Source organism: Leptodactylus fuscus, chromosome 3 (assembly GCF_031893055.1).
Source record: "Leptodactylus fuscus isolate aLepFus1 chromosome 3, aLepFus1.hap2, whole genome shotgun sequence".
NCBI classification, from domain to species: Eukaryota; Metazoa; Chordata; class Amphibia; order Anura; family Leptodactylidae; genus Leptodactylus; species Leptodactylus fuscus.
In genome coordinates, this window is record NC_134267.1 from 170,296,160 (window position 1) to 170,837,617 (window position 541,458).

The 541,458-nt window shown below is 41.8% G+C and overlaps 5 protein-coding genes across 6 annotated transcripts; 3 read left to right on the forward strand and 2 right to left on the reverse strand.

The window, feature by feature from the left end:
• Positions 1-85,433: 85,433 nt before the first annotated feature.
• LOC142196747 (lysosomal amino acid transporter 1 homolog) lies at positions 85,434-95,130 on the reverse strand. The gene is made up of 7 exons (XM_075266722.1): positions 94,824-95,130; positions 91,679-91,808; positions 91,078-91,165; positions 89,096-89,220; positions 87,833-87,928; positions 87,007-87,192; positions 85,434-85,766 (listed from the first exon to the last, which is right to left on the reverse strand). The coding sequence occupies exons 1-7, from the start codon at positions 95,018-95,020 to the stop codon at positions 85,665-85,667; spliced, it is 924 nt and encodes a 307-aa protein (XP_075122823.1). The 5' UTR covers positions 95,021-95,130; the 3' UTR covers positions 85,434-85,664.
• A 10,139-nt stretch (positions 95,131-105,269) lies between these two features.
• VEPH1 (ventricular zone expressed PH domain containing 1) lies at positions 105,270-366,414 on the forward strand. Its single transcript, XM_075268752.1, has 14 exons — positions 105,270-105,463; positions 119,154-119,370; positions 122,726-122,941; positions 125,785-125,959; positions 166,137-166,303; positions 174,364-174,573; positions 198,618-198,838; positions 223,544-223,735; positions 227,910-228,298; positions 260,921-261,060; positions 279,176-279,310; positions 323,699-323,816; positions 354,048-354,184; positions 366,144-366,414. The coding sequence occupies exons 2-14, from the start codon at positions 119,233-119,235 to the stop codon at positions 366,378-366,380; spliced, it is 2,475 nt and encodes an 824-aa protein (XP_075124853.1). The 5' UTR covers positions 105,270-105,463; positions 119,154-119,232; the 3' UTR covers positions 366,381-366,414.
• PTX3 (pentraxin 3) lies at positions 135,045-149,644 on the reverse strand. Its single transcript, XM_075268749.1, has 3 exons — positions 149,366-149,644; positions 148,708-149,154; positions 135,045-137,798 (listed from the first exon to the last, which is right to left on the reverse strand). The coding sequence occupies exons 1-3, from the start codon at positions 149,472-149,474 to the stop codon at positions 137,191-137,193; spliced, it is 1,164 nt and encodes a 387-aa protein (XP_075124850.1). The 5' UTR covers positions 149,475-149,644; the 3' UTR covers positions 135,045-137,190.
• Positions 366,415-437,553: 71,139 nt separating the features above from the next.
• LOC142196748 (uncharacterized) lies at positions 437,554-456,097 on the forward strand. Its single transcript, XM_075266723.1, has 3 exons — positions 437,554-437,804; positions 452,821-453,358; positions 455,660-456,097. The coding sequence occupies exons 1-3, from the start codon at positions 437,554-437,556 to the stop codon at positions 456,095-456,097; spliced, it is 1,227 nt and encodes a 408-aa protein (XP_075122824.1).
• An 8,904-nt stretch (positions 456,098-465,001) lies between these two features.
• Positions 465,002-488,373, forward strand: CCNL1 (cyclin L1). 2 transcript variants are annotated; one of them, XM_075268750.1, is made up of 11 exons: positions 465,002-465,323; positions 465,470-465,544; positions 468,148-468,257; positions 479,804-479,924; positions 480,751-480,815; positions 483,406-483,505; positions 484,381-484,485; positions 484,597-484,738; positions 485,435-485,534; positions 486,517-486,600; positions 487,644-488,373. In XM_075268750.1, the coding sequence occupies exons 1-11, from the start codon at positions 465,081-465,083 to the stop codon at positions 487,993-487,995; spliced, it is 1,497 nt and encodes a 498-aa protein (XP_075124851.1). In that variant the 5' UTR covers positions 465,002-465,080; the 3' UTR covers positions 487,996-488,373. The 2 variants fall into 2 exon arrangements, with proteins under 2 accessions (XP_075124851.1, XP_075124852.1); XM_075268751.1 differs by lacking the exons at positions 483,406-483,505; positions 484,381-484,485; positions 484,597-484,738; ... (1 more) ...; positions 486,517-486,600; positions 487,644-488,373 and adding an exon at positions 481,046-481,426.
• Positions 488,374-541,458: the final 53,085 nt, after the last annotated feature.

A 541,458-nucleotide genomic window follows, 5' to 3' on the forward strand; every position in this document is an offset into this window, starting at 1 on the left:
ACGGTAGATATCTACTTTGCTTGTTGTGTATTGTAACAATATTCTGAGCTAGGGGAATGCAGTAGGTTTGCCTGCAGCCCTATATAAGCCACAGATATCACAATGTTATATGATCTTTGTTAATTTAATCCTATATCTTCAATCACTGCTGGACATGTCCAAACCCAATGGATTCTGTCAATAGGTTTTGTCAAATGTTACCCTGATTTAAATTCAACTTGAATAAAACATATTACAAAAATCTTTTACTGATAGACTAAGTATAAGTAATACACTGCAGTAAGAGATGTGGGCTCAGTAAGTATATTTGTTTGCTATGTACTACTGATTACTTCTGCTTATATATGTATACAAGTGATATAATACATGTGACTATCCATATTGTAATGTTTCTGCAGCATTACTTTATCATAGTTTTTGATTATTTTATCCGCATAGCTGAGGTTAAGCTAAATCTTCATCCTGTTTTCATTTTCAGTCTTTTACGGTCGGCACATCAATCTGCATGTGTAAGTAGCAGCATTCCAATAGAGCGCAGACTGAAGAAAAGTGAGTGTTCCTTAGACATTGCTTTAATGCAGGTTCTGTGTCACTTCTCTGCTCCCTTCTATTGTCATTAGACATACATTTACACAACAGTTCACTGCCAAACCCCCTTTTATCACACTTCAAACTAACCTGAACATCACGTTGATGCCAACATCTGAACATATTTACCATTTGTTCTATCAGGATCATCTTGTTAGCAATGTTTATCCCTTTCAAGATTAGAGACTGCTGGTAAAAGATATAAATGGGTGTAATGGTTGCATGTAAATCACATCGCTGCATTATGTATTAGTCTACTGTATGTAACTGACTTTATACAGATTATATAATCCATTACTTTATTGGTATTATGTCTATGGAAGTGGCTCAAGTGTTATGTTAACTACTTTACTATAACGTTCCAGAATATAATAGTGTCAGTCTGACAAAATTATTTAACATAGTCAATGCATCTGTATTATTTTTTTTAAACCAATTTAGCGTATCACATTAATATGTTATAAATATACCTTATTATATTATTTTTAATATTATAATTATTATATTACTGTTACTGCATTCATCACACTTTAGCTGCTCTGATTCAAAATGAACATTACTTACAATGGTTACAAATCTGTGCTGGTTGTGTTATGGCACACAGCTGTATGGCTTGCTATAGTCACAGTAGCAATGTAACAGTAAATAAGGTTCCTTTTGAGTGACGGTCAGATCTTGGTAACTATCCAGATAATATATGGAACATAATCTGCTTTTGAAAAAAATATGAAAAAGTAATAAATAATATAATAATATCATATTGTATTAAGTACTAGTATGAACTAACATTGGTTCTAGCTGTTGGCTACTTTATATTATAGATTAGGGAATGACATGTGCAGGTTAGAGGGGTGACAGAGTTCATTCAAGCTTTTATCTTTCAGGATCCCACCTGATATAAATTCTTTCCTCCTTCCTTCCTTCCTTCCTTCCTTCCTTCCTTCCTTCCTTCCTTCCTTCCTTCCTTCTTTCCTTCCTTCCCTTCCTTCTTCCCTTCCTTCCTTTCCTTCCTTCCTTCATCCCTTCCTTTCTTCCTTCATCCCTTCCTTCCTTCTTCCCTCCCTTCCTTTCCTTCCTTCCTTCCTTCCTTCTTCCCTTCCTTCCTTCCTTCCTTCCTTCCTTCCTTCTTCCCTTCCTTCCTGTCTTTCTTCCTTCCTTCTTCCCTTCTTTCTTCACTTCCTTCACTTCCTCCTTCCCTTCCTTCCCTTCCTTCTTCCCTTCTTTCCTTACTTCTTCCCTTCCTTCCTTCCTTCCTTCCTTCTCCAATTTACCACTTATGCAATGATTACAATAAAGAGAAAATCAGTTGAAAAGCTTTCCCCATTCTACTGAATCATTAAGGAGCCTTGCTTCCACCTTTTCCCCTGCATACTCTGACAAACTAACAGCAGTTCCACCATTGAATATTGAAGGAGAGAGATGGTCTCTGATCCTAAACCTGGTAAGTGTAAAATGCCATATAAATCGACGTAGTGTGAGCTAACAACAGCAGGAGAGACACTGAGGCAGATTTATTATTTCCTGTCACCTTGCTGTTTTCTGGTGTATAAAAGTTGTAAACCATGGGTTTGTGACTTTCCAAAAAGGGAACATGGCCAGGGCCCTTGGCTTTCATACACGTATCATCACTAATGGCATTTTTCTGACATAAAAGACAGAAAACTAACCTGGTCGAATCTAGTGTAGATTTCCATCTATGTGCAGGAATTGCTGGAGAATGCACTTAATTTATGATATCTTGATCATTTCCCATTGTCTAAATTTTATAGGTTTAAAGGTAGGTCAGAAGGGGTACTATGTCTCATGTAGGAGAGATGGCATTAGGGCTTAGTACATCATGGAAACGTACATCTTCAACAGTTGTCAATCGAACTCTTATTCATCTAATGGCTACTCTCCCAATTCTCCTGTACGTGTGTACACCTCTGGGGGCTGCTTATGTTTCAGAGGAACAAATGATCGTTTGTCAAGTGAAAAATAAAATAGCCAATCCCACCAAAATCAGTAGGTTAGGTCAACTTTTCCATAATGTATACAGTATCTGTATCTATCAACCTCATATCTATCTGTGAAACTCTATCTATCTATCTATCTACATCTATCTATCTATCTATCTATCTATCTATCTATCTATCTATCTATCTATCTACATCTATCTATCTATCTATCTATCTATCTATCTATCTCCTATCTATCTATCTATCTATCTATCTATCTCCTATCTATCTCCTATCTATCTATCTATCTATCTATCTATCTATCTATCTATCTATCTATCTCCTATCTATCTATCTATCTATCTATCTATCTATCATCTATCGGCCTAACATCGTTATGTGTATCTCAGCTATGTATGGAACTTTCTATCTATAACAGTAACTTTCTATCCATAGAACTATCCATCTATCTTATACATATATATATATATATATATATATTCTGATTCTCTATAAATGAAATGGAATATATGATTCCTCATTTCAGCTGTGCAGAATTTCCATACGGCATATCTCAGCCTATAACATACCGCTATAATTACAATGCATCTCACGGGCTGGCTAGCTCATTTCAGACCTGAAGTTCCTTGAAGTTTCATGGTTTAGACGTCCAGATAATCATTAAAATAACGCTTCAGAGCCAGCAACACATATATGTGCCTGACTTGATTTAGGTAGAAGAAAGGATCCGGCACTTCACATGTGTTAGCATGGTTTTTGTTGCAATTGGCATCCTACTAATATTTGTGTGTTTTGTAAATTCTATTAGCAGTTGTAAGGCTGTCACATAGCACCCTTGGGAACCGATGCCCTCATGAAGCACAATTACAATGAGAATATCTCATTATCTCATTGGCTTTAGCTTACTGTTCTGTTACCATGGTATCAAATACACAGAGGAGACTGAAAGTAAGAGCTCTGCTAACAAAGAACATATCCTTGTACAATGACATCAGATCATGTTAGACAGGATAGACTTAATTAAATACCCCCTGAAGTAGGACAAAAATATAAAAGTCATATGTAGTTTTGGCTTACAACAGAAAGGAGTATTGTTTTGCAAACAGAGTAGTTAAAATAATTGTGGTTGTCTCATCAAACATTAACATTTATATGCAGAGAATATAAATGGAGGAAGAAATTCTGCAGTCATGATGTTATACCTCGGTGGGCATTATACACAGTATCATCTCGGAGAATTAAAGCAAAGACTCACTAGGATAATGCATTATTATTATTATTATTAATAATAATAATAATAATTAATAATATCATCATATTAGGGAATGCAATTATCAATTCGTATAATCTACTTGTCTGTCTATCTAAATTAAAATGAATGAACAAATAAATAAAAAGGAAGAACTATAATAAAAAATCATTTTTTGGATATCTATCTATCTATCTATCTATCTATCTATCTATCTATCTCCTATCTATCTATCTCCTATCTATCTATCTATCTATCTATCTATCTATCTATCTATCTATTATAGATGTCTTTCTTTTGGGAGTAGCTAATTTACTTCATTGGTCCAGGCTTTACAGACTACTTAGGTCTCTTCATCAGGGACAGTTCTATTTTTGATGAAGAAAACTAAGTGGTCTTGAAAGCTTGCTTTTTATCATCATCGTTTCAGTTATCCATTACTGTCTCTGTATGTAAGGGCGGAATATAATAAGCACAAGTTTGCACTCAAGTTGGCCCAAAAAGTGCCATTTTGCTTAAAAAGACACATATGACTATGATGTATTTGTAAAGAGAAGAGCTCAGGCCACGTTTTTATAGTTCTCTCTGGTGTGATCCATGTGACGCAGATCACTATGGTTATATACATAAACAGTGGCTGGTCAATCACAGCACTGAGGGGAGAGGTGGGAGGGAGCGCTAAGATCACAGTGGTCATAAATAAGTCTGGACTCAGAAGCCAGGGGGTCCAGAAGTCACCCAATGCACACTAGGACTGGTTAAACTTCTTTGCTCTCCTTTCTCATTTCTGAATGGCTTTATGTGCATCATAAATTTATTACCCCTGCCCACTGGTAAGCTGGTGTGAAAAGATATATAATACACAGCCTTCCACTGTCAGAAAGAAGAAAATTAGCCCTTTAATGGCAAAACAGCAGTTGGTCAGAAGCATATAGTTCAGGAGTGATTCAGTAGGGAAGGCTGCGACACGAAAGGTGGATAAAAAGGTGAGGGTAATGGGAAACTTGTGTGCACAGACAGGTTGTCAATAAGTTTTCATGATAGTCTGGGTCCAGATATAGAAAGGAAATGTAAATGACGTTAAGGGTACAGATGGGACATGCCTGATTGTGAGAGGTTGGGCAGGGAGAAGTTAGGCCCATGAGCCTTTAGTCATGGCCCTGTATATCTGCTTTAAATGTATGAACTACTTCAGGCTACAGAGGTTTCATTTTACTTTTCTATCTACTTGATACATTTGTCCTTATACTGATCCAGATTTAGTAAGGTTTCTAGCACCATATTAGCATGTGTTGGTGTCCTGTAGACTGGGGGGTGCTAAATGATTCCACCTCTTAAGTAGTCAGAATTGAAGTCACACTTTTGACCAGTTAAGATCGGGGTGTCCGTGGTCAGGATATGTGTTCAATAACAAAGTAACAGAGTACCACAGCATACAACTTGTGATGATGACAATTCAGTTTTATTGATACAGATCCATCATGTATATGTTATATAGTCTGTTGATGAAGGATTAGTAAATCCAAGACCTTTGTGGGACTTCAGCCTTAGGCACAGAATCTGCCGCAGATCCACCCAAAAGGTGGCACAAGTGAACCCAACTCAAGTTGGCTATACATTTGAGACAGCTTTTGAAAATACACACTGTGCGTCCACAGTTATTCCTTCCAACTCCATCATATATATATGCCGACTCTGCTCGGCTGAGTGTGAATACTTATTTCAATAGGAAGAGGGGGTATGTCCCACAAGAAACTCTACTGACTCAACCCTTCTTTCCTCCGACAGCTTCCATTGTGGGAGGGTCAGCAGACCACCTATGCAGGTTAGCAGACATATGCTAATGTGTATAGTCATCATTTGACTATATAGTTAATTTTACTCAAGTTGGCTATATATTGCTACACAAAGATGGCTATACAAAGGTGTCCATGAGAGGATTTGTATATAGTGTACAATACAAACCTAAAACATTTGAGACTGTCCAAAAATAGACACTTAAAACACTTCTAAACACTTAAATATTTTATACTGTAAACATTTTCCACAGTGGAGAAGAGGAAGGTCAGTAGTAGCACATCCTTGAGGACTCATGCATTTAGTATTCCTAGGTCAGTAATGCGTATGTTATGTAATGTTATAGTCACTTATTGCGGGAGAAGATACAAGCACAATTGCTCATAGGTGCTAATGCAAAATCTACACAAGATGTCAACTGAGGGCGCTCTTATGGCAAAGGGACCTATTGGACTCAAGCACCAGAGCAAAAGTGCCATTGCAACTTCTGTCACACATTGCAACTTCTACACCCTTGACCATGCCCAGGACAAGACATTGAAACACAACACCACAGGATATCAAACAATATTCCTGCCACAACATAGCCCCATAAAAATCAGCCTGGTTATGCCGTGATATATTCTCTATTCTGTATCACCTTATATACATAATTAATATTACCCATAATATCGTGACAACCCAACCCAGGCACAGTACTGGGTGCAAATACCAGAAATATTTCCATTGCTCCATCCAAACCCAGGATAGAGTGGTAAGAGATGGTATCTGAAGCTGCTGCTGAAACTGTGAGATTCATTTAGATCTGACTGTTACTCTACAGTTTTTATTTTCTTTGCAAAAATTTTTTATAAAAGAATAATAATAATATTATTATTAAGGAAACAATCAATTACCTGCAATTGTTTTAATCATAGAATACAATTTCTAGCGTAGAAATATTTTCTTGTAATATTTAAAGTGGCACCACGATTCTCTCTAACTCTCCATGTCTGGCTCTATCATTCTAGCATTACAAATTCCAGAAATCACTTTGTTTTCCCTTGAGAATATCAGGTGACTTAATGTGACAATAATGACATCCCTAGTGGTGTTAATTGATTTTGTCCTAGTAGAGAGGATAATTTGGCGTCCTCAGTGCTTTTAGATCATGGGGACTGATTGTATGCCAAGGTAGTATTACTGTTAATGAACAGAAAACACACTGTCCTCTTTAAAAGGCAGTATGCTAATTATAACAAATAGACTATGGAGAGCCATAGGTCATTTAATTTTTAAAGAAAGTAAACCCTATACTCCTTCCATATAGTACAGCTAATCGATGGCAGATTTGTAAATGAGATCATTTGCTGATCTTTCAATTACCCTTTATTAAATGTAACATTGGCGACGCACTAATGGTAGGAAGCTATAAATAGGATTAACATGTTAAGCAATGACATATCAACAAAATAAAATATTACAGTATAAAACAAAATTTAAAGCAAAATTAACTATGCAGTCGAATGATAGCTATACACATTAGCATATGCCTGCAAACATGCATAGGTGGCCTGCTGACTCTCCCACAAAGGAAGCTGTTGGAGAAAAGAAGGGTCGTGTAGGTAGGGTTTCCTGTAGGCGGTATTTCCCTCTTCCTATTGAAATATATATGCACACTCAACCGAGCAGAGCCGGCATATATATGATGGAGTTGGAAGGAATAACTGTGTGCCCACAGTGTGTATGGTCAAAAGCTGTCTCAAATGTATAGCCAACTTGAGTCGGGTTCACGTGTCACCTTTCACGCCACATCGTGAAAACACTGCAGTAAAAAAAACGTTGTGTTTTACAGTACCTGAAAGAGTGAATGTCATTGTGGCTAATCCTATCCACACATTGAAGAAAAAAAAAATCATCAGTGGAAAATCTTTGCTTTCGAAAATGTCCACATTTTAGAAAATTGTAGTATGTCAATTATACCTGCGGAAACACTGGTGATTCCATATAGATATAATAGGGGCATAAATACAATGAAAAGCACAATGCGTTCTTTTTCACAGCATTTTGCTACATGGAGCCTTAGCCTAAGGGTCCAGTCACACGGAGGAAGTTGGCGCTGATTCTGGCATGAAACTCGCGTCAGAATCAGTGCTGACAAATAAGCCTCCAATTGACTTCAATGAGTTCTGTTTTCCACACAGAACCCATTGCAGTCAATGGGGAAAAAAAAGCCTCCCATTGATTTCAACGGGTTCTGCGTGGAGAACGGAACCCAGTGAAGTCAATGGGAGTCTTTTTTTTCAAAGCTGATTCTGACGTGGATTTCGCACTAGAATCAGCACAAACTTCCTCCGTGTGAATGGACCCTTACTCTTCATCTGAAAAAAATTCACAATTCGTGCATAGGATTCACAGCAGTACTGACACTCCTGTTCACATGCATTGAAAAATTCAATATGGTTTATCTAAACTTCCAACATGCCTTCAATAAATCGTTGGATTTCTGACATACATGTCAGATTTTAATTCAACATGTGAACATACTCTTATACCATTACAATTGAATATGATGGGCCCATAAATACTGCATTGCTCTTTTATGTGGCCAATGAATTTTCCCCTAGTATATCTAATACATCACATAATGGAGCACTGTGCAATTTATACATGCAGTGTATATATCTACATTAAAATAACAAATTGGACAAAATGTGGTAAAAAAAAATAAAAAAAAATTGGCCATACCATTGCAAGTCACCGCGATAAATCATACCAAGTCATTCCTATGTGACTAGCTTTAGATTATGCCATTTACAATGCCCCTCCAATATATGGCCATTTATTCCAGGATTCTACAAACTGATATAGGTTGTGGGGAAGGTAGCTCAGTAGAAGCAGTGGTGCTGACCCAACCAGCCAGAGACAGGGATACAAATATTGCAGCAAAAAGCAATTTATTTAAAAAACAGCAAAATAAATAAACCTTCACATCAGGCACAGGAACAGCAAAAAAAGAAAAAAAAAAACAGCCTTAACTTCAGGCAAAAAGGTAAAACACAACCTGCTCGTCTGAGCGACTAACTAAACAGAAAATAACCGTATGTATGGCTTACTACCAGCAACGCAAAACAACACTGTACCATACACAAGGCTCTCAGTGTCAGGACAGATCCAGATCCTCTCCTCCCTGAAGTACAGGTTCTGAAGTACAGGCTCTGCAGCCTTTTATGGCCCAGTCTCAGGACCCAAACCTGGGGCTGAGGCCTATTCAAGATCCACCCTGGACCACACATATGTCAGGAATCTGGGGGAGATATACTGTGACTCCAGCACTCTGCCTGTCACCTTCACACAAGGTATAGAACCAGTTACGGCTGTATTCTTTATTCTGTATATTATGCGGTATAAGTTGAAGGCCAGCTATTAGAGATGAGCGAACACTAAAATGTTCGAGGTTCGAAATTCGATTCGAACAGCCGCTCACTGTTCGAGTGTTCGAATGGGTTTCGAACCCCATTATAGTCTATGGGGAACATAAACTCGTTAAGGGGGAAACCCAAATTCGTGTCTGGAGGGTCACCAAGTCCACTATGACACCCCAGGAAATGATACCAACACCCTGGAATGACACTGGGACAGCAGGGGAAGCATGTCTGGGGGCATAAAAGTCACTTTATTTCATGGAAATCCCTGTCAGTTTGCGATTTTCGCAAGCTAACTTTTCCCCATAGAAATGCATTGGCCAGTGCTGATTGGCCAGAGTACGGAACTCGACCAATCAGCGCTGGCTCTGCTGGAGGAGGCGGAGTCTAAGATAGCTCCACACCAGTCTCCATTCAGGTCCGACCTTAGACTCCGCCTCCTCCGGCAGAGCCAGCGCTGATTGGCCGAAGGCTGGCCAATGCATTCCTATGCGAATGCAGACTTAGCAGTGCTGAGTCAGTTTTGCTCAACTACACATCTGATGCACACTCGGCACTGCTACATCAGATGTAGCAATCTGATGTAGCAGAGCCGAGGGTGCACTAGAACCCCTGTGCAAACTCAGTTCACGCTAATAGAATGCATTGGCCAGCGCTGATTGGCCAATGCATTCTATTAGCCCGATGAAGTAGAGCTGAATGTGTGTGCTAAGCACACACATTCAGCACTGCTTCATCAAGCCAATACAATGCATTAGCCAGTGCTGATTGGCCAGAGTACGGAATTCGGCCAATCAGCGCTGGCCAATGCATTCTATTAGCCCGATGAAGTAGAGCTGAATGTGTGTGCTAAGCACACACATTCAGCACTGCTTCATCAAGCCAATACAATGCATTAGCCAGTGCTGATTGGCCAGAGTACGGAATTCGGCCAATCAGCGCTGGCTCTGCTGGAGGAGGCGGAGTCTAAGATCGCTCCACACCAGTCTCCATTCAGGTCCGACCTTAGACTCCGCCTCCTCCGGCAGAGCCAGCGCTGATTGGCCGAAGGCTGGCCAATGCATTCCTATGCGAATGCAGACTTAGCAGTGCTGAGTCAGTTTTGCTCAACTACACATCTGATGCACACTCGGCACTGCTACATCAGATGTAGCAATCTGATGTAGCAGAGCCGAGGGTGCACTAGAACCCCTGTGCAAACTCAGTTCACGCTAATAGAATGCATTGGCCAGCGCTGATTGGCCAATGCATTCTATTAGCCCGATGAAGTAGAGCTGAATGTGTGTGCTAAGCACACACATTCAGCACTGCTTTATCAAGCCAATACAATGCATTAGCCAGTGCTGATTGGCCAGAGTACGGAATTCGGCCAATCAGCGCTGGCCAATGCATTCTATTAGCCCGATGAAGTAGAGCTGAATGTGTGTGCTAAGCACACACATTCAGCACTGCTTCATCAAGCCAATACAATGCATTAGCCAGTGCTGATTGGCCAGAGTACGGAATTCGGCCAATCAGCGCTGGCTCTGCTGGAGGAGGCGGAGTCTAAGATCGCTCCACACCAGTCTCCATTCAGGTCCGACCTTAGACTCCGCCTCCTCCGGCAGAGCCAGCGCTGATTGGCCGAAGGCTGGCCAATGCATTCCTATGCGAATGCAGACTTAGCAGTGCTGAGTCAGTTTTGCTCAACTACACATCTGATGCACACTCGGCACTGCTACATCAGATGTAGCAATCTGATGTAGCAGAGCCGAGGGTGCACTAGAACCCCTGTGCAAACTCAGTTCACGCTAATAGAATGCATTGGCCAGCGCTGATTGGCCAATGCATTCTATTAGCCCGATGAAGTAGAGCTGAATGTGTGTGCTAAGCACACACATTCAGCACTGCTTCATCAAGCCAATACAATGCATTAGCCAGTGCTGATTGGCCAGAGTACGGAATTCGGCCAATCAGCGCTGGCTCTGCTGGAGGAGGCGGAGTCTAAGGTCGGACCTGAATGGAGACTGGTGTGGAGCGATCTTAGACTCCGCCTCCTCCAGCAGAGCCAGCGCTGATTGGCCGAATTCCGTACTCTGGCCAATCAGCACTGGCTAATGCATTGTATTGGCGTGATGAAGCAGTGCTGAATGTGTGTGCTTAGCACACACATTCAGCTCTACTTCATCGGGCTAATAGAATGCATTGGCCAATCAGCGCTGGCCAATGCATTCTATTAGCGTGAACTGAGTTTGCACAGGGGTTCTAGTGCACCCTCGGCTCTGCTACATCAGATTGCTACATCTGATGTAGCAGTGCCGAGTGTGCATCAGATGTGTAGTTGAGCAAAACTGACTCAGCACTGCTAAGTCTCTGCATTCGCATAGGAATGCATTGGCCAGCCTTCGGCCAATCAGCGCTGGCTCTGCCGGAGGAGGCGGAGTCTAAGGTCGGACCTGAATGGAGACTGGTGTGGAGCGATCTTAGACTCCGCCTCCTCCAGCAGAGCCAGCGCTGATTGGTCGAGTTCCGTACTCTGGCCAATCAGCGCTGGCCAATGCATTCTATTAGCCCGATGAAGTAGAGCTGAATGTGTGTGCTTAGCACACACATTCAGCTCTACTTCATCAGGCTAATAGAATACATTGGCCAATCAGCGCTGGCCAATGCATTCTATTAGCTTGATGAAGCAGAGTGTGCACAAGGGTTCAAGCGCACCCTCGGCTCTGATGTAGCAGAGCTGAGGGTGCACAAGGGTTCAAGTGCACCCTCGGCTCTCCTACATCAGAGCCGAGGGTGCGCTTGAACCCTTGTGCAGCCTCGGCTCTGCTACATCAGAGCCGAGGGTGCGCTTGAACCCTTGTGCACACTCTGCTTCATCAAGCTAATAGAATGCATTGGCCAGCACTGATTGGCCAGAGTACGGAATTCGGCCAATCAGCGCTGGCCAATGCATCCCTATGGGAAAAAGTTTATCTCACAAAAATCACAATTACACACCCGATAGAGCCCCAAAAAGTTATTTTTAATAACATTCCCCCCTAAATAAAGGTTATCCCTAGCTATCCCTGCCTGTACAGCTATCCCTGTCTCATAGTCACAAAGTTCACATTCTCATATGACCCGGATTTGAAATCCACTATTCGTCTAAAATGGAGGTCACCTGATTTCAGCAGCCAATGACTTTTTCCAATTTTTTTCAATGCCCCCAGTGTCGTAGTTCCTGTCCCACCTCCCCTGCGCTGTTATTGGTGCAAAAAAGGCGCCAGGGAAGGTGGGAGGGGAATCGAATTTTGGCGCACTTTACCACGTGGTGTTCGATTCGATTCGAACATGGCGAACACCCTGATATCCGATCGAACATGTGTTCGATAGAACACTGTTCGCTCATCTCTACCAGCTATGTGTTTCCAGTCCACGTGGATTTTTGTAATAATCCAGTGGCTAACCACACAATAGATTACATTGGGGTATAGTGATACTGCTCATAATATTAAAGGTAGATACAGTATTCAAGTACACCAGCATGGACCGCACATCCCAATATGAATAGGATCTATTCATATACTTTTTGATGTATGTGTCAAGAAAGTTCCCAGTGTTTATGTCAAATGCATCAATTCCCATTCAACCAGTAGTGGCTAAAAGAGTGTTCTTTTAGTTCAGTGGGGTTTTTTCTGCTGAATATAAGAACCTAGTCTGTGGCACTATTTCATACAGAGGCATTGAATAAAATGGGATCCTCTGCCAATGTATTTTGTATGTGTTTAGTCTGTGTTGCTTCCTATTGGTCTGTTCCTTCATATTCTGCAGTACTTTACAGATATTGTTATATATATTTATATATTACTATATGCATGAATTATCTGTAAGTCAACCAGACAACATCACAGTTAAACCTCCTGATCAAATGCCAGCATCTATCTGTACTAAGACCTTGGTGACAACTCATCTTAGCGTCAATATGCTGCTAAGGGAAGAAACACCTTGGGAATTTTTCACGATAATCTACTTTAACTAATAACCATGTGAAAGTAACGTATAATGAGCGAGCCTTGTCTCGTTGGAGGCGAGTATATATGATAGCGGCAGACCTCGTAGGCTCTTCTAGCCCCTCTGGTAATGATTAGGATTATCACACTGGTTTCCCTATGACGTAACTCTTAATTATAGGCCGGTGCCCGGCGGAGTTGCCCAGTTCCTATGACTCTCCTTTGAATTATTTATCTAAAGAATCCCATATACTTGTAACCTGATCCCACTTCCTAATATTGTGTGTCATTTTATATTGTGTCCAATTTCCTATGTACTTCATCTTCCTGTCTTGTTCCATTTCCTATGTTCTACCGTACAGTAATATATAATAAATGCTCCTGTTTGTTGTACTTTAGCTGTGTGTTATAATACACCATTAACAAGCATCCCGAAGTGGGATAAAGGTCAGGAATCATTTAGCTCATTGAAGAAAAGACAAAGTGACATTTTCCTTGGATAAACAGGGCTATTAGTGTCTGAGTCCAACTTCACGATGCATTAAGAGAAGGAAATTCTATAAAGAGGGACAGATGTGTGCAAAAAGGAGCAGATACCAAATCTGTTTCCCTCAACCTCAAAGGATTAGGGGTTCCATTTGTAATTTTAGCAAAGTTGTAATGTCATAGCTAGTTGTGAAATCTGGCAAAGGTTAAGTGTTTCAACAGCATTCATTTTGTCTACCCATCCCCCTCTTACTGCTACATTCTTAAGTGACCTGGAAGAATTTACTTTTCCAAGTGTGTGAACAGAGGAAAACACTGTCAGAAAAGGTAGAAAATATTACAAGTGGTTATTTATGAAGGATTTTTTTAAATATATAGGACTGAAGTTCTGAAAGCTCAGCAGCTTGTGCTGTTTCTTTGAAGATCTAAGACTTTGTTCTCATCTGTATGAAAGGCTCGGTTTGGAGCTTCCAATATCTTAGCTGACATATAAAATATCTATTATTTTTCCTGCGGAAACAATGGGCACCATGATGAAACTCATCAATAGGGTTTCTTGAGTGCTGGTGGTATCTGTCAGGTTTGTTGGAGCATTGTTAACTTTATTACGAGTGTGAACATAGCCGAAACTTGGCCATACAACTTTAGTAACTATGGACCGAAGGTTTGTTCAGCCCAAAACTATTTCTTTTGTATTCCCTATACACATACATGCTCAGTTTTACAAAATATAGAGAAAAAACTGAGCAGGCATGTTGAAATTCTTTCCACCAACTTTATCTGACTTGATCCAACTTCATCCAGCAGGAGTCAGTATACACCACTTCCCATAAGATAGTCTACTGCAGCGATTCCCAAACTTTTTGAGTGGAGGAGCACTATTCAGGACAGAAATTCTGTAGGGAGCACTTAACATATTTTACCTAAAACCTACATAGGTGCCAAAGATAATGAGCGATATTAACAATGGGGGGGATTCTAACAAATTGATATTAGATATTACATTTTCTATTAACTTTATTCAATTTTTTTTCTTTTTTCAAACACAGTTAAACAATAAAATTATTTCAGCATCAGTAATCTCTCCAACACTGCAATTGAAAAATTCACCTAAATCTGGTTCTGGATAATCACAACATCCATATTTTAACTTTTTAACATAAAATTTGAAGATACCTGTTGGATGTTGAAGCCGCTGCTCCTACTGGAGGGTCTGTGTCAGTGGTATTAACTGCTTTTCTGAAGGATCCAGTCTTCAACCAGCAATCCATTACTGAACAACCAAATTAGGAATGTTTTTTGAATAACACGTGGCAAATAACGGTAATTAGAGATGAGCGAGTACTGTTCGGATCAGCCGATCCGAACAGCACGCTCCATAGAAATGAATGGATGCACCTGGTACTTCCGCTTTGACATCGGCCGGCCGCTTAACCCCCCACGTGCTGGCTACGTCCATTCATTTCTATGCATGCGTGCTGTTCGGATCGGCTGATCCGAACAGTACTCGCTCATCTCTAACGGTAAATACTGTGCAAACTAAACTGACACAGCAAGGATCGAGTGACCGCACAATAGTGTGGAAGATGGCTAAAGCACTTCCGTCCGTAGGTACAGGTTGTTCGGCGAATATATGAGACCAGCGTATTAAGCCAGAAAGGGCGGTCTCAGACCAGTTTGGAAGTGCCGTCTGACCGTGAACCGTTAATCCACCAGCTTCGTATATTCGTCGAACAGATAGACAGAACAGGTACAATATTAGGAGTGCATGTGAATCAGTATTTTAATTTTGAAACCCTTCACATTTATCTATTTTATCGCGGAGCACCTGTAGGTGGTTCGTGGAGCACAGTTTAGGATACGCTGGTCTATTGGTTTTGCCAAAATTGGAGGGTTCAGTTGACTTTGCTCTTAAGGTCATAGGTACTTCAGGGTGTTGGGTTCAAATGTCACTCATTTGTAGTCTCACTGGACACAAGCATCATGGCTTCTTTTAAGAGCAAAGCCACTACAGCTATGGCAAATCTATTTTAAAATAGATCCCAATGAATCTTGATGGACCCACTGGGTCAGTCAGGGTTATTGTTTTCTCTCAACTTGGACAAAAGTAAGAAAAATATGCCACTATGGGTTATTTAGGTACTTTGGTGTCCTGCCATAGGATAAGAACTGATATATGTGGGCATAATCTGCATACTGGAATACATCTGTACTTTAAAATCTGTAGTAAATAAATTATTAGCGCCATCATTTCCTATGACATCGTATCACAAATCAGGGGCAAAAGCATAACACAAATGCAAAGACTAATTGTCTATTCTCCTGTTAACAAAATGGAATAATAAGAGATGGGCCTCTTCATATTAGTCTTCCATCTAAGAGGGTGGAGGTGGGAGGTGAGAGACAAGAGACAGAGGACTACCTAGATATCTCGGTTAGCGTCATGTGACTACTGTCAGCTCAATTAATTTTGCGATCTCCCAGAATCTGACCCTTGATATATAATGGTACTGTGTAACTAAGTCACTAAATGAGTTATTTTGCTACTTTTATCCATTGTCAGCCCCAGTGGGAGGAATAAATTACAGCTTCATTTCAGGTGCCGTTTTTGTTCGGTATTGTTTTTATATCACTCCATTTAATTAAGTTGCATCGGATATAATAGCTTGATATGTGATTCTGCATTGCTAAAAGCGACTTGAGGGTCTGGTAATTGCTTCAGCGTCAGTGACCTATTGTGCAGTGGAGCGCTGCGGGTGTGGTGCCCACCAGAGGTTAATATGATGGCTTTGAGGTTATAAGAGGCCCACCATGATATACTGGAAATGATCCAATCTATACAAAAAAGTGAGGGAATTATTTAATTGTTTTGAACAATTGTTTCATTTGCTTGGGGAAGACAGGCATGAACACATGAGGTAATCCATTCTAATCCTATTTGTATTTCAGTTTCTTCTGAAGCTTGCTCAGGAAGAGCTTCCAGGCAGAATGGGTAGGTCTTACACAAATAAAAGCTGCATTTTTTTCTTCTTTGCCTATCTTTTTTTTTTGTGCTCTGCGCTACTGCAATCCGTCTCTTTCTTAATGATGTGTAAGTACCCAGTACTTTCCTCTGCAGGAAGCTTATGTCAAACTAATTAACATTTAATGAGAGGAAACTGACTGATTAGAATGTTTTTCTTGGCACTTGAACCAATAAATTTTGTATACATTTCAAATGACCATAGTTGGCACTCTGGCCTCTGCGCCGGTTCATTCTGGTGCTGGGATGTGCGTGTCTAGGACTGTTTGTTTGAAAAGTCCGCAGTGTGAACCTTTTATAGGAGCATCACTAAATAACCCAAATTAGCACAATTATGAAAGTTTAGCAATACTGTGAAGTGCGTGTTCTCGGCTCCTCTTTGATTTAGATTGTTTGCAGTACTTAATGAAGAAGTGACTGTAACAAATGACTGCGTTGTAAATAAAACTGTCTGTGGATTTACCATGCCGGATTTACTAAGGAGCCAGTTCATGACAGAGTTTCAGGACTTCTCTAATTAACATGGGGTTAAACAACTAAAATGCTGTGTATACTACTAAGCTGTAATTGGTTAACTGCATGCTATATAAATCATTGAGCATGTCACCGTATGTGTTGAAAGACAAACATCTACCTGCTTTGCTTGTTCCTTGATGTTCTCTTCATCCATATAGTATAAATTTACTTCTGTTATCTATCCACAAAAACAAAGCCCAAAAATAAGTGGAAAAATAGAGTGGGTCACCCAAAACATAGCCCATATTTCTTAAGAAAGGCTCATATATATGGTCTACAAAGTCGCTGTATTTTTGGGTGAACAAAAGTACCCATTCTCTTTTTTTTAATTATTTTGGAGTGCTGCCCATTTTTTTATGTATTGCCATTTGGGACTGTAGTCTGTACCCTGAGACTGGTACCCTATCCTATCCTATCCTATCTATCTATCTATCTATCTATCTATCTATCTATCTATCTATCTCATCAACTTCTCAACTCTCTAAGGCTAGATTCAAATCTGCGTTCAGGTTTCCATTTGGGGGTGTGATTGGGGGCCCCCGAAGGTAAACCTAATCTGCATAAAAAAGCAGTTACCTTAGGAAACTCAAAGACCCCATAGACTGTAATGGGGTGCGTTGTGGTGTCTGCTCGGTTTCTGCCCGTAAAGGGTGCAAAATGCGGAGAAAAAAGAGCTGTTTGCATTTTTCATGCGGAGAGGGGAACAGAATCCCCTACAGAGCACAAGCTCAGATGTGAAACGAGACTTAAACAGTCAAGAATCTTTTGAAAAAAAGAGTTGGGGGGAACTTTCTGGGAGCAGCAAGAGCCTCTCATAACTTCTGAGGAAAACACTGCTCTACAGACATTTTATGTGGGTGGCACAAGAATTCTGCGCGTAAGGGAGAGTCTGTTGCCCCAAAGCACATTCAGGATGTGGTGCTGCCAAAGACATAGTTATAGGGGGTGCAAAGGTATCAATCGTTACTCGACCCTGGGGCCTCAGGTGGCCCAAATACAAGTCTCCATAATTATAGGCAACACATGGAGAGTGGAGTGTCACTTACATATTTTACATTTGGGTCCAGGAACTTTAAGTTAAACCTTAGGATACTGTGTTGTTGTTAGGGAATAGCCAGATGATAATTCCCCAGAAGCTGCTGGCGAACCCTGGAGGGAGGGGCACAAGTGACAGTGAGCCCTAAGCTGAAGCCCCCAACTGACCCTTCCTATTGCCAGACCCTATCCTAAGTAATAGGCGACAACCACGAAGACAGTCCCTCCCTGAATATGTGAAACACAAAACGCAGACAAGACGAACAACAACAAAGGGAGGTCAGCTAGCCAGGGTTCGGTAACAGTAGAGCGATGCAGTGCCAAATCAGAGTCCAAAAGAATAATCAGTAGGGAAGCCAGAGGTCAAGGATTAGAATCAAAGTAAATAACAGCAAGAGATACCAGCAAGCAAGAGGCAATAACCGGCACCAGTGTGACTGTGAGCCAAGACTAAATAGGGGAGGAAGAACCCGCCCTGAACCTGATAGGAAGGAAAGCTGTCAATCACAGGCAAGACAAAATCAAACCACTGAATGGACAGAGGGAACAAGGGCAGAAGACGGGTGTGGTGCAAATCCAATTACAGAACTAGAGCTGTGTTCACACAGTGCAACTAAAAACTTTAAGCAGATTATCAAACTGCATCCGCCTCCTGCGCCGCAGCACACAAGCAGAGGGTGGCGCAGAGGCCCGAACAGGCAGAGATGTTACAGTTGTATAAATGTGGCTTGACCCAAAAATGGGGAAAAGGGGCATGGGCATACGTAGAAATAATTAACTCTGCAATCTCCTACCTCCCAGGTGCTCTAACAATGTTGGTTTGTATGATCTATCTCCTATCTATCTATCTATCTATCTATCTATCTATCTATCTATATTATATCTATTTGTCCCAAACATTTCTTATTATCTATCTATTGTGTTTTTCCATCAATTTCTAATCCTAAGCATAACTCCACAAACATCAAAAGAGTGTTCCCATGAAGAGATAACTTGCAGATCAGTGAGGGTCTGACTGCTTGAGACCCAAAGATCAGGAGAATGGGAGACTTTTATGCCATGTTCTGAATGGAGCAGTGGTTTGGCAGCACACACCTCACCATTCATATCAATAGGAGTGTACGAGATATCTAAGTGCTGTACTTGGCAATGTCTGGCTCTCCCATTAAAATGAATGGATCAGTGCATGTGCTGCCCAACAACTGCTCCATTTAGAATTGGGTACCCCATTGGACCCCCGCTGACCTGCAAGTTATATCTTATCCTTTAGATAATGGGGGTCTTCCGTATATGTGTAGTACATGGGTATACATATCAGCTACTATACACCTGACTGATATGTCTTGGCAGTCTATTCTTGGGGTGTACTTTGGTAACAATACACAGCAGCTCACATTTGTGCATTCACTCGAATTTACTGGAAAATAATTACGATGATCTCTTAAGAAAATATCACAGGAATTAGAAGTGTTTGTGACATGTTGTAGGAAGCTCAGTAGTAGTTTGTATACACTGTATGGGGGGGTTTCACACACAGCAGTTTTCTTTTTTTTAATGTAGATTGTGAGCCCCACATAGAGCTCACAATGTACATTTTTCCCTATCAGTATGTCTTTTTTTTTTTTGGAATATGGGATGGAAATCCATGCAAACACGGGGAGAGCATACAAACTCCTTGCAGATAGTTTTATGCCCTTGGCGGGATTTGAACACCAGGACTCCAGCGCTGCAAGGCTGCAGTGCTAACCACTGAGCCACCGTGTGGCCCCTATACACACAGCAGTTTTCTGGCAGCTTATTATGCAGTTTTTTACCTAAAGTCAGAAGTAGATTTAAAAAAATGGGATCAACTTCTGGATGTCTGTGAAACTACCCTAATATTGTAATAAATTTACAATATTTGATATAAACCCTACATTTACTACAATTGTAGTGGTGATCCTCAACATGTCTTTTTAATACTCCTATTTTGGGTTTCCCTTTAGAATCATGATGCAAACCAAGGGGACAAATCCAAACATCTCCAAGCCTGGTTAAGTTTGGTGTAGGAAATGCCATTGCCATTTAGTTTGAGCATACTTATATGGATGGCTGTAGTATCAACATTTCCTTGAAAGATATGTTTTAAAGGGAGTATGTCAGGTCCAAAATGCCTTCCAGTCCAATAGTAGTGTCATGTAGGGCCCTTTAATAGGAGCAGAAACATACCTTAGAAATGCAGTACTAATAGTCTTTTTGTGGATACTGAAATCAGCCTGCAAGTGCACCAGGGATGAGATGGATTGCTAGTTTTGCTTACCGGTAGTTGTGACATTAGCAGAGGCTGAAAATGTCAATCATGGCTAAAACTGCAGCATTAAGTGGTGATCCTAGAGGAGAGCCGGTCACTTTTGGCTGGTTGTAGGACAATCTAGGAAATAAGGTAAGCCCTGATGTACTTGCAGGTTAATGCATAGAAAGATGATTATCTCTGCATTGTTTCTATTCGGCCCCGTTCACACGGGGGACGGGATGGCGTATTTTGCTCCTGATTTTGATGTGGGAAGCCGCGTCAGAATTGAACCAAAATGTACTTGCTATGACTGTGGGTGCGTTCACACGGAGTAAAATGGAGTGTATTTTGGAATGTAATTTTACACGTGTAAAAAAATTTACACGCGTATTTCGGAAGCGTTTTTTTTACAGGTGTAAACACTCCAAAAAAACGCTCCGTAAACACTACTGAAATGCCACGTGTAAAAAAAAAAACGCTCTGAAATACAAGCGTAAATTTTTTACACGTGTAAAATTACACTCTAAAATACACTCCATTTTACTCCGTGTGAACGCACCCAGTTTCCTGCTCCAGAGTAGGCCCAAATGGATGGGCTTAGCCCGGAGGGTACTGCCGCGAGGCGGATGCTGCAGTTGAATTAGCCGTGGAGTTCACCTGAAGAAAGGGCAGCTCACTTCTTTTTTTCTGTGAGCGGGAACATGCCGCTCACGGAAAAAAGGACGCTAGCGGCCTGCATAGACCTCTATTGTGAGGGGGCGGATTCTGACATGGATTTAGCGCCACATCCACATGCTATTGTTAAAACGACCAAAGTGTGATTCCCTTGTACCAAAGTGATGTTAACCCCTCTGCTCTGAGTGACCGCTGAACTGAAAGACCAATGGACTTTTACAATTAAAACCACAGTCATAGGTAGATTTTATCATCTCCAAATCCAGGATTTCTACTTAGTAATTAATTTTAACAAACTCCCTTTAAGGCTGAATGCACACACAACTCACATATGTGTGTGTGTATATATATATATATATATATATATATATATATATATATATATATATATATATATAGTTTACATATACATATACTAGCTGGTACCCGCGACTTCGTCTGCGGTGATTGTAGAAGTGGGTATATACAGGCATGGATAAGGTTTTCGTACTGTGTATAAGGGATGGGATATGAAATGTAACTTTGTATCTTGTTGTTGCTGTAATTCTGAGAATACGTGAGACTTTTGTCTTGAAGGGAATCTGTATTTGAGCTGCTATACGGTGTTCTGACAAACTGTACATAGTGTCTTTGGGACAGAGGTATTTGAAGTTAATATACTGCGATATACGACATTGTGTGATTTGTTATTTTCTGCCAGTAGTGTGGTGACATTTTTTTGTTTTTAAAAGTTGCCATATTCTGACAGCAGTCACTATTTTATTTGTCTGTGTGGGGTGATGTCTTTTTTTGCGGGGCCGGGTGTAGTTTTTAGTTGTTGCATTTTTGGGAAATGCTATTGGTTTGATCACTTTTGATTGATATTTGTATGATAATGAAAATAGTGAAAAAACAGCGGTTTTGGAGTTTTCAGTATGTTTGCCGCTACAGCGTTAAGCGTCCAGGCAAAATATTTGTATAGCTTTGTAGAGCGGACGATTTCGGACACAGGGATACCTACCATGTATCTGTTTCACAGTATTTAACTACTTTTATATGTGTTCTAGGGAAAGGGGGGTGATTTGAATTTGTAATACTTTTTATTTTTTATTTTTTTTCCCATTTTTTTTGTTTTTGTTTTTGCATTTATTAGACCGCCTAGGGGTATTGACATGGGTGGGCGGTGTTGCGGATTGTCAGAGCGGTGGGGGTCGGCAAACATGGCTGCTCCGGAGCGTTAAAGAGAGCCTCCTGGAGTATCGTTAAGGTGAGGGGCAAAGTGATGAAATATATGTATATGTGATTGTGTGGGGTTAGGGGCTAAGCTGTAGAGGGCAATATGAATTTTGTGGCTTGCTATGGTCCAAAGTGTGTGAGATTACAGAGATGGTGGTGTGAGTTTGGGTTTTGTGGGGGTCCTGGCACAAACGTATGTGCGCTATTGTGACAAAAAGTAGCCTATTGCGCAATCGGGTGTATTAACTATGTTTGTGGAAACTTTCAGTCAAATCGGTCGAGTGGGTTTTGCGTGATTGAGGAACAAACATCCAAACACACAAACACACAAACATCAATAGTATATACATAAATAAATAAAATAAAATAAATAGATTCTTATATAAATATATGTATATATTGACTGGTAATAAGTAGTGATATACTAATAGTAAGACTCTAACCAGATGCCTACAGTAAACTGACGTTAAAAGAATTATGTCCATGTCTTAAAACATAGCAGTGTATCTCATTACATAAAGTGGTCTGTACAGTTACTTAGCAAACAGCAATAGCAATACTCCACAAGAGTACAACATCCATTCACCCTGTTCAGTAGAGACTTATATCCATCCACCTGTAATGTCAAATAATCTTCAAGTATCCCATACACTGTAGCAAGGTATATAATAGCTATTGGGATCTACAGCTGCTAGTGCTGTTTCCTGTATGCTATGTTGCATCGTACAAAATATGTATGACAGTGTATTAGAATTAAGTTATTACTGACTAGATTAAATTAATACACTTTTTATACACTGACATTACATATGACATTAGACCACAAGACATTCACACTAAACCCTAAGTTTTCCATCTTTATAAACCTAATCCCACGACAGAGATACACTTTTTCGGTTTTGTGTCAAGAAAGCATAATCTTTTACAAATGAACATTGAGCAATGTATATATATATATATATATATATATATATATATATATATATATATATATATATATAATTTCCGATTCTCTGCTTGCTTTGAGTGAATGGAACATTCAGTGTTACCTTCAAAGGCTAACAATTTGTCCTGACTGTGTCCATTTGACAAAGTTGTGATTTACCAGACCGTCCTTCTATAATATTTTCTTTGCCTCTAAATATAATAAAATAAATGTATCAATTCAATGACAGCAGCAAAAATCCTAAAAATTGTGAATTTAATATTAGAACACAAACTCAATATTAGAACGTTCCATAAATATACAATAATTAACCTTTCTGAAGATATAAATAGCCCCCAGTTTATTATATATTGTATCTATCTATACACCATGTGTTGCAGTTGGAGGTTACATTTATAATGTATATTCTACACATAGTCATGTATAATATAGGAGCTATAAAGCTCATCTGCAACATATTAGGCAAAACATCTGGAAATTTCACACACAAGGTCACAGATATTTTAATTTTATTTCTAAATGTGTTGTAATAATATTATATGGACAGGCGTTCCCTGGTTCATAGATTGCTGCATTGTACAATTCCTCGAGCTGCAAGTGCAATAAAGTTATGAGCAGAAGCTGCTCAGCATTCAGCGCCATTCCTTACCTTATGCATAAGAATTTAATTTGTTTTCCATTGATCCTTTAATTACTAAATTTGTTTAAAAGCTGTTATATTATCTCTTTTTTGACACAATATGGCACAATTTTGTTATAATTTTGAAAACCAAATAAGACAACTGCAGTTGGTAGCCTTTCAAAGAAACCACCCCTTTAAGATGAAATCAATCCTGTTTCAAGTGTATTCCCTTGCTTTGTGATGAAGACTCTAGGGGTACATTTTGCTGAAAAATGGCTTTTTGATTGTTCAGAATTCTTTTCGATTAATATGCAGCTGTCATTCCTAAGCAAATCTAGGCCCGCTTTAATGTGCCTTTTTTACGGTTTCTTTTCCCCAGGCTTCAAGTGATGTTTCTAGAAGAGACGGTCCATTCTTTTCTGATTGGCGCACGATACAACAGGTTAGAGACATAAGACGATATCTCAGACGTGCCAATTTACTGGACCTGTTTACCCACTGATTTATATGTTACTTTAACTACAGTCTGTGTGATATTTGGTCCTCGTAAACACCAGGCTATTCCCTATAGAGAAAAAGGGAAAACAAACTTGACTCAAGTGTCTAATATTATGTATTCCAGAAGTGGTTAGTAAGGTTTTTCTTTTTTTATCTTAGTGCAGATGGTACATACAAAATAAGAATGAAAGATCATTGAAATCTGCCCATGCACATAACAACACTGCATTTTGGGTATATAGGGACAGAGTAGCACCTTGTACTTTATATTGGTGCTAGAACATAAGTAGTGCAATATCACAGCAATGGACAGGGTCAAACGTTGCACAAGTATGAGAAATAATTCAATATTACAAAAGTCCCTATCTTACTAAAAGGATATATTTTACATATTGCACACAGTGGACTTATATTTATCAGATAAAAGTTCACCTAGTATGTCTATGTGAGACAAGCGTTCTGTACCATTGCTTGCAGAATTACGCTTCACTTTAGCCCTCTAGTGGCTAAAAGATAGAATTTCACTTATCATATACAGTGACTGTGTCCAAGACTCTTCGCTCCTTATCTAGCACTGCTTTAGGCTTTGTCATGTGAACGCTGCCAATAAAATTGGCAGTCAAGGAGTCTATTGATGGACTATGCTAATAACATGATAATTCCTACCGCAAAAGATATACATGGAGAAATTGTAATTAGGCACAAGTCCTGGAATTCCCTAAGTCTTAATGCCTGGCATGGTACCATAGACAATATTTCCAAAATCTAATTTTAAAGCAATTTTGAGAGGAGAGTTTTTAAGAATTTCGCCTACAATTACACTATATGAACAATATTTTTTCTAGTGTCGAAATCCTTTTTTCTGACTAAAATGGTTAACTAAACCTAAACCTCCCTAATGGATGTTAAGGTCACTTTCATTTATCCATTCTTTATATATACATATATACAGTCCTATGAAAAAGTTTGGGCACCCCTATTAATCTTAATCATTTTTTGTTCTAAATATTTTGGTGTTTGCAACAGCCATTTCAGTTTGATATATCTAATAACTGATGGACACAGTAATATTTCAGGATTGAAATGAGGTTTATTGTACTAACAGAAAATGTGCAATATGCATTAAACCAAAATTTGACCGGTGCAAAAGTATGGGCACCCTTATCATTTTATTGATTTGAATTCCCCTAACTACTTTTTACTGACTTACTGAAGCACAAAATTGGTTTTGTAACCTCAGTGAGCTTTGAACTTCATAGCCAGATGTATCCAATCATAAGAAAAGGTATTTAAGGTGGCCAATTGCAAGTTGATCTCCTATTTGAATCTCCTCTGAAGAGTGGCATCATGGGCTACTCAAAACAACTCTCAAATGATCTGAAAACAAAGATTGTTCAACATAGTTGTTCAGGGGAAGGATACAAAAAGTTGTCTCAGAGATTTAACCTGTCAGTTTCCACTGTGAGGAACATAGTAAGGAAATGGAAGACCACAGGGACAGTTCTTGTTAAGCCCAGAAGTGGCAGGCCAAGAAAAATATCAGAAAGGCAGAGAAGAAGAATGGTGAGAACAGTCAAGGACAATCCACAGACCACCTCCAAAGAGCTGCAGCATCATCTTGCTGCAGATGGTGTCACTGTGCATCGGTCAACTATACAGCGCACTTTGCACAAATAGAAGCTGTATGGGAGAGTGATGAGAAAGGAGCCGTTTCTGCACGTACGCCACAAATAGAGTTGCCTGAGGTATGAAAAAGCACATTTGGACAAGGCAGCTTCATTTTGGAAACAAAAATTGAGTTGTTTGGTTATAAAAAAAAAGGCGTTATGCATGGCGTCCAAAAAGAAACAGCATTCCAAGAAAAACACATGCTACCCACTGTAAAATTTGGTGGAGGTTCCATCATGCTTTGGGGCTGTGTGGCCAATGCCGGCATCGGGAATCTTGTTAAAGTTGAGAGTCGCATGGATTCCACTCAGTATCAGCAGATTCTTGAGAATAATGTTCAAGAATCAGTGACGAAGTTGAAGTTACGCCGGGGATGGATATTTCAGCAAGACAATGATCCAAAACACCGCTCCAAATCAACTCAGGCATTCATGCAGAGGAACAATTACAATGTTCTGGAATGGTCATCCCAGTCCCCAGACCTGAATATCATTGAACATCTGTGGGATGATTTGAAGCGGGCTGTCCATGCTCGGCGACCATCTAACTTAACTGAACTTGAATTGTTTGTCCAAAATACCTTTATCCAGGATCCAGGAACTGATTAAAAGCTACAGGAAGCGACTAGAGGCTGTTATCTTTGCAAAAGGAGGATCTACTAAATATTAATGTCACTTTTCTGTTGAGGTGCCCATACTTTTGCACCGGTCAAATTTTGGTTTAATGCATATTGCACATTTTCTGTTAGTACAATAAACCTCATTTCAATCCAGAAATATTACTGTGTCCATCAGTTATTAGATATATCAAACTGAAATGGCTGTTATAAACACCAAAATATTTAGAACTAAAAATGATTAAGATTAATAGGGGTGCCCAAACTTTTTCATAGGACTGTATTACATATAATGTACACAACACCTAGAGATCTCTGGTTCTGGTGAACTGAGATAATATGGGAACATTTATTTTTTTTTTATAGGAGATATAGTCCATTGTTGCAAAAACACAATTTTTTTAAGTTTAAGGGTTAAAGGGGCTTACCTGAACGTGCACCATGGGCCGGGATAAACGATGCGACGTCAGCTTCGGGCATGCCTGCCTCTTCTGACTTCTTGGAGTAACGCCCTCTTGCTCCGTGTCTTCTTCCGGCTTCTTCTCATGAAATCCCGCGCCTGTGTAGTAGCGCTTTCCTCCGAAGCACTACTGCGCAGGCTCACTCGCAAACTGTGAGGCAGGCGCGGGATTTGAAGAGAAGAAGCCGGAAGACACGGAACCAGAGGGCATTACTCCAAGAAGACAGAAGAGGCAGGCGTGCCCGAAGCTGACGTCGCATCGTTTATCCCCGCCCAGGGTGCACGTTCAGGTAAGTTTTGCATATATGTTTTTATCCTTTTATTTAAAAATGGGACCGGGGGTTAAAATAACATTTACGGTGCCTGAATAGCCTTTTTAAAGGCTATTCACGCATATGTGGGGCTCTATTAGCATAATTTTACTGATAGAGCCCCTTTAATCTCATCCATATATTGTAGAAAAGATGGGTTTTCAAAAACTTTTGAAAAATGCAACATGTTAATTTTAGCTGCAGAATTGCGAGCACTATCCTCATAGACTTAACAGGGGAAAAAACACATAAAAAGCAACAAACGTGTTCTCATTATGTTCTTTTTCGCAGCATTTTAGGGTCCATTCACACAGAGTTTTTTAGCAAGGATTTTGGTGAGGAAAAAATCCACTTTGTCTTTTGAGGGGTTTTTTTAGCTTTTTTTTTTTCCTTTTTTGAAAAAATCGCTAGTGGTTTTTCTGCTTGGTTTTTGCCAATTCCATGTCCAAATCTGCAACATGGATTTTCCACCTCCCATTGACTGCATTGGTTTTTACAGGCGGAATCCACCTGAAGGAAGCTTTTTTTTTCCGCTAATGGAAAAATTCAGCGAGTGGAAAAATAAAGCGAGCAGAACCCATAGAACTCTATGGGGAGGCGTTTTTTTCCTTGTGGATTCTGACGTGTGGAATCAGCGCCCAAAAACTCCATGTAAATGGACCCTAAGGGTGCATTCACACTACGTAACGCCGGGCGTGTATGAGAGCCGTACACGCCGGCATTACGGCAGACTGCCGAACACTTCCCATTCACTTCAATGGGAGCGCTCATAAACGCCGCTGTTACGAGCGCTCCCATTGAAGTGAATGGGAAGTGTTCAGCAGTCTGCCGTAATGCCGGCGTGTACGGCTCTCATACACGCCCGGCGTTACGTAGTGTGCATGCACCCTAAGTGTGTATTCACATGGACAGGTAAAGGATGGCAAGGTCCACAACTGTATTGTAAAGCCACATGGGTTTTACCACAAATTACCATACTTTTTGTAATGTGACCCACTGGCATTCCACCTGTGCTCTGAAAGATAATATGGCCACTAGTCAAACCAAGATGAAAAAGTGTAAAAATAACATTTGCTGTGTGCTCATAGCTTTACCCTTTTTGGATGGAATACGTCTATATTTATGTTTTCCTAAACCCAATTTTTTTTAGCGTTCACTGATATTACTACTCGTGACTTCCCTGCCACCTTGCGGCCTTAGCACCAGTCTTCCACATTTTTCGAGCCGAACCATAGAAATTTCTTTTAAATCATATGTAGACCAAACCATACATACTCTATAGAATAATGCTGTTTACTATGTGATGAATGTGGTATTTCACCAATAGCGTCCTTATAATGTTCCTGTTGATATATGGTATTCTGATATGCACTGTAATGGACAGGGAGCCTAAGATTCCTCTCATATTACAAGATGTTAGCTCAGAGCTGCTTTAATATGACAGCTAATATAAGTCATACAAGATTACTAGAGGGGGGTGATGAAAGTGTTCTGTTACATTCAACTCAATGCCATTGATAGCCCCAGCAGATGGATAGATGGAGAATAAGTGGAATGACAGACCTCACAGACACAAGTACAGACATCACTGGAACAAATGAGGTGAAGATGACCTAGTGCACATTAAACCTGGAGGAGGCAGTCAATAATCTGAAAAATTTGAGATTCCATCATTTTGTTATTTGTGCGATGTTATAGAATTATATCCATATCACATTATAAAACCTAGAACACATGCATTTCTGCAAGAATTCAGCGGAAGTTGGTTATTTTATGTTCATCTTCTGACAAGCGTTTTAATAGATTTTCTTTAAACAAGAACAGTCACCATACAACCCTGCTTTTATCTATAAGATAACGTAATGGAGCTAGTACAATAGATCCTATTAGTCTGCTCATAAACTGCCAGTCAGGAGCCTACAGGAGGATAACACTGAATGCAAAATGATGTGCCCTATTTACCGTTTGACCAGCTCACAGACTTTCCTACCTAAAGCCGGGGGTCCCACATGGCGAAAACGCTGTAGAAAAAACTGAGGTATTTTACAGTCACAGCAAAGTGGATATGCTGGATTTGCGAGGAAATACACACAGCAGATACACTGCAATTTGCGAGGAAATACACACAGCAGATACACTGCAATTTGCGAGGAAATACACACAGCAGATACACTGCAATTTCCAAAAGCATCACGGTTTTGGAAATTGCAGCATGTCAATTAAGCCTACGGAAACGCTGGCGGTTTCCCTATAAGTATAATTGAAGCAGAATGTCTGCAGAGGAAACCTCAGTGGACTTTCTGGGAAAAACCATGATGAGTTGCACTTTTTTACTGCGGGACACTACGTCGAGCTTAACACTGACAGGTTGTATGGTTACGTTCTTGCAGGGTTAAAGGGATCCAATCATTGGATTCTCTTTTTTTTCTCCCAAACACTTAGGAATAGCCTAAGGAAAGGCTATTTATCTCCTACCTTTAGAAGTCTTTGCTGCCCTGCTGTTCGGTACAATCCTGGTTTTCTTCTGTATGCGAAGATAGAGGTGGCGCTGGAGCGTTCTCTCACAGCATTGGGGACACCCCCAGTGCTGTTTGAGTGCTGGGGACCGCCCCCAGTGCTGTGAGAGAACTCATTTGCATACAGAAGAAAACCCGGATTTCTGCCAAATGGCGGCGCAGAGGAGACATCTAAAGGTGGGAGAAGCATAGCCTTTCTTAAGGCTATTCCTACATGTTAAGGAGAAAAAAAGGGAATCAAATTATTGGATCCCTTTTAGAGTGGACTTTCTTGTCATATATAGTTCACAGGCAGTCTATAAGTAATATCCTAAAAATTACTCAAGGATTAGAAAACATGGCTGCTTTCTTCTTCTTAGGAAATGACCTTATGTCCGATGGTCACATGGCAATGCTAAAACTGAGTCCCATTAAAATGAATGAGACTGAGCAGCAGCATGACCAGGAGGAAATCAGCACATTTTCTAATCCTGTACAACCTCTTGGACCATAAGGGCTAGTTCACACGTGAACAAAGGGGCGGATTTTGACAGCGGATTTCGCTTCACAATGGTGGTCTATGTAGACCACCGGGCTTTTTTTTTCCACTAGCGGCGGGCTGCCGCTAGCGGAGAAAAGAAAGGACATGTCCTTTCTTCAAGCGGAAGCCGCACAGGCTCAGCCGCGCGGCTTCCGCCCCTGGCAGCTCCCTCCTATGTTGGCTCATTCATTTGAGCCGACAGCGGAGGGGAAAGCCGCGACCACGATGGTCGCGGCAGGCGGGTTTTGACAAGAGAGAGACGCGGCTCACCGCGTCTCTTTGCGTGTCAAAACCCGCGCGGGCAGTTCACGTGTGAACTGACCCTAAGTGTTTGCAGCACAAGGTCTTATAATGATATTGTCCACATTGAGCATTGCCCGCCATATTTAAAAGAAATACAGAAACTACCAGAATCACCCAACAAATATCACCACCATTCCTTACACACAATATATTTTCTCTTGATGCACAGGAAAGTGTGAGACAAAAGAATAGAAGGTTATATTACATCTTTTACTTTATATGCAGGAGAATATACATCATAACAATAACTCGTAACCAGACATGTCACAAGGTATCAAAATTACAATACTTTCCATCACTACGATATATGGGTTGCCTATAACTTCTGACGTCTTTGTAGAGGTCAGTGAGTTAAAATAAGTTTCCATAGGAGATTTCAACATTTTTACATGAAAATAAATCCATTTTAGGGACTGTAGTTAGATACATTTTAATTCACAACAGTAGTTAAAAGTGATCAGTAAGTTTCATGTAAATGTGTTATTTTAATAGGCTGTCTGGTTTAGAAAACCCATTCTCAAACACCAATGTAGGAAAATTGTAATTGATGGGGGACCCTCACTCAGGGCCCTACTCTTTAAGCTAGAGTAGAGAGTGGTTAAAAGAACTGTCATGTCCAAGCATTATACAGACAGCTTACCATTTCTATATGGGCACTGTATAAAGCCTAATTTAATCTGTGGTGGCTCCAAATGGGAATTCAATAGTTACTTGACCTCCCATAATCAGAATAGTGCTAGGAGACCTTTTATCTAAAGTTATCACGCCTAAAATTCCTTCTAGTCGTGTTTACATTAATGGGGCTGAACTGTAATACCATACACAACCTGTGTACTGGTGTGGCACTGTTTATAAATGAAAGCAGCCATCTTCTTCTAATCCTGTAGGACCCCTTACAAGTTCAGTATCTTTTCCAACAACTTAGTCGCATTTAATAGAGCTTGTGATTCTGGAACAAAATGTAATGTACTTTAATTATAGATGTGGCTGCATTCTGCCTGAAAACCTCTCTAAGGCCGGCACACCACATAGTGTGAACGCTGCAGCAAATAATTTACTTTTTTACATTAATTGCAAAGTGGATGAAATTGTGGCTAATCCCATCCACACCCTGTAGAAGAAAATCTGTAGTGGAACTGCTGTTATTTGAAAAATGTTTTTGGAAATTGCAGCATATTCAATTATACTTACAGAAACGCCGAGGGTTTCCATATAGATATAATGGAAGCAAAAAGTCTGCAGAGGAAAACTCTGCAGACTTTCTGTGAAAAACCACCACATTTTTTCCTGCAACGCTTTTTGGTTTTGGCTTGCGACGTGGGACCTTAGCCTAAAGTCCCTGCCACTAGGATCTCCCTTCTAGCCAATTTACAGTTCACTGTCTGTTGCATCTCCATAGATGTGAGTCCAATCACAGTGAGTGAAGGAGGAGGCTGGCCTCTTCTGTTAATGCAGATGATATGGGTTGATTCTCCTCACAGCACATCTGCAAACTGCTCTGTGCAAAGAACTAAATGTTCTGCAAATCTCACAGCTTACAATGTAAGAAAAGTCTTCTGTGTATTTGCATGTAGTTCTGGCTGCTTGTGTGGTTACCAATGGGATATTGTTCACAAAGTTCACAGAAAGGAAGAAGGTTTCCTGACTGTGTATACTGCAGACTGATCGTTTCCTGCTTGTATCTGTCTTATACACTGCAGTTCAATGTTCCTGGATCTCCAATATGATGGTCATATGAGCTTTTTCTCAGCTATTTGTTTGCTCTGTGATACTCCTGACAGAATTACATGTGAACATAAAAGTGTTATGAATTTATAAATCATGGTATAATATTAGTTTTTTTATGATGCCTATACATATAAGCTCCCTATAAACATACACACTTACATTGGCCAATAGCGAGAAGGATAGGTCGCTGACAGACACCTATTCTTCATGTCTGATCTATCACAGGACAGTCGTACCTATACATATATATTAGCCAAGTCCAACACATTTACCTGGTGAGTAAAAAACAACTGGGGCAGCACATGGAGAGCAAATATGCCTTGTACTGAATGCGAAAGTGATGCAAATATGATCGGAGACGCCAAACCACAAAGGTTTTTTGGCTTACCAGTTTCTAGGACAGTTTGTACAGATGATTATGTCAGGACGGACATTTGTGTATTCACATGTGGTCTCCTCATGCCTGACAATGTATGTTAATATGTATGAAATATGTTTCCTAGGTGTTGTTTTACCATAAATATGTAAAACTTTACAAAACATGTATTTTGCAGTTTTGCATTGTTCCAAATATGGGGTTAAACAGATCTGCACCAAGATTTACAGTAGAACCTGTGCCAGAGTGTATTTAATATGTGCACCATTTTAATTAACTATAGCACTATATATGTTTTATAAAAATGTTTCTAAATTAAATGTAAAATGATACTTTGTATAAACGTACCCCGTAGTGACACCATGGAGCTCGCCTATGCACATAGCATGACATACAATACACCTATTATACAGTTAGTCCAAGCAATTAACATTTTACTTCTTAAAATGCAACAAAGATTTATTGCCAGGAGTAAGTGTATTGAAGTCAAACAGTTTGTCCCTGTAGAATGTATTTGTATATTATGGAAATTTCTGCACACCTTAGGCCATGATGCGTATTGAACAAAAACCGTCTCTTTAAATTTCCCATTGACTGCCCATGTTTGCATATGATTGTTTTAACATAAAAGAATCATTGGCCACTTTCAAAACTGTCTAAATGAATATATAGTTATTGATCTTAGTACCTTTCAACCTTAATGGGATTTCATCAATATGAGGCAGAATGTAGATGAACTGCATGTGTAATGTTATTGGGACCAGTAAAGATGGCTGTCCCAGTTATACATTTTAAATATATATGTTATCACACAAATTCTTAGAAGACAGAATAAAGTAAACGGGCCGGGCACGACATACTGAAATATCATAGACAATAATTTCTAGACACTTCAAATCACCTGCAACAATCTGTCCGTGTACTATTCATAAAGGAAAAATACACAATTTATTACAATACTATTAAAAATATCACTGATATGATCATTATTTACATAGATATTAGAGATGAGCGAACAGTGTTCTATCGAACACATGTTCGATCGGATATCAGGGTGTTCGCCATGTTCGAATCGAATCGAACACCACGTGGTAAAGTGCGCCAAAATTCGATTCCCCTCCCACCTTCCCTGGCGCCTTTTTTGCACCAATAACAGCGCAGGGGAGGTGGGACAGGAACTACGACACCGGGGGCATTGAAAAAAATTGGAAAAAGTCATTGGCTGCCGAAAACAGGTGACCTCCATTTTAGACGAATAGTGGATTTCAAATCCGGGTCATATGAGAATGTGAACTTTGTGACTATGAGACAGGGATAGCTGTACAGGCAGGGATAGCTAGGGATAACCTTTATTTAGGGGGGAATGTTATTAAAAATAACTTTTTGGGGCTCTATCGGGTGTGTAATTGTGATTTTTGTGAGATAAACTTTTTCCCATAGGGATGCATTGGCCAGCGCTGATTGGCCGAATTCCGTACTCTGGCCAATCAGTGCTGGCCAATGCATTCTATTAGCTTGATGAAGCAGAGTGTGCACAAGGGTTCAAGCGCACCCTCGGCTCTGATGTAGCAGAGCCGAGGCTGCACAAGGGTTCAAGCGCACCCTCGGCTCTGATGTAGGAGAGCCGAGGGTGCACTTGAACCCTTGTGCACCCTCAGCTCTGCTACATCAGAGCCGAGGGTGCGCTTGAACCCTTGTGCACACTCTGCTTCATCAAGCTAATAGAATGCATTGGCCAGCGCTGATTGGCCAATGTATTCTATTAGCCTGATGAAGTAGAGCTGAATGTGTGTGCTAAGCACACACATTCAGCTCTACTTCATCGGGCTAATAGAATGCATTGGCCAGCGCTGATTGGCCAGAGTACGGAACTCGACCAATCAGCGCTGGCTCTGCTGGAGGAGGCGGAGTCTAAGATCGCTCCACACCAGTCTCCATTCAGGTCCGACCTTAGACTCCGCCTCCTCCGGCAGAGCCAGCGCTGATTGGCCGAAGGCTGGCCAATGCATTCCTATGCGAATGCAGAGACTTAGCAGTGCTGAGTCAGTTTTGCTCAACTACACATCTGATGCACACTCGGCACTGCTACATCAGATGTAGCAATCTGATGTAGCAGAGCCGAGGGTGCACTAGAACCCCTGTGCAAACTCAGTTCACGCTAATAGAATGCATTGGCCAGCGCTGATTGGCCAATGCATTCTATTAGCCCGATGAAGTAGAGCTGAATGTGTGTGCCAAGCACACACATTCAGCACTGCTTCATCACGCCAATACAATGCATTAGCCAGTGCTGATTGGCCAGAGTACGGAATTCGGCCAATCAGCGCTGGCCAATGCATTCTATTAGCCCGATGAAGTAGAGCTGAATGTGTGTGCTAAGCACACACATTCAGCACTGCTTCATCACGCCAATACAATGCATTAGCCAGTGCTGATTGGCCAGAGAACGGAATTCGGCCAATCAGCGCTGGCTCTGCTGGAGGAGGCGGAGTCTAAGGTCGGACCTGAATGGAGACTGGTGTGGAGCGATCTTAGACTCCGCCTCCTCCAGCAGAGCCAGCGCTGATTGGTCGAGTTCCGTACTCTGGCCAATCAGCGCTGGCCAATGCATTCTATTAGCCCGATGAAGTAGAGCTGAATGTGTGTGCTTAGCACACACATTCAGCTCTACTTCATCAGGCTAATAGAATACATTGGCCAATCAGCGCTGGCCAATGCATTCTATTAGCTTGATGAAGCAGAGTGTGCACAAGGGTTCAAGCGCACCCTCGGCTCTGATGTAGCAGAGCTGAGGGTGCACAAGGGTTCAAGTGCACCCTCGGCTCTCCTACATCAGAGCCGAGGGTGCGCTTGAACCCTTGTGCAGCCTCGGCTCTGCTACATCAGAGCCGAGGGTGCGCTTGAACCCTTGTGCACACTCTGCTTCATCAAGCTAATAGAATGCATTGGCCAGCACTGATTGGCCAGAGTACGGAATTCGGCCAATCAGCGCTGGCCAATGCATTCTATTAGCCCGATGAAGTAGAGCTGAATGTGTGTGCTAAGCACACACATTCAGCACTGCTTCATCACGCCAATACAATGCATTAGCCAGTGCTGATTGGCCAGAGTACGGAATTCGGCCAATCAGCGCTGGCTCTGCTGGAGGAGGCGGAGTCTAAGATCGCTCCACACCAGTCTCCATTCAGGTCCGACCTTAGACTCCGCCTCCTCCAGCAGAGCCAGCGCTGATTGGCCGAATTCCGTACTCTGGCCAATCAGCACTGGCTAATGCATTGTATTGGCGTGATGAAGCAGTGCTGAATGTATGTGCTTAGCACACACATTCAGCTCTACTTCATCGGGCTAATAGAATGCATTGGCCAGCGCTGATTGGCCGAATTCCGTACTCTGGCCAATCAGCACTGGCTAATGCATTGTATTGGCGTGATGAAGCAGTGCTGAATGAGTGTGCTTAGCACACACATTCAGCTCTACTTCATCGGGCTAATAGAATGCATTGGCCAATCAGCGCTGGCCAATGCATTCTATTAGCGTGAACTGAGTTTGCACAGGGGTTCTAGTGCACCCTCGGCTCTGCTACATCAGATTGCTACATCTGATGTAGCAGTGCCGAGTGTGCATCAGATGTGTAGTTGAGCAAAACTGACTCAGCACTGCTAAGTCTGCATTCGCATAGGAATGCATTGGCCAGCCTTCGGCCAATCAGCGCTGGCTCTGCCGGAGGAGGCGGAGTCTAAGGTCGGACCTGAATGGAGACTGGTGTGGAGCGATCTTAGACTCCGCCTCCTCCAGCAGAGCCAGCGCTGATTGGCCGAATTCCATACTCTGGCCAATCAGCACTGGCTAATGCATTGTATTGGCGTGATGAAGCAGTGCTGAATGTGTGTGCTTAGCACACACATTCAGCTCTACTTCATCGGGCTAATAGAATGCATTGGCCAGCGCTGATTGGCCAGAGTACGGAATTCGGCCAATCAGCGCTGGCTCTGCTGGAGGAGGCGGAGTCTAAGATCGCTCCACACCAGTCTCCATTCAGGTCCGACCTTAGACTCCGCCTCCTCCAGCAGAGCCAGCGCTGATTGGCCGAATTCCGTACTCTGGCCAATCAGCACTGGCTAATGCATTGTATTGGCGTGATGAAGCAGTGCTGAATGTGTGTGCTTAGCACACACATTCAGCTCTACTTCATCGGGCTAATAGAATGCATTGGCCAGCGCTGATTGGCCGAATTCCGTACTCTGGCCAATCAGCACTGGCTAATGCATTGTATTGGCGTGATGAAGCAGTGCTGAATGTGTGTGCTTAGCACACACATTCAGCTCTACTTCATCGGGCTAATAGAATGCATTGGCCAATCAGCGCTGGCCAATGCATTCTATTAGCGTGAACTGAGTTTGCACAGGGGTTCTAGTGCACCCTCGGCTCTGCTACATCAGATTGCTACATCTGATGTAGCAGTGCCGAGTGTGCATCAGATGTGTAGTTGAGCAAAACTGACTCAGCACTGCTAAGTCTGCATTCGCATAGGAATGCATTGGCCAGCCTTCGGCCAATCAGCGCTGGCTCTGCCGGAGGAGGCGGAGTCTAAGGTCGGACCTGAATGGAGACTGGTGTGGAGCGATCTTAGACTCCGCCTCCTCCAGCAGAGCCAGCGCTGATTGGTCGAGTTCCGTACTCTGGCCAATCAGCACTGGCCAATGCATTTCTATGTGGAAAAGTTAGCTTGCGAAAATCGCAAACTGACAGGGATTTCCATGAAATAAAGTGACTTTTATGCCCCCAGACATGCTTCCCCTGCTGTCCCAGTGTCATTCCAGGGTGTTGGTATCATTTCCTGGGGTGTCATAGTGGACTTGGTGACCCTCCAGACACGAATTTGGGTTTCCCCCTTAACGAGTTTATGTTCCCCATAGACTATAATGGGGTTCGAAACCCATTCGAACACTCGAACAGTGAGCGGCTGTTCGAATCGAATTTCGAACCTCGAACATTTTAGTGTTCGCTCATCTCTAATAGATATTATTACATAGAATTCCAAATGTCAGCACTGCATGGATACAATTATTATTATTAAAAAGGAATAAAGATATATAAAAAGGTTAGATACACAAAGTCTCATACTGCTATTACTATAACTAGGAACAAGCACAATACTATACTACATGACCGATTTGGTGAAGTGAGCACTCAGTTTTAATTTAGGTGTAATAGTGATTTCAGCCAGAGACCAGACCTTTAGGCTACGGCCCCATGTTGCTGAAAAGATGCTTTTTTGTTGCAGATTTTGCTACAGTTGCTTGAGCCAAAGTCATTAGTAGCTTAAAAAGGAATGGGAAATATACTGTACACAGTATTAAACCTCAAATCCATATTTCATGTTCACACTCAGACTGGCCCACAAGTGAACAGGTGGGCTCCCAGCTCACCCAGGCCCAGCACCGTACACTCATTTTACTTCCTGCAGATACTCACTGCTAAGTATCTCAATCACCTAAGATGAACCATCAGTATGACCCCTTGTAGATCATCTGATCCGGCTGCTTCTAGATACAGCAGCAGTGTATAGGAGATCTGATGATATTCAATTTAGAGGACCACAGCTACAGTTCTGCACTGCCATCGCTATACAGTGGATAGGAGCATAACTGATTCTGCTCCCTGTTCGGTGCTAAAAAGCAGCCAGATCAGGTGAATTGTGCAGGGCCTGGGTGTATTGTCCAGGATTTTATATTGATATTAAATGGCTTAAAAAATGGAAGAAAGTAGTACTGTCTATTTTCCAGAATAGAATTAGTTCACTGTATTGCACTGTATTAGAGCAAGTTATGAATGTAGCAAAAGTAAGAACAATACTGGTTTCCTTACTAACTAAAGTCAGGAAATCTATATTGGTGACTAATGGAAGATAATGGTGTAGTCTTCATTAATTCACTGATTTTCTTTTTGCATGTGTTTATAGGAACTGCTTAGACTCGCAGGCTTTTCAGAGATATGGACTATTTGTATCAAGAAGTCAGCCCAAAGTATCATTTCTCACCCAGTGCAGTGAGGATCATAAAAAGAGACTTGACCAGGTATTGTACAACTCCTTGAACTTGTAGTTGCAAGTTCCAGACCCAGAACACAATAGGGCTCACTTGTTGTCCCTGGGACTTAGGTGGCAGGAGCCAAGTGAAACTGCATGTCTGCCCCCTTGAGTTACACCTTTACTGATTCCTATGTACAGTGTAACATTATTTCTACATTACCTTTTATACATCACTATGACACAACACCTTATCTATATGTCCCATGTCCCTAAAATGCTGTGAAAAATTTCTGCAAGGACAACAAAAAATGTAGCAAATTGCTGTATGAGAATATAATATCATATTATAATAATATATATATATATATATATATATATATATATATATATAGTATGATATTATATGATACATAATATAATGATGTGTGATCATTTTAGTCTTTGGTATAAAGGAGGATAGCGTTGTATACAGTTTTAAGCTGGAAAATGTTAGAGGATACTGGTGTGTGACTACAAGCAACTGTAATCCCTATATAACCAGCAACAGAAGAAGCGTTATTGTAGTGATGGCCGCAGTAATTGTTAGTTTGTGCAAGAGATCAGATAAAGATGAAGAAAAGAGGATAAGTTCTGTTTTGTTCATGTGGATAAGACAAGAGCACATGAAATAGCTGCTGGGAATGTAGGACAGTAAGCAGACAAGGCTTGGACCCGAGAGATAGATATGTATGTCATCTTTGTATGAATGATACTGGAAGCCAAGAGTAGCCTGAGACCAAACGTATAGATCCAGTGGAGAAAGGGTCAGAGAACAGAGTCTTAAGAAACCTCCAACAGAATCTGGGCAAAGATATAAGATAGAGTTGGAGTGCAGTAAATTGAGTGCATTGTCTACCATGTTAAAAGCTAAAGACTGATCTAAAATATAATCAACACGGATCAGTAAAGGGGTCACTCACCAGACTGCGAGAAAGGTGCTGCAGAAGACATGCCGGGTTTACCTTAGTTTTAATTGACATATATGGTCGTATGTTATCAAAGGACTTGATGATCCTAATGGGGGAGTTGATATAACAGTTTTCTTCCTATCTTTAGAGTTCATTTAAAGGGCTGTGGTAGTGACAAGAATTTATCTCATATCCTTTGGATAGGGGGTAACTTGGTGATCAGTGAGGTCTGAATGCTGGGATGTCCACAGGTTAGAAATCTATGCTGCATTCACAGGGACTCAAAGTACAGGGAGTGTGGTGGAGTAGGGGAGATGGGCCAGAAAACATGCAAACAAGAAACAACAGGGTTACATTAGCAACCTCTGTAGCAAATTTATATGCCTCAGTATTCTCCATGTCAAAGAAGTGCACCCCATTGACATCCAGTAGGGTCAGTCAGGCACATAGGGAAAGCTGGGCACAAATGGTATGCATCGTACGAAAGTAAGGTGAAAAGGCTTACATTATAAATGGGAACAACAATGTAGATGTAACTAGTATATGTAGATTAAAGTCAAGTATGTTGCAATCTACAGTTATCATTTCAGTCTGGTCGATCATGACTATATATTTTTACTATGATTATTATTATTATTATTTATTTATATAGCACCATTAATTCCATGGTGCTTTACATTTGGGGGTTACATAAAGTAACAGGTAGATATAATACTAACAATGACCGACTGGCACAGTGGGGTAGAGGGCCCTGCCCACGAAGGCTTACTATCTATGAGCAGCGACTGGAAGTCCAGAAAAACATTTACCCCTATGGTCACCACTTATTTTTTTTAACCAGACAATAAAGCTACAGTTTGCACATTTATTTTATATGGATCAAACTTTAGATGACATTTATACAATGACCTTATTAAAATGGGCATTACCCAGGACATTCAGGAGTTAATTTGCCATTCTTGGGTGGCTGGGCAAGCAGGAGTTATAGACAGACTAGGTAGTTACTTGTAGAAGATCACCTCCAGCTCTTCGGGATAGTTAGTGGCTGTTCGGGATAACAGGCAGTCCCGTAGCACCGGCCCCATGCTTGCAGAACAAAGATTTCATGAACCTGCTGGTTATTAAACATTTTCACTGCCAACTCGATGCAGAAACTTACAATAGGAGTTCTTGGCTGAGGCCACTAATAAGACATTTTGCTAGAAAACTCTGAACAGTGTTATAGAAAAAGTATAGCAGTTACACTACAACATCAATGTTACTTTTTCCAATGTGATAGATTAGATTATAGCTAGTAATTACCCATAGTACATAATGGGAACCTGTTACATTGATTATTATGTAATCTTATCTACCAGTATCATGCTACAGATCAGGAGGAACGGGTAGGTTTATGGAAAAAGGCTTAGTATAGTCTGCCATTTATTCATTTAAACCACTTTCTGGTCTTAGGAGTCCAGTGGGCGGGCCTGCTCAGTGATTGACAGCCAATACATTTACAGTGGGAATGTCCTAATGCACTGTAAATGAATGGTAAGGTATGGTGCTGAATCATTGTCATGGCAGTTAAGGGTTTGCTAAAGGTCCTTGGGTCTGCCATAATTGTTCTCCTATTACTTAAGCTTGAGGTAGGTCCCATTGAAATAGACTGAAGCATTGCACATGTTAATATAGGATCCACTATGTATATACTCCTTTGGATGACAGATGACTAGTTAGATGTAGACAATAGGAAGATATTGGGTTTTTTTTTTCCGAACATAATACTTAACTACATGAACTTTGTATTCTTAAAATTTATATTTTTCACCTTAGTAATATATACAGTATATTGAGACATGAGGATGAAACACCATTCAGGCTATTTTAATAACTTCAAGAAGTGATTCTCAGAAGGGTTTATAGGCTTTTTGCATGGCTTGTTATATTTACCCCAATTTATATTGACATGTAGAATACACTTGGCTATGACTCTGTATTTGTCAGTGATATTAGAAATAGTATGTCTTCTCCGTATCCAATCTGTCACCATATAGCTCAGGCCTCCAGCTTTGTGGTTGATAACTCATTAATCCTTGAAATAAACAAACAAATGGCAGTCATATGTTCCAATTAGATGGAAAATAAGATAGGAAGGTGGAGAATTAACCTATGGCTATTGGGTCATCTCAATCAATGGGCCAGCATTGGAGATGTATGCAGCCACCTGGCAATTCCAATTAATCACTAGTCATAGGACATGACACAAAGGATCTGGGCACCGTGGCTTTAGCCTCCTTCCCAATTTCCTGCTCCAAATCAGATGAAATGAGTTGACATTGATTACTGTAAGAAGCGAGAGCTAGTGGATGTGTATTACTTGGTGATATATTGTAAAGAAACTCAAACATTTAGTTTGCTGTAAGATATTCTAATAATGTTATCCTATTAATATTATAAATGTGAAAGTTTGTGAGTTTGTGGGTTTGTGTGTTTGGATGTTTGCATGTTCGGATGTTTGTTCCTCAATCACGGAAAAACCGCTCCACCGATTTGGCTGAAATTTTCCACAAACATAGTTAATACACTCGATTAAACAATAGGCTACTTTTTGTCACAATAGCGCACATACGTTTGTGCCAGGACCCCACAAAACCCAAACTCACACCACCATCTCTGCAATCTCACACACTTTGAACCATAGCAAGCCACAAAATTCATATTACCCTCTACAGCCTCGCCCCTAACCCCACACAATCTCATATACATACACTTTACCACTTTGCCCCTCACCTTAACGATACTCCAGGAGGCTCTCTTTAACGCTCCGGAGCAGCCATGTTTGCCGACCCCCACCGCTCTGACAATCCGCCACACCGCCCACCCATGTCAATACCCCTAGGCGGTCTAATAAATGCAAAAAAAATTTTTTAAAAAAAAGTAAAAAAAATATAAAAAAATAAATAAAAAGGATTAAAAATTCAAATCACCCCCCTTTCCCTAGAACACATATAAAAATAGTTAAAAACTGTGAAACACATACATGTTAGGTATCCCCACGTCCAAAATCGCCCGCTCTACAAAGCTACACAAATATTTTTCCTGTTTGGTAAGCGCCGTAGCGGGAAAAATGGTCAAAAGTGCCAAACCGCTATTTTTTCACTGTTTTGATTCTGATAAAAATTTGAATAAAAAGTGATCAAAGCAATAACATTTCCCGAAAATGGTAGAACTAAAAAGTACACCCGGTCCCGCAAAAAAAGACGCCCTATACATCCCCGTACACGCACGTATAAAAAAGTTACGGCTGTCGGAATATGGCGACTTTTCAAAAAATAATTTTTTAACACAGTTTTGGATTTTTTTTAAGGGGTCAAAATGTAAATAAAACCATATAAATTTGGTATCCCCGGAATCGTAACGAAACACAGAATACAGGGGACATGTCATTTTGGTTGCACAGTGAACGCCGTAAAACCAAAGCCCGTAAGAAAGTCGCAGAAATGCATTTTTTCTTGAAATCCACCCTATTCTGAATTTTTTCCCTGCTTCCCAGTACATTATATAGAATAAATAATGGTGGCATCATGAAGAAAAATTTGTCCCAGGAAAAATTAAGACCTCATATGGCTCTGGGAGCGGAGAAATAAAAAAGTTATGGGGTTTAGGAGGGGAGTCAAAAACGAAAATCAAAAAATGCCATCGGCGGGAAAGGGTTAACTTCAAATACTTCTGTCCCAAAGTCACTATGTAAAGTTTCTCACAACACCGTATAGCAGCTCTAATACAAATTAACTTCAACACAATAGTCTCACGTATTCTCTGAATTGCAAAAACAAGATACAAACTTACATTTCATATCCCATACCTTATACACACTACGAAAACCTTACCCACGCCTGTATATACCCACTTCTACAATCACCGCAGACGAAGTCGCGGGTACCAGCTAGTGTAGTAATATATTCTAGCTGAGAATTTACATCATTATAGACATATTATAAGGCATTACAATAAAGGCTGAGCATTGTGCATTAAAGAGATCCTTTCACCACCTCCACCAAGTCTAACTCTTTGGATTCTTTAATAGGGGCTTCGCTACTGATTCCAGATTTTTTTTCCTCTAGACCCATCATTCTTAAGCAATCAGATCAGTTTTAGCACCCAATATGATAATTTGACAGCTCAGGACTGCCCACCTGACAGTATAGAGCCTAATTAGCATATTGGGTGCTGAAAATAACAGCATTGATTGCTTAGGAACAGTGGGGGTTAGAGAAAAATTCCAACTGGGCAAGGAATTAGTGGACCAGCACCTATTAAAGAACACAAGTTACAGTTGGTGGAAGTGAATAAAGGTTCCCTTTAAACTAGGGATTGAGCTATAACGTATGTATATGTGGCCCCTCTGGTATGTTTAGTCCTGATAATATCCTACACTGCTATTAATATTAAAATCGCAGCCCTATTAAGTGTATGTTACTGCATTACAGCACAGTGTTGACACTCACATTAAAGAACATTCTTTTTACATCTTAATTTTTATTTTCATAAAAAAAGTTATTAGAAACATAACAGAATAAAAACATTTTTTATAATAATAAAAATAATATAATTGTTTGTCTTATAAATATTCCTCTTCATTGATATTACAGCTTTTGTCTGGATGAAAAGATCAATTTTCAGATTTCCTATAAAGGCAATCCAAGTTAGCTGAAGAGAGTCTCATTCTCTGTGCCCACTGATTAGAATAGGCACCATGCCATGCTCAGTTTACCCCATAGCGGCTGGATTGGGACTGGATACTTAATAGAAATTACAGATAATTTCAGGGAATCTGAGTAGTGACATAGTCTGTAATCATCTTTTTTGGAAACGTAACAGATTTATCTAGCTGCCAGAAGTGTAACTTGAAGTTCCTTGGGTCCCAATGCAAAATATATAATGGGATTACCACTTACCATGTGCTATCTATAATACCCATGTCTTATTTTGTTGTAGAGAGGCCTTTGGGTCCCCGGCTACATCTGCACCTTCTATACCTACACCTCTGCTAGATGCTGATAGCTGACTGGCCTGCCATGTGAAATGCAAAGTTAATGTGAATATGATTAGCTTAAGGTCCCCAAAATACAGGTCTAAAAGTTTCACCCTATAAACACAATAAGAGAGAAGGGAATCCCTAAAGCTACATTCACACGACCATGGCCATGTGACGTCAGTTTTTTCACATACGTCTAGGTAGCATTGAATTCAATGTCAGTTAATGGGGACTATCCACATAACAATTATTTTGGCAGTCCCTTGTCATGGACTGTCAAAATATACGTCAAGTCCTATTTTTAGCCATTTTCATGGATCCCACTGAAATGTCTGTGGATCAGTGAAAACAGGGGTCCTTCTGATCCTTCAGGGGTCCTTCAAGTTTTTCACAGCTGTTTTGCACTACAGTGATCTGAATATAACCTTAGTCTTTAATGCACCATACACAGTAGATGAATATGTGCTTGACATTCTGATCTTTAGGGGAACAGACAACTATCTTATATTTATGGTGGTGTCCCGAATCTCCCCTAATGGAAGATTTCATGGTAGTATGACAACATCTTATCTTTCTCTCCCTATTGGGAATGCATTTATTCTTTGCCAAGTTGAGTGTGCATGTAAATAGCAGGGCCAGAAGGAACAGCTGCTGACTGAACAGGTTTTTGTTGAGCTACCTATAGTCTCTGATAATCTATAACTGTACCTAATGGATATTTGTTAATATAAAATTATAAGATTACAAACCCCAAACAGTGACAATCTCCATCACACAAAGATCAGGTCTCTGAGAGTGAAGGTGCTTCTTGCTTAGCAGCTCTATGGCTTTTAGAGGTGGCTTAAGCAGGTCCAGTCCATTATGGTAAGAGGTTATCATTATGAGAAAACGTTACCACACAAGAAGACTAGACCAAAGCAGTACTTTTCATAGGCACTATAACCTCTGCCATACTATGCGTCTTATTTTTGACATTTATGGCAAGTACATAGAATAGCCTGTTAATAGTGACATAATACCCAAGCAGATGTTTTCTTTCATGTCCTAAGCAATAGATTGGTTGTTTTACTGCTTTTCTATGGTATGATTTTCATAAATCTGAGAAATATTCCATAGAATTTATTTTCTGCCTTTTTTTAGCCTTTTCACACACAACAATCCAGACAAACAAGGTAGATATATAGAAGGAAATATATTAAAAGACCATGTAGCCCAGTTTTATTTCAGTCCAGACCTTAATATTGGTTTGTCTGGACTTGCATTTCCCGGATCTCATGAAGCTAAAGCAAATTCCAGTCTAATAAATTTAGATGATAAATAAAATATAAAATATTAACACCATAATGTGCATATCCACTTCCTGACTATTAATAGCCGTGTTTCGTAATAACCATCAGTATTGTTTATGTTATGAGCTTAATATTGCCAATGTTGGATTTCTATTCTATAAATCATTATGCTGGGATTATAAGCAGTAAGTGCAGTGAAATCATGTTTCCCACTAAAAGACATTATGACTTCATAGACTATTGCACTAAAAAGACTACCATAAAACTTTACTGGGAGAGGTGTTTACAGTAGAATGGTCCGTAACTTATTTCTTTGCAATGTTTAGCCCTAGCACTTAAGACATTTAATATTGTATGAGCTGCACCTGAGCATTTCCCAATAGCACGTACAATTTATACTTTATGCCATTTGTTTTCTTTTCTAGAGCAAAGCGCTGATTCAACAGTCACTAAAAATGGGAAACTCTGAACTCAATGATCTGGAAAAACATTCAAGACCTTCTGCACATTTTTCTTTGGATGGAAGAAATAATAATAATGATATTCAAATATAACATAAAGGGTTTTATGAGATTAGAAAAAAAGGGCTTTTTACAAAAAATTTTATTATTTTTTTTTAGAAACAGCACGACACTTGTCGATGAGTTATATCTGGTATACCAGACACAGCCTATGGTTAAAAGTACCGCTGTTTCTGGGGGGGAAAAAAGGTCCATACAAATGCTCAAAATCCATTTTTCAGTAGGGCAGGAAAGTTAAAGCCATCAAATAATCAAAACAGCAATATTTTTCTGTTATATACAGTGTCGGGGTTATTGTAATTCCCCCTGTGCTTGGTTTAACTGGTTTCATGGTCATGTTGATACAATGATCACTGCAGCCAATCATCGGCCTCAAATTTGATCCTCTAAGGCCAGTGATTGGTCACACCACATGTGACCTAATCAGTGCATCCAGGTAAACAAAGAATGGTGGGAAGAATCGGAGCAGTAGGCCTCAATCCGTTAAGAAAATAATGCTGCTTTTTATTATTTTATGACATTTCCCATTATTGTTTTTTCACACTGTAGCATTTTCCTACCACTGCTATTGTTGTTCAAGTGCAGAAATGGAAATAACAAGTCCTGAGCTCTAGAGAAGGACTTATATTGTCACAACCAAGAAGTGTTTCTCTACTTGGTTACTGTAAATCCACAGAGGTGGATCAGAGCTAAGGAAACAGCGTAGCATATTTAGCTGTGCCGTATTCATAGCTACAGTTCATCTCTATGGGAATTAAAGGCACAGAATAAAGCAGCAAGACAGTTGTTCTTGGAAGTCCCATAATAAAGTGGATACATAGGAAAAGTTATTTCCATCTCTGTAGTAGAACCCTTTAAATGAAACATACATAGATAATATTGTTTAACAGTTTATAGAGATGAGCGAACACTATTCAAAACAGCCGTTTCGAATCGCACGCTCCCATAGAAATGAATGGAAGCAACCAGCATGCAGACTTTGCCGGCGGCCGGCCGCTTAACGTCCATTCATTGCTATGGGAGCATGCTATTCGAAACGGCTGTTTCGAATAGTGTTTGCTCAACTGTCAGTTTACAACATTGTCATGTGCCATATACCACTTAATAAGACAAACACAACTAAACAAATTGAATAGGTGCCAAACTGAATACAGTAAGTCTCGGTTCACATCTGCATTCAGGTTTCCATTCGGAGAGTCTGCTTGTGGGCCCCCCAAACGGAAACCTATACGCATTAAAAAGAAGTTAGTTAAGAAACCACATGGACCTCATAGACTATAATTGGGTCCGTGTGGTTTCTGTTCGGTTTCCACACAAATCATGCGAAGACAAAAGTGCTGCTTGCAGGACTTATCTCTGAATGTTTGGGGTCCATGCAGATGTGAATAGGGCCTAAGATGACCAACCAGCACTGCACTAAACAGTGGACTCTTTTATGAGAATGGTCTTCTCAAAAAGATGGCCAAAGAATGTAAATATATAGTTGAACTAAAAATCTTTCAAAGGAAATCTTTCTAATATTATAAATGTGAAAGTTTGTGTGTTTTGATGTTTGAATGTTCGGATGTTTGTGAGTTTGGATGTTTGTTCCTCAATCACATAAAAACAGCTGAACGGATTTGCACACAGATAGTTTGTAACATTTGGTACACAGATAGTTTGTAACCTCGTTTAACACATAGGCTACTTTTTATCCCAGTAAATGACATGACTTCACAACTGTTATGAATTTATGCTCACATACTATATTACACTGCTCCTGCAGCAGCTTATCTCAGGTTCTAATAAAGCCAGGTCTTTTATCACTCTATGTAAACACTCAGCTAACCCTCAGTGGATTCTGTACCCGCATTTGCATATTATCTGATCTACTCCTGGCAGTATGCTGGCACACTGGATGGGAAAACATCTTTAACACAAATTGGCAGTTTGCTACTTTTATACATGCCGGGAAAAAGAATATCTAACAGAGAACAGAGTTCTCCTCAAGCGAAGCTGAAGGGGATCATCTGCGCCAACAACACGCTCATTATATGGTGTCCCAGCAAGTTGCTGAGATGCCGGAACAATGCATTTCCATCCTGCTCTTTTCCACAGCGCTTTTTAGCTCTCTACGTGGAGCCTTAGCCCAATTTAAAAAAAAAAAAAAAAAAAAGCATATCATAACATATGCAGTTCTCATAATAATACTATCCACTGTACAAGAGTTTAGTCATGAACAGAGGGAACGTGGCAGCTATTAAACCGGCAAAGGCACTAGCCTGGTCATTGAAACAGATGGGGGTGTCCCTATGGCCACTAAATATTCAGACAGCAGTATTTTGTATCAGTATTTGTAAGCAAGTAGTGGAACTATGAATGAGGTACAAACCTTTCTATTTTATGTTTTTTTTTCTCTATTTGTGTTCCATTCCAGGTTTTGTTTCCTATATACTGATGTGAAATACTGAGCAGAATACAGCTGTCTGAATACAATGAATCAGACTTCTCTGACTTATGTAAATGGAATGTCACAAAACTGATTTTAGAGACAAAATAAATACATCAGATTACATGTCATAAGACTAATTTTCAGGGAGAACACATACAATGCATTATGATCCATACATATAGATATGGAATGACACAGTGCATAAAATAAGATCGCATTCCATAGTAGCGTCTGTGCATGTTCAACTATTTTGTTATCCCCGTCATTAGCTTTGATATAGATCAAATATCTGTAAAATATCAGCCAAGGGCCTCACTCCTATAACCTAACATTTTAATGCATAAGAAGGCACCTGGAGAAAGTTACATTGATTCACACTACGGAAGTCTTTTTTATTCAATAGGTATAGTATTTTATTCCTAAGGTTGTTGCTCAAAACCTGATATGAAAATGAACAAACATTTCTAAAGTACAATTCTATGAAATCAAGATCTTTAAAGCATTTCTCTATTGTCACTTTATTGGCCTCCTTCACCTCCAAAATGTTAGTACTGTGTACGCTACATAGTCTGAACCTTGTCGAAATAATATTTAGGTATCAGATACCATAAAGAAAAGCTTCTGTAATTTTATCTCTGTCCACTGTGTAACATTCCCTGTCATTTCATTGTATTCGTGTTCCTGTGTTTCTATCTATGTTTAAGTTAACAAAAAAATAAAAAAAAATCAGGTTTTTGCATAAAAATGTGCAAAATATTTCACTTTTGCATCGCCCTTGTCACTTTCCTGATTGAGCTTACTTTCTTCCGGTACAAGGACTATGAAGACCAACATTAAAACATGGGTAGGAACAGTAACTCAGCCAAGTTTGTGAATATTTAGGCTGTGATCCCACATTGTGGAAAAGCTGCTTTTTTTGTTGCAGATTTTACTGCGTTTTTTTTTTAGCCAAAATTAGGAATGACTTCAACAGGAATGGAAAATTTAAGGGAAGCCCTTATACTTCTACCTTCTGCTCAATCCACTCCTGACTTTGGTTAAAAAAATGCATCAAACCTGCAACAAACAAAGCAGCTTTTCCGCAACATGGGTACCTTAGCCTTACGCCATTAGGGCATATACGATCCATGAAAATTACTTTAGCCACAAGCTGGTGTATATTTCGGTGCAGACACACAGTCCGATTAAGTGTGTACCTCCTCAGAAAAGAGATGAATCCTTAGGGGATAGGAAGACTGACATTGAAAACCATTGACTTTAGTTTGCATTAGTTTTTAGCATCTGGTTTTGGATCTGGTACATGCACTAAATTAATGTTAATGTCATGTGAATGGCCTTTTAACCATTACTAGAGTAAATCATGTTGTATGTACCAAAATGTAAAATAAAAAAAATACAAAGCAACTCTTCCAATACTTTATGGCCGGGTCATTTTCCATGTTTTTTTTTTTTTGTTTTTTTTAAATATCTAGAACAATGTTTTTTAAAAATGGGGAGGAAAATGGACTATTTTTAATTTTTTCCAGTTTATTTTTTTAAATAAATCTCAGGTGTGAAGAAACCCTTACAATCGCACATCTACACACAGAGCTGCCACCACTTGCCACTTAAGGCTAGATGAGACACCAATATACCCACATTCCGCAAAACTAACACAAAACAAAACACAGTTCTCTTTGGAATTGTGCGGATGTTCAGCACCAAAGGACAATCTAATTAAATTTTAGATTTACTATACACAAAAAAGATACAACGTGTTACAAAATAAAATGGTGTACCGTAATTAAAAAGGACATATACATGCAAACAATGGAAAAATCAAAATGGCTGGGAGCTTCAGCGTAAGAAAACAGAGCAATCCCATGCTAGATGTGGCAACAAAGAAACTAACCAAGAGGTCATGAATCCCTTCAAATTTATGGACCCTTAGGTTCAAAATATAGAGTTTTGATCAGCAAGCTCCAAGATCATCCGGTGTTGCAATGTCTGCTACGATCAGCACATCTGATTTACTAATAAGGGTGACTTTCTGCATTGAATGAACTTTCGGGGATTTATTGAGAGTTAATTACTAATTGACCAGAAGTATAAAGTATATATATATATATATATATATATATATATATATATATATACAGTATATATCTTTCTATCAGATAGATAGATAGATAGATAGATAGATAGATAGATAGATAGATAGATAGATAGATAGATAGATAGAGGAGAGTATTACTACATTACATTTATAAAAAAAAAAAAAAAAAAACTTGATAGTCTTCAGTAGTTGATACCTTTTTAATGGCTAACTAATAATGATGACAGATTACAATGTTTTGAAACTCTAGGCTCCTTTCTCAAGTAAATTTAAAAACCATTTCTGAAGGATGCATATTTATATACAAAAAGGGCACATAGGGATAGAATTCCAGGAGGAAGGGGGGTAGAGGGTTGTTAGTAATTGGTAGACACAATGCAAGAACAATATAAACAATTCCAGGTTCTTATCAGTTCTCAGGGTCTCAGGTCAGTGATTTCTGTAAGATGCCATAAAACCATGTGACAGATTTAACCCCTCCTCCAGTGTTTGAAGCAGGGTCATAAGTTTATACTCATAAATCCGTCGCTCTTTCTTTGACTTAAAATTCCCTCTTAAAACCAAAATTTTCATGTGATCGGTGATATTATGATCCTCATTGCAGAAATGTTTTGATACGGAAAGGTCCATTATTCGTACTCTAATTGTATGGCAATGTGAATTCATATGCATTCTAAGCTGCTGTCCGGTCTCTCCAACATACAGATTTTCAGTGGAACATTTGGTGCACATGATCAAATACACTACATTAGGTGTGTTACAGGTGAATGTACCTCAGATTTGATATTCCCTGTTAGAGTTTGGTATCTCTATCTTGTCAGTGGTCAGTATGTGAGGGTAGGTTTTGCACCTTCTCTGTCCACATGGAAATGTTCCTGTGTTAGTTGGAGGTGACAGTGAGCTGCTAATAACCATATTCCTGAGGTTTGGTGGCTGTCTATAGCACAGGAGAGGGGGGTCTGGAAATATGGATTTTAGACGGTGGTCTTTTTGCAGTAGTGGATGTAATTTGTGTGTAATTCCTCTCAGCATCTCCAGGTGTGGGTTATATGTGACGACCAGGGGCACCCGATTGTTCTCTTGTTTGGTATTGTATTTTAATAAATCTGATCTTGCTATTCTGGTGGCCCTGGTGATTTGGTTATCAATTGTTCTTGGATGGTAACCCTGCCTCAAGAATGTGTTTTTGAGGCCTCCAAGGTGTTCGTCTCTATCTGTCACCTCCAACTAACACAGGAACATTTCCATGCAGACAGAAAAGGTTTCCTTATACATTACATTTATTAATTGACAAGAGTAAACTGCAGATTAGTATTAATTACATATGAGATGATTGACATATAGAGAGATTTGCATGTATAACTACCAAAAAAGACAAAGAGAAAAAGTAACATTTCTGCAATAGTTTTCAGGGAGTCAAAATAAGGTCATATTAACAATGTGAAAACACACAGGGAAATACTGGGAAGTGGAAATACAAACTCAATCAAGCACTATGAAGTTTCCTGAGAAGATCCATCATTGTCAGAAGCCCTTTACTATATGAGTATCGTATGACCAGAGAAAGGACTGCTGACTGCGGAGGATATTGTTTTCTTCATATAAATATTAGCCTGTGCCTTCCCTGTGAGGAGTTATATCATGTACACAATATTTCAGCGATGCTCTGATAAACATTAATCCATCAGTGACAACAATTAACATAGCTTTAAATAAATAGGCCAAAAAAGGAAAAACTTTCCATGTTCCAGGTACAGTAACATGGGGAAAGTATTACATCACGGAAAAATAGATTACAGATTGTTATTTCAACTGTTGGGAAGACACGACCAAGGAGTCTTCTGTTTTTGACCTTAACCAACCAATAAAGCATTCAGGTAATAGTAAGCAGAAAAACAAGCAATGTAAAAAAATAGAGACTCAGAATAGTCATGTAGAATGTGACTGATCCAGTCTCTCCCCACAGATGCAGAAAGTACTGCCGTTTTGATAAAGTAAATAAGAAGTATGGTTGTCTATACAGTAGATACATAGTACAAAGGCACAGTATATGGAATACAGTGCAAATGATGACAGATAGATTGTATGACCTGCCTGGCTCACCAGCCCACAATGAAAAATAGGCAAATTGATTTGGTGATTATTTGCTTCAATTTGCCAATAGTGGAACACAAACATGTCAAATCAATTTACCTAATGAAATCGTAAATCTATCCCCTGCCAGGCATGGACACAGCTGTCAATAGCTCTAGACCCAGTAGCCACGTGGCTGCATCTACAGTAATGGTGAATCCTGCATCCTACTACCTCTGTATAGGCAGAAGCAGCACACTGTAACACAGGTTCTTTGTATGTAGTCAAGTTCAGACTTTCAGCATGACCATGACCGTGATAAACATCATACCTTTGTCATGTAAAGGTAAGGCCTATGCAAATAAAGCAGTTTGTACAAACATGTTAGGTATCACTGTGTCCGAAAATGCCCGGTCTACGAATATATAAAAATATTTTGCCCGTACCGTAAACGCTGTAGCAGGAAAAAAAAAAATCAAAAGTGCCAAATTGCCATTTTGTGGCACAGTTTAGTATTTTTGTTAATGGGTTAAAATGTCAATAAAACCATATAAATTTGGCATCCCTGGAATCGCACCAAATAATTGCAATACAGGTGACATCTCATTTTGGTTGCACAGCAAACGCCGTATAAACGAAGCCCATAAGGAAGTCGCACAAATGCACTTTTTCTTTAAATCCACCCCATTCTGAATTTTTTCCCAGCTTCTCGGTACATTGTACAGTATAATTAATGGTAGCATCATGAAGAAAAATTTGTCCCACAAACATTAAGACCTCATATGGCTCTGAGAGCAGAAAAATAAAAAAGTTATGGGGTTTGGAATGGGGGGAGTAAAAAATGAAAAACGAAAATCGAAAAATGCCTGTGGAAGGAAGGGGTAAAATAAGTTTGTAAGTCTCCTATAGAGCAGCAATGTAGTGCCCTGTGTTGTTTAGACATACTGTATATATATCTGTCATACAAAAAAAATAGTTTGCAACAGATATGAAGCAGCATTGATCTAGTCGGTGTCTTCATATCTTTATAATATGTTTTTTATGATGTGCATACACTGTATAAACCTGTAATAACAAAGCGCACCCTTGAATAATACCTGTGTGCTTATCTAGAATTTGTCTTATCGCATACTTACTGCATCTTAGGATACAGTTAGGGCCAGAAATATTTGGACAGTGACACAATTTTCGCGAGTTGGGCTCTGCATGCCACCACATTGGTTTTGAAATGAAACCTCTACAACAGAATTCAAGTGCAGATTGTAACGTTTAATTTGAAGGGTTGAACACAAATATCTGATAGAAAATGTAGGAATTGTACACATTTCTTTACAAACACTCCACATTTTAGGAGCTCAAAAGTAATTGGACAAATAAACATAACCCAAACAAAATATTTTTTTTTTTCAATATTTTGTTGCGAATCCTTTGGAGGCAATCACTGCCTTAAGTCTGGAACCCATGGACATCACCAAACGCTGGGTTTCCTCCTTCTTAATGCTTTGCCAGGCCTTTACAGCTGCAGCCTTCAGGTCTTGCTTGTTTGTGGGTCTTTCCGCATTAAGTCTGGATTTGAGCAAGTGAAATACATGCTCAATTGGGTTAAGATCTGGTGATTGACTTGGCCATTGCAGAATGTTCCACTTTTTTGCACTCATGAACTCCTGGGTAGCTTTGGCTGTATGCTTGGGGTCATTGTCCATCTGTACTATGAAGCGCCGTCCGATCAACTTGGCAGCATTTGGCTGAATCTGGGCTGAAAGTATATCCCGGTACACTTCAGAATTCATCCGGCTACTATTGTCTGCTGTTATGTCATCAATAAACACAAGTGACCCAGTGCCATTGAAAGCCATGCATGCCCATGCCATCACGTTGCCTCCACCATGTTTTACAGAGGATGTGGTGTGCCTTGGATCATGTGCCGTTCCCTTTCTTCTCCAAACTTTTTTCTTCCCATCATTCTGGTACAGGTTGATCTTTGTCTCATCTGTCCATAGAATACTTTTCCAGAACTGAGCTGGCTTCTTGAGGTGTTTTTCAGCAAATTTAACTCTGGCCTGTCTATTTTTGGAATTGATGAATGGTTTGCATCTAGATGTGAACCCTTTGTATTTACTTTCATGGAGTCTTCTCTTTACTGTTGACTTAGAGACAGATACACCTACTTCACTGAGAGTGTTCTGGACTTCAGTTGATGTTATGAACGGGTTCTTCTTGACCAAAGAAAGTATGCGGCGCTCATCCACCACTGTTGTCATCCGTGGACGCCCAGGCCTTTTTGAGTTCCCAAGCTCACCAGTCAATTCCTTTTTTCTTAGAAAGTCGCCGACTGTTGATTTTGCTACTCCAAGCATGTCTGCTATCTCTCTGATGGATTTTTTCTTTTTTTTCAGCCTCAGGATGTTCTGCTTCACCTCAATTGAGAGTTCCTTTGACCGCATGTTGTCTGGTCACAGCAACAGCTTCCAAATGCAAAACCACACACCTGGAATCAACCCCAGAACTTTTAACTACTTCATTGATTACAGGTTTACAAGGGAGACGCCTTCAGAGTTAATTGCAGCCCTTAGAGTCCATTGTCCAATTACTTTTGGTCCCTTGAAAAAGAGGAGGCTATGCATTACAGAGCTATGATTCCTAAACCCTTTCTCCGATTTGGATGTGGAAACTCTCATATTGCAGCTGGGAGTGTGCACTTTCAGCCCATATTATATATATAATTGTATTTCTGAACATGTTTTAGTAAACAACTAAAATAACAAAACTTGTGTCACTGTCCAAATATTTCTGGCCCTAACTGTAATTTTCTTTGAAATAACAGAACTTTATGACCACATTATTACTTATCTTTAACCTGTTCACTGCTTCAAACATTATAAACAGGAAATTCTGTAATGATGAACTCAAAGAAGAGACTTAAACTATGTATTGCAGATGGTAGTGTAAGGAGGGAAAGGGTTAACCTCTTTATACTGAAACATTTGGCAGGATCCGCAGTGGCCATACTCTGTGACTCATTGGCCTTCCGCTACATTTATTCCACGTTTGCTTATTCTCCTTGATATGATGTGACTTTTGCTCGGAAGATGTACGCTAGGGTGAAGGCATGCTGTGCAAGAGAGCTCTGGAGAGACATCCCAGCAGGGCCGTTTTAACACATTGGTGGGCCCAGTGCAAAGGCTTCATAGGTGTGCCTGTCCTCCATTCACCACTACTTAGAAATACTTGACCCACACAAATTCTCATGCCCCCTCAGTGGCCCCACACAATATAATGTCCCTTGGTGACCCTCACACAGTAAAATGCTTCCCAATTGGCCCTATACAATATAATGCTCTTCAGTGGCCCATCGCATATTTGAATACCCCTGTATGTATCATGCTTTAAACCAGAGGTAGGCAACCTTTTTTGTTCGGCGTGCCATTTTAAATAAAAAAAACTGAGGTCTTCGGAGTGCCGGTCAATAATTGTAATGCTGACAACACCTATACTAAAGTCATATAGCACAAACTGTACATAGGGGTGCTGTCATACTGTGCTCCCAGCCACATGCGTTTACCGCTATTTGCTTGGATACATGTGTTATCCCCATTAAAGCAACGTAAGTACATGTGTAACCCACAATTAGTGGTAAATGTATGTGAGTGGTAGCAGAGTGAGGTAACACCAGTACAGCAGTGACACACTATGTACCTGGATGCTGCATCTAGTCCCCGGCCGCCAATACTTTCACTTTTCTGTAAGTGACGACTCTTATTTAAGGGCCATACTTGGACGCTGTCCATTGTACTCGGTTAATATTATTCTTTTGTGCCCTACCAGGTGCAACAAGAGCTTGACTTGAAATGGAATTTCCTGACGTTCAAAGGTCAAAGGCCATACTTGTTCAATTGCTTTATAGGACTTTTCTGTAAGTGAAACGAGGATTAATTCAGTCACATTTAATTCCTTGCGGTGCGGTAACAGTAATTAATTGGTGTCAAACTTACACCAAAGTGACAGCACTGTTGCCTGGGGACTAGATTTGGCTTTAGTCGTATCTGGGTGCACAGTGTTTCACCACCTGAAAAGAAACACCCTAAGGCTGAGTCCCTATGATGCAGAAATGCAGTTTTTTTTTTTTTTGTTGCAGATTTTGCTGCGTTTTTCTGAACTAATACCAGGCGTGGATTGAGCAGAAGGCAGACATATAAGAAGGTTCCTAGATATTTCCCATTCCTTTTGTAGCCATTCTTGGCTATTTTGCTTTGTTAAATCTGCAACAAAAATGTTGCGTTTTCACAACATGGGGCCTCTGCTTAGGGGAGCAGCACACAACCAGCGACATACTGTGGAACATACAGAGGAACCCTGCATGCAGGGTTTTTCTGTCCACTTGAGAAGTCGGACATCTTCACTTGCGGACAGGGAAGGACGGGCATGGAGTGCAAAAGAACGCACCCGATACTCATTGAAATAAATGACAGGTGTCACGGACACAGCTAGTGTCCGCTCCTAATGTCCGTGACAGATTTTGAGCAGACACTAGGAGCGGACACTACCTGTCGGACACCGACGGTAGTGTGAACGCTCCCTAAGTGATACAGGGTAGGATATCACTGAGAGGCAGGGATTCCTAATATTATAGATGACTATACTGCTAGGAGTCCTGCTCTCAGCATGAAGTTCAAACCGGTAAATCTGGCTGCCACACGGACCGGGTTTCATGTCCCCCTTCAGTTGCTCCTACTGTATATATCAAACAAATTTTAAAAAAACAAGCCTGGGCTGGCTTAGACTTCTGCGTCTCAGCGCAGGTGGTGATGATAAGATGGCATGACGCCTCCTGCGTATAAGACATAGGCGTTCCATGCACGGCCGGGTGAAGAAGGGGAGGCAGCATTGGCGTGGGCAGCTCCATCATTGGATCACAAGGTAGGTGAGTAAGGATACTTTTTTGTTTTTGTTTAATTGGGTATAATTGGGTGAAGAGACGTGGACGGTCCATGTGACGTCTAGGACATTACCATAAAGACCTGAAGCGTTAAGAGTAACACCGGATCCTGGAGAGGTGAGTTAGTAACAGTGTTTATTAAGTTTCTTCACCTCCCCTGGGGCTCCGATTATTATACTCCGGGTTCTGAAAAGACCCCAGAGTATAATAATAGTTCATTGGTGGGCCACTATGGGGCATAATAGAGGTTGGGTGGGCTACTGTGGGACATACAGTTAGGGCCAGAAATATTTGGACAGTGACACAAGTTTTGTTATTTTAGTTGTTTACTAAAACATGTTCAGAAATACAATTATATATATAATATGGGCTGAAAGTGCACACTCCCAGCTGCAATATGAGAGTTTCCACATCCAAATCGGAGAAAGGGTTTAGGAATCATAGCTCTGTAATGCATAGCCTCCTCTTTTTCAAGAGACCAAAAGTAATTGGACAATGGACTCTAAGGGCTGCAATTAACTCTGAAGGCGTCTCCCTCGTAAACCTGTAATCAATGAAGTAGTTAAAAGTTCTGGGGTTGATTCCAGGTGTGTGGTTTTGCATTTGGAAGCTGTTGCTGTGACCAGACAACATGCGGTCAAAGGAACTCTCAATTGAGGTGAAGCAGAACATCCTGAGGCTGAAAAAAAAGAAAAAATCCATCAGAGAGATAGCAGACATGCTTGGAGTAGCAAAATCAACAGTCGGCTACATTCTAAGAAAAAAGGAATTGACTGGTGAGCTTGGGAACTCAAAAAGGCCTGGGCGTCCACGGATGACAACAGTGGTGGATGAGCGCCGCATACTTTCTTTGGTCAAGAAGAACCCGTTCATAACATCAACTGAAGTCCAGAACACTCTCAGTGAAGTAGGTGTATCTGTCTCTAAGTCAACAGTAAAGAGAAGACTCCATGAAAGTAAATACAAAGGGTTCACATCTAGATGCAAACCATTCATCAATTCCAAAAATAGACAGGCCAGAGTTAAATTTGCTGAAAAACACCTCAAGAAGCCAGCTCAGTTCTGGAAAAGTATTCTATGGACAGATGAGACAAAGATCAACCTGTACCAGAATGATGGGAAGAAAAAAGTTTGGAGAAGAAAGGGAACGGCACATGATCCAAGGCACACCACATCCTCTGTAAAACATGGTGGAGGCAACGTGATGGCATGGGCATGCATGGCTTTCAATGGCACTGGGTCACTTGTGTTTATTGATGACATAACAGCAGACAAGAGTAGCCGGATGAATTCTGAAGTGTACCAGGATATACTTTCAGCCCAGATTCAGCCAAATGCTGCCAAGTTGATCGGACAGCGCTTCATAGTACAGATGGACAATGACCCCAAGCATACAGCCAAAGCTACCCAGGAGTTCATGAGTGCAAAAAAGTGGAACATTCTGCAATGGCCAAGTCAATCACCAGATCTTAACCCAATTGAGCATGTATTTCACTTGCTCAAATCCAGACTTAAGGCGGAAAGACCCACAAACAAGCAAGACCTGAAGGCTGCGGCTGTAAAGGCCTGGCAAAGCATTAAGAAGGCGGAAACCCAGCGTTTGGTGATGTCCATGGGTTCCAGACTTAAGGCAGTGATTGCCTCCAAAGGATTCGCAACAAAATATTGAAAAAAAAAATATTTTGTTTGGGTTATGTTTATTTGTCCAATTACTTTTGAGCTCCTAAAATGTGGAGTGTTTGTAAAGAAATGTGTACAATTCCTACATTTTCTATCAGATATTTGTGTTCAACCCTTCAAATTAAACGTTACAATCTGCACTTGAATTCTGTTGTAGAGGTTTCATTTCAAAAACAATGTGGTGGCATGCAGAGCCCAACTCGCGAAAATTGTGTCACTGTCCAAATATTTCTGGCCCTAACTGTAATAGAGGTAGTTGGGTGGGCAAATGTGGGGCATAATAGAATTTGCTGGATCCACTGTGGCCCTTGCAATCTCTATTATGCCCTACAGTGGTCCAACCAACCTTTATTATGCCCCACAACAGCCCCCTGCAACCTCTATTGTGCCCCACAATCTATTGTGCCATTTTGGGTAAATGGTTAAAGCAATTGGGTAAATGGGTAAAGTGATTCACAATCTACTTTCCTGAATGCATGATTTGTGCAGGCAGCGCGTGACAAGCACACGGACCCCATTATAGTCTATGGGGTACATGTGCTTTTACTGCACAGCGCTTGCAGTTGCGTTCGGTATTCCTTTTGGGGGGTCCCCATGCGGACTCCCCTGGACGGAATACCAATGCAGATATGAAGAAAGGGTAAGAAAGGTGTAGAGGTGCTGAGTGTGCTGAACCTCTGGCCAGTCAGCTTTTTTGTGGAGGTTTTACACAGGGTCATTTTCTGCTAAAATTTCTTGTATTTTAATATTAGGAGAGTAAAGTATATTCCGCAACGTACATGGGGTGCAAACATGACTAACTTACTACCATTAATGCAGAGATACGTTTTATATGGCTGGATATACACTATAATTGTGGACAATTATTTTAGTCGTAAGGTGGGTCATAATTTTAGGCACAAAAATAATGGATATTATCGTATATTATATTCACCTACACAAAACTGATCAAAATATTTTTCCAATAGGGTATCGATGAACATTGCAAATACAAGTCCGCAAACTTTTCCTTTAACCAAAAAAAAAAAACAAAACAAAAAACAGCACCTGCCATCTAGGTATCAAAGAAGTAAGTGTAATCCAGACTATTACAACATCTGCTTAAAGTGCGGGGTAACCATGTGCAGCAATGTTGTTCTGTAAGGTGCTTTCATTTCATATGTAATAATCATTACTTCTACACAAACCTATAAAACTCATGTGACAAATTGCTGAAGAATTCTGTTTCAAGGCAATACAGAGTTTTATGAAGTTGTAAACCTTCCAAAGCTTTTTTGGGACTTCAATGAATGATTTTCTACTGCTGCTGCATGCCAGAGAATTTACAATTAGAACTACAATTCTGCCACCTAGTGGTGAATAGATTAGTTACACAGAAGTATTGTAAGAAAACTTTTGGGGGAATTCAACATGCACACGAAATCTGGGGTATAAGTAGTGCAACATTGGTACTTGGCCAAAGATGTGCCACTTTTTTAAGAAAGTAGGTGGAGATAAAGGTAGAATGGGACGGGGACACTTCAGCCCAACAGATTTGCTATAACACACACCAGAAAACTGAATTTTTATTAATTCTGGAGAATGGGCCACAGGAGATGTACCAGAATAAATAAACAGGCTATAACTGTCAGACTTAATAAATTCCCCATTATATAGTTATGAGAGTTTCTTAACAAGACCTACAAGATCACATATTTCTTAAGCACAAAAATGCACATGAAGGGTGGGAAATCTTCCGTAGGGAAATCATTAAAGCACAGGAACTAACAATACCTAGAAGGAAGAAAAATGGGAAGCACCTAAAAATATCAGGATGGATGACCAAAAAATTACATAACCTGCTAAAAAGGAAAAAGGAAACATACAAAAAGTGGAAGATGGGAACTATATCTAAGGAAGAGTACACAGCAGTCTGCAGACTCTGCAAGACAAGCATCAAAGGAGCTAAGGCTGAACACGAATTGAAGCTTTCAAAAGAGGCAAAGAGTAAGGTAAAAGGATTTTGGGGATATGTTAAAAGCAAAAGAAAAGTGAAGGAGACCATTGTTGTCCTGAAGAATGACAAAGGAGAAACAGTTAACATGGTGGATCAGCAGGTGGAGCTACTAAATTCATATTTTGTATCCGTCTTCTCCCAAGAAACTAATGGAAATATCGACATTAATGGTGATGGAGATGAGGGGAAGGAGGACTCCAAGCTGACTATAAGCGAAGGTCTGGTAAGAGAGCACTTAGCCAAGTTACAGGAAACCAAGTCCCCAGGACCAGATGATTTACACCCTAGAGTCCTGAAAGAGATAGCAGAGGAAATAACAGAACCCCTTGCTATAATCTTCGGTAAGTCATGGGAAACAGGAGTGGTCCCTTTTAGATTGGAAAAGGGCAAATATTGTCCCCATCTACAAAAAGGGGAAAAGGGACGATCCAGGAAATTACAGGCCGGTAAGTCTGACCTCGATAGCAGGAAAAATCTTTGAGCAAATTGTCAAGGAACATTTACTTCGGTACCTGGATGGGAAGGCATTAATTAACCAGAGCCAGCACGGCTTTATGACCAATAAATCTTGTCAGACTAACCTGATTTCCTTCTACAACAAAATCACTGAATGGTTGGACCAAGGGAATGCCGTGGACATAGTATATCTTGACTTCAGTAAGGCATTTGATAAAGTATCACATAACCTTCTTATTGAAAAAATGATTAAGTATTGCTTTGACAAAAAATCAGTTAGGTGGATTCACAACTGGCTTAATGATCGGGCACAACGAGTAATACTAAATGGCTACACATCGAACTGGAAGAAAGTCAAAAGCGGGGTGCCGCAGGGCTCTGTTCTGGGCCCAGTACTTTTTAATATCTTTATAAATGATCTGGACGATGGAATTATTGGGGAACTCATAAAATTTGCAGATGATACGAAGATAGGAGGAATAGCCAACACTAGAGAGGAGAGAGAGTGTATTCAAAAGGACTTAGACACACTGGAACAATGGGCTGAGGCGAACAAAATGGTATTTAACAGGGACAAATGCAAAGTTCTACATCTGGGTAACAGAAATGTAAAAAACATATATAGTATGGGAGGAATAGAACTGAGTGATAGCATAGGGGAAAAGGACTTGGGCATAATAGTAGATCACAAATTCAACATGAGCCAACAGTGCGGTGCTGCTGCAAAAAAGGCTAATAAAATTCTGGGATGTATTAAGACAAGCATTGATTCTAGATCAAGAGAGGTCATTATTCCGCTGTACTCTTCCCTGGTCAGACCACACCTGGAATACTGTGTACAGTTCAGGGCGCCTCAATTCAAGAAAGACATCGCTATATTGGAGCAAGTCCAGAGAAGAGCAACCAAAATGGTGGAAGGTCTGCAAACCATGTCCTATGAGGAGCGGCTAAAAGAACTGGGATTGTTTAGTTTGCAGAAGAGAAGGCTGAGGGGAGATTTAATAGCAGTCTACAAATATCTGAAAGGTAGTCACAGTGCAGAGGGATCTACCCTATTCTCATTAGCACAAGGAAGTACAAGAAGCAATGGGATGAAACTAAAGGGAAAGAGATACAGATTAGACATTAGGAAAAACTTTCTGACAGTGAGGGTAGTGAGAGAGTGGAATAGGCTGCCACGGGAGGTGGTGGGCGCTCCATCAATGGAAATCTTCAAGCGGAATCTGGATAAACATATAGCTGGGATGATTTAGGAAAACCTGCACTCGCAGGGGGTTGGACCCGATGGCCCTTGAGGTCCCTTCCAACTCTACCATAAGAATAAGAATATAAGGGGTCCTGTAGGGCATGTAGATTTTATTTAGGACAGAGCTTGTGAATTCATGGTTCCCGTCAGCCATTTTCCAGAGTGCAGTCACTGGGACCGGACTGATCTTTTAGTGCAGTTGATTTGAGTATATATTGTATACTTTTTGCCCTTATGTGCTGGTCTCAGGAAATTTAGAAAAAACACAAATTTTTATCTACAGGAAGAGATATTGTATTTTCCAGACTATAAGACGCACCTAGGTTTTAGAGGAGGAAAATATGGAAAAAATTTTGAAGCAAAAAATGTTAAAATATTTAATAACTAGAGATGAGCGAGTAGTATTTGATCGAGTAGGTATTTGATCGAATACTACGGTATTCAAAATATTCGTACTCGATCGAATACTACTAGCTACTCGCAGTAAATATTCGATTCAGAACCAGCGTTGATTGGCCGAATGCTATACAATGTACAGCATTCGGCCAATCAACGCTGGTTCTGCAGCAGGCTCATCCTTGGTAGTCGGGAGAGCTGGCAGCTTGCTGACTTTTTCTCATAGGAATGAATTGGCCAGCGTTGATTGGCCAGTGTACAGCATTCAACCAATCAATGCTGGTTCTGCCGGAGGCTCGTCTGTGAGGAGGGGGAGTCTAAGATCGGACCACAGCAGTCTCCATTGTGGTCCGATCTTAGACTCCTCCTAAACACTCTCCTCCTGCTACTCGTGGACTTGGTGACTCTTCTTTAGTTGAGTAGTGGTTTCCCTTGAAAAGAGCATTTTTTCCCATAGACTATAATGGAATTCGATATTCGATCGAGCTGTCGAATCTCGAATCTCGAATATTTCACTGTTCGCTCATCTCTATTAATAACATAAATAACATATGAGAGTTGTAATTTTGCAACAGCTACAAGGCCACATTGACAGGTGTCCCTGTAGCTGTAAGGGATGCATAGGGTGTCTTTTTTTGCAGGGCAAGATGTACGTTTTAGTTATACCATTTTGGGGAATGTCCATTTCTTAAATCACTTTTTATTCACATCACAGGCGAAACAGTGAAAAAAACCTGTGATTTGTCACTTTTTTTTGTGCAATCTGTTTTATTAAGTTTTTCATAATAAACAGGGTAAATGCACAGTACACAACACAGACAATGGTGCAAACATCATAACAAGCGTGTGTGATAGTGGCACCTTTGATTTTCTTTCCTGCTACGATGTTCACCCTACCCTAATTTTATAGACCGGACATTTTCGGAAACTGGGATACCTAATGTGTATGTGTTTTACTTTTTTTTTTTTTCACTTTTCTATGTGTTCTAGAGAAAGTGGGTGATTTAAACTTTTTTTTTTTAAACTATTTTATTGGCCTCCACTAGGGAGCTTCAACCTGCAATCATTTGATTACAAGTCCCGTAGACTGCAATACAACTGTTTTGCCATCTATGTAAGATTCCATACATTACTATTGGGGCTGATCCTAGATCCTGCTGCGCTGAGCTGTCCTACATCAAGAATAGTACGGGGCATGTGAGGACCGGTCCCAGGGGCTATTTTTACATTTTGGGGGGGGTTTGAAGTAGTAAGTAATGGATTCTAATCACAAGCTCCAGCATACCTCCCAACCGTCCCGATTTCCGCGGGACAGTCACGATTTGGGTGACACGTCCCACGGTCCCGGTTGGAGGGAGGTATGTCCCGATTTCAACTCAGATCTGCGTCCAGAGGACGCGCCTCTCTTGCTGACACATATGTGGCTGAAGCGAGGAGCTGACCTGTGTCAGCTCCTCGCTTCGCCGCTGCCGCCACCATATAGGTGTCAGCGAGACCGGCGGCAGCGGCGAAGCGAGGAGCTGACACAGGTCAGCTCCTCGCTTCAGCCGCATATGTGTCAGCGAGACCGGCGGCAGCGGCGAAGCGAGGAGCTGACACAGATCAGCTCCTCGTTTCAGCCGCATATGTGTCAGCGAGACCGGCGGCAGCGGCGAAGCGAGGAGCTGACACAGGTCAGCTCCTCGCTTCAGCCGCATATGTGTCAGCGAGAGAGGCGCGCAGAGAGCGGCGAGGGAGCGGAGGAGAAGGTAAGTTTAATGTGGAGGTCGTGGGGCAGATGAAGGAGAGGACGGCATGACACTGGGGACAGAGATGGATAGGACGGCATGACACTGGGGACAGAGATGGAGAGGACGGCATGACACTGGGGGCAGAGATGGAGAGGACGGCATGACACTGGGGGCAGAGATGGAGGGGACGGCATGACACTGGGGGCAGATGAAGGAGGGGACGGCATGACACTGGGGGCAGATGAAGGAGAGGACTGCATGACACTGGGGACAGAGATGGAGAGGACGGCATGACACTGGGGGCAGAGATGGAGAGGACGGCATGACACTGGGGGCAGATGAAGGAGGGGACGTCATGACACTGGGGGCAGAAAAGTGGGGACATGAATCTGGGGGCAGAGATGGAGGGGACATGAATCTGGGGGCAGAGATGGAAGGGGGACATGAAACTGGGGGCAGATGAAGGGTGTATATGAAACTGGGGGAGAGATAGAGGGGGGACATATAATTTACGGGTGACTGTAGGAGGATTATACTGTGTGCGGGCACATGAAAAAACTAATGAGTGGGCGGAGTCAACACAAAAGTGGGTGGGGCTAAATTTTCCATGGCGCGCATATGTCCCTTTGTCCCTCTTTCAGTTCTTCAATAGTTGGGAGGTATGGCTCCGGGTCATTACAGTGGAGATCTGGTAGCTATGGTGATCGCTCTGCAGAAGAGTGACTACCTTCATCTTTACAGACCTGGATTTATCGGCCTGAACAGTATGCCGGAGAGGGACCCTTAGCAGCAGTGGCGAAACTACCGCTGTAGCAGCAAAGGCAGCTGCCACAGGGCCCGGGACATTAGGGGCCCGGTGACAGCCGCTACCACTGTTATCATTATACTCGGGGGTCTTTTCGGACCCCTAAGTATAATGATCTGCTAACCCGGGAGAGGTAAGAAACATAAAAAACACTGTTACTTACCTCTCCACGATCAGGGCAGGCTTCGGCCTAGTCGTCTGACGTCTCATGACCCCGACCTGCGTCCCGGATCATGTGACGTCTGATGCCATTGAAGATTGACAACTTCGGAGGCCGACATCGTAGGAGCTGGGAGATAGGTGAGTAACAGATTTTTTTAATGTTTTTTCTCACTCTGGACCCCAGAGTATAATAATTGTTTATGGGTGTCCACAGTGGGACATAATACTGTGTGCAGGGGCCACTATGGGGTACAATATTGTGTGCAGGTGCCACTATGGGGGATAATACAGTGTGCAGGGGCCACTATGGGGGGATAATACAGTGTGCAGGGGCCACTATGGGGGATAATAGTGTGTGCAGGGGCCATTATGGGGGATAATACTGTGTGCAGGGGCCACTATGGGGGATAATACTGTGTGCAGGGGCCACTATGGGGCATAATAGAGTGTGCATGAATGCATAGGAGGGGGTCAGGGGGGGGGGGGGCGCCATTCTTAGTTACGCCACTGCCTAGCAGTATAGTTATCTATGATGCTACACATTCCTTCCCCCCATCCCATACTGAAACTGGGTTGTGTGAATGTGGGGCAAAACTGCCTATTTCTCTCCTCTATGTCCCTGGTAATATGACTTGGCCACGTAAATGAGGATTCTCGTGAAAACACCTAGGTTTTAGGCTGTTGAAATTGCTTACTATTACACATAAACTGCAAGTGTTACATATGGATTGTGACCTAATATTTGCTGTGGATTTTAAGATAGATTTCACCCTTTGCATTGCAATTAGTATGATCTTTGACCTATAGGTTTTACTGAGATTTGAAACTCTGCACTATTTTCTCAAATCCAGTTTTTTTCGGGATTTGAATATTTTTACATCTATTCATTCACTTGCACTGAGTAACCAACACCACAAATCTGCAATAAATATTCCTCATGTGATTATGGCCATACTGTTCACTATGTACAATGCCTGCAAGCATTACATTATGGGCCACATCACTTAGCTTACCTCCGCCTGATTGTTTGTAAATCCCTACATTTGGTTCTTGTGTTACTTGAACACTGGTGGCAAGCTCATGTCCAGGGTGTGTACTATTTCAATATTGGCGTGTCTCTTAACGTATATTTTATTCTTGGTTTTTTTCATTTCTGTTTTAGCTCACTGCACTAGGGAATATGGTCCTGTATTTTATTAAAAGTCAAATAAAGAATTAAAAAGGTTTGTATTTTAAAAGGTTTGTCTGAGGGTTGTTTAAAAAAAAAAACAAACAAAACAAAAACAAAAAAACGAAGTCACAAGTGATGATGTTAATATATGTGCCAAAGCAACAACTGGGTTGTCTCTCCCAGCCTGTATCAAGGACCATCAGACAGTGGCATAACTAGGAACAGGGGGGCCCCGAAGCGAACTTTTGACATGAGGATCCCTCTCCCCGACCCACCCCACATTCCTGCGCTCTCTATTACTCCCCACAGCGACCCCTGTACACACTATAATGCCACATAGAGGCCCCTGTACACAGTATTATGCCCCATAGTGGCCACCCATGAACAATTATTATACTCTGGGGTCTGAAAAGACCCCAGAGTATAATAATCGGAGACCGAGAGGGGATACAAACATAAAAAAACAATGTTACTCTCCAGCTCCGCTGCAGTCCTCAGTAGTGATGACCATCTTTAGTGACGTCCGGGACGTCACATGACCAGAACCTGCGTCCCAGGTCATGTGACGTCAGGGAGCGTCCAGAAATAGGCCTGAACCTGCCCGAAGCGCGGAAAGGTAAGTAACACTGTTTTTAATGTTCTCTTACCTTTCCTGGAGTTCCGATCATTATACTCGGGCATCTGAAAATACCCCCGAGTATAATAATGATGTTTGTGGGGCCTGCGGTGTCACTTATTGATCCCAGTCACTGCCAGGATCGGTAAGTAAATAGGGCCCATTACCGACTGGAGTAATTCCAGCTGGTAATGGCCTATTAAGAAAAGAAAAAAACGCAGTAGCAGCGGCTGTCCCGGCCCCTAATATCCCGGGCCCTGTGGCTGCTGCTACCCCCGCTATCCCGGTAGTTACACCACTTCCATCAAATAAACAGCAGAGGATCAATCCCAGATCAGTGACAGAAGGAGAATGAATTGTTGCTATTATTATTTCTTTTAATCATTCTGAATGTTAATGGACTTAGATTATTATCCTCTCATAACCAGAATTTACTTTGGTTGCCTTTATTCAGAGGTTACCATATCCCATATAGTAGTAATATTGCAGAAATAGAGTGCATCTGCAAACATTAATTTCATAGCATGTAGTACTGTATACGGTGTTATAGTACTCAGCATAGGTTAGGCCCACCAGAGAACAAGTGGATCCAACACAGTAATGATCCAGCAGAAGAAACCCACTTTTTTTTTTTTTTTTTTTTTTTTTTTTTTAAATGTAGATTGTGAGCCCCACATAGAGCTCACAATGTACATTTTTTTCCCTATCAGTATGTCTTTGGAATATGGGATGGAAACGTGGAGAACATACAAACTCCTTGCAGATGGTTTTTTGCCCTTGGTGGGATTTGAACACCAGGACTCCAGCACTGTAAGGCTGCAGTGCTAACCACTGAGCCACCGTGTGGCCCCTAAGAAACCCACATTTGAAGAGTACTATGGTTTATTTCCTAAGGGTTGTTTTTGTAGGGTGAACTAAAAAAACCCTAGTTTACCCAGGACTATACCGGCTGCTAGGCAGATTTAACCAGACATAGCATTGAGGTGCTCTATAAATAATAAAACTGTTAAAAAAAACACAATAAAATGTATATAGAAGAACTGAAACTTGATCCCTGACCTGACCTCAGCAATGAACTTTGACTTTACAGATTGATACTGATTGACTGTAGTGATTAAAGCTGTAGTCTGAGTTTTCAGTTTTAATTCAGAACAATCAGGAATAGCAAATAAAACAGGAAACAGTTGCATATAACATCATCATCATCTTCAGCAGCACTACTACCACCATTATTTAATAAAAATTCTATATTTTTATATTTAGATATCTGTCCTGATATATAACAATTTTAAAAACAATTTGATTTATCAAAAGTAGAGAATTGTCTCATTGCAACTGTCACATTTTATCTTCTTGCAAACAAAAACTTCAACATCTTATGTTTACATGATTTCCCTGGTGGTGGTGTTTTTTGTTTTGTTTTTTTTTTTAGAAACCCAGCGATCAAATCTTACTGAGGCATCCGTGAATTATTATTATTAAAGGGATCCTATCATTAAAACACAATTTTTTGTGACTAACATGTAGGAATAGCCTTAAGAAAGGCTATTCTTCTCCTACCTTTAGATGTCTTCTCCGCACCGCCATTCGGTATAAATCCCGGTTTTCGTCTGTATGCAAATGAGTTCTCTCGCAGAACTGGGGGCATCCCTAATGCGGCGAGAGAACTCTCTAGAGCCGCCTCCATCTTTTTCAGGAACGGCCTCTTCACACGTCTTCTTCCGGCGCTGGTGGTCAAACTTCTAGGCCTCAGACGGTTTTTGGTTCTGGAACCACGTGGTGCAAGTCCTTCCAGTGAGCGGCGGCGGCGGCAGCAGCAGCTATGGGCAGAGGAGGCAGAATGATGCTGATATTCGAGGGGTTCACGGCTGTAGTGGCGGCTGCGCTGTACCCCATATATTACCACCCCATGGCGCACATAGACCAGTACAAAAAACAACAAGCAGTAAACCGAGCAGGAGTGATCCAGGAAGATGTGCAGTCACCAGATTTGAAGGTGTTGAGCGACCCTTTCTCAAGGAAGTGAAACTGAGTTTGTTGAAAAACAAACAAGCATCACAACTTTTCCAAGTAGACATTGCACATATGTAATAAACTTCAGAGTGTACGAAAAAAAAAAAAAAAATTTCTAGGCCTCGGGCAGTGTTGACTGCAAGTGCCCGTGGCGACAAGAAAAATGGCCGCTTACACAGTAAGTAAGCGGACATTTTCTTGTGGCCTGTGGGCAAGCGCAGTCGGCTCTGCCCAAGGCCTAGAAGTTTGACCACCAGCGCTGAAAGAAGATGTGTAAAGAGGCCGTTCCTGAAGAAGATGGAGGCAGCACTGGAGAGTTTTCTCGCAGCATTCGGGATGCCCCCAGTGCTGCGAGAGAACTCAATTGCATACCGACGAAAACGGATTTATACCGAATGGCGGTGCGGAGAAGACATCTAAAGGTGGGAGAAGAATAGCCTTTCTTAAGGCTATTCATACGTGTTAGTCACAAAAAATTGTGTTTTAATGATAGGATCCCTTTAAGAAGTAGAATGCTCTAGGTATGGTATTTTGTGAAAACTTCATCCTCAATCAGGTGCAGACTCTGAGACTCAGACACATTCATAGCTCATTTTCATGAAAGTGAAAACTGGTGTGCGATGGCCATTTTCAAAAACAGTTGCAGTCTAGCCATTCATAGTTTTTTTTTTGGTTTTTTTTGCTAGACGTGTTCTATGTTCCTCAGTTTTAATGAGCCTATTCAGGGATTGAAGTCATCTATAAAGGCAAGTTCACACAGGGTTTTTTAGTCAGGATTTTGAGGCGGTATCCGCCTCAAAATCCTAACCAAAAAGACAGCTCCCATTGAAATCAATGGGAGCCGGTCAGCTCTTTTTTCCAGGAGCCGTTTGTTCTGGCTCCCAGAAAAAGAAGTGACATGCTCATTCTTTCAGGCGGAATCGCCTCGCGACATCCGCCTGAAGATACTGCCTCCCGACTAGGCCCATTCATTTGGGTCTAATCCAGAGCGGAGTGCGCGACTGGATCCCGATGTACTGCACTGGCATCCAATAGCAGCTACCTGTATTTTGGACCGGAATCTGAGACGGCCTCAGGTTACACTCCATAAAAAACCCAGTGTGAACTTACCTTGGGGGATCCATGAAAACAGGTGCCTCACAGATGAATATCAGTTGTGAAAAAAACTCATCCGTTTTTTCACAACAGTCATGTGCATATAGCATTAGGCTGGGTTTTATGTTTAGGTTTTTGCATGCACTTTTTTTTTTTTTACCAAAACTTGGAGTGGACTAATAAAAATTAGCACTTGTCATTTGTATGTTCTCTCCCTTGGTGACACTCCTAGTTTTAGAGTCAGGATTTCAAACATACAAACACAACTAACGGTACCCCATTGTTCCTAATATCACCAGAATCGCATGCAGTGCTAGGGCCACAGGACCTTCCATTCATGAAGAGACAGATGAGTTGTAACTATTTTAAAGTTACAAGCTTTTGTTGTTCAGGTGGCGTTACACTATGCGCTGGTTGCAGTTGTAGCCATATCCAGTTCTCGGACTACTGTTGCTTTCCCTTCTTAGTAATTTAAACTTATTTCAGCTTTATAATAAAAGCCAGTAATGATATACAGTAGAAATTAATTGAAGTTAATTTTACTAACCCTACAGTCACATGATCTGTGAGACTATCATCACTAGGGGACAGCATGTTGGTATGAGCCAAGGATTCCTAGCATCATAGATAACTATAATACTAGAAATCCCTCTCGCAGCATACTATTCAGGATGGTAAATCCAGCACACAGACCGTGTTTCACAGGTGAAACTTGGTTGTGTGAATGTGAGGGTTAAAGCTAGTGCTATTTGTCGCACACACACAAAAAAAACGCAATGTATTTTTATAGTGTTGTGCATGACATATGGCCGCATGGCTGTGACTACGGCTGCAAAGTAAAGTCACACAATCATAACATGCTCGACTGTAGGTCGCATGTCGCAGTCATCAGATCATCATACATTCAGTGGTAAACCTAGCCTCTCTGCTGCCTGAGGCAGATGATCAAAAGATCCCCCACTCAGGGTCGGACTGGGGTGTCTAGGGCCCATCAGTGAATTGTTTCTAGGGGCCCACCGCCAGGACCCTGCAGATCAGCGGTACCGAGACATGATGTAATAACATGTCCGGAGCCATTCTGCTCACCCACTATACCATGTGCACTACCTAAACCTGCTGCTGCACCTTGTATGGCAAGTGAACAGTGCAGATCCTAGAAATGTTACCATTACCTGTAGCCACGCTGTCCTAGAAGAGCTGATCTGCAGAGGTCCTGGCTGTTGTATTATCACAGATATAATATTGATGGTCTATCCTAAGGACAGCCCATCAATATTAGAAACATGGATTAATCCTTTAAAGTGGTTGTCCAGCAATTGGAGCAATTCATGTGCCAGGCGGGAGGTGTAAAATAAAAAACAAATAAAAAAGCATACTCACCTGTCTCCGTTGTCCGCCGCCAGTGTCCATTTAGTCTCATGCTGGCGCCTCCTTGCTGGGAGTCCTGTGATCGTATGTATACTTTTTTTTTTTTTTTTACACCTCTCTGGTGGCCGCTACAGTGATAACTCCTGTTTATAGACAACCTCTTTAAAGGGGTTTTCTGAGCCAAATCTTGTATGGCCACTTCACTGGTCCCCATCATACAGTGGCCTCTTCACTGCTCCCCCATAATGTATGTGGAACAGTGATGGGGCCATTATACTGTGTGGGAGCAATGATGGGGTAACATCCTGTGCAGAAAGGGGATGTTAAACTGTATGGGACATATTAAAGGGGTTGTCCAGGGATAATCTTTTTTATGGCCTATGCTCAGTATAGGCCATAAATACCCGAAACCCCACATTGCAGAAACGCAACGTCTTTGGCTACTACAGAAAAAAAAAATTATGTGTTTTACAGAATCAACAAAGTGAATGAAATTTACCTCATCCACACGTTGCAGGAAAAAAATAAGATGTGGAACAACCGCAAACTCTAAAATGTGTGCGCTTCAAAAAACATGGCTGGTTACTTTCAGCTACACAATCTGGAGAAAGTACAGGGAAAATGCATCAAAAGCTCAAAGAAATACACTGTGGAAAAAAATACATTGTGATTCACCGCTATTTTTTTACACAGGGTTTTTAGCTGAGTCTTGCTGTTGGGCCTCATCCTGATCATCTGAATATACTGTGTACTACGCTGTAAGGGTGCGTTCACACGGAAGAAAATGGTGAGGAATTTGGTGTGGAAATTCAGCGCTGAAAAAAAGCCTTCCATTGATTTCAATTGGTTCCTTTTTCTGCTAGCAGAAAAAGACATTGAAGTTAATGGAAGGCTTTTTTCAGCGCTGAAATTCAGCACCAAATTCACCGCCATTTTCCTCCATGTGAATGGACACTAAGGCAAAGGCCCCAGGTAGGAAAAACCCCGGCGGCAACGCATGAGTTTTTCCCACACCACTTATTGCAGAAACTCCACAGAGGACTTTCTGCTTCCTTTATATCTATAGGGACACTGCCGGTGTGTCTGTAGGTATAAGTGACATGCTGCAATTTCCAAAACCACAACAGTTTTAGAAATTGCAGTGTGTCCGCTGCATGTATTTTACTGCAATGTGTGGATGGGACTGCACACACTATATACCTACACACTGAGGCCTGGCTCACATCTGCGTTCGGTAATCCGTTCGGGGAGTCCGCATGGGCTACCGAACGCATTAGCAAACGGTGTGCAGTGAAAGCACACGGACCCCATAGACTATAATGGGATCCGTGTGCTTTCCATGCGGTGTCTGCAGAGAGCATGCGGACAGAAAAGTACTTCGCGATCTACTTTCCTGTCCACATGATTAAAGCGGACACCACACGGACCCCATTATAGTCTATGGAGTCGGTGTGCTATCACTGCACACCACTTGCTAATGCTTTTGGTAATCCGTTCAGGGGTGTCCCCATGCGGACTCCCCAAACGGATTACCAAACGCAGATGTGAACCAGGCCTTATACATCCCCCTATCTTATAAAAATGAATTCTTGTCTGTCTGTCTGTCTGTACTCTAATGCGAACCAAACGACTGGACCGATCTTCACCAAATTTGGTACAGAGATACTTCAGATATCAGGGAAGGTTTAAGACGAGACTCCAACTCGCTCGGACATACCGTTGCTGAGATACAGCATTCCAAACACAGTGCCCCCCCCCCCTTAGCCAATACAAACCTGCAAGTCTTTCACTCATATTCCAACTGCAATACACTCGGTCACTCCACATGCACAATACAACACTGATATCCAAACTGAGATACACGCATCAGAGGATTAGATACACAGATCAGCACACAGTATCACACGCCAGAGGATTAGATACACGGGTCTGCACATAGTTCCACACGCCAAAGGATTAGATACGCGCCTCTTCACACAATACCACACAGGGGAGGATTAGATACACGTGTCTTCACACAGTTGTACACGCCATAGGATTAGATACACGCATCTACACACAGTACCACATGCCATAGGATTAGATACGCGCATCTACACACAGTACCACATGCCGTAGAATTAGATACACGCGTCTACACACAGTTCCACACTCCAGAAGATTAGATACGTGCGTCTGCACACAGTTGTACATGCCATAGGATTAGATACACGCGTCTGCACACAGTACCACATGCAGTAGGATTAGATACGTGCGTCTACACAAAGTTCCTCACGCCGAAGGATTAGATACACGCCTCTTCACACAATACCACACAGGGGAGGATTAGATACGTGTGAGTGCACACAGTACCACACTTTGGAGGATTAGATACATGCCTCTGCACACAGTACCACAAGCCAGAGAATTAGATACGCGTCTCAGCACACAGTATCACACGGGGGAGGATTAGATACGCGCGTCTGCACACAGTACCACACGGGGGAGGATTAGCTACGCGCGTCTACACACAGTACCACATGCCATAGGATTAGATACGCGCATCTGCACACAGTACCACATGCCGGGGGATTGGATACGCGCGTCTACACACAGTTCCACATGCCGTAGGATTAGATACGCGTCTCTTCACACAATACCATACGGGGAGGATTAGATACACGTGTCTTCACACAGTTGTACACGCCATAGGATTAGATACACGCGTCTGCACACAGTACCACATGCCGTAGGATTAGATACGCGCGTCTACACACAGTACCACATGCCGTAGGATTAGATACACGTGTCTGCACACCGTACCACATGCCGTAGGATTAGATACGTGCCTCTTCACACAATACGGGTGAAGGACCAACAACTCCGATTCAGTGGGAATCCAGGAGTAAGGAACTGCGCTCTCTTGTTTGGTAAAATAGCAGATTCAATTTTATTTACTTCAAAAACTCTCACACAACGCGTTTCGGGTGCTGTACTGCGCCCTTCCTCAGGTGTATTGGTTTCTTCCGCTGCTGGGCTGATACCTTGTTGGTCCTTCACCCCTATCATTTACACCTATAAGGTGTTAGGTACATTGCTGCCTCGACCTAGGAGAAGCATTTTGTGGGTTGAGATTTGCAAACAGTGTTGTGGCTCAGATCCATAACCCTCCAAGGTGAGCTCCTTTGCTTAACTAGAAATATACCATAATCCAAGAATTACTGCACTACGGTCTGCTCGGTGTTTTTGTTATTTTTTATCTTTGAGATCTTCACACAATACCACACAGGGGAGGATTAAATATGTGCGTCTGCACACAGTACCACACGCCAGAGGATTAGATAAGCGCGTCTGCACACAGTACCAAATTCCGTAGGATTAGATACGCACGTCTGCACACAGTATCACATGCCGTAGGATTAGATACCCACGTCTACACACAGTTCCACATGCCGTAGGATTAGATACGCACCTCTTCACACAATACCGCACAGGGGAGGATTAGATACGTGCATCTGCACACAGTACCACACGCCAGAGTATTAGATACGCGCATCTGCACACAGTACCGCAAGCCAGAGTCATTAGATATGCGCGTCTGCACACAGTTTCACTTACTGGAGGATTAGATACGCGCCTCTTCACACAATACCACACGGGGAGGATTAGATATGTGCATCTGCACAAAGTACCACACCAACAAGGATTGGATACTTGCATCTAAACACAGTACTACACGGGGAAGGATTAGATACAGCTTTACTCCAGGTATCCATAACAACTGATCACAGGTTTTTCACTGACATCCAAAATGAGATACACATAATCACATGACGCTTATGGACATACACACAAACAACATACAAAATACATCAGTGCAAAACTGGACAATTCTTATGGGGCCACTACACAAACATAAAATGTAATATACCCGTGCGAAGCCGGGTCCTCCCTCTAGTATACTATATATACTTTCACATATACATTATAGCATATATACATTTATATACATTCATATACCATATATATACTTCTATGAATGTATGAATACTATATATACTCACATATATACATACACTCACCCATACACATTATTATAGCAATCTGTATTTACTCACACATACCTGTATACAAACACACAATACTCACACAGTATACAAGACACATACTTTAAACAAATGTACACACATATATACATATTACATATACATATTTTACCAAAAGAATATACTCACCTTTGTCAGAAGCGAAGCATCGGAGCAGCCTGACCCTGTCTTCCCCACACGCTCCGATGTGAGAGATGAGGAAATAGTTTATGAGGGGGAGGGGAGAAGTTCAGGCAGCACGGACAGGGAAGAAAGGAGCGATCGCTACAGCAGATAAGTGAGAGGATTACAAGTGGCCAATAGCTCAGGCTGAAGCTTTACCTGGTGTCCTCCTATAGATATACTTTTCCTACATATCGGGAGGGCACCATATACAGCTTCTCCAGAAGGTAAAAATTAACTTTTATTTCCGCATTAAAAAAATATAAGCATCACAGGTAAGTACACCCAGCGTACAGAGATTGTTTAAGCTACGCGTTTCTGAAACGCGTAGCTTAAACAATCTCTGTACGCTGGGTGTACTTACCTGTGATGCTTATATTTTTTTAATGCGGAAATAAAAGTTAATTTTTACCTTCTGGAGACGCTGGATATTCTTTACTTTTTGCTGGCTTTACAAGTGGAACAAGGTCCTTCCACATCCGTGCGGCCCAGGATCACGTGTTCATGATTAAGGGGTGAGCTGAATATACATTGTTTTTTTGATATACAGCTTCTGCATCAGCTAATGGGGGCCCCTTTATGTTGAGACAAATGCATTGCTCAGGATCCCGTTCGAGCCCCCAAAACAATGCATCTACCGTGGGTAAATGAGGAATTAACGGTCGAGGCCCACTGGGGGATTCACAGGTTCCCCGGTAGGCCAGTCCGACCCTGCCCCCACTCCACCACCCCCCTGACTTTTGCAACACAGACATCTTTGACTCCTCACTTCTTCACACACCCAACCCATATAATGTCCCACAGCGGCCCCTGCAGTCTATATTATACCCCACAGTGGCAGAATAGATTGTGGGGCATAATAGAGGTTACAGGGGCCACAGTGGATAATAGTATAATATAATATATTATATAATCTAATATATATAATGCATATATAATATAATATCTAATACTATAATATGATAATATTATAGTGAATATAATAATCAGAGAGGGAACATAATCAGGTGAAGGAAAATAAACTGTTTGACTCACCTCTCTGGGATCCAATGTTAAAGGGGTTGTCCCATCACAAGGATCCTATCTATACTGCTTGTTAATGTGGATGTAAGACTTTTCCTAAATACACTGCTTCAACAAAACTGCTTTGTTTGTCCACTATATTACTTTACTCAATTCATTGTTGACACAGCCCTTGACTTATCTGCTCAAAAGTCAAGTGATGTATCTGCTGCTCTCAGGGGGGAGGGAGGAGGGGCTAAGTGTAGGGAGCGAGCCTGTGTTTCTACACCATGTGACCTAGCTTCCTGCTATCAGATAGGGGAGAGGAGCTGCTTTCATTTCTTCTGTTCTCCCAATTATCAGGCTAGCTAATTCAATTGTGTTCATTATGGCAGAGACAGGCAGTCTCTGTATGTAACACAGAATGGAGTTGCTGCTGCCTGTACTTCATAGTCCAATATGGGTGGGCGGAGCTACACGCTAATTTGGGGGGGGGGGGCTAAATGGCAGGTTGCATGTGAAACCCCACCCTCCAAATGATGCAAGAAACCAGGAAGAAAGATTTTACAGCAGTGAAGACTGGTGAGTATGTGAGTATGGTGAGTATGATGTCTGGGACATTACCATACAAGCCCGAAGCGTGTGCTAGCAGTATCCTAGCAGGCTTCAGGCCTGTCATGTCTGGGGCATTACCATACATGCCCAAAGTCTGTGCTAGCAGTAACAGGCTGTTACTACTAGCACAGGCTTCAGGCCTGTACAGTACTGCTAGCACAAGCTTTGGGCCTGTATGGTAATGTCGCAGACCAAGTGACATCTGGGACATTACCATACAGGCCTGAAGAAGAGGTTTTTTCAGAGTGGCCCTGTCCTGCGCTAGTTTAGAAAAAAAAAAAAAAAATCTAATTTGCCACGGCTGCCACCACTTCCGGAGTGCCGCCTCACCTCGCCTCATTAGAGGTGCGGTCCTGCATACATTCCCCAACATGGTATCAATAAAAAAAAAAAAAAATACATATTTCCCCCTAAAAACAGACAACTTACAGAGTTCCATCCACTGAAACATAAAAAGATTCCAAAGATGATAGCATTGATTTACAGGAATGGTGGGGGATAGAAAGAAAAATTCCAACTACACCAAAATCAGTAGAGCAGTGCCTATTATAGAATGCAAAGAGCTGGTGTTGGTGGAAGAATGTTAAATTGTGATTTCATTGTATATGTACACCGCTCAAATAAAAAAATCACTCAACACATCCCAGATCTGTATGAATGAAATATTCTCATTGAATACTTTGTTCTGTACAAAGTTGAATGTGATGACAACAAAATCACACAAAAATCATCAATGGAAATCAAATTTATTAACCAATGGACGCCTGGATTTGGAGTCCCGCACAAAATTAAAGTGGAAAAAACGCACTACAGGCTGATCCAACTTTGATATAATGTTCTTAAAACATGTCAAAATGAGGCTCAGTAGTGTGTGTGGTCTCCATGTGCCTGTATGACCTCCCTACAATACCTAGGCATGCTCCTGATGAGGTTGCGGATGGTCTCCTGAGGGATCTCCTCCCAGACCAGGACTATAGCATCTGCCAACTCCTGGACAGTCTGTGGTGCAACGTGACATTGGTGGATGGAGCGAGACATGATATCCTAGAAGTGCTCAATCAGATTCAGGTCTCGGGAACGGGCGGGCCAGTCCATAGCTTCATTTTGTAGGAACTGGTGACACGCTCCAGCCACATGAGGTCTGGCATTGTCCTGCATTAGGAAGAACCCAGGGCCAACTGCATCAGTATATGGTCTCACAAGGGGTCTGAGGATCACATCTCGGTACCTAATGGCAATCAGGCTACCTCAGGAGAGCACATGGAGGGATGTGCGGCCCTCCAAAGAAATGCCACCCCACGCCATCACTGACCCAATGCCAAACCGGTCTTGCTGAAGGATGTTGCAGGCAGCAGATTGCTCTCCAGACTACAGACTATGTCACGTGCTCCTTGTGAGCCTGCTTTCATCTGTGAAGAGCACAGGGCGCCAGTGGCGAAGTTGGCAATCCTGGTGTTTTATAGCAAATGCTCAGCGTCCTGCACGGTGTTGGGCTGTGTGCACAACCCCCCCCCATCTGTGGACGTCGAGCCCCCATACCATTCTCATGGAGTCGGTTTCTAAAAGTTTGTGCAGACACATACACATTTGTGGCCAGCTGGAGGTCATTTTGCAGGGCTCTGGCACTGCTCCTCCTATTCCTCCTTGCACAAAGGCAGAGGTAGCGGTCCTTCTGCTGGGTTGTTGCCCTCCTACGGCCTCTCCACGTCTCCTGGTAGTGCCTCCACCCTCTGGACACTACGCTGACAGACACAGCAAGCCTTCTTGCCATCCTGGATGAGCTGCACTACCCAAGCCACTTGTGTGGGTTGTAGAGTTTGTCTCATGCTACCATGAGCGTGAAAAAAGAAGCAACATTCAAAAGTGACCAAAACATCAGCCAGAAAGCATTGGTACTGAGATGTGGTCTGTGGTCCCCACCTGCAGAACCACTCCTTTATTGACCTTGTCTCGATAATTGCCAATTTCCAACTGTTGTCTATTCCATTTGCACAACAGCATGTGAAATTGATAATCAGTGTTGCTTGGAGTTGCATTGTGTTGCTTAAGTGTGCCATTTATTTTTTTGAGCAGTGCATTTGTATCCAATCTAGTTATGAAATGTAGACCAGAGTCAATATTTGATTATAGTTCTTGTTGAACGTCTGTACCCAGTTTACTAATGGATTGTAACAAAGATTAGCACACAAACAAGAGCCACACTCACTTTGTAATCTTAAGTGTGACATACAATTATGCAATAAGGATAATAGTTAGTAGGGTAATCTGCATGATAATCCAAATGCTCATACCATCTAATCTTCTAAATACAACGAGTCCTGTACCTTCACATAAGACTACATGCATAGAAGAACAGAGAGCACTGTGGAATTGAACCACTATTTTGCATAATAAGACTTTTCAAGTTTGTCGCACCCAGTAAAAGAGGTTTTGTAAGGGCCTCATACTAGAGAGCTGGTGTTCTCACTTCTAATTTTCTTTCTCTCACAATGAATAAAGACTTGGGGGGGGGGGGGCAAAAAAAATGAGTATTGCATTTTTTTCCTATAATAGGTTCTATAGGAAAATGCCTGGAAGAAAAACACCAACAAATGGACAAATGTATTACAACTGGGCGAGTAGTGTGAAATTAAAAAGATAAATAACATCTATATACACACACACACAGTCTTATTTCAGGTACAATTTATTTATTGAGTAAAGAAATTTATTTATGTTGCAAATGTTACAGGAATCTTACATGAACAGAACACTTCTGTTTACTGGCTTCTGTCACATGCCAATAACCATTTGGATAGGTCTATAATTCAATGTACGGTAATTGAAAAATCAGTATTGCATTAGGTACAGTACTCTAGTACAATACATCTCAGCAGACAATGAAAGATGTAGACATGACAGTCTGGAGAGTCACTCTCTTATTGCAGTGATCAGGAGACATTTTATGGGGATTTCCGCTTTAATAGTATATGGCCAAGTTCTGCCTCTTGGTTCCATATTTAAAAAGGACCTTTCAACTTCCAATTTATTACTTTGACAGGCATCGCTGTACAGGTAAGCTATACCACAACCCAATGGAGGCCAGAAAGATACTTTTTTTGGCCATCAATTGGTGAATGGGGGCCTATGGATACAATTGATGTTTAAATAGGGAAGGTCATATCACTGCTGAGATGGGAATAACTGTGCCCAGGTCCTATTAAAGGATTATCTTATCTTATCTTATCTAACCCTATGTCCAGAACAGCTGAACAGTGTTGCTATACATTGCTCTTATAACTTCCATACAGGAGAATGGGAAGTATAGAAACAACACAGCACTGCTGTGCTACACTGTTACCTAAGCATCAATTACAGAAACAGCATTGCTAGATATGCCATGCTATTCATGCAGCTTGCATTCTCCTCTAGGGGGTTACGGGCACAGCATAGTATAGCACTGCTTAGCTGATCTTGTAAGTTCTGCCCTAGGGGTCCTAGTACACCCGTCCCAGTAGAATAAAACCCTTTAAGTTTATAGTATTGCATAAAATAAAGACTCTAGGTCACACCTGAGATGTAAATAAGACAATACAAAGAATATATATATTACATAAGTATATAACAATATACTGTAGAAGGAACAATGCTTTCCTTTGTCATGAGCCAGTGGTTGCAAGTAAATGTGGAGTTTACAGTGTGAGCTGGGTCTTAGTCATATGTCAGGATCAAATAATGACTGGACAGATGGCAGCACCTGCTTAGGAAAACACCAAGTATCAAAAATGGATTCAATGTGACGGATACTGGCTAAGGCAACGTGAATGTCACATTCAATGAGTCTGCAACTTCTCAGCACAAAGTAAGAAATATTTGTACAAGTAAGGAGATGCATCGTGTACAGAAGGCTCAAAGGGATATACTAGTACATTTTTATAACAGAAGGCAGCCCATAAACAGTATATATGCACCTTTCTGTTCAGCCACATATCAAGCAGAGTCTCTGTTGGGGTCCCCGGTCTTCTTGACCTTTGATCAGAATCTCAGCCAGTCAGTGGATAGGTACTCCGGCACAGACAGAATTCAAAGTCTGGGGACCCAAATACACCCGCCACTGGATGAATAGACAGGAGAGTATATACACCGTGTTATTTTAGGCCCTATTATGCATTATAAAAATGCACCAAAGATCCTAACGCCAATGTTGAATTGGCAGTAGTGGCCCAGTAAAACCAGCTGTGATTTAGATAGTATTGTTTAAGCTGAAGTGCAGTAATGGTATCAAGAGGACCTAAGAGGTCAACTTTTATGGAGGAAGGGGAAAGGGAAAAAAAAAAAAAAAAAATTACATATTTTAATAAAATGCCCAGAGAGAGAACAGCTCACAATACCCCCATTAAACTGACCTGTAAAGGTAATTTCATATATTAATACAACTTTTACAAAACATTTAAATAATTTACACAAAGATGACATCTTTACAGTGCACCAGGTTACAATATACAAAACACATTTGCACCTTTTAGCAAAATGAATATTTCCTTATATGGGAAACCACCGATTAAAGGGGTTGTGTGAGATCTAGAGACATGACTTATCTTGCAGAAACATCACTACTCCCTTTTAAGGCAAATAAAGCTGAACTGCAATACCAAACAGTGCCTGTGAGCAAGAGTGGAGCTGTTTCTATAAGAAACTAGTAATACATCTCAAATCTCAGAACTCCTTTAACGTATCCAACATTTAAATTAAAAAAAAATTATATCATAGAATGTGAAAGACTACAAACTTCTCATGGAAAGATAAAAAAATAAATAAATAAGCACAGTGTGCGCTGTGCTGGGATTTTCTGACTGAGAATCACTGTCCATACGAGTTATGTTTCTGCATGATTTTCAAAAGCTATGAGTTTCCTATAGTAACCAAATAAGAGCATTAGTCATAAACCAAACTGCCCTAATAGCTTAGTAGTTCTATTACAGTACATGTGTAAGTGGTGACATCATACAGTGTATCTTATAATCACCATTCAACATATTCCTGTTAACAACAACCAGGTCATTGAACCTCAACACCAAAAATCAGCAATGTACAGCCTACATACCATACCATCCTCTGCTTAACGTCATCCAGGATTAAAAGTTTGTCTTGAAGTCATAATTCATTCAAAATTAGTAAAGGAAAACCTTTCTATAGGGGCCCATTGACACGGAGTAAACACGCGCTCATTTTGGCAAAATACACGTGTGTAAAAAAAAAAAAAGTGTGTAAAATAAGACTATTTTGACTTTTTTCCACACGTGTAAAAAAAAAAAAAAAAAAAAATCTTATTTTTACATGTGTATTTTGCCAAAATACACACACGATTACTCCATGTGAATGGGCCCTAAATATTGTTTCCCATGCACATAATAGATAATAAATGTATGGCTGGGGGGCAGGTCCAACTGCTGGAATCTTGACTGACCACGAGAATGTGGGTCCTCAAGTCCCCTGTGTGAATGCAGTAGTGTACATGTCTGGTCACAGCTCCAATCATTTAGAAGAGTGCTACATCAGTCCCACAGCAGTAGTCCCTGCATGTGCACTACTACTCCATTCACCAAGTCAACTTCAAGACTTAACTAAATTTTTGTGGGGAAAAAAAAAAAAACTAACAATAGACAACTATTAATTCCAGAACAGCTAGTGATAGATGGGGTTTGGCTTCACACCGAGAAAATATAATTGATCAAACTGTACACCAACCACTTGCTAAATTTGAGTCTAACCATTCAACCAACTTTCTTAAAGAGGACCTTTTATCAGATTAGGCACAGGCAGTTCCATATACTGCTGGAAAGCTAACTGTGTGCCGAATTCAGCGCACTATCGGCGTTCCCGATCTGTGCCCTGGGTAAAGCGCTATCGGTCCCGGTTCCATAGCACTTTACAGTCAGAAGGGCGTTTCTGACACGGTCAGGAACGTCCTTCTGCCCAGTAGCGCCTATCGCGCTGTGCTGTGGAGCGGGGAGGAACGCCCCCTCCCTTTGCTCACAGTGCTCGTCCATAGACGAGTATTAGGAGGGGAGGGGGCGTTCCTCCCCGCTCACACTGTACAGTGCGATAGGTGCTGCTGGGCAGAAGGACGTTCCTGACAGAGTGTCAGGAACGCCTTTCTGACTGTAAAGCACTACGGTACCGGAACCGATAGCGCTTTACCCAGGGCACAGATCGGGAAAGCCGACAGTGCGCTGAATTCAGCTCTGTCAGCAGTATATAGAACTGCCTGTGCCCAATCTGATGAAAGGTCCTCTTTAATGTGTGTTCACACAGCTGCTGTTTTACTCTCCAAGTAAAAAATAAATAAATTAAAAGACAAAAATAAATGGATGTTGGTCCAAGTGTTCTTAAAGGGATCAGACAAGTAGTATCAGACAATTATTGACAGACAAATGTTATTGGTTGTATAATGAAAAGTTATACAATTTTCCAATATAATCTCTATCAGTTCCATGTGGTTTTCTGGATCTCTGCTTACTGTTAATACAAAATCCATATTGGAAAACTGTATAACTTAACTTTCCATTCTGCAAACATTTGTCAGTAACTGGACAACCCCTTTAAGTGTTTAGTCTGAGGAAATCAAGTTTTCCTGGCTCCAGTTCTTCTCACATGGATCCTTGGTTTATTGAAGTGTATACGGTCCCACTGAAAGCATAATACTGTATTGAAATGAAAAAAAAAAAAAAAAAGCACCTTGAGACTACAGAAATAAATTAAAAGTACAGTGCTTTTACATAATGCAGCAAGGATTATGGCAACAAGTAGTTTGGGTTTCTACATGTAATAAAGAAACAATATTCTCATTAAACAAAAAGTGATAGTTCAATTAAAACTTTGATCCCTTGAAAATATGGAATTCTAAGACTCTTCCTGAAAAGAAGATTTCAAGCAAATAAAAAATGTAAACCAAAATATATGTAGAAAAGTGAGAGAAGGTTGGTCTGAGATCAGTTTTCTTCTTCTTCCACAAGCAATGGCTCCACTTCTAGTGCCAATAGGTTAGACTGCGTGGTCTTGCGCTTTCGATAGATAATGAATTGTGCAGTCATCTGTTTTTATTAGAGTTAAGGAAATTGAAAAATACAGCATGCTTTACATACAAAAAGCTAAGGCTATATGATATATTGCCACCAGCTAAGGTCAGCTGTAAACTATGAAAATTCATGAAGACCAGCGTTTTCACTGAGTCTTCATATCTTTAGTGCCAGCGGTGGATTAAGTTAATTCATAAGGTACATGACTCCTAAGCAAAGCCGTAACCTGAATAGCTTAGACCTCAGTGCAAAATATGTAATGGGCCCTACCTAGATGTTTACAGTATTGGTATATTTTATGTGTCCGAGATAGCTTTGGGGCCCTAGTTCTGGTAGTGTCTGCATACCCTATAGCAACCTTCGGCACTCCAGCTGCTGTGAAACTACAACTCGCAACATTCACTTCCATGGGCGTTCCAAGAACAGCAGAACAAGTATGCATGTTGGGAGTTGTAGTTTTATAACAGCTGGAGTGCCAACGGTTGCCTACCCCTGCTCTATAGCCATGCACCTGCTCCTAAGTCAGACACATCCTCCAAGGGGCCGTGGACCTACTCAGTAATTTACACCAGCTTGTTAGTGGCATAGATTTCAGGCATATTTATGTCCTTGCCACGCTCCAGATTTGGAAAGTGACACGGGTGGCAAAATTGGAGGGGTGTATTCTCGGGTGACAAACTTTACTGCTTATGCGAGTATTACCATGAATAGAGATCTTTCATGCAGCTGTAAGAATCGCAGTCTATCAGTTGAATTCCCCAGCACAACTGTAGCTTGTGTGAAGTAAGCTTACAGAATCTAAGTGAGCTATGATGCTGTAAGCTTGAGAAATACTGCAGCTCTGATGTCCTGCCCAAAAACCAATGACAATCTTCTGGACAATGTTTTTACTTGTGGTTGCTGCACATTTGGACCTGTCAATTTTATTCTGAAAAGGCAGCACTGGGTGGCAAACAGGAAAAAATAAATAAATGAGTGCTCTGGCAGGGACAGCCACAGCCCTGAGCACACTAGCAGAGTAACAGAAAGACTGAATTTGGACCTGGTTTTTTGAGCCACCGTCTCCAACAGCAGCATATAACTGGTTTAGAAGCAATTGTGGCGGTGGTAGACTCCCTTTAAATACTGTAAACCTTTGGTAGGAGTCCTTACTATCTATACAGCATCACCTGGCACAAGTTCGTAAGCAAAATGAAACTATTTTCTAATACTACCTGTTATACATTTGCTTCTAGCATGAGTCCAGAAAGGATACAAAAAAGTCAAGCACAAGAACACCAAAGCTTCCAATTAGCCACGGCAAATGGTGTAGTATATAGCGGTTCTTCTTGTGCCGAACTGCAGGCAATTTCAAAACAAGACTTAACCCGTATGTAAAGTTTCCAAGCATGGCTAATGCAAATAACATATAGGATGTGCCCTCTGTAGATTTCCTCTGAAACTGTAAAAAAAATAAAAAAATAACCATTACTCTTTATAAAACACTACTAATTTTGCAAATACATTAAGAAGCAGAAAAAGCCACAGCTGCACCTCATGGTCTCTGCAGTGTCTCAACAGGACGTAAACAGGTGCTTCAGTAAAGGAAATTCAAAGCTGTCTTTTCTACTGCTGTTTATTAGATTTTACTGATTTTTCTCTCTAACCAGCACTTTATAGAATACACTATGTTCATTACAGCAAGACAAAAAGACTAATCATATTTTGTGCCTGTTCATAGGATAAAAGGAAGGGACTGATGGGGGGCATCCAACTGCTGGGATCACCACTGACTGCTCAGAGGACCTGCAGTCACATTTCACTAAGGCTTCTGAAGGATTAATGAACATTATAAGAGGCAGCTATACGTAGACTCTGTGGCTATGGCTCCTTACAACTATCTAAAAGAAATGCCAACCGATCTAATGTGACGAGAGGCAGCCCAATGGACTCCCTGATGGTGGCAGCAGCATGCATGTTGGATTTCAGAGGAGTTTGGTGAGGGTTGGTTAAAAAGAAAAAGAAAAACAAAAAAAAAACGCATTGGTCAGCTTAGCATTTCAGCAACCACTATAAGGGAAAGTGATCAGACACATACTTACATTTTTATGGAGTTGAGGGAAACGGGAACCCAAATAAAAAACAGAAGAAACATAACCACATATAAAACCGGACATCTCTGTAATCCCAAGAGAATCCTAAGAAAATAAATAAATGGCAAATTAAGAAATACATTTCCTTATAAATAAGACAACATTTCCACTAGTGGCAAAGACTTTCAAATCAATTATAAAATATAGCCAAGTACAAAGATTCCTACCAGTAACAGAACATCAAGCTATGCTAGCAAGTCAGCTTTAGCAAACTGAAGGAAAGTCATGTGATAAGCCTAACCAAGTCCTCAAGTTACTTGGTAAGATTTGTTTTTAAGATGGTTGCAAAATAACTTGTTCCCTTATTTCACTCCAGAGGGACACCGACACCCTGAGGCAGTTGTGGCATTGTGCAAAGGTTGAAAACAAAGACTGAACCTTGCAGTAATGATTAAAACTATGAAAGCTCCCAAGCCCGTCACAGGTATATAACTACTGAGGCTTCCTTGTTAAGTAGTGAGACTATGGGACAAGCAATATATGATTTCAAATGCAAGCTCACTAAGTGGGCAAAGGAAAAAAACAAAAAAAACAAAAAAAAAAAACTATAAATTCAAAAATCACTCTTTCCCTAGATTACAAGTACATATAAAAAAAACCCTCGAAAAACTAAAAAAATTAGACATCCTTGTGTCCATGAAAAACAGACAGCACGTGAACAACATCCATGTGCTGTCTAATTTTCATGGATTCACAGACAGGGATGGACACACCGAAATAATGCAATAGTTCACTCCCCCCTTCCCTCACAGAGACCTATGAATATGCCATAAAGCATTCATTATTTAGTAAGGGCAAAATCAATCATGTTGCCATCATTCAAGTCTGTAGTTCTGATCCATTTCTGCACCCTCATTTTTAAGATCTGGGGCGCCAAAAGCCTGGAGCCCACACATCTTAAGGATAGTCAACTTCATGGAGAAAAAAAAATAAATAATGGGTTCCGCTGGGTTTCTGCCTGAAAAAAAAAAAAAAAAAAAAAAAAAAAAAAAAAAAAAAAAAGAGTCCTGCGAGTTCTCCACATTTTTGAAGCAGAATGGGGAACAGACTCCCCAAGCGCAGATGTGAACTTGGCCTTATTTTGTATCTTATGTTTAAAAATATGACTTCGCTCCAAGCTGCAATACAAACATTGAAATTTAGCATACCCACTTTTTCATTCCTACAGTAAATTGTTCGCCATTTGTTGCTTTTGTAGGTTAAATCATTTACCTGGTTTATCTCCACATCAGCATTTCTCTCTAGGTTCCTCAGAAGCAGCTGACTAGGAAGTAGAACGGACAAAGTGATGCATAAAACCACCCAACCTATACAGAAACCTTTCAGACTTCCACTTCCTACAATAAACAATAGAAAAACAAATAGCTGTAAACTAAATTATGGTCATAAATGTCATAAAGAAACAACTAGATCAGAAAAAAAGCAAAGCAAAATACAAGAATGTATATGTACTACATTACAGTTAGACAAGTCTCTGGAGCCATATAGGCAATACATTTTTATCAGTTCACAAATATATTTTTGGCCATATAGGCAATAGCCTAAATATTTGCTGCTGGCACCTTACCTACTTTTCTTGTTATCAATGTCTATAGGAGTTATTTGCTCACCTGTGAAACAGGATTTGTAATATGACCTTTACTAAATTGAAATATAAATTAATATAAAAGTCATAAACCAGTTTATTGAAGAATTCAAATGCACCCAACCTCTCCGCAAATCAACACTACAGTGTGTACATGAGTAGTAATACTATATTTTGCCATTATAGGACTTATTTTCTGCAATTGTTACCAGTTTTCCCTTCAGCAGTAACTGTATTGTGCAATGCTCTCTTAGTTGGTGGCTGGAGACTAGATGTTGTACACTGCAAACTGGAAGTAGAGGCAAATTTGCTCTAAAGAGGTCTCACCCACAAACATGTAGAACCATTGTGGAGAGGTCCTGTCCTATGTGGATGTGACTAAAGTGCTTTAGGTATAATAGGAAACTTCTATGCAGTTTTATTATCAGACTGAGGCTTCATGCACCCAATCGAGTGTGTTCTGATATGCTGTTCTAATATTTATACAGCAGGCTGTTAAAAATATTGGATATGGAACAAAGCACTAGAAAACCTTGGGGCGGCGCACACTGTCGAATGAAGCCTTACCCCCCCACCCCTTCCTCCATCTTCTGCACTTGTTACTTACTCTCCCCCCATCGCCTCAATAGACCTTTTTAAACATGTGTAATCAAAAGTCATGTGACCTACAGTCTGCAGGGATTTTCAGAGTGAAACGCAAGTTTGTCAAAGTGAAGGGGAACAGGAAAATAAGAGCAGAAAGTATCACAGCAGTTCTAACCATTTTCCGTAACTCATGTACGGGAAAGTCGGAAAAGAAACCATGTACGTCAGACGCATTCACCTGCCTCCATAACTCCTCACCATTTCAGGGAGGCGGATTATCCACTTTTAGTCAGTGTTTTGCCGGCTGCCATGACTATATATGTACCATGACAACAATTACTAGTTAGGGCTTGTTCACATCTGCGCCCGGTCTCCGTTCTGCAGGTTTCCGTCTCCTGCACAAAACAGGGCAGGAGACGGAAACCTGCCGGCATCTTTCAAACCCATTCATTTAAATGGGTTTGAAAAGTGTCCGGCCGTGAGCGCCGGTGAGTGCTTTATGCTCTCCGCGGCGAAACCGTTTTTTCAAACTGTGTCCAGTTTAAAAGAACCGGTTTCACCACGGAGAGCTCAAAATGCTCACCGGCGCTCACGGCCGGACTTGGCATGACAGGTTTCCGTCTTCTGCATGCATAAGACAGAAACCCGATAACGAAGTCCAGACGCTGGTGTGAAACCAGCGTTAGGTTATTTTGGAGACTGACTTGGGTAGACATATGGTTTAATATAAGGAATCGGATCATTTTCTTAAGAGAGAACTGGTCATCAAATATGGTTTATAAACAACTGCAACAGTGTTCTACAAGATGGAACAGCTTTCTAAAGATGTGACTTTTTGTAGTGGGCCTTGGACCTTCTGAGGGATGGCATGTTTGATGACAAGTTCCCTTTAATGGATTTCCCATTTGGATATTTGCAGTCCCACAATACACACACAGGGATTCAGGGATACAGCAGATATTCTTTTTCGTGGAGATAGGGTCCCACCCCGTCTTACAGGTACACACACACACGAATATATTACCTTTCATCTTCTTGTTTTTCAACTTATAGTAGGCAAACTGTGATATCATGATTATATCCATGTTGACATAAAAAATGGCAGTAACAATCTGGAAATAAATAAGTGTAAGATGTGAAATTAACAGAGAATCCAAAGCTTAAAATAAAGAAGGCCGATTATCAATGGCTGCCTGTATTCTCCCAGGGCTTCTGAAAGGTGCTGCGGCCATGTCCACATACTGCTGCATAATCCTTTACAGAAACCAGACTTTAATACAGACAATATTCAGCAGATCTGCACAGAAGGATCAAGCTCACCCACTAACTTGTTTAAAAGGTTTATTCAACACAACTTAAAATACAATGGAGAGGCCCAATACATTCCAACTGTGAATGACTTGTAATGTAGCTTGTTGGCCAAAGACTCTCGGGCTAGGGCTCCTCAGCGACATGTAGCCAGGACCCCTGTACTTCACTCACAGCTACAACACTTAACAGCTCAGCTCCCATTCAAGTGCATGGCAGCAGATAATTCATGAATATCAAGTCTTAGCTCTACCCCTTCACACCTTAATATTAATCGCATACAAGATCTTCAGTACACACTAACAGATATACTGTACCTGGATTGGTAGCTGTTTGGTCAAATAGCACCCGACAAAATTTGTAAAGTCACCTCCCAACCAACATAACAAAAATCCAAGAGAAAGCGCTTGATCGACTCTTCCATTCTTGTGGGCAACATACAGCTGGCTGAAGGGGGAAGGCAAACAGATTAAATTGTGTTAAACTGTATTAAAGGGTTAATACCCAACCACTTTAATAATATTTTAGCTGTCTAGCAAATCTTTCATCCACACTTAGCTGGCTAATGAACAAATATTTTTGGGTGTTCTGATGACATCACTGGACGGCTTTGGTTCAATTTCAAGTCTCCAAGACTGTTTCACTGCACGGCCACCTCACTTTCTAAGGATACGATCACACGGTGCATGGATGAAAAGCGTACAACAATGCTGGCTACCACAGGATTTATTACAATCTAATTATTCATTGAGTATTTCTAGAAAAGAGTTACACAGTTTTTAGTATTGATAGCCTAAGGATAGGCTATCAATATTAGATATGCATGTGTTTGACATGATGGACCCCCACAGATCAGCCATACCAAGACAGCACAACTCTTGGTACTGCTGCTCATCGATGAGAAAGTAAGAACTTCTTTTATCCCATCCCAAGAAAGTTTGACTATTCAGATTGCACTGTCCACTGGTGTAGGAAACTGAGAAACTTCAGCAGTTTTACTGATGTTTTATTAGTTACAAGTAGGGCTGGGCAACTAAACACAAAATAACCAAAACTAAAAGTCATCTTGATTAATCGATATGGTCTAACATGGCCATTGGCTAAAGACTATCACTAACTGTACACTGTCCTGTCCACTTAGAATCGCTGATCTGTAAATAACTGAAAACTGTGCCATGGCACGCAAAAAGGGGAGAGTCCTAAAATAATCATTGACTCATGTAATTGAAGAAAAATGTTCAGTTAGTGCCAAGTACACGACAAGGTTCAGTCCAGGAAACAGTCCCGTGTGTGGGATGTATTTCCCAGGCTGAACTCTGCCGTGTGCATAGGAGTCCCTGCATCAGTAAGTTATGATTCAGTGACCTCCCAAACAGCCTGTTCACTACTGTACTAAACTAACAAAACTGTGAACTTAATACAGCAATCTGGACATTGGTAGTTCACTGCATCAACTGACTGAGCTTTACGTACACAGACAAATTCAGGCCAAGACATAACACTGTTGTATACACAGCCACTTAAGCGTGAGGCAAGTAAAAATGTCGCTAGGTTCACACAAGCGGTCAGCTTTTAGGGAGCGTTCACTCTTCCACTGCTGTCCGCCCTTTGTGATTCCTCCGAAATTTAAGAAAAACTGCCTAGGGACGGCTTGCATATGGTCAGTTTAAAAACCCATTCATTTCAATGGGTTTTTAAAGCAAACCGCCGGTGTCCACATGCAGCCTCTCCACTGTGAAACACTATTTTTTTTTTTTTTTTTTTGCACGGACACAGAGTCAGACATGCAGGACTTTGTGTCCGTGCAAAAAAAAAAAAAAAAAAAAAAAGCGGTTTCATGCCAGAGGGGCTGCATATGGACACTGGCAGTTTCCTCTAAAAACCCACTGAGATCAATGGGTTTTTAAACTGACCATATGCAAGCCGTCCCTAAGCAGTTTTCCTGCAGTCACAAAGGGAGGACAGCAGCGCAAGTGTGAACACTCCCTCAGCAGTTACCTGAGGGCCCCATAGACTATAGCAGGGTCCACTGGTTTTATATTGAAACAGGTGGATAGAAAAGTCCTCTTTGCAAGACTTTTCTCTCTGCGGATTTTAGGCAGAATCTGCGGCAAATATGAACCTAAGATTACCCTGCCCTGGTTAAGACCTGGAATGGTCACTTGTAGGAAAAAAAACAAAACAAAAAACTGCCTGGGGTACAGAGAGTACAGTGGGCACCAGGCAGAACATACACCCTTTATGGGGATTTACTGACCCATCTATGCCAGTTTCCTGGTATAAATGTGATGAATCTTTGATGCTTGGGCCGCTCTTGCACCTCACTGTTCCTTCTGTATTCCATTCTGCGACAAACGTGCACAGAGGGGGGGGGGGCACATACCAATGCGAGCACAGACATGGACACCTTGGGCCAACAAATTTCTAACTCCAGAAAGCTGTTCTCTATAGTAAGCAGATAAACCACAGTAAGTCACAATATCAAGCATTGTGGCTCCACGAAGAATTGAAAGAACACTAAAAAAGATAATGTGTTGTACAACTTTACCCTTGGTTCACATCTGCATTTGGTAATCTGTTCAGAGATTCCGCATGGGGACCCCCAAACGCATCGGCAAGCGGAGTGAAAGCAAATGGACCCCATAGACTATAATGGGGTCCATGTGCTCTCCGCACGAATAGATTTTGAAGTACTTTTCTGTCTGAGTGTTCCCTGCGGAGATCTCGCGGCAAGCACACAGACCCCATTTTAGTTTATGGTGCCCAGTTTTAGTCTATGGTGATCCATGTGCTTTCACTGAACAGAGCTTGCCAATGCGTTTGGCAGGCCAATGGGGGGGCGGGGGTACCCATGAGGACTCCCCCGAACAGACTACCGACACAGATGTGAATGAGGCCTTACATGGCACAAACAAACAAAAAAAAAAAAAAAAAAAAAACATAATAAGGCTAAGAGGTCCATAGGGCTTCACTATACTTCAGCTTCTGGGAGATCCAGTGCAAAGAAAGTTTATAGCAACAGCCCTTCTTGAGAAGTGGACATGAAAATACCAGACACAACTCTTAGGTGACCAGCTTATGAAGTAGCCACATATAATGTGAGTGAGGGTCTGGCGGAGGTGCTCTGAGGGGCTGGAGAAATGTGCACCAATTTATATAATGCACAGCTTTGTGCAGGAGTCTCCTTGGCATCTGGGAGAGGTTGGCAAGTATATGGGTTCACCTATGACTATTGTGCCAATATCTGAGGCTGTGCCAAAGGTTATACATTTATAGCAGAACCTGCAGATGTGAACATATTATATTATTAGAGTCCCAGCATACAGAATGCAGTACAGAAATGACACATCATCCCCATCAGCCTATAACATGCCCAGCCCTGACACTGGCACTGCAGCCACCACAGCTCCATGCCTGCCTGGCACCACTGGACACAATACAAACAACACAAGCAGCACTTACGGCAGTGCAGCAAACAGGAAGCAGCCGATAGAGAGCAGTCCTATGAGCACGCTCCAGTACTCCCATACATCCTGCACACACTGCTCCAGCAGCCGCCAGATCCACGGGCTCCCGTCCGGACACAGCAGCTGCCTCGCTTCTGCCCGTGACATGTTCATCCCGAGCAGGGGCGGATACCGGGGCCCGCTGTCTGCCATCCTGTGCCGTGCCCCCTCCTCAGACAGCAGGGCCCGATGGTTTCCAGGTCAGGGCCCCGCGGCCCCCGGTGTCTGCACCCTCTCAGGTCTTGTCAGCTGCACCGGCCGGACAGATAATCCTGCTTCCTGATTGGTGACAGCAATCCCGCCCTCAGCGTGTCCCCGCCCCAATAGTAACGTGTCCTTGTTTACGTCACGCTGCAGCTGGTCGGCGGCCGTGGTGATGTGGAGCAGTGGCGGCGCCCTGGACTTATCTCATAGGGTCAGGTCACTGCCTGAGCCGCCCGAGCCGCTTCTGCAAATTAACCCTTTCGACTAGTGTAGAATCCTAATTCCTTCTGGCCCCCCTCTATTTAGACATCTTGTCACGTGACTTCGGTGAGCAATTTGTAGCCTTGAGGAGCTGAAGCTTTAGGTTGTGCATTTGCTTGCATTGCACATTTCATTCTTAGCATATCACACACTATGCCAGGAAAAAAGGCTACAAAAGTTTTAGTCCTTTGATCTGATCCTGTAATTCATGACTAGAATATATAACAGAACAGTCAGTATCTTAGTGGCCATACGCAGAACCTGGAAAATAGTCCATGTGAGGGCGGACTATAAGGCTGAGGCTCCACATTGTGGAATCGCAGCTTTTTTTGTTGCAGATTTTGTTGCGTTTTTTTGAGCCAAAGCCAAGAATGGTTACAAAACTAATGGGAAATATATAAGAAGTTCTTATACTTCTTCTACCTTCTGCTCAATCCACTCCTGCAACAATGTGGAGTCTCAGTCTAAGGGTCCATTCACACAGAGAAAAATGGTGAAGAATTTGTTGTGGAATTTCAGTGCTGAAAAAAAGCTAGCAGAAAAAAAAACCTATTGAAGTCAATGGAAGGCTTTTTTTTCAGCACTGAATCTGAGGCAAATTCCACACCAAATTCCTCACCGCTTATCCGGTTTCTAACATTGATGGCCTATCTGTCCTTGACCTTCCATGTTGCACAGTGGCTCTCGCATGGCGAAATTGGTGGAGCCATCCCCTTTCTACGGTAGCCAGAAGCCTCATGAGGACTCCCAGGCCTGCCATAGGAATAATATATGACCAGCCTCAATAGTAACATAGCGAAAGTCCCATAGCCTGCATTACGGTTAAAGCTGCTAATAAAATAGTAAAAAAAAAAAAATTAAACATCAATAAAAACCTAAAAATTCATATCACTCCCCCTTTTCTTTGATCTGAAATAAAGACAAACAAAACAAAAAGCAGAGACAACTTATGCATCCCCACATCTCTTGGTGAAAAAAATTAAGGGCTAGTTCACCTGGAGTTCATGGCACCGGATTTTGACATGGAATCCGCCTCAAAATCTGCTGCCAAAAACAGCTCCCATTTGAAGTCATAGCTAGTAGCGAAAAAAAGAAGCGACTTGCCCTATCTTGCTGCAGATTCTGCGTCTGAATCAGCCGCAGCGTCCGCAACTCAACACAGGCTTCAGTGTAGGCCCATTCATTCAGACCTACACAGGAGCGAGATGCCGCGATGGAATGCCGATGCTGCATCGGCATTTTGTTGCAGTGAGCAGCACGGAATGGTCACACGGCGGAAAAAGTTTTTGCGACCTTTTCCTCCGTATGAACATACCTTAAAAGAGCCAATCTGCCGTATTTTTCCTCATTTCACCTCTCATAAAAATTAGAATAAAAAAGCAGTCATAACATCAGTCATTCCCAACGATGGATTAACTAAAAAGTGCATGGGTCTAGAATCACATATTCTATGAAATGAGAGCAAGTTGTCTGAAAATTTAGGGACCATTTAAGCTGATTGATGCCATTGTATTCCCATGTGGCAACATGTAAATTTTTTTTTTTTATGCAAAAGCAGAACAACACAACCACCTGTACTCGGACAGTAAAAAAATCCCCAAAAACATAAGCCTAATGTAAGCATGTTTAATGGATGGCAAAAGTGACATATGTCTGCCCATATTCAGTAAATATCTATGTGTTCATTTACAGATAAACAAAATTGCTCTGACCTGGTACTGGTTGGAAAAAATTGCCGTGGACCTTGCACTGGAAATTACACTTAGATCCATTTACTTATACTTGTAACCTTATATTCCTTGTATACAGCTCACCTAAAGACTACCACTTTGCAAAGACCACCACCTATCCAGACTTTAAAGGGGCTCTATCAGCAAAATCATGCTGATAGAGCCCCACATATGCGTGAATAGCCTTTAAAAAGGCTATTCAGGCAACATAAATGTTATATTAAACTACCCCCCCCGTTTTAAAATAAAACCCTAAAAAAGAATGTGATCTACTTACGGATCGTACACACTGGGTGGGCATTCAGGGTACGCTGTCTTCTTCCTCCACGCCTCTTCTTCCTCCGGTCCTGTCCTCCTCCGGCGCTCGCGAACTGACACTGATATAAAAAAATGGCCTGGGCGCGTGCGCAGTAGCCGTAGTAGAAGCCGCATGCTACTGCGCATGCGCCCAGGCCATTTTTTTATATCAGTGTCCGCTCGCGAGCGCCGGAGGAGGACGGGACCGGAGGACATCGGAGGAAGAAGAGGCGTGGAGGAAGAAGAAGACACACCCTGAATGCCCGCCTAGCGTGCACGATGCGTAAGTAGATATTCTTTTTTAGGGTATTATTTAAAAACAGGGGGGTAGTTTAATATAACTTTACCGGTGCCTGAATAGCCTTTTTAAAGGCTATTCACGCATATGTGGGGCTCTATTAGCATGATTTTGCTGATAGAGCCCCTTTAACTTTACACCATATGTTATTCATACTGCCATCATCTTTCAGAAGACAATCCCTTGAAATAGCACTTTTTATTGCAGTGCAGGATTGATTGTATTACATTACTACATTTATCACATAATATATAACCCTGTCAGAAAACTGGGTCACACTTTTTGTCACACTTTTCCATCACTATGTGCAAATGGGTAAAAAATATGCAAATCTATTCTCCTGGCTGGAATTAGGAGAACAGAGTGCACTCTGTACACCACCCTATAGAGGGCAGCATCCTTAACATCATGAACGACTCAGTTATAAAGTCTTTTACTCATGATGTGAATTTAATTGCCAAATCAGTATTTCTGTCCCAAAAGGCAGAAATACTGATTTGGCAATTAAATCCACATCATGATTAAAAGACTTTATAACTGAGTCGTTCATGATGTTAAGGATGCTGCCCTCTATTGGGTGGCGTACAGAGTGCACTCTGTTCTCCTAATTCCAGACAGGAGAATAGATTTGCATATTTTTTACCCATAATCCCTAGCGGAGCAGGAATGACTTGTAAGTCTCCGTACTGCCTATGTAGGCACACACTCTCCCTGATGTGGACGAGTGTCCCCAAACCCTGGTCTATAGTCTCTCACTCTGCCGAATCAGTATCCCTACGCTATGCTGAGGATGGCCCAATAGGCCGAAACAGCACTGTCCATAGCTGGGAATCTGTTCCTTTTGGGACAGAAATACTGATTTGGCAATTAAATCCACATCATGATTAAAAGACTTTATAACTGAGTCGTTCATGATGTTAAGGAGGCTGCCCTCTATAGGGTGGCGTACAGAGTGCACTCTGTTCTCCTAATTCCATCCAGGAGAATAGATTTGCATATTTTTTACCCATAATCCCTAGCGGAGCAGGAATGACTTGTAAGTCTCCGTACTGCCTATGTAGGCACACACTCTCCCTGATGTGGACGAGTGTCCCCAAACTATGTGCAAATGGTGATGGGTAAAAAAGCTACAGCAGATTGGCATTGTATGCAGGGATTAGAGCAGACCTGGGCAAAGTCTGGCCCCCGGGCCATATTCGGCCCTCTGACTGATTCAGTCCGGCCCGCACAGCTTGACTAGGGAGGCGTGTCTAGGGGCGTGTCTTAGTGCCGGCCGAAGATGGAGATGTGGGGCGTGTCATAAAGTACTGAGAGATGTAAGGTGAGCTGCAGGGGGAGAGAGAGAGGGTGTGTGTGTGTCTATATGTGTGTGTGTCTGTCTATATATGTGTGTGTGTGTCTATATATGTGTGTGTGTGTCTATATCTGTGTGTGTCTATATGTGTGTGTGTCTATATGTGTGTCTGTCTATATGTGTGTGTGTCTATGTCTGTCTGTCTATATGTGTGTGTCTCAGCAACCTAGGGGCAGAGATGGAAGGGGAATGTTATACTGGGGCAGAGATGGAGGGGGGGGACATGAAACTGGGGGAGAGATGGAGGGGGGGGGGCACATGAAACTGGGGGTAGATGAAGAGGGCACTTAGACTGGGGGGACATTAAACTGTGGAGGAAGCTGTAGGGGGACCTGTCTGCCTCTAGTTGCCCCCAGTTTAATGTCACCCTCCAGCTACCCCTACGGTTTAATGTCTGCTTCCCGATTTTAATGCCCCCCTCTAGTTGCCCCCAGTTTCATGTCCCGCTCCAGCTGTCAATTTATTGCCCCCCCTCCAACTACCCCACTGTTTAATGTCCCCCTCCAGCTGCTCCAGTTTCATGTCCCCTCTAGTTTCCACCAGTTTATACTGGGGCACCAGGAGAGGGACTTAATACTGTGGGGCAGTTGGAAGGGAACATTATAATGTGGGGGCATATAATGTACGGGTGACTGTACTTTGTGGGGGCACATGGAAAGATGATTGGGAATGGGTGGTGTCACCGTAGAAGTGGGTGGAGCTAAATTTGCTGCAACACGGCCCTCTAGAATAGTTTTAATTTCTTATGCGGCCCCATGGGAAAATTAATTGCCCACCCCTGGATTAGAGGTTATGTATTGTCAATATTTATAGATAGATCTTCGTTTCTTATATGCTCATGTGATTGAGATCCATTCTGGATGGTATACATATTGTCTAAAAATATTTGGTGAATATATCCAAATCACATCCGGTATCTATAACACTACAGAACTTGTATCATCTTCAACTACAGGGGAAAAAGTATCAATTCAAGCCTTTGCACCATTTGTAAGTTGATTAAATGAACTCTTATTTACTTATATACCATATCACAACAAAATATTAAGAACATACATAAAATACTTATTGTTGCCAGGCAGACTAGCACAGTTCATATATTCTAGTATGGCTGGTTATACAGTATCTAAGAGTGTATTCCCAACACAGGTCATTGATACTTAATGGTATTTCCATATACATTTTGGGTTATCCAACTGTCTAGTTTGCTGCATATAATATAATAAAACCGCCCATACTCATCTGTTAACCCCCCACCCAGTGCCAATGGTCCACTGAAGATCTCTGTTCATATGGTAGAGGTGATTGGTGACCACTGCAGCCAATCCTTGATGGCAGTAATGCCAGTATGTACAAAAGGAAATACTGAATACCCATGTAAACTGCAATAGTATTATACAGCGATTTTTAATAAAAGTCTCAAATAATAAATCTCCCCCTTTGCTGATATATACTGTATTTAAAATTTCAGATGGAAAACTCTAGTCCTAAAATATACATTCTACTCTGTGGATGACCTACACAATCTCAGTGTGACTGACTCTGACTCCAGCTTAAAAATAAAATGGTTCATTATTTTTAATTAGATTATACAATTATTCATGTATAATTAATTAGATGCATGGCTTGTTAATTATTTACTGTCAAGGAATTCAGTTAGTAGCTTTTCATTGAATTAGAAGATCTTTATTGCTTCTGTCTGACCCTGGCTGTAAGCCATGTATGAAGAATTTGGAGCAGAAGTCAGAAACAGACTGTGGAAAAATAGTCGGAGTTGGTGGTCTGGCCTACAGACTCCACAGCCCTATAACTACAAGTCCCAATCACTATTAATGTTCACCAAACAGTCAGGAAATGGTGGTAAAACTTCAGTTACTAGATTGCTTGGATATACAGTGGCCTGCAAAAGTTTTCATATCCTTTGAACTTTTTCACATTTTGTTACCTTACAACCACAAACGTAAATGTATTTTATTGAGATTTTAAGGGATAGACCAACATAAAGAAGCAGATAATTGTGAAGTGGAACAAAAATGATACATGGTTTTCAAAATTTTAATGAAATAAAAATCTCAAAAGTGTGACTTTCAAAAGTATTCAGCTCCCGTGTACTCTGATACCCCTAAATAAAGTCCAGTGTGCACAATTGTCTTCAAAAGTCAATTCATTAGTTAATAGAGTCCAGCTGTGTGTAATTTAGTCTCAGTATAAATACATATGTTCTGTGAATGCCTTGTTGGATTGGTAGAGAACACTAGTGAACAAACAGCATCATGAAGACCAAGAAACTCACCAGACAGGTCAGAGATAAAGTTGTAGAGAAGTTTAAAGCAAGGTTAGATTATAAAAACATATCCCAAGCTTTGAGGACCCCAAGGTGCACCGTTCAATCCACCATCCAAACGTGGAAAAAGTATTCTACAACTGCAAACCTACTAAGACATGGCCATCCACCTAAACTAACATATTGAGCAAGGAGAACACTGCTCAGAGAAGCAACCAATGGGCCCATGGTCATTCTGGAGAAGCTGCAGAAATCCACGACTCAGGTAGGAGAATCTGTCCACAGGACAACTGTAAGTTGTGCGCACCACAAATCTGGCCTTTATTGAAGTGTGGCAAGAAGGAAACCATTGTTGAAAGAAAGACATAAGAAGTGCCGTTTGAAGTTTGCCAAAAGCCATACAGGGGACACCACAAAAGTGGCCTAAATGCAAAGCATTATGTATGGCGGAAAAGTAACACTGCCCATCACCCGGAACGTGCCATTCCCACTGTGAAAAATCGTGGCTTATTATGCTGGGGGGAGGTTTTTTTCTCAGCAGGGACAGGAAAGCTGGTCAGAGTTGATCGGAAAATGGATAGAGCTATATAAAGGACAATCCTGGAAGAAAAACTGAGGGAGGCTGCAAAAGACTTACAGTAAGACTGGGACAAAGATTCACCTTCGAGCAAGACAATGACCCTAAACATACAGCCCGAGCTACAGTGGAATGGTCTAGATCAAAAAATACTCATGTGTTAGAATGGCCCAGCCAAAGTTCAGACCTAAATCTCATTGAGCATCTGTGACAAAATATAAAAATTGATGTTCACAGACGTTTCCATCCAATCTGGCTGAGCCTAAGCTATTTTGCAAAGAGGAATGTGCAAAAATCTCTAGATGCGCAAAGCTGGTATAGACATACCCCAAAAGACTTGCAGCTGTAATTGCAGCGAAAGGTGGCTTTACAAAGTATTAATATTGGGTGCTGAATACTTTTACATGTCACACTTTTCAGAATTTTATTTGATTAGAATTTTGAAAACCATGTATCATTTCTTTCCACTTCACAATTATCTGCTACTTTGTGTTGGTCTCTGACTTAAAATCTCAATAAAATACATTTAAGTTTGTGGTTGTAAGGTGACAAAATGTGAAAAAGTTCAAGGGGTAGGAATACTTTTACAAGCTACAGTAATATGTCAAAGGTCACATCTGTTACAAGGCTTCCTTTATATTTCACATTGTTTTTGAAGCCACTCTTGTCATTGACTTAAAAACCTGCAACTAAAAATGCTTTTCTGCAGTGTGTGGCCTTAGCTTATAAAAAAATGCTTTTTCCAAACAGCCTATGAAGCCTAAAATGGGCTTAGGCCAGGGCCCCATGGGACGGTAATGACGCGATTTACCCACGGTGGACATGCCGTGTGAAAAATCAGTACAGGCAAAGTGGATAGGATTCTAGCGAATCCCTTGCCCACTTTGCGGTAAAAATTGCCATGCAGACACGCTGTGATTCCAAAACCAGTGCAGTTTTGGAAATCACAGCATGTCAATTATAAATTATAGCTACGGAAATGCCAGCGGTTTCCCCATAGGTATAAGGGTAAGTTCACATGGAGTTTTTTGGTCAGGGTTTTGAGGCCATATTCGCCTCAAAACCCTGACCAAAAAGACAGCTCCCATTGAAATTAATGGGAGCCGCTCAGGTCTTTTTTCCAGTAGCCGGTTCTTCCAGCTCTCAGAAAAACGAAGCGGGGTGCTCATTCTTCAGGCCGAGTCTCGCGATTCGGCCTGAAGACACACCCTTCTCTGGACTGGGCCCATTCATTGGGCCTAATCCGAAGCAGAGTGCGTGGCTGGATGTCAGTGCAGTGCACTGGTTTTCAGTCGCGGCTATCCGGTTTTTGGATTGGAACCTGAGGCAGCCTCCGCCTCAGGTTCCGATCCAAAAAGCCCTCTGTGAATTTACCCTAATTGTAACAGAAAGTCCGCGGAAGAAAACTCAGTGAACTTGCTCTTTAAAGCACTGTGGGAAGAACCGTGATGCATGCTGTGGTTTTTCCCTCAGCACTTTATTGCCATCCGCCCTTTGTATTTCCGCCAAAATCCCTGGAAAAACTGCATAGGAACGGGTTGCAGGCAGTAAGTTTAAAAATCTATTAATGGGTCTGTATGCAGCCTGTTCACCGTGAAATCGTTTTTTTTTTGCACGGACACAGAGCTGGACATGTAGGACTTTGTGGCTGTGCAAAAAACACAGACAACGGAGGTTTGCTTTAAAAACCCATTGAAATTAATGGATTTTTAAACTTAATGCTGGCAAATCGTTCCTAAGCAAGTTTTTCAGGGAATTTAGGCGGAAACACAAAGGGCGGACAGTGGCGTAAATGTGAATGCCATATTATATGCTTAAGGGGATTTTCCTGTCAAATATTTTTAACACGTATCCACGGAATAAATGATGTACTTCATGAAATAATTCTACCAAAGATAAAAAAATAAAGAGCGTCAATTATCTATTAGTTCCCCAGATGTCCATTTACAAATATTGACTGACGTTTCAGGTGCTAGTCTTTATGACAGAGGGTATAAACTGCTTTATTGGACACAGGAATGGCACAGGGAATAGAGATGAGCGAGTAGTATTCGATCGCATACTATGGTATTCAAAATATTTGTACTTGATCAAATACTACTAGTTATTCGCAGTAAATATTCGATTCAGAACCAGCGTTGGTTCTGTAGCAGGCTCGTCCTTGCTAGTCAGGAGAGCTGGCAGCTTGCTGTTACGAGGGAGTGGACTTTTTCTCATAGGAATGCATTGACCAACGTTGATTGGCCAGTGTACAGCATTCGGCCAATCAACACTGGTTCTGCCGGAGGCTCATCTGTGAGGAGGCGGAGTCTAAGATCAGACCACAGCAGTCTCCATTGTGGTCCGATCTTAGACTCCGCCTCCTCACAGACGAGCCTCTGGCAGAACCAGCGTTGATTGGCCGAATGCTGTACACTGGCCAATCAACGCTGTTCAATTCATTCCTATGAGAAAAATTAACCTCCCTCGTAACAGCAAGCTGCCAGCTCTCCTGACTAGCAAGGATGAGCCTGCTGCAGAACCAGCGTTGATTTGCCGCAGGCTCACCCTTGCTAGTCGGGAGAGTTGGCAGCTTGCTGTTACGAGGGAGCTGACTTTTTATCAGCGCAACTGCAAGCGATGTGCAGTTAAAGCGCACGGACCCCATAGACTATAATGGGGTCCGTGCGCTTTAACTGCACAGCGCTCCTCCTAAACACTCTCCTCCTGCTACTTGTGGACTTGGTGACTCTCCTTTAGTCGAATAGTGGTTTCCCCTGAAATTAACATTTTTTCCCATAGACTATAATGGGATTCAATATTCGATCGAGTAGTTGAATATTGAGGCTCTACTCGAAACGAATCTCGAATATTTCACTGTTCGCTCATCTCGAACAGGGAAATATGTCATTTGTAGTTAAGTTGTGCAAGAATAAGTTTGGGAATAATACTAAAGCTGTTTATATGGATCAGCTTGCATTTGGTTAGAATATTTTATTGATATAAATAATGATTTTCAAATTTTAAATGAATTATTTTATTGTTGACGTGATATGACGCCATCCAAGAATATCCATAATAATTGTCATTAATATTACTTGTATAAACCACACCAGTGCCCAGCACATGTTATTTATTAACGTGACTTTTACTACTTAGTTAATATTTAAAGCTGTGGGTATACCACAAAAACTCTGGTGTATTTTAAGTATCACTGTATAGATATTGCTGTTCACACAGGTAAAAGATGTGTGGAAAATGAGCTGAGGAGAATGAAGAGAAGACTTTTGTTTGCCTGAGCCCACATGAGAACTCCAGGGTAACTGAATAGTCTTTGGTTGGTTTGACAGACAATGCTGTGAGCCAGCAGACTCATTCTCACATACCAGAGGCAGGGGCTTTCAGGGGGTATCCAGACCACTGTAACAGAAGGCACCAATGCATCTACAGACATCTTACAGACTCTATCGTTGTTTGTTGATAGAGAGAAAGAAAAGTCTTAAATGACAGAAAATCCCCTTCAATAAGGTATATGCAGTTTAATGTTTTTGCTTGAGCAGTATTGAAGAACTGGAAATTCCTTGGGAGGAATAAGTGCAGTTCCCTGTAAACGTAAGTAGTGCGATTTTGTGGAGTGTGTTACACTTGTTCATACAACAGGTGGAAGGTAAACATTTCATTTGTCCACATTGGCTTTAGGAGAAATATTATGTGACAAATGATGTTCAATGAATACTTAGGTCATGTTACATTCTCCTTGAAGTTGTTTATGTTATATGAGTAATGTCCTCAGTTCTTCAGGCCTTATTTCTTTTTTCAGTATTTACCCTGCATGATGCCATCATTTTATCTACCTGTAATGTTTTGTAGAGGGCACAATAATACAATGTCCGCGCTTTAAGTTTCAGACCAGCCAGTGAATTTGAATTAAGTTAGAAAAAGCTCAAGTTCTTTCACATAGTTTCTGAAAAGAGACTGGTCACATTGTCCTAAATTTCCCACACTTAAAAGCAGCCGAGGAAGAGAAAGCTTAATAGACGCTTAGACCATTCTGAGCAAACATTTACTTAATACCAGACTTTCTCTGAATCGAAGATATGCGTAATGGATATGTGAGTCAATACCAAAGATTATGTCATATATTTATATAGATATATCTTTAATGATGTTTATAGCTTGTTATCTATGAATGATGACACTATTACATATTACAATATATTTAAATAGATGGGATCAAAAAAATAAAAAAATAGATACATATGAAGCAAAATATTAGCACTATAACTGGGTACAATATTACAATATTTATTAAAAGCGATTAGTTCAAAATCTCAAATATATTGCAGTTAAAATGATATAAAGAAACTAAAAAATAACCTTTGTAGTTTAGTCCTATAATGCTGTACTAACTTTGTAAATAGTAACATTTGTATTATTTTTTTAACAATGCATGTTAATATTTAGTGACTATATTACATCTTTTTGACGGAATATCATGTTCAGTATATGAATATACCTTATATCTATAGTTTAGTAACCTTCACGTATTGTCACCTGTCCAACCATCAGTACATTCCAGCTATTGTTTGGATGATTGATGTCTGCACTAGTTCAGCTTTATCAGTGGAAGAGACTGTCACATTTGTAACTCACTACAATTGTGTCAAAGTAATACTATATTGTATGGTGAGTGTTAATGCCTACTTTCCCAGAAGTAAAATGACACTTGCTAAGATACCTGCAAGGCTAGGTTCACATCTGCGTTGGAGACTCCATAGGAGACTCTGCCGCAGATTCCGCTTAAAATAATCGGAGAGAAGTCCTGCACTGAGGTTTTATACTGAAACCGGCAGAAACCAGCGGACTCATTACAGTCTATGAGGTCTGCGCAATATAGATGACCCCCTATCATCCTAATGCCCCCTAATGAATCCTTCTTTATACTATTAAAACACCCACAACTGTGCTAAAAAAACTAAGAAAAAAAATAATTTATACTCACCTACCTACGATCCTTTGGTGAATGGAGCCACCGCTGCCTCCTCTTCTTGGACCTACACTCTATGTGCAGGGTTCAAGAATAGGACGGCTGCGGTGTGATAGTATGATGTCATCGTGCCACTTGTGCCAGGTGTCTTGTAAACCACAGGCATGAAGCGGCTTGTGGTTTACAAGGCAGTTAGTTGCATGATGGATCGGTGTCTGCAGACATTGATCTAGTTAAAAGTAAAACATGTACTAATGGCGGTCCCCGGGGTGGGCCCCTAAAGAGTTAGTGGACCCAGGGCCCGCCCCCGCTAGCTATGCCTCTGGGTCAGCTGGGTTTACATCCGATATCTTCCCTAAAGGGGCGAAAAACGCAGAAGAAAAGCCCTGCATGGCACGTGTCTCCACATTTTTTAAGCGGAATGGGGAACTGAATCCCCGAACAGAATTGAAGCACTGGTGTGAACCCAGCCTTACTGGCCCCAAACAATATATCTGGCCTTGCCCCTGCACTTATCAATAATAATTTTTGTTCACAGGTAACTACCTGCTTATCAGTCCTATCCTTCCTATCCTATCCTTCCTATCCTACTAATATATTATCTGACTATCCTTCTACTAATATTATAAATGTGAAAGTTTGGATGTTTGTTACTCAATCATGCAAAAACGGCTGAACGGATTTGGATGAAATTTGGCAAATAGTTTGTAACCTGGATTAACACATAGGACATTTATCCCAGTAAAAGACATGGCTTCACGATTGTTATTAATTTATGTATCATACTAATATTAAACTGCTCTTGCCGGCAGGACAATTGTTCAGCTAATTGCAATTTGCTGATAAAGCCTGGTCTGTTGTCTCTCTATGTAAAAACACAAATAACACTGAGTCCATTCTGTACAAGCACTTGCATATTATCTGATCTGCACAAGTGTTCTGTGTCCCGTTCAGCCAGAGGGAGGAGGAGAGATAGAAGAAATACAGGAATTGAGAAGCAGACACTGCAGGCAGAGTGCTGAGACACTGAGGTGGGAAAACCCCTTTAATCCAAATTGTCAGTTTACCAATTTTAAACATGCCGAGGAAATGAAAACCTAATTTGTCGCAATATTTGACAAAAACGAGAGCTATGAATGTAGCCAGAAGTCAACAGACTTCTCAAGCGGAGCTTAGGAGGTTTGAGTAAGCTAGGCGTCAAGCGGCACTTAGAGCAGCTGAAATGCCGGAGTAAGCGAAGCCAACAACACACTCATTATATGGCGTCCCAGCAAGCTGCTGAGATGCCGAAACAATCAAAGGCACGGCGTGAGGAACAAGTTCAGCGGCAGGCCAGCTTGAGAGCTTATCAGTGATTGTTCCTCCATATAAATAATAGTCCTCCTTATTACTACTAGTTCTCCCTTCAGAATAGTTCCCTTTTATAAATACCGTATTTTCCGGACTATAAGGCGCACTTAAAATACTAGAATTTTCTCAGAAATTGCAAGTGCGCCTTATAGTCCAGTGCGCCTTATATATGGATCTGTCCTACCTACTGGAAGTTGCAGAAACTCAATTTGAAGCTGTCTCTTCCCCAAGTGCGATCCCAGTCCCGGTCGTGCTGTCGCTGGTCTCTCCGCCGCCCCGAAGTGACCGCTCCGTGACTGCTGCACTCTGTGGCGCGATGTTAGGACAGCGTCCGGTCATGTTGGCTGCTGGCCACGCCCCCTCGCTGCCTTACGTGTTCTTTACAGCAGTCCGTTGTGTGAGCGGGGCCTGGGCCGCAGCCCCGTCTAGTTTCTGTGTCACACTAGAGAGCTGGGAGCGCATCATCCCCCGCAGCTGCTGCTGCCCCCTGTGTCTCACACAGAATAGAAGCAGCAGCAGCTCTGGGGGATGATGTCCTCCCCACTCTCCAGGCAGCCGCGGGCAGTCCGTTGTGTGGGCGTGGCCTTGGCCTCAGCCCCGCCTAGTTTGTGTCACACTGGAGAGCTGGGAGCGCATCATCCTCCGCAGCTGCTGCTGCCCCCTGTGTCTCACACAGAATAGAAGCAGCAGCAGCTCTGGGGGATGATGTCCTCCCCGCTCTCCAGGCAGCCGTGGGCAGGAGGTCTGTGTTGGCTCTGTGCTGGGTGCCCGGGCAGTGCTATGAGCCAATCAGAACGTCTGCATCAGAGCAGGCCCCGCCCCTTAGACGTGTTAAGCCCCGCCCAGTTTTGGTAAACTTGTGGGCCCCACTCACACAGCAGCCCAAGTCTCCGCCCACACAGTAGATAATTTTAAAATGGTCAATTTATAAGTAGCTCAACCCCTATACAAGTGTGAGCACCCCTGCTGTAAATGGTTTGAGCACTACAGCCACCGTACACAGGAGCTGTGATATGTACAACTCAGCCCAGTGACATAACTGTGCTTCATTCAATATTTTAAACCCATTAAAAAAATGCCTCCTGTTAAGAGACATGCTTATGATGCTGATTTTAAGCTTAAAGCTATAAGTTATGCAGTAGAGCATGGAAATAGAGCAGCTGCAAGAGAATTCAACATTAATGAATCTATGGTGCGTAAGTGGAGGAAACAAGAAGATGCCCTACGCCAGGTAAAGAAGTCTAAACAGAGTTTCAGAGGACACAAAGCAAGATGGCCAGAGTTGGAGGACAAAATAGAACAGTGGGTTATCGAACAGAGAACCGCAGGTAGAAGCGTCTCCACTGTCTCTATTCGACTTAAAGCCACAGCGTTAGCACGCGACATGGAGATCAAGGACTTTCAAGGAGGTCCTTCATGGTGCTTTCGTTTTATGAAAAGGCGTAATCTCTCCATCCGCACCAGAACTACTGTTTGCCAGCAACTGCCAAAGGATTATGAAGAGAAGCTGGCCATTTTCCGCACCTACTGCCTAACCAAGATAAAGGAAAAGAATATCCAGCTAGAACACATCACTAACATGGATGAGGTCCCCCTCACTTTTGATATCCCCGTAACACGTACTGTTGAGAAAACAGGGACTAGTACAGTATCTATACGTACCACAGGAAACGAGAAGTCATCTTTCACTGTAGTTCTCGCCTGTCAGGCTAATGGCCAGAAACTACCACCCATGGTCATTTTCAAAAGGAAGACTTTGCCAAAAGAAAAGTTTCCTGCTGGTGTCATCGTGAAGGCTAATCCAAAGGGCTGGATGGACGAGGAGAAGATGAGTGAGTGGTTGAGTGAGGTCTACGTCAAGAGACCAGGTGGCTTTTTTCACAAATCCCCATCCCTTTTGGTCTGTGACTCCGTGCACGCCCATGTGACCAACACTGTCAAAGCCCAAGTTAAGAAAACTAATTCTGAGCTTGCTGTCATTCCGGGTGGATTAACCAAGGAGCTGCAGCCGCTAGATATCAGTGTTAACCGCCCATTTAAAGTTAAGTTGCGAGCTGCGTGGGAGCACTGGATGACAGAAGGTGACCACACATTCACCAACACAGGGAGGCAACGCCGGGCAAGTTATGCCACTATTTGCCAGTGGATCGTGGATGCCTGGGAGAAGGTATCAGTCTCCAGTGTCATACGAGGCTTCAGGAAGGCTGGAATCATCACTGAAGAGCTAAGCAACAGCGAGACTGACTCTGATGATGAAGATGAGGGGAACCCGAGCATGCTTAATGCCGAAATCGCCCAACTGTTAAACTCAGACACTGAAGATGAAGAATTTGATGGATTTGTGGTGGAGGAATGAAAAAGTATTGATCTTCAGTTAGGTACAACTGAACAAGTTGAGAGTTAGTTTGAAAGTTTGAAAGTTTAAATAAAGTTTAAATAAAGTTTGACTTTGTTTCATTTAATGTACAGTGTCTTATAATTCAGCACATCCTATAATCCGGCGCATCCTATAATCACACCCTATATGGTGCGCCTTATAGTCCGGTGCGCCTTATAGTCCGGTGCGCCTTATATATGAACCTAGATGCCTTAGCAGGCAGTTTTTGCAGGTGCGCCTTATAGTCCGAAAAATACGGTAATAGTCCCCATTATCAATAATAGCCCCCTTTTATAAATAATAATGCTACCTTATAGTTTCCTCTTTTAAATAATAGTCTCCATTTATAACTAATAGCACTCCCTCCTTATTATAAATAATAGTTCCCCTTTACTTATAAAGAAGGGAAGTATTATTTATGAGGGAGAACTGTTATTCATGAGGACTATTATTTATAACAGATAATCTTATTTTTAAGGGCTTTTTTTTAAGGGGGAACTATTGTTTATAAGGGGAAAACTTTCATTTTTATGGGAGATAATATTTATAATAATTCACCATTCTAATAATACTCTCCACTTAAATAAATAATAGTTCCTCCCTTATAATAGTCCTTCTTAAAAATAATAGTTCCCCCACTATAGACAATACCCACTTATAAATAATGTGTCCATATTCAGAAGTAAGGGCCCCCTTTGTCTTTTAAAAAAAAAAAAAAATTGTACTCACCTTACCTCTATCACCCAGGCCCAGTGCAGGTGACACAATGCAGTGATGTCATCACCTCTGTTGGGACGTCCTGCATATAACTGTAAGGGAGCGTTCACAATACCATCATTGTCCGACAGGTAGTACCCGCTGCTAGTGTCCGTTCAAAATCTTGAAACAGACATGTAGGTTTTTTCTGTCCGCTTGAAAAGTCAGACATCTTTACAAATGGACAGTTAAGGACAGGCACGGACTGTAAAAGAACGCACCCGATTGCCATTTAAATTAATGAAAAATGTCACTGACACAGCTAGTGTCCGCTGCCAATATCCGTGCAAGATTTTGAACGGACACTAGCAGCGGACACTACATGTCAGTCAATGACTGTAGTGTTTACGCCCCCTAAGTTTTCTATGACACAGCAAGGACTTTATAGCTTGCCGATACAGTTGTAAGTGGAGCTCTCCTGGGTAGAAAGTTTAGTGCCTGGAACTGTTAAAGGGGCTCTATCATTGGGAAAAGTAATTTTTAACTGAGCACATAATTGCATAGCCTTCAGAAAGGCTATTCCACACATACCTTTCATATGTGAATCGCCTCAGTGTTTTTTGAATTAGCCCATTTTTATTCATATGCTAATTAGCCTCTTGGTGCACCCTGGAAGTCTCATCATGCACTTCTCTCTGCTATTCCTTCCTATGTAAGTGTACAGCACAGGCTGCTGCTGCTGCTGACTTCCTGCTCGCACACACACACATAGGAGAGAATAGTAGAGAAGAGCTGTTGGGAACTTCTGGCTGGAATCTAATTAGCATATTAATTAAAACGGGATCATTCAAGAACCACTGAGACAATTTACATACAAAAGGTACTTGTGAAATAGCCTTTCTAAAAGCTATGCAAGGATGTGATTAGTTAAAAATGACTTTTCCCAATGATAGAGCCCCTTTAAAGCCCTGATCCCTGCCTGATAACCTATCCACTATAAGGAAATCGTGACATTTTTGTCTACCAATTTAAGTATGGTTGTGTTCATGGGAAGACCCCTTTACGTGGCTGTACCGAAGCCTAACCTCAGCAGCCACAAACACCATTGAAATGCCAACTGTGAGACACACCTTGTCCAATATAAGTGCCACAAATGTTCTTTTGGCTACCTGGTCAATAAAACACAAAAACTCATTCCAACCTCTGGAACGTCTTCTTTAACACTTCCTTATTTAACTTCCTTATGGTTTTGCAATAGGACGGACAATAAGCTCATATACTGTAGGTGTGATGAAATAGCACAGTTAAAGCTATTAAGCTTCTGTATATAGACTTGTCTCTGAGATTAACACTTCGGATGTGGAATTATTTTCTTGAGCATGTAAGGGTTTTCAATCTGTAAGAAATGATTCAGCATGAAATCTCTCATACTGCTTAGTAAGAATCTGCTTTTCAGTATAAATCCACTTTCACACACAGCGTGGTCACATGACTATGTCATAAAGCTGATTTAATCTGCATTCCCTGGATTCCATCTGTAGAGCTCCACTAATTAATAGGTGAAAAATATTTCCAAATTTTTTTTAGTTGCTTTCAAACTTTCTAAATTCACTTAATGTTGCATATATGTTGTGTTTTCCAGTATGTAACAGTTTGGGTGCATTTTTTTATTTATTTCTCTTAAATGTATTTATTTGTAAATTTCTAGTTCAGGTGAACATAGGACACTTTGTAGTATATTTATCAGTCCTCTGTCCTCTAAGGGGGCGTTCACACTACCATCGGTGTCCGACATGCAGGGTTCTTCTGTCCGCTTGAGAAGTCGGACATCTTCTCTTGCGGATAGGAAAGGACGGGCACGGAGTGCAAAAGAACGCACCCAATGCCCATTCAAGTGAATGACAGGTGTCACGGACACAGCTAGTGTCCGCTCCTAGTGTCCGTGACAGATTTTGAGCGGACACTAGGAGCGGACACTGCATGTCGGACACCGACGGTAGTGTGAATGCTCCCTTAGCTACTTAGTCCACTGCCAAATCTGTCTATATGGAAGACAGCCTGCAGTTCCTAGAAGTCTATGGAAAGGGGAGAGGTACGATGAGGATTAAGTGAGAAGCAGAAGGAGCATATTTTTCTAATGCGATATTTTAGAAAGTTTCTTATATTCACCTGAACTATACATTCACAAAATAAAAATTTGAAATGACTCTTTAAGTTGTTTGGGATCCCCATATTTTTGCAATTGTGGATACCAATATAATAATTAAATTTTAGTCTATATATATTTTTAGACTACATTGATTGCAGTGTATCTATTTGCATGTCTGTTTTTTGGATGGACTGTTTATCAATGCTGACAAAAACTGACTGTCTTTGCCTAAGGCAGGGTTCGGCAACCTCCAGCACGCATTGCAAGAGTGGCACGAGATGCTTAATTCCCTGGCACAGGCAGCCCGTGTCCTCGATGAAACTGCTATTAGTATACTGTGGGGTCTCCCATTCCCTGCCCTCTGTAGCCGCTGTGTTCTCTTCGGAGCTTCTTCCTGATGAAAGAGACCACTCAGGGGTCACGTCAGCATCATTACTCCGTTTTAACCCTGAGACTCAATCAGTGGTCGCTGACTTCAGGCAGAAGCACCAATGAGAACAGAGTCACTGCGGACCGCAGGGAAGGGGAGTAACATTATTTTTTATGTTTGTCTCTTGGCCCTCTGCTTATTATACTCTGGGGTCTTAAGAGACCCCACAGTATAATAAAAGCTAATGAGTAGCACAAATTGGAATTTTATTAAAGTTAGACAATTATACTGTGTGGAGGGGTCACTATTGGACATAATACTGTGTATAGGGGCCACTATGGGACATAATACCACGTGCAGGAGCTGCTATGGGACCTAATACCATGTGCAGGGGCCGCTATGCGACATAATACCGTGTGCAGAGGCCGCTATGGGACATAATAGCATTTGCAGAGGCCACTATGGGACACTATTCTGTATAAAGGTGTGTTTTTGCACAAAAAATAGGCTTTTTTTGTGTGCAAAACTCACAATGTGAACACAGCTTTACATCGAAGTAAACGTTCCAGTGGCCACATCCAGATACATGGTGTGTTTTCACCATAAGGCTGCTGCCATATGATGCTCCTGGACGCATACATTTACCACTAATTGAGGGCTACACATGGACTTTCATTGCTTCTAATGGAAAAGTACCGATGCATCCTAAGAAATAGCAGTAAGCACATGTCCTGAAGCATCTTGTGGCAGCATTTCTTTGTTATGGTTTGTGGTGTATGACTTTAGTATAGGGGTCGTCACCCTTACAATTATTGAATGGACTTTATCTTTGATTTTTTTCATTTAAATCGTCATACTGAACAAAAAAGGTTGCCTATCTACAGCGTTTCCGTAAATATAATTGACATGCTACGATTTCCAAAACCACGCCAATTTTGGAAATCACAGCATGTCCGCACTGTGGTTTTAACCGCCAAGAGGGCATGAGATTCGCATCAATCCCTTCCTCTTTGCAATTATTGTACAATGCCGCGATTTTTCCCATAGCGTTTCCGCTGCGGCCAAATCGCGGCGTTTCCAGCCCGTGGGGCCCCCACCAAATAGTTATCAGCAAAGGGACATAATAATCCAACAGTATAACAGTAGTAGTGTTTGGAAAGCGTATATTAAATAATGTCAGTAAATATTAAGTTTCAAAATACTACTTCTACTTTTACTAAAATTAGAATAGCAGCCTGTAAGACCTTATTCACACGATGGCGTTATGAAAACAGATGAATCAGTCCATCTTTAAATGATTCTGTCTATCCACTTTGCATTCATTCTTTTATCTGTTTGACTGTTTTCGATGGCCAAGCCATTTCTGTTTTTAATAGTGTTAAAAAAAAATATAGAATATATTGGGTTTTTTTTTTTTTTTTTACCCAATTTATTGGATGCAAATCCACTTGACTGTCCCACTGTTGTGTGAATAGGTTCTTACACTTACATTCAAACTAGAATTTATTTGCCCTATGTATTTGTAAACATCAGCTAACTATGGCGTATCAGCTGACAAATTCTATAGTTTGCTATAGGAGAAACTGGAGAAACTTCAATGTATGCTACCTCCTTACTTTTTAGGATTCAGTAATAGCTGCAGTATTGTACACTTTGTCCTATGCTAGTTGTTTTATAGAAATTATTCACACTGGGCTGTGGAAATAAAAAATTACATTGCTTTGCAAAAAAATGTCACTTTACCCTCAGATTTTTCTATTTCACAAGGGGTTAAAGGAGAATTTTTTTCTTTAGCATTTTACTTTTTTTAAAAATAAATAAATAAAACATTTTATACGGGAATGGGACATTTTTTAGGGTTTTGTTTATTCAATTCATTTTTTTAATACTTAAAAAAATTGTAAATCTTTTTTTGTCCCCATAGCGAGACTTAAAGCAGCAATCTTATGATCGCTGATTCAGTGTAATAGGATGAATGCCATCTCTACCAGCTCAACCCATCCATGCATGCTTGGTTGGCATATGTTCCATATAGGGTAGAGAGAAGAAAGTCGCTGCCAGACACCTCTGAGATCAGTTTAAGTACCATACAAAAAAGGATTGAACAGGTTGAATTACAACATCAGAGGAGAGTTGTGAGGCCCCATATACACTCACCGGCCACTTTATTAGGTACACCATGCTAGTAACGGGTTGGACCCCCTTTTGCCTTCAGAACTGCCTCAATTCTTCATGGCATAGATTCAACAAGGTGCTGGAAGCATTCCTCAGAGATTTTGGTCCATATTGACATGATGGCATCACACAGTTGCCGCAGATTTGTCGGCTGCACATCCATGATGCGAATCTCCCGTTCCACCACATCCCAAAGATGCTCTATTGGATTGAGATCTGGTGACTGTGGTGGCCATTGGAGTACAGTGAACTCATTGTCATGTTCAAGAAACCAGTCTGAGATGATTCCAGCTTTATGACATGGTGCATTATCCTGCTGAAAGTAGCCATCAGATGTTGGGTACATTGTGGTCATAAAGGGATGGACATGGTCAGCAACAATACTCAGGTAGGCTTTGGCGTTGCAACGATGCTCAATTGGTACCAAGGGGCCCAAAGAGTGCCAAGAAAATATTCCCCACACCATGACACCACCACCACCAGCCTGAACCGTTGATACAAGGCAGGATGGATCCATGCTTTCATGTTGTTGACGCCAAATTCTGACCCTACCATCCGAATGTCGCAGCAGAAATCGAGACTCATCAGACCAGGCAACGTTTTTCCAATCTTCAATTGTCCAATTTCGATGAGCTTGTGCAAATTGTAGCCTCAGTTTCCTGTTCTTAGCTGAAAGGAGTGGCACCCGGTGTGGTCTTCTGCTGCTGTAGCCCATCTGCCTCAAAGTTCGACGTACTGTGCGTTCAGAGATGCTCTTCTGGCTACCTTGGTTGTAACGGGTGGCTATTTGAGTCACTCTTGCCTTTCCATCAGCTCGAACCAGTCTGGCCATTCTCCTCTGACCTCTGGCATCAACAACGCATTTCCGCCCACAGAACTGCCACTCACTGGATGTTTTTTCTTTTTCGGACCATTCTCTGTAAACCCTAGAGATGGTTGTGCGTGAAAATCCCAGTAGATCAGCAGTTTCTGAAATACTCAGACCAGCCCTTCTGGCACCAACAACCATGCCACGTTCAAAGGCACTCAAATCACCTTTCTTCCCCATACTGATGCTCGGTTTGAACTGCAGGAGATTGTCTTGACCATGTCTACATGCCTAAATGCACTGAGTTGCCGCCATGTGATTGGCTGATTAGAAATTAAGTGTTAACGAGCAGTTGGACAGGTGTACCTAATAAAGTGGCCGGTGAGTGTACATTAGGTAGTATGTCATCCCTGCCAAATTTATCAGATGCACATTTAATGCGTATTGCCAGCGTAAGGTTTGTTCAAGTCTTGCCTTCACAGTAGGATCACAAGAGGCGAGGCTGCTATATGCCTGTGTTGGTAGGATAATACACAGCTTCGAATCATTTTAGTATTTCTAAAAATGACATTCACGTCTGGTTCATTATTACACAATGTCATTACATTCGATGACAGCAGGACATATTGCAACACTCAGGAGGGCCAGGGCTAGTATCACGGTAATATATCAGATGTGGCCGGCTTGCAGGGAGTCCCTGGGTCCCGAATGTGCACAAAATTTCCCTTTTTGATGTCCCCGACTACCCTCCCCTGCGTGATATCTGACAATGACAACAGACAACCAGGCTTCGGGGGTAATCGTTGCTTTTCTTTTTACTAGCAGGACAAAGTAATACACATGTACATATGGAGGACTTCTTCACATACAATACAGCGATCTTTGCAGGTAGTGTCCAATTAGCAGAGGATGGGGCAGAATGCTTTGGATAGTGGTTGCTTGGCAGTTAACTTGTATATACTTGTAAAGATGGCCTGTATCCAGGGGGTTAGTCCTCAACAAACTGGGTACACGTATGTAGAAGAACAAATACAATTTTTCTTAGCAGCGGGAGATTCTCAATTTCTGCCAGACTAGCTATGGGCTTCTTTAAATATAGATTTGTCCCAAAGACTTACTTGGATAGAGATATACGTGGGGGGTCCCAGATGTATGGATAACCAGGTCCATCAACTTCAGCACTTGTAAGATTAGAGCTTCAGAGGAAAACACTCTCTGAGAAGGGCCTTGAAGATAGGGAAGAAGACATCTCTGCTTGGTGCACCCTGATAAGTCGGAAGCCATTATCCATGCTCCATGTGCTCTGTCTCACAGCTGTGTCTACACTTGTAGCCCCACACAAAAGACATCAGCCAAAAACGTCCCCAACCCCCTCTAGAGAGGGTGGTCACTCAACTCTCCCTCCAGGCCAGTCAAGGGAGCCTCATTGGTCCTGGAGGTCAGCTAATCATAATGGACACTCCCTTTACAGTTACAACTCAAATTACAATGGCAAAGTATAGGCAGGTGCAGTTCACAAAAACATCCACAAGATGGCGCATTAATAGACCCCCTGTGTGCTGGCTCTGGAAGAATAGAAATATATAGAAGGAATGAAGGGGGAGGAAAATATTTACCTTATATGAAAATGTCCATGCTATCTCGGTCTGCATTAGAGGGAATTGGACTAGCAGTACCGGGACATTACAATATCACCTGTTGGCACTTGAGAGTTACACATGATCATTTTTCCACTGGAAATATTGCGGTAGTTGAAAAGGTTACTGTTTAACAGCTAAAAACAGGAAAATCTGTCTCCTACAACTAAACTAGCAAAATCACTTACAGAATCAAACATTAAACTTTTTCCAATATAATAAGTAAAGCAGAACATACTCAACCTTAGCAAATATGCTGCAAGGAAATGTTACATATCTCAGTTCTGTTATACTAATAGGACAATGCCACTAGGATAGGGGACATGTGGGGCAATTTCGTAGCAGATTAGTTTCTGCACATTTGCAGTTGCAGATGGCTAACTCACTACAATGTACAGTAATGGTGTAGTGGATGGGATTTAAACAAATCTTATACACACACTGTAGAAAAAAACCTTCAATGCAGTGGGATTTGAACACACAGTATACCAGTTAATGCTGTGTGTTTGGCTGCAGTTGCAATGTAAAGGTTGAAAGTCAGGCTAGACCCCTGGGAACCGCTCTTGCAAGTTGTGTCATATAGCGGCTGATTTCATCTTGTTTTTGCCATGGTAAAGTAATATGTATCTATAGTCTAAAAAAACAATATATGGTAAAATGTAAAAAATGATAATATGATTCAGTATGAAGGAGTTGTGGATATTTTTGTGTGTTCAGTGTTACTTACTGTGTTGTTTTATGTCTCTATTCTAGGGCAAAGAAGAAAAGGGATGTTAAATATTTATTTGTAACTGGATGGATGTAAGGTCAGTCTATGGAGTAAATAACAGCCATGCACCATTTGTTCAAACTGGTATTGGAACAGAAAGATCTTTCTAGAGCTGGAGACTTGTTCTCCTTAGATGATTTTGAAATTGAAGACAGTCTGTCCGAGGCTCTGAATCAAATAAAGTTAATATCATCTTCTGCGGTGAGTACAATATTTGTACAGCCTGTTGTTGCTCTCAATTATGTGCCTGTTACTGCCCATTTACCTCTATTACTGTACCCGCGGTGTGACACTTTCTTAAATCATTAAAGCCCTGAGGCTTCAAGAAGGCCCTGAAGACTCACCTATTCAGGAATGCCTACAACCTCCAATAACACTCACCTCACTGCCATCTGTACAGTCTCCCCCTCTCCTTCTGTCTCTACCCTCCTTCCCTCATACATTGTAAGCCCTCGCGGGCAGGGCCCTCTACCCCACTGTGCCATTGTTAGTATTATATCTACCTGTATACAGTGGCGTAACTATCCATAGCAGCGGAGGCAGCTGCCACAGGGCCCGGGACATTGGGGACCCGGTGACAGCTGCTACCGCTGCTATCATTATACTCGGGGGTCTTTTCGGACCCCTGAGTATAATGATTGGCAGGCCGGGAGAGGTAAGAAACATAAAAAAACATGTTACTTACCGCTCCACGATCCTGCCAGGCCTCCTTCCTGACGTCTCTGACGTCACATGAACCCGGCCTGCATCCCGGATCATGTGACGTCCGACGTCATTGAACAAGGACAGCAGCGCAGAAGGCAGGGGAGAAGACCGCGTTGGAGCCGGGGGACAGGTAAGTAACAGTAGTTCTTTATGTTTTTATTCCCCCGGGTCTCCGATTATTATACTCTGGGGTCTGAAAAGACCCAGAGTATAATAATTATTTATGGGTGCCCACAGTGGGACATAATACTGTGTGCAGGGGCAACTATGGGGGATAATACTGTTTGCAGGGGCCACTAAGGGACATAATACTGTGTGCAGCGGCCACTATGGGGCTTAATACTATGTGCAGGGGCCACTATGAGGGATAATACTGTGTGCAGGTGACACTATGGGGGATAATACTGTGTGCAGGGGCCACTATGGGGGATAATACTGTGTGCAGGGGCCACTATTAGGGATAATACTGTGTGTAGGGGCCGCTATGGGGGATAATACTGTGTGCAGCGGCCACTATGGGGGATAATACTGTGTGCAGCGGCCACTATGGGGGATAATACTGTGTGTAGGGGCCACTGAGGGACATAAGACTGTGTGCAGGGACCACTATGGGGAATAATACTGTGTGCAGGAGCCACTATAGGGGATAATACTGTGTTAAGGGGCCACTATGGGGCATAATAGAATGCGCAGAAATGCGTAGGAGGGGGTCGGTCGAGGTCTTCGGTGTCGGTCGGGGGGGGGGGGCATGTCAAAAGTTCGCCACGGGGCCCCGCCATTCCTAATTACGCCACTGCCTGTATATTTTGTGTATTGTATTTAAACCCCCAAATGTAAAGCACCATGGAATTAATGGTGCTATATAAATAAACCATAATAATAATAAAAGTGCACCTTCAAAGTAATAATGTCTCCTTAATGTCACCTTAAAGTTATAATGCCCCCTAAACTTCTTCCTTAAGTGCCCCCAAGAAAAGCAATGCTCTTGCGTGTCCTCTTAAAATTCAAAATGACCCTAAATGTTATTAAAGTAAGAATGCCCCATGAGTGCTCCTTAATATAATACTATCCACTGAGTGCCCCCTTAAAGTAATAATGTCTTCTGAGTGTCTACTATGGAATTTAAGCAATTCTGTCATATATAGTAAGCGGGTCAATGATCAGAACAAAGTCTGTAACTTCAAATATGCTACCTGTAATAAGGTAGGCTAGGTATTCACCAGAGCCTGCAGCAAGGCTGGATGGCCGCAGTTTGCGTTTGCATAGTAAGATGTTGGAAAATGCACACGAGCAATGCACCTCAAAATTTCCAAAGGGTGGGAGAGAAGGTGGGGAGAAGTAACATCCGCCCAGTGCGCTGTGGAAAAATTCATGTCACGACTCAACATAAAGCCATATCTCCTTTTGGAGCACACCACAGTACCTCCTTTCATCCAGAGTGTTCTCTGTCCCCCTAATATATGTCTAAATATTAAATAGGTCATCCACATGTCTGCAACCCCAAGTGCATAAAATGTGGGATGCTACAAAAAGCCTGGAGAAGTAAGTGGTCATGAAGAACATCTGCAGGGTCAATTTTCAACTTTCAGGGCCAGTGGTAAATATTGGATGCTTGTGATCTATGGGAGCTCAGGTGGCACTGCAATAAAAACAGGCATGAATGGGTAATACAGATCACTGCTCAGAAATACTTCTTCCCTTCCCAGATGTTTCCAGGTAATGGTTATGGTAGACATGGCCCTGCCCCAACTATTTTTTCTAGATGTAGAACAAATCACAAAATAAAAGCATAACAAACACTGAATATAATTTATGTACACACTACAAGCAAAACACACAAAAAAAGAGAAAAATGACACACAAAATCCATAATAAAAATGCAGATCTTTATTTTAATATTAGTCTTAAAATTTATAGATAAAAAAAGGTAGAATGGTGAAAGGTCACATAACAAAAGGCATTGAGGCTATAGTGTATCAAAACAATTGTATAATATAGCAAACCATAATATGAAACAATATTAACTACATAAAAGCTGTGCTGAACACATGTATACAATTTAAGTACAATGATGGGATATATGTACATCATATACTGACATATTCTGGCCACAACTGCCCCTTGTCTGTATGTTTCAGTATATGATGTACATTGACAAGAAGGCATTGTAACCTTAAAGAGCTGACTGTATGACTAATGGAGTATTTCTCCTTTTACACCACTAGAGGTCAGCATTGAAACATGGATTGTGTATAAAATAGCTTAGAGAAATTATGGTCTGTGTTGTTCCCAAACGTAGTTCTTAATTTTGTGGGTTCTAAAATATTTTCCTACATAGGAATGTTTCATTGATTAATTCTATAGGCCTTAAATTGAGTAATTATTGAAATGAATTAATACATTTGTGAAAATACTGCACTATAATCACATTTATGGCACAAAATAAAATATGTAGTATATAGTTGTGTCACTGTAAGTATTACAAGTTTTACTGTATGTTAAAGAGTCTCAAGACTAACAATGACATGCCCATGTGTATGTTCACAAATTCCCTGACCCTGACAGATATTCCCTTCTGTTCTGCTTTGAATCAAAAAGATTCAGCAAAATCTGCAATATAAAAGCAGTTTTTCTGCAATGTGGGGCCTTACCCTTAGAGTGAATTTACACCAATGTCCTTTTGCTCTCATCCATCTCAACAAATCACATATTTCTGAGAATTTGAGCTTTGACCACAACTGGTTTTGTATCCCTGGTTTAGTAAAAGGTTAATACGTTGTTATTCCATTTTATGTGTTAATTACTTATAATAAAGTTTTAATAAAGATATGTATATTTCATTAAATTACAGGATTATCAAAGTAATGACAATGATCAAGCTGTTGTAGAGATTTGTATCACACGTATCACAACAGCAATTAGAGAGACAGATTCCATTGAGAAGCATGGGAAAGCTCTGGTGTCACTGTGGGAGTCCTGTCTGGAGCATAATCTGAAATCAGCAACAAAAGATGAAGATACTCCTCATGCAAAGATTGCATCTGACATAATGAGCTGCATTCTACAAGTGAGTATATGTAGGCATTTTACAATAGAGGTATGTTTTATGTGGCAGGGGGACCTTTGGGGTCTGCCAGGGTTCATAGCCAGTAGCGATTGCTACCTGTGCATCCTCTTTAGATACTCCTCTGGAACCCCCTTCAATTATGCATCAAGTCGTGGCTTTAACCACTGTGACCTAAATAAGTGCTTATAGGCCCCCAAGGCTCCTGGGCCTGAGCAACGGCACCCTCTCAAGTTACTCCCCTGCCTACAAGGCACTGGCCTTAGTTTGATACCAATTTTCCTATTGACAGATTCCGTTAAAGTTTTTCTTAAGACATTGGCCACACCTAGACTTTTTATAGTAAACTTTTTTCTATAGAATAATCAAAACTTTGACAAGTGTTTTCCATGAGATTTCCGAGTCATTTTCATATTACTCTATGGAGAAAGAAAGTTGCTACTACTTTTGAAAATGGGCCAGAAATCCCAGCAGACTGCTATTAGAATAAGAAAACATTAGCGGCTTGCTTAACTGAAGCAATTATGAAGAGATTTTCAAGCAACTTAATGTATTGCTATGGACAAAAGATTTCTCAGTGATATTTTTTGTAGTGAGTAATAAAAAAGTGTAAGTGTAGCCCTTAAGGGGTTATCGTAGATAAGAAGCACAGAGCTACAAGCCTTCTGGCCCTATGCACTTCAATAGTAGAAAGCTTCATTACCAGACAGCACATGTAATAGACTCAAAATATCAATGCGCCTTTCTTGAAAGTAAAGACATTATGGGAACTAATATTTTGGGATGTAATATTGATCCAGGGACTTTTGCCTATAGCTTTATTTGAAGCAAGGCGGGTTTTTCCCACCCATATTGCTTTGTAGAAAAGTAAGTGGTACCTCAGAGTCATAAACTCAACTTTACTATCATTTCCCACATTGTATTGTTTGCACGCTAAGTATGTAGGAAATTGGTGACTGCTTCAGGTTGAGGCCTCACATTGCAGAAACGCAACTTTTGTTGCAGATTTTGTTGCGTTTTTGGAGCTAAAGGCAGGAGTAGATTGAGCAGAAGGTAGAAGTATAAGAACATCCTATATATTTCCTATTCCCTCTGTAGCCATTTTTGGCTTTGCTTCAAAAAACTGCAAAAAAATCTGCAACAAAAAAAGCTGCATTTCCGCAACGTGGGGCCTCAGCCTCCAGCGGGAAAGGTACTGACTTAGAACTTGGATAGTGTGCCAGAATAAAAGAAAAAAGTTAAACAATTGCATTTATGTTGTAAATCAGAATATAGAATTGTGCCGCCTGCTGTGCTAGTCTTGTCAGCTGAAAACTTGGTAATGCATTGTAAAAAAGAAAACGTATACTGCATGATATATGTTCTTTGCTGGGAGTCAGTATATAAAATTGTACAGCCTGTTGTGCTATTCTATGTAGCCAAAAAGTTGGAAACACACTGTATACCTCTGGTCAGAAGTCAAACTGGCCTCCATTTAGTGCATAGGGGTCTATGGTTTCTCCCAGCACATCCAGTGAATTGGCACTGTTATCGCAGTGTGGAAAGTGGCTAATATTACATATATACTATTTACACGTAAGCATGCTGCACCTAAGTGTGTATATATATACAGTATGTATATATTTATATATACCCAAGGCTGAGTATTGTACTATTATGTCTTATATACAGCAGTGTGAATAAAGGGAAACCCTCAGGTCAAAATATCTCTGGGGTCCTCCGGACTTCAGTTTTGTTGGAGCTTTTCCATTTCATAACCTCTTTATTTGTGAAATACTGAATGTTGCAAACTAATCTCTTCTTACTAACATTGCTAAATACTAATATTGTGTTTCCAGTGCTGACCTATAGCACAATATATTTAAAAAAAATGAGAATTCACCAAAAAAATCTTTCATTGTTTTTCTATTTCCCTTGAGAGTGTCATGGTCAATGTTCTCTCTTATTAGCTGTGCTGTGCAAATGATTGTGTTAAAAATTCCACAGCCTTGTGCAATGATATTAGAACGAAATTTCTGAAACTGGGGATAAATTCAATGACTTATTAATACACAGCTTGCTTACATAGTGCCAACATATTCCACAGTGCAGTCATTACAAAACATCCCATGTAGGGCAAACAATCCAAATTCCTTTTCAGTATGTCTTTGAAGTGTTGAGGAACCTGGAGTAACGCCATGCAGATGTTGTCCTTTGCTGGATTTGACCCCACAAGGTGAGGGCTGTAAAACAAAAGTGCTAACCACTGAGCCATCGTGCAGGTATGGTCTTCTGTCTTCAGGTTCTCCAGCTGATTTCACCAGTGACAATGTGTTTGTACTTATTGACCGCTGCAGCCAATCACACACCTCAGCAGTGACCTCTTCACAAACAGCATGTGGCTGCTGTGTTCTGCCATTTGTGAAGAGGTCACTGTTGAGGTTGTGATTTGCTACAGTGGTCACCTATCACTATCAACCTGGGTGGCCTGTAGAAGGAAGGTGAAACCTGGCGCTACCGAAAACAGAGACCCAGGGAAAGTCAAGTAAAGTTTTCTTATATTATGAGTCAAAAAAACCCTGATGATGATCAGACAAGGATCAAGCCTTGTGGTGAACGATAATACATGCTTTATATCACTGCAATCACACATGGGTTGTTCATTGGAAAATGTCTGTATGATAAACATAATGGACTTTAGAACAGGAAGGTGTCTCACCCACACTTTGAAATATCTATCTGACTGCCACCATCAAATTGGTTTCATTGTTATTTAACAAAACTGTGTTTCTCGGTATTCACATTTTATAGTTTGCTATTTTCGACTGCTTGAATATTTATGTATCTTTTATCATTTACATTGACAGAACTACAACAGACCCTCAATAATGTATCTTGCTGTCCCAGTTGCAATAAGATTCCTCCAGAGAGGGAACAAGGAGCTCTGTAGAAATATGTCAAGCTATATTTCCCTTGTAGCTATCGCCAAAGCAGATCTACTGGTGGATCACACAGAAACAATCATAAAGAACATCCTTCAAGGTATCTTACATAAATGTCACTCATTTACTACTGCTACTGTCAGGAGTATCATAACTGTGGTATGCCATGCCAGAAAGTAATAATGGAGTATTTATGGAATTGTTACATTTAATTTGCATGTGCAGATTTGTAACAATGAGTGTAATATATTATATGTTGTTGTTTTTGGGAGTGAAGTTTATTTTTGTATAGTATTGTATTGTTTGTAATAAATATATATATATATATATATATATATATATATATATATATCTCAATAGCGTATATGGGAATATACCATATGTCATTTTTTTTTTCCTATCAGCAATAATTTACTCTGTGTGCATCAATATTCTTATGTCCTCCACTGAAAATAGTTTTTTTGATTAAACGAGTTATCTAAAGAGAGAAATAGCACAAAATAACAAAATATATATTACTTACAACTGTAATAGGTAGCAGGTGTTGAACCACTGTGTCACCTAACTAGGTTTTGGGCTACTCCTGAGAGCGCAGTTGAAGTGGCTCCCTGGAATTCATCCTTTAACCCCTATAGGGGCACCTGGATCCAGTTGCTACTTCTAGGAGCAGTCCCAGTATAAGTGACAAATGACCCAGACAGTTCATGTGACCCCAGTGCATAATACTATGGGATCAGGCAAGACAGGAGTCCAAATACAGACCAAAATCAGGGAAGGCAGATCTGGTAATTTCTGTCTCATTTTAATACTTGAAGAAAGAGAATTAGTGTTTCTAAAACACGTTTTTTGTACGTGAGCCTTCAATAAAGTGGGTTGTTCTACAAAGGAGCGCGGTTATCCTCTCTGAATTGGAGTTTCCAACTCCTTGTTTCTAACAAATACAGACCAAGATCGGGGAAGACAGAGTTTGTGCAAGGTTATTGCTGATAGCTCACATTCAGTGGTCAGAAACAGGCTGGGGTCAGAAACAGGTATGCAGCATAGGAGTTTAGGACCTCAGGCAGAGAAATGGTCAGATAAAAACCTGGGGTCAAGTAGAGTAATGGATCAGTACACAATGTAACATTTAAGCAGGACACTAGCATGCTAGATACCTTTGTTCAAATGTCCCCTGTTTGTTATATATAGGCAGGAACAGACTATGATTCGTAGGGAAAGAATTAGGTATATGCGCTGACCCTTTAAGAAACACAAGGGCACTTGTGTGACCTAGGTAGGGGAGAGAAAAGTAGCAACAGTGGCGTGAAGAGCATCCTCTGTTCTTTGTTGCAATCCTATGTATTTGTAACTTGGATTCTGCTTTCATTATACTACATTGTAGTTATATACAAGTTCTTTGTATGGCTAGGTTTATCAATACTCACTGTGCACTTGGTGGTTGCATCCATTAACCAATATAGTTTTTCATACCTCCCAACTTTCAGAGGCCATAAAAACAAAATTGTTCATATGATAAGTCATGACTTTAACTTCAAATTGCCAGACCAGCTCGAGAGCAGCATATGTGATATACTGATAGGGTTAAATTACATGGTGGTACAGGCAGCTGACGACTCTCTGCTTCACAACTGTACTCACCTCTCTCTGTGTCCAAGTGGAATAATGGACCAGCCTCCGGGAAGGACAGGCAAAGAACAGCACTCAACCGGAATGAGTAGAGAAGACGACTAGAGATGAGCGAACAGTGTTCTATCGAACACATGTTCGATCGGATATCAGGGTGTTCGCCATGTTCGAATCGAATCGAACACCGCGTGGTAAAGTGCGCCAAAATTCGATTCCCCTCCCACCTTCCCTGGCGCCTTTTTTGCACCAATAACAGCGCAGGGGAGGTGGGACAGGAACTACGACACCGGAGGCATTGAAAAAAATTGGAAAAAGTCATTGGCTGCCGAAATCAGGTGACCTCCATTTTAGACGAATAGTGGATTTCAAATCCGGGTCATATGAGAATGTGAACTTTGTGACTATGAGACAGGGATAGCTGTACAGGCAGGGATAGCTAGGGATAACCTTTATTTAGGGGGGAATGTTATTAAAAATAACTTTTTGGGGCTCTATCGGGTGTGTAATTGTGATTTTTGTGAGATAAACTTTTTCCCATAGGGATGCATTGGCCAGCGCTGATTGGCCGAATTCCGTACTTTGGCCAATAAGCGCTGGCTCTGCTGGAGGAGGCGGAGTCTAAGATCGCTCCACACTAGTCTCCATTCTGGTCCGACCTTAGACTCCGCCTCCTCCAGCAGAGCCAGCGCTGATTGGCCGAATTCCGTACTCTGGCCAATCAGTGCTGGCCAATGCATTCTATTGGCGTGATGAAGCAGTGCTGAATGTGTGTGTTTAGCTCAACTACACCGGTGGAGTAGTTGAGCTAAGCACACAGATTCAGCTCTGCTTCAATCAGCGCTGGCCAATGCATTCTATTAGCTTGATGAAGCAGAGTGTGCACAAGGGTTCAAGCGCACCCTCGGCTCTGATGTAGCAGAGCCGAGGCTGCACAAGGGTTCAAGCGCACCCTCGGCTCTGCTACATCAGAGCACTGCTTCATCACGCCAATACAATGCATTAGCCAGTGCTGATTGGCCAGAGTATGGAATTCGGCCAATCAGCGCTGGCTCTGCTGGAGGAGGCGGAGTCTAAGATCGCTCCACACCAGTCTCCATTCAGGTCCGACCTTAGACTCCGCCTCCTCCGGCAGAGCCAGCGCTGATTGGCCGAAGGCTGGCCAATGCATTCCTATGCGAATGCAGAGACTTAGCAGTGCTGAGACAGTTCTGCTCAACTACACATCTGATGCACACTCGGCACTGCTACATCAGATGTAGCAATCTGATGTAGCAGAGCCAAGGGTGCACTAGAACCCCTGTGCAAACTCAGTTCACGCTAATAGAATGCAATGGCCAGCGCTGATTGGCCAATGCATTCTATTAGCCCGATGAAGTAGAGCTGAATGTGTGTGCTAAGCACACACATTCAGCTCTACTTCATCGGGCTAATAGAATGCATTGGCCAGCGCTGATTGGCCAGAGTACGGAACTCGACCAATCAGCGCTGGCTCTGCTGGAGGAGGCGGAGTCTAAGATCGCTCCACACCAGTCTCCATTCTGGTCCAACCTTAGACTCCGCCTCCTCCAGCAGAGCCAGCGCTGATTGGCCGAATTCCGTACTCTGGCCAATCAGCGCTGGCCAATGCATTCTATTAGCCCGATGTAGTAGAGCTGAATGTGTGTGCTAAGCACACACATTCAGCTCTACTTCATCGGGCTAATAGAATGCATTGGCCAATCAGCGCTGGCCAATGCATTCTATTAGCGTGAGCTGAGTTTGCACAGGGGTTCTAGTGCACCCTCGGCTCTGCTACATCAGATGTACATCATCTGATGTAGCAGAGCTGAGTGTGCATCAGATGTGTAGTTGAGCAGAACTGTCTCAGCACTGCTAAGTCTCTGCATTCGCATAGGAATGCATTGGCCAGCCTTCGGCCAATCAGCGCTGGCTCTGCCGGAGGAGGCGGAGTCTAAGGTCGGACCTGAATGGAGACTGGTGTGGAACGATCTTAGACTCCGCCTCCTCCAGCAGAGCCAGCGCTGATTGGTCGAGTTCCGTACTCTGGCCAATCAGCACTGGCCAATGCATTTCTATGGGGAAAAGTTAGCTTGCGAAAATCGCAAACTGACAGGGATTTCCATGAAATAAAGTGACTTTTATGCCCCCAGACATGCTTCCCCTGCTGTCCCAGTGTCATTCCAGGGTGTTGGTATCATTTCCTGGGGTGTGATAGTGGACTTGGTGACCCTCCAGACACGGATTTGGGTTTCCCCCTTAACGAGTATATGTTCCCCATAGACTATAATGGGGTTCGAAACCCGTTCGAACACTCGAACAGTGAGCGGCTGTTCGAATCGAATTTCGAACCTCGAACATTTTAGTGTTCGCTCATCTCTAAAGACGACTTTATTAATACAACGCGTTTCAGGCCTTGGGGCCCTTTCTCAAGTGCAAAACAATCCTGCCACTCATTTGGGTGAGCACTGTTCTTTGTCTGTCCTTCCCGGAGGCTGGTCCATTATTCCACTTGTCCTGACGTCCATGTGCCCGCTATACCTACAACTGTTGATATGTCCTTTTGGTTGTTGTGTCCCATACAACCTAATCAGGTGAGCAGTCACCTGTAATATTTATCATTGTTTTATTACCAAGGGTAATACACTAGGATCGGCTCGGTGCCGTGCCTTCTTTGTCGTTTTTTCTCTCTGACATTAGTTGAGGTTGCAGCATGCCTCCTGCAGTCTGAGTCAGAGGGAGCGCACCTGATATCTGGGACTGTCCCACTGAATCCAGGACACATGATAGGTATGGCTTATTACACAGGATATCTAGAATACATGTCCTAATACATTATTGAACACCTTAACTAAGCAACAGTTCCTCAGGGGGGGTAGCATTTTTATAAATTAAAATAGCCGTTGTCTTGTGTCTGAAACCCATCTTGGAATATAAATGTAAAGGATTACATGATGCCTGAGATTAGGGGTAGGTGAAAAGGCGAGTCAGGGGTGAGAATTATTTTTTTTCAGTGATTGACTGCGGGTGTAGTATCAGCAGATGACTGTGGAGCGGCACAGCCGAAGCCTGACGCTTTATTCACACGATGAGCTGAGTCTAGGCTGTATGTAATCCATGAGGGTTTTTTTTTTTTTTTTTTCTTCACAGACCCATTCACCTCAATAGGTGAATTGGGTCTGTGACAATGAATCCAATAGTCTAATCCATGAAAAAATAGAGCATGCTTTATTTTTTATCACAGATCATAGACAGCACACAGCTGAGAAAGTCAGTCATGTGAATAGGATCTAAGTAGAATTGCACTTCCCTTGTAGAAAAGTTCTTCATGCTCAGCTATGGCTGTTTAATTCATCAAGGAAAGTCCAAGCTTAACATGAAATGGATATTCTCCAATTTATAACCAATATCCATTAACTGAGCAGGTTTTGCAACAATTGGCCTTGATAAAGTGTAATAGTTTCCTGTTAGTGACAGTCTGGACTGCATGATGTAATATAACACTACAGAAAAGGTGTTTTATATTTTCTCTGAGGGAGAGCTATTAAGTACCGAGACCAGACAGGCTGACGGGCTTGTTACGTACCTCTCTATAATGTTCTGAGAGTCATGCAGTATCAAAATAATGGATCAACCCCCTTCCGAAACATTTTCTGAACAAAAAATTAGGAATAAAAGATGTATGGATAAATTATCCTGTATAAGCACTAAGCGTGAAAAAACATCACTTGTATTAACCTTCACTGATATACACTGAATCGCCTCCTTATTAGAGACACTTGCACTTTTACAACTCGTGCTTTCCTGTATGGAAATTAAACATATGACCCTGAAGTGCTCATACCCCCCCCCCCAACCGACATCGACGCCGAAGAACTCGACTGACCCCCTCCTCCACATTTCTGCGTGCTCTATTATGCCCCTAGTGGCCCCTGCACACAGTATTATGCCCCATAGTGGCTCCTGCACACGGTATTATGTCCCATAGTGGCCCCCGCACACAGTATTATGTCCCTCAGTGGCCCCTGCACACAGTATTATGTCCCTTAGCGGCCTCTGTACACACTATTATGTCCCATAGTCGTCCCTGCACTCAGTATTATGCTAGACTGTGGACACCCATAAACAATTATTATACTCTGGGGTCTTTTCAGATCCCAGAGTATAATAATCGGAGACCCAGGGGGAATAAAAACATAAAAAAACACTGTTACTTACCTGTCCCCTGTCTCCGCTGCAGTCCTCCTTCTTCAATGACGTCGGACGTCACATGACCCGGGACGCAGGCTGGGTTCATGTGACGTCAGAGACGTCAGACAACTAGGCCTGAAGCCTGCCCGGATCGTGGAGAGGTAAGTAACAGTGTTTTTTTATAAAAGACCAAAGACCCCTCAGTATAATGATAGTCTTTGTGGGACCCGTGGTGTCACTTACCGATACCGGCCCAGCCCACCCGGTAATGGCCTATAAAGAGAAAAACGCAAAGGTAGCGGCTGTCGCCAAGCCCCCTAATGTCCTGGGTCCTGTGGTAGCCGCTACTACTGTTACGCCACTGGAACTATTGCTTTGCCATGTGACCAATCAACATGATATCCCTTTCTGAGAAGAAAAAGAATGAGCCATGTTTTCTAATCCTGGATTACCCCTTTAAGTAAGTGACTCCATGGATAAGCTTTATGGTGAATCCATAATTAGATTAGATAAATAAAGCATTCTAGGAGACTTTGAATATAGTATGGTCATCGGTGCTAGACTAGCCAGGGCCCATACTGTATTTCAAAATATTCATGTCTCAAGAATATACCAAGAGTGGTGTGGTCAATAAGGTCAGCTTCCTGTGGATATTAACAACTCATTGATGAAAGGGGTCAAAGGAGGCTGTCAAGAGTAATTATGATGAAGATACATTGCAGTCAAGGAAATTGCAGCCAAATACAACACTGATGTTCCAACTAACATGTCCAAATACACAACTTGTTGTTCCTATGCACGGATGGACTAAAATAGCAGATGACCCGTTTGGGTATTATTTCTGTGTAAAGGAAAGAGAAAGCAAGACTCCAATTGACAAAAGCGCAAAGGAATTATATCACTAAGCAGTGGAAATCCAGATATGTGTTCCACCATTGTGATGGGAGGGTCAGAATTTGGAGAAATAACATGTATGTACCCTCCCAGTTAGGTGTCAAGAGATCATACTGGGGGGGGGGGGGAGATATAATGGTGTTCGGTTAAATGTTTTTTTGGCCCATCCTGGGTGCTCTGATGTCTGTGGATGAAACCTGTGTATTCCACAAAAAATACTGTAATTCTTTAGGCCAAATGAGATTTAATATACTTTTAGATGGACCAAAAAATGGCCATTTAGTGGATACAAATTATATCCTAGTAGAGCATCAATTGCAAAACCTTTACTAAGATCTGTTTAAGCTGTCTAAACTATATTGAAAACCACTGTCTCATGAATACAACCCTTGTCTAGATGTCCAGTTAGGTCATATAGGCGTTAGGGGCATCCTTACACAGGTATACCCTCTATAAGCCAGAATGAAAAGTTGCTGTATACAAGAAGCACACGTTTTAGCAGACTTTAGAGGTCCTTCTATAATAAGGATGTATTTTGTAGCTTTCCGTGATCTGCCATGTCATGTCATATATGAACTATGAAATCTCTGTATGTAGGAATCCAGCATGTATTTCACCATATAAACACAATGGGGATGGATTTAACTAAATATTCACAGTAATAGTCATGTATTTGGCTGCTATACAACCGAGCCAGGACCTCCTGTGTTTATTCCACGTCCATCTGGTCCAAGTACTGTCAGAAGAAATCAGCGTCTATACACACACACTTACTTATGAATAGTAGAAAATAATGGGGTAGAAAACTTGTTCTACAGTTGTTCAGAACAAATGAGATTAAAGAGCGACCGATATAGTTGTAGAAGCCTGAGAGTAGAGAAATTGATCACTTTGTTGGCTGAAGTAGTGAACAATCTATGCATATGCTGTTTTTGTTAAGTAATGCAGCAAAGGTATACATACATGTGTGGTCTGTGTATGGGGGCACTGTAGGCAACAATATTCTTTTTAGTATCTACTAGACTGCAAGTGAAAGACTGTGTATATTCATTGATATACCAGAGAATATAGTACACCCATGCCATAAAAGTTCTCTTTTTCTTCTGTTTGGCTATGCAATACAGCATTTTCCACGCTACTTGTTAAAAAGTTAATGTACCATTTAGGAAGTATTCTTTGTAACTTTCACATTACCAGCAATACAGTTCAGCTCTGGTAGTTAATGACTAATCCTGTTCTCTATTTCACAGTATAGAGTCTACAGCTTTAGCCTTTTATTCTTTTGCTAACTTATGGATCCAATAGCAGTCACTCTAGAGTTGTAACTAGGCTTACCATCATCCTGGGCAAAGGTTCATTTCACTGTCCTTTCTCTGTATCCAAATATGTAAAACTGGTTTGGTGGCATCCCTCTTATAACAGGGTACAAGCGCACAGCTACACCCATGAGTTACTCTATTAATTGGTTTTAATCTGACACCAAAACACAGAAAATGGAAAATATTTATAATATGGGTATGTGACACATACCTTGTAACCCTTGTCCATGTAAGGGTGCGTTCACACGGGGGGTGATTTCGGCACCGAGGTGGATTTCGGCACCGAGAGTGACGCGGAGAGCCGTCTCACTCTTGAGTAAAAATCCACCTGCCACGACTGTCGCGGTTTCCTACAGTCGCGGCTTCCCCCTCCAGAGTAGGCTCAAATGAATGGGCTATCTCCAGAGGTTGCTGCCGCGAGGCGGACACTGCGACTCAACGAGCCACGGAATCCTCCTGAAGAAAGGGCAGCACGCTTCTTTTTGCCCCATAGAAAAAGTAGCCTGGCGGTCTCCATAGACCACCATTGTGAGGGAGCGGATTATGACGTGGATTACGCACCATAACCTGCTCCCTCTATGCCCGTGTGACCTAGCCCTAAGGTACATCCATGTACAAGAGTTGTAATGTCTCTGGTAAAATATACAACCAGTTTTTCTGATCATTAACAGTTTCTTTTATGGTTTTTCAGTGGGGAATTTTTATTTTTTTTATGATTGAATTAAAAACTTAAAAGAAGCCGTACTCACCAATGTTTGACTGTTTCTGGTCCAATACTGACCAAGTTCCTGCTGGCCTTTACTCTCTAGTCCAGTCTTTTGAAACCTAGAATTTGTCCGATAGCGGGCTGCCTAGCATATTCTGTGTGTTAGGACAGGACTAGGAAGGAGAGGCCAGTAAGGATTTGATATGCGTTAAAAGCATAGTAGAGAGGGGTAAATGGGTAGTTTTATGTTTAATCCATTCTGAGCCTGTTCGTTAAAGAAAAATCCAGGGTGGAGAACACCTTCAAACTCAAATAACACAATAGGGCTGACAATTTAACTTACACTAATTGATATAACAGAGAAAAAAAAGATGAAACATACCAGTACACCGAAAACATCATTTTAATTTATTTTATAGAAAAATGGTTTGTATCAACACAAGGCTTAAAATAATTAATCAGAATACAGCAATGGGGAGTAAAAGACATTGTTACATAGTGACAATAATAAAATAGTTTCAGAATTGTGTCTTAAAATATTATTGTTATTCTTAAACATACAGTGTCCGTATATCTAACAGTAACCATCTTCTAATAATGTTTGCCATGTAATATTGTGCAAACCAAAACCATGTTTTTAACAAACAGAAACAATGTAAACAGACATTAGATGTTATTGTGTTTCTGTCTCTAAGATATGCAGAATTGTAACAGTGTGATAAAACTTTAGTATTCCCCTATGTTACAATTGTACAAAAATAAAGTAGCATTTATTTAACGTAACTCTTGCAAATTCAATTTACAATATAGTACAGCATTACATAATTACAGGTATAATGATTGATAAAAAGTGGTTATAATTAGGTTTACAATTGGTTTTGCATATTAGCAATTCACATTGAAACAGAACTTCCGCACAAGTCTATTCAGACACATACAATTAGCTTAGTGCTGCCTTCATAGTTATTTATTAGTACACGTATACAGTAGAAGTAGAGAATGTGCTGACAAACAATTAGTGAGTTAGATAACTCAACAGGCCCTAGATTGTATGTACTCTAGGTGATCGAAACTAGGACTATTGAGGTCTGCAATGGCAGTGAGACATAACTTCTGTGAAGTTGAACATCAGTTAAGAATTGGTAGGTTGACATTTACATTTTAGAATTAAAGTGTATATCCAAGTACAATAACATCCATCCTTTTATGGAGGTCTATTGACATTTTGATTACATATCTATATCCCCAATGGATAATAAGGCATTTTGTAGATCTTTTCTGTTATATTTTCCACTGAAGATACCATACATTGAAGCTTTGTACAGCATCCTATGATCTGCCGTGTACATATGTTTAAACTGCTTTAGCATAGGTTTATTTAAAGTGAACCTATGATTATATATTAGTTACATCTCATCAGAATCACTCCCTTTTACCAGTGTATGCACACAGGCCACAGAGGCTGCGCTGTAGAGAGGACTAAAATTTACCATGGCTTTCCTGCCAGGCCATCAGCAGAAAACTAAACCTGCATCACTATATTAAAAGGAGTTTTATGAGCTTTTGATATTGATGACCTATTTGTAGGATAAGTCATGAATATCACAGCAGTGGGGTTTTGACACAGACACATCCACCAATCTGCTCAGCTGCTGTCAGCACCAGTTGGTACCAAAAATACACAGCAGATGGAGCCGGAATTAAATAATTCACTTGAATGGGAGCTGACGTGCAGTAATATGCCACAGCTACTACAGAGTGAACAGAGCTGTTGCTACAGCTCCTTCTACTGTGTACTTCCATGTCCAGCGGCTGAAGGTGTCGGGTGTGGAACCTCCATTGGTGTTATATTGATGACCTAGCCTAAAAATTGGTAATCAATATCAAGATCTCAGAAAACCCTTTTACAAATACTTGACAGAAGCAATGGTCTGCTGACAGTTTCAAAGGGCAGCAACCATTAATAAAGAATCCCGCTACTGCTCCTCTATTGGTTTTCCTAATAGTCACAAACAAAGCGTTACCAAACATGGAAGCACAATCGGGAAATGGTAAATATACAATTCCCTAGGATAGTGAGTGTTCACGAAAGATGAAGCTATGCTTTATGCTAGGGAGTCTGTCAGCACAAATTTTGGTTATAAGCTATAGGACAGATCACATAGTGATACCTTTATTAATTATGGTCTGATACCCCAACACTGAGAAATGTAGCCTTTTATAAATATGTAAATTAATCCCTAAGTGCTACTTGGGCGTCCCCTCAGATTCAAGTGCTCCCAGGTAACAATTGGGAAATCATTTCTATATGAGCTGAATTTATCAGAGTTGGAGCATCAGACCATGACAAAAATGGTATATGTGTTGAAATATGAGTGAATTTTTCTACAGAGCTCCATGTTAAGTTTATAACTGCCGTTCATGTTGGCAGAATCACTGTAACACCAAATATGGTAGAAGGTGGTAATATAATATCTTAATTAACAAGTTTCTGGACATGATATTAGAATTATTTGGAGGATATACTCTTAAACCGAAAGATCTCAATGAACAATCTGACAGATTCTGTAATGTGCCTGTATTAAACCTCTAGAAATTTTAATAAATGTATTGAGCACCCCCATGTGGTTGAATTTCTGTTGTGCCCCAACCAATAACATTGCCCCGAATACTGCAGTCAGTATCTGTTAGAGTCTTCACAATGTCCTCATCACTGAGTACATTATCCCACAAGTTAAAGCCTGTGATCTTTCCAGAAAATGATAATGACTCATCGAAACCTCCTCCTACACAACAACCATTCTTTTCTTGACCAATCTGGAATATACCTCTGTCAGGAATGATATGACCCTGGGCCACCCCATCACTTGATGCTTTATTTTCTCCATTGACCCATAGTGTTGTATTGCCGACTTCAGAGTTCCATGTGCCACATATGTGCGACCACTTTCCTTTCTGCAGCGCATTTTCAGCAGATATCTTGTTATCACCACCGACAACAAGTACCGGAGACTGTTCGTTGAAATATAGTTGGATTTCGTAAGGATTGCGCTTGGTGCCATATGAGAATACAATGGTTCTTTCCAGGGCTTCTGTCACTTTAGTCCACACACAGAAAGTGAAGGACTGGAGATTCATGTTGACAGGGTGCACACTTGCATAAATTTTGGGTGATCTCATTGGAAATAGTAATGATACATCACACCCTGAAAAATACAAAAACAATACATTATCACATAGAGAAAATATGAACTGCTTGACCTCATGCATCAGAGGTCATGTAGTGGACTCTTGCTAAGGCTAAATAGCTTATAGATGTGTGAAATAAATATTTTTCTGTGAACGTGCTATAAAGTATGGTTATGGATCTCATCCTTTGCTGTTCAATAAGTGAAATCTAGTGCAAATGTAGAAGGAATCTAGTTTAGTGTATGCTGTGGATTTAAGTATCCAGTGCGTTCCACTTATTATCAATCATTGTCCCATATAGGGCTTGCCAGTTACATTCCCTATCAGTATGTCTTTGACGGTCTCCACACGAGTCATGAGGACAGGAAAGTAGATCGTGAAGTACTTTCCTGTCCGCATGTTCCGTGCGGAGATTGAGCAGAAAGCGCACGGACCCCATTATAGTCTATGGGGTCCGTATGCTTTCATTGCACAACGCTTGCTTCGGTAGTCCGTCCAGGACTCCCCTGAACGGATTATCGACGCAGATGTGAATGAGGCCTAATGCATTGCAGTAGAAATAGAGCATGACCTATATTTTGAAGGTCTGTTAGAACCTGAATATAGTACATAACCCCCATTCACAGACAGTGAAATTATTGAAAGGATTTTCCAGGCAAAAAAAAGGTCTGTTCGTGCTATTAATCGGTTAATAAATGTAGTGTTTTGAGTGATTTCTGGGTTTCTCTGGGAGATCCTAGCATCTTCTGCATTTGTTTAGAGCAGGGATAGGGAACCTTCGGCTCTTCAGCTGCTGTGAAACTACAACTCCCAACATGCTCCATTCACTTCCATGGGAGTTCCAAGAACAGCAGAACAAGTATGCATGCTGGGAGTTGTAGTTTTGCAACAGCTTGAGAGCCATACGTTCCCTACCCCTGGTTTAGAGGGTGCAGCTTACTGCTGCCTTAGCTGATGCAATGCATTCTAGTAGTTGTAGGCTCTCACAGTATCTCCCTCTCACTCCCCCTCTCTCTCTAACACTCCTCCCTGTCTCCATAGCTATTCCTCCCACTGCTAGCCCTTCCCAACTCACTCAGCCCACCCCCATACCCTATTACACTTTAGCTATTTTCTTCTTGTCCAGGTTTCCTTTTGTGGGAAAAAGCTTTTCCTCTTTTGTGACTGCCAGCATGCAGTAGTCCTGGCACTGTGCTGTAGACTTCACTACATCTCTATTGCACAGGCCCCATGTTCACACTGCTACTGCTGTTCATCCTGGGAAGGGGGGGGGATCCGTTTCACCCTCTCCGTCTGGAAACCATTTTTTTTTTCAGCAGACACAAAGTTCTGCATGTAGGACTGTGTTCCCTGAAAAAAAAACAGTTTCCAGGTGGAGAGGGTGAAAACGCTCGGGGCAGTCACCTTTTAAAACCCATTCAAATGAATGGGTTCTAAAGCCGACCGCTCGCAATCCGTCTGCTGTCTGGTTTCCCTCGGGGTTTACAGCGGACACCCCGAGGCAGACAGCAGCGGCAGTATGAACGCTGCCTAAGCTAGGACTATGACTCTCTTGTGCATATGCGGGATGATGTCAAGGAAGAAGGAGGAGCCATTCCCCACACAAGGAAGCCTAGACAGGAAGAAAATAGATAAGTATTATGGATTGGATGAGGGGGAGTAGTAGTGACGATCCGTTTCCAGAAATGGGAAAATAGATTGTCACTGGGTGACTGCCCCATGGATATGGGTAAATATACATTTTTAATTAATTATATAATTTAGAAAGTAGGTGGAGGGAGGGTGTTTACATTAGTGTAGGAATTTATATTTATTCCTGACAACCCCTTTAATGTAATATTCACTGTAGGGTGAATATAGGATAATGAATTCGAGCTCTTCAGCCAATCGCTAACACGTCTGCTGTCCTGATAACTGAGTAGTTATTTAGGATATGGAGATCATTGCTACAATTTTATTTTAATGCAAGTTAATGAATGTTAGTTTTTTGGAATAGTCCTTCAACTATTTCTCCCGTAATTATTCCCTTTCTTATGTATTAATGACATGGCCCAAGAACTGCAAGACAAATCTGTGGTGATATAAAACTGTTCTACACATAACAAAACCCTTTATGATTAGGATTAAAATAATAGATAAAAGCAGTTAACCAATTTGATGGCTTTTAATGTGCTGAGGAACTCGCTGGATTAAAGTACAGGGGATCATTAGTTTGTCATAATGAATAAAGTGTCACTACATTAATGAAGCTTACAGGGGGCTCCCTAAAGGGAACGTGTCTGATTCATTTCCTGTTCAAGGAGCCATTGTGGCTTTAAATTATCCATGCTTGTAGCTGGAAGAATGAAAGTTTCAACCTTACCCATTCTTCTAAAACAGACATGACATATTGCATTTCAGTGTTTAGATTTAAGGTTTCTGAATCTTTTCCTCAAAGATATTGAAGCCATTTTTTCAGATACATGCTCAGAAATGTCAGTAACACTGTCTAACACGGGCTATTTAATTAACAGACGCTCGACTGAGAACGGTCCGGCTGAAACTTAACACAGTTCTGTAAAAGACCAACCGGCAAAAGTGTGATTAGAAACTCCCTTAAGAGCGGTTCTGGCTCTTCTCCAAGTCTTATGCTAAATCAAAACCAGTTGCAGAAGTTCTATACAGAACTTCAATGTCTGAGTCACATTAAAAACATATAATGTCAATGCAACTTCTAGCTATACAACAGAAATTTTGCTTTATTGTACTTTTGCCTTTTCATAGTACTGTTGGCCCAAATCTTTATACCTAGTTATAATGTAACTCTGTACGTGAGTCCACATAAATAGATTAAGGGGTTAAACACCGTACTGAAAACAGTTGTTCTCATTCAACTCTTTTTCTAAATATCTGCTTATGTTTCTTATGATTTGAAACAGTTCTGTATCCCTGTGGTAGGATATGCAAAGCATCATTGATCCTAAGAAATTTTGTAGCCTTAGGGTATGTTTAGATGTGGCAGATTTGTTGCAGAAATTTCTGTGACGAATGTGCCATATGTGAACATAACCCTTATGAGTTATCCATGGCAAGGAAGTTTTATAAGCTTCTGTGAAGCCCATGAAGCCTCTTCAGTTGTTTTCAGATGCTTCTGAAATCAAATGTCAGGATATGCTACAAGCCACAATGTTTACTCCAAACCATAATTTGGTGCTATTTGGGATTCTAGATTATATTTTAACTCTAGATTACGGTACTCACCTATTTTTACGCTACAGGTCCACTGACCTGAGGTGGGTCCAAGCAGAACAGTAGCCGATCATGTCTAAGAGTTAAACATATGTTAAGACATATTTAAATCCACCCAGTTCAGCTCAGGTCCCCTTAGGACCAGGTCCCCTGAACGTACCGTTCACATGGTGGAAAATGAAGAGAAATTCTTCAGCCACGGGGACATCGCTATTCCGTCATGGCTTTCCTCTGCTGATTAGGCCTGGGTGAATTGGCCTAATCACCAGGGACTCCCAAGCTGAAGAATCCGCGACAAGATCAAGCAGGACATTGACTTTTTCTTCATCCTGCTGCAATCTCTGCCTAGGAGGTAGATTTGGGGTGGAATCTGAAGCCTCCCTAGTGCCCCATACAGTATAATGCCACCTTAGTGCCCTCACACAGTATAATGCCCCCTTAGTTCTCCCCAATCAGTATGATGTCCCCAAAAGGTATAATGCCCTCTTAGTGGCCTTCTCATGGTATTCTCATGTACTATTGGTGCTCCCAAACAATTTAATGCCCACCTACAGTATAATGCTTCTTATTGGCCCCCCCATACAGTATAATGCCCGATTAGTGACTCCCACACATTATAATGTACCATTGGCGCTCCCACAAAGTGTAATGCCCATTAATGCTCCAATACAGTTTAACTCCTCTTAGTCTCCCTACACATTTTATGTCACTTTATTGTCCCCAAACAGAATGACACTGGCATCAGTCAGGAGAAAGACTGACCTCCTGACCCGTGATATATTAGGCAGCAAGGACGATCACTGATTCCTGCTGCTGTTACTGTAATGCATCAGTGCTACAGCAGTCAGAAGTGCAGTTGTTCTCCTGATAGACGTCATTCCTTAAGTAAACCTGCTCTAGACCATGACTTAAAGCTTGTTCTGGGACTATGATATTTATGACTTATCCTAAGGAAGTTGAATCAAATAAACTGTTATTTCTATCAGTCTAGAATGTAGAAGAAATCTTTTAAGTCTTGGTAATTTATTTCTGCAATTTTCTGCAACTTTCTTTCAGTTATGTAGATTCCTGAAGTATGGCATGTATGAATGTTTTAATGTAGAGTCTGTGCCAAGCAATTTGCCAACAGAAAGACAAACCTAACTGATGACAGGAGTCTATTCCTCACAATTAGAGATGAGCGAACACTGTTCGGATCAGCTGTTCCGAACAGCATGCTCCCATAGAAATGAATGGAAGCACCTGGCACGTACACTTTGCCGGCGGCCGGTCGCCGTACCAGGTGCTTCCATTCATTTCTATGAGAGCGTGCTGTTCGGAACGGCTGATCCGAACAGTGTTCGCTCATCTCTACTCACAATCATTGAGTCTACCATTAATTCTTCTTATCGCAAAATATTAAACAAGAAAATATGAGGTTTTGTCCAAATCATCATTCAGCTAGAAAACAATGAATGGCTTCAAAATAAAGTTATAACCTGAACACTTTAAGGAAAAAAGGCATCAAACATCCTTGAGTATAAACTAAACTTGTCATCATGTAAGTGCTTTACAATTTGCAGGCACATGTTACAGAGTAGGAATCACTCTTTCTGTGCTCTCTTTAAGAGTCCGCTGTGTTGTCTTATGGCTGGCAGTGTTCCCTGTATGAGCTCACAGAGATGGCTGTCAGTCAGGGATGAGGACCTCCCGCTGGACTCTCCTGCTGGCATATGGGACTACATGTTTATTGAGACAGGCTCACTTTCACTAGGACCTGTCACCAGGTCTGAAAAGCCCTATGACATACATCATGTTACTGCCTTCCTGAGTATTTTGGTATTTGTTGTTTATACAAATCCATTCAGCCATTCCAAAAATATAAGCCCTTTTAATGTTCATGCATATTAGGGTGGACTAGCCAAGTGGATGGTGCATGACATACAGCACACAGAGGCTATACCTTCAGTAACCACAATGTTACTGTCCACTTGGCTAATATCCTTTATGTTACAACAACACTAAAAGCACTTATGTGGAATGGCTGAACTTATTTGGATTAACAAAGCATCAAAACACTCAGGGTGACAGCACTTATCAGATGATGTATGTCATTGGGATTTTCACAAACATTGTCAGGTCCATTTTAGGCGAGGAACCAAGTGGGACAAAACTGCAGTACAACAACTAATGTATTTTACGTTATTGCCACAGATGAATATGGATTCCTCACGGATTAGTTTTTTAATGAAGTTCTAAACTTGTTAAAATTGGGAGAACCTGTGGATAGAGTGTCAATTTAAAAACCCCTTAAGGGTATGTTTCAGTTGCGGCATTGCGCTCCGGATTAGGCCTGAAGAATGGGCTCAATCAGGAGGGAGCCTCGCGCCATGGACACTGCGGCTGAGTTAGCCGCGGAATCCATGGCAAGATAAGGCAGCTCGCTTCTTTTTTCCCTCTACTAGCTAGCGGAAAAAAGAAGCAAGCTACCATTGAAGTCAAAGTTTTTCCCCAATATATGCAAAATGTTGAAGCTAAGCAGCTATATCATTCTTTTCTAAAGTCTATAATGTCTTCTGATGCTGTATACTCCATTACTTTAAATTGTAGCAACTATCTCCTTTAGGCTACATTCACACAATCTTTTGCATGTGCCAGGTCCATTGCAGATGATATCCGTTTGCTGCCCATGCCTCCACGGCCCAATTCAATTTTTTCAGTGTGCCTGCAAAATGGACAGGTATAGGACCTATCCTTAGTTTTGCCCCAGGCTCACAACCACATACACGGGCCCTTGATAACACACAGGCGTGTGTATGAGACTATAGAAAGAAATGGGTCAGTGTGCTAGCTGTGTTTTTCAATGTAAGCCCAATACAAGAATATTTGACACCCTGGAACGGATGAAATATCAACAGAACCTTTAGGGCTCGTTCACACAGGCACAGAGGGGGTGGATTATGGCGTGGAATCCATGTGATAATCCACCCCCTCACAATGGTGGTCTATGTTGCCGCTAGTGGAAAAAAAGAAGCTTTCTGTCCTTTCTTCAGGCGGATTCTGCGGCTGATTCAGCCGCGGCGTCCGCCTTACGGCAGCACCCTCCGGACTAAGCCTATCCATTTGGGTCTAATCCGAAGCAGAAAGCCGCGATGGGATGCCGTGCACTGCAGTGGCATCCATTTCTTGGCTGCCGCGACGGAATATACACACGCGGATTTGCGTGTGAACTAAGCCTAAAAGGGTTGGCTAATTTCAGAAAATCTTAGGAAATCTTTTTGAAGCATGCATTAAACCAGTTTAGTCATGCCCCCTACTATGAAAGTCATATCTTCCCAGGGCATTCAGCTCTTCTCCACAATATAGCCACAGACAGAGGATCATGATGCCATATACCTTACCTTGCATCCTCCAATGTACTACAGTGAAACAGATATAGAGACCGGTGTTTTCTAGATTAAAGCTGATGAAGATTTCAGCAATCATTTACGCCAGAAAACTGGCATAAATGATCATAAATCTGGCAGGACCAATGGGCCCGCCTACAGCACGCCCATGCCATGGCCCCTTTTTCAAAAAGTAACATGGGTGGCTTTAAAAAGCCAGCTGCAAATCGTGTCTTTATTATGCCAGAAAATTGGTCCTGTTGTGTTCAGGAGTCTAGTACAGGTGCCACATGTTTCCAGGGAGGGTGCAGAGCGACATGTCTGATCACATGACTTACAGCTATATTATGGATGGCAGCAGTGTGCAGTCAGAAGATAAAGGTTTCATAACAAAAAGGCATGGCCTAGCGAGTTGCCAAAACAGCACAAAACGTATGATAAAGGCATGTCAGCAAGTTGATTAATGGTAATGTCCGTTTTCAGACAAACATTGAGAGACAAAGGTTATTGTTTACATAATGAAAAGTTAAACAATTTTCCAATTTATTTTCTGTATCAATTCCTCACGTTTTCTGGCTCTCTGCTTGCTGTCATTTATTCGTACTCCCAGTAGATAAAAATCAGTCCATGTCCATGTGATATACTGTCCATGGTCATGTGATATACTGTCCATGGTCATGTGATATACTGTCCATGGTTATGTGATATACTGTCCATGGTCATGTGATATACTGTCCATGGTCATGTTATATAACACACAGGTGCCACTCATTATAGTCACAGCACAGTAATCAGACATCTGCCTGGTAATGAGTCGTGCACCTGTTTGATCATCACATGACCATGGACTGTAAATCACATGACCATGGAACGTAAATCACATGACCATAGACTGATTTTTATCTACTGGGAGTAAGCAGTGATAAATTGATACAGAAAGTATATTGGAAAATTGTAGAACTTTTCATTATACAAGCAATAACTATTGTCTCTCAATATTGGTCTGAAAGGGGACAACTGCTTTAAATTCATGTCTCGAAACTATTTAATCAGAATTTCTTAAAGCAGCCAACCCCTTTATGCTTTTTATAAGATGGCTTATTAAAGGGAACTATATGGGGAAGATTTATGAAGACTGACAAGTTTAAGGCCAGTCTCCATAGTCCCTGTTCATACCTCCTGATAATTGAGGCTCACCCTCTCTCAGACCAGGCACCTGTACTGAAATCAGATTAGACTAGTTTTCAGACATCATTTATGCCAGCAAAAGATCATAAATCTGGCAGTGCAGGTGGCCCTTCCCAGGTTATGCCCCTCGCCACACCCCCTTTCACAAAAATGCTGAAAGCAGTGTGTAAAAAAAAATACAACATTTCAATTTCCTGTGAAAAAACTGACTAGTGCAAAACATTGTAACTTTTTCACTGCCTTGTGAATGTGTGATCAATCAGCCCCAATGTTTGCATGGGCAACCACAATAATTTCCCATCAGGTCATGTAGGAGATGCAGCCTCTAACTTTTGACAGATGCTCTAGAATATGGAACATTATGCCCCTTCCAGACCACATTATGACAAATCCTTCTTATGAGCGACATACTTTGGTGACGCATTGGCATAACATTCTACTTTCTCTTGGCACTAAATGGCAAACTAGGGTTAATTCATTAGAGACTCTTCTGTCGGCTAAGGAGCAGGAGATGCAGCCAGTCTAATCCAAGTGACAGGAACCTATGTTTTATCATGGTGAATGACATGTTGGCTAATTGCCAAACTACAGGAATTGTTTAAAGTGCGGTTGCAGGAATCCTGGAGACACGTCATATAATGACATACTTCCTGAGAATAATCCTAATCCTTGTGTTTGCTCTTTAACATTAACCACCAATTATAGTAAAGCTTTAAAAAAAGAGGAAATGATGATAATTACAATCTTGGGTCTTAGTTTTTATTGGGGGGGGGGGGGCAGTAATCCTATTATATTCCAATGAATTTTAAAATTAACATTGAATTTGCTTGAGTTACAATGTTTTAATAAAGTATGTACAGAGAAAAGTATTAGACATTGTATGTACTCCAGAAATATATTCTGTCGTACTTAAGCCAGCTGTAGTGAAGACTTGGTGTGTCGCCAGCTGGACGTCTCGCTCTAAGTTTATAATTTACAAAAATCACAATGAGGTAATGTTACTCATGATATACTATGCAGTCCCAAGGAAAGACTAAAATTTAGAGTTACTGAACTGTATTGGTTTGTTTTATTCTTCCATACATTTAAAGAAAGCTTCACACTTACTCATCTGACATGTCACTGAGACATATAAGATGTGCTACGTGCAGGTCTGTGTCCTGTAACCACCACTGATCACTAAAACAAATGGGCCACTTGTAAAGGTGAACCATCCCTTTAAGGTAAGACAGTAATCTAACTGGAAGCTTTTAGATCTACAACAGTCCTCAATATGTCATTTATAATACTAGTCTTCATTATATAGGTCAGAGGGTTCCTTTAGTGCTCCTTTAGTCATTGTGGCAAAGGTGTGCAACATTTGCCTATCTTGGGTAATACAAAAAGGAGTGGTACCAAGATCAACACTTTTCACTTATCTACCTTATAAGTGACAAGTGTCTGATTCCTGGGGGTCCCGCTGCAGATCAGGTAATGGAAGTTCTGCACCCTCTACTGACTGGAGCAGCAGTACAACATACAAACTGCTGCTCCATTCAAAGTCTATGGGGCTGACAAAGAGAACTGAGTACAGTGCTAGACTGACTTCATCACTTACATAGACTTTGAATGAAGTGGCGGTGATGATACTCAACCACTGCTACATTCAGATAAGCAATATGGGACCTCTATTTTAGTGATTGTTGGTTGTCCTATAGGTGGAATCTCAAGTGTCAAACACTTATTATCTAACCTGTTTATAGGTGATAAGTCTTGGTCTGCGGATAAGCACTTTCACATAATTCTTTAGATTTCTTTGGAAATACATTTTGAAGGATTCATGTCACACTTCTTTGTCAGTGTGCACAAACGCACGGTAGTTTATGAGTTAATCTATAAACCTGAATATATAGGTTCAGTATAGTTGGTTTACGGACTTCTGCACAGGTCATTGTAAAGCAGATTTACACAAGACTGACTCTTACTGACTCTTATATTCAGTCATGCATATGGATCACATTAGAAACATTTTGCTTTATATCGAAAAACATCTCATTCTTTAGAGAAGATTTCTTTGTGGAAAGTGTATGGCAGTGCCCCTAGTTTACTCATATAAAGGAACACCTCTGAGACAGCCTCCCAAACTTGCCTTGGAAAGTGTTCTTCTGGGAGGTTGTCTTCACACAATGGATGCCCAGTATGCATAATGAATGGTGGGAATGAGTATCTGTAATTGGAAATCTGGTCTGGGTAAGCGATGGTCTACTCAAAGAGGTGGTCTTGAGAGGTTACACTGCAGCGTTAACCATTCATTATTACAATGCTGAACACAAGCAAATCACTGACTCTGTGGCTTAACTTATTATAAGCATATATATTTACTGGTATTTACTCTATTCTTTGTTGAGTACTCTGTAGGCTATACACCATGCTGATTCTGCTGTTAGTTCCATAGCACTGTTTAGTATACATGGCCCCTGACTCAGTGTGCAGCTGCCAGAGCAGTCAGATTACATATCCAGATGTTATCTGTAATGTAGATATATAACATTACACATTATTGACCTTATCATATCTGCACTAATGAGAAATTCTATCGCTTTTCTGGAGTTACGCAGCCTTTCCTTCTGCTTTTTTGAGTCATAGGCAACGGCTGATTGAATGCAAACTCATCTGTGGTGAGAAAGATTACTCAGCATTTTCAGCTACATGAATGTACTGTTCTCCGAATCGCCACCCCCTCCTTTTATATGTCACTTTATAGGTTAGCAGATCATACATATCTGGTTACACTCTTGGTTCAGGTAACTTACAGTACCTAAAAATACAGTTGCCCATTCTAAAAGCTGTAACACAAGTTAACGTTCTAGTTAGATCACTGTGATGTGATATAAATCAGAGGTCTGTGCTGCAAACATAGAACCGGTGGTAACACATATTTTAACCCTTGACTGGGTATCATGGTAATGCTTAGTTAAGGTTATATCAGAAGTTTACCTATAGTCATAAAAAACATTAACACAGATGTTACAGTTGTACTAAATAACAAGTTCAGCTCTGCTACATTGAAACGTATATCTGCTACATCTGTAAACATTAAAAACTTATGTTTAAAACATGCAGATAAATACAGTATATGGTACTCCTATTTAATACTAGGTATTACCTGATGGTGTTTGGCGTTGGTTGATCCAGTCATTTAACTGCTCGATCAATAAATCTGTATTTGTCACTTCATTTCCTTTATCTGGACATTCAACTTTGTTTTGTACAGCTTCTTCCCATTTCTTTAAAGCATTTTCAATACGGTCCAGTCTTTCTCCTATGTCAATGCTTAAGACAGCAGATTTTTCCACATTTTGTCTTATAGTAGGATCAGGCTGGCATTTTGAGTCCAGTAGTCTTGAAATGTCTGAAGTAATGCTGCTAAGACAGTCACTACAGGAGCCTGATGTGGTTTCTGTCCCAAGATCTTCTTTTACTGTCTGAAGTTCCGCCTTAACTTCTTCAACATACTGAAGCAGCATATTCTGTCTCATTTGAGAGTTCTCTAACATTGTCATCACTTTATCCCATCTTGAAAGGTCTTTGGCTTGACATTCTGTTAAAGTTACTAAAATATAAAAATGTACATTATAATTGCCTCTAATTGATTGATTTATGTAATGTCTACAATCTTATCCTCCTGATTCATGCCAAAGTAGATATAATATAAAACATTGAATGAAATGTAGAAACATTATACTCTGCGAGTATATAAAGACATACCTAAAATAAATCAGTGCTAAAAAGCAATATTTATATAAAGAAAATAAATGACTTGCCTTCTCCAGTGACCAGTATCTGGTTGTCGAGATCCTGGACTTGCACAGCTATTGTTAGTGCAGATGATAAGCACCAAATAGTGCAAACAAATAGCTTTAGTAGCATCATGTTCTCTCCCAGGCTTGCACACACACAAGTTCTGGAATAGTGCACGGAGTTGCCTTTGTCCTAGTGATGTTGTCTAAAGCATACCAGAACGTGGCTGTGCTCAGACTGAGGAGGGAGCCCCTTAATAAATGCTTATAGAGAGCCAGGTGAATCACTACCAAACTGCAGTATTGCTCAGTGGCAGTATTATGTGGAATATGATGTCATGTAATAAGAATAAGAGGGTGGGTATCAGTGGAGGTATGGCAGTTACACAAGCTATGCTTAATGGCTCATGTGGTGGGTGGGTTCAACCATGCAGAGAAAGAATGGGAAACTTGTATGGGGTACTATAAATCACTGGGGAATTGTGAACACAAAACATCAGGGAAATTTCTTCACTCCATATGTGCTTTAGAAATACTTTTCCTTGCACACATTTCTGCCAATGTATATTACTCAATGCAGGCTTGTATGCAGGGTCTCATAGGATCATAAATTCTTAAAGATGGAATATCACAAGCAGTATAATTCTATTGTAGTCAGTTACTTTCCTGGTAGACTAGGAGTTATATATCTTTGCATTATTCTATCACTAGCCAACAAAAAATCCAATTACACAAACTGTTGTTTAGGACTTAAAGTGAATCTGGCAAAGATAACCTGATTTACTAGCTATATGACTTTGTATCCTGATCGCAAATCTGCTTTAGTGCCCATTGGTTTAGTGTCTCAGTGGTTAGGATTTAAGATGGTTCTCCTTGTCCAGCAGTCTGCTGTCCCAGTCTGAAGTGTCGAAAAGTCTGAGGTCCTTCTTTCTATTGTCCACTAGTTTCACTATTTCACATATCACTATTATGTAGTGTTTTCATATCACTATTACTATTTTCCACTGATTTGGAGCCCCATAAAGTTCTTGTTGTCTAGTGCTCTATTCTCTAATGTCCCAAGTCTCTTACCTGTCTACAGTCTACTACATACTCTTCTCTTAAAGAAGACAGAACAGCTGTCACTGAATAGTTGCTATTACCTTAAGTATTAGCAGTAAATATCTGCTGAATGGATAACATTGTCATATTAACCAAAGACAGTCGAGACATTATCCATAGAGTTGTCTAATGAAGAAAAGCTGCCCACAGTTATTTCATCCGCATGTGCCCTCTACTACACATGTGGTAAGATGTGATGGCGTTTCATATACATGACTATCCATGTAATGCATTGGCAGACCATCTTTAACAGAGTGGGCCCAGTGGTCCTCCCCTTAGGCTCATAAATGGAAACCCAAGTCAGGAATTTTTCTCTATAATATTGAACCTTTCGGACCTTCACTGTTTATGTCAGTACTTGAATGGTCTAGTCTATTTCCAGAAAGTTGTAGATAGCTTACAAACTTCTTACATTATGAAGTTACAATTATATTGGAACTGGACTCGCTAAACTGCAATTCATTTGCTGCTGGCTGAAGTACAGTTCTGAGTTTGAGGGGTTCCCTTGTACTCATCTTGTAATAACTGTGTACTGTACTTCACTGCAAGGAATCCCTAAAATGTGATACCTTACCAGTAGTGCAGCCTATTAGCAATAAGTAGCCAAGCTCTAGCCAGAAAGATAACTATAGACATAGAGGGAGATTAGAGATAGAAACAAAGCCAAGGTCAATAACCAGAGAACTACAACAAAAACCAAATGCATATTTGAGAAAAGAAGATCCGCAAGGAAGTACTGTATCACTAAGCTGGAAATGAAAATTTTATTGGAGAGTCATAGCAGAGCTGACAAGATGACCCATTACATCTGAATAGCAGTAGAGCTCAGGACTAGGAATTAGCTATTGCACTGCTGAATGAATATGGTAATCAAAACAAACAGGAATGTACAGGAGCCCAGAGATGTATGTAATGTAGAAGTTGTATTTGAAGGCAGTCCATGTATTGGGACCCTCAACAAAGCACTGCCCCCTTCTATACCCCTTGGTCTCCCTCAGCTTCAGTTCAAAGCTATGCATTATAAACCATTATAATGAAGCATCCAGCCCGACAGACAGTCCATTACACTTGAGAAAAGGCAATTACAAGCTCGAAACGCATTGTGTATTCTTGGACTTTTAATAAAGAAGGTTCGGTTATTTATCCATTGAGTGAAGTGCAGTGATCCTTATTTCTTATTGTCCCTGGCATTTGATTGACACCTATGGTGGCACAGGTCCTGCGGCTATACATCATCTAGGGAGGAACTCCCCCTACTAAGTGGTTCAAAGGTTTATATGGTTGTTGTGGAATCCTCACAACCATTTAAGGTGAGAAGCTTCTCTGCTTGGTTTTATACCATCTCATCTTACGATACTTTACCATGTACAGCTCGGTGCTGTTTGTGTTTCATCACTTTTATCATAGGAAGGGACTATCGCTCAGTTGTGCCCTACCGCCTAGTGTAGCAGAGGCAAACAGGTAGGAACTGGGGACGGGTTCAGTGTTAGGACACTGTCTTATTGTTCCTTTCCTCCCAGGTTTAACCAGAGGCTACTGGGTAATTGCTCATCTAGCAATTCCCTAACGAGATAAATACAAATTTCCAACTTTCTAATATCCATTTATTAAAATAGTCATAACTACTGCTTTCAGCATCTAATACTTGCACATAAGCCATTCAATAGATCACTTGGTCTGTGTTTTCATTGTGCTGCCTCATCTGGCAGTAATATGGAAAAAATAAATATCCTGAATTGATATCCACATCCTCCTTGGAGCACTCAATGTGAATTGAATAGGGAATAATAATATATTAGACATTTACTACTGTATCAGAGCAGAAGTAAAGAATGTGGTGTTTTATGATCAATAGTATATCTGCTATCACCTAGGACTTGGTGGATAACTGCACAAGCACTATACTGTCTGACATTATGCTCTAGCATCAATTTTTACAAACAGAATATTTTTCTCCAGAGCTTTGGATTTTTTTTGTGTTCTGGATGAGATCAAAAGCAACTAACACATCTGCCAATAAAAGTAGCACATATAAAAGCTATGAAGTGATATATTTAATTCCTTTTTAATCCATTATTTCCGTAATGAGAAAATTATACAGGTGATTTTATAACAAGCTGCTTTCCAGTTATTGCTGGTAAAATATAAAAAAACAAAAAACTTGAGCGTCTTCAGTAGTTGACACCTTTTTAATGGCTAATTAACCATTAAAAAGGGTATCAACTACTGAAGACTCAAGTTTTTGTTTTTTATATCTCCGAGCCACTGGCTAACACGGTACAAAAACAAACATTTTCCTTATGGTAAAAAATAGTGAAACCTCTTTGAGATGACCACACAAAATTGCATGAAAAAGTGACCTTCTAGAGAGGTGGTCTTCTCAAAGAACATGGCAAGTATGCAAAACTGAAAATATGTCACAGAAAATGAGGCCTATGGGGCCACACAGTGGCTCAGTGGTTAGCACTGCAGCCTTGCAGCACTGGGCCCTGGTGTTCAAATCCCACCAAGGGCAAAAAACCATCTGCAAGGAGTTTGTATGTTCTCCCCGTGTTTGCATGGATTTCCATCCCATATTCCAAAAAAGACGTACTGATAGGGAAAAATGTACATTGTGAGCTCTATGTGGGGCTCACAATCTACCGTATTTTCCGGACTATAAGGCGCACATAAAATACTTCGATTTCCTCAGAAATCGAAAGTGCGCCTTATAGTCCGGTGCGCCTTATATAAGGCTTGAAGCGGCGGCACGCGAGGAGTTAAGCGGCGGCCGCCGGCAAAGTCTGCATGCCGCTTCCATACATTGCAATGGGAGCGCGCTATTCAAATAGTATTCGTTCATCTCTAACTATTTGAATAGCGCGCTCTCATTGTAATGTATGGAAGCGGCATGCAGACTTTGCCGGCGGCCGCTGCTTAAAGAGATTCTACTAGAGATGAGCGAGTACTGTTCGGATCAGCCGATCCGAACAGTACTCGCTCAACGCTAGATTCTACCATTAAAAGAACCTCTTCCCCCTAACCACGTCGGAATAGCCTTAAAAGACTATTCGTCTCTTACCTTTCCCATAGCCAGCGCCGCCTTCTCCCTGAGCTGTGTTCGCGCCTTCCGTGTCGTCTTCTTTGGGCCTCATGGATGACGCATGCGCAGTCGGCTCTGGCTGCGAGAGCCTGTTAGAGCCGACTGCGCATGCGTCATCCATGAGGCCCAAAGAAGACAGAGACGGAGCTGCGGAAGAAGGCGGCGCTGGCTATGGTAAAAAGGTAAGGAGATTATTCCGACGTGATCAAGAAGGAAGTTCTTTAACTCCTCGTGTGCCGAGCGCTTCCATTCATTTCAATGGAAGCGTACCATTGAAATGAATAGAAGCGGCTGGCACGCGGGGGGTTAAGCGGCCGCCGGCAAAGTCTGCCGGCCGCCGCTTTCAATCATATAAGGCGCACCGGACAGCGCTGCGCCTTGTAGTCCGGTGCGCCTTATATATGGACCTAGGCAGGACTATAAGGCGCTCATGGGTAATGCGCCTTATAGTCCGGTGCGCCTTATAGTCCGCAAAATACGGTACATTTAACAAAAAAAAAAAAAAAAAAAAGAAAATGAGGCCTGTGCAATGAGATGATATTCTCTAAGAGGTCTTTTGGAGAGATTTCATTGTATGAATACCTACTATACTCAAAGCTGAAAAATTAAGATGGCTATCAATATCGATGCACTTAGTATGGGCAACCTAGAACACTTGTCCCACGTGATTACAATGAAAAGCAAAAAAAAACTAAAAGAGGGTCTTTGAAATGTGCAGAGGGTGATAAGATGGGGGTAACTATGGTCAAGATTTGGCAATAAATATAATCGAAATGTTAAGAAACAAGTACAGTACATTACTTTAAGTACTTTTCACTGATAGTGAGTTACAGCTTGCAGTTTAGCTTTTAGATGCATTCACAATTCTGCAGGCTTCAGAGCTGAAATCTCCTAGCATAGGATGGTCAGCTTGTTCTGTGGATTTATACTACCACACCATGTGATGTAGTAAAAAATAGAGATGAGCGAACACTGTTCGGATCAGCCAATCTGAACAGCACGCTCCCATAGAAATGAATGGAAGCACCTGGCACACAGACTTTGCCGGCGGCCGGCCGCTTAACCCCCTGCGTGCCAGCTGCTTCCATTCATTTCTACGGGAGCGTGCTGTGAGCATGCTGTTCGGAACAGCTGTTCCAAACAGTGTTCGCTCATCTCTAGTAAAAAACAAACAATCCCACTGCATCTCCCTATCTCCTAACTCCCTCCAACATAAATACAGGACACCTAGGATATTTAATAAATATAACAAACCAGTATATAATAGCATCCACATAACACCCCATTGTCCCAACAGTGAGGTCCCTTAAATAACCTTAAAGAGGAACTTTTATGTCCACATAGATGGGTGGTATTACATATTTCTAGAAAGTTGACAGTGTAATACCACCCATCTCTGAGGACATGAAAGGTCCCCTTTAAAGAGGAAGGAAGTCTGGCCTACTAGTTCCTTTTATTTACCACATCCATTGCTTAGCTCAGAAACTAACTCAACCCACAAGAGTGAACAAAACTTAGCCCATTAAACAGAACCCACTCTTGGGCCAGTCCAAATTCCCCCTGTAACAGTGATAGTTATTGGTGAGTGCAGAGCCTTAACTACTCCCCCATGGCAAAGCCCCATTTCCATCTTAAACATACCGCACCTCTTAAAGGGATTCTACCATTAAAAACTTTTTTTTGTTGTTGTTGACTCATTGGAATAGCCTTGATAAAGGCTATTTTTCTCCTACCTTTAGATGTCTTCTCCACGCTGCCATTCGGTTAAAATTCCGTTTCCTGTCGGTATGCAAATGAGTTCTCTTGCAGCACTGGGGGCAGGCCACAGGCCTCAAACAGCACTGGAGGCCTCCCCAATGCTGCGAGAGAACTCTCCAGCGCTGCCTCCATCTTCTTCAGAAACATCCTCTTCATGCGTCTTCTTCTGGTACAGGTGGTGAAACTTGTAGGCCTCGCGCAGTGCCAACTGCACATGCCCACAGGCCACAAGAAATGGGTGGCTTACTTACTTACGCCCCCAGTGCTGCTTGAGCGCTGGGGGGTGCCCCACGGCTGCGAGATCTCATTTGAATACTGAAGGAAAACGGAATTTTAACCGAATGGAGGGGCAAAGATGACATTTAAAGGTAGCAGAAGAATTGCCTTTCTTAAGGCTATTCCAACGTATCAACGACCAAAAAAAAAAAAAAAAAGTCTTTAATGGTAGAATCCCTTTAAGGGCAGTCTTCACCCATAATTTCATATTCCTCAATGGTTTCAGTCCATCTTGAATCTCCGTCATGGTGGCCTCCCCTTAGGCTATGCCCTAAGTCCCTCCAGCCTTACTTTATTGATCCATGGCTAAGTTGCAACTACTACCACGTTGCTTACCGTTTTCAGTGACAACTAGCAGAATGTGACTGCAGCTCTGGCTGCAAGATAAGTGATGCAATGTACTTATGAAGTTACTCAGCTTTTTGCAGACTTTATCTATGGCTTATATAAACTATAAAATGGCGCTTAGATATGACTATATCCATCTTTAGTAACCATTTAATATGAGTAGACAATAGATATATTTAACTGGGAAATGTACAATATTTTAACACTTTCAGAAAGTTCAAACATATATATTATGCAGGTGCTACATTGAAGCTAACACTTCATCTTCCCAACAGGAGCAGGTGACATTTTACTTAAGAAAACTTAAAGGAACAGATGTGCTGGGCCATTGCCATTGTAACATTGTAATTCAGGGAATTCAGATTCCCCTAAGTATTCAGAACATAGCTAGTAAAATGTCTAAACTCATAAAAGTCAGCAGCCCGGTATACACAAATAATGACAAGATTTAGTCCTTTATGGAGCAACATTGTCCTTTTTAAGAAAAAATATGGAAAGGTTTCACCATATTTCACCCTTTAAAGGTTAAATCTCATCAAAATACACTTCAAGAAGAGGTTGTCACAAGACATTATAAAGGGGTTATCCACTTACTAATACTGATGCCCTATCCTTAGGATAGCTATCTGTGGGAGTCCGATAGTTGGGATCCCCACAGGGCAGCTGTTCCAAGAAAGTGCAGATCCTGATAATGTATACATGCTGGGAACCATACTTCTCACTCAAGCTGGGTTCACATCTGCATTTGGTTCTCTGTCCGAAATCAGTTTTTTGAAACTTTGTCAAAATCCTGAAAAGCTGATTTCCAAAGGTTTTTTTTTTAAACCCATTGAATTCAATAGCTGTAAAAACCAAGCGCAGGAATGCGTTTGGAGCATTTCCGTTCGGTATCCGTTCTTTTGGGAAGGAAAAAAGATAGACTTGTAAGACTGTTTCTCTGAAAAAAATAGTATGGATAGAGCAGGTTCACATTTGCACTCCGGTCTCCGCTTTCTGTTGACAGGAGATGGAAACCCGGCAGACAGTGTCCCCCCATGAGCGCCCGTGAGCATTTAGTGGTCTCTGCGGTGAAACCGTTTTTTTTTTAACCGGACGCAAAGTCCTGCATGTCCAACTTCGTGTCCGGTTGAAAAAAACGGTGTTGCCATGGAGACCACAAAACACTCACGGGTGCTCATGAGCGGACACTTTGCAAACCCATTCAAATTAATGGGTTTGAGAAGTGACTGCCGGTTTTCTTCTCCTGTCCAGTTTCTTGGGCAGAAGACGGAAACCTGAAAGTGGAGACCGGGGCACAGATGTGAACCCGCCCTTACCAGATGGACAGAAACCAATCTGTTTTTTTTTTTGTTTTGTTTTTTTAACATTGAGGAATCTATGGAAAATGGATTAGAAACAGATAATAATCAGTTTGTGTCCGTTTTGCATTCTGTTTTTCCTTTTGTGCATGCTCAGAATGAAGAAGGGGAACACGGCTCATGGCTGGACACAGTCTGACAGGTTTCCGTCTTCTGTCTGTAAAAGATGGAACCTGAGAACGGAGACTAGACACTGTTGTGAACCCAGCGAAACCATTTGGAATCCTTTTATTACCAAACCATTTTTTGTTTTGTAAATGGTTTGCAAACATATGGATAACAGATGCAAATGTGAACCTAGCATTACCGTATTAAGTGTGGGTGATGGCTTTAGGTACTATAGTTCCACACCATTGAAGACTCCTTGCAGATGACTGGTGTGGGTCAGTGTGCTATCCATTTATTTCACGGATAGCACACTGACCAATTCATTTCTATGGGCCCGTACACACGACCGTGATTTTCATGGTCCCGTGTGCGGGGTGACAGTCCGGGCCGCATCAGATAGGACAGGTCCTATTCATGTCCTATTTTGTGGCCCATGCTTCCTTGGCACCTATTCATTTAATGTGCAGCCCATGCTTTTAATTCACAGCAGGCTGGTTGCAGCACAGTCGTCTGCAACTGGCCTAAGAGACACCAATGCAGAATCTAAAGCCACTTCTACACTTTGTGCAGTGACTTAGCAGCATGGCTCTCAGCATGTAAACATTACCTGCAGCTGTGCTGTCCCAATATAGCTGATCTGTGGGGCTGATGGCTGTTTGACCACCACAGACCTAATATTGATGGCGTATTCTAAGGATAGGTCATCAATATTAGGAAGTGGTTAACCAATATTTTGAATGGGAATTCATGTTGCTCTTCATTTGCTACAAATTTTTAGCAGAAATGAGAAATTCAAGGATCAGATTTCTGCTGTGGATTCTGCTGCAGAATTTAATTGTGAACATTCCCTAAAAGTATAATGTATTCATAGACGTAAAGTCATAGACTGAAAAACGGAATAGTGCATTTCAGAGTAACCTGTCAATATATATATTAAAGGGGTATTCACAACTCATCCATTCACCATCTTGCTGGCTGTGTGCTCTGTTTACTTCTTGGTTTTCTTGGTGAATTGGTGGGTGGGGTTTCACTTGCTGTCTCCCAGACAAAGATAGCTCTGCTAGCTCTCTTCATAGCAGGACATGTTTGCATTCAGTAATGAGGGATGGTTGTAAACAAATTAGCACAGTATCACTGGAAGATGCACAATATGAAGCAGATGTAGCAGAGCTGGATTTGATAGGTGATGAGAATCCCAAATTTACATGCTACAAGAACAAGAGTCAGCTTGCAATAAACTCTGTTTTAGATCTGTGTTTACATATAGAGGTAACAGACTCCCTGTCTCAGCCCTTATCAGCAAAATTCAATTAGCAGACCTGAGAACTGGAAGAGCAGGAGATAAACAGCTTTGAAATACAAGCTCCAGAGCACTCAGCTCCCCCTCCCGTCCTGAGAGCAGGGAGCTACATCACTTGTCCTGGCTGGGGAGATAAGACCCATCCCCAGGTTGGTTATGGAAACGCAGTGTAAACAATGAAGTGAATAATCTAAGATAATAGCCAAACAAAGCAGTTTTGCTGAAGCAATGTATTTAGGAAAAGTCTTAAATCCACATAAGCTAGTAGTATAGATAGGATCCTTGAGATGGGACAACCCCTTTAATACATTCACTGGTCTAAGAAGCAGAAAGCCCACATGAAGCCAAGTAGACAAAGGCTAGAATTTTAATAGAACCAACATTTTATGCTGTTCGGCTTGGAATTTCATACTTAGCTGTACTGTCTGCAGTATGTTCACACTCACCAGGCTTTCTGCTGGTTTCCCTATTGAGTGTATGTCTGTTCCAAGCTATGGTATACATAATTAACCTAGGCTTATCCTAATCATGGGACCTATGGAAATATCTCATCAATATGCATTAGCCATGGGAAGAAAGAGGTCCCTGAGGTGTGCTGCATTGTAAAGTAAGAGCAGTATATGTGATCTCTTCATTTATCATTATTTATTATAAATGTCAAATGTCTGTCATATAGAAGTAAGCTAAACACAGGACACCATGTCAGCTCTACTGTACGTGTTATGATTTAGCAGTGCGGAGCTCGCCCGCCTGGCCTTTTCTTTCAGAGTTCAGAGCCCCGTTTCACAACTGATTAAATAATCCATAGAGTTATTTGATTTATTAAACTGTAACCAAGGATTTAGGCAAATTCCTCATATTATATCTGTTTCACAGTTAAGAATGACTTATGGGTCTTCCTTTTGGGACAACAAGAATGTTAATAGGGTAGGAGGGCTTCAAAATAAAATCCAGCTCTCCATTCAAATGTGATCTTGAGGTTCAGTCAAAGGCCACTTTCACTATAATAAGGTGCTAAATAAACATCAGCTACCCCAAACTTACCTATGGTTTAAACCTTTGCATACACAGTTCATGAAAAAAAATATAATTATAATCGTCAGATAGAAAAAGAAAAGTAATGATAATTACTGATAATTATCAGAAATGATAATTTCAGTCTAAATCCTCATGAAAACTGAAGGATTACAGTGTGTACAAATTTTACTCCAAAACACCAAAAAGCATACCCAAAACGCTGTAGAAGTGACCACCAAAGGACGCCCACTTCACTTGACTATTATGTGGTTGTGACTAACATTTATTATAGTGGTCAAGCATATTTTAAGGTGGATATTAAAATGTATCAGTATTTAACACTGAGAATCCATTCATCCATTCATGCCACAGTCTTCTGCTATCGCTAGTTTCACACTAGCGCCCGGAGTCCATTCTCAGCTTTCCGGCTTCTGCATGCAGAAGACGGAAAGCTGTCAGACCGGGTCCGGCCGTGAGTGCATGTCCGACTCTGTGTCCGATTTTTAAAAAAACGGCCGGACATCTTTCAAATGAATGGGTTTGAAAGAGTCCTGCAGGTTTCCGTCTCCTGCTCAGTTTTGTGCAGGAAACAAAAACCTGCATGAACGGAGACTAGGCGCAGATGTGAACGAGCCCTTTATGAGTTTTATAAGGTGGTTGCATTGCAGGCTCTAAATTAGAAAGGTGCTTTCCCACCTGTACCTTCCTTTTTAAGCCAAGTACCCTCGAAGGGGTTTCACATTAAATTCCTTTGCCCCCTCTTAATGTTTCTATGTCCTTGAAAAAAGGTCAAAGATGTACTTGTTAAATTGATGCATAAAATCTTAGGATTAGAAAGAAAATGGTCTGTTTTATCAAGGAACAACGTCATATTTGTCTAGGGAAGTGATAGAAAACCTTTTAGAGACCGAGTGCCCTAACTGCAACCCAAAACCCACTAAATTATCACAAAGTGCCAACACAGAATGCATTTCCTACTTTTGAACAATTAATGTTCACTATTTATATCGCGCAGGATTTATAGTACAATGTTATTACAGCCTGTACTAATATCACATCTGCTATAAGCCACTAGGGGGGCGCTCCCTTTAACATCATGCCCGACCTTCCCAGAGGCCTTTGCTGCAATGATGTGGGATTTTACCAATCAGATCGAAACAGCTGTCCTTGGCTGAGAGACTGACTTAGTGGGCTGCATGACTGAGTCACTGTCTCCCTATATTAACATCATGGGAGACAGATTTGCATATTCGTCCCATGATCTGCTATAAAACAGATACTGTGTAACAGAAATAGTGAAGGGGCTCCTACACTGTACTTTCTGCCCCACCGTGGCCCCCACACTGTACAAACTGCTGCACAGTAGTCCCCACAATGTACAATGTGCTCCACAGTGGCCTCCTTGGAGTATTATATGCTCTGAAGTGGCCCCCATGCAGTAGTATTATATTATATGTTCCAGAGTGATCCCCACACAGTATTTCATGCTCTACAATGGCCCCCACACAGTACAATGTGCTCCACTGTGGCCTCCAAACAGTATTATATGCTCCACAATGGCCCCCAGACAGTATTATATGCTCCATTGTGGCCCCCACGTCCCCAGACAGTATTATATGTACCAGTGTGGTCCCTACACAGTATTTTATGCTCCACCATAGCCCCTCACACAGTATTATATGCTCCACTTTGGGCCCCTACACAGTATTATATGCTCCACTTTGGGCCCCTACACAGTATTATATGCTCCACTTTGGGCCCCTACACAGTATTATATGCTCCACTTTGGGCTCCTACACAGTATTATATGCTCCACTTTGGACCCCCACACAGTAGTAACATGTTAGTGACATGAACGGCATTGGCATATACATATGGCCAATTTTCAACATGTATTTCATATATATTCCATGCTGGGATCTGCGTAAAACTGTGTATATTTTTCTGTTTTGATATCACAGGAAAAAAGAAAAAAACATGTCAATTATTGAGAAGGTTTTTTCATAATAATTTAAATGGGGCTAAGTGTGTGGATCTGTGCAAGTGCAAACTGCAAATCCAAGCCTCAACCTTAGGTTTTTGATACAGAATTTCTTTCAAATCAGAAGTTTATTTTTCAGCATGAGCAAGCATTCTTAAGATGTCTAGTGATATTAAAAGTACATAGACATAGTGAGCTAGATAATAGCACTTCAACCTGAAACCACAAGCAAATGTTTAAGGAGACACTGTGTCAAGTCCCTTTTATCAATATAATCTCTGACTTCATGTTTTTAATTGCAAGCATCTGCAAGGTCAAAAGCTTCAATGATAGTTCTCAGTACTTTGACCTGAAGTGAACTAAAAAAAACCCCATAATTCATGAAATATGGCAGATTGTGTTGTGGGGCCAACTGAGTTGTTTCCTTAGCTACACCCTTGTTAAGTAGGTGGTTCCACTTCGTCATGTTGTGTAACTACACAAAGATGTCATAAGGTAAGGTTGTATATTATAATAATGAGTTGTACTATCTTGATGTGATATATTTCCTTATGAGTCAGTTCTTGTGAACCAGTATTTTATCATAGCACTTGTTTATGTGTTAGCAAAGAAAATCTAACAACACAACAAGAACAATGAAACAGAAGTGGGATGTAATAGGCATTAGCAGTTCACTAACTTCAACTAGAAATGAGCATACTAGATCCATAGTAATCCTATTGAATACAACAGCCCTGATCCAAGCCTGATTCTATCCATCAACATGGAAGAACTAGATGAGCTAAGTATAAACGGATCCTGGGATTTAAGTTAGACATACATATCAAAGTCACCCAAATCTCCAAAATTTCTGTAAGATTGGTCACCAATATGATAGTAGCAGCTTAAAAGTGTATCTTTGATGGAGGGAACATTGGATTTCACTATTCTCAGTCCTTTGGGTAAGCATCTACATGACATGACTAGCAGTTGTTTATTCTTCTCTCACCTTAAAAATAATCATATAAGCTTGGCTGTGCATTCGGACGACAGCTCTCTAATGTGTATGATCACTTTTACTGCATTATTCAAGTTCTATTGAAATAAATGTTTCTTATTCCCAGGCTCCCCATTGTGCCTGTAGCTGTGGTGTCTGTTGGTCTATTCCGTGAGAAAACGGAATGCTAATAAGACATCTTTAGGACATTGAGAAATCTCTTTGCATGATACTAAGGTATTCTGTTGATCATAATTGCTTGACTACCCCCTACATGGAATAATTCAATTGTGTCATTGGCGTGTGATCTTTACCCATATGTCACGAGCTTTACAGCGCTCTTCGTTTCATTAAAACAGTATTTTACCTTAGACATTTATAGCCTATCCATAAGACATATTATGTATGTCTGATATGTTTCATTCCACCTCAGAAACCAAAATTAGTCAAAGTACTGCTTACTCCCATCCCCTAGTACACATTACCTGGTATCAATATTTTATAGACAAGGGAGTTTGCTATCAAAACCTAACTTATAAAGTGTTATTCCTATATCAGCAAATAGCCAAGATGGGATTAACTGACCACAAGTCTCGATCACCAGGGTGGGACTTATGGAAACAGATGTGCAGTATTTCAATAACTCTCACAGGGGCGAATGGGAGCTATGGAAACACTGTAACACAGCTGAGCTACTGTAACTCCAGTTATGGAAACAGCGTAGCTAAATGTGCTCCACTTTATTGGAATTACGGAAGCAGAGTAGAGCAGTGTAGCTTATGCAGCGTTTACACTTGCGCCTTGACCTGTCCACCGTGATTCCGCCTAAATCCACAGAAAAACTGCTTGGGGATAGTTTGCCGGCAGTCAGCTTAAAAACCCGTTAATTTCAATGGGTTTTTAAAGCAAACTGCCAGTGTCCGTATGCAATCTCTCCGCTGTGAAACAGTTTTTTTGCACAGACACAAAGTTGGACAAGCAGGACTTCATGTCCGTGCAGTTAAACTAGTTTCAGAGTTGAGAGGCTGCATATGGACACCGTTGTTTTCTTTAAAAACCCATTGAAATGAATGGGTTTTTAAATTGACCACCAGCAAGCCGTTCCCAAGCAGTTTTTCCGGGATTACATGGAATGTCAGCGACAGGTCAGGGTGCAAGTGTGAACACCGCGTCACTTGTTTCCATAAGCCAGGCCCTGGAGATTGGGATTTATCGCCAGTTATTTTTGACTTGGTCAAGATTTGCCCAGAGGAGAATAACCCTGTAACTACTCTGAAGCATTCACTATTGAATTCTCATTCCAACATTTGCTGATGGCATTTCATGCAAGTGAACACTAGATGGCCAATACAACACAACGTTTCAGCTCTGAAAAGATGAAAACTGCTATTTCATCTTTTACTTTCAAGGAGATAAATGGCAAGGTAATTGCTAGGTTTATCTGAGTTTTCCCTCTGTATACACAAGGGAGGTCGACCACAAAGCCAAGTCCCAAAATGAGGAAAGTCTCACTTGTATGCTTAATATCATCACTCATTTATAATTGTGCTAAGCGTTCACAGGCTATATAGGAACACAGATGCCATCCATATGTTAGAAAAGTCAAAATCCAAAAACTCTGGAGAAGATTATTTTTCCAGAGTGAGGGACATATATTTGTTTTCTTTATGTAAATAAGAATATTTTTCAGGAATACAATGTCAACACATCTTCTTCTACATGGGAAAACACATCAGGTCCATGACAGTGATGAGTTAAATGTGTGTATTGTAGTAATATTTGGTAACATTTTCCTTTTATGTAACCGTTTCTTCCCTTGATGGTAACCTCAATATGTGACACAATAAGACCTGACATTCTGTGCCAGACATGTACAATACAGAACGTTTATATGGGTGGAGAAGTGAATACTATTACAAATTACACAGAACGTTAAATGGGGATTTTGTTTAAAGCCATTACATAATATGATCATCAGCACATTATTTACTTCTATCAACCATGCGTCATGTTACACAGACACAAATGAAACCCATCAGCTTCTGACTGTGTGAAGTCTCTGTCCATACATGTGGATTACTCTAATACTGGAGAAACACAAATGGGGGGATTAACTTCTAAAACCGAAATGTTGACTCAGATTTAAAAGATTTAGCGTAATATTTTCACATGATTTTTTTTTTAAATCTGATTTTCTAACAGTTTAATATTTCAAAACCCCACTGAATCCCAATGGATTTATCACTTTGTCATGGCCATTTATTATTGTTTTTGGATTTCTTTTGTATATACATTGTTAATTACTATTGCTTTAGTTTTGTCTATATAGAAAACAGAATCAAACCATGAGTGATCATATATCATTGTAGTATCTAACACTACATAATCTATACTGTAGGATATGTTCCATAGTATATTAAAAGTATACAGTATAACAAGTATTAAGATTCTTAAAGGGGTTGTAGATAGAGATGAGCGAACACTAAAATATTCGGGGTTCGAAATACGATTCGAACAGCCGCACACTGTTCGACTGTTCGAACGGGTTTCGAACCCCATTATAGTCTATGGGGGGAAATGCTCGTTTCAGGGGTACACAACATTCGATCAAATTCTACTTACCAAGTCCATGAATGAGGGTCAGGCTGGATTCTTCTCCCTGCGCAGCGTCCCCGCGTCCTCTTCCGGCCTTGAATTCACTCTGCTAGGCATCGGGCCTGGGCAGAGTCGACTGCGCATGCCCGCACTACAAGCCGACATGCGCAGTTGGCTCTGCCCAGGTCCGATGCCTGACAGAGTGAATTCAGAGCCTACTAAAGGTAGGAGAAGAACCAGCATTGATTGGCAATGTATAGCATTCTGCCAATCAATGCTGGTTCTGTATCGAATCTTAACTTCGAACAGCTAGTAGTACTCGATCGAGTACGAGTATTTCGAATACCGTAGTATTCGATCGAATACCTACTCGATCGAGTACTACTCGCTCATCTCTAGTTGTAGACAATGTTAACATGGTGACATATCCTTAGCATAACCTATCAATATCTTATTTGTGGGGGAACATAAGAAGTGTATAGTGTGTTATTCTGTAAAATAAGTTATATCTTACAAGTATTGATGAATTTTGTCTTTTCGCCAACTACACTTTGATTATAACTCAGATTTATGGCTCTGAATTGGGACCAATATTGATGAGTGTTTTAGCTTATTTCTAGAAAATGCACAACCATGCATCAACAATACACTCAATAAAATGGTAGGAATTTTCTTGTTTATATTACTTTGTAATATGCAAAAAAAATTTTGTTTCCTGGAAAGAAAACATTGAAATCCTGCAGACACCAAGACACTTGAGTTTTTTATATTGTTTTTATAGTTGTATGTATAATCACAAATGTATAGCGTATCAAATAATAATTCAGAACTGCATTTATCAATGCACAGGAATATGCAATGTGATATAGTCACGGTTTATTGTTATATTCCACAGGTAATACCATGCTTCTCCGTGTACTTCCATCAGTGTATGAGATGCAGCCTCAGCCAATACATCAATTTCTGAGAGACCTAGTTTCACAGATGCCCCATTTAGAGGAAGGCGAGCAGCATCATATGCTACGGTTGTTACAAGCAATAGCAAAGGCGAAGCAAGCAAAGGTAATAACTACTGTAAATTAAATATCTGCAACTGTGCGTATTTCATATTATGCTTTTATTAAAAAAAAAAAAAAAAAAAAGTAACAGGAGACAAAATGTCCTCTATTGCTTACCCTTCCCATTCTCCGTCACCTGAATTTTGCAGTTTGGACATGTTTAATCTGATGCCAAGAAAATACCACATGCAAGAAGGTAGACTTGAGGTAGTTTTCCACAGCTTTATACCTGTTAAGTCCCTTGTAGACAACTGTATGAATGGTCAATGTGCTATCCGGGTTTTCCCACTGACCCACTCCTTTCTTTGGACCCGTAAACATGACCATGAATTACATGATCCCATGTGCAGGCCAACAGTCCAGGCCGCAAAATATGGAACAGGTCCTATTCCTGTCTAATTTTGCAACTGCGCTTCGTGGCTCCTATTCATTAAAAGAAAGGGGCCATAGAAGCACGGGCAGTGCACAGATGACATCCATGTATCGCCCGGGCCGTTCATTCATGGCCGTTGGTTAGCGCACAATTGTGTGCAACCGGTTTTACAGTAAGGCTATAAGTTCATGTACTTGATACTAAGTTGGCACTGGGTTAGCTTTACAGATAATAGGACCCTCTTAGGTAATAATGAAATTGAATACCGTTCCAGGTTGAGTATCAACCCTAAAACCTGATTTTGAGGCATGACCACAAAACAAGAGAGAGGTCCCATCCTTTTTACTCCTTCTTCTGCATAGGCTAGAGTTTGGGAATAAAATCTAGCATGAGTGTTATGATCTCCATTGTAGTGTGATCGATTGCTTGATATCCCTTTTTTCAGTATTTGACTATACAGTGTTTGTTTATACCCAAGTTTACTTTACCTTATGCACGTTGTGCTACCTATTAGTGACATAGCCACTGTGTATGGTAAGATTTAAAGGAACCTATCATCAGTTTTATGATGTTCTACCTATGGGCAACATGAAAAATCTACAAGCTTCCACTTCCACAAAAACTATGTTTAATGCTGAAACTTTTTGGCAACTCAAAGAAACCTGGCATTGACAGAATTGTCTCTGGCATAGCTAATAGTCAGACCAAGCTGGCTGGGGAGAAGATGGAGGGAACCCAGTCAACACTTCACTCCATGCTTGGTGATTTTTAGAGCCATGTTTTCTTTGAAATGCTGCACACAGTTCTATGTAAAAAGAAAGTATGTCACCTTTCAAGCCGCTCATGGTGATGGCAGGTTTCCTTTAAATAACACAGTTATTTGCCCACCAGTTATGTGATACATCACTAGGAATTTCATTCTGTAACATGTAAACCTGATCTCCTGCTCTGTTCGTGCATTTGTTGGGTGACCATACTTGAGAGTGTATTATTTTTGTAATTTATAGTCCCATTTACAGTTCTAAGCAGCTGTCCATTATCGTCATCTTTATTCCAGTAATCATCTTATAGGTTCAATTACGCTCTTGTCTTCAGTCTTAATCCCACCTAGCAGGATGTTAGAAGAAAAATTACTGTAAAAGATTGTTCATGTAACATTCACCGCTAATGATATCTCAGAGTACCCCCATGTGCAGCTCTTTTAGTAAGGAAATACATTTATGTAAATTTTGGAAATTATGTCATTAAAGTATAAATCCAAGAAACTGGATCGTAGAAAAATAAATCTCTTTCCCAAAAAAAGTATAGGTTTTTATTTGTTATCTTCCAGTAAAAACAATTGGAAAGTCTGTATTGTAAGCAAATTGCATTGCAAAGAATATAGAATATGCAATTTTCCTTCTCTATAATATCATTCCGCTTATAATAGTCTATATTAATGGTAATGTTAAGCAAGTATCATGTGACCTTGTTTGTAATTTCAAAAGGATATTGTATCCAAAGAAATTTGGGATATATTCCTTGGATATGTCTCATAGTTGGGGGTCCCACCGCTGACACATCTAGTTATCATCTATTTAGCCTGCAATAGAGGAACCATATTTTTGCTATATATATATATATATATATATATATATATATATATATATATATTATAAAAATGAATTCTTGTATATATATATATATATATATATATATATATATATATATATACAGTCCTATGAAAAAGTTTGGGCACCCCTATTAATCTTAATCATTTTTAGTTCTAAATATTTTGGTGTTTGCAGCAGCCATTTCAGTTTGATATATCTAATAACTGATGGACACAGTAATATTTCAGGATTGAAATTAGGTTTATTGTACTAACAGAAAATGCGCAATATGCATTAAACCAAAATTTGACCGGTGCAAAAGTATGGGCACCTTAACAGAAAAGTGACATTAATATTTAGTAGATCCTCCTTTTGCAAAGATAACAGCCTCTAGTCGCTTCCTGTAGCTTTTAATCAGTTCCTGGATCCTGGATGAAGGGATTTTGGACCATTCCTCTTTACAAAACAATTCAAGTTCAGTTAAGTTTGCTGGTCGCCGAGCATGGACAGCCCGCTTCAAATCATCCCACAGATGTTCAATGATATTCAGGTCTGGGGACTGGGATGGCCATTCCAGAACATTGTAATTGTTCCTCTGCATGAATGCCTGAGTTGATTTGGAGACGTGTTTTGGATCATTGTCTTGCTGAAATATCCATCCATGGCATAACTTCAACTTCGTCACTGATTCTTGTACAGTATTCTCAGGAATCTGCTGATACTGAGTGGAATCCATGCGACCCTCAACTTTAACAAGATTCCCAGTGCCGGCATTGGCCACACAGCCCCAAAGCATGATGGAACCTCCACCAAATTTTACAGTGGGTAGCAAGTGTTTTTCTTGGAATGCTGTTTTTTTGGACACCATGCATAACGCCTTTTTGTATGACCAAACAACTCAATCTTTGTTTCATCAGTCCACAGGACCTTCTTTCAAAATGAAGCTGGCTTGTCCAAATGTGCTTTTGCATACCTCAGGCGACTCTGTTTGTGGCGTGCTTGCAGAAACGGCTTCTTTTTCATCACTCTCCCATACAGCTTCTCCTTGTGCAAAGTGCGCTGTATTGTTGACCGATGCACAGTGACACCATCTGCAGCAAGATGATGCTGCAGCTCTTTGGAGGTGGTCTGTGGATTGTCCTTGACTGTTCTCACCATTCTTCTTCTCTGCCTTTCTGATATTTTTCTTGGCCTGCCACTTCTGGGCTTCACAAGAACTGTCCATGTGGTCTTCCATTTCCTTACTATGTTCCTCACAGTGGAAACTGACAGGTTAAATCTCTGAGACAACTTTTTGTATCCTTCCCCTGAACAACTATGTTGAATAATCTTTGTTTTCAGATCATTTGAGAGCGGGCTGTCCATGCTCAGCGACCATCAAACTTAACTGAACTTGAATTGTTTTGTAAAGAGGAATGGTCCAAAATCCCTTCATCCAGGAACCAGGAACTGACTAAAAGCTACAGGAAGCGACTAGAGGCTGTTATCTTTGCAAAAGGAGGATCTACTAAATATTAATGTCACTTTTCTGTTGAGGCGCCCATACTTTTGCACCGGTCAAATTTTGGTTTAATGCATAGTGCACATTTTCTGTTAGTACAATAAACCTCATTTCAATCCTGAAATATTACTGTGTCCATCAGTTATTAGATATATCAAACTGAAATGGCTGCTGCAAACACCAAAATATTTAGAACTAAAAATGATTAAGATTAATAGGGGTGCCCAAACTTTTTCATAGGACTGTGTATATATATATATATATATATATATATATATATATATATATATACTGTATATATAAAGAATATTAAAAGTTCAAGTTAACCCCATTTCCCTAGAATATATATATAAGTACTTAAATACTGTGAAACGCCTACACATTAGGTATTCCTGTGTCCAAAAACACCAACTCTACAAATCTATAAAAAAAATTCCTGTAACACTGTAGCAGGAAAAAAAAAATCAAAAGTGCCATACCGCTGTTTTTTACTGTTCGGCTCTGATAAAAATTTTAATAAAAAGTGATTAAAGCAATAGCAATTCCCAAAAATGGTATAACTGAAAAGTACACCTGACACCGCAAAAAAAGACGCCCTATGCATTCCTGTACATGGAAGTAAAAAACGTTACGGGTGTCAGAATATGACGACTTTCACAAAAAAATTTTGGATTTTTGTTAAGGGGGTTAAAATGTAAATAAAACCATATAAATTTGGTATCCTCAGAATCGTACTGAAACAGAATACAGGTGACATGTCATTTTGGTTGCACAGTGAACAGCGTAAAAACAAAGCCTGCAAGAAAGTCGCACACATACACTTTTTCTTGAATCCACCCCATTCAGAATTTTTTCCAGCCTCCCAGTACAGAAGAATTAATGGCGGCATCATGAAGAAAAATTTGTCTTGCAAACATTAAGACCTCATATGGCTCTGAGAGCAGAAAGATAAAAAAAAGTTATGGGGTTTGGAAAGAGGGGAGTCAAAACCGAAAAACTAAAAATTCCTCTGACGGGAAGGGGTTAATGTCATCCATCTATTCAACACTATACATTCATGCTAATAATGTCACTTTAATCATATGCGTTGCATGTAAGAATAAGAACATAGATATATATCAAATGAGTTTATGTTTCTAAAAGAGAGGACTTTCTAACAGATAACAAGTTCAGACTCCACAGAAATCACATAAAGAAAATTTTCTCATGTAAAAACATTTGCATTTGTTATTAAAGAAACAAAAGAAATGTATATGAATGAGAGTTGTTTAGCTTGGCAGGTCTCCTTTTGTCACTTAGTACAGTAAGGTTATTATGTGAGGAGAAGGCATGTTTCCTACATTGGATAAACAGCCCTGGCAAGAGCAATCTCAAGGAACTAAACACTTTGTAAATTGTGTCTATAGAGCTTGTTCAAATAATCTTTCTGTGACTATATTTCCAGGCATTGGCGCAAGATGAAGCCTATGTGAGGTCCTGAGTGGGGTAAAAAGTTTAGACCAAGGCTGACTCTACGTTTCTCTGAATCTTATCAAGCTACCTCCCTCTAGTCTGATGTGTTAGTTTTGAGTTGGTTTAGGGTTAACTGGGTCTTAAAAATAAAAAAATAAAAAAATCCATATTAAGACTATTTTACTATTTTAGTAAATATTGGTATCTTCCGTTATATATAAAAAATTATGGATTTTTTCTTTACTATTGCTATTTTTTCTCCCCACCTCTAAGATGTGCTAGGAAGCTGGAACAAATTCTGAATGGAGTGGAATTGAGAAAATGTAGATGAGATATTTTCTTATGGCTTTTGTATTTATGCTGCTCACTGGATGGTATAAGTGACACATTACTTTTATTCCCAGGGTCAGTATGATTATGACAATAACATATTTATTGCTGGCGGTAATAAATATATAAAACATAAATGATAAATAACAATTATAAACATCAACACAAAGAAGTTTAATTTTTGGATAGCTGCTCTTTAGAGATGAGAGAGTAGTATTCAATCGAGTAGGTATTCGATCGAATACTACAGTATTCGAAATTCTCGTACTCGATCGAGTACCACTCGCTATTCGAATGTAAAAGTTCGATGTAGAACCAGCATTGATTGGCCGAATGCTATACAGTCGGCCAATCAACGCTGGTTCTTCTCCCACCTTTAGAAGTCTTCTCCGTGCAGCTTCCCCGCGGCGTCTTCCGGCTCTTCATTCACTCTGCCAGGCATCGGGCCTGGGCAGAGCCGACTGCGCATTTCCGCTTGTAGTGCGGGCATGCGCAGTCGGCTCTGCCCAGGCCCGATGCCTGGCAGAGTGAATTCAGAGCCGGAAGATGCCGCGGGGACACTGCAAGGAGAAGACTGCTCGGAGGATCCAGCCCGACCCTCACTCATGGACTTGGTAAGTATAATTTGATCGAACGTTGCCTACCCCTGAAATGAGCATTTTCCCCCCATAGACTATAAGACTATAATAGGGTTCGATATTCAATTCGAGTAGTCGAATATTGAGGGGCTACTCGAAATGAATATCGAACCTTGAACATTTTACTGTTCGCTCATCTCTATTGCTCTTATCCACTTAAGGTAACTTTGAAAGCGGGTTATCCCAGGTACAACAACTTTTGGAGTTTATGTTTCAGAGCACAACAGTTCACACCTAGAAATCGTGTATATTTGGAAAAACTGCAATTTTGACTTTTCACCTTCTACTGCGCATTAATTTCTGCAATATAAATCAATGCAACATTGAAAGTGCAAAAATTCTCACTACAAACTTTGGTTCATTGCTTGAAGGGTGTTGTTAAGTGGGTTATCTTGGATTCAAAAGTGTGGGCATATTTGGGCACAAACTAAGGGGCAGGAAGTAAGGACCACTGTTTAGCTTTCAAAGAGCAGATTGATATGGTTTGGGGATGCCACTTCATGTCTATAGAATCCCAGAAGTGCCAATAGAGTGGAATCCTGTGGAAATTGACCCCATTTTGAAAACTACACCCTTCAAGGAATTTGGCATAGTGAGCCTTAGTTTTCTGCATGTGAATACACAATAGATGGTGAAACGTGAATATACAAGCTGTGTGGAGTACATTCGATACACGAAATCCTACATAGTTTTCCTACTAGCTCATAGGATGGGGGGCATTCTAAGGAGGGTGAATTCTGGTGCATTTTCCATTGTAAATTCTAAACCTGGGGTGTATCCTATGCTTACACAGCTTATACATTCCCCTTCCTGCCACAGTCAGATTCGCATTAAAGGATGTAACGATTACACAGTATTTCATTGTTACATTGCACAAGCTATGTATTTTTTTTCCATATAAGGGCTTTTTTTTTGTGGTGACACCATTTTGGGCTGCATATAACTTATTAAAAAAATATATCTGACATTACTTTTTAGCATTTAAAATCTTTTACTGTTCACAGTACAGCATAAGCAACATGTTACTTTCATTCTATGGATCAATACAATTAAGGGCTCGTTCACATCTGCGCTCGGTCTCCGTTCATGCAGGTTTCCGTTTCCTGCACAAAACTGAGCAGAAGACAGAAACCTGCAGGACTCTTTCAAGCCCATTCATTTAAATGGGTTTGAAAGATGTCCGGCCGTGAGCGCCAGTAAGCGTTTTATGCTCTCCGCCGCAAAACCGTTTTTTTTAAATCGGACACAGAGTTGGACATGCAGTATTCTGTGTCCGGTTTTAAAAAAACGGTTTCGCGGCGGAGAGCATAAAACGCTCACCGGCGCTCACGGCCGTACCCGGTCTGACAGCTCAGAACGGACTCCGGGCGCTAGTGCGAACCTAGCGTTAGTGATACTTCAATTATATATTTTTATGTTTTACAAATTTTGCTGAATAAAACCCATGGGGGGGTAGTTTTTGCATTGCTATTCTCTGAGAGGTATATCATGTTTATTTTTCGTTTGGTGGAACTGGTTGATGTCTAGTTATTTGTGGGATAAGCCAATTTTTCTGTTGGTGCTCTTTTTTTAAATAATTTCTTATTCAATGTTTTAAATTTTTTGGAGAGGAATATTATTAAATTATTGATAAAGCATTAAAGGGAATCTATCACTGGAAAAAGTGCTTTTGCGCTAAACACATCTTAATAGCCTTTAAAAAGGCTATTCTACAACTACCTTTACATTTTTTGTTGTACCCGACATTTCTTTTTAAACTACTTTATTTCTTTATGCTAATTAACCCCACAGAGCACCCTGGGTCTCTGAGCACCCCCATGTCATATCTTTAATACCGCCCCTCCACTGCTTGTGCTCTGTCTGCCCTCCTCCTCCCCGGATACTCCTCCTCCTCTGTCTGCCCTCCTCTTCAAATCTCTGTTCAAAGATCAGTTCACCAAAATGGCTGCTCATACATGCCCAGTACTGTCCAAGCAGCCATTTTGGTGTAGTTCAATGGAGTGAACTTGCAGCAGGGATACCAGTACCAGATTAAAAAGAGCTAAAATTATAAATAAATATAAAATAAAATAAAAAAAATTCTATATTTTATTCCCTGGTCTGGGAAATCTAACCATTCCTTAACTCAAGATGTGTTGTCTAATTTTGATCACAAGTATTACTTTGTTTTCATTGTAGGTACTTTCAGAAACCGTGCCCGTCCTTACAGAATATTTATCTGATCCAAGTTACAGTGACATTGTCCTCAACATATTACTGGACATCTCATCATATGAACCCCTAACCCTGGCTGGATCTCTTTCTGCATTAAAAGGAATTGGTGAACATTTCCCATGTCTTATTGGTCAGATAGCAAAGATTTATGGAGCAGTGGGACGTGTGGATGAGGTATGTGACCACTGATAGTTATAAAACTACAAAAAAAACTGTACATTGATATAATTATTAGTCATAATATACTCATCATATGCATTTAGCAATAGGATGTGCTTTTACGTTACAATGAATAATAAGGTTAGAGGTTGTAAGATAAAAAGGGTTGAAATTTAGTTCACAGGAAATATTTCATATGAGGATATTTAATAAGATATTTAATGAGAGTTACGATCAGATACCTCCTGTGTCAAACTTTCCAAATTACAAGAAAAGCCACTGGGCTTATGGGGTCCTATGATTCTGAGATAATTATTATTACACTTATTATTATTTTATTACTAGCATCTGTCAACATTTTGGAGTAACAATCAATGTGAACATATCCTTATGGAAATTTTTAACTAAATTATGTCTCTTATTTCCAAGCAGCAATGAATCTATTTTTTAGTTCATTATTTTTGCCTGTGGCTGCCATGGTGCTTTTTCATTTTTTTCTCTCTTAAACATAACAGGCGCTTCTCATATTTCCACCAGTGATTTCAATTGTTCTGTTGTTCTGGATCTGGCACATCATGAACACTACTGATACTGTCCTTCCATGGTCAGTCTGTTTCAGTTATGCAGTCTCCATATAGGCTATGGAGCCACGGGACGATTCACAGCGCTAAGGCACTGCAGGAAAAACCGGGGCTGGAATGCATTGCGGTTCTTCCCACAGCACTTTAAACAGAAAGCTCGCAGAGTTTTCCTTCCTTCTGTTGCAATTATATCTATGAGGAAGCCGCTGGCGTTTCCGTAGATATAATTGACATTCTGCAATTTCCCAAACCGCGCCGGTCTTAGAAATCACAGCACGTCCGCGCTGTGGTTTTTACCACAAAGTGGGCATAGGATTTGCAGGAATCCCATCCACTTTGCAATTAATGTAAAACGCTGTAATTTTTCCCACAACGTTTCCACCGCAGGCAAAATGCGGCGTTTCCAACCCATGCGGCCCTGGCCTTAGACAGTATTTATTAGTATATTGTGCAAAATAGCAATGATAGGCAACCACAGTGTTCTAAAACTGTTGCATCACAAGACAAAAAACAGATGCCACCATAACAAAATATCTGTCCCATAGCTTTAAAAGAGATCTAGAGTAGAATGCACTCGCATTTACCATTTTAGATTTAGTGTTTGTCCACCATGTTATTGCATTTTCTCCTCATGGCTGATTTTAAAGGGAATCTGCCAACACCAAAATTGCCTCTAAACTACTTATATGCTGTTGAGGGGCTGGTTAATGGTATGGTGACCAAACTTTTCTTGTGTCAAAGTGCAATTTATTTATTTAGAAGGTTTTTTTTCCCCACATGTAAAGTGCAATAGAAGGGCGAGTTCACACGGAGTTAACAGATTCTAGCGGATTTCCAATACATTGTACAACTTGTCACACAATAATATAGCCCTCATATGACTACGTAAAGGGGACAATGAGAAAATTATGGCTTTTGGAATGGATGGAGTGAAAAATCAAAACACACAAATAAAAAATATCTGTGCCACATAAGGGTTAATATTACTGAAATGAAGAAAGTCACAAGCTTCTGATAAAAACAAAAGAGAAACCTGTCCTTGTTGTGAAAACAATGCTGCATGAAGGATGACAGCCAATATTTAATGTTCTCCTATGTGTATATTATCATAATATATTGATGTAATCATCCAATACATCTGCAATGTTTCCTATAAAACTTACAATTATTCTAATATATAAAAAGTTTTATAAGTTATACAATATATAAAAAGTAAGTAATGAAAAGGAAATCCATGTGATGAACTGTTTTAGTAGATTCTAATTACATTGAGAGACTGAATGTGATTATATTGTAATCGGGAACCCAATGCAATTACCACAAATTGTTCCCTAATTTGATTACATTGACTGCAATATTTTCTAAACACTTGAATAATTTTTACTTTGCAACTTGATTATAGTTTATTATGCTTAGAAAGGAAAGTAAGAGTCCGTCTTTTCAGCACTCCCCTTCCTATAAGGAAGAAATAACAAACATCAACTCTTTTGGTTTTTATAAGACGTGTTCTTGAAATGTGGAATATTAACTTTATACTACTGAATTGATGTAAATTAAAAATAAATTTGTGAATGTAAATTTAATTGTATAGTGGCACAACCTATGTCAGCTTTCAAGTGTTAAAAAGAACACTAAATGTAAAAAGTACAGAAAAATCACGCATTGTTTTTATTTTGTCTCAATGCTATCAAAACTGAAAGGAATATGTAAGGATTTTGCTATTGAAAATTGCAACATGTCAATTATACCTGCGGAAATACTGGGGATTTCCTTATAGGTATAATAGGGTCAGAAAGTCTGCAGAGAAAAACTCACAATGAAAAACACTGCAGAAAAAAATAAAAGCAGTATTTTTTGCAGCATTTTTTTTTATGGCTGCGTTAAGCTATGGGCAGTTTTAGTTTTAAGACCTAGTATATCCTGCTTGCAGACGGGTTATTGGGCCTTAAAGGGGTTGTCCACTTTCAGACCAATACTGAGAAACAAATGTTATTGTTTTTACAATAAAAAGATAAACAATTTTCCAATATACTTTCTGTATCAATTCCTTACAGTTTTCTAGATTTCGGCTTGCTGTCATTCATTCTGTTACTTCTAGAGGATAAAACTCTGACCATGGTCATGTGATTTACGGTCCATGGTCATGTGATGAGCACACAGGTGCCGCTCATTATAGTCACAGCACAATAATCAGACATCTGCCTGGTAATCAGCTGTGCACCTGTGTGCTCATCACATGACCATGGACCGTAAATCACATGACCATGGTCAGAGTTTTATCCTCTAGAAGTAACAGAATGAATGACAGCAAGCCGAGATCTAGAAAACCGTGAGGAATTGATACAGAAAGTATATTGGAAAATTGTATATCTTTTTATTGTACATTTGTTTGTCAATATTGGTCTGAAAGTGGCCAACCCCTTTAATGCTTATTACTAGAGATGAGCGAACACTAAAATGTTCGAGGTTCGAAATTCGATTCGAACAGCCGCTCAATGTTCGTGTGTTCGAACGGGTTTCGAACCCCATTATAGTCTATGGGGAACAGATACTCGTTAAGGGGGAAACCCAAATCCGTGTCTGGAGGGTCACCAAGTCCACTATGACACCCCAGGAAATGATGCCAACACCTCTGGAATGACACTGGGACAGCAGGGGAAGCATGTCTGGGGGCATCTAACACACCAAAGACCCTCTATTACCCCAACATCACAGCCTAACAACTACACACTTTACACACTCAATACCACCTCTCTGACAGTAGGAAAACACCTTGAAACATGTGTATTTGGCACTTGCAGTGAGGAGAGCTTGTCACCAGCAGTGAATTTGGCCCTTGTAGTAAGTTGAGGTTGGCACCAACATTTGTTTTGAAAATCAGGGTGGATTGAGCCTCTAACCAGCAGAGTTTGGGCAAATTCATGGTGGAGGGAGCCTCTAAAAAACCCAGTTTGGGCAAATTCATGGTGGAGGGAGCCTCTAAACAGCCCAGTTTGGACCAATTCATGGTGGAGGGAGCCTCTAAACAGCCCAGTTTGGGCAAATTCATGGTGGAGGGAGCCTCTAAACAGCCCAGTTTGGGCAAATTCATGGTGGAGGGAGCCTCTAAAAAACCCAGTTTGGACCAATTCATGGTGGAGGGAGCCTCTAACCAGCCCAGTTTGGGCAAATTCATGGTGGAGGGAGCCTCTAAAAAACCCAGTTTGGACCAATTCATGGTGGAGGGAGCCTCTAACCAGCCCAGTTTGGGCAAATTCATGGTGGAGGGAGCCTCTAAACAGCCCAGTTTGGGCAAATTCATGGTGGAGGGAGCCTCTAAACAGCCCAGTTTGGGCAAATTCATGGTGGAGGGAGCCTCTAAAAAACCCAGTTTGGACCAATTCATGGTGGAGGGAGCCTCTAAACAGCCCAGTTTGGGCAAATTCATGGTGGAGGGAGCCTCTAACCAGCCCAGTTTGGACCAATTCATGGTGGAGGGAGCCTCTAACCAGCCCAGTTTGGGCAAATTCATGGTGGAGGGAGCCTCTAAACAGCCCAGTTTGGACCAATTCATGGTGGAGGGAGCCTCTAAAAAACCCAGTTTGGACCAATTCATGGTGGAGGGAGCCTCTAAACAGCCCAGTTTGGGCAAATTCATGGTGGAGGGAGCCTCTAACCAGCCCAGTTTGGACCAATTCATGGTGGAGGGAGCCTCTAACCAGCCCAGTTTGGGCAAATTCATGGTGGAGGGAGCCTCTAAACAGCCCAGTTTGGACCAATTCATGGTGGAGGGAGCCTCTAAAAAACCCAGTTTGGACCAATTCATGGTGGAGGGAGCCTCTAAACAGCCCAGTTTGGGCAAATTCATGGTGGAGGGAGCCTCTAACCAGCCCAGTTTGGACCAATTAATGGTGGAGGGAGCCTCTAAACAGCCAAGTTTTGGGAAATTCATGGTGGAGGGAGCCTCTAACCAGCCCAGTTTGGACCAATTCATGGTGGAGGGAGCCTCTAAACAGCCCAGTTTGGGCAAATTCATGGTGGAGGGAGCCTCTAAAAAACCCAGTTTGGACCAATTCATGGTGGAGGGAGCCTCTAACCAGCCCAGTTTGGACCAATTAATGGTGGAGGGAGCCTCTAAAAACCCCAGTTTGGACCAATTCATGGTGGAGGGAGCCTCTAACCAGCCCAGTTTGGGCAAATTCATGGTGGAGGGAGCCTCTAAACAGCCCAGTTTGGGCAAATTCATGGTGGAAGGAGCCTCTAACCAGCCCAGTTTGGACCAATTAATGGTGGAGGGAGCCGCTAAACAGCCCAGTTTGGACCAATTCATGGTGGAGGGAGCCTCTAAAAACCCCAGTTTGGACCAATTCATGGTGGAGGGAGCCTCTAAAAAACCCAGTTTGGACCAATTCATGGTGGAGGGAGCCTCTAACCAGCCCAGTTTGGACCAATTAATGGTGGAGGGAGCCTCTAAACAGCCAAGTTTGGACCAATTCATGGTGGAGGGAGCCTCTAAAAACCCCAGTTTGGACCAATTCATGTTGGAGGGAGCCTCTAAAAACCCCAGTTTGGACCAATTCATGGTGGAGGGAGCCTCTAACCAGCCCAGTTTGGACCAATTAATGGTGGAGGGAGCCGCTAAACAGCCCAGTTTGGACCAATTCATGGTGGAGGGAGCCTCTAAAAACCCCAGTTTGGACCAATTCATGGTGGAGGGAGCCTCTAAAAAACCCAGTTTAGACCAATTCATGGTGGAGGGAGCCTCTAACCAGCCCAGTTTGGACCAATTAATGGTGGAGGGAGCCTCTAAACAGCCAAGTTTGGACCAATTCATGGTGGAGGGAGCCTCTAAAAACCCCAGTTTGGACCAATTCATGGTGGAGGGAGCCTCTAAAAACCCCAGTTTGGACCAATTCATGGTGGAGGGAGCCTCTAAAAACCCCAGTTTGGACCAATTCATGGTGGAGGGAGCCTCTAAAAACCCCAGTTTGGACCAATTCATGGTGGAGGGAGCCTCTAACCAGCCCAGTTTGGGCAAATTCATGGTGGAGGGAGCCTCTAAACAGCCCAGTTTGGGCAAATTCATGGTGGAGGGAGCCTCTAACCAGCCCAGTTTGGACAAATTAATGGTGGAGGGAGCCGCTAAACAGCCCAGTTTGGACCAATTCATGGTGGAGGGAGCCTCTAAAAACCCCAGTTTGGACCAATTCATGGTGGAGGGAGCCTCTAAAAAACCCAGTTTGGACCAATTCATGGTGGAGGGAGCCTCTAACCAGCCCAGTTTGGACCAATTAATGGTGGAGGGAGCCTCTAAACAGCCAAGTTTGGACCAATTCATGGTGGAGGGAGCCTCTAAAAACCCCAGTTTGGACCAATTCATGTTGGAGGGAGCCTCTAAAAACCCCAGTTTGGACCAATTCATGGTGGAGGGAGCCTCTAACCAGCCCAGTTTGGACCAATTAATGGTGGAGGGAGCCGCTAAACAGCCCAGTTTGGACCAATTCATGGTGGAGGGAGCCTCTAAAAACCCCAGTTTGGACCAATTCATGGTGGAGGGAGCCTCTAAAAAACCCAGTTTGGACCAATTCATGGTGGAGGGAGCCTCTAACCAGCCCAGTTTGGACCAATTAATGGTGGAGGGAGCCTCTAAACAGCCAAGTTTGGACCAATTCATGGTGGAGGGAGCCTCTAAAAACCCCAGTTTGGACCAATTCATGGTGGAGGGAGCCTCTAAAAACCCCAGTTTGGACCAATTCATGGTGGAGGGAGCCTCTAAAAACCCCAGTTTGGACCAATTCATGGTGGAGGGAGCCTCTAAAAACCCCAGTTTGGACCAATTCATGGTGGAGGGAGCCTCTAACCAGCCCAGTTTGGGCAAATTCATGGTGGAGGGAGCCTCTAAACAGCCCAGTTTGGGCAAATTCATGGTGGAGGGAGCCGCTAAACAGCCCAGTTTGGACCAATTCATGGTGGAGGGAGCCTCTAAAAACCCCAGTTTGGACCAATTCATGGTGGAGGGAGCCTCTAAAAAACCCAGTTTGGACCAATTCATGGTGGAGGGAGCCTCTAACCAGCCCAGTTTGGACCAATTAATGGTGGAGGGAGCCTCTAAACAGCCAAGTTTGGACCAATTCATGGTGGAGGGAGCCTCTAAAAACCCCAGTTTGGACCAATTCATGGTGGAGGGAGCCTCTAAACAGCCCAGTTTTGGCAAATTCATGGTGGAGGGAGCCTCTAAAAACCCCAGTTTGGACCAATTCATGGTGGAGGGAGCCTCTAACCAGCCCAGTTTGGGCAAATTCATGGTGGAGGGAGCCTCTAACCAGCAGAGTTGTGGGAAAGCAGGGTGGAGGGAGCCTCTAACCAGCAGAGTTGGTGGAAATCAGGGTGGAGGGAGCCTCTAACCAGCAGAGTTGGGGGAAATCAGGGTGGAGGGAGCCTAGTATTAGCAGAATTGTGCAACGCTTATGGTGGATGAGTATGAGGATGCGGAGGAATTGGAGAGGTTGAGTACAGACATGGAGTTTCATGTTGGGGTGCTTTACACAGGTGGGCACAAAAATGACGGCTCTACCCAGTGGTGGTTCATTTTTATCAAAGTGAGCCGGTCGGCACTCTCAGCTGACAGACGGGTGCGCTTGTCAGTGATGATGCCACCGGCTGCACTGAACACCCTCTCAGATAGGACGCTGGCGGCAGGACAGGACAGCACCTCCAAGGCATATAGGGCAAGTTCAAGCCACAGGTCCAACTTCGACACCCAATACGTGTAGGGCGCAGAGGGGTCGGAGAGGACAGGGCTGTGGTCGGAAAGGTATTCCGCAACATGCGCCTATACTTCTCACGCCTGGTGACACTAGGACCCTCCGTGGCGGCACTTTGGCGAGGGGGTGCCATCAAGGTGTCCCAGACCTTAGACAGTGTGCCCCTCGTTTGTGTGGACCGGTGAGAACTTGGTTGCCTACTGGAGGAACTGCCCTCCCTGCCGCCAACGTCACATGCTGGAAACATCTCCATCATATTCTGCACCAATTGCCTGTGGCAAGCATTGATGCGATTGGCCCTCCCCTCTACCGGAATAAAAGACAAGATGTTGTTTTTATACCGGGGGTCAAGGATAGCAAAGATCCAGTACTGGTTGTCCTCCATGATTTTGACAATACGCTTGTCGGTTGTAAAGCACCCCAACATGAACTCAGCCATGTCTGCCACAGTGTTAGTTGGCATGACTCCTCTGGCCCCACCGGAAAGTTCAATCTCCATTTCCTCCTCATCCTCCATGTCTACCCATCCGCGCTGCAACAATGGGACGATTCGAAGTTGCCCGGAAGCCTCCTGTATCACCATCACATCATCGGACAACTCTTCTTCCTCCTCCTCCTCCTCCTCCTCCATTAAACGCAGTGAAGCGGACAGATGTGTGGACCTACTCTCCAGCTGTGACGGATCGGATGCTATCCCTAACTCCTCTGTGTGATCTGAGTTATCCCTGATGTCAATCAGGGATTCTCTCAGAACACACAAGAGCGGGATTGTAAGGCTCACCATCGCATCCTCAGAGCTCACCCTCCTTGTGGACTCCTCAAAGACCCGTAGGATGTCACAAAGGTCTCTCATCCATGGCCACTCATGGATGTGAAACTGAGGCAGCTGACTTTGTGGCACCCTAGGGTTTTGTAGCTGGTATTCCATCAAAGGTCTCTGCTGCTCAACCACTCTATTCAACATCTGAAACGTTGAGTTCCAGCGTGTGGGGACGTCGCACAAAAGCCGGTGTTGTGGCACATGCAGGCGTTGCTGGAGAGATTTTAAGCTAGCAGCGGCTACTGTCGACTTGCGAAAGTGGGCGCACATGCGCCGCACTTTCACCAGTAGCTCTGGAACATTGGGGTAGCTCTTTAGGAAACGTTGCACCACTAGGTTGAAGACGTGGGCCAGGCATGGAACATGTTGGAGTCCGGCAAGCTCCAGAGCTGCTACCAGGTTCCGGCCGTTATCACAAACGACCATGCCTGGGCCCAGGTGCAGCGGCTCAAACCATATTGCCGTCTCATCGAGGAGGGCATCCCTCACCTCGGAGGCAGTGTGCTGTCTGTCCCCCAAGCTGATCAGCTTCAGCACAGCCTGCTGACGTCTACCAACGCCAGTGCTGCAACGTTTCCAACTCGTAGCTGGGGTCAATCTAACAGCGGAGGAGGAGGCGGTGGCGGAGGAGGAGGCGGTGGCGGAGGAGGAGGTGGTAGAGGAGGAGGAGGAGGGGGGTGTTCTTCTCGTGTCCCTGCCAGGAATGTTAGGCGGGGAGACGAGGTACACCGGGCCAGTTTGGGAAGCAGTCCCAGCCTCAACTACATTCACCCAGTGTGCCGTCAGTGAAATGTAGCGTCCCTGTCCGCATGCACTTGTCCACGCGTCGGTGGTCAAGTGGACCTTTGTGCAAAGCGCGGAACTAAGGGCCCGCCTGATGTTGAGTGACACGTGCTGGTGCAAGGCGGGGACGGCACACCGGGAGAAGTAGTGACGGCTAGGGACGGCATAGCGAGGTGCCGCAGTTGCCATCAGGTCCAGGAAGACGGGAATTTCAACAAGCCGGAACGCCAACATCTCCTGGGCCAGCAGTTTAGCGATGTTGGCGTTCAAGGCTTGCGCGTGTGGGTGGTTAGCAGTGTATTTCTGCCGCCGCTCCAATGTCTGAGAGATGGTGGGTTGTTGTAAAGAAACGCCTGATGGTGCCTTTGATGGTGCAGGAGAAGGAGATAAGACAGGACCAGGGGAGGATGAGGTAGAAGTCAACAAAGTGGCGGAGGCAGATGAAGTGGTGTCCTGGCTCGTCCTCTGGAGTGCATCGCCAGCACAGTCAGCAGTGGCAGTGGCAGAGGCAGAGGCAGTGGCAGAGGCAGTGGCAGTGGCGTGAACGGCAGGCGGCCTTTGTCCTGCCGTTGCTGCCTGCCACTGATTCCAGTGCTTGGATTCCAAATGACGGCGCATTGAAGTGGTGGACAGGTTGCTCTTCTCAGAGCCCCTAATCAATTTCGAGAGGCAAATTGTGCAGACAACACTATATCTGTCCTCGGCGCATTCCTTGAAAAAACTCCACACCTTCGAGAAACGTGCCCTCGAGGTGGGAGTTTTTCGGGGCTGGGTACGAACTGGAACATCTTGGGAGATTCCGGGTGTGGCCTGGCTTCGCCTAAGCTGCTGACCTCTGCCTCTGCCTCTAGCTACCCTTTTTGGTGCTGCACCTGCCTCAACATCCACACTACTTTCCCCGCTTGACATCCCCCCTGTCCAGGTCGGGTCAGTGTCCTCATCATCCACCACTTCCTCTTCCAACTCCTGTCTCATCTCCTCCTCCCGCACAATGCGCCGTTCAACTGGATGCCCTGACGGCAACTGCGTCACATCATCGTCGATGAGGGTGGGTTGCTGGTCATCCACCACCAAATCGAACGGAGATGGAGGAGACTCTAGTGTTTGAGCATCTGGACACAGATGCTCCTCTGTTAGGTTCGTGGAATCGTGACGTGGAGAGGCAGGTTGAGGGACAATGAAAGGAGCGGAGAACAGCTCTGGGGAGCAGGGACAGTTTGGGTTATTGTTCTGTAAAGCTTCGGAATTTTGGGAGGAAGGACGACAAGACTGTTGGGTAATAGGAGGAGAGGAGGCAGAGTCTGACTGGCTGCTGGACAATGTGCTGTAAGCGTTCTCTGACAGCCATTGCAAGACCTGTTCCTGGTTCTCGGGCCTACTAAGGTTTGTACCCTGCAGTTTAGTTAATGTGGCAAGCAACCCTGGCACTGTGGAGTGGCGCAATGCTTGCTGCCCCACAGGAGTAGGCACGGGACGCCCTGTGGCTTCACTGCTACCTTGCTCCCCAGAACCATTCCCCCGACCTCGCCCACGGCCTCGTCCACGTCCCTTTCCGGGAGCCTTGCGCATTTTGAATTCCTAGTTAGAAATTGGCACTGTATACCAGTAGTAAAAATTGTGGGTGCACGTAACCCCAATATATTCTTTGAATTCCCAGTCAGACACTGGCACTATATGGCAGTAGCAAGAAATGAGGGTATTTGTATTCCCAATATATTCTTTGAATTCCCAGTCAGACAATGGCACTGTATACCAGTAGTAAAAATTGTGGGTGCACGTAACCCCAATATATTCTTTGAATTCCCAGTCAGACACTGGCACTATATGGCAGTAGCAAGAAATGAGGGTATTTGTATTCCCAATATATTCTTTGAATTCCCAGTCAGACAATGGCACTGTATACCAGTAGTAAAAATTGTGGGTGCACGTAACCCCAATATATTCTTTGAATTACCAGTCAGAAACTGGCACTATATGGCAGTAGCAAGAAATGAGGGTATTTGTATTCCCAATATATTATTTGAATTCCCAGTCAGACAATGGCACTGTATACCAGTAGTAAAAATTGTGGGTGCACGTAACCCCAATATATTCTTTGAATTCCCAGTCAGACACTGGCACTATATGGCAGTAGCAAGAAATGAGGGTATTTGTATTCCCAATATATTCTTTGAATTCCCAGTCAGACAATGGCACTGTATACCAGTAGTAAAAATTGTGGGTGCACGTAACCCCAATATATTCTTTGAATTACCAGTCAGAAACTGGCACTATATGGCAGTAGCAAGAAATGAGGGTATTTGTATTCCCAATATATTCTTTGAATTCCCAGTCAGACAATGGCACTGTATACCAGTAGTAAAAATTGTGGGTGCACGTAACCCCAATATATTCTTTGAATTCCCAGTCAGACACTGGCACTATATGGCAGTAGCAAGAAATGAGGGTATTTGTATTCCCAATATATTCTTTGAATTCCCAGTCAGACAATGGCACTGTATACCAGTAGTAAAAATTGTGGGTGCACGTAACCACAATATATTCTTTGAATTACCAGTCAGAAACTGGCACTATATGGCAGTAGCAAGAAATGAGGGTATTTGTATTCCCAATATATTCTTTGAATTCCCAGTCAGACAATGGCACTGTATACCAGTAGTAAAAATTGTGGGTGCACGTAACCACAATATATTCTTTGAATTACCAGTCAGAAACTGGCACTATATGGCAGTAGCAAGAAATGAGGGTATTTATAACCCCAAAATATTCTTTGAATTCCCAGTCAGACAATGGCACTGTATACCAGTAGTAAAAATTTTGGGTGCACGTAACCCCAATATATTCTTTGAATTCCCAGTCAGACACTGGCACTATATGGCAGTAGCAAGAAATGAGGGTATTTGTATTCCCAATATATTCTTTGAATTCCCAGTCAGACAATGGCACTGTATACCAGTAGTAAAAATTGTGGGTGCACGTAACCCCAATATATTCTTTGAATTCCCAGTCAGACACTGGCACTATATGGCAGTAGCAAGAAATGAGGGTATTTGTATTCCCAATATATTCTTTGAATTCCCAGTCAGACAATGGCACTGTATACCAGTAGTAAAAATTGTGGGTGCACGTAACCACAATATATTCTTTGAATTACCAGTCAGAAACTGGCACTATATGGCAGTAGCAAGAAATGAGGGTATTTGTATTCCCAATATATTCTTTGAATTCCCAGTCAGACAATGGCACTGTATACCAGTAGTAAAAATTGTGGGTGCACGTAACCCCAATATATTCTTTGAATTCCCAGTCAGAAACTGGCACTATATGGCAGTAGCAAGAAATGAGGGTATTTATAACCCCAATATATTCTTTGAATTCCCAGTCAGACAATGGCACTGTATACCAGTAGTAAAAATTGTGGGTGTATATAGCCCCAATTCTATTGCTAGGGGACTTGCAGGGTATTTCTGGGGTGAAGGTGGGGGGGAACACCGTTGGAACGGGTATCGGGGTATATATCGGGTATACGGGAATACACTGACAGTGTATTCCATTCAGGATCCTGGGAAAGCTGGGTTGCGGCGATTGAGCCCGTCAGTGCCACGTTACACTGACAAGCTTCTCCCTGGAATTTAGCTCTTACAAGAGCTGTTGTGGTTGTCTTCTCCTTCCTATCCTAGCCTGTCCCTGCCTACCCAGAATCTAAGCCCTAGCTAGCTGGACGGAAACCTCCGTCCTCTGTGAATTGCAAGCTCAGAATGACGCGAACCTGGGCGGCGCTGTTCTTTTAAATTAGAGGTCACATGTTTTCGGCAGCCAATGGGTTTTGCCTACTTTTCTCAACGTCACCGGTGTCGTAGTTCCTGTCCCACCTACCCTGCGCTGTTATTGGAGCAAAAAAGGCGCCAGGGAAGGTGGGAGGGGAATTGAGTAATGGCGCACTTTACCACGCGGTGTTCGATTCGATTCGAACATGCCGAACAGCCTAATATCCGATCGAACATGAGTTCGATAGAACACTGTTCGCTCATCTCTACTTATTACTTTAAATGTTATAAGCTTTATAGAGTAGTGCAGCATTATACTAAGCATCACTGAGATCTAACCTGACTTGGAATATAAAACTTACAGTTTGTCATCTCTCAAAGTAATGACTTTGTATTCGGTCCAGGAGGTAACAATATACTCTGTACTGGCTGAGTGCAGTCAGCTCACTAGAATATCAAGGGCTGCACATTGACATTCTAGCTGTCACCTTTATTAGTGAAGGCGTTGAGAGGGACACTAATAATCGTGATGACATTCCCATCAGCACAATAGAGTATCAGTATGGCCATTGACACATAGTGTATCTGCTGTTTATTCAGCTGCTTTCTCCTAGTTAGGAATACTGTAAACACGAGGTTTTGGCAGCAGGAGAAGCGGAAGTATTGACCTGTGCTAAATGTGGTCTGTATCAGACTCCTGTTCTCAAGTGATGAGTTGATATTTAAGAACTTCCTGATCTAGGACTCAGGGCACTGAGCACTTTGTTAGCCGACTCGCACAGCAATGTTAATTTGTACGTAAGAAAGTGACACTTATGTTTACTGGTATATTATACAGGCTACTAGGTTTACACTTCTGATTTATGGTTTGTGTATCTTTGATGTGTCCTTGACTGAATCTAAGCAACTAAAACCCAATTGGAATCAGGTCTCAGATTTTTCATTACAAATGTACTGTATCTGTGCTAAATCTTCTGGAAAATGTTCTATATAGTTGGTTCATGAGTAACATATAGCCTTATGTATATAATATGTAATATGCAAATTGATAAAAGTCATAATTGTGTGAAGAGCTATTTGAAAATAAGAGCCTATATACTCTGCGCCAGATCAAGATTGGTAGAGTTACCTATAGCAGTGTCATAATATGTGTGGATATCATACAATTAACAGAAACATGTTGACTTCAATAGGATCTGACTTACAGTCTAATGTGTATGAGTATAGTTAGGCCTGGTTCACATCTGTGTTCGATATTCCGTTCGTGGAATCCGCTTCGGAACCCCCTGAATGGAATACTGACAAGCGGTCAGCAATGAAAGCACACGAACTCGATAGGTATAATGTTTTCCACATGGTGTCCACATGAGTCATGCGGAGAGGAAAGTAGTTCATGAATTATACCGTGCGGAATAGACACGGACCCCATTATAGTCTATGGGGTCCATGTGCTTTCATAGCTCACCGCTTGTCAATGTGTTTGGTATTCCGTTCTGGGGGTCCCCAAGCGGAATCCCCGATATGTAATACTGAATGCAGATGTGAACCAGGCCTTACTCTGTTTCTTGCAGAACTTAATTGTTTCTATACCTACAGCCATGAAATACACCAGATTTCTAGAGGTTTAACTCTGGGGATATCTAGAAAAGAAAGTGTAGAGAGCCATCTTCTTGTGGCTCTGTAATGTGTAGCAACTGATGGACACAGACACAGGATGTAGACACAAACAAATGGTTATGCTTTACTGTGTACCTTACTTTTAATATCTAAAAATTCAATGATTTGAGAACTGAATGTGATGAATGCAAAACTCAAAATACGTGCTGCTTTCTTCAGGCTTGTATGCCTTCTGCAATTCTTCCTCTCCAGACCAGCCTGCCTCAGATGGCTTTTAGGCTAAGGCCCCACATGGCGTCCCACAACGAAAAAGCACTGTGGGAAAAACTGTGCTGGCAATGCATCTCGGTTCTCTCCGCAGTGCTTTTGACAGAACGTTCAGAGTATTCCTTCAATTATACCTATAAGAAAACTGCAAGCATTTCCGTAAGTATACTTGACATGTTGCATTTTCCAAACTGCAAGGGTTTTGGAAGTCACCAGGTGTCCGCAGTACGTATTTTAACGCAAAGTGAGGATGTCACTGTAAAACGCCAAGTTAATGCCACGTGGGGCTCCAGCCTTAGGGAGGTTTCTTGGTCATCTCCCTTGCCGCTTCTTTGCCACTTGCTCCAACTGCTGTTGCCATCTTTTCGCACCATCTGCTCCAACATCAGTGACCTGACTATTGCCCTCTAGGGGGCTCAGGCAGCTACAGCTACATACACTGTGCAGATAACAGGTAATAGTTGGAAGGTCGGGTAATGGACCCCACTGATTGCAAATTAATAACCTATTCTAAAGTACTTGTCATCATTTTTTGGTATTATAACCCCTTAAATGTTCAGTTAGGTTACACAGAATTTACAATTAGATCAGGAGATTACACAACAATACATTTTCAAACATACTTCTAAGGAGTTTTTACTTGGTCAAATCTGGTCAGATTTTTGAGCCAAAAATTAGCATTATGATGAACATTCTTGTTGAATCTGAATTTGAAAAAAAATACATTTTCTCCTACTATTTCTAACTATGTGATAATGGACATTGCCCTGCTCAAAATACATAAGCACAGATGTATAAACAGCAGCAATGAAGGGGTTTACATCATAGGCACTTCTGATGTCATGTGTCATTCAAGAGGCCCATGTGACATATAAGTATACCTCACCCCATCACAATTACAACAGCCAGCAGTGTTGACATTAAGCTTGATAGGTGCAATGACTTATGTGGTTTTTCTCTTACCTTAGACCTCCCAGAAATGTCAAACTTAAACTGGATTACATCAAACCAGGCCATGTTTTTGAAATATGACCATGCCCATTTCCTTCCAAGGCGGCTACAACAATACTGTAAAGGGTTTGGTATCTAATTGCGTTAATGTTAAACAAAATGTGCTGTGCTATATGTGTCTATTCACAATGGCTTACCATTGATCCTGGCAACATTTTAAAATCACTGCTCTGTAAACCTTCAATACAATACAATGCTATGGTTTTCTAGTTCATATATATATATATATATATATATATATATATATATATATACACACACACACACATTTTGTCAGTAGATGGCAGGTACATTTTCACTCTTTAGCCATCTGGTTTGACTTTGGAAAAACATTCGTTACGTGCTAATTATACCATCTGTAATTAGTTGTTCGGTGGTGGCACCACCAACTGAGTTTCATCATGTATATACTTATATCCTATTAATGTGCTGTAATAAGGTGAATAACAGATTGCTGCCTTACTGCTCGTGAAGATATAGAACAGGAGACACCTGAACCTCTGATATCATTGGCATAGCAATGCTCTAATAAAGAGCTATTAACCCTAGAACGCTAGGCGTTTTTCCCTATTGCCTTCCATTGATTTCAATGGGTAGCGCTCGTATGCCGGCACCCATTCAAGTCAATGGGAGCTGGTTTTTACGCGCTCATTCTGAACGACTTTTTCATTCAGAATGAGCTGAGCGTATACTCCATGTGAAAGCTCCCTTTTACAGTAAGTGCAAAGTGGATGAGATTCTTGTGAATCTCAAGCCCACTTTGTGGTAAAAACCGAGTTGTGGGCATTTCACAATTTCCAGCATGTCAATTATATCTATGGAAACGCCGGCAGGTTCCTCATAGATATAATTGAAGCAGAAAGTCTGCATAGGAAAACTCTGTAAACTTTCTGTTTAAAGCGCTGCAGGAAGAACCGCGCTTTTTAGCTGTGGGTCGTCGTGTGGGGCCTTAGCCTAAGTCACAATTATGTGACAATTAGCATTATAACTAACGTGTAAAAAGTTGCAAACCCAAGGTTATGACGCCAGATATCTGGTGTAACGTAAATAATGAATATGCTCCACTGGGTAGAATTAGAAAACTGTCTAAGGCTGAATGCACACGGAGTTACGCCGGGCTTGTAAAAATACTCATTCACAGCTGTACACGCGAGCGCTGTGGACGGCTCCCGAACACTTCCCATTCGCTTCACTTTTTGGAGGAAAACCACATCACAAAAATTTTGCACTTAGCATAAAAAATGTGGCCAGTATGTTATTGAATGCCAGAATGACCAAGACTGGCCACTATCAGGACTATGACTAAAGCCTAGGCTAAAGACCTACATCTTGTCACTTTACATTGTAATATTGTATTCAGAGCTTTAACTCCAACGAAGACTTGGTGGTAGAATTTGGCAAAAAATTAACACGATTACATTATCTTTCTAAAAAGAGCAGGATTAAATTTATCCATGCCACCCTATAGAAGTACAGTTACATTTGGTCTGGCTCTGTTATCTAGACACATGAATACAGAGGTTATTGATTCACTGCCATAGCAAGCATGAGCACTGGTCAGTGTCCAAGAGCAGAGGTTATGTGACTACATGCTAGTGTGAAGTATCTGGGCCAGGACCAAATGGCTGTGATAAGGCAATGAATAAGCTCATTGAAGCCTGTGACTTGTTCTGTGCTGATAAAGGAAGTAAAACTGTGGGATGTTTCTTTTCATAGACATCCAGCTATTGCATAACCTTTTCACTCATTCACATTGCAGCATCTTGCAAAAGCAGTATAAATATTGCTTAGTAAGTAAAGGCTCCATATATCTAAATGCTATATATTATATAGTTAGATTTTCTATACTTTAAGTATGTACAGTATGAGAAGGTGACAGGCAGAGTGCTGGAGTCCTGATATATCAGCCCCAGGTTTCTGACCTTTGTGTGGTTGGGTGCAGGTCTTGAGTAGGCCTCAGCCCAGGTGTGGGTCCTAAGTTCATTATTGGGACATAAAAGGCTGCAGAGCCCACACTTCAGGGTAGATCTTGGGATTGAGAGGAAGTGGCTGGGTCTGTTCTGAGATACTGAAAGTCTGGTGAGACCGTACAGTGCTTTTTTATTTGTTAGTGTGGCTGGTAGTAAGCCACACGTATAGTTAGCTTCATACTGTTTAAGTTCTTGCTCAGACGAGCACGGTTTGCACCAGACATTGTGTCCCTGTCTCTGACTGGTTGGATCCACACCATTGCTGCTATGATCTAGCTTCCCCACAACTGTATAGTACATTTTTAAGAACCACAGAGAGGGGCCAGATAGGAAAATATTTTTTTTTATTGTGCACTTCCTCCTCCTTCATTTTTATGACCCTATCATGAGTGTGGAGATCATATGATACCTTGTTTCCCATCTTTGTTTCAGGAGACTTATGCCCAGGTTATCACCACTAATTAGGTAAAGAGAATGGAGTCAAACAGGACTTGGTCTAAGTCTCTTTAGAACCCCTATAGAAGCTCCATGAGCTCCATGTATGGCATCTATAGAATATGAAAAATCACAACCACATTTATAAGCAAGGAAATTAGTTCAGGAATTCTGTTCCCAGGAGGTAATTTTGCAGGCTAGGAAGAAATTTTGACAGAGGTCTACTTTATGAGCCACATTTAACTATGAGTGATGGTCAAGTACCACTTTGTAGTAAAAAAATATGAAAGGAGTTTTCTGGGTTCACCATCCTTAGGATAGGTCATTACTTAGGATAGGTCACTACTATCAGACCAGCCAGGGTCTGACTCTCAGCACTTACACAATCAACTGTTTAAAGTGGCTGCTGTGCTTGGGCCAGCCCTATAGGCTCTTCCATGTTGTACTGTCCCTATACTCTCAACTCTGTATTGACTGTGCATGGTTTTACAGCTGTGTTTAATATTAAAGGGGATCTATCACTAGGAAAAGTCATTTTTAACTAATCACACCTTTGCATAGCCTTTAGAAAGTCTATTTCACACCTACCTTTAGTATGTAGATTGCCTCAGTGGTTTCTGAATAAGTCCGTTTTTATTCATATGCCAATTAGACTGGTGCACGATAGATCGTGCACATCTCTCCTATTGTTTTCTATGGGAGACTGCTGCTGCTGCTGATGACTCAGCTTCCTGTTTGCTTAACACACATAGAAGATAATAGGAGAGAGGAGGCTGCTGGGAACTTCCTGTGCTGGCTGGAAGCTCATTAGCATATTAATAAAAATGGACTTATTCAGAGACCACTGAGACCATCTACATACAAAAGGTAGGTGTGAAATAGACTTTCTAAAGCCTATGCAAGCATGTGCTTAGATAAAAATGACTTTTCCCAGTGATAGAACCCCTTTAAACATGAAGAAACACAAAATCATATCAAAATCATCTAAATATTTCAGTTTCACATGCTACTATTTGACCACTCAAATGGATACTGTCCCATAGATTGGGTACTCATTGAATGTTATTTATATGAATGTTATAGTGCAGTGATGGCAAACCTTTTGGAGACCAAGAGCCCAACTGCAACCCAAAAGCCACTAATTTATCACAAAGTGCCAACACAGCAATTTAACCTTAATAATGTGCAGATCCACAATTACGGACAATTATGGACCCGGAAAATACGGTTGTGTGAATGGGGCTTTACAGATCTTTCAATAATACAAACAACTTTGTACTGAAAGGTAATAATTTGGATTTTGCATAATTTTGAACAATTAATGTTCACTATTTACATCGCACAGGATCTGTTTTACTTATTTATTTTAAAATTAGTTTTTATTGAGAAAATTTTTTTTCAAATACAGGAAAGGAAAAAGAATGCAGGGAAAATAATAACATGCTCCTACAACAGACCATAAATATAGCATGGAAGGAGTGACATCATACATATTAAACAGATATACAATACCAATGTACAGTTGAAAAATAAGAACAACTGCACACCACATGAGTAAGTACGACTCTTTCCGTCGACAAATCAAGGTCGCTTCAACTGGATCTGGGAGCCGGGCAAAAAGAAAGCGAGGGAAGGGAAGGAAGGCTGAGGGAGGATGTGAGAAAACAGTAAAATAATAACAACCGCAACAACATAATAGAAATAACACTTATCTACATCCAACTCAGCTTCACAGCATGTAAAATGTAAATCTTGGTCAAGAGACTATACAGGATCTGTTTTATAGTGACCGTGTTATGAAACAGATACTGTGATATATATATATATATATATATATATATATATACACTGTATATATTTGTTCTACAGTACAGTACAGTACAATTTGCTCCACAGTAGCCCCCAGACAGTACAATCTGCTGCAAGGTGGCCACCAGACAGCATAATCTGTTCCACAAATGGATGCCCACAGAAAGGGCTCTGAGTGTCACCTCATGCATGCATGCCATAGGTTCGCCACCACGGTTATAGTGTAACACGTGCATATGGTTATAATTCAAGGTTCATATCAGAAGGCACTTAGTGGAGACTTATATGAGCCACCAGTTGACCACCACTGGTCTACAATCTCAGAGCCACGAAAATACATTTGCTTTTTCTATTAAGTTACCCAGATATGGTCCTATTCTTTCTTTTTTTTATGTAGATTGTGAGCCTCACATAGGACTCACAATGTACAGTTTTCCCTAACAGTATGTCTTTAGAACATGGGATGGAAATCCACACAAACACGGGGAGAACATACAAACTTCTTGCAGATAGTTTTTTGCCCTTGGCAGGATTTGAACCCAGGACTCCAGTGCTGCAAGGCTGCAGTATTAACCACACACCGTATGTGACTGTCAGAAATGTGAAAGTATTCTCATCATCTGCTCATCTACTGTTTAAAGAAAGGAGTAGTTATGTTATCTAAACTAAGCACGTAACAAAGTCCTACTGCAATATTTGTTCCTACTGTCTTTTTGTTTAAAGCTTTCAGCTGTTCCTTCCATAGGATTTTTAAATATTTGTTTTGGAGGGTAAATTCCGTTCTTTAGATTTGTGGGTTTTCATTTTTTTTTTCTCAAAAAGCAACTTTGCTCATTCCTAGGATTGTAATACCAATGAAAAATAATCAAACAACGCAGCAGCCATTGACAACACACCTATCAGTAATTTAAAGGGGTATTCCCACGTCGTATACTCACCAGTCTTCACTGCTGTAAAATCTTCTTTCTTCCTGGTTTCTTGCATCATTTGGTGGGCGGGGTTTCATGCAACCTGCCGTTTAGCTTCGCCCCCAAATTAGCGTGTAACTCCACCCACCGAATAGCGTGATCCTATGGCTGAAGGGCCTGTGATGTCCTCAAACAACACAATATGCACAATACTGCCTGTCTCTGCCATAATGAACACAATTGAATTAGCTAACCTGATAAATGGGACAACAGAAGACGAGTCCAGAAATGCAAGCAGCTCCTCTCCTCTATCTGAGAGCAGGGAGGTAGGTCAGGTGGTGTAGACACAGGAATAACTAGGTACACAGGCTCGCTCCCGTGCACTTAGCCCCTCCTCCCTCCCCCCTGAGAGCAGGCAGATACATCACTTGACTTTTGAGAAGATAAGTCAAGGGCTGTGTCAACAATGAATTGAATAAAGTAAGATAGTGGACAAACAAAGCAGTTTTGCTGAAGCAGTATATTTAGGAAAAGTCTTACATCCACATTAACAAGCAGTATAGTAGTAGTAGTAGTAGCAGTAAGTCCTTACGCCATACTCAGCACTTAATAGAGGGGTATCTGCTTTATACGAATCTCTCTCACTCACAAACAGTTTAAGGGGGTTGGGTGTGATAGAAAGCTCCTATTCGGCTGCAGCGGCAGTCTAAGCCAGTGTTTTTCCTATAGACATATTTAATCTGAGTTAGAAGACCTGCAGTCCATCGTAGCCATGGCATGAATTTTCAAAGTGGAGGTCATTTAAGCAGAGGAGGGAGTAGTAAAAAACAGTCTGATAAGTAGAGAAATATGCATTTCTTGAAATTACCTGTACTATTAGTGTATTCAAAGTTTGCTGAAATTACCATTTTACCTGTTTAAGAACTATAAATTATGGTAAGAGATGCCATTAGTAAATGAAACCACAGGAGCACATATGTTGTACTGTATATGTAGTGGCTTATTCAATGATCTATTATCCTTGTAACATTGAATTGTAAGTAGTACAGTGTGCACAGCACCTGTATGAAAACCGCATAGATCTATATGCTACCAGTTTAGGGCCGCCTGGGAAAAAAAATATTCTGCTACTAATGATGTTATTTCCTATATAAAATATACTGCATATATGTATACAGTCTTGAGAAAAACAAAGTACACCCTCTTTGAATTCCATGTTTTTACATTTAACAATATAATAAAAAATTTTTTTTCTTAAAATGTCTTAAAATATAGTATATACAACCTCAGATGAATGACAACACATGGCAATGGCAATGTTCTTTATTTAGCAAAAATAAGGCTAAAATGCAGAAGCAATGTGTGAGAAATGAATTCCACCCTTGCTGCTTCCAAATTTTTGAATTTTGCTGGCTTGGAGCATTTAGGCATGTGCTAAGGAGGAAAGACATCAGCAATGATCTTAAAGATGCACTCGTTGCCCATACATCTGAAAAGGCTTATAAGGTATTCAAGCCCATCATTCTACAGTGAGAAAAATTACTTAGAAGTGGAAAATATTTAAGACAATTGACATTCTTCCCAGGATTGATGTGTCAGGAAATTCACCCCAAGGTTGGTCTTTGCAATGCTCAGAGAAACTGCAAGAAACCCAAGATCTATAATGTATATACAGTAACTCTCTACATGCCACAGTTATCATGTTAAATGTACAAGTTCATGACAGTAAAAAAAACTGAACAGTACTTCCAGGAATAGCTTAATCTTTTGTATAAGAACATAGTAACCTGGCATTATTTTGCAAAGTTCCATCTTACTTGTAAGGAAAAATGTACTTTAGACAGAGAAGACCAATGCGAAGATGTTTAGCACAGAGAAACAAAAACAGCATATTAACACAAACACCTCATGCCAACTGCCAAGCACGGTGGTTAGGGGCGAGGATTTGGGCTTGTTTTGCAATCACAGGATCTGGGCATCTTGCAGTCATGGAGTCAACAATGAGCTCTTGTGTATTCCACAGTATTCTAAAGTATAACATTAGATCATTTATTCAATAGCTAACACCTGGCTGATTGGAGTTATTCAATGGCATGACTATCAAACCTAGAATAGAATGGCTGAAAAAAAGAATCAAGGTGTTGTAATAGATAGGGGGCATTCACCCGGAGTAATGTGGCGCTGATTCTGCCACGATAACTCACGGCAGAATCAGCGCTGATAAAAATCCTCCCATTGATTTCAATGTGTTACGCGCGTTAAACGGAACCCATTCAAGTCAATGGGAGTCTTTATATCAGTGATGATTCTGCTGCAAGTTATCATGGCAGAATCAGCACCACATTACTCTGTGTGAATGCCCCCATATAGAAAAAAGGTATGCACATCTCTATACAAACTTCCCCAAACTGCAGGATGGCTGCCAGTGTTTGGACCATCGTCTTGTCCGCATACAGATGCCCTGTTGGTAAAGATCCAGAGAGATCCAAATATCTGGGATTTGTTGCCTAGAAACATTATGTCTATTTTTTTTTTCTTTCTTCCTTTTATGTATATTGTGAACCCCACATAGAGCTCACAATGTACATTTTTTCCCTATCAGTATGTCTTTGGAATATGGGATAGAAATCCATACAAACACAGGGAGAACATACAAACTCCTTGCAGATGGTTTTTTGCCCTTGGTGGGACTTGAACACCAGGACTCCAATGCTGCAGTGCTAACCACTGAGCCACCGCGTGGCTCCCTAGAAACCTTATGTCTGTATTAACCAACTAAACTCTACTAATTTTTATCAAGATGTTTGAACAGTTACAAAATTCTCAAACTTTTTTGCATCCACTGGGATGGACCTTAAGAAAGCTGTACACAAACAAATGCCCATTATCCTCAATGACCTGAAACAGCGTTGTAAGGGAGCATTCACATGGAGGAACTTGGCACTGATTCAGGCGCAATAACTCATGTCAGAATCCGTGCGGAAATAAAGCCTCCCATAGACTTCAATGGTTTCCGTGTGGAAGCCATTGAAATCAATGGGAGGCTTTTTTTCCCATGCGGAAACCGGAACCCATTGAAGTCAATGGGAGTCTTTATTTCCACATGGCTTCTGACATAAGTTATCGCACCAGAATCAGCACCAACTTCCTCCATGTGAATGCCCTCAAAAGAAGATTGGTCCAAAACACCTCCAGGATGATAGGAGAGACGGATAAAATCATAGACAAAATGATTACTTCAAATTACTTTCAAATGTGTAAAAAACAATTAAATAATGCATTATTTTCTATGTACTAATAAGATGGCAGTTTTATATGTTTGTGGCTTAAATTGTTTCTCATTTGCAGGTAATGGCAAAAACATGTTTGACCTATTTGGTCAATCAGTTGAATAACATGGAACATTCATTTCATCACATACTTCTGATGGAAATTAGGAACATTACAAGCATATTTAATGAAATTCTAGGCATTCAAGGCAGAGACATGTACAGAATGAGCAACAGCCTGACTGCAATAGCCAAGATTCTAAGTGAATACTTAAATCATGAAGCTCTACCAGCTTGTAGGTAAGACCTTATTGTTGTATCATATTTTAGATGAGATATTACTAGAGGATATTCTTTATATTGTTCTTTCTGACACTAGTACATAGTGTTATAGTGTTTATATCATTTATCTCTGACTATTCTGGATAGAAATTGTCTGTATTCAAATGTAGCAGATGCTAACTATTGTATGAAGAAGAACTAAACTTTTATTCCCACCCAGTCTGAAGTTGTCAGGGGCACATCACCTTGTTACATAACAATCTAGCATCTCTTATGTTTATGATCACCTGACAAACACTGACTCATATATCATGTGGTCATTTATACATTTGCATTGGCCAGTTATTCGAAACAGTTGTCACTGCGAAGGAATGTTTTCTAAATTTGGTCCAATAATTTCAACATGTGAATATGTCTTCAGCTTTTAATATTTGTGAAAGGGGTAGGCGAAGGCCCAATGTAAATAAAGGGCTTTATGTGAAAAAGTGTTGTGGGAAAACTGCAGTGGAAACGCATTGCGATTTCCCAGAAAGTCCACAGAATTTTCTTATTTCAACATACGTATAGGAAAACCTCAGCGTTTCCATAGGTATAAATGAGATGCTCCAATTTACAAAAACGCAAGCGTTTTTGAAATCACAGCTTTTCCACTGCATATATTTTTCTACAATGTGTGAATAAGTTTTTCTAGAATCCCATCCACTTTGCAGGGACTGTAAAACTCTGCGGCCAAACTGCACCGTTTACGCCACATGAGGCTATATAGTCATTTAAAGGGTTTCAACAATACTTTTTAAAAATTTTTGACAGTTCTTCATAAATTTCTGGATACAAGAATTAGGCTATGGCCCCACATAGCGAACCACAGCAAAAAAAAAAAAAATGCTGTGTAGAAGACTGTGGCGGAAACACATCACATTTTTTTCTGCAGCATTTTTCTCTGCAGAGTTTTCCTCTGCGGACTTTCTGCCCCTGTTATACCTATATGGAAAATGCAAGTGTCATGCTGCAATTTTAAAAAATGCACAAGTTTTTGAAATCTCAGATTTTCCACTGCAGATTTTTCTCTGTGATGTGTGGATGGGGCTAGTCAGAATGGGTCCTCGGCCTTAGTTTTCCTGTGTTAATAAATAAATGTTCTTAATGTATAATGATTGCTTGTACAATTTTACAATATACTTTCTGTATCAATTCAAAACAAGTTTATAGATCTCTTCTTGCGGTCATCCTTTATTAAATTCCACAGATAGAAATCAGTCCAAGATCATGTAATATACAGTACATGGTCATGTGATGGACATACAGGTGCATGGCTTGTTACAGTCACAGCAAAGTAATAAGACATCTTTCTTGTTATGAGCTGTCACCCGTGTGTGCATCACATGACCATGGACTGATTTTTATCCAATGGAAGTAAGAAGAATGAATCAAAGCAAGCAGAGATCTAGAAAATCATGATGAATTGATACAGAAATTATATTGGAAATTTGTATCTTTTTAAACAGTGGTACTAATTGTTATTTCTTCAATGGTAGCGTATATCTGAGAGGACCGTAAGAGGGTCCCCCACTACCAAAATCAAAAGAATAGGATAACTTTGGTGCTATTTAATATAAATACAAGGGAGGAAAGACTATTTTTGTAATAATTGGTTACATAGACAAGTACATTGCAAAGATTGTAGATATAATGGGTTGTGGAAAACCAAAAATATACATTGCTTCAGCACCGTTTAGTCCACCATTTCAAAATTGTATTAAAAGATTGACCAGCCAAGTAGAGTGAACTCCTCTATGGGGTTTGTGGGTTTCCTACGGTATCCACTTTTTTATGTGGATTAGGTTTCCATTTGGGGGGTCCCCAAGTGCACTCTCCAAATGGAATCCAACAAAACAGATGTGAATCAAGTCTTAGTCATACATTTATCCTATTAAAATGACCCATTGAAAAATGTATGTATTTCTCTGTGATCATCAATAGCGAACAAATGAAGCAAACTTTAACATGATACTTAACAAATTAAATAAATAAACTAAATACGCAAATGTTAACTTGCCTTTTTCAGTGGCTTTCTTTGTGAGTTATCAGGCTGCAGCAAGTTATCAGATTTAAGTTAAAGTTTGCGCCATCTGTAAATTCAGTTCTGATTTTGCATATTTGTTAGGCTGGATCCAGATCTACAACATTCATTCTACTTTTCTAGTCTGTCATAGGAACAGTAACATGGAATAGACTCGAACAGATGCTGACAGATCCAAGCCTCTAATGGGATCTCTCAGGTATCTGTCAATTTGCCAGATGAAATAATCCTCGATGCAGGACTTTTTTTTATTTGGGAATTTTTGATCATTTCTGCCCAGAGACCCCAGGTGGAATCTTTGATGCAGATGTGAAACTAACCTTATCATTAGACAGTCTGGTCATAGTTATCTGTATTAGTTTTGCTGATTGTTGTCTTGCAAATTTGTTCCTTGCCTTTGTACCGTACTTTGTAGATTTCTGCCTCAGTTCATTATATGTTTTCCCTACCTCCTGCAAGGATTTCCACGTACTTCTTACAAATGTAAATTGACATTAATAGAGATGATTTATTAAGACTGGCCCTGTGCTTACTGTTCTTAGGTATATTTGTGCACTGTTGAGTGAAATGTGACACAATGTTTAAGAGAACTCGAGGAAATTGTAAAAAGTTGCAATCTTTGCACAAAAAATGCTAAATTTTTCATGCCTTGTATGTCCAAAAATTAGCAAACAAAGCATAATATATCAGCTCCAATGCCTTTTTCTTTTTTCCGTGAGGTTATATAAACAGTCCAGTCACATTAATGTGAGCACCTGTCAAAATCCAGAATAACCACCTTTTGCAGAGTGGAACGCTGCGAGACATGCAGGAAGAGAGGGGATGTTGTGATGATGTTCACTGGGATGTTGAGTCATGCCAACTCCAGTGCCATGGCCAGCTGCGCTAGGTTACATGGTTGGGCACCCATGGCGCGAACAACTCGATCAAGGTGGTCCCACAGATTCTCGATTGGGTTCAAGTCCAGGGAATTTGCTGGCCAAGGGAGTACGGTAATCTCATCCTGGTGCTCCTTGAACCACGCATGTACACTGCGAGCTTTATGACACGTCGCATTGTCCTGCTGGTAGATCATCAACAATTCGCATGTTGGGGTGAACATGGTCCACAAGGATAGATGCATACTTGTGTTGATCCATTGTGCCTTCCACAATGATGAGTGCACCCAGATGGCTGATGACACGTTCCTTCTGTGATTGGTTATATAACGTTGACGTCAAAAGTAGGCAGTGGTTACATTAATATGACTGGACTGTGTATACTGGTTGCTACTTCATATTTTTACTTGATTTTCTTCCAGATTAGATATGCAGATATTTTCACAAATACACATAGATATGTGATGTAATAGATGGACATATTTTAAATTGTATTTAGACCAAAGGCCTTATTCACATGACAGTGAAGCTTTTGATGGGTCTAACGGACAACCGTTTTGAATCCATTCCATTTTTCTGTTTTTGATGCTCAAATGTCATCTGGTATGCATCAGTTTTTAACCATCAGTGAAAAAAATAGATTAATTTTATTGGTCTAAGATAGAGCATTTCCGTTTTTTTGACAGCCATGACAATCTGTCTGTGAAAAAATTAAAATGTGAATAGACCCAAAGAAATCAGTGTGTTCTGTCATGTAAAAATGAATGTTATACCCTGTTCACATCTGCTTTTGTATTCTGACCCCCCAAACAGAATACAAATGCAATTGCAAGTGCTGTGTTGTAAAAGCACACGGACCCCATAGACTATAATGGGGTCTGGTGCTTGCTGCACTCTGCCCGCACGAATCATGCGGACAGAGAAGTAGATTGTGAACTTCTTTCCTGTCCACACGATCCCTGAAGAGATCTGGTGGCAAGCACACGGACCCCATTATAGTCTATGGGGTCCGTGCGCTTTTACAGCACAGCACTTTGCACTTGCGTTTGGTATTCCATTCGGGGGGGGGGGGTCCCCATGCGGACTCCCCCGGACGGAATCCAAACGCTGATGTGAACAAGGGCTTAGTCTAGTTTTTTTTTTTAGCCCTCAGCCCCCAGAAAACCATAGTCATTATCTGTAAATGGATTTAACAATGGTGAGCTGTCCCCAAATTCACTAGCCTATCAACATTTCTGTAAGTAGGTAACAAAAATTCATCCAGGAACCCACCTAGTCCTGACTTAAATCTATTTCAGATGATCTAAGAGATTCTTAGATGGATAATTCATACAAAAAAGCCCTCCAGTATGGCTGCAAAGAGTGGGCAAAAATTCCTCAATAGTGACATGGAATGCTGAAGTGCTTGGTTGGGCTGTTGCTTTTGCAGCATTATTGCCGTAATTTAATTTACTGTTCACACTGTAAAATAAAAAAAAATGATATATGAATAGCCCCATAGACTCTTTTTGTAATTAAATCAGCCATATGATGTTTACCATTCGTGTGATCAGAGCCTTAAAAAAAACATATTAATGAGAACTAAAGAGCTGAGTAATGGCTCTACTTGTCTGCAATATTTGCAATTCTTATCTATCATTTCCAGAACCCACAACTAACACTAATCTCATCTAGAGAGTTTTACAGGCAATGCTCGCTGGGAAAAAGTATTTAGATTGTGTGTCGCTGTTTTGGCTGTTCCTATCCTGTGTCAAGGCTCCTTAAAGAGTAGGACATTGACTTACCTGGTATCTACCTACCCAGATAGTTTAGATCTGTCTAAAAGATGACAGCTAAACTGTAGTTTGCCCAATACAGTATTAGCATTTATATGTCCACGAATAAAAGAAATTTCACCACTATGAAATAAAAAATACATATTATTTGCCAACACTGAGCTCTATTAATGCGTTATTTGTAATATCATAAGAAACAAAATCTGAAAAAGGAAAGTATCACCAATAAAGTATTATTGTCATTGGTCAGTTGTGTAAGTCTTGATAAATCGTCCTATTGTTCTCGCTGGAAAATGTTGACCCAGATGGAGTTTCCACTGACCGTTATAATCATCCAAGGGAACAGAAGTTTAAACACGTACGCCAAACTGCACCGTTTGGATCATATTTATTAACGCCTGAATGAAATTATCTAATTTTTCCTGCACTCAAGAGGTCTTTTTTGACATATGGTAAAAGTTACAACTCATGTGTTTTTCATTGACTGCACAAGTGGTCTCTCTTTTTATTATGATGGAATGGGCAGTTTAGGTATTTTAAGAATTCATTTCACATAGAAAACCTATAGGGGATTACTCAATATATAAATACTTTGGAGAAGCAATACATAGTAAATGGTCTAATTCTTAATATATCACCTAAAATGTCAGCTGCTAGTCTTCAGTTTTGACTTTTAGTCTGATACTTCGCAAAATGTATACAGCACAGTGGCAGTGCAATCTGAAATCATGGATGTATATTAGTTGCAGCTGTGCAGTTACGCATTTTCGCCCAGTGATACTGTGCAGCTTCGTAGTAAAGCACAGGATGTAATAAAGTTCACAAAGACCATCAATAAAAATGCTGGCAGTGACATATGGTAATTGTATGAGACACGAAAGATGCACTTACATGTCGCAATATATCAATCCAAAGACGGAGAATCTGCTGGATTAAAAATGCCCTGAAAACTGAATAAATTTACTGTGTGTGAATGCGCATGAACTTCTGTTTAGCAAAAATAATTTCTGTATATGAATAATCAATTTTAATCAACAGTAAATAATAGCCATATCAATAATTGTTGTTGATCAACTCCTAATGCGTAATCGTTAAAGGGATTGTACAGGACAAACTAAAAATTAACCCCTAAACTAAACTCATTCCCCACGCCTAACTTCTAATTTACTTCAATAAAAAAAACTATAATTATCCATATCCCTGGAGAGGTCATGTGACTGCTCCAGGGACACTATCTTATAATCCGGTGCTGTTCCATTTCACCGCTTCCGAAACGGAACGTCACAATTACCCTTCCCCCTCCTCTATCTCCAACAATACTTATCAAGCCTTCCTGTGTCCGGGACTGCTCCTTCCCTCTTCCTGTCTTCTAGTAGTGGGTAAAAAAGCTTAGCCAGGGAGACGGGGAGAGTGGGAGGGGCTATTATTGGCCAGGATTGCTTGATTAGTGAGACAGGGAGGGTGAGTGTAGAAAGTGAGTGTAGGGTGAATGGGTAAGTGTAGAAAGACAAGGGGGCCTGAGTGAGAGGGAACTAGTGTAGAAGCTACACAGGAAGCTGCACAGCAGGAAGCTAACACCAGGTAAACAAATAATCTCAGCATTTGTCCTCTCTATCATATTTTGATATTGATGCAAAGCAGACCCGACAGATGCACTTTACCGTGAAATCTGAGGAAAATAAATAACAACAATAGGAACAAGCTGGCTCTGGCGAATTTTATGTGCCATATTCAACTTTAGTCAATAGCTTTAACTTCTAGTTAATATTAAAGGCTGTTAATATCTTTGCATCAGTTATTTTTATTGAATTTCATCTACCTTGTGATAACAGATATATTTGTAATTGGTTCATTTAAAAATTCTTAACTGTTTTGCAGTTTACATTTTAGGGAACATCTCACATGGTGGGGGATGGCAACGGCAGAGTTTCACACATGCAGTGGGTTTTAAATTCCAAGGGTACTTTTATTCCAATGCTTCAGGACAAAACAGTATGCAAACAAAATAAACTTAAGCCTGTCCGGCTCTAACTATACAGTAGGATGTCTCACTATCCCAGTGCAGGCCTAATACCTGGCACCAGACACAGTAGTAAACAGCCCATAACCGACCCAGGGGTGCTTTCTCTCCCTGGCTGCAAACTGGACAGCCTTTTTTAGACTTCCTTCCGCAGTAGTGAATTTTCAGGAAGCCTCACCTGAGACCACCCCGGTCCAGGAAAAATCCCCGCAGTGAACTAGAGGTGTGGAGCGGGACACTACAACTACTAACCTGTTCTTCACTCCAGGAAATCCAGCCCATATAACTTAAATAAAGAGTCCTAGCAAACTACGTTCTGCTAAAGCATCATACAGCGCTGGCAAAAATTAAGAGATCACTGAAAAATTTTCAATTTCTCTGATTTTTTTCTTCCTTGGTATATTTTTGAGTAAAATATTTGCAGAAATGCTAGTAATTAATCACCTACACAGGATCCCACTGGTTCAGTTGCAAACAATGTTTTGAGCATGTAGCAATGTCACTGCGTTACTTGTAAATAGATCACAAACAACAACGCACGATATTAAGCCAGTAAGAAAAATGGTTCGATCTTACCACAGTTTCAGGAGGTGAGGTGTCGCAACCGTTGGTATCAGCAACATAACAGACCCTAGATATCCCTGGGTAACTGTCCCTTGCACCCCAATAGCTCCCGCCCTAACAAGGGCAGTCCCAAACTGAACCTGGATATTACCCTTACAGTTCTTACGCAGCGTTTCAAGGTGTGTCAACACCCCTCTTCAGGGGACCTGACTAAACTAACACTAAACACATAGCATAGAGCTTCCTCAACTAATTATTCCATAGGAGGAATTTGCCCATATACATACAGTGCTCTTGGCTTGCTGAAGCATCCCCAGATCATCACAGATCTTCCACCAAATTTCACAGGTGCAAGACATTGTGGTTTGTACGCCTCTCCAGGTCTCTGTCTAACCATTAGATGACCTGGTGTTGGGCAAAGCTGAAAATTAGACTCATCAGAGAAGATTACCTTATTGCAGTCCTCTATAGTCTAATCCTCATGGTCTTTGGCAAACTTCAGGCTGGGTCTCCTTTGCTTCTCATTGATGAAAGCCTTTTTTCTAGCTTTACATGACTTGAGCCCTGCCTCTAGGAGCCTGTTACGAACTGTTCTTGCCATGCACTTCACCCCAGCTGCCATTTGCCATTCCTTTTGTAGATCACTTGATGTCATCGTGTGGTTGCTGAGTGACATTCGAATAAGATGACGGTCATCCCAGTCATTGGAGAGTCGCTTTCGCCCTCTGCCGGTCTGTAGCTTTGTTGTCCCCAATGCCTGCTGCTTGACCTTGTTGTAATGGACTGCAGTCTTCGAAATTTTAAAGGGATTCTACCACTAAAACAACATTTTTTTTCTATTTACCACGTCGGAATAGCCTTAAGAAAGGCTATTCATCTCCTACTGGCAGAGCTCTGTGAGTGAGACACAAGTAGAGCCGACTGCGCAGGCGTCAGAGTTGACCCAAACAGAATACGACAAGAGAAGGGGAGGATGCAGCTGAAGATGGAGGCGTCACTGGAGAGAGTTCTCTGGCAGCAGTGGGGACGCCCCCATTGCCATTTGAGTGCTGGGACTGCCCCCATTGCTGCGAAAGAACTCATTTGCATACTGGTAAAAAACGGTATTTCTACGGAACGGCGGGCCGGAGGCGACTGAGCAAGGTAGGAGACAAATAGCCTTTCTTAAAGCTATTCCGGCGTGGTAAATAGAAAAATGTTGTTTTAGTGGTAGAATCCCTTTAAGGATGGCAGCAACATGACGCTCATTGTATCCCTCTGCTAGTAAAGCCAGAATTGAGCCCTTCTTTTCCTCACTCAAGAATTTTCTTTTCAACTTCTTTGGAATGGTTAAAAGTTTTTTTTTTTTTTTTTTTCATTTAAGTTACTTTTGGGCTATTCCTAGCACTTGTTTTGCCATCCAGCTTGTCCTATTGCAAGAGGATTGTGAAGACCACAGCAGTGTTTTTTTTATACTTTTCCTAGTTGAATAAGATTTGGTTCAGGAGATCACCTAATCAGAAGCACATTAAGTAGAATAAGGTGGACTTTGGTTGGAATTCAACTGACACTGGAATGGAATGGCTGTCAGACATGTAGAGATACTGATTTTTAGAAAACTATGCAGTGGTCTCTTAATTTTTGCCAGAGCTGTATATCCTTCTGGATTTCTGTTACCCTGCCTGGCTGAGGAAACCAGGTGAGATATACACCCCGTCCACAACTTTACCATACACTTTACCACAACATGTATTCCTATTGAAAGCTGTTTGCTTGTCACGTGTCAGATAAATTTCTATCTATTCACTCTCCAGCCCTGCCTGTAAAACAATCATCTAAATTGAATTATAATCAAGTCAAAATTTGATGACAGAGAGAGAGCAATTTACAATGTAATGGATTACATGCAGAAATATATTTAATCCAATACAAGTGAATGAGAAGCTGTCCATATGTCTATTTAATTTATGTTCAGTTAGTCCAAATCCTGTAGTCTTAGTCAACAATAGCAAACATTCCTTCCATCTAGCATTACTTAACATTCCAGAATTGCCTGTCATCTTAGGAGCATCTTTCTCTTATAATTCTCTCTAAGTGAAGTGCTCCCTCTTATGTTCTCCCCTTGTCTAGCAAATGATCTAACCCTTTCTATTAAGCTATCTATATGCGGATATACATAAAGATGTAAACCACATTTACTTGCTACTTTTTACATGTGTTAATAATAATAATGTGACAAAGAATGAATGTATCAAACAGTAGGAGTGAGGGCCCTGCTCGCAAGAGCTTACAATCTATGAGGAAATAAGGAGACACAAAGTGCTTGTTTGGTACAATGATCCATCCATCTTTTAATAAATAAGGTCTTTTAACTAAGGAGCCCATCACCAGTTGGTGTCTGTGAATGTACAGAGTAAACTAAGTATATGGAGAGCAGAGTAACTTCTAGATGAAAGGGTCAGGGTCTGAAGAATAGAGTAGAAAGGATGGCTTAGGATAACAAATGTTAGCTTAGTATGCGGTGGTGCAGTACAATGCGATCAGGTTATGTGATAAACCTGCCTAAACAGATGTGATTTTAGGGCAGTTTTGAAGCTGCTGTAGTTGGGTATAGTTGAGTATTATTCTGATTGTCTTGAGTAGAGCATTCCAGAGAACTGGAGCAACTTGAGAAAAGTCTTGTGGGAATGGGATGTTCGGATGTCAGAGGATACAAGTCTAAAGTCATTGGCAGAACTGAGAGGATGGTTAGGGCAGTAGACAGTGAAGAGGGATGAGATGTAGGGAGGTGCAGGCCTATGGATGGATTTATGAGTGAGTGTGATCATTTTATATTGTACTCTGTGGTAACCAGTGAAGCAACTAGCACAAGGTAGATGTATCTGTGTACCAGCAATAGTTAAAATGAGCCTGAGAGACAATGAACTTTTTTTTATCAGTGAGAAAAAATGAATTCTGTAGACGTTTTTGAGGTACAAGTGACAAGAGTGTGCAAGTGTCTGAAAATAGGGAGAGAAGGTGAGATCTAAGTCAAATACAACCCCAAAACAGTGAGCATACTGCCTCAGTGTATGAGAAAGGCCATGATCATTTATAGAGATATCAGTGTCAGGTCGGTTAGAATATTTACTTGCTTTTAAAAAATATGCTGTCTGCGTTGAATGAGACATGTGGAAGAAGTCATCAATGCAGGAAGACCATTATTTCTGATACTTACGCAAATTGTGGAGATGGCTTGGTGACTTCTGTATAGGGATGAGGAGTGGAGCAAAGGAAAATTATCCGCTAGGGCAATGTGTAATGAATGACCCACAATTGTAGGCTGAATGAATGGGTCACTCCAAGAGATGGTGACCCCTGAATACATAAGACAGTAATGCACAGGGGGCCATTATCAGGTGACATAACCAAAGGAAAGACTAACAGGAAAAGAACAAATGACTGAGTAAAATGTAAAAATAAAGTAATGTAGCATGTGTTTTAGAAACAATGTCAAAATAATTGCCTAATGGTAGAAAAAAGATTCCTTCCGAAGTGCTTCCCTGGCATAACTATTCTTACTGTTGAGTGTTAATGAATCAGTTACTTCTTAGAGACCTTCAGATTTCTTGCTTACCATGTACTAGTATTCTGAACTTGACACCCTAAACCTTTAACTTCTGAGAAACGTAAACTAGTGCATTGACCTTGGCCTTTGGCTTGTCTATAGTTTGTCTCATCCCATTTGTAATAGCAGCCACCCAGAGAGCATACTCGAAAGGTTATGACCTACACATTTCCTGTGGTAAAGGCAAACAATTTCCTGCAGAGGTCCATCTTATTTTTTTAGTCACACCAAGTCCCTGATAACACACACAGACATCTATGCTCCAGATAACACCATGAGGGAAATTTTGTGTGGTTCAGATTCATTCTAGGAGAATGTTTTACTATAATTTGTGTCACTTTTACCAACTGTCATGCAATATGTATCCATGAGATACTGCAATGTTACTCCACTTTGTATGGCACCCCCTTACTGGAGTGTTAGTATGGCAACTTTAAAAAAAAAAATGGCAGTTGTTAAATCTGGTGTACAGACTTGATAGGCTAACTATGCCCATTTTCCCAATCTATTTTTGTAAGGAGCAATTAGTGTAAAAAATCAGCATATAGGCCCCAATCAGCATATACAAACGAAGGGGGACACCCCCAACTGATAAGGCTCAATAGAATATACTTAATGCTGAAGAAACAAATAAAGAAGATATAAACTGGCCACATGGGCCAGACAATATGAACAGCAAAAACATATAGGGAACAGGGAAAGGGGACAAGGCTCCGGAAAGACAAAACAAACATTCAAAACTACACACACAGACAACAGAGAGGAGGAAGACAGGACAAGAAAACATAGAGGTGAACCAGAAAGGGAAGGAAGAAACAAAGAGAGAACAAAGAGGATCAGAGATGCAACCAGATCCCCACTCAGGAAAAGAAAGAAGAGAAGTCAGAGGACTCCTGCAATATCACCCAGGGCCGCCAGAGCTGCTGAAACCTAGAGGGGTCAGGAGAGTCCTCTGCAACCAGGACCTCCATTCTCCGAATAAGGAGGAATTCCTGGAGGAACTCAAGAAGGGTAGGCGGAGTAGAGCTGCGCCAATGCTTCAGAATGACAACCCTGGAGGCTGTGAAAAAATGCCCCAGCAGATCTCTTTTGATGTCAGCCAACTTACCAGGAATAACCGATAGCAGGGCCAGTTGAGGCGAGACCACAACTGCGCGTTCATACACTCTGGAATAGAGGGAGAAGACTGCATCCCAAAATGATCGGAGAACAGTACACTCCCACCAAATATGGAGCATGGTGCCCCTCTCGGTATCACAGCACCAACATTGGTCAGAAACAGCAGGGAAGATCCTATGAAGGAGGTCAGGACATCTATACCATCTGGTATGGATCTTAAAGCGCCTCTCCTGCACACTACAGGGCAAAGCCAATTTATGGGAAAGAGTGAAGGCCTTGTCCCAATTGGCAGATGGGAGACCTAAGGAAAACTTAGCGTTCCACGAGGAAACATACGAGGGAAGCCCCAGTGTAGCATCAGTAAGGAGAAGATCATACAGAAGAGACAACACACGTTGGGTAGAGGAGACAGTGATGGATTCCAGTGCTAACAACGGTGTAGAGAGAAGGGATGAGAGAGAGAGAACTTTCTTAGAAAGGATGACAACTGACCATACTCCAACCAGGAGAGGTGGAGGTCTGGATGCGTCAGACAGAGCTGGACGAAAGGAAGTAGGGAGGAATCGCCAACAACCTGCCGGAGGAGAACTTCATCAGACTTACCCCAGCAAAGGAATCTAGACCCCAAGCAACCCGGGGGGAACATGGGATTATCAAACAGAGAAGTCAACGGGCCTGTAACCCGTGCCAACCTCCCAGTAGAACACACCAGGTCCAAGATCTTAAGAAAATGCAGGGAAAGGACAGATTGTCCGGAGGACTTAGGGCAGAAATGTGGCGGGATCCACAGCAGGGCAGAGAGAGAGGGTGAGATCTGGTCAGCCTCTATAGCGACCCATTGTTTGTCGCAACATCGGAACTGCCAGTCGAAGAGACGAAGCAGAACCGAGGAGAGGTAGTGTAGTCTAATATCTGGCAAACCCACTCCCTCTCTGCCCTTATGGCGGGTGAGAGCATGGAAACTAAGTCTACTCCTTGATGCGCCCCACATGAATTTCCCAAATAAGGACTGGAGGCACACAGTTTATTTTCTGTACTGTGAGAAGGTGACAGGCAGAGTGCTGGAGTCCAGATATATCAGCCCCAGGTTTCTGACATATGTGTGGTCCAGGGTGGATCTGGAGTAGGCCTCAACACAGGTGTAAATCCTTGGCTCACTACTGGACCAGAAAAATGCTGCAGATCCTGCATTGCAGGGCAGTTGCATGGAGTGAAAGGAGGTGTATGGTTCTGTCCTGTAACTCTGAGTCCGGTGAGACAATATTGTGTTTGTTTTATTTGTATGACTGGTAGTAAGCCACATGTATAGCTAGGTTATCAGTTCTATTTAGTTAGTTGCTCAGACGAGCAGGTTTTTTTTTTTATTTTGTTTTTGCCTGAAGTTAAGGCTATATTTTGTTTTGCTCATTTTGTGCCTGAAGTCATGGTTTATTCATTATCCTTTTTTTTCTAAATAAACTGGTTTGCTGCATATTTTGTGTCCCTGTCTTGACTATTTGGGTCCGCACCACTGCTTCTACCAAGCTAACTTCCCCATAGTACATAAATCCAAAACATTGCACAAACTCAATTCTGGCGTGCAAGGCGTTATAAATTAACACCCCCCCATGATGTTGTCACTGAAATATGATTACAAAGACAGCAGATGTACAGATTGAAATGCAGTTATTAAACGAATCACAATTGTATATATTTTAATTGTATTCATTTTTATCAAACTAAAAGGAAATTAAGTAATAACACAGGTTTTGTGTTCTAACATCTATAATTTACATTCAGAAGTAGATTAAGGAAGCATCTTGCTTTGTGGTCTGCTGTGATACTAAATGATGTTACTTATAATAGTTTATTAGTAATAGATGAGCATGTCAGAATGATGTGTCTATTGCAAGGCACAACCAAGATGAGCAATTTAATAAAGGCTTATTGAGAAATCACAGTTTTTCTGAGAAATGATATCTTAGTAATATTCTCTTCACATAAAGATAGAAAATTGCATATTTTTTACTTCATCCTTTTTATACAACAGAGGAAACAGGATGTCAGAGGAAGATGCAGAATAAAAAGTATCACATTGATATGGTCTTTCTAGGTACATGTTTATGTAGCAACATTTCTACTAGCAGATAGCTCCATTCATTTAATGTAAGAGAATATTTTGATAATCTCCTTGAAAACAATTTACACGTAAGATATAATGCCTTCTATACAGCAAGTGATCACCTTGAGTGAATAGTACAGGGCAGGGATCTGCGGTTCCCAAAATGCACAAGGCACTTTCTGAAAAAACAGTATGATGAACAACTAAGTTAATGTTACTCTATGGCTGATATTACTCTTGTCGATAGGTTATTGGTACGAGAAATTTGGGGCTGAACAACCCCTTTTAAAAAGTATGGGAATGTTGGGAGATCAGATCATTGAAACATCGCATTCTGACCTTATGATTTATAAAGAGGATCTTTCATGTACTTGAGCACACATGGGTTTATATACCGCTAGAAAGCTGACAGTGCGCTGTAGCGCTATACTGTGAGGGGGCATTCCTTACTATCCAGCGAAGACACTGAGGGGTGAGGAAAGCCTCCCCCTGACAGTACTCATCCATAGACTAGTATTGGGGTGAGGTTCCTCACCGCTCAGTGTCATGGTCACAGTATAGCGCTACACACAGTACTGTCAAGAGTACTGTCCGTTAGACTGTCAGAAACACCCTTCTGAAAATGAAGAGCTAATGGTAAATGCACTGATAGCTCTTCCACCGGGGCACATTATGTAAAAACTGACAGTGCACTGAATTCAGTGCACTGTTGGCTTTCTAGCGGTAAATAAAGCTGTGTATGCCTGAGAGTGGTTTGGGTATAGACATTGGCACCTCTACCAGCAGAAGTAGTGGGGCATATTTGGGAGGCTGTTATGGGTAGCATTGTGGGCAGTCACACTGTAATGCACCATTTGTGGCTGTATCAGTGACATGTATCTAGGAATTTGTTGCAAAGCCCTTATCTTTTCTTTCAATTCAAAATGTCAGTCTTTTTTTTTTTTACTGTTTATGGAAACAGCTGAAAAAAACAGACAGAAAACTGGAAATGTCTGACCAGCCATGGTATACACAGCTGACAGTGAAGCATAATGTAGAGGGGTGTCAGACTGACCACTGCAGATCAGATCTGAAAAGAGGTTCAACCTAATTGAAAGTATGTCCTGATGGCTATATGCAATTCTAAAATCCTAAGTCAAGCAGAAGGCCTGCCAAATGTGTACAGTTTTTGAGCCTGTTAGTTTTGTTGAAGATATGTCAGGATCTTGTGCTTCTTACTCATAAATGTTTGTGGTTGGATGTTTTAACATATTTGTGGTTTCCTAGGTTTGTTAGGGCTTGGATACAAGCTAATGAAAATATCAAGGGAGCATGAAATGTAAAATGAAGCAGTCTTAGTGCAAGGGTCCATGAAGCAAAACGTAGCTAAAAAATGCTGCAGAACAAAAGTAACAAAAATATGTTGTGTTTTTGCAGCAGTATTTCACTGCTGCTTGAGTTGTTGTGTTTTCCTCAGTGTTTTTCTTCCGCTATTAAACCTATTGGGAAAACACTTATGATTCCATGACTAAAATTTACATGCTGCATTTTTGAAAATTTAGCTTTTTTTTTTTTTTTCATGCCGAGCCGTACACGCGGGCACTTCCCATTCACTTCAGTGGGACTGCTCGTAGTGTAAAAAGCAGCCCATTCATTTCTATGGGTAGCGCTCGTATGCCGGCTCCCATAGAAATGAATGGAACTGCTTTATATGCCACTGATTCTGAACGTGTTTTACGTTCAGAATAAGCTGCCGCTTACTTAGTGTGAACTCACCCTTAGGCTACATTCACATGACAGAGGTGCAAAATGGCCATCTTGCACCAGAGGAACATCTGTTTTCAGGTGTCCCTCAAACATTACAGTATGTGTATAGACAAATATATAACATGACCTATATGTTGATGGTCCTTTATGACGCACTGTCAAATTAACGGTTATAAGAATAGCCCCCGTTAACTGACATTGAATTTTATTCTACTGTGTGACGACTGTAAAAAAAACCCCAAAAAAACGACGTCACGCTGCTAATATTCACTGTCATATGAATATAGTTTAAAGCTTTTAAGGTAGGCTACATCTAGTCAAACTTTTATAAACTTTTGAGGGCTGTCTAAGATAAATTCCCTAGAATTTCACATGAATATTGCTAATATTTTCTTTCCTGTATGTGCTGCCACGCTTTTACGCTTCCTGAGAATGCGCAGATAAACTGACTAATTGTCACCGGTCTTTTGCTCACAACTACCTTCCTCTTTCTGTTAAATATGTCAGCATTGGAGAAGGAATGTTTTTTCCATAAAATATGATTTTATTCAGAAAAAGTGCTAAACAATAAAAATAACATAAATGTTGCATCATAATTGTACTGACTCAGAGTAAAGTTTACCTTTTATTAATACATAATACTACATGGCATAAAACGTAGAGATGGGAGGGCAACACTGTGGCTCAGTGGTTAGCACTACAGCCTTGCAGCGCAGGAGTCCTGGGTTTGAATCCTGCCAAGGACATCATCTGCAAGGAGTTTGTATGTTGTCCGCATGTTTATGTGGATTTCCTCCCATTCTACAAAGACATATTGATAGGAGAGAAAAAAAAAAAAAAAAAAGCTAGAGCTGGGCAAACCTCTCAAAATTAGTTTTGAGTTCAGCAGCTCAGGTCCCTGATTAGTAGGAAAACGCTGGTAAAAATAATGCAGAAAAAAAGTAACAAAAACATGTTTGTTCTGCAGAATTTTCACTGAATTTTTGTTGCTTTCCTCAGTATTTTTTCTTCCCCTATGGGGAATATGCTCGTGATTCCGCAGCTAAAATTTACATGCTGCATTTTTGAAAATTCAACTATTCCCATACCTTCCAATTTTTAAAGGACCGAAAGAGGGAGAGATTTTGCAGCACGCGGTGGCAAATATAGCTCCACCTACTTCTATGACTCCACCCATTCTCATCTATTTCTTTTTGTGCCCCACACAGTATAATGCTCTTACAGCCACCCGAATATTATATGGCCCCCACATTATAGTATTCATCTCCAATTAACATCACATTATAAAGTCCCTCTTCTGGTGCATCCACAGTTTAATCTCACCTTCCTGCAGCCCCATAGTTTAATGTCAACCTCGAGCTGCTCAAACTAGGAGCAATTAGATGCGGACATTAAACTAGGGCATCTGGAGGGGGACATTAGACTATTGGACAGCTGGAAGATGACATTAAACTCAGATAGCTTGAGAGTGACATTAAACTAGGGGCAACTAGAGAGGGACATTAAAGCCAAAGTTATGTCATTGTGAAAATTACATTACTATACTCTGGGGTCTGATGGCCAACGACACTCTCCTGGTGACTAGAGATAAGTGTAGTTTTCAAAAATTCAATTCAGCAGCATTGCCAAATTTTCAGATTCGATTTTCATTAATTTGTGGCAAATTGCGTTAAAGAACAACTATTTCCTGGCTGCAGAGAGCCTGTATAGTAGTGCAGTGGATTTTAATGATGTCCCACTAAGGAACCTGAACCAGCAATGCACTGATCACTGGTTCAGCACTATAGACTGCAATACACATGTATTACAGTCTATAGAGGAAGTCAGCCTATGCAGACGCATAGGCTGACTTCCTCACTTCTGGGCAGGATCAACCAAGTACTGGGGACTACTAGCAGTCTGTAGTCACTGGTCAGAACCTGTTTCACATGTTTGACTGCAGCATCCAAGGGGTTAAAACCCGAAGCTTTGCTCTGACCGGGGGTTATGGAGCAGAGATATCATAGAAGAGTGACAGACACTACGAGGAGGCCCAAAAGAGCTATTGGAAGGTGAGTATGATTTTTTTTTCATCTGCCCTGGGCCACCATCTAATCTACTCTTGGGTTTGAATGTGGTGGCCATTTTGGTTTGCCCAAGATGAATCTCCATTTGTTCAGTTTTATAAAAATTTAACAAATTTCTGTATTCAGGTTGAACCACGCTTGGTAAGAACCAATTCGACCAGAAGAGGAATAAGAGTGCCTGATAGAGATGAGTGTGAGAAGGAGAATGAGAGTGCCACAGAATCAGTGAAAGTCTTTTGGTTTCAGAGTGTCAAGTGGGTTTGAAGATTCTATTATTTGTAAAGTGACAACAAAGTGTAAAAGAAAAGTGTTCAAATATATAAAATAATCACTGTGATGTTTAGATGTGTTTAATGAATATTGTCATGCTTTTAGTTGAGGAACCACAGTATCTCGTATCATATGTGCAATTGCTTATGTTCACCTCATTCTAACATTTTATGCTAAAAAAAAAAAAACCCTTATCTTTTTTATCTGTGTATAATATGTCACATTATTGCAAAGCTATAGGGAATGTGTACATTCAGCCAAGTCAGCCCATGTGTTCGCCATTAACACTACCCCCTCTTTGAATTCTGTATGAGAGCCAGAGAAATAGTTACCACAATGGAAAAACAGGATTATGATATCACAATACAGGAAGTACATTTCTCTGAGTTGCTAAATTTGCATGACTTTTATTCTCTATTTTCGCTTTTTTTTTTGTTATTGACATCAGTATGGCGCCATCTCCAGCCTTTTATATAGTACCATATGTATTATGTTTTTTCTTCTAAGTATTAGGTCAATTATGTGCAGTGGATGATATGTAGCGTAAAGTGAGTCTTCCACTTCCCCCCAACATATTCAACTCTCACCACCATGTTAAAGAGCAAATTACAGTGATAAACACCATCCCTTTGTTACATATGGCACTTTTATAGATTCACAGAGAAGTAACTTTGAAGTCTAATGAAAATGAAGTGGTTGACGTAATGGGGTGGGTCCTCGGTACTTGGTGTACTATCTTGCCACTCAAACCCCTAACACTATCTGCCTGTACCACAACTCATAATGATAATATATATAATTGATCTTCTCAATGTTATGCCGTCCCCCATCCTTATTAAGGTCCATTCACACGGAGTAACGTGCCGCATGACCTGGCACGTATACGACGTGTGAGATTTTGAGCGCCGTAAAAGCTCCCATTGATTTCAATGGGAGCGTGGATCATATACGCCGCGTTATTTTGCGTATACGTGGCATGTTACTCCGTGTGAATGGACCCTAAGCAGCAAGATCAGTTCTCCCAGAGTTAAAGGGCCACCCCAGTACACCAGCTACCACATTTGCATGAGACTTCAACATTTCATTTTTTTTTTCAGGTGAAAAATCATTTTTGGATCAAAGCAGGTACATAAGTGCTGAATGTGAACGCATCCTAAACACGAAGAGAACGGTGGGGTAGAACAGATTGAAAACTAGTGTGCTGTTGAATCTTTCACAAACAGCAGCAGTTACTTTAGGCTAAGGCCCTACGTAGCGAGTCAAAAAAACGCTGCAGAAAAGACAGCAGTCGAAACGCAAAATGTTTTTTTCTGCAGTAATTTTTTCACAGAAAGTCCACAGAGTTTTCCTTTGTGGACTTTCTGCTTCTTTTATACCTATATAGAAAATGCCAGCGCTTCTGCAGGTATAACTGACATGCAATTTGCAAAAAACGCTTGTGTTTTTCAAATCTCAGCATTTCCGGTACAAATTTTTTTATGAAATGTGTGGATGGGATTAGCCAGAATCCAATCCACTTTGCAGGCACTGTAAAATGGGCATTTTCGCAATTTGGGGCGCCGGCAGAAAGAGGATTTTTTTAGTCAGTTATATGTTTACAAGTTATACAAACCTTCAGCCCACAGTCTCAGATACTTGGAGACCACTTTATTTTACACGCAATATATTAGATAGTAACATAGTGAGTACTGTTGAAAAAAAAGACATATGACCATCAAGTTCAACTCAGGCATGGGCAAAGATATGACTGAAGAGACAAGTGAAAGAAATAAGCATCAATGCTGTTTTGCTGTAAAAAGACACCTATGCTGATCTTGAAGCTGTCAGCTGTTGCTGCTTTGACCAGTTCTTGGGGTAGACTTAATAAATAACAAATATGTCAGCTCACCCACAAATCTTCTAATTCCAAAAAAACAGGTATCAATTACCTTGTAAGGAAAGGAAGGTGCTCGGAAAATTCGGCCTCTCAGCCCAAGGTGTAGATACAAGCGTCCATATTTGAAAAAATCCAGCATCAATTCCTTGAATAAAACTTAACTTTTATTGTGAAAAAGTTTTCCGGAGCATAATCATAGCTATGATTAAGGGGCTACAATAACGCCCGAAACGCGTCAGCCAGACGTCTTTTCATCTCTGCCATCATGAATATCTATAATTGATTTTATGGAGCGGTTTATGCCGCGGAAAACTTTTTCACAATAAAAGTTAAGTTTTATTCAAGGAATTGATGCTGGATTTTTTTCAAATATGGACGCTCAGTTCTTGGGGTAGGCTATTCCACAGATTCACAGTCCATACTGTGGAGAAGGTCATTGTGAAGCCTGTTGTTTATACCATGGAGATTGCATCCATAGTCCTTTGGTAGAAGCATGAGCAAATCAGGAATATAGTCTTCAGGTTTAGCTCATCTTCCTTTAGTCCTGGTGAAGGTTTCTCGTAGAAAATTCATGTTTAATCTTCTGTGTCTCCACTGTATTATGAGTACTGCCATTGCTCCTCTGCATTTCTGTTTGTGATGCCTCCCCCCAAAGTTAGTCCCCCTGTGAGAGAGTGAAGGGTGTGGTCTGGGAAGACAGGTATATTCCAGCCAGACACCTAAAGGTTGTGTGGTAAGACTCACACCAGGGAGGTCAGCTGACTAATCAAGGCCTGATAATAGTCTGAGTGTGAAGAAGACTAGCAGTGTGGCACCACACTCACAGAGCTGACCTGTCCAGACCGAACCTCCAGAGCAGGTACTGTGCCGCCCGTTGTTGTAGCCAAGGTGGGAGACTGGTAGCCAGTCTCCTGTATAGTCAGGGAAAAGTTTCCTTATGTTTAAGTTAGTTTTCTCAGCCGAGAAGGAGTTTGTTTTTGTTTATCCTGTGGCTTTGCAAAAGCAGTGTATGCACTACAAGTAAATAAAGCCTGAACTCTTGTGCAATCCAGTGCTTGTGTTCCTGTTTCTTGCACTGCTACAAGCATCTACCTGAGTGATTTCCCCCCCCCCCTACACACACACACACACACACACGCACACACAAAGTTTAGCCCCCTGTGGAGGTCCCCATTGCTTCCTTTGCAAGAAATAGGGGATTGTAGGGTTATAGGTTAAACTTGATGGACTGATGTCTTCATCCTAATGAAGGTTCCCAGGCCTGTCCTAGCAATATAGCTATTGAGGCTGGTGTATGACAATGTAGCTATATAGAGATAGTCCTATAGACTGCAAAACAGTTGTATTGCAGTCTATGGGACACACAATCAAAAGTTTGCAGTTTCAAGCCCCCTAGTGAGGCTAAAAAAAATTGTTTAAAAAAAAAGAAAAAAAATTCAGGTCTCCTGATTTCCCTAAATTTTCAAATAAAAATAAGCAAAAACAAACACAAATTATACATCCACACTTCCAAAATGCATGGTCTACAAATATATACAGAATGCTGTAAAAACAAAACCACACAAATGTAGTTTTTCTCCAATTCCACCCCATTCTGATATTTTTCCAGTTTCCCAGGACATTGTACAGAATATTAAATAGTACTATTACAAAGTACAATTTGGCCCGCAAACATTAAGCCCTCATATGGCTCTGTGAATGGAAAAATAAAAAAAAAGTCATGGGGTTATTTGCTCCATAGTTGTCTGTGTGATGCTGAATATTGGAGAGGGATATAATGTAAACAAGCAATCAGATTGAACATAAGTGGAGAAGGAAACAGATTTTAATAACATATATTACGAAGTCTTATATTTAAAGGGGTTTTCCCATCTCAATGTTTCAACATGCTGCCTGCAGTGTCTGCTTCTCACTTCCTGTATCTGTCTTCCCTCCTCCTCCCTCTTGCTGAACGGGACACAAAACACTTATGCAGGTCAGATAATATGCAGATGCTTGTACAGAACAGGCTCAGTGTTATCTGTGTGTTTATATAGAGAGATAACAGACTTTATCAGCAAAGTGCAATTAGCTGAATGATTGTCCTGTCGGCAAGAGCAGTGAGTGATGTCACTTGTCCTGTAGGTCCATGGTTTTAGCAACACTGTGTAAACAATGGGAGGAATAAATTCACATATCAGGAGAACAAATCAGAATTTCTAAAGCAATATTTTAGGAAAAGTCTTCAATTTACATTAGCTACCAGTATAGATAGGATCCTTGAGATGGGACAACCCCTTTAAATGCATTATTAATTTATGAAAAGTAGTTTAGAACTGGAGACCGCTTTAAGACTATGGACAGTAGAATGGTTCTCACTAAAGTTAAGTAAATTAAAGGATTTGGTCTCTTTCAGACCAATATTGAGAGACAATGTTATTGTTTATATAATAACAAGTTGTACAATTTTCTAATATACTTTCTATATCAATTCCTCACTGTTTTCTAGATCTCTTCTTGCTGTTATTCACTCTGTTACTGCTGGGGGATAAAAGTCTGACCATGGTCATGTGATTTTATAGTCCATAGTCATGTGATATAACATATAGGTGCACGGCTCGTTACAGTCCCAGCACAGTAATCAGACATCTGCCTGGCCTGGTAATGGTCAGTCATGACTATTCACTATTACTGCTGCATGGGAGCATCTACCTCTGACTACCCAAATAACTATTGGTGGGTTGCATAAGTTATAATATAATTTATTGTTCTCCTCATAGCATAATTAAGGATTTAAGCTGGACCTGTTTATAAGTGGGTCCATGGGAGTAGTTATAGGGGGTGCACTTTTAGAAATTGTAATTGGGCACAAATCTATCAATACAACATTAGGCACCATCATTTTACGTAGCACATGGTAAGTGGAGTCCAGTTAAATATTTTGCCTTGGAGTCCAGGTGCTTAAAGTTACATCTCCACTGTGAAACACAGTGTGATCAGCATATTGTTGAGGGACTCTTCTAACAACAGAGCATTGTCTATAGTAGAGAACCTATTTAAGGTAAGAAGTGGTTGAGGCTGTTTCTTCTTATAACGAATTCTTTACTAATGAGGACCATGTACCTAGTGGGGATAGAAATACAAAGCTGTCAAGTGTAATATCTGTAAAGATGTTTAGGTTTCTAAAAAATGTCCCCAGGAAAGCGTGTTATCACCTGAGAAAGACTTTACCACGTAGTGCTTTGCAAATGTGTCAGCACGCCAGTGGGACAAGAATGCAGTGTGAAATAGGTTGCACATGACTTGGCCGCCAAACAACATTGTAATGCAATGCATTTCATAATCATATATTCCTCTGCCATATTAACATAACAATAGCTTTAACCCTATAGATTGAAGACTGGAAATAACCAAGTTATCTATATGGGTATTCAATGTAAGTGTGCTGTCCTCCCTTCTATCCAACACAAATCCAAAACCGTGAAATATATGACTTTTATCTGTTTTTACTTTCTGATTATCTTTTCTGAGCGTAGACAAGTAGAATTGGGGGAATTTCTGACCTGTGCCATTGAATTGGAAGTGTAGTCATATATTTTTTTTAACCCAACTACCATGTAGCACATGGTCTCAAGTGGTACTTTAATCAATTAATAGCTGCTGCTCCACTGATTCTAGCGCAGTTGGAAATTTTTCTCTATCCCCCACCATTTCCGAACAATCAATTCTGTTAGTTTTGGTGCCTGATATACTATTTAGTCTCTGTACTGTCAGGAGGGTGCAGTGTCAGGAAGGAGCAGACAAGGGGTGTGATTCTGAGCTCTGACACTGGCTGCCTCTGATTGTAGCTCTGTATCCACCCCCCAGCCTGACACCGCCCTTCTGACATTACAGAGCTTCAATAGCACATCAGGCACCAAAACTAACTGCGCTTGTTGCTGGGTAAGCTATATAGAAAATTCCAACTGTGTTGGAATCACATGTGGAGCGGCGCTTATTAACAGATGCTAAGAACTTGAATTAGCGGAGGTGGTGAAAGGTCCTCTAAGTATTTTCATCATATGTCATAGGAAGAATATCAGTTTCCCCTTTCCTTACCCACTTTTTAGCTCATGATTCAGCGTCACTGGAATGACAAATGTTACCTAGTATTGTACACTAAAATTATTGTCTCTGTGCTAAAACTTTACTTTCCAAATTGACATTGTAGATATATTTTACCAGATGTGGAAGTCGATGTCTGATGTCCATTACACTCACAAAACAGCTGATTTATGGGGCCACGGTCCTCTGGCAAGCCCTGCAACCACTTGCCTATATACTAGGTGGAGAGCCTTACACAGTGTGGCAGCTGTATATGTTATTTCCACACAGTATCATTTATTTGAATGGGACTGATCTACAGAAGAATCATATGACAGACAGAAGTTCCTGAGTCTTGTTACCCATAAAATTAGATGATTAGTTGTATTTCCAGGAGTTGGACCCCACCAATATGATATTGCTGTCTAAGAGTGAATCTGGGACTCTTATTGTAGATTCAGTTATTATATAGAATATCACCCTGTTACTGTAATCTTTCTATAAAGAATATCTCTTGTGCATATATAATATTATGGACAACTCTGTGTTAATATTTTTACATTTGTTTTTTGTTTAACAGGAAAGAAAACATTCCAAAAGATCCATCTCTTCATGTCTCTGATACAATTCACATTAGTAAGGGGGAAGAAAAGATGGAAATAGATGTTCAGGATGTGGGTAACCTGAAAGAGTCATCCCCCAGTTCATCGGTTGTGTGTAAGGAGGACTCCAAAGTATTTGCTGAGGAAAGAAAGGACAATGCAGTAAGTAGGTAAGCCACTCTTTCACATTAGCATTACTATATTGTCTCCTGGGTGTTCTGTACTGTTTCTTATTCTTTGTGGATATGTAATTTTAGGCATTATAGCTAACAGGATGACATCATCGCATAATTAGGTGAGCTGCTCAAGTAACCCCTTAAAGACACACCCTAAGTGGAGCTCCTTACACTGAGCTAAACCCTTCCAGCAAGAGACCTTTTCATTCACCCCTGAAATGATTTGTCCCATTAGGTCATGCCAGGATAGTCTCCATAGGAAAGAAAAACATAAGACTTCTCTATGTGCAGTGCACTGTAGGAGTAACCGTGGATTAATGCTAGCAATTTAGTGTTTCCTACTGAATTATCAATAAAGTTATATTGATTTTATAATGTGATAAAGAATGTAACTAAAAGGGGTGCATTAGCAGTAAACACTACTGGGCCCTGGAGCCTCATGGGGCCCAAAAGCCTCTCTACAATATAAGAAGATACCACTATTATAAGTAACACATAGTACAATTTCTACAGCTTCAAATGCAAACTAAAGATGCATCTTTTCAGACAAGCCTATCACAATGTCTAACGTAAACCCTTAACCCTCCTCTGTCCCCGCTCCCACATTTCCCCACATGATATGATGCTAACTTTATAGGTCCAAGCTCCATCCACATGTTACAGGACACGACTGGTGACGGCTCATAAAGTTTTATGTTTGTGTAATGAGTCACCTCTATTACAAAAGTGTCTGACTTCTGCATAAGCAATACCGCCCCTGCTACCTCTTGTGTCACCCCCTCTACCTCATAGATTGTAAGCTCTTGCGAGCAGGGCCCTCAGTCCCATTGTGTGAAATGACTTTCTTTGTAATGTATCTGTCTGTATTTGAACCCTACAAATTGTACAGCGCTGCGGAATATGTTGGCGCTATAGAAATAAAATTTAATTAAAAAAAAAAAAAATACATGGGGTCTCTTTACATATGTTGCATCGGGACCAAGGAGCTTCAAATTATACTTCTCAATGTGATGTTAAGTTTGGGTTGTGTCGTATATCTCGTCAATATGCATAGGGGTGCAGTCACTACAACCAATACAGATACAGTCCTATGAAAAAGTTTGGGCACCCCTATTAATCTTAATCATTTTTAGTTCTAAATATTTTGGTGTTTGCAACAGCCATTTCAGTTTGATATATCTAATAACTGATGCACACAGTAATATTTCAGGATTGAAATGAGGTTTATTGTACTAACAGAAAATGCGCAATATGCATTAAACCAAAATTTGACCGGTGCAAAAGTATGGGCACCCTTATCATTTTATTGATTTGAATACTCCTAACTACTTTTTACTGACTTACTGAAGCACAAAATTGGTTTTGTAACCTCAGTGAGCTTTGAACTTCATAGCCAGGTGTATCCAATCATGAGAAAAGGTATTTAAGGTGGCCAATTGCAAGTTGTTCTACTATTTGAATCTCCTCTGAAGAGTGGCATCATGGGCTACTCAAAACAACTCTCAAATGATCTGAAAACAAAGATTGTTCAACATAGTTGTTCAGGGGAAGGATACAAAAAGTTGTCTCAGAGATTTAACCTGTCAGTTTCCACTGTGAGGAACATAGTAAGGAAATGGAAGAGCACAGGGACAGTTCTTGTTAAGCCCAGAAGTGGCAGGCCAAGAAAAATATCAGAAAGGCAGAGAAGAAGAATGGTGAGAACAGTCAAGGACAATCCACAGACCACCTCCAAAGAGCTGCAGCATCATCTTGCTGCAGATGGTGTCACTGTGCATCGGTCAACTATACAGCGCACTTTGCACAAAGAGAAGCTGTATGGGAGAGTGATGAGAAAGAAGCCGTTTCTGCACGTACGCCACAAATAGAGTTGCCTGAGGTATGAAAAAGCACATTTGGACAAGGCAGCTTCATTTTGGAAACAAAAATTGAGTTGTTTGGTTATAAAAAAAGGCGTTATGCATGGCGTCCAAAAAGAAACAGCATTCCAAGAAAAACACATGCTACCCACTGTAAAATTTGGTGGAGGTTCCATCATGCTTTGGGGCTGTGTGGCCAATGCCGGCATCGGGAATCTTGTTAAAGTTGAGGGTCGCATGGATTCCACTCAGTATCAGCAGATTCTTGAGAATAATGTTCAAGAATCAGGGACGAAGTTGAAGTTACGACGGGGATGGATATTTCAGCAAGACAATGATCCAAAACACCGCTCCAAATCCTCAGGCATTCATGCAGAGGAACAATTACAATGTTCTGGAATGGCCATCCCAGTCCCCAGACCTGAATATCATTGAACATCTGTGGGATGATTTGAAGCGGGCTGTCCATGCTCGGCGACCATCTAACTTAACTGAACTTGAATTGTTTGTCCAAAATACCTTTATCCAGGATCCAGGAACTGATTAAAAGCTACAGGAAGTGACTAGAGGCTGTTATCTTTGCAAAAGGAGGATGTACTAAATATTAATGTCACTTTTCTGTTGAGGTGCCCATACTTTTGCACCGGTCAAATTTTGGTTTAATGCATATTGCGCATTTTCTGTTAGTACAATAAACCTCATTTCAATCCTGAAATATTACTGTGTCCATCAGTTATTAGATATATCAAACTGAAATGGCTGCTGCAAACACCAAAATATTTAGAACTAAAAATGATTAAGATTAACAGGGGTGCCCAAACTTTTTCATAGGACTGTATGAATTATGTCCCAATAGATGTAAAATATGGTTTATTGAAGACTAAATTTGCCAAAATATACATAAAAGTACAGTCAGCTGACCCTGCCTGTTTCCATGGGACTGAATGATTTTGTGTATGGGGTATGCTGACTCTTACCATCATATTAGGAGAGAAAAACAACATACCCTATCCTTTATTTTGAAGGAAGAGAAGATAAGCCATTACTAGAGATGTCTGGTAGCTAATTACATTGAGAACTCATGCACACTCAGACAAACTGAACATGTATGTATATGGTGGGAGTTGGGTAAACAGTCATTTGGCTTGCAGGTATTGATCTGTGACGATCTTACAACATAGCCATTTTTATTTTATCTGATAAAGGACATTGGTTGAAGTGATGATCACAGTGTGTAAATGTGTAATATTATCCAATTAAAAAATAGATCAGGAAAAGATCTAACCTGGTAATATTTCTCAATCTGGTGAGTGTCAACAGCACATTCAGAAAAGTAGCTATGGCGGGAGCAGAAGTAGCAATTGCAGAGCCTAATGGGCCCAGAGCCTATGGGGGCCGAGAGGCCTCTCTACAACATAAGAAAACACCAGTATTATAGATAGCACATGGTATATGGGTATATAAAATACACAGTAATGAAGACCTCATTATGGAGAATAACAGATTTATTTAGCAACACGCGAGGGTATATTCACATACAGCGCTTTCATTGTAGAAGCATCAATAGAAATGAGTTTGCATTGTGTACTATTCACTAATCTGCTTTGTAAACTATCCAAACATTTAAGTCAATTTTGTATAAATGATGTCAAAATGGGCTAAAACCAATAAATAGAAAGAACGCAGCTCTGCTCCTGCATAAACAAACACAATATAAAGCAACACAGTACACTGCACAATACATGAAAGCACTATCCAAACTGCTAGCTGGTCACCTAACTTTGACCCAAAAAGTTAAAATTTTTCATTTTTTGACAGGAGTGCAATACCTTTATTGCACTCCTGTCAAAAAATGAAAAATTGTAACTTTTTGGGTCAAAGTAGTGTAACTATAGATAGATGGAAGCACAATGATTTTTATATGGTTATTTCATCTATGGTATTTCATTGCGCAAGCAACTACTTTATATTTCTTTAATAGTCAGTAATCCTATACAGGATGCTATGTTGCAAGACAAAGAAAACCTAGATGAGGTTGCATGGGATCTCACAATTACTCATAAGAGCATTGCTTTATGGATTTTATTGTGTATTTTTCTTTTTTTTATCATATAGAATCTAAAATAGTATAAATGGCTTGTGGAAATGTTTGTGAATACACAATTAGAAGCATACAGATACGTATGTAGAAAATATTAAATAGTATTGCCAAGTACATTGCTAATACTCCACAGAGATATAGTGTATATAGCTCTGATATGTACTTCACCTTAGATATCCTTTTAACATTCTTATGTGTTTTTTTACAGGTCAAAACATTTGGCATCGAATTCAACAAGCAGAAAATGTTTGAGTTTGGATAGTGGACAAGACACTGAGTATAATGAAGTTCTCGGCCTAATGTCATTTTCGCATATGTTTCTGAATCAAGATGATGAAAGATTACCATCTGGTGTAGACATTGCAAACTCCCAGGTGGAAAGAACTTCAATTTTAGAGCCACTGAGGAATTGTACTGAGACAAAAGGTGTGGCAGAGCCAAATCAAGAAAACCAAAGTACATTAGACATCAATAAAGGCCCCCAGAATGGACACGATGAACTTTTCTTACATTTGAAGGAGAACATAAGTAAATTGAAATCCTACGTGACTGAAATGGGGAAGAAAATTCCTGTTCCTGATCAGTGTGTCATTGAAGGTAAGATCCTAAAAACCAGAGCCAAATTACAATTATGTACTTAATGGTCCATGACCAATATGAAGGATGAAATAGGTCCCAATGAATCATGATTCCCTTGGTGTTTCATGGTTTGGTTTTGGTCTCTTAACTCTATTAAGGCTGGGGACCCATATTGTGAATACACAGCATTTTGGCTGCAACAGAAACGCTGCAGCAAAAAAAAACAAAAAACTGCGTATTACAGTATCTGCAAAGCGGTAGGGATTCTGGCCAAACCCATCCACACATTGCAGAAAAAAATCTGCAGCGGAAATGCTGCACTTTCAAAAACCATAGCGTTTTTGTAAATCTCAGCATGTCAATTATACTTACGGAAATGCTGGCTTTTTCCGTATATGTATAATAGAGACAGAAAGTCCACAGAAGAAAACTCTGCAGACCTCTGTGAGAAAATGCTGTGGAAAAAAATGTGATGCGTTTCCCCTGCAGTCTTTTCCACGGCGTTTATTAGAAACTATTCTCTGCATAGGGCCTTATCCTAAAATAGGTCTTAATTAGAGATGAGCGAGTAGTGAAATATCCGAGATTCGATATTCGTTTCGAGTAGAGCCTCAATATTCGACTACTCAATCGAATATCGAATCCCATTATATTCTATGGGAAAAAAATGCTCGTTTCAGGGGAAACCACTATTCGACTAAAGGAGAGTCGCCAAGTCCACGAGTAGCAGGAGGAGAGTGTTTAGGAGGAGCGGTGTGCAATTAAAGCACACGGACCCCATTATAGTCTATGGGGTCTGTGCGCTTTAACTGCACAGCGCTTGCAGTTGCTCTGATAGAAAGTAATCTCCCTCGTAACCACAAGCTGCCAGCTCTCCCGACTAGCAAAGATGAGCCTGCGGCAAATCAACGCTGGTTCTTCAGCAGTCTCGTCCTTGCTAGTCGGGAGAGCTGACAGCTTGCTGATACGAGGGAGCTGACTTTTTCTCATAGGAATGCATTGACCAGCGCTGATTGGCCAGTGTACAGCATTCGGCCAATCAAAGCAGGCTCATCTGTGAGGAGGCGGAATCTAAGATCGAACCACAGCAGTCTCCATTATGGTCCGATCTTAGACGAGCCTCCGGCAGACAAAGGAGACAGTGTATATGTCAGCCATAGGGATACACACAACACCTCCATGCTCCCCATGTCATCCATATTTCTCAAAAGGGCATACAGACAAGGGTTGGTATAATGAGGCAATAATGTGTACATTTTTGCACCTATTTTAAGGCTAAGGCCCCACATAGCGTCCTGCAGCAAAAAAGCATTGTGAGAAAAACCTATAGGGAAACCGCCGGTGTTTCCATTGGTATAGTTGACATGCTGCGATTTCCAAAACCACAACAGTTTTGGAAATTGCAGTGTATCTGCTGCATGTATTTTTCTGCAATGTGGGGATGGAATTCGCTACAACCCCATCCACTTTTCTGTGACTGTAACATTTTATTCTGTGGTGTTTCCGCAGCAGGCAAACCGCAGCGTTTACATCATGTTTATCACCTAACCACAGGTGTGTACTACTGCTCCAGTCAATGCAAACACCCATTCTATGATTATTGGTTCCAGCTGTCAGACCCCCAGGGATCATACATTTATTACCTATCCTGTGGATGGCTAATACATGATTTTCATTCTATTAATTTACATACAGAAGTTAATCTGCATGGAAAGAAATAATTATCTCATTTTATAACTTCATAGACGTAATATTAGAAGCATGTTTTTCTAATAGAAATTCTGGATAGTATTGGTAGTATTTTATAATGACTGGCCAGAAGCTTTTGCCAAATGCGCTTATGTCAGCAGAGCTTCTGTATAAAATTTATGTCACATCTTTTGTGTTTTTGTGGTGATACCTACAGCCCACACATTATAAAATTAGAAACTCAAGACAGTTATATGTATACCCCGTGCTAAGTACTTCCAAAGTGAAAGAGTCTTTGAGTGATTCTATCATCTCTCTGAAACCATCCAACAATAACCGTCTTGGACGATTGCTGTTAAATATTTGTATCTATTCATTTTCAGCAACTATCTCAACCTAGTTGGATTTCACAAAAAACTTCAACATGGTTTTTGTTTATTTTTTCCTTTTTCTTTCTGTCTGGCACAGTTTCAAAGCCTTTATTCTAGTGCAATTTCTTGGAAATTCTTTCAGCCAACGTCTCGTAGTGTAGTTTGAGTGATGTACATGACTCATTGGAAATATATTCAAGAACCAGGAGGTACATGGATTACATTGGGGAAAGCTGACAATAGATGAATTATTATTTTTAGCTAAACATAATGAATTCTTTGTCAATGAAAAATTGGATTAATTTTATCGTTTGCACACTTTATATTTTGAACATTAAAACCACCCGGAAATGTGTTTAAGTTACTTGCTATACCAATTTGTGTTTTCAGTATTGTTTTAGTTTCTCTAATTATTAAATACACATCAGTACAATAAATGGAGGCTTTCCATATTACTATACAGCCAATTGGTAAGAGAGCAGAAAAGGAAGCAAGGACTTTACCTTTATTATGAAATCATGGCCATGATAATGATTAAACACAATTAGTCTCAGGCCACATGTTGTGGAAATGCAGCATTTTTTGTTGCAGATTTTTCTGCAGTTCTTGAGACAGTCAGGAGTGGCTTGAAAAGGAATGGAAAATATAAAGGAAGTGCTTAGACCTTTCCCTTCTGTTAAATCCACTCTGGCTCAAAAAACCACAACAAAATCTGAAACAAAAAACGCTGTGCTTCCGCATGGGGACTTAGCCTTACATGGGATTTCCAGGTTTTAGGTTGTGAGCCCCATGTAACTTAAAGTTCTCAGCTCAGCAGCAGTGGAAACACCACAGTTTTTTCAGTAACTGCAAAGTGGATGAGATTCTAGCAAATGCCATCCACACATTATGGAAAAATATGTGCAGAGAACATTCTGTGATTTCTAAAACTGTTGTGGTTTTAGAATTTTCAGCATGTCATTTATACCTACGGAAACACCAGTGTTTTCCCTATAGATATAACTGAAGCAGAAAGTCCTCAGATGTTTCCTCTGACAAGTATTGTGGGAAAAACTATGACGTGTTGCCATGGTGAACACTTTTTTTTGCTATGGCACGCTACATGGGGCTTTAGCCTTAAAGGGGTTTTCCAGGACTTACATATTATTGATGACCTATGCAGAAATAGCATAGCTATTTTTTTTTTAATAGGCCACTACCTGCTGGAGCAACTCTAGCAGGTACCAGGCCCTATTTACTTATCAATCCGTAGCTGTTCAGTGTCAGAGGGCGTTCCTGACACAGACTGTCAGAAACGCCCTTCCTCACAGTAGCGTCTATTGCGCTGTACTGTGAGAGGGGATGTTCCTTACTGCCCAGCCATAACGCTGAGCAGTGAGGAACTCTGTAGATATAATTGACTTGCTGTTATTTCCAAAAATACAACAGTTTTTGAAATCACAGCATTTCTGCTGCGGATATTTTTCTGCAATGTGTGGATGGGATTAGCCAAAAAACCTGTGTTTCTGCAACGTGGGGCCTAAATCTGGCATTGCACAGAGAAAAAAAAATGAAAATGCAAATGTAAAAATTGACTGTGGCAGGATGGGGTTAATCATTTACAATTTAAGGAACATGTAAGCCTACCATGCTCATTGTTGGACCATGAGATCACATTCTCTTGGGTTTCAATTAATTGTATTATTTTGTAAAAACTGACTATAAAACTTATTGTAGGGGCAAATGAAAAGATCTGACGTGTATTCTAACAGGCTACTCATAAGAACAAAGTGTGTTGTGACATTCGCATGACTAGTTTGTTTAATGTGGGATTACCTTATGATTTGATCAGTCATTAGACTACAACACCCAGATATCTAAAGCAGCTGTTCTTCAGCATTACATAATGTCCTATATCCCTTTTCTTTATATATTAGCAGGAAGGTTTAATTAGACAGGCATGACATGATATATAGACACTCTGCTGGATTTCTTCCATATATAGAAGTTATGGCAATGAATATCTTCAAAAAATTTATTATTGTATTGTATTATTTGTAGGAGGACAAAGTGGATTGTGTATGATTTCCTAAGCACAATGTGGAAAAACAACCCATGTGTGTACTAATGCTAGGTTGACACCTGGGTTCAGCTTTCCATTTGTGAGGTCCGCATGGAGACCCCACAGATGGAAACCTAAAAAGAAGTTACCCAAGAACCCAATAACTATAATGGGCAGAAAAAGGTGGAAAAATGAGAAGAGAAAAGTCCTGCTTGCAGAGTGGAATGGTGAACCAGAATCCCCTGAGAGTGAACAAGAGAAAAGCTTAAATGATAGAACTTTATTTCAATTTCAGTGAATTAAGCCTAAGGACTCGTTCACATCTGCGCCCGGGGTCTCCGCTTTCAGGTTTCAGTTTCCTGCCCAAAACTGGTCAGGAGACGGAAATGAATGAGTTTGAAAAGTGTCCGGCTGTGAGCGTCGGTGGTGTTTTGAGCTCTCCGCAGCAAAACGTTTTTTTTTTTTAACTGGACACGAAGTCGGACATGCAGTATTCTGTGTCCGGTTTTAAAAAACGGTTTCGCCACGGAGAGCTCAAAACGCTAACTGGCACTCACAGCCAGACATGGTCTGACAGGTTTCCGTCTTCTGCATGCAGAAGATGGACACCTCAGAACGGAGACCGGACGCTGGTGTGAACCCAGCGTAAGAAATATCAAACATCCATCACTTACAAGACAACAAATTATTCTCGCAAATGGTTGATTTTTTAAAGCAATGCTTCTAACTCAATCTTAGTAATCATTGGGCTCCTGTACAGTGTCTCTCTGCAAAACTTTATTCTCCTAGAGATGCAATGTTCCGCTTGTTCCTCTGATTTTGACAGTCCCGTGTGCGGGCTGACAGTCCGAGTCGCATCAGATAGGACAGGTCCTATTCCCATGCAGACATACCCGTTTTCCCCCGTATGCAGCCTGTGTTTTTAATTCATGCTATGCTGGTTGCAGCACGGTCGTCTGCAACCGGCCTTAGTATTCATGGAGTTTGGTAAAAAACAACACTGATCTGCGGGTTGTTATGATTTTGACGATACCTTTAAAGGGGCTCTTTCATTGGGAAGAGTCATTTTCAAATAAGCACATCCTTGCATAGCCTTTAGAAAGGCTATTCCACACCTACCTTTAGTATGTAAATTGCCTCAGCAGATTTTGTATAAGCCCATTTTTATATATATGCTAATGAGCTTTGGTCCGTGCATCGGAAGTGTCTGTGATCACAGTCTGCTCTGTGTATGAACAGCAGAGACGAGTCATCAGCACAGCAGCCTCTGCTGTGCATACACAGAGCAGACTGTGATCCCAGACACTTCCAAACAGACCAAACGGACCAAACGGACCAAAGCTCATTAGCATATGAATAAAAATGGACAAAATCTGCTGAGGCAATTTACATACTAACGGTAGGTGTGAAATAGCCTTTCTAAAGGCTATACAAGGATGTGCTTATCTAAAAATGACATTTCCCAATGATAGAGCCCCTTTAAAGGCATTCTACCACTAAACCTACATTTTTTCTAATTACCACGTCGCAATAGCCTTAAGAAAGGCTATTCGTCTCTTACCTTTAGACGTGGTCTCCGCGGCACCATTCCTTAGAAATAGAAATGGCCGCCAGTCATTTTTGGGAGGACGCTCTTGCTCTTGTAGTTCAATACAGGAGCGTATTGTGCAGGCATCGGAGGTTGGAGTCGGAAGACAGAAAAGGCGGGGTTGCAGCTGAAGATGGAGGCGTCGCTGGAGTGAGCTCTCGGGCATCAGTGGGGACACCCCAATCGCTGTTTGAGCGCTGGGGCCCACCCTCATTGCTGCGGAGAACTAATTTGCATACCAGTTAAAACCGGTATTTCTAAGGAATGGCGCCGCGGAGACCACATCTAAAGGTAAGAGACGAATAGCCTTTCTTAAGGCTATTCCGACGTGCTAATTAGAAAAAATGTTGGTTTAGTGGTAGAATCCCTTTAAGTTTTAATACATTAAAAACATATTTGTGTCATCATATTGTAACTCCTTGTAACTTTTTCTTATTTCCATGTATGGAACTGGCTATGATGTTTTGCCTATGATCCTGTCCACAGCAAATCCTCATGCGCTCTTCAGAAAATGCCGAGGATATCATGAAAATGGCACTTGCAATAATTTCTGTCTCAAGTGGCTTTAAGAAAACACAAACCTGGGGTTGCTGCCCTTTTAATGCAAGGAAACTAGCAAAGAGACTTGATAAATCTGCCCCATTATACTATATATTTGTACAAATAACAGGTTTTCTGTGACTTCAACCCAGGAGCTGTATTATTAGATTTTCCTCACCAACCGCTATAATAGAATGAGTGGGATCAAAGCTGACTAGCATTAGTAACAGCAAGCTATCTTTCCCTTGTGTCTGTTAAAACATTAGTCCAATTACAAAGAATAACAAGATTTATCATAATTACAATCAACATTCGGAATAATTACATTCCAATATAAGTGGACGATTATGCTATCCAATAATAATAGATTGTCAGCAGCTACGTGAGGCCGTGTACTGGCTTGGACAATGCTTTCAATATTCATAACTCTTACTGGTTTATTGTGAATACTTTTCAAAGTTCCCTAATTACAGTAAAGTATTAATTTCTCTCAAGCAATTATATATGTTGATGACATATTGTTGTACTACATACCTTTTGCTCACTCTTAGGGGCCGTTCACGTCACATAGATCCCCATTTATTAGCAATTACTTCAACACAATGTTTCATGTGGAACTTTTGGACCATACCTTCCTGCAAAAGTGTTTTGTCCATCGACATTTCTAGGATGCCTTGTGTACACAGCCCTCTTCAGGTCACTACATAGCATCTCTATAGGACTCAGGCTCACAATTCTAATCTGCCCATTCCAAAACACAATTTTTTTCGACCGTGCTTTAGTTGTTTTCCTTGTGTGCTTTTGGTCATAGTCTTGTTGCATCATCCAACAACAGAGATGTTATCAGGTAATCATATCTATCTCATCTGTTCATAGAACATTTTCCCAGACACATTGTGGAATATTCACGTAAACTTAGATGTGTTACAATGTGTTTTTTAGAAAGTGGCTGCGTCCTTCATAGTGTCCTTCCATGAACACCATTCATTTTTAGTGGTTTTCTAACAGTTGGCACATGAAGGGTAAATTCACACAGGGTTTTTTTGGACCGGAACCTGAGGCGGAGGCCACCTTATGTTCCGGTCCAAAATATGGGTACCTGCAACTGGATGCCGATGCAGTGCACCAGCGTCCAGTCGTGCACTCTGCTCCGGATTAGGTACAAATGAATGGGCCTAGTCGGGAGGGAGTGTCTTCAGGCGGATGTCACGAGGCGAATCCGCCTGAAAGATTGATCATGTTGCCTCTTTTTTTTCCTGGAGCCGGAACAAACAGCTCCCGGTAAAAAGAACTGACCGGCTCCCATTGATTTCATCAATCCACCTCAAAATCCTGACCAAAAAAACCCCTGTGAACTTACCCAAACAGAGATTTTTGCAATTTATAGAGTCCTTAGGAGATGTTTTGGCTTCTATCTTACCTGTTTCAGACTTGTCTGTTGTGCTCTATAAGTGATCTTAACTCATCGAAGGAAGGTACTTAATTCTCCCCATATTCAGACAATTTGTCTTACTTGTGGACGTAGAGCATCATCCTCATCCACTTTTATGCACCTCTATAAATTGTTTTCTCAAATCTTCTGAAAATCCTTTGCCTTGAGCCATGGTTCAAACTTACCAATCTTGAGAAAAACAGAGTTAACAGTAACCAGACTTTGTGTGCCCTTATTTAATGGGCAACTTCTAATCTAAATACATTTTTCTCTTGGATAAGTCATTAACACTTTCGTTTTCTATACACATTTTGTACGCTTACTTAATAAAATTCTTGAACAGCACAACTGTTTGTGTGTTAGTCATTTGCATTGATTGTCTGTAATTGTGGCTTAGATTACAATACAATACATTTTAATAGTGCAGAAATGCAGGATGGGTGCAAAGAGTTCACTTTTTGCAGCTTTAAATCTATTCTCCTATAGATAAGTAGGCTCAGATCTCATTCATTTTTATGTGTCAGTTGCCTAATGTTCACCTTTTTCCCTGGTAGTTTATTAGTCTATTCTTTATGATCAGTCTGCTTTTTCTGCAATACACATTATCTCTCTATGGGGCATATCGTATGATATGTATAAAAATACCCCAAATTCCTGGTGCAATTTATGCCAAAAACTGCCAAAATTTATCAATCATTTCAGATACTTATTATAGTATGCTTGACAAGAGGAGATGACTTAGAAAATAAAGAATGTGAAAAGAATGTGCTATATTTTGCTGATCCACTCAGTTATGGAAGGCTATTGGACATCCACTAGTTCTGCATTTAAAGGAGGAGTTGAAAACACTGTTCCCAGGCTGATTATGAAAAACTTTCAACCTGACATTGACATTCATTTATTCACTTGTAATATGGGGGAAAATGTCTCCTTGTGAGGTTCTTCTAGAAAATTGGAACAGATCACTATAATAAACAGGTGGTGTAATTTCTTTAATGCTGCAAACAAGCAAAATAATTGAGCATTATCTAACATCAATCCCATCTCCCCTTTCAGACCCTGTTCTTAAGGGCTCATAGTTTTCTGTATTTTAAGGGTCCTGTCCTATCTGCGGCATGCATCTATTTGTCTCAGAATTTTTCTCTTTTACTTGCCTTTCCCAATGTCTCATGAGTTTGGTTTCCCATACATTCCTCCACTGTAATGTACAGAAGCCAAAATCACAATGGGACAATCAGTCCACATTTAAGCTCCACTCCGCACTTACTCCAACAGTAGGGTGGTTGTCACACCAGTGCCGTAACTTCCTTAAATGCTCAGCTTTGAGACTGCTTGAACTTCGAGTGTACTTAATTAAGTCTCTTAACTTTTTATCTTTCTAATACCACTGATTCACTAGACAGGAATACTCCCAAATCCTAAACAGAACCTAAGAAGATTTTCCAAAGTTAACTAGATGAGTTGATAATACATTTGAGCCATCGGATCTAGCCCATATTAGCAGGCTTACCTTCTACAGAGCGCTACTCGCCAAAAAAAAACAAAAAACTTGTACTCTTGCAGCCTCCAGTCTCTCCTGCGTCACCACAGAAGAACATAACATTCTCAGTTGATTAAGTCGTGGCCTATAACATGCAGAGATCTTGAGTGCTCTGGTCTAGCACTTCAGGCAGATCATTTGCTCTTTCCATTATGGACTTCCCTCTGCCCCTCCTAGTTGAATGGTGACATAGCACATTGGCATCAACATGTTCTGTCCCTGGCCAGCAATAGGCTCTTCTGGATTTAGCCAGTCCATTGCTTCTATCTGTAACTGTCTCCTTGAAAACTCTTATTTCATACAGTCACATAATCACACCCATATGCTATACTGTATTGCATCACTGCCAGCCAATATAGGAAACAGAAGAATATGTCTCATGCATTACTGGCATCTACTAGATATGGGCAAACCTCACGAGATTTGTTTCAGTAAATATTTGTGAGGTTCGGCTGTCCGGTTCACTTCAAACTGAATTCTGAACTTGTTTGAATAGAATGGAAATGCTTTTATCATAGCATCAGGTCTCCTCAGACCCCGGGGTATAAATAAGTGGAGGCTCATGGGAGGTGAGACGAAATAAAAACCACGTATACTCACCTTGCCTCACATCTCCTGGGCATCCTTGTGGCATCTGGTGGTCTCAATGCATTTTCTTCACGCCTCTTCCAGCCTTATCACAAGCATCGGCAGCAATCCCGGTGCACGAAACGTTAGCTGAAGGTCGGAGAAGGCTTTAAGAGGTCACTGAGGGACGGCTGGATACCCAGGAGAAGTGAGACAAGGTGAGTATGTGTTTGTTGTTTTCCCTCACCTCTTTAGGGCCTCCACTTATTATACTCTTATTATAACAGTGTTTTGTGGGTGATGAACCTGTAAAGTTTTATGTTTGGGGCAAATTCCAAACTTTTGGAAATTTCTGCTCGACTGTAGTTGTAAATCAAGTCATCCATCTCTAGCATTTGCTCTTTCATTTTATTACACTTCATTGAGAAGGATCAACATTGTTAAAATGATCTGCTAACCTAATGGACAAATGTATTTTCAATGACCCCAAAACCTTCCAACAATATTATCTGCTTTTTTTGCAGTTCACAATATACACGTAACACAGCTGGTAAAGATGTCAGCCCATAACCACCCACTACTCTTTAGGGTTCTAGGATGTATAGCTTTTCAAGGAACCTATGTTAGTAGCACTTAAACTATATGGAAATGCTGCCAACTCTACAGAAAAGCTATCAACATACAGCAAGAGAGAGTAGCGGTATACCGCGATAAATTTTCTTTTTACTACGTACATTAGGTTGTAAAATCCATAACCCTTCTTTATCTTTCTATAAAACTATTGTATATCAGACACTTTTAGACACTTTCAGACACTTATAGTTGATGTGGACATGACTTGTATTTTAAATTTTCTTTACAAATATTTCTAATGCCAGTTTTTCATGTTAGATGCTGTTTAGTTAGTTATTGTTACCTGGAGAGAGATAAGCTTGCTTGTGACAAAACTGGACAATACTATTGGTATTGCTGACTTTTTGGCTGTTTTATGCTCTCTTGTCAATTTAAGTTGATTTGTGTAGCCTAAACCATGACTAGATCCAAAATATACCTTACTCCTAGTCTCGAGTGCAAAAAAATAGGCATCAATAAAAACATGCATCAAAATTATTTTTTTTTGCATTAAATGAAATACAAGTAAATGCATGATGATCATCATCATATGTAAATAACTAAGTACGTCCCATGAATAAATAGCTTGTAGAACCACCTTTTGCAGTACCTTTCACTTGAAGTAATAGCTTTCAGTTTGTCTTTATCTGTCTTTCATAACATTCTATAGGAATTTTGTCCCTCTCTTCTTTACAATGTTGATTCACTCCATTGAGGTTTATGAGCAGTTGTATATGTACAGCTCTCTTAAGGTCCCGAAACAGTATTTCAATTACCGTATATACTCAAGTATAAGCCGAGTTTTTCAGCACAGTTTTTGTGCTGCAAAAGTGTGCCTCGGCTTATACTTGCGTCAATAATTGAAAATGTCACATGACTGGTCCGCAGTGAAAGACATCTGTGGGAGGGCGCTGGAGCAGCGCTCCTGCCGATAGGTAAGTGGTGAGGCAGCGCTGCCTCCAGGACCACCCCAAGATGTTTCCAGAGCATCTTCTCTGCCTTGGAAACATCTTAAGGCGGCCCTGGAGACAGCGCTGCCTCCCACAGATGTCTTTTACTGCAGACCAGTTAAATTACCACTCGAGTCAATACGGTAATTAACTCGACCGTATTGACTCGGCTGCAGCGGGCCAATGCTCCAGTCCCGGCCCCCTCTCCCGGCTACATCACACGACGGGTGACGTGGCCACGTTAGCTCAGGCCTGAATAGCATATCAGACACTGAAACTAGCAGTATTGATTGCTCAGGAACGGTAGGGGCTAGATAAAAATGTGTAGCTGTGCCAGAAACAGTGGGGCAGCAGCTATTAATTGATGTAGTTGTTGAAGGTGGTGAAAGGTCCTCTTTAAGCCATGTTACAATGTTCTTTTTAGAAAGATAAAGCTTTCTCCTGGCAAACATTCCATAAAAGTCACACTTGTCAATCAAAGTTTTTAATTGTACTGTCATGATCTTGAACATTTACCATGCTAACTGAGGTCTGTAGAGTCTGGAGATTTAGCTCTTGGGGAAGGGTATTCAGAACATTGCAAAGTCTGATCCTACTGTGAATTTGCTGGGATGTCCACCCTTGGGAAGATTGCCGGCTGTCTTGAATGTTTTCCACTTGTGAATAATGTTTCTAACATTAGAATTACAGACTTCAAATTCCTTGGAATTAGCCTTATAATCCTTCCTAGATTGATGGGCATCAACAATTGCTTCTCTAATATATTTGCTGATGCCTTTCCTCTTTGGTATTGTGTTAACAGATGCCTGAATGCTCCAAACCAGAAAACCTGCCAAAATGTCTGCTGATGACTATTAAATAGGTTTTCTGGCCCCTAATGCATGTTTCATACTAATGTCTTATCCACATAATAGGGCATCAGTGTCTGATCTTAGGGAGTTCAACACCTGGACCCCACACAGATCAGCTATTTTGAGATGCTAGAATCGGCTGCAGTGTGTGGGGAGCGGAACAATAGGAGTGGAGATGCAGCTCCATCCACTCTATAGTTAGTGGTGGCACCAATAAACTGCAGCTTGACTACTATTACTTGATTAGGGGATGGAAAATCCTTTTAATTAATTTAACATTTAACAACACTTAGCTGCTGAGTGTTTCACTAGCTGAAAGTCACTTCACACAATGGGACTGAGGGCCCTGCTCGCAAGAGCTTACAATCTATCAGTAGAGGGGGTGACACAAAAGGTAGCAGGGGCGGCATTGCTTATACAGAGGTCAGACAATGTTGTAATAAAGGTTACTGTCATTACACAAACATAAAACTTTATGAGCCGTCACTAGTCGTGTCCTTTAACATGTGGATGGATCTTGGACATATAAAGTTAGCCTGAAATCGCATCATATCAGGTTGGGTAATGTGGGAGCAGGGACAGAGGAGGGTTCAATTTTGGGGATTCTAATTATAGTACGGAAGGGTTTACATTAGAAATTGTGATAGGCCTGTCTGAAAAGATGTGTCTTTAGTTTGCATTTGAAACTGTAGAAATTGGGAGTTAATCTGATTGTCCGGGGTAGAGAAGTCCAGAGAAGTGGTGCAGCTCGGGAGAAGTCTTGTATACGAGTGTGGGAGGTTCTGATAATAGAGGATGTAAGTGTTAGGTCATTGAGTGAACGGAGAGTACGGGTTGGGCGATAGACAGTGACGAGGGAGGAAATGTATGGAGGTGCAGCATTATGGAGAGCCTTGTGGATGAGAGTGATAATTTTATATTTTATTCTATAATGAATAGGCAGCCAATGTAGCGACTGGCACAGACCCCAGGCATCGCTGTAGCGTCTAGACTGATAGATGAGCCTGGCCGCTGCATTCAGAATAGATTGTAGAGGGGAGAGTTTAGTAAGGGGAAGACCGATTAGTAAGGAGTTACAGTAGTCAAGGCAAGAGTGAATCAGAGGAACAATAGGGTTCTTTAGTGTATGAGGTTCTTTAGTGGTGAGGAAAGGGCGTATTCTGGAGATGTTTTTGAGGTGGAGGTGACATGAACGTGTGAGTGATTCAATATGAGGGGTGAAGGAAAGGTCTGAGTTAAACATAACCTGGAGGCAGCGGGCATGCTGCCTAAGAGATATAGTAAGGCCTGAGACTACAATGGATATATCAGGGACAGATCTATTAGATGGTGGAAACAGTAGTAGTTCAGTCTTAGGGTGCATTCACACTACTGATACGCTGCCTGATTCTGAACGTTAAAACACGTTCAGAATCAGCGCGTATAAAGCAGTTCCCATTCATTTCAATGGGAGCCAGCATACGAGCGCTCCCCATTGAAATTAATGGGCTGCTTTTTTCACTGCAAGCGCTCCCATTGAAGTGAATGGGAAGTGCCCGCGTGTACGGCTAGCTCTGCTCATGCCGAGCCGTACACGCGCTGATTCTGAATGTGTTTTAACGTTCAGAATCAGGCAGCGTATCAGTAGTGTGATCTTACCCTTAGAGAGATTTAGTTTCAGATAGAGCGAGGACATGATATTAGAGACAGCTGAAAGACAGTCACTGGTGTTCTGTATTGGTGCAGGGGTGAAGTCACGGGAAGATGTGTATAATTGGGTGTCATCAGCATAAAGATGGTACCGGAAGCCAAATCTGGCGATGGTTTGTTCAATGGGGGCTTTGTAGAGAGAAAAGAGCAGGGGGCCTAGGACCGAGCCCTGAGGAACCCCAACAGCAAGGGAAAGAGGGGAAGAAACAGAGCCCGCAAATGATACACTGAAAGTGCAGTCTGAGAGATAAGAGGAGAACCAGGAGAGAGCAGTGTTGTTGAGGCTGACTGAGCAGAGCATAGTGAAGAGAAGAAGAGAAGTTGATGGTCAACAGTGTCAAAAGCTGCAGAGAAGTCCAGAAGAATAAGAAGAGAGAAGTCGCCATTGGATTTAGCCATTAGGAGATCATTGGAGACTTATGTGAGGGCCGTTTCAGTAGAGTGCAGAGCGCCGAAACCAGATTGTAAGGGGTCAAGCAGAGAGTTAGCTGAGATATAGCGGATTAAACGAGCATAGACCAGGCGTTCCAAGAGTTTAGAGATGAAGGGGAGGTTAGAGACGGGTCGATAGTTAGCAGCACAGGATGGGTCCAAGGAGGGTTTTTTCAATAGTGGGGTTATAACAGCATGCTTGAAGGAGGATGGGAAGATTCCAGAAGAGAGAGAGAGGTTAAATATTTTAGTAAGGTAAGTCTTGACAGCAGGCGACAGAGATTGGAGAAGGTGTGAGGGGAAGGAGTCACTACTGCAGGTCGTAGGGCGAGATGAAGAAAGTAGCTGGGAGACTTCCTCTTCTGTAACAGGTTCAAAAGATGAGAATGGACAGTCTGAAGTGCAGTTGGTGAGGGGGTCCGTACTATGGTAGGTGTGGGAATCAATGCCACCTGGGGCTTGGGCAGTTATTTCCTGACAGATCTTATCAATTTTATCATGGAAATAAGTGGCCAGGTCATCAGCACTAAGGTCTGTGAATGGCGTCTGTACCTTGGGTGTGAGTAAGGAGTGAAAAGTTTCAAAAAGCCTTTTAGGGTTGCTGGAGAGAGAAGAGATGAGAGCGATCAAATAGGCTTGTTTGGTGAGGTTAAGGGCAGAACTACATGTTATAAGCATAAATTTGAAGTGGAGGAAATCTGCAGGTGAACGTGATTTTTTTCCAGAGACGTTCGGCACACCTAGAGCACCACTGAAGAAATTGTGTCTGTGGCGTGTGCCAGAGTTGCTGCCTCCTATGTGGGACTTTACGAGTGGAGGGGGGAGCCACCTCATTGAATGCATTTTTAAGGGTTTCAGTATAGTGACTGGTGACTAGATTGGGACAGGAGATTGAGGAGATGGGGGACAGAGAGGACTGTAGAGTATCTGAGAGGTTCTGGGTGTCGATAGCACGCAAATTCCTATACAGTCCTATGAAAAAGTTTGGGCACCCCTATTAATTTTAATCATTTTTAGTTCTAAATATTTTGGTGTTTGCAGCAGCCATTTCAGTTTGATATATCTAATAACTGATGGACACAGTAATATTTCAGGATTGAAATGAGGTTTATTGTATTAACAGAAAATGTGCAATATGCATTAAACCAAAATTTGACCGGTGCAAAAGTATGGGCACCTCAACAGAAAAGTGACATTAATATTTAGTAGATCCTCCTTTTGCAAAGATAACAGCCTCTAGTCGCTTCCTGTAACTTTTAATCAGTTCCTGGATCCTGGATAAAGGTATTTTGGACAAACAATTCAAGTTCAGTTAAGTTAGATGGTCGCCGAGCATGGACAGCCCGCTTCAAATCATCCCACAGATGTTCAATGATATTCAGGTCTGGGGACTGGGATGGCCATTCCAGAACATTGTAATTGTTCCTCTGCATGAATGCCTGAGGATTTGGAGCGGTGTTTTGGATCATTGTCTTGCTGAAATATCCATCCCCGGCGTAACTTCAACTTCGTCACTGATTCTTGAACATTATTCTCAAGAATCTGCTGATACTGAGTGGAATCCATGCGACTCTCAACTTTAACAAGATTCCCGATGCCGGCATTGGCCACACAGCCCCAAAGCATGATGGAACCTCCACCAAATTTTACAGTGGGTAGCATGTGTTTTTCTTGGAATGCTGTTTCTTTTTGGACGCCATGCATAACGCCTTTTTTTATAACCAAACAACTCAATTTTTGTTTCCAAAATGAAGCTGCCTTGTCCAAATGTGCTTTTTCATACCTCAGGCAACTCTATTTGTGGCGTACGTGCAGAAACGGCTTCTTTCTCATCACTCTCCCATACAGCTTCTATTTGTGCAAAGTGCGCTGTATAGTTGACCGATGCACAGTGACACCATTTGCAGCAAGATGATGCTGCAGCTCTTTGGAGGTGGTCTGTGGATTGTCCTTGACTGTTCTCACCATTCTTCTTCTCTGCCTTTCTGATATTTTTCTTGGCCTGCCACTTCTGGCCTTAACAAGAACTGTCCCTGTGGTCTTCCATTTCCTTACTATGTTCCTCACAGTGGAAACTGACAGGTTAAATCTCTGAGACAACTTTTTGTATCCTTCCCCTGAACAACTATGTTGAACAATCTTTGTTTTCAGATCATTTGAGAGCGGGCTGTCCATGTTCGGCGACCATCAAACTTAACTGAACTTGAATTGTTTTGTAGAAAGAAATGGTCCAAAATACCTTCATCCAGGATCCAGGAACTGATTAAAAGCTACAGGAAGCGACTAGAGGCTGTTATCTTTGCAAAAGGAGGATCTACTAAATATTAATGTCACTTTTCTGTTGAGGTGCCCATATTTTTGCACCGGTCAATTTTTGGTTTAATGCATATTGCACATTTTCTGTTAGTACAATAAACCTCATTTCAATCCTGAAATATTACTGTGTCCATCAGTTATTAGATATATCAAACTGAAATGGCTGTTGCAAACACCAAAATATTTAGAACTAAAAATGATTAAGATTAATAGGGGTGCCCAAACTTTTTCATAGGACTGTATGTGTGATGGGTAGGGGTATCTTGTGAAGGGGAGAGAGCACTGATGGTGAGAGATAGAAAATTATGATCAGAGAGGGGCAGAGAAGAGTTAGTAAATTTAGAAACTGTGAGGTGATAGTGATGACTTTGAGCGCGATGGGAAGGGGCATTACTTACATGAATTATTTCTATGCTGTGATATCACATATCCATTATCTCTGTATTGTAAAAAAATATATATATTTTCCCTTTTTTTTGCTGTGATGTCACAGTGCACATGGTGACATTTTTTGTGTGCATTATATGCTTGTACTTTGATATGGTATAGTTAGTATTCCATTGTATGCATTGTACGTGACATCTCTCTTTGTATAATACAAGTGCTGTTGACTCTCAGTATATTGTCCCTGTACTGTGATGTCACTGTGCACAATATCACACTATTGTGACATCACTGTGCATTATCCCAGTGCATTAAAATGTTATCACCTTTTTGCTGCAGTTGGTCATGACAGAGTGGGATCCCATTATAGGTTTTTCCATGGAGCCTCCATGGTTACTTCCTGCCCCTGATTCTCAGAATAAAATCTTTCACAATGATGAAAATACCTCTTGGTTGCTTGGGTCAAACAGATCATAACTGGCAATGTAATGAAATGCTGTAATATCAAGTGATATATAGATGACAATAATACATGAAGGGACAGCACAAAGACCTTTCTAATCTTTTTACTCCTAGGCGTGTGACAGTGATAAGAGGTTATACTCTATGCCTAGAGGAAACTTTTCACCAGCATCATAGTCAGGGATTCTTTACTGTAAGAGCAGTGAACTCACTGCCATAGGAAGTAGTGATAAAGGGCCTGGATGCCTTTCTTGAATGGAAATCTATTTCAGGTTACTAATGTTAGATTCTTGGTGAAGATAGTTTGATTCAGGGTTTTATACTTACTGCCAGATTTGGAGTCGGGAAGTCATTTTCCCCTGACATGGGGATCATGGCATCAGTCTCAGGGTGCCAAGATTCTGCCAAACATCAAGCCATAAACTGTAGAGTAACAAAGTCCAAAGCTATGGCATCTTTAAGGAGCTGCGGGGAGCCGTGTCGCTCTCGATCCAAAATGCGCCTGCCATGACTGTCGCAGCTTCCGAAAGTCGCGGCTTCCCCCTCCGGAGTCGGCTCAAATGAATGGGCTGACTCCGGAGGATGCTGCCGTGAGGCGGACGCCACGGCTGATTCAGCCGTGGAATCCACCTGAAGAAAGGGCAGTTTGCTTCTTTTTTCTGCTAGCAGCAACATGCCGCTAGCTGGAAAAAGAATGCTAGCAGTCTCCATAGACCAACATTGTGAGGGGGCGGATTATGAGGTGGATTCCGCACCATAATCCGCCCCCTCTGTGCCCGTGTTAACTAGCGCTATATGTTACAAAACCTTATCCATTCATTATACTTGGTTTATTATTTCTTAGTGTTGGTTGATAACAAGTAAGCAATTGTTCTGCATGCTTAGCTGGCCACTTTTTCATTCAGAGAGCTTTAAGGCTGAGTGCACATGGGTTTTTTGGTCCAGAAACTGAGGCAGCCTGAGTCGCGCACTCCGCTCCGGATTAGGCCCAATGAATGGGCCTAGTCGGGAGGAGGTAGTGTCTTCAGGCAGATTCGCGAGGCAAATCGGCCTGAAGAATGAGCATTTCCATTTTTTTCTCCAGGAGCTGGAACAAACGGCTCCCGGAAAAAAGACCTGACCGGCTCCCATTGATTTCAATGGGAGCAGTCTTTTTGGTCAGGATTTTGAGGCGAATACGGCCTCAAAATCCTGACCAAAATACCCTGTGTGAAGTCAGCCTAACAGGTAATTGGAGTGAAGTTCAGTGAGCTTTGATCAACTGCAAAAATCATCAACACACCCTCACAAATGTTTGTAATGGACAAATTTTAATTCTGGACAATGCTATGAGTTTAAGAAGTCCAGGAACTGTTAGGTAGCACTTCTGTTCTATAGATCCTGCATAGGTCATCAATACAGTATGGTCAAACAAACTCTACACGTGTATATGCCGGATTTTTTTTATTTTAATTTCAATAAGAAAGGAGACACATAACAGCCATAACAGCAAAATACAGTGGATATGCTGTAGAGCAGGGGTCCTCAAACTGCGGCCCGCGGGCCACATGCGGCCCGCCAAGCACTTCTGTCTGGCCCCGCTGACAACGCCAGCAGGCATGCATTTATAATGAAGCTCCTGGGGAGCTCGGGCCAGGCCATGGAGCGCACTTCACTTTACCTATTGGAGGGGCAATGAGACACTGTAATGACGTATAATACAATGCAACACATTAAATAATACATTACAATATAATATAATATATAACAGTATATTGCAGTTAATACAGTAGCAACCTTATAAATCATCACTATTTGTGACAATATAGACCTCTTGCAAAAAAAAACGCAGATGATACGGACAAAGACAAACAATCCAGAAAACAAGAATAGACAGAACAACAAACAGACTGACAGAGTACTAACACTGGGAAGGTTGGAGGAGGAGGAAGAAGAAGAAAAAGTAGAAGAAAGAAGAGGAGGAGGAGGGGGGACTAGTCGTATTAAGGCAGTATGCCAGATGTTTTTCATAGTTTTTTTTCTAATTTCTGAGAAGTGTAAGGGTATGTTCACAGTTGGAAGATTTATTGCAGTAAAGTCCAAGAAATCGTCTGCTAATGTTCCTTATTTTTAAATGAGGTTTGTAATAATCCTTGTATATGCTGCAGAAACAATTTCATTCATATTTGCAATTGCAGACATTTCTGCAACAGTTTGACTGCATGTGATCATACCTGAAAGCAGTGGTTCTTAACCGTGGTTCGATCGAACCATAGGCCCTATGCACAGTTCATTTTGTGTACCAGTAAAAAAACATATACCTATGTCTTGAATTTGGAAAAAAAATCATATTTGATTTATCTCTAAAGAAGGGTTCGGTGAATGTGCATATGAAACTGGTGGGTTCGGTACCTCAAACAAGGTTAAGAGCCACTGCTTTAAAGCAAAAGGTAGACAGGTTCATATGCAATAAATTAGTTTTGTGACATTTGCCTTTGGATTTCCTGTTGAGGGTCCTTAATCCATACCACCAGAGTGAACAAAGCCTGAGTGATAGCTCAATTGTAGATATAGTGAATATACACTCAAACTACTGTATATCTGCTTATACAAAAAAAAGGTAGATCTAATGGGCAATTTCATGTCAGGACTTATAAACTAACCTGCATACAGTGCATGAGAATTGTCTGACATACTGATAAAACAAATATATTTGATAAAAAAAAGAGTTAATAAAAAAAAATGAACAAAAAAAACAAGTGGTGCCATCCAGTCAATGCTGGACCCTGTTAGTTGGCATGCAGCAACTGCTATTACTATGGCTCGGTTCACAAAACCATGTGAAATTTTCTGACAAATGTATTAAACTTGAAGCGAAAACAACCACATACACCTAGGTCATATTTAATGGAATGTGTCAAAAGGACTCGCTGAACGTTATGTCCAAGTGTGATGTGAACCTTGCTACAGTAATGCCATTAACTCCCATTAGAAAACAGAGACAAAATAAACTGTATGGTTTGCATCAGGTTGCATATAAATGAATTAAAAATCATAGTTGCTTTTCAATACAGCTGAGGCAAAGGTATCCCAATGTACATCCAACAACTCATGCCAAAGGTATATCTTCTAACATACAGATGTGTGCTTCCTTACCCTTCCTCTTGGAAGGACATGTCCAGATATCTGTGTAATGAGGTGACTTTTTAAACACATTATTGTTTTGCAATTTTGAATCACACTTTGGGGGCATTCACATCAAACTGGATCGAAGCATTGTGCTTTCAGCACGCCCCTTGTGACCCTGGGGCACATGATGTCATCCAGGGGGCAAGAAGAGGCCAGAAGAGAATTTCAGGAGACCACTGGATTCCAAGGAGAGGTGCAACATACATATGGCCCTATGCAACCAAACATATCTGGGGTTTTTTTTTTTATTTAAAAATGGGTGCATATTTGTATCTATCTGTAGTACTATTAAAACACAGATGTAGTAAATAGACCTGCTGAATGCACAGCAGAAACATGTTGTGAATGGAGCCTTACTAATTCTGTCTGATAGACAATGGGAACCTAGACGTCACAGCCTTATATTGTGCCAGATTTATCACACTACCTGGATGATAACTTTTCAGCATCTATTAGCTTAGTTTATGCCAAAAAAAATGGACCAAAATTTTGGTTCATGAAGTTGCATCTCAAGCCATGCCCTTGTCCTCTCCAGTAAGCCACCCCCCTTATAAGACAAGTTGTACAGAGTGTCTAAAGCGATTGATAACTGTAGGCTAGTTATGTGGCAGAAATGGCACCAGAAAACTGCCCCACTTGTAACTGAAACATGTTGCAATGTTTTCTTGAACTGGTTCATGAGAAATTGAAGACCTCAACCAAATTTAAGTTAAAGGGGTTGTCCCATAACAAGGATCCTATCTATACTGCTAGTCTATGTGGATATAAGACTTTTCCTAAATACATTGCTTTATCAAAACTGCTTTGTTTGGCCGCTATCTTAATTTATTCACTTCATTATTGACACTGACCCTTGGGATTATCTGCTTATTTGTCAGAGGGGCTGACAAGCAATGGAGCTCCTCATATAGGGGAGGGGGAGGTGAGAGCTCCGGGATTACTGTGCTGTGTATCTTCTGCTTTTCCTCTTATCAGCCAGTTTAATTGAATTTGGCTGATAAGGGCTGAGATAAGGAGTCCATTACCTCTGTATGTAATGCAAGCTGACTCAAATCCAGCTCTGTTACATCAGTTTCCACATCAGCGTCATACTGTGGATCATAGCAGATAGAGCAAGTGAAACCCCGCCCACCAATGTGCGAGAAATCCAGGAAGTGAAGAGAGTACAGAGCCTTCAGGCTGCAGAACAAGAGTTATGGGAATACCCCTTTAAGGATGGACACCTTAGGTTTGCAAGATGCATGCGATGACGGCAGGCACAATATATGGTGTGAGTTACTTTTCTGTGTTTCATAGTGAGTTTTCTTATTACTTCACTGTGCAGCCCAATTTGAAAAGTGTTTTTTGATATAGTGTCTATGTTTTTTTCTATCACCAGTTTGTTCTGCTTTGCTGTAGATTACACATAATGTATTCGCTTACATCAGTATGCAAGCCAGGATTAACGTCATCATAAATTAATTAACCTATTTCCAGAGTGGCAGAGGAAAAAATATTACTTAGAGGAAATCCACGTACGCACGAGAGAAACAAGCCCCCCGCAGATGTTACCCCCGGCCAGATTTAAGCGCAGGACCCAAGGCCGCATGAGTATGGAATTAAATACTGAGTTGCCCATAGTAACTTCCGATATTTTTCCTTACACATTTGGGATTTCACAGAGAAAACATCCTTTTCTTGTTAGCCTATTACTATTAAATGTACTTAATTTCATAATTCTTTATTACAGATACAAATGTGCAGATTCATTGTTTATTCTAGCAACCATTTCTTCAAGGAATTCAGCTACTTAAATGAAAACAGTCTGGCTGCATTGTCATATAATATACAACTATAAAATGCCCTAAGCCAGCCTGGAAGGTCTATGCTGAGGTCTGGTTGTTATTATAATTTATAGATGGTCTTGAGTCATGAGTCAGTCTCGTAATTGAATGCACATGTGGAAATAGATGTAAGAAAAAGGAGATCCCCTGCAGAGAATTCATGCGTACCTCTGCGCTAAATGTAAGCATACCGAGAGCCAGGAATTTATTTGGAACACATGGTGTTTAGTTAATTCTGCAAGATCACAACTATTTGATTTCCAAGAATTTTGCAACAACAAAAGCAGTTAGTCTAGAAGTGATCTGAAAATGTGATTGGCTGCTCGAGTAATAACATTAAGAAGTCTTAAGATGTGTGTGGCAAAGAGGGCTGCCAATTTCCATTGCCAGTAGATCAATGTAAAATGGTGGCAACTCTTGAGTCTTGACATGTCTAGTGTGTTTTTAACATTTATGTGATATCTAGTCAGAAACTAATTGATAACCATTTTAACTGCTGTTGGAGGTTTAGTGTCCTGTATCTTTCATTGTAGACCTCATATAAGTACAGGTAGACCTTGATGTTGCGTACCAACATCTGCTGGTTTTAACACTTAAGTGGGTAAGTCTATTACTGGTCTTTTCAAAGACAATGCTTTCAAGTATATAGGTGTTAGGGGAGTGCCAGACAGCAGTTCCCCAGTGCTGGAGATGAACCTTGGAGGAAGGGGCAGAAGAGACAGTGAGCCCTGGTCTATAACCCCCCACTGTCCCTTCCTGCTTGCCGGTCCTATCCTAGGTAATAGGCGAAAACTGGACGACATAACCCTAAATACGTGACACACAAAATGCGGACAAGACAAACAACAACAAGGGAGGTCAGCTAGCCAGGGGTCAGTAACAGCCGAGCAAGGCAGTGTCAAAATCGATATCCAAAAGAGTAGTCAATAGGGAAAGTCAGAGGTCAAGAATCAGAATACAAGAATAAACAAGAGAAAAGCCAGCACGCACAAAGCAATAGCAAGCACCAATGTGAATGTGAGCCAAGAATAAATAGGGAGGAAGAACCCGCCCTGAACCTGATAGGAAGGCAGGCTGTCAATCACAGGGCAAGGCCAAAATTAACTATTAGAGGAGCAGAGGGAAATGAAGGTGAAGGAGATGGGTGTGGTGGGAAATAAATTACCAAGGTGAAAGAATAGGACAGTGTTCAGGCAATGTGAGAAGAACCCAAAAGAAGAAATAACAGCCGAACACGCCTCCTGTGCCGCAGCATGTGGCCGGATGATGATGCCAAAGCCTGGACGGGCAAAGATGTTACAATAGGAGCTTGTGAATTTCCGTCAGCTAGCTAATGTTTGTCTCACAAACCTCCTGGCAACTGACACTTGCTTGAAAAAGAAGAATCGTAAAAAAAAATTGTAAAAAAGGTATGACTGTAGATCAGGTCTAGTAGTTAGCTAAAGGTGGATCATTTACATGGGTCAATAATGTTCATAGGAACAGACATTACTAATAATGGTACAGATGCCTATTTGTTACATGATCAATTATTTTATGTGGCATAAAATTCATACAAAAGTGTGTTCCCTCACCTGTCTCCTTGGCTGGGCATGTTCAGATATGTGTTTCACAAGTTATGGAGGACCTTATACCGCCTCCATCAACTTACTTTTCCCATGTAATCGGTTCAGCTAGTTTTGGTACCTGCTATTCTAATTTGGCACTGTACTTTTGGGTGGGTGGTGTCAGGCAGAAGTAGACAGACTAGGACTGCTCACAAGAAAGTAGAAAACATACTTAGTCTGTTGGATACTGAAACTAACTACACTGACTGCTGCGATGGAGACTAGAGAGAAAAGTCCAACTACGCTGGAAATGATGGAGTAGCACTTATTGAAGAATGCAAAAAGCTGCAGTTGGTAGAGATGCTGGAAGGTCCACTTTAGGCTAAGGCCCCATGGGCCGTATCCACAGCACTAAAGCGCTGCGGGAATAACTGCTGCGTGAACGCTTTGTGCTTCTTTCCGCAGCTCTTTTAAGAGGAAGTTCACAGAGTTTTCCTCTGCGAACTTTTTCTTAACATTATATCTACAGGAAAGCCACTGGCATTTCCGTAGATATAATTGACATACTGCGATTTGCAAAGCCGCAACGGCTTTGCAAATCACAGCGTGTCCGCGCTGCGATCTTTTCCGCAAAGTGGGGATGGGATTCGTATGAATCCCATCCACTTTGCCTGCACTGTACAATGCTGCAATTTTTCCCGCAGTGTCTCCGCTGCGGGCAAATCGCGGCATTTACGTTCCGTGGGGCCCCGGCCTTAAGCAGCTTTTCTAGAACTAAAAACAACATGGTTTCATGACAATTTATGAGTAACTTATATGCTAACTATCTTATGTGTCCATGTTAGGACACCCAGTGAAGGAGAGTGAATTGCAGCCATTCATGGTTTTTGTTAGCATATTACAGTATTGTGTGGAATTGGTTACAAAACAAATTGGAATCCTTTGTCAAAAAGTTCACTAAGATGTGAACTCAACTGTAATTTGTCATTAACACATTGCCCTAATGCAACTGTATGGGAGATGGATGGTAACAATGTTTCCTCATCCATGCAGTTTTCGTGGACAGCATATAGGCTGACGGAAATTTTGCAGATCAATGCTCATCCCAATCGTGCATTGGTCTGTGTAAATGCTCCCTAAAGGGATATCCGTTGCCCTCTTCCATTAAAGGATGCCGAATACAAACTGAGCTCCCTCTGTCTGTTTCTGTTCCCATTGACTCTAATGTAAATAACATGACGCAAGCTTTCTTTTGTCAAGTTTTCTTTTTTTTTTACTTTTGTAAGCAATCAGAAAACTAAAAAATATGACAGACAAAAAGTTTCTTCACATTTTTTTAACATGGGCGTGAATGCAGATGAACATCAAACAGAGGGGGCTCAGTCCACATTCTATGACTAGTGACCGTAAAGGACAACGGTAGTGTGAACCTCCCCTAACTCACAGCTATAACAAAAAACATCTCATGGAGGGTCTTACAAAATATTATGCTCCCCAAAGGCATAGATCCCAAGCTGAAAATGTTTTTTACAGCTATTTCCTAAGGTGTCGTGCTAGATTTGGCTCCGTCTATACAGACACAATTTACAGGGTTCATTAGTAGAAAAAGTTATACAAAATGTTCCTGCAAGTCTGTCTTCTGCCATTACTGTACAGTCCAAGAAAGAAACAACAAATCAGTGTAGGAGACATTAAAAATGTATTTGATATCTGTAGTATCAGCCTTAATACTGGCATTTGGCCACCACAAACACTGACCTTGCGTTACTATTCCCACACGTGTAATAATAATTTCCAGAAATCATTGCATTACACAATTCAGTACCTCGGTGTCAATGACAAATCACTTCCACTATGTCAGCGGGTATATGTAATAGCACCACATCGAGAAAGTAGTTAAGTGTTAGTTGGCCATGAAGTGAAAATTGTTTACAACCATGCGCAATTAAAATCTGATCTGCAGCATTGGATAAACATTCATAGTGTGCAGCTTGTCTGTATTCCCCTGTCTGCCTCGTGCGACTGCTTTTTGTCAAATGTCTTGCTATAATTCCTTAAAAAAACAGAACCCACAGCCTGAAAGAAACAGCAGCGGCTAAAGCGCCACCAAATATATGAATACAAAAATAAGTGCAAACAACGACAGAGAGAGAGAGAGATGTAATACTATAATAAGCAGCCAGTAGAGATGAGCGAGTAGTATTCGAGTAGGTATTCTATCGAATACTCGGGATTCGAAATACTCGTACCACTCCCTATTCCAATGGAAAAGTTTGATGCAGAACCAGCATTGATTGGCCAAATGCTATACAGTCAGCCAATCAACGCTGGTTCTTCTCCTACCTTTAGAAGTTTTCTCCGTGCAGCTTCCCCGCGGCGTCTTCCGGCTCTGAATCCACTCTGCCAGGCATCGGGCCTGGGCAGAGCCGACTGCGCATGTCCGCACTACAAGCGGGCATGCGCAGTCGGCTCTGCCCAGGCCCGATGCCTGGCAGAGTGGATTCAGAGCCGGAAGACGCCGCAGGGAAGCTGCACGGAGAAAACTTCTAAAGGTAGGAGAAGAACCAGCGTTGATTGGCTGACTGGCAATGCCTGGCAGAGTGAATTCAGAGCCGGAAGATGCCGCGGGGACGCTGCAAGGAGAAGACTTCTCGGAGGATCCAGCCTGACCCTCACTCGTGGACTTCGTAAGTATAATTTGATCAAACATTGCCTACCCCTGAAGCGAGCATTTCCCCCCCATAGACTATAATAGATAAGATAAGATAATCCTTTAATAGTCCCACATTGGGGAAATTTCAGAATAGGGTTCGATAGTCGATTCGAGTAGTCAAATATTGAGGGGCTACTCGAAACGAATATCAAATATCGAACATTTTACTGTTCGCTCATCTCTAGCGGCCAGTCATTACTGTTTCCAATGGGGAAACAAAATTAGCAACTCGCCTTAATGACTTTTGACTTTAGAAAGGGTAAACCTGATAAAATGTCTGTTAAAGAAAATGACTGAATTGAGATTTGATTTGGAGTACAGGTATACGGACATTTGGTGTTTGGTAAATATTACATAAAACTGCATAGGCTTTGGGACTACAGATACATCATTATATAGTCTTTGGGTTCATAGACACTATTGTATTTCAACCCCATAATAATAATAATCACTTTATTTATATAGCGCCAACTGATTTTATAGCACTTTACAAATTAGGCCTGGTTCACATCCGCGTTCGGTATTCAGTTCGGGGAGTCTGCTTGGGGACCCCCTGAACAGAATACCGAACAAATTAAAAAGCTAAGAGACCACATTGACCCCAAAGACTATGATGGGATCCATGTGTTTTCCACGTTGTGTCCGCACGAATCATGTGGCGTCCCGGCAAGTTTAAAAAAATCAATTTACATGAAAATAGGATTCCAAAGCTGAATAACTAATTCTGAATGTAGCTTTTCCTGAATATTTTCCCAAATCTATTCCTAAAATCTGACCCTAACACCAGGAACCACTAATTCTTACTGACTCCATAAAGATATAGCCCTAACACAAACAACAGAAAATCAATGGGATCCAGAGACAACAAAATCAAACAGATAGTAAGCAGACCTGAAGATCAGCAACAAGACGAGGATCAGGTTGCAGAGCACAAGAAACTAGAAACTAGAACAAGACACTGGAATTAAATAACACTGCACTAGGCACATTACTAGGAACAAGAGACTGAAGTATATAGTGAATTACTGGATTAAACTCAAATAGCCCCGGCAACAAACCACTGGATCCAGAAGCCTAAACAATTAATTCTCAGCAAATGAATCAGAGTCTCCCATTAGTAGTCATGTGGCCTCACTGGAGGCTGAGCTGTGACACAGTTGTCCGGTAACTACCCCAACTACACACTACTAGTATATGACAACGCAGCAGGAACACTCCTGTTGTTTATAGGAATCATATAGGTATGGTCAAACATTTCCTATATAAGATCTATCTTTTGTGAAGCCGCAGTTATGTGATCTACTAGCGACACTTTCCAAACTATGACGTGTACCTATGGAGGTAATTGCACAGATCAGCAGATTGTTCTCTGACCACAGTAGTCTTTAGTTTAGCACGTCTCGCATTGACTTCCTCAGGAGACAGGCCTACTAGGAATAGGAAGGGGAGTATTTCCATGTCTATCCTTCCAATAAACTTTTCGCTATACGAGCATGTGACTGATCAAGTAAGACAGACACTCTAACTTGACTATCCAGTAGTCTACATAATGACTCACATCCTCCAATACCTAATAAGGAGGCCTCTCCTTTCTAACACTACTACACATATGTTCCGCTATTCATTCTTTATTATACTTAATGGCCTTTTTTGCATACAAACCATTGAATGCGGATCCCTTCTATGTAGTTCACTCATCAGGAGGCCTCTTACAGCTGTATCATGGTCTCCCGCTCCAGGCTAGTGTCGAGCCCAGTCCCTGTCTCCTCCAGTTACGTACATACTTAGCTGCCTCACAAAGCTGGAGATAGATATCAATGCAGCTTTTTCATAATTGGGCATTTCCTATAATAAAACTAAGGCTAAACTCATGTAATTCAAAGCTTAAAGTACATCGATGGGATATATAAAAAAAATATATATAGTGCCACCACATAAGTGAAAAAATTAATTAATGTTGAAATAAATATACAATAATACAATTATATTAATGGTGTGCCATCAATTCAAGAGCAATTTAATACAAATAATGTGATTTAATGACATGTAATTCATAAAATTTATTAAATATATCTTTAAAAAAAAATAGTGTTATATGTTTCATTATAATGTGTTAAAATGTATTATAATTAACAATAATAAATCCATACATTAATTGTACTTATAAAGTGACTAATATATTGCAAGAATCAATTTTAAACTTGAAAAAAGGAGTGTATTTCTCATCCCATCAATTCAATTATGTGGCTGGTGAGACCCCAGTAGAAAAAAAAAACATTTGAGAAGCCCAAGCTCTGTGCAAGAGAACCATGCGGACACTGCTCCAGTTTCATCTTGCACCTCCCCTTTGATATGCTTTGCGGTACATTATATATGAATCACCAAAGTGGTTGAAGCACACGCCAACTAAAAATGTTGCTTGACACTTACAAGTCCTTGTGTGCATTTTTCTAGAAAAGACTGATTTACCAAAACTCAAACCGATGAAATTGAAATTTTTCATTTCAACATAGAAGAAAGCAAAATAACAGTCTGATGGCCTAATATCTACCAGTCCCTGCTCAGATGTCTACCAATATATGGTGATCTACTATTTGGCCACCATTAATATTAATTGTATTATCCAGTGGTACATACAGTTTATTTGTCTCCCTGTTACTGGTTTCATATAGGAAGCTTTAGCTTTGATATGCAAGTTACATTGTAATTGCAATGCATGAAGATACTTTGTGATAAAATCAAGTTAAACTGGCAAAGCATTTTGTGAACAGATGGTCTTCAAGTAGTGAATCCCGTACATGGTCAGAGGAAATGAGTCCAGCGTATACTTTGATTTAATGCTATTTCAAAGTTTATTCGAAGACGAACAACACCACAAAGTCAAAGGCCACAAAATTCTCTAATGCATCTTAAATTATAAACTGTGTACTTAGAGAACACGCAATTCGACATATTTTCAGTGTGTATAGTCTGTAGCTTGTCTATATATAAGGCCATGATTGATGTAATAGCTAAGCTCATTTACTACTACTGTATATCTGTTTTGTGATCTCTGATATTTTAGGTTGTCTAGTCTTTTTATCTTCTATGTTGGCGATTCCATAGCATCAGACAAATTAGCAGACAGCGAGTTCCTCCTTCCTAAGAATAAGCTCAAAAAATGAGAGGTATTAACTCAATATTGGTGATAGACATTGTTAGTAAGGTTAGAAAGAATTTGGAACATTCAATAATTACATAAAATAACCTCCAGCAATACTGGATAGATGAGAGGTTCTCAACTAGAATATACGCTGATGAGCAAAACAGTAACAAGGTGACCGCCGGTGTCCATATGCAGCCTCTCCGCCTGGTTTTTGTGCACGGACACAAAGTCAAACATGCAGGACTTTCTTTCTGTCCGTCCAAAAAAACAGTTTCCCCGCGGAGAGGCTGCATATGGACACCAACGGGTTGCTTTAAAAACCCATTCAAATGAATGGGATTTAAAACTGACCGCCGGGAAGCCGTCTCCTATGCAGTTTCTCTGGGGATTAGGATGGAAACCCCTTGGCGGACAGCAGACGCTAGTGTGAATGCCGTGTTACTGATTACTAGAGATGAGCGAGTAGTATTCGCTCGAGTAGGTATTCGATCAAATACTACGGTATTCAAAATACTCGATCGAACACTACTAGCTGCTCGAAGTTAGGATTCGATACAGAACCTGCGTTGATTGGCAGAATGCTATACATTGCCAATCAACGCTGGTTCTTCTCTTACCTTTAGAAGTCTTCTCCCTGCGCAGCGTTCCCGCGTCCTTTTCCGGCTCTGAATTCACTCTGCTTAGACATCGGGCCTGGGCAGAGCCGACTGCACGTGCCCGCACATGCGCAGCATGCCTAGCGGAGTGAATTCAAGGCCGGAAGAGGACGCGGGGACGCTGCGCAGGGAGAAGAATCCAGCCCGACCCTCACTCATGGACTTGGTAATTAGAATTTGATCGAATGTTGCGTACCCCTGAAACGAGCATTTCCCCCCATAGACTATAATGGGGTTCGAAACCCGTTCGAACAGTCGAACAGTGTGCGGCTGTTCGAATTGGATTTCGAACCTCGAACATTTTAGTGTTCGCTCATCTCTACTGATTACACCTTTTAATTGGTACTGAACGATCCTTCTCTTTGACACTGCTCATTCGAGGGAATGCTGTGATTTTACGTTACATTTTGGCCACTGCAACTGTGTCCTAGAAAGAGATGACTGTGTTGTGTACAAATTCTTGGTCCTAGGCAGATATGTTTGGAATTCGTCATAAAGTTGTAGGAAGTATATCCTTTCCAAGAAACTATCTGATTGTTCTGCAGTATTGTGGTATACGCTAAAGCTTTGAATTACTGTAACATTCGGTATTTTCTAATATGTGTTTCATTAGTTATAGTGACTTTAAGGATATGACTGTATTGTAACAATTTATTTATTTTGATGTTCCAGCGTATGTTATGTATTGTTCCAATTAAAAACAGGATGCAACATGCAAATAGTTCAAAGTAAAAGTATCCTACTATTTTATGTCCATATCTTTGCAGATCTCTATGGTTATATACTACAAACACATCCTCTGTATATTCTTATTCTGCAGACATATGTTAATCCTTTTCTTTTATTCCATTTTTATACTATCTCATAGTTTGGGAGAAAGGTAGTAAGAAAAGACTACAGCATCAGATTAATGCTGGATTGATTGTAGTCTGCAACCATGGAGACACATATGTCTGCCTAGGAACTGTATTCACAAGCTAGTGGGATATTGCTTTTGGAACAGTATGAAATGGTGGCATATTTTTAGAATGCCTGAAGCACTCTATGTCAAGTGGATTATTGTGTTTCAGTACAACATAAACTCATTATTAGAAACATGGAGGATTTTGTCACTACCTTTGGTGATTAGTTTAAGTAAGTGTATGTTAATAAAGGGGTTTTCCAGGACGTGTATATTGATAACATGTCATTAAGATACATCATTGGTATGTGATTAATGGGGATACCACATCCAGGACCCTAATAGATCAGCAGGTTGAAAGGGCCTCAGCATTTCGGTGACCTCTGATGTGATTACCAATCAAAGCACTATATATAACATAGGAACTGTCCTTGGTATTGAAGCTCAGCCCCATTCATTTGAATAGGTCCGAGCTGTTGCTGTACCATGTGACTAATATGTGACATCATCAGCACTGGGAAGAAACTGCAGTACTTGTGATCTCTATGGCCTTTTGAAATAGCTGATCACCAGGGGTTCTAGGTATTGGACCCCCACTGCGCGCATATTGATGATCTATCCTATGTCCAGAAAACCCCTTTTAAGAGAACCTGTCAGCTTTTCGGATATATCTCACCAAATAAATGTGTTATCTATAAAATAAAAATTCTAGAGCTTCTTTTCTTATACTTCTGTATTTGTATTGTCTCATTTCTGTAAAAAATTATGAATAAATTAATAATTAAGTATTACCATTCTTCTCAAAGTATACTTTCCTACAGAAGTGCCAGAGATATCCTGATTTTCTATTTTCACTGCATGATTTCTTACCACCTGCACGTAGGACTTTTTTCTCTATTTCTTTACAGCCCACACCTGGTGGACCCCATTATATTCAGTAGTCTCTGTATGTAGCAACAGTTTCAGCGGTCCAGCTCTCCATTATTTGGGTCCCCTGTCACGTGGCAAAAAATGATCTTACCCTCACTTATTCATAATATTTTAGAAAGAACAACACATCATAGAGCTTTAAGGAAAGATGTAGCAGAATTGTTATGTCATGGAGGGATACAATTACTTACTAAAACCAATGTCTGAGGAGTACACAGGACCTCTTTAACGTACACATTTTTGTTGACTAGAGTACCTTTTCTAACTCTAATATTGTGCCTCTTTATTCCTAGATACATTTAAAAGCTGTGTAGCAAAACTGTTCTTCAGCTGTCCCATGAAGGCTCATTACTGTCTGTACAGTAAATCCAGTTTTGTACTCATCAGCCGACATCCGCAGATATGGATACATATTATGTTCCTCTTTCAACAGGTGCGTGCAGATTACAATTGTAAGTATAATAAGGAGGCAATTAACTTTTTGCTTGTTCTAAATGATTAAACTGTCACAGATCTACATTTACATAGATGGCATCATTTACATGTACATGTCCTGCGGGACAGGCTAAGGTCCCATGAAGCAAAATGCAGTTCAAAGCTGCTGCGGGAAAAAACATGCGGTTGAAACGCATCCCGTTTTTTTTCCATAGCGTATTTCATTGGGATTTTGCAAAGCTTTCCTCTGCAGACTTTCTGCCCCTATTATACCTATACAGAAAATGTCATCATTTCCAAAGGTATAATTCACATGCTGCGATTTTCAAAAACACAAGTGTTTATGAAAACACAGCTTTTTCGCTGCAAATTTTTTTCTGCAATATGTGGATGGGATGAGCGAAAATCCCATCCACTTCGCAGGTACTGTAAAACACTGCGTTTTTGCAATGTGGGGCTGCAGCCTACGATTCAAATGTTAAACATCTCAGTAAAGTTCTCTTAACACTTTCTTTTATTCCAACACATTCCCCTGAGATGACAAGTTGTGTAATATTCCATTAACAGCAGATTTCACAAATAAACTGCAACTTAATTTATTATTACCACATATAGTGCTGGAAATTCCGATTTAGGAAATCACGATACCTGGAAAGTATTTAAATAGAATAGACTCCTAGGGTTTGTAAGCTTCAGTATAAACAACTCATGTCGATTAGAACTGGCACTGGGACCATGAATCTTCATGTAGCCGCTTCCATTTTCATTTCTTCGGTCATGCTATGCACATAATGGTCAGTGGGACTAGTTCAAAACATTGACCACAGTTGTTAAAAGTGAAAATTACCTTCAGAGATATACAGTAGTACAGCATGTAATATTGAAGCTGTTCTGCTTTTTTCCTGTGATATATCAGTTGTTGGGTTGGAACAAAGCCATACATGATTGTAATAATGTTCTTTGAAGCGTACATCCAATTATAAATAAAACTTTCATAAATGAATAGTGAATCTAAGAAACTTGGTAACATCATATCAACTCTCTCTACAATTAATGGCCTTAACACTAGATCTCTCGCCACCCTGATCACTCACTCTGCACAGTGAAGTAATGATCGTGGTCACAGGGAGTGCAACCGCAACTGGGCCCAGAGGGGTTCGGGGCCCGCAGCCAGCTGGAAAATGGCTGAGACCCCGGACCACCATGACAGTATTGTTAATGGAAAGGGGCCATTAAATGCCAGCCCAGGGGAGGAGTATAAAAAAAAACTTATACTCACCTATCAGCTCTGGGGCTCCTTCCTGCTGTAGATGCTAAGGGGCTAAAGGACCTTTTATGACATCATGTGTGGGCAGAGCTATTCTAGATCGTACAGGACAGTATAGTGTTACACTGGAAGAGGAATCTGCTGGGAAGGTAGGCTGATGGAAGGTAAGGAGCAGAGAAGAGAACATGTGTGAGCAAGATGGGGACATGAGGGTGCAGGCTATGTGTGAGCAAGATGAGGGAATGGAGGAGCAGGCTGTGTGTGAGCAAGAGGGGTGAAATTCAGTGCAGGCTGTGTGTGAGCAAGGGGGGAGAAAGGGGGTGCAGGCTGTGTGTGGGCAAGAGGGGTATATGGGGGTGTAGGCTGTGTGTGAGCGAGAGGGGGAGTGGGGGTTCAGGTTCTGGGGGATTGTGAGAACATAATACTATGCTGGAGGCCAGTGTGAGCATATAATACTGGGCGGGGCCACTTTAAGATAATAATTCTGTGTGGAGGCCACTGTGGAACATATAATATTGTGTGGGGGCCATTATGGAGCATGTAATATTGTTTGGGAGCCACTATAGAGCATGTTATACTGTGTGGGGTCCACTGCAAATCATGTAATCTGCCCCAGTATTGTCTACATTCCGGTGCGCTGCTCACTCATCATATTCTTGATAACTCCAGTTGTAGGTACTAAAGATGTACCCCTTTCTGAGATACCGCTTCAGCGCTTCTAATTGCCACTATCAAGAATTCGCTCTAGCAAGGGAGAGCGACAAATGTTTGCACCCAGGCTCACAAGACTTTAGTTACACCACTGACTCTACAGACTGTATTATGGGGATAATGTCTATCCTTAGGGAGAGACCACCTTCTCAGGTGTGTGGAGACTTATACAGCCATAGTTGCTCCACTGCAAGGGAACATGGGAAGAATATGCAAATCTGCCTCCCAAGATGTAAACAGGGAGACAGTGCCTCTGTTATGCTGCCCTCTATAGCAAGCACCCTGAACAACATGCCCGACTTCCCAGAAGTCTTCACTGCATGATGCGAGGTTATAACCAAATCAATTTGGTTATAACCTCACATCATGCAGTGAAGACTTCTGGGAAGTCGGGCATGTTGTTCAGGGTGCTTGCTATAGAGGGCAGCATAACAGAGGCACTGTCTCCCTGTTTACATCTTGGGAGACAGATTTGCATATTCTTCCCATCTACAGACTGTAATAGTAAGTGTAGGTACTGTCCCATACTCTTCAGTGAGACAGTGCTGCAGTACCTATACTCATTGATACAGTTTGTATAACAAGTGAGCAGGGGTTCTGGGTGTCAAACCCCCACAGATCTAATATTCATGGCTTATCCTAATTATAGACCATCAATTGTAATAAGTGGATAATCCCTATAAAGAAACAGTTTTCTTCTCCAATTATTAGGCTGCTCTCCTTCTTATCTACACTCAGGCTATATGTTTACATAAAAGTCTGTTTCCTTATTCACTTCACTCACGGAACTCTATGGAGAGGGGAGATGGAGGAGGATATTAATTAATTTAATGTCTTATTCTGTGCAGTGGTATACTTTTCTATAAATATAACAGTCTTAAACTCCCTGACTCACAGAGTAGCAGAGTGTAGTAGCTGCAGTTATCTATAGGTCATTCCCAGCAGCCTCTTATCTCTACTTTCCTTTTACATAAAAAGTAACTCAGTTTGACAGAGAATGAAACATATCTCTTTAACCCCTTCTCCCTCTGCGCAGTACTATTGCAGTTGAGGGCCAGGACCAGCCAACGGAGTCAGAAGATACTCCGACTCCGGGGAATTAAACCTTCTGGATGCTGTGATCAATAGCGATCACAGGGTCAAGGTGCAAGATTGCCAGCTCTCTGGCTCCCCCCTCCCACGATTAGATAGCGGGTTTTGAGGGGTTGCCATGCCAAACTTCCCCCACATACATAGTTTAAAATACATACTAACAAAGATGATAAACAATAAAAAGTTAAAAATCCCTCCTTTTATAGTTAAAAATCACATAATGTAAATAAAAATAAATACAAACAATCATGTTAGGTATTCCCAGGTGCATATAAGTCTCCACTATCCAAAAATAGTATTAATTATCCTGTACGGTGAATGGTGTTAAAAAATATATACTGCGTATTTTATTCACTTTGCTTTCCCCAAAAAATAACAATAAAAAGTGATCAAAAAGCCATACATACCAAACATTGATAGGGATAAAAAGTAAAACTTACACTGCAAATAAAGAGCCCTGACATATCTCTTTCAAGAGTACAGTACAAAAATGGACTTTGGATTTTGTAAGGTGTTAAAATGAAAAAACTTGTGGCATCCCTTGTGGTATCCCTGGAATCGTACCAACCCATAGAATACAGATACTTAATTACATAGTAGATGAGGTTAGATGAAGACATCAGTCCATCAAGTCCAATTTATAACCCTACAGTCCCCTACAGTGTTGATCCAGGGGAAGGCAAAAAAAAAAAAAAACCCATGAGGCTCATGCCAATTGCCCTATTTCAGGAGAAAAAATTCCTTCCAGACTCCAATCTGGCAATCAGTATAAAACCCTGGATCAATGTGTCCTTAAAATCTAGAGTCCATAACCCGTAATATTGTTCTGTTTGAGAAAGACATCCAGGCTCTCTTTGAACTTGTTTAATGAATCCGCCATCACATCCTGGGGCAGAGAGTTCCAGAGCCTCACTGTTCTTACTGTAAAGAATCCCCTTCTATGTTTCTGGTGAAACCTTCTCTCCTCCAGATGTAGAGGGTGTCCTCTTGTCACTGTAACTGGCCTAGGAGTAAAAAGTGTCATAGTGAACATTGTAAAAGCAAAGTACGTAACAAAGTCACACAAATAGTTTTTTCTTCAGTTCCACCCCGTTCTGAATTTTTTTCAGCTTCCTGGTACATTGTATGGGATATTAAATGGGACCATCATAAAGTACAATTTGTTCTGCAATCATTAAGCCCTCATACGCGTCTGTGAACAGAAAAATAAAAAAAGTTAAGGGGTTTAGAAGACAAACAGTTAAAAACAAAAATTTAAAAGTGGACAATACAACGAGGATCATTGTTTTTATATATATATATTATAGCAGTTTGCTGAGATTTTGCATACAGGTGTGCTGGTTTTCTGACTTTTCATGCTTCTTATTGGCCTCACTATTACTTTACTCTTACAGGACATCTATAGAATCATCTATAGCAGGGGTGGGCAATTAATTTTCCCATGGGGCCACATAAGAAATTGAAACTATGCTAGAGGGCCGCGCCACGGCAAATTTAGCTCCACCCACTTCTACGTTGACTCCGCCCATTCACAATCATCTTTCCATGTGCCCCCACAAAGTATAATCCTCCTACAGTCACCTATACATTATATGTCCCCACATTATAATGTTCCCTTCCAACTGCCCCACAGTATTAAGTCCCCCTCCTGGTGCCCCAGTGTAAACTGGTGGAAACTAGAGGGGACATGAAGCTGGGACAGCTGGAGGGGGACATTAAACAGTGGGGGTAGTTGGAGGGGGGCAATAAATTGACAGCTGGAATGGGACATGAAACTGGGGGCAACTAGAGGGGGACATTAAAATCGGGAAGCTGGAAGCAGACAATAAACTGTAGGGGTAGCTGGAGGGTGACATTAAACTGGGGGCAACTAGAGGCAGACAGGTCCCCCTACAGCTACCTCCACAATTTAATGCCCTCTCCAGTTGTCCCCAGTTTAATGTCTCCCTCAGTTTAAGTGCCCTCTTCATCTACCCCCAGCTTAATGTCCCCCCCCTCCATTTCTCCCTCAGTTTCATATCCCCCTTTATTTGCCTCATTTCATGCCCCCTCTCCATCTCTCCACCAGTTTCATGTCCCCCCCTCCATCTCCCCCCTCCATCTGCCATCTCTGCCCCCAGATTCATGTCCCCTCCATCTCTGCCCCCAGATTCATGTCCTCTCCGTCTCTGCCCCCAGATTCATGTCCCCTCCATCTTTCCCCTAGTTTCATGTCCTCCCCTCCATCTCCCCCCTCCATCTGCCATCTCTGCCCCAGTATAACATTCCCCTTCCATCTCTGTCCCTAGGTTACTGAGACACACAGACAGACATACACATATAGACACACACACACACACACACACACTCCCCCCCCCTGCATCTCACCTTACATCTCTCAATACCTTATGACACACACCACGTCTCCATCTTCCTGCCGGCACTAAGACACGCCCCTAGACACGCCCCCTAGACATGTCTCCCTAGTCAAGCTGTGCAAGCCGGACTGAATCAGTCAGAGGGCCGGATACGGCCCGGGGGCCGGGCTTTGCCCAGGTCTGATCTATAGAAAAGTTATGTTTATTAGGATTGTATATGAGTATCTGTACAGTGGATCCCCAAAAATTACCCCACCAATAGCCCAATCTATCTTTTTATATAACTCTAAATATATGGCAACAACTGAATGCTCTCCCTCAGTTACATTCTTGTTGCTCAAGAACAAAACACTATTCTAAGATTCTAAGTCCACATTTTAAATCTAACTGTATAAACACTTCATGCACACACTATTAAATTATCTGTAGAACTGATGTTTGTCTCTTTAATTCTTATTTCATAATGTTATCTTACACTCCTGGGTAAGCGCAGTAGTAACATATACACTGACAACACATCATAATGGTAATGGAACTAAATCCTTATCAAAGAACTTGTGCCAGACAAATAGAATATGGTCTTGACTTGGGGAATATCTTGCACTAAGCCATGTTTCTTATTGTAAATTTACCTATCTAAAGGTTGTAGTTATGTGGAGAGACAAAGTTTTTTTTTTTTTTTTTTTTGATGAATTATAGAAGAGGTAAATGATCTGTTTTACCTTACCAGAAAATATATTACATTAAAAATATAGATGATAGTAAAACAATGTACCTTTGAAGGATACTGGAAAATATTACTCTGCTGTTATAAAAATGAATGCCTTTTAAAAGTATTTTTTTTTTCTATAATCCTCTTTTACATTTAAACATAATAATGTGAAATAGCAGAAATATAAACTACTGCGCAGAGAACTTTTTAAGCTAACTATATAGTCTATAAAAAATCTATTTAGTTTATTGTAAATCATCGAGAAGAATGTGTATTTGATACATGGCTTCAGGCAAAAAACAACAATATTGTTTCAAAGTACAGCTTTTCCTGTGGTCCTGCAAAACAGCAACATGTGGCTATAGCTAAACAGAGTCATACACAAACATGCAAAAGTTCGGACACCTTAAGACATTTGTTTTTGAAAGAATTTTGAAATTCTAATAATATATATATTTTAAAAAGTTTAAAGAGGACCTTTCATATCCTTAGGCACCTGTGGACAAACCATGGTGTGTACACTATGTGGGCCCCCGGCCTAAAGCAAACTGGTCAATTCTGAAAAGTGTCTTATTTTTAAGGGATGTACTCACTAAACACACTAATATATGATTTTCCTCCATAGCTATATGATTTTGATGTGAAATAAGTAGGTGTAAGTATTGACTTTCCAACTGGAATAGAGACATGCTATAGGATAAAAAATTAAGACATTTTTTTTTTTAGATCAATTTTTTTCCTAAACTGCAGTACTATGTTATTAATTTATCAAATTTATTTATGCAAACTTCAGTATGTGTATAGGACTAGACTACCAGCTAGAAACAATGTAGAGGTAACTATCATCACAGGATTTTACTAACAAGTTTATTTTTTTAAGCACAAAGCACATGTATTTGCATCTCATCAGCTTGGTGCAGAGAGGACTGATCTAGCAGAGGTGAGAGGCTTAGACAGATCAGTCCTCTCTGCGTCAAGCTGATGAGATGCAAATACATCGAAACAGCTGTCCTTGGCTAAGAAGACTGTATCTGGTATAATCCCTACATCATTGCAAACAAAGGCCTCTGAGAAGGTCGGCATGATGTTAAAGGGAGCGCCCTCTATAGGTTTGTTTGACTGAGACTCTGTCTTCCTAATTACATGATAGAAGATAGACTTGCATATTCTCAGTCAGCGCCCTTTATTGGTGTGCATACTTGAGGCACTGGCATCCTAATTACATCATGGAAGTCAGATTTGCATATTCTTCCCATGCTCCTTTGCACAGTGGAGCGCTCATGGCTTAATAAGACTCCACACACCTAAATGGTGGTTCTCTCCTTATTATGATTACTATGCACTTGAGTATTGAGTATACTATGAGGAGCAGTGTTTGCCCGAAACGTGTCAGTGTTCCTGTGTGTACATGGGTTTTAAATGCCTCAAATAAATGCTCTACTTTTATTGGATCAAAGGTGTGTTGGAAAGTCTTTCTGATATTGTTGGGATATGTATCTGAGTGTGTAAATTCAAGTGTGTAATCTAAAATAAAAAGTGCTGTATGATGTGTATACTCTATATTTACTTATAGGCACAATACACATTTCAGTTTGTGGTGGAATAGAAGGAGAAAAATTACTGCAGCCCTTTACTTCCTCCTTGCTGAGAGTAAGATACAAGAGATAAATAGATAGTTATCGCACAGAGAATTAAATGATCCTGAAGTCTTCTTTTATTTTTCTTTAGCTGCTATGACTCTTAGTATTTTTCTCCTATCTGCTATTCTCAGCTTATGTGTGTCTCCTTCTCTAATATATGACTGTGTATTATCCTGTATCTGTATTACCATGCTGCTGTAACACACTGAAATTTTCCCCAAGTTGGGACTATTAAAGGATTATTAAATAAATATATTCTATTCCTGTTAGATTTTCCTTCATTCTTCCTTCTGTCCTAGGTGATTTTAATGCCTTGGTGCTGATTACACAAACTGCTGTAATTTCTGCATTTAGATAGTGTGCTTTGTGCTTAAAAAAAGAAACTTGTTAGTAAAATCCTGTGATGATAGTTACCTCTACATTGTTTCTAGTTGGTAGTCTAGTCCTATCCACATACTGAAGTTTGCATAAATAAATTTGATAAATTAATACCATAGTACTGCAGTTTAGGAAAAAAATTGATCTAAAAAAAAAGTCTTAATTTTTTATCCTATAGCATATCTCTTTATTCCAGTTGGAAAATCAATACTTACACCTACTTACTTCACATCAAAATCATATAGCTATGGAGGAAAATCATATATTAGTGTGTTTAGTGAGTACATCCCTTAAAAATAAGACACCTTTCAGAATTGACCAGTTTGCTTTAGGCCGGGGGCCCACATAGTGTACACACCATGGTTTGTCCACGGTTGAAATCATGCTAAAAGAAACACAGCATTTTTAGTTACAGCAGTTGTGGTTTTGAAATTGCAGCATGTCAATAATACCTACAGAACCACCGGCGGTTTCCCTATAGGTATAATGGAAATAGAAAGTCCACAAAGGAAACCTCTGCAGACTTTGTGAAAAGCATTGTGGGAAATACAGCGATGCTTTGCTGCTGCACTTTTTCCCACAGTGCTTTTCTGTTGTGGTCCACTATGTGGGGCCTTAAAGATTTCTTTTATCTTCTCTCTTATTTGATTAAAAATGGCTAAAATACGACATTTGTAGTTTTCCTTCATATCTTTACCTTTATAAGAGAGCAGATCCCAAATTTGTCCGCAGTCATTAGCATTAATAACGCCTAAAAAGTTTCCCAATAATTATTGAGTGTCATTCTTAAGATGTAAGTCATCATATTTTTTCAATGGAATACCTTACTCTACATCTACATATATATATATATATATATATATATATATATATATATATATATATATATACATACAGTGGGGCAAAAAAGTATTTAGTCAATCACCAATAGTGCAAGTTCCACCACTTAAAAAGATGAGAGGCGTCTGTAATTTACATCATAGGTAGACCTCAACTATGAGAGACAAAATGAGAAAACAAATCCAGAAAATCACATTGTCTGATTTTGTAAGAATTTATTTGCAAATTATGGTGGAAAATAAGTATTTGGTCAGTAACAAAATTTCATCTCAATACTTTGTTCTATCTCCTTTGTTGGCAATGACAGAGGTCAAACATTTTCTGTAAGTCTTCACAAGGTTGGCACACACTGTTGTTGGTATGTTGGCCCATTCCTCCCTGCAGGTCTCCTCTAGAGCAGTGATGTTTTGGGGCTGTCGCTTGGCAACACGGACTTTCAACTCCCTCCAAAGGTTTTCTATAGGGTTGAGATCTGGAGACTGGCTAGGCCACTCCAGGACCTTGAAATGCTTCTTACAAAGCCACTCCTTCGTTGCCCTGGCGCTGTGCTTTGGATCATTGTCATGTTGAAAGACCCAGCCACGTTTCATCTTCAATGCCCTTGCTGATGGAAGGAGGTTTGCACTCAAAATCTCACGATACATGGCCCCATTCATTCTTTCATGTACCCGGATCAGTCGTCCTGGCCCCTTTGCAGAGAAACAGCCCCAAAGCATGATGTTTCCACCCCCATGCTTTACAGTAGGTATGGTGTTTAATGGATGCAACTCAGTATTCTTTTTCCTCCAAACACGAAAAGTTGTGTTTCTACCAAACAGTTCCAGTTTGGTTTCATCAGACCATAGGACATTCTCCCAATACTCTTCTGGATTATCCAAATGCTGTCTAGCAAACCTCAGACGGGCCCGGACATGTACTGGCTTAAGCAATGGGACACGTCTGGCACTGCAGGATCTGAGTCCCTGGCGGCGTAGTGTGTTACTGATGGTAGGCTTTGTAACATTGGTCCCAGCTCTCTGCAGTTCATTCACTAGGTCCCCCCGCGTGGTTCTGGGATTTTTGCTCACCGTTCTTGTGATCATTTTGACCCCACGGGGTGAGATTTTGCGTGGAGCCCCAGAGCGAGGGAGATTATCAGTGGTCTTGTGTTAGGAGTATTTAGGTTCTTTACTTTCTATTTTTCTTACCTGGGGAGTTTTTGGCTGCGCAGTGTCTGGGGTGGCATCCTGGCGCTGCGGGGTTGTCCTGTCGTGAGTATTGGTGCACACCTTCTGACTTGCACGTGCGCACTGATGGTAGGCAGCTTTATCTCCTGGTTGATTAGTCTGTCCTCCCATTTGCACCTGGGAGGAGTGGTCTCTACTCTGTATATAAACCCATGCCTCCCATGGTTCTGTGCTGAGTGTCGCTTTTACAGAGCTAGGCCTTAGCAGGAGGAGTAGGTGGTGTTCTGGGATAGAGGAAGTTCCGTGGTTGATTTTTGGGAGGTTTGGGTGAACGAGTTGGTTTGTGTGTTTTCCCTTCTGTGTTCACCAATCCTCCCTCTGTGTATAATTGACTGTGTGAGTGAATTGCCTTATCCTTTGATTTCTACTCAGTTTCCCTGTGTTTGTTTCCTAGTGTAAGGTTCCTTCCCATATTGGTTTGGGGGAATCCTTTCCCACATTTTTCCTGTGTGCTGCTTGTGTTGTTAGTCAGCGCACACCCTTGTCAGTCCCTGTCAGTAGCAGCTTCACTTGTTCGTTAGGGGTGACCCCCTTTAGTCTCCAGTCCCTAGAGGTCTTATAGGGCATTCCTTCTCCCACTTCCCTCTAGGCCTACGGTATCAGTGAGAGAGGAGCTGTCGGGGTCAGGCTTAGCCTGAGTACAGCCGACCCACACCCGTGAGGCAGGGACCGGGATAGCTAGTGGGAGTCGTGCAGGGCGAGATTCCCTACTGCTATCCCTTAGCCCCGTTGCAGCTACCTGGACTGACATAACAGTACACTCAGCCGGTAAAAAAAAAAAAAAGGTTCGTTTGCATTTTGACGGACCTGAAACAGTTGTACCAGGCGGTGCAGCAGATTTCCACTGAGATGGAGGGGATCAAGCTACGAATGGATGCCATCCAAGCTTCTGGCGTATCTCAAGTACAGCAGTTGGCTCAACACACAGCCTCTCAGGTGGAGGGCATACAGAGGCAGGTGAGTAGCGCCCCTGTGGGTCGGCCTCTGGAGCCAAAAGTCAGCTTACCTGAACCCTTCCGAGGTAAGAGGTCAGATTTTTTCCGATTTCAAAAGGACTGTCTTTTGTATTTCCGGCTACGGCCGTTTTCCTCCGGTTCTGAGGTACAGAGAGTTGGGATTATTATTACTTTATTGAGAGATGATCCCCTCATCTGGGCACATTCGTTACCAGCCGACTCAGCTTGCTTACTAACTGTAGAGGCGTTTTTCTCCACAATGGGGTTACTGTATGACGACCCAGACAGGGTACGCACGGCTGAGTATAACCTACGACGTTTGGTGCAAGGGGATCACGCTATAGAGAAATATTGCACAGAGTTTCGTAGGTGGGCAGCAGAAGTACACTGGAATGACCCCGCTCTACTTAGTCAGTTTGAGACAGGGCTCTCGGACCAGGTTAAAGACCATCTAGTTTCTCACCCTGTTCCGGGAGATCTAGATGAGGCCATGCAGCTGGCAATTAGAGTTGGATGGCGCCTCCGGGAGCGTGGAGACAAGAGTCCTGGGGGGCTTAGCCCTCCTCAATTCTCTGTTTTTAGAGAGGACCCGGGGGACCAACCCATGCAGATTGGGGCCACTGTGCGAAGTGCAAGACCCAAGAGTGAAGGGTCCCGCATGGTACGCTGTTTTGTGTGTGGAGGGATGGGACATGTAGCAAGGGTATGCCCCTCCAGAGAATGGTTCGCCAAGGAGAGTAATAACCCCAGGTCTATTGAGGGTAAAGGGAGAAAACCTACTAAGGAGGGAGGTGTGCATATTTCCTGTACTCAGACTGCCGGGTTGACCCTTGAAAAATGGGTAAATGGGCAGAAGTGCCGGATTTTGGTTGATTGTGGTTCGGCAGTCAACCTTATTGACTCAGAGTTTTGTGAGCAATTAAGAGTGAGTCCTTTGGTCTTGGAGTCTCAGATACCGGTGTGGGCTATTGATAAGACCCCTCTACAGCAAGCTGTCATCTCCAAACAGGTGGAGGGTTTGGAGTTTATTGTGGGTGGCCACAGGGAAGAGATTGACTTGTTCTTGTTGTCTAAGTTACCAGCACAAGTAGTTTTGGGGTGGCCCTGGCTGAAGCAGCATAACCCTATTATCAACTGGGAGACCGAGTCAGTAGTTTCTTGGGGGCAGGGGTGTAATGGTCGATGTCTGCCCATATCCGTTATGTCTTTGTCTATAGACAATTTGCCTCAAGAAATATGTGAGTTCAGGGAGGTCTTTGAGGAAAGGGCAGCCAAGACATTACCACCACATCGCACCTATGATTGCTCGATTAAATTTATACCTAATGCAGTGTTACCCAAGACACGGTTGTACAATCTCACTATTCTGGAGAGGGAGGCACTCAAAGAGTATATTGAGGGGAGTCTAGAGGTGGGGCATATTCGCCCATCTAAGTCCCCAGTAGCAGTGGGGTTTTTCTTTGTAAAGAAGAAAGATGGAGGGTTGCGCCCTTGTTTGGATTTTAGGGAGATTAACAAAATCACGGTGCGGAATCCCTATCCCATCCCGTTGATCTCGGATCTATTCAGCCAGATTACGGGAGCCCGCTGGTTTAGTAAAATAGATTTACGTGGGGCGTATAACTTGCTGAGAATCAAGAAGGGGGATGAGTGGAAAACAGCGTTTAACACACCCCTAGGACACTTTGAGAATCTTGTGATGCCTTTCGGTCTAACCAATGCGCCTGCGTTTTTTCAGAATTTTATTAATGATGTACTAAGTGCCGTCATAGGGAGGGGGGTTGTGGTCTATCTGGACGATATACTCATTTACACCCCGGATTTGGAGACTCATTGGGAGAGAGTGAGAGAGGTTTTAGATCTCCTGAGGGTTAACCAATTAAGTGCTAAGCTGGAGAAATGTGTGTTCGCGGTCAATAAATTATGTTTCCTTGGCTATATCCTATCGGACAAGGGGTTCGAGATGGACCCTGAGAAGGTCAGGGCAGTCTTGGAGTGGCCGCGACCCGAGAACCTAAAGGCGGTCCAACGGTTCTTGGGGTTCTTCAACTATTATCGCCAGTTTATCAAGGGATTTTCTGAGGTTGTGAAACCTATCTCGGACTTGACTAAGAAGGGGGCTGACTGTGCTAAGTGGTCGCCAGAAGCGCTAGCTGCGTTTGAAGAACTGAAGAAGCGATTCTCGTCCACTCCCATTTTGAGACAGCCGGATGAGAGGTTGGCCTTCCGAGTGGAGGTGGATGCCTCCTCGGTGGGGGTGGGAGCAGTACTTTCTCAGGAGTTCGAGGAGGGTACGCATCCCTGTGCCTTCTTTTCTAAGAAATTCTCTGCCTCTGAACGGAATTATGACATCGGAGATAGGGAACTACTAGCAATAAAACTAGCGTTCGAACATTGGCGTCATTTCCTGGAGGGGGCCAGAAGGCCAGTCCAGGTATTTACTGACCACAAGAATTTGATTTATCTTGGGTCGGCGAAGAGATTAAATGCACGGCAGGCCAGATGGGCTCTATTTTTTGCGCGGTTCCATTTTAACGTGACTTATGTGCCGGGTTCAAAGAATGTTAAGGCTGATGCTTTATCCCGGTATATGTCGACTGAGGAGGAACGAGAGGCGCCTGCCACTATTCTTGGGGATGGAGTGGTGGTAGCAGTATTGGGCGCGAAATTGGAGAAGGCCTTGATCGAAGCGCAACACGCTGCACCTTCCAAGATACCTAGAAACAAGCTTTTTGTCCCAACTACTCTCCGACAAAGTCTCCTGAGGGAGTGTCACGAGTCGGTTCTTGCTGGTCACCCGGGGGTTTCAGAGACCATGAGATTGGTGTCTAGGAATTTTTGGTGGCCAGGGTGGAGTAAGGAGGTCTTGCAGTTTGTTCAAAATTGTTCGGTCTGTGCAAGAGCCAAGGCGTCACATACCCGTCCCCACGGTCTTCTACATCCATTGGAACCTCCTAAGGCACCTTGGACTCATCTGTCTATGGATTTCATCACGGGCCTTCCGGTGTCTAAGGGTTTCACGGTCATTTGGGTAGTCGTTGACCGCTTCACGAAAATGTGCCATTTGATCCCGTTTTCCAGGCTGCCATGTGCCAAGACACTATCTGAGGCGTTTATTAAAGAAATTGTAAGGTTGCATGGTCTTCCTGAGGAGATCGTTTCGGACAGGGGACCGCAATTTGTGGCTAAATTCTGGCGGGCTTTTTGCAGCAGGTTGGGAGTTACACTGTCGTTTTCCTCCGGGTTTCACCCAGAGTCTAACGGACAAACAGAGAGGAAGAATCAGGATGTGGAACAGTTTTTGAGGTGTTTTGTTCGAGAGAACCAGAATAATTGGGCTGCCTTTCTCCCCCTGGCAGAATTTTCCCTAAACAACCATGATTCCAATGCCACAGGTACCACACCTTTTTTTTGCTCCGGTGGTAGACATCCTGTTTTCAGAGTATTTTCTTCCATTTCTTCCCCAGTTCCGGAGGAGGAGCTATTTTCTAAAAAGCTGCAAGGGGTATGGTCCCGTATCCGAGAGAATCTGGTGCGGGCGTCGCACCAGGCTAAGGTCCAGGCGGATCGGAAGAGAGGAGAGTTGCAGTTCTTCCCTGGTGAGATGGTTTGGTTGTCCACCAAGAATATCAGGTTGAAGGTTCCTAGCAAGAAGCTGGGTCCCAGGTTTGTGGGTCCTTTTAAGATCATCAAGATGGTAAATGAAGTGGCGGCGCAGCTGCAACTACCTAAAAGGTGGAAGATAAACCGGGTCTTCCATGTCTCCTTGTTAAAGAAGGCCAAGAGGGGAACGTCTCCAGTTAAGGTTCCACCAGTTTCTGAGTCCGGGGAGTATGAGATATCCCGAGTTCTGGATAGCAAATATGTTCGGGGGAAGCTATGGTATCTGGTGGCATGGAAGGGATACGGTCCTGAGGATAATTCTTGGGTCCGGGAGTCGGATGTGTCAGCTCCCAGACTCGTGGAGAAATTCCACAAGGAGTTCCCGAAGAAGGATGCTCCTAGAGAATCCGGAGTCTTCTCCTTGAGGGGAGGATCCTGTTAGGAGTATTTAGGTTCTTTACTTTCTATTTTTCTTACCTGGGGAGTTTTTGGCTGCGCAGTGTCTGGGGTGGCATCCTGGCGCTGCGGGGTTGTCCTGTCGTGAGTATTGGTGCACACCTTCTGACTTGCACGTGCGCACTGATGGTAGGCAGCTTTATCTCCTGGTTGATTAGTCTGTCCTCCCATTTGCACCTGGGAGGAGTGGTCTCTACTCTGTATTTAAACCCATGCCTCCCATGGTTCTGTGCTGAGTGTCGCTTTTACAGAGCTAGGCCTTAGCAGGAGGAGTAGGTGGTGTTCTGGGATAGAGGAAGTTCCATGGTTGATTTTTGGGAGGTTTGGGTGAACGAGTTGGTTTGTGTGTTTTCCTTTCTGTGTTCACCAATCCTCCCTCTGTGTATAATTGACTGTGTGAGTGAATTGCCTTATCCTTTGATTTCTACTCAGTTTCCCTGTGTTTGTTTCCTAGTGTAAGGTTCCTTCCCATATTGGTTTGGGGGAATCCTTTCCCACATTTTTCCTGTGTGCTGCTTGTGTTGTTAGTCAGCGCACACCCTTGTCAGTCCCTGTCAGTAGCAGCTTCACTTGTTAGTTAGGGGTGACCCCCTTTAGTCTCCAGTCCCTAGAGGTCTTATAGGGCATTCCTTCTCCCACTTCCCTCTAGGCCTACGGTATCAGTGAGAGAGGAGCTGTCGGGGTCAGGCTTAGCCTGAGTACAGCCGACCCACACCCGTGAGGCAGGGACCGGGATAGCTAGTGGGAGTAGTGCAGGGCGAGATTCCCTACTGCTATCCCTTAGCCCCGTTGCAGCTACCTGGACTGACATAACATCTTGTATGTCTTCCATTTTCTAATTATTGCTCCCACAGTTGATTTCTTCAATCCAAGCTGGTTGCCTATTGCAGATTCAGTCTTCCCAGCCTGGTGCAGGGCTACAATTTTGTTTCTGGTGTCCTTTGACAGCTCTTTGGTCTTCACCATAGTGGAGTTTGGAGTCTGACTGTTTGAGGGTGTGCACAGGTGTCTTTTTTATACTGATAACAAGTTTAAACAGGTGCCATTACTACAGGTAATGAGTGGAGGAAAGAGGAGACTCTTAAAGAAGAAGTTACAGGTCTGTGAGAGCCAGAAATCTTGATTGCTTGTAGGTGACCAAATACTTATTTTCCACCATAATTTGCAAAAAAATTCTTACAAAATCAGACAATGTGATTTTCTGGATTTGTTTTCTCATTTTGTCTCTCATAGTTGAGGTCTACCTATGATGTAAATTACAGACGCCTCTCATCTTTTTAAGTGGTGGAACTTGCACTATTGGTGACTGACTAAATACTTTTTTGCCCCACTGTATATATATATATATATATATATATATATATATATATATATATACACTCACACACACACTAAAAATTGGCCAGAAAGAAGAATGGATAACTAATGTGCCAATTATGTAAGTGATTGCGTAGGAATTGTCCTTCTGCTAATTTCTGATACAGAATCAAGTTCTTAAGAAATATTATTTAACCAAAAGCTACTCCAAAACTGTAATTAAAAGTTTGCTTGCCAAGAAAATATCTCAGAAGTTCTTGCATCCAAAGCTGGAGAGAGGTAAACATGTTATGGAAAAGTAGAGCTAAAATTTTTGTAACCGCTTTTAATTGATACAATGGGAAGGTATGTTCTCTTCTTTCATAGGGTTAAACAATTAGATATCTATTTGCCCCAAGCAAATTTTAAAAAATGAGAAATTTTAACATCTTGCCCCCAAAAGTGAGAATTTCTTTTCCATTTGCAATAAAAGGGTAAGCTTTTACTTTTATTATTTATGCTATTATAAATTTATGTTACAAATAAAATGTAGACACATTTGGTGTCAGTGTGTCCCTAATCATCCATATTCTAAGAGTATGTATTATGTATATACTCCAAAATGGTCCTGATATAAACTACACCTCATCCCGCAGAAAGTAAGCCGTCACATAGATCCGTCAGTGGAAAATATACATTGTGAGCCCCAGCATACGGCAATAATGAGGCTAAGGCTCCACATTGCAGATCGCAGCTAAAAAATGTAGCAAACGTAGACCAGGAAAACTCTGTGGACTTTCTGTGAAAAGTGCTGCGGGAAAAACTGCAATGCGTTTCCGGCATGGGTTTTGCCGCAGTGCATTTTATCTGTGGCCTGCTACATGGGTCCTTAGCCTCAATGTCCCCTGCACCAGTGGAGGGGTTACACAATATATGATGAGCCTACGTCTAATCATGAATTAGGCACATCCTAACATCCGTACACCTAGAAGCAAATCCACAGCAACCTCTTGCTGGCATGAATTTGCCTTTATTTATGTAAATTATGATGAATCCAGTATGGATGGTGGTCCCGATCACTAAGGGGGCGTTCACACTACAGTCGGTGTCCGACAGGTAGTGTCGGCTCCTAGTGTCCGCTCAAAATCTGTCACGGACATTAGGAGCGGACACTAGCTGCATGCAGAGTTCTTCTGTCCGCTTGAGAAGTCGGACATCTTCACTTGCGGACAGGGAAGGATGGGCACGGAGTGCAAAAGAACGCACCCGATGCCCATTGAAATGAATGACAGGTGTCACAGACACAGCTAGTGTCCACTCCTAATGTCCGTGACAGATTTTGAGCGGACACTAGGAGCCGACACTACCTGTTGGACACCGACGGTAGTGTGAACGCTCCCTAAGAATGATGTAAGTGGATTGTTTATTTGTGACATTTATATAATTTCATGGTAATAAAGGATATAATCACATGTCCCTGTTATATTGTACAACAGAACCATTTTCAGAAATATATCTTGGATATGTCGAAGATGAGTATCTTTTTTGGTGACTAGAAATGTTTTCTGTCTTCTTGCAGAGCTTGTTGTCCGAGCCATTGTCTACACAGACTACTTCCATGCAAGTGCTTAAAACACTGTGGGAGAAATCCCAACTGAAGGGAACACAAAGCTTCGAAGCCTCCATAACTCAGTCTCTGTTTCCTCACACAAAGGTAATCTCGATTAAATCTGGATATACTAAAGCTATTATAGGGGATAAGTGTCAGATCCCTGGGCGTCAAGAGAATGTGGTGTTGGAAATTATCCAGTGTGCTCTATGTGAATAAAGCGTGACCACTGCTCCACTCTCTTCCATGGGGCTGCCATGTGAATGAAACATGCACGCTACCCCTCTGAACTCCGCTTCTATCCTGTCCTTACTCCTCCCTCAGCATTCTCCCACATTATATGCTGTTCTCAGCTTCATGAACTTTCATGATAAAATGTCCTTGCAGAGGTAAAAGCTGCAGCAGTCCAGGGGCCGCACTCAACTGCTATAGGGGATGTAGCATTAGGGTCAACGATGATGGAGAACAGCATAGAGATGAGCGAACACTAAAATGTTCGAGGTTCGAAATTCGATTCGAACAGCCGCTCAATGTTCGTGTGTTCGAACGGGTTTCGAACCCCATTATAGTCTATGGGGAACAGATACTCGTTAAGGGGGAAACCCAAATCCGTGTCTGGAGGGTCACCAAGTCCACTATGACACCCCAGGAAATGATGCCAACACCTCTGGAATGACACTGGGACAGCAGGGGAAGCATGTCTGGGGGCATCTAACACACCAAAGACCCTCTATTACCCCAACATCACAGCCTAACAACTACACACTTTACACACTCAATACCACCTCTCTGACAGTAGGAAAACACCTTGAAACATGTGTATTTGGCACTTGCAGTGAGGAGAGCTTGTCACCAGCAGTGAATTTGGCCCTTGTAGTAAGTTGAGGTTGGCACCAACATTTGTTTTGAAAATCAGGGTGGATTGAGCCTCTAACCAGCAGAGTTTGGGCAAATTCATGGTGGAGGGAGCCTCTAAAAACCCCAGTTTGGACCAATTCATGGTGGAGGGAGACTCTAAAAACCCCAGTTTGGACCAATTCATGGTGGAGGGAGACTCTAAAAACCCCAGTTTGGACCAATTCATGGTGGAGGGAGCCTCTAAAAACCCCAGTTTGGACCAATTCATGGTGGAGGGAGCCTCTAACCAGCCCAGTTTGGACCAATTAATGGTGGAGGGAGCCTCTAAACAGCCAAGTTTTGGGAAATTCATGGTGGAGGGAGCCTCTAACCAGCCCAGTTTGGACCAATTCATGGTGGAGGGAGCCTCTAAACAGCCCAGTTTGGGCAAATTCATGGTGGAGGGAGCCTCTAACCAGCCCAGTTTGGACCAATTAATGGTGGAGGGAGCCTCTAAACAGCCCAGTTTGGACCAATTAATGGTGGAGGGAGCCTCTAACCAGCCCAGTTTGGACCAATTAATGGTGGAGGGAGCCTCTAACCAGCCCAGTTTGGACCAATTAATGGTGGAGGGAGCCTCTAACCAGCCCAGTTTGGACCAATTAATGGTGGAGGGAGCCTCTAAACAGCCAAGTTTTGGGAAATTCATGGTGGAGGGAGCCTCTAACCAGCCCAGTTTGGACCAATTCATGGTGGAGGGAGCCTCTAAACAGCCCAGTTTGGGCAAATTCATGGTGGAGGGAGCCTCTAAAAAACCCAGTTTGGACCAATTCATGGTGGAGGGAGCCTCTAATTAGCCCAGTTTGGACCAATTAATTGTGGAGGGAGCCTCTAACCAGCCCAGTTTGGACCAATTAATGGTGGAGGGAGCCTCTAACCACCCCAGTTTGGGCAAATTCATGGTGGAGGGAGCCTCTAACCAGCCCAGTTTGGACCAATTAATGGTGGAGGGAGCCTCTAAACAGCCAAGTTTTGGGAAATTCATGGTGGAGGGAGCCTCTAACCAGCCCAGTTTGGGCAAATTCATGGTGGAGGGAGCCTCTAACCAGCCCAGTTTGGACCAATTCATGGTGGAGGGAGCCTCTAACCAGCCCAGTTTGGACCAATTAATGGTGGAGGGAGCCTCTAAACAGCCAAGTTTTGGGAAATTCATGGTGGAGGGAGCCTCTAACCAGCCCAGTTTGGACCAATTCATGGTGGAGGGAGCCTCTAAACAGCCCAGTTTGGGCAAATTCATGGTGGAGGGAGCCTCTAAAAAACCCAGTTTGGACCAATTCATGGTGGAGGGAGCCTCTAATTAGCCCAGTTTGGACCAATTAATTGTGGAGGGAGCCTCTAACCAGCCCAGTTTGGACCAATTAATGGTGGAGGGAGCCTCTAACCACCCCAGTTTGGACCAATTCATGGTGGAGGGAGCCTCTAACCAGCCCAGTTTGGACCAATTAATGGTGGAGGGAGCCTCTAAACAGCCAAGTTTTGGGAAATTCATGGTGGAGGGAGCCTCTAAACAGCCCAGTTTGAACCAATTCATGGTGGAGGGAGCCTCTAAACAGCCCAGTTTGGGCAAATTCATGGTGGAGGGAGCCTCTAACCAGCCCAGTTTGGACCAATTAATGGTGGAGGGAGCCTCTAAACAGCCAAGTTTTGGGAAATTCATGGTGGAGGGAGCCTCTAACCAGCCCAGTTTGGACCAATTCATGGTGGAGGGAGCCTCTAAACAGCCAAGTTTTGGGAAATTCATGGTGGAGGGAGCCTCTAAAAAACCCAGTTTGGACCAATTCATGGTGGAGGGAGCCTCTAATTAGCCCAGTTTGGACCAATTAATTGTGGAGGGAGCCTCTAACCAGCCCAGTTTGGACCAATTAATGGTGGAGGGAGCCTCTAACCACCCCAGTTTGGGCAAATTCATGGTGGAGGGAGCCTCTAACCAGCCCAGTTTGGACCAATTAATGGTGGAGGGAGCCTCTAAACAGCCAAGTTTTGGGAAATTCATGGTGGAGGGAGCCTCTAACCAGCCCAGTTTGGACCAATTCATGGTGGAGGGAGCCTCTAAACAGCCCAGTTTGGGCAAATTCATGGTGGAGGGAGCCTCTAAACAGCCCAGTTTGGGCAAATTCATGGTGGAGGGAGCCTCTAACCAGCCCAGTTTGGACCAATTAATGGTGGAGGGAGCCTCTAAACAGCCAAGTTTTGGGAAATTCATGGTGGAGGGAGCCTCTAACCAGCCCAGTTTGGACCAATTAATGGTGGAGGGAGCCTCTAACCACCCCAGTTTGGACCAATTCATGGTGGAGGGAGCCTCTAACCAGCCCAGTTTGGACCAATTAATGGTGGAGGGAGCCTCTAAACAGCCAAGTTTTGGGAAATTCATGGTGGAGGGAGCCTCTAACCAGCCCAGTTTGGACCAATTCATGGTGGAGGGAGCCTCTAAACAGCCCAGTTTGGGCAAATTCATGGTGGAGGGAGCCTCTAAAAAACCCAGTTTGGACCAATTCATGGTGGAGGGAGCCTCTAATTAGCCCAGTTTGGACCAATTAATTGTGGAGGGAGCCTCTAACCAGCCCAGTTTGGACCAATTAATGGTGGAGGGAGCCTCTAAAAAACCCAGTTTGGACCAATTCATGGTGGAGGGAGCCTCTAATTAGCCCAGTTTGGACCAATTAATTGTGGAGGGAGCCTCTAACCAGCCCAGTTTGGACCAATTAATGGTGGAGGGAGCCTCTAACCACCCCAGTTTGGACCAATTCATGGTGGAGGGAGCCTCTAACCACCCCAGTTTGGACCAATTCATGGTGGAGGGAGCCTCTAAACAGCCCAGTTTGGGCAAATTCATGGTGGAGGGAGCCTCTAACCAGCCCAGTTTGGACCAATTAATGGTGGAGGGAGCCTCTAAACAGCCCAGTTTGGGCAAATTCATGGTGGAGGGAGCCTCTAACCAGCCCAGTTTGGACCAATTAATGGTGGAGGGAGCCTCTAAACAGCCAAGTTTTGGGAAATTCATGGTGGAGGGAGCCTCTAACCAGCCCAGTTTGGACCAATTAATGGTGGAGGGAGCCTCTAACCACCCCAGTTTGGGCAAATTCATGGTGGAGGGAGCCTCTAACCAGCCCAGTTTGGACCAATTAATGGTGGAGGGAGCCTCTAAACAGCCCAGTTTGGGCAAATTCATGGTGGAGGGAGCCTCTAAACAGCCAAGTTTTGGGAAATTCATGGTGGAGGGAGCCTCTAACCAGCCCAGTTTGGACCAATTCATGGTGGAGGGAGCCTCTAAACAGCCCAGTTTGGGCAAATTCATGGTGGAGGGAGCCTCTAAAAAACCCAGTTTGGACCAATTCATGGTGGAGGGAGCCTCTAATTAGCCCAGTTTGGACCAATTAATTGTGGAGGGAGCCTCTAACCAGCCCAGTTTGGACCAATTAATGGTGGAGGGAGCCTCTAAAAAACCCAGTTTGGACCAATTCATGGTGGAGGGAGCCTCTAATTAGCCCAGTTTGGACCAATTAATTGTGGAGGGAGCCTCTAACCAGCCCAGTTTGGACCAATTAATGGTGGAGGGAGCCTCTAACCACCCCAGTTTGGACCAATTCATGGTGGAGGGAGCCTCTAACCACCCCAGTTTGGACCAATTCATGGTGGAGGGAGCCTCTAAACAGCCCAGTTTGGGCAAATTCATGGTGGAGGGAGCCTCTAACCAGCCCAGTTTGGACCAATTAATGGTGGAGGGAGCCTCTAAACAGCCCAGTTTGGGCAAATTCATGGTGGAGGGAGCCTCTAACCAGCCCAGTTTGGACCAATTAATGGTGGAGGGAGCCTCTAAACAGCCAAGTTTTGGGAAATTCATGGTGGAGGGAGCCTCTAACCAGCCCAGTTTGGACCAATTAATGGTGGAGGGAGCCTCTAACCACCCCAGTTTGGGCAAATTCATGGTGGAGGGAGCCTCTAACCAGCCCAGTTTGGACCAATTAATGGTGGAGGGAGCCTCTAAACAGCCCAGTTTGGGCAAATTCATGGTGGAGGGAGCCTCTAAACAGCCAAGTTTTGGGAAATTCATGGTGGAGGGAGCCTCTAACCAGCCCAGTTTGGACCAATTCATGGTGGAGGGAGCCTCTAAACAGCCCAGTTTGGGCAAATTCATGGTGGAGGGAGCCTCTAAAAAACCCAGTTTGGACCAATTCATGGTGGAGGGAGCCTCTAATTAGCCCAGTTTGGACCAATTAATTGTGGAGGGAGCCTCTAACCAGCCCAGTTTGGACCAATTAATGGTGGAGGGAGCCTCTAAAAAACCCAGTTTGGACCAATTCATGGTGGAGGGAGCCTCTAATTAGCCCAGTTTGGACCAATTAATTGTGGAGGGAGCCTCTAACCAGCCCAGTTTGGACCAATTAATGGTGGAGGGAGCCTCTAACCACCCCAGTTTGGACCAATTCATGGTGGAGGGAGCCTCTAACCACCCCAGTTTGGACCAATTCATGGTGGAGGGAGCCTCTAAACAGCCCAGTTTGGGCAAATTCATGGTGGAGGGAGCCTCTAACCAGCAGAGTTGGTGGAAATCAGGGTGGAGGGAGCCTCTAACCAGCAGAGTTGGGGGAAATCAGGGTGGAGGGAGCCTAGTATTAGCAGAATTGTGCAACGCTTATGGTGGATGAGTATGAGGATGCGGAGGAATTGGAGAGGTTGAGTACAGACATGGAGTTTCATGTTGGGGTGCTTTACACAGGTGGGCACAAAAATGACGGCTCTACCCAGTGGTGGTTCATTTTTATCAAAGTGAGCCGGTCGGCACTCTCAGCTGACAGACGGGTGCGCTTGTCAGTGATGATGCCACCGGCTGCACTGAACACCCTCTCAGATAGGACGCTGGCGGCAGGACAGGACAGCACCTCCAAGGCATATAGGGCAAGTTCAAGCCACAGGTCCAACTTCGACACCCAATACGTGTAGGGCGCAGAGGGGTCGGAGAGGACAGGGCTGTGGTCGGAAAGGTATTCCCGCAACATGCGCCTATACTTCTCACGCCTGGTGACACTAGGACCCTCCGTGGCGGCACTTTGGCGAGGGGGTGCCATCAAGGTGTCCCAGACCTTAGACAGTGTGCCCCTCGTTTGTGTGGACCGGTGAGAACTTGGTTGCCTACTGGAGGAACTGCCCTCCCTGCCGCCAACGTCACATGCTGGAAACATCTCCATCATATTCTGCACCAATTGCCTGTGGCAAGCATTGATGCGATTGGCCCTCCCCTCTACCGGAATAAAAGACGAGATGTTGTTTTTATACCGGGGGTCAAGGATAGCAAAGATCCAGTACTGGTTGTCCTCCATGATTTTGACAATACGCTTGTCGGTTGTAAAGCACCCCAACATGAACTCAGCCATGTCTGCCACAGTGTTAGTTGGCATGACTCCTCTGGCCCCACCGGAAAGTTCAATCTCCATTTCCTCCTCATCCTCCATGTCTACCCATCCGCGCTGCAACAATGGGACGATTCGAAGTTGCCCGGAAGCCTCCTGTATCACCATCACATCATCGGACAACTCTTCTTCCTCCTCCTCCTCCTCCTCCTCCTCCATTAAACGCAGTGAAGCGGACAGATGTGTGGACCTACTCTCCAGCTGTGACGGATCGGATGCTATCCCTAACTCCTCTGTGTGATCTGAGTTATCCCTGATGTCAATCAGGGATTCTCTCAGAACACACAAGAGCGGGATTGTAAGGCTCACCATCGCATCCTCAGAGCTCACCCTCCTTGTGGACTCCTCAAAGACCCGTAGGATGTCACAAAGGTCTCTCATCCATGGCCACTCATGGATGTGAAACTGAGGCAGCTGACTTTGTGGCACCCTAGGGTTTTGTAGCTGGTATTCCATCAAAGGTCTCTGCTGCTCAACCACTCTATTCAACATCTGAAACGTTGAGTTCCAGCGTGTGGGGACGTCGCACAAAAGCCGGTGTTGTGGCACATGCAGGCGTTGCTGGAGAGATTTTAAGCTAGCAGCGGCTACTGTCGACTTGCGAAAGTGGGCGCACATGCGCCGCACTTTCACCAGTAGCTCTGGAACATTGGGGTAGCTCTTTAGGAAACGTTGCACCACTAGGTTGAAGACGTGGGCCAGGCATGGAACATGTTGGAGTCCGGCAAGCTCCAGAGCTGCTACCAGGTTCCGGCCGTTATCACAAACGACCATGCCTGGGCCCAGGTGCAGCGGCTCAAACCATATTGCCGTCTCATCGAGGAGGGCATCCCTCACCTCGGAGGCAGTGTGCTGTCTGTCCCCCAAGCTGATCAGCTTCAGCACAGCCTGCTGACGTCTACCAACGCCAGTGCTGCAACGTTTCCAACTCGTAGCTGGGGTCAATCTAACAGCGGAGGAGGAGGCGGTGGCGGAGGAGGAGGCGGTGGCGGAGGAGGAGGCGGTAGAGGAGGAGGAGGAGGGGGGTGTTCTTCTCGTGTCCCTGCCAGGAATGTTAGGCGGGGAGACGAGGTACACCGGGCCAGTTTGGGAAGCAGTCCCAGCCTCAACTACATTCACCCAGTGTGCCGTCAGTGAAATGTAGCGTCCCTGTCCGCATGCACTTGTCCACGCGTCGGTGGTCAAGTGGACCTTTGTGCAAAGCGCGGAACTAAGGGCCCGCCTGATGTTGAGTGACACGTGCTGGTGCAAGGCGGGGACGGCACACCGGGAGAAGTAGTGACGGCTAGGGACGGCATAGCGAGGTGCCGCAGTTGCCATCAGGTCCAGGAAGGCGGGAGTTTCAACAAGCCGGAACGCCAACATCTCCTGGGCCAGCAGTTTAGCGATGTTGGCGTTCAAGGCTTGCGCGTGTGGGTGGTTAGCAGTGTATTTCTGCCGCCGCTCCAATGTCTGAGAGATGGTGGGTTGTTGTAAAGAAACGCCTGATGGTGCCTTTGATGGTGCAGGAGAAGGAGATAAGACAGGACCAGGGGAGGATGAGGTAGAAGTCAACAAAGTGGCGGAGGCAGATGAAGTGGTGTCCTGGCTCGTCCTCTGGAGTGCATCGCCAGCACAGTCAGCAGTGGCAGTGGCAGAGGCAGAGGCAGTGGCAGTGGCGTGAACGGCAGTCGGCCTTTGTCCTGCCGTTGCTGCCTGCCACTGATTCCAGTGCTTGGATTCCAAATGACGGCGCATTGAAGTGGTGGACAGGTTGCTCTTCTCAGAGCCCCTAATCAATTTCGAGAGGCAAATTGTGCAGACAACACTATATCTGTCCTCGGCGCATTCCTTGAAAAAACTCCACACCTTCGAGAAACGTGCCCTCGAGGTGGGAGTTTTTCGGGGCTGGGTACGAACTGGAACATCTTGGGAGATTCCGGGTGTGGCCTGGCTTCGCCTAAGCTGCTGACCTCTGCCTCTGCCTCTAGCTACCCTTTTTGGTGCTGCACCTGCCTCAACATCCACACTACTTTCCCCGCTTGACATCCCCCCTGTCCAGGTCGGGTCAGTGTCCTCATCATCCACCACTTCCTCTTCCAACTCCTGTCTCATCTCCTCCTCCCGCACAATGCGCCGGTCAACTGGATGCCCTGACGGCAACTGCGTCACATCATCGTCGATGAGGGTGGGTTGCTGGTCATCCACCACCAAATCGAACGGAGATGGAGGAGACTCTAGTGTTTGAGCATCTGGATACAGATGCTCCTCTGTTAGGTTCGTGGAATCGTGACGTGGAGAGGCAGGTTGAGGGACAATGAAAGGAGCGGAGAACAGCTCTGGGGAGCAGGGACAGTTTGGGTTATTGTTCTGTAAAGCTTCGGAATTTTGGGAGGAAGGAAGACAAGACTGTTGGGTAATAGGAGGAGAGGAGGCAGAGTCTGACTGGCTGCTGGACAATGTGCTGTAAGCGTTCTCTGACAGCCATTGCAAGACCTGTTCCTGGTTCTCGGGCCTACTAAGGTTTGTACCCTGCAGTTTAGTTAATGTGGCAAGCAACCCTGGCACTGTGGAGTGGCGCAATGCTTGCTGCCCCACAGGAGTAGGCACGGGACGCCCTGTGGCTTCACTGCTACCTTGCTCCCCAGAACCATTCCCCCGACCTCGCCCACGGCCTCGTCCACGTCCCTTTCCGGGAGCCTTGCGCATTTTGAATTCCTAGTTAGAAATTGGCACTGTATACCAGTAGTAAAAATTGTGGGTGCACGTAACCCCAATATATTCTTTGAATTCCCAGTCAGAAACTGGCACTATATGGCAGTAGCAAGAAATGAGGGTATTTGTATTCCCAATATACTCTTTGAATTCCCAGTCAGACAATGGCACTGTATACCAGTAGTAAAAATTGTGGGTGCACGTAACCCCAATATATTCTTTGAATTCCCAGTCAGAAACTGGCACTATATGGCAGTAGCAAGAAATGAGGGTATTTGTATTCCCAATATACTCTTTGAATTCCCAGTCAGACAATGGCACTGTATACCAGTAGTAAAAATTGTGGGTGCACGTAACCCCAATATATTCTTTGAATTACCAGTCAGAAACTGGCACTATATGGCAGTAGCAAGAAATGAGGGTATTTATAACCCCAATATATTCTTTGAATTCCCAGTCAGACAATGGCACTGTATACCAGTAGTAAAAATTGTGGGTGCACGTAACCCCAATATATTCTTTGAATTCCCAGTCAGAAACTGGCACTATATGGCAGTAGCAAGAAATGAGGGTATTTGTATTCCCAATATACTCTTTGAATTCCCAGTCAGACAATGGCACTGTATACCAGTAGTAAAAATTGTGGGTGCACGTAACCCCAATATATTCTTTGAATTCCCAGTCAGACACTGGCACTATATGGCAGTAGCAAGAAATGAGGGTATTTGTATTCCCAATATATTCTTTGAATTCCCAGTCAGACAATGGCACTGTATACCAGTAGTAAAAATTGTGGGTGCACGTAACCCCAATATATTCTTTGAATTACCAGTCAGAAACTGGCACTATATGGCAGTAGCAAGAAATGAGGGTATTTATAACCCCAATATATTCTTTGAATTCCCAGTCAGACAATGGCACTGTATACCAGTAGTAAAAATTGTGGGTGCACGTAACCCCAATATATTCTTTGAATTACCAGTCAGAAACTGGCACTATATGGCAGTAGCAAGAAATGAGGGTATTTATAACCCCAATATATTCTTTGAATTCCCAGTCAGACAATGGCACTGTATACCAGTAGTAAAAATTGTGGGTGCACGTAACCCCAATATATTCTTTAAATTACCAGTCAGAAACTGGCACTATATGGCAGTAGCAAGAAATGAGGGTATTTATAACCCCAATATATTCTTTGAATTCCCAGTCAGACAATGGCACTGTATACCAGTAGTAAAAATTGTGGGTGCACGTAACCCCAATATATTCTTTGAATTCCCAGTCAGAAACTGGCACTATATGGCAGTAGCAAGAAATGAGGGTATTTGTATTCCCAATATACTCTTTGAATTCCCAGTCAGACAATGGCACTGTATACCAGTAGTAAAAATTGTGGGTGCACGTAACCCCAATATATTCTTTGAATTCCCAGTCAGAAACTGGCACTATATGGCAGTAGCAAGAAATGAGGGTATTTATAACCCCAATATATTCTTTGAATTCCCAGTCAGACAATGGCACTGTATACCAGTAGTAAAAATTGTGGGTGCACGTAACCCCAATATATTCTTTGAATTCCCAGTCAGAAACTGGCACTATATGGCAGTAGCAAGAAATGAGGGTATTTGTATTCCCAATATACTCTTTGAATTCCCAGTCAGACAATGGCACTGTATACCAGTAGTAAAAATTGTGGGTGCACGTAACCCCAATATATTCTTTGAATTCCCAGTCAGAAACTGGCACTATATGGCAGTAGCAAGAAATGAGGGTATTTATAACCCCAATATATTCTTTGAATTCCCAGTCAGACAATGGCACTGTATACCAGTAGTAAAAATTGTGGGTGCACGTAACCCCAATATATTCTTTGAATTCCCAGTCAGAAACTGGCACTATATGGCAGTAGCAAGAAATGAGGGTATTTGTATTCCCAATATACTCTTTGAATTCCCAGTCAGACAATGGCACTGTATACCAGTAGTAAAAATTGTGGGTGCACGTAACCCCAATATATTCTTTGAATTACCAGTCAGAAACTGGCACTATATGGCAGTAGCAAGAAATGAGGGTATTTATAACCCCAATATATTCTTTGAATTCCCAGTCAGACAATGGCACTGTATACCAGTAGTAAAAATTGTGGGTGCACGTAACCCCAATATATTCTTTGAATTCCCAGTCAGAAACTGGCACTATATGGCAGTAGCAAGAAATGAGGGTATTTGTATTCCCAATATACTCTTTGAATTCCCAGTCAGACAATGGCACTGTATACCAGTAGTAAAAATTGTGGGTGCACGTAACCCCAATATATTCTTTGAATTCCCAGTCAGAAACTGGCACTATATGGCAGTAGCAAGAAATGAGGGTATTTGTATTCCCAATATACTCTTTGAATTCCCAGTCAGACAATGGCACTGTATACCAGTAGTAAAAATTGTGGGTGCACGTAACCCCAATATATTCTTTGAATTACCAGTCAGAAACTGGCACTATATGGCAGTAGCAAGAAATGAGGGTATTTATAACCCCAATATATTCTTTGAATTCCCAGTCAGACAATGGCACTGTATACCAGTAGTAAAAATTGTGGGTGCACGTAACCCCAATATATTCTTTGAATTCCCAGTCAGAAACTGGCACTATATGGCAGTAGCAAGAAATGAGGGTATTTGTATTCCCAATATACTCTTTGAATTCCCAGTCAGACAATGGCACTGTATACCAGTAGTAAAAATTGTGGGTGCACGTAACCCCAATATATTCTTTGAATTACCAGTCAGAAACTGGCACTATATGGCAGTAGCAAGAAATGAGGGTATTTATAACCCCAATATATTCTTTGAATTCCCAGTCAGACAATGGCACTGTATACCAGTAGTAAAAATTGTGGGTGCACGTAACCCCAATATATTCTTTGAATTCCCAGTCAGAAACTGGCACTATATGGCAGTAGCAAGAAATGAGGGTATTTGTATTCCCAATATACTCTTTGAATTCCCAGTCAGACAATGGCACTGTATACCAGTAGTAAAAATTGTGGGTGCACGTAACCCCAATATATTCTTTGAATTCCCAGTCAGAAACTGGCACTATATGGCAGTAGCAAGAAATGAGGGTATTTGTATTCCCAATATACTCTTTGAATTCCCAGTCAGACAATGGCACTGTATACCAGTAGTAAAAATTGTGGGTGCACGTAACCCCAATATATTCTTTGAATTCCCAGTCAGAAACTGGCACTATATGGCAGTAGCAAGAAATGAGGGTATTTGTATTCCCAATATACTCTTTGAATTCCCAGTCAGACAATGGCACTGTATACCAGTAGTAAAAATTGTGGGTGCACGTAACCCCAATATATTCTTTGAATTACCAGTCAGAAACTGGCACTATATGGCAGTAGCAAGAAATGAGGGTATTTATAACCCCAATATATTCTTTGAATTCCCAGTCAGACAATGGCACTGTATACCAGTAGTAAAAATTGTGGGTGCACGTAACCCCAATATATTCTTTGAATTCCCAGTCAGAAACTGGCACTATATGGCAGTAGCAAGAAATGAGGGTATTTGTATTCCCAATATACTCTTTGAATTCCCAGTCAGACAATGGCACTGTATACCAGTAGTAAAAATTGTGGGTGCACGTAACCCCAATATATTCTTTGAATTCCCAGTCAGACACTGGCACTATATGGCAGTAGCAAGAAATGAGGGTATTTGTATTCCCAATATATTCTTTGAATTCCCAGTCAGACAATGGCACTGTATACCAGTAGTAAAAATTGTGGGTGCACGTAACCCCAATATATTCTTTGAATTACCAGTCAGAAACTGGCACTATATGGCAGTAGCAAGAAATGAGGGTATTTATAACCCCAATATATTCTTTGAATTCCCAGTCAGACAATGGCACTGTATACCAGTAGTAAAAATTGTGGGTGCACGTAACCCCAATATATTCTTTGAATTACCAGTCAGAAACTGGCACTATATGGCAGTAGCAAGAAATGAGGGTATTTATAACCCCAATATATTCTTTGAATTCCCAGTCAGACAATGGCACTGTATACCAGTAGTAAAAATTGTGGGTGCACGTAACCCCAATATATTCTTTAAATTACCAGTCAGAAACTGGCACTATATGGCAGTAGCAAGAAATGAGGGTATTTATAACCCCAATATATTCTTTGAATTCCCAGTCAGACAATGGCACTGTATACCAGTAGTAAAAATTGTGGGTGCACGTAACCCCAATATATTCTTTGAATTCCCAGTCAGAAACTGGCACTATATGGCAGTAGCAAGAAATGAGGGTATTTGTATTCCCAATATACTCTTTGAATTCCCAGTCAGACAATGGCACTGTATACCAGTAGTAAAAATTGTGGGTGCACGTAACCCCAATATATTCTTTGAATTCCCAGTCAGAAACTGGCACTATATGGCAGTAGCAAGAAATGAGGGTATTTATAACCCCAATATATTCTTTGAATTCCCAGTCAGACAATGGCACTGTATACCAGTAGTAAAAATTGTGGGTGCACGTAACCCCAATATATTCTTTGAATTCCCAGTCAGAAACTGGCACTATATGGCAGTAGCAAGAAATGAGGGTATTTGTATTCCCAATATACTCTTTGAATTCCCAGTCAGACAATGGCACTGTATACCAGTAGTAAAAATTGTGGGTGCACGTAACCCCAATATATTCTTTGAATTCCCAGTCAGAAACTGGCACTATATGGCAGTAGCAAGAAATGAGGGTATTTATAACCCCAATATATTCTTTGAATTCCCAGTCAGACAATGGCACTGTATACCAGTAGTAAAAATTGTGGGTGCACGTAACCCCAATATATTCTTTGAATTCCCAGTCAGAAACTGGCACTATATGGCAGTAGCAAGAAATGAGGGTATTTGTATTCCCAATATACTCTTTGAATTCCCAGTCAGACAATGGCACTGTATACCAGTAGTAAAAATTGTGGGTGCACGTAACCCCAATATATTCTTTGAATTACCAGTCAGAAACTGGCACTATATGGCAGTAGCAAGAAATGAGGGTATTTATAACCCCAATATATTCTTTGAATTCCCAGTCAGACAATGGCACTGTATACCAGTAGTAAAAATTGTGGGTGCACGTAACCCCAATATATTCTTTGAATTCCCAGTCAGAAACTGGCACTATATGGCAGTAGCAAGAAATGAGGGTATTTGTATTCCCAATATACTCTTTGAATTCCCAGTCAGACAATGGCACTGTATACCAGTAGTAAAAATTGTGGGTGCACGTAACCCCAATATATTCTTTGAATTCCCAGTCAGAAACTGGCACTATATGGCAGTAGCAAGAAATGAGGGTATTTGTATTCCCAATATACTCTTTGAATTCCCAGTCAGACAATGGCACTGTATACCAGTAGTAAAAATTGTGGGTGCACGTAACCCCAATATATTCTTTGAATTACCAGTCAGAAACTGGCACTATATGGCAGTAGCAAGAAATGAGGGTATTTATAACCCCAATATATTCTTTGAATTCCCAGTCAGACAATGGCACTGTATACCAGTAGTAAAAATTGTGGGTGCACGTAACCCCAATATATTCTTTGAATTCCCAGTCAGAAACTGGCACTATATGGCAGTAGCAAGAAATGAGGGTATTTGTATTCCCAATATACTCTTTGAATTCCCAGTCAGACAATGGCACTGTATACCAGTAGTAAAAATTGTGGGTGCACGTAACCCCAATATATTCTTTGAATTACCAGTCAGAAACTGGCACTATATGGCAGTAGCAAGAAATGAGGGTATTTATAACCCCAATATATTCTTTGAATTCCCAGTCAGACAATGGCACTGTATACCAGTAGTAAAAATTGTGGGTGCACGTAACCCCAATATATTCTTTGAATTCCCAGTCAGAAACTGGCACTATATGGCAGTAGCAAGAAATGAGGGTATTTGTATTCCCAATATACTCTTTGAATTCCCAGTCAGACAATGGCACTGTATACCAGTAGTAAAAATTGTGGGTGCACGTAACCCCAATATATTCTTTGAATTCCCAGTCAGAAACTGGCACTATATGGCAGTAGCAAGAAATGAGGGTATTTGTATTCCCAATATACTCTTTGAATTCCCAGTCAGACAATGGCACTGTATACCAGTAGTAAAAATTGTGGGTGCACGTAACCCCAATATATTCTTTGAATTACCAGTCAGAAACTGGCACTATATGGCAGTAGCAAGAAATGAGGGTATTTATAACCCCAATATATTCTTTGAATTCCCAGTCAGACAATGGCACTGTATACCAGTAGTAAAAATTGTGGGTGCACGTAACCCCAATATATTCTTTGAATTACCAGTCAGAAACTGGCACTATATGGCAGTAGCAAGAAATGAGGGTATTTATAACCCCAATATATTCTTTGAATTCCCAGTCAGACAATGGCACTGTATACCAGTAGTAAAAATTGTGGGTGCACGTAACCCCAATATATTCTTTGAATTCCCAGTCAGAAACTGGCACTATATGGCAGTAGCAAGAAATGAGGGTATTTGTATTCCCAATATACTCTTTGAATTCCCAGTCAGACAATGGCACTGTATACCAGTAGTAAAAATTGTGGGTGCACGTAACCCCAATATATTCTTTGAATTACCAGTCAGAAACTGGCACTATATGGCAGTAGCAAGAAATGAGGGTATTTATAACCCCAATATATTCTTTGAATTCCCAGTCAGACAATGGCACTGTATACCAGTAGTAAAAATTGTGGGTGCACGTAACCCCAATATATTCTTTGAATTCCCAGTCAGAAACTGGCACTATATGGCAGTAGCAAGAAATGAGGGTATTTGTATTCCCAATATACTCTTTGAATTCCCAGTCAGACAATGGCACTGTATACCAGTAGTAAAAATTGTGGGTGCACGTAACCCCAATATATTCTTTGAATTCCCAGTCAGACACTGGCACTATATGGCAGTAGCAAGAAATGAGGGTATTTGTATTCCCAATATATTCTTTGAATTCCCAGTCAGACAATGGCACTGTATACCAGTAGTAAAAATTGTGGGTGCACGTAACCCCAATATATTCTTTGAATTACCAGTCAGAAACTGGCACTATATGGCAGTAGCAAGAAATGAGGGTATTTGTATTCCCAATATATTCTTTGAATTCCCAGTCAGACAATGGCACTGTATACCAGTAGTAAAAATTGTGGGTGTATATAGCCCCAATTCTATTGCTAGGGGACTTGCAGGGTATTTCTGGGGTGAAGGTGGGGGGGCACACCGTTGGAACGGGTATCGGGGTATATATCGGGTATACGGGAATACACTGACAGTGTATTCCATTCAGGATCCTGGGAAAGCTGGGTTGCGGCGATTGAGCCCGTCAGTGCCACGTTACACTGACAAGCTTCTCCCTGGAATTTAGCTCTTACAAGAGCTGTTGGTTGTCTTCTCCTTCCTATCCTAGCCTGTCCCTGCCTACCCAGAATCTAAGCCCTAGCTAGCTGGACGGAAACCTCCGTCCTCGGTGAATTGCAAGCTCAAAATGACGCGAAGCTGGGCGTCGCTGTTCTTTTAAATTAGAGGTCACATGTTTTCGGCAGCCAATGGGTTTTGCCTACTTTTTTCAACGTCACCGGTGTCGTAGTTCCTGTCCCACCTACCCAGCGCTGTTATTGGAGCAAAAAAGGCGCCAGGGAAGGTGGGAGGGGAATCGAGTAATGGCGCACTTTACCACGCGGTGTTCGATTCGATTCGAACATGCCGAACAGCCTAATATCCGATCGAACATGAGTTCGATAGAACACTGTTCGCTCATCTCTAGAACAGCATCATTACACAAGTGTAGAGACTGATAGATGACTTGGGAGTTATACTATGGGTAGATGTGACCATTATACTTTATAACCCTTAAAAAGGTGATTTATGATTTACATCTGCTAGTGGGTCTGAATTAATTTAGTAGTCTACCCTGGCATCTAATTCAGGCCCCACGAGATGTAAACGCAACGGTTTGGCTGCTGCGGAATCTCCATGGTAAAAAGCACAGCGTTTTGTAGTCACTAAAAAGTTGATTGGCTTCTAGCGAATACCATCCATACATTGCAGAAAAATACACGCAACAGAAATGCTGTGATTTCCAAAATCGTTGCAGTTTTGGAAATCGCAGCATGTCAATTATACCTACGAAAACTCCGGAGGTTTCCTTATAGGTATGATTGATGCAGAAAGTCCACAGAGGTTTCTGTGAAAAGCGATGGGCCAAAAACTGCGAAGGACTTCCGCCACGGTTTTTGCCGCAACACTTTGTCACTACATGGGGCCTTAGCCTAAAGGTCTGATCTGAATTGATGCTCAGATGTGGGGCTGTATTAATCTAGGGGCCTGGTCTGGGGTCTCAATTACATTTGATCACTGCAGTATATAGTAGCAACGTAGTGAATGATTTCACCAAATCCCATCCACATGCTGCAAGAAAGCCTGCAGTGATTTTATAATATAATAACGTACAGCAGGGATCCATTATCCCATAAATACATATGTATATAGCACTGTAATTGTGAGTTCAAATCTGCAGTCTGGCTAAATGAATTTGCTGACATAGGATAAATCCTGAACTTTAATACTGTTTATACTAACAAAGCATGAAAAGAATCAAAGGGCATGAAGTGAGATGCAATATTAAGGGGAGCCAATGAAGATGGTTCATTTGTTATATAGGAAGAGCTCATTTCCTCCATAAGTAATAACAGGAGGAAGAACATACCACTGGTTGTTTTAATGAGTCACTGTGAAATCGGTAGGGGGTGTAAGTCCTATGGAGGGACCTCATTGGTTCTCCTTTCTTCTGTCCTATAATTTAGCAGTAAACTTCCTAATGTACTGTTGTTGTTAATGTGCACAATTTGTTTTTACCATGGCAGACACGTCAGCTCCTGTACAAGGGTCATGTTCAGAATCAGTACTAGCACACCAGTGGTTAGCTGCAATATTACACAATAACCTCACATTGAGGAGGATTTTTTTTGTCAGAATTAAGCAAGCACATGTCCTTAAATTGTTACTTAAAGGGAAACTCTCTATACTGTACATAAGAACTGGTGGAAAAAAGGTGTTAATTCTTGTGTTTATTGAAGTTTCCTAATATACTTGTTTTAAAAGATATGTTCCAGTAATAAAGCAGTTTACAGTGCTGTGTGCTCCCAAATCTATTTGAGTACGAAATTACCATTTTGAATGTAAGGTATTATCAATTTTGAGGCCCCTTCCAACAACAGAATACTGTACATTAGAGATGAGCAAACACTGTTCGATCGAATAGATATTCGATCGAATATCAGGCCGTTCGAAGTATTCGATTCCAATCGAATACCACAAGGCAAACACACTAAAAATTCAAATCGCAGCAGAGCTGAGTGTACAGCATGGTTCAGCGCACACTCAGCTCTGCTACATCTCGGGTGTAGCAGAGCTCAGAGCACACTCAGCTCTGCTACATCTCCAGTGTAGCAGAGCTGGCCGTGCGCTGAGCTCGATCTCCGGTGTAGCCGAGCTGAGTGCACGGCCAGCTCTGCTTCATCTCCAGTGTAGCAGTGCTGGCTGTGCGCTGAGCTCGATCTCCAGGGTAGTCGAGCTGAGTGCACGGCCAGCTCTGCTTCATCTCCGGTGTAGCATTGCTGACCATGCGTTGAGCTCGGCTGCATCTCCTGTGTAGCCGAGCTGAGCATACGGCCAGCTCTGCTTCATTTCCGATGTAGCGGTGCTGGCCGTGCGCTGAGCTCATCTGCATCTCCGGTGTAGTTGAGCTCAGCGCACAGCGAGCTCTGCTACATCTCGGCATAGGAGTGCATTGACCAGTGTTGATTGGCCAAATGCCATACAGAGTAAACCATTCGGCCAATCAACGCTGGTTCTGCCGGAGGAGGCGGAGTCTAAGATCAGTCCACAGCAGTCTCCATTCTGGTCCGATCTTAGACTCCGCCTCCTCACAGACGAGCCTCCGGCAGAACCAGCGTTGATTGGCCGAATGCTGTACTCTGCATGGCATTCGGCCAATCAACGCTGGTCAATGCATTTCTATGGGAAAATGTCAGTTCCCGCATATCGCAAGCTGACAGGGATCCTGACATAATACAGTGATTTGGGCATGTTAGATGTCCCAGACATGCTTCCCCTGCTGTCCCAGTTGTATTCCAGGGTGTTGGCATCATTTCCTGGGGTGTCATAGTGGACTTGGTGACTCTCCTGAGTCGAAGAGTGGGATCCGCTAAACAAAGCATTTTTTCCCCATAGACTATAATGGGGTTCGATATTTGTTCGAATAGTCGAATATTGAGGGGCTATTCAAAACGAATATCGAATATCAAATATTTTACTGTTCGCTCATCTCTACTGTACAGAACATCCAGCCGTCTTTAGTCATTGCACAATTCCCATCTGCAGATATACTAAAGCCCTTCCTGCTTTGTGCTTTAATTGTACAACATGGCGGCAATTGTTAGCTGTGGTCTATGATCACCTGTAGGGCAACTATGGCTGACAGCCAACATCCTCTGCAGATGACTGGGATTGCAGAAAACTCTCAATTTGTTTGTTTAAAGGAGTATTCCCATAACCCCCCTGCAGGCTGTGTGCTCTCTTCACTTTCTGGTTTTCTCGGCACATTGGTGGGCGGGATTTCACTTGCTTTGCTATCTGCTATGTTTGCAGTTAGTAATGAGGGATTGGTTGTAAATGCATTACTACAGTATGAAGCTGATGTAGAGGCTGATATAGCAGAGCTGGATTTGAGTCAGATTGCATTACATACAGAGGTAACTGACTCCTTATCTCAGCCCTTATCAACAAAATTCAATTAAACCTGCTGATAAGTGGAAGAGCTGAAGATAGACAGTACAGTAATCCCGGAGCTCTCACCTCCCCCCTCCCCTATCTGAGGAGCTCCGTTACTTGTCAGACATAAACAGCTCAGAGCTGCTGCCGAGAACTCAGCCCCTCCCTCCCCTCTGAGAGCAAGGAGCTACTCACTTGGGAACTGAGCAGATAAGCCCTGTGACCATAGAAACTGAGTGTAAACAATGAAGTGAATAAATTAAGATAGCTGCCAAACAAAGCAGTTTTGATAAAGAAATGTATTTAGGAAAAGTCTTAAATTCACATAAACTAGCAGTATAGACGGGATCCTTGTCATAGGACAACCACTTTAAGCCCTCTTCCAGATGACTGTATGGATGGGTTTTATCCTGGATAGCACACTGACGCATTCATTTCTATAGGCCCGTAAACATGACTGTGAATTCTGCCCATGTGCTGCCAGTGCAGTTCATTCACAGCTGCCAGTAAGAACATGGTCATGTGCAAGCGGCATAACTCTTAGGATCACAGTTTTTCCAACACCACTTTTTACATAAATTCCATAGAAGTTTCCTCTGCAAACTTTCTTCTTCAATTACGGTATACCTGTATGTATACAGTACAGGTATTATCTATGGAAACTGCCTGCATTTCCATAGGTATAATTGACATACTGCGATTTCCAAAATCACAACAGTTTTGGAAATTGCAGCATGTCTGCTGCTGGTATTTTTCCACAATGTGTGCCATCCACTTTGCAGTGTATGTAAAACACCATGTTTTTTTCCGCAATGTTTCCGCTATGACCAAAACTGTGATGGTTATGCCATTTGTGGGGCCCTGGACTAAAGGAAAACTCTCAGAAACCTGAGTATCTCATATGACACCAAATCAAGGTACTATATATTGGGAGGTGCTGCTGTTTGACTCCCCCCGCTTGTCGTTTTTCAGTTACTTAAATGTGGCTGTGAAAGGCTGTGGTTTTTGCCACATTTACACCATGTGGGGCCCTGGCCTAAACCTCTTTTCAGCTGATCTGCATGAGAATGAAATTTTGATGGAGCCATGATGCAGAATAAGAAAGACATCTTTGGAAAGTGTAGAAGCCACCCTACAAGGTAATGTCATTAGTTTGGTGCCCATTTTCCTGCTGACAGACTCATTTTCAATATTAGCACATGTTCTGTCACTGTAATTGCACCAGTCTCAAGTATCAGAGGTCCCCATGATTATGAACTCAGTAATGAGGAGTTTGCATGCCGTCAGTGAAAGTTTTGGAATAAACCAAGTAAGAGCACTTGTTTTTTACTGGAATATCCCTTTAATACAAGTTGTCTGATTTAGAAAGCTCATGTCAAAATTAGCTATTTGGAGAATATCAATGTAATAGAGTTACAATCAGCAGCCTAGGTAGACTAGAGAACCTCCAAAATGGGGCTCTGCCTATGAAGGACTGGCTTCCATGCTTACTGTAATTCCATGGACATCACATTGATTTCACCTGCTGTGCTAATCCGCTTTAAGCATCACAGCTATTTTATGTATAGTTGCTATTCTTTGAAGTACACAGTCTGTATACTTGGAAATGGTGTGTATATTTGAATGAAGGTCATATTTCTGCAGATTGACTCTGGATAGTTTCAAAGATGGCCACCTTACCTTTTTACATAGTTACATAGTAGATGAGTTTGCATGAAGACATCAGTCCATCAAGTCCAACCTATAACCCTACAGTCCCCTACAGTGTCAATCCAGAGGAAGGCACAAAAACCCCATGAGACTCATGCCAATTGCCCTGGATCAACGTGTCCATGATGACATACTTTAGTGAGTAGTTGTTTGAGGATCAGTTCCTTTGCAATTCTGCCACTGAAGAATACCCACTCAGGAATATTAGGACTACAATAGCATGCAAAACGCCCTGTACAGTGACAGGATGGCAAATAAACATATGGCTGTAGATGTATGGAAGATCCACCTAGTACTAAGCAGTACTTGGCTCAGTAGAGAGAAGTCCAACTGGCTGAGCTAGGAAAGATAACAAATAAACCCTTCATGTAGTGTATTATGACATAATGTGTTTTCCTCAGCATTATTCCAGAATTTTGTCCCCTTAAGCGCACCACTCTGCCAAAAATGAAAAGGTCCAAGTAAAAAATATATTTAAGGCTGCAGATTCATGATATTAATAGCTTACGACATCAGAGGAAATAAAGTAATATTCATATAATTCCTAAGTATCGACAATTCTAACAGGAAACATGAGACTTGAGATCCCCTAGTAACTTTTGGCAGACATCATCTGTTACAGAGTACAATTACATGGGGTATGGAAGGGGTTTTTTGTAATGAAGGAAGAAACTTTTTTGTAAACAGTTTTTGTAATTTGGGGTTAAGATGATTAAAATGCACAAAAAGTCTCACAGTTTATGAAGCAAAGAAGTGAAGCTTTACATTGAAATCCTATTAGTATATGTCTATCAGTTTATTCCATAAATGAATGCCATTAAAGGGAGTCTATCATTACATAGATAGTTTTTATAAATAAGCATATCTTTACTTAGCCTTTAGAAAAGCTATTCCAGGCATGCCTGTCATTCCTTGATCCTCACAGCCATATTTGAATTAAACCGGTTTTCTTCATATGCAAATTAATCTTCAGGGAGCATCGGGAATGTTATCCCTGTGCCTTGAGCACCCCTGCGTCATCAGCCGCCTCCATTTCTTACCGCCCCCTTTTTGGAAGAGGGTCCCTCCTTCTACACCTATTCACAGCTTCCAGAGCAGCTAGTCATGTAAGGAATATGTGTGAGATTTTAACTGAGCTGTACATGACTAGCTACTCTGAAGGAAGCAGTGATGAGGAGTACCTGGATGACACACTACTATACGACTTGGTTTGAAGCATGTGTGCCAGCACTCCCCTGGGATATGATGACATTTTTAAACAGTTAATCCAGTTCCACATCCTGATGCATTGTCAGCAGGGGAGCATCTTCCATGAGACAACTTGAGGCATTGACCTCAGGTAGCCCACAATGGAATGAACTGGAGGGGCAGCATTGTTTTTAGGGGTACTAAACTGGTTGGGTGGGGTGTAAAAAAAAGGAGGTCATATACTGTGTGTGAACTATAAATGGGGTCATAAACTCTCTGGGGGCCATAAAAAGGGGTCATATTCTGTGGAGGAGCCATAAAAAGGGGTCATATACTGTGTGGGAGACAAAAAGGGGGGTTATATACTGTGGGAAACAATAAGAAAGGAGTAATATATTGTGTGAGGGACCATAAGAAAAAGGTCATATAGGGGGGGGGGGCATAAAAACAGGATCATATGCTGTGGGAGTGGTATAAGAAAGAGGCCCTATATTTTGAGGGGGGGCATAAGAAAGGGGTCATATACTGTGGCGGAGTATAAAAAGTGGGTTCATATACTGTGAGGCTAAAAAAGGGGATTATATACCATGTGATGTGCCAGAAAAAGAGGGTCATATATTGTTTGGGAGGCCAGAAAAAGGGGGGTCATATAATATCTGCAGGGCCAGAAAAAAATTTCCTTGCTGCCAGAATGATTTTGCCTTTCTTTTTATGTCCCTCAGCATTCCTGGTCATGGCGCACAGTGTGCCCCATGTAACTTCTGAGGGTCAGTCATCTCCTCAGTTTGGGGTCTGAGCAGTATTATAGTATTTTGTGGGTGACTCAGAAACGTCTAGAAATTTCAGGTTGAATCCAGTTCTAAACAAATTGGTTTGCCCAGCCCTTGTTGTCACCCCTTAAATATTAAAATGTCCTTTTCTGAGGATTTCACCATCATTATTATTATTTAATGCTACTTTTCCAGGTAACAGGAGTTGTCATTGCAGTGTTCAATTACGGTGGAAAACCTGGTAATGTGACACAGTTAAAGCTGTAATAATCTAAGTTGTCAAACAGCTTTGAATGTAGTACAATGGTTGATGGGCACATTAAATTGAATTTATATTCTGTTGTTTTATATGTTCTCTTTGTGGTACATTTATAAACCAGTCTCCCCATTATCTAGTATGTTCTCAGTTAAGGCTAATGTTCCTTAAGGCTTCAGGGACATATCAGAGTCCTCTAATGTTCTTTACTACAGTCCTATGAAAAAGTTTGGGCACCCCTATTAATCTTAATCATTTTTAGTTCTAAATATTTTGGTGTTTGCAACAGCCATTTCAGTTTGATATATCTAATAACTGATGGACACAGTAATATTTCAGGATTGAAATGAGGTTTATTGTACTAACAGAAAATGCGCAATATGCATTAAACCAAAATTTGACCGGTGCAAAAGTATGGGCACCCTTATCATTTTATTGATTTGAATACTCCTAACTACTTTTTACTGACTTACTGAAGCACAAAATTGGTTTTGTAACCTCAGTGAGCTTTGAACTTCATAGCCAGGTGTATCCAATCATGAGAAAAGGTATTTAAGGTGGCCAATTGCAAGTTGTTCTACTATTTGAATCTCCTCTGAAGAGTGGCATCATGGGCTACTCAAAACAACTCTCAAATGATCTGAAAACAAAGATTGTTCAACATAGTTGTTCAGCGGAAGGATACAAAAAGCTGTCTCAGAGATTTAACCTGTCAGTTTCCACTGTGAGGAACATAGTAAGGAAATGGAAGACCACAGGGACAGTTCTTGTTAAGCCCAGAAGTGGCAGGCCAAGAAAAATATCAGAAAGGCAGAGAAGAATGGTGAGAACAGTCAAGGACAATCCACAGACCACCTCCAAAGAGCTGCAGCATCATCTTGCTGCAGATGGTGTCACTGTGCATCGGTCAACAATACAGCACACTTTGCACAAATAGAAGCTGTATGGGAGAGTGATGAGAAAGAAGCCGTTTCTGCACGTACGCCACAAATAGAGTTGCCTGAGGTATGAAAAAGCACATTTGGACAAGGCAGCTTCATTTTGGAAACAAAAATTGAGTTGTTTGGTTATAAAAAAAGGCGTTATGCATGGCGTCCAAAAAGAAACAGCATTCCAAGAAAAACACTTGCTACCCACTGTAAAATTTGGTGGAGGTTCCATCATGCTTTGGGGCTGTGTGGCCAATGCTGGCATCGGGAATCTTGTTAAAGTTGAGAGTCGCATGGATTCCACTCAGTATCAGCAGATTCTTGAGAATAATGTTCAAGAATCAGTGACGAAGTTGAAGTTACGCCGGGGATGGATATTTCAGCAAGACAATGATCCAAAACACCGCTTCAAATCCTCAGGCATTCATGCAGAGGAACAATTACAATGTTCTGGAATGGCCATCCCAGTCCCCAGACCTGAATATCATTGAACATCTGTGGGATGATTTGAAGCGGGCTGTCCATGCTCGGCGACCATCTAACTTAACTGAACTTGAATTGTTTGTCCAAAATACCTTTATCCAGGATCCAGGAACTGATTAAAAGCTACAGGAAGCGACTAGAGGCTGTTATCTTTGCAAAAGGAGGATGTACTAAATATTAATGTCACTTTTCTGTTGAAGTGCCCATACTTTTGCACCGGTCAAATTTTGGTTTAATGCATATTGCGCATTTTCTGTTAGTACAATAAACCTCATTTCAATCCTGAAATATTACTGTGTCCATCAGTTATTAGATATATCAAACTGAAATGGCTGTTGCAAATACCAAAATATTTAGAACTAAAAATGATTAAGATTAATAGGGGTGCCCAAACTTTTTCATAGGACTGTATATTAGATTACATAGGATTTGTTTGGCCCTATCACCAACATTTATCTCAATGTGTCTTTCATGCAGGAATATTCATTATTGTGCTATTTAGGATTACGGTTTTGCAGGTCCATACTATTTTCCAATAATACTTGGCACATTTTTCCTTTATCTGCAGTACTGTGGCAAAGTAACCAGTGTGCCCAACAGGTTTACTAATACAATGGTTTTACCATAAAGAATACATTTGAGCAAAAAGTCAGTGTAAAGTCTGAATTTGCCAAGGACAAAATAAAGCATTTCCAGATGTGTGAAAGTTTCCAGTAAATGACACAAGTATTTATTATCTGAGTTTGGGGAATAGTGTATCACAGCAAAGGTCTTACATGTTCTTCTACTACTGTCTCTACTAGTTCTCATGAAGCATTGCTACTGCCAGAAACTAGCAATGACATCAGGCTTTTAAAAATATTCATTGTGCATTGTAATCTAAATTCCTAGATGTGACGTAAAATAAAACTGAGGTCAGAATTACAGCTGTACACTGTCAAGGAGATAGCTGGACTATATGAACTCATGTACACAATAATACATTTACACAACCCATCAAGCTATTATTCTCCACTGGGAATATTAACCATACTATTTTATTCATTCCAGTCATTTTTTATAATATACGGTACATCAAATTTGGCATGGGTTACCCAAAAATTGAGATAATTTTTATCTTACTGCTCTATTTTACATGTGAGATCCTTATCACCTTGCTATTACATTTACACATCCCTTTACATTAGCATTACACTTTGAACTAGGTTGGCTTATTGAAATAGGAAATCTATATATACACAACAGCCAGTAGGGTTTATTGACACAGCTGTAAAAGTATAGTCCATTATGTGATGTCACTTTAAAAAATTTTTCAATTGCACTTTGATGTACAATAAATCACGTAACTCCTCCTACGTACCGTCACTAACACTATGGAACACTTTGCTCCTTGTGATGGGGGGCCATAAGTGTTGTGCATTGTACAGGAAAGGAGTTGCATTTAATAAATGTATAGAACGCTTTATTACATATGAAGTTTTGGAGGGGTTGTCACAACACAGACATACTAATAATATCGAAGCTGTGGTGGCTCTTGAATAACCTAATAAATAGCTGATTTCCACACATCGGGTTCTTGAAACCTGCAAACATCTGATCTTAAGGGAACTTGCCATTGGCTACTCATTTCCTTTGTAGTAGTCACCTCAGATAAATGTAGTCATAAAAATGAATTGATGTGCATGCAATATAGTAATGGAACAGGTTTACCAAAGCAGGAGTAACTGCTTGTTAGGCTCTGGCTCAGACACAGATTTTGTGCAGGGAAGCCTCCACCATACCCATATACCCTTTCAGGATAGTAATCTAAAATGAACACCATTATATTCTGAACCTACCACTCCAATCTTCAAGACTTTTCTTGAGCTACACCATTTTACTGGAATGTTCTAACCAATATCCCCAGTTTCCAATATGCACTAAAACATATCTTTTTAGACGGGTCTATCACGTTCCCTAATTTTACTCTTCTCCATTTAGTTCCCTTCTACTTTATTCCTTAGAACCTTTTTTTATCCAGTTCTAACCCCTATACATCATGCACTCCAATTCACTTCATGCCTTGTTTCAGAAACAATGACCGGGCCACTGTAGAATACAAGTGCTTTTACTTTTATGCATTAACCCTACTTTATCATATACTATAACCTCTTAAGAACAGGGTCCTCACTCCTATTGTTTGCAAAGTTGAGATTGCTATGCTAAAATGTCTTATTTTCTCTGTAAGTAAACCTTATGAATTGTAAAATGCTGCACAAAATGTTGGAACTTTGTAAATGAGGGTCATTGTTATTGTTTGCTCCAGTATTATATGGAAAGATAAGACAACCCTTTAAACTGAAGTGTGTAATAGCATGAATGACAAATACAAATGGAAAACATGCTGGCCCCTCCTATGTACTTTGTTCCAAGACATAAATGAGGTTTCCACTAGGATGCTTTGGTCTGAAGATTATAAATGAGTAAATAGCTGTGTGCTGTCATTGTATGTAGGGCTTGGGATATAAGAATCTGTGGTGGGAAGATTGGAGACTTGTATTTTGTGATGGTGTGAGCTGCTGAAAAATATTAACACTGTGGTTTGAATTGGCAGCAACACTATGACCGCAAAGAGACGTTCCCATTGAGAAAGTAAGGGATAGAACGGCTTCACTGGAATACATAAAAAAGCATCATGTAATTAAAATCACAAAAGTTGCACCAAGGCATCTTTTATCTTCAAGTATGAACCAGTCCAATAGCGCTCATGTCGTCTCGGAAATTAAATATACAGCAAGACAGGTACAAAATATAGAAGATGAGAGGAAGGAAGACAAGAATTTAATGCGCGTTATATTTTTGACAACATTTTGTTGCAGTTCATATGAGAGAAAACAAAAAAACAATGAAACTACTTTGTGCACATATCCCAAATGTGTGCAAGACCTGTTACTGTTGAAGGACCTGCACATAGAGTACAGACCAAAAGTTTAGACACACCATCTTGTTCAAAGAGTTTTCTGTATTTTCATGACTATGAAAATTGTAGATTCACTCTGAAGGCATCAAAACTATGAATTAACACGTGTGGAATTATATACTTAACAAATGAACAAATGAGATTTCTGAGGACTTCAGAAGAAGAGTTGTAGATGCTTGTTAGGTTCGAAAAGGTTACAAAACCATCTCTAAGTAGTTTGGACTCCATTAATCCACAGACAGACAGATTATGTAGAAATGGAGGAAAGTCAAGACCAAAAAAGATCACACCTTAAGCAATGTAATAAAACCCCATATAACCTCTAAACAATTAAAGGCCTTGCTATCTAATGTTAATGTTCATGAGTGCACCATCATGTACAGTAGACAGTATACAACAACAACAATGGTGTGCATAGCAGAATTGCATAAAGCCACTGATCTCCAAAAAGAACATTGCTTGCCATCTAGATCATCTAGACAGGCCAGAAGGTTATTGTAACAATGTTTTGTGGACAGATGAGAAGACAATACAGGTTTTTGGTTTAAATTAGAAGTAGTATGCTTGGAGCAAGGAACGCACTGAATTCCAACATAAAAACTTCAGTGAAACTTGGTGGCAGCAATTTCATGGTTTGGGCTTGTTTTGCTACACCTGGGTCAGAACAGCTTGCCATCATTGATGGAACAATGAATTCTAAATTATAACAGCAAATTCTAAAGGTAAATGTCAGGACATGTGTCCATGAGCTGAGTCTCAAGAGAACTTGTGTCATATAGCAAGACAACAACCCTAAGTGCACAACTTGTTTTCAGCAAGTCAAAGTGTGTGTGTGTCTATCTATCGATCTATCGATCTATCGATCTATCTATCTATCTATCTATCTATCTATCTATCTATCTATCTATCTATCTTTACCCAATTTGCATCTGTCTATCATCTGTCTGTTTGTTTGTCTATCTGCTTATTATATGTATCACATCTATCAACCTAATGAAAATGCCATTCCATGCAGTTCAATTTCCAACCATTTATTAGATTGTGGTTTGATCACAAACCAACTCAAATTAGATCTTCACGTTCTGTGAATATGATAAAATGATTATATTTGTTTACTGTTTTGAGCCACTAATTTTCTCTCTTCCTGTAATTATTTCTAGAAACGCATAATTTCATTTTCATTACATGCAGAAGTGATTTATCTGTTTTTTTCTACACTTCATTTCTTCTTTAGAATTTTCAAAGCATTCCATTTCAGCATCATTACACATTTTTCCATATGATTGGAATTGCAGTAAATATCACAGATGCCACCAGTGGCTCAGGCTTTTCAATTGCTTATGGATTATTTGAAAAGAATAAATGGAATCACATGAAGCGAGGCTGACGTTTATGATACTGCCAGTTACATTTAGTGATTATTAGAGATGAGCGAACAGTGTTCTATCGAACTCATGTTCGATCGGATATTAGGCTGTTCGGCATGTTCGAATCGAATCGAACACCGCGTGGTAAAGTGCGCCATTACTCGATTCCCCTCCCACCTTCCCTGGCGCCTTTTTTGCTCCAATAACAGCGCTGGGTAGGTGGGACAGGAACTACGACACCGGTGACGTTGAAAAAAGTAGGCAAAACCCATTGGCTGCCGAAAACATGTGACCTCTAATTTAAAAGAACAGCGCCGCCCAGCTTCGCGTCATTCTGAGCTTGCAATTCACCGAGGACGGAGGTTTCCGTCCAGTTAGCTAGGGGTTAGATTCTGGGTAGGCAGGGACAGGCTAGGATAGGAAGGAGAAGACAACCAACAGCTCTTATAAGAGCTAAATTCCAGGGAGAAGCTTGTCAGTGTAACGTGGCACTGACGGGCTCAATCGCCGCAACCCAGCTTTCCCAGGATCCTGAATGGAATACACTGTCAGTGTATTCCCGTATACCCGATATATACCCCCGATACCCGTTCCAACGGTGTGCCCCCCCACCTTCACCCCAGAAATACCCTGCAAGTCCCCTAGCAATAGAATTGGGGCTATATACACCCACTATTTTTGCTACTGCCATATAGTGCCATTGTCTCACTGGGAATTCAAAGAATATATTGGGCTTACATATAACTTCAATTCCAGGGAGAAGCTTGTCAGTGTAACGTGGCACTGACGGGCTCAATCGCCGCAACCCAGCTTTCCCAGGATCCTGAATGGAACACACTGACAGTGTATTCCCGTATACCCCATATATACACCCCAAATCCCCGTTCCAACGGTGTGCCCCCCCACCTTCACCTCAGAAATACCCTGCAAGTCCCCTAGCAATAGAATTGGGGCTATATACACCCACAATTTTTGCTACTGGTATACAGTGCCATTGTCTCACTGGGAATTCAAAGAATATATGGGGGTTATGTGCACCCACAATTTTTAATACTGCTATACAGTGCCATTGTCTGACTGGGAATTCAAAGAATATATGGGGGTTATGTGCACCCACAATTTTTAATACTGGTATATAGTGCCATTGTCTGACTGGGAATTCAAAGAATATATGGGGGTTACGTGCACCCACAATTTTTAATACTGGTATACAGTGCCATTGTCTGACTGGGAATTCAAAGAATATATGGGGGTTATGTGCACCCACAATTTTTAATACTGGTATACAGTGCCATTGTCTGACTGGGAATTCAAAGAATATATTGGGGTGACGTGCACCCACAATTTTTGCTACTGCTATACAGTTCCATTGTCTCACTGGGAATTCAAAGAATATATGGGGGTTATGTGCACCCACAATTTTTAATACTGGTATACAGTGCCATTGTCTGACTGGGAATTCAAAGAATATATGGGGGTTATGTGCACCCACAATTTTTAATACTGGTATATAGTGCCATTGTCTGACTGGGAATTCAAAGAATATATGGGGGTTATGTGCACCCACAATTTTTAATACTGGTATACAGTGCCATTGTCTGACTGGGAATTCAAAGAATATATGGGGGTTACGTGCACCCACAATTTTTAATACTGCTATACAGTTCCTTTGTCTCACTGGGAATTCAAAGAATATATGGGGGTTATGTGCACCCACAATTTTTACTACTGGTATACAGTGCCATTGTCTGACTGGGAATTCAAAGAATATATTGGGGTAACGTGCACCCACAATTTTTGCTACTGCTATACAGTTCCATTGTCTGACTGGGAATTCAAAGAATATATGGGGGTTACGTGCACCCACAATTTTTAATACTGGTATACAGTGCCATTGTCTGACTGGGAATTCAAAGAATATATGGGGGTTACGTGCACCCACAATTTTTAATACTGCTATACAGTTCCTTTGTCTCACTGGGAATTCAAAGAATATATGGGGGTTATGTGCACCCACAATTTTTAATACTGGTATACAGTGCCATTGTCTGACTGGGAATTCAAAGAATATATGGGGGTTACGTGCACCCACAATTTTTAATACTGCTATACAGTTCCTTTGTCTCACTGGGAATTCAAAGAATATATGGGGGTTATGTGCACCCACAATTTTTAATACTGGTATACAGTGCCATTGTCTGACTGGGAATTCAAAGAATATATGGGGGTTATGTGCACCCACAATTTTTAATACTGGTATACAGTGCCATTGTCTGACTGGGAATTCAAAGAATATATGGGGGTTATGTGCACCCACAATTTTTACTACTGGTATACAGTGCCATTGTCTAACTGGGAATTCAAAGAATATATTGGGGTGACGTGCACCCACAATTTTTGCTACTGCTATACAGTTCCATTGTCTCACTGGGAATTCAAAGAATATATGGGGGTTATGTGCACCCACAATTTTTAATACTGGTATACAGTGCCATTGTCTGACTGGGAATTCAAAGAATATATGGGGGTTATGTGCACCCACAATTTTTAATACTGGTATATAGTGCCATTGTCTGACTGGGAATTCAAAGAATATATGGGGGTTACGTGCACCCACAATTTTTAATACTGGTATACAGTGCCATTGTCTGACTGGGAATTCAAAGAATATATGGGGGTTATGTGCACCCACAATTTTTACTACTGGTATACAGTGCCATTGTCTAACTGGGAATTCAAAGAATATATTGGGGTGACGTGCACCCACAATTTTTGCTACTGCTATACAGTTCCATTGTCTCACTGGGAATTCAAAGAATATATGGGGGTTATGTGCACCCACAATTTTTAATACTGGTATACAGTGCCATTGTCTGACTGGGAATTCAAAGAATATATGGGGGTTACGTGCACCCACAATTTTTAATACTGCTATACAGTTCCTTTGTCTCACTGGGAATTCAAAGAATATATGGGGGTTATGTGCACCCACAATTTTTACTACTGGTATACAGTGCCATTGTCTGACTGGGAATTCAAAGAATATATTGGGGTGACGTGCACCCACAATTTTTGCTACTGCTATACAGTTCCATTGTCTGACTGGGAATTCAAAGAATATATGGGGGTTACGTGCACCCACAATTTTTAATACTGGTATACAGTGCCATTGTCTGACTGGGAATTCAAAGAATATATGGGGGTTACGTGCACCCACAATTTTTAATACTGCTATACAGTTCCTTTGTCTCACTGGGAATTCAAAGAATATATGGGGGTTATGTGCACCCACAATTTTCTAATACTGGTATACAGTGCCATTGTCTGACTGGGAATTCAAAGAATATATGGGGGTTACGTGCACCCACAATTTTTAATACTGCTATACAGTTCCTTTGTCTCACTGGGAATTCAAAGAATATATGGGGGTTACGTGCACCCACAATTTTTAATACTGGTATACAGTGCCATTGTCTGACTGGGAATTCAAAGAATATATGGGGGTTACGTGCACCCACAATTTTTAATACTGGTATACAGTGCCATTGTCTGACTGGGAATTCAAAGAATATATGGGGGTTATGTGCACCCACAATTTTTAATACTGGTATACAGTGCCATTGTTTGACTGGGAATTCAAAGAATATATGGGGGTTACGTGCACCCACAATTTTTAATACTGCTATACAGTTCCTTTGTCTCACTGGGAATTCAAAGAATATATGGGGGTTATGTGCACCCACAATTTTTAATACTGGTATACAGTGCCATTGTCTGACTGGGAATTCAAAGAATATATGGGGGTTATGTGCACCCACAATTTTTAATACTGGTATACAGTGCCATTGTCTGACTGGGAATTCAAAGAATATATGGGGGTTACGTGCACCCACAATTTTTAATACTGGTATACAGTGCCATTGTCTGACTGGGAATTCAAAGAATATATGGGGGTTATGTGCACCCACAATTTTTAATACTGGTATACAGTGCCATTGTTTGACTGGGAATTCAAAGAATATATGGGGGTTACGTGCACCCACAATTTTTAATACTGCTATACAGTTCCTTTGTCTCACTGGGAATTCAAAGAATATATGGGGGTTATGTGCACCCACAATTTTTAATACTGGTATACAGTGCCATTGTTTGACTGGGAATTCAAAGAATATATGGGGGTTACGTGCACCCACAATTTTTAATACTGCTATACAGTTCCTTTGTCTCACTGGGAATTCAAAGAATATATGGGGGTTATGTGCACCCACAATTTTTAATACTGGTATACAGTGCCATTGTCTGACTGGGAATTCAAAGAATATATGGGGGTTATGTGCACCCACAATTTTTAATACTGGTATACAGTGCCATTGTCTGACTGGGAATTCAAAGAATATATGGGGGTTACGTGCACCCACAATTTTTAATACTGGTATACAGTGCCATTGTCTGACTGGGAATTCAAAGAATATATGGGGGTTATGTGCACCCACAATTTTTAATACTGGTATACAGTGCCATTGTTTGACTGGGAATTCAAAGAATATATGGGGGTTACGTGCACCCACAATTTTTAATACTGCTATACAGTTCCTTTGTCTCACTGGGAATTCAAAGAATATATGGGGGTTACGTGCACCCACAATTTTTAATACTGGTATACAGTGCCATTGTCTGACTGGGAATTCAAAGAATATATGGGGGTTATGTGCACCCACAATTTTTAATACTGGTATACAGTGCCATTGTCTGACTGGGAATTCAAAGAATATATGGGGGTTACGTGCACCCACAATTTTTAATACTGGTATACAGTGCCATTGTCTGACTGGGAATTCAAAGAATATATGGGGGTTATGTGCACCCACAATTTTTAATACTGGTATACAGTGCCATTGTTTGACTGGGAATTCAAAGAATATATGGGGGTTACGTGCACCCACAATTTTTAATACTGCTATACAGTTCCTTTGTCTGACTGGGAATTCAAAGAATATATGGGGGTTATGTGCACCCACAATTTTTAATACTGGTATACAGTGCCATTGTCTGACTGGGAATTCAAAGAATATATGGGGGTTATGTGCACCCACAATTTTTAATACTGGTATACAGTGCCATTGTTTGACTGGGAATTCAAAGAATATATGGGGGTTACGTGCACCCACAATTTTTAATACTGCTATACAGTTCCTTTGTCTCACTGGGAATTCAAAGAATATATGGGGGTTATGTGCACCCACAATTTTTAATACTGGTATACAGTGCCATTGTCTGACTGGGAATTCAAAGAATATATGGGGGTTATGTGCACCCACAATTTTTACTACTGGTATACAGTGCCATTGTCTGACTGGGAATTCAAAGAATATATGGGGGTTATGTGCACCCACAATTTTTAATACTGGTATACAGTGCCATTGTTTGACTGGGAATTCAAAGAATATATGGGGGTTACGTGCACCCACAATTTTTAATACTGCTATACAGTTCCTTTGTCTCACTGGGAATTCAAAGAATATATGGGGGTTATGTGCACCCACAATTTTTAATACTGGTATACAGTGCCATTGTTTGACTGGGAATTCAAAGAATATATGGGGGTTACGTGCACCCACAATTTTTAATACTGCTATACAGTTCCTTTGTCTCACTGGGAATTCAAAGAATATATGGGGGTTATGTGCACCCACAATTTTTAATACTGGTATACAGTGCCATTGTCTGACTGGGAATTCAAAGAATATATGGGGGTTATGTGCACCCACAATTTTTAATACTGGTATACAGTGCCATTGTCTGACTGGGAATTCAAAGAATATATGGGGGTTACGTGCACCCACAATTTTTAATACTGGTATACAGTGCCATTGTCTGACTGGGAATTCAAAGAATATATGGGGGTTATGTGCACCCACAATTTTTAATACTGGTATACAGTGCCATTGTCTCACTGGGAATTCCACAAATAATTTGGGGATTCATTCACCCTACATCTCAGGCTCTTGCCATATTCACCCAGGTTGTCAGTGCTGCACCAGCTCGTTCCCAGACAGCTCGGCCCGAAAAACGCGTTACCTATATAGAGGATTTGGACAATGAAGACAACATGTTCTAAATCTAATGTCTGCACCTTCTCCAGAATTAAAATAAAGGCAGCGTTTAACTTTCAAATAGCACTGCACAAAGGAAGAGCTTATCAGCTTGTCTCATGACATGCTACTGAAAAGTTTCATTTGTGTATCTTAATGTAAATATAGTTGTATAAGCTTTTTGGGTTTTAGGCACTGCCAAGTTATTTATTACCACCCACTCCCTTATAATGATGATGACGCCAAAGTCACTGTGGGTGTTCAGAGCTCACAGCTTTGGGTGACATTTGTCTTGCTCTCTGTCGGTACCAGCTGTCTTTTTGGATACCGTAAAGTTATGTTGACTTTATTAACAGCTATAGAAGCTTTAGCCAGGTTGTGACGGTGTGTAACCCTAACAACACTAAGTGGGATACACATTAATAGTCAGTCTATGTACGCTAAACGTATCACTGAAGTAATTTTTTTTCCCTCTCCCCTAATATAAGAAAGGAACAGACATTAGACCTAGACCGGGGTTCGAGGCTTGAAAAAATCCAGTATTATTTGTTCTTCATGATGTGAAATATGTGTTGAAAAGCAACCCAAGATGAAGTCAGCCATGTGTGCCAGTGTGTTACTTGGCATGCCTTTGCTGGCCCCAACTGTAAGGGTCACTCTCCATTTCCTCCATTTTCCACTCCCCTTCACACCATTTGTGGTGAAGCAATGGGATGCACTGAAGTGCACCCTCTAGCCTCGTGTGGGATAGGGACATCAGATGCCACTCCAACCCCCTCGTCTTCCTCCGCCAGCCAACGGTGCGAAGATGAGAGGAGTGTGCTCTGAATGTTTTCTGCCTAGCAGAGGCTAGTTCTCACTTACGAAAATGGCCCCACTTTGACCTGTATATCAGGCACAATGGTGTAGGTTTCAAAGAAACATGGCACCAACAAGTTGGAAAACGTGGGCCATGCGTGGACCGTGTTTGAGTCTGGCAAGCTCCAGATCTGCTACCAGGTTCCAGCCATTATCACAGGCGCAAAAATGCCAGGCCCCAGGTGTAGCAGGGAAAAAAAAATGCCATCTCAGCCAGGATGGCATCCCTGACCTCGGAGGCACTGTGCTGTCTGTCCCCCAAGCTGATCAGTTTCAGCACGGCCTACTGACATCTCCCCATGCCAGTGTTACAGTGTTTTCCGCTAGTAGCTGGGGTGGAGGTTGCAGCTTCGTAGGGTTTCAGTCTACTCCTGCCATGAATTTTGGCCTGGGAGAGGAGATAGGCCACCCCAGTTTGCACCCGGGGAACAGACTCCACCACATTCACCCTGCCTGTCATTAAAGATAAGCACTGCAGCATCCCTGACCACAGGCGCTTGTCCATGTGTCGGTGGTCAAGTGGACCTTGCAGCAAAGCGCAGAGCTCTGGGCCCGACTGATGTTATGGGACACATGCAGGCGCAAGGCAGAGACAGCACACCAAGAGAAGTAGTAACGGCTAGGCCCAGCATAGGGAGGTGCCCCAGCTGCCATCTGCTGACGGAAGGCCTGGGTCTCCAGAAGCATAAACAAACACCAACATCTCCAGGGCCAGCAGTTTATCGATGAGGCTGTTACAGGCTTGGGCATGGGGGTGGGTTGTATTGTACTTCTGCCTGCAATGAAAAGCTTGGGAAATGTGGAGTGGCTGGGAAGAGGCGCATGATGGTGCAGGCCAAAAGGGCGCATGAGGGTGAACTCCCCAATGTGTCAGAGATAGGTGTGTAGGTGTCCTTGCATCATATACTTGCACCATATTTGGCTTTGGAAGTTAATTTTGTGCCAAAAAGTGGTTAAGACAGCGATCCCTCAGCTACTCCCGTTACACTGTCTATTGAAGTTACCATCTGTGGAAGTGGACCACCATTTCTAAGATCCCAAAGGAAGCAGGCAAGAGATGTGCAGTTCAGAAAAAAAGATGAGAAAATAAGTTTAGGCTGTAGAGCACAGAGGGATCGGAGAGGACAGAGCTGGTGTCGGCCAGGTATTCCCACAACATGCGCCTATACTTGTCCCTCCTGGTGACACTAGGCCCCTGAGTGGCAGTAATTTGTCCAGGGGGGCCATTAACGTGTTCCAGACCTAGGAATAAGTCTTCCAACAGGGTAGAGTTTTGCATGCCTTTGCTTCTACCCACTGTTTTTGCTGCTTAGCTTCCCTCCACATCTACTCTGCTTTCACCCCTAAACATCACCCCAGTTTATGCCTTTGCTTCTACCCAGGTTTTTTGTTGATTTAGCTTCCCTCCACATCCACACTGCTTTTGCCCCTAGACATCACCCCAGTCCATGCCTTAGCTTGTATCCCCAGTTTTTCCTGCTTAGCTTGCCTCCACATCCACACTGCTTTTGCCCCTAGACATCACCCCAGTCCATGCCTTAGCTTGTACCCCCAGTTTTTCCTGCTTAGCTTGCCTCCACATCCACACTGCTTTTGCCCCTAGATATCATCCCTATCCATGCCTCTTCCCCTAGCCATAACTCTGCCACCCCTGGAAACTCATGGTGCAGAAACTTTGGTTGCTGACTTTGAGGAACCCTTGGGTTTTGTAGATGGAACTCCATCAAAGGTCTGTGCAGCTCACACACCCTGCTCAAGATATGGTATTGTAGGGTTTCAGCGTGTGTGAATGACGGACAACAGCCTGTGTTTGGACAGATGTAGGCCTTGCTAGAGTGTTTTTAGGCTAGCAGCGACTCCTGTGCACTTGCAAAAGTGGGCGCACAAGCGCCGCATTTTCAACAGTAGCTTCGGTACATTTGGGTATGTTTTTAAAAAACTTTGCACCACTAGGTTAGACGTGGGCCAAACATGGAACGTGTTGGAGGCTGGCAAGCTCCAGAGCCGCTACCAGGTTCCAGCCATTATCACAGGCGTAAAAATGCCAGGCCCCAGGTGTAGCAGGGAAAAAAAAATGCCATCTCAGCCAGGATGGCATCCCTGACCTCGGAGGCACTGTGCTGTCTGTCCCCCAAGCTGATGAGCTTCAGCACCGCCTGCTGACGTCTCCCCACACCAGTGTTTTAGCGTTTGCCGCTAGTAGCTGTGGTGGAGGTTGCAGCGTCGTAGGGTTTCAGTCTACTCCTGCCATGAATTTTGGCCTGGGAGAGGAGATAGGCCACCCCAGTTTGCACCCGGGGAACAGACTCCACCACATTCACCCTGCCTGTCATTAAAGATAAGCACTGCAGCATCCCTGACCACAGGCGCTTGTCCAAGTGTCGGTGGTCAAGTGGACCTTGCAGCAAAGCGCGGAACTAAGGGCCCACCTGATGTTGAGTGACACGTGCTGGTGCAAGGCGGGGACGCCACACCGGGAGAAGTTGAGACGGCTAGGGACGGCATAGTGAGGTGCCACAGTTGCCATCAGGTCCGGGAAGGCGGGAGTTTCAACAAGCCGGAACGCCAACCTCTCCTGGGCCAGCAGTTTAGCGATGTTGGCGTTCTAGGCTTGCGTGGGTGGGTGGTTAGCGGTGTATTTCTGCCGGCGCTCCAATGTCTGAGAGATGGTGGGTTGTTGTAAAGAAGCGCCTGATGGTGCCTTTGATGGTGCAGGAGAAGGAGATAAGACAGAAACAGGGGAGGATGAGGGAGAAGTCAACAAAGTGGCGGAGGCAGATGAAGTGATGTCCTGGCTCGTCCTCTGGAGTGCATCGCCAGCACTGTGAGCAGAGGCAGTGGCATGAACGGCGGGCGACGTTTGTCCTGCCGTTGCTGCCTGCCACTGATTCCATTGCTTGGATTCCAAATGACGGTGCATTGAAGTGGTGGACAGGTTGCTCTTCTCAGGGCCCCTACTCGATTTCGAGAGGCAAATTGTGTAGACGACACTATATCTGTCCTCGGCGCATTCCTTGAAAAAACTCTACACCTTCAAGAAACGTGCCCTCGATGGGGGAGTTTTTCTGGGCTGGGTACAAAAGGGAACATCTTCGGACATTCCGGGTCTGGCCTGGCTTCGGCAAAGCAGCTGACCTCTGCCTCTGGACATGTCTCTGCCTCTAGCTACCCTTTTTGGTGCTGCACCTGCCTCAACATCCACACTACTTTCCCAGCTTGACATCTGCCTTGTCCAGGTGGGGTCGGTGTCCTCGTCGTCCACCACCTCCTCTTCCAACTCCTGTCTCGCCTCCTCCTCCTGCACAATGCGCATGTCAACTGGCTGCCCTGACAGCAACTGCGTCTCATCGTCGTCGATGAGGGTGGGTTGCTGGTCATCCGCCACCAAATCGACCGGAGATGGAATGGAGGAGACTCTAGTGTTTGAGCATCTGGACACAGATACTCGTCTGTTAGGTCCGTGGAATCGCGAAATGGAGGGGCAGGTTGCGGTACAGTCAAAGGAAGGGAGAACAGCTCTGGGGAGCAGGGACAGTTGGGGTTATTGTTCTGAGAAGATTGGGAATTTTGGGTGGAAGGAGGACAAGACTGTTGGGTAAGAGGAGGTAGAGGCTGACTGGCTGGTGGACAATGTGCTTTAAGCGTTATCCGACAGCCATTGCAAGACCTGTTCCTGGTTCTCGGGCCTACTAATCTTTGTACCATTCAGCCTAGTTAATGTGGAACTTTTGTGCAAAGCGCAGAACTTAGGGCCCGCCTGATGTTAAGGGACACACGCTGGTACAAGGCTCAACTCACCCTAAGTGCCAAAAACACTGCTGGTGCAAGGCTCTACTCATGCCAAGGGCCTCAATCTCTGCTGGTAGCTTAGCTTAAGGTCATGTAACTTTGTTTGGAAGGGCTCATGTTAAGGGCTAGAAAAGTGAATTTTGGAAGGTCTTACCACATCACACACACACACACACACTCACTCAAAATGACAGTTAAGGGTGAGGGCTTTTGGAATTCCCATTGCCTATTCCATTTGTGGTTGTCATGGGGAACGTGATTTAAAGGGGTGGTTGTTACTGTTTGTTGAGCTTAAATTGGGGTTTGTGTCCATCCATTTGGGGAGTAAAGAAGGTTTCCAGGTATTTTCCCACTTTGATAGAGGTTTTTTTGAATGTGGAAAGTGTGTAGTTGTTAGGCAGTGATGTTGGGGTAATAGAGGGTCTTTGGTGTGTTAGATGCCCCCAGGCATGCTTCCCCTGCTGTCCCAGTGTCATTCCAGAGGTGTTGGCATCATTTCCTGGGGTGTCATAGTGGACTTGGTGACCCTCCAGACACGGATTTGGGTTTCCCCCTTAACGAGTATCTGTTCCCCATAGACTATAATGGGGTTCGAAACCCGTTCGAACACACGAACATTGAGCGGCTGTTCGAATCGAATTTCGAACCTCGAACATTTTAGTGTTCGCTCATCTCTAGTGATTATGCTTATAAAAATATCTTCAGTCTTGTCAGTAACTTTTATATGAGAATTTGTAGTCATCTTCTATGTATTCAGCGCAGGAAGGAAAATTAAATTATATCAAAACATAATGAAAGGAGAAAAAAATTATCTACAGATGTGGCAAATTACAGAGGCTTCTGACCAAACTAATTGTAACGTCTGTGAGAAGGTGACAGGCAGAGTGCTGGAGTCCAGATATATCAGCCCCAGGTTTCTGACATATGTGTGGTCCAGGGCGGATCTGGAGTAGGCCTCAGCCCAGGTGTAGGTCCTTGGCTCAACTGGGCCAGAAAAAGGCTGGAGATCTTGCATTACATGAGGTGAAAGCAGGTGTATGGTTCTGTCCTGTAACCCTGAGTCTGGTGAGACAATATTGCTCTTGTTTCCTGGGTGACTGTAAGTAAGCCACATGCATAGTTAATTTATCAGTTCTGTTTAGTTAGTTGCTCAGACGAGCAGGTTTTTTTATTTTGTTAATGCCTGAAGTTAGGACTGTATTTTGTTTTGCTCATTTTTGTGCCTAAAGTCAAGGTTTATTTATTTTCCTGTTTGTTTGTTTTTTCTAAATAAACCAGTTTGCTGCACATTTTGTGCCCCTGTCTCGATTGTTTCAGTCCACACCACTGCTTCTACTGAGCTTTCTTGCCCAGACTTCCTATAGGTGATTCTGTAGAAGAAAGGATAGAAGATCAGATCTCTGGTTTTCTACACTGGAGATCTGCTGTGTTTCACATTGCTCTTCAGAAGATTTAGCCAATATGGTTTCCATTACCAGTCTTCCTCTATGGAGCAGGCATATAGATTAGTCTTTTGACGTCAATCATATCTTCCCATTTGTCTTATTCACTTTTCTGCGATAGATTTTACTAACACATAGTAATAGTCAATAGCAGCATTTAGAGGGATGATTTAGTCGGAGATCGTAGTCACTGGCCAACATTTTTTTACATTCCTACCTTCCCACTGAAGGCCCACTAAAAGTGATTACCTTTCTTGGTCTTACATGTAGAGATGAAAGGGCAGTTGATTAAAGTACAAATTTTTAAAGTCTTAAAGGGTCATTTCCATTTTGGCAAATTGATGCTGAAATGTTAATAGCTTTCCTGACCCCTTCAGGCACAACTTATGGGAACAGCCGAGCAATGCTGCTCTATGCCATCCCAGAAACTCCCTTAGAGGAGAGTGGGAGCTACAGAAAGAGTGTATCGCACATAGCTTTGCTAATTTTGTAACTATGGAGCTTCAGAAACAGCTACTCTATTTTAGCTGTTATTGAAAAGGGGTGATGCTTTTGGCTACACATTTCCCATGTAACATGTGCACTCCGCAGGTTCGACAGACCAGAAATTCACTATCACTGTACGATGTGCTAGTGAACTTTCTTTATTATTCACACTCGTACTCTACTATCACGAGTGTGAATAATAAAGAAAGGTCACTAGCACATCCTAAGTGTGACGTTTCATTCTGCATGACTACTATGGGTTGGGACCCTATGTCAGCACACCAGAATCCCTAAACTGCATCCCTCTATATCACTATCACTGTAGAGCAGCTCTCCATTTTTGCTCATAAATGGTTTCCTCAGGGTCTTCATGACCTTTATAAATTCTATCTCAGGGACCTTGACTATGGAGAAAGTCAATGTTCATTTGAATACTTCTTATCCAAGTGGATGGAATATGTAAATAAAATCATGTACCATGTGACCATGTGTACTTTCCTGTACTATCCATACTAAGGGATCAAATTATGTGAACTTATGTGCCACAGGGCCCGGGATACTAGGGGGCCCAGTGACAGCTGCTACCGCTGTGGATTTTTTTTTTTTTTTTTAAATAGGCCGTTACCTGCTGGTGTAACTCCAGCACGTAACAGGCCCTATTTACTGCAGTGCTGGTGGCTGCCTGAAGATGAAGAGGAGCTGCTTCCTCCACAGTCCATCTTTTAACAGTAGTAAAGTCAGCAATTGCTGCCTTTACTACTGCACCCAAGCAGGGGCCACCTTCTGTCCGGGCCCCTGCTGCCTCCCAGCACTTGCATAGTGACAGCGGGCAGGAGAGACTTCTATCTCCTGCCACTCTCCCCAGGCCCTGTGTCGGCATCTATACTAGTAGATTGAAGGACCTGAGACATGACGTCATCATGACGTCATCAAAGGTCCTTTAATCTACTAACATAGACTCAGTGTCTTTTGTGGGAGGAGCTACACGGATTGTACAGGTCAGTGTACAATGGGGGGAATGGGTTATAGGCTGTGAGGAAAAGGGGTACATGGGTGTGTAGGCTGTGTGTGAGAAAGTCTGCACCCCCATTCCTTCCTTTCTCACATACAGTCTGCACACCTATGTACCCCTCCTACTCATAGTCTGCACCCCCCATTCTGCCCTATGTGAGCAAGAGGAGGGAATGGGTGGTGTAGGATGTGTGTGAGCAAGAGAAGTACATGGGCATGCAGGCTGCATGAGCAAAGAGGGTGACCTGGGGGCGCAGGCTGTGTGTGAGAAAGAAGGGGGAATGGGGGTGCAGGCTGTGGGTGAGCAAGAGTGTGGTGGAATGGGTAGTTCCCCCTCCAGAACACCCTCTTGCTTGCACACAGCTTGCACCCCCATTTCCCCTCTTGCTTAGACACACCCTGCACCCCACGTCACCCTCTTATTCACAAAAAGCCTGCACTCCTATGTACCCCCTCTTGGAGGGGGCCTAATGTCAAAAGTTCGCCACGGGGCCCCGCCATTCCTAGTTATGCCACTGTGTATATGTGTATGTTCACATGTCATAGATATGTATTTTTTTCTACCATGTGGATAAAACTCTGTACAGATTTAAGTTACAATCAGGTTACAAAATAAGGTTACAAAATTACTATTCACTTGCATTGGATTCTGAGCAGATTTGATGAGGATTTCAGCATGTTAAAATCAAAACCAGAAGGTGTGAATGTGTCTATAAGAGTATGCAGCAAATCTAGTGCCCCATTATTTAAGCACTGTGTATACATTTATGGAGAGTTTCTATGAATTTAGAAAAACAAATACAATCCATATGTTATTTTCTTGGTGCAGCAAAGATAGTGATTTTTACCAGCCTATAACCAATATGGAAAATGTACCTGACATTGTAAACATCTGTTACTAGGGAGAGGCATTTCTAGAAGAGAATCGTAATGTATTTACCTCACGATGAGGTAACCTAAGATCATAGCAATGATCTGCAGTATCAATGTACGACCACTTTCACAGTAATGGTGATGATAATAACAGAAGCAGTCAGCAAATAGTATGGACGATCCATTAGTTATATTTCCCACAGTTCAGTCATGACTAAACGTCACGGGATGAATGTTGGCCTCACAGCAAATCCTTGGCCATCTAGCACATCTTCAGCAGAACCAATGGTAGGCACAGCGTGAGACGTCTCATATTTTGGCTCCTGGTTGGAATACAAATATTTTGAATATCTTTCTAATATTTGAAGTTTATTTCCAAAAGTAATAATGCTCATTGTGTGTTTTTCTTCTAGGATTTGGACCTTATACATACGCATCTGGAAGAAGTGAGGTTTTTTGATCTTTTTGGATATAGTGAGGAAACTGGGTCATGGCTGTGCTTTATGTGCAACAATCCAGAGAAGGCAACAGGTAATAAATAGAGATGAGCGAACAGTGTTCTATCGAACTCATGTTCGATCGGATATTAGGCTGTTCGGCATGTTCGAATCGAATCGAACACCGCGTGGTAAAGTGCGCCATTACTCGATTCCCCTCCCACCTTCCCTGGCGCCTTTTTTGCTCCAATAACAGCACAGGGTAGGTGGGACAGGAACTACGACACCGGTGACGTTGAAAAAAGTAGGCAAAACCCATTGGCTGCCGAAAACATGTGACCTCTAATTTAAAAGAACAGCGCCGCCCAGGTTCGCGTCATTCTGAGCTTGCAATTCACCGAGGACGGAGGTTTCCGTCCAGCTAGCTAGGGCTTAGATTCTGGGTAGGCAGGGACAGGCTAGGATAGGAAGGAGAAGACAACCAACAGCTCTTATAAGAGCTAAATTCCAGGGAGAAGCTTGTCAGTGTAACGTGGCACTGACGGGCTCAATCGCCGCAACCCAGCTTTCCCAGGATCCTGAATGGAATACACTGTCAGTGTATTCCCGTATACCCGATATATACCCCGATACCCGTTCCAACGGTGTGCCCCCCCACCTTCACCCCAGAAATACCCTGCAAGTCCCCTAGCAATAGAATTGGGGCTATATACACCCACAATTTTTACTACTGGTATACAGTGCCATTGTCTGACTGGGAATTCAAAGAATATATTGGGAATACAAATACCCTCATTTCTTGCTACTGCCATATAGTGCCAGTGTCTGACTGGGAATTCAAAGAATATATTGGGGTTACGTGCACCCACAATTTTTACTACTGGTATACAGTGCCATTGTCTGACTGGGAATTCAAAGAATATATTGGGAATACAAATACCCTCATTTCTTGCTACTGCCATATAGTGCCAGTGTCTGACTGGGAATTCAAAGAATATATTGGGGTTACGTGCACCCACAATTTTTACTACTGGTATACAGTGCCATTGTCTGACTGGGAATTCAAAGAATATATTGGGAATACAAATACCCTCATTTCTTGCTACTGCCATATAGTGCCAGTGTCTGACTGGGAATTCAAAGAATATATTGGGGTTACGTGCACCCACAATTTTTACTACTGGTATACAGTGCCATTGTCTGACTGGGAATTCAAAGAATATATTGGGAATACAAATACCCTCATTTCTTGCTACTGCCATATAGTGCCAGTGTCTGACTGGGAATTCAAAGAATATATTGGGGTTACGTGCACCCACAATTTTTACTACTGGTATACAGTGCCATTGTCTGACTGGGAATTCAAAGAATATATTGGGAATACAAATACCCTCATTTCTTGCTACTGCCATATAGTGCCAGTGTCTGACTGGGAATTCAAAGAATATATTGGGGTTACGTGCACCCACAATTTTTACTACTGGTATACAGTGCCATTGTCTGACTGGGAATTCAAAGAATATATTGGGAATACAAATACCCTCATTTCTTGCTACTGCCATATAGTGCCAGTGTCTGACTGGGAATTCAAAGAATATATTGGGGTTACGTGCACCCACAATTTTTACTACTGGTATACAGTGCCATTGTCTGACTGGGAATTCAAAGAATATATTGGGAATACAAATACCCTCATTTCTTGCTACTGCCATATAGTGCCAGTGTCTGACTGGGAATTCAAAGAATATATTGGGGTTACGTGCACCCACAATTTTTACTACTGGTATACAGTGCCATTGTCTGACTGGGAATTCAAAGAATATATTGGGAATACAAATACCCTCATTTCTTGCTACTGCCATATAGTGCCAGTGTCTGACTGGGAATTCAAAGAATATATTGGGGTTACGTGCACCCACAATTTTTACTACTGGTATACAGTGCCATTGTCTGACTGGGAATTCAAAGAATATATTGGGAATACAAATACCCTCATTTCTTGCTACTGCCATATAGTGCCAGTGTCTGACTGGTAATTCAAAGAATATATTGGGGTTACGTGCACCCACAATTTTTACTACTGGTATACAGTGCCATTGTCTGACTGGGAATTCAAAGAATATATTGGGAATACAAATACCCTCATTTCTTGCTACTGCCATATAGTGCCAGTGTCTGACTGGGAATTCAAAGAATATATTGGGGTTACGTGCACCCACAATTTTTACTACTGGTATACAGTGCCATTGTCTGACTGGGAATTCAAAGAATATATTGGGGTTATAAATATCCTCATTTCTTGCTACTGCCATATAGTGCCAGTTTCTGACTGGTAATTCGAAGAATATATTGGGGTTACGTGCACCCACAATTTTTACTACTGGTATACAGTGCCATTGTCTGACTGGGAATTCAAAGAGTATATTGGGAATACAAATACCCTCATTTCTTGCTACTGCCATATAGTGCCAGTTTCTGACTGGTAATTCAAAGAATATATTGGGGTTACGTGCACCCACAATTTTTACTACTGGTATACAGTGCCATTGTCTGACTGGGAATTCAAAGAATATATTGGGGTTATAAATACCCTCATTTCTTGCTACTGCCATATAGTGCCAGTTTCTGACTGGTAATTCAAAGAATATATTGGGGTTACGTGCACCCACAATTTTTACTACTGGTATACAGTGCCATTGTCTGACTGGGAATTCAAAGAGTATATTGGGAATACAAATACCCTCATTTCTTGCTACTGCCATATAGTGCCAGTTTCTGACTGGTAATTCAAAGAATATATTGGGGTTACGTGCACCCACAATTTTTACTACTGGTATACAGTGCCATTGTCTGACTGGGAATTCAAAGAATATATTGGGGTTATAAATACCCTCATTTCTTGCTACTGCCATATAGTGCCAGTTTCTGACTGGTAATTCAAAGAATATATTGGGGTTACGTGCACCCACAATTTTTACTACTGGTATACAGTGCCATTGTCTGACTGGGAATTCAAAGAGTATATTGGGAATACAAATACCCTCATTTCTTGCTACTGCCATATAGTGCCAGTTTCTGACTGGTAATTCAAAGAATATATTGGGGTTACGTGCACCCACAATTTTTACTACTGGTATACAGTGCCATTGTCTGACTGGGAATTCAAAGAGTATATTGGGAATACAAATACCCTCATTTCTTGCTACTGCCATATAGTGCCAGTTTCTGACTGGTAATTCAAAGAATATATTGGGGTTACGTGCACCCACAATTTTTACTACTGGTATACAGTGCCATTGTCTGACTGGGAATTCAAAGAATATATTGGGGTTATAAATACCCTCATTTCTTGCTACTGCCATATAGTGCCAGTTTCTGACTGGTAATTCAAAGAATATATTGGGGTTACGTGCACCCACAATCTTTACTACTGGTATACAGTGCCATTGTCTGACTGGGAATTCAAAGAGTATATTGGGAATACAAATACCCTCATTTCTTGCTACTGCCATATAGTGCCAGTTTCTGACTGGTAATTCAAAGAATATATTGGGGTTACGTGCACCCACAATTTTTACTACTGGTATACAGTGCCATTGTCTGACTGGGAATTCAAAGAATATATTGGGGTTATAAATACCCTCATTTCTTGCTACTGCCATATAGTGCCAGTTTCTGACTGGTAATTCAAAGAATATATTGGGGTTACGTGCACCCACAATTTTTACTACTGGTATACAGTGCCATTGTCTGACTGGGAATTCAAAGAGTATATTGGGAATACAAATACCCTCATTTCTTGCTACTGCCATATAGTGCCAGTGTCTGACTGGGAATTCAAAGAATATATTGGGGTTACGTGCACCCACAATTTTTACTACTGGTATACAGTGCCATTGTCTGACTGGGAATTCAAAGATAATATTGGGAATACAAATACCCTCATTTCTTGCTACTGCCATATAGTGCCAGTGTCTGACTGGGAATTCAAAGAATATATTGGGGTTACGTGCACCCACAATTTTTACTACTGGTATACAGTGCCATTGTCTGACTGGGAATTCAAAGAATATATTGGGGTTATAAATACCCTCATTTCTTGCTACTGCCATATAGTGCCAGTTTCTGACTGGTAATTCAAAGAATATATTGGGGTTACGTGCACCCACAATTTTTACTACTGGTATACAGTGCCATTGTCTGACTGGGAATTCAAAGAATATATTGGGGTTATAAATACCCTCATTTCTTGCTACTGCCATATAGTGCCAGTTTCTGACTGGTAATTCAAAGAATATATTGGGGTTACGTGCACCCACAATCTTTACTACTGGTATACAGTGCCATTGTCTGACTGGGAATTCAAAGAGTATATTGGGAATACAAATACCCTCATTTCTTGCTACTGCCATATAGTGCCAGTTTCTGACTGGTAATTCAAAGAATATATTGGGGTTACGTGCACCCACAATTTTTACTACTGGTATACAGTGCCATTGTCTGACTGGGAATTCAAAGAATATATTGGGGTTATAAATACCCTCATTTCTTGCTACTGCCATATAGTGCCAGTTTCTGACTGGTAATTCAAAGAATATATTGGGGTTACGTGCACCCACAATTTTTACTACTGGTATACAGTGCCATTGTCTGACTGGGAATTCAAAGAGTATATTGGGAATACAAATACCCTCATTTCTTGCTACTGCCATATAGTGCCAGTGTCTGACTGGGAATTCAAAGAATATATTGGGGTTACGTGCACCCACAATTTTTACTACTGGTATACAGTGCCATTGTCTGACTGGGAATTCAAAGAATATATTGGGAATACAAATACCCTCATTTCTTGCTACTGCCATATAGTGCCAGTGTCTGACTGGGAATTCAAAGAATATATTGGGGTTACGTGCACCCACAATTTTTACTACTGGTATACAGTGCCATTGTCTGACTGGGAATTCAAAGAATATATTGGGGTTATAAATACCCTCATTTCTTGCTACTGCCATATAGTGCCAGTTTCTGACTGGTAATTCAAAGAATATATTGGGGTTACGTGCACCCACAATTTTTACTACTGGCATACAGTGCCATTGTCTGACTGGGAATTCAAAGAATATATTGGGAATACAAATACCCTCATTTCTTGCTACTGCCATATAGTGCCAGTGTCTGACTGGTAATTCAAAGAATATATTGGGGTTACGTGCACCCACAATTTTTACTACTGGTATACAGTGCCATTGTCTGACCGGGAATTCAAAGAATATATTGGGAATACAAATACCCTCATTTCTTGCTACTGCCATATAGTGCCAGTGTCTGACTGGGAATTCAAAGAATATATTGGGGTTACGTGCACCCACAATTTTTACTACTGGTATACAGTGCCATTGTCTGACTGGGAATTCAAAGAGTATATTGGGAATACAAATACCCTCATTTCTTGCTACTGCCATATAGTGCCAGTTTCTGACTGGTAATTCAAAGAATATATTGGGGTTACGTGCACCCACAATTTTTACTACTGGTATACAGTGCCATTGTCTGACTGGGAATTCAAAGAGTATATTGGGAATACAAATACCCTCATTTCTTGCTACTGCCATATAGTGCCAGTGTCTGACTGGTAATTCAAAGAATATATTGGGGTTACGTGCACCCACAATTTTTACTACTGGTATACAGTGCCATTGTCTGACTGGGAATTCAAAGAATATATTGGGGTTATAAATACCCTCATTTCTTGCTACTGCCATATAGTGCCAGTTTCTGACTGGTAATTCAAAGAATATATTGGGGTTACGTGCACCCACAATTTTTACTACTGGTATACAGTGCCATTGTCTGACTGGGAATTCAAAGAGTATATTGGGAATACAAATACCCTCATTTCTTGCTACTGCCATATAGTGCCAGTGTCTGACTGGGAATTCAAAGAATATATTGGGGTTACGTGCACCCACAATTTTTACTACTGGTATACAGTGCCAATTTCTAACTGGGAATTCAAAATGCGCAAGGCTCCCGGAAAGGGACGTGGACGAGGCCGTGGGCGAGGTCGGGGGAATGGTTCTGGGGAGCAAGGTAGCAGTGAAGCCACAGGGCGTCCCGTGCCTACTCCTGTGGGGCAGCAAGCATTGCGCCACTCCACAGTGCCAGGGTTGCTTGCCACATTAACTAAACTGCAGGGTACAAACCTTAGTAGGCCCGAGAACCAGGAACAGGTCTTGCAATGGCTGTCAGAGAACGCTTACAGCACATTGTCCAGCAGCCAGTCAGACTCTGCCTCCTCTCCTCCTATTACCCAACAGTCTTGTCTTCCTTCCTCCCAAAATTCCGAAGCTTTACAGAACAATAACCCAAACTGTCCCTGCTCCCCAGAGCTGTTCTCCGCTCCTTTCATTGTCCCTCAACCTGCCTCTCCACGTCACGATTCCACGAACCTAACAGAGGAGCATCTGTGTCCAGATGCTCAAACACTAGAGTCTCCTCCATCTCCGTTCGATTTGGTGGTGGATGACCAGCAACCCACCCTCATCGACGATGATGTGACGCAGTTGCCGTCAGGGCATCCAGTTGACCGGCGCATTGTGCGGGAGGAGGAGATGAGACAGGAGTTGGAAGAGGAAGTGGTGGATGATGAGGACACTGACCCGACCTGGACAGGGGGGATGTCAAGCGGGGAAAGTAGTGTGGATGTTGAGGCAGGTGCAGCACCAAAAAGGGTAGCTAGAGGCAGAGGCAGAGGTCAGCAGCTTAGGCGAAGCCAGGCCACACCCGGAATCTCCCAAGATGTTCCAGTTCGTACCCAGCCCCGAAAAACTCCCACCTCGAGGGCACGTTTCTCGAAGGTGTGGAGTTTTTTCAAGGAATGCGCCGAGGACAGATATAGTGTTGTCTGCACAATTTGCCTCTCGAAATTGATTAGGGGCTCTGAGAAGAGCAACCTGTCCACCACTTCAATGCGCCGTCATTTGGAATCCAAGCACTGGAATCAGTGGCAGGCAGCAACGGCAGGACAAAGGCCGCCTGCCGTTCACGCCACTGCCACTGCCTCTGCCACTGCCTCTGCCACTGCCACTGCTGACTGTGCTGGCGATGCACTCCAGAGGACGAGCCAGGACACCACTTCATCTGCCTCCGCCACTTTGTTGACTTCTACCTCATCCTCCCCTGGTCCTGTCTTATCTCCTTCTCCTGCACCATCAAAGGCACCATCAGGCGTTTCTTTACAACAACCCACCATCTCTCAGACATTGGAGCGGCGGCAGAAATACACCGCTAACCACCCACACGCGCAAGCCTTGAACGCCAACATCGCTAAACTGCTGGCCCAGGAGATGTTGGCGTTCCGGCTTGTTGAAACTCCCGCCTTCCTGGACCTGATGGCAACTGCGGCACCTCGCTATGCCGTCCCTAGCCGTCACTACTTCTCCCGGTGTGCCGTCCCCGCCTTGCACCAGCACGTGTCACTCAACATCAGGCGGGCCCTTAGTTCCGCGCTTTGCACAAAGGTCCACTTGACCACCGACGCGTGGACAAGTGCATGCGGACAGGGACGCTACATTTCACTGACGGCACACTGGGTGAATGTAGTTGAGGCTGGGACTGCTTCCCAAACTGGCCCGGTGTACCTCGTCTCCCCGCCTAACATTCCTGGCAGGGACACGAGAAGAACACCCCCCTCCTCCTCCTCCTCTACCGCCTCCTCCTCCGCCACCGCCTCCTCCTCCGCCACCGCCTCCTCCTCCGCTGTTAGATTGACCCCAGCTACGAGTTGGAAACGTTGCAGCACTGGCGTTGGTAGACGTCAGCAGGCTGTGCTGAAGCTGATCAGCTTGGGGGACAGACAGCACACTGCCTCCGAGGTGAGGGATGCCCTCCTCGATGAGACGGCAATATGGTTTGAGCCGCTGCACCTGGGCCCAGGCATGGTCGTTTGTGATAACGGCCGGAACCTGGTAGCAGCTCTGGAGCTTGCCGGACTCCAACATGTTCCATGCCTGGCCCACGTCTTCAACCTAGTGGTGCAACGTTTCCTAAAGAGCTACCCCAATGTTCCAGAGCTACTGGTGAAAGTGCGGCGCATGTGCGCCCACTTTCGCAAGTCGACAGTAGCCGCTGCTAGCTTAAAATCTCTCCAGCAACGCCTGCATGTGCCACAACACCGGCTTTTGTGCGACGTCCCCACACGCTGGAACTCAACGTTTCAGATGTTGAATAGAGTGGTTGAGCAGCAGAGACCTTTGATGGAATACCAGCTACAAAACCCTAGGGTGCCACAAAGTCAGCTGCCTCAGTTTCACATCCATGAGTGGCCATGGATGAGAGACCTTTGTGACATCCTACGGGTCTTTGAGGAGTCCACAAGGAGGGTGAGCTCTGAGGATGCGATGGTGAGCCTTACAATCCCGCTCTTGTGTGTTCTGAGAGAATCCCTGATTGACATCAGGGATAACTCAGATCACACAGAGGAGTTAGGGATAGCATCCGATCCGTCACAGCTGGAGAGTAGGTCCACACATCTGTCCGCTTCACTGCGTTTAATGGAGGAGGAGGAGGAGGAGGAGGAGGAGGAGGAAGAAGAGTTGTCCGATGATGTGATGGTGATACAGGAGGCTTCCGGGCAACTTCGAATCGTCCCATTGTTGCAGCGCGGATGGGTAGACATGGAGGATGAGGAGGAAATGGAGATTGAACTTTCCGGTGGGGCCAGAGGAGTCATGCCAACTAACACTGTGGCAGACATGGCTGAGTTCATGTTGGGGTGCTTTACAACCGACAAGCGTATTGTCAAAATCATGGAGGACAACCAGTACTGGATCTTTGCTATCCTTGACCCCCGGTATAAAAACAACATCTCGTCTTTTATTCCGGTAGAGGGGAGGGCCAATCGCATCAATGCTTGCCACAGGCAATTGGTGCAGAATATGATGGAGATGTTTCCAGCATGTGACGTTGGCGGCAGGGAGGGCAGTTCCTCCAGTAGGCAACCAAGTTCTCACCGGTCCACACAAACGAGGGGCACACTGTCTAAGGTCTGGGACACCTTGATGGCACCCCCTCGCCAAAGTGCCGCCACGGAGGGTCCTAGTGTCACCAGGCGTGAGAAGTATAGGCGCATGTTGCGGGAATACCTTTCCGACCACAGCCCTGTCCTCTCCGACCCCTCTGCGCCCTACACGTATTGGGTGTCGAAGTTGGACCTGTGGCTTGAACTTGCCCTATATGCCTTGGAGGTGCTGTCCTGTCCTGCCGCCAGCGTCCTATCTGAGAGGGTGTTCAGTGCAGCCGGTGGCATCATCACTGACAAGCGCACCCGTCTGTCAGCTGAGAGTGCCGACCGGCTCACTTTGATAAAAATGAACCACCACTGGATAGAGCCTTCATTTTTGTGCCCACCTGTGTAAAGCACCCCAACATGAAACTCCATGTCTGTACTCAACCTCTCCAATTCCTCCGCATCCTCATACTCATCCACCATAAGCGTTGCACAATTCTGCTAATACTAGGCTCCCTCCAACATGATTTCCCCCAACTCTGCTGGTTAGAGGCTCCCTCCACCCTGATTTCCACCAACTCTGCTGGTTAGAGGCTCCCTCCACCCTGCTTTCCCACAACTCTGCTGGTTAGAGGCTCCCTCCACCATGAATTTGCCCAAACTGGGCTGTTTAGAGGCTCCCTCCACCATGAATTGGTCCAAACTGGGCTGGTTAGAGGCTCCCTCCACCATGAATTTCCCAAAACTTGGCTGTTTAGAGGCTCCCTCCACCATTAATTGGTCCAAACTGGGCTGGTTAGAGGCTCCCTCCACCATGAATTTACCCAAACTGGGCTGTTTAGAGGCTCCCTCCACCATGAATTTGCCCAAACTGGGCTGTTTAGAGGCTCTCTCCACCATGAATTGGTCCAAACTGGGTTTTTTAGAGGCTCCCTCCACCATGAATTGGTCCAAACTGGGCTGGTTAGAGGCTCCCTCCACCATGAATTGGTCCAAACTGGGGTGGTTAGAGGCTCCCTCCACCATTAATTGGTCCAAACTGGGCTGGTTAGAGGCTCCCTCCACCATTAATTGGTCCAAACTGGGCTGGTTAGAGGCTCCCTCCACCATTAATTGGTCCAAACTGGGCTGGTTAGAGGCTCCCTCCACCATGAATTTGCCCAAACTGGGCTGTTTAGAGGCTCCCTCCACCATGAATTTGCCCAAACTGGGCTGGTTAGAGGCTCCCTCCACCATGAATTGGTCCACACTGGGGTTTTTAGAGGCTCCCTCCACCATGAATTGGTCCAAACTTGGCTGTTTAGAGGCTCCCTCCACCATTAATTGGTCCAAACTGGGCTGGTTAGAGGCTCCCTCCACCATGAATTGGTCCAAACTGGGTTTTTTAGAGGCTCCCTCCACCATGAATTTGCCCAAACTGGGCTGTTTAGAGGCTCCCTCCACCATGAATTGGTCCAAACTGGGCTGGTTAGAGGCTCCCTCCACCATGAATTTCCCAAAACTTGGCTGTTTAGAGGCTCCCTCCACCATTAATTGGTCCAAACTGGGCTGGTTAGAGGCTCCCTCCACCATGAATTTGCCCAAACTGGCCTGTTTAGAGGCTCCCTCCACCATGAATTTGCCCAAACTGGGCTGGTTAGAGGCTCCCTCCACCATGAATTGGTCCAAACTGGGGTTTTTAGAGGCTCCCTCCACCATGAATTGGTCCAAACTTGGCTGTTTAGAGGCTCCCTCCACCATGAATTGGTCCAAACTGGGGTGGTTAGAGGCTCCCTCCACCATTAATTGGTCCAAACTGGGCTGGTTAGAGGCTCCCTCCACCATTAATTGGTCCAAACTGGGCTGGTTAGAGGCTCCCTCCACCATGAATTGGTCCAAACTGGGGTTTTTAGAGGCTCCCTCCACCATGAATTGGTCCAAACTTGGCTGTTTAGAGGCTCCCTCCACCATTAATTGGTCCAAACTGGGCTGGTTAGAGGCTCCCTCCACCATGAATTGGTCCAAACTGGGTTTTTTAGAGGCTCCCTCCACCATGAATTTGCCCAAACTGGGCTGTTTAGAGGCTCCCTCCACCATGAATTGGTCCAAACTGGGCTGGTTAGAGGCTCCCTCCACCATGAATTTCCCAAAACTTGGCTGTTTAGAGGCTCCCTCCACCATTAATTGGTCCAAACTGGGCTGGTTAGAGGCTCCCTCCACCATGAATTTGCCCAAACTGGGCTGTTTAGAGGCTCCCTCCACCATGAATTTGCCCAAACTGGGCTGTTTAGAGGCTCCCTCCACCATGAATTGGTCCAAACTGGGTTTTTTAGAGGCTCCCTCCACCATGAATTTGCCCAAACTGGGCTGTTTAGAGGCTCCCTCCACCATGAATTGGTCCAAACTGGGCTGGTTAGAGGCTCCCTCCACCATGAATTTCCCAAAACTTGGCTGTTTAGAGGCTCCCTCCACCATGAATTGGTCCAAACTGGGCTGGTTAGAGGCTCCCTCCACCATGAATTTCCCAAAACTTGGCTGTTTAGAGGCTCCCTCCACCATTAATTGGTCCAAACTGGGCTGGTTAGAGGCTCCCTCCACCATGAATTTGCCCAAACTGGGCTGTTTAGAGGCTCCCTCCACCATGAATTTGCCCAAACTGGGCTGTTTAGAGGCTCCCTCCACCATGAATTGGTCCAAACTGGGTTTTTTAGAGGCTCCCTCCACCATGAATTTGCCCAAACTGGGCTGTTTAGAGGCTCCCTCCACCATGAATTGGTCCAAACTGGGCTGGTTAGAGGCTCCCTCCACCATGAATTTCCCAAAACTTGGCTGTTTAGAGGCTCCCTCCAGCATTAATTGGTCCAAACTGGGCTGGTTAGAGGCTCCCTCCACCATGAATTTGCCCAAACTGGCCTGTTTAGCGGCTCCCTCCACCATTAATTGGTCCAAACTGGGCTGGTTAGAGGCTCCCTCCACCATGAATTTGCCCAAACTGGGCTGGTTAGAGGCTCCCTCCACCATGAATTGGTCCAAACTGGGGTTTTTAGAGGCTCCCTCCACCATGAATTGGTCCAAACTTGGCTGTTTAGAGGCTCCCTCCACCATGAATTGGTCCAAACTGGGGTGGTTAGAGGCTCCCTCCACCATTAATTGGTCCAAACTGGGCTGGTTAGAGGCTCCCTCCACCATTAATTGGTCCAAACTGGGCTGGTTAGAGGCTCCCTCCACCATTAATTGGTCCAAACTGGGCTGGTTAGAGGCTCCCTCCACCATGAATTGGTCCAAACTGGGCTGTTTAGAGGCTCCCTCCACCATGAATTTGCCCAAACTGGGCTGGTTAGAGGCTCCCTCCACCATGAATTGGTCCAAACTGGGGTTTTTAGAGGCTCCCTCCACCATGAATTGGTCCAAACTGGGCTGGTTAGAGGCTCCCTCCACCATTAATTGGTCCAAACTGGGCTGGTTAGAGGCTCCCTCCACCATGAATTGGTCCAAACTTGGCTGTTTAGAGGCTCCCTCCACCATGAATTGGTCCAAACTGGGGTGGTTAGAGGCTCCCTCCACCATTAATTGGTCCAAACTGGGCTGGTTAGAGGCTCCCTCCACCATTAATTGGTCCAAACTGGGCTGGTTAGAGGCTCCCTCCACCATGAATTTGCCCAAACTGGGCTGGTTAGAGGCTCCCTCTACCATGAATTGGTCCAAACTGGGTTTTTTAGAGGCTCCCTCCACCATGAATTTGCCCAAACTGGGCTGGTTAGAGGCTCCCTCCACCATGAATTGGTCCAAACTGGGGTTTTTAGAGGCTCCCTCCACCATGAATTTGCCCAAACTCTGCTGGTTAGAGGCTCAATCCACCCTGATTTTCAAAACAAATGTTGGTGCCAACCTCAACTTACTACAAGGGCCAAATTCACTGCTGGTGACAAGCTCTCCTCACTGCAAGTGCCAAATACACATGTTTCAAGGTGTTTTCCTACTGTCAGAGAGGTGGTATTGAGTGTGTAAAGTGTGTAGTTGTTAGGCTGTGATGTTGGGGTAATAGAGGGTCTTTGGTGTGTTAGATGCCCCCAGACATGCTTCCCCTGCTGTCCCAGTGTCATTCCAGAGGTGTTGGCATCATTTCCTGGGGTGTCATAGTGGACTTGGTGACCCTCCAGACACGGATTTGGGTTTCCCCCTTAACGAGTATCTGTTCCCCATAGACTATAATGGGGTTCGAAACCCGTTCGAACACACGAACATTGAGCGGCTGTTCGAATCGAATTTCGAACCTCGAACATTTTAGTGTTCGCTCATCTCTAGTAATAAATAGGCATTCATGCTGTGCAAGCTAGTAGGGGAGAACTTCATGTTGAAGGCAGAGTGTTTTTCTTTCTCACTGAGGCAATATACACTGGAACAATGTATTGTATTATTATAACAATTGTTACTAAAAACAAGATGAGTGGTCTAAATACAATATACAGCTATATCATAACAGTACATTATGGTTAATAACTGTTAGTGATTTGCCATTTAAGCAATTCTCCAGTAGCTGCTACTGGAACTTGGGAGGAAGGGGGGAAGACATAGACAGTGAGCCCTGATGCTAGGTCACCTCATGTGCTTGCCACAACTACCCTAGTGACATTGGATCCTTCCTATGATAAGTGAAACACAGAACGCAGACAAGACAAACAAGACCAAGAGGTCAAACTAGCCAAGGGGGTCAGAACCAGATGAGCAACTAGGTACAAAATTGGAATCCAGAAGAATAGTCAAGAGATCAAATCAAATGTCAGAATATAGAATATCGGAGAAAAAAATAATACATTTGCATGCTCTAAAGAGGCTAATAGCAGGACCCCATGTGTGGACTAAAGGACTGTATATGGGAAGCCCGGGAACCTGCCCCTGACATGATTGGAAGGTAAGATGTCAATCACAGAGCAACAAACGTTAACTCATAGCGAACCAGAGGGAACTCAGAGTACTGGCAGGACTGATGCACTGAAACAAACTCTCAGGTGTGCTAAAACAAAATACAGCAAGAGGCCCAGGAGCAGGGGATCATAAGTGATCACACCTCCTGCACCATAGCATGCGACCGGAGGATGCAGAAGTCTGAATGGACAAGGATGTTACAATAACCTCATACAACTCTTATCCAGAGTAAAGACAGGCTGTCAGCTTCAAACACAGGTCAAGTTACAGCTAACACACAAATCTATAGAGAAGAGAGAGGGGAAAAGAAGAAGGCTCGTGGAAGGAAAGAGGAGAAGATACACATACTGCTCCTAGCTTTATTATGCTTAGTAACAGTGGCGTAACTAGGAACAGCGGGGCCCCATGGCAAACTTTTGATATGCCCACACACACACACACACACACACACACACACACACACACACACACCAACACCCGGTGAAGACACCAACTGACCCCCCCCTCCTACATTCCTGCGCTCTCTATTATTCCCCTTAGTGGCCCCTGCACACAGTATTATAACCCATAGTGGCCCCTGCACACACTATTATGCCCCACTGTGGACACCCATGAACAATTATTATACTCTGGTTTCTTTCCAGACCCCAAAGTATAATAATAAGAGACTGAGGGGAGATACAAACATAAAAAACAATGTTACTTAGCTATCCCGGCTTCCCTGCAGTCCTTGGTGGTGTTGGCCTTCTTCAATGACGTCCAGGACGTCACATGACCTGGGACGTCACATGACCTGGGACATCACATGACCGGGACCTACGTCCCGGGTCATGTGACATCAGGAAGCATCCAGAAGTAGGCCCGAACCTGTCTGGAGTGTGGAAAGGTAAGTAACATGGTTTTTTATGTTATTTTACCTCTCCTGGACCTCCGATCATTATACTCGGGCGTCTGAAAAGACCCTCGAGTATAATAATGATGTTTATGGGGCCCGTGGCGTCACTTACCGATCCTGGGCCCTGCCAGGATCGGTAAGTAAACAGGGCTCGTTACCGGCTGGAGTAACTTCAGCCGGTAACGGCCTATTAAGAAAAGAAAAAAAACACTGTTGCTGGGCCCCTAATATCTCATGCCCTGCGGCAGCCACTACTCCTGCTACCCCGGTAGTTACGTCACCGCTTACTAATTATGGTAACTCTCTACCCCTGTTGAGACAAGTAAGACAAGAAATCACTTAATAGACAGCAGCAGTGTGTGCATGTCTCTTAAACTCTTTATCCAGCAGCCTCCTCCTCCCACACCCCTCTCCGTAGATTGTAATTCAATCTGTGTGTGAGGCTGACAGTCCATCTCCTCTCTGAATATGGCTTCCACTAGTAATAGACTGAGATGGAGATTAATGTGTTTGTATCACAAAGTTTCTTATATTCACTTGTACTGTTTATTTATGAAAAATTATTTTAAAATTGGGGCTAAATTTTAAGTAATCTTGGTATAAACATTTGCATTTAGTTATTTAGGAGTTTGATAATCCAAGGACCAGGAGTATTAAGAACATAAAAAGATTATACAGGGTAAACACACAGGAAGTGCTTTTATTGGTAACAAACTTACAGAGAACCTATCCTAACCTCACATTAGTGAAGCTTGCAGAACACCTTTACAACCGCTGTCACACTGATACAATGCAATTGGGGCTTTCATTTACCTCTATACTGTCCTCTATAGAGGCTAGCATAGAGGCTATTGACTGATAGCAGTCAATAGCCAAGTAGGAGGTCCCTAGTATGCATGAATAGCATTAATAAACGTTCCAATTGCTCCATACAGTATAAATAGACTTGGACACATGAGTACAACATTGTGTCAAAAATCTTCATAACTGAACATTGACTGTTATGTCCATTGCCATGACAAGAGTTTAACATGTAATTGTAATTTAACATTGTCAGTGACAGTACTATATGGAAAATTGACCCTTTAAGAGGGTTGTCTATAAGCACTATTAGGACATATCAATGTCATAGATAGAAATTTGCATCCACAGTGTCTCGATTCATTGATCATCCATTCATGAATGGAAACCATGTAAAATCCACATGTCTTCTGCAACAGCCAATCACTTCATCTGACCATTACAGCAGATTGTCAGGGGTTTCAGTTGCCAGACACACAACCATCAGCTTATGATTATTGGATCCTTAGTTACAGATAGGAAAACATCTTTAAAGATAACTGGTCATCTGAAAATGGCCTATTGTTTGAATCAAGGTTTAAGTTTTGCTGTCAATGTCACTGTTTCCATGTCATCTGTATTAAAATGTCCTGAAATCTTGGAGTTTTCTGTCTCATCACTGAGGCCCCATTCACATCTTTCCCCAAGCGAACTCCCCCAACGGAAACCCGAACATGGATATGAATGGGGCCTAAGCCTCATAGCAGGTTGAAACTTCCAGTTCTCTATAGATTACCTGTATCCTCATATTACTGACAGGTAACACCTATATATAAATAATACAGGAACATACCATTTACACAGCTGGTCACAGCTTTCCTCATTCCCTTCTCACAGAGCAGACTTACAACACTCTATCATAGTAGTCAGTGAGTTGTCTTCAGACTACAGGCTCCTATGGTCTATGTGGCTGCTGTAAAGCATTTCTCTGAATGTCTCTAACAGCAACTCGAGCAAGATGGTCAGAACCATAATTATGAACAGAAAATAGAATTGAAATTATCTTCAACCAACAAATGAAAATAACACAAGACATAAAATGTAATCGTATCTAGTATTATTTATTACAAATCTAGCCAATACCTTGAGACTAAGTTCATGGTCTTTATGTGGGTGTCAGATGATTCTGTATGTTCTTGCAAAAATGTGTTTGCTTAGTTATTATAATACATTATATGAGTTCTCTGTGTGTGGCCCACAGTAGCAATTTACTACAGTTCCAAGAATTGTTTGTTTCTTTGGTTTTAAGTGGTGGTTGATGGAAAAACCACAGGTTCTTATGTTGTAAATTATCCATCATGGGAATCCCATGTGTGTGTTCACACCCTAGCGTTATGAATGTACAGCATTATCTGATTCATTATCAGTTTGTCTTTACTATTACCAATCTCACTAAATGTGTGCATTGTGATTTTGTTCCTGCTACTGTTTTCTTGTGATATTCCTTATCTGACTTGTGAAGCATCTCAAGTTATAAATCACATACAGTAATGCTGATGGTTATTATTGACCATTCTTTCACTAAATGTGTTGCTTATGTTGCTACTGGAATCTTATTCTTCAAATTATAAATTTGCAGAGAGGTTAGTCTCTTGTGCATTATTTCCATACTAAAACTCAGTTCTCATGTTCTGTATGTGGTGGTCTATAAATCTATTAGTGATAAGAAGTCAAGTAGTTAGCCCAGTTCTTTCCTGTTGTGATGCAAAGATCTGTAATATATGTAAAAAAAATGTTAGAATAGGCCAAAACATTAAATATTTAATTGTATTTAGTATGGATGAATGTGCCAAAGCAATATTTATCTAAGACTTAGACTACCTAAAAAATATATATACAGTATATATATATATACAGTCCTATGAAAAAGTTTGGGCACCCCTATTAATCTTAATCATTTTTAGTCCTAAATATTTTGGTATTTGCAACAGCCATTTCAGTTTGATATATCTAATAACTGATGGACACAGTAATATTTCAGGATTGAAATGAGGTTTATTGTACTAACAGAAAATGTGCAATATGCATTAAACCAAAATTTGACCGGTGCAAAAGTATGGGCACCTCAACAGAAAAGTGACATTAATATTTAGTAGATCCTCCTTTTGCAAAGATAACAGCCTCTAGTCGCTTCCTGTAGCTTTTAATCAGTTCCTGGATCCTGGATAAAGGTATTTTGGACAAACAATTCAAGTTCAGTTAAGTTAGATGGTCGCCGAGCATGGACAGCCCGCTTCAAATCATCCCACAGATGTTCAATGATATTCAGGTCTGGGGACTGGGATGGCCATTCCAGAACATTGTAATTGTTCCTCTGCATGAATGCCTGAGGATTTGGAGCGGTGTTTTGGATCATTGTCTTGCTGAAATATCCATCCCCGGCGTAACTTCAACTTCATCACTGATTCTTGAACATTATTCTCAAGAATCTGCTGATACTGAGTGGAATCCATGCGACTCTCAACTTTAACAAGATTCCCGGTGCCAGCATTGGCCACACAGCCCCAAAGCATGATGGAACCTCCACCAAATTTTACAGTGGGTAGCATGTGTTTTTCTTGGAATGCTGTTTCTTTTTGGACGCCATGCATAACGCCTTTTTTTATAACCAAACAACTCAATTTTAGTTTTCAAAATGAAGCTGCCTTGTCCAAATGTGCTTTTTCATACCTCAGGCAACTCTATTTGTGGCGTACGTGCAGAAACGGCTTCTTTCTCATCACTCTCCCATACAGCTTCTATTTGTGCAAAGTGCGCTGTATAGTTGACCGATGCACAGTGACACCATCTGCAGCAAGATGATGCTGCAGCTCTTTGGAGGTGGTCTGTGGATTGTCCTTGACTGTTCTCACCATTCTTCTTCTCTGCCTTTCTGATATTTTTCTTGGCCTGCCACTTCTGGGCTTAACAAGAACTGTCCCTGTGGTCTTCCATTTCCTTACTATGTTCCTCACAGTGGAAACTGACAGGTTAAATCTCTGAGACAACATTTTGTATCCTTCCCCTGAACAACTATGTTGAACAATCTTTGTTTTCAGATCATTTGAGAGCGGGCTGTCCATGTTCGGCGACCATCAAACTTAACTGAACTTGAATTGTTTTGTAGAAAGAAATGGTCCAAAATACCTTCATCCAGGATCCAGGAACTGATTAAAAGCTACAGGAAGCGACTAGAGGCTGTTATCTTTGCAAAAGGAGGATCTACTAAATATTAATGTCACTTTTCTGTTGAGGTGCCCATATTTTTGCACCGGTCAAATTTTGGTTTAATGCATATTGCGCATTTTCTGTTAGTACAATAAACCTCATTTCAATCCTGAAATATTACTGTGTCCATCAGTTATTAGATAGATCAAACTGAAATGGCTGTTGCAAATACCAAAATATTTAGAACGAAAAATGATTAAGATTAATAGGGGTGCCCAAACTTTTTCATAGGACTGTATCTCCATATACCAATATATTATGCATGTAAAGACAATTTCCATTGAAGCTTTTGGTCCGCTTTAAATAGATGGGGGATGTCCGCAGTGAAGTCTTTATTGGCAGTCACTGCACTGATACTGACGTCATAGTGAATACTAATGATGCAGTTATAAGTTACAACTTTCTTCTGGATTTTTTAGAAATCACTATACCCGCTAACCTGCGGTACAAGTACCTGACAAATGTTTTGTTGTACAGAGATACACTGTGAGATATTGTGTACTGTATACATCTTTTGTTCTGTATAAAACTATGAATTCCTACTACAGAATGAGTATATGGAATATTTGTACGGAATCAGTCTATTTTTCTAAAGAAATAACAATTACAATAGTAATTCATTCTAGTCATCATGGCGCTAAATCACTTTGATATTTCGATTTCGTGCAGACTGGTAATGTTTTTCAGATATTTTCTGCTGTTACATTCCTCACATTGCTGACATACAATATTCCCCGAAGAACAAATACAGAATGAATCCAGATTGAAAGCTGAGTATCAGAAAACTGTAGTCCTGTGTAGAGTAGAGAAAGTGTTCATGCACGTATCCAGGATTTATTGCTGATGAAGATCCAGCTTTGAATAGTGAGATTTCACCTTGGTTCTGACAAATTGGAAGTTGTTAGACAATGTGGTGAACATAGTGATTGCATAATGAAACCATAACACATGGAAGGCTTATCTGAAGCAAACTTAAGTACACTATGGCATTGGAAATGAACTGTCTTAGAATTGTTCTCATCTATTTGTTGTGAAGATCTTTGATATAAAAGCACGCCATTGCAATCTAACATATTACCGTATTTTCCGGACTATAAGGCGCACATAAAAACCTACGATTTCCTCAGAAATCGTAAGTGCGGCTTATAGTCCGGTGCGCCTTATATATGGATGGAAGCGGCGGCAAAGTCTGCGTGCCGCTTCCATACATACATAAAAGGCACCGTAAGGGTGCATTCACACTACGGAACGCCAGCGTGTATCACAGCCGTACACGCCGGCGTTACAGCAGGGCTGCCGGACACTTCCTATTCATTTCTATGGGAGCCGGCATGCGAGCGCTCCCCATAGAAATGAATAGACAGACACTTCCCATTCATTTCTATGGGGAGCGCTCGCATGCCGGCTACCATAGAAATGAATGGGAAGTGTCTGTCCATTCATTTCTATGGGGAGCGCTCGCATGCCGGCTCCCATAGAAATGAATGGGAAGTGTCCGGCAGCCCTGCTGTCACGCCGGCCTGAAACAGAACGTGAAACTTACCGAGCGGTGCAGGGTGGGCGGGCATTCAGGCCTCCTCTTCCTCCGATGTTCCGTCCTTCTCCTCCGGCGCTCGCGAACTAATGGCCTGGGCACATGCGCAATATCATAATGCTTCTACTACTGCGCATGCGCCCAGGCCATTCTCAGTTATTGAGCGGCGGAGGAGGAGGACGGAACATCGGAGGAAGAGGAGGCCTGAATGCCCGCCCACCCTGCACCGCTCGGTAAGTTTCACATTCTGTTTCAGGCTTTTATTTTAAAACGGGGGGGGGGGGGGGTAGTTTCATCTAACTTTTACGGTTGGGCTCTATCAGCATGATTTTGCTGATAGAGCCCCTCCTCGCCTGCCGAGCGCTTCCAATAGAAGCGGCTGGCACGCGGGGGGTTAAGCGGCCGCTGGCAAAGTCTGCCTGCCGCCGCTTTCAATAACATATAATGCGCACCGGACTGCGGCTTATAGTCCGGTGTGCCTTATATATGAACCGAGACGGACTATAAGGCGCTCATGGGCAATGCGGCTTATAGTCCAGTGCGCCTTATAGTCCGTAAAATACGGTATATATACATAGTATCAGGACCAATTTAAAATATTGGATGGCTGTGTGCAAAGATTTCATAAGTGGGCTCACTCCATCACCACCACCTAGAAATACCTGACCTGCACAAATTATAATGCTCCCCCCACATAGTATAAAGCCACTTAGTGGCTCTCATACAGTATAACGTCTCCCTAGTGGCCCCATGCAATATTCCCCTTATACTGTCCCCATCCAGGTTGCCCACCCCAGATTTATGTCCCCCTCCAGGTTTTCCCGACAAATTCATATCCCCCCACCCCTTGGTTGCCCTCACAATGTCACCCCCCCAACTTGCCCCCACCATGTCATGCCCCCCTCAGGTTGTCCCCACAGTGTCATGTTCCCCCACTCTGACATGTCCCACCCATATTGATTCTGTCTTTTTCTATCTGTACTGTCATGAACCTGGACAATTGAAATGCTAACTAACGCCTATACAGTCTGAGATGGAGCTCAAGTTTTCACAATTTCTCCAAGCATTGTATTGTTGAATTTGGAGTGAATTTGTTGGGTCATCCACTCCTGGGAAGATTGCCAATTGTCCAAATTGTTTTCAACTTGTGAATAATCTTCATTGTAGAATGATTGACTTTGAAATGGCCTTGTAACCCATCCTAGATTGATTTGGCACTTTAGCACCTGCATGCAACTTACCCTCTTAATTCCTATGGAAGCAGTAAGGGTGTACTTAATTTTTAGGCACTACCTCTGCAATTTGGTCTCTGTTGTGTGTGGTTGGTCATTTGCCTAATTTTAAGACCTTCAAAGGGTGGTGTATATAAAATTTAAAGAGGGTGTACTTTGTTTTACTCATGACTGATAAGCACGCCATCACTGGACTATGAAGCAGTGGAAAAGTTTTCTAAAGGCTAAGGTCCCACGTAATGAGCTGAAGCCGAAAAAAGCTGCAGAAAAGACTGCAGAAAAGACAAAACATGTTAAGTTTATTTCCCCAGCATTTTTCACAGCTGCTTTCTGCTTCTATTGTATCTATCCAGAAAATGCCAGCATTTACGTAGGTATAATTGACATGCTGCGATTTACAAAAACGCAACGTTTTTTGAAATTGCAGCATTTTCACTGCAGATTTCTTTCTGTAATGGGTGGATGAGATTAGTCAGAATCCCATTCACTTTGCAGATACTGTAACATGCAGTATTTTTTTGTTTCAGCCGTACACAGAACACTGCGTATTTGCAATGTGGGGCCCTGGCCATAGAGTGAAGAATCATGCTTCACTATCTACCAGTCTTATGCAGAAATTTGGGTTTGACAAATATCTAGAGATCATTACCTTCTTGACTGCATTGTACCAACTGTAAAGTTTAGTGGATAGGGATTTTCTGGGGTTGACACAGGTTCTTCAGTTCCAATGAAATAAAATCTTAAAAGGAAACTATCACCATTGATCTCGGCTTTACAGTACATAAGACACCTTTGCCAGTGGCGTGGAGGGAAGTTTGGGTGACACACCCACAGTGAGATTAAACATTTCATTTGGATTCTGGCAAAGTTTGGAACCCTAAACGCCAACTGCATAATGGTTATGGTTTAGTGGTCCCAAACCAGCTCATAGCTTTAAAGTGTACCCCAAAATCAGTTTGCACATAGCATAACAGAGCTGGTCCTGCTAGGGTACTAATGTAATCCCTGCAAGCAGGAGACTTGACTGCTACCCTGAATTCTATAAAGTTGCCTCTTAGTCAGGGAGTTTGTTATATTAGAGTAGACAAGTATAATTTATCATAAAGTTCTATAGTGACCCTTTACATTTTGATAAATCAGACATGGGGGTTGTTGTAATCAGTTTCTTGATTCTAACTGCGGTATCTTAACATGTAAACCTGGTATTTATTTTCACAGGAGATGTTTTCATTTTATGATATGCCAACTATAATATCAGGAGATATAGGGCCTTGATCCAGGAATGTGGAAAGGGCATATTGGGGCAATAAAAAAAATTTAACATTATGTTTTTGGAAGGGATACTGATTGTGTTCATATGTTTTAATAAAGTCTTTTTTTTTTCAATTTTTTAAGAATAAAAGGATACATATAGATTTAGGTGCAGTGTCCTGGCAAATCTACTTCTACCCTGTCTAATGATAATTTATGTAAATTCCAGGATCATGAATGTAAGCTTTATATTTTATTAAAAGAATAATCAAGATCTTCTTTCATTTAAGGGATGGAAAAAAGTGCTGCAGGTATTATGACATCACAGACAGTAAAGACAGCTAAAGTCTTACAATTTCCAGTGCTATACAAATAATTACAGTCATCTGGAAACCTTAGAAATTGTGAAGAATGCGTGTTCGTAAACCTAGCTCGCCTGTATTAAATTTATTGTGAACGTGCATTTTTACATATGCTAAGTCACAACTGAATTGCTTGGCCATTAAGCTTAATGGAATTCCATGCATTTATCCCAGGCAATCTATGTGGTTTAAATAGAGAGATGCCAAAAGCCACTTATATATTATTTTCATTCTATGTAGTTAACATTTCCACTAAAACAGAGTTAGTCTTCTGTCTGAAAAACTATAAAATTACTCTTAAACTATTTTTATAAGCAAACTAAATTTCCATAATATAATTGGGTAGAAAATATTAATTTATACTACAGAAAAGAAACCAACTAGCAATATATTGTTAAAAAAAATACTTTTTAGCAGTCCCACATTCAGTAGGTAATCAGCCCCCACTTTCCATGCTATGTGGGAATTCAGTGGTGTCATGAAAATCTACTTCCAGATCCTGCATTAGACCAAGAGGAAATTAGATGAAATAACTTTCAACATTAACTCTTACAAACTCCTTTTAAAGAGGATAAAAATAAGAAAATCACACCCAAAACCAGTCCACACGTCTACACCACTTCCCATTTTTTAGGCCATCCAGAACTTATTCATAGTAGCACACAGGGCCGCCGATAGGCCAATACTACTGCTACTGGCGTCAGGGGCCCAGCCAAATTTAAAAATGGGGGGGGGGGGCCCAGGCCCCCTGGCGCCGGCAGCAGTCATTGTATGTCCTGTTTAGATCTGAGTTAAACACTTACGCGGCTGAAGCAAGGAGCTGACACAGGTCAGCTCCTCACTTCAGCCGCATATGTGTCAGATCCTCGCTTCGCCGCTGCGGCCTCTCTCGCTGACACATATGCGGCTGAAGCGAGGAGCTGACCTGTGTCAGCTCCTCGCTTCGCCGCTGCCGCCGGCTACCCAGCAGTGTAGGCGCGATGTGATGACGTCACATCGCGTCTCCAACTGTGCGCCAGTAAGAGAGAGAGGCGCGCAGAGAGCAGCGGGGGAACGAAGGAGAAGGTAAGTGTAATGTGAAACGTGAAACTGGGGGCAGATGAAGGAGAGGACGGCATGACACTGGGGGCAGAGATGGAGGGACATGAATCTGGGGGGGCAGAGATGGAGAGGACAGCATGACACTTGGGGCAGAGATGGAGGGACATGAATCTGGGGGCAGCGATGGAGGGGACCTAAATCTGGGGGCAGAGATGGAGGGGACCTAAATCTGGGGGCAGAGATGGAGGGGACATGAATTTGGGGGCAGAGATGGAGGGAACATGAATCTGGGGGCAGAGATGTGAGGGCATGAATCTGGGGGCAGAGATGTGGGGGCATGAATCTGGGGGCAGAGATGTGGAGACATGAATCTGGGGGCAGAGATGGAGGGACATGAATCTGGGGGCAGAGATGGGGAGGACATGAATCTGGGGGCAGAGATGGAGGGACATGAATCTGGGGGCAGAGATGGAGGGACATGAATCTGGGGCAGAGATGGAGAGGACATGAATCTGGGGGCAGAGATGGAGGGGACATGAATCTGGGGGAAGAGATGGAGGGACATGAATCTATGGGCAGAGATGGAGGGGACATGAATCTGGGGGCAAAGATGGAGGGGACATGAATCTGGGGGCAGAGATGTGGGGACATGAATCTGTGGGCAGAAATGGAGGGGACATGGATCTGGGGGCAGAGATGGAGGGGACATGAATCTGGGGGAAGAGATGGAGGGGACATGAATCTGGGGGCAGAGATGGAGGGGACATGAATCTGGGGGCAGAGAAGGAGGGGACATGAATCTGGGGGCAGAGATGGAGGGACATGAATCTGGGGGCAGAGATGTGGGGACATGAATCTGTGGGCAGAAATGGAGGGGACATGAATCTGGGGGCAGAGATGGGGGACATGAATCTGGGGGCAGAGATGGAGGGGACATGAATCTGGGGGCAGATGAAGGGTGTATATGAAGCTGGGGGAGAGACGGAGGGGGGACATATAATTTACGGGTGACTGTAGGAGGATTATACAGTGTGCGGGCACATGAAAAATTAATGAGTGGGCGGAGTCAACATAACAGTGGGTGGGGCTAAATTTCCCATTTTGTCCCTCTTTTGGTTCTTCAAAAGTTGGGAGGTATGGGTACAGGGGGCAATGGAAAGATGTTAGAGGGTAGACGGGGGGGGGGATTGTTGGGACATCGGGTGTGCGGCACTGCGGAGAGGGAACTGGGGCAATAATATATAATACTAGCTTTTACCCGCAACTTCGTCTGCGGAACCTTGACTGTGTGCGTGACGCACCTGGCTGGGAACGCAGGCTTGTTCCTTTTTGTTGTGTCCGCAGGGGGGCCTTCCTACCTGCAAGGGTCCATGGATTCTCTGTGCGAACCTTGCGGCCCTCTTAAAGTGTTTACCGCCTTTCCTTACTGGTGCCTGCTGGCCCCCTTTCTCCCTACCCGCTTCCCCTAGTGGTCACTCCTTGCAGCTGCCTCGTGCCCCTTTGCGACCTAGGAACGTGGCAACTTCCCCCCTTAACAGCATGGCGGGAAGCTGTGTAAGGAAGGCAAAGGATTAGAATGCTTCCCACTGTTGAGCAGCAGGGGGTGTGATAAGGAATGCAAAACATTCCTCAAAGCATTGCAATGCAGTTGCATTGTAATACATTGCATTACTCCTGCTACTGAACAATGGAAAGCTGTGTAAGGAATGCAAAGCATTGTAATCCTTTGCATTACTTTACACAGCTTCCCAGTGTTGAGCAGCAGGAGGTGTGATGAGGAATGCAAAACATTCCTCAAAGCATTGCAATGTAGTAGCTTTTTAATACATTGCATTACTACTCACACCTCCTGCCACTCAAGACTGGGAAGCTGTGTAAGGAATGCCAAGCATTGTAATCCTTTGCATTCCTTTATCCCAGCAGCGTCGGGGAGTGTGTCGGCCTGCAGAGGCAGTGAAGTGTGAGAAGGATACTGCGGAGCTGTGAGGGGAGAAGTGCGTAGCCGCTGACGGAATGGCGACTTACCAGTCTCCTTGCCCTGGAGGGCCTGTGGAAGGGCAGGTATGCAGTGTCCTGGGCCCGAACGGATGGTGGAGACTTAGGAAGTCCTGTGTTAGCCGTGGAGAGCTGGGGAGGTGCGGGAAAGCTCCCACCGGCGTTGAGCAGTGGTGTGTCGGCCTGCAGAAGATTTTGTGCGTGTGTCCACAAAATGGTGGCGTGCAGAAAGACGTTGTATAGAGGGGGAAGCTGCGCATGCGCGTGTAGTGGGCGGAGTCGGGGAGCGTAAGATGGCTGATCCACAGCCTTGAAGAGGTTTCACCCTGGACAGAGATGAAGGTGAGGGGTATTGGGTGAGGGTATATTGACATGTTGTATTGTGGGGTTAGGGGCTAGGCTTGAGAGGCCAATAGGGAGTGTGTGGCTTGTGTGAGTGGTCAAAAATGTGTGGGATTGTAGAGCTCATGCTGTGAGTTTGGGGTTTGGGGGTGTCCTGGGCAAAATGTGTATGTGTGAGTGGAACGAAAAGTAGCCTATCGTTCAATCCTGCCTAAAAACTATGTTTTGTGAAAATTTCACGCAAATCGGTTAAGGCATTTTTGCGTGATTGAGGAACAAACATCCAAACATCCAAACACACAAACATCCAAACACACATACTTTCACCTTTATAATATTATTAAGATATAAGTTTTTAGCTGGAGAATAATAATGATGTAGGCTATGCTACTAGCATAGCAGCCTGTTTGGGGGTGGGACTTTCACTTTAAAGGAGTGTTCATGTTGCGTTTTTGGCCTCCCTTGCCGGGATACATTGGTAACCAGTCACAATCAGCTCCCCACTTATCCCTGCACGGAGAACTGAAGGCCCCCCCTTTTTTTTAATGGCCAGTTCTTCGTGCAGGGATAAGTTGACAGCTGATTCTGACTGGTTACCAACGTATCCCGGCAAGGGAGGCCAAAAACGCAACGTGAAAAAGCCCTGAGGATTTATTAGGAGGGTTCTTATAAATGGTGTTGGCTCTCTATAGGCACTTTCACACGTAGCAGATTTTACCTGCAAATAGAATCTGATTAAACCTTGTAATGCTGCTAAATAAAGGGAAATGTAATACAGAATTGGTATGACGCAAAATAAGGTAGTTTTAAAATGGCGGGGGGGGGGGGGGGCAGACACTTAGGCTGTATGGGGCCCCAAAATTCCTGATGGCGGCCCTGGTAGCACACAATATATCCAGGCGCATACTGCTCACAAGCACCAAACAGGTTATGTTCTAGCACATCGGCATTTAAAGGATTGGCATAGCTAAGACTTTTCCTCTTTGAGGTTGTGGTTAATCTTGAGTAGCAAGGACAAACTTATTAATTAAGAATTAATAGGAAATAGAACAATGCCTAAGTGTTACAAAAATGATGGCATGTAATTTACACAAATATAAAAACCAAATAATTATAGAAATAAAACCAAAATGCCTATTAATAATTACTGGCATGAGACTAGCTGTGAAGAAAAAGTTTAAAGATGGACAGAACTATAATCCTGGTTGCATTCCCATGTATGAGCTTGTGTTTTTCATGATATGTCATTTTTAAGGCCCCATGCAAGACTTCTTGACCCTCTTCCTGGATATAATGTATGAGAAGAACATAGTTAATTCAATTCAAACAGGGAATACTTAAAATTTTGCGTTCCTTTGTGTTATTTTGCTGGTTTCTGGGAAACTTCTAGTGATCAGCAAGTTCCAAAGAATATTTTATGACCCTAGCCATACCAATCATGAGTATAAAATATTAATAAAATGAATATAAAATTTTATGGTTTACTAATACCGAAAATCCAGACGACTGGGACTGGAGAAGCAGCAGAGGTCCCTAATCACAAATTATTCATAACCCTATGGCTGGGTTGTTAAATTCATGGTGGGCTTGGCTATGAAGGGATGTCTAATAAGGAGTTCATTAACTCCTTAAATTGTAACAAAGACAAATGATACTGTAATAGGAATCTGTAGTAAAGTATTCCTTGGATACAGGAAATTCAGACCATAATTAAAAATACAATTCTTGATAAAGCATTGGTAAAAAAAAAAAAATATTTTCAAAGTTTTTTCATCTATTTTTCTTTTCTTCAAATTTGGTTATGCTATTAGTTTTGCTAACTGACGTCAACTCCAGGGAAAGTGTCAGAAATCCATCCACTTTGCATAGATTTCAACTTGACAGGCAAATTGCTTGAAAATTGTCACATGGATTTTCAAGTGGACGTGGCACTTGTGCTACTCCACGTGATCAAAAGCAAACTTTACCCATCCTCTTCCAGATGGCATTTTGTTTCTGTTGTAATCAGGCCATTAATTATAGGGTGTCTAAATAACTCATACGCTAAGTAGCGGTAGTCAGTGGTATACCATCATCACCCAGAACACTTATTTTCACCATCACAATCTGTAGTGGTTATGTATGATGTTACGTATTACAGTTTGGTGGAGTTTTGCAAGTGTAAGTAATGTAGGGACCTCAAGACATGGCCATTTTCTTATAATAACAGTGCCACCTGTGTTCACTGGTGCTGTGTAGTACAGCGGCTCGACGTTATTCACTTCAGTTCAGCTCACCTACAATACATGACACAACTCATGGATAGGGGCTGTTCTGTCTTGAAGAAAGCAGTCATGTTTTTGCAATCCTGTACAACCCCATTAAAACTTCAACCTTTAGCAAGATTTCAATATAAAAAAAAAAAAAAAAAAAAAGCATAATGCATATGTATTACCCCAAGCAGTTAAATAAAAAAAAATCCTTTAATTTTTTGGTATCCAGTAAGAATAGTAGTTATTTTGTAGGTACCAACATTATGAACTGGGGGCCATGGTACATTTCAGGATTGTCTATAGGAACAATACTGAAGCACCACACTGATCACTAACACATGGCACATGGGTTTGTGTGATGGGATGTGTGTTTTCATGTAACTTTAATCCACAATAGTTTGGCAGCTATGAATTGCATAGGACGCAGTTTACACAAGCCTGAAATAGTACTTAGTGATTGGCTGTTACAAGACCTGTAAGGGACCAAGGTAAAAATCCCTAAAATGCTAGTCACTTCTGCTATATTTAATAGAGTATTAAAAAAAAATATACTACAACTATGTATTGTTTATACTATACATGAACCTATAGAGATATGCGCTTAGATTTAGCCTTGGCTATCCATTACTGCTGACCACATGTAAAGAACGGGGAATGGCGCACGAGAGGTGTAAGATATTGATTATAAAGTTGTGCTTATTACTTCTAATGATAAATTGATCAACTTTTCTCTGGAACAGTGGGTGCTGTCAACCAGCCAGCCAGTATTAACTATGAAAAAATGTCCACTACATTTCTTAGTGATTTACAAATGAATACTAGTCTGGGAAGGATTTGCTTATTCGTCTTGGGATATTTTGGGAAAGTAGTTCAGAAACGTTTCCAAACACTACAGGATGGTGACATTTTCCCTGGTTTGGCTACAATAGATATGTTTGCTCAAGAAACCAAAGGATTGCTGGACGAGAAACTGTTTGACTAAATGAGAAGAAAAGATTGTTTGTGTCCAATAGTCTTAAAAGACTCCACAAATGTAATTCATACAAATGAGCAGATTTTCTTCATTATATTTCCACAACCAGACTTTCCGTAAACATATCCCTATCCATAGCAGAGACTGCTAGCCAAATACTGGGGAGAAAACAATTCCTGTAAATAAGACTTACAATGGGCATTGTTTGCCTCACTTACATCTCCTGAACGGACATGTCCTATCTAAGATATTTCCTTCTAAGCAGATGAGATTTATCAAGCGGTCTATAATGCGTCCAGGAGCTAAAGGATATTTGAAAATCATCCATATAGAGTTCAGATAAAGCATTTTCTCCAATGATTTGCTTACAGCAAATTCTAACAAAAGGTCATTGTTGTGCCTGGCCCGTTTCCAGGCTTTGATTTTTACAACCTCAGGAAAAATGCATTTAATTGTTGCTTTTTCCTTTTTTTTTTTTTTTCTTTGCAGTCGTGAATCAAGAAGGTCAACCTCTGATTGAAGGAAGACTTAAAGAGAAGCAGGTCCGGTGGAAGTTTATCAAAAGATGGAAAACTCGCTATTTCACCCTGGCAGGAAATCAGCTTCTCTTTCGCAAAGGAAAATGTGTAAGCATTCATGTACTGTACATTTCCCTTGATGTTTACATAGGTTCCCCTTAAGGTTTTAATTATTTCTCACCCCTGATAGTACTGCTCGTAGCTGCCAGCCAAAGACTCAGGATATGTTTGTTTTTTGATCAGTGGGGTCTGTATTTTTTCTCTGCAGAAACTGCGCACATGGCCTCAAGTCTAAATTGGTCTTTTGGGTGCTGATTTACCTTGAACAGTTCTGTACATTTTGTACAAATCAGATGAGTCGGAGATTAGAGCTGACTAAATGTTGGCTGTAAATAGAAACACACTTAAGGCAATGCGTCTGGAAGAAGTGCTTAGATTCTGTAGAAGAAAAGAACTGATCCATGAAGGATGACGTTGTTTTCATGTCACATAGTAATATATTTTTGTAAGTCACCTACAAAGTTTGTCTTTTAAGTTTCTATGATGTGATACCCACCCCCACCCCCCGCCTCATTATACTTACCGGTTCATTCTGTGGATATCCAGACCCCAGGACATCATCGCTGGAAGGCTGCCTCTTCATTGCATGTGCTGGCTGCCCATGTATGTGTAATACAGTGGGCAGCCGACACACGTCACAAAGAGGAAGTGCCAAAAGGCAATGACTTCCCAGGTTTGGAGCTGAAAGGAAGCAAAGGTAAATATAATGGGGTTGGTGGATGGGTCAAAGAGGGGGTGCCGGCCAGTACACATCACAAAGAGGAGGTGCCAGCTGTGCAGGGGCCATTGTGTAGCATATAATGTTGTGTGGCATCTACTATAGAGCATTATATTGTGCTGGAACCACTGTGGAGGATATTATACTATGCAGGGGCCACTATGGAGCATATTATATTGTGCTGGGGCTGCCGTGGAGCATATTATACTCTGCATGGGCCACTATGGAGCATTATACTGTGCTGGGACCACTGTAGAGCATATTATACTGTGCTAGGTCCACTGTGGATCACATTAGACTGTGCAAGGGCCACCGTAGAGCATTATACTGTGCACAAGCTTCTGTGGAGCATTATACAGTGCACGGGCAACTGTGGAGCATATTAAACTGTTCGGGGCCTCTGTGCAGCATATTATACTGTGCAGAATCCAATGTGGAGCATATTATACTGTACAGGGGCCACTATGGAGCATATTATATTGTGCAAGGGCTGCTGTGGAGCATATTATACTCTGCATGGGCCACTATGGAGCATTATACTGTGCTGGGACCACTGTGGAGCATATTATACTGTGCTAGGTCCACTGTGGATCACATTAGACAGACTTTGACAGACTTTGAAAGCGTGGACAGCACTAGACTAAGAGTCATGACATGGACATGGACAAACCAATTAGTTTCTAGCTGGGTTTAACCCAAAAATTCCAAATTGTTCAGATTTTAAATAAATCAAATAGTTTGCAATTCAGCTCAGATTAATTTACACTAGGTTCACACTGGTGTTTGGGTTTCTATCTTTTGGGTCCACTTGGTGACCTATAAAATGGAAACCCTGTCCACAAAGTGGTGACACGTGGAAACCCGCAGACCCCATAGACTATAGTCTAGTCTTTCCTGTAGGACTTTTCTCATTTCATTTCATTTTAAGTGGAATGGGGGATGGAGTCTTGTAGTGAGACTCAAATGCTAGTGTGAACCTAGTGTCAAATGGCCAATGCAACATGAACTGCCCAGTGAAAATACAGAAGATACAGTGCCTACAAGTAGTATTCAACCCCCTGCAGATTTAGCAGGTTTGATAAGATGCAAATAAGTTAGAGACTTCAAACAAGAGCAGGATTTATTAACAGATGCATAAATCTTACAAACCAAAAAGTTATGTTGCTCAGTTAAATTTTAATAAATTATAAACATAAAAGTGTGGGTCAATTATTATTCAACCCCTAGGTTTAATATTTTGTGGAACAACCCTTGTTTGCAATTACAGCTAATAATCGTCTTTTATAAGACCTGATCAGGCCGGCACAGGTCTCTGGAGTTATCTTGGCCCACTCCTCCATGCAGATCTTCTCCAAGTTATCTAGGTTCTTTGGGTGTCTCATGTGGACTTTAATCTTGAGCTCCTTCCACAAGTTTTCAATTGGGTTAAGGTCAGGAGACTGACTAGGCCACTGCAACACCTTGATTTTTTCCCTCTTGAACCAGGCCTTGGTTTTCTTGGCTGTGTGCTTTGGGTCGTTGTCTTGTTGGAAGATGAAATGACGACCCATCTTAAGATCCTTGATGGAGGAGCGGAGGTTCTTGGCCAAAATCTCCAGGTAGGCCGTGCTATCCATCTTCCCATGGATGCGGACCAGATGGCCAGGCCCCTTGGCTGAGAAGCAGCCCCACAGCATGATGCTGCCACCACCATGCTTGACTGTAGGGATGGTATTCTTGGGGTCGTATGCAGTGCCATCCAGTCTCCAAACGTCACGTGTGTGGTTGGCACCAAAGATCTACATCTTGGTCTCATCAGACCGGAGAACCTTGAAATCAGTCTGTCTCAGAGTCCTCCAAGTGATCATGAGCAAACTGTAGACGAGCCTTGACATGACGCTTTGAAAGTAACGGTACCTTACGGGCTCATCTGGAACGGAGACCATTGCGGTGGAGTACGTTACTTATGGTATTGACTGAAATCAATGTTCCCACTGCCATGAGATCTTCCCAGAGCTCCTTCTTTGTTGTCCTTGGGTTAGCCTTGACTCTTCGGACAAGCCTGGCCTCGGCACGGGAGGAAACTTTCAAAGGCTGTCCAGGCCGTGGAAGGCTAACAGTAGTTCCATAAGCCTTCCACTTCCGGATGATGCTCCCAACAGTGGAGACAGGTAGGCCCAACTCCTTGGAAAGGGTTTTGTACCCCTTGCCAGCCTTGTGACCCTCCACGATCTTGTCTGTGATGGCCTTGGAATGCTCCTTTGTCTTTCCCATGTTGACCATGTATGAGTGCTGTTCACAAGTTTGGGGAGGGTCTTAAATAGTCAGAAAAGGCTGGAAAAAGAGAGAATTAATCCAAACATGTGAAGCTCATTGTTCTTTGTGCCTGAACTACTTCTTAATACTTTAGGGGAACCAAACAGAATTCTGGTGGTTTGAGGGGTTGAATAATAAATGACCCTCTGAAAAAACTTTTTACCATTTAAAAAAAAAATAAACAAAGAAATAACATTCTTTTTTGCTGCAGTGCATTTCACACTTCCAGGCTGATCTACAGTCCAAATGTCACAATGCCAAGTTAATTCCGAATGTGTAAACCTGCTAAATCTGCAGGGGGTTGAATACTACTTGTAGGCACTGTACATGTGTATGTGATACGGTGGCATTACCTAACAGCCTCTCAGGTAATAATCAGTGGTAGGTGGACACGTTACAGTGCTGGTGTCACAAACAGTATATACGATGCTGTAGATGGGAAGTCGAGGCATTTTAGTGATAGCCTAGCGATGGATGTGTTATTCATCACTGCATGATCACTGCATGATCAATTATTCCATTTTTTTCTGTAATGCTGTAGCAAAACTTGAAAATAAAACTAGAAAATGATAGGAGTAGGCAAAGTAGAACAAAGGTTGGTCACATTTTAATCAATTACAGACAAGAAGTGAGATAAATCATAGGAGGTAGGTAGGATATCTGCACTGTGCTGTGAACTTGTTTGTACTTGGGCAGACACAAAGGTGGTATCTCTTGGGGTTTAAAGTGCATTACAATTTACCCTAGGCAGGATACGTTCAAATAGACAACAGATATATCAGTCACTTTAAGCTGTTCTAAGTTCAGAGCTGTGAGGGCTAGAGCTATGATCTTGGTCTGGCTTGGGTGGCTTGATGATGTGCATCATGGGAGCATGGTAAGGTTAGTACAAGATGTATTGTTTTCTGGTAAGGAAAAGGGATTACCTGCTAAGGGCTAATATTTATAGTGGGAAAACTATTAAATATAAAGGGGCTAGTATTTATAATGGAAGAACTATTATACATAAGGGATACTATTATAAGAGAGAAATTATTATATATATATGGGAACTATAAATATAAGAGGGCTATTATAAGGTGGAACAATTATATATAAGAGGGCTGTTATAAGGGTGAGATATATATAAGGGGCTATTATTTATAATGGAGGAACTGTTTTATATAAGGAATTATTATATATAAGGAGCACTATTATAAGGTGGGACCCTTATATATAAGGGGGGTACTATTGGACAGGAACTATTATATATAACAGTCTCCCCCTTATAACAGAGATAGATAACCAACCAAAAATAAGCAACCTAAAGTATATGCGTAAATGCATGGGTTCCTGACGTAGGCTGCATAGCCGAAACGCGCGTCAGGTACTGGGGAGTGAGTGCCTGTCCCGACTTGTATACCTCCTATTGGCAACATGGGTAAGCCACAGTGCTATTAAACCTGTATATAGTGGTATAGGATACATGTGAACCTATGTTGTTATAGTCACCAATGTGTGTGTATCAATGCCATCACTTTAATGGATAGGAGACATATTGGATCACATGGTAACTTTAAACTTCTAGCATTTACTTTGAGCTGTTGTGGTAATGTGTATAACATAGTGGCCACTTATGATATATACCTCAGCAGCTATTGATACTATTGCTATGTGTTTATAATGTCCACACACGGTGTATAAGGGACTCCAATGCTGAGGTCCTTTTCTGGCATTAGCTTAATCCATGTGTATTCCATTGTATGTAAATACTTAAAGGGACGACATACCATCTGTGCACTTCACTTTTACCCAGTCAGTTTGTATTTGTAGATTACCCTTCTAATGTCCATCTTTTATATATGTGTTTTTGGGCTGAAAAAGTCTGCCTCGGCTTATATTCGGGTCATTACGGTAATACCATAGTTACAGACCCGGCATACAGACACGGAGGCGGGATCCGAGCCGCATCATCGCCCCACGCTCCTGGAAGAAGTACCGGGGCCTTCTAGCAGAAGTACCGTAAGTACTTCTGCAGTTTGAAATAACAGCATCGCCATGGCGATGCTGCGGGCCCGGCACCCGCCCCGGTGTATGGATGCCGGGCTGTATCTACGGTAGCTGCGTAGTCTGTAGCTAGAATGGTGCCGCTCTGCTCCAGACCGGTCGCCATTAGAATCGGCACCTCCACTGTAACTCTTACAGTGGTAATGGCGGAGTTACAGTGGAGATGCCCTTAACTGCGGGGAAGCGGCAGGCGGGGAAGCGGCAGGCGGGGAAGCGGCAGGCGGGGAAGCGGCAGGCTGAAATGCGGCCCTGAAGTGCTGGGGGAGATCCCCGGCCGCCGGAGCTGAAGGGAGAATCCCCGGCAGGAGCGTGTACCTCTACGAAGAAATCCGCCGCCAGAGCTGAAAGAGATCCCTGGCAGGAGCGCATACCTGAAGACCTCGGCTGTTGGATTTGAAGGGGAACTAAGGCTGGCAGAAGCGCTGAGGGGAAATCCAGGCAGCCGATTCTGCCGGGGATTCCCCTCAGCGCTTTTGCAGGTGGCCGGCCACAGTTCCCCTTCAGGTCTGCGCTCCTGCCTGCGGTCAGAGATCTCCCTCAGCGTCTCTGTAAAGGCTCCCCGGCTGCAGTGATTTTCTTTTGCAGGCTGTTCTATGCAGCCTGCAAAAGAAATGACGATTTTTGCAATGTATTGCAATGTATTAGCATTGTAATGCATTGCATTAGTGATCAGACCCCTGGGGTTCAAGACCCCTAGAGGGTCTAATAAATGAAAAAAAAAAAAAAATAAGTAACAAAAAATAAAAAATAAAGTATAAAAAATTCAAATCACCCCCCCCCTTTCCCTAGAACACATATAAAACTAATACTGTGAAACATATACACATTAGGTAGCCCTGTGTCCGAAAAAGCCCGCTCTACCAATCTGTAAAAATATTTTTCCTGTACGGTAAACGCCGTAGCTAGAAAAAAAAGTTGTCTAACTGCCCCTTCCCCAAGACTGATTTTTTTTTTTTCCCCCACTTGGAATTCAGTCTGACTATAGCCAGGCTAAATATAGGGTATCTGTAGTGCTCCTGTTCCATTGGGAAGGGGTTAATAGGAGCACTGCACATCCCCTATAGTCAGCCAGGCTGAAAAGCAAGTGGGGGAAAAAAACCCTGTCCTCAAGTTCAGGGAAGGGGCAGACAGACAACCAAAACACCCCTTCCCCAGCACCCAGTAACTACTGCACCCAAAAACTCCCACCATTTTAATTTTTGAAATTTTCCAGTAGCTGCTGCATTTCCCCCCTAGGCTTATACTCGAGTCAATAAGTTTTCCCAGTTTTTTGTGGTAAAATTAGGGGGATCGGCTTATACTCGGGTTGGCTTATACTCGAGTATATACGGTAATAAATACAATTTTGACAAGTTTATTGACCTAGACTGGATGTGTAGTATATTCCTTTTATACTAGTGTCATACTCACGATTGCTTTTCTTGTGGACCCTTATAACAGCCAGCCTTATATAGAATAGTTCCTGTCCGATAGTACCCCCTTATATATAACGGTCCCACCTTATAATAGTGCTCCTTATATATAATCATTCCTCCTAGAAAATATCATTGGTCTCAACAAGGTTCTAGACTATGGATCATGAAAGTAGGCACAAGCGGGACGTACTAGTCCTCAATAGCCTGTTATGTAAAATATGGACAGAAATATGTTCCTTTCAGTCACAAGAACCCGAGTGCAAATTCTACCTCTACATCCTCTTTACCTACACCCCTGTTCACACCATACCTTTGTATGTACAAGGTATGTAATAATATCATTGATTTTAAGTACGGCAAGTTTCAAGAAGCCCCAAACCAAAAATAATAACCTAAAGAAAATGCAATACATGAACGCTAAGCTTTTGAACAATACCATGCTATGACTTTCTATGTTGAGCTCCAGAAATGCAATTACTTTCTTTTATGAAGACTGATTAAGTTACAGTTCACGAGAGCATGTCCTAAACGCCACAACTGTAGGGTACCGATTATTAAAATATATTAAATAGTTATTAATTGAATTGTCTAAACATATGCAGCTGTCTATTCATTTATACTGGAGAGGGAATAGAATCGTGAACCCTAAGCTTGTTGTTAGGGGATATACAAGATGTGAAGCAGATGTGCTGAAATGTGCAAAGCAATATTTGTATTTGCTTCATTAATTTAAATAGCACTTCACATCAATGTTAGCTACATGAATACATTCATCATATCGGTGAACGTACATCTGGAATCTCCATTACTAGGCTACTAAAGTCATTGTTAATGGGCTTCTTATAGTGGTAAAGAAATTGCTGAATAATGATATCCAGATCTACTTGTGGACTATATATATCTTCATTTTTCATGGTTTTTAACACCTTACTATCCAGGTAAGTACTAGTAAGCTACTACACATAGAAAATTGGATGTGATCATGACTTATCATTCAACTTTTCATGATGAAACATATAAACATCATCAGGATTGAACTACGATTGCTGACTTAGGGTATGTAAGATACCTACTTTACATAATCTAGAAGATGTTCTCAAAACCTGTTAAGAACAGAATGTTATCTTACATAATCATAATTCCATTTGCTCTGCAAAGTCATATCCATTCAGACTGTAGTATGGCAGCAGGTCTCACATCATAGGTGTGCCCAAAATGACTATAATCCTTAGGACGATCTGATACATGGAATCAGATAGTTTCAGCTATAGCCTAATATTTGCCAGCCATCTTACCCTTTTGATGTCCTTGCTTTATGGATGCACACGGTCCTACTGCTTATATAGACCCATGTTCACATTTTCTCACAGTCCATTATCTCTCAGACAGCAGAGGTTCTCCGTTATACATATTTGATCAAACGATAAGAAGCCCATCTGACAAGATGACCTCATTCAGATAGGACTCTACACTAAACAAAAATACCTCTCTTGGATCCAGAGCTGGTCTACAAATACTCTGAGAAACTGAAAGGCATACTCTACTTCAGTTAAGTTCATATATATATATATATATATATATATATATATATATATATATATACACACACACACACGCACACACACACACACACACACACACACTTCAATATTCTCTGACTATGCATGTGCCTATGAGCCTTCAAGGTACTGGACCAGTTAGGTGGGAAGGACTATGGGTAAAGCACATACAAATCCAGTCTTTCTCAAGAATTCTTCAATATCTTATTGTGTAAAGAGTACTACGTGTTTCGTGCTGGGCTCTTTCTCAAGGGCAATTTAAAACTGGCTGGTAGCCTATCCAATAAGTTGCTGACTGGCTACCACTGCAGTGTACCCCCTATAGTTACACCCCTGCTTGTATAGTTGACAACATGAGGGCTAAATAGTAGAAACCCCTAAAAGGCTGCATGATATAATATACGTAATGAGATTAGAGCTGAAACCCCTTGTAGCAGGCCACAGCAAAAAAAGCACAGTCGGAAAAACCGTGGCGGGAACATATTATGGTTTTTCCCACAGTGCTTTTCACAGAAAGTCCGCAGAGCTTTCCTCTGTGGACTTTCTGCTTCAATTATACCTATAGAGAAATAGTCGGCATTTCTGTAGCTACAGTATAATCGACATGCTGCAATTTCCAAATCCGCGACGGTTGTATCCTGCATTTATTTTTCCGCAATGTGTGGATGAGATTTACACGGACTGTAAACACCGCAGTTTTTTCCACGGCATTTCCACTGCAGCCAAACCAAACTGGACTTGTTGAAGGTGGTGAAAGTTTCTCTTTAAAGGCGATGTAACCCAATTGTGCTATTGTCACAATGCTTCTAATTCGAAAAGTAATGAAGTTTTGCAAATATTCTTGATTAAAAACATTCCTGCCTTTTTGTGTCTATAGTTCCTATGGAAACTGTAGCACATTGGAGCATTTTTTTATATCAATAATGAAAAGACATCAGTGTTTCATGGATGTAGCTTCCTTACAGTGTTATTGAATATGGCAGTAAAGCAATTAGCTGTGAATGAACATAAAAACATCTCTCAGCAACACCGAGGAAACATTTCCAGAAAGTAGACACCAGCAGGGAGAACATACATATATAGTGAAAAAAACAAGTCCTGTTCTTGGAAAACAGAAAACCATGAAAGTTGGGCAATGCTCTGCCTTTCAGTTTAGGTACAGAAAATAAATCTCAGCATCAAACTCCTAAGGGTAACATATACTAAGCTGTAATATGAGCAGCACTATGTAATATTCCTCTTTGCACCAGCTAGTATCAAAATGTCACTACTAGCACGGCTTGATACTTGCCCCCTTCAGCGAGAAACAGGATTATCCTAGGTAAAGTGATCCTAGAGCCAAATAGTAGAAATTATGTTCCAATGACTGATATAAAGGACTGGCTAGCATATCTTAAACACACTTTACGTCTTTTGTTCTGACAGTCCCGAGTAGTTCCTTGACAGGATTGTTTTCATTTTTCATTATAGTTCTGCTGAGATTTTTCCAAACCATCCCACTAAAGGCCAGAATATGACTTGGCGCAAACAGTGTTGAAACTGGAGCAAATAGTGTTCTGTATTATGGGCTCCATACGAAGTATCGTTCTCATTAAATCCATTGTGTTATGTGTAATAAACAACTTACTGCCCAAGAAGCGTAACCTTCTAGCAGACCAAGATTCAGGAATTTCTAAAATGTTGTGTCATGCTGGCGATGCTACCAAGAGATGTTTTTATGGTCATTCACAGCAAATTGCTTTACTGCCATATTCAAAGACATTGCAAGCCAACTCCTTCCATGGAACTAATGTTTTTTCATTATCTTTATAAAAAATGTTCCCATGTTCTACATTTCTGATGATTTACAATTTCATGATGTGTTTGAGATGAGATTTCCAAAGGAAAAAAAATGCAGAGGAAAAAATCCTTGTCTTCTGGGAATTATCCAGTGGCCCCTATTCTGCCCACTAAGGGAAGCTTCTGCCCACAATGATTTTTTATGATCCAGTAGATGTTTGTGAAGCAGAATTAATAGCAGCTGTTCTCCCAGCAACTATCTTTTATGGAATTACTTAGTGAGAGAGCCATAGATGGTAACATAAGCTGTAGTCTGTAGTGCTTATTGAAGTGTTTGCTTGTTTGCGTGCGGGGAACAGCTAGCCTCATGGGGTGAGAAAGCTGTAGCCATCTAGACTGCTTGTTTTCACAGAGAATTGGAATGCATACAGTATGTGATGTCTATCACATTGACATGCATGATCATCCACCACTTACATGTTGCCCTGAATTCTTTGGTGTTTATTCCAGTGAAGTGATTGTGTGCTTTATGCTATCTTCAGTATTGCTTCTACATTATTCTCATTATTGCTACATTCAGTATTGCTTCTACTGTGTAACAAGACCACTAATATTCTGTAATAAAAACTATATTCAGGTGAGGATGGAGGCTTCAAAAGGTCATTCTACAATGCATGCAACATTTCAACCCCATCCGTGGTCTTATTCTATTTTGAAAATGACCCCAATGGGTTAAATCATGACTTCTGCTGTAATGTTTTCCATTGTAATACGTGATAATTCTCTGCTGAATCCAGACTTGTTACTGCATTGCATCCCTATTCAATGGATAACTATAAGATCTCTGTGCGGCAGTGGAGCTGAGCTGCAATGGGTTCTTTCAATTTTTACTTTAGTATTGAAGTCAATGATTATAGATACAATCAAAAAGTCTGATCTTTTTATCTATCCATCCATCTAGCATTGTTAATGTCTGTTGTCCTAAATCTCTGACAGGTTAGAACAAACCTTAAGATAGTAATGTATAAGTACCTTAGGAACAATGATATTGAGCTGTGCTCATACTGTATGTAGAAGATAAAGACATGGTACTGTGCAGTGCTCATATATACAGAATAAGAGAAGTGGAACTCTTCGGTGTCCATATACACAAGAAAAGAGAACAACGTACTTTGTTTATATGCTCAGGATACAGGTGGTGTTACTGTGCCTATGTTTGCAGGTTTCTAGAAGTGGTACTGTGCTTTGGCTATATTTGCAGGAAAAGAGTGGTGGTAGTGTGTCCATATATGCAGGATAAGAGACCAGACAATGTGAAAGGCCGTTAATTCCCTATATATGCAGGGTAACAGAAGTGGCACTATGCAGAGCTGTTTATGAATGATAAAAGACGTATACATTCAGAGATAGGTAGACATACAGACAGATAGATAGACAGGCACATGCAGAAAGATAGGCAGACACACACACAGATATATACAGAATCCTATATTTACATATATTCTCTATCCTCTCTCGAATGCAGACCTGCAAAGGCTTGAAGACCTATGGAGGATCTTTGAACCTTATTCTAGAAATGATGATATACATATATAGGAGTGCTAAAAAGGGCTAAGTTAAACTTGATGGGTGATTTTGAGAAGCCATGGGCCTAGGAGTCTTGGCCACCAGGCAGCCACCAAGCTGACCTTATTGTAATCCACCATTGCAGTGGATATTTGCATCTATGTTTAGATCATTGGTCCTCAATTATTCTCAACTGTTTGTGTGTCTCCCATGGATTTTAGTGAAGAGAGCCACACACACACTTGGTCACCTCTACATTCATTCTAACCCTGCATGTGGCAGCCTCCTTACCAGCCAGGCTGGAGGTTAGGGAGCCATATTGTCAACACAGGTGCAGATAACAGAGAAAGGACCTGCATCTGTCAATCATTTTATGAAGAAATGTCTATAGAAACGATGTCATCAACTGCTTCAAAGTAATACAGGTATCTGCAAAATTCCTTTTCATGCATTAGAAGAATTGTACTTATTTAAAGGGGACATCAAAGCCTATTACATGATGGAAATCATCCAGCTAGATTGGTTAATATGTATACAAGTTGCGAGCAGTGGGATCTTCCTCTGTAAACTTGAACCTATACAAGGTATTTATATATTGTTGGTGACATGCAATTTTTGTCTATTTTCAGAAAGATGATCCTGACGATTGTCCTATTGAACTAAGTAAAGTTCAGAGCGTCAAAGCTGTAGCTAAGAAGCGTCGGGACCGGAGTCTTCCTCGGGCCTTTGAGATTTTCACAGATAACAAAACGTATGTCTTCAAGGCGAAAGATGAGAAGAATGCAGAAGAGTGGCTGCAATGCATCAATGTAGCTGTAGCACAAGCAAAAGAGCGAGAAAGTAGAGAAGCTACCACTTACTTATGATCTTATACTCAGTAATAGAATGAGTGCTACATGTCTGACCAAAATCTGAAAAAATACTTTTTAACAGATTTATGATACAATGTTGTAGGCTACAGATAATATAACATCAGTCATTTTGGCGCTAAAGTATCTACTGTCCCCTTAACCGATTTCACTAAAGATAAATGCACCAATATAGAGTATAGAGTATGTAATAATAATCTGATATATTATATAGTACTGTACAAATATTTTATGCAAGTGGGGAAAATTGATGCAAAGTAAGAATGCTCTAAAAAATAGAATCGTGTTATTTGATTTCAATTAATAAATGACATCAATATTTGGTGCAAAATACCTTTGGAAGTGATGATATGGCCCCCACACATCTCTGATCTCATCAAGTCTGTCTGGATTACATGAAGAGATAGAAGGGTTTGAGGAAGCCTACATCTACAGATCTGTGCTTAGTTCTCTAAGATGTTGTCTGTAAGTGTATCTAGAAGAATTGATGCTGTATATAAGACAAGAGATGGTCACCCCAGATGTTTATGTGATTTTGATTTCTCTTCTATACACTCACTCCATTTTCCTAATTCACAAAATAAACTATTATCACTTCTACTATTGAAAGCATTCTTACCCTATATTTACAAGAAAATCAGCTGAGTGACTACCATATTTTTAACAGCCGTCACAAAGCCGCGTTAATTTCACTGTATGTGAGTGGGGGCTATTCACATAAGTGATATTTTAATGCTCTGTTGTAATGGGCCATCAAAATATAGGTAATGCTCTATTTTTGTCCGTTTTCACAGATCCCTCTATACACACAAAGGGGTGAGTATAGGCTTACTTAGCTGTATTTTTCCCACAGTTGCTTAAAATTTTTAGACAGTATTGTTTATCCATGTAGTCTCCTGCTCATATATTCTCTATTGGGCACTGATAAGGTGACTTTGGACTATTTTGCATTTAACTCAAGGCATAGTCAGCTAAATGTTTCAATGCAAAAAAAAAAAAAAAAAGTGAAATATCTACTTCTATTCTTACTGATAATATATATTTGAGCCCACAGTTCTCATTAAGTAAACTTAGCATTGAAAAGATAAGTAGAAAATGAGGACATGTTCTCACCTACTCATCCCTGTGCCGGCTTTCACAAATGCTATACAAGCAGACCAAGGTAAACTCCACTATCTACTACGTCCACAGATAATAAGTAGCACCAAAAGAGTTACCTTGCAGAAAAACTACTAGAAGTAGCACGCTCGCTTCACTTTCCCTTCTAAACTTCACTTGAGTTAAGTGCACTGGGTTAAAGCCCAGGTTGGAGGTCATTACAGGGTGCAATAGGCAATGTTACTTCAGGAAATCATCTAAAAAGGTTCTAACTTTTTGTAGTCACTTGCACATGACCGTGTGCTAACCTGCTGCCATGAAGGAACGGCACGGGCGGAGCATGGGGAACACATGGATGTCTCCCGAGTGCCACCCGTGCACCAGCCGTGCTTCCGTAGCCCCTTTCATTCAATGAATAGGAATCGTGGTAGCAGGGCCGCAAAATCAGACAGGTATAGGACCTGTTCCATATTTGGTGGCCGGGACTGTCAGCCTGAATGTAGGACTGTAATTCATAGTCATGTGTACAGGCCCATAGAAATGAATGGGTCAGTGTGCTATCTGGGAAAAACTCGAAAAGCACACTGGCCATTCATACGGTCGTCTGCAGGGGGCCAAGTGTGAGGATAGGTTAGATTCAATATTTATTTAGACAATACCAAGCATTTTAAAATGGGTGTTAATTTCTTCTATTTCATTAGATTTCGACATCAGCAAGTTTCTACATGAACACCGACACAAAATGTAAAACCAATAGTGAACTTTTATACCCCATGAGGAGCATCTTTGTAAAGCTCTTCGTGTGGTCACTGCCGCTCCTAGCGTGTCAGATTATCGTTGATATCATACCTCAGCATTTTTTTTTTTTTGCTCAACTTAACCAAAAGCATGTGATGAAATATATCAAATCTAACATTCCAAAGTAAAAGTTGTATAACAATCATATTGGAATAGTGGAAAGCTCCATTACCTAAAGCAGCTTTACACAGAGATGGATATGTTTTTTGTTAGATGAAATATTGCATTGCGTTGTATGAATAACAGCACAGAAATACACTGATATAGATTTACATTCCGTAATAGAAAAATAACGATCTAAGATGAAAACAAAACAATATTCATATTGTAAAGTATGAGAAAATGTTATGTAGATTCATCTATCTAGAATGGACGTCATTGTCAAAAAATGTATTTTCATAGTTTTCTTTAGTTATCGGAATTTCAGTTTTACACCAGTCAAAGCGGTGGGGATATTTGGAGTGATATTAATGTGCATGCCTTTCAATAAATCTGGCACATATTGACCTCTGAGAGGTTATATCCTCTTCTGCAATTTACATCATTTCCCCTTTAGCTTAGGTAATAAATGTGGTATAAAATACTCCTGAGCAGAATGAAGAAAAAATTGCAAATATTTTGGAAAAGTTTGTCACAAATGGCAACATAATTTTAATGAATTGCTCTTTACACTCAAAACTGACATTGACACTTTGATTCATGTTGGCCTCTATAGCTTTTTACTTCAAATCTTGACAAGAAGAACTCAGTTTCTTTAAAAAAAAAAAAAAAAAATTCTGAAAGTCTCTGTAAAATTGTTCCATGCATTGTTCTGCTCTTAAAGGGTTCCAGTCATTGGAATCCCATTTTTTTCTCCCTAATACGAAGGAATAGCCATAAGAAAGGATATTCTTCTATGTTTAGATGTCTTCTCCGCATTGCCATAGAAATCCAGGTTTTCTTCTGTATGCAAATGAGTTCTCTCGCAGCAGGTGGTCCCCAGCGCTCAAACAGCACTGGGGGTGTCCCCTTTGCTGCGAGAGAAATCTCCAGCAATGCCTCTATCTTCATCTGGAACACCTCTGTCTGCAACTTCTTCCGTCCTGGCTTTTCAAACTTCTAGGCAGGCGCAGTCAGCTCTTCCATGGGGCCTCGAGCAGAGACCACTGCCCATGCCCACAGCCATTTTCTTGTGGCCGCTTACACAGTAAGCTGGTGACATGGAGAGAAGCGTTCTAGACGAAGATGGAGGCGTCGCTGGAATTTTCTCTCGCAGCATTGGGGACGCCCCCATTGCTGTTTGAGTGCTGGGGCCCACCCCCAGTGCTGCAAGAGAACTCATTTGCATACAGAAGTAAACCAGGATTTCTACCAAATGGCAACACAGAGAAGACATCTAAAGGTAGGAGAAGAATAGCCTTTCTTAAGGCAATTACTGCGTGTTAGGAAGAAAAAATGGGATTCCAATGATTGGATCCCTTTAAGTTATGCTGTTACTTTGTTGAGAAATTTCCAAGAAAACAGGACAGGGAAGGGGCTAATAACTGAATAAAAGAAAGAAAATAATAAAATAGCATTTTTAGAATAAGAACCACTACAATAATTTAATTGGGAACATTTTGATAAGAGTTTGCTTCTCTCCTAGTGAAATGTTTTATCATTGTCTCCTAGCAGCATTGAATTGGGAATAAAAAAAATAATTTTCAATAAAAACTGCTCATCTCTTCCTTTATTTGATTTTCAGAATAGTAATATTTCATATTCCCTGATCTATTCTCATTTGCTTTTTTATTACACCATACTTTGCTCTATTTTACTATGTGTTGTTTACTAATATCTATGTGCCTGGCTTGGAAACCTGAGATTTGTATTGGTAGACTTTTATTAGTTTCCATGGGTAGCAAGAAGTGCTCAAAAATCAGAAATATAACCATATTCTGGAATTTATAAAAATGGTTCTAAATTTGGATTAGGAGATTTCTTAAGGTTTCTGAGCTGTTTATCTAACAATATTACTATATGAAATCCTTCAAATTCTTATGTAATAGTAAATTGTCCTACATATGAAAAAAACGGTTAAAAAAAAAAAAGGTTTTGCCACAGAGAGCACAGAACTGTCACAGGTGCGCATGGCCGGACACTTTCCAAATCCATTCAAATGAATGGGTTTGAAAAGCAGGGGGTGAAGCGGTAGGACTCCAGCCCCATCTCCGTGCCGGCCGGCTCCATTCATTCCTATGGGTGCATGCTATTCGAAACTGCCGTTTCGAACAGTACTCGCTCATCTCTATTCCTTATAAATACATATAGGAACACATTTTAAGGAAAGCCACAACTGTCAACTTTTGACCATGCAAAAGAGAAGATCAGTCAGTAGGAATGCTGAGAAACTCAAAAGCCTCTCTCCATCCTGAAATGGCTGAAGAGGGGTTCCATTATAATCCACTATAATTGACATCTACTCTTCATATTAATGTTATTATGAATGGCATGGTGACCTCACTAATCCCCACCACTATTTCTAAAGCAGAGAGGTAACTGTCCATTCACAAGCCTGGAAGCACTGGGTTTCTGTGAATGAACGTGACGATAGCGGACAAGCTGAAACTTCATTCGATGTGCATCATGTGACCCAAAGGAAAGCAGGAAAACAGCACACATACCTTACAGCAAGTCATTTACAAACGTATTACATGTAACATGTATGATGCATTCAGAGTTTCTCATTTTGGCCCAAGTAACCCTTTAATCGCTAATGCCTAGCTGAAAGTGATACCAAGTCTTTCCTGTTATGGAATTACATCAGATTCTTTTTAATATACTATGTAACAAACAACAAGAACTATTTTACTTTACTTGTTTGTTCTCAACACCAAATTAAATTAACAAATTAATGTAAATTATGCCAAGAATCACAAGTACAAGAATTATTTACAATGTAACATTCAAGATGATCACATAAACAGAATCAAGGCATCATTAGAATGATAGAACATGAAATAATTAACATTTATTAAATTAACCCACTATTAAAAACATTTACTGCCTTAAGTTATTCACTTAATTTTCTTCTACCATTGCCCCCTACCATTGCTGTTTATCTCCTTATAAAACAGCTAGCTGACAGGTTCCTCATTGACAATAGTAGTCAGGCTATCCAGTTTCTTTTCTGCTTGTTACATAAGCTGAGGATGCCTGCTCCACTTCTTGCCTAACAACCTGCATAATGCCTAATAACCCCAAAATACCTAATACGCATGATATTCCTTGCAAACATAGTACACTATTGGCAGCAGAGATGAAGAGCACTGTGCTAAACTCTCAAGGCAGCAGAGATGAATGCCAACCTCTGCTGCCGCTAATGCATTATTTACAAGGGAGACAGCGGTCGAGTTGTTAGGCTTCTCTGACCACTGTCATAAATCTGAAGTAGGTTCCCCATCAGAGGAGATAACCTGGTGGACAACCTGTTCTCTCTTTGTCCCATCCTTGTTGGATTATTACATTAATGTTGAGTGAAGTTTCTGATTTCAATGGGATCATCTAATGTGCGTGGGGACCTTCTGTCTCTTCACCAACATCTGAGTCAGATAGCCCCCATGCACTTTAGGTGGTCAGCTGGTCCCACTGATATGGGTAGATTCAGACTGACAGCAGATAAATACTACTTTGTGAATCTATTCTGCCCTTATATTGTTTTTATCTTTTCTTAGGATAGACATGTTTATATCTCAGGCATGTTTAAATGCAAATATTGTAGATATGTCTGATCCTTCTGATTTCAGTAGAGATAAGCCATTACCATAGGAGTATGGCAGTAGTTTACTTAACTCTCCCTTATTAAAACATTCTCATTTGGCTGTGCCAAGTGGTCAAACACCCTAATATGTATGGTTAGCCTTACGTACTTTTTCCTTCATTGCCTTATGAAAGTGTCAAAAGGAAATGTCTTCCATTAAGGATTGTTATTTAGACATTTGAGGAAAATTGGTCTTGTTATACAATGTCTAATTCTACTTAATCTTTAGTTTCTTCTATAACAGAAGATATTCTAATTGTTTCCTATCTAATGGATAACCAGAGGAGGATCAAAGCCAGCTGGACATTGCATCATAACTTAATCCTCTTAAAGGTCAAGAGTGACGAACAAACTTGAAGTCTTAGACATGGGGCAGAGAACTACTGTCGTCACGGCAGACTTGAATTACTTCTCCAAAGATAAGCTTTAATACCAAAATCCGAATGTCCTATACGACTGGTTCTAGGTATTTGTACATTGGAATATCCCCTTTGAGATGTGTCATATAATATCATGAATCCAAGTATTTTACTACTCAACTTAAAGAAGAGGCTGTAAGACTTTTAACTGTAGTTTGTGATGTCTGTGGGATCTTTTCATTGTCTAGAACAGGGGTGGGCAATTAATTTTCCCATGGGGCCGTATAAGAAATTGAAACTATGCTAGAGGGCCGCGCCACGGCAAATTTAGCTCCACCCACTTCTATGTTGACTCCGCCCATTCCCAAGCATCTTTCCATGCCCCCCCACACAGTATAATCCTCCTACAGTCACCCGTACATTATATGTCCCCACATTATAATGTCCCCTCCAACTGCCCCACAGTAATAAGTCCCTCACCTGGTGCCTCAGTATAAACTGGGGGAAACTAGAGGGGACATGAAACTGGAGCAGCTGGAGGGGGACATTAAACAGTGGGGTAGTTGGAGGGGGGCAATAAATTGACAGCTGGAGCGGGTACATGAAACTGGGGGCAACTAGAGGGGGATATTAAAATCGGGAAGCTGGAAGCAGACATTAAACCGTAGGGGTAGCTGGAGGGTGACATTAAACTGGGGGCAACTAGAGGCAGACAGGTCCCCCTACAGCTTCCTCCACGGTTTAATGTCCCCCCAGTCTAAGTGCCCTCTTCATCTACCCCAAGTTTCATGTCCCCCCCCTCCATTTCTCTCTGTTTCATATCCCCCTTTATTTTCCCCATTTCATGTCCCCCCCTCCATCTCTCCCTCAGTTTCATGTCCCCCCTCCATCTGCCATCTCTGCCCTAGTATAACATTCCCCTTCCATCTCTGCCCCTAGGTTGCTAAGACACACACACAGATAGACAGACACATATAGACACACACACACACACATATATAGACAAACAGACAGGCACACATATAGACAGGCACACATATAGACAGGCACACATATAGACAGACACACATATAGACAGGCACACATATAGACAGGCACACATATAGACAGGCACACATATAGACAGACACACATATAGACAGACACACATATAGACACATATAGACAGACACACATATACAGTAGACAGACACACATATAGACAGGCACACATATAGACAGACACACATATAGACAGACACACATATAGACAGGCACACATATAGACAGGCACACATATAGACAGGCACACACTCACTCTCTCTCTCTCCCCCTGCAGCTCACCTTACATCTCTCAGTACTTTATGACACGCTCCACATCTCCATCTTCGGCCGGCACTAAGACACGCCCCCTAGACACGCCTCCCTAGTCAAAGCTGTGCGGGCCGGACTGAATCAGTCAGAGGGCCGGATATGGCCCGGGGGCCGGACTTTGCCCAGGTCTGGTCTAGAACTATCTTAAATGGAATGCTTGCCTTAAAGATGTTTGTAGCAAACAATGTTACCTTTGGCTGTTGTATAGTTAGATGTTTGATGGGATTGGCCCCAGTCTGTACATATATTAAGTGACGAGCGCTCACCTTCTCAATTATGTGTGTTCTACTAATCTTCAGACCAGATTCTAGATACAGTTATATTTTTCACCCTACAATGAGATAATAAATGCCACTGTGCCACTGATTTTGGCCTTGGAAGGCTGTGAGCGCTTCACTCCTTGTCTGAGAGGTTAACTAGCCCTTTAAGGACCTAGAAACCTTGCAGTCTTCTCGCATTCAATCTCTTGCACTTGTTGCTATTTAATGTAGCCCACAGAGAGATGCCTAATCCAAAGGTTCCTCTACCGCATTTACTGTTTACTTGTTTGACCTCAGTTTTTACCTTACTCTCAACTTCTTTTATATGTCCTGACTTATTGCATCATATACTGTATTGCATAGAGTGTGCAAGCCTCATCATTATCGTCTGATATAAATTATTGCATAAACTCTGCCTGCGCTGAACATAGATTGTAATGGAACACAGGTTTATAGCCCAACTCACATAGCCATATGTATTGGAAGGACACAGGAACAGCAGTTTGGCTGCACGAGTCTCCATCCTCTGGTCATGGGCAAACAATACAGGCAAAAATGAAAAAATGGGGATCCAGCCATCCAATGGAACTCATGGATAAAGTTAAAACATAACTTTTATTTTTCCATACAAACAAATTAAAAATAAACAATGCAGTTCACATGACCCCTGTAGTGGTGGTTCAAAGATAACATGTTTCGGGACTAGGTGCCCCTTAGTCATAGCATTATTTGCATTATTTATATTTTTTGCCTGGAAAATAGATTATCCTTTGATCACATCTTTTTCTGTCTCCTTGGAGCTGAGCATGGGTGTCTCTTGAATCATTTGAGTCAACTCTTACTAACATTGGGACTACTTCTAGAAGTAACAACCTGACAGCTTCCTGTAGCAAATAGACATACAGAGATAAAGAGTGAATACCAGGGGACCACTTAGACAACACCCTCAGGAGTAGTCCAACATCACACTGACTTAGTGACACTGAGTCCACAGCCGCTGTATTACAAGGTTGTTGTAAAGCGAGTATAATATTATTGTGCATTATTTTACAGTCTTTATATAGTTATAGTCAGCATATAAAAAACAACTTTGTACACACATTAGGTTACTTATTGCTCTACCAATACAAAGTTCCATTTTGTTTTATAGCCAAGAGCTGCATTCACAGTTCAGCTGGCTGTCTCTATTCCACTGTTGGCAAGCTGGAGCCAGATGTACCTCTAAAGGATTAGCTGAGTTCTTGTGACATAAAGGGTGAAATCCTACATAACATTAAATTAGCGCACAGAGATTTCCGATAATACAGAACTCTAGAAGAGACTGTGCCGATCTTGAGCCAACATGGAATGATGTATTTTCCTATACATAGACAAAGTCCACTAAAGCTTTGTAAGTTCTACATTTTATTGTATTGTTTCCCTCCATGGTGTATATTACAGGCAACCTGGAAGTTGTAGCTTTCTATTGACAATATGGCACCTTGGAAATGTCACAGAGATTGGCACTATCTGGTGACATGACAGTAATTTAAAACAATATAAATTCTAGTTTTAGAATCTGAAAGGTCAGATCAGGAAGTGAAGAGACTGCAGAATAAAGGTTAGTCCGGGGCAATTGTACAGTTATGTCAATACCTTTACTAACATTGATATGTGAAATTTTAGTGCAGCATAAAAAAGGTTCTGTTCCAAAAAGTGTCAGTATCATTCAATTTTTATTCATCCAATTCATCCAACATAGAAAATGAAGAAACTCTGCAAATGATCTAGAAATTAAATAAAAAGTATCTTAAAATGTTGTTAAATACTAATGCAGTCCATTGCTTTCTATGACTTCATGGTATTGTAAGGGGTACTCCATTGCAGGTTTGACAATTAATAAGCTGAAAATATTGCAATTTATGGAGATGTAACTTAATCTAAAGATAGCAAGTTGGCAATGTCTTGTGGCAGGTTCAGGTTATGATGGCTGAAGAAAGATCAATGTAACCTCCAGTCACAACTGCAAAAGCCTTCCTGAACATGTCACTTTTTATTGCAGATTTTGAATTAATGATTCAAGTAACTTTATTGTTTTATGTACATTTTAACCCTTTAGCGATTTAACACATTTATGCTAGACGGACTGCTATGAAAGCAGTTACACAATCAGACTGGTGGACCCTCACGTACTTCTGTGACAGAGTCTCCAATAGAGACGTCAACACAGGTGTGAATCCAACATTAGCCTTAAACCATTTCAGATTTAATTTAAAACTGCATGTGCTTGAGGACATGAAAGGTCCTCTTTAAAGGGATTCTACCACTAAACAAACATTTTTTCTAATTACCACGTCGGAATAGCCTTTAGAGAGGCTATTCATCTCCTACCTTGCTCAGTCGCCTCCAACCCGCCGTTGCATAGAAATACCGGTTTTTACCGGTATTCAAATGAGTTCTCTCTGCTCCTCTAATGGTTAATCTGGCCTTGCCCTGTGATTGACAGCTGCCTTCCTGTCAACTCCATGGGCGGGTTCTTCCTCCCTATTTAACCTTGGCTCTCATTCACACCAGTGCTTGCTGTTGCCGTGTGCATACTTGCTCTTTACTGTCCCTGTTTTCGCTTACACTATTATCCTTGACCTTTGGCTTTCCTCACTGACTATTTGCTCAAAGCCTGAGCCGGAGATGAGGAAACTGTTAGGGTGCGTTCACACGATGTAACGTGGAGCGCGTATACGCTCCTAACTCCCATTGAAATGAATGGGAGCATTTTGAGCGCATCGTCTGCCGGCACGTGTATACGTGCCAGATCGCGCTCCACGTTACATCGTGTGAACGCACCCTTAGGTGGTTAAATTGAAAAAGTTATAGTGATATAGTGTGATATCTTGAAGCCATATGTACACATAGCAGTAATACTATGGCACGATGTCATCCCTTTATGCCATACAAAATACAAAAATGTCAGAGGGTACGTACGACATTTGTGGTTTCTGCTTCAAGTCCAGCAGTTGTTTTATGAAATAAACAGTTCTAGGAAAATGTCCTGGGACTGTTTCTAAAAATCCACAAAGTACATAAACACACATAAAGGCGTCTTTCTAAAAATTTATTTACTTGCAAAACTAGTTCATTCTTTTACATAGACATTCATTACATTATATTTTAGCAATACATATTTAATGTGCATAAAAGTTCTTAAATGCTTAAAATGTGGTTGTTTAAAGAAAATATATGACCATGCCCATGTAAATAATACTCAGGATTCTCAAGGACATACACAGCATTCTGTCATGAAAAGTCTCAGAATCTTTTATTTTATTGTGGTCTCACAATGCCAACTCTTGTCCGGTTAGATGATATAGACATCATAGGGAAGGACCCCACTAAATGAATCAGAAAGGAGAGTTGTCCTCTGAGATCTAATCCCACTCTGGTGAACTCCACACACATATATATTGGCAGATTCAAGCTATTCCTTAATATGCCAGGGGGACAAATTAGGTCTGCTACCCTCAAGTAAAACCACTAAGTATAGTCCAATACCATATTAGATTGTGGGATCTAAAATGTTCCCAATGTTTTCAGCAGATCCTTCCACAAGACAGGATGGGGTTGGCCACTTGGGACCCAGGTCACAAAGGTAAGACATGGTATAAGATAATAAGCACACTTGGAGTAGTGAGAACAGAACCTGTTACCCAATGGCGGGCTAATGGAGTAATGAATCAGCCAAAGTCAAATCAGTAGTGTATGAAGTTGCCAAAAACAATACTGGAGAAAAGTCAGAGTCCAAGCTGTAGTAAAATCCAGGAAATCACAACAATATCCAAATCAGAAGCAAAGAGGGAATCAGCCAGAAATCAGCACCAGATCAGCAGTAAAAGTGCGAACTCTCAGGAAAAGCAAGGGCATACCCCGAGGTTGTCCTAACCCTAGAGGAGGATGAAGCAGGGTTCTCTATTGGGTGTGCGTCTTCTGATAGACTGGACAGATCCGGGCAAAGCTTGACTAGTGGTCATGGCAACCTTAAAGTAAAAAGCTACAAGCAGAAACTTTGACAATTGGTAAACTGGCATATATTAACATAACTCTGATCTAATTCTATGTAAACTTCCTAAAATGTATACCACTAGTTTCTTTATAAATCAAAATCTCCATTCCTAAGCATAGAAAGAAAATCCTTATATTATGTGATGGGTACAAGACTGTATATCACTGTAGTACAGACTGTTCACTAGACTGCTACTTAATCCGATCATTCAGGTGACCAGTGCCAGACTATGCAATAGGAATTCATTACGCCACCAAATCCAATCACTTTAACCTCATTACCTTTGAACCCGGATACAGACATTAATTCATTAAAATGCTGAGATTTGCTTTATATAGTGGACCCTATGTGAGGGGGAGACGTCTGTATCAGTAATGCCTGATTTAATGTAAACTGGGAATGCAAAGCTAAATCTCTTCTAAATCCTCTAATTAATGTATCCATGATAAGGGAGGAATTTTACATGAGGCCCTATCATAGTCAGGAGACAGATGGAGTAAATGTTCTACAGAGTGTAAGCTGAAATGTCCTCCTTTCTTTCTTTTTGCCAGGGATAATCCCCTGTACTAGTAAGAGGAATGTATCATCAGAAAAGTACCAATTAAAGTATATATATTACCGTATTTTTCGGACTATAAGACGCACTTTTTTTCCCCCCCAAATTTCGGAGGAAAATGAGGGTGCGTCTTATAGTCTGAATGTGGGTTTGCAGCATGGCCGTGCTACTGCCACCGCTGGTTTTCTTCAGCGGCAGTAGCGCGGCAACCTGCAGGCCCCGGCAGCTAAGACACTCCCCGGCATCCGCCGGTCTATTACAGCAGATGCCGGGGACTGTCTTAGCTGCCGGGGCCTGCAGATTGCCGCGCTACTGCCGCTGAAGAAAACCAGCGGTGGCAGTAGCGCGGCCATGCTGCAAATCCACTCCTCCTCCGCAGGTCCCGGCAGTCAGTTAGCCCCCCCCCCCCACCGGCCCCATACCTTTAGTGATGCAGGCCGGCTCCTGCACGGCGAGGCCGCAGGAGCCGACCTGTTCCGATGACAGCCGGGAGCCTAATGAAGGCTCCCAGGCCTGTCATAGATATATATTACTATCGCGGCTGGTCTATGACCCTCCGCTATAGTAATGTATAGAATCTCCCATAGACGGCAATACACTTGTATTGCCGTCTATGGGACTTGCAATCAAATGATTGCAGGTTCAAGCCCCCTAGGCGGGGGATATTAAAATAGTAAAAAAAAAAAATAAAAAAAAAAAAAACACTTAAAAAAAATATAATAAAAAATAAAATAAATAAAAGTTCACCTCCTTTCCCTAGAATACATATAAAAGTATAACATTACTGTGAAACATATACATTAGGTATCCCTGTGTCTGAAAATGCCCGGTCTACTAATAGTTTTATGTACAGTGAACGTCAAAATCAAAAGTGCTAAACTGCCGGGTTTTTCTCTCTGTTTTGCCTCTGAATTAAATAAAAGGTGATCTAAGCAATAAACATTTCCCAAAATGGTATATCTAAAAAGTACACCTGGCCCCACAAAAAAAACGCCCTATACATCCCCGTACAGCTGCAGGGTCACCTGTCAATGTGGCCTTGCAGCTGTTCCAAAACTACAACTCCCATATATTAAATATTTTACCATTTTTTGCCTGAAATTTTTTTTTCCCTATTTTTCTCCTCTAAAACCTGGGTGCGTCTTATAGTCCAGTGCGTCTTATAGTCCGAAAAATACGGTATATATACTGTATATATTACTTACTCATATTTTAATGGAAAAGAAGCTCTAAAGTTCTCCCTAGCAACCACTCCCCTGTACTGCCAGTATGTATAGATGTAACAGTTGCCAAAGGGGAGAAGTCACTTCAAATAGCTCATTCCCACATGTGATATGATATTAAATATGTGTACATATATATATATATATACAGTATATATGTGTATATATATATTTCAAACAGATGTGTGACTATATTCATTAACTGCATCACTAACCTCACTGGTTAAACCCAATTAACTATATACAGATGTACTATATATATATATATATATATATATATATATATATATATATCTTGTGAGAGAGTGAAGGGTGTGGTCTGGGAAGACAGGTATGTCCCAGCCAGGCAGCTAAAGGGTGTTTGGTAAAGACTCACACCAGGGAGATCAGCTGACTAATCAAGGCCTGATAATAGTCTGAGTGTGAAGAAGACTAGCAGTGTGGCACCACACTCACAGAGCTGACCTGTCCAGACCGAACCTCCATAGCAGGTACTGTGCCACCCATTGTTGTTGCTAAGGTAGGAGACTGGTAGCCAGTCTCCTGTATAGTTAGGGAAAGTTTCCTTACGTTTAAGTTAGTTTCTCAGCCGAGAAGGGTTTTGTTTTGTCTATTCTGTGCCTCTGCAAAGGCAGTGTATATGCTACAAGTGAATAAAGCCTAAACTTGTGAGCAGTCCATTGTCTGTGTCCCTGTTTCCTGCACTGCTAAAGCATTTACCTGAGCGATTCCCCACAATACACACACACACACACACATTTATGTTATAATAATGTTGTAAGACACTGACCTGGATTGGTGACGGCTGAGTGCAAGTCTTGGAATGTGGGCGGAAACAGGTTGGGAAACTTTCCCTATAAGAACCCCTGACTGAACCTGCCTAGCGTCAGAGTAATGTCCTTACAAGGGCGCCCCTCACAGGAACCTAAATAGATTCCCTATAATTACCCTACCAGTGGGATGAGATGTAAACAGAGAATTACTAGTAGCGGCAGGTAACAGAGAACAATAGCAGTACAGAGTTCAAGCTAGACCAGTAGTAGGTATAGGTAAGAAGTAGAATACTGAAATGAACAGGAAAACTAAACAGGCAAGGAACAGGAAGGGAAAACAAAGATTAAGTGTTTGTAGCAAGTGTAAGTATACAGAAACTGGCAATACCAAACTATATAGAACCTATAGCAGGCAAATGAAGATGGGCGAGTGGAGTTAAATAGGAACAGGGCTACAACCCCACCCATCACAGATGGGAATGACTGGCCAGACAGCCTGCCATTCAAACTGACACCAAGGAGGCTACTTAACCCCTTAGTGCACTAAAAACAGCCAGAGGAGTCACTGACACGCCTCCGGGGCATGCGCCGCATAGCAGGAATGCCACGGCGTCCCCGAATCCTGACAAATGTCTATGGTTATTGATGCAGCCAATGAATACAGTCACACTTCTGTTTGAAACATCATTGCTGATCAAGGAAGAGAAACTGGCAGGGGGCATGGGAAGCAAGCTACAGGGAAATCAAGTCCCCCATGTTTCCAAATTCTTTGATGCCTTCCTTCAACATAATACACCTGTGCCTGTATCCGGTGATGGTCTAGGGTTCAAAGGGAAGTGACTACAAAGCACTTATAGATGGTATTGCTGGTTAGAGGGGTGAACTGTACTGAGGCAAAGTTAACTAGCATTAAAGGGGAACCCACCTCAGTAAGACACAGCTACCGGGTAGCTGCTGGGCTAACACTTGTGCATCATATAAAGAGAAGTTAAAGGGGTACTCCCATGTACATAATCATATCTATATTTGTAGATAATTAAAAGTTTGACATTTTTGCAAATATAAGTAATTAAAAATTCTGCAGAATTTTAAAGATTTTCTCTCACTCTCTTAGTGGTGACAGTCTTTTATCTTGATCAGTTGCCATGGATACGACCACTAACGTAGAAACTTTCTATGGTCTGGGACTTGTCAGAAACCCAGCTATGATTTTCTTATTGTAGCTGGGTTATCAGGCAGGGACACTACATGTATCAGAAGATATCCTGGCCACAATAAGGAAATCATGGCGGATTTTCTGACCTTAGAAAGTTTCTGCATCGGTGGTGGTATCCCTGGCAATCGATCAAGATAACAGACTGTCACCACTAAGAAAGTTAGAGAAAATCTTTTAAACTCTGCAGAATTTTTAATTACTTACATTTGCAAAAATGTTTAACTTTTAATCATCTACAAATTAAAAAATAATTATGTAGATGGGAATACCCCTTTAAATCTGGCTCTGCAGTCAGGGACATCTTCCCTAGATGGTTTAATGTCATCCAATAACATAACAGAAGCTGCCAGACTTCATGGCTGACTCTTGCCCTTGTTCACTGTTATACCGTATCTGGACTTCTGTTGTGTGTTAATAGCTAATGTTTCAGCACACACAATTACATGACTCAGCCTTCCGCTATTCCAATGTTGCCTGGAACATTTATATAAAGTCAACATATGGACAAAGTAGTTTCTGTTTATATGAAAGATACCCTAAATTGTGATTATGGCAAATGTCTTAACATGTCTTAACCCATGCATTAAGCTACAATTACTCTGGTACGGCCTTGTTTACTGAAAAGTACTTTGGAAATGCTTTCATCCATCATAATAATTCTTCATAGGACCCATGAATGGTTGGAACAATGTGGATTTAATAAACATTTAGAAAGAAAGACTCCAACAACTGTGCCAGGAACAATTATATACAATAGGAGGTTTCTAGCCCTGCATTTCATTAAAGCTTGGAGTAGTATAAAAGCAACAAAAGCATACATTGAGTATTCTTAGGACTGCTGTACAACTGCTACAAGATTAAACAATTTGAAGGGAGACAATACTAAATACCCAGTAAAATATTTGCAGGAATTGTCCAGCCTTTTGATATTGACCTATGTTATCCCTATCAAGTGGATGATATCTGCGCTGCAGTAACCTAACTCATCTGCTTCCGACTCCATCCACTGTGTAGTTCCTGGTCTAGTATCTTCTGTGAACAGCTGATCCATGGGGTTGTGGATGTTAGATATCAAAAAGCTGAAGAATCTCTTTAATGTTATAGTTTGAAAGATTGTCTATCAAAAAATGTATTTCAGAATTTATACCGTAGGCATATGGAGGTATGACTGTAGGCTTTAGTAATGTTGCTACTGATTCTAAGTAGTGGTGCGGTTTTTTAGGCTTTGAACTGAGACTTTTGTATCCAGGGAAGAGTAATGTTAATCCTATATACAAAGACATTTTTAGACAAATGTAGGTTTCCTTCTATTGGCAATAGTTTGGAGAAGACCATTTTCTGGTTCAACATAGCTGGGTATATCGACTGCCCTCTTTCTCGGCTTAACACACCTCTCTGCCGCAGCAACACATTTAGGAAAGCAAACACAGACATACATTCAGGTTCTGGTGCCAGGTAACTCTTCAATAAGTTCTTCATGACTGCCCAACAGAATGCCACAGCAAATAAAATTAGCTCCCTCTGCATCCTCTGACATCATCTCAGGATGCCAAGATGACCATGCACAAGACAAATCTCTTGTGGAATGGCAGCCAAAGCCATAATTCCCACCATCATACAACTAGACATAAGCCCATGGACTAAACTACTGCTCAGTGCTACCCCTGATACTAGAAGAGCTACCCCAAGAGCACAATAATGTAGTACAACTCTACTACTACTGTAACAAGGAAAAGAATACATGTGCTTTTGTACTGCAATTATATAAAAGCAACATATATGCAGTAAACTTGGACTACGCCAACACAATATTACACCTTTCTAGTATTATTACAGGAATACAAGATTCAGGGCTCGTTCACATCTGCGTTGTGAACTCCGTTCTGCAGGTTTCCGTTTCCTGCCTAAAACAGAGGCAGGAGACGGAAACCTGCAGGAGTCTCTCTCAACCATTCATTTGAATGGGTGAGAGAGATGTCCGGCCTTGAGCGGCGGTAAGCGTTTTATGCTCTCCGCCGCGAAACCGGGTTTTATAATCCGGACACAGAGTTGGACATGCAGTACTCTGTGTCCGGATAAAAAAAAAAACGGTTTCGCGGCGGAGAGCAGAAAACGCCGGACCCGGTCTGTGCTTTCCGACTTCTGGCATGCAGAAGACGGAAAGCACAGAACGGAAAGAAGAACGCTGGTGTGAACCTAGCGTCAGATGTACAATATTTAATTCCAATACCTTCTGCATTATAATATCATACAACAAAAGCTGCTGAAGATCTATTGATAAAGTTGAGTTCAAGTTTGCTGCTACTATTTATTTAACTTTTTAAAGAGGTTTTCTGGGCTAAATATAATGATGACCTATCCCAAGCATAGGTCTTCAATTCCAGATGGGCATTTGACACCCATGCCCCCTTCCTAATCTAGTGTTCTGAGTAGTTGCTATACAGAGAATGGAACAGGAAGCAGACAGCCTTGTTCTCTATGGTCTGTGCTCTATGGTTCTATAATAATACTTTGGTCAGCTTTTTTTAACCTATAGACAACCCCTCCATGGGCAACCATGTCCAGGATCATATGTTTCAGTGCCAGGGGAAGAATGCCAATGCTGAATGCTGGTCTTAGGGGCAGAGCCGGAGCCTCCACAGCGCCATGTGGAGGCTGCTGGCCCTCCTCCTGCGCTCCCGGGTGCCTCACTTCCAGGTCTCACAAGGCAAGCCAGAACCTCCGCAACGTTGTGAGGGACTTGCTGGCGTCCTCCTGAGCCAGATCGGGGTCTTCTGGTTTTTGGCCTAGCGGCATGCCGGAGCTTGTTTTAGGTAGGCTCTGGCTCCAGCCCATCGCTGGCTATTCAGTTGACCAAGTGCCCTGGTAGTAAGCGTTCTCCTGTGTTCTGATTACCTGTGTTCCCACCCCCTTGCCTTGACCTCTGACCTTGCTTTTGTCTCCTGATTTTATACTGTGCCTGCTCTTGTTTCTGACATTGGCTTGCCTCTAAGCCTCCACTTCCTGAATTACCATTTTGTACTGATAGACCATTCCTAATACCAATTCTCTGGATTTCCCACTGTACTGCGTTTCCCTCTTCATGATGATCCTGGACCATACGACTGTGCTTTACTCTCTACTGCCATCTTCTGACCACCCGCCACAGCCTTCTGAATCCTAGGACCTTCACTGCTAACAAAAATGTCTGCTGGTAAGAGATCTCAGTGTCTGGTTTACCGTGATTTGTGGTGCGCTGTGTGTTTGGCAATTCCCGACCCGTACCGCTTTCCCCAGCCGTGTAGCCAAGTCCATCCCCACCATCTGGGGCTCTGGTGAAAACCATTATGGGGTTGGAGTTGGTGCGGCCTGGGAGGTGTTGAACACATGGCGCCATGTTTACCATTTAAATCTGAATATCTAGTACTGGTTGTTGCTATTAGCTCAGATCTGCATCTGCTATCCTAACAGCTGGTTTCTTCTGCAGAGTCTTAGTATAATCAAATCTAACGTTGTTTTATAAAATGTACAAGACACAGTATAGAAGTGGTTGCCTTCAACTCAGTAAATTTTGTTTGACCGGTAAAAATTTCCAAATCGAAGTGCACATTTTTTGAACAATATCATTCAGTTACTGGTAAGTTATATATGAACACGAGCAGAAAAAAAAGCAGACAACCAGTGTTCTACTTAGATCTGGGAATGCAGTGGAATTGGACACATGTTTGATAAGATTTTTTACAAATGACTTCAAAGTCTGAAAACTTCGCAAACATAACAACAAGAACAAGAAAAACAAAGCGTAAAGCTTGTTTGGCACCAACATCGCTCCCATCCATCTCAGTTAAAAGAACATGAAACTTCTCATTTCGTTAGAATGATGTATTTCAGCCAAAACAAAAATGAATTACAGAAATATATTATTATAATACTTGATGATTTATTACGCTCCAAGTAGTAATTTTTTTCACATATTTAGAGTTTTTCTTATTTAATACAATAGAATTTGGGAATCTTTATAGGATGTCATTTCTTCATAAATCAACAACAAATTCTATATAGTTTGTTCTGTCATGGTGGACAATATATTTCTACCAGATGTCATTTTATTACATTTCATGCTTTAGAAGTATGTACGCGCAGTAGTGAGACCACTTCATGATTAATAAGAAATGTTTCTCTTCTGCCCAACTAATCTCATTTTGTTCCAGATCCAGCTTAGACATGGATGGACACACATTAGATTTGTGTTCTGTGGCCAATGTGCACTGTAAGTACTGTACAGTAGAGAAGTATAGTAGGGTCAACGCCAGATCACTTTGTATGAGCCTTGGAAGCTGCAGCCATCAGTAATGATTCATTGAAAATCAAACCAGTGTCTGCAGTGGTTAGAGAGAACAATGACATAACATCTTGAGGGTGCAAATCCCTAAATTAGGTAAAGATTTGTAAGGACTTATATAGAAATCCCACACTTTCACCAAAACCACACACAGAGAATTGAGAATAGGAAGGCTGAAAAAAAAATATTTCTTAAATTCAGTTGTTGGAGGAAAATAAATCCACAAGGAAAGCAAGGCCAAATAAAGTCATTCAGCACTCCAAGAATTCTTCACAAAAGAAAAAAAAATAGGGCCACATAGTGCAAAATGCATTTTGTCCACTGGGGCAGGATTTGTATTGCACTTGAGAAAGGGCTCCAATGCCCAAAACGCGTCGTGCAAATAAAGTTGTCTTCTGAATTTCTAATTGGGTGAGCGCTGGTTTACTGTCTATCCTCCATAAGGCTGGTCCTTTTCTTCCAATTGATCTTAGGCTTGTCACTTAGTGGAATTTGAAATACAAATTTGTTTGTCTGACTGATTAGTATAAAATTGTAAAGGCCCTATTAAACGGGCCAATATTCAGGGCCATTAATGGCAATGAGATCTAACTAATAGCTCTGTCTAACATTGTTCCAGATTAATTACCCTGTGAGCAAAGACTTGTTGGCCGGTTGATTGTATGATAACAGATACAGATTATTGGCAGGACAACTCTCTATATAATCAGGACAATGACCTTTATCCATGTAGCTGAAAAGGGGAGAAGCAATTAAAGATTCTTCTAACCCCATACCTTTTTCCATCACAGCTGCATGTAACAGGAACCTGCCTCCCCCTCCCATATGTGTCAGTACATCCATTGTCACGTGAAGAAAAGGGGACGACCATTTTAATGCATCAGTGGTTACGCGAGTGACAAAGGTCTGGACATCATATCACAGAGTAGGTGGAAAGGCAAAGACAATAGAGCCAGAAAGTTATAAGGATGAAGCTGGGACTAGTGGGAGATGAGAGGGGGCACCAAGTCATTAGGGCATCTTTGCTTTACTGTTACATGTCACGGACAATGGTTACACTTTTTGTGACTCAGGACAAGCCCTGAGAAATATATCTTGATGGATCAGTTTTGTTTTGGGATATTCTAAGTATATTAATAGGATAATTTTAGGCTTTTCTAAGTAGATTTTCTGCCACATTTTGACTTTTGCCATACAACACCAGATTGACAGTGACCTGAAAAGTGATTTACTGTAGAACACAACTCTATAACCTTATGCTTTTGCTTTATACAAAATGTCATTTTAGCTTTGTAAACCAAAAAGCTATCTAAAGATAACGATACTGAAAACATTTCCAAATCTCATGCAAGCTTGTATGGGAAGTAGAAATGGGCACGCTTCATTCTCATGCTAACATAATCTTAGGTCATCAGTGAAGGACATGAAGTCCACAATTGTTCGACATAAGCAGACATATTACATGACACACGGACTCCAGGGCCTTTGTATGGTCATTGTTGGTGAATTATATCAAAGTACGATGTCAATCACAGACATTACTCCAAAGTCTTATTCATTTGGACCTAAATATATTTTCTTTTGCCTTTTGATATTAAGTTTACATGGCTCATTTTCAACTGATCTCCATTTCCCACTCTTTTTATGCTTATAAATGCTGTTCTGTGTCCTCTTCCATTTCGGATGATCAAACCTAGTTTTAGTACCAAGCTCTCACAAACCACCCACAGGAGTCTACATCCCTTTCTCATCTATCCAACGTCCAATGCGTCCAAGTGGAAAACATGTCTCAATTTTTCCCAACTTAGATCCTCCCAAACCCCAAGTAGACTAAATCTGTGAGTATAATAGCAACTAAAGAAGTTTCCCTTTTGAGGAGGGTAACTTATAATGACGGGCTCAATGGTTAGCATTGTAGGCTTGTAGAATTGAATGAAGTATCTGACTAGGGGCTAGATCTGTAGTACAGAGTTTGTATTGTTCTCTGTATTTGTGTGGTTACCTCTAGATATTCCAGGTTATTGACTTCCTATGGAAATTGGCCCCAATGTGTGCCCTAGATTAAATTATGGGCTTGTATAGAGACTGACATGAGTCATTGCAACCTGTGTACAGCTGTATGAAATACGTAGATGCTATTATATAAGCAAGAGAACATGAATAACACATTTGGCTTTCCATGCATACACTGAATGTTTTACCTAGCTACTATATTCTGTGCCTGTGCTCCACAATTACCATCATAGGTTGTTACTCACTATGCCAATAGCCAACTCATTATAGAGATTTAGGGGTCAAATGTTAATGTACAGTGTAGATATCTATATGTGTCACGAGAGACAGTTCTCTTTCTTATGGAAATACACTGTCTACCAATAAGTATTTGGACACCCATGCAAATGAAGAGGTCTGCAGTCATGATGTACATCATTCCTTCTGCTGTTAAATAGGAAACAGCATTGGCATTAGTTGCATGCAAGATGCCACGAAGTGCGGAGTTGTCTGATTTCGAGAAAGGGGTAATTGTTGGGTACCACAGAAATGGTCAATCCTTAAAGGGCTTGGCCACTTTCAGACCAATATTGACAAACAAATGTACAATAAAAAGAGATACAATTTTCCAATATACTTTCTGTATCAATTCCTCACGGTTTTCTAGATCTCTGCTTGCTGTCATCCATTCTGTTACTTCTAGTGGATAAAACTCTGAGCATGGTCATGTGATTTACGGTCCATGGTCATGTGATGAGCACACAGGTGTCGCTCGTTAGTCACAGCACAATAATCAGACCTCTGCCTGGTAATCAGCTGTGCACCTGTGTGCTCATCACATGACCATGGACCGTAAATCACATGACCATGGTCAGAGTTTTATCCACTAGAAGTAACAGAATGAATGACAGCAAGCCAAGATCTGGAAAACCGTGAGGAACTGATACAGAAAGTATATTGGAAAATTGTATCTCTTTTTAGTGTACATTTACTTGTCAATATTGGTTTGAAAGTGGCCAACTCCTTTAAGGGACGTAGCAAGAGAACTGAATAACCCAAAATCGACAGAGGCCGATGTGATTTCGAAGTGGAAGGTGAACAGTGATTGTCGGAATGTGCCCCAAGTCAGCAGACAGTCAGCAGTCAGCAAACTGGGAGATAGAGACAGACGAGTGCTGGCCAGAGAAACCGCACCCAACCGATGGCTCACATACACCAGGAGTTTCAACCAGCATCTGGGAGTATTGTGCCGATCAACACCATTGTTAGGATCACATCTTCCATCTTGTATTCTGTCAGCCATTTTGTAAGCATTTTCTGTTATAAGCTTCATAAGGATGTCTGTTTAGAGTCTAAGAGACCCCTTTAGGGGATAAGGCGTGTGGAATGTTAATGGTTGGGTTATAACTCCTTATCTATTTGTGGTCATCTTTGAGGGTGGGTGTAGAAACCGGTTCAAATAACCTGTTTGGTCGTTAGCCCCAAGGCCGGAGCGGACCAGTACGTGATCATTATCTCTCTTTCTGTGATATACATCTAGAACTAGTGTATGATGTTGGCTTACACATAAATATCTTAGATACTTTTTCATGTCATGAGAAAGGTCATCCCAGGTTGGAGTGTAATAATGATATGCAGACCTCAGCCAATAGTCATGTGCCAGGCTTGTCTTATATCTCTATAACCAATCGTGTTGTACCTGATTAGAATAGCCAAGCCAGCTCTTTGTCTGTAATGTATTTAAACTACCTTTTTCTTATAATAAATCAGAACTCTTGATACACAGCCATCTTGTGTCATTAATCAGTTCTCCAGGCTTAAAAGAAGATGGCTGCAGTCCATCTAGGCCTGTTAATTAATTATTTAATTTGGAGCTCTGCAACATACTATGAGGACTCTTTAATGTCCCCAACACCATCCATAAGGAAGCATCTGCTGGGTTCTACCAACTATTGGATATGAATAAATGTGGCCTTTCTATTCTACCACAGATGTCCAATTACTTATTGGTAGACAGTGTATATACTTTGCATACTTTTCCCAGGAAGCATTGCCTGTAAAACTCCTTACACTAGCTGGGTGTTCCCAAGGAGAATCAGTATCTTCGAAGAGATGCTTTATAGTTGTTAACTAGAGATGAGTGAAAACTATTCAAAACAGCCATTTCGAATAGCACGCGCCTATAGAAATGAATGGCCGCTTCCATTCATTTCTATGGGAGCGTGCTATTCGAAACGGCTGTTTCAAATAGTGTTTGCTCATCTCTATTGTTAGCATTATTTTTTTATTTTTTTTTTGTTATAAAACATCCCAATAAATATTTTCTAGGTTACTACTCATCAGAGAGATGTTGCTGTGCGCGGTTCTCGGTTTTCCCATGTATTATTTTGCCCTCTTGTCCTGTGTGGTTATTTATGTAGTATTTTTTCTCTAGTTGTCACCAGAATATATTCTCCAGCATTTCCTTTCTTGCTATTTAGTCAGTTTTCCATGACAGATATAGGCTTGTACAAGCAGAGCAATGGACGGCATCCAAAGCACAGAACATACACTGGATTGTATTGCAGATCAACCCAGACCACCGTTTTCTGTCATTTTTGTGGCCATAATGGCCGCCCACTCTCCTTGTGTGAGTCACTAGTGGAAACTTGTATTTGATGTTCTCATGCTTTACTCGCTTTATCTTACTTTGCCTATCTATTAGTACACACCACTGACAAAAAATAACTCACCCAGATAGAAATGTCGAATTACTGCAAATATAAGGCAGATATGCAAATGATTACAGGCGTGATCCATGTTTCCCAAACTTTCCAGATATGAGGCATCCTTGGAATAAAATTTCCTTGGGGTTCCCATATCAAATAATTTTTACCAAGACCTAAAAAATGGCAGATATTATATGTGTTTTTATACAGTTATTCAAATTACAGCTAAAATATGTTAAATGAATTTGTTTCACATGTAAAATTAGAAAGCCTTACCAAAAAACACATTAAAAATGCATCTTTTTCCATTGCAGTTTTGATGCAGTTGTCACTGCGCCACAACTGCACACGGTGAATGCATCCTCAAAGTTACACCATCCTAGTTTCCACCTAACCACACACACCCAGCACATATCAAAATTCACCTTTTACCTTTGCGATGACAGTAGCTCCCATTTAGCTGTATGTAGTGTACAGAGCTTTGTACACCATAATGGTGGCACCTGGAACCTCTGCTCTACTTCCATTCACTTGAATAGGAGTAAAGCTGCTTCTAGCCAGATACCTCATACCAACTTCTGGTGGCCAAAATAGCTTTTCTTTCAGGGGTCTGGGATCTCGGACCCTGACCAATCTGATACTGATGACCTACCTTGTGGACAATCCCTTTAATTTAAAGTTCATAGGATAGTGTTAGTTCTACACTATAGTTAAGGCTGATCACCTGGATGTGCTGCACAGAAAGGGTCACAGCAATCTCTACCTGCTCAGGAGGCTTGAGGGCCTTTGGAGTCCAGGGGGCACTTTTTAGGGCCTTTTTCAACTCTATGGTAGCATCAGCCATCTTCTTTGGAGTGGCCAGCAGCAACAGAAATAGACTTGACAGGCGGATTATAAGGGCCAGCTCTGTCCTGGGGAGCCCCCTGGACCTACTACAGGTAGTGGGTGACAGAAGGATACTGTCCGTGGTGAGCTCCATGCTGGAGAACAACTCCCATCCCATGTATGAGACTGTGATAGCACTGGGCAGTACTGTCAGTGACCGACTGCTTCACCCCAAGTGTGAGAAGGAGCGCTATCACAAATTCTTCCTCTCAACCACAGTCAGGCTGTATAATCAACATTAGGCTAAGTGGAGATCACATTGCACAGAGAACTAAATGATCCTGAAGTCTCTTTACTTTTTAGTTGCTGTGACTCCTAGTACAGTCCTATGAAAAAGTTTGGGCACCCCTATTAATCTTAATCGTTTTTAGTTCTAAATATTTTGGTGTTTGCAGCAGCCATTTCAGTTTGATATATCTAATAACTGATGGACACAGTAATATTTCAGGATTGAAATGAGGTTTATTGTACTAACAGAAAATGTGCAATATGCATTAAACCAAAATTTGACCGGTGCAAAAGTATGGGCACCTCAACAGAAAAGTGACATTAATATTTAGTAGCTCCTCCTTTTGCAAAGATAACAGCCTCTAGTCGCTTCCTGTAGCTTTTAATCAGTTCCTGGATGAAGATATTTTGGACCATTCCTCTTTACAAAACAATTCAAGTTCAGTTCAGTTTGATGGTCGCTGAGCATGGAAAGCCCGCTCTCAAATGATCTGAAAAGAAAGATTGTTCAACATAGTTGTTCAGCGGAAGGATACAAAAAGTTGTCTCAGAGATTTAACCTGTCAGTTTCCACTGTGAGGAACATAGTAAGGAAATGGAAGACCACAGGGACAGTTCTTGTTAAGGCCAGAAGTGGCAGGCCAAGAAAAATATCAGAAAGGCAGAGAAGAAGAATGGTGAGAACAGTCAAGGACAATCCACAGACCACCTCCAAAGAGCTGCAGCATCATCTTGCTGCAGATGGTGTCGCCGGCAAAGTGTACGTGCCAGGTGCTTCCATTCATTTCCATGGGAGTGTGATGTTCAGAACTGCTGATCCGAACAGTGTTCGCTCATCTCTAGTCAAAATCTATTAGCTGCTAAAAAAATAAGCCTGAAAATGAATCTTTGCAAGTCGCAGCTGAAGTAAGGCCACACATATGTGGGGAAAACAGTAAAAGAAAATAACATTACATCCTTTTAATGCAGTAACAATGGTATTTTGCTTGTCTGTGTACTGTATATATACCCAGCAGGTTTGGACACCTTTGTTTTGGGTTTCCAGGATGGCTTGCAATGGGCTACAGTTCAGATGGGGGTAGAGTCCAGTGTAGTTTTACTCTGCCTCCTCCATTGTGATAAAATATTCCTTGCCCTGAAGAAAATGGCGCATTATTCAATACACTTAATTCTACTTCATCTGTAACAACAGATGTATGAGCTGGTCCGAATTTATTAGCTCCTAAGTAAAATAAACCTGAAAGTGCATCTTTTCAAAGTCATAGCTGAAGTGAGGCCATGCACGTATGTAGGGAAAACTGTAAAGAGAGAAGAGCATTACATCTTCTTTATAGCAGTGATTCTCAGATCTCAGGACAGTAATATCCGCAGCAATGGACTGAATCAAAGCACATCTGAAAAACATTGGAAAAAATCTGTTTGTTTTTATGTGGATTTCCTTTAAGAGGTCACAGCAAAAGATGTGACAAATACTTCAAGAGTGAAAACTATTAGTAAGATTAATATTGATTCATAATAGATCTGCGCCTAGATTTAGCGAAAGTATGGAATGGATTATTGTACATGAAATAGGCAGACAGAGGAGTAACTGAGCACGATACAATAGAATATTAATATTTATATAGATGAGTTATTCTGATTAGGGTCGAATGAGGTTGTTGTCTACGGCAGATGCCAAAGTACATACAAAAAAAAGTATATAGAAATCTTGAGGCCTTGGTTCTCACAGAATTTACTAATGGTCAAAAAGTAAACAAAAAGACATTAAAAAAATGTGTTTTAAGTCTAAATACAGTGTTGGCCAAAAGTATTGGCACCCCTGCAATTCTGTCAGATAATACTCATTTTCTTCCAGAAAATGATTGCAATCACTAATTCTTTGGTATTATTATCTTCATTTAATTTGTCTTCAATGGAAAACCACAAAAAGAATTGTCAAAAAGCCAAATTGGATATAATTCCACAAACATAAAAAAGTGGGTGGACAAAAGTATTGGCACTGTTTGAAAAAATCATGTGATGCTTCTCTAATTTGTGTAATTAACAGCACCTGTTACTTACCTGAGGCACCTAACAGGTGGTGGCAATAACTAAATCACACTTGCAGCCAGTTGAAATGGATTAAAGTTGACTCAACCTCTGTCCTATGTCCTTGTGTGTACCACATTGAGCATGGAGGTACATCATGAGCAATCTCAAGGCTACAAGTCCATCTCCAAAGACCTGAATGTTCCTGTGTCTACCGTGTACAGTGTCATCAAGAAGTTTAAAGTCCATGGCACTGTGGCTAACCTTCCTAGATGTGGACGGAAAAGAAAAATTGACGAGAGATTTCAACGCAAGATTGTGCGGATGGTGGATAAAGAACCTAGACTAACATCCAAACAAGTTCAAGCTGTCCTGCAGTCCGAGGGTACAACAGTGTCACCCTGTACTATCCGTCGGCGTCTGAATGAAAAGGGACTGTATTGGTAGGATACCCAGGAAGACCCCACTTCTTACCCAGAGACATAAAAAAAGCCAGGCTGGAGTTTGCCAAAACTCACCTGAGAAAGCCAAAAATGTTTTGGAAGAATGTTCTCTGGTCAGATGAGACAAAAGTAGAGCTTTTTGGGAAAAGGCATCAACATAGAGTTTACAGGAAAAAATAGAGGCCTTCAAAGAAAAGAACACGGTCCTTACAGTTAAACATGGCGGAGGTTCCCTGATGTTTTGGGGTTGCTTTGCTGCCTCTGGCACTGGACTGCTTGACCGTGTGCATGGCATTATGAAGTCTGAAGACTACCAACAAATTTTGCAGCATAATGTAGGACCCAGTGTGAGAAAGCTGTCCCTCAGAGGTCATGGGTTTTATAGCAGGACAATGACCCAAAACACACTTCAGGTCAGCACTAGAAAATGGTTTGAGAGAAAGGACTGGAGACTTCTAAAGTGTCCAGCAATGAGTCCAGACCTGAATCCCATAGAACACCTGTGGAGAGATCTCAAAATGGCAGTTTGGAGAAGGCCCCCCTTCACATCTCAGGGACCTGGAGCAGTTTGCCAAAGAAGAATGGTCTAAAATTCCAGCAGAGCCTTGTAAGAAACTTATTGATGGTTACCGAAAGCGGTTGTTCGCAGTTATTTTGTCTAAAAGTTGTGCTACCAAGTGTTAGGCTGAGGATGCCAATACTTTTGTCTGGCCCATTTTTGGAGTTTTGTGTAAAATGATCAATGATTTGACTTTTTTTTCATTCTCTTTTGTGTTTTTTCATTGCAAGCAAAATAAATGAAGATATTAATACCAAAGAGTTTGTGCTTGCAATCATTTTCTGGAAGAAAACGAGTATTATCTGACAGAATTGCAGGGGTGCCAATACTTTTGGCCAACACTTTAACCATTTGTTCTGCTAATATTTGATAGAAGTGAAAAAGTAAAAACTTGATGATCGGATAGATCTACAGTAATGCTGTTACTTGGCTCTATACGTGATCATGTTCTTGGGTTCCCCCAATTCCAGATCTTCTAATCGTGTCCAGATTCATCACTTTCCACTTCTAATAGTCTAATTCTGTAAAACTTTGTAATAAGGCTAAATGAGATTTTGCTGCGTTTTTTTGAGCCAAAGTCAGGAGTGGATTTAACAGAAGGGAAATTTCAATGAGCTTCTTTAATATTTCCCATTCCTTTTCAAGCCTGCAACAAAAAAAAAGCTGCATTTCTGCAAAGTGGGGCTTGAACCTTAATGTGGATTCGGTTAGTATAAAGGTACTCAGTTAGCCCCAGAAGTTCCTTTAGATGGTTGAGTTGTTTGATTTCCTGGATAACATTTAGCAGGAATGGAAAAAGAGCCAATAGGAATAGTTTTAGATTGTTTTGGGCATTGACAAATATAGAAAGGGAATCATAAAACTCAGAGAGCCTTCCTGTTAACTGACATTTTTTTTGGACTTGTGTTTATTTACTTGTACTGTTTTCTATCATTTGTGCATCAAACACTGTATTCCTGTATAAATGTGCTTGCCTTCAGATATTGTGTTATACCAGCCTGATGAAGGAACCAAGTTGTTCCGAAAGCTCGCAATATGTAATCATTTTTTGTTAGCCATTAAAAAGGTATCAACTACAGAGAATTCTGAATCCTTCATATCCACTGGCTAATATGGTACAAAGATAATTTTTTCTTATACAGGAAAGTGGTCAGACAAGCCAAGAGTTCACTGCCAGTCCTCTAGCACAGCCAGTACTATAGATGAATTTGCTAACATAGACTTGTCTTCTGTTTATGTTGTAGATTCTGCTTCTTTACTGCAAATATCTTAAGGCCACATTCAAATAGAGAAGATTGTTTTTTCAAACATTTTTTTTTTTTTTCCAAAAGTCAAAAATGGACACTACAAGGGGAAAAACTATAATGGAAACACTTACATTAATCCTCCATTTTTATTGATTCTTTGTTTTTGTTAATTCCTATGAAAGGTGCATGAAAACATTGTCCAGGATTGGATAGATGGATCTAGTTTAATGGGACCTTATACTGAACAAAAGGATAGGTCATATTTCTATCATATAACTTAATGAAGCACTATTATAGTCACCCAAGGGATCTATCAACCAAAGAATAGGCAGTTCATCATGAAACTGGGAAAAATTCCACAATGAATCTGCTGATTCATCTTGTACTATACAATGTTCCAGAAAAAGACTGAAATGAGAGAAATGTGCAACTCATAATGCTCTCATGTCTATCCATCTATCGATCACTTTATTTCACCCTCTCTCATATCTATCTATCTTGTAATCCAAGAGAATAGACAGCTCTCCAAAAGCTGAAGTGGAAAACAAAGATTAGTCACCCAAAGCAGCAAAGATTGAGCTCGGCATAATATAGTCTATGATGTTGCTGAGCAGAAATGTTGCTGTTTTGGGTAAATAAAACCTTTCTGGATTACTACTCGGGACCACAGTCACATATAATCACATATTGCATTGTGCGGATTTTATTTTTCTTTCTTTCGATATTTATAGATTTAGAACTATTCCTATGTCTAACTACAAACAGGTATAATGGGATGATCAGTAGACCTATAAGGGTCTGTTCACACGGTGGAAACCTTTTCCATCATGTGAATGCTAGCCGCGATGGGATGCCGACGCAGGTCATCAGGAGTGTGTCTCGAGCCGCGGATGCCATGGCTGACTCAGACGCAGAATCTGCGGCAAGATTGGGCATGTTGCTTCTTTCTCCCGCTAGCTAGCTAGTGGGAAGAAAAGCAGCTCCCATTGAAGTGAATGGGAGCTTTTTTTGCAGGCGGATTTCGTGTCAAAATCCACATGTGAACATACCCTAATATTTGTCATCTGTGAGTATTTCATAGTCAAGTGAAAGGAGTAGATGAGTATGGCTAGTGCTATGGTGGTCTCAAAAAGACTGTACATTTGCTGTAAACTAACAGAATAATATAGCTGACATTTTTATATGTTTACTAGAGATGAGCGAACACTATTCGGAACAGCCGTTCCAAATAGCATGCTTCCATAGAAATGAATGGAAGTGGCCGGCACGCAGACTTTGCTGGCGGCCGGTCGCTTAACCCCCCTGCATGCCGGCTATGTCCATTCATTTCTATGGAAGCGTGCTATTCAAAACAGCTGTTTCGAATAGTGTTCGCTCATCTCTAAGGGGGCATTCACACAGAGTAACCCCGGGCGTGTATCACAGCCGTACACGCTGGCGTTACGGCAGACTGCCGAACACTTCCCATTCACTTCAATGGGAGCGCTCGTAACAGCGGCATTTACGAGCGATCCCATTGAAGTGAATGGGAAGTGTTTGGCAGTCTGCCGTAGCGCCGGCGTGTACTGCTGTGATACACGCCCGGCGTTACTCCGTGTGAATGCCCCCTAATGTTTACCTATACCTGAACTAATTTCCTATTACAAGAGTGCAAGGGGCAGCGCCACACCTCCCATGAGGCGACCTGAAGCGAGCGCTTCAGGCGGCGCTATGCCAGGGCCTCAGGGAGGGCGGCATTTTTGCTAACCTAAGCCAGTCCAGGACAAGGCTTAGCACCGAGCAGTGGTTTGGGGAGGCCACTGGAGCAGCGCTGCTCCAGCAGCCTCCCCTCACGCTCAGACAGAGAGCAGGCAGTCTCCGGGCCTGCTCTCTGCCGGCGAACGGTGTTAAGCCTCGCCCCCTTCGATTCGCCATGCCCCTGCTCCACCCCCGGGGGGCGGCTTTCTGTAGTTCGCTTCGGGCGGCGAAAGGGGCAGGTTCACCTCTGGCAAGGGGCCCTATATGGTCTCTGTCTGCCCATGATATTGTAGTGTGAAATTATTCTTCTATACCTTTCAGATTTATTTAAGGTGTTCAGGTATCCAACTTTATCCATCTAAGGCTAAAGCCCCAGGTTGAAGAAACGCAGCTTTTTTTGTTGCAGGTTTTGTTGTGTTTTTTTGATCCTAAGCCAAGAATGGTTACAAAAGGAATGGGTAATCTAAAAAAAGTTCATATACTTTTCCCTTCTACTAAATCCACTCCTGGCCTTTAGCTCAAAAAAATGCAACAAAATCTGCAGCAAAAAAAGCTGCATTTCCGCAATGTGGGGCCTTAGCTTTAGGCTAAGGCCTCACGGACCGGAAATGCCATGCTAAAGCGCTGCGGGACAAAACGCAGCGTGAATGCACTTTGAACATAAAGTTCAGAGTTTTCCTCCGCGGACTCTCTCTTACCATTATATCTACGGGAAAGCCGCCGGGGTTTCCGTAGATATAATTGAAATGCTGCAATTTTCAAAACCGCAACGATTTTGGAAATTGCAGCGTATCTACGATGCGATTTTTTCCACAAAGTGGGCACGGGATTCACATGAATCCCATCCACTCTGCAAGTACTGTAAAACGCCACAATTTTTACCACGGCGTTTCCAACACGAAGTATGTGGCCTTAGCCATCAGCCATCAATTTTAGACCTGCAATGGTCTCACACCCTGGATCTCTGCAGATCAGCTGCTCGGGGATAGCATGGCTCTCAGTAATGTTTACATACCAGGAGCCACACAGCTACAGTCCTATGAAAAAGTTTGGGCACCCCTATTAATCTTAATCATTTTTTGTTCTAAATATTTTGGTGTTTGCAACAGCCATTTCAGTTTGATATATCTAATAACTGATGGACACAGTAATATTTCAGGATTGAAATGAGGTTTATTGTACTAACAGAAAATGTGCAATATGCATTAAACCAAAATTTGACCGGTGCAAAAGTATGGGCACCCTTATCATTTTATTGATTTGAATTCCCCTAACTACTTTTTACTGACTTACTGAAGCACAAAATTGGTTTTGTAACCTCAGTGAGCTTTGAACTTCATAGCCAGATGTATCCAATCATAAGAAAAGGTATTTAAGGTGGCCAATTGCAAGTTGATCTCCTATTTGAATCTCCTCTGAAGAGTGGCATCATGGGCTACTCAAAACAACTCTCAAATGATCTGAAAACAAAGATTGTTCAACATAGTTGTTCAGCGGAAGGATACAAAAAGTTGTCTCAGAGATTTAACCTGTCAGTTTCCACTGTGAGGAACATAGTAAGGAAATGGAAGACCACAGGGACAGTTCTTGTTAAGGCCAGAAGTGGCAGGCCAAGAAAAATATCAGAAAGGCAGAGAAGAAGAATGGTGAGAACAGTCAAGGACAATCCACAGACCACCTCCAAAGAGCTGCAGCATCATCTTGCTGCAGATGGTGTCACTGTGCATCGGTCAACTATACAGCGCACTTTGCACAAATAGAAGCTGTATGGGAGAGTGATGAGAAAGAAGACGTTTCTGCACGTACGCCACAAATAGAGTTGCCTGAGGTATGAAAAAGCACATTTGGACAAGGCAGCTTCATTTTGGAAACAAAAATTGAGTTGTTTGGTTATAAAAAAAAGGTGTTATGCATGGCGTCCAAAAAGAAACAGCATTCCAAGAAAAACACATGCTACCCACTGTAAAATTTGGTGGAGGTTCCATCATGCTTTGGGGCTGTGTGGCCAATGCCGGCATTGGGAATCTTGTTAAAGTTGAGAGTCGCATGGATTCCACTCAGTATCAGCAGATTCTTGAGAATAATGTTCAAGAATCAGTGACGAAGTTGAAGTTACGCCGGGGATGGATATTTCAGCAAGACAATGATCCAAAACACCGCTCCAAATCCTCAGGCATTCATGCAGAGGAACAATTACAATGTTCTGGAATGGCCATCCCAGTCCCCAGACCTGAATATCATTGAACATCTGTGGGATGATTTGAAGCGGGCTGTCCATGCTCGGCGACCATCTAACTTAACCCCTTAGCGACCTTTGACGTACTATTACGTCATGGACGCGAGGTACTTCGCGCACCATGAAGTAATAATACGTCATGGTTATAAACAGCCTCCGTGTCTCAAGACACGGAAACTGTAAGAAGGTTGCTGCTGTCTATGACAGCAGACAACTTTCTTTACATGAATCGGAAGATTTAACCCCCTCCCTGCCACGTGGATCGCTGCAATTGGACGATTGCTTCGCAATGTCCAATTGCAGCTTGCCGGCACAGATCCAATGATCTGTGCCGACAGATCGGTACAAAAGTGACAGTGATTGGAGCTACACCTTGCACCAATCCCTGTCGAGTGTTTGGGGGGCGTACAGTGGTGCGACCCCCTCCAGATGTTTTAATTGGTCAATCTGCCAGCATCATGGCAGATTGACCAATCAATGGCGTGCAGGGCAGTGTAAACTTCGGGCACTGCTCTGCTTACATCACTCCCTCTGGGAATTGCGAGCAGAGCAGAACCCGTGCTGCCCTGTGAGCCCTGTGCGTGAGATTGCTGCGTTACCGCTGCGTCATACCTCGATCAGATTCTGCCAGACGTCCTAGGTCCTCTCCCAGCCAGCCCTCTACTGCCCATCTCTCCCCTCTGCCGTCTCCCGGCCCCCTCCCATCTCCTCTCCACCCTTTCCTGACCGAGGCATCTGAGACTGTCTGGCTCCTCCAGCTTCTGGGTCCTAAACTCTGCATTCTGTGCAGAAAAGAGACTCACTTCCCTCCCCTTTTTGAGAAAGCCCTTTTTGGCATTTCTCCAAATTTTATTTTTTTTTTGTTAGGTTTTTTTGCATTTTTGCATTTTTTTTTCCTTTTCTTTTTTTTTTTGTGCACAAGCTTTTTTTTTTTTGTAAAACTCGCCACCGCAAATTGACCAGTAATAAAATATACGTTATTGGTCACATTTGTGATTTTTGGCTCAGTTTTTTTTTCTAGTAGGTAGAAAAGAGAATTTTGTTTGTGCACAAGCTTTTTTTTTTGTAAAACTCGCCACCGCAAATTGACCAGTAATAAAATATACGTTATTGGTCACATTTGTGATTTTTGGCTCAGTTTTTTTTTCTAGTAGGTAGAAAAGAGAATTTTGTTTGTGCACAAGCTTTTTTTTTGGTAAAACTCGCCACCGCAAATTGACCAGTAATAAAATATACGTTATTGGTCACATTTGTGATTTTTGGCTCAGTTTTTTTTTCTAGTAGGTAGAAAAGAGAATTTTGTTTGTGCACAAGCTTTTTTTTTTGTAAAACTCGCCACCGCAAATTGACCAGTAATAAAATATACGTTATTGGTCACATTTGTGATTTTTGGCTCAGTTTTTTTTCAATCTATATATAGCTCCATTTTTGATAGAAGGGAAGGTTTTTTTTTTGGTTTTTTTTTACATAAAATACACGTGTTAAAGCACAACACACACCCCACACTGAAAAAGTTTCAAAGAAATAAAGTTTCAAAGAAATAAAGTTTCAAGAAATAAAGTTTTATATACTCAAGTAAAACACCACACACACACAAAAATGTCCCAATCATCCCAAAGAAGGTTTTCAGTAGAAGAGGCGTACGCCATATTGGCCTCTGACACTGATACCGCCAGCGAGGGAGAAGAGGAAAATGCCCCATTCCTTTATTTTTCCTCTTCTTCCTCCTCCTCCTCCTCCAGTGATGAGCAACCCCAAAGGAGGCGCCCCAGAACAATTGCTGTTAGTTGCCCCACCTGTAGAGCCCATGTGGACCCCACCCCCAGAAAATTATGAGCCTCAGCTTCCTGACTTTGTTGCCCGGTCAGGAATACAAATTGAGACTGAGGGCTTCAGAGAAAATGACTTTTTCAAAATCTTTTTCTCTGATGAGTTTGTAGATCTTATGGTGGCCCAAACGAATTTGTACGCTGAACAATTTTTGGAACAAAATGCCACCTCTTCCTATGCCAGGCCACAGAACTGGACCCCAGTAAATGCAGCAGAAATGAAGATTTTCTGGGGTCTTATTCTGCATATGGGCATAGTGAAAAAACCTAAAATTCGTCAGTATTGGAGTACAGACGTCTTGCACAACACTCCAATCTATCGAATGGCTATGTCCAGGAAGCGGTTTGAAAGTATCCTAAAGTTCATTCATTATAATGATAATTCCCAGTGCCCGCCCCAAGATGCCCCAAATTTTGACCGCTTATACAAAGTTAGGCCAGTCATTGACCACTTTAGTTCCAAATTTGCAGAGTCCTACATCCCTGATCAGAACATTGCAATTGATGAGTCTCTGATCAGTTTCAAAGGGAGGCTAAAATTCCGCCAATACTTGCCCAGTAAGTGGGCACGGTATGGCATTAAAATGTATAAGCTATGTGAGAGCAGTTCAGGATACACTTATAAATTTAGGGTGTATGAAGGAAGGGACACAAGGATTGAGCCCCCAGACTGCCCCCCAATCCTAGGAGTTAGTGGGAAAATTGTGTGGGATTTGATGCACCCACTGCTGGACAAGGGTTATCACCTCTATGTGGATAACTTTTACACCAGCATCCCACTCTTTAGGTCCCTGAGTTCTAGAGGAACTGCAGCTTGTGGGACTGTGCGCAGAAATCAAAGAGGCCTCCCTAGGGCACATATTGAGCAGCGCCTCAGAAAGGGTGAGAGTAGTGCCGTCTGCAATGAGAATATGCTGCTGGTCAAGTATAGGGACAAGAGGGATGTCCTTGTACTGACCACAGCTAATGGCAGCGGCAGCACCTCTGTCCCTCTGCGTGGCACCAGTACCACTGTCTCCAAGCCAGACTGCATCCTGGCATACAATAAGTACATGGGAGGGGTTGATCTATCTGATCAAGTCCTAAAGCCCTACAGTGCCATGCGAAAAACAAGAGTGTGGTACAAAAAGCTGGTCGTGCACATGGTTCAGATGGCATTGTATAACTCTTACGTGCTATCACGATGTGCAGGCCACACAGGAACTTTCCTTGAGTTTCAGGAGGCAATTATCAAGTCCCTGATATTTGGGGACCTAGAAGTGCCAGGCCCCAGTACTTCTGAAACTCATGGTTCCCGTATTGTACCAGGGCAACATTTTCCCGGTGAAGTCCCCCAAACTGCTAAAAAAGGGAAAACTCAGAAAAGATGCAGAGTGTGTTACAAAAGAGGAATAAGGAGAGACACCACTTATCAGTGTGACACCTGCCCTGATAAACCTGGCCTGTGCATGAAGGAGTGCTTTAGATTGTACCACACTTCCATGGAATATTAATTTTAGAATTTATTTTCCATGGAATATCGCCTCCTTATACCATCACGTACTCTGCACACAATTACTTTCATCCGGTTATGCAGTAATTTCTGGATAATAAATTATTGCCATACAAGCTGCATCCAAATGTTTGCTATACTTCTTGGTAAATTTTTTAAGAGGTGTAATTTAACACTAACGTCACTGAAGTCAAGGGGTCTAGTTTCCAAAATGGGGTCACATTTTGGGGGTTTCCACTGTTTTGGCACTTCAAGGCCTCTACAAATGTGACATGGTAACTAAAACCAATTTCAGCCAAATCTACCCTCCAACTATTGTTCTATCCCACTGTGTGACCATACATCACTTTACGTCCACATGTGGGGCATTTCTGTAGTTGGGAGAAAATGCTTGACAATTTGTGGGGTGCATTTTCTCTTTTAACCCCTTGTGGAAATGCATAATTTGGGGTTAAAGCTACATTTTATAGCAAAAAAAATGTCACTTTTCCTTTTGTTGGGCCAATTCTGTTACACTCCTGTAGGGTCAAAGGGCTCACTATACCCCTTGATAAATTCCTTGAGGGGTCTAGTTTCCAAAATGGGGTCACATTTTGGGGGTTTCCACTGTTTTGGCACCTTGGGGGCTCTGCAAAAGGAACATGGTGCCTGCAATCTATTTTAGCAAAATCTGGCCTACAAAATCCAATTAGCGCTCCATCCGTTCTGAGAGCGACCGTGTGCCCGTACATTAGGGTACCAGCACATATGGGGTATTGCCGTGTTCGGGAGAAATTGCGTAACAAAATTTGGGGTGCAATTTCTCCTTTAACCCTTAGTAAATGTGTAAATTCTAGGGCTAAATGAATATATTAGTGATAGAAATTGAAAAATGTAAATTTGACCTCCATTTTGTTTTAATTGCTGTGAAATGCTGAAAGGGTTAAGAAACTTTCTAACTGCTGTTTTGGATTCTTTCAGGAGTGCAGTTTTGAGAATGGGGTGACTTATGGGGGTTTTTACAAGAGAGGCCTCTCAAGTTCCCTTCAAAACTGAACTGGTCCCTTGAAAAATGTGTTTTGGAAATTTTCTTGAAAATTTGGAAAATCACTGCTTGACTTGTAAGCCTTATAATATCTGAAAAAAATGAAAGGGTGATTAAAATTTGACTTCTACATAAATCAGAGACATGGTTAATTATATTTATCAAAAAATTTGGGTAGTATGGCTTTCCATTTGAAAGGCTTGCAATTTCAAAGTTTGAAAACTGCACTTTTTTCCAAATTTTCATCAAATTTCCTATTTTTTCATAATCAAAGGCAAAAAATATCGACAAAAATTTTCTACTGACATGAAGTACAATATGTCACAAAAAAACAATCTCAGAATCACTTGTGTAAGTTAAAGCGTCTCAAAGCTATTGCCATTTAAAGTGACACATGTCAGTTTTGAAAAAAGAGGCCTGGTCCTTAAGTCACTTTTGGGCTGTGTCTCTAAGGGGTTAATTGAACTTGAATTGTTTGTCCAAAATACCTTTATCCAGGATCCAGGAACTGATTAAAAGCTACAGGAAGCGACTAGAGGCTGTTATCTTTGCAAAAGGAGGATCTACTAAATATTAATGTCACTTTTCTGTTGAGGTGCCCATACTTTTGCACCGGTCAAATTTTGGTTTAATGCATATTGCACATTTTCTGTTAGTACAATAAACCTCATTTCAATCCTGAAATATTACTGTGTCCATCAGTTATTAGATATATCAAACTGAAATGGCTGTTGCAAATACCAAAATATTTAGAACTAAAAATGATTAAGATTAATAGGGGTGCCCAAACTTTTTCATAGGACTGTAATTTTACATTCAAATGGTAGATGTGGTTTTAGGTACTGTAGCGCTGTCCGATTGAAATCTAAGGGGAAGGGTGCAATACCTAATGCCCCCTACTACAGTTTTCACAGTGAGTGAGATGCACATTATTGGGAGTCATGCTCTCCTGGAGCATCTGATCTGCAGGGGTCCTGGATGTCAGACCCTCGCAGATCTAATCCTGAGGATGGGCCATATTAATAGGTAAATAAATCTTTTAATAAATGTGTTTATCACAGTAGAATAGAATATGGAGACTCCAGAGACTTCTCCTCACTATAGACATAATGATGTTCATACTGAACCCATTTTTATGTAATGCATTTGTACATAGGAAGATTGCTTACTCCCAAATAGCGCTGTGCCCAAAGGAGACAGATTTAGGGATATCTGAATATTCACAAAACAGGAAGGCTAGAGATTCATTGATGTTAAGGGAGTAATTTCCTTCTTGAATCCTTTACCATCTGTCATTTATAGCAGGATTCTTTTTACCTATGTTAATATATGCTAGAAACCTTCCCCAAAAGGCTTTTATTTTAATTCCAGGAAGGGACATAGATAAAGACTATATCATGGAAATAAAGATGTCTAGTACAATAGAAAGGAAGATAAGTGTAAAATAACACAGATTCTGGCTACAGGAACATGTGACAGACGGAATAATCAGCCAGTGAATTCGAAATTAAGAAACCAGTAAATGTTGCACCGATAAGTAAAATATGGATAATATCAGGTTAATATTATGTGAAAGAAACTTGGACGATTGTCCAACATATCATGCAAAGGAATACAGAAAACAAGTCCTGAAAAAAAAAAAAAAAAAATCAGATTTTCAAGTATATGTGCAGTGGCGTAACTACCGCCATAGCAGCAGAGGCAGTTGCCACGGGTTATATTCACTGAAGGGTACATTTTCCCAAAAAATAGGAATAGATAATAAAATTTAACCTTTATTGATATCCTTTATAAAAAACAAAAACTTTTTCAAAGGTATAAAAACATATATTTTGTCAGACCATATTAACCTTGTGCTATGGTTAATAGATTTATCTACCCAATGAGTGGGGTGTGAATAATTTTTCCGTAGGGGCTGGAATCAAGGGTGTACTCACAAAATCCCTCTAGTATCCCTATAATAAATACCCTATCTCCCTCACTCAAAGGTAATGATATACCGCATCATAAATACAAAAGGAGAACACCTCCCAGCTGATAATCGTGGCCTGCTGCCCCCTCCCCTCCCTGAGGATACTGGCCTACTGCCACACCAACAGGGGTAAAGGATAGAGGCAAACAAGTCCTGGGAAGTTTAACTCCTATTCACACATACTGCGGCATAAATGACTCCTATTTCAACCCTACGCGTTTCATCTCATTCAAGAGACTCTTCAGGGGTTAATTTTGCCATTAGGAAATTCTATCACCAGCAGTAGACACTGCATAACACATATATTGTATAACGGTATGTGGTCTGACCGTCGGCAGGACCGCTCTATAGACAGCGGTGAAGTGTACTGCCGAGACCAAACTATTTAAGCTACTCGCCACGCCCACTGTACCTTGGCCAAGCCAATCACGCTTGGCATATGCTTCCATCCCTAATACCCATGCAGTACCTGCACATGCGATCTTTTTCTCTGGTCTCTGATTGGCTCTCCCATACACACCCATATTTCTGTCATAGTGTGCGACTTGCCTGTTCGATCTGAAATAAGATATCCTTACGTGCTATATATTTCACACGCACGTCTTCTATTATCACCCTATATTAATGGGTGTACTTTATCAAGTGACACTAACTAGCCACACTTAGGCAGTGTTATATGATAGATCTCCATGTACGCTCCTAACCCTCCTCCGTGCGCATGCGCAATTCATTTCGGCTCTATGGGTTAATTCACGATCCCCTACCGTGCTGTGCGCAAGCGCTGACTCATCTCTGAGCTAGTTGTACATACATGAACCAATTGCAATAAAGTTATAAAACCTTGTGCTAAACACTGAGTTGTCTCTCAGCCTATTTACGCTCTACAACATGTCCTAAACAGTAGGATATTTTATTATCATTCTAATTGATGAAACGTGCCTCCTTCTAAATAACCTAAATATCGCATAGTCTGAATACTCAGTAATTATAAGTATAGGGATTTTATTGCATATATACAGTGTGAGTTACAGTATAGTGGCTAGTATATATTTAAACGGGGGATCATTATACAGTATTTGTAAAAGCTGTATTTACAGAACTATCAATTCTCACTCACAGAGAGTAAATGTGTAACCATGTTTGCATTAACACTACATGCAAACCGTGCACTGCAATGCCGTTTGCAAGCCTATAGCTGCATAGGAATTATTAAACCAACAGGTCTATCATCATGTGTGCGCCCATCTCTTATGGCCATCATTTATTCAATATAGCAGGTAAAGTCCATGTGTTCATTTAACCCTTTAGGGGATAACGTATCTAGTTTGTAGATAATAAAATTGCAAATATCATTTGCTTGTAAAATTAAGCAAAATAATAGAAATATTTTACCACTAAGTACAGGAACAATTTTAGAAGTATCCATTTGGGGCCCTAACTCTGCAATAATGATTATTGGAAAAAAACACGTAAATGTGAAGAGGATTACACCTACTATTCAGTTATAAAACCAAACAGCTGGAAAAACAATGAAGTTTAGGCTGAGTGAAGGATACATTTGCCATTTTTTTTATACATTATGTTAAGTTTAAGGAGGTGCATTCCCTCGGTAAATCATAAAATGCATATTCAATGTTCTTGGAAAGGTTTCACCTTCAAATGCCTTTGTCAGTGATTCCCAACATTGTTACCAATGTGGAGCTTCCAAAAAATGGTCTCACTCCTGGGAACCCCTATCAACTCCATGTAGAGGGGAAAAAAAACCTCTATAGTTTTATATTTTGGCTGAGATTTGTTACCTTCTTTACTGGTTGCAATGACCAGCAATTATGAACACAGAGTTTGCCATTCGTGCTGCAAAAATTATAATTCTCATTGATTCTTTATTCCAAGTACTTCACCCTTAGGCTAAGGCACATTGCAGAGCCATAGTGTTTTTTACTTTTTAACCAGTTCTGTACTGCCCATTGACTATATTCATCTGAACGGTCCACTCTTAACCCTGCAAGGATGTATATAGCCAGGGAGCCAGCTACTACTACAGCCGGACCTCCCATACAGAAGGCAGGAATAGTTTATTATCGCTCCGCCTTCCTGATTGCTGCGCAAAGCCATGATATGTCTTCCTTTATGGTCCTGGGGTCATATGATTTCCAGGGTCAGGAACTACATGAGTTGCTGGGTCCTAAGGGACCCAGATCAGCTCTCCAGTGTAACTCAGGGGCTGTAGTTACAGGACAAAGCAGCACTATAAAAACAAAAGTTATATTAAAATGCTCCCCAAATTTATTATGACCTTATGGGGGAAACAATGCAGAAGTCAGGTAAATCATTGCAGAGATAGCTGCCAACCACCCAGATCTATACAATCAATGGGTGGTTGGCTACGGGTTAATGTTAAATGGATTCTACATATAAATGTAAACAAAGAATCATCATTGTATAGTAAAATTAATAGAACGTAAAGAATTTTCCATTCAAAAAAATCATACTGGTTTTGCAGTGTTCTGTGAGATAAGGGCGAGTTTACACCTGCGCCTGGTCTCCGCTTTCAGGTTTCCGTCTTCTGCCCAAGAAACTGGGCAGGAGATGGAAACCGGCAGTCACTTTTCAAACCCATTCATTTGAATGGGTTTGCAAAGTATCCGCCCGTGAGAGTCTTCTGGCCTCCGCGGCGAAACTTTTTTTTTTTTTTTTTTTAACTGGACACAAAGTCGGACATGCAGGACTTTGTGTCCGTTTAAAAAAGAAAACGGTTTCGCCACAGAAACCACAAAACACTTACGGGAGGACACTGACTGCCGGGTTTCCATCTCCTGTCGGCAGAAGACGGAAACCCACAAAGCGGAGATCGGGCACAGGTGTGAACCCGCCCTCCGATCTCGTATCATGTCCCTATACTGTAAACTACAATGTCGATATACTAGTGCGTCTCAATAACTTAGAATATCATCAACATCTTATGGACTATTTCTCAGTGGTCAAAGGTGTTTTTAGATTAAAATAAATTTTGCATTTCACTTGGAAATTGCAGTCTCAGAGTCTGGAGGAAGAGGGGAGAGGCTGCTGTACACAATCCAAGCTGCCTGAGGTCTAGTGTGAAGTTTACACAATCAGTGATGGTTTTGGGAGCCATGTCATCTGCTGGTGTAGGCCCACTGTGTTTTATCAAGACCAAAGTCAGCGCAGCCACCTATCAGGAAATCTTAGGGCACTTCAAGGGGCTCTATCATTGGGAAAAGTCATTTTTAACTAATCACATCCTTTCATAGCCTTTAGAAAGGCTATTCCACACTTACCTTTTGTATGTAAATTGTCTCAGTAGTCAGTTTTAAGTCAGTTTTTATTCATATGCTAATTAGCTTCTCGGGAACAGGAAGTTGTCAGCTAGCTCTCCTCTCCATGCTGTGTGCTGTGTATAAGAGCAGGGAGGAGGAGTCAGCAGTAGCAGCCTGTGCTGTAAATACATAATACAGTGCACGAAGAGACTTCCGGGGTGCACGGAGAAGGCTCATTAGCATATGAATAAAAACGGACTTATTCAAAATCTACTGAGGCAATTTACATACAAAAGGTAGGTGTGAAATAGTCTTTCTAAAGACTATGCAAGGATGTGATTTGTTAAAAATGACTTTTTCCAATGATAGAGCCCCTTTCATGCTTCCCTCTGCCCACAAGCTGTTTGGAGATGGAATTTTCATTTTCCAACACAACTTGGCACCTGTCCACACTGCCAAAAGCACCAAGACCTGGTTTAATAACCACAGTATCACTGGGCTTGATTGACCAGCAAACTCACCTGACCTTAACCCCATGGAGAATCTATGGGGTATTGTCAAGAGGAAGATGAGAGACCCCAGACCCAACAATGCAGATGAGCTGAAGGCTGATATCAGACAACCTGGACTTCCATAACACCTCTGCAGTGCCACAGGCTGATCGTCTCAATGCCACATTGCCGCATTGATGCCGTCATTCATGCAAAAGGAGCCCCCACCAAGTATTAAGGGCATTTACTGCACAGACTTTTCATTTCACTAACATTTCTGTGTTAAATATTTTTTTTACAGTTGGTCTTATATAATATTCTAATTTCCTGAGACAATGACTTTTGGGTTTTCCTTGGCTGTAAGACATAATCATCAACATTAACAGAAAGAAACTCTTAAAAAGTTGACTCTGTTTGTAATGACTCAATATAATAGATGGGTTTCACTTTTCCAATTGAATTACTAAAAAGAAAAATAACTTTTTGATGATATTCTAATTTATTGATATACACTAGCACATAAGTATACACAAGCCTAGATGTCATCCTCAGGATCCAGATGTGCACAAACACATAATAAAGTTATATGAGCTGTTCTAATGTGTTAATGTTATATAATCCATTTACACAGAATTTATGATGTTTTCGCAGTATCCACAGTTTAAGTTATCAGCAGAACATCAGGAACAACATGATATGAAGGGAAAATATCAGTATAGTATACAACTTCTATGATTTTATGTTTTACTTAATTTTTATTACTCTTGAATACGTTATAAAGCTATATACTGTACATTAGTGTATGAAAGGTATATCCAAATATAAGTTATATACATACACATCAGTGTGGAGAAGGCTACACTTGACTTCATTTATTTTTACTTCACCCGGTGACAGCTCTGACGCAGCCTGGCCGTGACCTAATACCTTTTGGCAAACTGATCTAGAATAAAGTAAATGTGATTTATGATTTCCTTCTATGCGATGAAGTCATTGGCATAAAAGAGCAAAGTGTATAATATTTCCTACAAGTCTCTTCTAAACATGATCTATTCAGTCTGCTGGTTGTGTGGGGTGAATGTAGCATTGGATATATAGTATTACACACCCACTCCAAACTGGTCGACCTGGAAGAGTTTTCTTCATAATACAAGTGGCATCTCTATAAGCAAAATGCTATGTATACACATATAAAGATAATATGTTCTTACATATTACATGTACATAAAGCTATTTTGGACTAGAAATGCCATTTTTTGCAAGAAGAGAGTCTCAACTTAAAGCTAAGCCTTTATTTCCCGGCATTATACCATTAAATAAATAGGCTGTTCATGTAATGCATGGATGTATGGCATATGAACACAAAAATTCCATAAAAGGTTATATAAAATTGAATTTTCTAAACCATACAACCCTTTAATGGTGAGGACACATAATGTGGCCAGCAGTCGATCCACAGAGGCCAATACTTACATGTTGTTACAGGTAAAGCTTTAAAGAGGACCTTTCACCATTTTGCCCACAGGCAGTTCTATATACTGCCGGAAAGCTGACAGTGCTCCGAGTTCAGCGCACTGTCGGCTTTCCCGATCTGTGCCCGGTGTGAAGAGCTTACGGTCCGGTACCGTAGCTCTTCTATGGTCAGAAGAGCGTCTCTGACACTCAGTCAGAGACGTCCTTCTTCACAGCACAGCCAATCGCGCTGTGCTGTGAGAGCCGGGAGGAACGCCCCCTCCCTCCCTGATAATGCTCGTCTATGGACGAGTACTGTGAGCAGAGGGAGGGGGGCGTTCCTCCCGGCTCTCACAGCACAGCGCGATTGGCTGTGCTGTGAAGAAGGACATCTCTGACTGACTGTCAGAAACGCCCTTCTGATCATAGAAGAGCTACGGTACCGGACCGTAAGCTCTTCACACCGGGCACAGATCGGGAAAGCCGACAGTGCGCTGAATTTAGCGCACTGTCAGCTTTCCGGCAGTATATAGAACTGCCTATGGGCAAAATGGTGAAAGGTCCTCTTTAACTTTACCATTTGGGTGGGCTGGGCTTCTGATGTTGCATTGGCATCTTTGGGTATCCGCACCCTAAGGGTGCATTCACATGGAGGAAAATGGTGCTGAATTTGGTGTGGAATCCACGTCAGATTCAGCGCTGAAAAAAAAAAGCCTCCCATTGACTTCAATGGGTTCCTTTATCTGCTAGCAGAAAATAGAAAATATAATAGATTAACTTAGTGACCAACTAGTACAGTGGGATAGAGGACCCTGACTGCAAGAGCTTACAATCTATCAGCAAAGAAAGGGTGTAGATACAGTAGGCTAGTAAATTTATTGACGTTGCCTTCCCTGAAGGTTGTGATTGTGGGGGACAGGCAATCATGGTAGCAAACTACAGAGAATAGGGGATGTGCAGGAGAAATCTTTGAGGTGGGTTTGTGAAGAATGGAAAAGAGCTGAGTGAATGAGAAGGTCTTGAGAGGATCAGAGATTACATGTGGAGAGGTACTCAGGCTTCTCTATGACAATTGTGAATGACAAAATAGCACAAGTACAAAAAGACTTTGGGCCCCACGGGCCAAAAATGCTGTGATTTGCCAATGGTGGAAACGCCGTTTAGGAAAAATCGAGACGTTTTACAGTACTTGCAAAATGGACGGGATTCTTGCGAATCCCATGCCCACTTTGCGGGAAAAAAACAGCGCGGACAAGCTGCGATTTCCAAAACCATTGTGGTTTTGAAAATCGCAGCATGTCAATTATATCAGCGGAAACGTCGGTGGCTTTCCCGTAGTTATACTGGTAACAGAAAGTCCGCGGAGGAAAACTCCATGAACTTTCTGTTCAAAGCGCTACGGGAAGAACCGCGATGCGTTCACACCACGGCTGTTCCCGCAGCGCATTAGCGTGGCATTTCCAGCCTGTGGGGCCTCAGCCTAAAGGAGTAATGTCACAAAAATGACATATCCCCTATCCATGGTATAGGTTATAAATTGCTGATGGGTGGGGTCCAACCATTGATCCCGTACCAGAAGTAACCGAGTACTGTACTTTTTTGGTTATTTCCGGTGGTTCCATTGAAGTGAGTGGAGCAGGGATATGCATTCTGTATCCACTGCTACTTTCACAACAGGGGTATAACGCCACCATTCTTGGAATCAGTGAGGATCTCAGCAGCCAGACCCCCACTGATCAGCAATTATAGTGACATAACCCCTTAAAAAAAAAAATACTCTTTGAACGGCGAAGAGACTATTCTCCCCCTTCAACTATGAACAGTGAGATTCGTGCCCTTCTCCTACAGGCGTCCTCGGGATGAGGTTCACACAAAATCATTAGTTTATCATTAGACGGTAGATAATAACATAGTGACTGACAGTACAAGGTCTCCTAGTCAGCAAGGAAATATGTCGAGTTGTAGAAAGGACATATGCTTCTAGTTTTACTTCCAGGAAAAACAGTTGATTTGATTAGATGAAAGGTAGAAAGGGGAAGATGAAGCAGAGATGGACGCATTTATACATTCTGGGGGGCAGTGCTCCCATTACAACCGCACTGCTTCACTTTCATGGTGCTGCCCTCAGAACAGCTTGTAGTCTATATTATTGGAATAGCTGAAATTGTTGGACTATGAAGAAGGTTTTATGTATAAATTTATTATTTTCCATTGGAGTTATTTGTCATCAGTTTTATTTGTTACATATGCTTTCTAAGAAAACTGTAGCGTCATGAGAATTTTGCAAGATTTCCATCAGAAATTTATTATAAACGACACAGCATATTACATATAGCTCAGTATTAGGCACAAGAATCCTTTAGTTTATATCAACCCAATTCTTACTATTCACCAGCTGAACCAAGTGGAAACTATACAGATTTAATGGGGTTGTGCAGGATATTTTAGTATTGCGGCAAGGAAAGAGGGGAAGGTGAAAAATTAAAATTAAAAAAATAAATAAATTCATCTGTCCCCAGTGTCCAATCCCACCGCACCCTGAGGGGGGGAGGGGGCTTTCCCGGTGAAAATTTCACTGCAGTATGACCACTCAGGCCGCCGATTGGCGAAGAAAAGGACATGGGACATCATAGGTGACGTCCTGGTTCCTTTCCTTAGGCCACTAAGGCAGCTGTTTTGCCTCACTGGTCATGTGTGGTGGTGACTTTCACCAGAAAAGCCCCATGGGGGCTCCAGGGCCGGACAGCAGCCAGCGACAACAGGTCTCCTGCTCTCTTTTAAATATTCTCACGTCGCATACTCACCGGTCTTCACTGCTGTAAAATCTTCTTTCTTCCTGGTTTCTTGCGTCATTTGGTGGGCGGAGTTTCATATGCAACCTGCCGTTTAGCTCCGCCCCAAATTACCGTGTAGCTCCGCTCACCGCATAGCATAATCCTATGGGGCGGCTGAAGGGCCTGTGATGTCATCAAAGGTCCTCAAACAACACTATAAGCACAATATTGGACTATGATGTACAGGCAGGAGCAACTCCATTCTGTGTTACATACAGAGACTGCCTGTCTCTGCCATAATGAACACAATTGAATTAGCTAGCCTGATAACTGGGAGAACAGAAGACGAGTTCTGAAATGAAAGCAGCTCCTCTCCTCTATCTGAGAGCAGGGAGCTAGGTCACATGGTGTAGACACAGGAATAGATAGAAACACAGGCTGGCTCCCATGCACTTAGCCCCTCCTCCCTCCCCCTGAGAGCAGCAGATACATCACTTGACTTTTGAGCAGATAAGTCAAGGGCTGTGTCAACAATGAATTGAATAAAGTAAGATAGTGGACAAAGCAGTTTTGCTGAAGCAATGTATTTAGGAAAAGTCTTACATCCACATTAACTTTAAGGATTAAAGTGTGTTATCAAGCCCAGGATGCCATATAATTAATGTCAAAAATTCACTAAGGCCAGGGCCCTACGTGGCAGAAAAATATGCAGCATTTTACAGTCATAGCAATCCCATCCCCCACTTTACAGTGAACACGTAGAATATAAAATATACCTACGGAAACGCTGGTGGTTTCCCTATAGGTATAACAAACAGAAAGCCTGCAGAGAAAACTTTTCTTTGAAAAGCACAGTGAAAAAAACGCAATGCGTTGCCGCAGCAGTTCTTCCTGCAGCACTTATTTGCTGTGGGTCACTATGTGGAGCCTTAGCCTAAAAGTTGAATTTGTGACCTTGTAGTCTTGTTTATGCAAAAAGTTTGAAAATGTTAGCATTTAGAAAGGTCAGTGGGAAAGTGGCCATGGTTATCTTGTCTACTTGTCTGTACAACCAGATTTATCAAAACGTGACGTCTTGAAAAGGTGCACAAATTCTTGCAATCTCTCTCCAGTAGGGGGTGGTGCAGAATGTAAATAACATTCCAGGACAGAAGTGTTAGATTAATGATGAGATCAGACATGTACGACAGTTTACTGTAAATTACATCAATGCCAACATCCAGCAAAACTGACTTTTTGGCTGATTTGGATGTCAGATTTGTCAAAAGGTCTCGGATCACTGAAAAAAGTCGTGCATGACGCTACGAGGTCCCCTTGGACTGTATCCAACTACTTTCAGGCTTTTAATGCAAGACAGCATAAGGCCAGATTCACATCTGTGTTGCAGTCTCCATTGCAATGACCCCTGAAAATTGCCGCCCAAAAAAGTGCTGCAGATCTGACTTTTTCATCCAGCTATTTAATTTTAAAATAACAGACACCATTATAGTCAAAAGGGTTTGTTGGGTACTATTGGTGTGCACTGTATTAGCGATCTGCATGTTCCTTGTTCTGGTCCATCAGAGGACTAGAACAACAGACACACGGGCACAAACGCGAACGTATCATTAGTAATGTCAAAGTAACAGCACCACTAGTTATGGGTAAACAGATGGAAGCTGTTGGTAAAAATAACCCCCAAAAAAACAAAAAAAACTGTCTATTTAAAAACAGTAAATGAATATGTATGCACACCAGCAGCAATGGTCCAACTGCAAATAGCACTGATATAATTTTATACTGCTAGCATTTTCTAGGAAGATTCGTCCCATGTATAAAGATAAACTGCAAATGCTTTGGGAGTTGGAATTCAAATATCTGTATCTTTGGCTTTATCCCAGTTAGAAGGTTTTCAGGTGTTGTTCATATGTTACCAATATATGCTACTGAGTTCTCTAGTAATGGCAAAATGCTGATTTGCTACCGATGATAATGGCAATTGTATATACATGCAGTTTTATATACCACTAGAAAGCCAACTGTGCATTAAATTCAGTGCACTGTTTGCTTTCCCATTATGTGCCCCAGGGCAAAAGATATTTTTGCCGTTACCAACCTCTGCCCACTGTCAGCAGGGTGTTCCTCACAGTCCAACTGGACTTTGAGGAACGCACTTGCACTCCCTGACAGTACTCATCCATAGCCCTGTACTGTCAGAGGGGGCGTTCTTTACCGCCCAGCAATGATGTTAAGCTATGAGGGACGGCCCCCTCCTCGTACAAGTATATGGAAAAGTATAGTCATGGGGGCAATCCTCACAGCTTAGGGTGGGCTCACATCTGCGCCTGGTCTCCAGTTTAGCCAATCCGGACTTTTTCCATCTTCTGCCCCACGAAACTGGACAGGAGATGGAAACCCAGCGGTCAGTTTTCAAACCCATTCATTTGAATGGGTTTGCAGAGGTGACCACTCATGTGTGTGTCTTCTGTCTGTCTATGAGAAAACCGTTTATTTTAACCGGAAAGTAAAGCTCCCTATAGCTGAACAGGGCTATGGACGAGTATTGTCAGGGAGATGTTCCTCACAGCCCAGCTAGACTGTCAGGAATGCCCTTACGACAGTGAGCAGACAGTGGTGCCATTATAACGGCACTGATATCTCTACCACCGGGGCACATAACGGGAAAGCCGACAGTGCACTGAATTCAACCCACTGTCAGCTTTCTAGCAGTATATAAAACCACATGTGCCCGAGGACATTAAAGGTCCTCTTTAAGTGTAACTAATGGCAGTATAAAAATACTGACTTGTAGCAGGAAATACTATAACAGCTATTATGGGTGGTGCACTGCATACCACAAAAGACGACCTGAAGTGCAAGTAATGAAAGTGTAAAAATGACGATCTTCTTCCATCCAGGCTCCTCCCTTTTTTCTGACTGTTGGCACGTGCTATAGACCCAGCGCTGCTCTGTGCAGCCAATAATCCACCTCTACTGCGCAGGTGTTGGAGCAGCATCTGAGACCTGCACAGTAGAGGTGGATCGTGGGCTACAGAGCAGCACTGGGTCTATAGCAAGTGCTGGAAGTCATAAAAGAAGGATGGGCCAACCCGCAGGAGGAAGATTGGATGGAAGATAGGTAAGTATATAATGGGGTCGGGGGTTGAGCTGAGTAGTTAGGGAAGAGCTAGTAGCTGTGAGGGGGATAGCTAGAGACACAGGGAGGGAGAGAGAAGGGGGGAGTGAGGTGAGAGGTAGCTAGCATGAAAGTTACATAGTAGGAAGCTGAACCTTGTAAACAAATACAGAAGATAACTGGAGCTCCCAGAGACACCTAGAAATCACTCAAAACACTGCTAAATGTGTACATTTATTAACACATTAATAGGAACTCATTAGCATATCCGTTTTAGCAGTAAATCATAAAAACGGGGGGGGGGGGGTCTTTTCTAAAACGAGTAGCAGCACCTGAATAGTCTTTTAAAAGGGTATTCAGGCATATGATTATCTAAAATTGCCAAAATCTAAATCAAAATCTAATGACAGAGCCCCTTTAACGTAGCATTTCCCAGTAGTTAGATGAACAATGATGAACTGAATGAGTGACAACGGGATATGGATGGATGCATGGCAAATAGTGTTATTCACAACTGTTCTGGTGTTTTTATTTTGCTACACCTTATACTATACTCAGAGAATGCTGCAAAAATAAATGAAACTGAAAACTTTAAAAAAACCAACAACAAAAATATCATGAAAACTGCAGCAAAATGTGTGTGAATACTGCCTTAGGCCAACTCTGCCAGTTTTAATAAATTCCCCCCACTATGTACTAGTTTTGGCCCATCTTGTGTCTGTCTCGAAATGCATTAATACTGCCATAGGAAACGCAATCATAATAATAGCTTATTTTGTGTCCATTATTAGAAGAATCAATAGTAATTGTCACATATTTCACATGTACACATTGGAAGTTTGTGCTCTCAATGATACCAGGGCACTACACAATATTACCCACACAGAGATACCGCAATCTATACAAGCGGCCATACTGCCAAACAGAATCTTGGCTCTGTGTCACTTAGTAAGAAATTATTATGAAATTATGAATTCAGTTTGTTTATAAATCAATTCTTTTGTGGATTGAGAAAGTAATATATGTCACTTCAGAGAAATTTACAAATCCTTCTCTAGAAATGGAAGTAAATATTAAATGGAAAAGGTCACTTATGATTTTATTGCTGTGCATGGATATTAAGGAGTTGCAGGGCCAGCCACACATTTTGACATTTTCTCCAATTCTGGTTTTGAGATATCCAATTGACATCTTTTAGTGAAAAAGAAAAATGTTCATTGTAAAATGCTGCCTCCTAGTGCTGACAACAGGGAACTGCAGTGAAAAAAAAAAGATATATACACACACACATATATATATATATATATATATCACATACATATATACATTCATACATACGCACACACACTTTAGCTTCATCAATCCCAACTTTTTACACAAAAATTCCCATACTTGTTATAATACTTGCCAGAACTGTAGACCCATTGTGCTATACAGTTGGGCCTCCTGCACACAACCACAGTTTTTATCCGCAAATGTGGATATACAAATAATTGCAGATAAAGCTAAGGACACATCCATTTCTATGGAACCATACGTGGCCATAATTTTTGAAGCTGTGTGTCAGTGCCGTATACAAGGTCCTTAAATTACAAAGTTTGTCCTATTTTTTCCTACATTTGCACCACATACAAGTGTAGGGGATCATATAGGCGTTTTTGCAGATCCATGATTGTGAATGACGTGTGGACATGTTTTTTTGCAAATTGCGGATTAGTATTTGTGGGCAATAAAAACTATTATCATCGTGTACAGGAGATCTTGGCCTACATTCACACGACCGAAAATTGGCCATGTGACTAATGTTTTATTTTAGTGGACTGTCAAAAAATAAGTCTTGTTCTATTTTTGTACATTTTCATAGTTCCATCAATACACTGAAGTGTATAAGGGATCCATGAAAATGGGCAACCCTTTTTCATGGCCGTTTAGTGCTGTGTTCGTCAGTTATTTTTCATCAGTTTTCTAGACAACAGTCCACTTTTAAAGGGATGCTATAATTCAGAAGTAATTTTTTGTCCATAACACTTCGGAATAGCCTTAAGAAACGCTATTCATCTCCTACCTTTAGTGGTCTTCTACGCCCCGCCGTTCCGTAGAAATAATGGTTTTTGCCAGTATGCAAATGAGTTCTCTTGCAGCACTGGGGGCAGGCATCAGCACTCAAACAGCACTGGGGGCGTCCAGTGCCTCTTCCATCTTCTTCAGGAACATCCTCTTCCTGTGTCTTCTTCCGGCGGAGGCTTTGAAACTTGTAGGCCTCAGTCAGAGCCTACTGCGCATGCCCGCGGCCACAAGAAAAATGGCCGCTTACACAGTAAGTAAGCGGCCATTTTCTTGTGGCCTGTGGGCATGCGCAGTAGGCTCTGACCGAGGCCTACAAGTTTCAAAGCCTGCACAGGAAGAAGACACAGAAAGAGGATGTTCCTGAAGAAGATGGAGGTGGAGCTGGAGAGTTCTCTGGCAGTATTGGGGACGCCTCCAGTGCTGTTTGAGCGCTGAGAACTCATTTGCATACCGTCAAAAACCGGTATTTCTAAGGAACGGCGGCGCGGAGAAGACATCTAAAGGTAGCAGACGAATAGCCTTTCTTAAGGCTATTCCAACATGTTAGGGACGAAAAAATAACTTCTGAATGATAGGATGTTTGTTTTTCAATATTTTATCATCTGCTTTTTAACTCACAATTAAAAAAATGTATAAACCTCATCAGTCTTTTTTTTTTTTTTTTTTTTTTTTTTTTTTTTTTTTTTTTTATACCTACCACACGCATCTCTATTTAACAGTCATCAAATGGATGCATTTTTTTTTTTATGTAGCTTGTGAGCCCCATATAGGGATCACAATGTACTTTTTTTTCCTATCAGTATGTTTTTGCAAAATGGGAGAAAATCCACACAAACTCGTAGAGAACATACAAACTCCTTGCAGATGTTGATCCTGGCAGGATTCGAACCCAGAACTTCAGCGCAGAACTCCACTGTGTTGCCCCATCAAATAGATACAAATCTGTATCGATAGACTTTATAAATGATCGGACCCTTTCATTTGTATTGGTCCATCCATCTGTGAAAACAGACAAAAATTGAATATGTTGTCCATGTCTTTTTTATTGATGACCAATCCTCAGGACAGGTCATCAATAACAAATCAAGGGAGAACCAACAGCCAAGATGCTTGCGGATCAGCTGTCTAAAGGAGATGCGGTGAAAGTCTTTCCAGTGCACACCGTCTGATTTGTAGCAGTACATGCAATGTAATTATAGACTTGTCCCACATAGGCCTGGTTCACATCTGTGTTCGGTATTCCATTCGGGGAGTCCGCATGATGACCCTCCAAACAGAATGCCAAATGCTTTAAAAGCGGTGAGCAATGAAACCACATGGACCCCATAGACTATAATGAGGTACATGTGTTTTCTGCACGCTGTCCACATGAATCATGCAGAGAGAAAAGTGATGCTTGAAGGACTTCTCTCAGCATGATTCATGTAGACCCCACGTGGAAAACACACGGACCACATTATAGTTTATGGGGTCCGTGTGCTTTCACTGCTCACCCCATTGATATTTTATTGATGACCTATCCTGGGATAGGTCAACAAAAAAGAACTGGATCCCTTTAAGTTAAACAGATATTGCTTCTGGGTAGTCTGAATAAAATAAAATAACCAAATAGTGTATGGAATTGATGAAAGAACACAAAAAACAGGAGCTAAGCAGGCACATCCCTTGTAGACTGTACAATATGTTCTAGGAACTATAGAGGGAGGTTTAGACACCAGAACCTAATGTACTTGGTGTACTTGCTTCCGCTGAAAGTGTGATCTTGTGAGTACATGATGTGATCATGGACAAATAGGCACTGCAAAACCCAAGCCCTTTCACATTATAAGGGTAGATATGGCAATTACGCATTCCAGCTTATTATGTAAATTGGATTTAAGAGTCATAAAGATTTAATTTTTTTATTTTTCAATTAAACTCATGGCTGGTGTTGTGTCTCACGGCTCTTTGGCTCAATAAAATCAATCTCAAACACCTGTGATAATGAGTTTGCCAGATGAGTCCAATTAAAGGAAACCTAGTTATATTATTAAGCAGGCCACAGGTTTCAAGCAGTATGAGAAAGGAAAAAAAAAAAAAGTATCTCTCTGCTGCCAGAAAGTGTCAAATAGTGCAATGGACAAAATATGAAAACATTAGATATTTCACAAAAACTTAAGTGTGATCATTGTACGGTGAACAGATTTGTAGCTAGCTGATTCAGCACAGATGAGTTTGTGCAGATAAAGGCATAATGAGGAAGGCTTCTGCCAGACAAATTTATTGGATTAAAGGGGTATTCCCATGACGCTTGTTCACTAACCTGCAGGCTGTGTGCTCTCTTCACTTTCTGTTTTTCTCGGCACATAGGTGGACGGGGTTTCACTTGCAAGGGATTGGTTGTAAATTAATTACCACAGTGTGAAGCTGATGTAGCAGAGCTGGATTTGAGTGAGTTTGCATTATATACAGAGGTAACGGACTCCCTATCTCAGCCCTTATCAGCCAAATTCAATTAAACCGACTGATAAGAGCTCAGAAATCCCGGAGCTCCGGTACTTAAAAGACACAAACAGCTCAGAGCTGCTCCCAGCCCCTCCCTCCCCCTTGAGAGCAGGCAGCTACATCACTTGACATTTGAGCAGATAATCCCAATGGCCATAGAAACAGAGTGTAAACAATGAAGTGAATAAATTAAGATAGCAGCCAAACAAAGCAGTTTTGATAAAGCAATGCATTTAGGAAAAGTCTTAAATCCACACAAACTAGCAGTATATATAGGATCCTTGTGATGGGACAACCCCTTTAAGAGAGCAGCTGCTAAAATACCATTACATAGCAGCAAACAGGTAACTGCCAGTGCCTCTGAAGTCCCACAAACTTCAAAGTGTAGGATCCTCCAGAGACTTACAATTGTGAATAAACCTACAGCTGCCCTTAAACAGTTCTAACAAGCAAAAATGGTTGCAAAGAGCCCAGATATATATGAAGACTTAGAGTCCAGATGGATTGGAGTAGTGGATGGTTGGTGGATGGCTACCATGTCCAAACAAGGCTGTAATGTCAGAAATGTATTGAAGTCATGTTTTGGGTTGGAATCATGAGGAAAGAGCAGGTAGGCCCCTTTAGGGTCCCTGAAGGTGTGAGATTGATCTCTGCAAAGTAGGGTCAGGGGACAATCGTACACTTCAGGGAGAGTGTTTGCCTACATAGGCAGTACGGAGACTTACAAGTCATTCCTGCTCCGCTAGGGATTCTGGGTAAAAAAATATGCAAATCTATTCTCCAGGATGTAAGTAGGAGAGCAGTGCACTCTGTACGCCACCCAATAGAGGGCAGCATCCTTAACATCATGAACGACTCAGTTATAAAGTCTTTTTAATCATAATGTGGATTTAATTGCCAAATCAGTATTTCTATTTTGGGACATACTTACATCCTGGAGAATAGATTTGCATATTTTTTACTCTGCAAAGTATACAGAGTTTCTGACTGACCACTTTCTTCTATGTCTAAAAAGAAGAACCGTGCCTTCCACAAAATCATCTCACACAGCAAAGATACCTCAGAGTAATTGGCTATGGGCATAAAAGAAAAGAAGCTTATGGTGTGGCCACCATCCTCCCCTGACCTCAACTTCATTGAAATCCTTTGGAGTATCCTGAAGTAAAATATCTGACGGTGGGAGACATTTCAGAAACTATCCAAAAACTCACAAGTTCAATGGATGCAAGAATTGTGATAGTGATATCAAAGAAGGGCATTTCGATGTTTTTGATTGAAATAGCTTTTGACTTCAGTAAATGTGACCTTTTAATGCTGCAAATTGAACAAATGACCGTTTTCAGTCCTTTAGAACCTATGAAATGTTTAGAAACCCTGTTGTGCATAATAATTTGAAACCGTGGATTTAGATCTTTTAATTTGTAGAAAAAATTTTATCATTGGAAGATTTCTTCAATAAAATTTAATTTATGCTCTAATGGTTGAAGATTTCATAATTATACTGACTGTCATGTGCATTTAGTTTTAGGAAAATTAGAGAAAAATATAATTTGCATTAAAAGAAATTGGAACATGGTGTAGAAAGGAGCAGAAACTTTAGGCAAGTCAGCTTTCCCTTAGGCTAGATACACATGACGGAAGTGCAAAACAGCTGTGAAAAACATTTCTTGCACCTGTTTTTAGTGGATCCCCCATATATTTCAGTGTATGGAGGGATGAAAACAACCGAGAATAGGACATGACTAGAGATGAGCAATTATGCTCAATTGAATACCTTGGCCGCATAGTTCCCGGCGCCAGGGAAGGTGGGAGGGGCAGTAAAAATTCAATGCCCCGGAAGTGTTTTTACAATGGGAGCTATGCGGCCGAGGTATTCAATATTCGCTCATCTCTAGACTTGACGTATAATTTGACAATGGACCGACCAAATAACGATCATGAGAATAGTCTCCATTTACTAACATTGAAGTTAATTCTGCCATGTGAAAAGTTGTTTAGAACTGATAGTACACTTTAAGGTCATAAAAACTTAGCTCTACTCCTCACCTAGACACAAGATGTGTGACTGCCAGGCTGCCTACCATGACATGGCATCATGTCTATCAGCTAGTCTTCTTTGTCACCAATCACAATTACTCATTAGCAGATTCTTTTTTTCTGTAGAAAAAAAAAAATCTATGTATGATATATATATATATATATATATATATATATATATATATATATATATCTTTTGACTTCAGTAAATGTGACAAATGACCGTTTTCAGTCCTTTAGAACCTATGAAATGTTTAGAAACCCTGTTGTGCATAATAATTTGAAATTATATAATTTTATTTTTAGGAAATCAAGCGTTCTCATAATGTATTTCTGAATTCAGACCACTGATATGTACTATAGTGATAACATAAACATGATAACAATAAATGCATATGTTCTGCCTCTGGTATCTTATGTCACCTCTCAAGATACACATCGCTGACTTGGAGGTCACAGACAAGGTCATAATATCTAAGCAGCCTTCTATTGAACATCTGCATATGATTTAGTGTGGATTTATTTATGATTCATCAAAATGGAAGAAATAAATCTCTACTTTGTACAACAGTGTAGCAATGCATTAACATATGGGAAATATTAGTATCTAAGTGTGGCATTCTGATGTGGCGATATGCGAGTTCCTTATCTTTGTAAAGATGATGTTCAGTGACATCATTGGACCTGACTGCTGAGAGATAGGGCAGGCTTACTCACTACCATGCATATGCAGATTGTACCTAATGAAATTTTCAGGTACAGCACTTCATACCCTTGTGTCATGTTGTCATATCAGTCCTTTAGCTGAACCTGGCTCAGTCTTTCATTATACAAACAATGGAGATTTAATTTATATTCCGTTTTTAGTTTCAAAGTTTTGGCTAAAAATATTAAGATAAATATACACAGGCATTAGACATTAGATTTATAAGATTACTAGGGTTTAGCTGATTTGTTTAAAGGTTTCTTTTGGGATTAAGTTGTTTTGCACAGAAATAGAACAAAGTGGCTTTTTAATGTATCAAATATTCTTCAGGTTCTGCTAACCCTCTCTGCTGGTTCATGGTCATGTAAAGTGGTTGAACAGACAACTTGAACTTATGGCTAGAAGACTGGAAAGGGGGTGCATTGTAAACAGGGTTCAGTGCAACAGAGTGGTGCATTGAAGGTGCAGCGTTATATTGTATCATGTGTTGTGATGCTGTTCGGTGTGACTCAATGTCAGGTATCGCCTAGATTATTCGTATTACATGGTTAATTTCTAAGCTCTGAATGAGTGGGCCAGCTTGGAGGTCAGCTTCAGACGAGGACGGCTTGTAGGCAAGGAGGAGAGCTTAGAACGTGACAAATTTGGAACCTTGTTAGACAACTTGAGGTGTAGCGCCACCTCACAGCCTAAGAGTTGCCAATTGATTCCTAGAAGCGACGCCCCTTAGGCCTGGTTCACATCTGTGTTCGGTATTGTTCCGGAGTTCGCTTGGGGACCCCTTGAACGGAATACCAAATGCATTAAAAAGCTTTGATCAATGAAACCACACAGACCCCATAGACTATAATGGGGTCAGTGTGTTTTCCGTGTGGTGTCCACACGAGTCATGCGGAGAGAAAAGTACTTCAAGCACTACTTTTCTCTCCACATGATTTGTGCGGATACCACACGGAAAACACACTGACCCCATTATAGTCTATGGGGTCCGTGTACTTTCATTGCTCAGTGCTTTTTAATGCATTCAGTATTCCGTTCAGGGGGGTCTCCAAGCCGACTCCCAGAACGTAATACTGAATGCAGATGTGAATCAGGCCTCAGACGCACTCATTAATAGGAGAGTGGGGTCTCCAGAGATGGGCAGAACATCTTCCATAACAGCATAAGTGTAAGGGAATTGCAATAGGGAGGAAGATCCCGCCCTGGAATTGATAGGCAGATAGGCTGTCAATCACAGGGCAAGGCTAAACTTAACTATTAGGGTAAGTTCACACAGAGTTTTTTGGTCAGGGTTTTGGCAGAAATCCATCTCCACACCCTGAACCAAAAAACGCCTCACCATACAAAATGCTTCTGGGTCTTTCCGCTAGCGGTTTTTTTCTGCTAGCAGCAAAAAAGAAGCGAGATGTCCATTCTTTTTGAAGCCGTGAGCGTTTTCCGGATCACAGCTTCAATGCAAGTCAATGTGAGCCTGAAGCAGAACATGAAGCGTTTTTGGCAAAAACCTGATCAGGAAACGGCAGGCATTTTTTTAAATATAATTCATGACCACATCCCAAGAGGAAACTCCCCGAAAAACACCTAAAAAAATTTAAAAAAAAAATGCCAAAACCCTGACCAAAAAACTATATGAACTTACCCTTAGAGGAACAGAGGGAAATTAAAGTGAAGGCAGATGGGTGTGGTGGAAAATCAATTACAGAGATTGCACAGTGTGAACACTGCGCAACGGAAACCACTAAGCAAAGAATCAAACTGGATACACCTCCTGCGCCTCAGCGTGAGAGCGGTGCAGAGACGGTACAGTACCTCCACTTTTATGAGGGGCCACCAGACACTCACCAGACAAACCAGCCTTTGAGGGCCTATGAATTTTCTCTGTCTTGTATTTTAGATCTCCTTGAATAACAGGCACCTGAGGACCAAGCAAATGTTTTCTATTCACCCGGCGTTTCCAACTTTTAGTAACGGAGACCTTCTCTTCACTGACACAATTGAAAAGCAATACAGTGGGAGGAGAACTGATTTCCCCATTTTAGCAACTTCCTTTTACCCTAATTAAAAATAGGGTTATGGAGGTTCAACCAGGGGAGCCCCAAAATTATATCAGAAGACAGAATCTCCATAACAAAAAAGCTTATGACCTCCACATGTTCAGAGCCCACTTCCAATGTGATTAAAGGGGTCTTGTATTGGACCTTACCCCTGGTCAATGGGGCAAAATCCGCCCCAGTAAAAGATAGAAGAGTATCAAGCGGCAAAAGCTCAATACCTAAAGCCAAGACAAATGAGAATTTGACAAAATTTGCTGCAGACCCAGAGTCAACTAGTGCCTGGCCAGAAACACAGATAACAACATCTTATTTCCACCAAATACCTGGTTGCCTAAGTGGTTCTTCTGATTACCACTCAGGCACTGAAGATTTTTCCACTGGTGACAAGAGTCTGATCGAGCAGTCACGGATCATATGATCTTGAGAACCATAGTACAGGCACAGGTTATTCCTGAGACGATGCTCTCGTCGTGACTAGGCGTCCACAGCGCCCAGTTGCATGGATTCCTCACCAGGAGTGATGGAAGGAAAAGTAAGTTTTTCAGGAGAGAGAGGAAGAGACAGAAAATTGGAGGGAACAGGCCCTACTCTTTCTTTTAAATTTTCCCGTATCCTACGGTCAATACGGACCGCCAAAGTCATGGCCTGCTCAAGAGTAAGGGGATCTAGGTGACCAACCCAGACTTCCTTAACACGATCACACAAGCCTTGTTTAAAGTGAGCCTTAAGAGCGGACACCAGCCTGCAGTTAGACTGCACTTACGGAACTCTACGCAATACTCCTCTGCAGAGCGTTCTCCCTGCCACATGGTGAGGAGTTGAGATTCCGCAAGCGCAATGTGATCCAGCTCAGCATAAATAGAGCGCAGGGACTTAAATTTTTTTTTTCAAAATCAGACCACTCCTCAGCCCCTGGAGGTAGTTTAAGGGCCCAAGCTTGTGTATCCCCCTGTAGAAGAGATATAACTATTCCCACCATTTGGGCCGGGGATGCATGTGGATCAATCTGGAAATACAGGTGACAACACTCCGGGAAAGACTCAAATTTTTCTCAGTCCCCTGAGTAACATTTTAACCCTAGGAAGGGAAAAAACAGCAGGGGATGATGCAGCAGCCTCAGTAAGGGTCTGAACCTATTTAGCTAGCTCTGCTACCAGGCCTGCTAATCCCTCAACTTGGCTGCGAGGCCCTGAATAGGATCTATGCTTATCCGGAGGGAAGCAATGTCAGTAGGTTTTTGGGCTTGCTATTCTGTAAGGGAATTACAATAAGAAGGAAGAACCCACCCTGGAGTTGATAGGCGGATAGGCTGTCAATCACAGGGCAAGGCTAAACTTAACTATTAGAGGAGCAGAGGGAAATGAAGGTGAAGGCAGACAGGTGTGGTGGAAAATGAATTACAGAGATTACACAGTGTGAACACTGCTCAACGAAAAACACTAAGCAAAGAATCAAACTGGATACGCTCTCAGCGCCACAGCGTGAGAGCGGAGGGTGATGCATAGACCAGACAGGCAGAGACGTTACAATAAGTATGCTGTTCCTCGCCGCAGCCTGCAATTTTTGTGAACTAGGTTTCATTCATCAACTTGTGAACTGTTTTCCACTGAAGTCTTTCCACTTGCTGTATTTTCATCTGCAGAATGAGCGAGTGTCTGTGTGCCCCACATTGTCAGTAGGAAACTTTGGATGACTCCTAGGGGTCTGTGTTTGGATGGCAGCTCAGGAGTAGACAGGTCAGGCACAGTAGCATGTTGGCATGGAAAGAAGTGCAGTGACTGCTGAAGCAGAAGAGTCCTATAGAGATTGCTTCAATGCTGGCGATACCTCAATGTTATTACAACAGCATCACACAGCAGTTACCCCAGGGTTGGTAGGAGGGTTTCCCAGAATCTAAATGGGCAAAAATTGTAAATATAATAACCTTGACAATTAATAAACTGTACAAAATTTTTAATTTCTTCACAAAACAATGAAATAATAGTAATAATACTCCCAGATCCTATTAATATTATAAATTGTGGGTTTGTGAGTTTGTGTGTTTGGATGTTTGGATGTTCGGATGTTTGTTCCTCAATCACCGAAAAACCGCTCCACCGATTTGGCTCAAATTTTCCACAAACATAGCTGATACACTGGATTGCACAATAGGCTACTTTTCATCACAATAACCCACGTACGTTTTTCCCACGACCCACACAAACATCCAACTCACATCACCATCTCTGCAAAATCACACACTTTGGCCCATAGCAAGCCCCTAAACTTCACATTCTTCTCTACAACCTAGCCCCTAACCACACACAATCACATTCACATGTACTTCAGCACTTTCACACTCATCTTCACCATCCTGCAGGAGCCGACCTGTTTCACTCTCCGGCTCAGCCATCTTTACCGACTCCCACCACTGGGAGGATCCGCGGCTCCGCCCACCAGACTACTCCACTCTCTTCACACACTGTCACGAACATGGTTCCATACGCCGCTCATATGCCGGCCGCCACACATTGCCTCAGGCCGGCATACCATACAGCAGCGGAACCCGGCCGAACACGGCCAGCCGCACGTAACCCCCGTACTCTGCGGCTGGGAACACAGACGCCTCGGGTAACACCACGCATGACTGCTGAAGCTGCAGCCGCGACACACACAGCTCCCCGGCATCATCATGGTAAGGGGACACTGATTGGCAGGTCGCTTAGCGGAGGCGGGGGGTTACAACAGGTGGTGTGTAATGGGGGGGGAGGTGGTAGTGGTTAGGGAGGGGTTCTTCTGGGGGGGAAATGGTACCACAGTGCCGAGGGTGCGTAGGGGGGGGGCCCAGATTGCACATGTGGAAGGGAGGGGGGGTTATGTTCACCGGAGTCACGGGTGGCTGGTGCTGGGGGGAAGGGGGAGATGTAGGAGGTCACTGTAATCTCTATATGGGGGCAGGAGGAGCGGGTGGTGGGTAAGGGCAGGGCCGGGGACGCAGGTAGCGGGAAAGAGGGGGGGCCGAGGCGCAGCAGCAAGGCTGTTGCCTCCCGACCCACCATCCTGTAGGAGGGGCCCGCCGCAGCCGCAAGGAAAGGGACGTGGGGGGCCACGGGCTCCGCTGCAGGTGGTTCATGCCAGGGTCAGGGGGGCTGCGGAGGAAGTCGCGGGTAGGAGGGGACAACAAACTGAGGACAGAGATTGGGGAACAAAAAATATAAGCAGTTCACCGCCACCGCCAACCCGTAGACGAAGTCGCGGGTAACTGCTAGTAACCTATAAAAGGAACCTCTCAGGTGATTCTTACTGCCTTATGTGAGAGCAGGATATGATAGGTAAGAGAAACTGAGCTCTCTCATATATTGTTTTATGTCATTTGGAACAAGATTCCTGAGTAAGGGCCCCTTCACATGGAGTATACGCTCGCTGATTTGGAACATGTAACATGTGACAGCAAGCCAAGATCTAGAAAACCGTGAGGATGTGATACAGAAAGTATATTGGAAAACTGTACAATGTTTTATTATACAAACCATAACATTTGTCTCTCAATATTGGTCTGAAAGTGGCCAACCCCTTTAAAATAAATAGAAGTAGCATTTTAGTCTTCCTTTTATTAGTATCAATATAAGGGATATGCAAATAAGACCTCATTGATGAAACAGAGTAATTTGCTCCTAGTGCCACATATTGGAAGGTAGCTTCCTACAGATTAATACCTGGTTGTCAAAGACACCTAAGGGCATAACCTGGAAATAACAGCCAAGCTAGTATAAATCCTCCAAAAGGAATGCTCTTCCATGCGCTTGCTTCTGGAGGTGTTACAGTGGCTTGGCTATTATTCCCAGGTTATGCCCTTAGGGTTCTTTGAAATGCAGGTATTAATCTACATAGAGTTTTCTTCCAATAGGTGGTGATTGGAGCAAATTCCTTTTTTTCACCAATGAGGTCTTATTTGTCTTTCTTGCCCAGAATTCTTAGCAGGACATGCATGGTGTAATAAGTCGCTGTACCAGTCTCTCCCTAACTAGTATCAATATAAATAGTCAAACAGTGTACTGTAGGTGCACACCAGTCAAATTGTCTCTTATTACATCTATATAAAAATCTCATATCACCACCACCTCAGCTCCCAATAAGCTGTCACACCATTCAAACGTTTTAGTTCACTGACCAGAAGTTAGGGATTTGCACTATGGGTAGAAAGTAGAGGTGATTCTGGGTAAGGGTATATATACACACACGTAATCTGTACAAAACTGAAACCACAGCACTCTCAAACAGTAAAGCCAATTTGATTCCACAAAGTAAATTCCATATTAGTTGGCAAGTCAGTCTGACCATCCCATGACCATCCAGCTGGGCCATCCAAAGATTTAATAAAGTGAATAATGCATTGTGTGTGTGAGTGCATCATTCGCTTCACATTTAGTGTTCCTGTACTACAAGGTTAAGACAAAATATATATGCTTTAAGACACTTAGGCTTTCTTTACACTTCAGATAGCTGTCAGGCGAGCATTTGTTTGCACCCTCCCTCCCCCCTATACACAGGCATGGCTGAGCATGCATGTACTCTAAATGGATACAGGTGAATAAGCCATTGCCATCAGTTTATATGCCTTGACAGCAAATGGACTGAGCACGTTGGAATCAAATTGCTGATCCTTCTCTGCCAACGACACTTGCCATCAGGGGAATGAGAAGATGCCACCAGTAGAATATTAAACAGTTCCAGAAAAATCATCAGATTCAGCCAACATTAATATAGTGCATATAGTCAGCTTTATACTAGATAATAAGACACTTTCTCCAGGCAACTTTTCATGACACATTTATTGTGTAAGGATAATTGATATTTATGTGAAAATGCAGGTAAATGTTCTAGCTGAAAGACAGTACGCCATTCTCCCTTACAGAACAGTCCACTAAATTATAGCTTGTGCTTGTTCTCTGACATCAATGGAGTCCACAATTATAGGAAACAATGGAATTGTACAGGTAACAGAATCTAATTCATGTGAACTCAGATAGAGAAACTGTTGCTAGGATTCCAGGCAACACATAATCTTCTACCACATCAGGGTGGCCAAGGTCTCTTAACAAAGTGCACACTTTGCATTTTTACTTACTTAAGGTATGTGCTGCGTATGAGGTTAGAATTATAACCCATCTGTCAAGGGCTTTAGTATTTTTGACAAGAACAGCTTATTCTGAAGCACTTATTTTTTCTAAAACTTCCAGCACCCTGACAGATGCCTGGCAGACCTGAGTCAATTGAGTCCATCAGGATTTGTGGGGATTTATTTAGAAATTGCATCCTTCATTACTGTGATGGCTCGGATATACAAGAAAGCCATGATGTTCAGGAAAGGAACACCAGACAATAGGAATTTTCTCAGAGGGAAATATACTGAAATGTGCCAAATTTATTAAAGATAGTCTGTCACCAGGGCCCATCATATAAACCCAAATATAGATTATCATAATCTGGATCAAACTGTTTTTTTACCCTTGTGAATCAACTCAGCTCTGCAGATAGATGCGTTAGGGTCATCTGAATCAAATGGTGTAAAAAAATCAGCAGAGGCAGACATATCAGAGATACCACCAATTTTATCAAGGCTAGACATGGGCAAACCTCTCTTCTACCAATATTCGTGAGATTCAGCCCTCATGAACTTGTCCGGATAGAACCGGAAGTGCTACTATTAGGCTATGGTGTCTCATCAGGCTCCACAATATAATATAACATAACATAGTATATATAGGCTCAGGGAAGGAGAGTAAAAATAACAAACCCTTATACTTACCACGACTCTCCTCACATCCGGAAGACCCCATCATCCTTTTCAGGCCTTTTCTCTGTCTGATGTCATTATTATTATTGTTTATTTATATAGCACCATTAATTCCATGGTGCTTTACATTTGGGGGTTACATACAATACACAGAATATACAGGTAGATATAATACTAACAGTGACCGACTGGCACGGTGGGGTAGAGGGCCCCGCCCACGAGGGCTTACAATCTATGGGGGAAGGGGGGAGACAGAAGGAGAGGGGGAGACTGTACAGATGACAGTGTGGTGATAGTGTTATTGGAGGTTGTAGGCCTTCCTGAATAGGTGAGTCTTCAGGGCCTTCTTGAATCCTGTGATTGTGGGGGTCAGTCTTATGTGTCTTGGTAAGGAGTTCCAGAGTATGGGGGATGCACGGGAGAAATCTTGGAGGCAGTTGCGTGAGGAGCGGATGAGGGCAGAGCGGATTAGGAGGTCGTTGGAGGATCTGACGTTATTGTTCTGAATATAAGCAGACTCAGCTGATATTTCACCCTGCCATGCTGCTAAAATTGTTCAGAAACAGTCCCAGGAACACGTCAAAGAGTTCAAAGTATTGTTGTGACCTTAGAAATTTCCCAGATCTAAATCCAATTGAGCATCTGTGAGAAGTTCTTGAAAAACAAGCCTGATACATGGAGGACCCACCTCACATCTTACAAAGGACCTGCTCCTAAGGTCTAGGTGCCAGATACCAAAGGACACCTTCAGACTAGGTCTAGTAGAGTCCACGCCTTGATGGATCACAGCTGTTTGGCAGTAAGAGGATAACCTACACAGTATACGGCAGGCGATTTAAATGCTATGGCTGGCCAGTGTATGCGTTTTGCATAAGCTCTGCTTACCACACTATGGTTAAATTTTTTCACTAATTCCCTATCCACATTGGAAATAATATCTAGGATACAACAGATGACTTTAATGAAGGAATCCCAAGTTACATCAATTATATAAATCCTCTACTTAGTAACCATTATCTAACCTATTTCAGGATTAGTACCACACATGACCGAACACTTCAATAGTTCACACTGTAAAGGCAAAAGCTCTTAACATCTTAATTAGAAAATAAGACAAGAACTCTGTAGACTGTCAATGTCAATGGAAACGAGTGTATACTCAGGGAATAATGAAGGTTGGGTCAAATACAGGCGAGAGAGACTAATGTGTATCTCAGCACTGATAGAAGAGCTTTGGCATTTAATTACTTAGAAAGAAATTACTTAATATTTCCAGCTCATCGAAAATAAAACTGATTTTTTTATTCTTTTAAATTAACGTCCTATTTTTTTTTTATGTAGATTGTGAGCCCCATATAGGGATCACAATGTACTTTTTTCATTTAAGTATGTCTTTGTAGAACAGGAGGAAATCCGTGCAAACACGGGGAGAACATGCAAACTCCTTGCAGATGTTGTTCCTGGCGGGATTTGAACACAGGACTACAGTGCTGCAAGGCTACAGTGCTAACCACTGAGCCACTGCCCCTAACGTCCTAGTTCTACTATCGCACCTTCAATATTGGATTAACCCTTTAAGGACCCAAGGTAGTTTGGGCATTAATGCTTGACAACCTTTTCATATTTTTTTAAAATTCAAAACTTTTTAAAATTTTTTGTTGACATAGCCATATGGGGACTTATTCTTTGAGTGACAAGTTGGCACCATTTTAGGATACATATAATGTTTTGACTAGGTTTTAGTATAGCTTTTACGTGTTTCCCTGATTGTAGTTTTCGCTGTGTGTTTCCCTTCTCCATTGGTTCACCCCATACTCCCTTTTTGATGTTGTTCTTTGTGGTCCTATACCTCTGGGCCTTCCATCCCTTTTTTCTCATATTATGTTCCATAGCGATGGATGGGGTCTTACCCCTGGCCCTCTTGTTTACAGGCGCGGCCTGCGTGCCATCGCACCATCTGCTTGTATGCATTGTTCTTTTAGGTTATATTTGAAAAATTTGAATAAAATCTGATTATACATAAAACTAAACTTTTAGACAAATTATGGGTTTTTTTGGCAGTATTTGTGTCATAAATAGATTTTGTCATATACTGTACTTTATTAACAAATTTTGTCTCTTTTCTATAAAATCCTGCATTTTTTTCACTATTTTACTTGTTTATGTATTGAGAGCTGTTTCTGCTTCTCAGTGAATGTTACTGTGTATGGTGTACGGGTAGGGACTGTGTAATATGTAGAGAAAATCAGGGGAGGAGAGGGTCACTTCAAACAGTTACATCTCAGCAGTGGCGTAACTACCGCCATAGCAGCGGAGGCAGCTGCCACAGTGCCCGGGACATTAGGGGCCCGGTTACAGCCGCTACCGCTGCTATCATTATACTCGGGGGTCTTTTTGGACCCCCGAGTATAATGATTGGCGGACCGGGAGAGGTAAGAAACATAAAAAACCTGTTACTTACCTCTCCACGATCCTGCCAGGCCTCCTTCCTGACGTCTCTGACGTCACATGAACCCGGCCTGCGTCCCGGGTCATGTGACATCCGATGTCATTGTACAAGGACAGCAGCGCAGAAGGCAGCGGAGAAGACCGCGTAGGAGCCAGGGGACAGGTAAGTAACAGTAGTTTTTTATGTTTTTATTCCCCCGGGTCTCCGATTATTATACTCTGGGGTCTGAAAAGACCCCAGAGTATAATAATTGTTTATGGGTGTCCACAGTGGGACATAATACTGTGTGCAGGAGCCACTATGGGGGATAATACTGTGTGCAGGGGCCACTATGGGGGATAATACTGTGTGCAGGGGCCACTATGGGGGATAATACTGTGTGGAGGGGCCACTAAGGGACATAATACTGTGTGCAGGGGCCACTATGGGGGATAATACTGTGTGCAGGGGCCACTATGGGGGATAATAGAACGCGCAGAAATGTGTAGGAGGGAGTGGGTCGAGGTCTTTGGCGTCGGTCGGGGGAGGGGGCATGTCAAAAGTTCGCCACGGGGCCCTGCCATTCCTAGTTACGCCACTGCATCTCAGACATTATAAAACATGCTTTGGAGTCATATGAAAGAGGAAATTTTGTTCTATGATCTGACACTAAGGGCTAGTTCACACGTGAGTATAAGGGGAGGTTTTTGACAGCAGATTTCGCGTCCAAAACCTCCCCTTATAATGGTGGTCTATGGAGACCGCCGGGCTTCTTTTCTCCGCTAGCGGCGGGCTGCTGCTAGCGGAGAAAAGAAGCGACATGCTCTTTCTTCAGGCGGAAGCCGCGCGGGCTGCGCCGCACGGCTTCCGCCCGGCTGCAGCACCCTCCATGTCGGCTCATTCATTTGAGCCGACAGCGGAGGTGAAAGCCGCGACCGCGATGGTCAAAACCCGCGCGGGCAGTTCACGTGTGAACTAGCCCTAAGATTGCCGTGCTATCTAAATTAATTCCAGAGATATCATTGGTTGAAAACACAGTCAGGGCGGGTTCACATCTGCGCCCGTGTGCACTTTAGGCAATCTAGCTGGGTTTCCATCTTGTGCCCCGAGAAACTGGACAGGGGACAGAAACCCGGCAGTTTTCAAACCCATTCAAGTGAATGGGTTTGAAAAGTGGGCGCCCGTGTGCGTTTTATACCCGTCCATGGTGAACCGTTTTTTTTTTTTAACTGGACACAAAGTTCTACATATTATACAGCCCCTACTCCATACACAGTAACATTCAGTGAGAGGCAGAATCAGCTCTCTATACAGAACAGTATATTTTAACCTATTTTATTTCTTTTTTATGTAAATCAGGCTCTAAGGCTCTTCCTAGCAATACTTTTAATATCATAGCATTTCCTTAATATCTTTCCTGTATGTACTGAGTGTTGCCAGTATACGCAGATGTAGTAGTGGCCAAAGGTGGTCACTTTCAATAGCTGTTTTATACAATCACTTTTAATAATGGTTTTATCCCATTTAGTACTGATGGAGCTATCACTGATTAGATAGTCAGGGATGTGATTTTTATATGAAGCATGAACAGCTGCATATAAAGCTCAAAATCTCAACTGTCTTATTAACAAGTGCAATAGAAATGTATATGATTTCCTTAGCATCATCTTAGTTAGAGAGTTGCTAGGAAGAACCTTAGAGTCTGGGTTTAAAAAAAAAAAAAAAAAAAAAATAGAAAGTAAAATAGATTAATAAAGTATATTACAAAAATGTTCACCAAATACTCCACTACACAATAGTAAAAAAAATAAAAAATAAATGGCACATACATTTCAACCACGTAATACTTGCCAGTGGTTAATCGACTGTTTTGTGTTTTGCTGAAGTGGATTTAAGGAAAACACTGTGCTGAATTTACCATCTCATTTGTTCTTAACCAAAAAGTTGTAATTTTCTAACATATTTGGTATATAATAGAATGTAAGTATAAGCTTTGCATACAGTAGAAGTGTTTTTGGTATAATGCTAGTTCATAATATAGTGAAAAATATGGTGTAGAAATATAGCCAAAATGGCTTTCGGGCTAATCTGTACATAAAAGACTACTATTGTAACTGTACAATACTGTAACGTTTCAATCCATCATGTAACAAAGGAAGGAATGTTAGAAAGAAATCTAGTGACCTTGAGCAACGACTTACACATTGAGTGTTAAGGTGTGCTGCCCATGACAACAGCAAAACAGGAATAGGCTCACCCTTAATCTGACAGCTTTGGAATGCAGGATGGTAGTCCGAACTGAATGCAGAGACTCTACCTCGTTTCCTTTGAGCTGCATTTGCAAAACAAATATAGCAATGTCTGAGCAAATGGAAATCGCATGGAAACTGCTTGATCTTCATGACTCCATCTCACTTTCCAAATCTGAGAGACAATTCAGGAGAACAGGAGGACTGAAGCAATGGCAGCTGGAGAGATGTCCACACTTAAGCTCATCAGTGACTCATTCTCTGGAAAACAAAAAGACCTTACTGTACGAGGCTGCCTGGAAAGGGGATGCAGATCAAGTCAATACTTTACTCAACTTTGGGATTTCTGTAAACTGCCAGTAAGTTCTCGCATATAGAATATGTATAAAACACATTGAAGGTAAAGATAGCAGAGATACATGCAATACATTTACTAAAATAACCAATATTTTAGCAGCAGATATAGCTTGAGCGACTATTTTTTTTTTTTAAAAAAGTAGTAGGGCCAATTTTATCAAAGGTTGTCAGCCAATTGTGATAAAAAAAAGCTGCAATAACCGAATATGTTTGTGCTCCTATAATTGGAAAACAAATAAGGTACAAGTGACACGTCTCTCAATTTTTATATAGTAATTTTTTTAGTTTTTTAAATGTAGATTGTAAGCCCCATATAGGGATCTCAATATATGTTTTTTTTTCCTATCAGCATGTTTATGGAGTACGGGAGGAAATCCACGCAAACATGGGGAGAACATACAAATGCCTTGCAGATGTTGTTCCTAGTGGGATTCAAACCTAAGACTCCATTGCTGCAAGGCTGCATTGCTAACCACTTAGCCACTGTGTTGCCCCATTGATGTAGTAATTGTGTCAATGTAGAACATAAAACAGACTAAGGGTGCATTCACACTGAGTAAACGCTAGCTTATTTTGTAGAGTAAAATTACACTTGTAAATTTTGCTATCCCATTGACTTCAATGACATTTTACAGGCGTATTTTTACAGGCGTATTTTTTACAGGCGTATTTTTTACAGGCGTATTTTTACACTTGTAAAAAAATATCATTGAAGTCAATGGGATAGCAAAATTTACAAGTGTAATTTTACTCTACAAAATAAGCTAGCGTTTACTCAGTGTGAATGCACCCTTAGGCTGAAACCATATGTTGTGGAAATGCGGCACTTTTTGACTATTACAGAAACGCTGCATCTTACAGTCCCAGTAAAGTGAAAAAGATTTTATTTTATTTCATTCTCAAAATGTTGAAAAAATTGTACAGAAAATACAGTGTTTGTGAAAAATACAGCATGTTAACTTTATTTGGGACAACAGTGCATTTTCCAAATAGAATTATAAGGGAAAAGCAAAAATGCAGACAAGCAGTGAAAAAAACGAATGTTTTTAATGTGGTTTTTTTCAAGCCTTTTTTTGCTGCAATTCGCTATTTGTGGCCTTAAGGTCCTATTACAGGGGGCAATTTAGCAACCAATTGTTGGGAACAAGCGCTGATACAAGCATTTATTGCCAACAATTGCCCTGTCTAATACTGCCAACAATACCATAGTGATCAAGCACAATTACTGCTTGTTCATAGTGTGCTCTGCTGATTTTGGCAAGACAAATAATTGCTGTCGGTCAGCAGCACATCAAGTTGGAACAATCTTTCATCATGTCCCCCACTCGTATGCCTAAGTGAACCTGATCAATCGCCCTTACCTGGTCTCGAAAGTGTTTGGCCACTGGCTTCAAATTCAGCTGTAAGGTTGTGATACTAGATAGGATCATATTTAGCTGCAGTAATGCCTAGCATTTTTTATTTTTTTATTTTTTATGTAGATTGCCCCACATTTTTATTTTTTTTTTAATGTAGATTGCCCCACATAGAGCTCACAATGTACATTTTTCCCTATCAGTATGTCTTTTTGGAATATGGGATGGAAATCCATGCAAACACGGGGAGAACATACAAACTCCTTGCAGATGGTTTTTTGCCCTTGGTGGGATTTGAACACCACGGCCCAGCGCTGCAAGGCTGCAGTGCTAACCACTGAGCCACCGTGTGGCCCCTAGCATATCTTACTATGCATGTCATGGCCATTTATGAGGTTGTCCAGGGACTTTAATTGAACTTGTTTCCTCTATACATTTGTAAAAACTGTACCTGGACGTTCCTGTACCTGGGTGTTCCTGTAGGTTCCAACCCCAGGTCGAGTGATCAGAATCAGTCCCTGTCCCCTGGGTTGCTCTAACCCTGTGTTGGTGAACTCTTTTGGCATATGTGCCTTCGCCCTGATAGTTCACTAACACGGAATCTGGTACAGAATTTCCTGTTAGTTAGCTATTCTTTCAGCTGTATGTTGAAATGCAGATCATGTTGAAAACGGTCAGTGTAGGCCACAGGTTCACAGCTTACACTTACAGAAGACTGTGACCTCTGTACAATGATGTCATTCATCAGTGTCTGCAGTCAGAAGAAGGAGGACACTACTTACCTGCTCTTCATAGGACTGCAGGTAAGTACCATATAATACTGTGTGAGGGTGACCGTGGAGCATATAATACTGTGTGGGGCCCCAAAGTGGATCATATGATACTGTGTGGGGGCCCACTATGGATCACATAATACTGTGTGGAGGCCCGCTGTGGTGCGTCACCAGCCAGTATCTGTAAATATACAGTTACTAAATGTAGGGCAACTTCTAAACCTTGTTGTATAAAGCGCAGGATATCACTGATTTAATATTGATGACCTATTCTGCGTACAGACCATCAATATTTAGTCTTGGACAACCCCTTTAAGTTTAGTAAAGCCTGTACAGACAGGTTTTAAAGGGATCCTATCATTAAAACATAATTTTTTCTGCTTACCACGTAGGAGGCTATTTTTCTCCTACTTTTAGATGTCTTCTCTGCACCGCCATTCTGTAGAAATCCCGGTTTTTGTTGGTATGCTCAAACAGCACTGGGGGTGTCCCATAAGGTGCGAGAGAACTCTCTAGCAATGCCTCCATCTTCTTTAGAATAACCTCTTAATGAGTCTTCTTCCGGTGCAGGCGGTCAAACTTGTAGGCCTCGGGCAGAGCGGACTGCACATGCCCACAGGCCACAAAAAATGGCTGCTTACTTACTGTGTAAGCGGCCATTTTTCTTGTGGCCGCGGGCATGCGCAGTTGGCTCTGCCCGAGGCCTACAAGTTTGACCGCCTGCACCGGAAGAAGACGTTCCTGAAGAAGATGGAGGTAGAGCTGGAGAGTTCTCTCTCAGCATTGGGGACGCCCCCAGTGCTGTTTGAGCGCTGGGGCGCGCCCCCAGTACTGAGAGAGAATTGATTTACATACCGACGAGAACTGGGATTTCTACGGAAAGGCAACACTGAGAAGACATCTAAAGGTAGGAGAAGAATAGCCTTTCTTAAGGCTATTCCTACGTGGTAGGCAGAAAAAAATTGTGTTTTAATGATAGGATCCCTTTAAAACATGCAGTAAACTGTTCTATTAACAAGACTTTTACTTACTAGCATCAGCTGTCTGTTGTTCTGGTTCGTCGTAGGCAGACAACTAAAATGTATCCAGTCTTACATATAATCTTACATCCAGACTATCATGTGGTCTATCAGGTGTCCCTTGGGTTTAAACTGAAAGCGGCGGACAAAAAACCCATGCGTGCAGGACTTTTTGTCCACTGATTTCAGGTAGACAATGGAAATGGCTCTTCTCTGGAGACTCCAAAACAAATGTGAACATAACCTGAATTTTAATACTATCCACCAGTAGATCACATCACGTAAAGATCAGTATGAAACAGAGTCTAAATGTGTTTTGACATTGTCCAATTACCTCTTGCTAATGTAATCTTATTTGCTTTATAATGACATTAAAACATGCCATTAAATGCTATGTAATACACATAATATGTGGCTCAAGTTACTAAATACCCAGCTGAATTGCAGTCACAGACCAGTGCTTATGGTGTTGCCGTTACTTGCCTCTCTATAGAAGTGAATAGAGAGTTCAGCGCTGTTTCCAGGTATATATAAATATATATCTTGTGAACTGAGACCTGTTATTTCAACACAGTAAACAAACACCAACATAACTAAATTATTACATGGTAACTTCATTGTATCTCCTGCATGCTTATAACTTAGTAAACAGCGATTTGTTTGGATTAATATAATACACTGTAATCACTACTACAGATACAACAATGTTGTTACTTTGTATAGAAAATACACATACAAAGGAACATGACAGGCAAGTTTACGAAGCAAATATGATTTCAATTGCAATATGATTTTTAAGAAGTTAGCAGGCACAATAAAATATATTTATTTAAGATTGTACACAGATATCAAGTATATATTAGCTTACTTGGGAAATCATAAAGATAAGATCAATGACAATAGAGAAGTAACTAAAGCGCAACATCACTAAACACTTAGACTTTTGGATGTGACTGCAGTCACGTTCAATGCAGCTCTATGGCAGTCCTATAAAACAGAACTCTATTATGGCTGTGTGCATGTATCCAATAGGAAGCTGGTGTTTCATCGGTGATTTCAGGGCCCACTGCTTATGGTTGGCAGGCACTAAGGTAGCTAAAGCGGACCACACTCCTTCAACAGGTGTCATCTGAAAGGTCTTTTGTCTGATCTATTGCTGCTGACTCTCTTTCATATACATGCACACTCAGCTGGGGTGTGCATGTACTCTAAATGGGGAGAAAATTGCAGATCCCATCCACACATTGCAGAAAAATACACGCAGTGAAAACGCTGTGATTTACAAAACCGTTGAGAAATAATTGGAAAATGGCATCTATGCAGTCATGTGACCTTTTTGAGTGGTTTATACCCGGTTCACACTAGCGCTTGTATTCTGTCCGCAAGGAGTCTGCATGGAGACCCCCCCGGACGGAATGCAATCGCAATTGCAAGCGATGTGCTTGCAAAGCGAATGGAGTCCATAGACTATAATGGGATCCGTGTGCTTGCCGCACACAGCCCGCACGAATGAATTGTGCGGGCAGTGCGCAGCAAGCACACGGAGCCCATTATAGTCTCTGGGCTCCATGTGCTTAACTGCACAGCGTTTGTATTAGCATTGGTATTCCGTCCGGGGGGGGGGGGGGCTCCATGCGGACTACTTGCGGACGCAATACAAGCGCTAGTGTGAACCAACCCTTAGGCCAATACAGGCCTCAATCTGTTTCTTTTTTGTTTTGTTTTTTGAATTTATGTGAAAAACAGACTGCACATGAAGTGAGAATACTGGACACACAGACAACAAATGGACATTCTCACAGACATATAAATATTGCAAGTTTTCCCAAACAGATGTACTTGTCCAAAGCCTGAACACAGAGTAAAAGGGTTTAGACATTGTGTACACTTACACTACATGACTAGTTTGAGGTGGTAAAATTTACTACAAGCTACTTAAAACACTACATATTTTCAAGCTGTATTAACCAATGTACACAGAAACAAGACTAAAGTATCATTATTAGCTATTTACTAAAGATAACCCAGAAAAACAAAGTCAGACCACAAATCAGGTTTATTATAATGCTAAATACATAGAGGTTGATTTCTCTTTTGGATGTGTAACAAGTACTGCTCATAGTTTACAAGATAAAAAGTGAAAATTTTCATTTGCCTTGTCCTGTTTATAAATGAGAACAGCTTTAGATAAAATAAATATACAATGTGAAACAGTTATGAAAAATTAAGATAACCAAATCCTAGGGAGTGAGACAGATGTTATCTATAAATTCTGGTACATAACACTAAAATCTGTGAAACTGAAATTTTTATTGGAATCTTTCCTGCAGATACACACATTTAGTAAGGCAATGATATGTGAAAAGCACATGATAAAATAATATATTACACATAAATTGTATTACTGTTACTTCATTAAATATATAAAGTAAGATGGAGTCCTGCTTTATAGAAATAATGAATTGTATGCACTCAGAGTAGTAAGTACAACACTTGGTGGTTGGCAGACAAAGTTAGTAAACCAGGGTCTGGGGTTGCTAGGTGGGGTGGCATAGACACACAAGTCCAGTTTCTTTAGTCCAAAACAAAGGTTGAGTTTTATTTTCACTCAAAAATATAGTGCAGCAACAAAAGGAAACAATACAAAAATAAATACCTGCCCAGCTAGGCTCTAACTAAACATAGAATAGGTTATGACGAGGAAAATAGAAGAAATCCGGCAACACTCCAATAAAATATAACTTTTACTTCTTCATAGTAAGATGCAAAAAGGTGACAACAAACATATAACAAAAACCCCCCTTAAAAAAAGCTGCAGATGCGTTTCGAGATGTTACATCTCTTCATCAGAGCATACAAAAGCGTTTTTTAAGGGGGGGTTTTGTTATATGTTTGTTGTCACTTTTTTGGATCTTACTATGAAGAAGTAAAAGTTATATTTTATTGGAGTGTTGCCGGATTTCTTCTATTTTCCTCGTCATTGCCTTTGCTCTTTGGTCTGGAGCATACCGTGCACCTCAAAAAATTCTTTATCCCTGAAGGAAGTTTCATAGTGGGTGAGTCTCAATACACTAAGTTTTTGTATCTGGACATAGAATAGGTTACCTCACCTAGAATAACAGAAATCCAAAAGCCAGTAGAATCATTCAGGACACAGCTCCAAAAATATGACCTCTTTGTTGGCTCTCCAGCCAAGTTCTGCCCCAAAGTCTGCTGCAGGAGCTGGCTTCTTAAGCTTCCTAGATGAGCAGATTCTCTGCATCTGAGTCGCTGCCGGAACATCCCCAAAGTGTGGACTGGAGGGGGGTGGAATGACAGGTACCACTGCCAACCTACCTGTCATTCCTAAAAATCCAGCCCAGTAACCAGAACTTTGAAACAACCCTCAGCAGACAAGTTTTCTGCTGAGAAACATTCTTTCTGGAGTTTTCTCATCTCACCCACCTTAGTAGTCTAGGTGAGATGTACACCCCCTTCATTATTTTGCATCGGCTTACAATATATAGGGGTGAACCTATCCTCTTTGCTGCCTGAGGCAGACTATAGAAAGACGCCCTCCCACCAAGAAAAATTAAATATAAAATTGAGTTTACATGCTGCAAACTTCACAAATTACAAATTCTTCTTACGCTGGGTTCACATCACAAAGAAGACGGAAACCTGTCAGACCATGTCTGGCCATGAGCGCCAGTGAACGTTTTGGGCTCTCCGCGGCGAAAACGGGTTTTTTTTAAACCGGACACAAAGTCCTGCATGTCTGACTTTGTGTCCAGTTAAAAAAAAACGGTTTAGCCGCGGAGAGCACAAAACGCTCCCTGGCGCTCACAGCCGGACACTTTTCAAACCCTTTCAAATGAATGGGTTTGAAAAATGCCTGCAGGTTTCCGTTTCCTGCTCGAAACTGAGCAGGAGACCCTGGGGGCAGATGTGAACGAGCCCTGACTGTATTATTTCAGTATCAGATCAACAACGCGGCATTAACAATGAAAATAACTTCACACATCTTCTGCTAGGTGGATGGATTAACCCCTCATGGCCCCCATTCTCTTTAATAGGGGCGCCGCAAACAGCTGAGTACTGTACTTTGGCACTCCCACCAAAGTGAATGAGAACGTGAGTTTGTCCATCCACCAAGCGACATGCCTATATTCTGCCTGGTTGCAGTCAGGCTGAATTCCCACCCAGTGGGGGAAGAAAAAAAAAAAAATTCAGGCCCAGTGAGGGTTCAGCAGACAGCCCCCCATCTATCAGGTATCAATTCTCCTTCATTTAGGTGAATACAGTGGAGTAACATTTTGTGACTTACAGGTGACATCTCTGACAAATCGTTCGCATTTTCCGTCTCTTCCCTTTGAACCGCCATGACCACTTCTTCCAGCTCTGATTTGTCTCTGTAAAGTTTGCAGCACAGACATCTTTGGTTCCTCACTTATCCAGGCACCCGACCCACCTTGTCTTCACCTACACAAAGCCCCTGTCCTGCTTCTAACCCAATTATAAAATATATGATATAGCCCACCATAAAGAATAATACCTCGAAGTACATCTTTATATTAATAATGTCTGTGTGTATCCTGTATAAATAGTTCCCCTTATTAATAATGTCCCATCGGTTTCCTAATTAATATAATATAATGATCGGAGATCCGGGGAGGAGACAAACATAAAAACCACTGTTACTTACATATCCTGGGCTCCAGAACACTCCCTGCAGCTTTCAGCAAGCGGGCAATGTCAGCGCAACACATAATGACAACACATAATGACATCAACTTGGCCCACGTGACGCATGGGACATCACAAAAGAGGCCCAAAGCCTGATTGGAGTAACACTGGATCACAGGAGAGGTGAGTAACATTTTTTTTTATGTTCCCTCACTTCTCCTGGGTCTCTGCTTATTAAATTCTGAGGTCTGAAAAGACACCTGAGTATAATAATAGTAGTATTTGTTGTGGTTCAAAGTCTTGTAGCCTCACTTACGACCCTTGCTCCTGCTTCCCCCTTCTCCATCCTATAGCAGAAGGGACGTGGAGGCGGCCATGAGCAGGGATAGGTAAGTATATACGGCCTGGAGTAACCCCAGCAGGCAATGGACTATTAAAAATAAAAAAGTTATCCTCACCTACCTCTGATCCCTTGATTGAGCAGTAGCTTCCTCTTCTTGACCCTTGAAGAGAACGTCTTTGCCTCAGTGCAGGAGGCACGATGACATTATAGCAACACCGCCTGTGCCGAGATGCAGAGGTCTCCTAAACCATCTCAGGACAGGTCCCACTCAGCTTTTTTTTTCCCAAAGAGGCCTGTCTTGGGCTGGTTTAGGTTAAAAAAAAAAATTAGTATAAATGCTGCCCTCCAAGCAGTTAATGGTAGTGCCGCCTGAGGCGGCCAGCTCATTTCACCTCGTTAGAGGAACGCCTAGATAGATAGATAGATAGATAGATAGATAGATAGATAGATTTCTCTCGTGCATCCCCCATACTCTGGAACTCCTTACCAAGACACATAAGACTGACCCCCACAATCACAGGCTTCAACAAGGCCCTGAAGACTCATCTATTCAGGAAGGCCTACAACCTCCAATAACACTATCACCGCACCACCATCTGTACAGTCTCCCCCTCTCCTTCTGTCTCTACCCCCCTTCCCTCATAGATTGTAAGCCCTCGCGGGCAGGGCCCTCTACCCCACTGTGCCAGTCGGTCATTGTTAGCATTATATCTACCTGTATATTCTGTGTATTGTATGTAACCCCCGAATGTAAAGCACCATGGAATTAATGGTGCTATATAAATAAATAATAATAATAAATAGATAGATAGATAGATAGATAGATAGATAGATAGATAGATAGATAGATATAACCCTCTTCCCTAAGAGTACTATTCAGGAATAAAATATTTCTAGAATAGACGTTGTGTAGCCGTATTCATTGTAAGTAATGAATCAGCAAGTGAGAACTTGAATGTAAATGTCCGTTTTCTTTTACTTCTTTTCACCCATTTTCTGTTTTGTTTCCTTATTTAACCACCACCCGCATGGAGAATAAGCCATATACTGCATCATTCAGGATGCGGCCTAGTATAATAGAAGTGCAAAGCCTTGGGCAGAGAGTTAATTACAGAGGGGAACACATGAGACGCATCCACATAATTACCGTAGAGAACACTGTGCAATGTGATCAGTCCGAGGAGAACAGGAAGAGTGCAAGAAAAACAACATCACATAACTTTTTCTAGCTAAATCTGAATAGGCCACTCAATTCAAAGCACATACATCTCCCTGAGAGACAAACATAAGAGCCTGCGTGCAATAGTTGACTAGGCAACCAAAGTATTCAGTTTTATTTTGCAAAATCTGTTGCCAGAGTATATCTAAGGAGCAGGATTTATATTATTAGACGTAAATCACAGGCGTCTTCTATGTACACACAGTGATGATGTTGTTTCTATAATTATTTATGGAAAAGCTGTGTGCTATAAGAAGCCTATGAGTCACTAGTTCAGGGAATCGTATGTGCCATTTAACCTGTGACCATTTTACTTTCCATTGACGCATTCCAGGAAAGTTAGGTCTAATGTCCAATGACATTAGATGTACTAGATAGAATATCCTTCTTTTTTTAAATTCTCCACTGAACCAACGTCATGCTTGGTTGCAGAGTTTCCATATTGTCATAGAAGTAACTGTACCATGCTACAATCCTATTACTGACCATATACAGTGACTGTTTGCATATGAATGGCTACTTTCACCTCCTCAGGCCAGTATCCACTTCTACTACACATTGTAGTAATATTCAAGGATATATCCAGCATATTTTAACTTGAACACTTTTAACTTTGAATTCATGAAGTGTTTGCCATATTTTTGGAGTAGCAGTAATGGAGGTTGCAGTCTGTACCCCACTTCTATCAGCTCTCCTGAAATGTCATTTTCCGTGTATATATGTAGTAGTTATTAAGGCTGGTTTCATGCTGAGTTTTGCACATTTGTGAGCTTGATTTACCTACCTGTCTGGGAGACAGACATCTAGCATTATAGTGGAGTTCTTGCCTCTCTACTAAATACTGTCCCACCCAAAGTCCACTATAGGATCTGTTTAAAGTGAACCCAAGGGTCTCACATCATGTCTTTATGGTCAGTTACTGGATACTAGAGATGAGCGAACAGTGTTCTATCGAACACATGTTCGATCGGATATCAGGGTGTTCGCCATGTTCGAATCGAATCGAACACCGCGTGGTAAAGTGCGCCAAAATTCGATTCCCCTCCCACCTTCCCTGGCGCCTTTTTCTGCACCAATAACAGCGCAGGGGAGGTGGGACAGGAACTACGACACCGGGGCATTGAAAAAAATTGGAAAAAGTCATTGGCTGCCGAAATCAGGTGACCTCCATTTTAGACGAATAGTGGATTTCAAATCCGGGTCATATGAGAATGTGAACTTTGTGACTATGAGACAGGGATAGCTGTACAGGCAGGGATAGCTAGGGATAACCTTTATTTAGGGGGGAATGTTATTAAAAATAACTTTTTGGGGCTCTATCGGGTGTGTAATTGTGATTTTTGTGAGATAAACTTTTTCCCATAGGGATGCATTGGCCAGCGCTGATTGGCCGAATTCCGTACTTTGGCCAATCAGCGCTGGCTCTGCTGGAGGAGGCGGAGTCTAAGATCGCTCCACACCAGTCTCCATTCTGGTCCGACCTTAGACTCCGCCTCCTCCAGCCGAGCCAGCGCTGATTGGCCGAATTCCGTACTCTGGCCAATCAGCACTGGCTAATGCATTGTATTGGCGTGATGAAGCAGTGCTGAATGTGTGTGTTTAGCTCAACTACACCGGTGGAGTAGTTGAGCTAAGCACACAGATTCAGCTCTGCTTCAATCAGCGCTGGCCAATGCATTCTATTAGCTTGATGAAGCAGAGTGTGCACAAGGGTTCAAGCGCACCATCAACTCTGATGTAGCAGAGCCAAGTGTGCACAAGGGTTCAAGTGCACCCTCGGCTCTGCTACATCAGAGCCGAGGGTGCGCTTGAACCCTTGTGCAGCATCGGCTCTGCTACATCAGAGCCGAGGGTGCGTTTGAACCCTTGTGCACACTCTGCTTCATCAAGCTAATAGAATGCATTGGCCAGCGCTGATTGAAGCAGAGCTGAATCTGTGTGCTTAGCTCAACTACTCCACCGGCGTAGTTGAGCTAAACACACACATTCAGCACTGCTTCATCACGCCAATAGAATGCATTGGCCAGTGCTGATTGAAGCAGAGCTGAATCTGTGTGCTTAGCTCAACTACTCCACCGGCGTAGTTGAGCTAAACACACACATTCAGCACTGCTTCATCACGCCAATAGAATGCACTGGCCAGCGCTGATTGGCCAGAGTACGGAATTCGGCCAATCAGCGCTGGCTCTGCTGGAGGAGGCGGAGTCTAAGATTGCTCCACACCAGTCTCCATTCTGGTCCGACCTTAGACTCCGCCTCCTCCAGCCGAGCCAGCGCTGATTGGCCGAATTCCGTACTCTGGCCAATCAGCACTGGCTAATGCATTGTATTGGCGTGATGAAGCAGTGCTGAATGTGTGTTTAGCTCAACTACACCGGTGGAGTAGTTGAGCTAAGCACACAGATTCAGCTCTGCTTCAATCAGCGCTGGCCAATGCATTCTATTAGCTTGATGAAGCAGAGTGTGCACAAGGGTTCAAGCGCACCATCAACTCTGATGTAGCAGAGCCAAGTGTGCACAAGGGTTCAAGTGCACCCTTGGCTCTGATGTAGCAGAGCCGAGGGTGCACAAGGGTTTAAGTGCACCCTCGGCTCTGCTACATCAGAGCCGAGGGTGCGCTTGAACCCTTGTGCAGCCTCGGCTCTGCTACATCGGAGCCGAGGGTGCGCTTGAACCCTTGTGCACACTCTGCTTCATCAAGCTAATAGAATGCATTGGCCAGCGCTGATTGAAGAAGAGCTGAATCTGTGTGCTTAGCTCAACTACTCCACCGGTGTAGTTGAGCTAAACACACACATTCAGCACTGCTTCATCACGCCAATAGAATGCATTGGCCAGCACTGATTGGCCAGAGTACGGAATTCGGCCAATCAGCGCTGGCTCTGCTGGAGGAGGCGGAGTCTAAGGTCGGACCAGAATGGAGACTGGTGTGGAGCGATCTTAGACTCCGCCTCCTCCAGCAGAGCCAGCGCTGATTGGTCGAGTTCCATACTCTGGCCAATCAGCGCTGGCCAATGCATTCTATTAGCCCGATGAAGTAGAGCTGAATGTGTGTGCTTAGCACACACATTCAGCTCTACTTCATCGGGCTAATAGAATGCATTGGCCAATCAGCGCTGGCCAATGCATTCTATTAGCGTGAACTGAATTTGCACAGGGGTTCTAGTGCACCCTCGGCTCTGCTAAATCAGATTGCTACATCTGATGTAGCAGTGCCGAGTGTGCATCAGATGTGTAGTTGAGCAAAACTGACTCAGCACTGCTAAGTCTGCATTCGCATAGGAATGCATTGGCCAGCCTTCGGCCAATCAGCGCTGGCTCTGCCGGAGGAGGCGGAGTCTAAGGTCGGACCTGAATGGAGACTGGTGTGGAGCGATCTTAGACTCCGCCTCCTCCAGCAGAGCCAGCGCTGATTGGTCGAGTTCCGTACTCTGGCCAATCAGCACTGGCCAATGCATTTCTATGGGGAAAAGTTAGCTTGCGAAAATCGCAAACTGACAGGGATTTCCATGAAATAAAGTGACTTTTATGCCCCCAGACATGCTTCCCCTGCTGTCCCAGTGTCATTCCAGGGTGTTGGTATCATTTCCTGGGGTGTCATAGTGGACTTGGTGACCCTCCAGACACGGATTTGGGTTTCCCCCTTAACGAGTATATGTTCCCCATAGACTATAATGGGGTTCGAAACCCATTCGAACACTCGAACAGTGAGCGGCTGTTCGAATCGAATTTCGAACCTCGAACATTTTAGTGTTCGCTCGTCTCTACTGGATACTCTTCTGAAGTCTTCATTGGATATGGGAGCAGGAGTTAGAGGCCCTGTTCTCTGATATTTGGAATGACATATTGAAAGCAATTCCCAAAGTGTCCCTGAACATGGTGTACTGTAGGGTCAAGCTGTATTAAATACAGAGGGTGCATCATACACACATCCTTGAAAATGTGGCTTTAACTAGATGCTAAGTGTTCTATACAGAGGTTTTAAGGTGGGGATTTCTGGCTCAAAAATACTCAGTTTTAAACTCAGCTTAGCTGCTCTCCTTTGGTATCCCACCAAATGTCCCTTCCTTGGGAACATGCTCAGAAGATTCTCTAGAAGGGCTATGAAGTTATCGGCCATACATTGGTTAGACCAGGGCATGCCAAACTATAGAGAACTTAATAAGCAGATGACCAGCATTATTTGAATGGAGAGGTATATTATAAGTGGGGTGCGCTGAAGAAGTTTGAAGGTCAGTGGACCACGTGGCTGCTACAGCCAGGCTTATCTTTACCCAATCTTCTCAGCAAGTCTACACTTAGTTTCTTGCCCTAAGGTTTGAGCTAATGCACTGCTGTTTTACTGCTCTTGTGGAGCTGGGGAGTGAAGAGGAAGAATGATGGATTATGGAGCCCAGGATGAGGATTGCCAATGAGTGTGTATTGTTCTCTCCATTGGGGGGGAGTTTTGCACCTGTTTGTGGGTAAAAACTGTAAAAGCATTTCTACAGCTATTATATAATGTGACCAGTGTATTTTCACTGTGCTCATACAGTACTTATACACTGCACAATCATACTCTGAAGTCATTTATTAGATTAAGGAGTACTTGGCTGATCTAAGGAAACACTGAATTGGAACGTTCGGCGAACAGTCTTTCATGTATAAACCAATGAATTTTCCCATACAGCCTACTATCAACTAAAGTTGGTTGCAACCAAAATTGATTGTTTTGAAAGCATTTTTCACAATATGGAGAGATCAGAAACCCTGTGGGTAGGGGCAAGCGTTTACGTAACAAACATTCATGTTGTATAATGAAGGTTGAGGAATGTTTGTTTTACCCAAGCAATGGCTGTGTAAAATCTAATGTGTGTGGCCATCTTTTTTCTAAAGGAAGTCTTCCAGTTAGTAGAATGTAGATCCGCATTGAGGAATGCCTCCCCAGTTCCTCACGGCTCTCACAGTACAGCGCTATAGGCGCTACTGTGAGGAAGGGCGTTCCTGACTGACAGAAACGCCCTTATGACGGCGAAGAGCTACAGTACCGGCATTGATAGCTCTTCACCCGAGGCACAGATCGTGAAAGCCGACAATGCGCTGAATTCAGTGCACTGTCGGCTTTCTAGCGGTATATAAAACCGCATGTGCCCCAGGTGGTGAAAGGTCCTCTTTAAGATATCTGCTTGCTGTCTCTAATATGAACCTTCATTTAATTCCAAGGGATAAAAATCTATCCTGGTCATATGAAGGACACACGGCTGAACTGCTTGTTACAGAACATCTACACATAGGACGAGAACAATCCTTTGTGGATTTTGCAGCATATTTAGCACAATACACATGCTTTATAAGTTGTTTGCATATTTTCTGAAGGCTTCACTCTATGCAATGCATAGGGTGAAATCCACAAAAAGAATTGACATGCCACAAATTTCAGCACCAAATATTAATTTCTCACTGAGATTTTCCTGTCAACATCATATACATTTTGCTTTGGATTGTTACCCTATGCCTTTCCTGGTGTCCTCCTCCCACCTGTGTTAATAATATACAAACTTATATAGGTAGGACTTGTGTTGGTCAACACAACATCCAAACTTGAATGCTTTGTGTCTGTAAATTAGGAGGAATATATAGTCTTTTCTCATCTTGTATTTGGCAGAGATTACAGAGGATGGTCTCCGCTGCACATAGCCGCATGCTCCGGACATCTAGCCATAGCAAAATACCTTTTACAAAAAGGAGCTTCAGTTAACATCCGGGATTCTTGGAATTATACTCCACTTCATCGTGCTGCATGGAGTGGACACGCAGAATTAGCTGAACACCTGTTAGAATGCGGCGCATCTCCTGGAGTCTTGACATCTTCTGGGGAAACAGCAATGCACCTTGCTGCAGAAAATGGCCACCTTCCATGTGTCATCACACTGCTGAAATACAAGTCTTCACCTAGCATCAGAGACAACAACAGATGGACTCCACTGCATTGGTGCTCTGTTAATGGCCACGTGGATGTGCTGGATTACCTAATGTCCCTAGAAACAGACACTGACACTGCCATGACAATGCTTCATTTGGCTGTGCTGGCTGGTAGTATACCAGTCACCAACTATATACTAAAGAAAAAAGTCGATGTGAATGCAAAAGACTCCCAGGGATCTACTGCCCTGCACTTAGCAGCAGAAAATGGTTACAATGAGGTAAACTATTTACTTTTTTAACACAAAAGATATTTGATGCATACTTCTGCTTACATGTTTGATAGCTAGAGAAGCAAGTGGACATGTTACATATATTATCTTCTTCCTGGTGGTCCAATGGGCAACATTACAGTTAATGACTTCCAAAGCTAATGTAGAGGATTATAGTCCTTTACTTCTTTATAGTTTGACTTACCAGTAGGCTCTTCCTCGCCCCTTCATCTTTACTGGTGCTACCTAGTGGTTACTTCCCATGGTTGGGAAACACCACTATATAAAGCACATCTACTGTATACATGAAATATAGATCTAAGGAGTCAACGCCTCTGCTTTCGTATTAAACAAAGACAAAGATATCTCCCAACATCTTATCGGTGACTCTAGTGTCTGCGGCTTTAAACCATTTTATTTTCCTGTTGGGAAATCACGACCATGTCATTGGATGGGTCAGCTATAAAGTTCTTACAGGTTGAGAACATTTAGTAATGTACCAGGACAATGACGAGCACATTATGTTAGTCTTCTGAGTACTGAAGGTACATACTGTGTCTTTGTAATAAGTTATGTTTTATTATCCTGTTTCTGTGGTGCCAACAAGAATGACAAATTCATTAGTCAGAGAGATTCAAACCAAATATGACCACTAGGTGGCGATACATTGCCATAAACCATGCCGCAGACTTTTAATGTCTGTTAAAAAAAAACAACACACTTTGTCACCGCTCATCACAAATTTTCTAGTAGAGTTTTATAGCAAAACTTCACATAAATAATACCTTGGATGTATAATTTATTTTGCTAACTTACAATTCTGCTGTCCTTTACAAAGACAACAAAGCTCCTATACTTCCTAATATATACTAGAACATTAAGAGTATATCACACCCCATACACAGAAGATCCCCTGAATGTTGGAAAGCATTCCATCTCTGGGATTTCTATCTACACTCATTGACAAAAATAAATAACACAGTGAAACAGAAATCTGTTTGTTTGCAAAACTTGGCATGCAGATATGTCTCAGGAGATGTAAATGATTAAAGGGGATGTCCAGGCAAAAATAGACACCCAAATTATTTTTCAAATCTGCTGGCAATCAGTGTATTAAGGCCCATTGTGCCCCGATCAAAGCTGACTCAGGCGCCATTTTCCCAGCAGCGCTGCCATTTTTGGTACAATCACCAGCACGCGGAACGAGATCCAGGGCCGCCATTCCATTTCCATGACAGCCAAGAGCCTATTGAAGGCTCCCAGGCTTTTCTGGTATTCATTTGTATGACAGTATTTAGTATTTTTCAATTGCATTGCAGCAAATATGTGATCAGACCCCCCTCACTAAAGTATTAAGATATAAAAATATAAAATAAGAAGGATAAGAAGTCCAAATCATCCCCCTTTCCCTAGCACACATATAAAACACATACACACTAGTTTTCCCTGTGTCAGAAAACAAACTTATAAAACTATTTTTCCCCATAAGTTGAATGTTGTAGTGGGTAAAAAAAAAAGTGTCAAAACGTAGTTTTTTCGCATTTTTGTCTCTGATAAAAATTTTAATAGAAAGTAATCAAAACCATAGACATTCCCCAACATGGTATAACTAAAAAGTAGGGTTTAAGCATTCATGCTTTTGGTCCTAGTGGAGCGTAGCTCTGTACTTGGCTATTTGCAGCAGTCCTATAGAAGTGTATGGAGTGGCTTCACATACGCAACAACTTTTTTGTCAGTCTACAGGATTTTCTTTGCTCTTGAAACATCCTAATTTCATTGTGACCAGTTCACTTTTCTGACCAGGAGTAGCTAAGAGGCAAGATTTAGCCAAGGTGTAAGCTGTCCTTCTGAGGACAGGCAAAGGGGTAGAGGGGTAGGCCCCAGCTGCTGTCTTACAACCACAAAAAGGATTGTGGGGGGAAAAGAGGGCGGTAAATGCTTGAGTTTCTGGAGTACATAGAGACATTTTTTATATCTTTTTCTGTTTAATTGTAATATAAGACAAAATAGGATCAAAGCAACAAAGTTTAATCCTGGATGTGGTGAGTTTTGTGTATTTTCTGTTAGGTGTTCCCTTACAGTCTGTCCATAAAGCCTTTCAATACCATATGTAAGGTACGTCCATAAATACCTCTGCATCCTAGTTCCCAGGGCAACTGCTGAAGGCCTGTGGGCCCAGTATTAACCCAGTATATGTTAGGAAATTAGATCACTAGCTATATTTTTATTTTAGGTAAATTATAATAGCTCCTTGAATATGTTGTACAGAGACTTTCAATTTACAAAATAAAATGTTATTTCCTGTTTCAGATGGCAAAGTTCCTGCTGAGAAAAGGCGCTTCTGTCCATGCGCGGGATGATAACCAGCTCACTGCATTACACCGCGCTGCCGGCCGAGGTCACGCTCTGGTGGTGAAGCTGCTAATGCAGAAAGGAGCTCATGTAAACTGCACTGACTCACTGAATCTTACAACTTTACACCATGCAGCCTATAGAGGGCATAGTGCAGTATGTTCCGTTCTAATTCAACATGGAGCTGACATACACGCCAAAGACTGGCTTGGAAAAACAGCATTGCACCTGGCAGTAGAAAGAGGGCATACTCACGTAGTCAAAACTTTGAAGGAATCCGGGGCTGATCCTTGCATTAAAACCAAGTGGAATGAATCAGCTACAGACATGGCTGTACAGGGCAGCTACAAGGATATTCTGAACATCTTAAACATAGGGGGGATGAATTTATGCTAGAAACAAATGTAATATTGAAGGGGTTGTCCAGGATATTTTAATTTTGGGTCATGAGGCCTGGAAAAGTGAAACACATACTCACCTTTCCCAGGATGCTCCGATGTTCCAGACCGCTGTCCAGTCCTGAGGCACCCCAGGGCTTTTCCGGCGACGTCCCCATTGCACGTGACCGCTAAGGCCAATCAGTGGTTTCCGCAGCTTAAGTAAAGGAACTAGGATATCACAGATGACATATGCGGCTGATGTCCCGTGCCCTTTCCTTAGGCCGCTGATTGACATCAGCGGTCACCTGCGGTGGGGAAAAGCCCCAGGGTGCGGCGGGAACAGACAGCGGCCTGGGAGACCAGAGGACAGGTGAGTATGTTGTTTTTTTAAATTGTATTTCACCTTTTTTGGCCTATACAGAAAAAAAAAAAACTATTGTTCCTGAACAACCCCATTAAAAATGATCATTCAATATCTGTTATGTATGAATGTTAAGAATTGCACAGGATTTACAAACATGTATCCAAGAACAGGGAGTGGGAAAAAATAAGATGAAAAAAAAACCCTGTATTCCCCTTTTTAATCTCCCCACGCTGCTGCTCCAGTGGTCCTGGGGTCTCTGGTTACTTCCTACAGCAGTGATGTGCTACAAATTCACAAATAACCACCACAGGCAAGGAGGGGGAATAATTTGGGATACTTTTTGTAAATTTCAGACAATCCCATTAATACTGCTTTGATATTTGGTTTAGTCATTTAACACAATAAAAATCCTACTGAAAAAATAAAATGGTAAATTTAGACCTACAATGATGGCTGAGCATTGTCTGAACCAGACTGATGCTCCAACAATTTACTAGGGAATATCTCTATGTGCTGGACATGGCTGAAATAGAACCCGATACTGCTATTCCATTTACACAAAATAACAAATCCACAGCAAATTACTTTCTGTTTCATATGGGTTTAGTGAGTTCAGAAGAGTGTGAGGAAGTCAAACCTATTTTTGATCATGAAGACATATGGGGGTGATAGAGAGCATGCTCACTGGCAACACAAAAGTACATTTTCAGCAATTTTCCAAAGCTCCCCTGCTACACCTGTTCTGGTCCGTCCTGACACACAGGAAATGACTGTTCAGCCAATCACTGGCCTCGGTGCTGATCCGTCTCAGACAGTGATTGGCTGAGTGGCATTTCCTGTGTATCAAGAGGGAAGAGAAAGTAGGGGCAACACGGTGGCTCAGTAGTTAGCACTGTAGCCTTGCAGCGCTGGAGTCCTGGGTTTGAAACCCACCAGGAACAACATCTGCAAGGAGTTTGTATGTTCTCCCTGTGTATGCATGGATTTCCTCCTATTCTACAAAGACATACAGAAAAAATAAAAAAGTGCATTGTGATCCCTATATAGGCTCAGAATCTACATTTAAAAAAAAAAGAGGGACAAGAAACTACAGACCAATAGGGGACTTTGGTAGTACTTTAAATAAAATATGGGTCTGCTTGCTCACCACTTCCTTTCTCTATGCCAGTCTTTGTACAGACTGGCATGAATGTTTATTCTGAGCCATATACAAAAAAACTTTGGAATGAGTCTTTCTTATGTAATGTACAAATGATCCAGAAAGCTAAAGACAGCCTGTAAGTGTCACTGCTTATGACAACTAGAACATTATGTAATGAGCTTGAACCCTTATTACTACATGTTCTCAGTGTCACGCCATGTCCGCTGATCTTCACTGTGTAGCTGTTTATGAATCTTTTAGTGATTGGATTCAAGGTAAACAGAACTTCTTGCTAAGCATCATACCAAACTGTGGTCCCTTTACAATGACTTCTATTCTATGCACATGTCACTGAAGGGGACCCTTTGCCACCTTCACCAAGTCACTGCTCTATTTTTTTGGAACAGTTGGAGTTTTTTCAATAGCCTCCAGTACTCAAGTAGTAAGTGCTGTTAGTTGTTGCGTCTCATATACCATTTAATCTCTGTACCGTCAGGAGGGTGGTGCAGGCAGGAGCCTGCAAGAGGTGTGATTCTGAGCTCTGACACTGCACACTTGACAGTAGAGCCTAAATAGCATATGAAGCACCAAGCACTTATTGCTCAGGAATGGTGTGAGCTACAGAATCAGTGGAGCAGGACATAATAATAGATGACAATAAGTGGAGTTGGTGAAGGCAATGAAATGTCCTCTTTGAGGCTGACATTGCTATATTCTGAGTATACGAGACAGAAAGTTAATGGTGTATATACAGCAAACTCACCTACAGGGTCCTATTTACTATAAACAAACAAGTGTCTCCTTTGTCTGGTATCTATCAGTATACCCTTTTTTAACATACTACAGTAGACTATGCCATTCCATATTAAAGAATACACTAAAAAAAGAGGTTCTAAATGTAATGTCACATGAAAAAAATATGACCCTTTTTTCCCAAAAAAATTATAACGAAGCTCCTGCTATAAAATTTAGAAAGTTATTTCCACGACTTGTAGTTTAGATATATAGTTAGTACAAATGTAATATATGCAAAGATACATAAATATATAATGTATAGAAAGCTTGGTGTAATTTCTTACATAGGCCGCCACCTGCTTCTATTGTTTGTGGCTAACACGTCTGCTATATTAGTTGTGGGCACCAATGGTGAGCATAGGATGAACTAAAGCACAAACTAAAAAAGTGAACTGAGGCTCTGGTGAACACCTACCGCTTATAATGTGCTCCGTCATTTCTGGCAAACACTTGTGGAATTATTTTTTAGCATTTTTAGGCAGAATATGCAATGGAGGCTCCTAGCGGGACCTCCAATGTAGATGTAAAGAAAGTCTTAAGATGTTTGTGGTGCCGTTGTTGACCCTATCTACAGAGTTTAATGTATACATATCCACAAATAAATAAATACATGTATGCATTTACCTTGATGTCATCTGTTGTGTCAACAGATTTACATAGGATTACTGAATACACAAGATGAGAGAAACATTGAAGGTTCCCTATTTTTACATTCCAGGTATAGCAATGGATTTGATTCTCTAAGACAACTAATGTGGTAGTATTTAAGTATTTATAAAACTTACAGGAGTTTAAAGAGGATATCCAGTTTGTACTATTGAGAATCCTGTCTGTATATCGTCTGTATTTACTGGCCCCCATTCATTAATCTCTGATGCTAGGAGTCCCTGGACATTCCTTTTTCTATGCCAAAGTCTTTGTACAGACTGGCACAGAAATAAGAGTGATCTGTCAGAAAGGATGAGCACATAGAAGTGGATCAACAGGAGTGGCCCATACATGTCTATGAGAACTGATTCACATCTCCATATGGGCAGATCAATCTGAGCACTTCATCAAAGTGCACAATAATGACTGAATGCCCACTTGTAGTTGGATTGGTCTCATTGTCGCAGTTATGACTGTGATCACAGAAAATCCCTAACCTGAGAAGTGTACAGGGCTGTGACTATCTATAGAGAGCTTGGTGATGAGTACATGGGAAGTAGTTATCCACGCCTTTGTGTGTCTTCTTCGTGTTGCACCAATAAAAGTCCTTTTAGATGACTGACCATATCTGAAGACGTGCTCAAGGACCTAGTGAAATCTACGTGGCCATAGAATCTTCAGGTTTTCACATAGACCAGGAGTCAGCAACTCCACCTCTCCTTAGGCACATTTTTCTGGCAGGGCATCCCGAGTCCTTGATGGGGCGACACTTAGATGAGCTCGCTCAGCAGTTTCGTTCAGACCAAACGTGGTGAAAGGAAACCGCTATTATTATACTCTGGGGTCTCTACAGAAGTAGAATCTGCAGTCGCTGACGTCAGGCAGAAATGCCGAAGAGCACAGGTAGTCATGATGGCGTCCAGAGAAGGTGAGTAAGGGCTAGTTCACACGGGGGCAAAGAGGCTGATTTTGACAGCGGATTTTGCTTCAAAGTCCGCCCCTTTACAATAGTGGTCTATGTAGCCTGCTAGCTTTTTTTTTTCTGCTAGCAGAAACAAAGAAGCGACATGACCTTTCTTCAGGCGTTTTCCGCCTGAAGAAAGCAATAGCAGTGAATGGGAGGCAAAAAGTGCACGGTTTTTTTTTTTGCACTTTACGGGAGGGGAAAACAGTCTGTCATTTTTTGAAGCGGTTTTTACAAAAAAAAAAAAAAAAACACTACAAAAAAAGCTAAAAAAGCACGGCAAGGTCCAAAAGAAAGCTTCCTAATTAGGAAGCGTTTTTTTCTGGTGCCAAAATAAGCCACACGTAATTTACGTGTGAACTAAGCCTTATGGTTAGTGGTACATGATTTTAGTATAGGGATCATCAGCCTTACAATTATTATGCAGTCCAGGTACCTCATCTTTGATTTTTTTAATTTAAAGAGGACCATTCATGGTTTGGGGCACAGGCAGTTCTATATACTGCTGGAAAGCCCACAGTGCGCTGAATTCAGCGCACTGTGGGCTTTCCTGATCTGTGTCCCGAGTAAAGAGCTAGCGGTGCCGGTACCGTAGGGCTTTACAGTCAGAAGGGCGTTCCTGACAGTCTGTCAGGAACATCCTTCTCCACAGCAGTGCCTATAGCGCTGTGCTCTGAGACTGGAGAGGAAGGCCCCCTCCCCTCCTGATAATACTCATCTATGGATGAGCACTGTGAGCAGAGGGAGGTGGCGTTCCCTCCCGCTTACACTGTACAGCGCTATTGGCGCTGCTTGTACAGAAGGACGGTACTGACAGACTGTAAAGAGCTACGGTACAGGGACGGAAAGCTCTTTAACCCGGGGCACAGATCGGGAAAGCCAACAGTGCACTGAATTCAGCAGTATATAGAACTGCCTGTGCCCCAAACCATGAAAGGTCCTCTTTAAATCAGCACACCATACAGAAAGGTTACCCCTACCCCTGCCATAGACCATTACTGAAAAATTATTCCAAGTACACCCAATTCTACTTCATTTTCCCCAGTCTGGTAATGACCATTAATACACAGTCTTCTTTTTTCAGCAATGTATGGGTGAGATTATCCCAAACCTCCCTGTATTTGTTTCGGCTGTATTCACACTGCCATGGATTCGCAGCTATTACCTCTGCATGCAGCACTATTCTTCCCATTAAAGCTTTGGGCTCTGTTGGATGGCAATGTCCTGTCACACAGTATCTAGTTATAGCAGAAACCCTGCAGGCAGTGTGAACAGAGCTTTCGGTTACTAAGTATCATTTCTAGGTAGGACTTGTGCTGCACTAAGGTCTGGGGATTACACACACACGTATTCACTTCCAAAGTCCTATAGGAGAAAGACTTCCAGCCACCCGGAGACATTACATACAGATCTGTAAATTGAGGTGGGGTTTTGGATAATATATCTGTGTAAGAACATGATGACGTAACCGCCAGCGGGCACCACCGAGCCATATAACGGGCCGACACCGCGGAGGTGAAAGGGCCAATAGTAATCCAGCTTAGTGACGGAAATGCGCACTTCTACTAATACAAATGTGACTGGACGAGCTGACGTGACGTCACCGCGAGCGTCACGTCCCAGAAGACTATGTAGATCCGGTTGCGGAATCCGTGGTGCAGGGATACCAGGAATTGGGGTGCTGGGTAGTAGACGTAAGGCGGCTGCGGCCGTGCAGTGTCAGGTGTCAGCTCTCAGGGATGGGCTATACATAGCGTGCTCCTATACTTCTGCAATGATAACCCGAGGAGCCGGCGTTATGACACAGCTCTGGTTTCATATATAACCGCCATGCGCACAGTACTTACGTTCGACTTTTCATTTGTGTTGACAGATCCCGCCAAAACTCTTGAAAAGGTTTCCCAGTCACAGATGACGACTACTGCAACTCACCTGGATACATTATGGCAATTCAGTGATAATGTACAAGGCACAAAAAGTAACAGTTTGTGGGCAACAAAAACATTTCATTATTGTGTTTTTTGGTATTTTTTTTATTCTTATGGCACCCTCACCTACTTACCAAAAAAGGCGATGACAAGGGAGCGCATGGAGCGGCTCCATCACATGTGTCACTTTAATGATGTGTGAAATGTCTGCCAGCTATGAGTTGCCATGTATATTTCCCTCCAGGCATACACCCCGGTATAGGATACACCTCATCATATATGATCCACCGCCTCAGGGGCTATAACTCTGCCCCAATGTACATAAGCAGTCACAAACCATACTACTGACATTGGGGCTACCAATAACACAGCATGTGGCCGCTGCTAAAATTCTGGGGTACGCGCTTTACACCTTTTTTTCTATGTGTGTGAAGAGGCTGCAATCTCTTCATAAATGTGGTGGAGGTTGAGGCGCTAGAATGGATATCTATGGCAGGTGTGAGTCAGAAATTTGCAGAATGTGGTGAACGAGATGCAGCTCAGGGTTTGAGGCGTATGTTTGATATAAGAAAGAGCCTTGTACCAAACGGGCTCCTCACTATCCGAAAATATCAGGAAACTGGCATAAAGCGAATGATAAATTTGCACTGTCAGTTTGTGCACCTTCTATGGGGTGTGAGTGGGGCTTGTTATGCTAAACTGTAAAACAAATTGTGGCCAAATTTTGGAAGGTGCACTAAAATGTTCTTTGCACCAGGGATTTCAAATAAGCCCTATAATATCTATAGAGCTGGGAAGACTCACTAATATACTCACATCTGCATTGGCATCTCCAGTACAGAAATCCTGGATAAAAAAGTGCTGCAAGACCAGCTTTTTTTTTTTTTTTTTTTTTTGTGCGGACAACGACAGACCTCATTAAAGTCAATGGGATCCCTTTGAATCAGATGCTGTCTGCCATTTGACGAATCATTTTTCATATCTTCTTGTCCTGGATGCAGCAAGTGTGAATATAGTGTAACACTGTGTAATTTGTTGTGAAAATAGCGACATACATAAAAATATACATTCTAAATTTCCAGTGTAATTACATAGATGAGAAATACCAACATGAAAGTCATAAAAATTGCCCCTTGTAATACATGAAAATGCTCATTCAACATGCGGATTGATTTAGGAATTGGGGCAGAAATAACCCAAAAGACTTGAACATACCAGGGCAGATCTAATCATGTCTTTACATCTGTAATGTAGCAGAAAGCAACGTATGGCCCAATTCTAGCACAAATGTCACATCTGGTTTTTGGTCATGTCTTAGGCCTGGTTCACATCTGTGTTCAGGGAATCTGTTTTGGGGACCCCCCGAACTTAATATCGAATGAATTAAAAAGCGGTGAGCAATGAAAGCACACGGACCCCATAGACTATAATGGGGTCCGTGTGTTTTCCGTGCGGAAAGAAACGGACCCCATTATAGTCTATGGGGTCTGTGTGCTTTCATTGCTCACCGCTTTTTAATGAGTTCAGGGGTAACCCCAAGCAGACTCCCCAAACACAGATGTGAACCAGGCCTTACATATGTCCAAACAGTACATGTGTATATATTTGGCACAGACTAATATGTTATAAAATAAGATGAAAAGCATGAAAGGTCATTAAATGGTTTACAAATGTTATACTAAGAGGTTCGCTCTGTCCTGGCACAATAAAATGTACTCTACAAATATTTGGTTTTCTCGAAACGGAACAATTTATTCAGAGACAGTAAGCGCAGTATTAGACCGTATTCACATCTGCAGGCTCCTGTCACCAAACAGCAAATGCAGGGCTATTCTTCTATAGATATGTAGGCCCTCTTTATAAGTCACTGCTGGTAGGAGTCGTACAACAGACCTAAAACTGATTGACGTTGCAGAAAAGCAGGTTTTTTGTTACAGATTTTGTTGCGTTTTTCTAAGCCAAAGTCAGGAGTGTAGCGGTAGGTAGAAGTATAAGCTTCCTATATATATATATATATATATATATATATATATATATATATATCCCATTTCTTCTGTAGACACTTCTAGGTTTGGATCAAAAAATCTGCAACAAAATAAACTGTGTTTCCGCAATGTGGCTTTAGCCTAGAGATGTTTTCTACTCCTCTCATACTGATGACTTAGGACAGGACAGGTCATACTGGTGGAGGTCTGACACCCCCATGATCAGCTGATATAGGGCGCTGTCAGTACTCGATTTATACAGTGGACAGAGGAGGAAGATAGCGCCATACACTATGCTGTGGCACTGCCAGGTTACTGCAACTCAGCAGAGCAAATCTGTGGCAAACTCTACAGCAGAATTTTCGTGGTATGTCAAGATTTTGCTGTGGATTTTCCCTGGATCTCACCATATGACATTTTTGCAGGTTATCCAGCTGCCGGCTGAACAGAAAATCTGCAGCACATCCACCATGTGTACCCGGCTCTATGAACACCATCATCTTTCTCATGGCTGAGTACACTGACCCATTCATTTCTATGGCCTGTACACATGTCATGTATGCGACAGGGAGCCCACAGAAAAACTCATCCATGTGGCTTCCATGCTGATCAGTAACAGCCCAGGCCACAGGGGCATAGGGCACATACAGCAGCAATATTTATATATAGCGGGAGGGGACTCAATTGGTTTACAGAATCAATGTGACAGAATCTGATACTATTGGATTGTCATATTGCAGACACGACATTGTAGGCAAACATGCAGGCTTAGGATGAGTTCACACGTTCAGGTTTTATGAAGTTGTTCCTGAAGCCAAAACCAGGATTGGATTGTAAAGTTTCACCTGTTCCCTAGCCCTTCGCTCCTTTTAAGATCCACACCTGATTTTGGCTTCAAAATCTGCATCTGAAAAACTGAACGTGTGAACTGGCCCTAATTAAAACCATATGCGATACCGCAGAGTGATGTATGTGCGGCATTACATGCGATATCGCCAGTGTTCCGTGTACACGACAATGAGACTCCCCGGCCAGCGCGGTCCTATATCACTCAGCATGCCGGGGACTATTTGGCGTCCTGACACTGGCGGAGGAATATGGACCTAGTGGCAGTGCGTTCCTGTCGGCTCACCGCCCGACTTGTTCGTTGCAGATACGTATCCTCGTCACAGTGATGGCGGCTGTACCCTACCTCCCCGCTCCCGCCGCCCCCTCTCGTCCCAACGATGGCATTCTCATCGGCGACCGGCTGTACTCGGAAGTCTACCTCACCATTGATAACTCCATCATTCCCGAGGAACGCCTGTCGCCGACACCCTCCATGCTGGATGGCCTAGACCTGAACGCGGAGACCGACCTTCGTATTCTAGGCTGTGAGCTCATCCAGTCAGCCGGCATTTTACTGCGAATGCCACAGGTAAGAGGGTGCCGGGGCCTTGTACAGTGAGGGGCCTGCTACTGCTACGACTGCTGCTTGTGTCAGCAGGACGGGGGCGCACAAGATGGCGGCTGTGTCTCACGTCTTCCCTGGTGCTCGTCACTTACCACTTCTTGTCTCCTCAGGTGGCCATGGCGACTGGTCAAGTGCTTTTCCACCGCTTTTTCTTCTCCAAGTCGTTTGTGAAGCACAGCTTTGAGGTGAGGAGGCTGTATATATACAGTATATATGTAGAGAGTGGTGTCGGCCAGATAGTACCTGCTGAATGTGGACATGCACCATCATATGTCATCTGCTCCATATAGTCATGGCCCTCTATTCAGAGAGAACACAATTTTGGAAGGAAGCGCTGGGCTTTGTCTGCATGCTAAATTACTAAGGAGGCCTCTGGTCACACGGTCTCCTCTCTTCTACTTAGTTCTCTGTTAGACAGAACGTGTCATCTTTCCTGACATGTCCGTATTAGTAAATGCTTGTATTCTCCACAATATATGTTACACCATCTGCCTGTTATCCCTCCTGGAAATGTAGTAACCTGACTACTTGACATTACCATTCTAGTAGGTATGGTCGCCACTGTCAAGGGGAATGTTAATTTTATTAATTTTCGGGTGGTATGACAGAGGGGTGGCAAAACACAATGCCTAAAATTATTTCACTGAGGTCCACACCTCTGTATCTGCAGACACATCTATTGAAAGTGGCTTCAGCACGAGGGTCCCAAAATCTCATTCTCCTGATCCTAGGTTCACCCTAAGGGGGCATTCACACAGAGGAAAATGGCGCTGAATTTTCCTCCGTGCGCTGATTCTGACACGGAATTTGCGTTAGCATCCGCTTGGAAATAAAGCCTCCCATTGATTTCAATGTGTTCCGCGCAGAAAACAGAACCCATTGAATTCAATGGGAGGCTTTTTTTTTTTTTTACAGCGTGGTTTCTGCGCCAAAATAATCTGTGTGAATGCCCCCTAACATTTGTGTTTCTGTCCATTGTGTCTGCATGGGGACCAGAAAGACAGAAACCTTGTCCAGTTAAAAAGCAGTTACACGCAGAAACCCACAGACTCCATAGACTATAATGGGATCTGCCGATTTTAGGGTCCATTCACACTGAGGAAAATGGTGTGAAATTTCAGCGCTGAAAAAAAGTCTCCCATTGAAGTCAATGGGAGATTTTTTTTTTTTTTTTCAGCGCTGAAATTCCACACCAAATTCCTCACCATTTTCTTCCGTGTGAATGGACCCTTATAAGGAAACCAGAGGAGAGAAAAGTCGTGTTTTCTAACCATTTTGCTGTGCAGATACAGCGGCGGAGTTCTTGAACATTAGTGTGAAGCTAGTGTGTCATAAATACAGGTCCCAACTACTATAAGACATTTGTGTCACATCCTGTGGACAAGCCATAAATGTCTGAGATGGAAGAAACCCTTCTTGTCACAGCTAGTTTTTGTTCAGAATTTTTTCTTTTTTGCATGACAAATTCAATTTCATAATAGTACATATTATATACCATATGATGTACTAAATAGCTGGGGGAAAAATAGAATGAATGGAATTAGAAACCAATTAATCTGCCATTTTCTTATGGGTCTTGTTACAACATTCACTGCGCAACCAAAATGACATTTTACCTGTAATGTAGTATATTGAAAATCCATTCACTTCTATTACAGGCTGCCTATAGCAATACGCCTATAGATCAGCAGCACTCTTGTGAGCAACACTTCCATTTCACGGGCCCGTGTTACCCCTTCATTTTTCACGTGGCCTGTTTTCAGCTCAGTCACATTTTTGGTAAAGGGACTTTGTATGACAAAGTAAATGTTGGGCAAACTTTGCGAGATTTTCTGGCAGTTTTGTTGAGACTGAGCTGGAACAGCTATTATACTCTGGGGTCTGAGGTAAGCACACCTAATTGTGTAACTTGCCTCTCCTGGGCTCCGGCACACATGCCTGCTGTCTTGGGGTCCTCTGACTGATGTCAGGGACAGCTGAGGCCTGTAATTTAGCCTGAGTGTTGTGACGCCATGATGAGCCACTCACCTCAGAGTATAATGATAGAAATTCCAACTGGAACGTGTTCGCGCCTAATCAATGCAGGTAGAACCTTACAAGTATTGTAATACGCAAAGTGAACATAATAGTGCCAAAGGAGCACTCCAGCGAAAACATTATTTTATTTTTTTTCATTGCACCTTTGCATTCCTCACCTGGTTGTCTCTCACACTTTGCAGTATATTGCAGTGACATGCTTACAGTTCACCATTCTGTCTCCTCCTAAAAGCCATCTGAAACATTAAATGTCACTTTGTCTTTGCTGTGCGATCAATCCCATCATGTTCCTGCATGACATCATCATCTAGAGACCATGCCATCTCTGACTGACATGGAACAGTGCAATTTTTGTCTAAGAAACCATAAGTGTACAGTCAAGGAAACTTCATTAAAACTGTGGTACAGGAATCTGTTTAGTCGTGGTTAGTTCTAGTCTTGTGTAGAAGGCCTGGTGCCTGAGGTGGTAAGTCCCACATCACTCAGCTGGAGAAAAGGACCCATGAGTTTTTAGATCAGACAATAATTAAGTAGGTAATGCTAGCAAAATGATATGTATTGGGGAATAAGTACATAATGAAAAATTATATTTATTTATACTAAATCTCCACCTGATTTCCTGGAGTCTGTTTGATACACTGGCATGTTTCTAGTTCTGTGGATGACAGATTGAGAACCTCTTACTGTGCAGCTTTTCCTGTGCTGTCAGGTCTTGAAATATGGTACTCTCATCACATTGACTTCTTTTCAGATTGTTGCCATGGCTTGTATCAATCTCGCTTCCAAAATTGAAGAATCTCCCAGACGGATTAGAGATGTGATAAATGTTTTTCATCACTTGCGCCAGTTGAGAGCAAAACGGTAGGTTTCTTTATTATGGAATTCTGTGATGTGTGGCTTATGTGCGCAATGCCTTTCCTTCTGCAGATTATCATGTCCCAAGTCATTGGTGACGTGAGAATTTTAACTTACAAAAGTGGTGCACAACGAATCGTTCCTCCTTTATTCCCTCTTTATTTCACCCGAGTTGCAGGGTCATCACTTCTTGTGAAGAGCCAGTTTTCCTGACGTACATTTTGTTTTGCTGTGATGTTCTTTTCAGTCCAATTGGCCATGCAAGTAATAAATGACACATACAAGACCTTGGTGTTCCTATTTTTTTTTCCTGCCATCAAATATATATTTTCTCCTGTATTCTTTGTGCATCGTTGTTGTGTTAAAAATACCCTCATGATGTCATATGAATATCTTCCTTAATTTTTCAGTTTAGATCTTGTGTTGGAAGTCTTTTCAACACTTAGCTATGTATGGGATGACCAAGCCTTAACACTGCTTAAATTGCAAGTCAGAGGCATGACAAAGGTTTGATATTGTAATAGAATGTAACTACATGAAGTAATGGCTAATGGTATAGTCCACCTGAAATCTGTATATTCAGATAGTCTGCTTAGAAGTATCTAAAATTATCAACTTTTTTTTTTTCTTATCCTGTATTTTTATGTGGTTTGGCCTTACTGCTGTGACATGTGAATTTGTGTCTTTTACATGTGATTTTTATCAAGAAGGTAATAGCTCCATAATGTGGCAGCATATTTTGTGGAAAAAATCCTCTGTATAAGGTTTTATTCACAATAGTGCTTTGACTTGTGACTGAGCTATGGCAGCTATGATGGATCCATTTACAAATGAATATCAGCAGCTCCCTATTGGTCCCATCAGATTCTGTCCGAGATGGTATTTTTTGACAGCAAGGATATTTCTGATGACTTTGCTGTTTTTGCTATTAAAGAGGACCTTTCACCATATCCGGACACAGGCAGTGTTATATACTGCCAGAAAGCTGACAGTGCGCTGAATTCAGCGCACTGTCGGCTTTCCCGATCCATGCCCGGTGTAAAGCGCTATCGGTACCGTAGCGTTTTACAGTCAGAAGGGCGTTTCTGACCATTAGCCAGAGACGTCCTTCTGCCTCGCGGCGCCAATCGCGCTGTGCTGTGGAGCGGGGAGGAACGCCCCCTCCCTCTCCTGATAATGCTCGTCTACGGACAAGCTGTGTGAGCAGAGGGAGGGGGCGTTCCTCCCGGCTCCACAGCACAGCGCGATTGGCGCCGCGAGGCAGAAGGACGTCTCTGGCTAATGGTCAGAAACGCCCTTCTGACCATAGAAGAGCTACGGTACCGGACCGTAAGCTCTTCACACCGGGCACAGATCGGGAAAGCCGACAGTGCGCTGAATTCAGCGCACTGTCAGCTTTCTGGCAGTATATAGAACTGCCTGTGCCCGGATATGGTGAAAGGTCCTCTTTAAAAATACACTAAAGGGCAAGAGTCTTTTTTTTTTTTTTTTCTGTTTTTTTTGTTTGTTTTTTGTAAAGACTGCCCGTGTGAACCAAAAAAAAAAAATTAAGTCAGAATTTTTATTTTTTGTAAATTTATTCACATTCTACATGTCTTACTGCTAGCTTTTGCAACACGGCAGAGTATTCAAGCAACACTTGACAACATGACATAGCAATACATGTAGTATTCCTGCTCCAATTGAGTTCCATAAGTTACACTTTTGTTACCGTGAAACTGAGTTATTTTGTAATTGACCTTTTGAACATCATCTGCCAGTCTGTCTATATGGAAGCTACATAAGATGTCAAGTATGTCTTGGAAGTTCTTGGGTTTCAGAGCGGTCAGTGGTCTTGAGCTACAGCGTTCATATACAGCAGTCATAGCTTATTTTAAAGGGCTTGTCTGGGATAACTTGAAGTCCCTATACTAATGTAAACACCCTCCTACTTTCTAAATAATATAATTAATCAAAAATGTGTGGTTACCCATATTCCTGAGGCGGCCATATGTACACCCCAGGGGCATTTTCTGATTATCTGGTGACAATCGTGTGGAGCCTTAGCCTTAAAGTAAAACACCCACAAGTTTTTATTCTCTGATCTGTGAGAGAGGCAGAGGATGGAAGTTGCATTTGTGTGTTTGATACTCTTTTATTCGGGCCACAGCTGTGTGATGTGGCCAGTAATAAGACTACTGAATTGACACAGGACTTCTATCCACATAAAAGAAGCTGTCTCAGTTGTGGAGTCTTATTGCTGGTCACATGACATGGCTGTGGCCCGAATAAGAGTTGCTAACACACACATACAGCCTCTATAAAGATGATCACCTGTAATATTTCTATTTCCTTCTTTTTTGAAGCCACTATTGGTTTTGGTTCAAAAATCTGCAACCAAAATCCCAGCTTTTTAGCCACTTGTGGCCTATGACTGAATGTAACTGAATGCATGCTGTAACTCAGGAACAGTACTTTTATAGGAGTCTGATTCCTAAACTTCTATATCATTTTTTAGTCACGTCTGTTCTGAATTGAACTAACAGGACCTTCTATTTCTCCTGACATTGCATTGGTTTTTTTTTAAACTTTCTATTGTAATTCCTACGTTATTCCTCCTGGAAATGTTTTACTAAATTAACAGATGGATTTTTCCTTACTGCCTGTCAGTGTTGGCTGTTTCTACATACATACATACATACATACATACATTCTACATACTGGGGTCCCTGCTAAGGACAATGTTAGCATTCAGTTGTCCATGTAGTCATACATTACAGAAGGAATAACAGGAATGATGTACTGCCGAGTTGATACATTGCTGGGAGACCCTGCAGCTCCTCAATTGATATCATGTTCATTTATTTCAGCACAGATGATTATAATTTTGTGTATTCAATGCAAACTAGTTCATAGAAGTGTATAGAATAACACCAGTGTTGTCATGTTTTCTTATTTTCTGTATAGGTCTTTGTTGAATTTAGCCATCTAAAGTTGGTCATAGACATTAGATTTTTATTAGTGAATTTTGCTCATTCCAGTGATCTTCACAAAGAACCTGGCCTAGATTTTACCTGTCTGGGCCAGATGAGCAGCGCCCTCTCTGTTGAAATAACATGGCATGGTTGAATGTGCATGTTACTTAAAGTGTTGAGGGTCGCAGCTGACTAATGTCTGTGGCCAGTTTACTGGATGTTTTTTTTTTTTTGTTTTTTTTTATCCCTATAGAAAAGTTACAGTAGTTTAATGTCAGAGGTGGAAATAAATGCTTATGTCTAGGCTGCATTATTGTGACATGTCTGTGCCTATTACATGAAATTGGATGTACTGTGTTAACACATATAATTTGATTTTGTTATTTTTATACAAATCCTTAGTAGGACAACATTTACATATGTGAATCAATACATAAACATGTTGCCTTCTATGTGTTAGATTCCTTTATTGACTTTACATTTTTTTCCCCTTGCAACCGACTATGCAGCAACCAGCTACATTTACCAATGCCTGGGTGATGTGGAGTGGTACATAGAGATGAAGCTGTCGTCTTGGCAACAGTGAGTGAAGTGTCGAAAATCCCCAAGGAGAAGCCAGTGCTCTGAGAATAGGTCACTGGAATCGGGGACTCACAGGTTGGCCACTGGTGAACCATTTGGACAGACTCCTGTATCATGTTAAGCCTTTGTCTTTGCTGTCCAAGTTTATTTTAACTGACTGTCAATATATGCATCTTGTCCAAAAGAAACATGTGACACAGATACCATGTTTAGCATATATTGCTTTTATAGCACCTATATGTTTTCTAACTAGACGTTAGCAAATACTGTATTTATTTTAGTTATGCTAGGTTCACGCCAGTGTTCAGCTCTGTGTTGTTTGGGGTCACATGGGGACCTGAAAGGTGAAAAGCCTGTCCGCTTAAAACCGGTTACCCTCAAACTATAATGGAGTCTATTGTTGGGTTTCTGCCGGTTTTAAATTGAAAGTGGCAGAAAGAGAAGTCTTCCTTGCTGGACTTTTCTCTCTTCTACTTTTAGGTGGAATCTGTAACAGGGTCTCCTACAGAGCTTTCAACACAGATGTGAACCCAGCTTTAGGAGAGAAAACAAGCTATACATATCCTAAATGGTTGTACCTCTCACCTGACAATTCACAAATTTTATAGAGAACTAACCATAATAATCTGTGAGGACTTTCATTATTACATCTAACATTTTACTGAGGGTACCTTAGTGAACCATAAGACAACACCTCCCATTGCATATCAACAGTTTCTTCACTCTGGTCAATAGTTGGGTGGTAGAATAAGGAAGCCTGCACCAAATATATCTGACTATTTGTCCCTGTGCCAGCTGACTGAACTAACTTCAGCAAAAGCCAAAAGAAAATAAACATTAAAATCAGAAATCCCCCATAAGCTTAAATAAAGTTGAGATTTTTAGTCCCAGTCACCCTGGACTTGCTTCATAATATTTTCCTGAGGCTGTTGCACAGCTTCCTGGATAGTTAAATTATATTGTGCAGATTTTCGCTGCCAAATTCTCCAAACAAATACTTAAATGAATGGGGTTTAGTAATCCCCTGTTTGCACTGCACAAACTGTCTGCAGACTCTTTAGGGCATGCTTTGTCTTTGCAAACTGCACTTTTTTGTCTGACCCCTGTTTATGTTCAAACGTACGTGGTAGAAGTCTGATTTACAGACACGTGCATGCTTGCCCTCCCATGTCATACAGATGCATACAGAGTCACCAGAAATATTGCATCTAGTGGGGGATAACAGTAAATAAAATGCCTGCAGGCTGTGTAGGAAGAGCGCTGCCATGTACAAGGATCTTTAAAGGTGCCCATAAAAACAAGAGCAAAATTTTGCCAAACATGCCGATTTCTACAATGAATAATCATCATACGTGTTTGGGGTGGTGGGACCAGCAATTTGTTTTGAACATTTCCTATCATTTGTTCTCATGTAAATGAGATACTGCCAGCAGTGTCTTACATTAGCTTGTTCGCTCTTCATATACATATCTATCCAGGTATTGGGAAGATTCGCTGTAAGACAGATGAATGGTGTAAGGCCAGTGTAACAGAAGTCCTCACTCAGAAAACATGCAGTAAATGCAGTGCAGAGACACGACTTTAGGGCACTTTCATCTTAATTTCTTTCCTACAGTATTACAACCTGTCAAGTCATCGCACCTTTAAAAAGTGTATATACTATTGTGTAGGCTTCTCATTGATAAATTATAATGTATACATGATTAAAACTTAAAATGTAAAGATTTTCTGGGGGAAAATGCCATCTACTGCCTTGTGTAAATTGTCAGCTAGGTTAAGGGGTTAAGGAGATGTGTGTTCCTATATAACCAAACTTGTAGCTACACTGATAAGAATTCATTACCTTTCTGTTGATATTCTGAAAAAAAGCAGTGAAGACATTAAGGCAATGCTCACATCTATGATGGAGGTTCTGATCGGAGTCTCCATCACAGATTCTGTCAAAAATCTCAGACACCATTTTGGTCCCCATTATAGCCTATGGGGTCTCTTGGGATCTGTTTGACATGATAGATCCATCCCAACATAGGAAGAGAAAAGCTGAAACTTTGACAGGGATAGAAAAAAAAAAATGGAAGTCCAAACAGTGATGTGAACACAGTCTTACTAGGAGTCTATTGCATGTTTATATTTAAGTAACCTTCTCTTACTACTCCTTTAGTGTGTTTTTTTTTTTTTTTTTAAATGTAGATTGTGAGCCCCACATAGAGCTCACAATGTACATTTTCCCCTATCAGTATGTCTTTTTTGGAATATGGGATGGAAATCCACGCAAACTTGGGGAGAACATACAAACTCCTTGCAGATGGTTTTTTGCCCTTGGCGGGATTTGAACACCAGGACTCCAGCGCTGCAGGGCTGCAGTGCTAACCACTGAGCCACCGTGTGGCCCCTGGGTTTTGTTTTTTTGTCATGTACTATTAATAAGTACGAGCTGTTGAAAGCTTGTCTCTGACCAAATTCCTTTCTAGTTTGCCTTGTGTGGTAATTGCACAATTAATAATAATCTCTCTCCCACCACACTACTGCACATTGGTCATCACTGGTCCTAGCATTTATGGAAATAGCTCTTATGATGGCTTTATGCTTTATATATGGGGACGCCAAAGAACGTCCTTTTAAAAAGTGCAATTGCTGAGAGGGAACTCTTATACAGAATATAAAAATGTGTGTCTTTGTTCTGCAGACATCACAGGCTTTATATAGTATCAACACTGTATCCTCAGTAAAGTAAATAATATTGTTATATATCAGACTATCCATAAGTAATTATGTAAGTAATTATATATTGTACAGTTTTAAGATCAGCTTATGAAACGCAGAATTGTTACATATAGGGAATTGCTGTATCTCTAGAAAGTACACATTGGCTGTAGACACTGAATTATGGCAGCTGTATAGTTGTGCTACCAATTATTACTAGAGCGTAACTACTTCTAGTTGTAACTAAGCCTATGATTTGTTCTAACCGTTTTTATGTTTTCTCCTTTAAAAGGATCTGAAATTGAAATGTCAGTCTGCCTAGTGTCAGACCTAGTGGGTGTTGCATATGTTTGGGGATTTTCATATTGGTGTTCTTCAAAGCTCTAGTCCTACACCAGCTATTAGGATCTTTACTGGGCAGAACAGTTTTATTTCCATCCTTAAAGTAACTCTCCTAGAAGATTTTGTACACTCTGGACAGTTAGAAAGGTACATGATGTAAATAATTGGGAAGGCTATCTCCTTACCAGGGTCTGTATTTGTAAGTTGTCTACTCCCTTCAGGTCTTCAGCTGTATCATGTACCAACATTCTGGCTCTCTGGCACAGCAAGTCAGTTTCTCTAGTCATTTCTATGAAACTCCTTTCAAGGATGTCATAAGAATGAAATAGGAAACTTCTGTCAGCTGGAGAGTCAGAAGGTTAGTCACATGGCAGAGCTGAGGACAAGAAGGAAGTGGATAACCCATAAATACAGCCGCCATAAAGAGTACCTTCAAACCAGTTTACATCCAGGGCCTTTCTAATGGAATAAAATGTTTTGTGACAGCGCTACTTTAAAGCCACCATATCATGGCTGTTCCAATGAGCTAATATGCCTAGTGGCACACACAGTTTGTATTAAAAGGCATACAGTGGGTTATTACCTATTAGTCTACTATAGTAATTCTTTATTTTCACCGGAGTAATTAATAGCAGAAGAATGCAAAGAAGGTACAAAGTCAGTGACAGTCACTCCGAGGGGTTCACTGTTCATGAATATGTCTAGTAACTACACTAGTAACCGTGAATATGCTTTATTTGTGCCACTTGGCTTTATAGCTTAGTGAACCCGAAATTCACTTTACTGTAGTAGTATTTTTTGATAATCCATCTGCTTACTGGCACAGTCATGAATAACTACAGAATATCTCCTGTTTTGTCATAGGCTCAGGCTTTTCTCAGACACTCACATATGTCTCACTACAACTCTGTCTGCTCACATTGACTTCTGAAAACATGTGGTTAGCAGATGGGAACTCTTTCCTTTATATACAGGATACAGCAAACTACAGGTCCATAAACAGCAGTATGAATTGTGTCATAGGGTAATGGCCACAAATATACTGAGCCAAGTGAACTTTGGTAATCTGTCCTGCTACATCATCTAGCTATGGTTACAGCTAGTTTTGTCTAGATATACCCAGTGTGAGACCTGGTTACCAGGTACTTATACTCTACTTTAGTAAAGTCACAATTGCTACAGCACAAAATCCTGGAATATTTGGTGAATCAATATTGCAATTACATATTACAGAATAAGAATTAATGAGTGAGCACCTTAAAGTTCTATATATGGGGTTATTTCTCATAAATGACTTCACCTATTCAGAACACCAAGATATTTTGTAGTAGCAAGAAGGTCTTTACTGATATAAAAGACAATATCCAGGCTCCCTGGTTACTTTTGTACTTTCTGCCCTGCTATGGATCTGTTTTCTGTACATAATAAAGGCTGTTCACTCTGTCTATTAGATTGTGATAAAATAAATCGCAAAAACTAACCAATCACATGCTCTGTCTGTACACCTTTTTTAATGCCCTTATAGTACTGACTTGTAAATTGTTATTGTGCCACTTAGTAACTATAATAAACCTGGCATTGTTTAGGTATGTGCGTGGCCCGGCATTGAGAAATGTGTCAGACTTTAAAGGGCATAAGATCCAAAATGTCTGCCAAACCAATAATGGGGCCTATAATTGGAGTAGAAATGTAACTTTGCAGAGGCAAATTGCCCAAACAATGTAGAGATGATCTTTTTCTGAATATGCAAATCACCCTGCAGGTGTATTGGGCTGAGCATAATATGCCGAATTTGCCTACGGACAGCTGCACATGCTCCTGCTCTCCTCTGGAATTGTGGCCCAGCACCTATCCCTTACTTACTGGGCATATACAGTCTCTGCCTCGATATCTGTGGGGAAATGTGGAAATACAGGCTGTCCCCAGTGTACTTGATCCCTGCATTGCTTCTTTTGTGGCCACAGTTATGCTTCTGTTTCTCCTACAGGCCATTATTCTTATTCAGGAGGCATTTTGGACTTGACTAACTTCTTTAATGGCCTTACTTTTAATATTCTGGCAGCAATGATCTAACACCAGAATAGACAGAAGTGCCGGTCCACAGGACTAAACTTGTTTCAAGAAACTGTGGACTGTATGGTCAGGAGATGATGATTTCTGAAAGGATTCTTTACTAACTTTCGCAGAAAGTCCTAGCTGTAGTTTATCATCCATATCAGTTACAGTCTGCCTTTTTCCACTCTCCTAATATGTAGTTAAACATCTTGCTTTTTTAAGTAAATTAACACTCTTCAAAGTGATTCTTCTCATATTTACTCCTTTGATGGACTGCACGGACCAAGTTCTGGTCCATATTGCTACATTCATCATGGCCTTAGAACCAGTCCTCCCTATCCTTTGTGAAACGAGGAGGGTATACCCAATAATCACTCCTATTTTTTTCTTATACGATAGCATCAGCCGTGGAGGACGACTTGTTGGCTGTATATGTGATTGTGTCCTTTAATGTTGTTCCATCATAACCAAATTGCCATCAAGCTGTAGCTAAATTAAAACAAGGGCATGTGTTAAAGGGGTGTGCCACGTTTGCAGCTTATCAGCTATCCACATGGTAGGTGGTTTAAGTGTTCGATCGATGACTAGACCAGGGATCTCTTGTACCCCTGTCTGAATGGACCTGCAGGTGCAATACTGCCTCCTCTCTATGGGGGGCAGTGTGCCTGCTCAGCCTCTGCTTCATTCAGACTGCAGTACAAGGGATTTCTAGTTGTCTGCTGGTAGTAACAGGTTAAAATTAACCAGACCTGTTTGTTAACCAAGTTGCTCAATCTTAATTCAGAGTGATGCTGGAGAGTTGTCTGTGACATAGGATCAAGTAACGTTACATCCGCAGTGCTGTACAAAATTCTTCTCTTGCTACCCTACAATTAGATGCAATCCCATTTTTGCCACAAACTAAATCTCATTTTGACAACAAATATGTCCAAGTAACTGCAGGTAAACTTTCACAAGACAAAAGATTTTCTGTATAGGAATCTGTATTTGGCATAAAATTAAACCTCCTGTTCTTCATCTGAATATTATTCCACCCTGGAAAAACCCTTCCTCACAGACCCATAAAATCCCATTTTAATGCTAAGTATTTAACCTCGTAAGGATACTAAATAAAGCCTTGTACCTTGTGGGTAAGTCAGTAACCTTTATTGAATTTGTTATTGATACTTGTTTTAACATATATAGCACCCTAGCTTCATTTTAAAAACATGATTTAGATCCTACATGTGCAGTCTTTGGTGCAGGAGATTTTTTTTCTCCTAAAAGGGTTGTACCACAGCAAGTGTATATCCTCTATATATAGGACAGAGAATAAATTGCTGAGCTGTGACAGTCTGACAGCTGAGAGAGAATAAAGTATAAATTGCTGATAGTGGGGAACTGAGCATTGATAGAGACCCCTCATCCATCCATAGTATAGATTATAAATCGCTGATCGGTGGAGGTCTGACTGCTGAAACCCCCATGATCCCAAGAACTGTTGTGTTTTATTCCCCTCTGGTAATGCTGCTGAATGCCCCCTTGTGTACAGAGACACCCCTGTTCCAGTGGCAGTGCTGGAGGTGGTTATCTCAGGCTTTCCCATTAATTTGAATGGGGACAGGGGCTCATCTTTGTCCACGAGGGATTTTGGATGCATTCCCAATGGGGGTTATAATACTGCTGTTCTCAAGATCAGTGCAGGCCCCAGTAGCCAGACTCCACTGATCAGCAATGTATGCTCTATCCTATGGATAGAGCATAAATATTTTGTGCTATAACCGCTTTAAAGGGGTTATGTATTACTTTGTAAAACTGGATGCATCCTATAGAATAGTGTACATCACTGTAGTATTCTAAGCAGGAACCTGATGTACACCCTTTCACTTTATTACATATTGCATATGTTTGGGTACTCCAAAGGGCAAGATTTATTAAGATCAGCATTCTATTTACTGGTCTAGATCAGTTCACCACTTTCATAACATACACCACAAATAATATGAGGATGTCTCTTAATAGTGGCGCCTGTTGTGCAATCCTGTGTGACAGAAGCTGAAATTTACTCCAGCTAGGGGCAGGTGTAGATCCCATTTGTAAGTTGCTCTGACTTACTACTTGTTGAGCTGGGAGGTAAAAGTTATTGTCCAAATCCTTCATTTTCCAAAAATGCGGCTTGTGCCAGAAAATTGGAGTTATACCCTTAACAAATTTTCTGCCAGGAGCTTTCCAAGGACATATAGCAAACTTACACACTGTGATCTGAGCAGAATCCTTTTTGTTCTGCAGTGTGGACACAATGGGGCACATTTATCACCGCACTGAAGTGTCTTTATGCCACTTTTCAATTTCTGAACAGCGTAGGGTAGTTCAGGATCTGCCACTTATTCCTGAGTGGAGCACTACAGTGGGACTTGGAATATAATCATTTCTTAAAATGTTAACCATACATTTTCTCTGATCTCTTGCATTGACTGCTGCACAGCTATCTGACAGGTCCACAAAGTGCGGTACTCCCCGATCACAGATTGGTTTTTAATGTTTCATTCTTACAAACAATCCCATCATCAGTCTGAAGGCCATCTTAAATCTAGTGTATGGTCAGCCTTACACCAGATTCTTGCTCTGCATGAAGCTTCTTTTTATTAATTTGTAAGAGATTCTGAAAATTACAAATTGGTAGCAAGTATTTGTGACTTGATGTTATTTTAGTTGATGGTACTCTGCACCTTTGCACAACTGCTTTATCCTGACAGGCATTCACCAAGAATCTCTTAAAGTAAACTTGGACAGCATGAGGTGAAAGTCTGGACATGCTTGCAGGAAGCCAAAACTTTGGTTTCTGTTGCCGTTTAGTCGGTTGAAAGGAGAAAAAAAGGCCACAAAAACAGTATTTTCATTTCAAAACAATATTGATTTTTATTTCCCAAAAATTAGGACACCAAGTCCACTGATACTTGATCAAAGCTACATAAACACCAAAAATCAAGTCATCAAGGCAGAAAGAAGAGTGTTAAAGGAGCTTGGATTTTGTGTTCACGTGAAACATCCCCACAAGGTGAGCTAGAGCACTATGGAAGGTCTTGGGCTAAATTAAGTACTTCAGTCTATATCTTACTGGTTGGGTATTAAAAGCAATAGGATAAAATGACTGAGGAATGCAGACATGATACAGAGTCCATTTTACAGATGCTATAACTGTGCTTTAGCTATACATATGGAAGCCATATCTATAGTGCCAAGAATGGTGTCAAAATTGGTCTTTCCCTGAGGCTTTGTTTTTGAAAAATGTCACCGCTTCGTTCTGATGAGATCCAGGCCCTTTGTGACACAAAGTTCGGCTCCCACGTGGCCTGTAATAAAGTCACCTTGAAAGCAATTGCAGTTCTCACAGACTTGTGTATGTAGAAACAGACACTTGCAACTGGGATGTGGACTCTGATTTCTGTATAATTTAGAACTTTTGTCATGATCACAGGCACGAATTGTTGTAACAAAGTTGTTAAACCACCAAGAACTTGAATGTAAATCTATTTATTCACTCAATAAAGGGGTGGTCTGAGATAGCAGAAAATGCCCACTGATAGGTAATGTGATAAAATAAAAATGGCATATACCACGGAGTCCAGTGATTGAAGTATTTGATAATAGGGCATTGCCATTGCAACCAGGGAGGCCTGTGTAAGCAATGCAGGACTACTAGTGGATTAAATGGAGGCTTTATTTTATTTTCTACGGCGGTGGCCACTTTACTATTCACTAACTTCAGCTATTTTGTTACAATATTATCTGCTTGTTTTTTCATGTAGTCCTAGGACCCCAGATGTGAAGATCCCTTTCCTTGGTCATACCGGTCTCAATAGTGCAATGTTTGTGTTTTCTAGATCATTGTTATGTACCTTCAGGTACTAGAATGTGAAAGGAATCAGACCCTTGTTCAGACTGCCTGGTAAGTTTTCATTTATTTCAAGTCTCCTTCTTGTTTCTTCTTTTTTTTTCTCACTACCAGGAAAATGGTAGCAGAAATCAGTTATTGGTGTTCTCAGGCGCCTAGATTGTAAATCATTTCAACACATGTACACATACCAGAGTTTCTGCTTACTGTTTTCATGGCATGAGCAAGATATCAATTGGAGATCTCTGTTTAACTTTGTTCTTTTTTCTACTCTTTGGTTAAAGGGTAGTCCATGATGGTAAGTCATAGAACTCTGCCCTCAGCACCACACCAACCTCCGGATGGCCTGATTGGCTGCCCTTCTCTTCAGCCAATGCAGTGCAAGCTCTCATCCGTGATTCACTGAAGTGGTCCATATCCATCTGGTCGCATCTTCTAGTTCTGTGCTGGTGTCCAAAGGATTTGTATATTTGCTTTCAGAACTATTTTTGTAATGTGCTTTTTTTTAGAAAGGGGAAAATGTTATGTTTTAATTTAAAGCAATCGCCCTTCTTGCAGCTTTTTTTATTTTTTAGTAGAACTTTATTTAGAAAAATAAACTCGTCCTTTTGAAATGTTACACTTTTGGTATACATTGGAGGTAATGCTGCTATTATAAATAGTAAGGTGAGTTAAACATTTCTTTTAATGTTGTCTGAAAGTTATATTTACCTTAAAGGGATATTCTGGATTTATGTTTAAAGGAGTTTTCAGTAATAAAAATTGTTTGAGGCGCTGTAATGTAACAAAATAAGCACCCACCGGTCTCCATACAGTTGTGCCCTTAGCTGGCCAGTCATGTGATGTCTAAGCACACAACCACTGACCTCTGTTGTCACCTCTGAGACCTGTGACTTGTGCCATCTAAACACTTCAGTAGTCTCACTAATGTCAGTCATTGACCTTCATGAACCCCTGCTTAGACTATACATTGAGTGGCCAAGGCTGTACTAAAGACAGCTTAGTGGGACAAGTATTTATTTTATTATCTTGCAGCAGCCATAATATTTCATAAAGTGTACGTGTGTATATTATATATTTACCACACAACACGTTAATAGAGCTTCATCCCTGTGTAATGAAAGTTTGGCAACTTTCTAATGTACTTTTGATTATTCCGTGACACCTACAAGATCTCTCTTTGCTGTCAGAATATGGAAACAGTTTTTTGACTTACTGGATTTATCCAAATGACATGTGCACAGCTCAGGAAGTATGAGTAAATTTACATATGGCAAATTTGCAGCAGAAAATTGTGTGCCTAAAATCTGCTCCATTCACCTCTTTAGGGCTGGTTTTATTAGTGATAGTCGTAGAAGCTTCTATAACAAATCTATTCTCTATCAGGTTTTGTAAAACGCCTCTACAGCAGTGAAAGCAGCAGAATTTCAGGCACTGGATGTAAACCCAAAATACTTCATGCACTGATGGCAACCTGAGATTTTGATACTATAACAGACTTAAGCCTAAAATATTTTACAGTTGTTTAGTCTTCCATTATTAAACTGTAGAACATTGTTAGTATAACTAGAATACCACTTCCAGTTTCTATAAGGTATACACAATAAACGCATTGCAAATTTGTCTATTCACGTTGGATTGAGTTGAGATCCGATTGCAAAAGATCCCTCCATTTAGGCTTCATGCACCCAAATGTGTGCATTGACACTGCTAGCCATATGTATTATATTGTAATGACCCCATTCATAAGCCCATGTATTATCACGGGGCCGTGAGTTTGGGCTAAACCCAGGCCCTGTGCAAAGGCACACTATATAAAAATGGAGAGTCTGAAGCATGAAACTTATCAGGAGAGGCTTAAAGAACTCTTCTGTATAGCCTTGATAAGGGAAAGGAAATACAGGATTAAAACCTTTTAAATTTGTAAATGAGGTTCATAAGGGAAGTGTTTTTTATTAAACTAAACATAAGTACAATCTAAAACTAGTTGGGAGGAAAGATCAGAAGCCGTGTCAGAGTACATTACTTTACCGAAAGAATAGTCTAGGCTCTGAACAAACCTCCAGCAGATGTGGTTGGGAAATAATAAAACACAGTTCTATCCTAAGGTAAAATGGTGGCAATATAATGGCAGACTAGATGGAACATGTGAACTTTCTATCATGTCAATCTTCTGTTTCTTGGTCTTGCTCTTGTGTGAATAGTTAAACTAACATAGCAGATTTAGAAGATATTTGCAGAAAATATTGGTAAATGTGTATTACACAAATGTTGAAACCTTTGGGATATGTTCACACCTTACAGATTTGTTTTATAAGATTTCTGCACCTGCTAATCCAGTTCATACAACTGTTGCAGAAATATGTGCAGTGAATGTGTTGTGGGTGAATATAGCCTTTAATAAGTCTTTTTGATCTTTTACTTATATTAAGAGATGAAACGTGGTCAGAAAACATATTTGTAATTTATCTATTTTAAGCTTTAATGTTACCTGTCTATGTATTATAAATATAACCAGAGTAAGAAGAAAAAACAAAGTATACCGAGTCTCCAAAGTGGTCTTCATTTTTTGTTTTGTTTTTCTAATAAAGCTTGTGGTTGAGTTAGGTTACAAAGTGATGTAAGACCTGTTTGTGTATTTCAGGAATTACATGAATGATTGCCTTCGAACCAATGTATTTGTCAGATTTGAAGCCGAAACCATTGCATGCGCTTGTATTTATCTTGCTGCTAGAGTTTTGCAGGTGAGACTTTAGGGGGTTTTTGGTTGTGTGTTTGTTTTATTTTTTTACCTTTTAAAGATTTTCAGAATAGTCTTTGATTCATGTAAAATATCTGTGGAGTTTCTGCTCTATTTTGGGTGATTACAGTCACTGCTGCAACCTCATCAACCATTGTTTTCTACTGGTCAGTGCTGACCTAGGAATAAAGCTTTACCTTATAATTGTGCCATCTGCTGGCCACAGTACTTAATGTTTCCCCAGCTGGAAAGCAACTGTTAGGCTTGTCAAGTACTCTGAGAGATTAGTATTATAATTCTACTAATAGTTTATAAAGTTCGTTTTTTATATCTGAAAATTTAGGGTTCCTTCTACTCATCTGGGTCATGTGATCTGCTCTCAGACGACAGACTTTCCTGTATAATTCCGACCACGTGGAGTGTAACACAAAGACTCCACAAGGAGACAAAAACTGCTATAATGCCACTGTCCCCCTGTGTGATGCTGATCTGAGGCATCATGGGATTGATGGCAGAGCAAAGAGAGATCACATGCTCTGAATGAAGGATTGGATGAATCTTCAGATGGACAGCAGTAACTAAAGGTAATACTAGCTGACTTATATACTGGAGTACATAATGAAAGGGGAAATAAAAGGACTGTAGTGATTATTATAAGGAGTTGGCAGAGTTTAAATAATTTTTAACTTCCTGATCATTAGAGGGGAGGGGTCTGACCAGTGGGTTAGCCATTGATCAGGAGAATAGGGGTCCCCCTGTCTGAATGGAGCAGTCCGAGCATGCACATTGCTGCCACTTCTTGCATTTGGACTTACTGTAGTGACCCAATAAGCTGTGCGGTCTTGCTTTCTTCTGACCCTTTCAGCATTTCTCTTATAGATTCCATTACCGAATAAACCGCACTGGTTCTTACTTTTTGGAGCTACTGAAGAAAGCATTCAAGAAATCTGTGTCTCGACTTTGAGACTTTATAGCCGGAAGAAGGTAAAGTTGCATTATCATACATGCAAGTCCTTCCTTCACCACAAATATGGGTTTCATAAACCCAATGCTAAACAAAACATGTTTCTATATGTGCTTGATATCTTTCTACAGCCAAACTATGACTTTTTGGATAAAGAAGTGGAAAAGAGGAAAGTTGCCTTGCAGGAAGCGAAACTAAAAGCAAAGGGGCTGAATCCTGATGGGACGCCTGCACTTTCTACCATGGGAGGTTTCTCTCCAGCATCTAAACCATGTATGTTTCCATTACCGTTTTCTATTTTACATAGTTTTTATCCTGTTATTGCAATTTTGCATTTGACCATTTTTCATAAAATGTTGCCATGTTTTAACTCTAATTCTGGTCATCATAAATTAAAATTACAACATGTAGGTAATCATAACCTACAAATTCAGTGATTAAAGGGGGTCTGTTACCAGGGTGACGCATACTAAACCACTTCCCCCACCCCCTCCCTTCCTTGAGTGATTGGGCCAAGCATCTGTGCTTTTCAGGTGAGCGTGACCTATGTAACTGTGTTGCCAGTTTAATATACTTCACCCTGGTGACTTGCTCTAAAACTGAACATGTCTGGTGGTTTTCTACAATAAGCTGGCCCCATGTGTAGGGTGATGTTATTCCCTTTCCATTATTGCTCCTCTGTAATCTCTCTGTTGCTGCAAAGTGAAGTTATAAATGTTTGAAAGCATAAAATGTAGTCATGGGGAGCAGCTTCAGCCTAGTCATGTTGTGTCCCTCACTTTGCGGTCACAGGTTACAGTGGGGTCACCAGTGGGAAGGGAATTAGTTTGTCCTGCTGGGGTCTGTTTATGGTGGAAAACCACCTATTGGGTTCTCTTTAATCTTAAGAAATGTGTAAGCTATTTAATGATAGCGACTTAAAGTATATTATTCAGCCATGTACTGAGTGACTTTTTTTGGTTATTTTAGCATCTCCAAGAGAAGTAAAAACAGAGGAGAAATCTCCAGTATCTATAAAAATTAAACGTGAACCAGAGGAAAAGCAGTCATTGAAGAGTCCTTACAACGGGTGAGTTTTCTTTTCCTTGCTGCGCTACTCCATCCTGTTCATTCATGCAAAAGTTATGGTTGACTGTTCTTTTCAAAGGATACAGAGGCGCATAGAAGGTTGTTGTTGTTTTTGTCTTGTTTTCATTCCTACAGTATGTATTATTGCATTACTAGTGGTGTATGTACATGTAAAAAGAAAGGAGACTAGAAATCAAGAAACATTTTATAAGTATTAAGGTTTCTCTCAGTTCAGTGAATGCATTGGTTTATGAACATGTATGTGCTGAAGGGTCTGTTTGCACACTGCCTGTCCAGCACTCAAGGCTATAGACCGTCCAGTGACCGACCTTTATGGAGGCAAACTGTGCTGTCATTTTCTACTAAAATAGAAGCATAATTTAGTTAGGGTCATGTGAAAAGCATTTGTGTGTAGCATTCAATTATTGACAGATCTAATAAAAGTATACAAGTAACTGAGACACATTATCTATCTACTCTAAAATATCCTCATCCCGTCTTATTAGCACAGTTTAGTGGCATGGATGTGTAAGGAACAGTCCAGGGCTATAGTTAAAGAGGTCTATCTTTTTAGGACCATATTCGGAGATCAGCATGTTCATTTTGGTGTACAATGAATGTCTGTGGGACTTTAGGCTTTAAAAGAGCTCAGAGTATCTGCCATCTCCCACCATGTCTCTTCCTTAACATTTCAACAGTAATACCAGGACCAGTAATATGGTAACAAAGACCAGTGGAAACAATCTACCCACACACTTGAATTTAACATTATACCTAGATAACAATTCTTAGGGCATTCCCTTTTTATGTTACTTCCTCTATATGCCACATGGATATAAAATAGTTGAAATAATTGATGTTGTCTAGTTCACATCCATTAATTGAGCTGAGATCTGATTATTTTGCCTAGCGCTGCATCTATTGTATCTTGTCCATACTTCTCATCCCTTAGTCTCTACTTTTTTTTTGTTTGTTTGTTGTAGATTGCGAAAAGAAAACAAAAGAAGTCGAAGTTTAAGCAGATCGAGATCACGAACAAAATCAAGATCTCGCTCTCCAAGAAGACAGTAAGTGTTATTCATGTTGCCTGTACTTACTGTGATGCAGAATAAGGGCTCGTTCACATCTGTGCCCCCGACCTCCGTTCTGCAGGTTTCCATTTCCTGCTCGAAACTGGACAGGAGACGGAAACCCGCAGTTTTTCAAACCCATTCATTCGAAAATTGTCCGGCCGTGAGGGCCGGTGAGCGTTTTGTGCAAACAGTTTGGTTTTTTTTGTTTTGTTTTTTGTTTTGTTTTTTTTTAACGGACACAAAGTCAGACATGCAGTACTTTGTATCCGGTTAAAAAAAAAAACAAAAAAAAAAAAAAACGTTATCTGCGGAGACCACAAAACTCTCACGGGCGCTCACGGCCGGACACTGTCTGACAGGTTTCCGTCTTCTGTCTGCAGAAAACGGAAACCTGAAAACGAAAATCAAGCGCTGGTGTGAACCTAGTGTCACTTGTTTCTGATAGTGTAACTAACATCAACTTTTCCCAAATGAACACAAAGGGACCAGTAATGTGTTGGTTTAGAAGGTATTTATTTTTCACTTGACAAGCAATTCAATTTTTTTTCTAATTGTAATGAATTATTCAATTTGGTGGTCAACAAATAGTTAATAATCAAAATTTTTATAAAATGGGGGATACAGACTTGTTTTAAAGGCTGTAGTCCAGGTATAGGAAAACACTGCTTCTGTTGAAGGAATTATCTGTGTTTGTGGTATATCTAAGACTTCTATTGCTATAAAATAAGGATTTCCTGCCTCCATAAGATGCTTCTGATGCCCGTTGAGTTCCTTCCTCTCGCTTCTAAGCACAAGGTAGTTGTGGCCAGTCATTAATCTTCAGCCAAGCACCGGTCTCGGTGATATCACCACTGACTAGGCGCAGAGGTAACCTGCCTTCCTGGAAGAGGACTGGACTGGAAATTATTTCACAGTGCCCCAGCACGAAAATAAAATCTGTTTTGTGAAAGCCCTTTTAATTCTGCACTGTAGTGCTCTTTACTGTGCTTTACACTAATATAATGGTGTTTGATGGCCCTTCTTTTTTTTCCCTTTAGCTACAATAATAGACGGAGTCGATCTGGAACTTACAGCTCAAGATCAAGAAGCAGATCTCGTAGTCACAGTGAGAGCCCACGTCACAGACATCACAATCACACTTCCCCACATCTCAAACTGAAGCATCGTGGGGATGATTTGCGAGGCTCAAACAGACATGGTCACAAACGGAAAAAGTCACATTCCCCCACCCCAGGCAAATCCAGAGAACACGGTGATCCATCCAAAAAGCACAGGCATGACCGTGGCCACCATCGAGATAGACGGGAGAGGTCTCGTTCTTTTGAACGGTCGCACAAAAGTAAACATCATGGCAGTAGTCACTCTGGACATAGCAGGCATAGGCGCTGACTGCAAAGCCAGAGGATCAGAAGGGAAAATAAATGTATGTTTATAAGGACTTTGTAAGTAGGCTTTTTGTAATTACAAAACATTTGACTACAAAAATGGACATTCATCAGATATTTTTGGTTTTCTTTCAATGTATATCTTTTTGCACATGATACCTTGACAGTATGACATTAAGGAACCATGGTCAGAGGACATTGATCAAAAGTTGTATTAAAACAGCTTCTGTGAATGGATTGCTGTAAAAGGTCTTATTTTTTTAAAAACTGACTGCAGACACTGGTATATTTAAAGATTATTTAAAGATGTGTGGAATCTTTCATATTGGTTTTAGTCTGCATGTATACAGATTGACTTTTATTAGGAAATAAATTTAGAAAAAACCCAAAGCTGTGCAACATCTGTGATTGTATATATTGTTTTTTGTTTTTTTTATCTAATACTTCCTGCTCCATATATACCCCAAAACACAGGTGTACAATGCTAATAAAACATCCACTCGCACGCCTACAATCCATGAGAGGGGTGAATGCCAGCACTTCAAATGCTGAACACATAATTATATGACGTGAGGTGCACAGCTCAAAAGTCATGCACCTAACTATTACATTAGGTGAGCTGTCCAGCACCTCCATATGTGTACCCTGCAAATATAGCATGTCCTGGCTGCATCCTGCAAAAAAGGGATAATCAGATATTTTAATATTTTTGTAACATACACAAGCTCGAAAATACTGTGTATACTCGAGTATAAGCTGAATTTTTTGGTTTATACTCGAGTCAAGTAAAAAAAAAAAAATATTTTTTTTTTGTTGGGGGGGGGGGGGGTCTATGACTAGCCGCAATAGTGATGTATAGAATCTCCCATAAAATAGTGAAAAAAAACTTTAAAAAAAAAATGATAAAAAAATAAAGTAAAAAGTTCTAAATCCATCCTTTCCCTAGAATACATATAAAAGTAGAAATTTACTGTGAAACACATACACATTAGGTATCCCTGTGTCTGACAGTGCCCTGTCTACTGAATATAGGGGATCTGCAGTGCTCCTGTTCCGTCAGGAAGTGGTTAATAGGAGCACGGCAGATACCCTATATTCAGCCAGACTGAATTCCAAGTGGGGGGAAAATAAACCCAGTCCTCAAGCTCAGGGAAGGGGCAGACAGACAACCAAAACACCCCCTCCCCTTCCCCAGCACCTACTGCACCCAAAAACTCCGACCAATTTTTGAAATTTTCCAGTAGCTGCTGCATTTCCCCCCTCGGCTTATACTAGAGTCAATAAGTTTTCCCAGTTTTTTGCAGTAAAATTAGGGGGGTCGGCTTATACTCGAGTATATACGGTAATTGTCAAGGTTCTTCATGTCATTAGGAGTACCTAATCAAAAACACCACTACTAAAAGGACATAATGTACAAAAGAGATATAACATAAGATATTGGCGCTCACCCAATACAAGATGAAACTTACATACACAGTAGATTTGCTCTTTCAGCTAATAGAGAATAGAAACTTTGGGGAGCTCATTTTAGTAGAAATATGTGGGAAATGTAAATATATATACAGTATATATATATATTATTTATATAATTTTCAACCGTTCATATAGATTTTTGTTTCATGTTGATGCTGTTGCCACCACTGTGGCTGAGGTCACATGTTGTAGAACTGCAGCAGAAAAAAGCAATTTACAGTCCTAGCGAAGTGACTGAGATCTCAACTCCACATTGTGGAAGAAAACTACAGAAAATGCAGCATTTTCATAAATATGTGTTTGAAAACACAGCATGTTAAAATGACTTCGAATCATGAATAACAAGTGAATGTGTTTTCTTCCATTTTTCATTTTCCTTTAAGACTGTGAGTGACCTTAGCCTAGATGCTGACTATGCTCCAGCAGAGTGTTAGGAGTTCAGACAAATTACACTGGGTTCACACCTGCGTTCAGGTTGCTGTTCGGGGGTTCTTAGGCAGACCTCCTGAATAGAAACCTAATCCGCTTAATAAAAGCAGTAACCTGCAGCCCCCATAAACTATAATGGAGTCTTCCCAACTTCCGCCTGAAAAATGCAGAGAGAAAAGCGCTGCTTGCTTTTTTTTCTCCGTATTTTTCAAGCTTGATGGAGAATGGAATTCTCTGGTGGAGTGCAGGTGTGAACCTAGCCTTAGCGATGTCAGTAAATTATTAAGCGAGTCTGGCTGAAATATCCCTTTATCACCAGTCCACTGATACTCCAACAATTGAAGAACTGAGGGTCCCTCTTTCTTCTCCCAACTGCAAGGATTTGGATCAGGGGAGTGTTATGAGTGGCGTCAAATGTCAGTAAAATAATATTTATATAGTGCCAACATATTCTGCAGCACTGTACAATTTTTAGGGTTCAAGAACAGACAAAAATATACATTACAAAGAAATAGTCACTTCACACAATGGGACTGAGGGCCCTGCTTACAATCTATGCAAGTTCGCTTTGAAAAATGTCTTATTTAAAATACCTATTTTTCTGTGCACTTGTCTACGTGGCAGTGCCATGGTGCTGAACTGCAGGTAAGGGCATCCTTGGGGCACAGAAGTTCATTCTGCTCTAGCTGTGTGTGCTTCTCCTCAGGGAGACTGCCAGTCGCTGTCCGTGCTACTGTCCACAGCCAATGTCTGACATTGGTCTTTACCTGCAGGTTGTATCCTGAAACACGAGCGTGACTTTATCCTATCTAGACACACCCTTCCACGTACCGCAGTAGGAAATCTTGATGATATAAAGTAGGACTGTACAATTAGTCACATTAATTCGCCATTTCAAATAGTCATGACTTTGGTTTCCATCAGAATTGTGCAATCGCTGCTAGCCCTGTCATGCAGGCTTTGTCCTCCTGCTTTGATAAAGTTTCCTAACTGCATTAGATGTATGTAACTACTTCTGCGTATACCAGAACGTTCTTAGTTTATATAAGCAAGAACATGAAAATACAGATTAAAATCGAGAATTGCCTTTAAAGGTTGTTTGGGATCACTATACCGTCTGCATGCCATTAAACAGCCGGGGTTTAAGGTTCCCAAACTTTTGTGTCCTCCTGCCTTTTGAAGCCAGTCTACTTAGCGGTGAAAGTGATAGTGAAGTGACATGTACTGACCTCTACCGCACTGCATATACAATGCACACGTGGCAGAGTCCCTCATCAGACACCGAGGATCTTCAATGTATTCCTACTAAGGGTACCGTCTGCGATAGGATACAGTGATTTGTGACCCTAAACCCCAGCATTGATTGTGTTCTAACCACATTTGAGACACTAAAGCCCCGATCCATAAGTACCTATGGGTGGTTCAGTGTCCCAAATTTCCCTGACTTTTTTTTTTTGGAGACTAAGGCCACAGCAAAACAAAGCTCTGCAGGAAAAACCGCATCGGCAATGCATCTTGGTTTTTCCAGCAACACTTTCCACAGGAAACCTCTGCGGACTTTCTACTTTAATTATACCTATAGGGAAACCACTGGCATTTCTGTAGGTGCAATTGACATGATGCGTTTTCCAAAACCGCTGTGTACGGATGACGCTAGGTTCACACCTGCATTCGGGTCTCCGTTCTGTGGTTTCCGTTTTCTGCATGCAAGAAGACGGAAACCACAGACTGGGTGCGGCGGTGAGCGTTTTATGCTCTCCGCCGCGAAACCGATTTTTAAAATCCGGACAGAGAGTACTGCATGTCCGACTCTGTGTCCGGATTTAAAAAAAAAAAACGGTTTCGCAGCGGAGAGCATAAAACGCTCACGGCCGGACAGCTTTCAAACCCATTCAAATGAATGGGCTTGAAAGAGTCCTGCAGGTTTCCGTATCCTGCCTCTGTTTTGTGCAGGAAACGGAAACCTGCAGAACGGACATCGGGCGCAGATGTGAACAAGCCCTAAGATTCGCTAGAATCCCATGTTCTATACAGTGACTAAAATATGCTACATGTCAATTATACCTATGGATTTCGTAAGACATAATTGAAGCAGAATATTTGAAGCCTTTCAGTTACGTGCTGTTGAAAAACCGCAATGTGTTGCAGCTGCATTTTTTCCCACTGCACTTTTTTACTCCTGCCTGCCAAGTGTAGCTTTATTGTTGTTGCGTTTTTTTTTTGTTTTTTTTTATAGCCAAAGCCAAGAATGGCTTTAAAAGAAATGGGAACTATATAGGACTTATCCTTTTCCCTCTTGCTCAATCCACTTCTGGCTTTGGCTCAAAAAACCACAACAAAATCTGCACCAAAAAAAATTGTTTCTGCAACATTGGGCCTTAACCTTAGGGTAAAGCACCACGTTGTGGGAATGCAACTTTTTTGTTGCAGATTTTGCTGCATTTTTTTTTTTTTTGCGCAAAAGCCAGAAGTGAATTGAGCAAGAGGGAGAAGTATAAGAGTTTACCATATATTTCCCATTCCTAGTCTTGGCTTTGGCTCAAAAAAATGCAACAAAATCTGTAACAAAAAAAGCTGTGAATCCACAACGTGGGGCCCGAACCTTAAAGAGGACCTTTCACCATCTGGGGCACATGCGGTTTAATACACCACTAGAAAGCCAACAGTGCACTGAATTCAGCGCACTATTGGCTTTCACGATCTGTGCCCCTGCTGAAGAGCTATCGGTGCCGGTACTGTAGCTCTTCAGTGTCAGAAGGACATTTCTGACAGTCAGTCAGGAACACCCTTCCTCACAGTAGCGTCTATTGCGCTGTACTGTGAGAGGGGGCGTTCATTACCGCCCAGCCATGACGTCATGGCTGGGCAGTAAGGAACGCCTCCCCTCAGTACAGCTCAATAGACGCTACTGTGAGGAAGGGTGTTCCTGACTGACTGTCAGAAATGTCCTTCTGACATTGAAGAGCCGATTTCAGCCCACTGTCTGCTTTCTAGCGGTGTATTACACCACATGGGCCCAAGGAGGTGAAAGGTCCTCTTTAAGGAGACACTTTTGTCTGCTTACAACTTCGCCTGGAGGTTACTTGGGAATTAGATGGGGTGGGATTTCTTTTAAATGGAGAAATGACATAATTTCAGTGAGAATTACCACAAAGTACCTACGCTCCATCTCTACATACAATAGGTAATTCACTAGCACTGAATACACCTTTGGTGTATAAGAACAATGGTTATTAAAGCCAAAAGCTGCAGCAGTATAAAGCACACTAAACGAAATGCAAATAATGAGCAGCAAATCTAGAAAGTAATGGCTGACCTGACCTGTGGGTGTGAGACCATCTGTATATGAATTGGCTAGCTCCATTATACTACACACTACAAGTAGAAGTGGCTTTCTAGCGGTATATAAAACCGCATGTGTCTGAGGACATGAAAGCTCTTCTTTAAAGGGGTTGTTCAGTCCCAATTGATTTTTCAAACTGATGACCTATTATCCACTAGATAGGTTTTTAGCTTGTGATCTGCAGGAGTCTGACACCGGTACCCCGCACAGATCAGCTGTCCCAGAAGCATCTGAGTACTGGACACTACAGCAGTGTGCAGGCTCTCCTATTTAAGTAATAGGAGTGGTGCAGCAATCCCATCCACTGTATAGTGGTGGTTTCAACAACTTACAGTACTGTTTCTATTACTCGAATCTGTGCAGGATCTGGGAGTTGGACCCCCCACAGATCATATACTCGTCCATACTGTGGATAGGTCGTCATTCGTAAGAATGGATTTGGGGCCAGACAACATCTTTAAGCACCTCCTTCATATATTTAGTCTTGATAGTTTTATTTTAATTTTCCAGGAGATAAGGGATAGTATAGGTGTCCACAGAAAATGTTTCTAATGGTGTCTTGTGGTTGAAACCCAACATGCCCAGCTCTAATATCCCCTCAAAACAGCTATATCTGGACTTCATAGACTATAATGGGGTCCGTGTGCGTATACAGCACACCGCTTGCAATTGCGATTGTATTCCGTCCGGGGGACTCCATGCGGACTCTAACCGGACAGAATACATACACTAATGTGAACCGACCCTAAGACTGCAGCAAACGCTGATCACTATGAGGTACAAATGAGCAGAAACGTCAAATTAAAGCTCTGGGAGCAGTGTCACCACTGATGTGAGAAAAGACCACTTGGTGGCAGTATCGATCCAGAAAAAGTGATTCTAAAATACAATATAAGAGTAGTAACTCCAGATTATGGCCTGTAATCCTAGTTTGTAACATATCACCATTAACTAGGAAAACACATCCTCTGCCCTTCAGTCTGATATCTAGCAGTTTGCTCCAGATATGATCAAAAAGGCAATTACAGGCTTTAATGCTTGTGTATAAAACAAACTATAGATCAGATATACACAAAAGCAAACAAAGGAATCGCTCAGTAGACAGTACAGAAGAGTTCAGGCTTCTCTCTAATAGTTCTATAGATACATGTAATATAATGACAGCCAAAAGGAACTTTTTTAATAGGGCTGCAGATTGATCTCTGAAACTAGAATTGTTAGCAAAGCGTTCATCATAGGCAAAATAACAGGGTAGAGGTGGAATTGTTTGCTTGGCCCCCTTCCCCACATAAATTCTACTGCTATCCAGTTGGCTGGGTTTATTAACATACTAAGCAGGATAAACGCAAAAATCCATTGTAGATTCACATTTCAGTTTTGCTATTGATTTTTTATATGGACCGGTCACTTTCTAGAAATCAGGGATGTAAAGTTGGAGATGGAAAAATCAGAATGACTTATTATTTTTAATGATGTTGTACAATATTGTATGATTATTTAGTTACATGGTTTGTTGTATATTTACTTTCATAGGAAATGAATCACTAGATTTTTATTGTAGTTCAGGATCTTTACTGCTTCTGTCTGACCGTGGTCAGCCATTCATGAAGGAGTCATTGGTTTGGCCTACTGAATGGACTGCCCTGCTAGAATACCTGGCTACTCATTTATTTCAATGTATTTACAGCCTATGTGAAGTAACAAATAGTTGTTTTTTTATTATGGATGGAACCCCTTGCTTTGTGCCATTAAAGTAAAATAACTTGGAAATCCCATGTACAGGAGCTATACCATGAAAAGTATTCATCCTCTATCCACTGCTGAATGTGGCAGTGACTGGTGCTGGATGGAGCTCCTATGGGAGCACTGAGGACAGCCAACGAGAAGCACTCAGCTATGTCCATCACTCACATTCACGTTAGTGGGAGTCCCCAGAGGTTGCCAAAGTACAGCACTGGGCTATCCACAGAGCTCTTATTAAAGTGAATGGCGACGCCATCCACCACCAGTCACACCTGCACTCAGGCTGAATGTGAAAGGACCTCCTGTTTTTGCCTTGTGGCAAATCCCTTTAATTATAGCATTTACAAAGAGGAATAACAGAGAAAAAGCAGAAACATATGACTGCTACCAAGTGGTGATACAGGGACGAAGACAAGTAAGAGAAACTTTTATATGGCAGATAAAATAAATGTTAAAGTTCCACACAAGAAAGTAAAAGTACAAGCACGTAGTCAGAACCAGGACTTCATGTACACGGATGTCATACAGTTCCTTAGTACAGAGCTGTACTACATGAAGTTCTAGGCGTACAGAACTATACACAGCTATGCTTCTGATGGAGAATTCCTCCACACCTACAGCATCTGATAGAGCGTGACATAGTGCTATTTCTGTAAGACTGGATGGGAAATTACAGGCCGACAGCCGTACAGTACAAGCCTCATCACCTCTGTGGCAGCCCTATTATACCTCCATACAAAAGGGATTTGTATGGCCAAATGACAGCCCTTAACATCTTAGGGTGACTCTTTTTATAACAACCATGTAATAAGCATACTAATAGCTCATTATATGTTTGACAGACATATTTTACAGGCGTTTTCGGTTCTTATAAGATATCTTGTGCTCAGCTTTGTAGTGTATACAAAGCTTTATCTCCATCTGTCACATTCCCATCATTATATAACAGGTACGGCTCAGTATTTTTAGTAGTGGCTGTGTCTGGTACTGGAGCAGAGCCTGGTCAGTCAGCTGATCAGTAGGAGGGCCGGAAATCTGATAATAATGGCCTATCCTAAGCAGAGGTTATCAATATTGTACTCACAGAAAACCCCTTAAGGGCTAGTTCACATGGGGGCAGGTGGGGCGGATTTTGGCACCGGGAGTGACACGGGGAGCCGTGTCACTCTCAGGTCAAAACCCGCCTGCCACGACCGTCGCGGTCGCGGCTTCCCCCTCTGGAGTCGGCTCAAATGAATGGGCCGACACCAGAGGTTCCTTCCGCCTGAAGAAAGGGCAGCTTGCTTCTTTTTTCCGCTATCGGCAACATGTCTCACTGGTACACACTCCTCACACTCAGGTTGTCAGAGCTCTGTCTTGTACATCTAGAAAATGGTTGGGAAAGACAAATTATATACCATAACTTTTCTATATACAACTATGAAACTTTACATGAACACCTCAGAATTCATAAACCATATTCAGATTTGGGCCACGTCTCTACCTCACTATCTGAACGAAGAATTTGTAACTTTCCAATAATTGGTACTGACTTGCTTTGACTTGAGAACTAGAAGTTAAGAAATCCATGTGCCAAGTAAGCATTGAAACTAAGACTAAGAAACTTGGTTTATGTAACACGTTTGTTAACCTTTTCTTCTTGTTTCAGGTATGAGTCAAGATCTTGTTTACGCTCTTCTAGAGGAAAAGGAAACCCAATGACAGAGCTTACAAGTGACTCACATCTAAGAGTATTACAAAAGCATCTGGCTATTGTCTAATATTTATCTACTTGTTTTCCATTTTCGTTTCTATCAAATGATCTCTGCATATGCGGATATAGAAGTTATAAAGAACTGAGGTAAAAGTTAATATTAGGCCCTGTATGATATAAAGTATGCATTATAGCCACAATCGGATCAAGCATGGTGGAGGACTCTGAGAACAAAGAATTGCTGTGGCCTCACTCTTGAGTAACAGTAGTGTATGTGTGATTGACTGAAAGGAGTCTACAAAGATTTGAGAGGACTTGCTTAGAGACATAATATGAAAATAAATACATTAATTTTCTAATATAGACACTTAAAAGTTAAACATTGTTGCAGATATTAAGTTAATATTAAATGAAAAATTTTGCAGAATTTTAAAAATTTTCTCTAACATCTTAGCGGTGGCAATATTTTGTCTTGATCGGCTGTCAATAGAGTGGCCATTAATGCAGTAACTTTCTATGGTCTGGCACTTTTGAGAAACCCTGCCATGATTTTCCTATAATGGACAGGTTAATACGCAGGCATGAGAAGATAGCCCGGCCATAATAAGGAAATCCTGTCTGGTTTTCAGAATATAGAGAGTTCCTGCATTCATGGACATGGTGGCAACTGATCAAGATAACAGACTGTTACCACTAAGTGTGTGTTCACAGAGTGGAATTTGCTGTGGATTTGGGGGCAGATTCCGCCCAGGATCCACCTCCCATTCATTTCAATCGGAGACAGAGATTGCAGCAGAACACGGAAAAAAGAATTGTCCTGCTCGATGTTACCATGGATTCCGCGGCCAATTCAGCCATGGAGTTCGTGGCTAGAGACTCCCTGATTATTAGGCTCATTCTTCCGGTCGCGGCCAAGCACGGATGAAAAGGCTGGTGGTGGAAGATGACAAGGATGTTTTTGTTTTTTTTGTTGCAGATTTTGCCAGGATTGGTGAGAAGTATGAGTACTTCCTATATATTTCCCATTCCTTTCGTAGCCTATCTTGACGTTGGCTCAAAAGAACACAGCAAAATGTGCAACAGAAAAGCTCAATTTCCACAATGTTGGGCCTTAGCCTTAAAGAGAGTCTGCCACCAAAATAGTTTCACCACCACTTATATTTTGCTGTAGGGGTTATTATTGACATAGGAAAATGTGCCTTTTGCATCAAAATGTAATCATACTGATGAGAAAATCAACTTTTAATCCGTATGCAAATGAGCTAGTGCACCTTGGGATGGCCGCATCTGTAAGAGCACCTTGTTTCATCTGTGGTCACTGCACATTTGTAGCAGGTGGTGCAGGGAGGTGACCACAGGAGAAAACAGGTGCTCTGTCATGTCTCTGGTGCACCAAACATATGATGCGGATACAGATTAACGAGTGATTATGAAGATAATCTTGTTTCCCTAAGTCCTAACAGCGGCACAATGTGGGGTATTTCTGCCCCTGTGTGCTGGTAGGACAGGCGGATATTTAATTAGCCAATAAGATGCGTGGCAGGCCCTATAAGAGGGCACAAGAACCTCCCCTCTGCGTGTAAATACAAAAGTACCTCCATAATATTTATATACAGCTTTTAGACATAAGATATGATTCCCAGGGTGGGAAATCTTGTGCCGCTGTTAGGACTTAGGGAAACAAGATTATCTTCATAATCACTCGTTCCCTGTCGTCCTCAACAGCGGCACAATGTGGGGATATAGCAAGCAGGTCCCCAGGATGGGTGGGATTAACCCATAACCGAACTTAAAACGGTATGGGCAAAAGCAGTGGAACCTGCCACTTGGTCCTTCAGGCGATAATGCCGGATGAAGGTAGATTCCGACGCCCAGGAGGCCGCTGCACAGATTTGATCCACCGGCAAGGCACTCTTCTCAGCCTGAGAGGTGGACACTGCCCTGGTTGAGTGGGCATGAAGAAATGCTGGAGCCGACAAACCTTGGGTGGTATAGGTGATCTTAATAGTCTCGGTCACCCACCGGGATATTGTGGCTTTAGCGGCTTTGGCGCCCTTGTTTCTCCCCGAGTAGCTGACCAACAAGTTTTCAGTTCGCCTAAAAGGGCGAGTGCGCTGTAAGTAAATCTGTAGGCATCTGACCACGTCCAGTTTGTGCCATCTCTCTTCTTCAGCAGAAGAAGGGAAAGGAAAAAATACCGGAAGGGAGATTATCTGGTTTCTGTTTACAGCGGATGGAACCTTGGGACGAAAACCCGGGAGGAACCTAAGCTGCACATGGTCAGAGAAAAAGGTGGTATATGGCTCCTCAGCGGACAAGGCTTGCAGTTCACCAACCCGTTTGGCAGTTGTTACTGCCAATAGTAGCGCCATCTTGCCGGTTAATGACTTGAGGGAGCTTTCCTCCAAAGGTTCAAATGGATGAACACATAGAGTGTTTAGGACCGGAATAAGGTCCCATTGGTGGACAGGGGTGTTTACCACCGGTCTCAGCCTAGTTGCCCCTTTAATAAAGGTGCTCACTAAGGAATCTTGAGACAAACGCCTCCCCAGATAGGCGGACAGGGCCGCAACGTGTACTTTGAGTGTGGCCACAGCGAGACCTCTGTCTAGTCCGTCTTGAAGGAAGTCCAGGATCGCCTCCGTAGGGGCATCGGTGGAGTCCACTTGATGCTGCAGACACCAGGCATTAAAGATGTTACTTATTCGACGGTAGTTCTTGTTAGTCGAATCTGCTCTGGCGCTGGATAGGGTCTTCAAGACGGCTTGTGACAGTCCTCTATTTCTCAATAGGGACTGGTCAACCTCCAGGCTGTCAGGTTGAGTCTCCTCAGATCCTGGCATCTCAGCTCTCCTTGGGTTACCAGGTCTGGGAGTGGGGGAAGCCTCCAATATATGCCTTGACTCATTTGTATGAGCTGAGCAAACCAAGCCCTTTTTGGCCAGAACGGGATTATGGCTATTCCCGAGGCTTGGTCCTGTCTTATTTTTATCAATACCTTCGGTATGATTGGAATTGGAGGGAAAATGTAAAACAGCCTGAACCTCCAAGGGATGGACAGGGCATCCACTGCCAAAGGATTGTCCTCCTGGTACAGGGAGCAGAAGGTCCCTACCTTGGCGTTGAGTCGGGTAGCCATAAGATCGACCTCCGGGAGACCCCATCTCTGGACGATCTGTTGAAATACGTCTGGATTGAGAGACCATTCTCCTGATACGGTAATACCCCGACTCAGCTGATCCGCTACTATGTTCAGGGAGCCCTTTATGTGAACAGCGGACAACTGGACCAGATTCTTCTCTGCCCAGGTGAAAATGAGATTCGTCTCTCTCAGCAAGGTTGGTGACCTGGTGCCCCCTTGTTTGTTTATATAAACAACCACCGTCGTATTGTCTGACCGGATCTTGACTGACTTGCCTTTCAATTCCGGGGCAAAGTGTACTAGGGCCAGGTACACTGCTCTGAGTTCCTTGAGATTGGATGACCCCAGCTCCGGACATCTCCATCGTCCTTGTACAGTTTTGTCTTGACAATGGGCTCCCCATCCCCACTGGGATGCATCTGTTGTCAACAGGGTCCACACTGTCGGGACCGTGGACCTTCCGTCTTTCAGGCGTATCCACCATCTGAGGGAAAGACGGGTAGCGGGAGAAAGGCAGATCTTCTTGTGCAGTCCCCGTGGAGACCTGTTCCAGGTTCTCAACACTTCCATCTGTAGGGGACGCAAATGCCATAAAGCCCAAGGGACCGCCCTGGCCGAGGATGACATTAGGCCCAGAACTCTCATGGCGGTGCGGATAGTTACCTGCCGAGTGCGCAATAGGAATCGTGCACTGGCTTGGATCCTTTCTTTTCTCGGACCGGAGAGGAAGATCTGCATCGCTTCTGAATCCACTAAAAAACCGAGGAATTTCCTTCGGGTGGATGGAACGACTTCGGACTTCTCCCAATTGATAATCCATCCTAATTCTTGTAGGAAGTTGATGGCAAGATTGAGCTGCTGGAGGAGGGCAGCAGGGGACTGAGCTTTCAATAGCCAGTCGTCTAGATAAGGGACGATGAAAAGACCCTGAAGTCTGAGGGTCGCAGCGACCGGAGCGATCACCTTGGTGAATACCAGTGGGGCGGATGTGATGCCGAAAGGCAGAGCTGTGAACTGATAGTGCTCCCTGTGGCCTGCCATGGAAACGGCAATCCTGAGGAACTTCCTGTGGGAAGGAGCAATAGGGACATGTAGATAAGCGTCCTTCAAGTCGAGGGTAACCATCACCTCTCCTGGTTGAAGAAAAACAGCTACGGAATCCACGGTCTCCATTCGAAATGACCTCTTTCTGATAAACTGGTTGAGGTACCTCAGGTCTATTATCATTCTCCAGCCCCCGGTGACTTTGGGGACCAGAAAGACGGGGGAGTAAACTCCCAGACCGTGATCTGAGGTTGGTACCTTCTCCAGGGCGCCCTTGGTAACATAATCGGTGACCGAGGCTTCCAGACTGGACTGCTGAGAAGGTGAAAGGATTCGGGTGATGACGAACCGATCTGGAGGAGGAAGGTGAAAATCGATATGATACCCGTGCTGTATAATCTTCAACACCCAAGGGTCTTGAATGTGGGTGGACCATGCTTTGAAAAAGGAGGCGAGACGTCCTCCCACAGGAAGAGGGGCCACAGGGAGCTGCCCCACGTCAAAACTCAGGCTTCCTCTTGGCATCCTCCTTGGGAGCGCCACGTCCGACACCCCTAGGGCGGTATCTAGAACGCCGCTGCTGAGCCGGGCGTCTATAATTAGAGGAAGAACCTCTGCCTCTAGAGGGAGCACGTCTGCCCCTGGATGCTTGAGGTAGGGACCTTCCCCTACCTTCAGCTAAACCCTCCATAATGGCATCCAAACTTTGGCCAAACACTCTTCCCGGTTCAAAGGGGAGAGCGCAGAGAGCTGCCTTAGATGCAAAATCTGCACGCCAAGGCTTTAGCCACAGGGGTCTACGGGCAGCGGTGGATAACGCCATAGATTTGGCGGAGATCTTCAATTGATGGCGGGAAGCTTCCGCCAGATAATCTGCGGCCCTATGAACTCTCTTCATAGAGGACAGAATTTCGTCTCTATCCACGCCCGCATCTATATCCCGCTCCATGGCGGCTAAACGGTTGCGCAGAAAGTCGCCAACCGTGGAGGAGGCTATGGCCACAGAGGCTTGTGCAGAGGAAGCGGAGTAGATCTTCTTTAGAGCAGAGTCCGCCCTGCGATCCAGAGGGTCTTGAAGATTGGAACCATCTTCTAGGGGCACCAGGGTTCTGCGGGACAGCTTGGCAACGGCCAAATCCACCTTCGGGGGAGGCCCCCAGGAATCCCACTGGGCAGTGTCAACAGGAAACAAAGTCTTGAAAATCCTGGAGAGAGTGTGTCCCTTCTCTGGCTGTTTCCACTGCTGCGCCATAAGGTCGGACAGCGTGGCGTCCGCATGGAAGGCAATATGTCCCCCAGAGGCAGACGTGGAGGCTTCCCCGTCAACATCTCGGCCCACTGTAGACCGGATGGACTTCAGCAGCCTGCCTGTTTGTTCATAGTGGAACACAGGTCTGCCGGAAATTACTGAGTCGTCCTCAGAAGAATCATCCTCTGCCACCCGCAGCAATTCCAAAGGTGGCAGGGAGGAGGAACGGTGCTCAGGGCATGGTCTTTTGGTAAGCTGAGACAAGGTGGCATGAATTCCTTTGAGGGAATCATCCTGCAAAACAAAAGGAGAAAACAAGCAAGGGAAAACCTATTTACCCAAGCGATGCCCAAACTCACCATCTCCTTGACCCAGGCCATCATATCTCTGGGAGAGGGCTCCTCAGGTGGAGGACCTCTACACCCGCGACAACGGGCCCATTCATAGCCTAAAATTAATAGGCAAGTTATAGGACCACAACACATGAAAGGGACCAACCCCTTAAGCCGCTACCTACCATCAGGGAGCGGTGTGTCGCAATTAAAACAGGAAAGGTGTTTCCTCTTGGCAGAGGATTTCCTCCTACCATCCCCAGGAGGGGTAGTAGAGGATGACATATCCTGCAATAAAGAGATAATAGACCATGCAAACTGTCACCATGCATCATACCATTGCACTTTTTTTTTTTTTTTTTAAAGAAAGGGTAGATCTTACCAGGTTCAGAAGACCGGATGAGTAAAGGTGACAGATAATAACCAGACTCAGGTTAACAAACGCAAACGCAATGCCAGTGAGACCAATAACAGACTCACAATAATAGCACAGCCTTCCAGATGCAGCAGGAAGGTACAAGTGACACGGCCGGCCTGACCTTTAACCTGGCCGGTCGGAAATGGGAGGAGCTAACCGCTCCCATCCACTACCCCAAAACAGGGGTTAATAAAGGCTACTATCTCCCCTCCCCAGCAATCCCCAAGCCAGGGGAACACTCACCCTCTCCTCCGCTAGGGCTCCGAACACTGGGAGTGGAGCCTGAAGTGAAGTGAAGGATAGTTTAGCTGGCCGTGCCGCCGGCCGGCCTGACCTCTAACCCACGCCGCGAACTTCCGGTCAAAACCGGAAGTGAGCGCAAGCAAAGTGCGGCCGCCGCGAATGCAGCCATACAGAGGAGTTCCGGCTGCCGCACGGACCCGCCGTAACCACGGACGCAGTGGCGTGGTGCGGCTCTGAGGATCAGCGCTCAACAGACGCTGAAAGGGTAAGGAGGAGAGGGGAGGGAGCGGGGGAGGAGAAGGAGGATTCAGGGGGAAAAGCCAACGCAGGCTAACCAGCACCCTCTCCATAGGAAGAGGGTGATTTTGACAAAAACATCAAGCTCAACAGCTGAGCCCTGTAAGAGGACACAAGTCCTCACACCTGTCCTCTGTCCACACAGGACAGAAAAAAACACGCAGAGGGGAGGTTCTTGTGCCCTCTTATAGGGCCTGCCACGCATCTTATTGGCTAATTAAATATCCGCCTGTCCTACCAGCACACAGGGGCAGAAATACCCCACATTGTGCCGCTGTTGAGGACGACAGGGAAAAGATTTTCTCAGCAACAAGAATAGAATTTGATATAAGAAATGTTATGTTCACTATGTCACAACAGCCCTACAACATTGTAGGTCTATAGATTTTGGTGGCAGTAGACTCTCTTTAATCTCTAAGGCTCCAGTGCAAAATCTGAAACAGGGTCCCAAACCATATGTATTTATATTACTGGTATCTTGTTATGTGATAGATGCATCTTTGGGCCCCCTGTGCCATCTACAGCTGACCAATTAAACAGTAAAAAAATCTATGTATTTCAGGAAAGGCTAATCCCTTTCTTCTCTCTTTAGAGTTGCTGGTATTGGCCTATTAATATTTGTATTAATATAGACAAAAAATATATAAAAAAAAAATAGTAAAATGGTTAAATTAGATAGGCCAGCAATAGTCAGCTGGAAAGAGGAAACACCAGATACATGTGACTTTTTTATTTTTTACAATGCTTTGTATTTTGGGAAGCTTCAGTGTATCAGGTTATACGCACTAGCATGATATGTACTTGTGCAGAACACAAAAGCGCCTTCCATTCTAGTACACCGCATACTGGTGAGTACAAACAGATACTATAAAAGAATCTGAGATGAGATGAAACACAATGCCCTATGTTGTTTTTCAACAGACCACCTGTCTTATTAAAAGCAAACATGAAGGGTTAACAGATTTTTTACTGCGCCATAGAATTAACACTGTCTACATTACAAGCACCAGTGGTCTATGTCACTCAATTATTTCTTGTTTTCATTTTTCATCCTGTATTGTTCAGTTTTTCTAGTCTGGAGCTGGAAAGTACAGGAAAATAGACAGGACATAGCTTTATTCTTACTCATCTTCACAGTTTCCCAGCAATTCTAGAGTTGCATATTAAAGAGATTTTCTGGTACTTTTCAATTGATGACTTATCCTTGGGTCAAAAGAAGATCATCGAGGGGTCTGAAACCAGGGATACCCATGGATCAACAGTATGAAATAGCCACCACTCACGCTTCACAGGCCATGAGACATCATCAGTCATATAGCCTGATTGCAGCTCAGTCCCATTCTAGTGAATGTGCTGAGCTATGGTACCAGTCACAGATGCTGCACAAAAGTACCATGCTATACTTGGTAAATACTGAAGGGGTATTCCGGTTTCCTCCAAAACTCCATAGACATACTGTTAGGGATTGCAGAATATATCCGCACTATACAAGCAAGCAAAATAAATAGGGGTCTGCAGCATTCACCCAAATACTGCAGCCTGATTTGCCAAGGACACTGGTGTCGAAACCCTGCCAAACTTTTGTTGATTACCTATCTTAAGACCAATAACCACACTGGTTTGGGATATGGCCATTGTGAACCTGCATATGACTTCCAAGGAAAATTGACTCAAAAGTCATATCTCCCTTTAAACCAATAGGAGTCCTCCTGTCATATAAATGGAGTGGTGGTGGAGTAGATGTGGTCTGTTTCCACTTTAGCTTTCTTTCATGTCCAAACATGTGCGTAACAGTGGTCAGGACAGCATCAATATACAACACACGCTAATTCTAGTTAAAGTGAACCTAGTCTTTCCATGTTCTACAAGTAACTATTTCTGGCCATGTCTTATATGTATTAATATATAGTGTGTGTGTGTGTGTGTGTATATATATATATATATATATATATCTGTATATGTGTGTATTATATGTATTATCTGTATTTTCTAAAGGCTTTATCTACATTTAGTAGTCTCCGGACTGATAGGTAAAGACTGGCTGCTATGATCTCTATACAGCACTCACAGAGTAGAAGTGAACCTGCTCTCTCGCACACACTCACTCTCACTTATGAGGGTCATATTGGACATTATATGGAAATACTGATCAACATTGATCTGGACTGAGATAAAAACTTTTTAGTGCTTGAATCGTCTGTCTGTGCCTGTGTATCTCTCCTCTTTCATTCAGTTCCTGTTCACCAATCCCCTCTTCATAGACGTCTATGTAATCTGACATATTAGTGAGTCCATTTGTCTAGCAAACATGAATATGTGCAGGTATGTACACATTTGGTCAGGTCTACTAATACTGCCTGATAGGTAGACAATGCACACCTAGACTAGACAAAAATTCTGGCCTGTTTTCAATAGTAAATCTGATCCATTGTCTGGCAGGTACTTTATGTCATTGTCACGTTTAAGAGCTGAAACAATAAGCGACAGTTTTTGTAGAGGGGCAATATTCAGTTTCCTTAACCCGTATAGATTTTACTATTGAGTTAGTGGGATATTGTACTTCAAGGATGCCATGAAAATGCTATGTAACCTGCATGCAGCATATCATAGAACAACAAAGTGATATATAGCAGCAGATCGATGTCCCAGTTTCAACTCAGATCTGTGTCTGCCAGACATGATTCTGGGGGGAGAGATGGGGGGGACATGAAACTGGGCAGAGATGGAGGGACATGAATCTGGGGGCAGAGATGGAGGGGACATGACACTGGGGGCAGAGATGGGGGACATGATTCTGTGGGGAAGAGGTGGGGGACATGATTCTGGGGGAAGAGAAACTGTGGACATAGATGAAACTGTGGACATAGATGGGGAACATGATTCTGGGGGCAGAGATGGAGGGACATGATTCTGGGGGAAGAGATGGGGACATGAAACTGTGGACAGAGATGGGGAACATGATTCTGGGGGCAGAGATGGGGGACATGATTCTGGGGGAAGAGATGGGGACATGAAACTGTGGACAGAGATGGGGAACATGATTCTGGGGGCAGAGATGGGGGACATGATTCTGGGGGCAGAGATGGGGGACATGATTCTGGGGGCAGAGATGGGGGACATTATTCTGGGGCAGAGATGGGGGACATGAAACTGTGGGCAGAGATGGGGGGACATGATTCTGGGGGCAGAGATGGAGGGGGAATGAAACTGGGGGCAGAATAAGGGTGTATATGAAACTGGGGGAGAGATGGAGTGGGGGTCATATAATTTACTGGTGACTGTAGCAGGATTATACTGTGTGGGGGCACATGAAAAATGAATGAGAATGAGCGGAGTCAACATAAAAGTGGGTGGAGCTAAATGTGCCCCTCTTTCAGTTCTTCAAAAGTTGGGAGGTATGTATATATGCTTAGGAGTCCGCTGGGCGGTCCTATAAATGTCTTTTATATATGAAAGTTTACCCAGACAATAGTCACAATCCTAGAAATCAAATAGAAGAAAATAAAGGTTTATTTATCCGTGTTGTTGAGATTTTCCCTTTTTATAGACCTTATTATGTCAGCTGTATATTTGCTCTACATCACATCATGTAGTTTGATGCACTTTTGTTTTCCCAAGGGTTTGCTGAGTAATTCCTTTGACTCAAGTAAAATGACTAGAGCTTTCAGAATCTCCAAGTCACATAGCTGTAAGACTGACCTGCTCCTCTTTCTGTAATGGGAATAATTACAAAACATTTTTCAAGCAATCATCTGCAACAATTTTGTAGATTTTCCTGCAGAAGTGAAGGGAACATTGCTGTTCTAGGATAGGAAAATAGGTGTTATTAAGAACATAGTGTGGGTCTGTAATGATAGATCATTCATATACACACACTGAATTTCTCTGCGGTGTTTCTAATATTTACTGAGAACTGATGACAATATTTGGTACGAGTAAGGGACTATGATTGTTCATCACAAACATTTCCACTGAAACATATCAGGATACTTTCTTGAATGAAAAACCGAGACGACGTCACCCACAACCACTTTGAAACAGAATGGAATGGGGAATTGTTTAATAAATTGTCTTTAATTTATTTATTATTGTTTATTTTTATTGCAAAATGAAACCTTTGTAGTTAGTCCGAAGACCTTGGTGAGCAACTGAGCAATGTGTCCTTCATGTGCCAGGTCCTTGAATTATACCGTAATATGCTACCAGACAGGCCTTGGACTAGATATCTGTGCTCTGTTCAGAACAGGACTTTTGGCAGGATTTTTATATCAAATGGCCTGAGGTTTTCCATGGGCTCAGTCTGGGTTCACATCTGCACCTGGTGCTGAAAACAACAGAAATCTGCAGAGAGAAAACCCCTGCACAGAGAGGACTTTTTCTCCCCTGCTTTCAGTTTACACCATTATGGTCAATGGTCTCCACCAGTGTCCACTGTTTAAGTCGGCCAGCTCTCCATCATTGTCAGTCTCCATTACAGCACTTACATATGGCCTGAATGGCTCTGCCATAGGAGAAATATGATGAACTAGCATGTTGTAAAATTGGGACCTCATAACCGCACCCTATTTAAAGTCACAGTCTATAGAGATCCTTGTCAGTAAAATAGATTACTGTAAAGCAATCTGCAAACTTGTATAAGCATTGTATGGTTTAGTAATGCGAAAGAAATCTTAATATGTCTATGTAAAACTCTTATTTTATTTTAGCAAATATTTCAATGTAACCATAAAGAAAGGGGATTCCACAAGGTTGTTCCTGCCGTGCACAATATAACGAACAAGGTGTCAGAATGTTGTGGAAAGTGCATTTTAGCTTCAAGCTACCCACTGCAGATTTCTTGTTGACTCATGGATGATGCATGTGGTGGATACATCTGCAGGGCATAATATGTACCATACTATTAGTAACATGTCAGCGTGACTCATTCTTTCACTCCTTAATTGTAATGAGGTTACTGGATATGTTTTCTAGACAAACAGTTCTGGGGTCCATACTGGGATTTTGAAAAGTACTATTAGAACATTTTCTTCTGATTTAGTGAGGTTTTTTTGGCGTTGGACAGGCTATATATTTAATATATTACACAGGTAAATAATGAATCAACCCTGCCAATACTGAGCAAGCAAATGGATAGAAATATAAATGTAAATCTTCTTCATCAACACAATGCAAAAACAATGTTTTTCTCTGGGGAAAAAAGAATGTGGATGCAGGGGTGTAAGTAGCAAAGACTGGGTCCCATAGGAAACTTTTGAATTGGTCTCCGCCCCCCACACGCATGGCATAGTTCCCCCTTTATTGGCCTCCACTCAGTAAAACGACCCATTTATACACGCTATAATGTCCCAAAGTGTCCTCTGGACATGATAATATCCCATAACATCCCGTCCACACAGTGTAATGTCCCATAGCAGCCACTCCATACAGTGTAATAGCACATTGTGGCCCCTCCACACAGTATAATGTCCTATAGTAGCCCCTGCAGACAGTAAAATGTTCCATAGTGACCCCTCCACACAGAATAATGTCCCATAGTGGCCCCTCCACACATTATAATGTCACATAGCGGCCCCTCCACACAGTATAATATGTTATATCGGCCCCTGTACATAGTATAACGACCTATAATGGCCCATTCACAGAGTATTATGTTCCATAGTGACCCCTACGGTGTTAGTTGCAAATATTGCAAACATTTTTGGGATATACCACCAATGAACTATTATTAAACTTTGGTGGTAGTTGTACAACTATGTGGGTGACTTTACAACCACAGCAAAATATTTGACTGTACCATTTAACCTTAGCCTCAAGGGTCAAGCCTCATATATGTGTACAAGGACACCTCTTTGTACTGACTGACACTACTTGAAGATGTCCCAGTGAGCACAATGGGGGTGATTTATGAAGACCAGTGTACTGAACTCTGGTTCCGGGGGAGAATAAGCCTCATTTATATGAGATGTTTTCTCCTTTGCTGCATTTTCCAGGTGCCACCTTGTATATAGTGCATTGTACCCTTTTAGTTTGGGTCTTGGACAACCCCTTTAAGCCTGAAGGATCATTTTAACACATTAGTGGGCCAGATGTAAGGGTTTCAGGAGTAGACTTCCCCTTTTGAACATTGTTCAAGATCTTCCAATGTATATTTAGGGAAAAATTTTAGACACATTTATGGAAAATATTTTGACTCACAAGTAACTTCTTTGCTGGTTAAAGTTGCTCTTTATCCTTTTCTTCTCCATTTAACTCAGGATACAATGAAGACTTCTTCTAGCCATTACTTTTTTTCTACAGAATTTGCTGCTTTCCCCAGTATTTTGTCTGTTGCTGCTCCCATTGACCTCAACACTATACTTTCTCCAGTTGCATAGTTGGTAATAGTTACCTTCAAAATTACAATGCTCTCTTTGTACCCCACATACAGTAGTAATAGAGCCCCTTTAGAGTCTACAGAGAGTACTAGTGCCCACTGTTGTGTCCGCACACAGTAGTAGTGACCCATACAGTGACAGTGCCACTTTGCTACCATTCTTTACAGTAATAGTATCTCCTAACTACCCATATTCAGTAATAATGCCCCTAAGTGCTCTCACACAAAGTAGTGCCTCTTTAGTATCCCTTATTGCCCTTACACAGTAAAAATGTTATTGCACAGTAAAAATACCCCATATGAAATCAATACTCCCCTAAACCATGGCTGCGACCTACATGGAGAGTTGAACATGGTGCACATTGTCTATCATCCTATGATTATAGGGGCCCTGCGGACCTGTAGTGCAAACACATGGCTATAGCAAATGGTACATGTTGGGAGACAATACAAAAAGGAAAGTCATTTCTCTGAGAAGAAAAGCAATCATTCATGACAAAACATTTCTGAGCACTGTTGTATTTACCAAATTTCACCCAAGTGAGGAGCACAAGGCACACAAAGGCAGCGCTCCAAGCACTTCCTCCTGCCAATTACGTCAATATCTACAAAAATGTCGAGTGTCTGTGAAATGCAGAGAGCAGTAAAAACATCAAGAGTATAGCATGTCGATAGTGTTACAGACAAACTACATTGTGCAAACTGTTACTGACATGGAATAATCCCATCTCCAGTACAAAACATAAAGACATGCTCACATTTGCCTTCTGTGACATATGCCATGCAATACTGCGAGCGTGTGAATGAGAGCCAGAACATCAATTGTGCAGCCAGCCATCTGCTACAATAGATGTAGTCTCTTTGAAGCTGTAGAGGAAGTAGCGCACAATGATCAGGCCTATGGTTTACTGCAATGTAACACTCTTATCTCTGGCGGCTTCCAGCCCTGTTTAACATTTTACAGAACTTAAATCGGGTTCTGACAAGAGCTGTCAAAATGCTGCAAGAAAGTCGCAGTTATCAGCTTTGTACACAGGAGCCACATGGTGATAGTCACAAGACACATACCTCCCAACCGTCCCGATTTCCGCGGGACAGTCCCGATTTGGGTGACATGTCCCGCGGTCCCGGTTGGAGGGAGGTATGTCCCGATTTCAACTCAGATCTGCGTCCTCACACATGCGGCTGAAGGAAGGAGCTGACACAGGTCAGCTTCTCGCTTCGCCGCTGCCCGCGTCTCTCCCTGACACACCCGGCTGAAGCTGCTCGCGTGCTCGCTTCGCCGCTGCGTCTCTCTCTCGCTAACACACGCGGCTGAAGCGAGGAGCAGACCTGTGTCAGCTCCTCGCTTCACCGCTGCTGCCGCCGGCTCCTGGCTTGTACATCGCGTCTACAAGCCAGGAGCCGGCGGCAGCAGCGAAGCGAGGAGCTGACACAGGTCAGCTCCTCGCTTCAGCCGTATGTGTCAGCGAGAGAGAGAGACGCAGCGGCGAAGCGAGCACGCGAGCAGCTTCAGCAGCGTGTGTCAGGGAGAGAGGCGGGCAGCGGCGAAGCGAGGAGCTGACCTGTGTCAGCTCCTTCCTTCAGCCGCATGTGTCGGCGAGGGAGCGGAGGAGAAGGTAAGTTTAATGTGGAGGTGGAACGTGAATCTGGGGGCAGATGAAGGAGAGGACGGCATGACATTGGGGCAGAGATGGGGGACATGAATCTGGGGGCAGAGATGGAGAGGACATGAATCTGAGGGCAGAGATGGGGACATGAATCTGGGGGCAGAGATGGGGGACATGAATCTGGGGGCAGAGATGGAGAGGACATGAATTTGGGGGCAGAGATGGAGGGACATGAATCTGGGGGCAGAGATGGAGGGACATGAATCTGGGGGCAGAGATGTGGGACATGAATCTGGGGGCAGAGATGTGGGGACATGAATCTGGGGGCAGAGATGGAGAGGACATGAATCTGGGGGCAGAGATGGAGGGACATGAATCTGGGGGCAGAGATGGAGAGGACATGAATCTGGGGGCAGAGATGGAGGGACATGAATCTGGGGGCAGAGATGGAGGGACATGAATCTGGCGGCAGAGATGGAGGGACATGAATCTGGGGGCAGAGATGGAGGGACATGAATCTGAGGGCAGAGATGGGGAACATGAATCTGGGGGCAGAGATGGGGGACATGAATCTGGGGGCAGAGATGGAGGGACATGAATCTGGGGGCAGAGATGGAGGGACATGAATCTGGGGGCAGAGATGTGGGACGTGAATTTGGGGGCAGAGATGGAGAGGACATGAATCTGGGGGCAGAGATGGAGTGGACATGAAACTGGGGGCACAGATGGGGGACATGAATCTGAGGGCAGAGATGGAGAGGACATGAATCTGGGGGCAGAGATGTGGGACATGAATCTGGGAGCAGAGATGGAGGGGACATGAATCTGGGGGCAGAGATGGAGGGACATGAATCTGGGGGCAGAGATGGAAGAGGGACATGAAACTGGGGGCAGATGAAGGGTGTATATGAAACTGGGGGAGAGATAGAGGGGGGACATATAATTTACGGGTGACTGTAGGAGGATTATACTGTGTGCGGGCACATGAAAAATTAACGAGTGGGCGGAGTCAACACAAAAGTGGGTGGGGCTAAATTTGCCGCACATTTTGTCCCTCTTTCGGTTCTTCAAAAGTTGGGAGGTATGCAAGACATACAGAGATAGTGCTCCGGACAAACCTCCAATGTCTGACTGCTCAGAAGTCACAGAAACCATGGACATACATACAGGATATTAGAATAATAGAAAGCATACCTCCAGTTTTATTGTGCAGGATTTGTCACTATAGTCATCACTGTGTTAGCCATTTCTGCCATTAATCTGCAGCACAGACCTGCCGTCTCCACTAAACTAGTAATGTCCTGTGATTCTAGGCCTTCATCTTCAGTGCTGGAGCCAGTGCCATAGCTATTCTATTGTGTTAGCTGCCAGCTGAAGGCAGTATGAAGGAGCAGAACAAGAGACTTGCTAGTTTACTACAGTCAATAGCATAGATATTCACATGGACCATGCTGCATGCGGAGGCCGCCTCAGATTCTGGACCAAAAAATGGGTAGTGAGACTGAATGCCGGTGCAGTTCATCCGCATCCAGTCGCGCACTCCGCTCTGGATTAGGCCCAATGAATGGGTCTAGTCAGGAGGAAGGAGTGTCTTCAGGCCGATTGGCGAGGTGAATTGGCCTTAAGAATGAGCATGTCCGTTCTTTTTTCCAGGAGCCGGAACAAACGTCGAAAAAAGACCTGACCGTCTCCCACTGATTTCAATGGGAGCCATCTTTTTGGTCAGGATTTTGTGTACGGCCTAAAAATCCTGACCAAAATACCCCGTGTGAACTCAGCCTAAGAGTGCAGGATACTTTTGGTGTGACTTTTTTTTTAGAGATTTAACATCTCCATCGTACAAAATTCATAACGTCTATATTTTTCTGTTGATATAGCTAGATGAGGGCTTATGCTTTGCACGAATTGTACTTTTAGTTGGCACTATTTTGGGGAAGATATAATGTTTTGATTAGATTTTGTTAACCTTTTGGGGGGTCCATGTGAAAAAATGTCTTATTCTATCATTATCTTTTTGTGTTTTTGTTTTTACAATATTTGTTCTTGTATATATATATATATATATATATATATATATAAAAAAAAAATAACGATATGCCTACTTTGTCCATCGAGTCATTGCCATTATGGGAATAATATGGTATACTGCTTTTACTAAATAAAATGCCATTTTTTATATATAATGATGTTAATGGAGCTAAGTGAGGTCTCTTTTTTGTAGGGCAAGTTGTACATCTTTTTGATAACCTTTTTATTGCTAATTTTAACTTTACAATTGTATGGGGGGTTCTTTACGACATTCACCATATATGATAAATAACATTATTTTTTTGGATATAATGGGGTCTGCAAGGTTTCTGCCCGAAAAAGACAAAAAATGCTTTTTTTCTCCACATTTTTTAAGCGCTATAGGGAACGGAATCCCCAGGCAGAGACCAGACACAGATGTGAACACAACCTTAGATGGAATACCTCCTAATATATGGTACAAATTAAGTGGTCAACAAATCAGGTTTTTTTATTCAACAAAAAAGTTGTACCTATTAGGCTGGGTTCACACCAGCATTGGCTCTCTGTACTGGGATTCCGTTCCCCCCTCCACTTGAAAAATGCAGAGAGAAAAGCCCTGAAAGCAGCGCTTTGCTCTCCGCATTTTTTGCCCTTTTTGGTTGGAAACCAAACAGTAACCAAACAAACCCCATCATACTCTATAGTTTCCACTTGTAACCACTTTTTAAAGCAGATTAGGTCTCCGCTTAAAAAAAAAAACACAGATGTGAAACTAGCCTCACTAAGTAAAACACTAAGTGTAGCAACCTGTAGTGACCTCTAGGGGGAAGCACAGTTACTCTCTCTATCGTTTTACTATTATGTCTGTCTGATCACAAAGGATAAATAGCCCATTATTACAATACCATTACAACTCCCCTTGCATGCTTACAGTAGTTAATGTACAGAATCAGGGATACAATTGAACTACTTTTTGGCAGATGAATATTTCTGCAGGGAAGGGAGCGGGGGGGGGGGGGGGGGGGTTAATCCACAATAGACAGTGACAACTGGATGCGAATACATACACAGCATTGTGTGTTCCCATCATTCAGTCACCTAGTAGTGGATCAGAACACAGGTCTAATGTCAGTGTCTGCAAACTCTGCAACTCTAAGGCTGGTCTTACACGACCGTAGTTTAAGACCGCAAATGGTCCGCAATTGAGGGTTTTCAATTGTAGACTATTTCCAGACACATTATATTCAATGCGGCCTCTTACACCAGTGGATATTTTATCCGTGGTGTGCCGGGCTGCAACCGAGGTCCGCACTTTATAGAACATGTCCGTAATGGCTGTAATTCACGGCACTGCACGGACTCACTCATAGAACTCTATGGGCGAGTGCGGCAGTTTACGGCCATCTGCGGAGTCTATGTTGCTGATCAGCAACTTGCAGACCGTAAAAGCATTACGGTCATGTAAGACCAGCCTAAGGAGCCCATACACATTGGAAAGCAGGTAATATACATTGGAAAGAAGTTGGCCATAATATTGCTCATGATCAACAACACATGATATGGCGGACAATCTGGGCTTTGTCCAGAGAACACATATACCAGATATCTTGAGCCGTTTTAATTGCCTTGGTGGCTGCTGGAAAACAATTGCTAAATATAGAAAACATAGAATAGAAGATGTATGTAGGGTGGCAAAGTGATCAGTGTAAATGTATGCTTTGTATTTACATAGATATAACAGCCCAGATAATTAGAAAAATGAACAATTAGAACAATTGGTATTCATACAGAGCCAACATATTTTGCAGCCCATGTTACGACAAATTCAGACACTACAGTACATCAGACAAAATGAGTGAGGACCCTGCCATACACATCAGTTCTACACTTGAATACTTTGTTCAAAAAAAAAAAAAAAATTAGACTGTTTTTGCTATGTGACTATTTGTAACTGTCTGTGAATTTCATATACTACCTTTTCTTCATTGTGGCATATGTAAGGTTTTGTTATCTGTATAAACACAAAATGTTCAATAAAAACGTTTCAATTAAAAAAAAAAATGAGTGAGGACCCTGCTCTTGGCATTTCGATCAAATCAAAACCAAAACTAATTTTGGGAAATTCACTTTAGTTATTTATCTCTAGTTATTCATATAGCTGATGGTTTTAAGAAGACTTACGCTGGGTTCACACCTGCGTTCATGTCTCCGTACTATGGTTTCCGTCTTCTGCATGGCAGAAGACGGAAACCATAGACCGGGTCCGGCCGTGCGCGGCGGTGAGCGTTTTAGGCTCTCCGCCGTGAAACCGGATTTTTTTATCCGGACATAGAGTAGTGCATGTCCGACTCTGTGTCCGGATTATAAAACCCGGTTTCGCGGCGGAGAGCCTAAAACGCTCACCGCCGCGCACGTCCCGACCCGGTCTATGGTTTCCGTCTTTTGCCATGCAGAAGACGGAAACCATAGTACGGAGACATGAACGCAGGTGTGAACCCAAATGAATGGGTGAGAAAGTCTCCTGCAGGCTTCCGTCTCCTGCATCTGTTTTATGCAGGAAACGGAAACCTGCAATAAGGACCGAACAACGCAGATGTGAACGAGCCCTTAAAGACCTTATGTGTATTAGATACCAATGACGTATCCATAGTACAGGTCATCAGTATTTGATCAGTAGGTCTGACACTTGAACCCTGCACCAACCAGTTGATATAGCTGCTGGCTGCAGTATATGGGGTATATGGCTGAAAGCAGCTCCAATCCAAGTCAGAAGGAGCAGAGCCGCCATTCCCTTGCCACATTACTACAGAGCTGTACACGTAATTGTGTTGTAATGAGCCATACTTTATAGTTTGTACTAGAATGGGATTATGACCATATCCGGTGCCCAAATCTAGATTGTTCATCTCTGCTATGATAGAGTAATGCCATGGTTTTATATGTTGTATACAGATGGTAGAAGTAATTTGTGTTTTTATTCAATACAGCATACCTGTATTGTGATCACACCCAATGGTCAGGTCATGCTGTTATCTGTCTTTGTGATACAAAGACCAGGTTAAGTTAAGTGTTTAGTGTCTTATGTCTGTATAGAGTGTCATAGTACAGTACTATGGCCATATCCAATTGTCGGGTCATTTTGAGGGTATAGTATCTTATGACTGTATAGTGTTATGGCCCAGTGTCCATTCGTGCCATCTGGTAAATGTATTTATTCAGTGTGGCAGAACGATTATGTCCACTATTTCAATGTAATTTGGCCGATGTGGTTTTTTGTGTCTGTTTTCAGTGGAGCAGAACAGTATTGTGACCTTGTCCAGCGCTGAAGTCATATTGAGAAGATGTTGAGTCCTATGGCTGCATAGAGTGTTCTGCACAAGATATACACATATGTACCAGCCGACAGCAAAGTGTTCTTGGAAATGGTTTATAAATATTGGCAAGGATGACTTGTTCTGCCCGTGTCCTCTCCACTGCCGGAATGAAACACAAGTAGCAGTCAGAAATTCATTAGCAGAACCGAATCAAATGCTGGATTTGGTATAATCTTCATTCCATTTAGGTGAAAGCTCAACCAAATGACTTCTACACCAGACTCTGAGTCTGTCTGCTTTAAAAAGCACATACTTCCAAACCATAATGGGAAATGTCCTTTATACAACCACTTTCTGAAAGTGGAGAAGACTTCGGAACTAAAACTAACATTTGGTAACTCAACCAACACAAGGGAGATTTATCAAGACTAGGAAACACCTCATCATAATTTAAGTGCTTTGTCCAGCCGTCCATGCGCCTATTCGCTGCCATAGATATCAGACAATGGGTCTAAATACTGATAACTTTGCCAGTGCCAATGGCGCCCATGTACACCACAGATACTTCATGCCTCTTCAGAAAGTGGCAAGGGCAGCGTTGAAAAAGTCACAAACCCATGGTATGAATCTTTTTTACACCAGTTTTCGGGCATAGGGGATTCATCAATGTCCCCCAATATCTTTAGGACAGATTGTATTTAAATTAATGGGGTATTCCCATCTCAAGAATGGAGGTTGCTTTACCACTTCATGTCTGCTGTGAATAGGGACACGTGGGTGCTCTCATGTTCTATTATGGGAGTTATGAAAATAGCTGGGCCTATAAGGAGACCTGCACATGTACAGTTATCTCTCCACTCACACCAGTTGTGAGATAGGGGGGTCAGGTTACTCCTGCTTTCAAGATATATGTTGATTACACAGCTAGGACCACATCTATCAGACATTTATGGCATATTCTGTGGATATGTCATATATCTCCAAGATGGGAATATGTCTTTAAGACATTTGTACTATCACTGTTACAGTGAATTATAAGAAACACATAAGCCCTTTAAATGGCCCCTACAGTTCCAAAAGATACCCCAGAATAAGTGCACCTTTCTCTTCTAAATCCTTAGAAACAAAAGGTTCTGCTATTTCTAATAGAGCTGCAAGGATATATGCCATTCATCCCATATTAGCAATCTACATAGGTTAAAAGAAATATAGTATACTTCTGCTTTGTTAGAGCAAATTTCTCATGGCCTTTTAACACCCCGTCATATTCCTTGAGAAATGCATGGTGTAGTCCCCATGCTGTTAGCTTTATGTCTATGTGACAATGCAAACTGATTTGTCAACGCCATTTCTGTGTCACCCAGGAAATCAATAGATTGGACTAGTTTTGCCACCATCATTACATTAAGGTGAGAGAACATACAGAACGTGTTATACGAGATACAGAAGGACCAATTAGCAGTGGCTCTATTTCTTCTCCGAGGTTTGGCACATGATAATGGCACATTTCCCAAGATAGCATTATGGAAATGATGACTTCCCTGCAAGCTGCTAAGTCACTTAATATTAGATTGGTCTTGTTTTTGTCTCATTTATTACAGCCATGCTTTTTATTTTAGGTCTTCACTACTGGGAAAGCTTTCTCCATCCTTTCAAGGGACGAAGAGTCAGTCAATTGCAATAATGTTCAAATGTGATGAAGTAAAAAAGCTAAAACGTTTCCTACTTTTTAGTTAAATCTCCAGGAGAAAAGCATAAATCAGGTATTTCCAGTGGTTAGGGCTGATCTCCAATAATCTTACTTGCCAGAGGTTCCATAGGATTCTTCCGGCCTGCGGCCATCTCCATTGTAGTCTAGGACTTGGAAAGTAGCAAAACCACAAATGTAGTCATAGTCAATAATATTATATGCAATGTACTAAACTAAAAAACCCCAAAATGAACAGTAGAGAACATATACCACAATGATGTTATCTTAAAAAGTTACGTCTTTATTACAAAGGTTAAATAAAATGCTACCATTATTCTTTTCACATCACATTATAGAAAAACAAAATGGATTAGACTTAGGCTATCTTTACAGGGCGCTAGGCTGAGCAATAAGTACTTTATCGTAGCCTATTGTGCACCCAAGGATAATCCAATTTCACTGGTCCTCATAGAAATAACACTATTGAGGTATTCGTGAAATCAGCGCCACAAATAAAAGTTCTATTTTTTTCCCAGACTGTTCATATGGAACAACGATCATGTGAATAGATCCATGTCTCAAATGTGTGTTTGGGGTACTGTGCGTTGTATGATGGTGTGCAAATGAATCTGCCATGTGAGTGAGCCCTTAATTAGTTAAAGGGATTCTATCTTACAAACCCTTGTGTTTCCAAAACGTGGGGCCTTAGAGTGTGTATGTATAAATGTTGCATATTGACAGTCTTCTTGAATTATCTCCCACATTGTGGACAGCAGCTAAGCCTACATCCTATGGAACATTACATGATATATGCCTTACACAGTAAATGTGAATTGTCCAATAAATCAGACTGATAATTTGCATGGCTAAAGTGTGTGCGCTGTGGTCTCTTCTCCCGTGTTTTTATTGGAGGGAGGAGAGTAAATCGATGCCATACACCTCTAGTGTCTTATCTTCCCAGAACACCAATCCCTTGATCCAAGTATAGTCCCGTATTGTAAACTGTGCCCTATTCTGTTCACTTTTCAGCAATCATCTCACTATTATTACAAGCAGCACTACAATGACAGATAACACCTCTATTATAGCATACACATTCTTATAGCGGGTGGTACCAGTTTTTACTTTTTGCCTTAAAGGGAACATATCACCAATTTTCTTTTTACGCTTTATAACCAGTTCTTAAAAGGCTTTTAAATAGATCTGGTTTTAAATAGTAAAAAGAAAATTGTTGATATGTTCCCTTTAAGGTAAAAAGTAAGAACTGGTACCACCCACTATAAGAACGTTACTATACTTAGGAGCTTCTTTTTCCAGCTTTATGTATCTCTTGCATCAAACTCTCTAGGGATTTTACTGTTTTGTTCTGGAGTGCCTTCAATTGTAGTATTAAAAGTTATGCTATATAGAATTTATACAATGTCCTCTCTGTGATATTTACTACTATTATTACTACTATATTATGTAAGTTCCAGTGTAGTTAAAGCTACAGTATTTCTAGGTGCCAATAAGTGACACAGGGCAGATCACATCAGACAGAACTGGATCCTTGATTGCCATTGACAACATAGTTACTATACTTCCAAACACTTCCAAATACCGAATCGGCTCCTGGAGACTCTAGGCCACCATACCTACCTCAATAGCTATGTTATAGGATATGTAATTCTGTGGGCTTGATGTTGTCTTTGATATTCATCAAAATGTACTGTAGTGTTTGCAGGATTCCAATGGTCTGGTGACACATCCGCTGTCTTACCCTTATATGATAGGCAGAGCTCGAAATATTTCAAATATTTCTACTTAAGCTAACTTTGACATTCTACAGCTACTTATAGGTAGTAAATAGAGACTAGTCAGAAGAATATTTTGTTTAATGGACTTTATGTTACCATGTCCAGTATGAATATACAGGGTGGGACATTTATATGGTTACGTTAAAACCAAGCATGCTATTGTTTTTCTTGTGAAATTCCCAACGAGTTTGATGTGTCACATGACCCTCTTCACATTGAAAAAACTAAAGTTGGAGCTAAAATGGCTGCATTCAAAATGGCCGTCACGGTCACCACCCATCTTGTAAAGTTTTCCCCCTCCCATATGCTAATGTACCACAAATAGAAAGTTGATATCACCAACTATTCCCATTTTATATAGCTGTATCCATATAATTGGCCCACCCTGTATAGTAATTGACTTAAGACTGTACAGTTTATTGGGAAATATTGAGTGTCAACAATCAAAACTAAGGAGTTTTCCAGATAAAATGCAAATTATGGGATCTTAGAATAAAAATATGATACTTGCCTTGGGTGATCCCCTGCCTTCCTGTTTCTGCACATCTCATATTAGCCAATCACTGCTAATAAATATCTTTTCATTTTCTTGGAAGACCCTCTTAAATATGTTTAAATAATCATATTGTAAGAGCCCTAAGCAAAAACATAAAATCTAGCAACATTATAATATACAGTGCCCCTATTAAAGTAATAGTCCAGTACATTGCCCACTTCATAGTGCCATACCAATACTAGATAATCATGTAACCGGCCATGTGCCCAAATGTAGAAGCAGTGGATATGGTGGGAGAAAGATACTGGGTCCCAGATCACCACCTTGTCTAGTGTTCAAAGGACACTTCTTTTCTGTGACAGACCAAGGAGCTGCACAGGGGCTAAAGTTGAAGGGAGCTAGTAATTTCCCAATCTGGACTGTGGGAGTCATGTGTGCAGACATCAAAATGTGGGGTCAGACCCTGCAGAAGAAGGGTGTAGTATTGGTAGAAGAGTCTATGGACCCAAAATGTTCCAGTGATGTTGGTGATGAACGTCCTCAGAGAGCTGGATCGGCTGATGCTGCAGGAGTTGTTGGCCCAATGTTGGTAAAGACAGTCCTAAATCAGTAGCTGCGGGTTATGGCTCAGCAATGAGTGTTAAAGGTGTACCCGGCCCAAGCCACGTTATTAGAGCTACTGGGAAGATGGGGACAATGAATTGCCAGCCATGAATGAGCAGTTACTGGGGATGTCTCTGCAAGTAGGAGCTGCTGGTCCAGGTTCTGGCAGATCTCCTTTTCTCACCATGAGGCCAATTTTGGAGAGATGCAGGCGCACATAGGTGCACACTCTCCCTAATGAGTATGATTATCTCCTGATCCTGGTCTATAGTCTCTCACTCTGCCAAACCAGTATCCCTACGCTATGCTGAGGATGGCCCAATAGGCCGAAACAGTGCTGTCCATAGCTGGGAATCTGTTCCTTTTGGAATAGAAATACTAGTTTGGCAATAATCCCCGCATTATGTTAGTAGGCTCACTAAACGAGTCATGCATGATGTTAAGGGGGCTGCCCCTAGAGGAAAGCATACAGAGGCACTGTTCTCCTAATCATAGCCATTCTCTATCCTAGAGAACAGATTAGCATATTTTTTACCCATAATCCCTAGCGGAGCAGAAATGGCTTGTAAGTCTCCGTACGCCTATGTAGGTGCTCACTCTCCCTAATGAGTATGATTATCCCCTGATCCAGATGATTCCCTGTACCATATATCAAGAAATCAAGGCCATGTTGAGGTCAAGAAGCCTCCAGAGGGGCCAGACAGATTAGCTTGGAGAGCCCTGCGGGAAAGGAAAAACCACAGAAGGTGAGCTTGCCTGCAAAGACTGTATTAAGTTTTCTATTATCATTTTCTATTCTTTATGCACGGTCTCAGTTCTTTGCCAGTAAAGTGAACCATTAAGCATAGCTGGTTGCCCAGCTATGTCAGTTCCAGTATGTTACTTTGCCATCATGCAATACCTGTATAAATCGCTGAGATAAGAGAACGTTTTTTTATTAATGCCAATCCAATAGAACCTATCCAACAGTGCATACATATAATGCTGATAGTCACAGTGACCATGTCATGGTGACAGTCATTGTGTGTATATAATAGTGATGACTGCAATGCCTGTAATCATGTAAGGCACAATACCCTATCAGGACTGTAGGTGACTGGAGTTTACTTTTTATTCTATTCAGATTTTAAAGGGGATCTTGGACAGTTTCTTCTTGCTATAAAATTCACCTTCTAATTGTAAATACATTTTTCCCTTTTTAGTTTGCTCTGATGACCACGTACAGCCAGTGTAGGTTTACCTATATGGGGGTTTTATGAACTTGAAAATAAATCCCACACTCATTGTAAAAGAAATATAGTTATTAAATTCATAATAAAATACCAAAATGTATGTGCATATATCAATAATATATACACATATAATTGGGACGGAGGCTTTAGCGGCGAAGCAAGCATCAGGCACTGCATCGTCTCTTTGATGTGTCTCATTACACTTATGGCACCTATATAGCAGTCATTTATGTTTGTGTGACACGTCACGCACTTGCTTAACTTATCATAGTACTGCTTGGAGGCTTTTTGTCACCTTATAGGTATTATCTTAATGCAGATTTGTGATTTCTTTGAGTGCCATCATACATATATACATTCTTTACTCCAGTATTTTGGAGGCCATATCACCACGCCCCTTGTTATAGGTATACTTCCTAGACCTCCTGGTCTATTTACCCTTGTATAAGTGTTTATATTATAGCTATATGCATTGTGGTGATGGTAGCTCAGCCGCAGCAGTGGTGCAAACCCAACTAGTCAGAGAGAGGGACACAAAATCTGTAGCAAACAGGTTTATTTAGAAAAAAACAGCAAAATAAATAAACCTTACGTCAGGCACAAAATAATCAAAGTAAAACGCACCCTTAACTTCAGGCAAAAAAAAAGTCAAACAAAACCCTGCTCGTCTGAGCACTAACTAAACAAAGTACTAACTGTACGTATGGCTTACTACCAACCACACAAATATACAAAAGTAGGGAAATACAGTCTCACCAGACTCTCAGTGTTTCAGGACAGATCCAGGCGCCCTCCTCTCGCTCCCAGGATCTGCCCTGTTCTGTAGCCTTTTATGGTCCAGTAACAAGCCCAGGTCCCAAGACCCGCTTTGGACCACACATATGTCAGAGACCTAGGGCTGATATATTGGGATTCCAGCACTCTGCCTGTCACCTTCTCACAGCATCTACATTTTGGTATTTTATTATGAACTTATTAAATGTTTTTCTTTTACAATGACTGTGGGACCTCTTTTCAAGTTTATATATTTGCCTTTGATCTCACTGCAACATTACTCATTTGCCTGTCTTTGTGGCTATATGGGGTTTTTCTCAAAGGTAAATATTTTGATATGTGAACATGTAGTTGTCAAATTAGTAGGACATTTAAGATTACAATCTGCAGAAGTGTCAAACTGGGATTCCCTTTTAGATCTACTTTATTGACATATTTGATCTCTTAAGCTAGGTTCACACCTGCACGTGTATTCCATTTGGGGTTTTCGTCCTTGAATCCGCTTGACCCAGAGTGGACCCGAAGAACGGAAACCCTGGCGTAGATGTGAACCTAGCGTTAGTTGAATTCTGTGGAATATGCGTAGGATGAAATGGTTAATCATACAAATAACTCACATCCTTCTCTTCAGCCTGTACTTATATGTTGATGACTTCGGAGTAAATTTGTCATAGGATTCCTAGTGTTTATGTTACTTCTGTCTCCTTAACTGTAACCACAATCTCAAGTATGATTTGCTTAAACTTCCACCATCCTTCAAGTTGAAGACACATCTCACTGTTGCCAGGTTACATGATTTAATATTTTGCAGATGTTCACACACCCCTCTCCTATGCTAGAACTGCGTCTTCCTTACATATTTTACTTGGCTAAAGCAGGTCAATTATTAGCAATACATCCAGGCCACCAATGAATGCAAATTCACTTGTACATTTTCTTTGGAAAAATTATTATGTAGAAACGTTGGGAAAATGTTTGTAGTGATAGATTATAATACTGTGCTGAAGGACTGCGGATATTAAGAAGTGGTATGGCCTTTGAGGTGTGACCACTGTTTAAAGGGGTTTTCTGGGGTTTAATGATGACCTGTTTTTAGGATATATGGTCAGTCGGGGTCCAACAGATAATAACCTTAGAGGTCAGCTGTTTGAAGAAGCCACAGCAATCGGCTGGGCCCTGTAGCCTTTTCACTGAATACCACGCACAACGCCATACATATCTTAGAACAGAATCATTTTTTGGGCAATTATAACTCCGGATATGCTCTGTCCTCTTAACAAAGCGCCAGTTTTTAGTGGCATTCTTAGCCAAAAAATTTGTCAGTGCTCTTGGTACTACAGTGGTGGTTTCCCATTGACTGTAGCCCCTCTACCTACTATAGGCACACATAGTTATTGTGTCTTGGCACAACACTACAAGGTAAGAACTCATCCACTGGGGTTACCTTTGTCTTTTGTTGTTTTTAGTGAACTTCTAATTCAGAGGGAATTGCTCCATCGTGTTTTGGAATTTTTAGACTTTGGTGCATATCACAGTGGCTGTGCTTGATATTGCAGCTCAGCCTTATTCACTTGTATGTGCCTGAGCTGCTGCTGTACTATATGAACGATGGACTTCACGCCATCCTTACATTGAAGAGGCTTGTGCGCCCATAAGCTCTGTGGCCTCTTTATACAACTAATCACTGGGGTCCAGGTATCAGACCACCACCAATCATATATGGAAGACCTATCCTAAGAACAGTATTTAAGTCCCAGAAACCCCTTTAAGAATTAGTATAGTAACCTTGGACACAACTCCTGTCTGTACTAGTAAATACTTGCATTCTTCGTACTGTTACAAAACTATCATCTTTTCTTAGAACTCTGTGTTGTGATGTTCTTCTGTAGTTCCCCTAGAAAATGTATTACATATCTGAACATTGGGCGTTTCCAATCCTCTTGTCTGTGGGGTGTGCCTGTACATTGATATTGGCATGCCTCATTGATAAGAACAGTAACAGCCTATTATTTCTTCGTACATTTCCACAAATGTATAGTCACTATTCATAATGCTCTTTTTAGCATCACACTATTACAAAATAAAATTAGACAGACAGGCCGACAACGACGACCTCGACTGACCCCCTCCTACACATTCGTGCGCGCTCTATTATGCCCCATTGTGGCCCCTTCACACAGTATTATCCCCCATAGTGGCCCCTGCACACAGTATTATCCCCCATAGTGGCTCCTGCACACAGTATTATCCCCCATAGTTGCCGCTGCACACAGTATTATCCCCCATAGTGGCCCCTGCACACAGTATTATCCCCCATAGCGGCCCCTGCACACAGTATTATCCCCCATAGCGGCGCCTGCACACAGTATTATCCCCCATAGCGGCCCCTGCACACAGTATTATCCCCCATAGTGGCCCCTGCACACAGTATTATGTCCCATAGTGGCCCCTGCACACAGTATTATGTCCCACTGTGAACACCCATAAACAATTATTATACTCTGGGGTGTTTTCAGACCCCAGAGTATAACAATTGGAGACCCAGGTGGAGAAAAACATTTAAAAAACTCTGTTACTCACCTATCTCCCGTCTACGCTGTCAACCTCTGAAGTAGTCGATCTTCAATGACGTCAGACGTCACATGACCCGGGACGCAGGCCGGAGTCATGAGACTTCAGACGACTAGGCCGAAGTCTGCACGGATCGTGGAGAGGTCAGTAACATTGTTTTTTAATGTTTCTTACCTTTCCTGGTCGGCCAATCATTATACTCGGGGGTCCGAAAAGACCCCCAAGTATAATGATGGCATCGGTACCGGCTGTCGCGGGTCCCCTAATGTCCCAGGCCCTGTGGCAGCTGCCTCTGCTGCTATGGCGGTAGTTATGCCACTGTATGGGGACTTTTGTTGGGAGGCAGCTTGCTGCAGCAGAATGTCACCTCACTCATTTGTACGATTGAGACTAGCAAAGCTAAGATAACCCGTTGGTCTCAGTACTGACAAATCATTGTTTTCCCAGATTTTCACACTGATTTCTAGGTGTTGAATCTCTGAAGCACTATCCATAATGTTCTTAATATGACTTGGCGCTAATGAAAAAAAATAAAAAATCTGCCAGAATCTTGACTGGTTCTATGAGACCTTGTTGCTCATATCAACGTTTAAAAGGGCAGCCTTGAAAGTAAGTATTACTGTTAGATGATTATGATAACGCTAGGTTCACACCTGCGTTCTGGTTTCCATTCTGTGGTTTCCGTCTTCTGCATGCAAGAAGACGTAAACCACAGACCGGGTCCGGCCGTGAGCGGCGGTGAGCATTTTATGCTCTCCGCCGCGAAAACGTTTTTTTTAATCCGGACACAGAGTATTGCATGTCCGACTCTGTGTCCGGATAAAAAAAAACAATTTCGCGGCGGAGAGCATAAAACGCTCACCGCCGCTCACGGCCGGACATCTTTCTCACCCATTCAAATGAATGGGTGAGAAAGACTCCTGCAGGTTTCCGTATCCTGCTCTGTTTTATGCAGGAAACGGAAACCTGCAGAACGGACACCTGGGCGCAGATGTGAATGAGCCCTAAGTGAGGACCTAGGGTTTTATTAGTAACATTCTCTAGACTAGTACATTTTAGTGATGATTGTAATATTTAGGACATAAGTTACAGTAGACTATGCCCTGAGAAAACTGTAAAGGGGTCTCCCATCTTAGGGATTCTCCTGCCTCATCTCCACCCAGGCCGGGGACCCTGACAGCATTGTGTAAACAATGGGAGATATAATTTGACATAGCAAGAATTTCTAAAGCAATGTATTTAGGAAAACTATTGAATTGCTATAAACTAGCAGTTTAGATTGGATCCTTGAAAAGGGAATACCCCTTTAAGCTAAAAGTATGATCCCGCAGATAGAAATACACATTTAACTAACTGAAAGCCGCCACAGTATACATGCAAATGGCTTTGCCTAAGGAAGGTACAGGTGATACAGTTGTTCCAGGAACCAGAAGGTATTCATTCATCAGAAATAGTTCCATGTCTGCTACATATTCGCCGTAGTATGACACACACATTGGGCATGCCTACCAACTTTCAGAGGACAGAATTTGGGGCCAGTCATACATCAAAAAATGAAGAAGTCTTTCACTTCCCTGGCCCTGAGCCTCCTGCTGTGGGTTTAGCCTCAAACACAATGTAGTTCATTAGCAGCTCCTGAATCAGTTGCGAAATCCATGGGGAGAACAAAGTGGACACACATTTTCTGTTTTCCGTTTTTGGGTTGTACCTCCTATTGAATATAGTCAGAAATAGTATGGATTCTGGATCCGATTTGAAGGAGTAATCTGAAAAGAGGGCATAGATAAAGATACACCAGAGTGCCAAAACTTACATGCATTTTTTGGCATAAACTCGACCAACAAACAAGCGGTGTAAAGTTGCGCCTTTACCACCCATTGAAATTAGTGGAAGAATTTCCAAATATTCCACCGCGTGATCTTACCATTAGACTAGACCAGGGGTCGGCAACCCCTGGCACGCGTGCCAAGACTGGCACGCGAGGCATAATTTGCTGGCACGCCAGCCAGCCTGCAACTTTCATATAACTAAATTGAGAGAGAGCGTCCCTTCAGTGCTCTGCTATAGAGCTGAGGTGTAGGACACGCCCCCTTCTCTCACTGCCCACCAATCAGAGGTGAGCCTCTCACTGCACAGGATAAGGGCTAGTTCACACGGGGACATGGACGCTGATTTTGACAGCGGATTTTGCGGCCAAATCAGCGTCCATACAATGTATCCCTATGTGAACTGCTCGCTTTTTTCTTTCTGCTAGCTCGCTAGCAGAAAAAGAAGCGACATGACCTATCTTTCGGGCGGAAGCCGCTCGCGATGAGCCGCGGCTTCCGCCCAGCCGCAGCGCCCTCCATGTCGGCTCATTCATTTGAGCCGACAGTGGAGGTGAAAGCCGCGACCGCGATGGTCGCGGCGGGAGCAGTTCACATAGTGTGGACATTGTATGGACGCTGATTTGGCCGCAAAATCTGCTGTCAAAATCAGCGTCCATGTCCCCGTGTGAACTAGCCCTAAAGGATTCCTGGACCTGCTGTTACATGTGAGGAGGAGCTCCTGCCATAGAGGAAGCTCCGGGGAGCAAAGTGAAAGCAAACACAACACCAGGTACGTGTGTGTTACTAACTATTCTTATTAATGTCAGGCATTTGGGGTTATTAATGTAGTTTTAGTAACTCCATGTGCCTCACATTAATAGCAGTTAACACCATCATGTCCCTCACATTAACCCCTGTGTGCCTCACATAAGGGTTACTGATGTGTGAGACATATGGGGGTACTATATAATGAAGATGTTCACTTATTACCTCCATATGTCTCACATATCAGTGTCCCTTATGTAAAGCACACAGGGGGTTAATGTGAGGGACATGATGGGGTTAACTGCTATTAATATGAGGCACATTGAGTTGTAACCTGCAATGCACATGACCGGACTCTACAACTGTGGATAAAAGTACAGACCTATATATTTCAATTGACCCATATATACAGCCATTCTTTTTGTGGCTGTGTATCTGGACCAAATTGAAGAACTGAAAACTATGAAGCAGGTCCTATATGTGTCCTATACATCCCCTATTTTTAACATATAGGTCAGTGAAAACCACATGCGTGCCACTTGTATGCACGAGGCGTAAGGCTGAGGCCCCACGTTGCAGAAATGCAGCGTTTTTGTTGCAGATTTTCATGCGGTTTATTTCAACCAAAGCTAAAAATGGCTACAGAAGGAATGGGAAATATATAGGGAGCTTCTTATACGTTTCCCTTCTGCTCAATCCACTCCTGGCTTAGGCTCAGAAAAACAGCAAAATATGTAAAATATTTTTTCGGTGCAGATTTTGCTGGGTTTTTTTTAGCCGAAGCCAGGAGTAGATTGAGCAGGAGGGAGACATATAAGAAGCTTCCTATATATTTCCCATTCCTTTTCTAGCCATTCTTGGCTTTGGCGGAAAAACAAACGCAGCTAAATCTGCAATAAAAAAAGCTGCATTTTTGTAATGTGGGGCCTCAGCCTTAGGGTGAATTCACACTGAGTAAACGCTAGCTTATTCTGAACGTAAAACACGTTCAGAATAAGCGGCGTCTAAAGCAGCTCCATTCATTTCTATGGGAGCGGGGATACGAGCGCTCCCCATAGAAATGAATGGGCTGCTTCTTTCACTCCGTGCAGTCCCATTGAAGTGAATGGGGAGTGCCGGCGTGTACGCTCCGGCATGAGCAGAGCTTGCCGTATACGCCGGCACTCCCCATTCACTTCAATGGGACTGCACGGAGTGAAAGAAGCAGCCCATTCATTTCTATGGGGAGCGCTCGTATCCCCGCTCCCATAGAAATGAATGGAGCTGCTTTAGACGCCGCTTATTCTGAACGTGTTTTACGTTCAGAATAAGCTAGCGTTTACTCAGTGTGAATTCACCCTTAGTGTGATTCTATTGGGTGGTGACACTGTAACTAGATGCAATTATAGCCAAATCCAGTTCCTGGGCACCAGTGCGGCCACTTTGTTGAAAGTGTGACACCGATTAATTTCTGGCTGGGGTTTTGCTGTTACTCCACCACCAGGAACTAAAAGTGACAAATTAATCTGCGTTTCACTTAGGGAGCGTTCACACTACCGTCGGTGTCCGACAGCTAGTGTCCACTGCTAATGTCTGTTCAAAATCTTCTGCGGACATTAGCAGCGGACACTAGCTGTTGGACACCGATGGTAGTGTGAGTGCTCCCTTACAGAATACTGAAGTTACTAACAGCCGAGGACTGGCTGGAGCATACAGGTACATTGTGTGTCAGCTCTTTACAGGTATGACCTCACTCTGCTCCCAGTCACATACATTACCACTAATTGTGGGTTACGCATGTACTTACATTGCTTCTAATGGAAAAGAACATGTGTATCAAGGCAAATAGTGGTAAGCGCATGTGGCTTGGATCACAGTATGACAGCACCCCTGTGCTATATGACTTTAGTGTAGGTGTCGTTGGCTTTACAATTATTGCCCGGCACTCCGAGGACCTCATCTTTGATTTTTTAATTTAATTTGGCACGCCGAACAAAAAAGGTTGCCTACCCCTGGACTAGACCATCTAAAAATACACCAGATTTATCATCTAGTATTAGCAACCATGACAAATGTGGTGCAGTTTTAGACCGTCTTGTCTAACATTGCACTGCTATACAGTATTATTAAATCTGCCTCATTATATTTTAATGTGTTCTGTTTGGAAATTTTATGTGGAAATACTTTCGGAGCACAATCAATCAATTTAGGGCACGACACTAGACGTATTGTACAGATACAGTGGATGGCATTGTGTGTGAAAAGGGCAAACACATCCAAGAAGAGATCAAACGTCCCAGAGTTTCCATGGAATCAATGATAGTATTGAAGATTTATCTACCGCTAAGTCACAGGAGACAACAATAAAGCCTTTTAGGTCTGTAAACTGACTTAACCTTACCTGCCACTTACTCAGCTACATGTTCACCCCTATGTGCGAGCATTGTTTTTGCAGCATACGTGCAGGGAAGCAACATTCCTCTTGGAATGATAGATAATACTGAATTCTGTTTTCATCCTTCTATCTGGCACACTAAGGGTTGTTCATATCTTGGGGCATACCATGATGTATCTAGAAAACTAAACTTAAAAACAAAACAAAACAATAAGCGCCCTCTTTGGTAAGGTTTATACTTGGAAAAAACTTTCCACATGCATGAGAATCTGTGTACTGCACAACCTTTACGCCTTCTCATTGAGCACACAATTGGGGATGGGGGTAATTCATCAACACAACTCTACCACTTTTCTGGCATAGGCCCCATTCACATCTGCATTCGGGTTTCCGTTCAGGGAGTCCTCTTGGGGACCCCCCAAATGGAAACCTATACACATTAAAAAGCGGTTACCTGGGAAAACCGCGGACCCCTTAGATTATAATGGGGGCCTTGTGGTTTCCGCACAAAATATGTGAAGAGAAAAGTGATGAAAGCAGCACTTTTCTCTCCGCATGTTTCATGTGGAAACCGCGCAGAAATGACACGGACCTCATTATAGTCTATGGGGTCTATGTGGTAACCACTTTTAAATGCGTATATGGTTTCCATTCAGGGGGTCCCCAAGCGGACTCCCTGAACGGAAACCCAAACGCAGATGTGGGGCCATAGATGTAAAACAATGTGGCACATATGTGACGCAAGGACTTTTCTTGCACCAAAGATGTGCTACTTCCCCTTCTCTGTGCCTCACTTGCCACTTTCTGCAAATATGAGAGGGGTGGACCAGGACAGGGAGGCCTCAGCCTTACATAGTTATAATAACTAACATCAGTTTCCTCAGTTTATGAGAGTGAGGTCCTCTGTGGAGTGTAATCCAACCTTCCTGGACTGGAACACCTATTTAGAGGTCCCAGAATTTAGTCCATGCATGAAACACAAATGTAAAACAGTTCTCAGAAACAGTGGTTATGCCACTAGACATTGATTCAGTAATTCAAAGAAAGTGAAATCTCAATCATATATAGAGTTTATACATTGAATATTAAAGTTTTTAACTCACTCCGGCCACAACCATTTTGGATTTTCGGTTTTTACTCCCCACCTTCCACAAGCATTAACTACTATAATTTTTCCATTCCCAGAGCTTTGCAGCCAAAATGTCATGTTACACGGATTCTGTGGGCCAGCATGGCAATACCCAATTTGTATAGGTTTTGCTATGTTTTAACATCTTAAAACAAATCTCTGACCATGGTCCTGTCCTGCTGCTTCAAGATTGTTTTTGGTGGCAGTTTCTGCTCTGGCCAATCGGCCTAATTAAAAGACATGGGACGTCACTACCTGTCACATCCCATGTTCTTTCCTTAGGCTGCTGAAGCTGCTAATTGGCCAGAGCAGTCATGGGCGACGGAAACTTCCCCCAAAAACCGTCTGGAAGCAGCGGGACAGGACTGTGGTCATAGACACTGGCACACTGGGGACTGGTATTGGTTTTTTTTTTTGTTTTTTATTTCACCTTCCCCAACCCCTTGCTAAAACATTCTTATCCTGGACAACCTGTTTAAAGAGACATAAGGGAGCGTTCACACTACCGTCGGTGTCCGACATGTAGTGTCCGCTCAAAATCTGTCACGGACACTAGGAGCGGACACTAGATGTGTCCGTGACACCTGTCATTCACTTTAATGGGCATCGGGTGCGTTCTTTTGCACTCCGTGCCCGTCCTTTCCTGTCCGCAAGAGAAGGTGTCCGACTTCTCAAGCGGACAGAGGAACCCTGCATGCAGGGTTTTTCTGTCCACTTGAGAAGTCGGACATCTTCTCTTGCGGACAGGAAAGGACGGGTACGGAGTGCAAAAGAACGCACCCGATGCCCATTAAAGTGAATGACAGGTGTCACGGACACATCTAGTGTCCGCTCCTAGTGTCCGTGACAGATTTTGAGCGGACACTAGGAGCAGACACTACATGTCGGACACCGACGGTAGTGTGAACGCCCCCTAACTTGTAAGATTTTTCATTACATAAACTGATACATTTTGTTATAGTTTTGACTTGGAAGTAAATGTGTAGGATTTCCAGGGCAAGTCCAGGGCCCAACGTAGCATAAACCATGGTGTTTTACAGTACCTGCAAAGTGAATGGAATTCTGGCTAAATTGTATTGTTGTGATGGCACTGGCTGGATTCCTATTACTATTATATTAGATTATGGGGATATTGTCACTCCCTAGGGAGAGACCACCATGTAGGTGTGTAGGTGTCTTATGTAGGTGTCTTATAAAGCCATTTTCGCTCCACTGTGGGGGATTATGGGAAGAATATGCAAATATGTTTCCCAGGATGTAAATAGGAAAACATTGCCTCTATGCTGCCCTCTATTGGAAGCAGCTCCCTTGAACATCATGCCCGACTTTCCAACAAGCCTTTAATTGCAATGATGTGGGATTTTGCCAAGTCAGTATCATCCCAACTGTGGACGGCGCCATTTCGATCTGTTTGGCTCTCATCAGCACATTCTAGGGAGAACTGACTTGGCAATACTCACACACCATAGACCAGGGGCTCCAGATTACAGGAGTATGGCTCCTTATTATAAGAGAATATTTACATAGAATTTGTAGACAAGTATGTTGGTATTCAAATTGCTCATATGAAGGTTTGAACTACGGGAAAATACACAGCATCCCATAACTTCATTGAGAAGGACTCTCCATAGTCATAAGGGTCATAATTGATTCAGCAAAGACTCGGAAGAACTGTCTCAAAAGTACTCCAGAACACATGGCAAAAATGAAAAACAAAGAAAATCAGACATGTAGTACTCTAAAAATATATAAATACCATAATAGACGCCGCTTTCTCTTCTAGACCACTGAACACTCATTAGCCAATCAGATTTCTTCTCCTTGCGATATGTTTTTCCCAACACGCTTGTTTTAACCTTAGTTCACATTTTGTACTACAATAATAAACACCCATCAAAACCCTATTAGCAAACTGGAAGTAAAAAGAGAAAACATGGCTCATAGCGTAAGAGTCCAACAATCATAATCAAGTATTACATGACAAAGAGAAAGAAAACAGGATAGGGAATGAGAAGCAAAATACAAGTCAGTCTTCTCATAACACATTTGTATGGGAGCCAAAAGGCCACATTCCAGCTGCCAACACCCACTTTGTTTGACGTCAGCAATCATTAAAAAATGTCTCCGGTTACCAAGGCAATAAGAGCAATTGTAAAGGAACTGCAGGTGTGGGAGTGCAGGCTGGAGCTTGCCGAAAATGGAAGCTCTTAAGAATGACTTGCAGATTGTCCGAAAGTTTACGGTGTGTCTCATAAGTGGCCTACAGTAACTTACAGCTCAAAGCACTTATACTTACCTACAGAAAGATAATATTTCAGGTCCAAAGTTACGTTTGCCTTGTTGTGCAGAAATTTTTCTCAGACATCAAGAAATATCGCCTCTTATCCTCCACTTAACCTGGACAACCTGGAGGAGTCTGCTCACCGATTGTAAATAATTAATATACATAGATAATATTATAATCAGCGTCATAAGGGTCAGTTCACACTGTGCTTTTCTAATTAAGAACTGCATGCTTTCTTTAGATTGCAGTAATGAGTAGCACATTTTACTAGGCCACTAAACCACATGTTTTCACTTTAATAGCCAGAAGTTTTCAGGTGAAACGCAGAGCAAAATGTGCTGGGTGTTGCTGCAATTAGAAAGTATGTGGCTCTTAATTAAAAAAGCGCGGTGTGAACCCAGCCTAACAGAATAAACTAAAGTAATCAATATGTATCATAGAGGACCTTTCACCATCTACATCCACTCAAGATCTTAGCATCAGATAGATTAGATATTAGGCCTCGTTCACATCTGCATTCGGTATTCCGTTCAGGGAGTCTGTTCGGGGACCCTGTGAACGGAATACCGAACGCATTGACAAGCGGTGAGTTTATGAAAGCACACGGACTGCATAGACTATAATGGGGTTCGTGTGCTTTCCGCACAGTGTCCGCACGGAACATGTGGAGAGAAGAGTACTTAATGAACTACTTTCCTTTCCACATGACTCATGATACACCGCACAGAAAACACACGGACCCCATTATAGTCTATGGGGTCCGTGTGCTTTTATAAGCTCACCACTTGTCAATGCGTTCGATATTCCATTCGGGGTGTCCCTAAATAGACTTCCTGAACGGAATACTGAACGCAGATGTGAACCAGGCCTTAGATAGATTCCAGCACAGTTGGAATTTTCCCTCTAACCTCTATTGTTCCCAAACAATAAGCAGTTAGTTTTGGTGCCTGATGTGTTATTTAAGCTCTGTAATGTCAGAAAGATGGTACCCTTCCTCACATTACAGAGACTAAGCGCTTGTTCACATCTGTGCCCGGTCTCCGTTCATACAGGTTTCCGTTTCCTGCACAAAACAGAACAGAAGACGGAAAGCTGCAGGACTCTTTCATACCCATTCATTTGAATGTGTTTGAAAGATGTCCGGCTGTGAGCGCCGGTGAGTGTTTTATGCTCTCCGCCACTAAACCGTTTTTGTTAAACCTGACACAGAGTCGGACATGCAGTACTCAGTGTTCGGGTTAAAAAAAAACGGTTTCGCGGCCCCCATATAGCGAGACACAGCCAAGAAGTGCAGCAGAAAAAAATGTGGTGGAAATGCAGTAGCTTTTTTTTCTGCAGCTTTTTTCACAGAAAGTCTGCAGTATTCCTCTACAGACTTTCTGCCCCTATGATATCTATATACCCACAATACGAATCTATATTGTCCATCGTAATAGGTTGGCAAGGACTTCCCTTGTTTCCCTTTGTTTTTCCGCTACCCTATCCATCCCCCTACAGGTACTTTTCTTATTCCTTCTGACCACGCAAAACTATTAGCTGTTGATCGACGAATATTAAACGTTTCCTTCAAGATGTACATGTCAATGCCAAACAATTATAATATTTCTATTACTGCGGTCCTTGTGTGAACTTATGTTATATTATGTTGTGCTTGTTATTCTTTGATTTTAATAAAAACTATTGAAAAGAAAAGCATTTCCGCAGCTATAATTCACATGCTATGATTTTCAAAAATGTCAGTGTTTTTTTTTTTGTTTGTTTGTCTTCAATCTCAGATTTTCCTCTGCTGATTTTCTTCTGCCATGTCTGGATGAGATTAACCAGAATCGCATCCATTTTGCGGCCTCAAGCAGCACTCCATATATGACGGCATAGCATTACTCTTCACACCCTCTCAATGGAATTTCCTTATGATGATAGCTCCTGGGTCACATGCATTGTATACAGGGACAACCTATTCACTTACATGACAGACTTCATTCTTCTTGTGCAACCATTGTTAAAAATTGATTATTGGATCTATAATAATTCTGTTTTGTGGGTTAAGACCTGTATTCATGACATTCATGAATTGTGCCCATACACAGCTGTAATTCTGTAATCGTTGTATTATACTACAGCAGTTCCAGGATTATAGTGTCCATATATCCAGGTGTGTGGTGTATGCAGCACAATGTAGCTTTCCTTCATATAGTCTACAATTTTAACATCATATTAATATGACAATGTTCCAGTACGTTGCATAATCTCCATGTAATGATGTGATCATTCTCATGTACAGTTAGGTATTGCATAATGCCATCTCATAGCCTGTGTATGGTTCACATTATAGGTATTGGTGAATCATCTCATGTAGTGCCAACATATTCCTCAGAGCTGCACTCATTTAAATGACATTAGCCCTGTTCTCAATGGGGGTAGCAACCTAATTTCCTTAATTTCTGGGACCCACACACTCACACTGTGCTTAATTTCATAGGAAGCCAGTTAACCTGTCAATGTACTTTTCTAGGGGTTATATTAGAGAGACTTGAGTAAAAACTTGCAAATAAAGGAGGAACCAGGACCATAGTACTGCAACGTAGCAGTGCTAACCACTGAGCCACCATACTGCCAACCTCTAGATGGTATGCGTGTCCTGGCTCACCGTATAGGACAAGTCTCCACAGCTAAATTGGCTTGCGGTAGTTATATACATTTTTTTTTTGTTACATTTGTAGCAAAACAATGAATGACCTCCCAATGTCACACTGCAAAGTTATAAAAGAATTGCTTGCATCGCAGCAAAACAAAATATGCTGCTGTAAACACTCTTAGCACAATTGTTCTCCAACACAATAGATCATAAGTGAGACTGGTGCAGAATCATTCTTGTATAAAGCAGCCTTGGACTATAGAGATTGGCAATTGACTATTATATAAAAGGTGCTAGGTGCGGCTGAGATATCTTATTAGGATTATTATATATGGCACCTGGCAATGTACAGATCTTTTATTGCAGTAAACATGAATTAAACGCTCTGTACTTCTGACCCCAATTGTTCTTAGGAATGTATTACTGACTTTCCTCAGATTGAGACGTTTGCGTTTGATCTCTGTCTCGGCAGAGTTTTTAGCTCATAGGATAAGCGGTTCAGGTGTGCCTTTATTTCTTTACATCTGACATAGCTGTCACAATGCTGACATAAACTTTCAAATAGGATTTCAGTGCACAGCGAGTATTTTATATGTACACACAGAATGTACAAAGACAATTCCCAAACTGCTTACTGTAGAACATTAGCACCAGGTAAGAACAGGCAGCTGCTGCTGCGGGGATTAACATGGCCCTATAACCCAGCTCTATACACCGCTGTGTCACCTGCCATAAATCACTGAGATTTTCAAAGACAAGGGAGGAATTTGTGAAGTACAGTAGGATACAGTACATGGCAGCAAGGAAAAGAGGCACGTGTCTTATACTGTATTATTGCACAATAACAATGTATGGCACTTGGATACATCTGCATTTTATTTACTGGTATTCCTTTAATCTAGTATCTATATTTGCAAAAACCAACCTGGGAGAAGGGAATGGGAAAGGTTATTCTCAGCTCTCCTGTAGTAGTCTTCCAGTGCTGTAATTCTGATCGGTATTAGATGTCCGTGAACCTTGCCCAGATGAATAACTCCCTTGGCCAGGAGTACGATCCCAAGAATCAATGTAGTAAATCATCCAGCAATGAAACAGAGGTTTTCAAATAAAAGCTCTTCTTTATTTCACGTCCACAGAATAAAATATATAAACACGCAGTCACAGGAAAAAAACTTTGCGTCAGACGACGTGTTTCGGATCTCTATCCTTCTTCAAAGTCCTTTGAAGAAGGATAGAGATCCGAAACGCGTCGTCTGACGCAAAGCTTTTTTCCTGTGACTGCGTGTTTATATATTTTATTCTGTGGACGTGAAATAAAGAAGAGCTTTTATTTGAAAACCTCTGTTTCATTGCTGGATGATTTACTACATTGATTCCTAGTATCTATATACCTGATAGTTGCCAAATTATTACACATTCTAGAGTATCAGACATGAAAATATATCAAACCTATTTGTAAGGGTAAAAACTGAAAGCATTGGAGGAAATACTACTAGTGTTTGCCAGGATTTGGAGGGGGTTTCTCAATTTGACAAGCAATCTACATTTGCTCCACCAGGGCATACATATATCATGGAGTGGCAGAGAGAGGCTCTTTCATGGGTAAATCTAGCCTATCTAGGTATAACATGATCCATATGTAATATCACTAGTCCCCACAGTGGCCACTAGATCAGCTTCATTAAAAGGGGGATTTTAATGCAATAGCCCTAGGGTCCAGCGATTGGGATTGGAAAATATTGGATTCTGATTGGCGATCGAGTAACTTTCATGAACGCGATTGGAATTCTGATCCCGATCTTTTCCAGCGGGATCAAGGTTGGAGGTTATCTCAAGATCGGCTCAACCCTATCTATGTATATATCATTAATAGGGTTGCGGGATCGGGAAAGATCGGATCCCGATTGGCAATCGAGCAAATTTCACGATTGCGATCGGCTGGAAAATGATCGGAAATCGGATTTTAAAATCTCAAGCTCAACCCAAAATAGCCCAGATTTATTAAGGCACTTGTACCAGAATTCTGGCATATGCTGTTGGTGCAGATCAGTTCAGACAAATTTACTAGTGATTTGTATGTAAATGAACAGAAGCCAGGGACTTGCTACAAGTGACTACATAGGGCAGCATGGGTTTTTTTTCTCCGTGCAAAGGAACACCTTTCTAAATAGAGGGCCCTACATGAAGGCTATAAGTAGGCATGTGAGGCGGTGTAGAGTCCTATATAATTCAGGGCAGTTTTCTGGAATAAGTTATAGAAGGGGTCCCAAGTGAAGGGTCACCCTCTGTCATGTCTAAAGGGCCCAATAGGGCATATGGACAGAGCTGGAGTAATAGTCCCTTTAGGGAAAAGTATGGACATCAAGTATGAAAAAGATGCACATCTCTGCTTTACTGCTGCACAGACTAAGGATCGGTGGACTCCAGATTTAGAGATGGATGTGGGTCATGTATCTACTAGACATTTATGGCATATTCTGTAAATATAGCCATAAATGTTCAGGTGTGAATAGATAACAAAAAGACATAAGAGAAAGACCATTATTGGGTTACATTGCCTGGTGGCTTAGCCTAAATGTAGGGCCTCTATTTAAAAATCGCTCCCTTATGTGACATGCTGCATCATCCGCAGTATAGTGTCCTGGGCACTTTTACCTATTTCTTGACATCATTTGACAATGGATTTGTCACTGAACCCGAGCATGCTATCTCATTATTAAAGAAATATTAATTTGAACACAATTCCCACAAGATTCTTGTCCAACCATGCTGAAGAGGAAACAATAAGAGACATGTATATCTTATGAATCACAAGCGTTATGATAATAGGGATGTTCTGAAGCACTCTCACATGACTGACAGGCAGCAGGCCTAGAAATTCAGGAAGTCTTAAGTCTTTAACCATTAACAAATCATCACTATGTGAAATCCTATACAGATATGTAGGAGAATAGACTGAAAACAAATATACTTTTTCTTAAAGGGACCATTACACCTACTCTGTCCATTTGTCCTATTGGTCTCTTTAGACATGACAGAGGGTGACCCTTCACTTGGGACCCCTTCTATAACGTATACCAGTGCCATGAATTATATAGGACTCTACGCCGCCTCACTCCAGTTGCTCATTTTAAATTCCCCCAAATTATATTTTACTGTTAGTAAAGAAACAATGACAAAAATCTGAAAAACGCTGCATTTATTATCATCCGTCTATAATATAAACTGCAGGATACAAATCATAGTATAAAGACAATATGAATTACATACAGTCTAATGCTTATCTGACCATTAGGCTGCTCTCACAATACTCTATACATATCTACAGTTGGCACAAGTGTATTTTTGACTGCAGCAAAGTTTTTAGAGCTGTGATTACCACCTCTCACCAGTAGATGGCGAGTAGAGTCCTCCAAATGACTTGTGTCACTAGTGCGATCAGATATTACATTCAGTGCTTGTGGTAAATGTAGGTATGTGTGTTGTATAGACATATGCAAATACAGGCATGCATACATACTGTACATACACATGTGTGGGCGTATTGTATACTTTTTCTTGATGTTCTCACCAGGGTAGTCCTAAGAGCCAGGAGCAGAGAATGCGCAGCCCCAGTGGGACGTCCACGTGCTTGTCCCCGAGTGCTGCGCCTCCGGTGGAATCCAGCTGATGATATGTTGCTCTTCCCTGGTTAAGATATTTCCTCAGGAACTCACTTTGTGTTTGCTTTGAACACAGTCACAAGGCGCAATGTTATAAATGAACACAAAACCTTCACTACTGAATACAGAAATAGTCGTGCCTGAAATTCCCTACAATTAAAGCTATTTCAGATCTACGCACCATATATTCATGTATCTGCTCAACACTCAGACCTTGTTATAGGACTTGTCTGGAATTAGTAAAAGGGATCTGCTTTTTTTCAAACACCACCTCGCAGTGCATCTCACTTATGTCCAATATATAAGACTATCAGCCCTGCTAACACTGGCGTAACTATACGCGTTGCCGTGGTGGTAACTACAGACCTAAAACCAAGGGGACCCAAAGGTTACCCTCAACGCACTAGGGCTAGATAAATGTATTTGTCTCCTTTCTGATATCCTTTGATGGCTGGCAGTTTGTGCATTGTAAACTTATTACCCTGCCCTCTGGTAATACAGAGTAAGAAGATTTATGATACACAACCTTCCACTGTCAGAAAGGAGAAGAAAAAAAATAACCCTTTCATGACAAAAATACAGCAGTTTAGAGATGAGCAAGTACTGTACTATCTGAACAGCACGCTCGCATAGAAATGAATGGACGTAGCCGGCACGTGGGGGGGTTAAGCGGCCGGCCGCCGTCAAAGCGGAAGTACCGGGTGCATCCATTCATTTCTATGGAGCGTGCTGTTCGGATCGGCTGATCCGAACAGTACTCGCTCATCTCTACAGTTGATCAGAAGCATATAGACAAAGAGGTATTCTGTAAGGGATACTGTGGCAAAAAAAGAGGCAATGCTTACTATGTGGGGGCACAAATAGGGGATGAGAATGATGGGACGTTTGTGTGCACAGACATGTTGTGAACAAGTCTTCATGGAGGTCTGGCCCCA

Bases quoted from the DNA above. Each gene is read 5' to 3' on its own strand.
- CCNL1 (XM_075268750.1), top strand. From the start codon at position 465,081: ATGGCGGCTGTACCCTACCTCCCCGCTCCCGCCGCCCCCTCTCGTCCC. The intron at 465,545-468,147 runs GTGAGGAGGCTG...ACTTCTTTTCAG, and splicing joins TTGTGAAGCACAGCTTTGAG to ATTGTTGCCATGGCTTGTAT. The intron at 484,486-484,596 runs GTAAAGTTGCAT...ATCTTTCTACAG, and splicing joins GACTTTATAGCCGGAAGAAG to CCAAACTATGACTTTTTGGA.
- PTX3 (XM_075268749.1), bottom strand. From the start codon at position 149,474: ATGATGCTACTAAAGCTATTTGTTTGCACTATTTGGTGCTTATCATCT. The intron at 149,155-149,365 runs GCAAGTCATTTA...TTTATATTTTAG, and splicing joins GATACTGGTCACTGGAGAAG to TAACTTTAACAGAATGTCAA. The intron at 137,799-148,707 runs GTAATACCTAGT...TGTATTTTTCAG, and splicing joins CCAACGCCAAACACCATCAG to GGTGTGATGTATCATTACTA.
- LOC142196748 (XM_075266723.1), top strand. From the start codon at position 437,554: ATGTCTGAGCAAATGGAAATCGCATGGAAACTGCTTGATCTTCATGAC. The intron at 437,805-452,820 runs GTAAGTTCTCGC...TGTATTTGGCAG, and splicing joins GGGATTTCTGTAAACTGCCA to AGATTACAGAGGATGGTCTC. The intron at 453,359-455,659 runs GTAAACTATTTA...TTCCTGTTTCAG, and splicing joins CAGAAAATGGTTACAATGAG to ATGGCAAAGTTCCTGCTGAG.
- LOC142196747 (XM_075266722.1), bottom strand. From the start codon at position 95,020: ATGGCAGACAGCGGGCCCCGGTATCCGCCCCTGCTCGGGATGAACATG. The intron at 89,221-91,077 runs GTAATATATTCG...TGTTTATTGTAG, and splicing joins GAAAAACAAGAAGATGAAAG to GAAGTGGAAGTCTGAAAGGT. The intron at 87,193-87,832 runs GTAAGTATGTGT...TTTTTTTTACAG, and splicing joins TCCCTCAACTCCATAAAAAT to TTTCAGAGGAAATCTACAGA.
- VEPH1 (XM_075268752.1), top strand. From the start codon at position 119,233: ATGCACCATTTGTTCAAACTGGTATTGGAACAGAAAGATCTTTCTAGA. The intron at 166,304-174,363 runs GTAATAACTACT...TTTTCATTGTAG, and splicing joins CAAAGGCGAAGCAAGCAAAG to GTACTTTCAGAAACCGTGCC. The intron at 223,736-227,909 runs GTAAGCCACTCT...GTTTTTTTACAG, and splicing joins AAGGACAATGCAGTAAGTAG to GTCAAAACATTTGGCATCGA.